General features: G+C 46.6%; 11 protein-coding genes, 1 long non-coding RNA gene and 1 pseudogene across 13 annotated transcripts; 7 read left to right on the forward strand and 6 right to left on the reverse strand.

Annotated features, from left to right (window-relative positions):
• The first annotated feature begins 1,542 nt into the window (after positions 1-1,542).
• Pold3 (DNA polymerase delta 3, accessory subunit) lies at positions 1,543-43,284 on the forward strand. Its single transcript, XM_059270598.1, has 12 exons — positions 1,543-1,712; positions 3,164-3,219; positions 9,388-9,490; positions 13,964-14,003; positions 15,728-15,860; positions 21,709-21,970; positions 23,449-23,521; positions 26,474-26,639; positions 29,450-29,556; positions 34,757-34,881; positions 35,947-36,025; positions 41,301-43,284. Exons 1-12 carry the CDS (start codon positions 1,653-1,655, stop codon positions 41,510-41,512), a joined length of 1,416 nt encoding a protein of 471 aa, XP_059126581.1. The 5' UTR covers positions 1,543-1,652; the 3' UTR covers positions 41,513-43,284.
• A 43,816-nt stretch (positions 43,285-87,100) lies between these two features.
• Chrdl2 (chordin like 2) lies at positions 87,101-115,846 on the reverse strand. Its single transcript, XM_059270623.1, has 11 exons — positions 115,678-115,846; positions 105,708-105,820; positions 101,075-101,168; positions 99,764-99,906; positions 97,362-97,455; positions 95,638-95,696; positions 93,664-93,823; positions 92,661-92,855; positions 92,192-92,365; positions 88,096-88,188; positions 87,101-87,252 (listed from the first exon to the last, which is right to left on the reverse strand). The coding sequence occupies exons 1-11, from the start codon at positions 115,757-115,759 to the stop codon at positions 87,173-87,175; spliced, it is 1,287 nt and encodes a 428-aa protein (XP_059126606.1). The 5' UTR covers positions 115,760-115,846; the 3' UTR covers positions 87,101-87,172.
• Positions 92,483-102,285, forward strand: LOC131916963 (uncharacterized). Its single transcript, XR_009380624.1, has 3 exons — positions 92,483-92,591; positions 101,554-101,733; positions 102,130-102,285. It is a non-coding gene; the product is annotated as an uncharacterized LOC131916963 (long non-coding RNA).
• Positions 109,290-218,817, forward strand: Rnf169 (ring finger protein 169). Its single transcript, XM_059270611.1, has 7 exons — positions 109,290-109,515; positions 183,397-183,470; positions 196,965-197,114; positions 204,546-204,664; positions 211,776-211,875; positions 212,491-214,121; positions 218,497-218,817. Exons 1-6 carry the CDS (start codon positions 109,320-109,322, stop codon positions 213,670-213,672), a joined length of 1,821 nt encoding a protein of 606 aa, XP_059126594.1. The 5' UTR covers positions 109,290-109,319; the 3' UTR covers positions 213,673-214,121; positions 218,497-218,817.
• LOC131895238 (protein SET-like) lies at positions 115,977-136,930 on the reverse strand (annotated as a pseudogene).
• Positions 218,818-221,638: 2,821 nt separating the features above from the next.
• Positions 221,639-286,604, reverse strand: Xrra1 (X-ray radiation resistance associated 1). 2 transcript variants are annotated; one of them, XM_059270647.1, is made up of 20 exons: positions 286,381-286,604; positions 283,211-283,278; positions 279,932-280,089; positions 278,095-278,192; positions 270,003-270,178; positions 266,180-266,251; positions 265,036-265,108; positions 261,569-261,666; positions 256,833-256,966; positions 242,992-243,120; positions 242,170-242,375; positions 236,751-236,791; positions 233,095-233,220; positions 228,512-228,605; positions 227,689-227,804; positions 225,181-225,525; positions 223,360-223,558; positions 222,618-222,733; positions 222,382-222,487; positions 221,639-222,083 (listed from the first exon to the last, which is right to left on the reverse strand). In XM_059270647.1, the coding sequence occupies exons 4-20, from the start codon at positions 278,186-278,188 to the stop codon at positions 221,824-221,826; spliced, it is 2,385 nt and encodes a 794-aa protein (XP_059126630.1). In that variant the 5' UTR covers positions 278,189-278,192; positions 279,932-280,089; positions 283,211-283,278; positions 286,381-286,604; the 3' UTR covers positions 221,639-221,823. The 2 variants fall into 2 exon arrangements, with proteins under 2 accessions (XP_059126630.1, XP_059126623.1); XM_059270640.1 differs by lacking the exon at positions 279,932-280,089 and having other exon boundaries at positions 286,381-286,603.
• A 60-nt stretch (positions 286,605-286,664) lies between these two features.
• On the forward strand, positions 286,665-309,415 carry Spcs2 (signal peptidase complex subunit 2). The gene is made up of 5 exons (XM_059270652.1): positions 286,665-286,847; positions 298,177-298,260; positions 298,836-298,995; positions 302,498-302,633; positions 308,537-309,415. The coding sequence occupies exons 1-5, from the start codon at positions 286,734-286,736 to the stop codon at positions 308,721-308,723; spliced, it is 681 nt and encodes a 226-aa protein (XP_059126635.1). The 5' UTR covers positions 286,665-286,733; the 3' UTR covers positions 308,724-309,415.
• Positions 309,416-317,866: 8,451 nt separating this feature from the next.
• Positions 317,867-329,281, forward strand: Neu3 (neuraminidase 3). Its single transcript, XM_059253026.1, has 3 exons — positions 317,867-318,090; positions 322,883-323,094; positions 324,598-329,281. Exons 2-3 carry the CDS (start codon positions 322,888-322,890, stop codon positions 325,642-325,644), a joined length of 1,254 nt encoding a protein of 417 aa, XP_059109009.1. The 5' UTR covers positions 317,867-318,090; positions 322,883-322,887; the 3' UTR covers positions 325,645-329,281.
• Positions 329,282-363,885: 34,604 nt separating this feature from the next.
• Positions 363,886-364,851, reverse strand: LOC131901990 (olfactory receptor 2AT4-like). The gene has a single exon (XM_059253036.1). It carries the CDS (start codon positions 364,849-364,851, stop codon positions 363,886-363,888), a length of 966 nt encoding a protein of 321 aa, XP_059109019.1.
• Positions 364,852-392,601: 27,750 nt separating this feature from the next.
• On the reverse strand, positions 392,602-393,583 carry LOC131902002 (olfactory receptor 2AT4-like). The gene is given in 2 exon segments (XM_059253041.1): positions 392,602-393,318; positions 393,320-393,583. Coding segments are annotated over 2 exon segments (981 nt in total).
• Positions 393,584-411,163: 17,580 nt separating this feature from the next.
• Positions 411,164-412,114, reverse strand: LOC131913341 (olfactory receptor 2AT4). The gene has a single exon (XM_059265971.1). It carries the CDS (start codon positions 412,112-412,114, stop codon positions 411,164-411,166), a length of 951 nt encoding a protein of 316 aa, XP_059121954.1.
• Positions 412,115-443,700: 31,586 nt separating this feature from the next.
• On the forward strand, positions 443,701-489,454 carry Slco2b1 (solute carrier organic anion transporter family member 2B1). The gene is made up of 14 exons (XM_059270659.1): positions 443,701-444,203; positions 456,603-456,739; positions 457,918-458,055; positions 459,383-459,545; positions 461,086-461,319; positions 461,658-461,756; positions 464,479-464,669; positions 476,404-476,497; positions 480,097-480,454; positions 482,573-482,738; positions 484,955-485,118; positions 486,444-486,508; positions 486,825-486,945; positions 487,860-489,454. Exons 1-14 carry the CDS (start codon positions 444,188-444,190, stop codon positions 487,996-487,998), a joined length of 2,085 nt encoding a protein of 694 aa, XP_059126642.1. The 5' UTR covers positions 443,701-444,187; the 3' UTR covers positions 487,999-489,454.
• Positions 489,455-522,150: 32,696 nt separating this feature from the next.
• Positions 522,151-524,380, forward strand: Tpbgl (trophoblast glycoprotein like). The gene has a single exon (XM_059253050.1). The coding sequence runs from the start codon at positions 522,151-522,153 to the stop codon at positions 523,303-523,305; it is 1,155 nt and encodes a 384-aa protein (XP_059109033.1). The 3' UTR covers positions 523,306-524,380.
• The last annotated feature ends 4,796 nt before the right edge of the window (positions 524,381-529,176 follow it).

The following is a 529,176-nucleotide window of genomic DNA, read 5'->3' on the forward strand; positions in this document are numbered from 1 at the left end:
AAACCCAGTCAGGTTACCTCCATGGCCTGTTTCTTATCCTCAATACTACAGGATTGAACTACGGTGGCCCAAGACGATTATTAAGGATTTTGTGTGTGTGGTGTGTACTGTTGACAAAAACTTAAGTAGAAATTCTCCAATCTAATGATGTTTTCCCTAGTTTTCCCAGGAATAATGTTTGTGTGTTCCGTTACACAGTTTAGCGGGCCCAGCAGGTCCTGGCTCCTCCCAGTCCTTTCTCCCTTTGGCCTCTTCTCCCAACATGTCAGTAGCTAGAGCAATCTGAGACAGTCTTCCTCCCCATCCTCCTCCGGAAACCTTCACCACTCTCTTATTTTGGAAGGATTTGAACAGGATGGAAATCCTTCACCCGCCTGTCACTATTGCCCACTGCTGTGCCCAGCGCTGAAGCAGCACTTAGAACACCTGCTTAATCTTTTGTTGTTGAATAAAGGTGGATGGGGCACCCCATTTTACCCCATTGTCCATAACCTTTCAGCCATAACCGTTTACATAGGCAGTAGTTTTTGTAATTGCCACAAAACAGGTTCCTAGTTTCACTTTCCATATTTTAGAGCTCAGTCCAATTATCTTAACTAACCATCCAATTCTTTGTTTTCTAGTTACATGAAGTTAATTGTTTAAAGCTTTATTTTAGCTATGATGCACACTGAAACCCGTAAACACATTTCCCAATATCAGAAAGAACTTGAGCTAACTCCTGGGACTTGACTGTTTTTCTTTTTCTTTTTCTTTTCTTTCTTTTTTTTTTCATATCTCTCATCTTAAAGGGAATGAGACACACTTTACTCTGGAGTGATTTTGAGTGACCACAGCCAGGTTACCCCAAACTTCATGTTCCAATGCGGAAGCAGTTTCATGAAGTTTTATAGTTCTACAGAGCAATGAAAGTCACAAACCAAGTTTAAAATACATTCAGAGAGGCGGGTATATCAATGTGGGGGAAGCTTCCCTTTAGGATCAAGATGCTATCTGATGGCATTCTTAGCTTTGGGGTTGGTGGAAGTTAGTGGTTTGCTAAATTAATAGATTCCAAAGGTTCCTATCCATTAAGTCACAAGGTGATAATTCCCATACAGAAATGGGTAAGGAAGGGCTGTTCCAGAGGGCTGGAACTAGCCAAAGATAGGCCATTAGCCTCTGGATCTGCAACATTCCAATCTCTCCACAGTATTAAAATGCTGATCAGCCAAGCTGTTCACGAAGACAGGGCTTCTTTTCTAGAGTTTAGTTCACACCACCACCCTAGGCATTGGGAAGGAAACTCTGGCTAGGAAAGTGAGCTACCATTGAGTTCCAGTGCTAAACAGCAAGAGGTATTTTTCTCACTTTCCCAGTGGAAAAACTTGCTCAGAGCAGTGAAATATATGGTCCTGAGTCAGTAGACCAGTGACAGAGAGATTGGAAAGCTCCCAGGTGCACGCGGACAACCAAGCTTGCACTCCTTACTTCCGGTCTAAATCAAGTTTCCCCTTACGTCAGCCCTGGCTGGACGCTCAGTGGTTTGGCCCTCATCCGCCGCCGTAGCGCGTCGCCTCGGTTGCCGTGGGAGACGACCCGCGACCCGGGAGTGAGCGAATCCGTTTCCCGCCGGCGGGAGTTGAGCAAAGGGCTCGGGGGGCTGCACTACCATGGCGGAACAGCTCTATTTGGAAAACATAGACGAGTTCGTCACGGACCAGAACAAGATAGTGAGGAGCCGGGACTGGGGCGGGGGCACGCGCGTGCCAGGCGAACGTGAGGGGTCCTGGGCCTGCCGGGGCTCGGGGAGGGGGGTCTCGAGCCCGGCGCTTGTGGCTTCGTGGGGACCGGCCGGGGGGGGGCACAGGTCACCGCGACGCCCCTTTGCGGGACACAGTCCCGGCGGGAGAGCCTCCCGCGTGCTCCGCAGTCGGCGGGCCTTGGGCGTGGGGGGCGGGGGGCACGGAGCCTGCTTCCCTGGCATCCTCCCCCGTGCCCGGTCCGGTGGCGGGCCCCTCAAGCCCCGAGTGTGCGGTTGAGGAGACACGACGTCTTAGCTGGGCTACTGACGGGTGGTTTGTCCTCCGGAGACAGTTTCGTCTTCCTGGAAATTTAAATATTGAAAGCAGCATGACCCGCCTCTCCGGGCTGCTGTAAAGATCCAGAAAGACCTGGATGTGAAGGAACTTTGCCATTCTGAGCCCATGGGCACAGTTTGGTTACAGTGACTTCCGTCTCCCACTCTCTCAGGCAGGCTGCTGGGGTTATCCCTGGAAGTGGAATCTGAAGCCAAGGGGCAAATAGCTTGTTTATGGGCCGTTAGTAAGCGAGGGCTAAGTCTTGAGTCTTAGGTCTGGCTCCTCCTCTCATGCCACCCTGCCTCTACCCAGTCGCTATCAGTCTCCCTATTGGGAATGCAACGTTTAGAATGGGAAGAAACGGAACAGACATGACTAGGTCAAGGAAGGGTGGAGGCTTAGTGCCTCTATTTCCCAAAATGATCTGTCATACCACATTTAACCATTTAACTCATTTTCTGGTCCCCACACCGCCCGTTCCCCTTAACGTCTGTATAGCTAGCTGCAAGTTTGCTGAGAAGTTCCTGGGTTATATGCTTTCAAATCATCTAGCTTTTAGATACATTTTAGGATTGTTGTAGGTGGTGGCTTCTCAAAGACAGAAAACATAAGTGAAACAAGGAGTGTGAGTGAAATGAGTCCTTGCTTATATTTGGCTTGACTTTGTAGATTCTTAAAACATTTGTTACATTGTGTGTGTGTGTGTGTGTGTGTGTGTGTGTGTGTGTGTTAGTATGTGAGAGCATGCTTGCTATGGCACACATGTGGATATCAAGAACCAGTTCTCCCATTCCACTGTATGAATTCAGGGGACCAAACGCAGATTCTTAAGGGTATGGTAGCAAGTCCCCTTACCCACAGGCCCATCTCTCTGACCCACCTTCGTAGATTCTTTTGCATTGGTCAATCTGTGAACCATCTTAGTATTTGTAAGATAAGCATCTTGGTCTTACTTGTCACATAGATGGTTTTCTAACGGACATCTATTGTAGTTTACAGGACATAATCATCCGAGAGTAAGAGTGTTTCGGAGCAGGCTCTGGGCATTCGTCTGTACTCTGGGATCATCTAATACAACCTTGGAAATTGTTTTTTTCTTCCAGGTAACTTACAAGTGGCTCAGTTACACATTAGGAGTTCACGTTAACCAGGCGAAACAGTAAGTCCCGTTTACTGCTAATGGTAATGATGTTGGAATGTTCTTAAACTTTGTTTTTAATGCTCATAGAACTCTTAGGTTAGAACCGACTTCCCCCCGGGTTAATAGGAAAGAATATTATTTTCACTACTTTTGTCTTTCTTTTGAAATGTGTGTGTGTGTGTGTGTGTGTGTGTGTGTGTGTGTGTGTGTGTGTATACATAGGCCACAGAGCACATGGGAAGGTCAGGATGATCTTGGGCTCCGTTCCTACCTTTCCAGCTTGTTTGAGATGGGAGCTCTTGTGATTCTCTGCTGTGTGTACCAGGCTGGTTGGCCTGCCACCTTCTGAGGCTTCTGTCTGCCTCCCTCACACCACAGAGCTGGAGTTACAGAAATAGGCTACTTTATCCTGCTTTGCTTGGGTTTGGGGCTCTGACCCTGGGTCCTCATGCTTGCATGGCAAGTACCCGACTCCTTCACCGTTTCCTTTCCCCAGCCCTGTTCTTCTCTCCTTTAGGGGACTTGCTTACAAATGTGATAATTGTTTTGTTGTTGTTGTGTTTTCGAGACAGGGTTTCTCTGTGTAGCTTTGGCCTGTCCTGGAACTCGTTCTGTAGACCAGGCTGGCCTTGAACTCACAGAGATCCACCTGCCTCTGCCTGCCGAGTGCTGGGATTAAAGGCATGTACCCCCACTGCCTGGCTAAATGTGATAATTTTGCTGGATTTTTTTTTTTTCCAGCCTTGGCCTATGGTTAACATCACTTTGTGTAGTGGTGTGAATGAGAATGATCCCCCATGGGCTCATATATTTGAACTTCCAGTCCCCAGTTGGTGGCACTGTTTGGGGAGGTTTAGGTGCAGCCTTGCTGGAGTAAGTACATCACCAGAGGCAGCTTTGAGTGTTTATAGTCTCGCCCCACTTTGTGTTCACATTCTGTTTTGTGCTTATGCTCACATTTGAAGATAGGAGCTCTTGCTCCCTGCTCAACCTCCCTTGCCTGTTACACCTCCTTCCATGATGGACTCTTGTCCCTCTGGAACTGTATGTCCAAATAAACTGTATTCCATCAGTCGTTTTTTTGTTTTTTTTTTTTTTGGTCACGGTCTGTTGTCATGGCAACAGAAAAGTAACTAATACACTTCGTTATTTCAGCTTTATTAAATGGGTTAACCAGTCCTGTTTATAGCTCAGATCTACGTGTTTATTGTCTTAGATCTTCATGTTTTCACATGTGTTTGTTAGGCCCAACTTTGGCCCATATTTTCATAATGGTTTCCGTTGCTGTGATAAGCACTGACTAAAACCAGCGTGGGGAGGAAGGGGTTTGTCTTACGAGGCAGGAACTGAAACACACATGAAGGAGCACAGCTTATTGGCTTTGGCTTGTTCAGCTGCCTTATACAATTCAGGACCATCTGCCCACTGCGGACTGGGCCCTCCTCCACCAATTAACAATTAAGAAAATTCCCCACAGACATGCCCACAGGCCCATCCAGTGGAGGCCGTTCCTCAGTTCAGGTTCCCTGTTCCTGAGTGTGTCAAGTTGCCACCTGAAGCTATGACAGAGGACAACATGTGTTTGACATTAGCTGTCTGACAGACTAGAGTATGAGAACTAGAGCCAGTGAGTTGGCTCAAGGGGGCAAAAGTGCTTCCTGTTGAGCCTGATGACCTGAGTTCAATTGTAGGAACTTAGTGGAAAGAAAAGAACAGACTGTCACAGGTGATCTTCTGATCTCCACCCGTGAGCTGTTGAATGCGCGCGCGCACACACACACACAAAGTATAATTTAAAGATATGAGAGTATTTAAGTGAAAGCGAGTGCTTAGGATGGCCAGAGCGCTGCTCTTCATTCTGCCACATCTTTTTGTTGTTGTCGTTATTCTTAAAGCAGATTTGACTTGAGGCCCAAAGAGAAAAGACAACTTTTAATCAGTGTTAGAATGTTTGGTCTGCAAAGGTACAGAGTGTTTCTAAATCCCAAGAGGAAGACTTGGTTAACCATTTGAGAAATCATGTATGAGTTAAATGCCTGGTCTAGTTTGTCCTGCTCCTGGGTGGTCTGATTTTTATTTGTTCTTTAGTGGTAGGTACATGTCTTAGAAAGCCCCTGTGCTCTAGAACAGGCCAATTGGGCTTTGAGTTAACATTAGATGGGTATAGGAGACTAATTTTACCTGTGATGTTTAAGCTTTCAAGACCTGAAACTGTTAGTCCAGAGGTAACTTTAGACCTGTTTTTACCAAGATTGCCCAAGATCAGCTTTGACCTAAACCTAAGAGCTGCAGTAACTTTGGGAGTGGACACATATAAGAGCTTTACCCATTGTCTGTGCATAAACAGGGCCACACTGTGTAGCCCTGCTTGGCCTGGAACTGTGTGTGTAGGCCAGGTTGGCAAGTAGACCAGGGTGGCCTTGAACTCAGAGATCTGCCTCCGTCTCCCTGGTGCTAGGATTAAAGGCATTGAGCACCACAACTGATTGTGCTTTATTTTCAGTGCTAAGTGTTTGAATATGAATAACTGCTACTGTATTCACCTAATAGACTTGAAAGTAAAGATGCATTGTTCTAGCCTACCATTGGGCTCCTGCCTGTGTGCCCAACTTCACCTCATATGCTCTATACCTCCTTCCTGTAGTCTAGGTACACATGCTTTTCAACAGATGATGCTTGTACTGTTTCCTCTGCCTGGAATGTTCCTTTCCAGTTTTTGCCTTATCCTTCAGGTTTCAATTCTGTTAATTCTTTTATAGAATAGATTCGAACTGTTCACCCATTAAGCAGTTTACCCATGGAAAGTATACACTGTAATGTTTTCACAGTTGAACAGCCGTCACCAGGATCAGTGTTTGTTTGTTTGTTTGTTTTTTACCTTTTTAAAGCAGGAAAGACATTTCATGCCAATTCAGAAATCATCCCACTTAGTAAAATGGAAGCAATCCGACAGATACATGATCAAAAATTTTGAACTATTTAAAACTCCCAGAGGGGGTTAGAGAGTTGATTCATCAGTTAAGAGCACTGGCTACTCTTCCAGAGAACCCAGGTTCAGTTCCCAGCACCCATATGGTAGCTCACAGACATCTGTAACTCTAGTTCCAGGGGGTTAATTTCAGTTCTTTTTTAAAGTATTATAATTATTTATTTATTTATTTATTTATTTATTTATTTTTTCGAGATAGAGTTTCTCTGTGTAACAGTCCTGGCTGTCCTGGAACTCACTCTGTAGACCAGGCTGGCCTTGAACTCACTGAGATCTGCCTGCTTCTGCCTCCCAAATGCTGGGATTAAAGGCGTGTGACACCAACACCCAGCTTTTTTTTTTTTTTTTTTTTAGTATTATTTTAGTCTATGTCTCTGACAGACAAGATCCTCTCATTGAATTAAACAAGATAATTTCAGATTGTGAAAATATTATGGAGGACTAAAGTTGAGTTAGTCCTGGGGGAAATTATGATTAGAACTGATAAGAAGAGAAAAATTAATGGTCTCAAAGGGGAGGCTGTAATTCATCCTATGTGTAGGAAATGTATTCTGTAGGAAGTCATGTTTTGTCACTCATTTTTAAAATTATTTTATGGAGGCTGGACAGATTGCTTGGCGGGTGGTTGGGAGCACAGGCTACTCTTCCAGAGGACTCTAGTTCAATTCCCAGCACCCACCTGGCAGCTAACAACTGTCTGTAACTCCTGTTCCAGGGATCCAACACCCCCACATGGACATACAGGCAGGCAAAACACCAATGCACATAAAAATACAAATAAATTATAAAACAAGATTATTTCACATTTTGTTGTCAGAAATAGAGTACTTGGCTTTATTAAATGAGGTAAAAGTATTAAAGTATGTGTAAATTCCTTTTTTAAGGACTTATTTTGAACTTCTCAGTAGAAAAGGAAATAGGTTAATTAGAAAACACGAAACAAAAACAAGTGAGAAAAAAACTAATAGGAAAACTGGGAAACCTGTGCAGAATACAAAATCAAGAGCTGTGGAGAAAAGACTGTGTTTGGCTGATGTGCTCAAGAGTACCTTGGACGTGTTACTTGCCTATTGGGTCTTCTAGCACGGTCCTAATGAGCATCAATAGTTGAGTCCACCTCCCCATCTGCCCTTCTAACATCATCACTGCAGTGGGGGAAACATGAGAGAACACGGTGGAAGAATCCACAGAACTGGCAGATGGGACACACTTTGTACTGGAAACTGATGGTCTAGGGAAAGGCAGCCATTTAAACAAAGTAGTTAGAGGTGTCATAATACTTGTCATGGGATAATCTCTGTTAGCACTCAGAAGGCAGAGGTGCTCTGCTGGGCTGGCTGTGTTAGAGACGGCGTGGAGTAGGAGGTAGTTCTGAGCTTTTGTCTTGATGAAGAATTCAGTGATGAGACCTATATAGCCCTAGCTGGCCTGGAATTCTTTGTGTAAGCCAGGCTGGTCTCGAACTCAACTTGCCTCAGGATTAAAAGGCAGGCAAGCAGATCTCTGATTCAAATTCCTACCCATTTCAAGCTTACACTCTATGAAAGAGATGGCTGGTCCTAAGGGGTAGGAGCTTGGATGCCTTTGTTCACTGCTTAGAACTTAAGTGGCCACTCAGTAAAGTTTTGATTTTTTTTTTTTAATCTTCTGGCTTTTGTTATTGATTTGCATTTTAAAACTTCACTATGACAGCCTCACAGATAATGATGGTGAGAAGAGAGTGCAGTTGACACTTGGAATTGAAATAGTCCAGTCAAGAGGCATGGAGGGCATAGAGGCAAGAATTAGTTGGGAGGGAGAGCTAATGAGACTTGGCAGCTCACTGCAGAAGGAGAGGTAAAGGGTAATGATGCCCAGATTTCTGGCTAAGGTGATTTGAACAAATGATGATGTCATCAGGGAAAAATGAAGCCATGGAGTTGAATAAAATAGACCACGGAGAGTGCCATGAGGTGACCAACCATATTCCATGTCAGGAAAGCTCTTAGACACGGGCTAACTGGGGTGACTGATCACACTAAAACAGTAAGAAGATGGCTAAGACAGTTTCCTGCAGTAAGGAAAGGAAGGCAGAGAAACTGCAGGAAACAGCTGGCGTACATGCAGCAGGAGACTCTGGGCAGCGTGTCGTGGAGGCTGAGGGGCATCTGGAGAAGAGAGTGATCAACAGTCAGGGTGAGGTTTCTTTGGCTGTTTTGAGATACCGTCTTACTATGTAACTCTGGGTGACCTGGAGTTCGCTATGTCGACCAGGCTGGTCTTGAACTCACAGAGCTCTACCTGCCTTTCTCTCTAGGGTTAAAAGCATGTGCCACTAGACCTAGCTCTCAGAATTTCTGACTTTCTGGCTGTTCTCGACTGAAGTGTGATATAAGCTTGCTAAATATTTATTGAAATAAAGACAAATGATAAGCATTTTTTTATTGTTAAATTCTAGATTATTGAGGGGAGTCAAATATTAGTATTTTGGGTGGTTGGGATAAAAGTGAGTAAAGATTTTACTGTAAGCAACATTTCTGCATTTAATGTGTGGCTCTGTCACTCACCTAAATGAACATTTTGGATGCTGCCTGGTGTAAGCACCTGCTATATTCTAGTCATGAAACATCTGATTCTAAGTAATTCAGTAGTGTCAGAGGTGGATATATACTTGTCTTCATGTATATGATAGCTTGAAATGTTCAATGTGATAGAATTACTGAAAACCCCAAAGCTTCTCTGTCCTCCAAAAGCACATACAGACTTGCAGCTTCTTTGAGAGTAGAGGCTTGTAGACATTGTATGAATTCGGATTATAAGAATTACTCATGTATTAATGGCCCTTCTCTTTTATGCCTCAAGATATGAAGCCTAGACAACTTTATTCTGGATCCCATAGCTAGATAATGACTCACTGTTGTATCTGCTACTTAATCACTGCCACTGTTTGGCTATGGGTTCTGTCCCTCTTGGCATATTTCTAGATTGGTCTCAGTTACTTCCTGGGTCACTGAGCCAGTTCAAACAAGTTGGCTCCAGTTCCATGCTCCATCTAAATCTGTCTGTTGTTTTTTTAGAAATGTGCCTGTTCAGTACGTAAAAAACTGTGCTATTTAGCGAGCTGTCAGATTTCTTATCTGTGTCTTTGAAGTCATGAATTAAGAGTTGATGAGGCGAAGATGCATGCTAACGAATCATTTCTGTCTTGTTTGGAACAGGATGCTCTATGAATATGTTGAAAGGAAGCGGAAGGAAAACTCGGGTGCTCAGTTGCATGTTACCTACCTGGTGTCTGGCAGCCTTATACAGAATGGACATTCTGTGAGTTCTCTCGTAATGAGCCTTTGTGTGTGTGAGATACAAACAGTATTAGAGCTAGCAGGAGAAAGAAGCAAGGTTGAGTGGTGTGGGAGTTTTAAAGTACCTCTTGAAGAGAGTGAGGATTTTTTTTTTCCCCCCAAGATAGGGTTTCTCTGTGCAGCTCTGGCTATCCTGGAATTAGATCTGTAGACCAGGTTGGTCTTGAACTCACAGAGATCCACCTGCCTTTGCCTCCTGAGTGCTGGGATTAAAGGCGTGCGCCACCACCGCCCAGCCTTATTTTGAGATTCTAAACTAAATCTGACACTCAGGAAAGTTTAGGTGATGTCTTGGCTGTGATAAGATACTCATTAGTACATGGTTACCTAGGAAATGAGACATTAGAGAGTGGTGGTCCTTGGACCTCTTTTTCCTCTTGAATACATATCGAGGACACTGGTATTTAATTTTCATCCTGTTCAAATTTCAAGCCACAAACTCAAGTGTTAAAAAAAGGAGAAAAGAAAAATGAACTGACTTTATTTTTAATTTGAGCACTCATTTTGATAGGTCACTTAGGGTGGCCCATTGGTGAGGGATGGGCCTGAAGGCTTAGCTGCTGGTGCAGCACAGAGGCCCCGGGCTGAGAGTCTGTATAGGTGTGGATAGCCTCTTCTCTTTAGTCCCACCGGTACCTCGTCCACCAGCATGGGTACTGTTGCCTTCTCATCTCAGCCACAGAGCAGGTATCAGGTCTGCTGATCTCTTACTAACTCCATGGCCTCCTCAGGGCGGGCACATGCTTTTTAAACTCTCAAGTGTTTTGGGGCAGTGGTTCTCAACCTTTCTAATGCTACGACCCTTTAATATAGTTCCTCATGTCATGATGACCCCAGCCATAAAATTATTTTCATTGCTGCTTCATAATTATAATTTTCCTACTGCTATGAATCGATATGCAGGATATCGGATATGTGACCCCCCCCCCCCAAAGGGGTTGCAGTCCACAGGTTGAGGACCTCGGGTTAATAGGTTCTTTTTATGTTAATTAGGCTTGTCAGATTGGTCTGCTCAATCGTTACAAGTTCTCATTAGCTTTTCATGTAGTGGGTTTTGGTTGAGAATGATTTTTTTTTTTTTTTTTTTTTTTTTTTTTTTTTTGGTTTTTCGAGACAGGGTTTCTCTGTGTAGCTTTGCGCCTTTCCTGGAACTCACTTGGTAGTCCAGGCTGGCCTCGAACTCACAGAGATCCACCTGGCTCTGCCTCCCGAGTGCTGGGATTAAAGGCGTGCGCCACCACCGCCCGGCACGTTTTTTTTAAATCACCTAATTTATTAATTTGCCAAAGGTTACAAAATAGTCAAATTGCAAGCTGGAATCTTTCTATGAAGAATTTTTTTTTTTAAAGATATATTTATTTATTATGTATACAGTGTTCTGTCTGCAGGTATGCCTGCAGGCCAGAAGAGGGCACCAGATCTCACTACAGATGGTGGTGAGCCAGCATGTGGGTGCTGGGAATTGAACTCAGGTCCCCTGGAAGAACAACCAGTCTGGAAGAACAACCAGTGCTCTTAACCACTGAGCCATCTCTCCAGCCCCCCAATTTTTTTTTTTAAGGACAAGTCTTACTTATACAGCCTGGCTAGTAGACTAGACTGATCTCCATATTCAGAGATCCACCTGCCTCTGTCGAGCGCTGGATTAAAGGTGTAACCATCACCCCTGACCTCTATGAAGAACTTTTGTTGAAGCTGAGTGTGGTAGTACGTTCTCATAATTCTAGCATTTGTGAGGCTGATGCAGAGGAGTCAAGATTTTGATGCCAACCTGCACAAGACCTCTCAAAAACATGAAATAAAATTCTAAAAGGGAGCAAAGATCTGCAGCTTATGTCTGTCAGGCTTGAGGTTTGTGACGCTGGACTTGCTGGGACGTCACCTCACCAGGTGCCCAGTGCAGTCGTGGCTCCGATCTGGTCTGCACTGGTTTTGCACCAGCAAGGTGCCATGCCGACTGTTGCGCCTGTGTGTTTTCAGCCCCAAGCAGAGGAGCACTTAGCCATGCTGAGCTGCCTGCCTGTCAGGATTATTTCCTTAGGTGTGAATTAATTACTGCCCCTAAGGCTGTACTACAAATCTGCAGTGTTTTAATGGTTAGCTCCTAATGCTTTTCTTCATAAGCCCTGTCGTTTTTAGAGTGCAGTTTTGCAGAATGTGACGTTTTGAAGAACATCTAATTTGTATATGTGATCATGCAGGTGTTTATAGGTACACGTATGTGTGTGTGGGGGCATGCATCCATACATATGTGTGTAGGTAAACACGCACACGTGTGCATGGCTATGTGAAGGCCAGAGAGCAATCTTGGGTATTAGTCCTCAGGAGCTGTCTGCTCTGTTTTTTGAGACAGGGTCTCTCACTGGAACCTAAAAGCTTGCTGATTTGGCTAGACTGGGGCCAGTGGCCTCTGGGACCCTCCTGTCTTGGTCTCCCCAGCACTAGAGTTGTAAGTGGTGCCACCACGCCCGTCTTTTCAGCTGGGACTTGAACTCAGATCCTCATGCTTGCATGGCAAGTGTTTCACCACCTAAGCTATTGCCCTGCTTCATTTTTTTAAAGAAAAAACACACAAAAAAGATGAATTTTCTTAATTCAAATCTGTGACTACATTTTTGAAAAGCATTTTTTAAAGTATTGGGGAGATATCTCAGTGGTGGAGTGCTTGCCTAGAATGTGCAAGGTTTGGCCCTCATTATTAAAACAAACAAAAGTGTACTTTGATTCTAAACACAGTGGCTCACGCCTGTCACCCGCAACACTTGGGAAGCTGAGGCAGTAGGATTACTAAGTTAGAGGCCAGCCTGAGCATAGTGTGAGTTTCTGCCTCCTAAAAACCAATCAAACAAAAACGCTTACTTGACCTTTATTGCTCTTCTATATTATGAATTTTGGTGGTTCCTAACATTGGCATACTGTATGTTGCTTTAGTCAAATACCAGATTTAGAGGAATAGGAATATGAAAAATAAATATTTTTACTAACAATTACTGAAAATTGCTAAAGAGGTTTTTTTTTTTTTTTGCAGATTTTTCTATAGGATATATCCTACTTAAATCACCTAATCCCTCATTGTGGCAATTTACCAATTAAAGTTGTATTTAAACTCAGTTGTTTTCACTTTTGCTTTTAATTTGTTGGTTCCCTGGTGTCTCACGTAGGTGGCTTTTGGATTGGGTTTGCCTTTCCCTTCTGGTTTTGTTATATATTGTTCTTGTATATGCTTTTAATAGAAACAACTATATTTCTATGACCTTTTTCTTAGATAAATGTTCTCAGATTTTACAGCCCATTTTGAGCTCAGCTTTTTAAACTGTCCACCCTAATCATTTAGTGATAGAAGTGTTCCTCCTGTAGATACATAAGGGCTGCATTGCTACGCGAGTTGGTTCATGGGTTCCTTGTTGGGTTATTGACCATCTTGGCTGTTACATTGGTACCATAGTGAGCAGCTGCCACAGATATGGCCTCTGTGGCTTTGCTAGTGTTTGGGGGCTACATTCCTGGAGGTCGTGCTGCTGGGCCATAATGGGCTCGGCAAATAGCTCTGCTCTCACTCTCACCAAGCTAGCGCAGCCCCCGGCCCCGTGCAGGACCACTGCTGACTTTTGGTTGTGAACTGTTTGCTCACACTTCCTGTCTCTCTCACACTTCCTGTTTGTTCTCTAAAAGCTCTTCATTTTCCTCACTTCGTCTTTGTGTTATGTTTTGAAGCTGTATGACCTTTGTGATACAAGTTTTAGTTTAGTTTAGTTTTTTCTTCATTTGTCTTTGTACTTTGCTTAAAGTTTTTTATTTTCATTTAAATGGCTTCTTTTCAGTTTTCTTTTGTTTTAGGTTAATTGCAGATGCCTTACTTGCTAGTCAATATTCTTGATTTCTAAAAACAGCTAGTATCTGGCAGGAAAAACAGGCATGCCTTTCCAATGTAACATGATTAAGTCCTGGGGTGCTCTTGAGAATTTAATGAAAAGACTTGTTTGCTGTATTATTTAAAAGTTGCAATAAGGAAAAAAAAGGCTTTCTTTTAAGGTTATTTCAGTTATTCCTGGATGTTGAGTTAATCTTAGGGTAGTGCCTAGAACTTATATTGAATATTGTGTGAGACAGATCTAACTTTTTTCTAGTTCTATAGATTATATAGTATTTGTCATTAAATCATTTACTAAAAATTGTTCTTATAGTGATTTGAGATATAGTTCTGTTTCATGAAAGTATTGAGGCTGGCCTTTCATTTTTCTTTCTTTCTTTTTTTTTTTTGAGAAGCTGTAAAATATGCAAATTAAAAGGAAGTCAGACTGCCCTCTACTGTAGTGTATTTTCAGGGTACCCAGTGTTTTCTAATTTCGTAGCTAAGCATAACTGAGTTACTGTCAAGGAAACTGAAATCCCAAGCTCTGTGACTTCACCACTGATGAAGTGTTGTTCCTCGCAGTGCCACAAGGTTGCAGTAGTGAGAGAAGATAAATTGGAAGGTAAGAGTTTGAGTCGCTAAGAAGGCTTTTTGCTTTTCCACTTATGGCATTGATTGGGCACACTCTGCAATAGAGTGTATTTGGCTATTTAATCAAAAGAGTTTTATATTCCTTTTATTAATGGTTTCTGAAAGCTAAAATCTTCTTACATTTGCCTGACTTGCATTTTTTAAGGCTAGTAGCAGCTGACATAAAGTACATCTATGACAGGATTTCAAGATTCATGACAGGCATACAAAAATTGTCACTATTCCAGGTGACATGATTCCATAAACTGTGGGTCATGACCCCATGTGGGGTTGAATAACTGAATCTAGGGCTTGTAAAAAGATTACCAAACTGAGTTCATGACAACCAAAACTTAATTCAGAATCAAACATGATGACTCTGAGGGTTTTGTGGCAGTACCACTCATGTTGCATCATGGAACTTGACTGTAGCCTTGGTTCTGAACACACAGTGAGTGCTCTTCGCATTGTGCAGCATCCTGTCATGCAGCACCAGTGAACATGGCTGAGATACCTTGGCCCAGACTGGAGCCTGTGTATGACGCATGCTATGTTGGATGTTCTCAGCTGCAGTCTTTTTACTGTATGTGCAAACTTCTGTGCCCTTGTAGAAACACATGTTTTTATTATGGGAAACAATATTTTCCCACCATTGTTCCTTACTGTGTATCAGATGAATATGTTGGGGGATCGTATTTATGTTAGATTACTTGATTCTAAAAACTGCTATTTGAGTTGCTAGTCATTTTATTTATTTATTTATTTTTAATCAGTAAATTTCAGCTTGGATTAGAACAGGGTTTCCAGTAATCTGAAATGGCCTAAATATGCTTCTTCTATTTTGTACTATGTATTGCTGCAGAGTGGTGGCATTGTCAGCACTGATGATTGTAAAAGCAAAATATTGATTAGCTAAAAAACATTGATGTGTTCTGCGTTCTGCAGTATCAAATATTCAGCCAAGATTTCAATTCTTTGTGTAAAAATAGACACACACACTTGTTTCATTAGTATGTTAAATTTGTTTTCATTTTTAATAAGTAATAAAATTATATTTATGTCCAAGGGTTGCTTTAAAATAAAATTCTTTATGACTTACTATCAGTAAATATTTGAATTGTGTACCTATTTTTTTTATATATATAAAGTTGCATAAAAATTTCTCTGTCGATAAAGGAAATGTTAAGAAACTGCCGTTTGTGATGATCACTATGTCCCAAGCTCTATGCTAGGTACTGGGGACAGGGAACAATTTAGGCACAGTGTCTTCCCTTGTAGACCCCACAGTTTGTTCCTGTGATAGTCTTTTGATTTTGCTCTGTAGACTCAGCTCATTAGTAATAATATGATGTAGTTGCTTTCTCTAAATTGTAATTGGAACATGTAACTTAAGTCTTCTCAGGTAGAGATTACTTCATTATCTTTAACTGGTTGAAAACAAAGCATCATCAGCATCACCATCATTAATAACTATTGGCCGACTGTCTGTGGATGAGCGATAGCCTCACAGGTGCTGTACTTAGAAACGACTCAACACCATCATGTCCCATTACAGACAGAGGCTTAGGTTACACTGTATATGTAGCTGTTTGGCCTTTTAGAGTTTTTGGACCACCATAGAGAGCAAATGGTTTTAGTGCAGAAGAATTTCTTGTTAAAGTCCCCACAAGCTATGAAGTTGTGTATTAACAGACTGCTTTTCCTGTTGACTTGTAGCAGTGAAGTCCAAGCTAGCTGTGACTGCCAGCATCCATGTGTACAGCATCCAGAAAGCTATGCTAAAGGACAGTGGGCCTCTGTTCAGTACCGACTATGACATCCTTAAAAGCAATTTGCAGAACTGCAGCAAGTAAGCTCCTTAATGTTCTTGTGGGCTTCTTTACGAATTGATTTTGTAAGGTGTTTACACAGTGGCTGCCTCTTAAGAGTAAATGCCAAGTCTAGTAAAACCCCATTTATCTTGCAGTAAGACACATGCCTAGTTTTATTAGTACATCACAAGGTGAAAAATAGCAGCCACAACCCATATTGAAAGCCCCAGTGGACTCCCCATAAATCTGTTTCTCATATATTTATCCTGTCATCACCACAGAAATGTTTGTTGTGTCCCCTCACTACTCCTTTGCCCCAGTCTCTGCTTGTCTAAACCTTACCCATCCTTTAGGAGTTAGTTCAAATGTTGCCCTTCAAAAAACTGTTCCTAAATTTGATGTCCCTATTCCTTCCAGCCAAAAGTAACTTGGCTCCAAAGCTCCATAGCCAAGATTAGATCTTGTAAATCTTTTGTGTTCTTCAGGACACTGGATAGTAACAGACTATAATGTGTGTGCATTTTAGAAACTGATGATCATAAGTTTTAGTTGTGGTTTGCTACTTAATGGCTCAGTGGCTTTGGACAAATTACCTAATACTCTCTAGATTTGGTTTCTTCATCTTTAAATCAGTTGTGATAATTCCTACTTTGTAAGAGTATACTAAGGGCTCAAGTCAGTTCTCTAAAAATATACTTGGGTATCTACCACCTTGATTTAATAATAATTTAAGTTTGGGGGCTGGAGAGGTGGCTCAGTGGTTTATAGTACTTATTCCTTCTGCAGAGGACCTAAGTTCGATTCCCAGTACCCACATGGTGGCTCACAACTCCCATCCATAACCCCACTTCAAGGGAATCTAACACCCTTTGATCTTCTTGGGCACTGGGTGTGCTTATGGTGCACAGATATGCATGCTGGCAAAACACTCTTACATATAAAATCAGATAAATTTTTAAAAAGATAATTTGAATTTGTTTGGCATACATCTGATGAATATCATTGAGTTGCCATTCTACATACTCTTGAGAATGTGGCCCAGTACCTGATCCTAAGGTCAGTGGCCTACAGGGGATAGCAGTTACAGTACAGTGTTATCATGTGAGGAATGATGTGAGAAGATTTTGGAGACAGGCCTTTATTACCAACTTCTGGATGGGTGGACTGGGGTGGAAAAACAAGCGGCTTTCCACCAGGTTAAGGCGTCTAGGTTGAGACTCAAAGGTCCAATAGAAACTGTGCGGCAGATAAAGGAGTTTGGGAGTAAAGATGGAGCTGAGAGAGAAACCGACATTGCATAGTCATTATGGTCCGTGGCCAGCACATAGGGTGAAGCTGGGAAGTCATTAGAAGACTGGAATCAGATTCTTCTTTGAGTATTTCCGTAGAGCTTGGACTTTATTCTGAGGAGAGCTGCTGGGTTTTGGACATGGGGAATTACTGCGGAATCTCAAGTAATTATATCCATTGCAATAGATAAGCCTCGAGGTAAACAGAATGATTTTGAATTCAGAACACAGGTAAGCTGCTGGGCCAGGACAGCAGATAGAGCCATGTAGAGAGAACGTGTAGAATGAAAGAAGGCCAGAAAATAAAACTCAGGGATATATACACGGTGGAAGTAGCCTCTGGGAGACAGCTTCAGTGAGACAGATCAACTTTATCCAGTGAGGGGAGATATATAGGATGGGGACAGAAGCTGGGGTACCACCTAATTTGCATTAAAGAGTACGATCCTATCATACAGTTCCTAGTCCAAGTCTTAGTTATCATATGTGAAAGCACAGTCCTGTTGTAAAGCTCCTAGCACAATGTTTAATTACCATATGGGCAGCAGAGGGAAAGTTTTTGCAGGGAATTGTGTCAGGAGTCACACTAGAGATAAGCCAGGCACCCGCACCTAGAGACATTCTCAATAAGGTCAGATAGAGAGCAGGAAGCTCTCTGCTGGGATGGAGTCCTCCATGTCGCCCTGCTCGGAGAGAGCTGCCAGGCCAGGGTAGACTGCAACCTCTGACCAGCAGGGCCTCCCAGCGGAGCTCTTAGAGCGAGCGGCATTTGGCATATAGTAAGTACTCTTAATGGTGGCTCTTTATTTAATGGATAGAGAAAGAAGGGTCTAAGAGGAAGCGTCTAGTGACGTGGGAAATTATGCAACTGTTTGGGGTTCCAGAGGCTGAGGGTAGAGTTTCAGGAGAGAGGGACTGGTGGGATGGTCCGAATGCTGTGGAGAAGCAAGTCAGATCTAGTGGAAGGTGTCCACTGGATCTAGCGATGGCCTTCGAGTGCTTTAGTGCGGGGCCAGACTGATCCAGCTGAGTCAGACCTGAACGTGAGACAGCTAGCTTGGACAGCTTTTTCCAGAAAATGGGACTGAAATGGAGGGGAAGGAGACATTGAAACTTTGAAAGATGTAGCTATGATTTTAGAGTTCCGGGGATGTCGTTCAGTGGTAGAGCTTGCTTATCATTCATAAGGCCCCAAGTTCTGTTCTCAGCACTGCAGAATAAAATAAACCCCAGCCACAGAAATAATGACAAGACTGGTGCTGAGGCAGGGGGATCACTGAGCTCCAGGCCAGCTTGCTACTTAGTGAGTACCAGACTGGCCCCGCCATGCAGCAAATGACAGACTTAAATTGTGTTGTTAGGAAAGAGTTGGAGAGGAGTGGTTGAAGATGGTAGAGCAGCTGGGATAACAGATATGGACAGATCCTTGGGGAAATGGATACATAATTGGCAGCAGCTCTGTTTCCTTTAAACACCATATGATTAGGATTTCTGTCAATGAACTGTTTTTCCAAATGGTGCCCATACACAGTAAACATTTTCTGTAACTAATGTTGACTGTTAATGATGGGCATTAGGGTGGGCTTTTTTTCCTCTTTATTGAATATAATAAGCATTTGAGTAATTATCAAATAAATATACAGCCAGAGAATAATTTACAAGTCTTAGAGAAGGATTTCAAGAAAAAAAATAGTACTTTGCTAATTTTATGTAAAACATTTAATTTTATTTAAAAAATAATCTAGCCAGGCGGTGGTGGTGCACGCCTTTAATCCCAGTACTCTCGAGGCAGAGCCAGGTAGATCTCTGAGTTCGAGGCCAACCTGGTCTACAGAGCGAGATCCAGGACAGGCACCAAAACTACACAGAGAAACCCTGTCTTGAAAAACCAAAAAAATAAAATAAAAAATAATCTGTATTAAAATCTTGTGGTATTAAAAAATGTGTGGGCGGTAGTTGCACACACCTTTAATCCTAGCATTTGGGAGGTAGAGACAGGTGGATCTCTGTGAGTTCAAGGCTAGCTTGGTCTACAGAGCTAGTTTCAGGACAGCCAGGATGGTTACACAAAGAAACCCTGTATAAAAAAAAAAAAAAAAAAAAAAAAAAAAAGGCTGTGACTCATCATATCTGACATCAGATAAAACCCGTCCTGTTAATGTCCAACCAGTAAAGAGACAAGAGTAAAAGTTACTTGGAAGTGTAGCAGTGGTTCTCAACCTTCCTAATGCTGCCACTCTTTAATGCAGTTCCTCATGTTGTGGGGACCCCCCCCCAGCCATAAAATTATTTCAGTGCTACTTCATAACTAATTTTGCTACTGTTATGAGTCATAATGTAAATATCTGATATGCGACCCTCAGACGGGGTCTTGACCCACAGATTGAGAACCAGTGGTGTAAGGCAGAATCTGCCCATGCACAAAAATCCCAGGGCAATAGGAATGCTGATAAAGCACTGCAGTGAACTCAGCTGAACATGCCTCTGCAGATTTCAGAATCAGCCAGGCCTGGTGAGGCCTCCTTTGACCCCAGCGCTTGGGAGGTGAGCCAAGATCAGTAGTTCAATGTTATCCTCAGTTATGTAGGAATCTGAGGCTAGCCTGCACTACATGAGACCCTGAATCGGGTTTCTCTTCCTGTTGCTCAAAAGCAACTTAAAGGACCAAAGGTTTATTCAGGTTTGCAGTTCAGTTGCACAGTCCATCATGGTGAGGAAGTCAAGTCTGCAGGAGCTTGAAGCAGTTGGCCACATCACAGTCCCAATCAAAGAGCAGGGAGCAATTGAAAGCTTGTTCAGCTCATTTTCTCCTTTTTATGTAGTCCAGGATCCCATTTCAGGGAATGTTGCCACCCATAGTGGGCAGGTCTTCCTACCTTAATTAACCAAATCAAGGTACAAGATATTCCTTCATAGGTGTGCACAGAGGCCAGACCCCCAGGTAATGCTGGATCTCATCAAATTGGCCATTGAGATTAACCATCTCATCTTATCTGGAGGTAGGAGGGAGAGATAAAGTAGGAGGAGAGGAGGAAAAGATGGGAGTTTTCTCCAAAGAAGAAATTTATGCTTGTTGCTTAGAATTGTGAGCCTCCTGAGATCTGATGTTGTGTTTTAGGAGATGTTAGGAAAGTGAAGAAGGTGAGATTTCAGGCGTGAGCAGTCTTCTGACTTGACCTCTTCCTGGTTGCCAGTTGCTGGTCCTGATCCCAAGGTGTGGAATGCAGACCAAATAAAGAGCTGTCTTAGGGCCAACTTTAGGTGCTGACAGTGACGTGAAACATTGCCTTTGCCACTGGCCCAGGAAGCACTGCGAGGCCAGAGAGCAAGGCCAGTGGGTAAAGCAAATGGTTTCCGTCTGTTCTCAGCTTCATCAGCCGAAGGTGTTCTGTGGAACCGTGACTCAGTGCAAGATGTGTGTTGCCCTGGAGCCATTTAGAGTCATCTCTGGAATGAAATACTGTCAGGGACCACTGCGTGTAGGCAGTTCTTCTAGTTGGTTTTGAATAGTGTCTGTCTCCACACAGTTTCTGTCTTCCATCTCCCATTCCACGTTGAGGGGATACATTGAAGAAGAAAGGGGAGCCAGAAGCCTCCTCTTCAACCAGTCCTTCTTGTCAATCCTTGCTGTGTACCAGGGCTTACGCTAGGGCCTGTAATACAGAGAATGAAGAGGGCCTCTAGGGGTCTTCTTTCCAGTAAGCAAGACATTGGGAAGTAAAATGTTTTCTCTGTTAGGAAAAGCTGGGGGAACTCTGCTTTTTGTCTAACCCTGAGAAGGGTGAACAGGTTCCCGTGCATGACGTGGACTATCGCATTACAGTATGTGAAAGAGGCCCATTGGCAGTGACCGGAGAGTAAGAGGTGACTGTCCCAGTAATAGGCTTTGCAGACTGTTAACCAGACGTTGTTCCTGAGCCTTGAGTGTGCAGCCTCCTGGTGCAAGTTGGTGTTTTGAGAAATGAGGAACAAATGGATGCAAAGGAACATGAGTTATGGGAACCCAGGGGCGCTATCCCTATTTCATGTTTTAAAGCATGCCACACTCTGGCTAGGAGAGTTGCCAAGAAACTGGTTAATAATGTATAGCTTTTAGTTCTAATTTGGTTGATAGTTACTGCTCTTTGAACTTGGTCAGAGGACCATCTTGTTTCCCAAGCCAGAACTATGTAGAGAGACTCTGTCTAAAAACAAAACAAGGGGTTAGGGATTTAGCTCAGTGGTAGAGTGCTTGCCTAGCAGGCGCAAGGCCCTGGGTTCGGTCCTCAGCCCTGAAAAAAAGAAAAAAAACAAAAAACAAAAAACAAAAAAATGACAAAAACCCAAACAAAAAAGCAAGTGTGTTCAGTATGATGTGGTAGAAAATGATTGATTCAGTCCCAGCTTCTTAATTAGGTAAGTGTGAATTTTAGGCAGAGTTACTTCTCCCCACTGCCTATGTCTTTACCCAAATGAGAGTTTATATGAAATTTTTTTTATGGTACTCTAGTTTTAAATTCCCTAGTTTTATATTAATGTGAAAAGATACATAGAAAGCACAGAGTGTGAAAATGAGGTTTAGTAGTGACATTAATCTTACACACACGTCTCTACTTAGGTTTAGTGCCATCCAGTGTGCAGCTGCGGTCCCCAGAGCTCCTGCAGAGTCCTCATCTTCCAGAAAGTTTGAGCAGTCCAACCTTCAGGCAACAAGTGAGACACAAGCCAGTGACCTGACCACCAATGGCCATGGTCCACCTGCCTCCAAACAGGCTTCCCAGCAGCCCAAAGGAATTATGGGAATGCTGCTCTCTAAAGCTGGTACTAAAACCCAAGACACAAACAAGGAAGCGAAAACAGAGGCTAAAGAAGTAACCAGTGTAAGTCTGCCTGACGCCAGGCCTTTATAACAGTGCGTCCTTCAGAGAAGGGCCCACAGTCGGTACCGAGTGCTCTACTTCAGTTTGAACATTCCTGATCGTTTGTTTGAGGTCTTGCTCTCAGGCCCAGGCTGACCTCAAGCTCGGGCTCCTCTTCCCTTTCTGCCTCTCCAGTCCGGGTAGAGGATGAGCCACCGTGCCTGGCTTAGTGTGATCCATATTTAAGTAATGCTTGATGTTCTCCTCTTATACCACTTCTCACCAAGACTGGGTTCTCTTCCTGTGAAATGGTGATGCCCAGCTTGTACAATCTAAATAAGATTGATGTGACCGCCATTGAAATAATGTGCGTGAAAATCATTCTGAAAAACTGCAAGTTTGAGGATTCTAGTGGTGTGACATTTGAGAGCATCTAGCTGGGGTTTTGCTGTATGTGTTCCTTTCTGGCATATTTAACATTCATGTTCTGTTTTATGCTTTTTTTTTCTTGTCCTCATTCTTCATTTGTTTCTCTTTTTTATTGCTTAGTAGTCTGAGCTAGCTTTAAGGGCATTAAGGAAATAACTGTATCTTAGTTTGGTGGTATGTACCTGTAATCCCAGCGTTCAGGAAGTTGAGGCTACAGGATGAGACTGTCTCAAAAGAAAATAAAAGAAAATTATAAAGATACTATTTAAAAAAACCCAGAAAAGTGCAGTTACTGTTGTTACTACTAATCTTTCTATTGTTGTCGTTTTCTGCTTTTAGAAAGAAGAAGGCAGGAAAGAAGCAAACGTTGAGTCCTTCTGTGCACTAACAGTCCAACCTCTGTGTAAAGCCTCTTATCAGTTCTCTGTGAATCTTACTGTTTTATTTTTATTTTGTATGTGGTTAAACTAGAGCCCAGACTTGTAATTTTCCTGCAGGTCACACTGCTATTAAATGGTAGGCCCAGGATTCCGATCTGCCTCTGATAATTTAAAAGTACTTTACCTTCTTTCCCATTGTTTATCGTACATACCACGTCTGATTTAAGTTTTTTAAGACAAATGGTTTTAAAATGTGCTCAAGAAAAGCTTAGATGTATTCATAAATAATTTGTAAAAAACAGAAAACAAGCTCTGGGAATAAGCATCAGATACTGTCTGGTGGTCTGGGTTCCTGTTCTAGGTTCTTAAAGCTAACATCTGCACATTTTGCCATGATAAATAGTCTGTGCTGTAATACAGAGCTGGTGCTGCTGAGGTGGAAAGTTTTGTTTTCCTGACAGTTCTTCACCTGGCCCACTCTGGCTTTGCTCTTACTATGTAGCTGAGGATGGCTTTGAACTCTTGATCCTCCAAATTCCACTTCCCTTGTTCTGGAATCACAGTCTTGTCTCCCATGCCTGGCTGTTAGTGTGCTGTATTGCTAGAGATGATTGAGGCCATGGTACTTCAAGAACAGCCTAAATGTTAGACAAAATTAGAAATGGTGTGTTTTCTGTTTTGTGCTTTTAGGTGTCTTCAGCTGGGGGCAAAGCACCAGGAAAAGGGAATGTGATGAGCAACTTTTTTGGAAAAGCTGCTATGAGTAAGCATGTTCATTATTTCTTTGAACTCACAGATTAATGTTCTGTGGTAACCTCTGCCTGAGTGGAGGCCATTGGTCTAGTTTTTGCCCACCTGGGTGTTCCCATGTCCTAACATATTCGCAGCGTGCCGACAAATGCGTTGATGGCAGTAACTGACCACTCGACTCTCTGGGTATGCCTGAGAGCTGCTGGAGGGTACTTCTGCTTTTACTTTCTGCCTTAGGAAGAAAAGAAAATACTTACTGCATGAGGCTTTTGGAAACGGGTAATTAAAGCGAGAGAGTGACTGCTTGTGTAGCGTTGCTTTAATATCGTGGGTGCTGGCATCAGTTTGCTTGGTGTGACCCTAACTACTAATGCCTTTCCAGGGATCACAAAAACAAACACTTTGCCTTTCTTAAGTTCTTTTTTAAGATTTCCCACAGCACTGAATTAAATGTCAATGTGAATATAGGCAGTAATGGCCAGGCCATTTAAATGCATCTTTTTTTTTGAGGAAGAAAAGACCTCTTTTATTTAAATAAGAATTCTTTCTTAATGGAAAGAGCCAATAGTTACATATTTTTATACTTCTCATATCAAGTACACATCCCCTGGGGGTATGTGGCAGAATAACAAGAAGAATGTAGGAACCACAGGGTACTTACCACACACTTTCTTGGAGCATCAGTTTTACAGAGATCTGTGGCCTTTTGTTGCATGCCTAGCCAAGCAAAATTAGTCTGAATTCTGCTTTGCCATGATGGTCAGGTTGATACTCCGTGGGGATTGGAGTGATAGTGTTTTATTTGCTGTGGAAGCTCTCAGAAAAAAATGTTTTGTGTTGTGAAAGTATAAAAAATGTGGTACTTGGAAGTGATCCAGAAACATGCTTTGGTGGTGGTGCTGGAACGGCGCACCGGAGGTTCCTATTTCTGCAAACACACATCATAATGTCATTACCCTGCAGGCTGGTCCTGGTACACCATACTCAGTCTGATGCCATTTCTTGACAGTTTTGATGCCTCTGTTGTTGTTTTTATGTGTTTGTAACCTTAAGATCCAGTGAGAGGTTTTAATTATTTAAAACTTTTTTTGATTATTTGTGTTTGTGTATATCTGTGGGAAGATGTTCACATGAGTGCAGTTTCCCATGGAAGCCAGAAGAAGGTGTGGTATCCCCTGGAACTGGAGTTACAGGCTGTTGTGAGCTGCCTCCTGTGGGTGCTGGGAAGAATAGATAGAACATGCTCGTAACTGCCAAGCCACTCTAGTCCCCAGTGAAGAATCTTTTGTTTGTCATTTAAAAAATACGTAAAATACGTGAGTATTTGTTAATAGTAGAAAATGCTAAATTATGCAAGTGTTGATTATGTACCTACTACATGCTTGGCTCTATTGTACATTGATGATAAAATGGAAAATAAGACAAAAACCTTTGCCTGTGGATAGATGCAGACAATAAAAGGCTACTTAGCCTTAAAAAGAACGAAATGTTCGTTTTCCTAGTCCATTTGGGATATTTTAGTGCGAAAGTTTGAAAAGCACAGATAAGAACAACAGAATTTAAAAATGAAGCAATGGTACCCCCATTGGACTAATGAAGCCCACCATTTAGGTTTCTCACATAAACGCTCAAAAAAGTAAATAGATTGCATTTTATATTCTGATCCATCTACATTATCAAAGAACATGCATGCTTTTAAAAACTATTGTACTAACCTGTAAGTATCAGCCAAGACTGAGATAGGTGATTTTCCTTTCTTAGTAGGTAGATGATTAAGCTGTTACAGAACAGATAGTGCAGACAGCCTTTTGAAGAATTCCCACTGTGTATAGCTTTCTCATTGTATAGTGTGACTTTGCCTATAAAAAGCTATCGCTGGGTATGCATAAGGCTTGATTATTCACTTCTGTATTGCTCAGATGGCTGGGCCTTTCCTGTCTTGCATGGCCGCTTATGTGGTGTCTCAGCTTAATGTAAGGACCCTGGTCAGGAGTTGAGCTAACTGAGGCCCATATCCACTGACACCTTTGGTAACTCACTTAATGTTTATACCTAATAGTAGTCTTATAAATATTATCCCAGTTCTCACAAAGAAAAATGACTTTTAGACTTGCCCAGTGGGAAGCAGGTTTTGAATTAATTTGGTTTTATCATTTAAGGTAGTAGTGAGATAGGACTATTCAGGCATTAAAAGGTCGGATACAGGGCTTGGAGAGATGGCTCAATGATTAAAAGCACTGGCTGCTCTTCTAAAGACTTAGGATCAATTCCCAGCACTCATGTGGTGCCTCACAACTATGTGTATTGTAGTCCCCAGGGATCCAATGCCTCTTCTGTCCTCCACAGGCATCAAGCATGCATGTGGTGCACAGTCGTGCATGCAGACAAAATACCCATACAAGCAAAATAAATGATTTTTTAAAGTAGAATAGGAAAGATGTTGCTGCGAACTTAGCTGTCAGCCCATTTTCAAGCTCTATTCTTGAACATCATGACTACCTGCAGCTCTGTTTTTCTCATTTGAAAATAAGATGATACTTCACAAAGTTGAATTTAGGGGCTGTCAAGCCTGAGGACCTGAGTTTGATCCCTGGAATCTGCATGGTAGAAGGAGAGAACCTAGTCCTCTAGCCTTCACACTTGTACCATGGCATACACACACCCAATGTACACACAATAAATAAACAGATGTAATTAAAAACAGTTCTTAACCCGAAAGCTGAAGTTGGTATTTTGAAGCCGTGTGTTTGCTGTCGTTAGGGCTGTGGTGTAATGAGACATTAGTGGGGATCAGAAATGAAGATCGTAGATGTTTTCTAAATCAACTGTGCTCCTTTTCAGGACAGGGACTGTTTTATCCCTTGCTCCTAACGTGTTACCTGGCACATAGTGGACTGTCACAGTAATGATGGATTACTATTACATGATGGGCCATATATATATCGTCTCCTATACTTTTTTGTAGATAAACTTAAAGTCAGTTTGGATTCAGAACAAGGAGCGAAAGAAGGAAAAACAGTGGAGCAGCCTCCAGTGTCTGTCACTGAACCAAAGCTGGCAGCTCCCACAGCTCTGAAGAAATCCAGCAGGAAAGCAGAGCCTGCGAAGGTGCAGCAGAGGGGGAAGAAATGGTAGGAAAATTTGTCACTGGGGGAAGGGTGTCTTGTGGCGGGGAGAAGGTCCCTCTGGGCTTTCTACAGCAGGTAGTTTAGCTCAGTGCTAACTCCTACTTAATATTGCTAGAGTGAAGAGAGAAGCCCAATAGCTCATCTCGTGAAGCAGGACCCAGGGCAGCCAGTTTGGGTGATCCAGGACCCAGGGCCACATTTTGTTCCCACTGCTGCAAAATAGACTTCAGTTTAAGTGTGTAGACACGGTGAAAGTGTGTGAGTGTGTGTGTGTGTGTGTGTGTGTGTGTGTGTGTGTGTGTGTGTTTCACATCAAATTACCCAGAGAGAAGTTACTGTTGCCAGTCCAGTTTAAGAGAAGAAGTTCTTTGTTTTCTTTTTATATCAATGAGTTTATTTTTCAAGTGGTAAAATGTAATTAGAAAAGAAAATAAAAAGCACACAAGCTGTTAAAAATGGATCCAGGAGTTTGAGACACTACCTCATAGCTGGTAGGAATTAGTCTGTTGAAAGAAATTCTAAAGGACACTGTCAGCACTGATAGGCCCACAAAGAACCAACTTTTGTGGTAAAGTTGGAGCAACAAAATAGTGACATTTCAGAGGGGAAAGGCTCTGTCCAGTGGGGCTTACCTCCCAGGAGCACAAGATATACGTGGATTAACATGTCCCCAGCCATGATCACAGCCTTACTCACTGGTGGAGGCCGTTACCAGGCATGTACTCAGCGTCTCCTTTACCAAGTTAAAAAGTCTTTTTTTCTACTCCAAGTTTTTTGAGAGACTTTTACTCATCGGTTTTAAATTTTAACATGATTTTTCTGCTTTTATTGAGGTGGCTCATAGAGTTTTTCTGCTAATATGGTGGGTTATACTGATTGACATGAAAATGTTAAACCAGCCTTGCATTCTTAGGATTAGCTCCCTGATCATATTTATTGTTTTTACACACTGCTGGATTTGTTAACATTGCCCTAAGGGGGCTTTGTTTCTATATTTTTGAAGACTACAGCTCAGCCATTTTCTTTCCTGGTAATTGGCTAGTTTTAGTATCAAACTGTGTTAACTTCATACATAAAGAGGAGTTTCCTATTTTCCAAAGGAATTTGTGAATCTTATTTTTTTTTACATTTATTTAGTGTGTGTGTGTGTGTGTGTGTGTGTGTGTGTGTGTGTGGTATGTGTGTATGTACATACCATGGCTCAGAGGACATAACTTGTGGGAGTCAGTTTTCTACATCCATAGTGTGGGGCCTGGAATAGAACTTGGTTCACTAGGCTTGGCAGCAAGCACCTGAATCTGCTGAGCCATCTCTGGCCCTATGTAGACATACTTCTGATACATTTAAATATTTAATAAAATATATCAGTGAATCTGGGCCTGGGTTTTCTTTATAGTGTGTGTGTGTGTGTGTGTGTGTGTGTGTGTGTGTGTGTGTGCGTGTGCGCGCGCGCGTGCGTGTGCCTGCCTGCCTGCCTGCCTATGAGAGCTTCTTTATATAATGTTACTCAAATTTTCTAGTTTTTTTTGGATTAGTTTTGAGTAAGTTGTGCTTTTAAAAGAATTTATTTCCTCTAAGTGCTTGAGCTTGTTAAAGTTGTTCATAATCTAGCCTTGTTCTTGGAGTATTGGTAGACTAGAGTTATGACTACAGATTCCTTTATTCTCTAATTCCCACTTGGAAATACATGTTTTCCCTCTGTTGTAAAAGGCTTATTGATCTTTTCTCCTTAACCTAACAACTTGAAGCTTCACTAGTTTTCTTTCTTTTCATTGCATTGCTTTCTGCTCTAATGTTTATGCCCTTTGGCTTACTTGGGTTTACTTTATTCTTTTCCTAGCTAGAGTAGAAAAAAAAGTTGATGTTCAAAATTAAATAAGACGTAGGTACTCAATGACAGGAAGACTATGGTTTACATGTATTTGTCTCTAACAGATTATTTATTGATGAATGCTGTAATGGAGAAAGCAGACAGAGAAGCTAAATAATGTCAAGAGAGTCTGGGTTTTTATGACATCATTGGATGACTTTACGGTCTTGTCTGTGCCTCTGCTCACACTGTCCTTTCACTGTAGAATATTGCCTTCCCTTCCTACCTGTTGAATATCTACTTAGCTTTTAACAGTTATGTCCCACAATGTTATTTGTCCATTAAATTTTATCATGTTGTGTAATAGCTAGTGCACTTGGCCAAGGTGGGTTCGTCTTTGGAGGCAAGGTTTCACTGTGTGGCCCAGACTGGCCTCAGTCTTAGAATCCTCCCACTTCTCTGTAGAAATTACAGGCGTGTGCCACTCTGTCTGGCCTGCCAGGGCTTCTTGAGAAGAGCCTTTCTTTCCTGGTCTTTGCATTCGGGTTGTTTAGCTGCTTATTTAACGAATGTTAAATGACTAAAAGGCCAGGGGGAAGAGGCGTTGACAGGACTCTAAACCGGCCTCTCCAGAATTGGTGGAACCTTTTATTCTGGCTACCCTATCAGGTGATAGAGTTGTGGGTGGCTAACAGTATATATCTCCAAAGGATCAATCTTCCTGCTGGGCACGGTGGTGCACCACTTGAGAGGCAGAGGTGGGAGGATCTCTGAGTTGGAGGCTAGCTTGGTCTACATAGGAGTTCCAGTACAGCCAGGGCTACCAAAAGAATGTGTCTCAAACAAACGGATTAGTCTTTCCTTATCTGCTTCGTTGTTTTCTACCCTCTACGATTATGACTGTGAGCTCTAAAAGAAGTTGCATAGGAACACATTCATACTTACATATACACATACATTTTGTTCTGTGTAACATGCTTAATTTATTCCCTGATGGCAACAGGGGGAAGCGAGTAGACCTCTCTGATGAGGAAGCAAAGGAAACCGGAAACCTGAAGAAAAAGAGGAGAAGAATCAAGCTTCCTCAGTCTGATAGCAGTGAAGATGAAGGTAGACATTGCCATTAATTCTTGTTAGGGATCATTTCTGGGTTCATGCTCAAGGATCTAAAATTTTCCCTTACTGTGAGCTACAATGAGAGCAGTGGGCCTAGTATGAGAGAATAGTTCTCTTTGAAATCTGCTGCAGCCTTTTGATCAGAATAGTGGTCATTTGATAACTTGTGAAAATATAGAAAACAAAAAAAGTGTGACCACTTTTACACGTACTATCTAAGCCCTTTCTTTTCTCTTTAAGGCTAGTGTTCCTTTGGCTACCTTCATGCACGTATTCTAGACACACCAATCAATGAAACTGGTAAACTGGAAGACCATACATAGTGTCACTGCTGAGGGTCAGGATGTGGGTAGTGTTGTAAGACAAGCAAGCAGAATAAGCAAGGAGTTTCTTTACAGGAAAATTAATATGCTTTTAAAACAAATATCAAGTACTCTTAATTTTTTTTAAAGTATGTATATAGGTGTTTTGTTTACATGTTTGTATATGTACCATATGCATACAGTGCTCAGAAGAGGGCATTAGATTTCCTGGGACTAGAGTTACAGAAGGTGGTGAGCTGCCTGACATGTGGGTGCTGGGAATTGAAGCTAGGTCCTCTGGAAGAGCAGCCAGTGCTCTTAAAACTCTGTACCATCTCCCCAGCCCCAATAACAAATATTCTTAAGATCTTACCCCAAACCAGGTAAAGTATGTAGAAAGAACTATAGAGAAAGGTTCGTGGGCTACATTGTGCTATCCAGGAAACCTGGAGGTATCACAGACAGTTTTCCAAGAATTAAGGTATAATGTATCTGGTCATTTTACCTAATTGGAAGATATCCAACATCATAGAAACACACATGAACAATGTAAATAAACTGATGAAAGAGATTAGAGAAGAATGATTAATGCAGAGAGGATGATGAGCTGTCAAGGACAACACTGAAGATGGAATAGTTGCTGGAAACTGAGAACGTGATAGAGGCTCTGCCCAAAGGGCGCTAACTGTGCAAGTGAGCGGAAAAACACTAGAAATGCAGGCGGATGAGCAGACCTGGGAACTAGAACCGAGAGCTTGGACCTGTCTGTGCTAGACCCATTTTTTCTGGGTTGAGAGAACGCTAGTCATGGGTGGGTTAAGGATCACAGCCTCTGATGTTCTGTGAGGGAACTAGGGCCTTTCAGAAGTGTGGATTTTAATGGCTTTTTGAAACAAGCAGGGGCAGGGGCAGGGCTTGTTCATACCTTTATGAAAATGAGTAGATTACTTAAAAGAAGATTCTAGAGCTTCTGAATGAAGTCAGGTTCACCAGAGAACACCTGGCCAGTTAAGAATTGACATACATGAAACTCTGTGGGCATGGGAAAAGAATTAGGAAGTAAGCTTAGGAAACTGATAACTGGACTAGTCTTCCCTGTTACCAACCAGGAAAGCAGACTGGGGGAGGATTCTGGAAAGACTTTCAGCCCAAAGCTTGCTGTACATTGAGAAGATGAATAGGGGCTGGGGGATGGCTTCATCAGTAAGTATTTGCCTCGAAGCATGTAGGTCTGTCCTCTCGCCTGTGAAAAAAGCACGTACTTACAGTCCTGGCGCTGGGGAGATGGAGACAGGAGAATCCCCAGAGCTGGCTGGGCAGTTAGCCTAGCCTAATGAGCGAGTTCCAGATCCAGAAACCACGGGCAGCTCCTGAGGAACAGCATCTGTGGTTGAGCTTTGGCCTCCACAAACATGTACACCCCCACACACGTGAACATGCACATACTCTTGCCACTCACAAAGCTAAAACTGAGTAGTCTAGTATTCTTGACAGTGCTAGCTCTGAATTGAGTCCTGGGTTGACTGAGCACCAGTGCATACTTCTGAAATGTGTTGTTCTGTAGCCCACAAAGTAATAATACCCACGGGCTATTAGAAATGTGATTGCGCTTGCTTAGTTGGGAAAGGAGTGCAAAGTATGTGATGGAGGTAAGCAGCACATGACAGCCGAGGACAGAGAGCAGAGGCCCTCGGGTTCTTTTCTCTGGCAGAGATAGCTTTTGGCATCTGACTGAACTTATAAAAGTCTACAATTTTATTCTAGAATTTCTGTGTCTGAAAGCCAGCAGGATTTGATTTTGAACCTTTACCCAGTCTCTTTTTATTTGTGTTCCACTGATGATAATAGCTTGATCTGCCGTCTCAGGCTAGTCGTTAGCAGATGCGCGGCAGGCGGGCAGGCAAGGGCTCCAGAGTCAAACCGACCCAGTTAAATCTTCCTGAGCGCTCACCAGCTGACCTTAGGCAGGTGCCTTAACTTGAGTCCTTGTTTATCTTCCAGAACTGCAGTGGTACTACAGACTAGCTTTTTGTGGCCATTAAACAACACATCAGAAATGTCAAGACAGCGCTTGACACATAGTAGCTTTTCGCATAGTGCCCCTCTTCCCACCCATTGTATGTTCAGCGTGTTCAGCAGTGACAGAGATCCTTATATATGAATCTCCTCGGCAAATTCCTTCTCCTGCTTACTGGGAAGGCTCTCCTTCACCCTGGAAGTGCCATAAGCACCTTCAGTAGTTCTACATATTAAAAAAAAACATGCCAGGCCCGGAAAGAAATAACATTAATATCTGTGTTGCTAGGAAGAAACAGTTTTTATGGCTGTGTTATGTATTTGCTAACGTTTTCAGTCCTTGCAGGTTGTTTGTGGAGAATATTAATAAGCACATCACACACACACACACACCCCGTTTTTTTTAGATGAGGATAGTTATTACAAAAATATATATTGAGTCCTAGGAAGCGGAGATTGCTTTCCAGGAATTGGAATTACTAGTCTCTGCCAGAGGACTCTTGACAAATAAGTGGTTACATTGCTGGTTGCTGAAATTAGTTTTCCCACAGTTCTTTTTCTGCCCTAGTAAAAGCTACTCTCTGGAGATGATGCTTCCCCACTTGACTGTTTCTCGTCATTGAGTACATAATACACAAAGCCTCCGTTATATTTACGTCAGTAAGAATGTGTTAGGTCAGAGTGCTTGGCTTAATAGTAAAGACTGAGTATGGGCAAGTTCTTAAAAAAATTCCTTTGAATCTCAGACAAATAATGATTTGTGGGGTTATTATGAAAATGAATGATTAATGTTTATAAAGTAGAAAATGTTGGTTGCTTATCCTTCCTTAAAATATTTTAGTGTAAACACAGTACTACATCCACACAGTTTTGAAGTCAGACACAACAAAATTTCTAAGGGTAATCCCTGCCATCAGAATCACTGGACTGACTTATTGTCAGCGTTCTCCAGCTGCCTTCCATCTCTCAGGATGTGTGGAAATCTCTTTCTTCCTCACGTCTCCTCTCTTCCAGGGGGATTATGACATTTTATTACTGTATGATTCTTTGGGAGGTGGGCAACTGGAAAGTGGGAAGTCGGAACTATCTGCCCTTGACCTGGTATTCCTCACCCCAAGTTTTATCCAGGAAGTACTTACTCTCCTTGACTTAAAACAAACAGAGTGAGTGTTGCTCTGTGTTCAGGGCCAGGACAACTGTGGCGTCCTGCCTCGTTGGACTGTGAGTCTGGGGGGTGCGTAGGTGACAGTTGTGTGCAGTGCTAGGAGGGTTCGAGAGGACCATGGAGTTGTTGGCTTTGGCTCAGTCGTCCTTTTGAAGAACTGAAAGTAGAACAGAGTACCTAGGTTTATCATCAGGTCTTCAAAACGCCTTTTCTTTGGCTTCCTTGCTGCCTAGACTTCCCTCAGACCACTGTGGCCCCGCTTCCTAATGAGCCATGACTTCAGAACACGGAGTTCTTGGTTGTGTGGTGTGACACCGGGTAGACTCCTGTCATGCACTGCCTTCCTGGAGCTGGGCTAACGGCTAGACTGAAGCTGCTCTGCTTTCTTTTGTTTCTCTTGTTTTACTGAGCTTGTAAAGTTAGGGCCCGGTTCATACCTGAAGTGTCTAATTGATTGCCTTGTTCTGGCTCATTCTGCTTCACCTCTGTAGGTCATTTGGCCATGAACCCTCCACTGTCATCATTTTTAACACTGACCTAATCAGTTGGAAGAAATTCAGATTCAAGATTTGTGCAAAGAATTTGAATGTAGCCAGGAGATTCAGGGAGCAGGTGAGGCTAAGCAGCTACCCAAGTCCCATGGCCAGCAGTTTCTTTATGGTGATTAAACAGTAGGTTGGGGGTTAGGCAGGTTAGCTTAGTGGTAGAGTGCTCACCTAGTAAGTATAAGGCCCTGGGTTCAGACCTCAGCCCAGCTTCTAGGGGTTGGGGGAAGATAAAAAATCACAAAAAAGATGACACCCCCCCCCCAAAAAAAAGGGCAATAAGTCTGCTGAGGATCCTCCCTTCCTCTCTGGTGTCCTTTTCTCGGACTTGTTTCTTTACTGAGAAACTGGAATCCCTCCCATAGTGCTCCATTGTCAGATACCATTTCTACAACGTTCTTTCTCGCCTAACTTTTTTCCTGCCCAGTCTCTGTGTGGCAAAGCAAGGCTTATAAGGTTTATCAGTGAGGAAGTCACTAGAAATAGTCTCATACAGACTATTACGCAGATTTGGGTGTTAGATCTTTTGTGGAGATCAGCTTTCAAAGGTGATTCTTCCCAAAGTCGCGTGTAATGCCAGCTGGACAGTCTGGGTCAAACTGTCATGTCAGCCATGTACAAGTCACCCTCAGAGGATGGCCACAAAGATACTACTGAGGAGATTGAGTATGACAGGCTGTCTCTACTGAATGGGAAGAGAACATGGACGGTTGGGTCACAAAGGTGTGGAATCACACTGACCTGGGTTTAACCTGTCTTTATGAGTTGTGAGCCTTTGTCAAGTGAAGGAGTCTCTTGAAACCTCTATTTACTCAACTGTATTATGGGAGCAAGATCTGTTTCTTGGGTTGTGATGAGAATAAAGTGAAACTTCTGACATGTGGTAAGTGGTCAGTATATGTCAACCAACTTCATGCTCTGATCTTGCTGTACAGTAAACACTCGGCTAAGAGAATCTAAGATATTGCCAACTTTAGAAATTCTTGATTCTCCGATTGTAATTATGAAAAATTACTGTCTATTGAAGTCTCTGACTGCAGTCCTCGGTTGTCGTGAGTTACTGCTTACAAAATACCCTTGATAAGCAGAAGGCAGATGCAGTGCAGAAGGCATTGTGCTTGTCAGAGCTTGTAGCTCTCTTCCTTAAGCTTGTTCCATTTTCCCAGTCTTCCCAGACTCTCCTGAGATGTACGAAGCAGAGTCACCATCTCCACCTCCTCCTGCATCTTCACCTCCTCCTGTGTCTCCACCTCCTGATTCTGTGCCAAGACCCGAGCCCCCTCCTGCCAAGGTAAAGCCAGCACAAGGCTCCATTCTGCGTGTCTTCTTTCTTGGGACCCTGCAGTCACTATGGAATCATGTCCTCTTCTCTGTGCTTCTCCAGTGCCGGTAGCTGGCTCATGTTTCATCACGCTTCCCCTCAGGTTGGCGAGATGGATGCGATTCTCTTCTTAACTGAGGGGAGACATTGCTGGAGGGCGTAGCCTTACGAAGCGTGCAGGGCTAGCTCTGGGCAGCTGTTTGTTTTTTTGTGACCATCACCATGAGGGCTGCTGTGCTACCCAGCTCCAGTTGGAACTGTGCAAAAGGAGGCCCTGCCTCCACCAGGGCAAACTGTGAAAGATAAAAGGAAACAAAACTCAAATTTGTTCTTAGGGAAAGGACTAGATGAGAAAAACCACAGCACACAGCAACACTCGGTTTTGAACGCTCTTCACTGTGGCTTGTCTGCTTCTATCAGTAGACATAGTGGATGGTGAAGTGTGGAGAGGATGGTGCTGACAAGCCTCCTTTGCTTTGTAACCACCAGTTTTCTTGAACTCAGTCTCAGAAGGTTAGTGTAAGTCTCGTACTGCTGTAGCCAAAGAAATGGGCTGAAAGAGACAGGGGCGATAAGAGCGAAATGACGGTAGTCATGCGTGCTTCTGGCTCGACTAGTTGGGTATGGTGTTCAAATGCCAAGGCCGAGCATGCAAGGATCTCCTGCAAGGGTGCACACTGAGAGCCCCTGTTCTGCTCTGGGGGCATCTCTACCCCAGCTCTCCTGGAAAGTCCTTAGCATATTGCAGTGGTATGCTTTCCTTGTCTCTCTCTTCCACTAAGGTCTGTAATCTGTATGTCTTTTTCACCAAGAACTCAAATCTTTCCTAAGCATACTGCTTCTCTTTGTGTAAACAGGAAGACACCAGGCCTGTGCATACAGTAAGCATTACGCACCTCTGCAGTATAGAGTTGCTTGTTCTACCTTTTATCAGAATGGCATGGTAGGGGGTGGTTTTTGTACATTTAATATCTTCTGTTATTTTTTCTAGAGCTTCACTGGTCAACTTAATATTGTCACTCTCTGATCTTTTAGAGTTCAAGTAGAGAAAACAAAAGAAAACGGAAGCGTGTCCTGAAATCTAAAACCTTTGTGGATGAAGAGGGCTGCATGGGTAAGGCAAATGTTTGGTGTCAGGCTTGAGTCCTTTCCTTAGGGAGGCACTTAAGGTTCCTCCAGAGAATCGGGTTCCGAGCAGGCAGGCTGTTGGGGTGAGCGCACATGGGCTTAGCCCACGCAGTGCTGCCACTCCTGTGCTGAGGCCCACGCCGAACACTGCAGTGGAGTCGGAACACTGGGCTTTGGTGGGGGCCTATGCCATGAAATGAAGCTCTGGGAGTGTGGCCTCCGAGTCACGTCATCTTGCTTGAGCATTTCTTTGAGCTGTGAAATGGAAGAGAGATATCTAGAGATACCTATTTTGCCTCCTGGTAGGGTCTTCATGAAGATTCAGATGAGGTGCTTGGAAATTACTGTCTCACACATCGAGAAACACTTGTTTTTTAAAGACTGGTTGTGTTAACATCTCAGTAGTGGAAAGGAGGCTTCCCACAGATGATTAGACCTGGAGAGAGTTAAGTCTCTGGTGTCCAGTGGCGTTCATCCTTAGAAGAGTGTGACTTGACCTCCCTGCTTCCTGTGTGTTTCCAGTTTGTGCCAGGTCAGGGCTCAGGTGGGGCTTTGGGATTCAGCCCCCAAAGCCTGTGGAGATGCTCAGATTCCAACACCATGCTCTTATGTCTGGAGCAGTTGTGGGTTTAGGCTGGTAAAGCTCTGGCTGGTTGAAGCATGGATTGTAAATGGATGGATCTCTCCCACCTACTGGTTCTCAAATAAACACTCAGAGACTTATATTAATTATAAATGTTTGGCCGATGCCTCAGGCATATTACTAGCTAGCTCTTACATTTAAATTAATCCATTTCTATTAATCTATGTATTGCCATATGGTCTGCGGCTTTCCAGTTCTTTCACATCTTACTTCTTGGATGGCTCGCAGCGTCTCCTGGACTTTGCCCTTCTTCATCTCTGTCTTTAGTTTGAATGTACCTTCTAACCTCATTCTGCCTGGCTATTGGCCAAAACACCTTTATTTATCAACCTGTGAGAGCAACACATATTCACAGAAAGACCATCCTCCAGCAATGGATAATTCCTTCTTTCTTATGGTACCTGCCACAAAGTGGCTCTTCTAGAGAAGTTTTTAATGCCTGCCTGCCTGCCTGCCTGCCTGCCTGCCCTCCCTTCCTTCCTCCCTTCCTTTTCTTTCCTGTTTAGCCCTGGCTGTCCTGGAACTCACTCTGTAGACCAGGCTGTCCTTGAACTCAGAGATCCTCCTGCCTCTGCCTCCTGAGTGTTGGGATTAAAGGTGTGTGCCACTAATGCCCAGCTGCCCTGCCCTTTTTGATTTCTATTTTCTTGTTCAAATTTTTGTCTTTAAAAGATTGATTGGCTCTGAAGAATCAGCTCTTCCTCAGCAGGTACTCATTAAAGCTCCCGGAGACATTGTGTTGGTTGCAGGCCCTATCCTGTTACCCCACCTCCTATTCTTCTGACAGGCCTGCTACTTTATCATATAATTGAGGAATAGCATTCTTATTTGTTTGTTTGTTTATTTCTCTGAGACAGAGTTTTTCTGAGTAGTCCTGGCTGTCCTGGAACTCACTCTGTAGACCAGGCTGGCCTCAAACTCAGAGATCCACCTGCCTCTGCATCCCAAGTGCTGGGATTAAAGGCATGCGCCACCACTGCTGCCCAGCTAAGGGGAGTGACATTCTATACATATGGCATCCTCTCTTCTTGAGAATCTGTGTGTTCTGGACTTTGGTATGCTTTTGTGATATTTTTGTCTCATTTTGTTTTTTGCTTTTAGCATTTAAATATAATCAGAATGCTTTACCCATTAGAGGTGAGATATATGAGATATATATATATATATATATATATATATATATCTCTCTCATATATCTCATATATATGTCTATATGTGTGATATATATAGGTGATATATATAAATTGATTTTTTTAAATTAGGAGACAAAAGCATCAATGCCAGTTTTTTTTTCCCCCCCTTTACGCTAAAAGAAGAAAGTAAAGGATATCTCTAGGAGAGTTCATTAGGACTCTGTGGCTAATTATTTCTTGATTTGTTCAGAACAAAGCCCTTGGGTTTGAGCAGTGTGGAGCTTGGGCTTGTTTCTGGGCCCTTCTCACACGGGACTATTAACAGCCTTGGAGGCAGCAGTGAGAGCCGCTCACATAGCACCTTTTTATGCGGTTTTTAGTCCAAGTGCAACCTAATGGCTCTTGGCTCTGGTTACCAACCAGGGCTGCGCTTTCCTCACTCCGCCGCCGGACTGTGCCAGTTGTCCTAGCACAGGCTCGCCCCGCCCTCGCTAGACTCTGTTGTTTTCTGTGGGTTTGTAGCAGGAACTGTGGAGTTGGGCCCTGAGCTAGGTTGGGGTGAATTTCTGATCAAGGAATGGGGCTCTAGGATCAGAGAAGCTGAATGGAGTATTGTCCATACAGACTTTTTGGAATGGCAGCCAAGGAAAGTGGCATGTTCAGCTAACATAAAAGTGCTGTGGTTTGAAGTTCAAATCTCCTCTGTCCTGCAGTTTGAAGCAGCAACAGCTTGGACTGTAGAATCGACCTTTTAAATTTTGGTACATCAAGTGTCAGCTTAAGACATTTGGTTGGATGGCCTGGCTGGTTTTTAACTTTCCAAGCAGTGTACCACATGACGTCAGCCATGAGACAGCCAGTGGTTTCACCAGGAAGTAAGGAAATAAATAGCGAGGTAATTGATCCTGAAGTATGGTGCTGTAGACATGCTGCCATTGAGTGGAGAATACAGCTCACGACGTAACAGGAGCTTACTACCAACTGAAGCCATTTCCTTTCTACAGACGGCTCTTCAGAGCTTCTTAACATAGAAATAAATAACAGTTCATAATTTTGTCCATGAATTGAGTTGTAGGATACATGTAGCATAGTGCATGTTGGGAGTGGAGGGTGTTCTGGGATTGTGCTTGCTGGACTGTAGGTGTGCCATGAGAATGTTTGAAGTGTCTAATCAAAAAGATTGACAGATTTCTCTAATACTGCTGGCTATGTGAAGTACCTGAAAGTCTTGCTAAAATTGAAATTCTTGTGCATTTTTCTTGTCTTTCTCTTTTCCCTTCCTCCTTTGTAGGCATGGTCTTACCATATAACTAGGCTGATCTTAGCAAGGCTCTCTTGCCAGTCTCCAAGGACACAGATTTCAGGTGTTTGCCACCACACCTGACTGAGATACTGAGTTTCTAATTAGATTACAAAGAGAGTCCAAGTCCTCTAGTCTGCGTTTTCTTTTTCTCTTTCTTTCTTTTCTTTCTTTCTTTCTTTCTTTTATTTTATTTTCTCTCCTTCTTTCCTTCCTTCCTTCCTTCCTTCCTTCCTTCCTTCCTTCCTTCCTTCCTTTGGTTTTCGAGACAGAGTTTCTCTGTGTAGCCTTGGCTGTCTTGGAACTCTCTTTGTAGACCAGGCTGGCCTTGAACTCACAGAGCTCTACCTTCCTCTGCCTCCCAAGGGTTGAGATTAAAGGCCTGTCAGTATCCTTGGTCCTCTAAGTGGGCAGGAGTCATCAAAGTGGGTTCTTGGTTCTTGAAAGTAAAGACAAATCATAAAATCTCCTAGGGGAGATCTTAGGTGTTCTGTAGCCCTATTGGGATTAAGTGGCTATGGGTGAAGCAGTAGCCAGACCTCCAGCAGAGTACACCATGAAGAAGAAAAAACATTGAAAAGTGTTTGCCAAAGACTGCCAGGTCCATCCATATATACTGAGGGTCAGTGTGCTCCTCGTTTTCATGGAGAGGGGAACATTGATTCATCAGGTGTCACCCAGACCAGCAATGTTTGTGTCATTTGGGAATGTGTTTAAAAACAAGTTCCCAGGGTCCACCACAGACCTGCTGCTGAGCATGGAACTTTGGAGCTAGAATCCAGCGGTGTTCCCATGAGCTCACTCCCCAGGTGATCCAGTGCATGTCCACAGTGGGACAGCCCAGTCTTTAGAACACAGGTGGTTGAATCCCCATGCCTGAACCTCGGAAACAGTTTAGCTATTATATTTTAATTAGAAGGAATTATCAGTGAATGAGAGTGTGAAACCACCTCTGTTCTTTGATGGGGAAAATATACCTGTGATTATGCTTCGAGCACTTTATGTGTATGACGTTACTTTTTCAGTGGGGAGATGTTTCCCTTCACTGCTTCTCCATCACTTGCTGCATCCAGAAAGGCTGAGAAAGGATTTAGATGCTTCCGCTTTAGTTCTCATCATAGGGAGGTGACACTATATGTGACCTGTGGCTGCTGCATGTGATGCAATGGGATTGGAAAATGTCTCCATCTGCTTTGGGAAAACATGATTGGAAGCCACTGCTTCTGAGTGTGCACTTCTGAGGGGCTGTTGACTACTCACTAGCATAGTTCTTTTCCAGATTTCCTTTCGGAAGAGTTTGGGGAGTTTTAGTTTTTTATGTGAATAGGACATGCATGTATGTGCATCACATGTATGCCTAGTGCCCGAGGAGATCAGAAGAGAGCAGTTGTGGACTGCCATGTGGGTTCTGGGAACTGAATTCGGGTCTTCTGCAAGAGCAGCAAGTGCCTCTAGCCACTGAGCTCTCTCTCCAGCCCGTTTTAATGGTGGAGGAAAAGGCTAAGTTTGCCTTTGGCTCCTAGGGAGTAAGAAAACCGGTAACTTTGCTTATTTTATCATTGTCTTAAAACTTTCAAATGTATCATCTAGAATGGTTTGTTTGGGAAAGTTTTTTTCATGATATAGACTGAAATAAATCTTGGGTTCATTAGCAGTCATTCAGTTTCAAGAACTGAGCAGTTGAGTAACAAACCGTGGCTTTAGATGAGAGCCGTGGTTGATACCAGGATGGAGCAAGCTAGAAGCATCCATGGTGGGAGAGTGGCTAGACAGAGTGAGAGCTCTGATAGACTAAATGAAGAACTAGGAAAGTGAGTGTTGGAAATGGGCAAGTGTGGGCCATGGAAATATGACTCAGGAAGCCAGTCAGAGCATGGAGTTAGGAGTAGGTGTTTGAGGTACAGACAGCGCATATGTAGAGCTCAGGAAGTTAGCCAGTGTAGACAAGGACCCAAGCAACAGGTTTGGTCAGTTAGATGATAGAGGCCCATCGATGACATGGGGACTTAGCTGTGAAGGAGTGGGGTATTCTCCACCCCACCTACAGGCCATGTGACCGCAGGGTATTTTCTAGCCGAGGCTAGCTGTGTTCTCCCAGGAAGAAAAAACTCAGGACCAGATGCGCAGGACAACTTTCCCTTTGGTAAATGACTCAAGCCGTCATGTCTGGTTTTCCTTATTGCAGTGACTGAAAAAGTCTACGAGAGTGAGTCGTGCACAGACAGTGAAGGGGAGAGTAAGATGAAGACGGCCTCAGTACACAGACCCCCTGCCGCTGCTGCCGCCGCCGTGAAAAAGGAGCCGAAAGATGAGCGGAAGGGCCCCAAGAAAGGGACGGCTGCTCTGGGCAAAGCCAACAGACAAGTGTCCATTACTGGCTTCTTCCAGAAGAAGTAAATGCTGTCCCTGATCAAGGGAGAAGCCCAGCAAGTAGAGACTGTCACTTACTGTGTAAGTTCGCCTAGCTCCTTGCCTCAAAGCCTGTCTCAAAGTGCTGCTCTGCCATCACAGGACACGTGAACTAGTTCTGGTTTTTTCAACCAAAAGGGAGACACCTAGAAGCAGGAGGCAAGCGATATTTGAAAAGCTGTTACATTGTAATGAGTTTATAAAGCACAATCTTTGGCCTGCCTAGGAGAATTCATTTGAGAATTACCTGCTGGGCCCCCCTCACCCTGTACTGTCCATGTTCCTCTTCTGGTCCTCTGTATTCTGTGAACTTGTGTGACAATGTTTTTATTTTATGAATTCTACTGGATGTGTTCACCACTTCTCCCTTTCCTCTCTGTACTGCCACACTTCTGTCCCCTGACCCCACAAATCTGTTTTCTGTAAATCTTTTAAATCTTAGACAAAAAGCTAAAGCTAAAATTCTCTGTAATCCCCTATCTCCATCATATAGTAAGTGACACTCAGCTCCAGGCTAGGCCAGTGTGTAGTGTCCATTCCTTCCACACAAGCTCTCCAGAACTTGGCTCACACTCAGTGGTTAGGACAGAGCACAAATAAAAATGTACTGATGTACCCAACCTCACCAGAAATGACCAAGAGTCATCATGGCAGGCACTGGCAGAGCTGCCATGTTGCCAACAGGGGGCATCCAGTCTACTCTCATGTTCATGGTTTCTTTCTCTCAAACGTTCCATTTTCGTACCTAGAGAATGGAACCAATGCAGTGAGATAAAGTACAAAGAGAAATGGCAGTTGCCTATTCCTGGAAGGGATGGAGATCTTAAGGCACACATTTCTACACAGATGTTGCTCCTCTGTGTTTTCCAGGCCCTCCATTTGCCCAGCAATACAGGCTCCCCAGGAAGAGATGGGGGTGGGGGGCCTGACTGGTTATAGATCTAGACAATAATTAAAACATTTGCTTTTGTACTTTTTTCTGTTCTGACAATAATTTTCAAGCACCTTCCATTATGGCTGGGCAGGAGGTGAGAGCCATCTAGGTTGTGTGGCAATGGCTTTGCACACTGAGCTGGGGGGAAGGGAGCACAGACGTGGTGCGATGTGATTCACTCTCGGAGGATGAGGGGTGTCTGACCCGACCCTTCCACTGAGGCCTGGCTTGTGTCATGAGAGATGGAAGCAGCTGCCTACTGTTGAAGGTTAGGCTTGGGGCTGACCTTGGCATTAACACAGCTGCTTTAGCAACCGATCATGGGCTTGATTAAGACCAGCAGCTTGGGAGATGAGTCCTGGCCTTCTGTTGAAGGCTTGGGGGCCGAAGCTTTGCACATCAAACTGAGTAAAGGTTGGCGCACTCCAAACCTTTTATTTTTGAAAGTGGAAAAGAGTGTAATGCCTGGACTTAAGCTTGACAAAACCCTTCTGGAGAAGAATCCCTTATTTTAAGTGTTTATTTTTGTCATTGCCTGTAGCCATTTTTCTAAATGGAAATGGAAAAGTACAAGGCAACAATCCAGTCTTTAAAGAAATCTGATTATGGTGGGATTTCTAATAAACCAGAATGTGAATTGGAGCCCTGCTGCACCTCCGAAGGCGGAATGCGAGTCTCTGACCCCGGGACCCAACACGCACCTGAGTTCTGAGCTGCCTGCAAAGCTGAGCAAGCATTGGGTGGTTGCATTTTCTCTCCATTCTATATAGTACTCAACCCCGAGTTAAATAAATTTGAGAAGCTGTTTTGAAACAGTCCTTCAAACTGAATGTCTGCTGAGTCTGTTTCTTGACAGCCTGGTGGCAGGATGTGTAGTTACCGGAACTCTGGCCAGGACCAGGCTGGGTTTGAGTTTGTGTTGCTCAAAGTGCTGCATACCCAGTCTGACCTTACAGGTCGTTGCTGTCTTCATCACCTTTTCAGTCCTCGGGAAATCTTGCTGTAGCCAGCCTTGTTTTTCAGTTCATTAAGAGGAGAATCTTGTCCTGATCTTGCTTTCTGTATTGCTTTGGCTTCGTCCCTTGCTGGCTGGGTGACGCTGGGCAGATTTCTGAGCTTCAGGTACCTTAACAAAGTTGAACTAAAATGAGCCACTCTGTGTGCTAAGCCGAACTGATAACTAGCCTGAATGTGGTCCACAGTGGCAGGCACTGGGTGCTGCTTCTCCCCAAGGCGGATACAGGCAGCGACCAGCTTCTTCAACTGTTACCCAGTGCACGACCCGAACGCGGCCTCTCAGGCCCTCCTGGCAGAACATCTGATCAACAGGTGAAGATGGTTATCCTGTTTTATGACAGCTTTTAAAGAGTAGAATTCTCTTTTTTATGAAAAGAAAGGTTTATGGATGGCAGTATTTACTACTCATTAAAACGTTTATTATGTCTAACACATGCCAGGCCTCTGACGGAACACGAGAGGATACAAGGGAAACTAGAATTTGTGTCTTGTCTTCAGGATCTGGTGGAGATGAGACAATAAAGTGGAGTTGCAGGACTGTGAGTACAGTGAGAGATAAGTCAGGGTCTCCCAGCGCTCTCGAGAAGGTGGGTCTCAAAGTTAGCCTCTGGAGGAAGAGAACCACTCAGTTCTTTGAAGGACACGGATGAGCTTACCAAGAAAGGAGAATGTGAAGGGTCTCCCAGGCGGAAGAGCATGGCTTTGGGGCTTAAGGAGTAGATTGTAAAATTATGTATTTTTTTTCTTATGTGTATTAGTGTTTTGCCTGTATGTATGAGTGTATATGCATCATGTATGTTCCTGGTGCCCCTGGAGGCCAGAGGAAGGCGTCCCTGAGCTGTCATTTGGGTATTGGAAATGAAAGCTGCGTCTTCTGCAAGAACAGCGAGTGCTCTTAACCACTGAGCCATGTCTCCAGCCCCAGATTGTAAACTTTTTAAAACAGGGGGAAAGACATTGAGATGTGAAGTTGGGGTACCAGTGAGTAGTTTGGATTTTACTCGTAGATAATGGAGACCAACTGAAAAATGTTGAGAGGGGTTTTTTAAATCTCATTAGAAGCCAGTTCTCTGTGAGGAGTGACAGTTTGTCTGTCCTGTGTACTGTATGCCGTGAGAGTGCATCTACCTGTAAGTGCACGCTGTGTCTGAGGTCTAGTGGGGGGAGAGTGCTGATGGGATTTCAGAAACTCATAGCTCAGACTGTTTCGTTCTGGCAGCTGCCGTAGACAGTTGCCGTGTTCCCCAGACCTTCCTCTGCAGCTTGGGTTTCTGTAGCAGGATCGGTTTTTAAGAAGTAGTTTCAAAAGCTGGTAGTCCCTTGACACCCTCGATGATAGGGGCCTCAGCTACTTACAATACAGAGGGGGGGAGGGACAGCTGCTCTCTCCTAGCTTGTTCCTCTAAGAAGACAGTTCTTGTTACACAGGGAGCCCAAGAGGAGCCTTATAAGGAAACAAATTGTTTCTTGAGGACAGGGTAGGGTAGAAGGAGTGCCTAATAACGGATCTGCCAGAAATGCACTCAGTGTCAGACTCGTTTTGGTAAACTTGTCTCTCCTTTCATTGGTTCCAGGATCCCAGTCTGCTGTACACTGCAGCGTTTACCACCATGAAGCCTTCAGGGGCTGCCTGGTTGTGTGGTGAGAAGGCAGCCCCACTCTCTGAGTTAGTACCCTGGCAGCTCTGTACAGCAGCCCATGCTGTCACCATGCCCTCTCTGAAGGGCACATTGTACCCAAATAACTGCTTTTGGGATCGGCTCTCAACACTCCCCACTGCATGACACTTCTCCCCTCTTGTGTCTCTGTCCAGTTTGTGTGCGTGTGTGTTCTGAAGTGTGGCCACCCACAGATGACCACCCAGGCTCCTTAGCGAGAAGCTTGGTAAGGCTTCTGGTTTAATTTTCCATTGGATCAGAACCCACCGTAACTCCAGAATTGCCCTTCCATTTCAAGCCTAAGTGGCCACACTCCCCTCCTCCTCTTATTTTTCTCTCCATCTCGCCAGGCTCCTCGTTTCCTTGGCTCCTGCCACCTTCTTTTTTAAGGCTCAGCATTCTCTGTGGCTAGCCCGTCTTCGGCTTTTCCTCAGGTCTCTTGGGCTTTCTCAGAGCTCTTCTTCCTTGTGGCATGTCTTTTCCTGGACTGCGTTTGAAGGATGGAAAAACCGCTTTGTCTGGTGTCTGCTTCGGAGCCTTCGCATGCAAAGCCCCAAGTGTTTGAGTGACAGTCGCCGTGGTCCTGGACAAGAGGCTCTGGCATTTGTAAGAGCCTGGAAGCTGTGACAGTGACAGGACTCAGACGAGTGGTAGACAAGAACTTAGCTGAGCAGAGCCTGATGAGCCCAATCCTAGTCCCCTGCAAAGAGCACCAAAGGATTTAGGAAACCACCGGGGAAGGGTTACCGACTGAGTGGGTTCTCTCAGCTGCCGGAACTTCATTCGCCAATATACTGTATAGTCCGTGTAAGGGAAGCGTGAGTGGGGGTGTTTAACACAGTTCCTGCCCGCCCTGAGACTGGAGACTTATGGACAAGTTTTGAGCAGTTTGTACAGTGGTTCTCTGTAGGTTCAACTTGATGATGTAGGCCCAACAGTTTTGGCGCCCTGGATAGCAGGGTGATCTGATGGAGACACAGGCTTGAAGCTGAAGGGCCCTGGTTCAGCCTTGACCATAGACCAGGTTCTGCCCTGACTTCAGCTGCTTTATTGAAAATGCACAGCCACCCACCTACCTGCAAACCGTCAGGGAGACAGTTCCTCATATTTTGACACATGAAATTAGGAGAAGAGCTCATTTTTGAGCACCTACTGTGTACCAAACACCGTTGCATACATTGTATATATTAACTAACTCTTGCTCCTAACAACCTGGAGATGAGCGTTGCATACATTGTATATATTAACTAACTCTTGCTCCTAACAACCTTGAGATGAGCACTTTAAAAAAAAGTATTTATTTTTCAGATTTGGAGGCACTGTCTCCTGTGTCCCAGGCTGGCCTCAGGTTCACTGTTTAGCCAACGATGACATTAAACTCATCCTCTCCACCTCCTGAGTGATGGGACTCTGGGCATAAACCATCGCAGCCAGTCTGCGTGGTACTGGGATGGAACCCAGCATTTTGTGCGTACTAGGCAAGTGTTCTACTAGCCGAGCTTTGTCTCTAGTCCATAGGCACTTTTATTCCCATTTTTGCAGAGCAGTTTGCTCAAGATCACAGAATTCAGAAATAGCAGAGACAGGATATGTACATCATGACAGTTGGACTCCATTGCCCAGTCTTAACCTCATGCAGTATCACATGTTGTTTTATGTTAGTTGCTATGTTAGTTTATCAATCCATACTGTTCAATGATGGCTGATGCTCGTGTGTGTGTGTGTGTGTGTGTGTGTGTGTGTGTGTGTGTGTGTTTGTGTGTGTGTGTTTGTGTGTTTTATTGCCTGTATATCTGACCATGTGTATGCCTGGTGTTTATAGAGATCAGAAGAGGGTGTCAGGTCCCCGGAACTGGAGTTGGACATGGTTGTGAGCCACCATGTAGATGCTGGGAATTGAATCCAAATCCTCAGGAAGAGCAGCCAGTGCGCTTAATCACTGAGCCGTCTGACCAGCCCAACTGGAGATGCTCATTTTAATAAGTGAAAGGACTGTTCTGATCCTGTGTGCTCCAGTCTGAAGGCCGTCTCAGTATTTCCCAGCCACTCATCTGAGGCCCCAGTCCTCTCGGCAGCCTCCCTGCCAGGTGCTCTTGAACCTATAAACAAACAGCCAGTTATGTTTTGTATACCATACTTACTAACTTACGAAGTTAGATAAGTAGACCAATAAATGTTAAGAATTTAGAAGAGGTTTAGACAAAAATAAAGTTTTCCAGTCATTTAGGTCACCAGAAACTCCTGTAAATTCAGCTTTCTAAGGAATCCATGTTTGGTTCAATTGAAGTTGAGAATACTGTTTGCCTTGAAAAGTTCATTCAGTTTTTGGCCTTGCTTTTGACACAACCTTTATAAGAGTAACAAGCCGGGTGGCGATGGCGCTCACCTTTAATCCCAGCACTCGGGAGGCAGAGCCAGGCAGATCTCTGTGAGTTTGAGGCCAGCCTGGTCTACAGAGCGAGTTCCAGGACAGGCTCCAAAGCTACACAGAGAAACCCTGTCTCAAAAAACAAAACAAAACAAAACAAAAAAAAGAGTAACAGAGGCAATCGGGTGTTTTTGCTCCAAGTAACCCATGCCACGGCCTCACAGGTGGAAAGTGACCCAGGGATACCTGTTGCCCATGACAGCAAATGGCTGAGTCCGTAGGGATAGTCTCCATTTAAAAGATCAGAGCCTTGGGGCTGGGATTCAGTGGGTAAAGCACTTGCCATGCGTGTTTGAGGACTGGTTCAGATCCCCACACCCAAGTAAAGGCCAGGCGGGTGTATTGGCCTACCTGTAATCCCAGCAGTTGGGAGGCAGAGACGGGGTTCCCTAGGGCTGGTTGGCTAGCTGGACTAGCGTAGAGACACACCTCAGTAAATAAAGTAGAAAATAATGGAAAATTACAGTGACTACAACCTCGGGCTTCTACACACACAAGCACCTGCATGTCTACACACACAAAACAACAAAATCATGACTTGCTGGGCACTTCCTTGAAGGTGTATGAAGATGCTCCAAATAGCATGACACCAAGAGTGCTGTTTTAGTCTGTCTGGGGTGGGATGCTCAGAAAGCAAATAAACTCTCAGACCATAATGCCTGGTTGTAATGCTTCCTCTGTCCCTCGTAGATAGAGTCTGCACTCACTCATAGGACCTTACTTATTCTGTCTCCACCTAACAAGAGGCAGAGACAGGGTACCAGTCAACCAGTGACCTCTGGGTTCAGTCAAAAGACCCTGATTCAGTAAGTTAAAGTGGAGTATGATCAAAACACCTGGCATCTCCTCAGGGCCTCCACATGTGTGCTCTTATGTTTACTTGCACCGATACACACAGACATGCTGACACATGCACACAACACACACTCCAGGTTTAAAGTATTTGCAAATAAGTAGAAGTGAGGCACTTATTTTTAATAATAGATTTTAAGTGAACAGCTAGAAAAACCCAGAGTCTTTGCATGTCTACACTTAGCAAACCTGTGTGGACGCCGACTCCACACAAGGAACCAAAGAAATTACTCCTTTGAAATTGTTGATCGTGGTTGAGAGGAGGTGGTTCAGGACCCCCAGCCTTTTGGCTGTAATCCCCAGGATCTGTCCTCCTACCTGGGAAACTGCACTGTGGGCTGGAGGAGGAGGCCTTTCCTTCGGCTGATATTCTGGCTGGCCTGGAAGAAGGGCCAAGGTGGACCCTGGGCTTCCGACTTGAAGCCTGAACTGTCTCTAGTGTGCCTGCCTGAGGATTAGGGGAGACATCCGGGAGGCAGTGCTGGAGTTGACATCATGAGCAGACCGGAGCTTGTCAGGCAGGAAAGAGCACATGGCGGGAGGAGCAGGGATGTGAGAGCAGGGATGTGAGGAGCAGGGGTGTGAGAGCACAGTGCTGCTCGTTCTGAGTGACTCGGAGAGGCAGAGCAGTGGGTTATGATGCCACATAATTGGGGTCTTCACTGAATCATTTAGGTTTTGCACTATGCAAAGAATTTTAATGTGTCAGATTTGTGCATTAGAAAAATCACCCTTAATGGCCTGAAGAGAGCCGCGAGCTAGAGTATGAAGCCAGAGCCAAACTGCAACCGCAGTTTGAGAGAGCAAGCCGAGGGGAAGAATTTGAAGTTGGATTTTGTTGTTTTCAACAGATGACTCTTGATCCCACTGGAAACGCGGGACAGGAGAGCATTTGGAGTGACTTCAGTGTGGGGTGATTAGCCTCTGTCGGGTCACCTCCTGCTTGGAAATCCTTTGGCTCCTGCCTGAGCCATGGTCCTGGTTAAAGCATGGAGATGGGATTGGTTCCACAGTCCTCTCAGGACTCAAGCGGCCCTTCTCTGACGCACATGCACACACTCTGAGTTCAACCTGGAATGACAGCGGCTCTCTGGAATTCTTGGGCCAGAGTGACCCATACTCACAGACTGGTCAACTAGCCCAAGTCGTGTTTGCCATAACCTACTGGATGGTTAGGTGCTTCTGTAAACTTGATAGCAGTTTTATCAAGTGTGGCCAGCCCAGTTTCATGAATTAAGAAGTCCAGAGGCTGCCCAGCTAGGATATGGCAGGGCTGGGAGCGCAGGGCCGGGAGCTGAGAGGCAGGCTGAGTGTCCTCTTGCCGTGCATTCTTGATGCCGGTTCTCAGCCCGCTGGCAGTGGCACATGCCTTTAATCCCAACACTTAGGAGGCAGAGCCAGGTGGGTCTCTGTGAGTTTGAGGTCAGCGTGGAGTACAGAGGGAGATTGAGAACAGGCACCAAAACTACACAGAGAAACCCTGTCTCAAAAAAAAAAAAAAAATGGGGGAGGAGGATGCCAGTTCTCCCTAGCGCTGGCAAGTGCAGTACATGGTTCTGCATATCGGAGTTGGGTGCTCATGTCAGCCATCCACTGAACAGTCACCCGACTTGGGACAGTACCGTGAGAGAGTGCTTCTCAAGCAATATGGGGTTCATGGCAAAGACAGCCCTAAGTTCACCCCTAAAACTTGGGAACTGCATATTACTTCCACATCCTAACTTGGCACATAGCCAAGTTCGTATTATTGAACTTGGGTTCCCAGGCCCCACACTTTAGAAGCAGTAGAGCACCTAGAGATGGACACTTGGTCATTTGCAGAGAGGACTTGGCCTTCGAGAGCTGCACTGATTGGATGAAGCTCGGTGCCCATTTACCACCAGTGTGAATTGCTTCGACACAGGGTCTCCTGTATCCTAGGCTGTTCACTAGGTAGTCAAGGGTGACCTTGAACTTAGAACCTCCTGCCTCTACCTCCCAGGTGCTATGATGTGCCCACCACTGCCAATGCATGTGGTGCTAGGGATTGAACCCAGGGCTTCGCACATGCCACATAAGCGTGCTACAACCAGAGCTGCATTCCCAGCCTCGGTGTGACTTCAGAGACCTTTGTAAGTCTTCAGTGCTCACCTACTATGCTAAGCTAATGACTGTGGACCGGAGAGAAATGTTCCCAGTGGTTGGTCAACAAGTGCTGTTAGTATTTTTAGAGCAATGCGTGGGCCATTAATCTTACCACTGTAAGAAAAATGAGTTGTCATACTTCATTAATTTTTTCCCAATTCAGTTTTATTCAGATGTCTACTTTATATTACAAAATAACATTCAGCCTCAACACTGACGTCATAACAAAATGTGAGTGCTAGTGGGCCCAGTGTCTGAGTGGGTGTCCTTGGGAGAGTTCCCAGTTGTGATCCATGGCTCCCTGTAATCCATCAGCTCTCCTGCCTTCGAGGTGTGTGCCGTTCTGTGTGTATAGAAAACACTTGCTCTACCTGGACAGTGCAGAGAGAAGCCTGCGGTCTCAGTGCACAGTCCGTTTCTGCAAGCACAGACATCAGAGGGTGCCATGACTGACCAAAACTGAACAGATCCCCAGCAGTGGTGAGACCTCCCCCGTGATGCATGGGGTGCTTAGGCAATAGTCACGCCTGCAGTTCAAGTCCATTTGTTTCCCCTGCTTGTTCCTGAGTACTGTCTCCTTGTGGTTCGCATCCTTCTCCAAATCAGCAGCTCCAGCTCTTCCTACTCCGCTGGCTCAATAGCTGTCTTATTCCAACACACTCCTCTCTTTGGGCACCAGATGTCAAGCTTCAAGGCAGCAGAGGCCAGGCTGGCCAGTGCTGGGACACCTGCTTTGCAGGCAAGCCCGTCAGCTGCTGCTGCTGATGTTGGCCCTCTTTCAGGACAGCATGGGGTGTCAACTCCACCAAGTGCACACATGGGCAGCCGAGGGAGCCTCATAAATTATGGCTTTGTTTGTTTACTTCAGGCAGACATTGCGGAGTAGTGAAAAGAGCCTTGCCCTCAGAAGCCAAGAGCCAGGGTTTGAGTGCTCACTCGTTATGGGATTTTTTGGGGGTGGGGGTGGGGGGTCTGGGAAGTTCTACTTTCTTTGTAGCACTTGTCACTAGCCTGGCCGTTAGCATCTGTTGGGTTGTCTACTTATGGCTGTTGCTATCACAGTAACAGTTTTTCAGGAAGTCAGAGACTGTCTTGTCCATCATTCTATCTCTGAAGCTGGGACAGTGCCTGGAACACAGCAGATACTTAGAAAATAATGAAGGAAGGAACAAATGAATGAGTGAATGAATGAATGAATGAGTTCCAAAACTCTTCCTTGATTCATTGGCTTGTGATTCTAGGAAAGCCATTTATCTTCTCTGGGTCTAGTTTTGTCAACTCTTAACTCGAAGGCTTCTCTCTCGGGTACACTAAGGTTTAGGAGTTTATTCAGAAGGGGCTGGTGACGTGTCTCAGTTGGTAGAGTACTTGGCTAGTATGCACAAAGCCCCAGATTTGGTCTTCAGAACCACATAAAACGGCATTCTGGCATATTCCTATAATCCTGGGACTTGCAAGGTGGAGGCAGGAAGATCAGAAGTTCAAGGTTATCAGCTACATAGCAAGTTCAAGGGACTATCTCAAAAAAAAAAAAAAATCAAGAAGTTCCCCCATGTCTGTATGCTGAGCATTTGGCAAGCCTTAAAAACAGTTACCAACAAAGTCAGAAACAGGACTTGTCCATGTGAAGTTTTGAGAGAAGCAACCAAATCCGTACATTCATAAAGAAATATCAAGTGGCCATTGGGGAGATGGCTCAGTTAACACAGTGCTTGTGCAGAGACTCAAGTCTGATCCCCTTTCCATCTTACAGATGGCGAAATATCGGACCTAAATGCCTTCTACTGGGCAGACTCAATGTCTCCTAAGCAGACCAGGTCTGCAGACTCTTCCTGCGTACAGCGTTTTCCTTGGGAGACACTACAGCCAAATCTTGGGAACGTTTTAAGCCATTCTTTTTTTTTAATGTGTAGTCGTTCTTTTCTATTGACTTACTTTATGTGTCTGGGTGTTTTGCTGCATGTATGTGCGCAGCATGTGCATGCAGTATCTGCAGAATCCAGAAGAGGGCATCAGATCCCTTGGAACAGGAGTTACAGATGGCTATGAGCTGTTGTGGGTGCTGGGACTCGAACCCAGGTCCTCTGGAAGAGCAGCCAGTGCTCTGCCCTTAACCTCTGAGCCATCTCTTCAGCCCCCAAAGGGTAGACACTTGAGGAAATTCTTAAGATATCTTTGCAAAAGATTGTATCATTCTTATTATGGGGACATGAGAATGGTTTTCCGTACTGCCTCAAATCGCAGAGGCCAAATCTAAATAAGCCAGTGGAACCCAGATCCTAATGAGACTGATTTTGTTCACTTGGAACCTTTGACATTTTAAATGAAGAAAGAAGGCTGAGCTTTAGGGACAGTGCCCAGCAGAAGCAGGAAGCTAGTGGAGGGAGAGGAGAAAGTGGAAAGGCCCAGTCCTCACAGTGGGGTGGGGTGTGTGTGTGTGTGTGTGTGTGTGTGTGTGTGTGACAATCTTGTATGTGCTGCTGCTGCCACTCAGAAAATGATGTGCTTCCTGGAGGCTTGTGAGGCTAAAGCTGATGGAACACACACTGGAGGCCTTGCACGTACCCGAGAAGGGACCGGCAGAGGGCTTGTTTTGAACACACCTGAGAAGAGGCCGGAAGAGTGCTTGTTCTGCAAACACAAGACCCACCAGTATAAATTGTCAGGTGTGGCACCGGTACCTGTGACTTCAGCCCTGGATGAGAGAAGCAGGTACTTTCAAAAAGAGCTTGCTGAGCTGGGCGGTGGTGGCACACGCCTTTAATCCCAGCACTTGGGAGGCAGAGGCAGGCGGATCTCTTTGAGTTCGAGGCCATCCTGGTCTACAGAGTGAGATCCAGGAAAGGCGCAAAACTACACAGAGAAACCCTGTCTTGGAAAAAAAAAAACACATACACACACAAAAAACTTGCTGGCCAGCTAGCTTAGCTGAAATGGTGAGCTTCTGGTTTAGTGGGAGGCCCCATCTCATTGTGGGAAGGCAAACATGGACACATGAACCCACACACTCATTCATACACCACACACACACACACAGAGAGAGAGAGGGAGGACTGAGAGGCTGAGTTGGGGAGGAGTGACGAAGACTCACAGTCAGCAGAGGGTGCCACATTAGCAACCAGGCCAGGCCCGTGGTCATTGCCTCATCCTTGCCTGGTTCCTAGGGATGACGTGGCACATGCTTTTTGATCTTCCACAGTGCCTCACCCAACAGTGGGGTGATAGAGCAAGATCATATCTCGGGAAAAGGGGGAAATTTGTTTTGTTTTGTTTGAGACAGGGTTTCTCTGAGTCTGGCTGTCTGGAACTCACTCTGTAGACCACACTGGCCTCAAGCTCACGGAGATCCACCTGCCTCTGTCTCCCAAATGCTAAGTTTAAAGGTGTGCACCACCACAGCCAGCTAAAAGGGGGGTAATTTTTAATATAAAGCTATATGGTGATTTGAAAGAAAGTGACCCCAAAGGGAGTGGCACTATTAGGAGGTGTGGCCTTGTTGGAGTAGGTATGGTCCTGTTGGAGGAAGTGTGTCACTGTGGAGGTGGGCTTTGAGGTCTGATATATGCTCAAGATACTACAGTATCTCAGTTCACTTCCTGTTGCCTGCAAGATGTAGAACTCTCAGCTACTTCTCCAACACCATGTCTGTCTGCCCATGCCATGTCCCACCATGATGATAATGGACTAAACCTCTGAAAACGAAAGCCACCCAAATCAAATGTTTTCCTTTATAACAGTTGCCGTGGTCAATGTGTCTCTTCACAGCAATTGAAACCCTAAGACAAGGGACAACAGCCAAGAGTGTGTAAGCCAGGCATGGTAGCACATGCCTATAACTTCAGCACTAGGGAGGCGGGATGATTCAAGGCCAGCCTTAGCTACATGAGACCCTGTCTCAGAAGCAAAACAATATCTAGTGTAATTTGGTAAGAGAATGGACACATAGATCAGTGGAACAGGAGAATCAGAAAACAGATCCACATCAATCAGTCGGTGACTGACAAATAGGCATAGGCAGTAGAATAGAGGAAAGAGTTTTTAGCTAATGACAACTGGACATCCATGTACAAAAGGAGAAAACTAAGTAGCGGATCTTCTCAATACCATAGAAAACAATTGTTCAGACCTAAAGATAAGGCTCTAAGAAGCTAAAAGAGAAAACCTATAACCTTGGATTTGGTGATGACCTTTTAGCTATATAACACCAAATGCAAGATTTGTGCAGGAATCAATAAGCTGGAGGTCACTAAAATGAGAGAACGTGTGTTCTGGAGGAGATGTTTGTAAAGGAAGGAGAAAAACCACAGAATGAGAGAAAACATTTGCAAAGACCTCCAATAAAAGACCACTATTCAAAATGTAGAGAATTTTTTTAATTCAGTAAGAGATCGAACTGATTTTTCCATGAGTGCATATATCTTTATGTGTGTGCAAATGTACAGACAGCCTCAAACACACAGCCTCAAGCACCATTCACCTTTTAATCAATTTATTTTTACTTATTTAGAAACAGGGTTTCTCAATAGCCTGGAATTTACCAAGTAGACGAAGCTGGCTTGGCCAGTGAACCCCAGGGATCCTGTCTCCCCCTCCCCAGCACTGGGGTTGCATGTGCTGTCCTGTGGGCTCTGGGGACCAAACTCAGACTCTCGTGCCTACAAGGCAAACACTCTACAGGCTGAGCTGTTTCCCCAGCCCCTGTGGTTTGTGTTTTGCTGTTGTTTTAATGGGTGTCTTAGGGTTCTATTGCTATGAAGAGACACCATGACCACAGCAACTCTTAGAAAGAAAACATTTAATTGGGGCTGGCTTACAGTTTCAGAGGTTCAGTCCATTATCATCATGGTGGAAAACATGGCAGTATGCAGGCAGACATGGTGCTGGAGAAGAAGCTGAGAGTTGTACATCTTGATCTACAGGCAACAGGAAGTGAACTGAACTGTGTCACTGATGTAGCTTGAGCATAGGAGACCTCAAAGCCTGCCCCCATGTGACACACTTCCTCCAATAACTCCACACCTACTCCAACAAAGCCACACCTCCTAATAGTGCCATTCCCTATGGGGGCCATTTCCTTTTAAATCACCACAATGAGCAAGACTTGAGCTTTCAGTGAAGACTTTCAGTGAAGAAGACGTATAGGTGGCAAGTGAGGACATACTCAGCATCCTTTGCTAGGAGATTGCCAGCCAACAATGAAGCCCATACCACACACCATTAGAATGGCCCCAATCCGGGGGACAAACACCAGGCCTGGTGAGAATGTGGAGTGTTTCTTTACAAAGCTCTTTTTAAAACCTTTACAGGGAGCTGAAGAGATGGCTCTGGTTAAAAGCATTTGCTGCTCTTGCAGAGGACCTGAGCTCAGTTCCTTGTGCCCATATGGGGCGGCTCACAAATGCCTTTTACTGCATTTCCAGAGGGTCCAAACGCCATCTCCTGGCCTCTGCCATCACCTGCGTTCATGTGCATGTACACAATAAAAATAAAACATCTTTAAACAGTTCACAGGATAAAGTTAACAGCAGATCAAACACTGTAGAAGAAAAGCTTAATGAATTTGAAGGCAAAGAAGTAGAAATGGTTGAAACCAAACCACAGAGTTGGTAGGGATGTAGCTCAGTGGCCAAGCTCTTGTCTATCATGTGCAAGGTCCTGGGTTTGAACTCCAACACTGAAATCAATCAAACAACATCAACAAATGTTCTTAAAACACGAGGAGGGGGGAAATAACAAAACTCAGTGTATTTAGAGAAATCATGACAGGAAAAATTCCAAATTTTATAGAAATTCTAAGTCTATAGATCCAAGAAGTTTCCTTGGCACAATGAAATAAAGAAACCCCCACTGAAGTAGCAAAGTAAAATTTCTGCCAACAGGGTTGAGATATAGCTCAGTGATGGAGCACTTGCCCAGCATGCTCAAGGCCCTGGATTTGATGCCTGGTACCAGGTAATAATAGTTTTTGCCAAGAAACAAGTGATAGAAAGCAGCCATAGGCTGGGCGGTGGTGGCGCACACCTTTAACCCCAGCACTTGAGAGGCAGAGGCAGGCGGATCTCTGTGAGTTCGAGGCCAGCCTGGACTACAGAGTGAGTTCCAGGAAAGGTGCAAATCTACACAGAGAAACCCTGTCTCGAAAAAGAAAAAAAAAAAAAGCAGCCGTAGGATGAAAAATCATTAAAGTGCAGGCCAACAATGACCCTGCACACCAGAGGACAATAGAATAGGACTCCAACATGGTGATGAAAGAGAGAAAGTCCATAACTCTGCAGATAAGAAGGACTTCAGCAGTTAAGGCAGGGGCTGGAGAAATGGCCCAGCAGGCGTTCTTGCAGAGGACCCAAATCTGGTTCTCAGCACTCAGCTCAGGCTCACTACCACCTATAATTCCAGCTCCATGGGCTATGATGCCCTCTTCTGGCCTTCTCAGGCTCCTGCACTTGTGTGTGTGTGCACACAAAAATAAAAAGTATTTAAGACAAGAGGCTGCAAACAAAAGCTCAGAGAACTTGTCATCCCTGAGCTGTGCTGTAGGAAATGCTAAAGGAGGGTCTGCAGGCTGGAAAGAGGTAATACGAGGTGGAGGCCCAATTTTACATTCTTGCATGAAGATCCTGGAAATGTTCCGTGTGTGGTAAGCATTAAAGATGTTTTCCTGTTTTTATTCACTTCCTCCAAAGATAATGGAAATCAGCCACACACGCATTACCATGCTTCTGGAAGAAACATTATGATGGCTGCCCAAGTGGAACCCCAAATTCAGTTCTAAGTTACATGGATTGGTGACAGAGGCTATAGAAAAACTACATTTGTGAAATGTCATTGGGTGAATTTGAGAGGTATGTGGTTGCCTTGGGTGCTGCGTTCAGTAGCAGAAGATCATGTGTGAACTACTGAAGGCAGCTGGGGGCCGAAAGCTGGCAGGCTAATATGTGGCTAGCACATCTCTAAGTCCAGTGTGCTGTTATAACGCTTGATGGGACATCAAGAACTCCTTGGTAGGGACTTGGGTGACAGCTCAGTAAAGTTCCTGCCATGCAGACATAAGGGCCTGAGCTCAATTCCCAGAACCCACGTTTTAAAAAAAGGCTAGGCTTGGTGGCATGCATTTGTAATCCCAAGCACCTGGGATGCAGAAACAGGCAGGTCCCTTGGGGCTTGCTTGGTTGGCCAGACTAGCCTACTTGGCAAGCTCCAAGCTAATAAGAGACCCTGTATTTAAAACAAAAAATTGCCAGAGGAACAACATCCAAGGCTGACTGTCTGGCCTCAACATGCATGTACACATATGCACCTGCACATACACATACATCTACACACAATTACTCTAAGACCATGCCTGTACAAGTACATGAAAGCAAGCCCACCATGTTGTTATATGGCAATTAATTGTATATGAAAGGCATAGTGATACCCTGCCTAAAAACAGTGTACACTGCTTTTGCAAAAGACCTAAATTTGGTTCCCAGCACTCACATCAGACAGCTTATAATCACCTGTAACTCCAGCTCCAGGGGATGTGAGCACTCACACATGTACATGCATATATACATGTGCACACACATATACACATAAGCAAAAATAATAAAGGAAGTGGGCAGCATTAAACAATTATATTGGCATAAAATGTAAATGGACAGAACATTCCAATTAAATGGCATAATCCTCAGAATAGATTAGGAAAAAAATGCTAAGCAGTGTTGGTGCACACCTTTAATCCCAGCACACGGGAGATAGGTGGATCTCTGTGAATTTGAGGCCAGTCTGATCTACAGAGTGAGCCTACAGGACAGCCAGAGACAGAACACCGGTCTCAAAAAAAAAAAAAAAAAAGCCAGACCCAATTATACTATTAGCAAGACAGCATGTTAAGCATAGAGATGCAGATAGGTTAAAATTCCTGGAATAGAAAAAAATAGACACCAGAAAACCTGGAATGGCTGCAGTAGCATCAGATGAAGTAGACTTCAGAACAAGGAATAAGCCTTTGTGTGTGTGTGTGTGTGTGTGTGTGTGTGTGTGTGTGTGTGTGTATGTGCCATGTGAGTGCAATGCCTGTAGAGGCCACAAGAGGGCATCAGATCCCCTGAAGCTGGAGTTGCAGGTGGTTGTGAGCCTCTCCACATTGGTGCTGGAACTCAAATCTGGTCTTTTGGAAAATCAGTATGCACCCTTAACCACTAAGCCATTCCTCCAGCCCCAAGGATTATTTCTTTTTGTTGTTGTTGTTTTTTGTTTATTTGTTTGGGTTTTTTGTTTGTTTGTTTGTTTTGAGACAGGGTTTCTCTGTGTAGTTTTGGTGTCTGTCCTGGATCTCAATCGGTAGAACAGGCTGGCCTCAAACAGATTATTTCTTAGTAAGAAAATCAATCACCAAATTTATATTCACTTAGTGCCTTGAAGGGAAAAGCCCATAGCGTAGAATAGCTACAGTGATGGGATCAGGACAACTTTCAGAATGGCTGAGTGAGGAGCTTGAGAACCCCTCTTCTGAAACAAGATAAACAAGCCCCAAAGTTAAAACTGGTAAAAACAAAGAAATGCCCAAAGGCCTACAACAAATTAAGAAACATTCATTCATGAGAAACTATTGAGCTTGAGATAAGAACTGTGGGATTCTATGTGGTTTTAGCCTGGAGCTCCAACACTCCCTTCCCCTACCTCCTACACTCCAGCTTCTCTCCACCTTTCTAACCTTAGGTACCATGGCCATCATTCTCCCTGCAGTGGCAGCTTTTGAAATCTTGAAGCTTTTCTTGGAGGAGGGACTCACTCAACTTTGAGCTGAGTTTGGAACACACACACCAAGAGGCACTGGTGTCATTGCCAGGGCATTAGAAAGACCGTGACTTAGCTAGCCTGAGGCTGAGTCCTAGTTGGAGCATGCTAGGGACCAGGGAGACACAGCAGTGAGGCAGTTGTAGTTGGGCCTGGCAACATACGCATGCAGGAGGAAGTGAAGAGTGACTCAGCTGCCTACTTGCTCTTGGTAGAACTTGAGGCAGACGGGTAGGGAAGCATGAGAGAGCCCAAGGGCAAGTCAGAGCTGGGGCAGACCTGTAAACTGCCTGGCTTTTCATTTGTTCCTCAATTTATAAGGTTCTGACAGAGCTGTTACAGAATGTGGAAGTCTTAGTAGTATAGAATGCTTGAGTGAAATCTCTGATGTCATTGGCAAACTATTAGGCAATGAAGACATGGGTAAAATCCCTGGAAAGCAAGATTGAAAAAGCAAAAGCAAAAACAAAAACCAAGATGGCTAAAGAGATGGCTTAGTGGATAAAGTGTTTTGTAGTACAAGTGTGAGGACTGGATTTCGGATCCCTAGCACGCACATAAATGCCAGTGGGCATGGCAGCAGCCTGTAATCCTATCATTTGGAAAAGGAGACAAGATCTTGGGAGTAAGCTGGCTAGCTACGTTAGTTGTATGTATGAACTCTGAGTTTGACTGAGAAACCTGTCTCAACAAAGAAGGTGGAAAGTGATAGAGAAGGACTTCCCCTGTCATCCTCAGGCCTCCACCCTAATGCATACACATACATTCACACATCCCTGTACAAACATATTCGTCTACACGCCTGCAAGCATGCATGCATACAGATATACCTATCTCATATACATTCAAGAAAGAAAGGAAAAAAGAAAGGTAAGAATTCAAAAATAAAACAGAAAACAAAAATAACTTAAGACACACCATTGGTCCCACACTGCAGACTTCACATATTTCGTCAAGTTACCAGCAAACAACAGCAAGGTAATCAGAGCAGAAATCCACTCCACAGGGGCTAGGATGAAGTATCTGAAGTGTCCAACTTTCAACAATAGAGATGAGTCAAGAAATGGTAAAATGCCAGGTGGTGGTGGCGCACGCCTTTAATCCCAGCACTCGGGAGGCAGAGCCAGGCAGATCTGTGTGAGTTCAAGGCCAGCCTAGGCTACAGAGTAAGTTCCAGGACAGGCTCCAAAGCCACACAGAGAAACCCTGTCTCAAAAAAAGAAGAAAGAAATGGTAAAATGTGTGTGGGGGGAGTGATACTGTAGCAAACTTTCTTGTTAAACTATCTGTTGTAGTACCTCCAGCTCCCCAATAACAAGACAGAGACTTATTATTAATTATGAAATTGACCATTAGCTTAGGCTTGTCTCAACTAGCTCTTATAACTTCAGTAAACACATTTATATCAATCTATGTTCTGCTATGTTGTGTTACCTCTCCCATTTTTGCACCTCCTGTTTCCTCTCAGTGTCTAGCTGGAGACTCCATCTTTCTTCTTCACAGAGTTCTCTCTCTGCCCAGAAGTCCTGCCTACACCTGCCTAGCTATTGGCTGTTCAGCTTTTTATTTACACCAGTCACAACAATAGATCTTCACATAGTGTACAAATATCCCGGGACACTTCCCTTTTTTGTCTAAATAAAAATGAAAGGTATTAACACTTAACACAGTAAAACTATATACAATAAGAGCAATTATCAAGTAATAATTACATTTACAATGTCCAGTCCATTTGTATTTGGCAAATTTGGAGAAATTACTTTTTTATCTATTCTATTTTGATGAGTCTAAAGTTTTATACTTAAACCATTCTTATCATAATTTGTATTATTATCCTATCTTTTTAGATCTTAAAACATCTTAGATAAACAACTTGTTTTTATGTTTTATAAGCTTATAAACTTTGTATCTTTTTTCCTGAATTTGATAACATCAGAGACCCAAGAAGGATAAAATATTATTTGAGTAAACAGGAAATGCAGAGCAAACAACTTCTAAAACTATAGAAATGACAGAGACAAGGTTCCTCTGCAATGCTGGGGCATCCATCTTCAGCCTGTAGGTCTAGAATATCTGACAGACTTTTCTGTGAGGCAGGAATTTTAAAGGACTGTCCTACCTTTCTTGGCAAAATTCAGCAGTTTCTTTTGTGTCTTGCTTGTCCAGTTTGGATAGCATACTGTCAGCAGTTGAGAAAAGGGAAGTTTCTTGCCCAGATGCTAGCTTTGCCACAAAGAAAGCAAGTTCCATATGGAGGTTCTTTGATGCCCATCATCCTTTTTTGAAGTACATTGGTAATGCCAGGAGCAGATGTGTCTCATTGTCATGAAAACACTTATGTTATTAAAACATCTTAAAGGCTATATTCTGTAGGTCTCTGAAGTGTTTGAAGACCACCTATCTATCTAAAAATACATGTTTAACCTTGAAAACATACCTAACATGACTACAAGTTTGGTTATTATGGATGACTCACTACTATCCTGTATTTATTAATTATACATTACATTTTCAAATGAGCTGCATAGGTACAATACCTTAAACAAGAGTAGAAACATATATATATATATATATATTAACAAAATAACTTTAAATTTGTATCAATATACAAAAAATCTTAAGTAACAGTAGAAACATATATACAGTACAACAAAAATAATATTAAATTTTTATAACTATACAAAAATATCTTAAGCAAGAGTTGAAACATATATACAGTATAACAAAAATAACCTTAAATTTGTGTCAATCTACAAAATCCATACCAATGTGAAATATTTGAGACTAATAGTTGCTTTTTTAGTTTAAAAGTAGATTCAATAATCTATCCTTTTATCCTATCATTCCTATATCCCCTATTTCTTATCTTTTTAGAAAAAGATCCTTGAATCTAAGCTATTATGTTTAGTTTTTCTTTTCCTGACTATGGCCAGTAACAACTTGCAACCAACCCCCCTAAACAATGACAAACATTCATAACCCACCAAACAACCAAAAACCACCCACTCCACTTCTTGGGAATGTGGGCATCATGTATCATGTTTTCTAGACCTCTTTCTGTTGTCTGGGGGTGACAGCATCTTTAGGGGACCCTAAGAAAATTGAGATAATGGTCAAGTCCTGGGAGAGCTAGCTGTATTATTATTATTATTATTATTATTATTATTATTATTATTATTATTTTGTTTTTTTGAGACAGGGTTTCTCTGTGTAGCTTCCTGGAACTCACTCTATAGCCCAGGCTGGCCTCAAACTCACAGAGATCCACCTGCCTCTGCTTCCCGAGTGCTGGGATTAAAGGTATTGTATTATTTTTTGTTTAGTCTCTGTGTGATGAGAAAGTGTAGAGCTTATCTGAAGTCTTGGCTAGAGTAGTCTGGGAGGCTGGACCACCTCAGCTAGAAGCTTTGGAGTTGTTCTGAATGCATAATTTTGAGAAAACTGCAACAGAGGCATTTTGAGAGGCTGGGTCATCTGTGCTACTTGTTTTCATTGGTGTCTGGTCCTTTTTTCTGGAAACACAAACTTTAAGGTAACATATATATTTGCATTAACACAAATATGGAATGTGTGGTGTGTACAAGTTAGCTAAAGATGATTTTCTGTTCTATGTTTGAGCAGAAAAAAAGGCATCTGTCAAATTTATAAGTCCATTTGGACTGTACAACCAAACTGTCATAAGGACACTGTAGCCAATAAGATTTATTATGTTTCATCCAGTCTCAGAGCTGTTCCTATGTAGAGGGACCAATACATACATCACCTGTCTTGAGGTTTTTCTTTTGTCTATTTTTTTATGTTTATAGCCAAGATTTTTAGGAGGTCTCCCTCAACCAAATCTGATGTTCATTAATGCTGAAGAGATCCATAACTTTTTGTTTCTGTGGAAACAATGGCAAAACCTCTCCCCCAATGCAACATATTTTCTGATTTACATTCTGAAGTTAAGACATTCTTAAAACATATAGGTTGGTTTTATTCAGCAGTTTCCATAATCCAGTGTTTCTCAGCAGCTATTGTGTGTTTCCCATCTTTACGTGACTTTTAAAAATATATTACTTTACTCTTTCTTTAAAAACTTTATTATTTTTAAAATATTTATTTATTGATTTTCTATGACTATTTTCTTTTCTCTTTTTTGTCTTTAGCATATAAGCATATTTTTAAGCATACTGTAACTTGTTCAGAGGTTTTCTCAGTCTGGACTTGACTTTCTGTAGGTTGGCAGCCTCCTCTGACCATGTGAGTCAAATCTTAAACTGCTAGGCTACCACCACATGGCTCAGCTTATCACATGGTGTGCTGGTAGCTGGCTCCCTCCTACTCTGTTCCGTCAGAGACTAACCTTATGCTGGTGGGTACTGGCCCTGGAGCCGCATTTACCTGCCCCAGCTCTGGGAATTTGTTATGTGTGGTGATATTTTATTTGTGCTGAAATGTGATATTTTATTTGTATGTTAATAAATAAAGTTGCCTGGAGATCAGAGGTCAACTAGTCATAAAACAAAAGTCAGGTGGTTGTAGAACACACCCTTAATCTGATCACATGGCAGGCAGAGTCTCTGTGTGGTCAAGGACACAGCCAAGTATGGTAATGAGCCTTTAATCCCAGTACCAACCATAGAGACCTGGAGGTCTATATAGACAGGCAGTGTCAAGGAAGTCATGTGGCTGGGCTTAGAGCCAATAAGAAAGCAGAACAGAAGGGCAATAAAAAGACAGGTTAGACGAGAAGAAGCTCTCTCTGTGGAAGCTACGGCTGGTGGTAAGTTAAAGCTAGTTGTGGCTATTGAACTGATCTCTTTGGCTATTTCCTCTGTATTTGGCTCTGTGTTTCTTATTTAATAAGACTGTTTAGAAATTTGTCTACAGTTGTGTCCACTTGTGGAGGAGTTTGTACCCAGTGCAGGCTGCTCAAGTGCTCAGCTGCACAGCAGGGCTTCTTTAGAGAGCCTCTCCTCTGTATTCTGAGTCTGTCTGAGAGACTGCTTCCTCGGGTTCTATGTGGATATTCGAGTCTCCATATTGGATGCTATAGATAGCAGTACTTTCTTGTTGTGACCGCCAGCTCACAAATAATGACACAGAGACTTATTATTAATTGTGGAAGCTTGGCCATTGTCTTAGGCTTATCTCAACTAGCTCTTATAACTTAAATTAACCCATTTATATTAATCTACGTTCTGCCATGTGACATTACCTCTCTGCCATCTTGCACTTCCTGTTTCCTCTCTGTGTCTGGCTGGCAACTCCATCTTTCTTCTCTCTCTCTCTGCTTGGAAGTCCCACCTATACCTCCTACCTAGCTATTGGCCATTCAGCTTTTTATTACACCAATCACAGCAGTACATTTTCACACAGTGTATAGCTATCCCACAAGGTGATACAATGATACATTAAGACGGAAGAGACTGTCATTCAACTTGACTTGAGCAGTCTTTGTAGACTAAGGCTCTCAGTGGCCACAGGGAACCCACAGAGTTGCACATGAGTTTTCATAAGATTTAACACCTATACTTAAGAAAAAGAAAAACAAACCTTTCTAGAAACTAAGAATGGGAGAAAGCACACTCAAGCTGCTAACCAGAATCTATGGAAATCTGGATCTCGGGCTGGAGAGATGGCTCAGCAGTTAAAAGTACTGGTTGCTCTTCCAGAGTACCCAGGTTCAATTCCTGCCAGTCACGTGGCAGCTCACAACTGTCTGTAATTCCAGTTCCAGGGGATCTGACACCCTTACACAGACATATATGCAAGGAAACACTTGTGCACATAAAATAAATAAATAAATAAACCCAACAACTGGATCTCATATATCGCATGTTATAGTGAAATACTGAATACCTTCCCACAACATTTGGGACCAAGGCAATGACATTTGCCATCATCAGTTCATTCGATGTTACATTTCAGGAGCTTGTCATCATTTAATAGGACAAGAAAAGTCATGAAAAGGCATTCACACTGGAAAAAAGTGAAACTGCATTTTCAAAGAACATGATCATGTACAGAGACAAATCTAACTTAGAGCTGTTTACATGCTAGCAGGGAGCAACTGGAAAAGAAAAATTTTGACATTTACAACAACTTAAAAGTATAACATATTTAGAGATAACTTGAATAAAATATTTAAGACATTTACACTAAAAATTACAAACCATTGACGAAAGAAGCTGAGGTACCTATCAGTCTGCCATGTTCAAGGATTAAGAGGATGCTGCATTATTAACTTGTCACTTCTCACCAAATGGAAGGATAGATTTAAAAAAAAAAATCGATTTCCAACAGGCATTTCTTTTTGCCAACCTCAAAAGGCAGAGACAAGTATCCTCATATTAAAGATCTAGAATAAATTTCTTTCTTTCTTTCTTTCTTTCTTTCTTTCTTTCTTTCTTTCTTTCTTTCTTTCTTTCTTCTCTCTCTCTCTCTCTCTCTCTCTCTCTCTCTCTCTCTCTCTCTCTCTCTCTTTCTCTTTCTTGTTGTGTTTTCAAGACAGGGTTTCTCTGTGTGTCAGCCCTAGCTGTTTTGGAACTCGCTTTGCAGACCAGGCTGGCCTTGAACTCACAGAGATCTGCCTGCCCCTGCCTCCTGAGTGCAGGGATAAAAGGCATGTGCCACCACCGCCTGGCTAGAATAAATTTCTTAAACTAAGACAGTGAAGAGCTTTCATTACTTCATCTCCAAACTTGCAACAATGACACAGAAATCAAGAGAATGTGCAATTGGCACTATCTTGAAAAATCCAATGGCCAGGACTGAATTGTTAGTCTAGAAATAGAAAGTAGCCCATTGATTTTCATTCAAAGGCTGGAGCAGTTCAATATGGACAGAGACACCTACTCAGCAAACAAGGCTGGGACGAGCTATGGGACATTTTCCTGAAGGAAAAAATGCCTTAGATGATGGGCATGATCCTTGGGAAGGCCAAGGTTTCTCAGATGTGGCCTAGACAATGAGAAGAATAAAAGAAAAACCAAAATGGAGTTCACCAAAATACAGAGCTCTGCCTACAGAGACACCATTAGGGAGGTGAGTAGGAGGTGGACCGTGCACACACCTGTGTCTCTCTGCATCACAGGAGTTGTGTGTGTGATGCTGGTATGTGAACCTAAGGTCTTGCACATGCTGGGCAGCAGCTCTACCACTGAGCTACAGCATGAGCCTTTCTAGTCTTCTATAAATGTTGAGATAGGGTCTTTCTGACCTGTCTTCCCAGCCTGGAACTTTCTCTGTTGCCCAGATAGGACTTGAAGCCCAGGGGTCCTCCCGCCTCAGCCTCCCAAGTGCTGGCATTGCCAGGCCTAGTTTGAGAAAGATTGGTATCTAGGGTCTAACAGCTTCTATGGCTCAGCATTAAAAAAAGCTCAACTAAAAACTATTTTAAAGACTGGACAAGACAGTGTGAATAGGCACTATATAAAGACACACGAGTGGTCAGTAATGACATGAAACTAATACCATTTTCTCAGCAAGTGTAAAGGAATATGATGAAGGAGTGTCACACGCATTCAGTGAGGTGGTTGTTGTGGAAAGATTAATGAGCAATTGATGATGAAATGACAATGAAAGGGAGAAATAATATTTCTTTCAGCAACCAGCTCCAGACAATTAGATACCACACGAGGAGTGATACTGAACCCCTTTCTTACATCATGTGAGAACTGAGGAGGGCTGCTTTTGCAGAGGACCTGGGTTCAGTTCCCAGCACCCACATTGTGGTTCACAACCATCTGTAACTCCAGGTACAGGGGATTTGATGCCCTCTTCCGGCTTCTGGCTTCCCTGGTATCTGCCCCCTCCCCACCACATAAATAAACATAAATACACATAAATAAAAAATAAAACAAGTCTTTAAAATTTTTAATGAAATGTATGAAACTTTTAAACTAATAATGGATCCTAACACCTAAAGACAAGAGCTAAAAGTTATAAAAGTCTTAGAAGAAAATGGGTCAATCTTCATGACCTTAAGATAGGCAAAGCCTTCTTAGATACATTGAAAGTGACATAAAGAAAAAATGAATTGAAGTTTTAAGAGACATTCTCAAAAAAAGAAAGAAAGAACGAACGAACGAACAAAAGAAAGAAAGAAAGAAAAGAAAAGGTCATATGGAAAGTAATTGTAAATCTCTCTTAGATAAGGGAATTATATTCAGAATATATAAAGAATTCAGTAACACAAAGGCAAATAATCCAAAGAACATGCAAATTGCCAGTGGCCATCTGAAAAAAAGTGTTCAATGTTATTAGTCAATAGGGAAATGTAAACCAAGATTGCATATGCTACTCTATCCTACTAGAATGACTATAAAAAGGGCAGAAACCAATTTTTAATGAAGATGCCCAGCAGTGGAGCCTACAGCTGCTTTGGAAAATTGGCAGTTTCTTACAATTTTGAATACAGATAGTCCAGAAATTCCACACCTGAGTATATAATCACTCCCCCAAGCCACACATTCACACAATAACTCGTGTGTAACCAAGAATGGAAACAACATAAATGTCCATCAAATAATGAGTGAATAAATAAAATGTGGTATATTGATGGAATATTATCCAGCCCTGAAAAGCAATGAAGCTACACCATGGTTGCAAGCCTAGTTCTCACTACACCAAATGAAGAAAACAGAGCACATGCTATGCAGCCGTCGGACATGAAGTGGACCAGAAAGGTAGAACACACAGTTATCTGCTGAATGAATAAGTGAGTTATTAGATAAAACGCCCAGCCCCTCCTACATCAATCAATAATCAAGAAATGGCCCCCTCACAGACTTGCCCACAAGCCAATCTGATGGAGGCAGTTTCTCAATTGAGAGTCCCTCTTCCCAGATGACTCTAGCTTAAGTTGACAGAAGCTAACCAGCCTGTCTTCATATTAGTTAGTAGTTGAAGAGAACAGTGAACTCCCAGCCCTCCTGTCACTGCCTCATAAGGTGCTAGGATTTCACATTAATGTGCCACCACACCAGACTCCGCCTACCCTTCTTGTTACGGGGAGACCCTGACCCTGAGTATTCAGGTCACAGCAGAGGTGTGTGCAGGGCACTGACCAGCTTCCTTGCATTGGTTCCATCCTGCTGTTCAGCCTTGGACAGATGAATTTAATGTCTGTGTCACGGTTTCCTCATCGGCAAATCAGAGATGACACCGTCAGACGACACCATCGTCCCTGTACCTCCCAAAGTTGTTGTGGTACCAAAGAGGAGAATGCATGAGAAAGTGCTGGGGCTGGTAAGGGCCTTATCCTGTGCGAGGGATTACTGTTGGGGTGGGAGACACAGGCAGCGGGGAAACAGGGCGTTCTGTAAGCATGAGTGTCAATGTTTCTTGAAAATAAAACAAAAAAAAAAAAGAAAAAAGAAAAAGAAAGAAAGAGAAAGAAAGAAAAGGAACCCAGCATCCGCAGCAAGTACTGCCAGGTGCATGGTGGTTTTTCCAACTCTGAGAAGCAAATAACAGAAAGGCGCCAACTGGCTCACCCAGGAGGCCTGTCTTCACCAATTGAATCTGAAGTCACGGCCGGGGAATGGCTGCAGGCGCTGGCCCAGGGAAGCTGACCTTGTCCTGGGCAGGCAGGACCTGGGAAGGACACGGCAACCGGAGTTGTCCAAATGGCCAGAAACCTGATCCCCAGGCCATACCTAGTCCCAGATGGCCCATGAAGGGTGCTGCCCGTTCCCCAGAACATGTCCAGGAGCGTCACCTCAGAGTTAGGCAGAGAGTTGCATGGCTTTACCCCAAAATAGGCCAGGCCAGGTTTCTAAATGGCTCCCCAGGTGGCTAGTCTCATTAGTGCTGAGGGTCTCATTGGGCCTGCCAGGACTGTGGCCACGGTCCAGGCCCACTGACATATCTCCCCAGATCCCTGGCTGGCTGTGAGCCCCTGAAATCTGTTTGTAACCTGGGCACAGTTCTTGAAACACAACTATAAGATGGCCCCACTCCCAAATCTTCCCAGCAAAGGCAAGAGAGGACCTTAGCGAACATCTGGTCCAGGCCTTTCGTTTCCAGGCTGAGGAACAAGAGGCTCCAAGAGTTGCTAATGGACAGAAACAGGGAGGCTCTCTGAGGCCTTGCGGTGGGGCTGGGAGCTGAAGCCAGGCCTCTGCCCTCCCTGCCCTCTCTCCTCTGTACTGGTGATTTCTAGCCTCTCCCCTTGAGGCTGCTCCCTCTCACTAGAGTTTCCTGGCCAGTCCTACCAGCTCCCCAACTCTGCCTGTTCTCACTGGCCAGCTTCAGGGGTGGGGGCAGGGCACAGGGAAGCGGTGAAGCCAGTCCAACTCACTGTGAACGGGCACAGGAGGGTGAACTGTGTCTTTCTGGGGCAGGGGAGATGGTGTAAGGCTCAATGTGTAAATGCACTTGTCATGCAAGCCTGACGACTTGAGGCTCCCGGAACCCACGTGCGCCAGCACACATCCTACAGCATGATGGGAGCTAGAGCCAGGAGAATCTGCCAGACACTCAAAGGCCAGCTAGCCCGGAGTACTCCACACAGAGAGAGGCCTTGCCTCAGAACCAAGCGGGTAGACGGGGTCAAATGAATATTCTAGGTACACCCTCTTAGCATATAGAGAGAGGGCAGGTGTCTAGAGCAGAGGAATTGGAAGGTATCAAGAGCAACCTGCCTTTTCCATCATGTCCTGGACTTTCTAGATAGGGTCCAAGGCAGTCAGTCCAACGTGAATATAACGTTTGTAGAGTGCCAGCACCAGGACTCTGTATCCTGACCTGGCCTGGGGCTTCCCACTCAGCAACAAGGAAATGAGACACAGTCCTTACATAGGGCATGGGTCAAAAGCAACCATAGAACGCTCTAGAAAGGCAAGTGCCTAGGCACCACCCTGAGCTTACTAGTGTATGCATTCATCCCGCAGATACCTGTTGAACACAAACTACATGCCAGACATGGAGAAGCCCATGGAGCCCATGGAGCTGGCACTCCATGTCTCCATCTGTGCCTAGAGGTGCTCTCCTGGTGATGCCAAAGCCCTGTGTTGTGGGCTGAATTGCCAAAACTCATATTTTGAAGTCCTAGCGCCCAGCACCTCAGAATTCGATCATATCTGAAGATATGGACTTCTTGTTTGTTTGTTTTGTTGTTTGAGACAGGGTTTCTTTGTGTAGCCTTGGCTGTCCTAGAACTAGCACTGTAGACCAGGCTGGCCACAAGCTCACAGAGATCCGCCTGCCTCTGCCTCCTGAGTGCTGGGATTAAAGGCGTGTGCCACTGCTGACCTGCGATGATGCAGTCTTTAAGGAGGACTTTGGGGGCTGGAGAGATGGGCTCAGTGGGGATCTGAGCACTTGCTTTGCAAGCGTGTGTACTTGACTTCAGACCCAGCATCAACATGAACAACTGAGCTTGGCCGTGTCAGCGCCCGAAAGCCCAGCACTGTCGGGAATGGAGACAGGAGGATCGCTGGAGTTTGCTGATGCCAGCCTAGCTCCAGGTGCATGGACAGGCCCTTTCTCAAAGGAAGAAGGGCAGAGGGCGATAGAGCAGGACACTGGCTGTTCTCCTCTGGCACTAACACACCAGCGCTCACACATACTCATACAAGCACTCCCACCCCCACCCCCCGAGACAGGGTCTCACCCCTTGGCTGGCCTGGAATTTGCTACATAAACCAGGCTGGTCTCAAGCCCACAGAGATCTCTGCCCCCTAAGGGCTGGGATTAAGGGTTTACACTACCACACTCAACTCACATTTTTTTTTAAAGGTTAATTAAGACAAATGAGGCCATTATGACGGCCCGGTGGTGGTTAGAATAGGAATGTCCCCATAGGTCAGGTGTTTGGACCCTTGATCTCCTGTGGGTGGTGCTGCTTTGGGAGGTTATGGGACCTTGCTGGAGGAAGTGCTTCACTGGAGGTGGGCTTTGAGGGTTTCCTGTTCTCTCTTTCTGCTTACTATATGTGGATGAAAATGTTCAGACAGCTTCCTGTTCCTGCCACCATGTCCTGCCTTCCCCACCATGGTGGACTCTCATCCCTCCAAAACCATAAGCCATAATAATAAACCTTTTCTCTCTTAAATTGTTTTCGGTAATGCTTTTATCACAGCAACAGACAAGTAACTATACAAGTCCCAACCCAACGTGGCTGGTGACCTTATGAGGAGATTAGGGATGGAGACGACCAGGGAGAAGGTGACCCATCTGTAAGTCGAGGAAAGAGGCCTCAGGAGAAACCACCCTTGCCCATCCCTAGATGTAGGATTGTGAAGAAAAAAAGTTTTGTGTATAAGTCTCCAATCTGCAGTGGCTTGTTCTAGAAGGTCTATAAAGGCATTGTTCCTGTGAGTTGCTGTGTAAGAGCCAGCCAAAGAGGCTATTGGCAGATAGGGGGCATTGTGGGCGGGGGCTGAGATGCCCAAAGTTTAGAGGTAGCTGCAGGTCACCCCTGGTGGGGAGCCAGTTCACCTCACATGGGTCTCAGAGTGTGACCGTCTGACAAGGACCAGCAGGTACTTGAAAGCACTTTGTTGCTAAGGCTCCGCATTCAACTCTGGCAGCCATGGCAGGGGTCCCTGTCACCCACAATGAGCCATGTCTGTAGAAATGAACAAAAAGCCTCAAGATTCCTGTCTCCCACAAGGAGGCTCCCATGGGGACAGCACCAAGGCCTATGCTGCCCAGACAGACCTAGCGTGGGCAAGCACCTGGAACAAGGTCCCACAGTGTGACAGGTGGCATCAAAGCTGGAGTCTAACTCCCTGCTGGTCCCGGCTGCTTCCTTCTCCCTCCTGGCACCTCATGCCACCCGGTCTGCTTTCCCACCCTCTCCTCTGGTGCTAAGTCCAAGAACATGACCCCATAATGATGAAAGCCAGCTCCTGAGGTCACGCCGGCCTCTACTTAGTAGCTGTAATTTGGCACGGCCCCATTCCCTCCCTCCCACCACCAAGGAGATCAAGGCAGCTGCCAGGCCTTTTGCACACGTCTGGGGGAACACAATGAGACACAGAAGGGCTCACTTCTGTTACAGACTGTCTCCTGGCCCAGCCCTAGTCTGGAGGACACACAGGCTCGTACTGAACATCGACGCCAACGCCATGCTTCTGCCAATCACCCCACACTTACCAATCAATGCCACCCAACTGCCTGGACTTCTTATTCATCTCCTGGTGTTTTCTTGGCTTGGCTTGCTCTACCTTACTCGTATCCCCTTGTCTGTCTGTCTACCTAACTCCTACTCATCCATCAATGCCCAGCTCTGGTGTCGCTTTGCCCAGCAAGTCTTCCCTGACTGCATTCCCAGTAAATGGGCCCGATGTGTCTCTCTATTTACACCCTTAATTATCTTTATGCTCATCATATGCATGCCTTTCTGATTCCCCATCCAGAATGGGAGCTTCTCAAGAGCAGGGATGGTTGGGACTAGGGCTGACTCATCTATGGCCTACCTCCCAGTACAGAACTCAGCACAGAATGAGTTAGCAAGTGTTCACTGAGAGTTGGAATCTCCCAACATCCCAACACACACACACACACACACACACACACACACACACACACACACACAGAGTAAAAAAAAAGTCACTTACTATGTCCCAGGCACTGTTGATGCTGAACTCATATCAATTTTATTTTTATTTCACTGTCTTACAAATAGGACGTTGGATTCATGTGAGTGGAGCATCCAGCCAAAGGGCACAGAGGGTGGAGCATCAGTTTTCAAGCAGACACTTCCCAGGGGGAAGCACCTGTCCTTCTCCATCCACAGAGCATCGCTGGGCTTGGGGACTAAGAGGATGGGAGGATGCTCTGAGAAGTGGGGGCTGGGCAGTTAGCTGGGGATGAGGCAGGTGGGCAGGGTCCACCCAGCCTGTGTGCCTAAGGCAGGGTGAGAATGCAGCTGCTCAACCAGCTTTGGCTGGTTTCCAGTGAAAACTCAAAGTATGGTCACACCAGAGTTCACGTACTCCAAGAAGTCTGGCTGTTTTTCCATACCTGTTCCATGTAGAACATCTAGAAGATCTCAAAGATAAAAGGGAAATAAAACACGTAGTGTATGCTCATGTGTGTGTGTGTGTGTGTGTGTGTGTGTGTGTGTGTGTGTTCAAGTGTACATAAGTGTGTAGGGCAGAGGTTGACCTCAGGCAACCTCAGGTGTCATTTCTCAGGGACCATCCACCTAGCTGGGATGACAAGGTGTGCAGCTGGCTTTTCATGTGGGTATCAGAGACTGAACTCAAGTTCTCACACTTGCATGAGGGAGCCCTTTCCCAGTCCCTTCACAGGTGCTTTGTTCAACATGTGACGACATAAGAGGGTAATATGATGAACACTCCTTTATCCCCCAGCTAGAAAAACGAGATGTTACATGGGAACAGATGGGGTTTTCAACTTTAAGCTGCTGGCGGGAAAGCAATTCAGTCAGTAGAAACTGTACTTAGAATTTTGAGTTCTGGTCTGTCCCCAGCCTCGTGGTGTACCATGTAATGCTCTCTCTTAGTTCTGGCAGCAGCAAGTTCCTGCTCCCAGTCAACCATGCTCTCAGAAGGGGAAACCACTCGTGACCTACTGGAGACTCCACTGTATTGCTAGCAGTGTTTAGACATTGTGTCTTCTGTTTCCTGTCCCATTGTGTGTTCAAAATGCCCATCTATGTCTGTACAGAAATAGTCAACATTTTAGTATAAAGTAGGCTTTGTGTTAGGTGAGGCTGTCTACCTGTACAGGCCACTGTTCAGGCTCTGAGCATGTTGATGGAAGAGGTGCGTTCTCCATGCCCCTTTTAATGGTACTTTAAAGTTGGGATGGGTTTATGGGGGCATCTCCCCGGGGTGAGCCGAGGAACATCTGTGTCATCCCCTGTGCCCGTTTCCCAGAGAATGTCCTCTTTGCCTGCCCAGAGGTCCCTTCAGGGCTTCCCCTGTGCGTACTGCTTTCGCTTAGCTGATACCACGTTGACTTTACAAGTGTGTGCCACGTGAGTTCAGAGGGGGATGTCAGAGGTCCCCAACCATCAGGAAGTGGTTCCAAAACTTTTTCTGAAGAAAAGAGCTCATGAGCTGGAGAGATGATCTTGGTTAACAATGTTGTTGTTCTTGCAGAGGACCCAGGTTTGGTTCCCAACACCCACATGGTGGCTTACAGTCATCCATCACACTCCAGTTCCGGGGGAACAGGATGCTTTCTTCTGACCTCCTCTGGTGGGTGTCACATTCTAACCCGTCCAATGAAGAGTTCACAGTCTGGGGAGGTAGCTCCATGTATACACAGCTGAGCTGCAGTTAGAGATACCAGGGTCAGGAGCCCAGGACCGAACCTGGAGGCCACTGTGGCCACACCACATGTCCTTCTGAGGCTACAGCTTGGTGCTCGGCTCTGCTCAGCACCCAGCGTGGGGCAATCCAGGGCTGCCTTTTGAAAGAGGCAGCTGGCTCAGCCGCACCCCTGGGTGTCTGCAGCAGCATCACCTTCAGCAAGGATCAGGCTTGGACCCGGACCATCCTGGTTCCCTACCACCGAATGTGCTGTTGGGTCAGCTCCTTGGGGCTTCCTTGAGGCTCATTCTGTTCCCCTGTGGTGGGAGGACTAAGGATTACCCCCTAGCAGATGGGACTGTCCTGTGAAGTTTATTTACTCAAAGTTGAAACATTCTGTTAAGACCCCTGAAATACAGAAACTTGCAGACCCAGACCCAGCTTTCTTGGAGTCACAAGGCCTTACCTTACGGTTATACAAGCGGCGACCATTCACTGTTGGGGACAAGAGCTGTCTGCTGCTGCCTTTGAGTCACCCCCGCTCCCGCATGTAACCCTCATAAACTGACTGAGGCACCAAAGCTAGCCTTGACTGAGATCGTTTCTTTGGTCTCTTTGGTGCTCTCTCTGGGGTGAGTAGACATTTGTTCATGTCTCCCCAGGAAAAGTCACACAACACAAGGACTCTGAGCAGGAGCAGTATAGTGAAGGTGACCCAGAAAGGGGTGGTGACTATGTGAGTCTCCTCTTCCCAAGACAGACTGAGCTCCTGGAGGCTTGTGTTCGGGTCTTACCCTCTTGCATCCTTGCCTACCCTAAATGGTGCTGGCTATGTAAGAGATGCTTTTCTGTGTCCAGAGGTTGAGGGACTGGACCCTCTTCTTAGCCTGAACCAGGGCAGGAGTTGCCATTTGGTGTTTCCACATGGGTGAGCTCATCCATGATGAGTCACTTGTAACGAGATGCCCAGTCTCTGTGCACTCTCCAATTTGTGACCTCATGTTATTCTCCCAACCCCTGCCCCTTGCCAATTTCATGTCCTGTGGGAAGACATGGAGACATGGGGATTGGTCTCCCCCATTTCAAGATGGGAGAGTTGAGTTTGGGAAAGGGTTACATGACTTACCTATGATAGCCTGAAATTCACAGTAGTTGGGATTCCTTTCTTTCAGCTCAGGTTTCAGGGAAGTTCAGTGGTGAGCATGTGTGGTTCAAATTCAGGAGCAGAAAGCCACACAGATACCATGGAGACATGGGAGCAGTGGGGGAGGCAGAGGACTTCAAGGATGGATGCCAGAGCCAGAAGTCAGCTAACCGTGGGACAATTAACTCCCCCCAGGGTATTCTGTTGGAGCATGGTTGCCCATAATGTGTAATAGAGGGGTTGACTCAAGACAAGGATTACTTTCTGGAGTTCTGGGAAGTTGTAGGCAGCACATGGGAGGTATGCATATGGTGATAAGACCCCATGGAGCATGGAGAATGGTCTGCAGATATGCAACAGATCACCTGGAATGAACACCCCGAAAATAATTCAACTTTATGTGAAAAGAGAGTGAATAGTACCCAGGTTAGCATCCTGGTCTTTATCAGAGAGAGTGGCTAATGACCCAGAGCTGTTGAGAAGGACTCAGCATAGCTGGAGATCCAGGAGGGAGGTCACATGTCTTTATATCTACTGGTCTACTCAAGAACATTTCACAGGCTGAGAAGATTACAGCCCGGCTTTACTTCCATGCTAGGAGAGGGAGTGTCTGGTTTGATGGATTACTGGGGATGGCTGGAGTGATGCTCTCTAATGGAGAGCTGCCTGAGGAGAACAGAGGATCTGCCTGCATGTCCAGGGAGTGCCAACAAGCCCTACCCAGAGCAAGGACTGCATGGGGGCCTGACTATTCTGATCATAGGGAGGGACTCCAGGTATCTTGTAGCTCTAATTCATGAGAGCATCCCGAAGAGGAGGCTCCCAGAAGCAAGTGACTAGTTTCTACCAACAAGGAGGGAGATGGAGGCCTACAGAGGCAATGTGGGGAGGCTCCAGTTCCTGTCTGTAGCCAGGAAGCAGATACAGAGAAATGCTTGGAGCTCAGCTAACTTTCTCCTTTCTATACAGTCAAGGGCTCTATCCCATGGGATGACGTCACCCACATTCCGGGTGGGTCTTCCCACGTAAACCTTTCTGGAAATGCCTTCGCAGACTCACTCAGAGAACTATTTCTTTAGTGATTCTAAGTCCAGACAAGTTGATAAGGAAGACTAAGCACCGTATGGGGAAACTGAACACTGGTTATGTCAAAGCACTGCGCACATGAGGCATGTGCTCATCTGAGTCACTCTTGACCCTAGTCTTCGACAGAACTTACTGGAAAGCAGGAGCCTGCCTGTCTAGTGCACCTCCATGAGCCCAGTGTCTGGTACACAGTAGGTGTTCAGAAAATAGATGATGGAGGAGGAGCATTTTGAGACCTGTTATTAACGATGGCCATTCTACCTGCCAGTAGAGAAGGTAGCCGACGGGGCCTGTTGGAAACTGCATCGGGCCAGCGGACCCGCCAGCGGACCTGGGTTATATGCCATCCCTGCCACTGGCTTGCTGAGGGACCTGGCAAGTTGCACCAGCAGTTTGGGCCTCAATTTTCTTACTTGTTCTGTTGAAGAGTCGGACAAGGCAAGCTTTCTGTTCCTTTATGGCTCTTAGGTTGGGGGTTGGGCAAGAGGGACTATGTGTTCCTCTATACTTGGGTCCATAATGATAACGGAGTCAGCCTCCCAGCTCTGCCCGCCTCTCCTCATACTTTAGCTCCTGGGTATTTTCTGCTCAGATTGGACCAGGTTCCTTTGTGGAGTCTAAATGCCGTTTTGAGCCTTTGCAGACACTCCCATCCTGTCTTCAACGCTCCCTGTAGGCAGTGTCTCCTCCCGCTCTCCTGTAGATGAGATGTCCACCCCCTCAGCCTGCAAATGCCCCCCTCCTTCTCAGCAGTTAGGGACCAGTCTCATTTTCACGAGCATCTTTACCCTGGACCCACCTCCAGGGCTGCAGTGGCCCCTTAACCACGGGTCGGGGAGGGCAGAGTGACATGTCTGCTGACAGACTGGTGGCCAGCGTGCTTCGGGGAGCAGGCCAGCAGCCGCAAAGGTGCAGTCTGTGCCAGGTGGGCCCTGCCAGCCTGAGCTATTTTTAGAAGCCGTGTTTGCAAATTTTGTGTTAATAGTGTCTCTGTCCAAGCTCTGGCTCCCAGGGCTTAGGGAGGGAGAGAGCCTTGAGAAGTCCTCCCCCTGGCTGCCTCCCCCTCCTCCTCTTCTCGTCCTCCTCCTCACAGGTGGCTGGGATCAGAGCCTTCCCCAGGCTTCCAGGGCAGACATTAGGCCAGCGGGGGTGGGGAGGGAGGGAGGGAAGTAAGGCTTAGTGCTTAGGAGGAGCAGTCTGAGGGGCCCAGGGACCAGGCACGGGACACCTCTGTTCTTGCTCATCTCACTGGATGGGCATGGCCAGTCCCTTTGTTCCCGGTTTCCCCCAATGAGCCCGGGCCTGCCTATCAGTCTCCTGTCACTCTCTGAAGACTCCCATCCAATCCCAAGGGCCCCGCCAGGCCTTGACAGAACCACTGCGGCATCCTGGCTGAGCCCTGGCCCACAGCAGAGAAAACACACCTCAATGGATCTTCCTGGGCCAGCTTATGAAGGGGGAACTGGCCGTGATGGGAAGGGCAGGCTGGCAAGCCCTTACGGTCCCACCCTGGGGGCTTTTTGTCCGGCATGAAGGACAAAGACTCTAAGCCTGTCAGTACCCGAGGATGGCTGGTCCAAAGGGAAGGTGGTGGGGGCTGGGAAGTCATAACCCGCCCTGAGCTGAGGGCTGAGTAGAAGCCAGGTGAAAAGTGGGTGATAAAGAGCCACAGGGCACGCTGGGAGGTTGGGGATAAGAGGGGACCCCAGACTCCATACTTCTGCCACCACTGTAGCCAGGGCATCCCTACAACCACGGAGGTTTCCATCTTGTCCTGATTCCCACCCATCCACACAAATCTGAACGCTGAAGGCGCACCCAACCCCCCTCCCCCCAAATCTAACACGGGATTCACGGGAGTAGTAGCCATTGGGGTGTATCCCTGAGCCCTAAAGGCTGGGCTGGAAGGAGCCTGGGGGCTCCAGGGAATTCTGTCTAGTCTCCTCCTGGAACACCCACCCCGGGAGCTCTCCCGGTTTGATAGGGGGTGAGCAGGAAACGCCTCCTTGCCGAAACCCACCTTCCTGTTGCCGGCTGGCCCTTCCTAGCTCTGCCTCTTCAGAGAGGCGGCTTCCTGTGGCTTTGGGAGCCTGGGTTCCAGCCCTGGCTCGCTCTTTTAGAACCGTGTGACCTTGGGCGAGGCCCCCACTCTCTCTGGACTTCATCTGTAGAGTGGGAAGAGCTTCAGGTGGGGCCTGGAACCCTGTAGGCTTCACAGTTAACCTTGCCATGTTATCATCACCCAGCAATGGAAGGGAAAACTGAGGCCCGGAGCGCACAAGCTCCTGCTCAGGGCCGGGGCTTGCCCGGAGGAGCAGGCAGGGAGGACAGCCGTGGCCTCAGGGGCCCTCGCCAGGCTGCGCTGGACCGCTGCGCTTTACGAGCAAAAACAAACACGTCCCACAAGCCGGGCCTGTGCCGCCGGGTCAAAGCCGGCTTTGTGCCCGCCCTGCCGCCCCCGCGGCCCAGGCGATTTTAATTAGCGTCTGGGTCCACGCCGGAGTTGCGAATCAAAGCCCGCGTTCTTCAGCGCCCACGCCCCAACCCCCGGTCCCGGGCTCCGCGCACCCTGCTGGCAGCCGCCGGCAGTGAAGTCGTTTCGAGTTCGAGTCTTGCCTCTGGGCAAGTGATCCAAAAGCTGAGCTTCAGTTTTCAGCGTTATTCTCAACACTCACTATAGCCAGCCAGCCCTCACAGTGTGGCTTGGTATGTAGGAAGATAGACGGCTGACAGGTGAGCTGGCTCCAGTAAACGCGCAGAAGACCCTCAGGGGAGAGGCTGCGTCTTGGGAGGATGAGGAGGTGCTCACTGGGGACACTGGGTAGGGCAGCGAGGCAGTGGGAAAGGTACATTAGTCAGTGCTTGGCGACCAGATTTGGGATGGGGGGTGCTTGTTGAAAACACCAGTGTAGGAACTGGGGATTTGGCCCAATAGGAAAAGTGTCTGCCGAGCAAGTGTAAGGAGTTCTTACCTTCAATAGAGACATTCTGCTCCCTGGGGCCTCTTGGCCATTTTATCTGGTCAAATTGGTTTGGTGAGCTCCAGGCTCAGTGAGCGACCTGGTGGTTTAGTTAGTGTTTCTATTGCTGTGATAAAATCATGACCAAAAGCAACCTGGAGGAGAAAGGGTTTATTTGGCTTACAATATAGATCACTGTCCAGTTACTAAGGGGCGCCAAGGTAGGAACTCAAGCAGGGAAGGAACCTAGAGACAGGAACTGAAGCGGAGACCATGGGCATGTGTGCTGCTTCCCGGCTCACTGACCTCCACGGCTTGCTCAGCCTGACTTTTTCATACTACCCAGAACCACCTGACCAGGGTGTAGGCACCGCCTACAGTGGGCCGAGCTGTCCCCACGTCAATCATTAATCAAGAAAATGCCCACAGATTTGCTTACAGGCCAATCTGATGGAGGCATTTTCTCAACTAAGGTTCCTCTCAGATGTGTAGCTCGTGTAAAGTTGACAAAAATAAGTCAAAACAAACCAGTTAAACCTCCCCGGAGACACTCTCAGAGACCCAGCCCGAAGGTGTCCTTCATTAATGCCCTAGATCCGTTGATCTTTCTTTCAACGTTTCTTTAGTGTGGTGTGTGCTAGCATGGGCACATGCACTACAGTGTGTGCACAGAAGTCAGAAAACGACTTTTAGGAGTCAGTTCTCTGCTTCCATCATATGTGACCCAGGAATCGAACTCAGGAGGTCGGCCTTGGCAGCACGCGCCTTCACCCGCGATGCCATTTGCCGCGTCCCTTTGGTGTTTCTTCATCCAAACAAGTTACAGTCAAAATTAACCACCACACTGGGCCTGGGTCTGTTGGAGGCTGCAGGCTGGAAGGACAGAACACCTGGCATGTGCTAACTGCCTTTTGCTGGGATGCCTGGACTCAGAGGTTGCGCTGAGGCATCGGTTGAAGGTGAAGGATTAGGAGGTGTTTTCCAAGACAAACCAGTAACTGTGGAGTAGAGGAGAGGTGGGGAGGAGAAGGAAGGATGGGGGGGGGGTGATTCAAGTCAAGTCCCACAAAGGGGAGCCGGGCTCCGTCTTGCAGAGAATCTCTGGAGTTGGCGCTGGCGACTCCTCAGCTGTTGATACCAGCTCAAAGGAGCTGGAATGTTAGTACCACACACCCTCAGCCACCATCAGTGGGACGGGGGGTGGGGGTGGGGGGGGGGTGGGGGGGTGGGGGGGGGTGGGGGTGGGGGGGGTGTCTCCTCGGGTTTTCTATACTGGGAGATCCCCTGGAACCAGTACATACGACAGTGACAAGGGAATGGGAGGTGTCACAAGTGGGGACTGGCTACAGCAAGTCTGCAGCAGTAGGAACTGGGAAGCCATCGGTTTTCTTAAGTGTTGAGGGAGGGAGGTGGGAGCCATGTCTGATCGGCATGGCTTTTGTTGACTCAACCTTCTATTTAGGTGGGGTTCTTAAATCCATCCACTTCCATCTCTGTGGCCATGTTCTGGCCTAGATGGCTGACCTCTCTGTCACTGAGAGCTGTGGGATTTGCCTGCAGTGTGGTCTCACCTATTCTTAGGAGGACCACTGACTACAGCAGGGGACAGCAGGACTGTGGGTGGGATCTGGACAAGTTCTACTCACCTTTGTTGCATGACAAACTACTGCCCCCCCCCCGCCCCCTCCTCCACTGCTTTTGAATGCTTTTGAATGCTTCCGAATTCTGTTTGTTAGGAGCTGGGGCCAACCAATACAATGCTTTGTCTATGTCCCGGCATGCCTGGACCCTCTAGCCACATACTTAGGCTATCATTTCTGGTAGCTGGACTGTTGCTCAGCTGGACCCAGTGACTGAAGATCCAGGAATACTTCTCCACGTGGCTTGGCTTTCTTACAGCCTGCCACAGAGTCACTGTGCAATGTGGCTCAGAGCTCCAACAGCAAGTCTCTTTGTAGCAAGGCAGCAGCTGTGTGGCCTTTTCTGGCCGGAAGTCACCTGTCTAATTTCTGCTTCATTCTGTTGGTACAGATGAATTCTTCCAGGTTTAAAGGGGAGCATAAGGGCTGCATGGCCCAATGTGGGGAGAAAAGCATCAATGGATATGTTCTAAAGCTGTCACAGGATGCAGACTGCGGTGGCCACACCTGTGAACAGAGCTAGAAGAAGAAGAAAAAAGGATCTAGACATGATGATACATGTGTGCAATCTCAACACTTGGGAGGAGATGGGAGGAGGAGGATTGTGAGTTCAAGGCCACCCTGGGATATCCCCCCTCCCCAAATAAAGAAACAGCAGAAGGGATGGGGAGGAAGAGCCAGGGAACAAGACTTGGTTCTTTCCTGTGCTACCAAGGAATTCAGAGAAGTCACGAAACTTTGTGTTTGAAGTTGGTCTCCAAGGCCAAAAAGATCTATCGTGGAATGGTTTGTTAGTGTGACTCTCAGGTTTTAAGTATTTGAGGTTCACAGGCTCTGTTTGCATTCGGGGCCCCATACATGTGAGGTCCTGGTGGTGAAGGCGGCAGCGATGCTGACTGTGGCAGTGGCACTGGGTGACAATGGTAGTGATGATTCAAGGACTCAGCAAACATCTATTGAGCACCTATGATATGTCCCTCCCATTCACTGCTACTGTCATGGTTCCCGCTTTGACTACTGTGTATTGAATGCCTCCTGTGGGACACAGGCTGGCTGCAGAGAGAGACTATACTCCTGCAGGAGAGTCCCACTGCCTGATAATAGACCTTTGCTATACAGAAGAACAAGTTCCATTATGGAAGAATACAATGTGTGGGCAACAGGAAGGACCAGGGAGGGTGTCTCAGTTACTATTCTATTGCTGTGAAGAGACCATGACCAAGGCAACTCTCATAAAAGAAAGTGTTTAATTGGGGGCTTTCTTACAGTTTCAGAGGGTTAGTCCATGATCATCATGGCAGGAAGCATGATGGCAGACAAGCAGGCATGGGGCAGAGAGAGAGAGAGAAAGAGAGAGAGAGAGAGAGAGAGAGAGAGAGAGAGAGAGAGAGAGAGAGAGAGAGAGAGCCTGGCATGGGGTTTTGAAACCTCAAAGCCCACTCCCAAACAAGGAGTTTATACATCTCCTCAAACAAAGCCACACCTCCTAATTCTTCCCAAACAGTTCCACTAACTGAGAACCAAGCATTCATGTATATGAGTCTATGGTGGCCATTCTCATTCAAACTATCACATTCCATTCCCTGGCCCCCACAGACTTGTAGCCTGGACCCTGGGGTGCTGTTGGGAGGACAAGCAAGGAGATTGTATTGACGAGGTAGCAGATGACATCAAGTAGGGTCAGGACAGAGAGCTTTGGTGTCACCCAGGGGCAGTGGGAAGTCCTGGAAAGACAGCTTTAGTAAGGGAAAGACTGGTGGGACGATGGTTTGGAAAGGCCACCAGGGCTGATAGGCAGGACTTTCTAGCAGGGGTGAAGTGGGAAGGGGGAAAGGTTGGTGGCAGGGAGCTGTGAGTAAGTTGTAACAACCTGAACCTTCTAGTCCCAGCCTCTGAGTGGGTTCATTGCTGTTTGACCTTAGGCACAGTGTGATTTGTACTGGAGCAGGTAAGACAGAGTAAGATCAGATCCATGTGGTCATTACATCAGCCAGATGTAATGAGGAGAGGTCCAGATCCAAGGTTTAATTCTAGAAAGCTTCCCTGTGCAGAGACCTACACCAGCCCAGCCCCTGCCAGCCTCAGCCACACCCAATAGCAATTCCCAGTCTTCTTCTATACACGATTCCGAGGAGAAGTCAGGCAGGGGTGTTTTCCAGATGCTAGCCTGAGGAAAGGTGGGTTACTGAGCCAGTCCTAGAGAGAGACACCATTGTGCCAGTGTGGCCCCAGGCCTTCCCTCACTTCCAAGGCGGCTTCAAACCACTGGTCACATCTTGATTCTCAGAAGTACTGCCATTTCCCAGAGCCCAGTATCCCTGGAGGGATGGGAAGAGGTGGTGTCCCCGCTGCAGGAGGAATCAGCCCCAAGAAACCTGGAGGCCCCACAGTGAACGAACCAGTTCTGGGGCCAGAAGGCCCCCTGGGATGGACAGGCGGAATACAGGCTCTGAGCGCAGGTCTGCTGGGCCCTCTGGTGCTTTGAGGTCCGCAAGACCCCAGCATCCTAGACCCCAGCTGGAACCCACTTTCCTCCTTTTATTATCGTTCATCCCCTGGGTTTTCACTTCCTCATCCGTGAGACAGGAGTAGTAATCCCCACTCACTGGGGAGCAGATACGATGATGGATTTGAATAGATCAGAATGATGGAGTGGGTGTTACTCACCTCCACGCAGGACAGTAGACCCCTGGGGTCTACTGTGGGAGCCTTGGAGAGTCCCTAAGACTCCCATCCCCTTCTTCCTCAGCAGCCTCATGTGAGATGGGTCAGGGTCCCACAGTGAGGGTGTGGCCAAGAGAAGATGATCATCTTTGAATATCCATCTCTCCGACCTCAGTCCTCCTTTCTTCTCTTTCCCTGGGGTTACCCAGACTGGCTGGCTTCCCACCCATCCAAAAGCACCTTCCATCCCACGCACACAGCCAGCCACCCTCCTCCTCTCTTCTTACTGCCGGATTTGTGAAAAGTCTGTTTCCTCACTTCTCAGACACCACCTCAGGTGCCCCAAACCCAGCTTCTGCTTCTCAACCGACACTAATGGTTGTCATGGCCACGAGGCTGCCCTCGTCTCCACAGAGGGCTCTTTCAGGCCTCGCCTGTTTGCCTTCTTGGTGAGAGTCTCCTGCCTTCCCTCTGCTCTCCCTAGTCATTCCCTTGCAAAGTGCTCTATGCCTCTGCCTCAGTCCCCTTCTCTTATCATTCTGCAATCTTTCCCAGGCCACGGTCCCTCCACTCCTGGCTTAGGTCACCATCTATAAGCCAACAGCTCCTACCTTCTATCCCTAGCCCAGCCTTCTGGTAACCCATAATATACCTAGAATGCTATGACTGTCTCCTCAGGTGCCAGGTGTGTGTGTGTGTGTGTGTGTGTGTGTGTGTGTGTGTGTGCGCGCACTCGGATACATGTGTCTTCTAGAGGCCATCTGGTGAGATTCCTCCCTCTCTATCAACCTTAAGTCCAGTCAGTCCATCCTGCCTTCCCCATGGCCTCCCTCCTACCCAAGCTTCTCACGTTCATTCCCTGAACAGTTCCTCCTCCCTGGCTTCAGCCCAGCTCTGCCAGGCCATTCTTCTGCAGTGGTTAGAGGCAGCTCTCTAAATCACAAATTGTCTCTTGGGGTGAAGCCAGAGACTCTCAGCTGGAAGGCAGCCTCACCTCCATCTGCTCACTGCCCAGCACTGTCCAGCACTGGTGAACAATCGTGATTCTCCTTGTCACTTGCTTCTCTCATCTACGAAGTTTTCTGCTCCCACATCATTACCCAGCCTCCCTGCCCCCTCCCTCCACTGTTTCTCTCTCTTCCCCATCCTTCAGAGCCTGTGGAAGTGTCCTCCGTTGGGGTTGGGGGCTGTGCCCCACGGAGTCCTGCCGTCACCTCCTTCATCACTTAGAGGTCACGCTGTCACCTCTTCATCTCATTGCTGCTGTCCTCCTCCTCCTCCTCCTCCTCCTCCTCCTCCTCCTCCTCCTCCTCCTCCTCTTCCTCCTTCTCCTCCTCCTCCAGACCTGGGAAGGACAACGTCAGCTCCTTGGTCCGTGTCACTGGTCTAGGGTAAGGCTTAGGTAACCCTGGAGTGGCTCAGAGACTGTGTGAAATCATGGAGCAGTTCGGTGTGGCTCAAAATGAGTGTTTGCTCAGATAGACAGGGCTGGACTGAAGTAAGGAGGGCCTGATGTGTAGACTGTGTCCCCCCAAGGGGAAGCAGGCTTGGGGCACACAAATAGGCTTCACATAAGCCTACTTGAAGAGATCAGGGAGGCAGCTTGTCCTGCCACCTCAGGAAGAGTACACTGAGGACCCATTCCTGTCCTGAAACCCAGGACTGCAAAGCCCACCTGCAACCCTGTGATGGGGAAGAGGGCTGGATGTGGGCCGAGGGGCAAGGAGGCAGCATTGGGAAAGCTGCTGAAGAGACCTCCCACATAGCTGGGAAGATGCTCAGAGCCCACACTGTGAATGGCTGGGCTTCTGGGTTGCTGAATTGCCCAGAACCCACCCCTAGAGTTGCCAAACAAAGTCCCTGCAGTGAGCAAGCTAGCCTGAATTAAGCCCATCCAGTAGAAGGTTCAGGTAGGGGCTATGGGATGACAGGGAGGCCATAGACACATTTTTCTAACCTCAGACTCTCAAGCCTGTCCCCCCAGAGCTGGCGACTGAGCTTAAGGAAGGTGATTTCTAGTTAAGGTGGCATTGGTGGCTGCTTAGATCTCCCAGGCCTCGGGGGCAGTGTGGTGGAAACCGAGGCTGTGGAGACAGCAGGATGGGCTCTCCAGGCGGCTGCACAGATCCCGTCAACAGGCCTCTGCCCACCATCTCTTCACTGCTTTTAATCTGATCTGGATGAGGAGAGCAGGGAGCCAAGGCTGTGGATGACTGAGCCTGGGTATCCTGAGAGTTTCAGCAGGGTGGCAGAGGACCTGAGTTCAGGTCCTGCCTTATTACTTATCACTGTGAGGCTCTGGGAAAGACTGCCTTACTTGAGCCTCAGAGAGCTCTCCAGAGTTGGGTGTGTATGTGGGGTGTGTGTGTGTGTGTGTAAATTCTACATTGTTTGACGTAAGTGAAGTCGCGGGCCATAAAACATATTTGACATCGCGAGCACTTACACACGTGGGCAGGACAAATGGTTGATTTGTCTTTCGCTGTAAGGGTCAGACCTTCTCGGACAACGGGCCAACTTGGCACTCTGACTGCAGTCTTGGATCCCTTTGGAGGTGAGGCTGTTCATGTGGCAGTGAGAATGGGGGAGGAGTGCTATCCTGGAGCCAGAGCCCTGGCTTCCAGTCCTGGGCCAGCTACTCACTCCTCTGTGCCTCCAGGTACATTACACTCCAGCTTTCCTCTAAAGCCAGATTCCCTGAAGTATGGCTGGCTGGCCATAGGAAGGCTCCAGGCCCCGGGGAAAAGTGCTTTGAGGCTGTGAGCCCCACCACTTGGCTAACCAAGTTAGTTCCTCTTCTTAGGCTCAGTGCCATGAAGCTGCTGGATGGGCGGGGGTGCCATCTGTAAAGGCAGCCTGTTGGGGGCGCTTAGGGGTAAGGGTGCCGGGAGACAAAGGCCTGGGCAGGGAGGCTGCCAGACCTGTCCATGGCTCTGATGAAATCTGCTGTGAGGACCACGGTTCTGGAGAGGCTTCCACCCACATGAATTTAAGATGAGGCATCTATCTACCTAGAAGGGTCCCTGGAAATGGGATGTGAAGTCAACAGGCAAGGCTGGGGGGGGGGGGGTAATGCAACTTCTTTATTAATATATAATAACAAAAACAATAAAGCTCATATCTGCAACTGTTTAGGTCCTTGTTATAATGTCTTGGTCACTTTGTCTGGGCTGGCTGTGACTCTCAGCTCTGGAGTCTGGGCTAGGAAGATGGTCCAGTAACCTGCATGAAGAGCGGTAGAAGAGACAAGGGGGTGTGTATGGCCATGCACGCTCACAAGCACGTGTTCAACAGTGGCAGTGACTGCGCTTTTAATGCTTGGGGCAGGAAGACTATGGGCTAGGCTTTGGGACCCACTGGTGGAAAGCTGAGGTCCCCAGTGTATAGTTGTATGACTCAGCCTTCAGACACCCTGCATTTAGGGGTTGGGTTTCCTAACTCCATTCTTGTGGGTAACATTTCATCTGCCACCTGACCTGCCACCCCCCAAAAACCCCATCCAGGTCCATCTTCATAGAGTAATGCAGAGCAAATTAGAGTGTCAGGGAAAGTGGCTAGGAAGGTCTCATTGGGAATGGGCAGTCTAGAGAAGTGGTTGGTTCTCAGCCTTCCTAATGCTGCGACCCTTTAATACAGTTCCTCGTGTTCTGGCAAACCACAACCATAAAATTGTTTTGTTGCTATTTCATAACTGTAATTTTGCTACTGTTTTGAATTGTAATGTAAATATCTGATATGTGACCCCCCCCCCCAAGGGGTGGTGACCCACAGGTTGAGAACCACTGGTCTAGAGGGATGGAAAGTACCAGGGGGCTCCGACCTGACCCTACTGAGCCAAAACAAGGCCATCTGCTTAAGCTCACCTTCTCTCTCTCTCACTTAGGGATTGAGAAATCTCTGGCCCAGACACCCACTGGATTCCTGTGCTGGGAACTGACGTCTGTGGCTGACAGCGCCCCCCCCCCCCAACCCTTCCTCCTGACACCAGAAGCCTGGGAACTCCCCAAGAGGTCCTGCTTTGTCTCTGCTCCCCTCCCTGGCCCTATTCCTAGCCCAAGATCCTACCTTCATGGGTGCCGGTGAGCAGCCGGAAGTTCTGGGCCTCTTTCTGGAAATCTTGCTTCCTGACTCTCTTGATTTGAACCAAGTGGAAGATTCCTACGGGCAGACAAGGCATGAGCTAGGAGGGTAGGATGGGGTGACAACTCACAACTCACCCCACCACCTCCCTCCCTGCCTCCAATCTGACTAGACACCAAGTCATGTGGAATAAATCTGCAGGGTTCTCCCACCCCAGTGCCCCTCCTCAGACACCACACTAGGGCCCTAGCCCCTCGGAATCCACAATCCTAATGGTGGCCCTTTGGAATAGGCTGGCTTCTCTGACCGCCTGTCCCCTCCACAGTAAAGAAAATGTGTTCTTTAGCCTCTTTTCTCAGTGGCTGCTCCTGTCACCATCCACACACCTGCCCAGGGCGAAGGGAAAGAGGGAGGGAGAGGAAGAGGGAGGGAGGGAGGGAGGGAGGGAGGGGAGGAGGGAGGGACAAAAGAGAGACAGTAAAGAAAGGGCTGAGAATGTAGAGCAGTCAAGCATTTCTCTAGCGTACGGCATTACATGATAAAAACCCATAGCTGCGTCCTTCAGACACCAGAGAACACGGAGCTAGCATGTCCCGAGTGTGGCCCAGGCCTAGCTAATCCCTGAGGTCCTAGGAGCAAACCAAGCCTTTACCAATGCCAACCCTTCTGCTACTGCTGTCTACACCTCCTACGCACAGCAAGCGAGCCACCCATCCACCCAATCTTAGCGGGAAGGCTTCCCCGATCCACCCTGCAGGGGTTACAGCCTCCTCTCTGCAGGGCCTATCACACTTAGGTTCTGTTGATCATTTTACCCATTTCTTTTTAAATGTGTGTGTGTGTGTGTGTGTCTGTACATATGTGTACATGAATGTAGAAGACAGGACAGACAACCTTGGGTACCATCTCAGTAACGTTGCCTTCTTCCTTTGAGACAGGACTTTTCATGGGCCTGGAGCTCACCAGGTAGTGTAGTGTGGCTGGAATCCTCCTGTCTCCACTTCCCTAGTGCTGTGATTACAAGTGTGTGCCATGGCACCCAGCATCTTTACGTGCCCTCTGGGGACGGAACTCAGGTTCTCATGCTTTTGAAGGAGGCACATTACCGACTTAGGTATCTTCCTAGCCCAACCTCACCCATGCCTATGGTGCTGTCATTATGCCTATTCCCTTCTTCTCTCCCAGACTTGGAACTCTTGAGAACTTCATTTACTCTTTGGTTTCTGAGCATGAAACATGTAGGATATTTGAGTCCCTGGATAGAAGGATGGATGCATGCATGCGTATATGTGTATGTATGAATGAATGGGTGGGTGGATGGATGGATGGATGGACGGATGGATGAATAGATGGATAGATGGGTGAGGGGTAGGTGGATAGATGGGTGGATGGATGCATGCATATGTGTATGAATGAGTGAATGGATGGATGGATAGCTGAATAGATGAATGGGTGAATGATGTGAGGTAGATGGATGGGTGTGTTGATGAATGAATAGATGGATAGATAGATGGGTAGGTAGACAGAAAGATGTGTATAAGGGCGGATGGACAGATAGGTATAGGGTTGTCTGGATAGCTGAATAGATGGGTGTGGGTGGATGGAAATCCTCTGATATTTTCACTTTGTGGGCAGCTACCCCTGGCACCATACATGGCATGAGGTCCTAAGCACATGGGCTGTGAGGTGACCAGAGAGAACAAATGCAGCCAGTAAGGCCTCAGCTAGGCCAGCACCGCCTTGGGGACACCAAGAACCAGACCTGTACCCAGGGCTCAGAGGGGGCCCCATGAAGGGGAATAGAAAATGCAGATATGGAGCCTGAGTTTCAGGACCTGGGAAATAACCAGCACTACCCTTGGAGCTCCAGCTTAGATGCTGAGAACCAGCAAATAGTTCCAAAGGCCCGGGGACTACGTCCGAGTGGCAAGAAATAACTTCTGAGATGAGGACAGGCCCTCCTGAACAGGCCTACCACGGCATGCTCCCCAGGACACAGCAAAAATGGGAGAAGGGGTGACAGGTGTGTGGGATCCCTCTACCATGGTCTACAGGGCGTGATGGAGAGGAAGATGCTTCGGGGCCTGGGGTTCTTGAGTGTGCCTCTTGCCCTTTGGAAAGGTCGTGTCAAGTCTGAGCACAGCTGAGCCCGTGGCCCCCTAGGCAGAGCTGGCGCTGGTGAATGAGTTCCAGGCAATAGGCCAGTCCAGCTCACAGTGAAGCCAAACTTCTCTGGACCAAGTTGTTCTGGGCTGAGATGGAGGCACCTGCACGGGGTGGGGCAGGGGCCAGGGGCCATCAGAAGGGAAATTCTTTGAGGCTCCTGAAGTCTGCCCTACCAGGAAACTCCAGAACCTGCTCTTAACCCTGAGCCCATTATGCTCAGAAACGAATGCCCTGGCCTGGTCCCAGATGGAGCGGCCTCGCTAGTGCCAGCCCAGGGGTCGCTTGTTTCCACCCCTCTGAGGGAGGAAACGGCGAGCGCCCGTCCTTATAATGAACCCTGGGAGTGACAGTCTGGAACAGGGAGGGAATCGTGGACATTCGGGTGGCCCAGGGGCCAGGAGATGGGGAGCACCGCAAAGGATGGGGAGCACTCCCAGGGGCGGGGCAGTAGGGCCTGGCATGGTAGAGCTAAAGAGTCCCCCTCATTTCTTTTATGCTGAGTCCCGTGATGATGAGATGGGAAATAAGTCCCCTTTCTCTGGCCCTTCTTGGTCTTTCTCAGGCACATCCCTCAGCCTTTGGGCAAGCCATGTTATCTTCCAGACTGAGTCTGCCCTTCCTTCCTTGGACAGGGTCTACACAGCCCAAGCTGTTCTCAAATCCTCCATGTGTCTGAAAATGACCTTGAAAGTCTGATTTCACCTCTGGGATTACAGGTGTCTGCCACCGTGTCTGGTTTATACTGTGCTGGGGATTGAACTCAGGGCTTCCTGTGTACGAGGCGAGCGAGTATTCCAGAGACTAAGCTCCACTCCAGCCTCTCAGACTTAGTTTTCTTATCTACAAAATGGGGCCTGAGTACATATCGTGAGGTTCTTTGTGAGGATTAAATGGGGCACTTTGCACACAGTGTCTGCTGCATACAGATCACGGAGCACAGGGCTGCTGCCCCCTGCCCCTGCCTGCAAAGCCTCTGTGGCATATCCAAGGCCCTTTGCTTCCCTCAGTTGCAAAGGTCCACCCTCTAGGAAACCTTCCCTAGCCAGATCAGCTCCCCATAAGCACCTGTTGCCTATGTCATCAAGCCATCTGTTCCCAAGGACGGGGGAGGGGGGTGCTCACTGCTTTCTGCCGTCCCAGCACCTGCTGGGGTGTACAGTGTGGGTGGTCTGAGAGCTGTGGCCAGCACCAGCCCAGGGAAACAGTATGAGCTAAAGGTTCAGAACAACGGCAAGAGTTCCCACTTCTTCCTCTCCTGCTGTGAGCTCTGTACCTTCTTCTCACCATAGGAAGGCTCCAAGGATGAGCCCACCTCTCTGCCATTCTAACCAGCCGCTGTGGTAGGAGGAGACAGACATTTTTGCCACAGTCCATAGGCCAGAGATTATCCCAAAGCACCTTTCCCCGGTTCACAGAAGAGAACACTGAGGTCCAGAGAGGCTAGGTGATTGTTCGAGGTTACACAGCTAAGAATGAGAAGAGGCAGGATTTGAAGTAGCCGAGGTGAGATTTGAACCCAGGTCTGCCTGGTGGCATAGCCTCTGCTTGTGGTCTGACCTCTGCAATCACTCAGAATAAAGCTGTTTCCTCTGACAGGGCAGCCCACCAGAGTCAGGAGCCAGCAGCCCCCACCCCTTGAATCTTCTTTTCTCCAGGCTTTGGAGCATGGCTTAATGCTCCTCAAAGGGTGCAGTAACCCTCCATGACCAGGAGATGGAGCATTCAGAGGCCTTGGCGAGCTTATCAGAGCTATCAGAAATCACAGAGGAATGGGAATGGGGATGGAATCAGGGGTTCTTACTCCTGGAAGGATGCTGAGGCATCTGATCAGTAAGACCTCCTAAGACCCCTTGGATTCTGAGGGCAGGAAGGTACCAGAGGAATATGAGGTCGGGAGCAGGAGCTGGCCACTCACCTTTCACGAGCTTCCAGATGTAGATCTCTACCTGGTCAGAGGCTTCATGCTCCAGAACAAAGCGATGCAGGCCATCTGGGCTTGGAGATACCAACGTGTACACAGAGACCTGGCCTGGGACCTTGGGACACTTGGTGGAAATGACCTCAGTGTGGTCGGCATCTGCCTCATCCTCTAAAAGAGAGAGAAAAAATGTTTGTGATAGGTTCAATGAACATGGGCTAGTCTCAAAACGTCCAGTGTTCTAATACTTTATGACTTCATAGGATGCAAAACGTCCATGCTGAGAGCCTCTGAGGCTACCACTGTCACGCTAGAAGGTTCCATGTCGTCTGGTATTTTCTGTGCCTGTGCTTCTAGCAGCCTGGACACCTGTAAACCCCACATCCAGTGGCTAAGTGTGAGCACTCCAGGTCCCAGAGGCTCCCAGTATGGCCAGTGCCTTCCCTGCCTGCAGCATGCCTCCTACCTGGGCAGATCTTACAGCACTTCCCAGCCACTTTCTTGGGTTGACTGCAGGGGTATTGGGTGGGGCAGGTGACGCGATGGCAGTCCTGGTCGCCATCCACACACGTGCACAGGATGCAGGGCATGGGACCGAAGGAGAGCACAGTAGGGTGCCACACTTCCCCGTGGGAATACGTCTTCCCATTGTGGGTGCAAGCTGGAACATGGAGAGCAGGGAGGAGGGAGGGAAGGTCAGTGCCTGGGGTCTGCCCAGAGTTTCTAGTCCAAAACATAGAGTGTGCCTAGTGAGCATCAGCTACACTGTCTGCAAAATGCAAGCCAGGGAATAAAGTGGGCACCAGCTCTGACATCCCTCCAATACCCAGGGTTTGCTGAAGATGGAGAGCCCTCCCCAGGCCTCAGAGGTTCATCTGGTGGAGCAAGGAGAGGGCTGGCCTGGCAGGAGGGGCAGGCGCCAAGGACAGCTGTTAATACCTGGTGTGAACTCTAGCAGGTCTACCCCCCCTCCCTGCTTTAGTGTCTCATCAAAGGTCCAGGACTGGGACTCTGTAGCCCCATGGCTCTTCCCTCCCTACCAGTCTGAGCCCTGCTGTGAACCCCGTCCTCTCCTTGTTCAGCCATTGGAACAGAGACTGGGTCAGACTCTGTTCTGTCCCCCACCCTGCTCCACTTTTCAGTAAAGATATAATAGATGCTCAATAAAATATTATTACTTAGGAGGCTGAAACAGTAGGATCTGAAGTTCAAGGCCAGTCTAAGCTACACAGTGAAACCCCTACCCCCAAAAAAACAACTGGTTCTTTCCCTGACTCAGTACTTATGCACCTCAGTGTCCTCATCTGTCAAATGGGAGTTAGGGTCCATGATCTTCAAGGGTATATCCAGTTTTGTTTGTTTTTGAGTTTAAGCTCATGGTCAGATTGAGATGGGAGAACCAGAGTAGGGGGTGCAGGAAGTAGGGGTCCCTACCCCATCAGCAGATGGGAGGAGGGTCCTGTCCTCACCTTTCTTGTGTTTCTCCTTCAGGATAATCTTGATAGTAGTGCTGCCTGTTCCCACTGGCCGGAAGTAGCGAGGGATGAAGCCCAGAGGGGAGCTGAGGCTGGTGGGGGCTGGGGTGCTGGGGCCTCTCCTCTTTCCCTCCTCCGAGTGTGGATCCTGTCTCTGCAAAGAGCAGACAGGATGTAGAGCTGTCTGAGTGGGACAGGCCACAGCTGGGGCCACAAACCAGGCTGCATTGAAAGGTCTGCTAGTGGAGACCAGGGGACTTTCACAGGGAGAGAGGGAGAGGGAGAGGGAGGGGGGGGGGGGAGAGAGAGAGAGAGAGAGAGAGAGAGAGAGAGAGAGAGAGCACACAGACTTTGCATGGGTTTCACACAGAATCATCTGAGCGAGGGCTTAGCTATTCTCAACGAAAACACTGAGAAGGATCTGGCAAGCCAACTTCCACCAAGTCCTTCACCGACCTTGGGGCTGCCGTGGGTAGGCAGAGCAATATGGGATCGGGAGTAGAGAAAACTTGTTGCTTAGGAAAAGTCAGGTGACAAGACAACAGAATGGGCCTCTGACATCCCAGAAGGTTCCAGAATTCCACAGTACAGGAAAACAAAAAACAGGAGCCGGGTGGTGGTGGTGAGTTCGAAGACAGCCTGATCTACAGAGCGAGATCCAGGACAGGCACCAAAACTACACAGAGAAACCCTGTCTGGAAACAAAACAGTGTCCACCCAGAGACACGTAATCACTGGAATCCAAAATCCTCACTCTCAGGCCCTACCCCCACCCCTCTGCCCCTCTAGACCGGACCTGAGGACCGAGACAGAGAAGTGGCAGTGGGGGTGCAGCTTATGGGGTGGGTGCTCTGCAGCTGTTTGGGGACTGGGCTCCAGGCCACCGAAGGGGAAGGACAGGGTTGGGAGCAGGAAGAAAAGCCCGTCCTTTCCCTCGATGTCCATGAACCACTTACACCCTTCCTTCTACAATCTGTTCCCACTCCACACAGTCTCTTTCACAGCACAGAGACAGAGCCTGCAGAAGAGAAACACCCCAGGCCCCAGTACAGGCTCAGACACACAGAAGAGCCCAGGAAATGCTGGTCAGGTGGAGTTGAGGCAAGAAGGACTTGAAGGAGTCAACTCCCAACTGGTACATGGACCAAGACATTCAGTTAGTCAGGAAGGAGCTCTTCAGGGTCTGGCACTGGCCTGTGGGCCCCAGACACTGCCTTCTAGGGACAAGCGGGAAGGAGCAGATCAAATGACTCAGGTTTATTGGCCCTTCTGAGAAATCAGCCTGGCAAAGGCAGGTAGATGCCCTGGCTGAGGAGGGAAGGTCAGGAGTTCAGCTTTGGCTGTCCTAGGCTCCTGGAGCCCAGGATGAAAGGATGGGAGTTTTCACATTGTAGCATGGCACTGAGGAGCTGTAGGGCACCTGAGTCAGGCTATGGATCATTCTCCCGTCTCCTTCCCCCTAGACCACAGAGAGTTGGAAAGGCTAGGCCATCTGAATTCTAGACAAGATCGACAGGAGCCAAGATGGAGGTGGGGGGAGCAGAAAGGTAGATCCCTGGCAAAGGACCTGCACCCCAGAAATGAGGCACAGAAGCATGGACCAAGCCAGAGGCCATTCCCTGGGGGCTTGGACTGCTCATACACACACAGGCTGTGGATGGAGCAGTGTCAGAGAGATTCCCCAGAGGGAAATGAAGGAATCTGGGGCCTACCCTGCCCTGTGTGGCAACCTGTTCCCTTATGACCTATCAACCATAATGGAAACCCTGATGACAGGTAGGGAGAGAGGGTGGAACCTGGAGGTGCCAATACAGCTGATCTAGAGTCAAGTTCTCAGGCCTCGGACTCAGGGTGGGCAGAGGAAATGGGATCGGGAATAGACCGTGTAGTGTTTATGAAAAGAGTCGTGCAGATTTCTGGTCTCGGACAGCAGCCTCTCTCTCCACCAAGCTGCAGAGCCGTGTGGACACTCACCTCTCCAGGCTGCAACTGTGCCAAGTCTTCAGTGGAAGTCTCATTTGTCCTGTCTGAAAACTCAAAAGGAAGCAGGGTCAGCCTTGTGGCCATGGCCCCTGCCTACAGTTCTGCTCCTTCTAAAAGCCTAACACCACATCTGTAGACCCAGCCTACAAGTTACCTAGGAGGGGCCTAAACGTCTCTGTACAGACTGTCTGTCTATATTGAGTTACCAGAAATCTCCACCACCAGGACGCTTCTTCAGTTCCTCAACACTGACCTCCTGGTACCTCCAGGGACTGAACTGCTCAGTTATGTCAGAGCATCTTATTTAGCCTACTTAAAAGTCACCCCTCTGGGATCCTGGTCATCTCTTCATGGATGGTCCCAAGATCCCAGAGTCCCATGCTTACAACAGGGTTTTCATTACACACTTCCAGGGCTCTACTCTCCAGTCCCTCTGCCTCCAGGGACCTCGAGGCCTCTTCTAGTGGCTGTCCTTAGGGAACCAGGACACAGAGAGAGTCCTGTAGCTTCCTGAAGCTCGGCTCCATTCTCTTTCCCAAGCCCTTGCTTCACTACGCTGTATGGCTTGTCTTGAATGTTCTTGCTTCAGTGAGCCAGGGAGTAGAATTAGGCTGCTGGTTAGATCCGCTGCAGCCGGCCTCCCTGTTCGCCTCCCAGCTGACATCCAGAGGAGGAAGGAGGACTATACAGAAGTACACCTTCCCAAATCCCAACACCCGAGGCTCCCCGAGAAGCTCTCCTTGGCTCCCCCAGTCTACATGGACAGTCCAACTGTCATACCTCTGCTCAAGCCCAGTCTGCTCTTCAAGAGCACACATGTCAGCCTCAGTTTACCCCGAGAATCTACCCCAGGAGTCCAATCCTGTGCCAGACAGAAGAGATGAGGACTCAGCCTATGCTTAGCCTATCCCAGGTGTCACTTTGTTTCTTTTGGCCTTGTGGGGACAGGACCCAGTTACTGCAGCCACTACCGCTTCTGCTCCCAGAGGCGAGGTGCCCTCAGCGTCACCCTAGCAGAGCCTCCTCTCCATGCCCCCTGCCAAGCTCCTCCCCCCACTGCCTGCTGCTCCCCGGGCTGCCCATCACCCACACTGCAGAAGCGAGGGGCGTTAATGAGGGCTATGGATGTGAGCTTTGGCCAATGGGAGTTGACAAGGTGGGGGATCAACTTCGCACAGGATTACCCATGGATCCTGTTTTCTGGGACATCCATGCCAAGCTATCACCTCCCTGTAGGAAGGAAGTGTCTACTACATGCTGGCTGCCCCTGGGCTCTTCCTGCCGGTTCATAAAAGGGGTGCTGTAGGACTCTGGCAGACTTCAGGAAGACTCACAGTACTAGTTACATTCTAATGATAAAACACTCTCACCAAAAACAATTTAGGGGAAGACAGGGTTTATTTCTGCTCACAAGTTACAGTCCATCAGAGAGGGAAATCAATGTAGGAACTCAAGTGGGAAATTGAAGCAGAAACTATAGAAGAATACTGCTTGCTGGCTTGCTTGGCTTAGCCAGCCTAGGAGGGACTACCAACCTAGGGAACAGTGCTGCCTGTAGTGGGCTGGGCCTCCTGCATCAATTAACAATCAAGACAATTCCCCATAGATACCCCCACTAGCCAGTCTGATCCAGGAAGTTCCTCAGTTAAGGCTTTCCTCTCAAATGACTCTAGGCTATGTCAAGTTACAAAGTTCACCATGACACTCACCTTTGAAGGTCTGACAGCAAGAGTCAGGCAGAGGAAGTGGGGTGGGGCAGCCGGGTTCAGGGCAGGTCATGAGACCACAGTAAGTGTGGCCCTCCTGAAGGACAGAACACACCAGATTGGAAATGAGCTCTGTTGAAGAATAGCCTTGGGGCCCAGGAGAGCCTCTCTCCCTGGGAGCAAATAGCCTTGAGGTTACCCCTGAGGTAGAGGATGAAGGGAGTGGTGTGTGGTTCCTGAGCAGGGAAAGTCAGCTAGGAGTTTCCCTTTGACCCCTAGTCCCTCTCCAAGTCCTTGAAAGAACTTTGTCTCCAATATTCCCTCAGGTTTCACAGCCGCCTGTGAGATGGGCTTTGGGATGAGGGGAGTCCTGGGGAGGATCGGGGAACTGTGCCATCCAGCCATAGAGAAAGTCAGAGTAGAATGGACCAGAGACCAGGCTTCAGGTTTTTCCTACTGAAATCAGTATCTTTCTCCCGGGCCTGCATCCGGTATCCAGCATGGGAGAGCACTACGTGGGTGACCCCTAGGCTTCTATCAGTCTTATTGAAAACCATTGGCCTCAAACTTCAAGGCCCACTCTGAAAGGTCAGACTGCAGGATGCGGGGCCCTCAGGGAGGCAGGAGGCTGGGCACCTTTGGAGAGTTTCACCTTCTACGAAAGACAGAGAGCGCACCCACTCGGGTTGTGAAGATCAGCTGGGAGGGTGACTGTGAAAAGCGGCTGTAAGGCCCCGTGTTCCTGTAGTCTGAGAGGTAAGGATCTTGCTCCAGAGGGGAGGTCAGAACTCAAGCCAGAGCCATGAAGAGGGGTGAGTGAAAGAGAGGAGAGCCATGTCTCCAGAGAGGATGGGCAAAGGGACCACTACAGTATCCTCATCCACCACCATCATTTCTGCATCTTCCTACAGCCTTGTCCTAACACAGGCCTCTCCCTTTTAAGGGAAGCAGCATCCTACTGGGAAAAGAACACGGACCTTGGGAGTCAGGGAGGTCTGGGTCTGGAATTTGGCTGTGTAGCCACAAGCTAGCTAACAACTGCTCGAGCTCCCATTGCTTATCTGAACAGGATGAGATCCTTCCCCTAGGGCCACTGACTAAGGACAGCTCCGTGAACGTGAATCACATGGTGCAATGTCCTGGTCTCAGCGGGGCAGTGACCCGCTGGCCTGACAGGTCATCATTTCCAGAGGCCGGCCGGCTGTTCCATCTGCCCCATGGACACTTTAAGATTTACAGCCTGAACTGACGGAAACTGGAGAAAAATGGGGAAGCAGGTTAGAGAGGTGGCTTGCCTAAGCCACCCTGGGAACCGAGAGTTTTCCTCCAAACTGAAAAATTTCCTCCTACAGGGAGGATGGGCACTGGTTCATGGGACTCCGGAAGCCAAAGAAACGTACAAACTGCTCAGGACACTCAGAACGTTCTAGGGTTTCCAAGGCCCCTCTGCAAGATTAGATGAGCAGCAAACAGTATCCGGGGAGAAGGACTCTTGGGTGGAGCTGCTGGCACATTGGGTAGGGAACTCCAAGGATTGTGACATGAGTTGTCACCCATGTTGGGGTGGGATTTTTAGTGATGCCGTGTCTGTGAGCCAGCCACACTCCTGTAAGTAACCCACTATGTCGGTCCCCAAGGTACCGCGTAGGATCGTTTCTTTGCAATATCGTTGGTACCCCATCTGTGGTGAACAGATGTCAGTCCAAATCTCTTCAGGAAAAGTCACACAAGGCCAGGGCAATGCTGGAGTTCACGCATCGCTCACTGGCAAGAAACTAAAGAGCACCTCAGCAGACTCCCTCCAGGAGTCAGGGACTGAGGCCGGAGAGGCTTGGTGACAGGGAGCAAAGAGAAGAAAGGGAAGCTGGGAGTGACGGCACCTGTGACAGGAAGAGAGCCGCAGGACTCCCCAAGCAAGAAGATGACTTCCTAAGTCAGGCCACGCTTGGCTTTGCTCTGTCCCCCAATTACAGGGCTGTCAACCCTGCTATCCCTAGGCCTTATTCTGACCACGGGCAGAGAGAGTCTGAACCCCATCTGTGTCCCAAGGCTGTTAATGGAATTCATTCATTCATTCATTCATTCTGCAGCAGCCACCTGGCATCCTCTTGCATGTCAGGCCCTGGACATGGAGCAAGAGAAGACACAGAAACAACATGCACGCATCCCCTCCCCTCAAAGAGGTACAGTGTCCACTGGGAAAAGTAGACATGAGCTATCCTCATTATCTGGGGGATGGTGTGTGAAAACCCGGAGAAAGGTCACCTCACCAAGCTAGGGGCAGGACGTTGTGGACCCTGGGTGTTCCCCTCCCTCCAACCTCTCTTATTCTCACGTCATGGCCCGCCCCATCCCTCTTTGTAGGAGAGACACTGGCTTGGGCCCGAGACTGTAGAAGGTCTTACAATACAGCTGCAGAGGACACACTGGTTGGGCAGGCGGGTGGGCATCAGCTCCTGCGCACTGAAGGTCTCTCCATGTTGGTATGTGGTCTCGTTGAGCTGGCAGGATTTTAAGGGAACCCGAAGCCCAGAGGGGGCATGAGGATCTGCAGGTGGGGGAGCAGAAGGCAATGAGATTTCCATGGATTTAACATTTTTGCCAGAATTAGGAAGGCCACTTTTCTGAAGATTTTGTCCCCCCCCTCCCCCTTTCTCCACTTAGCATTTAAACTATAGTCTGGCTTTGGCTTCCCAGACATTTCCCATATCAGCTAGCCAAGAGGTTTCACTAATACACCTGCCCACATGCTTCTCTCCACCGTAGCCCAGCACCCCCTTAGTGGCTGAGGCCCATGAGTGTTCATGGAACACTCTGGGCTTGTTTCTGGGCACCAAGAGACAGAGTTGGGCAACACTGAATTCCCACCCTCGTGGGGTTCCTGTGATGGAGTCAGGGGTGATGTTCTCTACCATCCTGGTGCTCAGTGTAAACTCCTAACATTCACCGGCCACCAAGGCCAACTCTACTCCTCATCCTGCTGGGTGGAGGGGATGGTCTCCCATGCTGGGCCATCCCTCTCATTTCTTCACAGCACCTTCACTAAGACCCTTCTCTGCCCTAGGCACCAGGCCAGGCACCAGGAACAGATGAGCAAGGCTTGTCCCTGCCACCAAGAGGTTCACAATCTAAGGTAGAGAAATGTGCCACAGCAAAGACACCATGCACGCATCCAGGGGCCAGCCTGCCCCGGGTCATTCGCCCTCATTTTCCCCTTCCTTCCGCATAGCCAGAGGGACCGGAGCTCAAATGTGAAGTCAGCATGCCAGGCTATTCTCACCTCCTTCAGTCGGTTTCTACTCTTTCTTTCCTTAATTTTACATTTTTGTTACACTTCTTCATTCTGGGGGGAAGGGGTGCAAGCCGTGGCATGTGGTGGAGATCAGAGGATAATCTTCCGAGTCGGTTTTCTCCTCCTATCATGTGAGTCCCTGGGATTGTTCTCAGGTTTTCATTTGGGGAGCTCGGGTTCCCCTACCTGCTGAGCTGTCTTGCCCACCCAATTTCCACTTCGTCTGCCTTCTTCTCCTGCAATGTGGATCAGTTTTGGAGCCAGAAGTCCGCTGCTACCCTAGCCTACATGGGGGTTCAGAATGTGTCCACTGAGCATCTGTCAGTTCCCACACATCTGATGGACAGGGCCGCTCTTTTCCTTCTGGAGGATTCTTTCAACCAGGGGCTCACAGCCATGACAGGGGAGGAAGAAAGCCACTTACCCACACATCTGGGGCAGCACTGCTGTGGCTCCATCACAGGCTGCGAGCAGTGGAGGGGCGGACATCGGAGGCGGTAACACTTCACATGGCCGCTCTGGAAGAGACACATGGTCAGGCCTTATTCCAAAGAACCACTGCCTCCCATCTGTAGGGGTCCTCTCCCCAAGCTTCCACCCCAACGGCAGAACCATGCTTTGTCTTAAGCCCCTGTACAGTAGGACCCAACACAAACTCAAGTGAGCCCTGTCCCGACCCTGCCCACTAGGCGGATCTCACTGAGCCTACTCATCTGCAGCCTTCACCCATGGGGAGACAGACCTGTCATGGGTTTGCTTAGCTCTCATGGCCCCTTTGTGGGTACGAGAAATAGAAGTAAAAGCCTTGAGCTGTCTGGGCATTGATTTTGGTGCTCTGCCCAGGCTATTTTCAACTCTATGTCTTTTTTCTTACACTACTGACCCTGAGTTTTGTGTTCAAAGGAGGGCTGTAACACAGAGGACAGTGACCAGGACAGGACTAAAAATCTGGCGTGGAAAAGACTTGGGTCTTTATCATCCTACTCTCCAAGTCTCCAAGAGGTCTGTGGAACCCTGGACAGAGCCTCTGGGGTTGGCACCACAGAAGAGACCTGAAGTTCTTTACATCATTAAGTTCAGCAGGTAAAAGAGAACCAGACAAACACACGTAGTGAGAGATGAACAGAGGCAACAGCAGAGGCCACAGCACCTTACAGAGGTTTCCCAGAGCTCCCAGAGCACCAGGCCTTCTCCCAGGCCTTCCTCAGCCTCCCCACACCTTGCTCTTGGCCCTGTACCAGACTCACTGTACTCCCTACTCAACCATGAACTCCAAAGTACGGTTGGCACGGGGCCTGACTCCAAGCAGGCGACCGCGGAAATCTAAAAGTGTGAGTGAGTGATGTGAGGAGAGAGAGTCAGGGGTCAGACAGGGAGGCTCTCTAATGAATGGAGCAACATTGATTAAACCCTAAAGTTAATCACGTTGGCTCCAGCTCTCCAGGATGTAGTTCCCTTTTATCATCCTCTGCCCAGCAGAGCTGTGGACAGCCCTTCGCCTGGAAACAGCTTCTTACACCAAGGAAGACCCTAGACTGCCTGAGTCCCTCTGGAGTCCCTGCTTCCCAAGACGGCCAGAGAGAATGCCAAGGACCGATCGGAAATGGTTTGAGTGTCAACAGTGATCCGCTAGAGATCACTTGCACCTGCAAGTGTATCTGCAAAATGTTACACTGTATCACTGGCTCTCCACCCAGGTCTTCTCTGCCTCTTGAGGTTCTGTCTTAACCATGGATGCCCTCAGAGCTTCTGCCTCCTCCCTCTCTTGGACTGTGAGGATAAGAGGGTGCTGAGGGTCTGAGAACCAGAAGCCCCAGCACCAAATGATACACCTGCAAGTGTATCCCCAAATGAAAACCTGAGAACAATCCCAGGGACTCACATGATAGGAGGAGAAAACCGACTCGGAAGATTATCCTCTGATCTCCACCACATGCCACGGCTTGCACCCCTTCCCCCCAGAATGAAGAAGTGTAACAAAAATGTTACACTGTATCACTGGCTCTCCACCCAGGTCTTCTCTGCCTCTTGAGGTTCTGTCTTAACCATGGATGCCCTCAGAGCTTCTGCCTCCTCCCTCTCTTGGACTGTGAGGATAAGAGGGTGCTGAGGGTCTGAGAACCAGAAGCCCCAGCACCACCCAGAAATGAGTTCAAGACATCCCAGCAGGACCCTGCTGGCTGAGTGCCCCCTGGCCACGCTCCTCCTGCTCTTCCATCCTCACGTCTTCCTGGAGAATTCTGCATGGCACTGCTTTCCTTTAGGCCACCCAATTGATTGTGCAAGGCCCAGGGAGGTTGGTGATATGGTTTGGATGTTGAATGACCCTGAAGGTGCAGGTGTGGAGCTTAATCAATCTTAAACGGGTAAACTGAGGCCTTCAGGTGAGAAGCTAGGTGGAATTTGAGGGACATGTGGTCTCAAGAGCTAGAGTCTTGCACTTGCTGAAGTGATGAACAGCAGGCAGCAGTGGATCGGGTCGGGGCAGCTTGGGGGTGAAAGGGCAAAGACAAGGCATGCGGCAGGGCTCTTTGTGGCCAGTGGGAACTTCACTGGAAGGTCAGATACCCTGTTTTTATAGTGGCTGTGTAAATATAGATGACCTCATGTCCTGTTCTCAACAATAGCCTGAGAGGCACCACCTTCCATACTGGGAGCAAAGAATGTTCTCGAGGCTGACTGAGAACACACAGCAGCTAATCACCATCACCAGGACCCATGCCTGCCTGGGATGCTGAGACACTTTGGGTGCTTGTACTGAGCACAGGCACACAATCAGGATAAGTGACCGTCTTTCTGTCCTCAGAAGCCTGTGTCCTAGTGGCTGGAGAGGGACCATAGGGCATTAAGAAGCAGGGACAAGCTAATTTGAGGTGTTATGTTTATGGCCATGACCAAACCAGGTGATGTGATTAGAAGACACATTTGGAGACTGTAAGAGAAGCCCTCCTAAGGAAGTGACAGTTACATTGTGAACAATGAAGGGGAAAGCTGCCATTCACGAGATTAGAGGAAGATTATTTGGAGGGAATAGTGAGAATATTCCAAATGTTGGAAGTTCAGACATCAGGCTGATGTGGCTATAGCAGGGCATGTGGGTGTGGAGTTGGAAGGTAAGGAGGGTGTTGATCATGCAGAACTGCTAGAATACTGGGCTAGTAGACTGTTTGCCTAGCATGCATGAAGCCCTAGGTTCGATCCCTAGCACCCCATAAAGTAGGCACAGTGGCACACACCATGACTATTGAGGTAGAGGCAGAAGTTCAAGGTTAACCTCAGATACATTTGAGGTTAGCTTAGGCTACATGAGACCCTGTCCCAAAAAAAATGATTGGATGGTTTTAAGAGCAAAGAGATACCATAGTTCTGGGTTCAGGAAAGGCCATTCTAACTGCTTCATGGAGAATGGATTTTGAGAGGGACAGCAGAGCGCCCTGTTGGTGGGCTCATGCAGCGGTCCGGATGAGAGATGAGGGTAGCTTAGATGGGGGAGAAGGGGCAATGGTGGAGAGAAATGGAGGCATTTTGGCAAACTGCACTTTGGCAATATGGGTAACAGTCCTTTGGGCTGACGAAAAGAAACTCCATGTGTGAACTCCGGGGAAGGAGACGTGAATAAGCTCCAGTGGATCACAAAACTTGGCCTTTGTCAACTGGGCCACGTGACATGTCTGGAATTTTCTGTTATGGTTTCCTTTCTGTTTTCTGGCTGTATTTCATGAAGTTCCTTTTTAAATGGCTTATTGGCCTCAGATGTGCTAAGGATAATAAAAATAAGGCAGCTGGAGCCATGGGGGATTGCATCCCTGTTTTTGTCTGAGTTCTACCTGGAGCTAAGATGGAGGGACAGTGGGGAGAGAGGGAAAGACCCAGAAGGAGTGAGCTGAGTGAGGCAGTGGAGAGAAGGGCTGTATCACTGGCTCTCCACCCAGGTCTTCTCTGCCTCTTGAGGTTCTGTCTTAACCATGGATGCCCTCAGAGCTTCTGCCTCCTCCCTCTCTTGGACTGTGAGGATAAGAGGGTGCTGAGGGTCTGAGAACCAGAAGCCCCAGCACCACCCAGAAATGAGTTCAAGACATCCCAGCAGGACCCTGCTGGCTGAGTGCCCCCTGGCCACGCTCCTCCTGCTCTTCCATCCTCACGTCTTCCTGGAGAATTCTGCATGGCACTGCTTTCCTTTAGGCCACCCAATTGATTGTGCAAGGCCCAGGGAGGTTGGTGATATGGTTTGGATGTTGAATGACCCTGAAGGTGCAGGTGTTAAAGGTCCCAGGGTGAAGCTGTTGAAAGGTTCAGGAGACGAGATTTTGTGGGCAGTCCAGAGGTCACTGGGGGTGTGCCTTTGAAGACTCGAAGACTGTGGGACTTGGGCCTCGTCTTCTTTGTTTGGCTTCCTGGCCACAAAGTGAGCAATAAGACCAATTGACCTTGGACAAGAACCTCGAAAGCTGTGAAATGGAATAAACCTTTCTTCCTTATGTTTGTTTTCTCAAGTGTGGCGTTGTGGGAATGGAAGGCTCGCGGCTACAGTTGGGGTAGCAGAAGATATGAATGCAAACAAAGCCATGGTCTCTGCCCCCTTTGGTTCAGCCTTTGGCCAGATGTGAGACTTGTTCTCGGGGTCTCACCTAGGAGACGCCCATCACTGTGAACAGTAATTAGGAGAATGAGACATCCACATTCGTGCAGGAGGAGCTACTTCCGGGCAGAGGTCCTTTACTGCTTTGGGCAAAGCCTTGAAGAACGAATATTTGGACCAGCTGAGTTGGAGGAGTGTATGTTGAAACAGGGTTAAGTGGAAGGCTAGAGGAATTCCTTGGAAAGGAAGGAGTAGAAGTCACAGAGGCTTGGCTGGGTGGAGAGAGCAAGGCAACACAACACAGACTAGCCTGGAGACCAGATCCTCAGTCCACCCAGCCACTGAGCCACAGCTGCCTGACAACATCATTCTAGGCCCATAATTCCTGGGTGTCTGGACCTTAAGTCGGGCTGTCCTTCCATCCTCTGGTCTCCCAGTCATATCTGATACAGGTGGCCCAGTTGCCAGAGGAACCTACCTCAGTGCAGGTACATCGCACACAGTATATCGTGCCTTGTGGTTCCAGGTAGGGGTGCCAGCTCTGGCCGGGGGTATAGATCTTCTCACCGAAAAGGCAGACTTTGCCTGGGCCTGGCAAGCCAATGAGGGATGTTAGTCTCAGGAGGTTCCAACCTGAAGCCCTGCCTCATCCCTGCTCCCAGAATGTCCGAGTTTGAATCTCAGCTGGACCACACGCTTGCTATTGGGCGTGTTGCTGCCCCTCTCTGAGCCTTGGCTGTTTACAGGGCAGTGAGGGGATCGAGCCATGAAAGGCTTTACAGATCAACACTGTGGTCTAAACGGTAGTTCTTACGCATAGTGGATAATAGGAGGTCCAGAAAGACAGACTGGATGCTAAGGCCACCCAACAGTTAGCACACCAAGCAGGCTAAAAGCCTGTGTCTCCTGACTCTCAATGAATTGTTCCTCAGCCTCACACTCACACTTGTTTCCTTTCCTTTGTTCCATTTGTCTGTCCCTCTCCTCTCAGTCTGTCTCTTACACACACACACACGCACACACAGCATCTACATTTCATGTATCATAAAGAATAAACTTGTGAGCCAAGGGGATGGCTTAATGGGCAAAAGCTTGCTCCGTAAATATGAGGACTGTGGGAGGCCAGCTCCCACCTTTTAAAGGGTTCCTACAAGGAGGAGAGAGGGATAAGGAACTTTCAGATAGAAAGATAGCGAAGAGGAGAAAGAATCACAGGACAGCTTCAGGAGGACCTGGGTCAAAACCCAACGGCCCCTTCTGCCTCTTCGAAAGGGCTTTTTATAACAATGCCAAGGGGCGGGGCAAAAAGACCTCCCCCTTGCTAGATCAAAGCACACCGCACAACCAAGTGTAGACCCTTCCAAACACCTGGTAACCTTTCTGCTTTCTGCCACCACTTCCTGGGATTAAAGGCTCACTTTCTGGGATTAAAGGTGTGAGTCACCATGCCTGGCTGTTTCCAGTGTGGCTTTAAACTCACAGAGATCCGCATGGATCTCTGCCTCCCAAGTGATAGGATTAAAGGCGTGTGTGCCACCATTTTCTGGCCTCTATATCTAGTGGCTGTTCTGTTTTCTGACCCCAGATAAGTTTATTAGGGTGCACAATATTTTGGAGAACACAATATCACCACCACCTCTGACATTACACATCTGGCATACACATCTGTACACATACATACGTGCACACACAATATGAACACGACACACACAGAGACAAAGATAATCTTTGTTACTTCTCTGAGCCACCTTAACTGACTTTTTAGCTGTCTGTGTATCCATTGCTAATAGGTATGTGGGTTGTTTCTCAGAATGATTGGAACACTAGCTTGTGGTTGAGATAGGTTACCTGCCTCTCCTACTCCCCTGCTCTGCCCAAGGCCTCCACCCTCCTTTTATTTCTAACCAATCATCGTCACCCTCACTTTCTCCTAACTCCCTGGCTGGCCCAGGGTCAGGCTTCCCATTTCAACATGGCTACCTGGGCTCCCTCTGCCTCTTGCCCTGTCTCTACCAGCTCTCCACCATACAGCCATCCGGGGATCTTCAGCCCCAAATGGATAATGGCCTTCCTATAGGAAAACTCCATCACCTGAGCTCTTCTTTCAGAAGAAACAGGGAGCTCCAGCCAGAACTAAGTACCTCTATGTTGAAACATGGAGAAAAACGCCTTCATGTATTTTCTGTGCTCTTTTATATGTTACTTAATGGGAGCTGATGATGTAGCTCAGTTGGTACAGTGCTTGCCCAGCAAGCACAAAATCTTGGGTTGGATCCCCCTCAGCATCATAGAAATCAGACATGGTAGCAGAGGCCTGGAACTCTAGCACTCTGAAGGTGGAGGAGGAAGATAAGAAGTTCAGGGTCATCCTCAACTCCATGAGTTTGAGGCCAACCTGGGATACATGAGACCCTGTGTGAAAAAAAAAGTTAATGATTTCCTAAACACTGTGTGAGAATTAATTGCTGTAATACTCGCTTAGCTTTCTCACTGGGGGGCCACAGAGGACCTTGGGAACACCCCACTCAGCTTTCTCACAGGGAGCCACGGAGGACCTTAGGAACACACAGCTTAACTTTTTCCCTACCTGTTTCCCACCAGTCCACTGTGGAGGGTGGCACCAGACAGCAGGTCCGATCCCCCATGATCCAGAGACTCCTGGCTGGCTGGTCTTGCCGTATCAAATGAGCTGTGTTTATCTCTCAGCCTCCCCTGGCAGAGGGTGGAACACAGGCCCAGCTGGGGTGCTGGCTAGAGCCAGTCTGACTCTCCAAGGAGTGAATAATGTCTTTCTTTCTCAGTCCCCTCCCCCCACGAGGGAGGGGTGATTGCGACACCGTGACTACCTCAGGTCTCAGTCAGTTGCTGAAGAAACTGTGTCCTACCTTCCTTGGGGCAGTCCTCAAGCCTTGGGCTCCTGTGCCAGTTGGCATGCCTTCCCTTCCCTGCCTGCTCAGAGTGTGAGGACAGGAGCCTCTCAGTCAGGCCTCCTCCCTGCCACCAACATGCCTGGCAGAAGCTGAGTCTGTGGGGGGCCTGGCAAGAGGCCTTTGGTGGCCGCAGACTCCACCCTACCATGCCCTCTAAGGTGCATGCCCAAGGCCATGTGAAAACCGGGAGGGAAGGAGACTGCCACGCACAGCCACCCTGGTTCCAGTGACCCTGGCACCAGCGCCAGCTCCTGTACAAGGCTGTTGGCAGGAGTGCTCACGCCTTAGCCTGCAAACTCACAAGATGACCCTCAGAAACATCTTACCTTCTCTCAGCCTCAGTTTCCCTATTTGAAAGCTACACAGGGGTAGGCTATGGTCTCCAGAGGTTTCCCACACAGTCTATGAATCCACGATTTCAAGTTTCTGGGATTCAGGATTTGAGAGTTGCATGTTTGTAAAAGCCCACGTTTCATTACATCTTGAAGCTTCCAATGGGCTTGTTTGATGCTGTGGTTATGAGATGGATTGACTGTTCCACAGTTCTTTGAGGTTCTGATGGCTGGCTGCATCCACCCTAGGCTCTCAGGCCCTCCAAGGAGGATTAAGATGAAGTTCTGGGAACCACTGGGGTCAGTCCCCAGTGCCAATGAGAAGGAGGCAGTGTGCTCTTCACATCTCCCTCTCTTTATCCTCCATAGCTTCTGCCTCCCCTCCTGGCCCTAGCCCAGCCCCCTCTCACCCATCACCATTTCTTGTTCCACCCACCTGTGCCCAGCTCTCTTTCCATCTAGAAATAAGCGTGTCTTAATTTCTAGGCCCTTCTGTGGTCCCAGAGGTCAGGGCTTAAATAATAGATTTAGCTTTTATTTGAAGCCCAAGTTGAGTTAAGCTACTTAAGTATCCCATGTCCAATTCCACATCTGTTCAGTGGGACTTGTAATATACTACGTCTTGGGGTTATTCTAGGATTAAGTCAGAGCCTATACACACCATGCGTACTGTCAGACACAGATTACAATATATGTTCATTTAAGTAGTGCATAAGACCAGACTGACAAAACCCAGATCTGGGTGCTGGCTCTACACTTCCTTAACAGTCTATTTCTCACGGTATCTGTTTGCAGAGTTCTCGGGGCAGTCTCCAGCACCTCCTAGCCATGAATATCACAATACCCCAGAGATCACAGCTCCAAAGTTTCCTCACTCATGAAGCTCCTGGACCCTTCTATCTTCACTCAAAAGCCCGTCCTGTGTCCCACAATGTCACCAGCGCCTGTCTGGACCTCAGCTTGGGAGGCAGAGCTGAAAGTGGTCCAGGAGGTTGGGCAGGAAATCGGAAGGCAGGACTAAGAGGTGAGAGGCTGGCTGGGGAAGGAGGGATGGAAGCTTATGCTGAGGCCTTGGCGTCAAGAGGGCAAAGGGCAGCTGTGGAAAGCATTAACTGAGTTGCAAGGTGGTATGATCAAGCCTGCATTTTAGAAGTGTCACTGTGGGCCCCGGGAGTGGAAAGCTAATTGGAGGGCCAGTGGACAAGGGATCAGGAAAGAGCTATGGCTGTCACCCTGGTGAGATAGTACCACAGCTGGACCTGAAGGGAGGCGACAGCACTTGATGGGCAAAGGCACAGATTGGAGAAGCATGTTTGCAGGCTCCAAGGACAGGCTACAGGGCAGACTGGGCAGGATATGATGCAGAGGGCAGAAGAGCAACCAAGGAGGGGATGGAGGTTTGAGTGCATGTGACGTCAGGGTGGTCCAGAGCCACCTGCAAGGCAGGGGGACAAGCACGGTAGCCTGAGGCATTTGGCAACAGGAAAGCGAGCAGAGTGACAGCAAGTGACCACAGTGGTTGTAGCTCCTGGGCAGGGGCCAGAAAATGACATATCACTGACGACAGGGCACTTGGCACCATATGCAGTGAGCGTCATTATCATTCGTAACAGGAGAGAGCTTCTTGACACTCACTGATTTGGGGAACTTCTGCATCTCAAGTCTTACAGCCAGTCATGAGAGAGAGAGAGAGAGAGAGAGAGAGAGAGAGAGAGAGAGAGAGACAGAGACAGACAGAGAGACAGACACAGACACACAGAGAGAGACAGAGAGAGACAGACAGGCAGACACACAGACAGACAGACAGACAGACAGACACACACACACACACACACACACACACACACACACACAGGGGTGGTGGCAGAGACATCAAGCAGGATCTTGGAGATGTTAACAAGGATCAGGAGGGGAATGGCTCGCCAGACATCTAGAGCCACCTGCAAAGGCACAGAGGCTGGAATGACCATGGCCAGGACAGAGAGGACCCTCAGAGGGGGTCTGAGGGGTGCTAGCCCCCCACAAGAAGCACCCACCTCCATAGGTCACACCTAGGCTCCTTGCCTACTTTGACTGAAAGAAAATGTTTGGACTTAGTTTATCTGGTCTCAATTCAGGGCAGCAATGTTTTCCAGACAGACTTCAGATGGCCCCAGGTCACCCACCCGGCTTTCCCTGCTGGCTCCCAGATCCATTTTTAATCACTCCTGTTTGTGGTGACCCTGTTTTCAGTCTCAGCCCTCTTGCTGAGTCTCTCACTCATCACTTCAAAGTCCTCCCTCCTCCTCCACCTGGAACACACTGCCAGTGTTGGACTGGCCCCCTCTCACTCTTTGAAAGACAGTTCACATGCCACTGCCCCCACAAAGCCACCCCGGCCCTGCGGGACCCTGGCTTCACCTTCAGGACGGAGGAAAGCTTGGTTACAATGTGGTCCGAATTCTTAGCACCATGAATTGGAAACACTTGTTGTGTGGATGTGTCCTCTATCCCAGACTGTGTGAGAGGAAGGGACAGATGTTGACTCTTCCGCCTGGTGCAGAGCCTGGGTAGAGTTGGTGCTTGATGGATGGATGGATGCATGGGTGGGTGGAGTTAGCCGAAAGAGGGGCTGCAGCTATGGTGGAAGAGCCAATTACGGCCTTCAGTCCCAGAAACCTCTCACCTTAACAACAACAAAACCCAACATCATTGCATGGGAAGAGAAGACAGCTATACCATGCCACATCACATGAATCAACCTTTCACCTCCCTTCCAGCTCTTGGCTACTGATTCCCAAAACCACCTGCCAAACCACAGAACACAGTGTATACAGAGGTCAGGAGCTCGGGGCAGCTGAGGGCACAGATGACTCCCCGATCTTTATGAGCAAGTCAACATTCCTCAAATGTTCCCCTCCCAGCGCACCCCACAGTCTGACCCAAAACATTCATGCGACGACAAGGGTCTCGTGGGGGGCAAGTTAAGGGTGGGTAGTGTGCCTAAGGACTCTTCTAATAGCAATCAGAAAAGAACAGAAAGCAGCTTCTGGGGAGGCTGGAGGAGGCCATGGAAATACACCACGAGGTTCAGGGAGAGGAGAGAGAGGGCTGGAATTGTAGTAAGAATTCAGAAAATCTGAGTGAGCCAGACTGCCCAGAAACATGAGCATTCGGATCCCACATCTACCCATACAGTCATATTTTATTCACACAGGCAAACTCCCTCCCCTCTAAGACATAAGCCTTGCCTGAGGCTCTGCCTCTCCTTGAGGGAGGCCTCTTAATGGAATTACAAGAAATGCCTCAGTGCCCAAGCTGCGCAAGCTAGCAAAAAGAATATACTTCTCTGAACACAGATCCTTTCATCTGGTACAGCAGACGTTTAGAAGCATAGAAGAACTTCCAAGAACAGAGTCGTCGAGCCAGGAAGGGTGTCTCCATTAACTATCAAAGAGAGCTGGCCACATTCTATTTCGCGTGAGTGTATACACTTACAGTCATAGACTCCTAGAAAGCTAAGGACTCAGACTATGTCCAGTCCCTGTATTCTAGAGAAAGTGACCCCCAGTGAGGGAGGGATCAGGACTGGCCAGAGATCCTAGATCTTTCCCAGCAGAGTCCACATTCACTCTGGAGCTCTGGAGGGGATGCTTATAGAGATGTCTAAGTGACAGGACCAGGAGAAATGGCTTCCACTTGCAAGCAAAAGGACTCAGCTGATAGACAGTGAAGAATTCCTGAGTACAAGAATGGGCAACAGGCTTGGGTCCTGCCCAGAATGGTGCCTGATCTTGGTGCTGCACCTCCCAGGGACACCACTCTCACACCAGTCCTCCTCTTTGGGAGTTCAAGATATTCAAGGTCCTTTTCTCTGAGCCTGCGGGGCGCCATGGCCTGCGGCTAGGGGAACTTGAGAGGCCAGCCCTGGAACAGGTGCAGCTGCACCAGCTGCTGTCTTGGGGCTTGCGGCCTGGAGCCAGTGAGTGAGGCAGAGACCTCTACTGGTGGGAGTGGGGAGGTGCAGAACCTCGTGGTTCGAAACCCAGACACAGGGCCTGCCCGGGGCTGAGCTTCAGGCCTTCCCTTCCCTGCTTCCCACCCAGTCATGCGCATCTGGACAGATGGACAGAGATGTGACTAAGCTGCACAGCAGGGCAAGATTCCATAGTGGTAAGTGTCCCATATACATATTTCCCTAGACCTCCCCAGGCACATTTTCTTAGGGGCTGCTCATCTAGTCCTCCCCACAGGGCAGAATACCTACACTCTCCCAAAGTCAAGAGGACTCAGGAGGAAGATGAGGACATCTTAAAGACAGGCAGTTAATGCTACCGTGGTCCTCAGACATCACCCATTTAAGGGCAAGCATCTTACCTTACAGGTGGCAGAGGCAGGGAAGGACGCAGTGCCTGAGGTTACATTTGGAACCAGGGATTGAGCAAGCACTGGGACCCTGACATTCTGAGTGTGAGTTTGCCTTTGGAAGCACCGCACATCTGAGGAACTATCCTTTGGTCCGGGCCTGCTTCTGGGGTCTGAGAGTCCATCCCCTGGGAACCAGAGCTCCAATTCCCATGAGGGCTGAGCTCTCACTTGGTAGTTGACTCTTCTCCTGAAAGTAGCGTGGACGAGAAACCTGGTGTATGTTGGATGGTTCGTGAGGACACAGTGCAGAGAGAAGCAAGTTCTAGAGAAGGCATCGGACATGAGATAAAGAACGGGGCCACTCCTGGGTCACAGAGGGCATGAATGACCAGGGTAGGACCACACAGATGTGACTCCACCTGGGACTGGGGTCATCACCAGTCAGAACCAGGCCAGAGCCTCCAGCCTATGTGACGACTCCAGCCTCAGGTGGAACTGGGGTGCAGTCCGAGCTGAGGGTTGGACAGTTAGGGCTCAGCTTACAGTCTAATTGAGACTCAGTATGGATCTGTGGGTGGAGGGAGAGCCAGAGAGAGAATAAATAATCTTGGCTGAGCAGCCTTGGACTTCAACTAAGGAGTGTGCCGAAACCCTTACTCTTGGGCCCTGGGTGTGCTTCAAGGTGTGGCCACCTTGGAAGGCTATCCCGCACATACCTGCAAACACCCATCTGTTGACACCGTTTATAAAAGCACTCTGGAGGTCACCAGGAGACTTCATATACACCACACACTTGAGATCTCTCTTATACTAAGCCTTTTCATGTGAGACCTTAGAAAGGATCCTAGCAGGAAGGGTGTGTGCAGTATGATGGCAAAATTCACAGACCAACATCAGCATTAGGCTCAGAGACCGCTGAAGTGTCCTAACTCACATGACCAGTAAATGACAGATCTGGGGTTAGGAGCTAGGTCTCTGTTCCTTTCTCCCTGGCTCTGTAGTAGTCCTCCCCTTTCAGCTTAACTCTAAAAAATAGGTAAATTGATGGATAGACACAGAAGAGAAAGCTCTCCCGGCTTTCTTGACAACACTAAGATCTTAACACTCCTCCCTAAACGCCAGGTCACCTCACCTTAGTGACAGTCATTTTCTTGAGTGCCTGGAGCTCTGTATTGACAAGGCTGTGAGGAAGAGAGCATACCTCAGAACCTGGTGACAGATGTGGACTAGAAGGCCAGTGGAAGTGCAGAGGAGGGGAGGTCAGAAAGGAAGCAAATCACCAGGCAGAGGTGACCCTGAAGCTCTGGAGGGCTGGTGGTCATGGAGGGTAGAAGGGGGCTTTGAGTAGCCTCTGGCCATCCTCAGAGTGGATCTCCCAGGGCAATGGGATTGGGAAGGGAGCTGCAGGGCCAAGGCTAAGGCCAGGGTGGGTACCGATGTCCTCTGAGACTAAGCCTCTTCCAGTAGACAAGCAGGCAGGCTAGGAGGGAACCCTCAAGGTTCGAGGAAGGACAGGGGACATTTACCAAGTATTTGGCACGTTGCTAGGCATCTGAAAGCATTGCTTCCTCTGACCCTTCCCCAAACCCTTCAGACCCCTGGTTAGTAGCTCTCCTTCACGGATGAAGAAACCGGGGCTCACAGAAGTTTGAAAAGCAACACAGGTGTAAGAGGCAGAGTCAAGGCTTGAACCCAACTCTGAACTCTCTCTGTGTCCGGTTCATGAGGACATCTATGAATCTCCAGCTCCTGGCAGGTGAGGGAGTATCAGACAGACATGCAACCTTCCCCTCAGCAGGAGAAACAAGACAGAATCCAGCCTTAGCAGTTCCACACAGCCAGGAGCCAGATGGAAGCCGAGCTGGGGAGATGGAAGGTTCTCAGCTAAGAGATGGGCAACCGGGGTCTTCAAGCTAGGCTCTGCCCCTGCAGCCTGGAGCAAACTACTACCCCTCCTTGGCCTCTGTTTCTTTATCAAGGGACTTCAGAAGGGGTTACCAGCTAGAGGGGGCAGTAAGGAAACGGGCTGTGGGCCTACATAACCTGCTTGAGGCTACATTGTTTTTGAGGAGGAAACTCCTGGCAGGCAGCTGATATACTTTGGGGAAGCTACCTTGCAACATTCCTATACAAGTTGTCCTGCCTGCTCCCTGTCATTTAATATTCATAATGGTTTGGAGTGTCACATTTTATAGATTAGAACAGAGACGGTGAGGGGCCTTCCGTGTCTGACTCCCACCGGATGGTATTCAGTGGGGCTAGGATGGTGAAAACCCCCATCTAGCTCACCATGCCCTGATACCTTCTAGAGTCTCACAGCCCCACATCAGGGTGCCTTCCAGACACTGTGAGGCAGGATTTGGAACTAGAGCTTCGGACAACTTTCTTCTCTTTGCCCTGCCTACGTTCACTCATCTGTTAAATGTGAATGACGGCACCTCACTGCAGTATTGTGAGCATCAAAACAGATAAAGGACTAGAAAGGTCACCCTACTTTGTTCATCTTCCTGCCCAAGAGCTCTTCCACACAACAGCCTTTCTGTCTCCATCACACTCCTTTCCTGAGGCGACACACCGGGCTGCTAGGAACATGGTCTTTTTCCACAATGCACACCGTCCTGCCCGTCCAGGGCAGCAGCCCCCTGCACGGAGTCTTGCCAAGCCCTTGTCTTTCCCAAGACTCACCAGCCCACACTGGTCGTGGGGCACTCCGGCCATGCAGGTGATGCCCGGATGAATTCACAAGTTAGGGGTCCCCAGGTCCTAACACGATCCAGGAACATCCCAGTGGTCCACATCCCTCCCCTGCCTGTCCAGACTCTGCCTGGTTTCTACTTACGGGCTCGGGCTTGCGAGTCCAAGGGGAACCAGAGCATCACGAGTCCCAGCAAAGAGGAGCAGATTCTCACCCCGGGAACCATCCTTCCTGGCCCCAAGGTCAGACAATCCCGGGATGAGCCGGGAGAAAGTAAGACTCTGAGAGGAACACAATTAAGTCCCCGGTATTGAGTAGGACCGCTGCCTGGGAAGTCGGAGAAGCAAGAAGAGGTGCCAAAGACAGGAGAGGTCTCAGGTGGGGATGAGAGGCCAGGGACAAGGAGAAAAGGGAGGGAGATGGAGAGATGGGGAGATGAGGAGTTAGAAGAAGGTCCGGCAGGAGGAGAAAACGATGGCAGAAAGGGAGAAGGTGCTAGCTAGAGAACCGGGTCTGCGGGGCGCGCGGCTCTCTGGGCTCAGGGCTCGGGTGGCGCTGGCTGGCAGCGGGCGCAGCGGTGCGGGGTCCGGCACCGGGCTGGGGCGCGACGGGGCTGCAGGACCCTCGGTGGCAGCGCGGGGGAGGCTGAGCGCGGCCGCTGTGCACGCCTTGGGCGCCAGACGCCGCGCTCGGGCGCATTTGTACTTTGCCGCGGGAAGCCTGCAGCCCCGGGCCGGCCTAGCGCTGGCGCCTCCTCTGAAGCACCTCGAGCTCGTGGATTGGCCACCCGAGAAACAAGCCCATTTCTCCCCCTCCCCTCTCGTGGATGGCTTGGAACCTCCGCTCCAGGCGAGGCGCCGCCGAGTGGAGTCGAGGGGGCTGCGGAGGGGGAAGGGGCAACGCGTGCCCTGGGTTTTAACCTCTGTCTCCCCGCGGTACCTAACCTGCAAAGGGCCCAGCCCCGTTAAATTTTAGATGGAATTGAGTCGGGTTGGGGTTGGAGTGGGGTCGGGCACAGCACGGGTCTGGGAAAGCTCAGGATTGGGTGCTTGGTGGGGAGAAACACTTGCCAGCACAGGCGAGGCCCCACCACTCTGCACGTGCCAGGAACAGCCAGTTGCCAGAGCTCTGTCTTTTCACCAGAAGGTGAGCACGCTCACGCTGACCCAGACCCCAGCAGCCCAGGCAGCCTGTGCTTCCAGAACTCATGCTGAATGAGCTCCTGAACTAATAGGACCCTAAGAAGGGAGCCAGCTCTGTCCACACCACAGCACCCAGGCTCTGCAGAGAATGGGCAGACTCAAGGTCCTGGCTCCATCCACACCTTGCTGGGGCATTGTGGGTAAACTTTTGCTTTGAACTTTGACTTTCTGAGCTTCTCTTGCACAGCTATCAGAGTCTCAGAGAGACCAGGAGAGGAGGGGTAAGAAAGGAGAGGAGATGGCGGGCCACACCCCACTCTGGTAGAGAATCTGATTTCCAGGTTCAGCAGTGACTGGCAGGGTTAAGACTGGGGTCCCTGTCCCCCTGTGTTGTCACCTCCTCACCCCCAGTGCTCAGTGGGAGGAGCCAATGACCGGAAGCATCCTTCCCTGGGGTTCTCAGGATGAAGAAGAACTTCCCCCAATACTCCCCAGACTTTACTTCTGCCCATCAAAACTAGCAGTCTCTCCTCCCTCCGGGGTGCAGGGTTAAGTGCACCTCTTTCCCCTCTCTGTCTTTGGTAACCTGCGCTCTGCACCTGTCTTGATGCCTTAGGAGGTGGGCTGATTGGGTTCTTCTAAACCCTGCTCTAAATCTTTACCAGCCACTCACCTCCCCGAAGTGGCTGGGCATTTGCAGACCTCTGCATCTTTGTGGACGCTTTCCTTCTGCTAGGTCACTTTCCCTTTGCTCCTGAAGGTCTTGGGCCTTGAGCAAAGTAGGCCAGCACTTTCTGAGTTTCATCCCCACTCCTGACTTGACAAGTTGCCCCAGCGGGCTCCAATAATCCTTCTGCCTCAGCCCCCTTGTGACTAGGGAAATAAGTCTGCATCACTGTGCTGGAAACGGATGTGACCTTGAGCTGATTTCTTCTCTTTGCCGTGTGGTTTTTGTGTGTTCACACTTGTGCACTGTATGCACACCTGTGTATGCTGGTGCACATGCCCCTGCACTTGCATGTTATGGCCAGATGAGGGCAGCTGCTGTCTCACTTTCCACCTAACTTGAGACAGTATGGATCTGCCTTAGCCCCAGCAGCCAGCTAGTCCCAAGGATCCTTCGATTGCCACTCACAACAGTTAGCACTGGGGTTACAGGCTTGAACAGCTACACACAGCTTTTTTATGTGAGTCCTAGGGAGTTGAACTCAGGGCCTCATGTTTGCCCAGCAAGTGCCCTTACCCACTAAGTCATGTCCCTAGCTCCCCATCTTAACAATCTTCCTGCCTTTACCTCTAAGTGCTGTGGCTGTGGGTATGGATCTACACTACCACACTCAGCCTGAGATGGTGCAGGCTTCCTGCATGCTGGGTAGGCACTCTAACTTAACTGTACCATCTCTGGGGACTTCACCGAGTTCCCCCAGGCAAAGATTTCTTTTTTATTTTTTGTTTTGGGGGAGTTGGGGAATCAAACCTAGGGCCTTCTACATGCTAGGCAAGGGCTCTAGTAAATTCTCAATCTGTGTGTGGAGTGTAAATATTTATTTGCATTTTTACCCTGCACTGTGAGAAAGATGCCCTTTTCACTTCTGTGGTGTTTTGAGTATACGCAAACCTCTGATACACAGTGACACTGAATAAACATGGCTGAATGTGTGAGCAAGAGCATGGATGATTTCAAAAGATGTCACTCTTTCGTCTGAATGCATGAAGCCCCACTGGCCTCAGCTTTAATTACTGAGAAACACAAGTGTTCAGTGTTAGAGTTCTTGCCAAGCATGTGCAAGGCCGTTGGTTTTACCTCAGCACGCACTTCTACAGTCTGCTTTAAAGGTCTCTTCAATCCTTAAGAACCTTAATGCTTTAACAGTCTCTAATTTTTTAACTGTAAGCTCCCATGAGCATACTTCCAACATATTATGGTACCAAGTAGACATTCTTATTCCAAAGGAAGAAAAAGAGGCCAAAGCAAATGAGCAATCACAACAAAGCATAATCCAATCCAATAGAGGAAACAATAAACCTCACAGCTCCAAAGACCACCATCTGAATTCTTCCGGGCTCCAGAGATCGTGGCAGCAAAGTCCTTTGAGGAATATTTAGTTTTTTTAAATGTCCTGTGACCTTAATACAGCAATATAGATTTACAACACTTAATCACTAATATTATCTCAATTGATATTACATTACGTGATAAAGAAGCAGAAGAAAGAAAAACCACAAATACCAACTTAATATGTTTACACATAATTCCTGACAAAAACACACATGTCAATTACAACCTCATGGTTGTTACTGGTCCCGTGGCCTTAGCAGGTATTTGTAAGCTCACTTGTACCTCCCCCCACCCCTTAGCAATCACTTTAGTGACTCTTGCTTCTAACCTGGAGGAGGGCACTCAGACCTCCATCCAAAGGGTCTGGTCCTGCTCTCATCATGTCTGGATTGGATTGTTGTAGCTTCCCATTGGCCTGAATCACAGGACATGGCAACACCAAGAGTCTCCCTGAAGGATCTCTTGTACTGCAGACATGCTCTTCCTTACCCCCATTATGAAGAAGTAGTCTAACTCTCCCCTAGTAGTCTGAACCAATCAGCCCTCCTAACACTGTTGTTTGTCTCTTTAGTTGACTCAAGGACACCAGGAGCCCCAGATAGCCAGGTCTTCACTCCAGTTCAGTGAAATATTCGTTGGGCCTCCTGACAGGAACATTTCTCCATCTAAACCCAAAACTTCTAGGCTTGCAGATCATGAGGTCGTAGGAACAGGGAGCAAACTGTTTCCTAATAGACCATGAGGGGTGATTGTGAGTGGAACCACTGCCATTTCTTCCCCCTGATTCCTGGACCTGTGAATCCTGGCTATAGGAGAAGCAGTACTACATAGTGAACACTAACTCAAAGTGTATACAGACTTCTGGAGAACCCTGCCCAAGCCCCCCAGGCTATTGCCACCCAACTGGCACTTTAGTTGCATCTTTATTTTATATTATTTTAATGATTATTATTATTTTGTATATGGCGGTTTTGCATGCATGTATGTCTGTGTACCATATGTACATATGGTGTCCAGGCAGGCCAGAAGAGGGTTGGATCTCTTGGAACTGGAATACAGACCGTTGTGAACCATACTTTGGATGCTGGGAATCAAACCTAGGTCTTCTGGAAGAGCAGCCAGTGCTCTTAAGTGCTAAATCATCTCTCTAGCTCCTGGCTGCATCTTTAAAGGGCCATTTCACCAGTGAATTCCATGAGCCTATTACTGCACTTCCTTAGTTGTGAAGTGGATTCCCTGGTCAGGAGTAATGCTGTGTAGAATACCATGACAATGGATAAGGCTTGCCATAAGCCCACAGGTGGTAGTTTTGGCAGAAGCTTTGCATGTAGCCAAGGAAAACCCATAACCAGAATGAGTTATCTATCCCAGTAAGGTCAACGAACTGTCCCTTCCACAATGGCAGTGGTCCAGTGGAGCACACCTGCCATCAGGTTGCTGGCTGGTCACTCCAGAGAAGGATGCCATATCAGGGGCTCCATATTGGTCTCTGCTGCTGGCGCTTAGAAGCAGCCATGGTCAAGTCATTATTAGCAAGTGGAAGGCCATTTGTTGAGCCTATGCATAACTCTGTCTCTGCCACCATGGTTATTTGTTCATGGGCCTCTTGGACAATGACAGGAATGGCTAGGAAAAGAAACAATGTCCACAAAATGGGTCATCCTATCTACTTGACTATTAAACTCTTCTTCTGAAGTCATCTTTTGATTAGCATTTACATGGGACATTATCTTCACATCCTTCTATCATTTAGAGAGCTCTATCCATATACTTCTTCCCCAAATGTCTTTCTCACCAATTTCCTAGTAACGCTCCTTCGAAATCCCTGATCATCTAGCCAATCCACTGGCTACAGCCCATGGATCAGTGACAAACCACATGTATGTCCATTTCTCCATCTAAGCAAACATACAAATATGCTTGTTCACTGCCAAGTTCTGCCCACCATGAAGACTTTTCACCAGTGTCCTTTATGATTGTTCTGGAAAGAGTCTGTAATGCAGCAGCTATCAGCTTCTAGGTGATGCTTGCATGGCATACAGAACCACCAGTAGCCAGGTGTGGTGGCGCACACCTTTGATCCCAGCACTTGGGAGGCAGAGGCAGGTGGACCTCTGAGTTCAAGGTCAGCCTGGTCTATAGAGGGAGTTCCAGGGCAGCCAGGGATACATAGTGAGACCCTGTCTGGGAGAGCGAGGAAAAACAGCCAGTACACCAGGTCCTAGCTTTTTTTTCTTCAGTCGACTAATCATATCCACAGGGCCATAGTGGATTCTTGGGGACAGAAAATGTTGTAACAGAAATAGGACCCATAGGCATTTGGGAAACTTCATGTAACTTGCCTGTGCCCTCTGAAGCCTCACAAGACAGGCCTCCATCTGTCTGTGTTGCTCTGGCATTATCTTCCTGTTTCCCACAGCAGCTCATTAAGCTGTGAGCACTCAATGACTTTTTCAGCCCAAAGCTCCAAGACCCTTCCACAATCCTCCCCAAAACATTGTGGTCAGTTCCCTCACAGCAATACTTTGCTTATGATATGTTGCTAAAGTGCCTTCCCAGGGATAGCGATGTCTCATTCCCCTCCCCAAGGTCCCAATGACAAACCAAGGTACGATTCCACTGAAGTTCACCCAGTGAAACCAGTGAGTTTATTAGGTTAATTCCAGAGCAATGGTGAGGGGTTATGGGCAGGAACACAGGTGACAAGTCAGGGCCCAGCAGGGATGATTGATGGCTTCCTTAGGGCTGCCTTGATGGAATCCCTCCTCACCCCATCTATAGCCTCCTGCTCTTCCCAAAAGACCACATGCAATTATGGCAGAATTGCATAAAATGGGTTGGGAGAGGCAGCTGGATACTCACATGAGGTTCCCATGACCCTCTCTGCCCACTCCTATGAGGTTCAGCTGTGATGATTTTTGGCAAGTAGGCTCAGCAGAACTCCTTAAGATGGTGGCAGTTTGACTCAGAGGATAATCCTGTACAGCCCCTCCAAACTGCTCCCCTCCTTCAACTCCTATGTTTTTTCTGCTGTCTTCTTCCACAAGGGTTCCTGAGCCTGGGAGGGGGTGACATAGATTTCTGACCAGTTTTCAACTCCAGCAAGGTAACCAACCCTCATGTCCTCTGTTGTGGTTTGAATGAGAATGGCCCCCATAGGCTCATATTGTTGAATACTCAGTCCCCATTTGGTGGAACTATTTGGGAAGGATTAGGAGGTGTGGCTTTGTTGGAGGAGGTGTGTCACTTGGGGCAAGGTTTGAGGTTTCAAAAGATCTATGCCACTATCAGTGTTCCTCCTCTGCCCCCTCTTGTGGATCAAGATGTGAGCTCTCAGCTACTGTTCAGCTGCCTGCCACCATGGCTTTCCTCCACCATCACAGACTCTATCCTTCTGGAAACCATAAGCCCAATTAAATGCTTTTTTATATAAGTTACCTTAGCCATAGTGTTTTGTCATAGCAATACAAAACTACACACACACACAAAACAAAACAAAATACTATATCGTCATTCCTCCATCTACAGAACATGGTTGTTGGCAAGTCTGAGAGGCGAGAACATCTACTACAAAACATAATTGAGGAAATGGACAAAAAAGGGGAAGGGGTAGGAAAATGTTCAAACAGACAGACAGCAGTAATAACTTCATAAACACAAATATGAGGAAGCACCTTGAAGCAAAGCAATAGCAGTTGCTTCTCCACTTGAGCCTATGACTTCCCTAGTCACAGGTTTTGTTCCCTACTGCTGCACCTGTGACTTAGGGTGGGTCAGAAAGACTCTGGGTCTGTACCATGGCTATGGAGTGGTACTGTGGCTCTGGGGTGGTACTGTGGCTCTGGGGTGGGACTGTGACTCTGGGGTGAGACTGTGGCTCTGGGGTGGGACACTGGCTATGGAGTGGTTCTGTGGCTCTGGGGTGATACTATGGCTCTGGGGTGGGACTGTGGGTCTGGAGTGGGACTGTGGGTGTGAGGTAGGGCTGTGGCTCTGGGATGGGACTGTGGCTCTGGAGTGGGACTGTGGGTCTGGAGTGGGACTGTGGCTCTGGGGTGGGACTGTGGCTATGGGGTAGGACCGTGGCTCTGGGGTGGGACTGTGGGTCTGGAGTGGGACTGTGGCTCTGGGGTGATACTGTGGGTGTAGGGTGGGACTGTGGGTGTGGGGTGGGACTGTGGGTCTGGAGTGGGACTGTGGCTCTGGGATGGGGCTGTGACTCTTGGGTGGAACTGTGGCTCTGGAGTGGGACTGTGGCTATAACTCCAGCTATTTTCTCTTCAGCTACCACACCTGGCTGCTTGGGAGGCTCTGGCTGGGCAAATCTCCATCTGTAGCATATCTTTCTGCAGGAGAGAAAGATACGCTGCTTAGTCTAGAGCGGTGGTTCTCAACCTTCCTAGTGCTGCAACCCTTATGTTGCAGTGACCCTCAACCACAAAATTATTTTTGTTGCTACTTCATAACTATAATTTTGCTACTGTTAATAATTGCAATATATAAAATATCCATTCTCTTCTGGCATCTAAGTTGCTCTAACACCTCATAGACATGGTTTATATGTTGGTCAAGGTCATGTAGATCCATCAAAGACTTTGCTATTTCATAAAGATCCTGCCTCACCAAAGGGCTCTGCAGATCCACTAAAGCTCCATCCAGTATTGAGGTCCTTATTGAATCCAGCTCTTCTTAAATCTTTGGCGAGCAAAGTTCCACTGAGCGAGGCATCATACATTGATTTCTTTATACGTAGTTTTCTCGGTTATGCCTGTCCCTCCTCTATGGTCCTCCAGCCCCTGGTATCCATGGAGACTTCCACAGATGATAACCAAATACCCACAATGGCTTGAAATGCCACTCCATCAGGGACTGACTCCCCTTGGACTGCCCCAGACTGTTTAGCTTGTGTCTCAAGGAGAGATGCATGCATATTGCTTAGTTTCTCTGTTTCTACTGCCCCCACATCCCACAGCCTCACAAGCCAGCTTGTGAGAGTCCTTCCCATAGACCACCTGTAGCTTCTCAACTAGGAAAGGGTCCTTTGAGCCCTCCACTATCCATGCTGAAATATGGACTACGTTGACTTCATGCAGATCTTGTCTGTCAAGCACAGCTGTCGAGAGTTCATGAGGAAACTGCCTGTCACGTCCAGAAGACAGTTTTGCAGGTGTCCTCCCTGACATCTGACTTTTACAATCTTTCTGTTTCCTGAGCCTTGGGAGGAGGGCCTGTGATGGAGATGTCCCATTTGAGATAAGCAGTCACTTCTGTGCATTTTAGTCACTTGTGGTTCTCTGTCCACTGCAAGAAGCTTCTCTGGACAGGGGCATGAGCTGGACTAATATATGGGTATAAGGATAAGCAATTAGAAGGAAGTTTACAGTGCATCAGTTTAGCAAAATCATAATAGCAGCCAGAACCTTAAAACAACCAATGCTGCTATGAATATAGTTCTCCCATAGGACCTATGGCCCCTCAAGCCACAGGTTCTTGGCCAGATATATATAGTATTAGGTATGAATTTTCCCTTGTTGAGTGGGCCTTAAATCCAGGCAGACATCTGTAGGTCACCCCTCAAGACACTCAGGCCAGTATTACCTTCTTTTTATTATTTCATTTAATTAATATTTTTCATTTATTTTACATACTGACCACAGTTTTCCCTCCCTCCTCTCCTCCCGTTCCCTTCCCCCTGACTCCCATTTACCCGCCTCCCCATCCACTACTCCCTATCCACTACTCCACTCAGAAAGGGGCAAGACCTCCCACGGGCTTGAACAAAGAATGGCACATCAAGTTGAGGCAGGACTGAGCTCCTCCCCTTGAGTCAAGGCTAGGCAAGGTAATCCAGCATGGGGACTAGGTTCCCAAAAGCCAGCAAAGCACCAAGGACAGGTCCTGGTCTCAATGCTAGGAGCCTTACAAACAGACCAAGCTATACAACTGTCACACACATGCAGAAGGCCTAGGTTTGTCCCATGCAGGCTCTATGACTGTTGGTCCAGAGTCCATTGCCCCCTCAAGCTCAGGTCAGCTGTCTCTGTGGGTTCTCCCATCATGACCTTGACACTCCCCCCAGCCCCACCCCCTGGCTCATACAATCTCTCCTCATTTTCTTCAGCAGGACTCCTGGAGCTTGGCCCAGCATTTGGCTGTGGATCTCTGCATCTGCTTCCATTAGTTACTGGATAAAAGCTCTCTGATGACATTTAGGGTATTCACCAATCTGATTACAGTAGATGACCAGTTCAGGCACCCCCTCCTATTGCTAGGAGTCTCAGCTGGGGTCATCCTAATGGATTCCTGGGGGTTCCCTGGCACCAGGGTTCTCCCTAACCCCGAATGGCTCCCCCCATCAAGATGTCTCGTTTCTTACTCTCCCCCTTTATCCTACCCCCAACCCACCTCCTGTGCCCAGTCAACCCAATCTGCCCCCTCAAGTTCCCGCCCCCTCCCACAGTTTACCTAGGAGATCTATTTCCCCTTCCCAGGGAAATCCATGCATCCCTCTTTGGGCCCTCTTGGTTATCTAGCCTCTCTGGGGCTGTAGATTGTAAATTGGTTATCCTATATTTTACTCTTAACATCCACTTGATAAGGGAGTACATACTATGTTTGTCTTTCTGGATTTGGGTTACCTCACTCAGAATAATTTTTTCTAGTTCCATCCATTTGCCTGCAAATGTCATGATGTCATTGTTTTTCACAGCTGCGTAATACTCCACTGTGTAAATGTACAACATTTTCCTTATCTATTCTTTGGTTGAGGAGTACCTAGGTTGTTTTTAAGGTTCTGGCTATTATGAACAATGCTGCTATGAACATAGTTGAGCAAGTGTCCTTGTGGTATGATTGAGCATCCTTTGGGTATCTACCCAAGATTGGTATAGCTGGGTCTTAAGGTAAATTGATTTCCATTTTTCTGAGGAACAGCCATATTTACTTCCAAAGTGGCTGTACAAGTTTACACTCCCAGTGGAGGAGTGTTCCCCTTTCTCCACATCCTCTCCAACATAAGCTGTCATCAGTGTTTTTTATTTTAGTCATTCTGACAGGTGTAAGATGGTATCTCAGAGTCATTTTGATTGGCATTTCCCTGATGACTAAGGATGTTGAACAATTCTTTAAGTATATTTCGGCCATTTGAGATTCTTCTGTTAAAAATTATCTGTTTAGATCTGTACCCCATTTTAAAATTGGATTATTTGATATTTTGATGTCTAGTTTCTTGAGTTCTTTATATATTTTGGAGATCAGCCCTCTGTCAGATGTGAGGTTGGTGAAGTTCTTTTCCCATTCTGTAGGCTGTCTTTTTGTCTTATTCACCATGTCCTTTGCCTTAAAGAAGCTTTTCAGTTTCAGGAGGTCCCATTTATTAATTGTTGCTCTCAGTGTCTGTGCTACTGGTGTTATATTTAGGAAGTGGTCTCCTGTGCCAATGTGTTCAAGGCTACTTCTGATTTTCTACTCTATCAGGTTAGGTGTAACTGGATTTTTTTTTAATTCGGAGCTGAGGACCGAATCCAGGGCCTTGCACTTGCTAGGCAAGCACTCTAACACTGAGCTAAATCCCCAACCCCGTAACTGGATTTATGTTGAGGTCTTTGATCCACTTGGACTTGAGTTTTGTGCAGGGTGATAGATATGGATCTATTTGCATTCTTCTACATGCAAACATCCAGTTTTACCAGCACTATTTGTTGAAGATGCTTTCTTTTTTTCATTTGGGCTTCTTTGTCAAAAATCAGGTGTTCACAGGAGTGTGGATTTATGTCGGGGTCTTTGATTTGATTCCATTGATCCACATGTCATTTTTATGCCAATACCAAGCTGTATTTTATTACTATAGCTCTATAGTAGAGCTTGAGGTCAGGAATGATGATACCTCTGGAAGTTCTTTTATTGTACAGGATTGTTTTGTCTATCTTGCGTTTTTTGTTTTTCCATATGAAGTTGAGTATTGTCCTTTTGAGGTCTGTAAAGAGTTGTGTTGGGATTTTGATGGGGATTATATTGAATCTGTAGATTGCTTTTGGTAAGATTGACATTTTTACTATGTTAATCCTACCTATCCATGAGCATGGGAGATCTTTCCATTTTCTGATATCTTCTTCAATTTTTTTCTTCAAGGACTTAAAGTTCTTGTCATACAGGTCTTTTACTTGTTTGGTTAGAGTTATCCCAAGGTATTTTGTATTATTTGTGGCTATTGTAAAAGGTGATGTTTCTCTGATTTCTTCTCAGCCCGTTTATCATTTGTGTATAGGAGGGCTACTGATTTTTTGGAGTTAATCTTGTATCCTGCCACATCACTGAAGATGTTTATCAGCTGTAAGAGTTCCCTGGTAGAATTTTTGGAGTCATTTATGTGTGCTATCAAATCATCTGCAAATAGTGAAAGTTTGATTTCTTTTATTCCAATTTGTATCCCCTTTATCTCCTTTTGTTATCTTATTGCTCTAGCTAGAACTTGGAGTACTATGTGGAGAGAGTGGACAGCCTTGTCTTGTTCCTGATCACTTTGAGTTTCTCTTCATTTAATTTGATGTTGACTGTTGGCTTGCTGTATATTGCTTTTATTATGTTTAGGTATGTTCTTTGTATCCCTCATCTCTCCAAGACCTTTATCATGAAGGGGTATTGGATTTTGTCCAAGGCCTTTTAAACATCTAATGAGATGATCATGTGGTTTTTTTTCATGTGTTTATATGGTGTATCTCATTGACAGATTTTCATAATTTGAACCATTCCTGCATCTCTGGGATGAAGCCTATTTGATCATGCTGGATGATTATTTTTTTTATATATTCTTGGATTCAGTTTGTCAGTATTTTATTGAGTATTTTTACATCAATGTTCGTGAGGGAGCCTGGTCTGTAATTCTCTTTTTTTGTTGTTGTAACTTTGTGTGGTTTGAATATCAAGGAAACTGTAGCCTCATAAAAAGAATTTGGCAATGTTCCTTCTGTTTCTAATTTGTGGAACAGTTTGAGTATTGATATTAGCTCTTCTTTGAAATTCTGGTAGAATTCTTCAGTGAAACCATCTGGCCCTGGGCTTTTTTGGTTGGGAGACTTTTAATGACTGCTTCTATTTCCTTAGGGGCTATCAGTCTATTTAAATTGTTTATCTGGTCTTGATTTAATTTTGGTATGTAATACCTATCAAGAAAATTGTCCATTTCTTTTAGATTTTCCAATTTTGTGGACTACAGATTTTTGAAGTATGACCTAATGATTCTCTGGATTTACTCAGTGTATGTTGTTATATCCCCCTTTTCATTTCTGATTTTGTTAATTTGGATATTATCTCTCTGCTTTTTGGTTAGTTTGAATAAGAGTTTGTCTAGATGTTGATTTTCTCAAAGAACCAACTCATTGTTTTATTGATTCCTCGTATTGTTCTTTTTATTTCTATTTTGTTGATTTCAGCCTGGGTCTGATTATTTCCTGCCATCTACTCCTTCTGGGTGAGTTTGCATCTATTTGTTCTAGAGCTTTCAGGTGTGCTGTTAATTCACTAGTGTGAGATTTCTCCACATTCTTTATGTAGGCACTTAGTGCTATGAACTTTCCTCTAAGCCCTGCTTTCATATTGTTCCATAAGTTTGAGTATGTTGTGCATTCAATCTTATTGAATTCCAGGAAGTCTTTAATTTCTTTATTTCTTCCTTGACCCAGTGGTGATTCAGTTGAGAGTTGTTCAATTTTCATAAGTTTGTAGGCTTTCTGTAGTTTGTGTTGTTGAATTATAACTTTAAGCCATGGTGATCTGATAAGATACAGGAAGTTATTCCAATTTTTTGTATCTGTTGAGATTTTCTTTGTGATCGAGTATGTGATCAGTTTTAGAGAGGGTTCTGTGAGGTGCTGAAAAGAAGGTATATTCTTTTGTGTTTGGGTGAAATGTTCTGTAGATGTCTGTTCACTCCATTTGAGTCATAACATGTGTTAGTTCCCTTATTTTTCTGTTAAGTTTCTGTCTGGAAGACCTTTCCATCGGTGAGAGTGGGGTGTTGAAGTCTCCCACTATTAATGTGTGGGGTTTGATGTGCAATTTAAGCTTTAGTAATGATTCTTTTACAAATGCGGGTGTCCTTGTATTTGGGGCACAGATGTTCAGAATTGAGACTTCATCTTGATGGATTTTTCCTGTGATGAATATGAAATGTCCTTATCCATCTCTTTTGATTAATTTTAGTTTGAAGTCTATTTTGTTAGATATTAGAATGGCTACACTAGCTTGCTTTTTAGGTCCATTTGATTGGAAAATCTTTTCCCAACCCTTTCCGCTGAGGTAGTGTCTGTCTTTGAAGTTCAGGTGTATTTCTTGTGTGCAGCAGAAGGATGGATTATTTTTTTATATCCATTTTGTTAGCCTGTGTCTTTTTATAGGTAAGCTTCTTGTACCTTCATAGTCATGTCCTTCTTTAGGTTGGGAAATTTTTCTTCTATGATTTTGTTGAATATATTTTCTGTACCTTTGAGCTGGTATTCTTCTCCTTCTTCTATCCCTATTATTCTTAGATTTGGTTTTTTTCATGGTGTCCCAGATTTCCTGGATGTTTGCATTAAAAATTTTTTAGATTTAGCATTTTCATTGACTGATGAATCTATTTCCTCCATCGTATCTTCAATGCCTAAGATTTTCTCTTCCATATCTTGTATTCTGTTGGTGATGCTTGTGTAGCTAGAGTTTTCCTGCCTGGCCCACAGTCAGGACAAATCTCTCTCACCCGCCAGTCCCACAGCCGCTCAGACCCAACCAAGTAAACACAGAGACTTATATTGCTTACAAACTGTATGGCCGTGGCAGGCTTCTTGCTAACTGTTCTTATATCTTAAACTAATCCATTTCTATAAATCTATACCTTGCCACGTGGCTCGTGGCTTACCGGCATATTCACATGCTGCTTGTCATCACAGCAGCTGGCAGTGTCTCAGACTCAGCCTTCCACTTCCCAGAATTCTCTTCTCTGCTTGTCCCGTCTATCCTTCCTGCCTGGCTACTGGCCAATCAGTGTTTTATTTACTAACCAATCAGAGCAACATATTTGACATACAGAACATCCCATAGCACTTCCCCTTTTCTTTTTTTCAAAAAGGAAGGTTTTTAACCTTAACATAGTAAAATTACATATAATTTGGGAATTTGGGCGTAGCTTCTCTTACTACTTCCTGCTGGAGGGGGGCGCTGTATCTTATGGGGACACAAAGAAAATTTTAGGATTATGGAGTAGTCCGTGAGGCTGTATTGTCTGAGCCAGTTGCCTTGAAATCGTTCTGGATGTTGGATCATCTGGGCTACGATGTCATTGGAGACCTTTCAGGGGGTCTTGGCTGATCAAACCTGATGTATCTTAATCTGGAACAAATCCATAGCCTCTGACTTTCTGTGGAAACAAAAGCAGAGCCTCCTTTCCAAAGCAACATATCCTTACATCCAAATTTTGAAGTCAAAGTACCTTTAAAATATACATTTTGACATAACTCAACAGCTTTTGCAATCAAATGTTTTTTCTTCAGTTACGAATATCAAAGAGAACATAATCCAGATTCTCTGTGTGGTAGCCATCTTTACGTGGCTTATTTTTTATATTACCTTGAGCCTATTGCTTTAAACTGCAGCATTCTAAGACTGAAATGGCGCTGTGGCTGCTGGCTCCACCCACTTCAGCTTCCCAACATGGCAGTGGTACATTTTCCACCAGCTCTGGGAGCCATCAACTCTCAGAAATAGTGGGTCTATGCTTCTATCAAAGCATCATGTCGCCCAGAAACCTCTTTTTTTGTTTTGTACTAGCAAAGGCTAAATCCACCATGCAGCTTAATGTGCCACTTGCAGAGGCCCAGCTTAATGTGCCACTTGCAGAGGCCTCATTCCCACCATACTGTAGGTCGAGCACGCACGCCAGGAACCCGCCATAGTAGCTCAAACACGCAGGCTGCCGATAACTTGAGAGAGACAACTAGGAAGCTGTTTTTAGCTCTGTTTTAGAATCTTTTTTCTCAGGTTTTAGGTGGAAACTCTTGCTCCATGTTGGGCACCATTTGTAGCTAGAGTTTTCCTGCCTGGCCCACAGTTAGGACAAATCTCTCTCACCTGCCAGTCCCACAGCCTCTCAGACCCAACCAAGTAAACACAGAGAGACTTATATTGCTTACAAACTGTACGGCCGTGGCAGGCTTCTTGCTAACTGTTCTTATATCTTAAACTAATCCATTTCTTTGTTTTGTTTTGTTTTTTTTGTTTTCCGAGACAGGGTTTCTCTGTGTAGCTTTGCGCCTTTTCCTGGAACTCACTTGGTAGCCCAGGCTGGCCTCGAACTCACAGAGATCCGCCTGGCTCTGCCTCCCGAGTGCTGGGATTAAAGGCGTGCGCCACCACCGCCCGGCAACTAATCCATTTCTATAAATCTATACCTTGCCACGTAGCTCGTGGCTTACCGGCATCTTCACATGCTGCTTGTCATGGTGGCAGCTGGCAGTGTCTCTCTGACTCAACCTTCCACTTCCCAGAATTCTCTTCTCTGCTTGTCCCGTCTATCCTTCCTGCCTGGCTACTGGCCAATCAGTGTTTTACTAACCAAGCAGAGCAACATATTTGACATACAAAACATCCCACAGCATGCTTGTACTTCCTGTTTGCTTACTCAGATTTCCCATTTCCAGAATTCCCTCAGTTTGTGTTTTCTTTATTGCTTCTATTTCAACTTTCAAGTCTTGAAGTGCTTTCTTCACCTGTTTGATTGTTTTGTTTTGTTTTTTTCTTGACTTTCTTTAAGGGATTTATTGATTTCTTCCAATTTTTGTTTGTCTTTTCCTCGATTTCTTTAAGAGAATTTTTCATTTCCTCTTTAAGGACCTCTATCATCTTCATAAACTCATTTTCAAGGTTGTTTTCTTCTGCTTCATCTGTGTTGGGATGTTCAGGTCTTGCTGTTGTAGGACCACTAGGTTCTGGCGGTGCCGTATTGCCCTTTATGTTGTTGAATGTATTCTTACCCTGGTGTTTACTCATCTGCTCTTCCAATTGGTGTGGGTGGTAGTTGTGCCTAAATGGTCTGCTGATGTTGCCGGAGAGGGCTGTCTACAGGGAGGATCCTGGAGTAGGTGTGGTTGGGCAGCAGAGTGGGTCCTGTGAGACAGAATCCAGTGGGTGGCAGTGGTGGTGCTGTGGCCTGCCCACAGGTCTCTCACCTGCTGGCTGGCTGCTGGAGGTTGCACCAGAGGGAGCAGTGGGGTTCCACCAGAGTAGGAGGCAGAACTCAGCTGCCTTACTGCAGCTGAGATGGGAGGGGAGGGACATGGGATGTGCCCTGGGGCTTAGGGCCTGGAGGCTGGGGCAGTTCAGCTGGGAGATCAGTCACTCACCTGTTCTTCCAACTGCTGTGGGTGGTGCTTGTGCCTATAGGGGCTGCTGATGTTTTGGGGGATTATTGGCCAAGGGGAAGCTGATGGGGTCTGTGGGTTTGGGCGAAGAAGTGGGTCTTGTGGGAACAGAGTCCAGTGGGTGGCAGTGGTGGTGGTGCAGCCTGCCCTCAGATCTCTCACCTGCTGGCTGGCTGCTGGGGACCCCCCCCCCAGTATTATCTCTTTTTTTAAATTTAATTTTACTTTTAAAATTTTATGTGTATTGGTGTTTTGCCTGCATGTCTATCTGTGTGATGATGTTGGATCCCCTGGAACTAGAGTTACAGATAGTTGTGAGCTGCCATGTGGGTGCTGAGAATTGAACCCTAGGTCCTCTGAAAGAGCAGCCACTGCTCTTAACCACTGAGCCATCTTTCCAGCCCCAGTATTACCTTCTTAATCTGAGGATTTCAACCCTATGTGGAGTCACATAACTTAATGTGGGGGTGGCAGGAAGTGTGGCAAAGGAAAGGTTTTCTGAATGTGCAATAACTTAATATTAATTCAGTATCAAAAGCATAATGAATCCCAGGTGTTTCTGGGAGTGCTTGCCTGAGTTGTATCACATGACTTCACTACAGTCGTGGCTCTGAGTACACACCGTGTGTGCTTTGCACAGGGTATGTCTTTCCTACAGTTACTTTCCTACAGCTGTGATGAGACATCGTGACCATGCCCACTTACAGGAAGACTTTAATTGAGGCTTCCATTTCAGAGGGTGAGTCCATGATCATCACAGTGGGAGCATTGCAACAGGCAGGCATGACACTGGAGCAGGAGCTGAGAGCATACTTAGATCCTTGTCTGAAAGTACGATGGGTGGGGTGAGTGGGAGTGCTACTGGAAATGGCGGCATGGACTTTCAAAACCTCAAAGCCTCCCCAGTGACACACTTCCTCCAACAAGGCCACACCTCCTAATTCTTCCCAATCACTTCCACAACTGGGGACCAAGCATTCAAATATGTGAGTCTATGGAGGCATTCTCATTCAAACCACCACAGGGCATGTGGTCACATGATGCAGTGCCACCAAGTGCTCCAGTGCAGATTCAAGACTATTGTCAGTTATGAACTGCAGTGTTTACTGTACATGCAAATTCTGCTCATAGAGAAACATAAAGGCTTAATTATGATAAGCAAAGCCTTAATAGTTGACTATTGTAGTATTCAACATGTAAGTATCAAATTAAATTAAAATATCTTTGGATCATATTATGTTGTAGTTTTTTTGTTTTATTCCATTTTATTTGCAACAAGGTCTCACTATGTAGCTCTGATTGGCCTGGAACTCACTATGTTAAGAACTATAGACCAGGCTGACTTGAACTCACAGAGATCCCCCTGCCTCTGCCTCCTGAATGCTGGATATAAAGACATTTGATTTTAAACTGTTGTTTTTAAACTACTTGCTAACTTGAGTTTCATAAAAAAAAAATCTTCAATGAATTTGGGGTTAGGGAAAATTTGGGATTAGAACAGAGTTTCCAATAATTGCTAAGAAGACCTTGAACATACCTCAGTGTTTTGCACTACTTACTTATTCAAAGCAGCATTTCCAGCATTGATAATTAGGAAATCAAAATATTAATCGATTCTGAAAATCTTGGAAGAGGCTCCATATCTTATAGTATCAAATATTCAGACAGTATCTAATTGTTTATCTAAACACAAATAATCACATTCATCTCATTAGCATGCAAATGTATCTTTGTGTCTAACAAATGGAAAAGGTATCCATATACTAAATAATTTTTAAATGAATTTGTGATTTATTATTAACAAAATTTTGATTTGCATACCTATTTTATATACCTAGATAGTCCATACAGTCAAAACTTTTCCCATGAATGCAGGTCCAGATGGACAAAGCTTCAGAGGCCTTCCTTACTCTAGCCATGCACTATTCCTGGCCTAGAGATTGCTTAAGAGTAAAACCAGCATAGCAACATGGATCACAGGAATCAGGAGCAAGAAAAAGCTTCTTAACCTTGCTGTATAACAATCTTTGTACACTGTAAATATGTATTACTCTCATTGTTTAATAAAGAGCTGACTAGCCTATAGCTGGGCAGGAAGAGATTTGACAGGAAAGCCAGACTAGGAGAATGCTGGGAAGAAGACGGGCAGAATTAAGAGTCACCAACAGAGACAGAGAAAAGCAAGATGGGCATGCCATACTGAGAAATGGCACCAAGCCACGTGGCAGAGTGTGTATAAGGAATATGGGTTCATTTAAAATGTAAGAGCTGGTTAGTAATAAGCCTGAGCTATTGGCTGATCATTTATAATTAATATTAAGCCTCTGTGTGATTACTTGGGAATGGCTGGTGGGACAGAAACTTCTGCCTACATAACCTAGTCCACTGAATTCTGTCAGCATGCTTCTAAAAGAACTCACCACAGGGGAGGTAACATGAGAGGACTGCCTGACAGAGACTGCATCCTGCTGGTGAATGTGAACTACCAGCTTTGGGGACAGGGGTGTGTTTTCATTGTTGTTGCTGTTTTTTCATATTCCCATTGTATTTTGCTCAAGGTATTTCCCTACAAATAAGTTGAGAACTATAGTGTTGAGAAGAAAGAGACCTCAAAAACTGTGACTGAGCACAAAAGAGACAGGGAGGAGAAAAATGACTGAACTTGCTCTCAGGGACTGGAGAAAAAGAAAAAGAAAAAAATAGAAGGTTGGAATCTACCAGAGTTCTTCACTCTCCCCTCCTTCCTATTCTTCATCATCTTCATCTTCTTCACTTTCACCCTTATCCCCTTCTTGGCCAATATTTTCCAATTCTTCTCTTCCTTCTTTTTCATCACCATCATCATGATCACCATCATCATCACCATCACCTCTCCCCGCCCCCCATCCATATCAGGAACCAAGAGGCCTGGCCATACATCATCTTTGATGATCTCTCTTGTGGTTTTTTTTTTTTTTTTCCGAGACAGGGTTTCTCTGTGTAGCTTGGGAGCTGGTCCTGGAACTCACTCTGTAGCCCAGGCTGGCCTTGAACTCACAGAGATCCACCTGCTTCTGCCTCCGAGTGTTGGGATTAAAGGCGTGCGCCACCACCACCCGGCTGATGATCTCTCTTAATTCATCCTCACCTGCATAGAATGATCAGTCAATCAGGTAAAGAAGCCTTCTGGTTCCTTATGATATCCCTTCCTGCTTGCCTTATTCTGTGTTGGACTTGAGTGTTTTGTCAAATGCTTTCCAGGTTTCCATCTGAGTCTGGTGGACTTTGAAGATGGAGAATTGCTCTCATGCCAATGAAATCCGTTGGAGAGAACCTTATTTTCTTTTTTCATTTTTATTTATTTATTTATTTATTTTTCTATTATCAGCTTGATAACAGTATAAATTCTTATCCTAATAGTGAAATGTTTCATTGAGGCTTGCCCAGTAACTGAGTAAAACCAAAACTTACTATAAGCCACAGTCATCCTAGGGTCCCTCCTGCTATATAGCTTCCCTGGTTCTGTGGGTTGCAGTCTGATTGTTCTTTGCTTTATATCTAGTATCCACTTATGAGTGAGTACATACCATGTTTGTCCTTCTGAGTCTGGGTTACCTCACTCAGGATGATTTTTTTCTAGTTCCATCCATTTGCCTGCAAATTTCATGCTGTCATTGTTTTTCTCTGCTGAGTAGTACTCCATTGTGTATGTACCACATTTTCGTAATCCATTCTTCAGTTGACGGGCATCTAGGTTGTTTCCAGGTTCTGGCTATTACAAATAGTGCTGCCATGAACATACTTCAGCATGTATCTTTGTGGTATGACTGAGCATTCCTTGGGTATATGCCCAAGAGTGGTATGGCTGGGTCTTGAGGTAGATCGAATCCCAATTTTCTGAGAAACCGCCATACTGTTTTCCACAGTGGCTGTACAAGTTTACATTCCCACCAACAGTGGAGGAGTGTTCCCTTTGCTCCACATCCTCTCCAACATAGACTGTCATTAGTGTTTTTGATCATAGCCTTTCTGACAGGCGTAAGGTGGTATCTCAGAGTCACTATGATTTGCATTTCTCTGATGATTAAGGATGTTGAGCATTTCTTTAAATGTCTTTCAGCCATTTGTGATTCTTCTAAGAATTCTCTGTTTAGCTCTATAGCCCATTTTTTAATTGGATTGTTCAGTATTTTGATGTCTAGTTTCTTGAGTTATTTATATACTTTGGAGATCAGTCCTCTGTCAGATGTGGGGTTGGTGAAGGTCTTTTCCCATTCTGTTGGCTGTCGTTTTGCCTTATTGACCGTGTCTTTTGCCCTACAAAAGCTTCTCAGTTTCAAGAGGTCCCATTTATTAATTGTTGCTCTCAGTGTCTGTGCTGCTGGTGTTAATATTTAGGAAGTGATCTCCTGTGCCGATGCAAGAACTTATTTTCAAAGTAAGAATTTTCATCAAAATACAAATCTATTATGTAACCTGATTTTATGTCTTCAAATTCTGTCACTTCAAGTCTGGTCGGATAATGTGGCACCTCTTGTCTTCTTCCCCAAGCAGTGCAGACACTTGTAGTTGATTGAAAGATGTTATTCCAAAATTTTGGATTTTGATTAATTCTGACCTATTTTGAAAAAAATGGTTGGTGGAGATTGTTATATTTCTGTTACACTTTCAAAATTTTCTCACTGGCTTGTCCTTTAGATCTATTTCATTTTCTACTTCAATATGTTCAGTTGCTTCTTGCTTCAGTTGGCTGCCAGCCTCAGGACAAGAACTGGTCCGGATTTCTTGGGCCAAGTCAGAAGTACAGATTGCTATTTCGGGGCCATGCCACGAGGAAGTGCTCAGATGCCACAGGCCAGAGCCCTGAAGCTCAGAGTGGGAGAAAACTTGTAGGACTCAGGTTCTGGTTTCTACAGTTGCTAATTTCCATGATGTAAGTATTCCTGACTGTGATCAATTCAGGTTCCTAACAGACTTCACTGAACAAACAGTTGAGAGAAGAAACACAACAGAACACCATTACTGAGTATTTCTCCCATACAATTACAATAGGCATTGATAACCTTGAGCGCATTATTGCAAAGACAACTAGAAACTGATGTGTTTGAGTATTTCTCAACTCTGTTTTATTTTTGATTTTTTATTATTTTAAATTTCTTTTTTTGAGAAAGGTCTTCTGTAGTTGAAAGAGGCCTTGAGCTCCTTATATAGCTGAGAATGACCTTGAACTTCTAATCTTGACTCCTGCTGCCACCACACCTGGTTTATGTAGCACTGAAGACTTGGAACTTGGCATCACACAGGCTAGGCAAACACTCTACCAACTGAGTCACATCCCCAGCCCTTATTACCTCTGTTTTAAACACAATTTATGTGATCATAAGTTCATGTAATTTAACTTTGCCAATAACTGTGCTTAATAACCAGCTTGCAAAAATGTCTAGATATTTTACCATTGGCTCTATTTAGCTGGCTCTAAGTACAGTCTGTTCCCATATTTATGGGTTTAGCAGCCACAGATTGAACCAACTAAGGACCTAAGTTATTAAAAATTACTTTACTGAACACGTGTATGTGGTGATATTTTAGCTGTGCTGAAATGTGATTTTATTTGTATGTTAATAAATAAAGTTTGCCTGGAGATCAGAGGTCATTAGCAAGCCAGGAATAGAAGTCAAGTGGTGGTAGCCCATGGCCTTAATCTGATCACATGGCAGGTAGAGTCTCTGTGTGGTCAAAGACACAGCCAAGCGTGGTGACCCTTTAGTCTTTAATCCCAGTACCAACCATAGAGACCAGGAGGTTTGTATAGACAGGCAGTGACAAGGAAGTCATGTGGCTGGGCTTAGAGCCAATGAGAAGGCAGAACAGGAAAGCAATAAAACACAAGGCACACAGGAAGAAGGTCTCTCTCTCAGGGGAAGGACATCAGTGAGTGGTAAGCTAAAGGTAGTCGTGGCTCTTGCTCTGATCTCTTGGCTCTGTGTTTCTTATTTAATAAGACCGTTTAGAAATTTGTCTACACGTGTTGGCTTTTTGTTGTCCTCATTCCTAAACACAACTGTACATCAATTATAAAGTATTTGCACTGTAGTGGGTGTAGGTAATCTAGAGATTTTTAAAGTACTGAAACAGGAGGGTATGTGCCGGTTGTTTGCAAATACTGCGTCATTTTGTATAGGGGACTTGAGCAGCCACGAATTTTGCAGGGTCCTGGAATCAATGGTGCTAGACAGCGATGGACAACTACTGTCTACTGCCTTTCCTTGATTATATCCCTATGGGAGGAAAAGAAATTGACACTTTAAAGACAGAACCAATTCATAGACAATGGAAAGAAAAATATTCCTCACAGTGGATGTCAACATTAATGGGCCAAATGAGTAATGCTCACCTACACCGTCCCTCAGCCTAGCTACTCATCTAAGTGACAAATTTATTTAAGATCACTTAAACTTGAGGTGACCATTCTTCTAAAAAAGATGTTTATTTTATGTGTATGGGTGTTCTGCCCGTGTGTCAGTGTGTTGATGTGCTGTTGTCTGGTGGCTGAGGAGCCCGAAGAGAACGCTGGATCCACTGGGGTTACTGACAACTGTGAGTGGCCAGTGTGTGTTGGAAACTGAGCCTGGGTCCTCTTCAAGAACAGCCAGTGTTCTTTGTTGGTGGAAGTTCTGTCCTGCAAGTAACCACACAGAAGCTTCATATTAATTGTAAATGCTCAGCTAATAAGCAATAGCTTGTTACTAGCTAACTCTTACATTTAAATAAACCCATATTTCTTATCTATGCTTTGCCACGTGGCTTGGTACCTTTTTCAGTACGACATGCCCACCTTGCTTCTCTCTGTGTCTGCTGGCAACTCCCCAGCTCCACCCTTCTTCCTCCCAGCATTCTCAGATTGGCTCTCCCACCTAACTTTATCCTGTTCAGCTATCAGCCAGTCCGCTTCTTTATTAAACCAGTCACAGCGACATGTGTTCACACAGTGTACAGGAATACCCGCAGTTCTTAACTGCTGAGCCATCTCCAGCCTCCGACTGCCATTCTTAATGCAGTGCAGTTGGTAGTCTGGAGTACACAGCCTCGGTGTCTTTCCCCAGCATTAAAATGATGGTCTAGAGTCTCTTCATACTTTTATTGTCATACCACAATTGTCGCAAGGATGAAAAGGCATCTCAAAGGTCAAAACACACCAACTTCAGAGCCATGCCACCTAGCTGTCACTGCCCTCCTTCCCTCATCTTCGGTCATTGTCCCCTGGTTGAGAGCTAGCGCAGAAGACTTTCCTATGGAGTCACTCCTGCTGCCCTTAACCAAGCAGCCCAGGGTGAACTCCGCCAGCACAGGCGAGGCCCCACCACTCTGCACGTGCCAGGAACAGCCAGTTGCCAGAGCTCTGTCTTTTCACCAGAAGGTGAGCACGCTCACGCTGACCCAGACCCCAGCAGCCCAGGCAGCCTGTGCTTCCAGAACTCATGCTGAATGAGCTCCTGAACTAATAGGACCCTAAGAAGGGAGCCAGCTCTGTCCACATCACAGCACCCAGGCTCTGCAGAGAATGGACAGACTCAAGGTCCTGGCTCCATCCACACCTTGCTGGGGCATTGTGGGTAAACACAGCCTTCCTTGCTTTGAACTTTGATTTTTCTGAGCTTCTCTTGCACAGCTACCAGAGTCTCAGAGAGACCAGGAGAGGAGGGGTAAGAAAGGAGAGGAGATGGCGGGCCACACCCCACTCTGGTAGAGAATCTGATTTCCAGGTTCAGCAGTGACTGGCAGGGTTAAGACTGGGGTCCCTGTCCCCCTGTGCTGTCACCTCCTCACCCCCAGTGCTCAGTGGGAGGAGCCAATGACCGGAAGCATCCTTCCCTGGGGCTCTCAGGAACAGAACAGTGACACTCCACCAATATGCTTCAGGTTTAACTTCTCCCTTCCAATTCTAACTGGATGCTCCTTCCTCCCGAGGGCACAGTGTTTTAGTAAGGGGAGAGCACTTCCTTTCTTCCTTTTTTCAAAAATGTTCTGTGCACGGAAGTGGATGGCTTATGTGTAACTCACTGGCATCTCCTGAACCTGTTCATCCTATCTACCTCCACCATCTCAGCCTTTCCCTCCATCATTGTCCCCAGAGCTCAGGCCATCTTCAGCCCACACTTGGACTTTCCTACAGCCTGTCCTCAGGTCTCCTGGCCCTTGTCTAGATGCATCTTCCTCACACTTGCTGTAGGGGCTACGCTGGTCATTTCGACTGCATACTGGATGTCATCACCTCCCTGCCTGAACTGATTCTGGCCATCCTGTCAGTCACAGGATTACAATGTCAAACTTTCACATTGGACTCACTTCAACTCCTCTCTGTTATTGCCGCCTACCCGACACTTACCAATCATGCTCCTTCACAGAGTGGCCACACGTTTTCATACCTTTGTGTACACATTTTCCCTCTGCTTCTAAATCCCGGCCTTTGAGCATAGTAGGCCAGTACTTTCTGACTGAGTTTCATACCCTCTCTTGCTTTGCCAAATTGTCCAAGCTAGCTTCAGTGATCTCCCCGCCTCAACCTCCTAGGATTATTATATTACGCGCTTTTATGCTGGAACTTCTTATGACCTGAGCTTTTGTTTTTCTTTTGGGGGACTGTGTGCGTGTGTGTATGTGAGTGTGTGTATTTGTATGCATGTGTGGGTGCTGTGTATATACTTGCATGCTGGCACAAATGGCCCCAGATATAGTTGTTGGGTTAGAGGAGGTAATACCGCTTTATCATTCTCCACTTTTTCCCCCTTCTTGAAATAGGGTCTGCCATTAAATCTAGAAGCCAGGCTCTCAGCTAGCAAGCCCAAGTGATGCTCTTTCCCCACCTACCACAGTACTAGGGTTACGGCTCCTCAGAATCGGAGTTAAGGACAGTTGTGAGCCCACTATGTGGGTGCTAGGAACCAAACCCATGTATGCCCTCTGCAAGAACAAGTAGTTAAGTGCCCTTAACCACTGAACCATCTCTCTAGATCCCACACCCAGGTTTAATGTGGGTGCCGGGGATTCAAACTCATGTCTTCATGCCCGCACAGCAAGTGCTCTTACCCACGGAACCATCTACCCAGTTCAACAGGATCTGAAACTTTCAACCCCTCAATGCAAGGATTACAGTAATTCAAGCCTTTTGGGGAATGGACACAGTACTCTAACCCCTGAGCTACATCTCTAGCCCTCTTTTTATTTATTTATTTATTTATTTATTTATTTATTTATTTATTTATTTATTCATTTATTCATTTATTTATTTATGTATTTATTTATTTATGCTTTCCCTGATTCTCTCAGGGAAAGTGTTGGTCTTTTTTTTTTTTTCTTTCTATTTCTTACCTAGCATGTACCACAGGCCTGGTACATGCTAGGTAAGGACTCTAGTGAATTTCCCCTCTTCCTGAGGGGGGTGTAAATATTTGTGTATTCTCCCTGTACTGTGAGGGAGATGCCTACTTCTCTCTTCTAGCACTTATTAAAACCTCTGATACACAAAAGCATTAAATAAATATGGCTGACTGCATGAGCAAGGACAGGAGCAAGTCCGTGAGACCTTGGTCCTTCGTCCAATGCTTGAAGAACCCATCGGCCTTAGCCTTACTCACTAAGAAACAGTTCAGTGTTGTAGCGTTCTCCAGGCTGTGCAAGGCCTTGGGTTTGACCTCAGCACTCACTTCAAAATCAGTGGCAGAAAGAAACAAGAGAAATAAGTATGGGAAGAAAATCTGGGTCCTTTGACGGGAAGAATGCTGAAGATTGTTGTTCCTGAATCATTTAACATCCTTTTCTAAAAGGAGATGTGAAAGGCTGGGGAGATGTTTCAGTTAGTGACGTACTTGTGCAAATCTGAGGACCTGAGTTCAGATCCCAACACTTACACAAAAAGCAGGCATGCAGGGAAACTCCCAGGAATCCACAAGGATGACCCCAGCTAAGACTCCTAGCAATACTGGAGAGAGTGCCTGAACTGGCATCTCCTGTAATCAGATGGTGACTACCTTAATTTTCATCAGAGATCCTTCATCCAGTGATGGAAACAGATGCAGAGATCCATAGCCAAGCACCGAGCCAAGCTCTGGGAGTCCTGTTAATACGAGCCGTGTGTGTGTGTGTGTGTGTGTGTGTGTGTGTGTGTGTGTGTGTGTGTGAAGGTCATCAAAAGGGAACCCACAGAAATGACTAACCTGGGCTCATAAGAACTCACAGAATCTGGACCAACAGCTAGGGAGCCTGCCTGGGACTGACCTAGGCCCTCTGCATATGTGTGACAGTTGTGTAGCTTGGTCTGTTTGTGGGGCTCCTAGCAGTGGGATCAACGCTAATGCTCGAGCAGGCCTTTGACAACCTATTCCTCATACTGGGTTGCTTCGCCCAGCCTTGATACGAAGGGAGGACCTTAGTCCTACCTTCACCTTGGTATGCCCTGTTTTGTTGACATCCATGGGAGTCCTGCCCCTTTCTGAATAGAAAAAGAGGAGGAGTGGGGGCTGGGAAATAGGGGGTTGGGGGAACAGGAGGAGAGGAGGGAGGGGAAACTGCAGTCAAGATGTAAAACAAGTGAAAAAATGTAATTGAAACAAAACCAGACAAACAGAAACAGACATGGCAGCAAGCATGTGCAACTCCATCTCTGAAGAGGCAGAGAGAGGTGGATCCCCGGTGCTCATTGACCAGCCTGCTTAGCCCACAAGTAAACTACAGTTTCAGTGAGACTCTTTCAAAAAGTAAGTGGTGAACTGTTAATGAAGCCACTCAGTGTCGGCCTCTGACTTCTGGGTGCACACACACGGGTGACTCAGGTTCTTACATATCTTTTTTTTTTTTAAATTGAGACAGGGTTTCTCTGTGTAGCTTTGGAGCCTTTCCTTGAACTCATTCTGTAGCCCAGGCTGGCCTCGAACTCACAGAGTGAGTTCTGCCTCCCGAGTGCTGGGATTGAAGGCATGTGCCACCACTGCCCGGCGATTCAGGTTCTTAACATGGCTTCGCAAAACGAGCGGTGGAGAGGAGCAGCACAGGGGAGTGGACCTTTGGTTCTGGCCTCCTCCGCCCGCACTCATGGACGGCAGGAAAGAGTTTGTTCACAGGCTTCTGTCAATGGGTCTGTTAATAGGCAGGGTGCCAGAGGATGGTGCCACGTAACTTGAGTCATTAAAACAGATGGTGGCCCACACTGTGTCCATCTGAATGTGGGATTCAAGGGTCCTTAGGGTCATCATTTGTGAAGTTAACTCAAAGTCTTAATGTTCTCCTTGATTAAGAGTTCTCATTGCTTTTGGGATCCAGTCCAGCCTCTTGGAGACTGTTTGAAAGTCCCTTCTGAACTGTCCCTGCCTTCCCCTGAACTTCCTCTCTTCCTCATACTGGAGGCACCTGGCCTTTTTCTGCCCCTCGGACACATCACATTCTCAGCCTCTCGAGGCCTTTGTTTTGTGTCTTTCCTGGTTGGAATTATTTCCCTCAGGCTTTCCCCAGAGCAGGCTTGACATGTGCGCAAATGTCACGTCTTCAACGGTCCAACGCAATCGAGCAGGGTCTGCCCTCCATTTTCTACCAGATGGCCTTTGAAATTTTCTCTTTACTTTTTTTTCCTTTTAGGACAGGATCCTACTACCTCAGGCTGCCCCCAAACTTGCTAGATGGTAGAGGATGACTTTGAACTTCTGCACCTCCTTCCTCTACCTCCAGATTACTGGGATTACAGGCTACCACATCTGGTTAATACAGTCCTGGGGATTGAACGCAGGGCCTCAGGAGTGCTGAAGAAAAGACTATCATCTGAGCTACATCCTGAGCCCTCTGCGTCACTTCTGTGTGCGCGCGCGCGCGCGCGCGCGCGTGTGTGTGTGTGTGTGTGTGTGTGTGTGTGTGTGTGTGTGTGTGTGTGTGAAGGCCCGGTGTTGATGTCTGGTGTCTTCCATTATTTTCCACCATGTGTGTTGACACGGGGTCTCTCACTGAACCTAGAGCTCACCGTTTGGTCTAATCCAGCTAGCCGGCTTGCTCTGGGGAGCCCGTCTTTGCCTCCTGTGGTGTGTTACAGGAGGGCTGCCACACTCACTCTTACCTGGATCTGAGCTATGGTCCTCACTCTTGTACTGCAGAGGCTTTACCAACCAAGCCATCACCCCATCCCTGGCATCTTTTATTTACCATATTCTTTTTGAAGAAATGTTTTAATTATTTTTTGAGCATTTCATACAATGTATTTTGATCATATTCACCCCCAACTTAACTCCTCCTCTTAACCCTTCCAAGATCCACCCCTACCTCTGTACCCCCCAACTTCATGTTCCCTTTTCCCCCCTTCTCCACCCCTAATCCAGCTTCTGACACATGGTGTACCCCAGCTACTCAGAATCCGTCCTTTTCTCCCTGTATAGCGAATCTTTGTGTCTCTAAGTGTTGGCTTCCTCTACTGTCCCTTCCATTTGGGACTCCTTTCTTCTGTAATGAGTTCAGATTCTTCCTTTGATCCAGTTCTGTGCAGGTCTAGGCGTGGCTTCCTTCTCTGTCTCCCGCATGTATTATCTGCGCCACTGTTCGGCTCCTCGCCTGGATTAGCTATGGGTCCACAGATCTGTCTTTCTCGTTGACACCGAGCTCTGTGAGGGCAGACATGGTGTGTTTTCATCTCGTGCACTCAGGAATGGTGGCTGGACCTGCCACATGGCAGTTTTTATTGTGCTTGGTGAAATCCTCCAAATCGCATATGGCACAGGCAGTCTGCAAAACAGAATTGTAGGTGTTGGAGATGTTCATTGTTGGTCAAAACACGATCCCCAGCCTCATGTTTTTATAACTTAATTGAGAACTAGTCTTTTCGTGAAAAACATGAAAACCCAGTGTTAGCCAGGCATAATGGTATGTGCCTTTAATCCCAGCAGTCACAAGGCAGAGGCCAGGGGAATCTCTGTGAGTGTGAGACCAGCCTGTTCTACATAGTGAGTTCCAGGCCAGCCAGAGCTATATAGAGAGACCCTGCCTCACAGGAGAAAGCTTAGGGGGGCATGGGTAGAATTGGAGTTGTCAGCACACTGGTTTCTAGTTCTGATGATTCACTACACGGACTGACAAAGTACTTCCCCTCTCTAAACCTCAGTTTTCATTTCTATTAACAAAGGGCTTTAATTAGAAACCTCTGATGATTTCCAAAGCCAGCAAGGCTCTCAGTAGTGACTTTGGCTCCCTACAAACGGTGTGAAAGAGGCTGTGCAGTCTCTGTTCGCCCCCTGGTGGTCAAATCGTGGCATCACGGTCCTGGGAGAATGGGAGACTAGGTGGTTGTTTCCAGGGATGGCAGGGCAGAGCTGAGACCAGCAAACAAATAGTGAACAAAGAACCGTCCTCTGTGACCATTCTAGAAAAGACAAACCAATCCATTGCTGGTCACTGTGCTCTCTGTTCTCGGCCTTTAGCTGAACCCTTCTTGCATCATTTTATTCCCCAACAGGAGACATTTTCTTCAGAGGCAAATTCCTCCGTCATAGACAGTATTACTATCTGTGCATTCATTTATGATAAAAAAAAAAAAATGGTTTCACTGCCTCTCACACCGGTCCTGAATAGGACCATGCCCACTTTCTTTTGGGGCCTTGGTCTAGGCAAAATGAAGCTAGTAAGATTTCTTTGTTGAGGGTTTTGGAGGCAGGCTCAGTGAGCATTAAACAGGTGAGCTGAACTATGATGTGGCAGATACTAGCAGAGAAAGGTATGTCTCTAAATAGCTTACTTGGAAATGGGGCTGGGTAGAGTTATTCACTCATTTTTCTCGTATTCCTTCTATCATCAACCCAATATACACTTAAAGCCACCTCCGTTCCTTTAAAAACAACAACTATAATATACAATTTTATACTCATCCAATTTTGTAAAGCATAAACCAAGCTTGGGATGGTATGTAATCCCTGCTCTCTGACAGGAGGATTGGTGTAAGTTCCAGGCCAGTCTGGGATACAGCGTGAGACTCTGTCTCAAAAGTTAAAAGGAAAAAAAAAAAAAAGAAAAAGGAAAGGAAATTGATTGCTTAGAATCACAGAGTCTAGGGGGAAGAAGAGTAGGGAAGACACAGAGTCAGGAAGAGGTAAAGAAAGGAGAAGAAGCCTGTGGGGATGGAGATGGGAAGGAGGGATGTGAGGGATGTAAAACAGAGACATAAATATGCCCATTGTACAGGCTTAACTGAGACAGTCACCTTACGGCTCAATATGGTGCCTGCCACACAATGTAAATTCTCTGTAAATTCTAGTTTTGTTTTTCTAAACCACTTTTTTTCATTTAAAAAAATGTATGGTTATGTGTGTTTTATCTGCAGTATATCTGTGTACTATATGTTTGCCTAGTGCTTTCAGAGGTCTGAAGAGGGCACTAACCCTCTGGAACTGGAATTGCGGGCATTTGTGAGCTGCCATGTAGGTGCTGGGAATTGAACCTGGGTCCTCTGGAAGGGAGGAAGAAAGAGAGAGAGAGAGAGAGAGAGAGAGAGAGAGAGAGAGAGAGAGAGAGAGAGAGATCCCTGTAAATGCCAGGCTTGCCTGTGGGGTCCGACGACATGGAGTCAGGTCTCTCCTACCACATGGGCTTTGAGGGTTGAGCTCAGTTCTTCAGGCTTGCTGTGCCTACTTCATTTCCCCCAATTCTAGGCGCATACCCAGCCTTCTGTTCTTCCTACACTGAATTGCTTAGTCAGATGCTGCTGCCAAAGCTGAGCTTTGCCGCCTCCGTGCCTAGGCTGCTTCCTCTGCCTGCCTTCCCTCCCGTTTACTGGGCGAACTCCTCAAAGCAGAGCTCTCGAGCCCTTCCCTGACCCCACCTAGGCTATCTGCTTCCTTAAGACCATGCAGATGCTCATGACACTGCTTCTAGCTTTGCCACAATTCTTTCCTTACAATTATTGATGCATACGTTTGCCTATCAAAGGGGCGGAACCCAAGTGTTATTGGGTTCATAGAGTGTCTGGAGGTGTCAGATGGCTTCAAAGCAACAGGCAGAGGGATTAGCTTTGTGAGAACTTCTGAAACCAAAGGAAGGGAGACAAAGAAGCCACCCAAAGAGAAGAGCAGGGCACGAGGGAGGTCTAAGGGATGGGCTTTCTCTCATGCTAGCTGAGTGAGGTCTTTTCTGGGCTGGTATGAAGGGGACCTGGCTCTGCAGTTGTAGAATATTATTTTAAGGTGTGTTACTTTCCTTTATGTTGCATTTGTTTAACTCTGTGAAGCTGTGTTACTGTGCCTGTCTAAAACACCTGATGGTCTAATAAAGAACTGAACGGCCAATAGCAAGGCAGGAGAAAGGATAGGTGGGGCTGGCAAGAGAGTATAAATAGAAGGAGAAATCTGGGAGAAGGGAAGAAGTAGCCAGAGAAGGAGGACATCAGGGGTCAGACACCCAGCTACACAACCAGCAATGGAGTAAGAAAGAAAGGTCTACAAAAATAGAGAAAGGTAAAAGCCCAGAGGCAAAACACAGACAGGTTAATTTAAAGTTAAGAAAAGCTGGCAAGAAACAAGCCAAGCTAAGCTTGGACATTTATAATTAATAAGCCTCTGTGTGATTTATTTGGGAGCTGGGTGGTGGGCCCCCTAAAAGGGCAAAAATAACTGACAACAGCCTTGTTTCCATTGGGAACCGTGCTGAACAATTTTAGGTCACAGTCCATCGGCCCAGGAAAGCAAAGCTGGGGTCACCAGCCTGAAGGGAGAGCAAAGGTTTGCAGGGGTGTGGATGAAGAGGAGGAAGAGTTTTAAGGATAGTTCATGACAATGTGCTGTTCACGTTAGGGCACTATGGCGGCCATGCAGTCTTCAGCCTGTGTGAATGGGGCAGCAGAGTGAAGCATGAGACTCCACCCTTGTTCCAGTTAGCATCCTGCACTGAAGTGAGTCTATGGGTCCCACTTTTTCCTGGACCTCTGTGGAGCCAGTGGGGGATGAGAAAAAAGAGTGTGGCCTGCTACTGCCACTATACTGCTGGGGCCAGAGCCCTGACTCTGAACCCTGCTTTCACTCCAGCAATGTAGGCTCAACCACCTGCCCTCAACAGGCCAGTTAAAGAGACAGTAACAGTGAAAAACAGACAAAAATGTATTCAATGTGGCCACAGCAGGAAGAGGAACAGAGAGGTCCGTGGGCCACATCCCCCTCCTCTGGCCAATCCAGCTTCTGGCTCCTAACATGAAGCTTCGGTTTAAATACAGTACAAGAGGCATGTGGAGCTAAGCAGCCGTGGTCTAAGTGTGGTCTGCTGTCTGGGCTGGAGTGTCTCCCTCAAGGTGAACGGACGAGCTGTCAGTCTGTGTGAAGTCTCTTTCTGAGAGACAAGTTCCTCCTCTGGCCTGGCACCAGTTTCTAGTCTTTTCCTTCTCCCAGGATGAGACGTCCAGGGCAATCTCAATTCCATGGGGCCTGTCGCTTCCTTTCGAGTGTCTTCATTCCCGCCAATGGTTACATCGTTTGGACTTGTTCTGTTTTAGGGCTGGCCTAACCTTCTTGTATCATTTCATAATCTGTAAAGCATCCTTAACAACCAGTCTCTGAGGACACTTCAAAACAAGCCCATGTTTTGGTCAGAGAATTGCAGGACAAATTACAGGAACTGAGACTGGCTTAAGGAAAAATTGAATCAAGAAGCTAAGAGGCCAGGCCGCTGGTACCACAGCATGGTCCTTACCACAGGAACAATCCAGTGTGGCTACTGTCACCACGGTAAGGACACCACCCCTCCCCCAGTTCTCACCCAAGAGCCCTTGCTGTTGGATACCTGCTGTCTTTGTTGCTGTGAACAATTCGAAATCTGTCATTCACTGAAGATTCAGAGTTCTGGAAGGAGTGAGGAGGAGGCGGAGCTCAAGCCCTGTCCAGCCCTCTCTGGGCAGGGAGGAGTTAGCTGCTTCCCTCTTTCAGCTTCCCTCCTCTTGTCAGAAATACATAGAAGGAGGCATTTCCCAGCAGAAAGGAGATTTAAATGGCGGCAAATGAGATAGAACAACATGTCTGCCCGGCCTCAGTCCTCCTTTTCTCTCAGTCTGGGGCTCTTTCCCAGCTGCTCTGTTTTTGCTGGCTTGTCAATCATGATCACAATCTCTGGTTTACACTCGAAACTTTAGAACCATCTTCTTCTGATTCCTGTTCTCAGCATAAATAACTCTTCGCAGACCTGCCTGGCCCTCCGTCGCCATTACTGTGTTAGGTTACTTTGGCAACAGCATAGAGGAAGAACTGGGAACTGGGAACTGGTCTTCTGAATTCGAGAGATGGAGGAGACTTTTGAACGCATCCATTGTGACAGTCCTTCCTAGGAGTTTGGGTTAGAGTTGTTAGAGCAGTAAGAATGAACCTCACAGATCCTGCCATCCTTCACCCGTGCCTTTGGCTTCGGTAGGTCTGAGGCAACCTCTGGGCTCCATATGGCCGTGTGCACATACTTGTGGTGCATCCCAGGTTGAAAACTGCTGAATTCGAGCACATTTATTTTAAAGCCAAGGAAACTGAGGAAGTGAGCCAATGACCAGGACCAGGACCAAGATCAGATCTGGCATCTGGTCCAGTGATACTCAGATCTCTTACTTTTCCTCCTGGAAAAGAAAATTTCCTGTTTCTCTTTGTGTCCAAAAAAGCATGCTACACTGTTTCAGACCAGCAGTGAACAGGCCCTTCAGACTGAAGTCCTACTGAGTGAACAGCTCTCAGGAAGGAGCTGTTTCTAATGGTGCTTGCTTTCTGACTTAGTTAGGGCTGCTATTGCTGTGATGAACCTCGGGGAGGAAAAGGTTTATTGGCTTATGGACACTGGGTCGCAGCCCATTGAGGAAGCCCAGGCAGGCACTCAAACAGGAGTGCAGGAGCTGATGCAGAGGCCACCGAGGGGTGCTGCTTATTGGCTTGCTTCCCCTGGCTTGCTCTGTCTGCTTTCTTAAAGAACCCAGCACCACCAGGTCAGGGTTGGACTGCCCATAATGGGCTGTACCCTCCCACATCAATCACTGATGAAGAAAACGCTCTCCAGGCTTGCCTACTGCCCATCATATGGAGGCATTGTTGCCGGTCGGGGCTCCCTCTTCTCAGATGACTGAAGCTTGTGTCAGGGTGACAAACAACGAGCCAGCATGCTCTCTGTACAAGTCTCTCCTTGTCAGGACCAGGCAAAATGTCCCAAGAACCTCAAGTGGTAGGAAGTGAGGAAGTGCTGTGGATAAAGCACAGGGCAGCCCAGACCAGATTTCTGTCTGGCAGGATTGGCTGTCTGGGCTTCTGACAGTCTGAACACGGTATTTACTTTAGTTACTCACTGACCCTCCTCAGTTGCTGGCTGTCTTTAGCCACCTGGTTCTCATCTTGGGAATCCATGTTTGTTTGTTTTTTTTTTCCTGGCTTCTGACTTTGACCAATCACTCTGCTTTGAATTGGTTAGCACCAACTCTGCATAATCTCATGGAACCCGGGGCCTCTGGATGCCTCCTTCTACATGTGTCAGGCTGACACAAGGCATTAATTGAAAAAGTGATGTCTTTCCAAAGCCTCCGCTTTTCTATAAAGATAATAATATCTTGGTCCAAATGTACTTTAAAGCAGAAAAGTCAGCAGCGGGAGAGCTGGTGTGGAAGAGCCAGCTTTCCATCAGGGGGAGCCATTCTTTTCCCTAATCCTCTGGATCCAGAAGTGGAAATGAAGTCTGAGCACCCCAGGCGGTGCTGGCGCACACCTTTAATCCCAGCACTTGGGAGGGGGAGGCAGAGGCAGGCGGATCTCCGTGAGTTCGAGGCCAGTCTGGTCTACAAAGTGAGTTCCAAGACAGTTTGAGCACCTCTCCCTGGCTTAAACAGGAACAGTATGGCCAGAGCTGGCCTTCAGAAAAGAACTCTAAGAGCCAGGGAACAAGGTTTAGAGGAAGTGGGGCTGTATGGTGGGAGGTCAGTTTGCAGAAGTCACTGTTGCCAGCTAGGGAAGAGATGATGAGACATAAATCATACAGGGGGACCAGGGAACGAAGAGCCAGAAACAGGCTGGAAAGGAGCCATTTTGGCCAGAAAATGGCAGGACTATGGGAGATGATGAGGAAGTTAAAGATGCCTGGGCTGGGAGCTTGAGGACCCTGTGGAGATGGTTCTGTGTCTAGAATGTAGGAAATAAGAAGGGCTGTTTTGAAAGGAGTGTGACATTAGGTTCGTACATGAGGGATGCAGGCATCCAAGTATGTTTCCATAATGACGGATTCAGTAACTCTGAACTGCAGATACTAATGGGGGGTTTCAGAAGGCAGAAAGCGTGAGGGGACCAGGGGACCACAAAGAGTGAGAAGAGAAGGGGACGGAGGACCAAGCTTAGAAGAGTTTCTACATTTAAGTGTCGAACAAGGAAGGAACCTGAGAAGGAGCTAGGGTGTGTGTATACGTGTGAAATAAAGTACGCTTTTGCCCCCAGCCAAAGGAGGGGATTTCATGACAGGATGCGGAGAGAGAGGATGACACGAGGGCTGGCCAGGGCTGTTATTTCAACACTCACTAAAGACTTTTGGTCATGGTAGGCCTCATTTCAATCACAACAAGCTGTCGTGGTCCTGAAGAGAAAGCACAGCTCCTTACCAAGTGAAGCGCTTAGGCAGGTTTCTGAATAGCTCACATAGGTGTTATCATTTTATAAAGCTCCATGTCGCTCAGAATTTCCAAGTAAATTCTTGCAGCGCGCAGCCTCTCTGGATCCAGTGCTAGAAACTGCAGAGACTGGAGGGCGGGCCGAAGACCGGATCTATAAAGAATACCATTAAATATTAATGAGCAGTCGTGGGCTAAGCGAGGGGTTCAGGGAGAAACGGCCCCAGGCCGACGAGGTCCCCGCCCCCTCATGAATATGCATTAGGCTGCCCGCCGCGCACTGCCCCGCCCTCTACTCTTCTCCCGGCGCAACGGACTCTCCCTTCAAACGGGAAACAAGATGGCGGCGGCAGGTCCGAGCACTCGGGCTTCTTCCGCGGCAGCCACAGCGGCTCTGAGTCGGCGGGGCCGGCGGGGCCGCTGTGACGAGATGGCGGCCGCGAAGACCAGGGTTCCGGGCCCGGCCTCTAGCCCCGCGTTGTTAGTGTTGCCGCGGCCGCCGCGGCCGGAGGAGTCGGGCTGCGCCGGCTGCCTGGAGACCCCCGGGGAAGTGGCGGCCCTGCCGTGCGGCCACTCGCGGTGCCGAGGCTGCGCTTCACGCGCGGCGGGCCCGGGCTGCCGTCGCTGCCGTCCCCGCGGCTCGGGCTGGGCCCGCCGTCGGGCCCGCGACGACGGCCAGGCCGCCGCGGAGCTGCTGGGCGAGCGCGCCCGTCGCGGACAGCCGGAGCGCTGCCGCCCGCGCCGGGACGGGGGCGCGGCCGCCGCGGGGCCCAGGCCGGACCCGGAGCCGCGCGCCGAGCCAGGTGGAGCCTCCCCTCGTCCCCTTGGGGTCCAGGCAGGCCCAGCCACCCGGGTCTGGCCTGGTGAGCGGGGTGGAGGATCCCGGGCCCTACTGGAGCGGGTGTGGAGAGTTCTCCTGGGGTCGCGATCGGGGTCTGTCCTGACGCCGTGTGTGTTGGTGAAGGTTGAACTTTGGAACGAACTGCGGGCGTGTTGCATTTGGAGGGGCAGTGAGGGGACCCCGCGCCTTGCGTAAGTCAGAAGTTGGGAAGGAAACAATTCTTGGAACAAGTTAGGGGCATGTTGAAGTTGGTGCGTGGAGGGGGAGGGGCCCCGGAGGATCCCAGAAGCGCTTGTTTTAGTGTTGGTCGGAGGGCTTGGGGTCGTGTTCTAAAGCAGGATGTGTTTTCCTGGGCTCAAGTGGATGAGCGACGGGTGTTGGGTATCCCAGGCTCGGGGACAGATTGAATCTGAAGCTGTGCAGGGGGCTTTGCAGACTTGAGAGCAGAGTGGGTTGGAGGTTGAGCTCGCATGTGTGGTTCTCGTAAAATCTTGAAAAACTACGTGCTTATCGCAGAGCCTGGCACCAAGTGAGGATGAGATAAATACCATCTATTTACATTTGTGATAATACTAATCATAAACGCCAGTAGTGCTCGATGGAAAAGCTGGGTGGGATTTAAGTTTTGGAGACGAAGATTGGTTGGCTGGGGCTGTTTTCTGTCTTTCTGTGTTGATTTCCGTCTATGATGCTGGCAGTTTAAAGTTCTGTTGTAGGACTCTTGGCCTGAATTCCTTTCCTTTTTTCAGCATGGGCAGCCCATCACTTGTTGGTGTTGAAGTCTGAGATAGAAAATCGCTTTTGTAACACAAACCAAAACTTAGGCTTCTTTGGGGGCACGCCCAGGCAACATATCTACAACTGAGATTTTCAAGAAATGTAAAATCAGCAAATGCTATTTGCTAGCCCTTTTATGTTAGGAATTCTGCCTTACGTTGCTTTCTGTAGGAGAAAGCAGGCATTGCTTTGTGTGTATGAAAGTGCAGTTCCTAGAAACTACAGGGTCCAGAATGCATCTGTTTTGGTTCAAGCCGAGACACTTGCCAAAGACACCTTGCTTTTCCGTCTAAGGGCTGAGATGGTCTGCGTTTTACTTTCTGTGTTTCATGTTTAGAACATCACAGCGCTTTTGTGAAGTTGTACCTTTATTTCTGTTTTATAGATGAGGCTGAGGCCCAGAGAGATTAAATAACTTGCCTAATGGTGAAAGTCCAATTCCATCTGATTCTTGCTCAATTTAGTTTGCTTTAATTTCTGAGATTATGAATATACAAGGCAATTTCTCTGGTCTCTCTACTACTACATTGACTGTATGGCCAAATAGGAGAGCAATTTTTATTTCTTTATTTCTAGGAGCAGCTGTGAAATATCTGCTTTGAAATTTGAACTATGAGAATATTACTTGTTGGTTTGTGTACACATTTTCCCATTAAAGAAGTTTGTTTCATAAAGGACAGGCTATTAGTGATTAAGGACATTTACTTAAAATGAGAGTCCATAGAATTTATTGTGATATTTAGTATCTTCCAGTTATATGTGGGCCATAATGAAAAGTATATTCCCTAAATTTCTTTTTGGATTAGCGAGTATATGCAATCATATTTATTCAGCTAAATAATTTTAGAAGAATAGAAAAATACTACTGAACCAGTCATGATGACGCAAACTTGGGATCTCATCATTTGGGAAGTGGACTCAGGAGGGTCAGGAGTTCAAGATCATTCTTTGCTATGTGAGAAGCTGTTCAAAAAACAAGACTTAAAAAGAATTGCCAAATAGGGTTTGGGAATTATCTTTTAGCTTTAGTGGGTATTTACTGACGTTATTTATACACAGTATTTTTAAATTAAAATTTTAATGAGGAGGGCAGCAAGATGGCACCAACAGTGCCAAGCCTGACTTGAGTTCAGTTCCAGGACTCACATAGTGAAGGGAGAAAAGTGAGTCTGGAAAGTTGTCCCCTGACCTCTGTGTGTGTGTAGTGGCATATGGACACACCTCCTAAAATAAGTACATAAAAATGTCATAAATTGTACTAGGGCAAGCCTGTGCTCCCACTATTTGGGAGCTAGAGAAGAAGACAGGATCTTAAGTTCAAGATCTTCCTTGACTACAGAATAAGTTTCAGGCCAGCCTGGGCTACATGGGTCTCTGTCTCAAAACCAAACCCCAAGCCCTTTTTGACTCCTTCGTGAGTCAGAGGCAAACAGAAGAAGGTATTTGGTGAATGCTGTTTTCCCCTCATTTCTACATTTAAGCCTCCAGTGTTTACTCTTCCACACCTTATACATCGTTATGAAGTCCTTATCAAAAATGAAATGTATATTTTTGCCATTTTTATGCAAAAGGTTGTGTGTTATATGCACTGTTGTGTATGTTGTGTGTGTGTATGTTACATGGACACATCGAGGACAGAGTAAGATGTCAGATACCTTCCTCTATGCCATTGGTTTAAACTTTCCTATTGCTGCGACCCTCGTGTTGTGGTGACCCCCAACCATAAAACTATTTTCCTTCTACTTCATAATTGTAATTTTGCTACTGTTATGAATTGTAATGTAAATATCTGTGTTTTCTGATGGTCTTAGGCAATCCTTGTGAAAGGGTCATTCAATGCCCAAAGAGGTTGAGACCCACAGATTGAGAACCACTGCTTTATGCCATGTTGCTTTGAAATGAGGACACCTTCCTCTATGCCTTATTGCTTTGAGATGAGGTCTCTGATGGACTCGGAAGCACTTCATGTTGCTAGGTTGACTGGTCAGCAAGATGGCAGCATCCTCCAGTCTGCCCATCAATGCTGAGGTGACAGACGCCTGGAGCTACGCCTGGCTTTTTCTATAGGGCTTTGAACTTAGGTCCTCATTGCAGATCAAGCACTCATAGCCCCAGAGCCGTCTCCCCAGCCCTGTAAGTTCCTTTGTTTGTTTGTTTACTAGTACATTCATAATACATTCATGCTGGAAGAGAAAACATCTTTAATATTCTTACAATTGTATGGAATGTTACTAAATGACATTATTTAGCCATCTCTTGGTGAATGTTTAAGTGGAATCTTATTTTTTTCTATTATAAACAGTTTTTTTCAAATTTAAATAAAAATTGTATGTGTATGAGTGTTTTGCCTGCATGTATGTGTGTGTGTGCCTGGTGCCCAAGGTGGCCAGAGGAGGGTATCAGATGCCCTGGAGTTGGTGTCCTAGATGGCTGAGAACTGACAGGTGGGTGCTGGGAACTGAACTTCTAGAGGAGTAAGTAGCTAGTGCTCTTAAGCATGAGCCATCTCTCCAGACTCATAAATAATTTTTAAAAAGTTGGTTTGTAAGTATGTGCATTTTTATGGAGAGGTCTCCCACAGCTTCAGCAGATTTTCGAAGGGTTGCTAAAGAAGAGAAGGAGGAAGAGGTTCAGAACTGTTTCCTTCTGGGTCCTCATTGTTCCAGAGAGAAGACTGAAGTGGAGGGGAGAAAGAACTCTTAGTTACAAGTTGCTGCAGTGAGGCAGTAGATAAACAAGAGCCGAGAGTACTGTGTACAAGACAGAACACAGACTTGGTGACTGTGAAAGGTCCATGTTGACTTTGTTTGGTTTTTTGATAAGATCTCACGTTGTAGTCCAGCCAGCCGGAATGAAGGAGGTGTGGAACTTGTGACTATTCTACTGCTTCTCCTGAGTGCTGAGCTTGCAAGTATGAGCTCCCAGCCTGGCTCCAGACGGCTTTTACTGGAGGGGCTGAACTATTTGCATTGCATTTCATGTAGTAACTCCAGCAGCAGGAGGTCTTGTGTAGGACACTAGACGTGTATCTCCTAGTGGATTCTTACATCAGTTAGGCCAGCTAATGAAGGAAGGAAGGGTCGGGGCTGCTTTGTTAGACTGGAAATGAAATTATATTAGGTTCAGTGCTGTTGAAGTGAGATTCTTTTGTTTTTATTTAGTTGTTTATTTATTTGAGGCCAGGTTGTGCTCTGTTGCACAGGCTGTTTTTAAACTCCTGCATTCAAGTGGTGTCCTCACACTTCATCCTCTGCATATGCTACTGAAGCTGCTTATTGGGGTTTTGCATTTGGAGACAGGACCTTGTGGAGCCTGGCAGGCAGTAAACTAGAGACCTTCTAATCTTGGTCTCCCAAGTGGTGGGATTCAAGCATGTGCCACTGTACACAATTTATTTATTTTTTGAAAAAGATTTCAAGGGGTTGAGGATTTAGCTCAGTGGTAGAGCACTTGTCTAGCAAGCGCAAAGCCCTGGGTTCAGTCCTCAGCTAGGGGTTGGGATTTCAAAGTACACTGTGGGACTGGAGAGATGGCTCAGTGGTTAAGAGCAATGACTGCACTTCCAGAGGTCATGAGTTCAATTCCCAGCACCCACATGGCAGATAACAACTGTCTGTAACTACAACATCTGACACCCTCACACAGACATGCATATAGGCAGAACACCAATGCACATAAAATAAAGATAAATAAATTATTAAAAAAAGTATACTGTCTCTTTTAGAATTGGATTGTCTATGAAGACAAGTGTAGTCTGTACTTGTTGAAAATTTTGGTTGTGTTTTCGACATTTTTGTGGCTTGACCTTTTATTTATCTAATTGAGACAGGGTCTCACTGTGTATCCCAGGATGGTCTCAAACTTAGAGCAGCCCTTCTCCCTGAGTGCTGGGATTCCAGGTGTGTACCACCATACCTAGTTTACTAGTTGTTTTTGCCGACCCGTGAAGCCCAGTCTGAAGGCTGCGGTAGTGATAAGATCAAGACCAACTCCAAGTTGAACTTGTCATTCTTTGAGGCTGTGCAGGTCTGTGTGGACATACTAAGTATTCGTACTGTCTTGAGCAGTGTGCAGGGGTTTATAATGAATACTACATTTTGCTAAGCATTGTTCATGCTGGTGAACAAAATATTATAAATCTCTTTCTCATGGAACTTACATTCTAAATTTAAAGGCATTCTAACATGTTGATTTAAAAACATTTACTACATAGGCATGCATAAATTTAGAACTGTACATAATATTTATATTTAAGCCTTATTGAAAACGATTAAGGAATTTTGAGAATTAAAGCCAAAGATGCTTCTGAATTATACTGTTTTTGATCTTGAAATGGGAACTTTATAGTTTTTTTTTTTTTAAGATTTATTTATTTATTATGTATACAGTGTTCTGCCTGCATGTGTCCCTACAGGCCAGAAGAGGGCACCAGATCTCATTACGGGTGGTTGTGAGCCACCATGTGGTTGTTGGGAATTGAACTCATGACCTCTGGAAGAATAGTCAGTGCTCTCAACCATTGAGCCATCTCTCCAGCCAGGGAACTTTATAGTTTTTAGGACAATTCTTTTTCCTTCTACTACAGGAAGTGATTGAAGTAATTCTAGTATAGACAGTATAATTCTAGTAAGTTAGACAAAGACTGATAACCATTTTAAGTTGGCAGGGTTTTTTTTTTTCTATTTTTGTCTTAAAAAATTGAATTTCAAAAAATTAGTAGATAAAAAAGTGAATAGTACCTTATTTAACCTTCCTTTTTTATTCCATAGTCTTTCTACACAAATATCCCTGTTTACACTTCCTGTTCACTTATGATTAACACATATTTTAAACATTTGCTTTCGGTGAAAAGCAAATAGTTTTGGTCTATTACTCAGTTGGCAGACAACATCTGCAATGTGTGTTGCCTAAGTTGCTTTGAGGACTAGTGAATAATGAAACTATGTGATTGTATAAAAGGACAGGGATTTCCCTGGTCTATAAGGATTTGTTTCAAGATCTATAAAGTGACTCATCCCTTTCTCCTTAATGACATACATAAACATGTCCTTTTGTGTTGCACTAAGCAGGAACCATGTGCCTCACGCCTGTTTACGTGCTGTACAAAACTCAGTGGAGATTACCTCACCATCTCTTCTGCCAATGAAATGAATTACTGTGGAAAGAATAGCTCAGATCTGTGGATTCAGATTGAGCAGCAGGAATTCAGGTGGTGTTTCCTCTCTTACTCCTGTTCCCTGACTTCTAGTTAATTTAGAAGAGTTGCCCATCCTGAATTCATTTGTATGTGAATTTACTCAAGAATATGATATCCATTTTCATCGCATTTTCTTTGATTAATTTACTGAATATTTGGTTCCTATTATTTTTTGAAGACATTTATTTGTTTTTATTGGTCCAGTCTGGTCCAGGAGTTAGAACACTGAGTGTCTAGGAGAGAGTGGAAGGATGGGGGAACAGGACTTGCTGGGTGATAGTGGACTTTGGACATCTTGCCCAAGAGTGAGGATGCACTGGAGAATTCCCAAGAGGAGTTCTCGTTTGCACTTTAGAGACTGATGGGGAAAGTGACACGTGTTGGAAACCCTAGTTGTCTTTGCAAGGTGGCTACAGTAGACTGCACCCAACCAGGCAAACTGGTGACTTCCCGTGCGTGCGTTCGCTCGTTCCTGAGCTTGCTGGGAGACAGTAGTCAACAGACACAGAGCTATCCAAACTGTTGAGTCCTTGAGCCCTGCTGTGTTATCCCCCAGCAGGCTCAGGGGATCTGAGTGAGGGAGGAGGTTCTGTTTTTCTCTTCCTAGGGGGTTGAGTTGAGGTTAGCCATGTGTAAGAAGCTAAGACTTCTGCAACGCTCTGGGGTTCTTCATGGGCTATATTCTTTGTGAAAGGATTGGCTATAAAAAAAATTTACCCTCCATCACAAAGAGAGAAGAAAAAAAATCTTGTCTTGATTTGCCTGGGCTTTTTTGCAAAGAGGAACTTTAAAAATTGTTTTCCTAAGAAACTAGAACACAGAATCTATAGCTTTTTCACATTTAAGATCAGAGAGGTTTTGGTTCAAATAACCTATGCTGAGAAATTAATAGAAAAAGTGTCTCTAAGCTAGTGAACTATGTAAGTCCCGTGGAGAAACTAAAACAAGACTATCAGGGACATGCTCCTACCCCAGACAGCTCAGAGTTCTTCCAGAAGAAAGAAGCCCAAGCTGAGGTAAACTCAGTGGAAATGATGGTAGAAGCCAACAGGGTTCCGCACAAAGGAGAGGTCACAGACAGAACATGGGGACTGGCACTCCTGGAACTGAGCAATAGCTCAGAGGATAATTAAAATGAGTGTAGTTCAGGACTGAAGCTATTCCAGAGCTGAATATCTTTTATATAAAGATATCCAGAATTGAATATCCAGAATTGAACACCTCAATGAACAAGCCATGAAATAATTTGTAAAACTAACTAGTGGAATCCATAGTCAGTGAGGGTGAACGGTGCTTTATACATATGAGAAAGTGGGTGAGTGTGTGAGGAAGCTCCTCAGATACACATAGAATAGAAAACCAGGAAAGAGAGCCGAGGGACTGATCAGGAAGCTCCAAATGTATTAATTCCAGGAGAAAAGCAGATAGAACAAGGGGGATGTAGGATCTGAAGGTAGGATGACTTGAGAGAATTTCAGAATTAATAAAAACCCTGAACCTTTTAATATTCATAAAGTCCAGCAAGAATTGAAAAACACAGAGCCATAACTAAACACACTGTGGTGAAACAACAGATATCCTCCCCCCTCCCCTGCTCCTGTGCTGGGGATTGAACCCAGCTTCTAAAGTAACAAAACCAAGTGGTCAGCTAAAGTCAGACAAATAGCAGTAGGTGAAATTCAGAGGTGCATGATAGAAAAGAATGGGGAAGTTTCCAGTGAGAGGAGAGGAAGTTTTGGCCTCACCTGATACATGCTGTTGCTCTCGATGCAGCCTTTCCAGTAGTGGTCATCTGCCTTAGGGGAGATGAATTATGGGTCATTTCTGTAGCTGTTATTACAATGAATGAACGAAGTTCTCATATCTCATTATGAATTAATCTTGAAAAATTGTACAGTGCAAAGTTAGAAAAGGCTCCAGCTGATGCCATGTATATAAATAGAAAGGTGCACAAAGATGGGCTTATTTGAAGGGGGCCTGAGATGAAGTCAGCAGTGAAGACTAGTCTTTCTGGTGGTTAGTGACAGAAAGAAATGGAGGACAGAAAGGGAGGGAGGGCCCATCTCTACAGAAGAGGAGCAGGGCAGGCGCCTTTGCGAAGTCCCCATTCTTGGGAGAGAGCTAAAGTGACAGAGATCATGTTTCTCTTGCTGCAGACTGCAGGAATGCCCATTTGTTTATGAATTGCTTCTGGTTTTCCAGTGGCTGGAGATAATTCACCTTATTTTGGTAGGAAGCAGTTAATGGTTAAAGGAGGTCAGGGCCAGGCCTGCCTAGTAAATTGACACTGACTGAAAGCTTATGTGCTGCTGTCCACTGTTCTGAATGTTTCCGTGTACATAATTCCTACTTTTTTTTTTAATTTTTATTTTGCAATACAATTCAGTTCTACATATCAGCCACGGATTCCCTTGTTCTCCCCCCTCCCGCCCCCATAATTCCTACTTAAACCTCATGCTCCTCTCTCCCTCCCTCCCTCCCTCCCTCCCTTCCTCCCTTCCTCCCTCCCTCCCTCCCCCCCCCCCCCGTGTGTGTGTGTGTGTGTGTGTGTGTGTGTGTGTGTGTGTGTGTGTTTGGAAATCTAGCACACAGAGTTCTTTACATCTGCTAGGAAAACGATTAGGTTCTGTAGTTCATATGAAACTTTTGGTGACAGGATTGACTGAAAGTGCTAAGATCAGAGATGGGGTCTGGGGAGGGTGGCCTGATTTCTGTGGTGCTGCACTACCTGGCACACAGTAGGTTCTTAAGCATGTGCTGGATGAATGGGGTAGCTGTCTGTATTAGAGCCTAAGTTCAGAATTTCTCTACTTTAACACCAACCTGATGGAGTCATGGACTGAGATTTTTCCGTTTTGTTGAATTTCTTTTTCTTCAGCAGCCAAGACTTATTATATATGTTTATCTGCATCAGTAACTTGATTATAATGTTTTGGATGATGTATGATGCTAATGGAGTAGTGAAAGTTACCTGTGAAAGGAGAGAGAGGGGCATTCTGCAAATGTACCGTTAGGCCAGAGGTTTTTTGTTTTGTTTTTTTGTTTTTTTGTTTTTTCATCTTGATAGGCACTGTAGTGTTTTTTTCCCCCCAAACATAATTTCTTTATTGAATCTTTGGCAATTTAACATCACGCATTTTCCTCACCTCCCAGTCCCCCATATCCTCCCCTCACCCCTGCAGTGCCCCCCCAAAAGAAAATTAAAAAAAAATCAAACCAAAGCATAGCAAGCAAGCAAACAAACAAACAAAAACAAACAAACAAACAAACAAGAACAACCAAACAAACAAACCCCTCTTCGATTCTTCTTCTTTCCCACCTCTCTAACACCTCTTCCTTTGTCCTGATGGCATTGGGAGTGGTGTGTCACATAGTCTATCCTTTTGTCCAATCAGCTTTACTAGCAAATGTGAGTCACTGGCTGGTTCAAGACCTCTGGTTTCTGGTACACCATCATCACTGGATCCTCACCGGAACACCTTTGGGATATCTTGTGGCCATCCTGAGTCCTGGAGATCCTTCGAATATTGTACCACAGGACCAGTCCCTTCACAAGTTCCAGCGGGTTCTAGATGGAGTAGATGTTAGGGTGGGCCAACCCAAGACCCTGCTGTGGGCCACTGGGGCCACCTGCTTCAGGTGATGGAGCAGAGCCAGCTCCCCTATGCCCCTGCCATCAGGGTCCATTCTCCCTTACCTGTGCTGAGGGGTGGGGCCATAGCTCCCAAGTGCAAGCAAGGGCCAGCTCTCTCTTCGAGAAGCTGGGCCAGCAAAGGGCGGGCTGGCTCAGCATGGCCCTCTGATTTCATCATGCATGGTTCCTATGGTCCCTGAGGTGACACAGGCCACAGACATGGCCCTCAGCAGCAGCTTGTGCCCAGACAATATCCTGGCTCTGGTGGAAGCACTGGCCACTCATATCAGGGTGGCCCCCCGGACACCACCAAGGCCTCAGGTTGCGGCTCCAACCCCAGGCTTCTGTGTGACCTTTGGTGACAATACCATACTCAAACTTCAGCACAGACTCCAGCTGTGTAGGACCATGGACCCAGACATGGTTCTCAGTAGCAACTGGGTCTGGAACAGCAGTATTTTTGTGTATTTATACTTTAACTGAGATCAGAAGGATTATAAAATGCATACATGATTAATAATATCTTCTGCTCACTACTAAAGTGTAACTATTTATTTGTATACTGGAAAGTATTCTGGAAGAAAGATAGTATGAAAAGTAGTGGATCTGAATGTGAATTCTGGCTTGAGGCCCTGTAGTAGCTGTGAGGCTTTGGGCAAGCTGTTTAAATTGCACCTAAAATTCATTTCTAAGTTTGAATAATGGTTGCATTGGAAAGTGATATGGACTAGGTGAGATGGCACATGTTGGGTGCTTTAGAGAAAGCAAATTCCTAATACTAGCTTTTATTCATTATTAATATATTCATTAACTATTGTGCCAAGCACAGTGCTAGTTACTAGGGATACAAAGAATAGTAAATCACAAGCTTCTCTGAAGACTGTCGAAGGAATTGTTTTGACAGTAGTGTGCAGAATGAATTTATGGAGAGCAAAACCAAGTATGGAGAAACTTAGTAGTCATTTGCATTCAGTATAGGAAAATTAAACAGCAGAAATGCACCAGGGCTGGAGAGATGGCTCAGTGGTTAAGAGCACTGCAGCTGGACTGTGGTGGCGCACACCTTTAATCCTAGCTTTCAGGAGGCAGAGGCAGGAGGATCTCTGTGAGTTCAAGGCTAGCCTGGTCTACAGAGCAAGATCCAGGACAGGCACCAAAACTACACAGAGAAATCCTGTCTCGAAAAACAAAACAAAAACAAAACAAAACAAAACAAACAAACAAACAAACAAAAACGCTGACTGTTCTTCCAAAGGAAGAAGTTCAAGTCCTAGCACCCACTTGACAGCTCACAACTGTCTATAACTCCAGTTCCAGAGGATCTGACACTCTCATGCAGACAGACATACAGAAAAAAAAAAAGCACAATGAAGAAATTGGTAATACTGTATGCTATTGTTTTTGCATTTCAGAGACAACCATTGTTAATGAGGATAAATTTTGCCAGACTTTTTATTTGCTGTTCCAGTTAGTACTAACTGTCAAGTTGACACAGACTAGAATTATCTGAGAGGAAAACATTGATTGAGGAATTGCCTAGATCAGATTGGTCTTTGGGCATTTTGGGGATGCAGATTGGTCTGTGGGGGGTTATTTGGTAATTAATTGATGTAGGAAGGCCCAGCTCACTGTGGATGGCACCAGCCCTAGGCAGGTGCTTCTGGCCTATATAAGAAAGCTAGTCAAGCATGAACCTTAGAGTGTGCCAAAGAGGAAGCTAGCAAGCAGAGTTCCTCAGGATTTCTGCTCCAAGTCCCTCCCCTGACTTCCCTCAGTGATAGACTGTGAACTGGAAGTGTAAGCCAAACACCCGATTTCCTCCCTAAGTTGCTTTGGTCAGGGTGTTATATTACAGCAACAGAAAGAAAACTAGAACATGTGTGAATAGGTATGTGTGGCTGTGTGCAAATTCAGGTTTATGTTTAATCACCTAAATGTCTGGAATTTCAGAGTCTGGGAAATTTCTACCGCATCATGATTTTACTTAAATTTATCCTGTAGTGTGTGAAATTTAGTAACTCTGTGTGTGTCTTGTTCTTGTAATTCTCTCACAGTGCAGATGTTTCTGGCTTGTTAAATAGGATATGAAGGATTTGTCAGCTTTAGGCATTGTTTGATATAGGCAGGAAAGTTTTGGAGGTAGAAGAATTCACATTTATGGAATTTACTTTGACTATATGCTAAGACTTTATACTGTATTTAATGGAGAATTCCTAATTTGTGTAAGGCATTGGACTAAGTTCCTAGAAAGGCTGGACTTGAGAGCAAAGTTTATTAAAAAGAGGAACACTGAGGGAACAGTGTGCTTTCGCATTTGCTTTGGAAGAATACATTCTGGGAAGCTTTAGGGGTGGTAAGGAGGTGTAACACAAAGGATAGTGTTGGCTGGTTATTCATTCCATTCTTTCCAGAGGGGAGTGCATGGCACTGCTGTAAAGACCAGTGAGCTGTGCTATCCCAGACTCGTGTTTTCAATAAGGCTGCTTAGGTGATTCTAGAGCACCATAATTCTTCAATGTAAGTGTAGACTCTTTGCACAATGGATTATGTCCATCCTCTTAACTGTTTTCCGTCTGTACTGCTATCCCTCTTTGGCTAACCAGAGGTGCATTTGGGCATTTTAAAAAGCATTTGGTACAGTAGTTGGATGAAAACAAACACTCACATAAACCAAACCAACAGCAACAGAAGACCCCAACCGAATGGACTGAATTGTGAACTAAAAACAAAATTGCAGAACAGATAGTCTTTATGGGTTTGTTGTCAAGGGAGCAGAGAATCGGTACCTGTGGGGTAAGAGCTTAAGAGGCTTTTCTCTTTAAGATAGGTGATACCAAGTCAACAATAGATATGTTACATTTGTGTATTATGGTAGAGGGGAGAAATTGATGGTTCCAGAGACTTTGAGTAGAGAACTGAATGTGGAAGTTTATATTCTCATTGGATAATTCAACAAACACTTTTTGAAGGCACTGAATGACACTTGAATATATACTTGGTGATCTTCTCTATCTTCATGCCTAGGCAGTGAGGCAGAGTCAAGCCTTCGTAGCATGTGTGATACTTGCTAATGCATTTATAGAATGCTGTGAGTGTCAGACGGGTAATGTACTTCTCTCTGGGTTAGTAGAAAAGCTTTAGAAAGGAGAAGGCAGGATTTGAAGTATGGATAGAGGATCATTCTGCGATGAAGGAGAAAAAACATTATTTTAGGAAGAAGCAGCATGTGTCAAGTCATGGTGTAGTTCAAGTATGACATCTTAGGAATAGTGGGTGAGGGCTGGTGACAGGTACTATCGGAGGAAAGGTAAAGATATACTTGGAGTGGTAAGTTTAGGGTCCTATTGTATAGATCTTGGAGGGAGTTAAAGGCTAGCCAAAGTTACTCATTAGGAGGATGATAGGGCCAGATCTCTTTATACAGAGCTAGAGAAGCAAAGTTGAGGATAGATGGAAAGACAAAGAGTTTGAGAGACAGGGAGGCTGCCATTGAATATGCACACTAGCTGTCCCCAGTAATACTGGAAGATTAGTTGACTATTCAGATAGGAGTTACTCCTATTTTATAGTTAAAGAATCAAGCTAGCTAGGAAGAATAGTGGAGGTACAATCCAGGATAGGGTACAATTGAGCACAGGTCTGTTTGGTTCCAGATCCTGGACTCTTTCAAACTTAGGAATCATTTTCCTGATGATTGTTGTCGTAGTCAGTGTCCTATTGCTGTGAAGAGACACCATGACCACGGCAACTCTTATAAAGGAAAACATTTAATTGGAGATGGCTTACATTCAGAGGTGTAGTCCATGATCGTCATGGCGGGAGTGTAATGGGAAGCATGGCAGCACACAAGTGTTGGAGAGGTAGCTGAGAGCTCTACATCTGGATCAGCAGGCTGCAGGAAGAGAGGCACTGGGCCTGGCTTGAGCTTTTGAAATCTCAAAAGCCCACCCCCCCAGTGACATACTTCCTCCAACAAGGCCACACCTCGTACTAGTGCCACTCCCTATGAGTCTGTGGGGGCCATTTTCATTCAAACCACAATTACGAATAATGTTTTGCCTTACATAGAAGAAATCAAAGGTCATTGTTCCATGGTGGTGGATGTGATGCTGTGGACACATGTGGTTCTTTGCTTGCCTTGGATGAAAGCTCTGAGGCCCAAGCCCTTCTTCTCAGCGGCTGCTGAGTCCTGTTCCTACATTTGATTCTGTGACCTCTTTAATCATAGGGTTTTACTGATGATCCATTGCAGGTTGCCTAACAAGAAAACATTGCTTTGGGGGCCATTTTTAGATTCAGTGTGGAAGTCTTATTTGCTTGTCTCTACTTTTACATCTGCCTTTGCAAGTCTATTGACCTCTACTGTCAGTCCTCTGATTCCGGAGTTGGCACACTGTGGCCACTGGTTAGAGCAGCTCCACCCTTCCTTCCGAAAGCGTTGCCTGTCCTTCCAGCCCTGCTCTCTTCCCCGTGACTCCTGACTGCAGCACTTGGCTGTAGGGTTGATTCGGCAGTTGCTTGTTCTGTGTGACTGTTAGCCCTGCAGCTCTTGTGGGACCTCGTCTAGATATGTCTAGCTAGTAAACCAAACTAAACTTCTTTGTGGAAGGTTGCATGCTCGTATTTTTGTGTTTTCTCTTCTCAGTCACTTCCCTTCCTCACTGCTCATTTCCTTTTTGACCTCCTAATATCTTGTGACTGTTTCCATGGTGTACACACACACACATACACACATACACACACACACACACACACACTCACTCACTCACTCACTCACTCCTATGTTAGCACTTTGATTTTCTTTTTCTCCTTTTGTGAATTCTATTAAGTCATCATTTTTTTCTAGCATGTCAATATTCTAACAATGGCTTTTCATCTTATTAAAGCAACGTATATTATTGGATATTCTAGTTACTGCCCAGCCCATTGCCCTGTGCAGTGTACTCAATAAATGAATTAAAAAAAAAAAATCCCCTTGTCTTATTTTGGGTTACTGTTGCTATGGTGAAACACCGTGAGCAAAGCAACTTGGGGAGGAAAGGGTTTATTTGGCTTCCACTTCCACATCACTGTTCATCACTGAAGGAAGTCAGGACAGGAACTCAAACAGGGCAGGAACCTGGGGGTAGGAGCTGATACAGAGGCCACAGAGGGGTGCTTACTTGCTCAGCCTGCTTTCTTACAGAACTTAGGACACTAGCCCAGGGATGGTACTACCCACAATGGGCTGGGCCCTTCCCCATCTGTTGACTCCCATGGGAGACCTTACCCTTTCTGAGGAGTGGATGGGGGAGTAAAAAAGACATGGGGGACGGGAACAGGATGAAAGGAGGGAGGGGAAACTGGTTGGTATATAAAATAAATTTTTAAAAGTTAATAATAATAATAAAAAAGGAAAATGCCCTCAGGCTTGTCCACAGCCCAATCATAGGGAGGCATTTTCTCAATTGAGGTTCCATCCTCTCAAATGGCTTTAGCTTCTGTCAGGTTGTCATAAAATTAGCCAGCATAGTCCTCTATATAATTTTTTTTCCTCTATATAATTTTAATAGCTAAATAATAGTCCATTGTCTGGCTAGTCATAATTAGCCTAATCAATCTCTCAGTGTTGAGCACTGAGGTTATTTTTGGTTTTCATTTTGTAGTGAAAATCTTTTTAACTTTTTTAAAAAATATTTTATTTATTTATTGTGTATACAGTGTTCTGTCTGCACACCAGAAGAGGGCACCAGATCTCATTATAGACGGTTGTGAGCCACCATGTGATTGCTGAGAATTGAACTTAGGACCTCTGGAAGAGCAGCCAGTGCTCTTAACCTCTGAGCCATCTCTCCAGCCCCTCTTTTTAACTTTTAACTTACGTTTCTTTGCATGGATGTGTGTGCGTTGGATTACAGCGTGCTTGAGGAGGTTGGAAGACAGCTTGAGGAGCTGGCTCTTTCCTTCTCTGAGTGGGCCCTGGGGTCAAATTCAGGCCGTCAGGCTTGGTGGCAAGCATCTTTGCCAAGCCATCTTGGGGGCCCTGAAAAAGTTTTATCTAAGTGTTTCTGTTCTGTTCTAAAACATTTTATTTAGATACATTCCTAGAAATTAAATTATTATATCTGAAGTTGCAAACATAAATTCTTAGTGTATGAGCTGTGAAATTTTGATTTGATTAATGCTTTACCAAGGGATGCTTTAAAAATATAAGCAGTGAAATTGAGTGTAATGGTGATTAGAGATGTTCAGGTTTATCCATTGGTAGGTAATCTACATACTTGATTCTAAATTTTACTAGCTTTTAAGAAAAGTTTTACAAAGATTTATTTAAAATATACGAGTGTTTTGCTTACATATATGGATGTACCCAATTTGTGTACCTAGTGCCTGTGGAGGTCAGAAGAATGCATCAGATCCCCTGGAACTGGAGTTATAGGCAGTTGTGAGCTACCGTATGAGTGCGGGGAATCAAACCCATGTCCTCTGGAAGAGCAGCCAGTGCTGCCCGCGTTCTTAGTTCTTAGCCTTTTCCCTCTCCACCGTCTTCTTTCCAGGCAAGCACTCTTGGTAGTGCCTCCTATAATTCCCCTGTCTTGAGTAAGGAAGTTAGCAGTTGTGCTGGTTTAGTATAGTTGACGCTTGGCTGTCGTCCACACTCTCAGAAGGAGCAAACAGAGAAGAGTAGATAATAAGCTTTTATTTCCTTTGTGGTGCTGGGATTTGAACCCACTGCCCACCTGTGTGATGTAAGTGCTCTGACTCTGAGCTGTATCATCCCCAATAGTGTGGGGGGCATATTAGTTTGGTTTTAGCACACATTTATGATTTACTTCTATTCCTCCTTTTATGCTGCAGAGTGTGTGCTTAATTTAACGTTAGAATTTCTCCTTTCGGAGGGCTGGCTGTGGTGGGCCAGTACCTATCATCTCAGCAGTCAGGGGACAGTGTGTTCGGGAACATGGTGAGACTCTCTTCACAGAGTTCTCTTTTCATATGTTCTGTTTGACAGTTGTTTGGAGGTTGGTGGATAGGCGCTTACATACATACATGGCTAAGTTGAGAGTGTATCAGTAGTGATTTGTTTTCTGTGCATCTCTGCACTTATGTTTTGAAGAGCTACAGTGTTTCCCCTTTATCTGCCAGGGACATGCTCCAAGACCCCAGTGCATGCTGGTAGCTGTGGATAGGATCAAGCTCTGATTTTTTTCTATGCACACGTTTAACTTTTTTAACTGTACCTAAGTCTCAGTACTGTGTTCAGCTGCCATAGACAGTTGTGGTGTCTTCTCTCATCTCAACCTCAGTATGCATCAGAACCAAGCTTCTTTTCTATCTTTGCTATCAAGATTTTTAATCATTTAAAACTGTTTTTACATTTATTTATTTTGTGTATACCTTTGTGTATACCTGTATGGAGTCAGAGGACAACTTATGGGAGTCACTTCTCTCCTTCCACCATGTAGGTTTCTGGGATCGAATTGATGTCATCAGACTTGGTTGCAAGTGCCCTTACCCTCTGAGCCATCTTGGTGGTACTATTTTAGCCTTTTTAGAGTGTTTTCCCATGGGTCTGTTAGGTTTGTCCCTTCCTTCTTACTCCTCTTTCATTCTTAGGACCTATGTCTCTGTTAGAGCATTCACTCAATCATAATTGCTCCAACTTCGCCTCCTCCCATCTATATCCTCACTTTTAGAGGAGTTTCATGCCACTTTGCCCATGCCCCTTAGAGGCAGAAATGCATTGTTTTATGTCTAGAACTAATCCTCAGGCTTTAGTCCCACCTTTTGGCCTCCGCTCAGCATCGCCGTCCATTGCTGTCCACCATCTCCTGTGTCCTTCCATCCAGATGGCCTCCGCTCAGCATCGCCGTCCATTGCTGTCCACTGTCTCCTGTGTCCTTCCATCCAGATGGCCTCTGCTCAGCATCGCCGTCCATTGCTGTCCACCATCTCCTGTGTCCTTCCATCCAGATGGCCTCCGCTCAGCATCACCATCCATTGCTGTCCACTGTCTCCTGTGTCCTTCCATCTAGATGGCCTCCACTCAGCATCACCGTCCATTGCTGTCCACCATCTCCTGTGTCCTTCCATCCCATGGCCTCCGCTCAGCATCGCCGTCCATTGCTGTCCACCATCTCCTGTGTCCTTCCATCCAGATGGCCTCCGCTCAGCATCGCCGTCCATTGCTGTCCACTGTCTCCTGTGTCCTTCCATCCCATGGCCTCTGCTCAGCATCGCCGTCCATTGCTGTCCACCATCTCCTGTGTCCTTCCATCCAGATGGCCTCCGCTCAGCATCACCGTCCATTGCTGTCCACTGTCTCCTGTGTCCTTCCATCCCATGGCCTCCGCTCAGCATCGCCGTCCATTGCTGTCCACTGTCTCCTGTGTCCTTCCATCCCATGGCCTCTGCTCAGCATCACCGTCCATTGCTGTCCACCGTCTCCTGTGTCCTTCCATCCCATGGCCTCTGCTCAGCATCACCGTCCATTGCTGTCCACTGTCTCCTGTGTCCTTCCATCCCATGGCCTCCGCTCAGCATCGCCGTCCATTGCTGTCCACTGTCTCCTGTGTCCTTCCATCCCATGGCCTCTGCTCAGCATCACCGTCCATTGCTGTCCACCGTCTCCTGTGTCCTTCCATCCCATGGCCTCTGCTCAGCATCACCGTCCATTGCTGTCCACTGTCTCCTGTGTCCTTCCATCCTATGGCCTCCGCTCAGCATCACCGTCCATTGCTGTCCACTGTCTCCTGTGTCCTTCCATCCCATGGCCTCTGCTCAGCATCACTGTCCATTGCTATCCACCATCTCCTGTGTCCTTCCATCCCATGGCCTCCGCTCAGCATCACCATTCATTGCTGTCCACCGTCTCCTGTGTCCTTCCATCCCATGGCCTCCGCTCAGCATCACCGTCCATTGCTGTCCACTGTCTCCTGTGTCCTTCCATCCCATGGCCTCCGCTCAGCATCGCCGTCCATTGCTGTCCACTGTCTCCTGTGTCCTTCCATCCCATGGCCTCTGCTCAGCATCACCGTCCATTGCTGTCCACCGTCTCCTGTGTCCTTCCATCCCATGGCCTCTGCTCAGCATCACCGTCCATTGCTGTCCACTGTCTCCTGTGTCCTTCCATCCCATGGCCTCTGCTCAGCATCACTGTCCATTGCTGTCCACCATCTCCTGTGTCCTTCCATCCCATGGCCTCCGCTCAGCATCACCATTCATTGCTGTCCACCGTCTCCTGTGTCCTTCCATCCCATGGCCTCCGCTCAGCATCACCGTCCATTGCTGTCCACTGTCTCCTGTGTCCTTCCATCCCATGGCCTCCGCTCAGCATCGCCGTCCATTGCTGTCCACTGTCTCCTGTGTCCTTCCATCCCATGGCCTCTGCTCAGCATCACCGTCCATTGCTGTCCACCGTCTCCTGTGTCCTTCCATCCCATGGCCTCTGCTCAGCATCACCGTCCATTGCTGTCCACCGTCTCCTGTGTCCTTCCATCCCATGGCCTCCGCTCAGCATCACCATCCATTGCTGTCCACCGTCTCCTGTGTCCTTCCATCCCATGGCCTCTGCTCAGCATCACCGTCCATTGCTGTCCACCGTCTCCTGTGTCCTTCCATCCCATGGCCTCTGCTCAGCATCACCGTCCATTGCTGTCCACTGTCTCCTGTGTCCTTCCATCCCATGGCCTCCGCTCAGCATCACCGTCCATTGCTGTCCACTGTCTCCTGTGTCCTTCCATCCCATGGCCTCTGCTCAGCATCACTGTCCATTGCTGTCCACCATCTCCTGTGTCCTTCCATCCCATGGCCTCCGCTCAGCATCACCATCCATTGCTGTCCACCGTCTCCTGTGTCCTTCCATCCCATGGCCTCCGCTCAGCATCACCGTCCATTGCTGTCCACTGTCTCCTGTGTCCTTCCATCCCATGGCCTCCGCTCAGCATCACCGTCCATTGCTGTCCACCATCTCCTGTGTCCCACTCTTACCTCCCAGTGTACTCATCTAGTTGCTGAGCAGCTTGCTTGTCTTTGCCGGTACTTTTCTTGATACCTGCCATAACTCCAGGCAGCCTGGTCTTTATTATGTCAGCTCCTATTGGTCCTTTCTTCTTCCTTCAGATTCGTCTGTGTATCCACGTTTACCTTATAATGTGCTTCATCTCAGAATTTGAAAAATTAGTTTGGTCTCATTTGTGCTTTGTGCTTTTATCATGAAATCTTGTTTTTCTTACAGTGCTTATGAAGTATGTAGATTTTAAATTCTTCTGACTACAGTGGAACAGATTGTAGCAGACAAACCCCTGCTGAGAATAACTAGAAGAGCCTTCTTTAAAAAAAAAAAAAATCCATGTGAGAGCGCTGTAAGGTTGCCAAGGCAGCCAGGGCTTCAGACGTTTGTGGGATTCTTGGCGAAGGGAGGAAGCAGCTAGTAAGAAAAGCAAGAAGCAGAGACAAGAAGCATCGCTCAGGGTGCCACACAGCCAGACCTGACAGGCTAGGGCCCTAGTGAGGAGGTGCATTCCCCACCTGCTGTCCCTGGGACATTTGCTGGCTGAAGTGAGCAGGGTAAAAGGCTGGGGAGCCTTCCAGAAGACACTAAGAAACAGGAGGTCTGTTTCTTCACTGTTTCTTCAGTGTTGAGGAGGAAAATTTCCAGGAGCTTCTGAGGAAAGCTGGGTCTGGTGAATTCCCAGGATCCTCACTGGACCCCTGTGGGGTGAGAGCAAGGTCAGAGTAAGGTTTACAAACGAGAGGCTGCAGGCAGTTTTGAGTCTGTTCATGTCCTGTTTAGGTTGTGGGGTGATTTACTCTCCTTCTGACTGATGTTGGAGAACATGGTGAGCCTCAGTAGGGAGATGATGCCATCCAGAGCTGCTGTGTTTTTATACACAGTGGATGACATCTTACCCCAAATCACCAGGCCAACTTAGAAGCTAGGAGAAAAGCAGACTTGTAGGAACGGCTGTTACAGAAATGGTGTCCCACTTACATAGTAGTTCGTTTAGTCAGTTTCAGTTTGAAGGTCATTCAGGTGGTAGTCTTAAGTATTGTGAGTGATCTGCGGTGAACATTCTTGTACATACGTCTTTGCACACTTAAATATCTTTAAGATATGGTATCTTGTGCATGCTACTTCAGTCTCTATGAGTTTGTATGTGTGTCAATCATGTTGATTTAGAGGGCATTGTTTTCTTGGTGTCCTTCATCCCCTCTGGCTCTTACACTCTTTCTGTCTCTCTTCTTTAGGGTTCCTTGAGCCCTAACGGGAGGGATTTGATAGAGACATCCTGTTTAGGCCTGAGTGTTCCAAGGTCTCTTATTCTCTGCATAAAACTGGCTGTAGGTCTCTGTATTTGTTCCTATCTGCTGTAGGAGGAAACTTCTCTGATGGTGGCTGAGCACTGATCTATGAGAATAGTCATTTTATTGCTAGTAGTGTTTGGTTTTACCCTAGGTCCCTGGACTGTCTCGTTTCAGGTTCTTGGTCACCTAAGCAGTGTCAGGGATAGTTCTGTCATGGAGTGGACCTTCAACCAAACCAGATATTGGTTGATTACTCCCAAAAACTTTGTGCCATCATTGCACTAGCATGTTTTGCAGGCAGGACAGCATTGTACATCAAAGGGTTTGTGGCTGGGTTGGTGTTTATGTTTCTCTTTTGGTAGCTTGCAGAGTACCTTCCTGTACCAAAGATGCTAGAAAACAGGAGTGAATGCTCTATGTAGTCATCAGCTTGGCTTCTCCATGTTTAAAGTGTTGTGTGGGTGTTGTCTTCAGCAGTGGGGCCTTATTGTCAGTTAGAAGAGAACAACCTATAGTCTTTGCAACAACCTGGGCTGTTGGGGATTCATGTGGGACCCCTGTGGCCAACAACTCAGTTAGATATAATCCAATCTCGGAAGCTTCATTTGGTGACAAGAGATGGCCAGTTTGGGCTCTGTCTCCCCCATTTTTTGGCTATTTCATTTAGATTGCCTTCATATATGTTTATATTTTAGGAAGTTTTTTCTGTGTTAGGTTTCTGTACTACTCCAGGGCCTACATGGGTCTGCGCCAGTTGGGGTCCAAGAGCCAAAAGGGGAAGTAGGCACATGCCCTCTTCCTTAACTCAGAAACAATCTCCAGTTGATAACCACTTGCAAATATAAATTTAGTTTCCTCAAAGTGAGTCTCAGTGGGGAAACAAACTACTCTTAAAGAGTAGACTACATGTCCACAGTAGTTGGTCAACAGAAAATGAACTCTACAGCGTCTTTGGAGATTCCTTGTCTTATAATACCTTGTCAAGACTCTTTTTTATTCTAATTTTATCTTACTATTGTTTATTTTTTATTTTATTTATATGTTTTTTCTCTTTTTTTTTTTTACCCAGCAGGGCTTTTGCGTATATGTTATGGCTTCCAGTTTAGTGTTTTTATGGGATTCCTGAGTGTGCGAATGAATGGGTCTCTGCTCCTGTGCCTTCTCTTGGACTCTTCCTTCTGTTCATTTGTTTTGTCCAGTTCCAATGTGTTAGTTTTGTTTTATCTTATTTTATTACTATCCCATAGAAGCCTGTTTGTTTTCTAATGAGAGACAGAAAGGGGGTGGATCTGAATGGGAGGGGAGATGGAGAGGAGCTGGGAGGAGTAGAGGGAAACTGTAATCAGGATATATAATGTGAGAAAAAAACTATTTTCAATTAAAAAAAAAAGAACAGTATCCTTACCAACTCTTGTCTATACCAAACTTTTTGATCTTTGCCAACCTGCTACATTAAAGTATTTTGTTTTTTGTTTTTTTTTTTTTTTTTTTTTTTTGGTTTTTCGAGACAGGGTTTCTCTGTGTAGCTTTGCACCTTTCCTGGAACTCACTTGGTAGCCCAGGCTGGCCTCGAACTCACAGAGATCCGCCTGGCTCTGCCTCCCGAGTGCTGGGATTAAAGGCGTGCGCCACCACCGCCCGGCAGTATTTTGTTTTTATAGTTTGTATAACCTAGGCTGTAATTTCCTATGTCCTTTTTTTTTTTTTTTTTTGTGTGTGTGTGTGTGTGTGTGTGTGTGTGTAAGTACACAGAATCTGAATCCAGATTGCCTGGGTTTCAATCATGGTTTTCTTACAGCACTGGGGCATTAGCAAACTAAAATCTCCTTACCTCAGTTTCCTCATCTGGAGAATGGTAATAAAGACACAGCACAGAGACATTATGATTAGTGAGTTAGACATGGGCCCAGCACACCCTGAGTTCCACACAGTTGGCTACTATTGAAGGATGCTTTACTTTTAGCCTGGTACAAGGTGAGTAAGGAGAGTGGCTGAGAAGAGTGAGCGTAGAAGGTTGAGAGCATTTCAGGCATAGACGTGGGGCAGAGCCGTAAACTGTCGATGGAAGAAGGAACGAGGTGATACAAACAACAGAGGTGGCAGAGACTGTGTCCCATGACTGTCTCTTATATGGTAGTGAAATATAAGTGGTATAGAGCCAACTATGGTGGTTATAGACAATTGTCCCTTTATGTTTGAAGAGAACGCAACACTCTTCGGTTAACCATTTTTCAGTAGATATTAATCTAACCGTGTATTTGCATGGTGGGAAATAACTCACCAAACACTTTAACAACTTACAACCTTTTGAGTTCATTGTTTTATATCATGTCTGTAGTTCTAAGATGCGGTTATATTATTATAAAATCACAAATAAGGAAATTCATGCCAAGAGAGTTTTAAAAAATTGTCTCAAGGACAAATAGCTAGTCAGTGAGAATATTCTCACTAAAATCTAAGACTTAATAGGTCTTCCAAAATTCTCTTTTATTCTGTTACATTCATAAGAAATTAAACTTGTGGTGGGGACCCTCAGTCATGTCCCAGAACTAGAGGACTGTTGACTTTGGCCTTTGGGGTTGGTAAGCTAGCATCTTCCAGTACAATAGAGTAAGGTTCTTTTTTCTAATGCTACATTGAAGGACTAGAGATGGCTTAGGAGTTAAGAGCATTGGCCTCTCTTCCAGAGGACCCATGTTCAGTTCCCAGCACCACACAGCAACTCACAACTGTCTGTAAGTCATCCACAGGCACCAGGCAAACACAGGTGCACAGACATACATACAGACAAAACACCCATACACAATAAATAAAAATAAAAAAGTACTACAGTGAGTATGGGTATTCTGGTAGTGACACTGGACCTGGTGCAAGTAGCAAAATGTCTGTCTTGTAGTTCATTTCTTTTTATTAACCAATCACTAGTCACCCTGCCCCAGGAGTCCTTTCTCAAGAAGGATTTTTAAGGATGTTTTTCTGTTCTTAGAATCTACATTAGACTAAAGTAAGTACAGTGCTTAAGTCACTGTCCACAGGTGTGTATCATCCTTAGACCATCTCATCCCTTGGGAGTTTCTCTTTCTGGTATGCATAGAGTCAGAGGGCAGGCATCAGGAAATTCTGTCAGCCCCTGGATTTGTTTATGAATGGGGGTAGTCTGTGCTCACATGCATCCAAAGCCGTGTCCAACACTTCTTTCTGCAAGGGAAGGAGTGTGAGTGGTTCTTCTCATGCTACTGAAACACTTGGGAAGTGTGTGAACACTTGAACAGTTGGTAGATGTTTTCCTGGGTAGACACTTTTAACCAGCTAAGCAGCAAGGTCTCATGGGATTGGTATGTGTATATGTATGTACACACACACACACACACACACACACACATAAACTAACTCCTCTGTGCAAGAGAGGGTTGTGCTGCATTTCCTATTGGCCTTGATGTTTTGTTCCTTTGCTGGTAGTAGTGTTGCTGGCATTTCAACCTCAGTTTCCTCTTTTTGGGGTAGAGGAAGCTGACATATAATCCTAAGAAGTGAGGAAAAATTAAGTAAAATCCCACATCAGCAGGTACAAACTGTCTTACAAATCACGGAACCAGTTCATACTAACTGATAATGTTAAGTGACCGCTACATATTCTCCATTCAACTGTGAAAGAATGATTTGAAAGAGGAGCTTTTGGACCAGCAAGATGGCTCAGCAGGCAAGGTGCATACTGCCAACCCTGACCACCTGAGTTCAATCCCTGGGACCCACACAGTGGGAAGAGTGCTGACTCCATGGTTGTCCTTTTACCTTTGCATGCACACAGTAGCACACACACCCTCTCCTGTAAGTTGCTAAACATGTAATAAAAAATTTAAAAGGGGAGCGTGCTTTCATTTTCTGACCTTTGCTTGGTCCATTTTCTCCATACTCATCCAAGCAGATTAAAATGTCACACTTCATAGAGTTTCAGAGACATTGTTTTGATGTTATAGTTATTCTAAGCCAAATAGCATTTTACCTGTAAGATCGAACTGTAGTGGAGTTTTACAGATTTTAGAGGAATGTTGACTAGGAATAAGAATGAATTAAAAGTTGATAGTGAACCACCAACTATAGATGTGTAATATTGCTGTCATTTCTCAGATACAAACTGGGATCTAAGAATTTTTAGAGCTAGGCATTTAGTAGTGCACATTTGTAATACCAGAATATAGAAAGAAAGCCGAGGCAGGAAGATCTTAAGGTTATCCTGGGCTACACAGTGTGTGTGTGTGTGTGTGTGCTGGAAAACCCACAAACTCAGATACTCACCAGGAGCACTAACAGGACTCAGCATGTAGTTGAGCTCATAGCTGTGATTTAGGACAGTGAAGTAATACTGAGGAAAATCAACAGAAAAAAATTTTGCAGGACAAAGTCTGGGGGAAATTAGGTACAGGCTTCCATAGTTTTCTCTCAGTGGAGTCGTGCAAGATATGTATTATTCCCCCAGCAAAGAAAGTGGAGCAATATGTGAATGTTGCCAACCAGGGAAACTTGCTGGAGGCTTACTGCCTAGAGCTTTTGTAGTGAATGGATCATACACACTTTCTGTTGAACAGGTACCAAAATTTCATACTCCTAATAGATAAGCAGGTGTTTCTAGAGTCAGTGATGTGCAACAAACCACTCTTACCAGAAAAGCCAGGGAGGGTAGGAGCCTACCTGAAATCCAAGTTCAAGGCATCAGCCAAAGGCTATCTTTGTAGGGAAACCTTCATAATGACAGGCAGTTAGGTCTGCAATATCTTTTTGGCAATTTGTGGTTTGTATGTATTTGATATTTAGTATATAGTGTGTGCTCATTAACTGTTACATGTTTTTATTATAAAACTATTTTGTACTTTTGAGACAGAGTCTTATTGCATAGCTCAAGGTTGACCTTGAACCCAGTATGTAATCTGGGCTGGACTGGAATTCACAAAGATCCTTCTCCAGTTTTCTGAATACCAGGGTTACAGGTATATGCCACATACCAGGCCTATTACAAGGATTCTTCATTGACTCGTAGTAATACTACTACTTATAATTATGTTTTCCCGTGAGGTAGATTAGTTTAAAAAAAAAAGTATTATGCTTTGTCGGGGGTCCCCACAGGCTTTACAGACGGCAGGGCAACAATCCGGGTGAGGGAAGAATGAAACTTAGCCCAACTTAGGTAACTAATACTGGACTAAACTTTGAGAGTCTGAGTTGGTTTATTTTAGCCATATTTAAATTCAGCATGATTTTGGAAAGTTTTCTGATAACAATTAACTCAATCCCATGAGTATAGCAGAGCTTAATACATGTTTACATTGAAATTCTTTGAGTACATCTGGCTTCTTTCACAAAGATGGGTACTATTGACTCAGAGATAGTGCCCAAGATTTAGGGTCTAGGGAAAATGACTATGGTAAACATAATGCCTGTGGGTGTCGGATTGGCCTGGCCCTAAGATGACGTAGAAGTCACTTAGGCTGTTGTAAAGCACAAGTGACGTCACTCAAGGATGGGTTTTATGGCCTAGAAGCAATGCTCAAGATTTAGGGGGAAGGAGTCTGGGGTAAGCAAAACATACATTCTGGGGAATACAGTAGAGCCTGTCTCAAAGAGCAAGGAATCACCAGGTTGTAAACTATTTCCTTTCCCAGCATTCCAGGAAGACAGGTAAAATCTTCCTTTGAAGAAACAAGCCTGTGTGTTTCACTTTTCCTGATTTCTTCAAGGCTTATCTGTGTGCACAAGGATCTCTTGCCCTCTACAGTATTTTTTTTTTAAATACAGAGATGGTGATGATGATGATGATTTTTTTTTTTTTTTTTTTTTTTTTTTGGTTTTTCGAGACAGGGTCTCTCTGTGTAGCTTTGCGCCTTTTCTGGGACTCACTTGGTAGCCCAGGCTGGCCTCGAACTCACAGAGATCCGCCTGGCTCTGCCTCCCGAGTGCTGGGATTAAAGGTGTGCGCCACCACCGCCCGGCTGATGATTATTATTGATGTAGGGTCTTATTATGTAGCCCAGGCTGGCCTCAGACCCAAGTTCTTCCTGTCTCACCCTTTGGAATGTTGAGGTTACAGGCATGAGCTATCATGAGTAGTTTAGCATTTTGCATTTTTAAATTATTCCAAACCAATATTAAGGTGATTTATGTCAGTTCTAATGTTAGTGAATATATGATGACATCCTACTCTTGTCTTCTGATTTCCAACAAGTTAGAGGCATCGTAAGATAGGATAGATCATAATAATTGTGGTCTAATTGCATATGAGATACATTGGCCAGTATTTTGACTCGTATTTGATAGATAAGTAGACTGAGGCAAAGAGAAGCTTTGATATTTCTGAATACTTTAACTTCATTGACAGAGAAAGTGTCTAAACCCAATATTATGAGCCCACCCAAAGAGTTGTGATGCCAGATGCTGAGTTCCTGTTTAGCCTTATATGAATTTCTTAATAAATGTTCCAAAGTGAATTTAGCTTTTTGTGGAATATGCATATAAAAACAACTAAGTCTGTGTTTCTTATAAGTAACTTGCTAATAAAACCAAGTTATAAGATAAAAAGCATCACACTGCTAATATCAGCTATAATCTTATATTTAATAAATTATGCTGTATTCTACTGTCTGAAATAATTTACAAAGTGTTTTCACTCTCTGTATACTCAATTTGATTCTTATAGCCTATAGTGAATGATATCGTTAATTAGAATTGTATTTACTATTATTCTGATTTTATAGAAGAGGAAATTGAGCCTGGTTTATCTGAGGCTCTGATTCTTATCTAGGGTCAAGTTTTAAATTTTAGATTATTTACAAGATGAGGATATTAAACGCTTGAGACTTGAAATTTTTATTCACTTTTGAAATTAGTGTATACTGGTTATACAAAATAATAGAATTTGTTGTATGGTAAATAACCAGCAAGAACTGTTTTAGACAGAGAAAATTTCCTAATGATAAACTAAGTTGTCATTTTTTCCAAGCTATCACTAAAGTATTTTTATTCTCTTGTGTTGGATAGTAGTCTTATTTATAAGCCTGAATAAGATTATGCTCCTTATGTTGCTCCTCAAAATACTTAGAATTTTAAAAAGTGAATCTGAGAAGATTGTTTTGGTTTGTACCAAAAGGAACTATGATAAAGTTGATTATGTCTTGGTCTCAAGGTCTTCCAAATATGGTACAAAATACAGAAGCTGTAAAAGAACAATTTGAGGTCAGGCATGGCATGCATGCCTTTAATCCTAGCACTTGGGAGGCTGAGGCAGGTCAATCTCTGAGTTCCAGGCAAAGAGCCCATCTTAAAAAAAAAAAAGGAACAATTTGAGTAATATATTACATAAGAATATCTACCATAAGCAGAATCCACATAAATGATAGATAAGAAAAGTGTTGCTCTTCAGATGGTGGGACTTTAACAAATCAAAAAGATGAGTTTATGTGAGCAGTAAAGGAAACTGATCTCAGAGGAAATGTAAACTACTCTTAGCTATGTGGAAGGCCCCAGTTTACTCATGAAAAAGCTAAAGTTTCAGCACTTGAGGTGTGCTGAACTGACGGCAGTTCCATGCTGTGCTAGTGGGGCCGTAACCCAGTGTCTTTGTCTTAGGAAGGGCTTGTTATCTGTTACACGCGTACTCATCTCGGGCTCAGCACTCAGTTGTCAGCGGGTGTTCTGTCGATAGACAAGCGGCCGTGCGGAGGAGCGTAGATGTAACGTCAGTGGTAGTGTTAGCAGTCACTGCAGCTTGGAGCCCACTGTGGTACCTGCCTTAGGTCTTTTAAAAATCTTTCTCTTTTTCTTCTTCTTGGTTTACTAGCTTCTGGTTTACTGTTTATTTCAGAGTACTATTTGAAAAATAGGAACAGCCAACCTTGTCAGTTGTAATCAGCAGAAATCTATATTTGCAAATTTAATCAGGAAAAGAATTTAATGAGAAAGAATATTGGGTAATAGTTGGTACTTGTGTAGCTAGTTAAAGCTCAACTTGGAAAATGGCAGCCAGTATGAAAGATTCAAATCTGCATAGTATGGATTCTTTGAGACTGTTTGAAATGTCTTTGTAATGGAGTATATTAAAATATTTGAATTTTCTTGTTTTCTTTAAGTGATAAATACTCTGTTCATTGAGTAGACACACATATAGGTAAATATGATCAAGTGTAATATTTTTATTGCATATTTTTCTGTTTATTTTTTACTGCCTTTTTGGTTTACCTAATGGGTGTTTTTAATTGTGGCATATTAAATTTCTTACCATAATTTTATATTAATTTCTCCTTAAAATTTTGCTTGTTTGCTGTGTTGTAGGTTCATACAAATTCATAACTGTTATCTTTTAATGACTATTTTGTGTTTTTAGGTAAGTAAGGAAGTACACTAGTTTCCTTTCTGTTATAAAATGCTGACCAAAATCAAGTTAGGGTAGAGAGGGGTTTATTTTAAAAGCCTGTGTAAGCAGGCACTGAAGCAGAAACCATGGAGGAATGCTGCTTGCTGGCTCAAGTACAGACTCCCACTTAGTTAGCTTTCTATACAGCCGAGGCCCACCTGCTCAGAGTATGGTGACTGCATGTTCCTCCAGTGGGCTGGGTCTTCCTGCATCAGTTCGCAGTCAAGACCATCTTCCACAGACATGCCAGGAGGACTTTTTCAAGAGGGGCACCACTGCAGTGCTTTTTGTAGGAGGGGAGAGAGATTGGCCTTAATTTTGGAAGCACTGCCCCTTTAATCATTCAATAATTTTTCCTTTTACTCCTATTCAAGTTTCTCTTCCATCTTTGCCATGCACCTGTGGTGCTGTGTTAAGCAGATCATTAGACCCACAGTTGCCTACCTCAGTTGTAGAATAGATAATGCCAACTGTAATGTTGTTGTGAAAGTTTCACAGACAAATGTGTGAAGTATCTTACCTGTAATAGGATTTCAGTACGTGCGTTTGAAGTATTTTTTTTTTTTAAAGATGTTTTTGTGATGAGTGTTTGGCCTGCAGGTATTTTGTACATAACATGCGTGTCTGGTGCCTGTGGAGATCTGAAGATGGCTTGGGTCCCTTGGAACTGGAATTACAGATGGCTGTGAGCCACTGTGTAGGTTCTGGGAACTAAAGCCAGGTTCTCTGGAAGAGCAGCTGATGCTCCTAACTGCTGCACCATCTCCAGCCTCTGAAGTACTTTTTAAAAAGGAGTTTTGCTATCTTTTCTCTTCTTCCTTCTCTCTTTTTAAGCATCAACTTTTAAATGCACGTGCTTGTAAAGTGAAATGTGCTTTTGGGTATGACTGGAAGAGTCATCAGGTCTTGAAGTGGGTGAGGGTGATAGATTGTCTTCCAAACTGAGAGCAGGGTGTCGTCTTAGTGCGGGGAGAGCTTGATGTCACCCTGTTTAAGTCTCTTCTTTATTCTTCGGTAGGCTTTCTTTTGGAAATATTTGAGACAACCAAAAAAGGACAAAGGGCTTTTGAAGAACTCAGTTTTTCTAGAAGCAGCAGTGGTAGAGTTCTCAGTAAATCACAAAACTATTACCATAGTTAGAGCACTAAATGTCTAGGGATACAAGCTTTCGTCATATTTACAGAAACGAAGTGGGTACCCCTCCACCCTTTTGAACAATAGGTTCTAGCTTTGTAGCCCAGGCTATTCTTGGATTTATGCTTTCAGCTCCTGCGTGCAGGGATTCCAGGCATGTACCTCCATGCTTAGCTCTTCCTTTTTGATAACATTTAAGACTTACCTTTTGTTCCTGTTCAAAACCAGCTAGGTCTACATAGTGAATTCCAGGACACCCAGAGCTATATACTGAGACCCTGTATCAAAAAACAAACAAAACATATTTTTTTTTATGTGATTTATAATGTGGTAGTCAGTGGTAGGACATTGTCATGGTTCCTTCTTACAAAACCCTATTTAAAAGTATTTTCCTTTTCCTCCAGAGTTTATATTCAGAGCACCAATCAAATTAAGCAAGCCCGGAGAACTTCGTGAGGAATATGAATGCCTAAGAAAGGTACAGTGTACATATTAGCACAATGTTTATTTTCTTCAAGTTAATTGAAATATTGATGTTAAAGAATGCTTACTTTTGATTCATTGGGTCTTTAAAAATTTACAGTTCATAGTCTATCTTTGTACATACTATTTTATACCAGCCTATATAGATTTAAAGCTACACTTGAAGTAAACTTAGCTAAGAACCCTTTTGAGTTATCTTTTCACAGATGAAAGTGTAGCTTATAGGGGCCATCACACTCTACCTTTTGAGTTATCTTTTCACAGATGAAAGTGTAGCTTATAGGGGCCATCACACTCTACCAAGAAAAGCGTTCTTGACACTTAGCACAGCTCTTGCTAATAATTGTTTGTATTATTCTTCTTTGCAAGCACTTCTAGTTACTTGTAACTACTGTTATTTTTGTAGCTTTTACTTTAGTAAGTACTCCAGGAGAGTTATAATGGCGGCCATAGGGCATATGAAACATTCTCTTAATTACAAAATATTTACTACTCAGGAAGCTTTTAGTTGTGTTATCATAATCTTTTTTTTTTTTTTTCCAATATTGGAGATTGAACTGAGCGAATGGTGGATATACTCTGCCACTGAGCTCCAGCCTGCAACTCTTGCTTTTTTTGTTTTAATTTCAAACTAATTGTCTGAGACTGGCCTGTAGAAGTTGGATGTCAACCCTCCCTAGTCCTCCCCCTGCATTACCACTGCTCACCTGGGCTTGTAAATACTTAGGGAATGATTCTGCATGTGGGCAAGATCTACTTAATCAGAATCAGGCACTGTCATAGGTTAGAGGCAAGATGGAGTGATTGTTGTTCTCAGAGTGACAAATGCTTGGAAGAAGTGGCTCCAGGAGGAAAGGGTTTGTATTGTCTCACAGTATGGAAGGATACAGTCACTCATGTGGAAAGGGCATGGCTGCAGGTGGCCATGTGGTGACAGGCACAGCTCTATGGTGACAGAAGCATGGGGCAGAAGCATGGGGCAGCTGCTTGCTCATACTTCTACAAGAAAGACAGGAAGTAAGGCTGGCTAGACACAGCAGCAGCTCATTTCTTCCATCTAGCCAAGTACACACGCACACACGCACACACACAGTGTAAATGAAATGATATGATTTTATTATTCAGATATTTATTGAGTACCTGGTATGAGTCACTGGCGATAGAGTATAGAAGAAGACATACGGTCCTTGTCTTCAGGGAGATTCTTTTTTTTTTTTGGTTTTTTGAGACAGGGTTTCTTTGTGTAGCTTTGCGCCTTTCCTGGAACTCGCTTTGAAGACCAGGCTGGCCTCGAACTCACAGAGATCTGCCTGCCTCTGCCTCCCGAATAATGGGATTAAAGGCGTGCTCCACCACCACCCGGCAGGGAGATTCCTTTTTAGGAGTAAGACAAGAAATAAGCAATCATGATTGAACGTAATAAGGCAGTCTGAAGTCAGAAAGCAGTGAGAGGGAACGTTAGTTAGAGCAGTTTTGGAAAGAGGGGTTAAGGACGTTATTTCAGAGGCAAGACAGTCTTGAAGGAAGCAAATCAGGTAAAGCATGAGAAGCCCCTCAGAGGCAATCTGGCTTGTTCAGTGAGCAGGGACCTCAGTGTGTCTGAAGCATACAAGTGGGAGCAGGCCAAAGCAGGGGAGAGGTTCTAGGAAGCGAGTTGAGAGATGTTGAAGGGCCAGGTCAAAGAAGATGAGTTAACCTGGTAAAGAGCCTAATGGGTGTGGGCAGTGGAACCTTACAGGTAACTTTAAAGCGTCTCTGGTTACTGGGTTAGAAACAGAACAGGCCAACAAATCAGGAATTGTATTTATTGTAAATAGTAGAAACTCCGAACAGCTCAAAATAGGTAAGAATAGATTTATTTTCTTTTGTTCTTGCCATAAAAACAAAGAAAATGACTATGTGAGTTGATGTTAAGTATGTTAACTATCTTATTGGCTATGCATATCCTATGATATCATGCGATACACCTTAAATACACCAGTAGAAAATTATTTTAAAGCTAATAAGGCTTTTATTATCCTCCGGTAACACAAACATGGGAGACAGGTAGTTCAGGGCAGAGCACAGCAGCATTATGACCCAGGGCTCTGAATTGCTTTGTTTTTTCTGTTTACATATCTCCAGAAGTGCTGTTTTCCTTGTGTGAGCTGGGTGATCCTGCTAGAGACACATCTATTGGGTGAATTGGGTCCTTTGAAAGAGCTTTCCCTGACTCATCAGAATTTTAAATTCTAATGTCACAGATCCCTGTTGCTAGGGAGCCTGGGAAGTTTAGCATTTTAGCAGGTGCACTAATTTCCTGAGTAACATCAAGATTTCTTTAGTAAGAAAAGAGAGCATGGCTACTGGCTGAGAACTTACAGTATCTGCCTCATACAATAGAAATAAGACCAATAAGAATACTTTTTGTTGTAAGCAATGTTAAGTTAAACCACTGTTAAAGTTTTACTAGAAGTTTGGTAGAGAGGGTACAGTAGATTAGAAGATGTATATAAGGAAGTTATTAGAGTTGCATGTTGTTGTTTTGTTTTTGAAATACAAGTCTTACTGTGTAGCCCAGGTTGGTCTTGTACTCGGTCCTTCAGCCTCCCAAGAAGGTGAAATTATAGGTATGTGGCACTGTGCCCACTAGTTATTAAGGCTTTGGGTCGTGGATCTAGGTTTATTAAAGAAGGAACTTAAAAGCGTAATGGGCAGTGGATAAAAAATGAGCTGTCAGTTTTATATCAAGAAAGAATTGCAGAAGTTAAGATCACTAGCATAGGAGTAAAGTTGAAAAGCTAGGATGTGGTGGTCTAAATGTGAAAGGCTTAAAGGGAAAGTGATTTCAGGAAGCTCTCTTTCTCTCTCTCTCTCTCTCTCTCTCTCTCTCTCTCTCTCTCTCTCTCTCTCTCTGTGCGTGTGTGTGTGTGTGTGTGTGTGTGTGTGTGTTATATAAAAAAAAGTATGTGTTTGTGCCTGTGTATGGGTATGTGCATGTGAATGTAGGTGCCTGCAGAGACTAGCGGTCAGAGGCATCCTTGCTCCTGGAGCAGGGTTGCAGATAGTCACGAGCCTTTTGACATGGGTTCTGGGACCTGAACTTGGGTTTTCTGCAAGAGCAGCAAGTGCTTTAACTGTTGAGCTAACTCTCTGATTAAAGAAGCTGTATTTTTAAAAATCCCTTTCACTATCTTTCTGCTTGAAACTATAAAATAGAACCTGTTTTACTAAAACTTGAACATTTCACTCAGTCTATTTGGCTATATATTTGTTGTATCATAACCTAGATTTAAACTAGCTTTTTCCTTATTTGTTTTCTGTTTATTCGCTTATTTTAGGAAACACTTGCAGCAACCTAGGGAGTTTAAAACATGTTCTGTCATATCACAGAAGCAGCAGCTTGTTGACCTATTTTAAAATGTTTTTCCTATAATGTTTTTAAGTACAAATGTTTATTCAGTTGTTGCTTATCTAATCCTAAAGCCTCTTCTTTATGAACAGTGACTTATGTAACAATGTCCTTGGCTTGTGATAGGACTAGATGCATTTTAAGATTTCTAGTGTTCTTATGTCTATTCTGTCTGCTATTTTTTCCTCCAGAACATTACGTACTGTTTGAGAAAATGCCCATTTCTGACATGTTCTGGTGTTCCTCTTTCTAGAGACAGAGAAATAGTGCAAGGCCTTATTATCTAAGGGCAGGCAAATGCCTGGTACAAGGAAAAGAAAAGCCCTGAGAGAGTGCACTTTAATCCTCACTACACCAGGGAAGACCGTCTCTCTAGACTAGATGCTTAAACTTAAAGAGCATTAGTTAAGGTTGTAGTCCCCTATTGCTATTTGCAGCTACACAGATGGGAAACAGCTTTCTCAAGGAATGTACTTTCTGGAGAAAATAACACATAATAGGAAGTTCAGAGCGTGATCAAATTGAGAGGAACAAGTTATTCAGGTTACTTATGAAATGTGATATTTTGCCTTGCTACTTTCATATTTATGAGACAGGATCAATACTTATAAGATTACTATATTAATATAGTTGTTTTTATGGCTTAGAGAATAATTTAAACAAAATCATCTCAATGTTACTTGCAAACCAAACAAAGGAATCATCTATCTGTAACTATTTAGCCTCTAGTATAAATAAAATACTTTGTTAAACTATCTGATTAATTAGGCTTTGTAGTAGTTTGAATGAAAATGGCCCCATTGGCTCATAGGGACTGGCACTATTGGGAAGTGTGGTGTTGCTGGAGGAAGTGTGTCACTAGGGGTGGGCTTTGAGGTCTCAGAAGCTCAATTCAGGCCTCGTGTGTCTTAGTCTCTTCCTGCTGCCTATGGATCCAGATGTAGAACTGTCAGCTCCTCTCCAGCACCATGTCTGCCTGTATGCCACCATGCTTCCCACCATGATAATGGACTAAACCTCTGAACTGTAAGCCAGCCCCAATTAAATGTTTTTGTTTTTTTTTTATAAGAGTTACTGTGGTCATGATATCTCTTCACAGCAATAAAACCCTAACTAAAACAGAAGTTGGTACCAGGTACTGGGGTATTGCTTCGACAGGCCCAACCATGCTTTTATTCGGAGGAATTTGGACTTTGGGTTAGAAAAGCAGTTAAATGTTTTAAGTGGGGCTTAATGGACCATCCTAGTAGGAACATGGAAGACGGTGGTGCTCAGGATGACTTAACTATGGGGCCCAGCTCAAGAGGTTTCAGAGGAGAGGACTATTAATATGTGGCCAAGAGACCTTGGCTGTTTTTGTCCTTGTCCAAAAATCTGCCTGAGGCTAAGTTGAAGAGTTATGGATTAACAGCTTTGGCAGAGGACATTTCAAAACAACCTTAGCATTGGCTGTGTTGCTCGGTTATTAGTGGTCAGTTTTATGCAGATCTATAATGAAAAGGAGCAAGCTGAGCAAGGAAAAATACAAACTATAGAGTATGAGGAGAAAAGGAGCACTAGGAAAAAGTTTAAAGAAAAGCCTGATGCTAAATGAAATGAAGGGAATGATGACCTCAGGGCAAGAACCCATCAGCTAAGCTTCCAACTTGTGAAAAGGAATTGAAGAACAGCTTAGGTCCATGCATGGTGGTACATACCGTAATCCTAGTACTCAGGAGACAGAGGCAAGCAGAGGTCTGAGTTAAAGGGCAACCTGGTCTACAGATTGAGTTTCTGGACAGCCAAGCTTAGGCAGTGAAGGAACCATTGAAAACAGAAAGCTGGTGAAGATATAATTGAGCGAGGAGTGCTTGTTCCAGCCCTGGCAAGCGGCAGAACTTCCAGCTGAGGCCCGTGGTTCTGGCTTTAGAGTCAAGGATAGAAGAAGGGCATTATAGAATATCCCTCCATAACTAAGGAAAGTCACTGAAGCTAGGCATGTGTCAGGGGTGTCCCTGCATGGAGGCCTAGAGAGGCCATTGTGTGAAGCTGTGAAGGGGAATCCTGGATTGCCTTGGAGACTCCAAAATGTTGGAGATGCCAGGGCCGTGGAATATCTGCCAAGGAGAGCTGCTGACAGGCAGTGGAACCAGCTCAAAAGAGAGAATTGTTGCAGTTCACAAAGCAGAAAGGAGTTGGAGAACTGAAGAGGGTTTTGACATTAGACATGGAGTTCGGAGTTTGCCCAGCTGGTTTTCAGTCTTGCTTTGGTCCAGTATTTCCTTACTCTGCTCCCTTTCCTCCATTTTGTAATGGTAGTGTATATCCTGTGCTATTGTATGTTGGAAGTATGTGATCTGCTTTTTCATTTTGATTTTACAGGGGATTACAATTAAGAAATTGCATGAGTCCCAGAAGAGACTTTGAATTTTGGACTTTCAAACGATGTTGAGACTATTGTAGACTATGGAGACTTTTGAAGTTGGACTAAATGCATTTTGCATTATGATACAGCTATAAGCTATGGGGGCCAGGAAGTGGAATGTTACCATTGAATGAAATGGCCCCATAGACATAATTCTTTATTGATTCTTTGAGAATTTCACATCATGCACCCCAGTCCTGCTCACCTCCCAGTCCCTCCATGCCCTCCCCTCACCCCTGAAGCATGACCCCCAAAATTAATTTAAAGCAAAACAAACAACCACCTCATTCCTCTGTCTTTCTAACACCTCTTCATTTATCCTAGTGGCATTGGGAGCTGTGGTGTGTCACACAGTATACCTTTTTGTCCAATCAACCCCACCCACAAATATTCATTGCAGTGAGTCATTGGTCTGGTTCAAGGCTTCTGACACACCACCATCACTGGGCTCTCACCGAAACTCCTCTTGGACATCCCACTGTTGGCCAGAGTCATGGAGATCCTGCAGTTATTGTTCTGTGGGACCAGTCCCTCCATGAACTCCAACAGGTCACAGATGTAGGGGATGTTAGGGTGGGCCAACCCAAGGCCCAGAGTGTGGGTCTAGGTGGTAGCTGAGCTGGCTGGTCTAGGCCAATGGGACCACCCCCTTCAGGCAAGGGGCATAGCCCTTTTAAAATACATTTAAAAGTCTCACTTTTTTTTTTTTTTTTTTGAAACAGGGTCTCTCTGTGTATCCATGGGTGTCCTGGAACTTAATATGTAGACCAGGCTGTCCTCAAACTCATAGAAATCTGTCTGCCTCTGGCTCTGAATGCTAAGATTAAAGATGTGTGCCACCATGCCCAGTTCACTGACCCTTTTTATAATTAAGAACCTACTTGTTTATCTCAGGCTTTTAAAAAAATGCAGATATTTGTCAAATGACATGTATTATATAGTTAATATTAACCTAAGCTGAAAGACAATATTGCAGAGTCAACTGCCTGACTTCAAATCCTGCTTTTGCTACTTACTAATATGTGAATTTAAACAAGCTACCGAATCTTTGTATAGTTCAGTTTCTTGGTCTTTAAAATGGATACCATAGTCTCTAGCTTACCCTTATTGTGAAATACTGTTGGCACATGGAAATCCATATATAAGTGTCAATTATTCTTATTAGAATTAAAAAAAAAATGAGCTGCTCCAAGTTGCTGCTTTTTTTTTTTTTTTTTTTTTGGCTTGGTTGAGAAAGGAAAGACTTTCAGAAGTTGTAGTTGGAAGCTGGAAAGCTGGTGCTGTGTAGACCAGGTAAATAGCCTCTCCCTTAGAGCAATGATATTGAGCACCTTTTCTTGTGTTTCTTGTGTTCTGTATGTTACATTAGATGTTATATCTGTGAAATTTTTTTTGCCAGTTTTCAAATTTTTCTTAATCTTATAAGATTTTTGTATAGTCTAGACTTCATTCTTTCCATGGGTATATACTCTGCATCATAAGCTCTGGCTATACCATTTTCTTAATTAGTGATTGATGAGGAAGGGTCCATCCCATTGTGGGTGGTGCTATCCCTGGGCTGCTATCCTGGGTTCTATACGAAAGCAGGCCGAGCAAGTCATGAAGAGCACTTCAGTAAGCAGCACCCCTCTATGGCCTCTGCATCAGCTCCTGCCTCCAGGTTCCTGCTCTGCATGAGTTCCTGCCCTCACTGCTTTTGATGAGAACTGTTATATGGAACTTTGAGGGAAATGAACCCTTTCCCTCCCAAGTTGCCTTTGCTCATGATGTTTCATCACAGCAATAGTAACCCTAACTAAGACAACCAGTATATTGATATTTTTCAAAATATAAAAACAGAATAAAAAACAAACCCACAAACCTTGCTCTTCAGATCTGTTATTAAAGAAATAAAAAGGCAAAACAAAGATTAGGAGAAAATATTCTCAGAATGTGTATCTAACAGTGAACTTGTATCCAGTGAAATATAGCAGAAATTCTTGTACATGCTAATAAGATAATAAGTAAATAAGTAAAAGTATAAAAGGGCAAAAGGTTTGAAAAGATATTTCACAAAAGAGCATAGCCTAATAAGGACATGAAAAGACAGCATATTTAGCCATCAGGGAAATACTAATTAAAACCACAGAGACAGCACCTTACATCCTCTCCCATGGCTGAAAAGACTAAATGTAAGAAAGAATGTGAGCATCTGGAACAGCTGGAACTTTGTGCCTTGCAGGTGGAGCTTTACAGCGATATACCCATCATGGAAAGCATTTACTCAGTAGCTTATATATTTCAACCTGCACTTTGTAGTATTTGAGTAGAATTTAAAAGTGAGGTATGTTCATGCAGTGAAATAGGTCTTACTAATATAAAGGAATATCTAATAACAAACTCAGTTATATGAATAAGTCTCAAAAACAAACTGAATGAACAACTGACATAGAGAATTGTAAGGCTGTGTGTGTGTGTGTGTGTGTGTGTGTGTGTGTGCGTGTGTGTGTACTCACAGAGGCCAGGGGGTGTTTTATTTTATGGAGCTGGACTTAGAGGCAGTTGTGAGCTGCCTGTCGGTGCTGGGAATTGCAGCAAGCCCTGCTAACGACTGCCAAGCCATCGCTCCAGCCCTAACATGACTGATTAAATCAGTCATGGTGGTGCATGCTTTTAAATCCCAGCGCTCAGGAGCAGAGACTGGGGATCTTTGTGAGCTCAAGTCCAGTCTGGTCCATATAGTGAGTTCCAGGCCACTCAGAGTTGCACAGTGAGACTGTCTCAAAAAAAAGGTCAGTTGAAAGTGGATTCTCAAGACCGTATGGTATGTGGAACTGCTTAAATGAAACAGAAAAAGCACTTTCCGTGCAATTAAGACTGAACAGTGGTACAGATTGGGGTTTTCTGTGTTTAGGCTCTGTGGGAAGGAAATTATGTATATATGCACACAGGTATGTTGTAGTTGTCCATTGTCTTTTGCAGAAACTAGGTAATTTATAAAGACAGGATTACTTGAACGTGGCACAGTCCATAAACATGGTCCTTGCATCTGCTAATTACTTGGTGAGGGCTTTCCCCTGTGTTGTAACATGACAGAGGCAGTTGCATAGTGTGATGGCTTGAGTGAGGTGTCCCCTCAGTCATTTGAATGGTTGGTGGCACTGTTTGGGGAAGCTTAGGAGGCAGGGCATTGCTAGGAGTATGTCCCTGGGGTGGGGATTTGAGGTTTAAAAGCCCCATGCCTTTCCTATTGCTCTACTTCCTGATGGTTTAAGATGTGAGCTCAGTTTCTATCTCCATGCCTCCTCTCTGCCATCATGGACCCCCACTCTCTAACCACAGCCCCAAAAAAACTCTCCTTAAGTTGCCTTGGTCATGGCATTTTATCACAGAAAAGTAACTAATACGCATGTTAAGATAGCAAGTGTGCTAGCAGAGCACATCTCTCTTCTCATTACAAAGTCACTAATGTTATCAGAAGGACCCTGCCCTCATGACTGCATCAAATCCTAATCTCTCAGAGCCCTGTCTTCAAATACCGTTACCATGCAAATATGAGGGTTACATTTCCAACACATGGACTTTGGTGAATACATTTAAGCTGAAACACACAGACATATATGTGTGTATATTTTATCCTGACAGTCCTCATATCCAAAGAATATATATAACTCTTACTAGCAGGGCAAAGATGTGAATATCCATGCCAAGAAGAGGATGTGCAAGTAGTGAGCTTAGGAAAGGTGCTCTGCAGGGTTGTTATCAGAGGAATGCAGATTAGAGTCAGAATGCAGTACCAACCCACAGGATGGCAAAAATAGTACTGAGTGGTGGAGAATCTGGGAGCGACTGTTGTCCTCCTACACTGAGGGGCTGCAGGTGGGAGTGTAGTTTGATAACTAACTTGAAAAGCTGGCAGCTTGCCCATATCTTATGACTCACAGTTTCTCTAGATACTATTTTGTGGTATGCACCTACCTAGTCATTCTTGAAATCAGCTTATTTCTAAATAGCCACAGACTAGAATGTCTCCAGATATCTATGAATAATAGAATGGTTAAATTGTTTTAAAATCAAACAATAGAATACAAAAAACAAAATGAGAAGGAACACAGAGATAAGTTTCACAGAGTGATCAGTGAAGGATGACAGTCAAAAAGCATAAAACTCCATGTATGTGAAATTCAAAACTAGGCCAAGTATAGTGGCACATGTTTGTACTCCTAGCATTTGAGAAACTGAGGTAGTAGGCTGGAGAGTTCAAGGCCAGCTTGAACTCTATATGCTGCCCCTATCCCCCCCCCCCCCAAGCAAGTAGATAAAATGATTTTTAATAGAACCAAACAGGGCTGGCAAAAAAAAAAAAAAAAAAAAAAAGTCAATGAAGTGATTCCTAATGATACTCTGCTATACTCATAGATCAGTGCCTAGCCTGATTGTCATCAGAGAGGCATCATCTAGCAACTGATGGAAGCAGATTTAGAGACCCACAGCCAAACATTAGGTGGAGCCAAGGGAACCCCACAGAAGAGGCGAGGGGAAGGATTATAGGAGCCAGAGGGGTTGAGGACACCAGAAGAACATGGTCCTCAGAATCAACTAAACAGGGCTCAAAGAGGCTCACAGAGACTGAAGCAACAATCATGGACTCTGTATGGGTCCGAGCTAGGTCTGCTGAATAGATGGTATGGTTGTGTAGCTTGTGTTCTTGTGGGACTCCAGGAATAGGGGGTGTCTCTGATTCTTCTGCCTGCTCTTGGGACCCTTTTCCTCCTACTTGGTTGCCTCGTCCAGCCTTGATATGTCTGGTCTTATTGTAATTTGTTATGCCATTTTTGGTTGATATACCTGCTCTTTTTTTTAAGGGAAATGGAGGAGGAATGGATCTAGGGAGAGAGGAGGTGTGTGTGTGTTGCGAGGGAGCGATGCTGGGAGGAGCAGAGGGAGGGGAAACTGCCATTGGGATGTTAATATTTGAGAGAATTAAAAAAATTTTTTGTTGTTGTTGTTATTTTAAAGAAACCCAGATTGTTATTACTTTGGGATAAGGAATTGGTCCAGGGAACAGCTACAGGTTGGAGTTGCCACAACTCACTTCTTAAGTACAACTAGTTTACTAGAATGCTTCCTTAAACTCAGGGAACCTCCTGTGTTCACCTATTTGACACCAAAGTTATACCCATACATACAAATGAAGATATGAGCAGGGCAAGTCCTGTGGAGACAGTCTGTCGCTTCAGCATGGTCTCTAGATGCACCATCCTCTGTGTGCTACCCAAAGCTGTTAGATCCTTTCGTGGAGTCTTAGAGGTGTGAGTGAAACATGGGAAGCTGTACAAATGTCATAGACACTGAGGCTGAGGTCTTAGCTCAGCACCTGGCAGACAATTAGCAAATAACAATTACTATAATGCTAAAACCTGATCACTTTGGGGCCACTCTTTGCCTCTGTATCCCCTGAAAAGTAAAGTGCCTATCGGTGTGGCTGTGGTCAGTTGTTAAACAAGAGTCTCTGAGATGGTAGAAGACATGAATTCTTTCTTCCCTGTGGCTGGGAGCACTGACATCAGTTTTGTTTCCTGTCTGTGGATTTGCTCTTCTTCCTGTATTGTCTCATTTGAAGTGGGTGGAGCTGGGAGTCCATCTCATTTGAATCTCCTCCTTGCATAATGTTGTGTGTGGTATTTTCTGCTTATGGACAACCACTTAAAGCAGGTTCCGTGTCTTAGAGACTAATTCAGGCTTACAGGAATCAGACACATAGAAATCATAAAAATAAGGCTAAGCAGGCACTGTGAGCTATTATTATTATTATTATTATTATTATTATTATTATTATTATTTAAACCTAGACACAACATCCTATCAAAAGTATGTTTTTAACCAGGCGAGATGGTGCAAGTGTGTAATGCCAGCTCTGAGGAAGCCAAGGGAGGAGCACTCTCAGCTCAAAGCTAGCCTGGGCTACATAGTGAGACCTTTTGTCATAAAACAGGGCCAGTGCGATGACCGAGGGAGTAAGGACACCTGCTGCCAAGCCTGAGCCCTTGAGGATGATCCCTGGACCCACCTGGTAGAGGAGAGAGGAAACTCCTACAAGTTGTCCTCAACCACATGAACACCATGGTTTGCTCGCATGCTCCTGCTCGTCTGTGCAAATGTTCACACAAAATAAATAATGCATTAATTAAAAATAAAACAACACCCTCCCTGAAACTATCCTTTTTTCTTTAGCTTTATCTTTTTACAAGAAATGAAAACTGTAACTATCTTATCAGTGTTTGGGATATATTATCTCATTTAAATATATTAAAACATTGAGCAATAAAAATGAAATAAAAGTAGAAAGGACTGCTTGATATACTGTAAGAGCACAGTAAGATCCTCTGATAACTATTTAGAATACTTACAGTCATAGTTTTCTTAGAGGAAGGCACAGGGGCCCCTGTTCTGAGCTAAATAAGTGATGAACCATTTACCTAAGATTGCCCAGGTTTTTATTAAAGTCCTCTTCTAGTTGCATAAGGCAACACTGTCTTTCCCAAATGAGAAGCATATATCTATGCCTTAGATTTCTTTGTAGGTCTTGTCTTTTCCTTGACCTGTGTTGTGACTATAGGATATGAACATAAAGTGCAGGATGTTGGAACTGGGAGAAGTCGTTGTTGTTGCTAATAAGACCCAGCCAGCTCCTCATGTGTTCTTACGGCTGCTTCGGCTTTTCTCCTGGCCCAGTACAATTATATGTAACTTACGGGGTAAGAATTTTTAGGTTAAAGTTTTGTTTTTTCCTATGTGAATAGACCTATATATACAGCTAGCTTTTTTGGTTTTATGTTGCTTCAGAATGCGGAGTAGCACAGAGACTGAACTGACAACCAGGGAGCCTGCATGGGACTGACCTAGGCAGTTTGCATACATGTTACAGTGTGTAGCTTGATCTTCTGTGAGACTCCTACCAGCAGGAACAGAGGTTTTCTCTTACTGTTTTGCTGGCTTCTGGGACCCTGTTCCTCATACTGGGTCACCTTTCCCAGCCTTAATATGAGGGGAGATGCCTAGTCTTACTGCAACTTAATATGCCATATTTTGTTGATATCCATGGGAGGCCTGTCCTTTTCTCAAGGGAAACGGAGGGGGTGGATGGGGAGGGACTTGGAGGAGAGAAGGGAGGAGAAACTGCAGTCGGCATGTAATAATAATAATAATAATAATAATAATAATAATAATAATAATAATAAATCATTTAAAAACCATAACCTCGGCCGGGCAGTGATGGCGCACGCCTTTAATCCCAGCACTTGGGAGGCAGAGGCAGGTGGATCTATGTGAGTTCAAGGCCAGCCTGGGCTACCGAGTGAGTTCCAGGAAAGGCACAAAGCTACACAGAGAAACTGTCTCGAAAAAACCTAAATAAATAAATAAAGAAATAAAATTAAAAAAAATCATAACCTCATCTTAGACTATATATACACACAATTGTTCATATTTACTTATATACAAAGTTTATTGGGGAAAATAAAGAATGCAGAGCAATTCTGTCTTACTCTGTGAAGTATGTTAGGTAGAGCCAAGTAAAAGCAGATTTATGTAAAAATTGGGGTGGCCATGTCTAATGAGAGTCACCCTGGAGGCTGCCACTTGACTAGTCTAAAGAGGTTTTGAAGTCTGAGATTTCTTTAAACTCCACTGTCTGTATGATTTGTATTTTTCAGCTGAGAGAAGAGAAGTTACAAGAAGAAAAAACTTGTGAAGATCAGATCCACAAGATACTGCAGGAGGATTCAGAAATGGGGAAAAGAAAAACAGATGAACAGAAAAAAAGAGATGAGCCAGTAGTAGTGTTGAAAACAAGTCTGGAGCAGGTTAGTGGTCACCTGGATGCACATCTGCTTCAGTCCAGCAGTTCAGCCAGGGATGTGGATCTGATGGTGCCAGAAATACCTACCCATTGACTGTGCAGCCTAAGAGTAGGGAAGCGCTTTCTGTTCAGATTGAGATGGAGGAAGTAATTTTGAATGGGACAGTGGAACCTGTGGCAACCTGGGATAGTGTGCTACATGTGTTATAAATTATTATTATGCCCCCCCCAGGGTATCCTATGCGTGCAGGGAACTATGCTGGCACATTGGGCAGATGCAGTGGCAGGCTGGCATGTGACCCACTCCATGCAGGCATGGCAGGTGGACATTCACATCCCCAGAGGCTGCATCCACATGGAGAGTTTATTATAATAGAGTGATGAAGAGGCAGAGAGACAGAAAGAGGGAGACAGAGAGAGGGAAAGGGAGAGGAAGAGGGGAGTCCAGGGGTGCATACCTCGTGGGAGTGGAGGGAGGGAGGGAGGGAGGGAGGGAGGGAGGGAGGGAGAGAGAGAGAGAGAGAGAGAGACAGAGACAGAGACAGAGACAGAGAGAGAGAGAGAGAGAAATGGGCCAAGTTTTTCCTTAAAAAGAGACATTTACATCAGGACACAGGGTGGCGCCAAGGGGCGGGATCAGAATATTAACAACATGTGATAAGCTTTGTATGTATACCATCATATTGACATATGTGCTGGTTGTTTACATTAAACTTTATACATCTTAGTATCCTCAGTTAGATTTCTTTAAAGCTGTATTTTACTTTCCTTTACCTCTATAATCCCTTACGCAGAACAATGCTTAGATAAAAGTATGTCCTCAGCTGGGCGTGGTCATACACACCTTTAATCCCATCACTCCAGAGGAAGAGGCAGGTGGATCTCTGTGATTTCAAAGCTAGTCTGGACTACAAATCTCGAGTTCCAGGACAACCAGGGTGGTTATGCAGAGAAACCCTGTCTTGAAAAACAAAAACAAACAAACAAACAAATCTGTCCTCAATATTAGATGAGCAGTCTAAGCTTAACCAATTAGGCACATGATTGGGCCAAATCTTGCTTTAATGTTTTCATTACTATTTTCCATTGCTCATTTGTATGTGTGTAAGCATATGCATACCCTTGCACACATGTGGTGGTCAAAAGACAAACTGTGAGAGTCAGTTCTCTTTCCATCATGTGGATCGTGGGGATTAAACTCAAACGATGAGGTACCTTCAGCCATCAACCTGTCTCACTGGACCAAGAAAGTTCTTTTTGAAAATGTAATTATATTCATTTGGAAAAATAACAGTTTAATATCAATTCTAGTTACAATGGGGGTTGAACATCTACTGATTGTTGTATATATTTTGAGTCATATCTTTTAAGTATTTTTATAGCCTTGTTAAATTTTCAGGTTACTTTTTTAATGGTTTGAAATTAATGAAGCCTTAATATGTATGAAGATAGGCAACATAAAAGAGTAGGAAAGAGCAGGGCTGGAGAGATTGCTGGTCCTGCAGAGGACCTCAGTTTGATTCCCAACACCCACATGGTGGCCCACAGCATCCTATAACTCCAGGGGATCTGATACCCTTTTCTGACTTTCATGGGGATCAGTCATGCACGTGGGGGACATGCAGGCCAAATATTCATACAATAAAAATAAATAAGAACACACATCCACACACATTGGCGGGGGGTGGGGGGGTGGGGAGACTAGGAGAACAGCTCTCCACAGCCAGCATTACCACTCACTGTACTCTGGCCAGGTTGTTTCCTGTCCACCTGCTGGCTTAGTTTGTATAAAGGCATTTTTCCTGAGCTTCAGAAATAGACATTTTTTTAAGCTGTCTTGGGTCAGTGTATTTGCTGACTGCATATGCAGATGACATATGATTCTGGTTGTAGTCTCAATTGTCATTAATTATTATTAAAAGTATCCACTTGGAAACAGACCAGGGTGACACACATCTGTAACAGCAGCACTTGGTAGGTTGAGGCAGGACAGTTACAGTCAAGCTATCCTGAGCTCTGTAGTGAGTTCTAGGCCTGCCTGGGCAATATATGTAGCAAGGCTCTTTCTCAAAACAATAAGAATAAAACAGAGGCACTTGAATTTACAAATTTTCAATCCTGTACAAGATTCCATTTAACAAGCATAAAATGCTGTGCACTCTCAATGACATGCACCCCGGGAACCTCGAAAAGCTGAGGCCTGCTGCTAGTAAGGATGCCTGTGCATGGCTTAGGAGGCATCAGTAGGATGGATGGACGTATGCTGGTTTTACTACAGCCCCAGCTGTGCACTGTGGTCTTTGAAGGCTGCAGCTTTGCTTCTTTCTAATCGTAATGGCCTCAGGCAAACAGTCTGAAAGCCCCCAAATCTTGAGACAGATGATCCTTCCATGGAAGGAGCCTGCAGGTCCAGGAACTGTTCTCTAATACTGATTTCATGTCACGACTGGGAGTCATAATTACTTTGCTTTGGGCACTACCGTCTTTGAAGTAGAAAGCAGTTACACCAGTGCAGTTCACTTCTTTAGAGGAATCAGAAAATACAGATCTTCAGATTCCTTTATTGGTAATGGCCAAGTTCACAACATTGTCAACGCAAAGCACAGTGAGTGAAATCTAACCTGTTTTGGATTTTTATGATCCTGCCCTTTTCTACCCTCCTAATTCCTTTTATATTTTTGAGAACTTTTACATGTCTTTAATAGTTTTTAGACTGATGTAGGCTTGTGCTCTCAACAGCTTTAGAGACTGAAGTTGGAAGATTGCAATGTCATGGTCTGATTGGACCTGAGAGTGAGTTCAAAGCTAGCCCGGGCAACTCAGGGAGACTGTTGAAAATAAAAATTCCAACAAGGGCTGGACAGTGGAGTGGAGGAGCACCTGATAGTGGAGTAGAGGAGCACTTGACAGTGGAGTAGAGGAGCACCTGATAGTGGAGTAGAGGAGCACTTGACAGTGGAGTAGAGGAGCACCTGATAGTGGAGTAGAGGAGCACTTGACAGTGGAGTAGAGGAGCACCTGATAGTGGAGTAGAGGAGCACTTGACTGGATGGTGGAGTAGAGGAGCACTTGACTGGATGGTGGAGTAGAGGAGCACTTGACTGGACAGTGGAGTGGAGGAGCACTTGACAGTGGAGTGGAGGAGCACTTGACTGGACAGTGGAGTGGAGGAGCACTTGACTGGACAGTGGAGTGGAGGAGCACTTGACTGGACGGTGGAGTGGAGGAGCACTTGACTGGACAGTGGAGTGGAGGAGCACTTGACTGGATGGTGGAGTAGAGGAGCGCTTGACAGTGGAGTAGAGGAGCGCTTGACTGGATAGTGGAGTGGAGGAACATTTGACTAGATGATGGAGTGGAGGAGCACTTGACAGTGGAGTGGAGGAGCACTTGACTGGACGGTGGAGTAGAGGAGCACTTGACAGTGGAGTAGAGGAGCACTTGACTGGATGGTGGAGTAGAGGAGCACTTGACTGGATGGTAGAGTGGAGGAGCACTTGACTGGACAGTGGAGTGGAGGAGCACTTAACTGGATGGTGGAGTGGAGAAGCACTTGACTGGACAGTGGAGTGGAAGAACACTTGAAAGTGGAGTAGAGGAGCATTTGACTGGATGGTGGAGTAGAGGAGCACTTGACTGGGTGGTGGAGTAGAGGAGCACTTGACTGGACAGTAGAGTGGAGGAGCGCTTGACTGGACAGTGGAGTGGAGGAGCACTTAACTGGATGGTGGAGTGGAGGAGCACTTGACTGGACGGTGGAGTGGAGGAGCACTTGACTGGACGGTGGAGTGGAGGAGCACTTGAAAGTGGAGTAGAGGAGCACTTGACTGGATGGTGGAGTAGAGGAACACTTGACAGTGGAGTGGAGGAGCACTTGACTGGACAGTGGAGTGGAGGAGCACTTGACTGGACGGTGGAGTGGAGGAGCACTTGACTGGATGGTGGAGTAGAGGAGCACTTGACTGGACGGTGGAGTGGAGGAGACTTGACTGGACAGTGGAGTGGAGGAGCACTTGACTGGATGGTGGAGTGGAGGAGCACTTGACTGGACAGTGGAGTGGAGGAGCACTTGACTGGATGGTGGAGTAGAGGAGCGCTTGACTGGATAGTGGAGTGGAGGAACATTTGACTAGATGATGGAGTGGAGGAGCACTTGACAGTGGAGTGGAGGAGCACTTGACTGGACAGTGGAGTAGAGGAGCACTTGACAGTGGAGTAGAGGAGCACTTGACTGGATGGTAGAGTGGAGGAGCACTTGACTGGACAGTGGAGTGGAGGAGCACTTAACTGGATGGTGGAGTGGAGAAGCACTTGACTAGACAGTGGAGTGGAAGAACACTTGAAAGTGGAGTAGAGGAGCATTTGACTGGATGGTGGAGTAGAGGAGCACTTGACTGGGTGGTGGAGTAGAGGAGCACTTGACTGGACAGTAGAGTGGAGGAGCGCTTGACTGGACAGTGGAGTGGAGGAGCACTTAACTGGATGGTGGAGTGGAGGAGCACTTGACTGGACGGTGGAGTGGAGGAGCACTTGACTGGACGGTGGAGTGGAGGAGCACTTGAAAGTGGAGTAGAGGAGCACTTGACTGGATGGTGGAGTAGAGGAACACTTGACAGTGGAGTGGAAGAGCACTTGACTGGACAGTGGAGTGGAGGAGCACTTGACTGGACGGTGGAGTGGAGGAGCACTTGACTGGATGGTGGAGTAGAGGAGCACTTGACTGGACGGTGGAGTGGAGGAGACTTGACTGGACAGTGGAGTGGAGGAGCACTTGACTGGATGGTAGAGTGGAGGAGCACTTGACTGGATGGTGGAGTGGAGGAGCACTTGACAGTGGAGTGGAGGAGCATTTGACAGTGGAGTAGAGGAGCACTTGACAGTAGAGTAGAGGAGCACTTGACAGTGGAGTAGAGGAGCACTTGACTGGACTGTGGAGTAGAGGAGCACTTGACTGGACGGTGGAGTAGAGGAGCACTTGACTGGCATGTGCAAAGCCCTGTATTCAGGCCCCTGTAGTAGGGAAAAGGCAAGTGTTTGGTCTTGAACACACGATTTCATTATATTAAAATTGGGACCCAAGAGAATCTGAAATTGTCTCAATGGAAAGGCAGCCAGAGGACTCTTTGTATTAAGGGTGTGTCCTGAGGAGACGAGTCATTACACTTTCCCATCACCAAACCTCAGTGGCTCTCCATTTCTTTGAGAACTAGATGAGAAGTCTTCACCCAGCGCCCAGGTCCTTCCTTACCATGATTCTAGCTAGTCTTTCCATCCTTGAGTATGCTCCAAGGCTCTTGGGAGCAGAATGGTTTGCTGCCAACATCTACATTCTGCTTTCCCTCCTCAGGTACATTTTCAACAGCTTGCTGTTTGTTTCTCTTTGTCCAGTTGAAAAGCTGTCACCTTTAAACTGGTAGAGATTGCTCACTTCATTCATCCTCCCTTTCTCACTCCACCCTTCATAATTGTGACTTTTACAAGATTTCATGCTCCCACTATAAATTTTTTTAAATTTATTTATTTATTTATTTATTTTTGCGTTGGTATTTTGCCTGCATGTATGTCTGTGTGAGGGTGTCAGATCTTGGAGTTAGAGACAGTTGTGAGCTGCCATGTGGGTGCTGGGAATTGAACCTGGGTCCTCTGGAAGAGCAATCAGCTCTCTTACCCACTGAACCATCTCTCTAGCCCCTCATTATAGATTTTTATGTTTGTTTCTGTATGAGATTGTTTGTTGACATGTGTCTGACCTAGTTAAAAACCTCCTACAATTCCTTGGCCCTCACAAGTTTCTGATGCATGCTCATGAAATTATTAAACTTTCTAAGAAAGAAGGAGAGAATATCTATTATTCTTTATAATGGAAATAAAATGTTTGATTTGTTGTTTTCTTATGGTACCATTACTTCAATAATGATGTGAATTGTTGGAAAACAGAACAGTATAGCTAACAGTTATTAAGGATTATAAATCAGAAGTGAAAGATTAATTATCCTACAACATAGAAGTAACCCCTACAGGCATTTTGGTAATTATCCTAATCTGACCTGTTTTCTAAGTGCAATGTGTGCCTTTCCTTGTAAATAAAGAATTCCTATCTTTCTTCAATTTTCCCCTAATACAATGTATGTGACTATTTTAATCTCCTGAAGATACCTTGCTGTCTTAAACAACACTGTGGTAAATTACTAAAAGTAGAAGACTAGGTGAAGGAAGTGTGCTTTGAAGCTCAGTTGCCCCCTAGAAAGTGTGGTGTGCATGATGAGCTCTTTTCTGTGGTGTGTGAAGGCACCACACCTGCTTCCCCTTGGGAGGGACAGTGTCACTGCAGACATTTCATTTACCCGATGCTCTGTACTGTCTTAAGGACCCTTAGACTTATTTATATCCAAGGTGAAAGAAAGACGAAAGGTAAACATTTCCTACCTAATGTTTCTAGGTTGTGGGCATGGAAGCTTAGAGACATAGGTAGCTTTTGTCTATGTTTATTTGCAATAATGCAAATATATTTATTTGCAATAATGAAATTTAGTTTTCATCAGTTAAAAGGAATTTGGTGAATAGTATAAAACTAAGCTTTTTTTCTGTAATACTATTTAATAAAAGTAAAGTCTATTTTTTTTTTTTTGTTTGTTTTTTTTTTTGTTTTTCGAGACAGGGTTTCTCTGTGTAGCTTTGCGCCTTTCCTGGAACTCACTTGGTAGCCCAGGCTGGCCTCGAACTCACAGAGATCCGCCTGGCTCTGCCTCCCGAGTGCTGGGATTAAAGGCGTGCGCCACCAACGCCCGGCATTATTTTTTAAAGATTTATGTTAGCTTATTTAATACTTTATCAGCTTAGCAAAATCTTTACAGTAGAGCAGTGGTTCTCAACCTTCCTAATTCTGTGATGCTTTAATACAGTCCCTCATGGTGTGGTGATCCCAACCATAAGATTATTCTCGTTTGCTATTTCATAACTGTGATTTTGCTACTCTTATGAATCATAATGTAAATATCTTGGAGACAGAGGTTTGTCAAGGGGGTCACAGCCCACATGTTGAGAACCACCGATTTAGAGACAGCAAAAACAGACTTAAAGATGAATCATTGAACCTAGAGTGACCCTTTAAAGAGAGGGAATCTGAACAGTCTTTTGCTTGGTACCAAACTGGTTATGAAAAGAGACCCAAGTGCATAGAGATCGCCATTGTTTACCTGCATTGAGTCTGTCACCTCTCTCCCAGAGTTGAAAGAAAATATCATATGCAATTTGATAATGGGTCAATTTGATTTGGGATATTTTCAGTTAAAGCCACATTTGCAATTACTATTTTCAGAAAGCATTTGTAATCAGATTGGAACTCCGAAAAGTGACTTAGAGATTGAACTTTGAAACCATACCTCTGATAGATCCGATGGGAACCCCAATCTTATCTCCCTTGTCTCCTTGCCAGTGTCCTGCACGTCTCTCAGATTCAGAGAATGAAGAGCCTTCTCGGGGCCAAATGATCCAGACTCATCGCTCGGCCTTTGTTTCCAAGAACAGCTCCTACTCCTTAGCTTTCCTGGCAGGGTAAGAAACTGACAGCTGAATTCAGAGTTCCTTCATTTGGGGGATAACAGGGGCTGCTGACAAGTAGAAGGAGTAAAAAGAGGTAGGAACTGAATTTTCAAATGTAGATTACAGCCGGGTAGTGGTGGCACATGCCTTTAATCCCAGCACTTTGGAGGCAGAGGCAGGTGGATCTCTGTGAGTTTGAGGCCAGCCTGGGCTACAGAGTGAGTTCCAGGACAGCCAGACAGCCAGGGCTACAGAGAAACCCTGTCTTGAAAAAAACCATTAAAAAAAAAGTGTTACAAAGAAGTGGCTCGTGTGTGTGTGTGTGTGTGTGTGTGTGTGTGTGTGTGTGTGTGTGTCAAAGGTTAACTCCCAGTGATGTTCCTCAGGAGCCATCTACCTTATTCTTTGAGACAGGGCACCTGATTGGCCTGAAGCTTGCCAAGTGGGCCAGAAGACTGCCCAAGGAGCCTAGGACCCGCTTGTCCCCACCTTACTAGCATTAGGATTGCAAGTGGTCTTTGAAATCAAACTCATTCTTCTCAGCCCCCCCTGAATTTTTATAGAAAAGTCATATTTACCCATTTCTGGCATCCTCTTTCTGGATGGATTCTGTTGATTTCATAGCTGCAAAGTGTGACCCTTTCTCCTATGGAAATGATGAGTTTTCTTCTGTTTGACAGTATCTGTAGACTTTCCCTCTGGACTTTAAAACTCTTAGAAGGGGTGAGGCCTGTGTTGAGTTTCTTTTCCTTGCCTAGATCTAACATGGGTTTCAGGAAGTTTTTAAAAACCCTGGTCAAGGAATTTCTGGATCCTTTAGCCTTTGCAAGTCCTGGGGAGAAAAAGAAAGCAAGGTTGGATGGTTGCTGGATCCTGGAGGAATAATGAAGGGCGGGCAGGTGGGCAGTCACTCATTTGTTTAGTAAACATTTTGAAAGTGGCTGCTCCATGCTGTGCTCTGTTTTAATATAGGGGCATGCAGCACAGTCTTGACCCCATTTTGTTGTCTTTTTTCCTTAAAGCTGGCCTTAGTCATCCTTCCTGCTAGGGCTCATGTTTTCTTTCCTGCCAGCACGATGTAGTAGCTCTTTTTTTTGCTGCCTCTCTGGACACACATGGACTCTTCTTTCCTGGAGAAGTCACTGGTCTCTGTGTAACCGGGACAAGCTACCAAGTTTAATAACTTGGTCAGAGGTTCTGTCCTGGAAGGTCTCTGATGCAATCAAGTCTGTTCCTGAAACCTTTGTGTGTGTTCTTCTGAAGCAGTTTGGTGGCCTTTATAAAAGTGTTTTACTCTTAGGTGTCGTCCCTGGAGTAACAGTCACTCCTGTGGGGCCCTTCCTGGGTGTTTATTTGCTGTGTGATATTTGTGGAATGGCCATTTGTCTTAGACAGTTAGCGTAGTTGATAGACTCAGAACCCAGTAAGTGGGTAAGCCTGTGACACACACACAGTGATGAAGAAGATAGACTCACTGTGTGTGAGCAGAAGTACAATGTCCTTCCAGCACTGCACATCAGAGTACTTGTCACTTCCTGATTACTATACCCAGTCATAGTTACATCTTAATGATTATGAAACAGGAAGAAAAAAATAAGTCATTTTTTTCCAATAAAGCCAGAAATCACAATTAATATTATAATGTGAAATAACTTTAAAAATAAATTAATATTACTGTACCAAAGGGACATTGCCTCTGTTGGAGTCCATGCTGAATGGGTGTATTGCTTCTCACCAGCTTTGCCTCTACCCTTAGGCTGGTATAATTCTTTCTTCTGAAAGAGAGCCTGCAGATTAATATGCCAGTACATAAAGGCCTTAAAAGTTATTCTCTCTTGGTCAGAACTGCACAAGCATAGAGGCGTGTGCTTGTAGAATATCTCTTCCATATCTTCTTCCCTGTCTCCTAGCCTATCCTTGCCATGGACCAGTTAATATGCAAACACTGACTTTAGACTTTGTTAGCTCACAGTAAGGTCAGTATTATGTAACCTGGATCTTAGGGCTCATCTTACAAATATTCAAGTCAGGCAAGGTTCCACTATTAGTTTAGTTTTTGAGACAGTTAATTCGATATTATATGTGCATGACCGACCCAGAAAGAAGCATCAATTGGAGCCTGTCCCCCATAGCTGTCATGTTCAAGTCCCAAGTCTCCTGTGGAGCCTAAGCAGCTTCGTGAGAGTCCAACAGGGCATTCCTGAGATAGCCAAGCACTCAGTTCCTCAAGGGCTGTGGGTTGGTCACGTAAACGGCTGTAAAAGAGGTATATGCAGACAAGCCTGTAAGGCTTCACGGGGAGGATGGAAGAGCAGATCTACAGAAGGTGACCTCAGAAGATGAGGCACCCATTTCACTGTGGAAGATTTTTTTCAGGAGCATTAAAGAAGATACTGGAGAAACATTATCTTAGTCCGTGTTCTATTGCTGTGAAGAGACACCATGACTGTGGCAACTCTTATTGAAGAAAACATTAAATTGGAGGCTTGCTTACAAGTTTCAGAGGTTTAGTTCATTATCCTCATGGCAGGAAGCATGGCAGCATGCAAGCAGGTACTAGAGCAGTAGCTGAGAGTTACATCCTGATCCATAGGCAGAGAGAGAGAGAGAGACAAAGACAGAGACACAGAGACAGAGACAGACACTGGGCCTGGTGTGGGCTTTTGAAATATCAAAGCCCACCCCCAGTGACACACTTCCTCCAACAAGACCACACCTCCTAATCCTTTAAAAAGAATGCTACTCCCTGATGACTAAGCATTCATATATATAAGCTTATGGAGGCCGTTCAAACCACCACAAACATGCTCTGACAGATTGTTTGACACAGCATGGGAATTCTGAAGTGATTGACGTCATGGCTCACTGTGGCAGCATCCAGAAGAGGAGCTTTGCTTATGTAACCTTTGATGGCCATGACTACATAGGTATGACTGTCCAGAAATACTGTCTGTTGGTCACAGCTATGACGTGAGGAAAGCCTTACTGTTGAAGTAAGGCATGGCTCATGTTTCATCTAGCCAAAGGGGCTGAGATAGCCCTGAATACTTGGTTGGTGGTCATGGAGGCAAGCTTGGTGGTGGTGACAACTTTGGTTGTGGAGGAAACATCAATAGTTCCAGAAACGGTGGTGGCAGCTATGGTGGAGGATACTGTGGCAGTAGGTCTTGTATAATATTAGAGGGACCAGCCTTAATATTATACATCCCAGGGGTCAGAGAGAGAACTACGAACAGCGAGGACTATTTTCAGGAAAATAGAATCTCAGCACACCGAGCTCTTTAGTCCATTTGCTTTAATTCATCTGGAATAACATCCTATTTACACAGCTTAGTTCTGTTCTCGTGCCTCGCTCCTTTCTTGCCTTGATTTCTCTCTATATTTATCTACTGCTTCCTCTATGTTCTATCTTACTTCTCTCATCTTAATTCTGCCTCATCTAGGTCCTTTTCATCTCGTTCTTACCCAGCTAGTACTTCCCTATTTGGCTCTTCCTCATCTTCTATCTCGTCCACATGTTCTCTCTTAATCCTCCTTATCCCTCTCTGTTCTCCGTCTCTAAGTTCTCCACGTTTCTCCTAAATCTCCCAGGAAGCCAGTAATAAACCCAAGCAATCCCCTAGTCGAGCAAGGTCACAGGCTTGAATTCTACAGGGTCATAAAGGTAGGTAAGAATTTTCCTCAGGCAGTGACCACCAGGCTTTCTTTTACAATCCATAATGGGGGTGGTAAAAGAGGAGGTCAACTGAGTGCTAATGACCGGTTTGTATTTTAAAAAGTGGATCTGTGTGCTCAGTCTACATTCCTAGAAGTGGTTAGGTAAGAAGTTAGGGGTCTGTTAGTAAGGTTGTATAAGAAAGGGTCTCACCCTAAATTGCACAAGAAATAAAGCTATCTGCTTGACCTAGGAGACAGGTGTAGTTTTGTTCAGCCTTGGATGCTTGATAGGCATTTTAGATAAATACACTGTTAGGAGTTTTTGGAAGCATGCAAGAAAATCATTTTAGGAACCAGCTAATTTGTGTACACACACACACACACACACACACACACACACACACAAGCTAAAATATCACCAAGATTTCTTAAGCCATGGCTTGCTTGACCTTTGGAGAAGTCCTTGACTTTTCCAAGTAGTAGCTTTTGTGATAGTAGCTGAATGCCATTAATGTTTTCCTGTGGCTTGCAGCAAGTAGGGATGTCTACAATGGATTTGGTAATGAAAAAGCAGTTTTACAGGTAGTGGAAACTACAGTGATATGGCATTTATGATGATCAGTCTTGAGGTTTTCGAGCCTTGGAGGGAGGAAAAACCATAATAAAAAAAGTTCCAGTGGACTCTTCATAGAAGTAGACAATGCTAAAGTTTATCAAAAATATTTTCTCTGTCAGAAACTCATTTGGGTGTCTTCATTGTATGCTTCATCACCACAAATGTAAGTTTGCTCCCTGAGTCTTTTCCTTCACCAATATGGAGTTGAGGGGGAGAGATGTGAAATGGTTTTCCCAGCTGCAGGCAATAGTCATTTGTGTATCTATAATTTGGACTTGAAACCAGACTAGTAACTGTCACCTTGGCCATTAACCCTGACAAGGTGGATTCATAGCCTGTATTGTTAATTCCTCAGTACAGAATTTGGAATTCATGGTTTAGGTGCAGCTTCAGCTTGACTCCTCCAGTGGCATCAGACTGTTCCAGAGAGCTGCTGTACTGAAGTTGCAAAGGTCTTTTTTCTTGCACTGGTCAGGAAATCTTTTCCTCTCATTGTCCGATTGCTTCACTAAAAGTCATGTATCTGAAATAGTAATGCCGCCTCTTTCAGCTCTAAATCCGTGGTCAAAGTGCACATTATTTACAAAGCCTTTTGTGGTGGTATCTGAGTTAGGGTTTTTGTTGCTGTGAAGAGACACCATGACCAATGAAACTCTTATAAAGGAAAACAGTAATTGGAGGTGCCTTAAAGTTTCAGAGTTAGTCCATTATTGTCATGACAGGAAGTACGGCTTTGTGTAGGCAGACATGGTGCTGGAGAAGGAGCTGAGAGTTCTGCATCTTGATCTGCAGGCAGCAGCAGGAGACTATCTGCCACACTGAGCATAACTTGAGTATATGAGACCAATCCCCTTAGTGATACACTTCCTCCAACAAAGGCCACACCTCCTAATAGTGCCACTCCCTATGGGCCAAGCATTCAAACACAAGAGTCTATGGGGACCATTCCTATTCAAACGACCAAGGTGGCTTACATGACTGATAGTTTGTGTGGTTTCTAGGAATGCAAATGAACTTAAATATTTTTCTAGGTAAAGTATTAAGCCAGATTGCTTCTAAGAAGCTGTCTTCTTAAGGTGATGTTGAAGTTTTTTGCTTGCTCCAAAATTGTGGGAGAGTCTCACCTCATTTGAGTTAAGTGCTGAGTTTTCTTGTTAAAGTGCAACTATGTGTTACATAGCCACCATTTTCTCCTGTTAACACCATGTGGCCATAAGAATAGAATGGGCAAAACCACACAGGCGCTGGACTAGAAGCCATTCTCTATGGTGGACAGGTCTTCTCTAGAGATGCAGGGTGCAAAAATACTAAGATAATCCTCCCTCCCTCCCTCCCTCCCTCCCTCCCTCCCTCCCTCCCTTCCTTCCTTCTTTTCTTTCTAAGTTTTCTCTGAGCCGGTTCTGACATTAAAATCTTTTCTACAAAAGAGTTCATATGATGCACCCCATTAAAGAGCTAATTAGGGTCAATTGAGGAAATAATTTTTGTTTGGAATCATCTACATAGTTATGTGTCTGTCTTGATTTATTGGAAATACTTGTTCATCTGGCAAAATGAACATGCTATAGATTTTCCAGTTTTTTTCATTCCATCTTAGTTATAACCCTTTTTTAATGCTATTTCTGCCTTTTATCCCATGACTGTTTTATTATGCTCTTAAATTGTATAAACTGAATTATTTGTCTGTTCACTGGTCTCTGATTCCCTGAAGACCTTGACTGTCTCATCTGTTCTGTATTCTTGGTGCCTGGGCAATGCCCAACAGTGTCTTGTATGTACTGCTTATGTGATGAATGTGTGGTAGACATGTGTCAAGCAGAAGGAAAAAAGTCAGTTGTCATGTGGTGTAGGCGACTGCTTGCTGTGTGCATGCAGCTCCATAGTAGATTCCATCTGGCATTCCATACAGCTGATAGAAGTTAGACCCCCAACCTTTTACCACAAACAAAGTGTAGTTCACAATGAAACTAAGACTCAAATGTAACAACCTAAACTATAAGACTCTTGAGAGGGTGAAAAACAACAACAAATGACTTAGAAATTTAGCTTTATAACAACTTCTCTGTTACTTCATTTATCACACTATAATGTAGTGGACTGCAGCACTCAATACAAATACTGTGGAGTGTGGTTTGTAAGTCATAATAGAGGGCTCAGGAGGCGAGTCAGTGGTTAAGATCACTGACTGCTCTTCCAGAGGACCAGGTTAGATGCATGCACATGGCAGCTCACAACTGTTTGTAACTCTAGTCCTAGGGGATTCAACGCCCTCTTCTGGCCTACATGGGCACCAGGTGTGCATGTGTTAACACAGATATACATGCAGGCAAAACACCCACACACATAAAATAGGTAAAACAAAAATTGTAAAGTTATCATTCATAAGATAAAAATCATATGTTCTGGAAGATTCTTAAGTCATTGAGACTTAAGTGTTTGGAAACTCAAATGTAATGGGGTTAAGCAAGAGACTACACTTAATTTTGACTCCCTAAATAAAAACACAGAACACTGTGGTGCATCTTCCTAAGTGCTTCCATTTTTCATTTCATGGCTGCCTTAGATTGCTTGAGAAGAGGTTTGGGTCTAAGAGGAAGAACAGGTTTTATTTGTAAGGGAATTGCATGCTGTACACGCCCTTCTGAGGGAGGTCCTCTCTACTTCCCCAGGCAGGGGCTAGAGACAAGAGTCTTGTCTTTCTCTGGCATTTGGTTAATAAGTAACCTGTTTTCTATTATAGCTACGTACAGAAATTGTCTTTCTTGGTGAATGGCTTAGAATGGTAAAAGAGATTGTGGTCTTTTCTAAACTCATGTATGGACTAATTGTAACTATGTCTTCTTTTTTCAGGAAGCTAAACAGCAAGGTGCAACGGAGTCAGAGCTGCAGCGACACAGTCCAGGACAGAGTGAAGAGCAGGCTCAGAGCAGCTCCACCCAACAGAGCCAAGGTACACCTCAGCCTCAGGCTGCTGCTGGGGCTCTCTGCCCTTCTGTCTCCCCTCAGCACACACACAGGCAGGTTATATAGTACACAGAGAATCCTATAGACAGATAGGAAGTTTCCAATTAGTAGACAGATGGGGATATTAAGCCATTATAGACTCCTTTTTAAAGGTTTCCATGAGCCCCATCTCCATGAAGTTTTCATGTTGCTGACTCCTTCAGGGGTGTGTGTGTGTGTGTGTGTGTGTGTGTGTGTGTGTGTGTGTGTGTGTGTGTGTTTTAGGCTGGAATTTCCCCAGTTTCAGGTGCACATTACCCTTCCTCCCTTCCTTCCCTGTCCTCCCTCCACCCAAAGGACTTACGTAGAAACAAATACATGCATGAGACGCCTGGAGGGCTGGCTCAGCAATTGAGAACACTTGTTCTTGCCAAGAACCAGACCCATATCAGGCCGCTGCTTCCCATAATTCTAGCTCCAGGGGATTCAACATGCTCTCTGGCCTCTTTGGACACCTGCACATACATGTGCATACATATACACAAGTTTTAAAAAAATAAAAAATAAACAATACAAAAAGTGAAGAAAAATACACACACACAATCTTTTATATTTCTTTCAGGTCACAACTATAACTCCAGGCTCCACCCCCATTATTGGTGTTCTCTTGTCCACTCAAAACAACCGCTGCCTCTCAGCCCCTGACTTAACCATAGAAAAGCGCCTGCCCTTCAGCTCCCTTTCGTCCTTGGCTTCCTTGCATAAGCCAGAGCGCTCTATCAGCCCTGAGAGCAACGACAGCATCTCTGAAGAACTCAACCACTTCAAGCCCATTGTCTGCTCGCCATGCACCCCTCCCAAGAGACTCCCTGATGGCCGAGTGCTAAGTCCACTCATCATCAAGTCAACACCTCGAAACCTGAACAGAAGCCTGCAAAAGCAGACTTCCTACGAGGCTAGTCCACGGATCCTCAAGAAGTGGGAACAGATCTTCCAGGAGCGGCAGATCAAGAAGACGCTTTCCAAAGCCACTCTCACCTCCCTGGCCCCTGAAGGAGGGGAGGAGGTACCAGGCTCGGAAGCTATCCATTCCAGCAAGGAGAGGCCGCCTCTGGCTTTAAGTACAAGACTGTCCAGGGCCCGGATGCTCTCAGAGTGTGCTGGGCCCACCTCCACTGCCCTTGAGTATTTCCCTTCTGTTAACCAGACAAGAGTAGATCAGGACTGTGTTAGAAAAAGGAGCCATGAGGTTCCACTGGAGACCTGCCATTCCTCAGAGTACAGAGGAGTAGCCAGTGGGCCTTCTTTGGAAGGGGAGCAGTTTGAGGAGTCAAGGTCCACCCTAGATGCCACATTAGACAAAACTTGCATAAGCACAGTCATGAAGACCTCGGCAGTTAATTCAGTGCTGCCTAAGAGTGATGTTTTGGGTGGGGTCTTTAAAACAAAGAAACAGCTGAAGACACTCAGTCATTTAGATCTGGCTAATGGCATTCTGATCGACAGCCTAGGAGAGGAGCCAATTCCTTCCCTGCGTAGGGGCCGGAAAAGGCGCTGTAAGACCAAGCACTTGGAACAAAATGGTGTTAAGAAACTGCGACCACCCAGCAGTGACATGGGCCTGGCCCCCAAAGAGTCAGGGCTGCGTGAGGTGGGGCAGAAATGGCAGGAGGAGGAAGAGGACCAGCCGATGGCTCTGCAGTCACAGCGCACATTTGACAGTGAGAGGCGGACTGTGAGCCGGCGGAAAGGCAACGTGGATCAGTATCTCTTACGGTCCAGCAGCCTGGCTGGAGCCAAGTAGCACTTACTGTACAGTGTGGTGTTACCTGCTTTGCCGAGGTCCTTGGCCTCAGTCATTTATCCAAAAGAGCTAGCTGAATGTTCTCACTTTGAGTTTCTTTCAATGGCAAAACACTGTCTAATATGATTCTGAGAGGCTTCAGAGCCTTGGCAATCAAAGCCAAGGGTCTGCATATTTGGCTCTCTAGGATCTGGGCCATACTCCTCACCCCCTGAGTGAGCCAACTCTGAAGGCTTCTGGGCCCAAATCTGGCAGCACCTACTTGGAATGAGATTGGGATTGGCCTCATTCATGAACATGATGGCCAGAGTTAGAGATGGCAGGGAGACGGTACCTTCTCACACTCATAAGAACCCTGGCTTCTTACAACAGAGCAGTGTTTAAGTCAGCCTTGCAGACAGACATTCATTCTTCAGAGACAAACAGTGCAGTGCTGTGGAAGACCTGAGGTAAACAAGTGATCATGTTCGTCTTTGTCACCCCTATGTAACTCTACACACCTAAATCAGTTGAGCTTAGAACTTTGGCTTCTCCAGAAGCTAATTTACATTCTCTGTGTAAACTATGAAATTTGATTGATGCTGTGTGATTGACACCTGCTCTTCCTGACTTGTAAGTGGTGTCAGCTGGATGATGAAGCTGCAGTGCAGATGTTCAGGTTCTCTCAACTGCCAAGTGGTGTAGTCCAGGCTGACCACTGTGTCTCCTGGCCACAAGTCCCATGGATACTCCACAATCACGGTGTGCCCAAAGGAAATACAACCCAACGGCATGCCACGGCTACCTGGGGAGACTGGCTAGGCACTGAGTGTGACAGTGTGAAGCCCACCTAGAAGCAATTAACATTGCTGAGATTGTAACTTTGCTGAGATGTAAATCGTAGAACTGCAGTGAACTCACCTACCCCATTTACAGGCTCCTGTTTTCCCAGGAGTCCTAGCCTGTGAGATAACTATGAGGTTTCCTTACTACTTTCCACTTGGCAATGGCTATCTGCAATTTTGGTCTAAAAATCATGAAAAACTTGCCCCAAAGTCAGGCAGAGATAATGCTGAGACTCCATATTGTGGAAACAAGGTATCTAGCTGGATACAGCTGGTAAATGTAGTCCCATGGACCTTTGGGGTTTATTTTTCTTAGCAGATGACACTGTGTGTCTTTTGCATCCCTGGTGGTGCTTGGTGCTTCTGCCCTTCTGGGCTCAATGAAAATAGGGATTATGATACAATTTTAGGGACTCTCAGGTGGGCTGGCATTCCCTGTGTCTGTATGAGCTGTTACCATAGTCATTTGACTGGCATTTTAACAAACCTTCCAGAGCTTCTGTACCCACCCTTTGCTGTCCCCCTTGCAAGGTCGCAGCAGGATAGTGCATAGTTCTCCAGTGAAGTTGCCTTTGATCAGAGTGTTTCTAAAACAGTCAGTCTAGAAATAGCTAGAGCTACAATCAGCGGCTGAGGGTAGTTACCTGTAGTGCTTTTTCCTGGGGGCAGATGTCAGTCTTTTGGGATTCTAGAAGAGAGAACCTCAGATTTGGAATTAGCCCAAAGTTGGTTGAAGCTTCTAAGAAGGAGGGAAGGAGCATGTGGAGTCCCAAGCAAGGTGTCCCTAAAGCAGACAGAGCTACTTTCTCTACAGCTCAGCGCTGACTCTTCCCGGGGATGCTGGATATGTGAGGCCATCTCCAAGATAGGTGGCTTCAGAGGCTGCTCTGATGGGGACCTGTGTGAGTCCTGGGGTGTGGGTGTATGTTTTACAGACGTGCAACAGTCTCATTCCTTTATATTCGTGCCACTTTACTTCTTGTCCTAGGCAACTTAAGGCTTTAAGAGCTGCTAAAGGCATGTTAATGCCCCAAAAAGGAGAGCTGGCCCTGGTCTGCACATACAAGGAGATTCTATTAGAGAAAACTTTGAAATGTCTGCCACTTCACATATTCATTCCTTTTATGATCTTAGTAATTATTATTGGAAGGCTAGTCTTACTGGGTAGTAGCAAAGACACTTATTTTTCCACATGCCACCCTTTTATACACTAATCAGTAGAAAAACACTTTCGGTTGGAATTAATTTTGGGTTTTGGTAAAAAGATAAAGTATTTTTAAGAGATGAGAAATATATATTTTAAATATCCCCTTGCCCCTAGTTACTACCCTGGTTTTAAGAGTGTGCACAGTGGTGGTGACAGGTGTGGGCTGCAGGTGCAGCGTCACTACTAAGCGAGTGTTGCAGACTCTGGGCCGGACTGTGGCTGTCCCTGTGCACCCCGGTGAGACTCAGCTGTGCTGCAGACAGTGTTGATTCCCGTGCTTCCTGCTGAGCAGTGCTCCTCCAAGTGGAGGCAGCGAGTTTCCGGTGAGGAGCTTTAAAGATGGAAAACTACTAACATGCCACATGCAGGATGCTCTCACGTTTAGTCACTGAAACCTGAACACTGTTTCTGAAAATCCCCATCGCAGTGCTTTCTGAAGCCCTTTACCGCTACAGTTGTTGACGTGGATTCCTGATGAGTAGAGACAAATAGAATGGTTGGGAGGGTAGGTGAGCTAGAGGAAAGAGATTTCACAAAATCAATACTTCCCACAAGTCACTGCAGTTCTGCCCACCCTGCACATTGCCCATGTTCCGCCGTGCCCTTGTGTGTATGCATTCTGATTGTTTCCCTTTCTTATTAAAGAGGAAAGCATGAGGAACAGGACGGTGCGTCTTGCCATTCCTCAAGAGGGCTTGGCAGCCCTTCCCCAGAGAGGTAACTCTGCGGCTGATTGTCCCTGTTGGAAGAAGTCATCTGGCTGGATTGTCGTCAAGTCAGGGATTGTTCATTGTTCAGCCAGCAACTGACTTCTGTCCCTTAGTTACCTTAAAAAAAAAAAAAGTTAAGTCTGGCTGAGGCTTGTCCAGGAATCCTTTCTTAGTTGGCCTCATTTATTAAAAGAAACAACAAAAAACCCAAAACATTTTTTTGTATGGAGGATGTACTGGTCATAAATGTCTTTTTCTTTTTCTTTTTTCTTTTTTTTTTTTTTTTAAGGTAAGATGCCCCTCAGAGAGTAAAGCTATTTAATTAATTATTGTCTGGTTACAAACTAGCCACTGACTAAAATGGGAAGCTGCTACTGAAGGCTGTGTTCATTCAGTAGGCACTTTTGAGTCTTGGACCACCCCAGTGTGCTGGACCACAGGCTAGACCCTGTTGTTGGGGGCCTGTCTTGTGCAGTGTGTGTGGGACATATGTTTGGCTAGAGAGTGCATTAATGATCTTTGGAAGGCCATTTCATCTATAACAATGCTCTTCAATGGTCCTGCTCAGGAGATCTAGCACTCAGCCTGTCACCGGCAACATTTTCCATATCTCATCAGGATTTATGAGTTTGATTAACTCTGCTTTTTCCATTTCCTAAGTAACTTTTCCAGGGAAGAATGGATTTTCTCCTGCAGTGATAGTAGAACAGTTGCTCTGTTCAGAAGCTGCATTTACTTCAAGTTCCAAGAAATGAGGCAGGTCTGGGTCACTGATAGGCCGGAGAAGCCCACTTTTCACTTGAGGGACCTCCTAATGCATTCCCCAAGCTGACCTCTCACCAGAACCGGCAGTGACCTGGGGTTTCTTCTTCCTAACTTGTCACTGAAGTGGAGAGCCATCAGGAGGGGATAGAGGCTAGCTTATCATCATGAGATGTTAAAGCTGGACCAGGCCTAGCCTCTCTTTAAATGAAGACCCACTGTTCTGGTTTCTGCTGTAGTTCTCTAGGGCTGAATAATAATGAGTTACACAATTTGTGAATGAAGGAGACACCCGAATGACAGAGGTTTGAGAATGGCTTTTTCTTTTGTTTCTTTCGGTGAAGATGTACCTATATCCCCTGAATACACCCATACTAAATAGGGTACTTAATAGGGAAAACCCTGTAGTGTGAGCTAAGTAATGAGTGGAATTTTGTTGTAGTTATTTTAATCATAGCCTTTGCTGTTTCTTTCCAAATCAACCTCCTTAGGGTCTTAAATCTTTCTTAGCCAGCCCTTTCCTCATCAACCAGAGAATGCTCCTTAGATTTAGCTTTTAGAGAGAAGGGAGCTGGTTAAAGTTCTTAGGAGCCAGTAGGGCAGGGAGCAGATTTTGAGGACAAGGCTGCTGCACAGATTCTCTTTGATGACCCGGAAATGCTCCTTTGCCTGTGGTTAGTCTGTAGCATTCTGAAGACTGTTCTGCAGAAGAGATGTAGCTACACAGAGGTTACCAATTCAGTCAAAGGGGATGGCGGAAGAAGCCCCAAGCCCATGTGAGCAGACTACTCTGCGTCTTGCCAGTGTTTCTTCTGAGGGGAAAATGTACTTTTGTGTTTCCTAAGTTTGTTGCCGGGAATGTGTGAGTGCTGACCTTAGGCTCTGAACAGGCTCCCTCCCTTTCTGGTGTCTCAGGGCCAGAAAGAGCTAGACAAAGTCGTGCTAAGGTCAGGCTTGCTGGTCTCCTTCCCTACGCTGAGTGTGAGCAGACAGTGCAGGCTTCCGTGTCAAGCTGTGCAGGGCGGAGCTTCCTCCTGGTGCCAGACTCTGTAGCAGCAGTCAGTTCTCCCTGGCTGGCACTTGCCAAACTGTGCCCCCAGTGCCGACATGACCATCAGCCCGAAGCCTCCAGCAAAGCGAGATAACAGATACTATGCAAGACAGGAAGTGACTAGTTGAAATGCCAACTAGTGGGTGTCCCCCCTTTCTTTTTGCACCTGATACACTGTTTACTCTTAACTGTACAAATATAGTTGTATTAAGAGCCAAGAGCCGAACCTTTCCACCTAGAAATATAAATTGGTTGTCTGTTTGGTTTTAGGCAACCTGCTGTAGCTCCTTGTGGTCTGGTGGTTGTGACTTACTCAACCTGTTTACATTAGGATCGGAGAAGGGGCCTTGCATCCTGGTGGACTGCCACTGCTGTCTGTACCCCCTTGACTCATAAAGAGCCTTTTGGCAGAGGACTTGGGACAAGGTATGCTCTGTCAAGGGATGCTTTTACCACAGTGAAATGGTGTGGAATCAAGTGGGATAATGTGTGATTAAAACAGTACCAAAGTGCATTCTTCAATGTGTGTATGTGCCTGTTCCAGGCGAGGCCCAAGTTGAAAATGCAGTAAAGCAGACTCCTGAAAGCAAACAGTCTACTTCTGGTTAGTCTCTAGAGTGTGCTGCGTCTGACAGTGTGCTCTAAGCTTAAGGCAGGTGTTTGTTTGGGTGCTGTCCTGGGCCAGGGAGGTACCGGGAATGGAAGGCCTTACCTGGGCATTCAGAATGAGGGGGAAGGCACTGGGTGGGATCTCCACAGGGAACAAGTCTACCATTTTATGTGTTCTAATGGTTGGTATTTACAGTTTCCTGACCTCTTGAGACCATTGTAACTTCTCTGAAGACGCACGTTTGAGTAAAGAATGACTGGGAGATGTCACTGTCCTTGCACCTTACAGCTGGACTTAGAAATATGATTGTTGCCAGGCGGTGGTGGTGCACACCTTTAATCCCAGCACTTGGGAGGCAGAGGCAGGCGGATCTCTGTGAGTTCGAGGCCAGCCTGGTCTCCAAAGCGAGTTCCAGGAAAGGTGCAAAACTACACAGAGAAACCCTGTCTCGAAACAAAACAAAACAACAACAACAACAAAAAGAAATATGATTGTTAAAAATGCTCTTCTTTGGAACCATTGCTCAGAAAGTCATAAAAAAAAACCTCTGACATGAGTTTTTCACAGAGCATGGAACAAATGTTAACCTGTTTCTCTTAAACTCAGAAAACGACCCTGGAAGACTCTGCCAGCACATGCGGGATCTCTGAAGTCACTTTACACAAGGCCTTCAAGGGGGAGTGGTTCAAGTGAACATGCAGCCAGTTGGAGTCTTGAAAACAGTACTCGGCACTTGGTCCCTAGCATAGCAAGGCGCTGTACACACTATTTATTCCCTCTTAACTAGGTATGCTGCGTGTCCTTTACAGATGGGAACTCCAGCCCTGGCTGTAACTCCAGAGCCTAGGTGCTAGGCCTCTGACTCCAAAGCTGCTGGTCACCTCTTCTGCTGCTGTGGCCTCAGCTAACTTCGCAGTGCAAAGCTCTACCACTGGCCTTGGCCAGCAGTTTGGTTCCAGTTGCTGTCTGGACTGGAACTGGTGGGGCCAGTGACCAGGCTGTCTTCCCACTTTACCCACTGTCCTGTGGAATTCTGAGTTAATTCCAGATGTGAGCACAGTTTGCTTTCCCATCTGTCGGTTCTCCCAGAGCCTCACTAACTTCCAGATTGCTCATTAGTGTCTCAGGTGACTAGCCGGCTCAGTTTGGGAAGACTGAAGGTCACGTAAACTGAAGCGGAAAGTTAAGAGTGATACCAGCATCGAGTATATGGAAGCAGGAGGATCAGGAGTTCAAGGTCATCCTTGGCTATATAGTTTGAGGCTACCCTGGGCTACATGAATCCCTGTCAGAAAATACAAGGAAAAAAAAAGGATGAAAAACATAAGTTGCCACGTCATCTTATCAAGTCTTACTAGAATAGTAGCAGAGTTGGGGTGCTACATGGTAGCTTCCAGCTTGGGGTTCAGTTGCAACACTTTGTTACATGTTTGGAAAAAGGCTCATGCTTGAACTCTGAAAGCAGCTTCTGGGGTAAGAAGCCAAAGGAATTTAGAAAGATCAGAAACTTAGTAAAGAGAGACAACCAGCTTGTTCACCTGAGAGAAAGTGGTGCCTTGCCCAGACAAGTGTGCCCTCTTTGGAATGCCCTCACACTGGTTAAGGGGCTGCCATGGGGGTACAAAGGGCAGAGCTGGAACTGAGGGACTTAGGCAGATAGGCTACACAGTCCATTCTAACATAACCGTTAAAACTGCCCACGAAGGGGCTTTCCTCCTGAGTCAGTTCCATTACTGGGTGACTACAAGAAGCTAGGTTGGAACACAGTGTGTGTGTGGTGTGTGTGTGTAGGTAGGTAGGTCCATTCTTGAGAATATGTGGCAGGAACACATCTGGCTGAAGGGAGCACTCTAGGAGGTTCTCCAGAAGTGGAACCTGGTGGGTTGACAGTGTGACTGTCAGGGTGGCTTCTCCTAACAGGAAAGGAAAGATGGATGCTAGCAAGTCAACCACAAATGCTCTGAATGTGGCTGCTGCTGTAGGTCACTGCATCACCTGTATCTGTCAGGCGTCGAAATGGGCTAACGATACTCTTGTCACCTGGTGTGGCCTGTGTAGTGATGGTACATGCATGTGTATGTCTGAGTATGATCACAGCTTCATATAAGCACTTAACTGGCTATTTACATGAGTCTGTGAAGTTGAGTTCAGTAATATGCAAATGGATGGAGTTTGGATTTGGGGAATCTGCCTTGCTGAGGATCAAGAAGCATACTTGGACCCTAGGGACTGCAGGTCTGCTGCCCAGATCTGAAGTCGCCGTCCCCAGGGGAGAAGTCTTAGGTCCCACACAGCATAGCCCCGGTGGACTTCTCCAGACTCTTCTGGGGTAGGTGCTGCCTACTGGGCACACACCAGGAATGCAGCAGCCCCAGTCTGCCTTGGCCAGAATGTTGCTTTATTATGAACTGGGGTGCCCGCCCAGCCCCGATGTTTGTGTTCTTGCCTTTAGCCTGTGTCCTGGATTATAGGTCCCTGGGAAACTAACCCCTCCCCTCTTCTCCCAGCCATTATCTCAAAAGGGACCATTCCATCTTCTGTCACCCTCACAGTGGAAAACGTTCCTTACAGGAAATCTGTCTACCCAGCCTCTGGCCCTCTGCTTTGCTACCCTGCCTCTTGCTGGCTGCAGTGCACTTCTGAGTTTTCTATGCTACTCTCTGTCTGAGCTGTCATGAGCGACTCGGGTGGGTTTCTCATAGCCCTCTTGGGATGCAGGAATCAGTGGAGATTTTTTCCTTGGTGACACCACCACTGTGGCCCTGGCCTGGCTTCCAGGAAGAACGCTTGGCACCCACTGTGTTGCTCTATGCACCACTCTTTATTGCCGCTGGGCCAGCCACCAGGTGCAGCCTGGCCAGGCTCGGAGGCGAGGTCCTGCCGAGCTCCACATGCTGACCACGAAGCGAGATGGAGCCCAAGCCCCCTCTGTTCAGGGCTGGGCACGGTCCAGGGCACATAGCCCCTGGGGAGGGCGGTGCGTAGCTCTACTCTTTCGAGTCGCTGGCCGTGGTGTCCTGGCAGAACTCGTCCATGAACTCGAGGAAGCGGCCCAACTTGGGCTGGCCCGCACTCAGCGCGCGGCGGGTGGGCGGCCTGGGCGGCGGGCTGGCCGTGAACACAGTCCGCAGTGAGCTGCGCACCAGCTGCCTGTAGCGGGCACGGAACTCCTTGAGCAGCTTCTTGGCCTCCCGGTACTGCTTCTGGTTCACCAGGCGCTGCTGTGCACGCCGCTGCAGCACGGCGCCTGCAGGGACGAGACAGGACAGCGCCAGGCTCGCCCGGTTCCCCTGGCCCAGAGATGCACAAAGCATATTGGTGGGTGGAAGCAGTCCAGCCCCCACAGTGGGCAGTCATACCTCAGTTCAAAATCCAAAGGTGCCTGGTGACAGGGGAGCCTCCTGCCTGCCTGCCCACCCTGCACACACCGTAGATGGCTCGGAAATCCCCACTTCCACAGCCCTCCCTGCTTTCCGTGCTCCCTTCTAGGTTCACACCAGTCCTCCCCACTAGACGCCAGCCCTGGTAGGATAGTGGCACCATACCCAGTGGAGCTTCAGTGACGTTCCGAGGGTCCCGCATGCGAATGAGGATGTCATCCAGCAGCTGCGCTCGTGTCTTCCGTGGGGGTGGGATTGGTATCCTCCCAGTCTGGCACAAGGTAAAGAGGTCTGTCACTTCATGCACTCATTGTGACAGGCAGTAGGGAACCGGGCCTCAGGGTCCCAAGGTCCTGCAGAGACCTCAGAACTCAGGAGCAGTCAGTGGCTGAGGTGCTTACCCGCTTCTCCTTGGGGATGTAGGGTTTCTGGAAAGTGTCCAGCCTGGGCTTGGAGGAACGGCAGATGAGCGGCTGCTTCAGCATGCGATGTAGGGCCTGTGCGTTCTTCTGGATGCCTAGCAGAGAAGGCAGCAGCAATAGGCGTTATCCCTGACCCCGCTTAGTGCTGGGGGAAAGGACTGCAGAGCCCAAGAAAGTCATTCCCAGAGCTCCCTCATCTGCTCCCCTCAATGCTTCACCATTCATTGAGTGAAAGTCTGCCTGAGCTCAGAGCCTGATGTGAGAAGACTGGGCCTCACAGTGATTCCTTGAACTCGGGGGTCACGTGACAGGGTGACTCCCAGGAGACCAGCTCCAGGCTCTTTTGGAGGCACAGATACTGTTGACACATCAGAGTAAATAGAATCATAGCTGAGAGGGCACTGCCTCTGCTCCCCCAAACCAGGTGGGGGTGGGGGTGGGATGGTCTACTGGGCCTTAACAGAGGCTGGCAGGAGCTCAGGAACCTGGCTTTGTTTGGTCATTAACCCTTCTCTGTGAGCAGTTTCCCACCCTGGGCAACCGGGCTAATGCAGCCAGTCTTTGAAAAAACCGTGACCTCAAGCATTGAAGGTTCAGCAAAGTGTAGTGACGCTGACGTGCCCTAAGAAACCCCCTGACAGACATCCAAATGGAGGGCAGCACCAACCTTGGCCTGGCATGGCCTGCTCTGGGCTGAGGGATGCCCCTGGCCCTGACATACCCTTGGGCTCCACAAAGGCTGGGTCAGGCTTGGCTGTGAGCAGCTCCTCATAACCATAGTACTTGTTGTACGTAGAGGCAGACGGGTGCTTCCTCCGCGTCCTCTTCACCTCTCTGGGTGCAGTTAGTGGTCTCTTCTGGTCACTCTCCTTTGCCTCTAACTTTTCCTTGTGGACGGTGGAGGGTGGCAGCTCATTCACCTGTGCCGGGAAGAAAACATGTTCCCTGGCGGATCCCAGCATGGGCTCTGCACAGCCTGCAGGGTTGGGTCCTGATGCAGGAAGAGCTGAGGGGTGGAGGAGGCTGATGATAGGTGATGTGTGCCAACAGGAGAAGGCATGGCCAATCTGCGCAATCTCAGAGGAGGCCCCAAGCCAGCCAGAGAACTCCATAGGAAGTGATTCCTTAGTCTGGGCCAAGTCTTGGGGACAAAGGAGAGCTGTTCCCAGACAAAGCAGACAGAGGGCTGGACTGCAGGCCGTGACGAAGGCTGGCAGCTGGAGCAGTCGAGAAACAGCATGGCACACTTAAAGAGTAATGTAACACAGGTGAAGGACCTTCAAATGCCATGCTGAGGATGCTTGTTTTATATTCTTTATTCTTGCTTTGAGGTAAACCAGGTACATTTTGGCCTACCCAAATGGTTTTTATACAATACAGGAAGCCCTATCCCATGTAGGGACGTTCTGGGGGACCCTGCCAACTCTTCTAGCCTTATGGAGGTTGAACAGTCCTTATATGAAATGCCTAGGGGAAGAATGTTTATGTTTTAGAATATTTACATGACAAGATGCTTGGCATGGGACCCATGTCTACATGTAAAATTTGTTTATGTTTTATGTATATTTTATATACATAGCCCTAAGGTAATTTCATATATCAAGTGATTTTATGCGTGAAACAAAATTTCATGATATGAAATTTTCCTCTTGTGAATATGTTGGCACCTAAAAAATTTTCAGAATTCAGAACATTTGGAATTTGATTCATTCATATTGGGAATGTTCAATCTGTATTTCCTTTCTCTACACTAGTGGTTCTCAACTTTCCTAATGCTGCAACCCTTTAATACAGTTCCTTGTGTTGTGGTGACCCCTAAGCATAAAATTATTTTTGTAGCTACTTTGTAACTAATTTTGCTACTGTATGAATTATAATGTAAATATCTGTGTTTTCTGATGGTCTTAGGTGACCTCCGTGAAAGGATTGCTCAACTACAAAGGGATCATGACCCACAGGTTGAGAACCCCTATTCTACACACTACTGCATTGATACTGGGTATTCATGGTTCCTAAACTTCTGTTTGAATTGCTCCTCCTGCACCATACTTCTTGCTCTCTCTGCCAGTATCTCCACCTTGCTAAGGTCCCCCTGGCCTGAGAAGCACAGCTCATCCTGATTTGGACAGAGGCATCCCTCCTCAGGGCTGGTCCCTGGGTTCCCCCAGTCTCAGCACAGATGGCCAGTTCTGTTTCTGTCAGCGTTCCCATTAGACCATAAGCACCTCGGAGGTGGCACCTGTAGCTACGCCATCTTGGTTCCCAGGACCCAGGGCAGCCTGAGACGTGAGATAACTCTTAGCAAAGGCATGAGCAGTGACACACCTCTGCAAACTGGCCAGCACCACATTGCAGTGAGATCCGAGATGCTGTCTGTGCCGCTGTACTACTAGAGCCTGTGTAGCCCGATCAAGGGTCCCTGAGAGCTGCATGGCCTTCAGGTTTCCCTGCCTGTCCTGGGCAGCCCAGGGCAGTGCCAGTAGCTCAGAGCAGGAACCTGTGGACACTGCAGCCAGGGGTGGAGGCACCCGGGGACAGGTACCTGGGTCAGGAAGATGGACTCCGTACTCTTGGCATCTTCATCTGATGGGTGCTCTGGGCTCAAGAGGGCAGCTGCACGGCTCGGGTGGGACACCGGCTCACTGTGCACAGTGGAGTCGGAGCAGATGGGAGGCATCGGCACAAAGGTCCGGTGAGTGAGGGAAGTGCCTTCGGAGCCCTCAGTGGCCAGCAGCGCCTCCTGAGAGGTGTCTTCTTCAGTAGAGGGCAGCACTTCAGCTCCTGGCTCTGGCTCCCGCATAAGACCTGAGGGAGGCTTGTCTGTGGTCAAGCTCATGTGGTGGGGGACCAGAGAATGCCGTGACACCTTGGGGACGTGAGTTTTCACCTGCATAAGAGAAAGGCTGGGTTAGTTGGCTCCACAGTTCGGAGGGAGTCCTGGGCCCCACCAGTCTCAGATGGTTGCACAGTGGGCGGGCGTGTGCAGTTTGGGCCCTGCACAGAGGACACAGCTTCCCTCTATACCACCACGGCGGCTCAGTGGGGAAGGAAAGAACTGGTTGTCACACAGATGTGAACTTTATAAGTGACCGGAACAACTAGCCTCTTTCCCAGGTCAGAGGGGTAAAATGACTTGTCCTGTGCTCGAGGCCTCAGCTGTATCCTGACCTCACTCTGCTCCTGGCAGTGTCTCTCTTCAGGAATGCCTCTCCTGTTCCTCAGGGATGGTGGTGGCCCTGCTTTTCCTGAGCCAAGTTTCTCAGGAGCTGTGGAGCTACCTAACTGGCAGGGCCTCTCACCATCTTTCCTGCACTGTCTCCTGGGGGGGAGGGGAGGGGCAGCGAGGAGGCGGGGCCGGCTGTGCCCTCTTGTCAAGGTTTACAGACTGACTAGTGGAGCAGAAAGACCCTGGGCTGCACTTAGGAGCATGCGCGCTGAGACACAGCTGGATCCCTGGAAGCTGCTTCCTTGTGAACAGGGCAGACGCCCCTGCCCAGCCTGTACCTGGATCCACCATCTGAGGAGTGGGAAGGACCACTCCTCTCTAATGTAAGTTTCATTTTAAGAAGTTTTTTTCTTTTTGGTATGTGAGGAGTCCATGTTTTGAATGGCAGCCTGAAGGGCATGGATCCAGAACCCATGTCACAGGGGCAAGGCAGCTTGGACACACCAGGAGCCCTTGCCAGCGGGGTGGGGGTGGGGGTGGGGGGGCAGCATCTCCCTCCCTCCGTTGGCCTGTGGGTGAGAGATGGAGAGCTACTGGAGAAAGACTCCTCAAGTATGCCCTACTCTCCTAGGCCCCTCCCGCAGGTGAACTGACAGTCCATCCCTGCCTCACTGGTGGCCCGACCTCCTGCCCATGCCCGAACAGGGCCTGTAGCCTTTGTCCAGGGAGCCGAGGAGGAAGAGTCCCAGGACGGACCTGCGTGGGTAGCTCCACCTCTCAGCACACTGCAGACAGACTGCTATCCCAGCCGGCTTTAGGCCCACGCCATGTTCTGGGGTCAGGTGATGTGTGTGCCTAGATGTACCTTAGTGCTCTGTTTCTCACCAGCTGGTACTGTGTTTATTAAGACCTGAATTACTCAGACCCTTGAACAGGAGGAGGGGTGAGGGGCACCCTGAACCCAACACTGACTTGTATTTGGTGAGCTGAGCCTGTTTTCTTGGGAGAAGAGTGGGGGCAGAGGTGTGAGGAGGACTGGCCATGGACCACTTAGGAGGCAGAGGCCTGTAGCCAGCATCTAGCTCATGAACATGCTCCCCCGCCAGATGGCGGGTGTGCAGGGAGGTGGTAGGTCTCAGAGCAGGCCACAGGAACCCGAGGAATTTCTCTTTCTGGCTTTAAACCCTGCTCTCCTCCTTTGAGAGCTTAAGAGCTTGGTCAGACAGAAGCAGCCACAGAGCAGATGGCGAGGGACAGATGTGTCCTCCCTGGGGGACCAGCAGTGTCCACAGATGGTTTGAAATTGCTTCAGATCAAGAGGATGATAATTACTAATTCATGGCCCCCAGAGGTGAGGCTGAGAACCCGCTGGGGGTGAGAGAATTCAGCCTGCCTGCGGCAGGGGCTGTGTATCCAGTCCTGACACCCCAGAGCTGGAACTTTCACCAGGAGCATGTGTGGCTAAGGGCTTGGGCTCTTCAGTGTGGCTTCATGCCGCCTTTCATCCAGCCCTTTCAGCAGCCCTGGGAGGCTCGAGAGCTGAGACAGCAGCAGCTCCAAGATCAAAACCCTTGCCAAGTTCAGACAGCTATGGACAGTGATGGGTCTAACCTGAAGGCGGATTTCTCCCCCACTTCTCTGGCCCTAGTTTCTCTAAATTAGGGGGTCACTGACTTAGTGACCTCCAAGGCTATCCCTCCTCTTGTTGGGGCCTTCTGTCTTACCACCCTGCTTCTAGCTGTGTCTAACAAGGAAGGAGGCACGTGAGTCAATGGAGAGAGAGTTTCCAGGTTTGGTTGGGGAGGGGGCTTCTCATGCCCAGCCTAGTGTGTATGTGAAAATAGGCTCCACCTCCCCGGAGTAGGCCCCAGTTGGAAGGCTTACCTTTCGTGATTCCTTCCGAGGCATCAAAATATGGTGTTTAGATTTTACCAGTTTCCTTCGAACTAGGCGGATGCCCAGGCGCTCCTGGAGGAAGCTCTTTAGCAGTGGTGGTATCCCTGGTGTTGTGAAGGGAAAAAAAAAAAAGACAATTAGCTAGTATCTCCTGGGGCTTACTGTGTGTTTGCACTGTTCAGTTACTTTGTATGTGTTAGTGTAAGTGTACTTCTCTTTTCAACCACGGGAAGTAGGTGCCATATTATTCCTATTCTATGAGCAAGGAAAGTGGCACACAGAGGCTACAGTGACGGTGACAAAGTGCAGCAAGGCTTAGCACCCCACTGGTGTGACAACAGGCCCGGGAGGGACTCTAACACACCTCCAGCTGTGAGGTCTGGGCCAGAAGATGGTGGACTCCACAACAGAACTGCATTCAGAAGGCTGGCAGAGCCAGCCCTGCGGCTGTGCCCGCCACACAGCCCTGCGGCTGTGCCCGCCACACAGCCCTGCTCTGCAATCAGGGTGAAGCTTATAGAGCTCAAGTAAGGGCTAGAGAATTCCAAATTCCCAGTTTTTTTCCCCCTGAGTGACCTTGAGCAGATCATAACCACTGTGAACTTTGGTTTCCACCAAAGTTGTTGAGGTTAGTGCCTGTTTGCCATGGCTGCTGTTGGGGCAGCAGGTGCAAAGCAGGGCTCCATTCTCCAGGGTAGCTGAGCCTCCCCTTCTCACCCCACCAGCAAGTTTAGCCTAGCGTCTAAGGTGAGAGCGAGGGTCCTAGGGCTAACCCTGAGCACTGGGTCGGGGACAGACTGTGGCCACCCACCTCGTGTGTGCGCCACCAGAGGGTTGTTGTGGAAGACAAGCTCACAGAGAGAGGGGAAGAGCGCTGCTGGCAGGACAGCGTCCTCCTTCGCGATCTGAAACAAGTGCAGGAGACACGTTAGTTGGTGCTCCCCACCCAGGTGGGAGGGGCTGGCTAGCAAGGACAGCTGCAGAACAGATGTGGGAGTGATGGACAGCAGGCAATGCCTTATCCCTGCACCATCACCTGCTCGGGCCCAGACACTTTGCCCTCTGTCTAAAGATTCTGCCACCACTGCTTCATTGTTTGAAAATATTTTTTACTATTTTATGTGTATGGGTGTTTTGCCTGCATGTATGTCTGTACACTACATGTGTGCAATGACCTCAGAGGCCAGAAGAGGGTGTTGGATCTCCCTGGAACTGGAGTTACAGTTGGTTGTGAGCGGCCACGTGGTGCTCTTTACAGCTGAGCCATCTCTCCAGCCCCCACCCCACCCCCTTGTTGCATCTTTAAAACCTCTCTCTTATCCACACTGGATATGAGAGTGCCAAGGGTACTGGTGGCCCAAACGTCAAAAAGCCTTTGTCTCGAAGAGCCTTGAGGGTAGGCCCAGCACTGGCTTTGGATATACCGTCTTCCTCAGGGCAAACCTGCACACTCCAGCATTCCATCAGCAATACTCCTGGTATTCCTTGCCATCAGCCCTAAGCACCGATGGACTGAGGGAAGAGCACCAGAGGCCAGGGGCCCACTTATCAGTGGGATGAAGCTGAGCCATAGCAAGGGACACCTCATAGCTGGCTGGGGCCAGGGGCTATAGTACCCTGTGCACTTATCCTGTAAGTGGTCAGGCCAGACTGCATGACCAAAGTTACACAAGCATTGTTGAGCAGAGTAGCTAGAACGTGAGGACAGCAGTGGGGTGGAATCAGAGAAGCCTAGAGTGGGGTTCAATGCAGGGACACAGGAGGCACAAGGGGCGGGGAGGGGAAGGACAGACTCTTCAGTTTGGCTCCTGGATCCTCACTGGACTGCCCTGGAGCAAATGGCATCTCTCATGGTTGTTCATTCAGCTAGCCAACACCGATTCTCTAGACTGACCACAGACCACTAAAAGCTTCCTGTGAAGAGCCAGGCGCTAAGTGTCGGGACAGACTCTCTGCTCCTGACTCAGTCCTGGACAAGTCACAAGCAAATAGCTAGAGTGTTTCTTTTCCAGTAAAATTTTATTTATGGACTCTGAAATTTGATTTTGTATAATTTTAACACACCATGAAACGCTATCCTTGTTGAATGTACCTGGAAATATAAAAGCCACTCAGTCCAGAGGCTGACCAAGCCGTCTGCTCACTCATATTTTAATAGATCACAATCTTTCTCCTTTGTGGTCATAGTGCCTTTGCAGAACTAAGTAGCTACAACAGACTGATATATCATCTGGCCCTTTATTAAAAAAAAAAAAGTTGCTGGGCTTTGGGATGTAGCTCAGTGGTAAAACGCATGCCCAGCATGCTGAAAACACGTTACAAAAAGCTTGTGGACCTATGTGCTAGCGTCCAGAGAAGGAGGCTCAGTCTCCAGAGTTGCCTATGGTATATGTAATGATGGCCCAGGATGGCCCAAGCCTCTGGGTAAACGAGGCAATGAGAGACAAGCACTTCAGATGGGGAGTGGAAGTGTAAATTAATTCAGACAAGATATAAGATCCTGTTTATAGTTAAAATATGAAGGGAGCTGAGTGGCACCTAGGGTGTATGTGTATTATATGTTCTGTGATGCCAAGCCCTAGCTGAAAGGCATGGACTCAGGGTTCTGGCTGATTGGCAAGCAGAATCTGGCCCCAGGCTAGCTGCTCCCTATAGGGTGAGTCATATGACATCAGAGAGACACCTCTTTCAGTGATAACCTCTGATTTCTGCCCAACCTCACTGGGTTAAAGACAATATAACAATCAATTCTATGAGCTAAATAAATGCTGGTTAAAGTTTGAGTTAAAGTGACAGTTTTGCTTTTGACACGGCACTTCTGAGTGAACATCTTAGGGAGAGAAGTTCTGTTTGGAGGTAGACTTGAACCCCTGGTGAACCAAACACTCATTTCAACACATGTAGCTGTCTGTGTCTGTGGTGAGCTGTGTCTTCATGAGCAGCACTCATGAAGGCTTCCTGAGAGCCCGCTGTGCATCAAGTTGTCCTGGACTCTAAGGGTACACGTGTAAGCAGAACAAAGCCTAGCGCTTGAACAAGATGGAGCCTGACGGTCTGTGCAGGACCTGACAAGAGCTAACCACCACGGTGCTGGAGTTAACTGTCACACAGGGGAATGACAGCATGATGAGGACACGAGATGAGGGAGTGCAGAGAGGAAAGCAGGGCATCTCCAGGGTGAGTGGTGAGACACTGTCTCTCCTGTGGTCCCTGCCGGGGCTACATCTGCTGGAAGGACTCATCAACTAAAGGTTGTAATGAATGGGTGACGTCCAGCTGTGGCTCAGAGCATGGCAGTGAGGCCCCTGAGGGTGTGGTGATGGTGTGTGGGTATGAGAGAGGACCACAGAAAGCTTCATCGAGGCCCGGCACTGCAGCACACCGTGTGCCTGGAGAAGAGCTGCCCTTGCAGGAGAGGCAGTGGCCCCTGCTGCCCAGAGGAACAGCCAGTCCCAAGCATGGCATCTGGGAGAGGGAGCACTTGCTACTCCTGAGGCCGAGTAGGAAGGCACCTGGGTCCTGCACAGTAGAAATCTGCACAGTAGGACCATGACAATGTCCATCTCGGAGATGCAGGGCCACAGTGCTGCCCAAGACTGAGGTTGTAGTCCACCTTGGTTCCTACCTTGGTCTGGCAAGCGCCAAGGAACAAGCAACAGCATTCTACTGGGAGGCAGAAATGCTAAAGGGAGCTGCAGATGGGAACAGCAGAGACCCACCCTCACAGCCCAGCAAAGGTCAGGTCTCTGTGGTCTGAAAGGGATGCGCTTCAGTACAAATGACAGGCTACAATGCAAGGGTAGGGGCAGACCATGTGAAGAGGAAGCATTTGAAGGTGCCACAGCCATGTTAGGATCAGACAGAGACGACCGCAATACAAGGAGTATTATCAGAAGCAGAGGGAGGTGATTCACAACTGGACCGTGTGGTAGGTAGACGTGTGCTAAATGCAGCTACCCCTGCTAACAGTTTCAAAACGACAGAACTAAAGGTAGAAAAGAACAAAACTATGCCCAGGAGTGGATTTCTCTCTTCATGTGTGGGTGCACTTGTCTGCGCATGTGTGTGTGGAGGCCAGATGTTGGCATCTGGTGTCTTCCTGGGTAGCCAACAGGGCCCTAGGATCCACCTGCGGCAGCTGCTCTCCAGCACCTGGGCTACAGACGTGTGCTGCCACAGCTGGATTTGATGTGAGTGCTGGGGTTTGAACTCAGGGTCTCACACTTGTGTAGCAAGCAGCTTACTCACTGAGTCGACCCCAGACCCCTGAGTAGATACTTGAAAACACTGCTCTCGGTGACTGCTAAGCAAGAGTACAGGGAATAGTAGTGACACCGCCAATATCTTATCTCGACTGACATTCATCCACACTATCTCCACAGCTGCAGATACCTGGTGCTCTCGGTGCTCATGGAACAATCAGTTTTAGAGGGAACCTCAAAACCAGTTTAAGTAGACTTTAAAAAGAAAGAAATCTTATAAATCATGTTTACCTGACAAGAGAATGAATTAGAAATCAACAAATCTAAGACACCTAGAAGATTTGGAAATTAGCCAACTGATGCCCAAGGAACCCACAGGTCAAAGACAAAATCACAGGAAAAATTAAAAATCCCTCAGGGCTGGGCTGGGGTGTAGCTCCGTAGGTGAACACATGCTTAGTGTGCATGAGAACCTGGGTTTGTCATCCGGCACCAAAAAATAAACCACCGAGGGTCTATAGAAAATCAAACAAGCTCTGGATTCTAGACAGAGGGGAAACAGCTGAAGTTCAACGTGGACTTTTCAACCTGTTGTGTCCCCCAGTCCCCTTCACCTGATGAAACCCAGTGATTCAGATCTAAGCTTGGACACCACTTTTCCTCAGCCAAACGTTAGGACAGACCCGGCAGCACACACTACCTCACAGTGCTGTGTCGTCCCTCAGCAGCAAACGCGCTTACACTGTGACCGCCTGTCCAGTGCCATCTCTGAACTGACAAGCTCTGAAAGACGATGGATTTCTCTTTTACACAGTGTCTCTTGCTTAGGCTAACCTCAAACTCACCAGGCAGCTGATCTTGATTCTCGTGCCACTACCTCCCATGTGGTGGGATCACAGGGATGTGCCACCACACCTACTTATGCCATAGTGGGCACTGAGCCCTGGGTTTCACACATGCCGAGCAGGCACTCTGTAACCAAGCTACAGCCTCAGTCTTGAGGTCTTTTCACACCGATACTCCCAGTGCCTAGCACAGAGGCTAGTTCGTGGCAAGTGACACATAACCCTCCCTCCCCTGAGAGCCAGGAACACACACTTGGATGCTGGGAAGAAACTGCTGGACTTCAGGCCAGAATGGGTCACATCTCTTCCATCCATGCCCCAAGGAAAGAGCAAAGGCAGTTAGTTACCTTGTTGTAGGCCAGGCTAAGGTATCTGAGCTCTGGGAAAGGTGGGGCCAGTGTCTGGTTCCTCGCTTTCAGTGACTTCACAGGAAGAATCTCAAATATGGGAGGAAGGGAACATATCTTGGCTGTCTTAGAAGGAAAAAAAAAAAGTCAGAGTCAAAGTGTCACAATGATTAAAAAAAGAAAACGTTGAGGCTGTCAGCAGCCAAATGCCGTTTCTATTGGGTGTGGAGAAAGACCTCTAAGAGCGGCTGGCCAAAGAGACATCTGGGGTCATAAAGGCCAGAATTCTGACTCCATGTTCTTTAAGGTCACACGAGCTAATCCTCCAGTCTCCTAAGTTCCAATTTCAAGTTCTTTGGGGCCACAGACTACAGGAATGCTGCAGACACCAGAGGCTCCTGCCCTTTCTCCAGCCCCAAGGCGCCTTGGCCCTGGCCACCCCTTCTGTGTTTGCACTGATAAAGGCAATCAGTTGCCTTGGCCAGAAGAGGTAGGGTGGAAGGGGACTGACCCGGGGAACTCCCAGCACCCAGGCCCTCAGCCCCCAGTTCTCATTCCGGGTGAACAACGGCTAAGTCCTCACCAACCTGAGCTAGGCTCAGCCTGATGATAGGCTGGCTCCCCTCCAGGCCGGAGTGCCTCAGGGACAACGTAGGACCAAGCACACAACTGAAACTGACGGATTAACCATGCCAAACACTCACATGGAGTCAGAGGGCATGAGGAGGGTAGATATTGGGCTAAGATGAACCAGATGTCCCAAGTGCCACTAACGGCTGTCTGATCTTGATATAATCACTCTACTGCCCTTTCTTCGACAGATGAACATGTGTGCAGCAACTACTCTGGGCCAAATATTTTGTGAAGTCACACACATGAAACAGGCCAGCGTGAAGTAAACACAGATGAGTGATACTGTGGGAAACCTCCATGGCTCCTCTGGTCCAGGTCACCCTGCAATCTGACGGAGCAGGGGGCAGAGTGACAGCACACAGCAGTCTCCTCTACTTTTCAGCCCTGTGACAGGATTGAAGGGCTGCCTCTGGCCCCTTAGGGGACTATGGCTCTCTCCTGTGCAACTCTCAGCTTGGGGTCACATCCCTGCTCAACTCCACACACACACATTTAAGGGGTGTCCATCTAAAAACCGGCCACAGAAGATCAGCCCTAAACTTACCTGCCCTCTCCCATCACCTTCAAGGCACAAGACACTAAGAATAATTAAGACATCTTCAAGATTCTAGACACAGACTGCAGGCAGATTACTCCACCATGGGAATAGGGGGAGAAGCAATTACCCCATAAGGTAGTGGAGGCTGCCCCTGGAGTGGGAATGGTCATCTTATGACTGAGCCAACCCCCACCACCAAGCAATAATTTTTTGAGAGACCACAGGACCTCCAGAACCAGACCTGAAGCCATGAGCCACTCAGAGATGGACCAAGACTGATGGACTGCGTATACTTACGGCCCCACCCCACTGTCTTTTGTCCTTCCCCTCCATAGCCTGGGCTCTTCTCAGTAGCCCAAGGACAGAGGTTAGCCACCGGTCCCCCTGTTTCTTCTCAGTGTGGGTACACTGCACAACAAATTATTTCCTTCTTGACCACCACTTGTCTCCCTGAACTTTTGAGGAAGGCGGTGGCAGGAGTCTGGCCTGTTAGGACCCTCCAGCGTCAGAACTGGAGCAAGACTAGGTAAGCAGAAAGGGAAGTCAGAGTAGAGCACAGACCAGGAAAACCCAGAGAATCAGGCTCAGAGGACACTGAGCTGAGGACATGACTGGCCATCTCCTAGAGGGATGTGGATCTGATGTTTACAGAGAGAGAGACCCTTCTAGGTTTCTAGGTTTCTCAGTACCTTCTAGGTACTGAGCTGAAAGCACGCACCATCCTGCCAGCTGTCATTGATTTCCAAGGCACATCCCTGGCCACAGGCCCTTCCATCCAATGGGAATGAACTTTTGCAGTATGACCCTTGACACTGCCCACTCAAATGAGCAGCTGCCGTTTCTACACTCCTAAAGTAGATTGGCTGCCTTGTGGTGAAGAATTGATCTGGTTTCTGCGTGCTCTAGACTCCTGGCATTGAGCTTCTAAAGCCCTGAGAATTTCCTAAGTGATGGTTTGTCTGTTAGCCAGGGTTCCTTGAACCACATTTCCATTCTACTAATGGGATGGGGGGGGGGGGGGCCGCTGGTCAGGCCAGGTTGGAGGGGGGCTCTGAGTTCAAACATGCATCTGAGAAGACCCTCTACAAAAGCTGTGCACTGAGGCTCAGAAGAGCTTCCTGGTCGGTAAGTACTTTGAGGTGTTGGGAGGGTGCAGAAGTTTTACAGATAGGACCTTCCGGGTCTCACCTTAGGAGCCGCCTTCTCACTTTGCTGGCCTCATTTTTTGTCCTTTATATTACTACTGCAGTTGTTTGCGCATGGCCCTTTCTCAAGTTCTCTGAGTTCTAGAAAATTATTGACCCTCAGGGAGGTTGTGGGGACTCCCAGATTTGTAGCTAGGTGGTCACAGTGTGGATAGCTTACTGTCTTCTTCCTCCTTCATGACTGGCACCTAAAGTGAGGGCAGTTTTCTTAGGAATTCTCTCCCTAAACTTGACCTTAAACTCTGGGCTGGTTAGTGTGCTCTAATGTCACCCTGTCCCTCTAATACGCTTTGACAATAGAATGTGGCCAATGTGACACATTTGAATTTCACACTCCTCCATGCTTGCTTGCTCTCTTGAGACCTGAAACTGCCCTGTTGTTACGACCAGGGTGTAAAGATGGTGTGGAGAGCCAGGGCATGCCCTATCCTTGGAAGCTCAGTTCCCAGCTGGCCTGCAAAGCCAGCAGAACCGCCTTGCTAGCTCCAATAATTTTAGGACGTAATCAGCTGAACTGAAGTCAGTCAGTGGTTTTGTTGTGCAGCTGTAGTTAACCAGTCCAGTTTCTCACACAGTCATATCTGTGAGGAGGTGGCTTATCTCTCAAGGCCATGGGTTGGCTGGGTGTAGACATGCACATCTTGTTGCAATTGGATGCATCAATATTTAGTCTACATGTGTCAGTCTCCATGAGCTTGGTTAGTGAGCTCTGCCCTGAGTCAAAAACCAGCCTTCTGTGTTGACAAAATCGAACTGTACACCTTTGACAGCGAGGCTCAGGTCCGGGCAGCACTGTAACTCACCGGAAATCTACTTTCTGAGACCTTTGTGAGAGACCTCTTGTGAATTCCATCCTGGCAGTCCCAGTTATCATCCGAGGCAGTGGCTGTCACTGCACTCTACTGAACAGTATTTGAAGGCCTGGGGGCAAGTCTGTGACCAGTGAGGTCAGGGCCTAGTCAGTTCCCCCAGCACCTCCCCAACGTCAGCAGCACAGGGCTGACCCATAGTAGGAGCTCAGCAAAGACGTGTTTACTTAGTGTGACCTACAGAATCGTCTCTTGTGGCTCTGTTAACTTGTTACTATTTAATGCCCTTGTCATTCTTCGCCTTCGGAGTACAACTATTGATAGGACTTTTCCTGTATCGGCTGAGAAAGAATCCAGGTGAGGCTGCAAGTGCAGCTCAGGGGACAGCGCTCGCCCTGTAAGGCCGTGGGTTCGATCCCTACAAGGACAACAAACAAACAAACACAAACATGCAGTAGCAGTTCTGCTTACCTCTGAGGTTGAAAATCCAGGGTAAGATGAGAACACGACCTCTGAAACGACAAAGAGACGGAGGAAAGGTGGTGAGATCACCTGACCTCGGAGGGGTCAGGTCTGGGCATCTTCCCCACCCTGCACTCCGGTGCTTCCCAGTGCTCCCCAGACAGCTTCCAGTGCTAACACCGCAGAAAAGATCCGACTGGAATGAAACCAACTCCTTAGCCAGGCTGCTGAGGCCCGAGTGGCTGGTCCCCTCCCCACGTCTCCCATCGTTTCCCACCCCAGCTCATGCTGCCCTTCTGCTCACTCACAGCGTTTCAGTCACATGGACCTTCAGCCTAACTTTGCAACATGCAAGCTCTTTCTAGCCCTGGTGCTGGGAAGCCTGCATGGAGCGGAAAGCTAACCAGCTATCTCCTAAGAGAGAGGTACAGAACAGACATCCCATCGAGGAGCTGGGAGCAGCTGAGATAGGGAAGAGGCTGCAGAATGAGTTCAGCGGGCGGCAGCACTCTCCTTCACCTGGTGCCTGGGCCCCTCCCCCATGTCCGTGGCAGGATGGATGAGAAAGGTCACATGAAGGTAAACATAGGAGTGGGGGACAACACTCGCGCAAACAGTCCTCTAAGGACAGTCTAGCAGGGACTGGGGAAGGGTTAGCCAGTGAACAGCCAGTCTGTCAGAGAATGACAAGGAGGTGGCGGCTGTGAGGACCTGGACAGCAGGGAGGGGGGCGGGGCTCCCTTGCTTCCCTAGCTGCTGTGATTCCTGGGGAGGGCAAAATGGAAGCTTTACTTTGGTTAGCATGTGAATCCAAATGGCACATTTTCCATATTCATAAAGCAGCCCAACTTGTCCTGGAACTTTCTGACTCATTTGGCAGGTCCTCTCTTCAAAGATCTGTCTGAGCTCTGCAAGGCCAACTGAACTCAGATACTGGAAATTCAGCAGCAGATCTTTCTTGGGTCTAAGTCTTAGGTCTAAGGACTAAGAGGCCCCTCCTCCAAGATTCCAACTTTCCTGATTCCAACCTCTTTACACAAAGAAAATTCCAGGCTCTGGTGGCTTGTGAGGCAGTATCAAACTTTCCCAGGAAACAGAAGAGCAGTGAACACTGAACACCCCTGAACTTGTGAGGCAAGCACAACCTTGATTGACAGTCCTCACAGGAACACCACCACAGAGGAAGACATTACACCAATCACCTCCTGGACATTGAAGCAAAATCACTCCACACAACATCAGCAAATTCAATTCCTGGACCATCATGGCCAGCAGGGGTCTTGTCCCGGGAACGCAAGACTGACTCAACACTGAGAAGTCCATCCGAAGTTCTCTCAACCTTTCAGATAAAGAAACATGGGACCCCACCCCCTCCATCTGTTGTACAGGCTGGTGGTACATGTCTTTAATCCCAATACTGGAGAGACAGGCAGAGGCAGGCACATCTCTGTGAGTTCCAGGTCAGCCAGAGAGACATGGTAAGACCCTGTCTCAAAAATTTATTTTCACCTTCCCACCAATAAAAATCAGTCTATGTAATTACCAGCCCAATAGATTTTTTTTTTTTGAGACAGGGTTTCTCTGTAGCTTTGGAACTTGTCCTGGAACTTTCTCTGTAGACCAGGCTAGCCTTGAACTCACTGATATCTGCCTGCCTCTGCCTTCCGAGTGCTGGGATTAAAGGTATATGCCACCACTGCCCGGCCCAATAGATGTTTTTAAAAAAGAAATAAAATTCAATACTGATTCACAGAAAACAAACAAACAAACAAAAACCTCTTAGCAAACTAGGAATACATGCAGATTACTTTAAATTTGATACAAGACATCTACAAATATATATACAGCTAATATACTTTTGAAATACTGAATACTTTCTCCTCCTAAGGAAGAAAAATTACCACCATGGCTCCCCCCCCCGGGCCCCCCCCCCCCCCCCCCCCCCCCCCCGAGACAAGGTTTCTCTGTGTAGCTTTGGAGCCTATCCTGGAACTCACTCTGTAGCCCAGGCTGCAGGCTGGTGCTGTGGGATGGTCTGTATGTCAAGTGTGTTGCTGATTGGTCAGTAAATAAGTCACTGATTGGCCAGTGGCTAGGCAGGAAGTGTAGGCGGGACAAGGAGGAGAATAAAGCTGGGAAGTGGAAGGCTGAGAGAGAGACATTGCCAGCTGCCATGATGAGAAACAGCATGTGAAGATGCCAGTAAGCCACGAGCCACGTGGCAAGGTATAGATTTATAGAAATGGATTAATTTAACCTGTAAGAACAGTTAGCAAGAAGCTTGCCACGGCCATACAGTTTGTAACCAATATAAGTCTCTGTGTTTAACTTACTTGGTCGGGTCTGAGTGGCCGTGGGACTGGCAGGTGAGAGAGATTTGTCCTGACTGTGGGCCAGGCAGGAAAACTCGAGCTACAGGCTGGCCTCGAACTCACAGAGATCCGCCTGGCTCTGCCTCCCAAGTGCTGGGATTAAAAGCATGCGCCACTACCACCCAGGCCATCATGGCTTCTACTCAACACCATACTGTTTGGGTCAGCCAGTAAGGCAATAAAAAGGTGCTAAGAACTCTTACATTAGGAAAAGAGGAGACAAAATAGGTGTCATATATAGATGCTGCCACCATGAACAAAAAGAATCAAGAGAGCCTGCAAGTGACTAGAATAGAGAAATGAACTTGGAAATGTTGTTGCTAGGCATGAGTTCAAAATATCTGTGTACTAGCAACAAATGAGTGGGACTGAAATATAAAAAGCAACAGCATCAATGATAGCATAAAAAGAGATAAAAACCCAGGAATACATCTAATGACAGATGGTCATGGTCTCAGCCTTGGAAACAACAGAGCACTCCTGAGAGGACTTTAAATGACCCAAAAACCATGCTGGAGAGATGGCTCAGTGGTTAGGAGCACTGGCTGCTCTTCCAAAGGACCTGGGTTCAATTTCCAGCACTCACATGGCAGCTCACAATCTTCTGTAGCTCCAGTTCCAGGGGGACCCGATGCCCTCTTCTGGCCTCTGTGGGCACTGCATGCATGGGGTGTATAGACACACATATAGACAGAACACGCACCCATACACATAAAATGAAAAATAAAGGTTAAAAATAAGCGAAAGACCTGAAAACTGATAGGTTGTGTTCTTTTCCTATTCTGGAAAACATGATTTCCACCTCGACCTGTAGAGTCAGTGCACTTCCAATCAAATCTCAGTGGGATCGTGCCAGAAACTGACAATTCCCAAACTTAGGTGGATGCCAGGAATTGCTGGGCACCACAACTGACCTGAAGAACTTCACTAGCAAGCCACAGCCTAGTTAGAAAGCTACAGTGGCATTCACTTCTGCTATTGTTTCAGCTGGGCGTGTGTGTGGAAGGGTATGGGAGGGGGATGTATAAAAATAAAAATATATTAGCATGAAAAGAGCCTTATGTAAAACTGTATAATAAAAAATATTTTTTAAGTCTTTATAGAAAACCTGCGGAAGTGGGCAGGCCAGTGCAGGGCCAAGCACAGGGCTGGCCAGACATGCCTGTTACAGAAATGAGCTGCAGTCAGGGACCTGTGCACAGGAAATGCATTCACAGAGCATGCCTCCCGTAGTGTCATGTAGTAACAATGAGGAAATGAGGCCTCTGGTCTATGAGTTCTCAGGGAGAATGACTTCTGAAAGCTCTGGGAATCCACACAACTCCCACTGTCACCCAACAGTGTCTCCCTGCTCAGTGGGGGAAAACAAGCCTTTCAGTTAATGGTGCTGGGCCAAAAAGTATATGCATGCAAGCAAGTCAACTTTGACTCTGCCTCACACCATGCATGAAAACCCTAGGCAGATCACGGGTCAAAAGTTTAACACTTAAGCTTTTACAAGAACATATGGGAAAATATCTCCATAGTCTTGAGATAGGCTGCAAATTCAGGAAAGAAAAAAAAAATACTGACATAAAATGCTGAGGAATCAGATTTCATTCAAAAGCCATTATGATGAAATTTTTAGAAAATATGGCTGGGGAGTAGCTCAGTTGGGAGAGTGCTAGTCTAGCGTTTGTGAGCCTCCAGGTTTGATCCCAGCAGCAGCAGAAGAGGAGGAAGAGGACGAGGAGGAAGAAGAAGGAAAACTACATCCTAGGTGATGTTTGTAACATATTTATAAAGGATTTGTGTCCACAATTATAAAGAACCTGAAAAATCAAGAAAAAGATACACATTCCAACTTAAAAATAGGTAAAAGTCTTGAGTATTTCCCAAAGAAACACCAAAGTGATCAATAAACACATAAAAAAAAAAAACCCAGCATCACTAGTTATCTGAGAGATGGAAATTGAAACTGCGATGCAGTACCACCCCATAGCCAGCAGAACAGCCAACCTGAACTTTCAAGCATTGATGAGGCCCTGGAGTAACTGGGACTCACACACATCAGAGTGGACGTGAACACTGCACAGCCATGCTGGGAAATGTCTGCAGCGTCCACCAATGCTCAATATACTTGGAGATGTGTGACAGGCAAGTCCTCTCCTGGGCATATTCCCCAAGGAAATGAGGTCGTGTGCCCACTAAATGATAAGATGATGCTCACAGCAGTTCATAGCCTCAAACTAGATAGAACCAGAATGTCCCTCAACAGTAAAAAGGAAATAAATCGTGATGTACATGGAGTAAATAAGAGCAGGGAAAGAGATACATGCCGTAATATTAATGAACCCAATGACATAGCACTGAGTGAAAGAAACTGGGTACGAAGCCCATGCTGTACAGCTCTACACATGAACTTCAAATCGGACAGAAGTGGTTACTCTTGGAGGAGGTACTTCTTGCGAGGATCCCACGAAGACACTGGGAATGTTCTGGGTTGTAATGTGAGCGATGGGTAAAGAGTGTATAAGATGTCCAAGCTCTGCACAAGATCTCTGTTCTTCACCTGCTATAAACCTATTTCTTCCCCAATCTGAAGAGTAGACAAACAGTTGGCAGATGCATAGTACGGTAACTAGCTCAGTGGGACTGGAACAAAGTGTGTCCAACCCAGAGATGCGCTCCTCTGTTACCCCGCTTGGGGTTTACAACAGGAAATGCGTCATTCCTTTCTGCCTCTGGAGGATGCCATGCAGATGTGACTCTTGGAACTGTGGAGCCATCTGAGAACCCAGTAGGAACCAGCTTAACAGGACAAGCTGTGCCCAAGGAGGATGGAAGAGGCCTGAAGCCCTTCAGGACATGGGTATGCCACAGGCTTGCCTGACTTCTGAGTTTCTTAATAGATGAGATTTAAATAAGATTATCTACTTTTAGTTGGAGTTTGAAAGCATCTCACCGGACAGAACTAGTTGGGAAGTCTGAGCAGTTCCTCTAGGACACTCCCAGAACCAACCCTAGAAAGCCCACTCCCCGATGGAGCGCACATCGGAACCAAGGACATGGCTCACCTGTGCGGTCCACGTCTTTCTTCATGGGCAGTACAGTATAATTTGGTTGCTCATCCGGGGTCTCAAATATCCACGTCTGGGTCTGCAGCTCTTTCTGGGGGTTTGGCCCCTCTGTAACCCAGTCCCCCGACCCATCACAGAGCTGAACCTGTTGTAGGTACGGGATCCGGAAAATCTTGTTTTGGTCCAGGCTCAATTTCTTCAGTCTTCAATTAAGGAAAGTAAATTCAGAATCACAGCAGTGATGTGATCTCTGGGGTGTTACTGAGCAAGCTGGGGAACACACAGGTTTCAGGCTTGGACATGGACACCTGTTGTGTAGCCTTGAGATGAGGGGGACTTACCTTCTATGAGGCTCAGTGGCCTCACCTTATAATGGAGATAAGGTTTATTAATCTCTAAAGCTCTATGAAGACTAAATGAGACAATATGTAAACATCTGGGCACCAAGTAGTATTCGGTAAATAGTAACTAAAATCAAAGGAAATATTTTAGAGATCTTTATCAAATACGCAGACTTGGAAACAAAAGTTCTGTGTGTGTGTGTGTGTGTGTGTGTGTGTGTGTGTGTGTGTGTGTGCTTTTTTTGTGTGTGGGGGGTGGTGATGGTCAGGGTTCTACCCTGGGTAGTGGCTAATTCTACACGTGACCAGAAATAACCTTACTGATGTTGCATTTCTCTGTCAATCTAAGTTCAGAGAGAGAACTCACTTGCCCAAGGCCACACAGCACACACACATGGTGGAGACTGAATGAAGCACTCAGGGTGTGAGCCCCCACTGGGGTTGGGGATGGTACAAGAGGTGGGGGCTGTGACATTACCTCCTGAGCCCAGCCAGGCTGGCAAAGCAGCTGGGATTGGACAGTTTGTTGTCATCCAGCATCAGGGTCTCCAGTGCTGGGAACCTCAGGATGTACTTCTTGCTTGTCAGTGATGACATGGATGCCTCCCTGTGGGCACAGAGATCTTTTGTACTGAGTGAAAGCAGAGAATGAGAGCCACTATCCCTAGGAAGACAGGGACCTGACCAGGATGATTAACCAGCTTCAAAACTTCCCTAGTGCCTACAAGGGGTCCATTTAGAGATGAGCAGCAGGTCTAGCTCCCACCCACTGACCCCTCCCCCAAATCCTGCTTGTCCACACAGGCCACTGCATGGAGACAGTTTCACTGACACTGGGCTGTGCTGGGGTAGTAGGGTCACCGGCTGTGCTGATGGTCAACACCAGGTTGAATGAATCAAGACCAAATTGTAGAGATAATGCTACAGATGGTACACTGTACAATTCTGGCCAAAGGCAGACTCCTGAGAATCTTTTGTCACTCACCCTGAGGATTGGTAACCATGGGAACGATATGCTCTTGGCTTGGAACATGGCTGTGCCATCAAGGTTTCCTTGAAGAATTCCCAAAACACCTGAGAGTGGGATTCAAGAGGCTGAGGTCCTGATGTACACAGGTGGACAGGAAGTGGTGGCATTTTAGGTGTGATTGTTAATATGACCTCATGTTTCCAAGTGGATGAGGCCTAGGTTGCTCTAAAGACACATGGGCAGATGACACAGTTTCATCCCTCCCTGCACATTCCATTTCATCCACACAAAACAGAAACAACTGTGCACACACACACACACACACACACACACACACACACACACACACACATTCCATGCTTGAGCTATAAGCACACAGGCAAGAGACAGGGTGAGCAACATTTCTCCAGTCCTACTTCATTTCTGCACTGTGATAAGCGACTTCATGCAGTCTTTGCAGGGATCAGTGGCAGAGGCACTGTCCACCTGCTTTTCATCAGGAAGCTCAGTAACCTGCCAAAGGCTCACAGCCACAGAGTGGCAGAGCTCAAACTAGAGCTTAGTCCTTCCTGATTCCCAGGCCCAGACCTTTCCCACTACCGCCTCCTCTTCTGGTCCCATCTTTAAGTCCCGTGTGGATTACAGGTGAGGAGATGAAGAGGCCCTTGCTGCCTGGTCTAGACAGAGCTTGGCAGAAGTAGGTGAATTCAAAAGTAGGTAAAAAGTTGGGGTGGGTCTGGGAGGAGGGGGAAGAAGGGTATCCAAAATTCTGAGGACTAATGAAAAATGAAGGCCCTGGAACATACACATATACCTTAGGTTTCGCAGGTGGACACGGCGAGGGCCACAATCACTCATTCCCTCAGGGATTTCCTTAGCAGGGATTTATGTTGCTGGTACTGGGAGAGAAGGGACACTCCCCCATTGCAAGGCATTTCCAGTCCCATGGAGGAGGCATGAGACACTGCCCACCCACCATAAGGCAATTGCTATAACTGAAGTAGAGAGGAGCTGCAGGAAAGGCAACGATTAAGTGAATTAATAAAGAATGAGAGGAATTGTGTCGTGATTTTAACCTCTGTGAGAGGAAAGCAATAGAAAGAAATCAACTCTGGCTCTATAGCTCTGTGCAGCCATTTCCTACAGTGGGGCCCAGAGACACGTTCGCCTGTGAGGATACATGGGCAGAGTCTCGGAGAGGAGTGGGCACAGAGCTGAGAGAGAGAATTCTGGGCTGTTCTCCAGTCCTCGGACCTACAATCTTAACATAGATCCTGTCTGTCTTTAAGATGCAGTTGTGAGGTTCCTGGGTGTTCTTACAATGAATTCCCGCCATGGGGGCTTACTGTGGAACGACAGCCTTCTGCTGGTGAGTTCCATGCTCTGACCGAACAAGGGCCAGGGCAGATCGTTTAGAAAGGGCACTGGCACTCTGAATCTGAATCTCTACTCGACCAAATAGCCAGGAAGCCACAGCAGCTCTTCATTCTACTCCAGTGAGACATGCACTAGGAGTCAGGCCTTCAGACATTCCTCTTAAGCACTGTCACACTAAAGTGGTCCCGCTCGTTCCTGTGACAGTAAGACTACCCTGCTTTCTTAAAGTCTGCCCTAGAGAAAACACAGACAAAAAGTAAATGTCTCAAAAGAGGGCCAGGGGCCAGGGAGATGGCTCAGCAGGTAAATGCTCCTGCCGCCAAGTCTGACAGCCAGAGTCTGACGCCAGGAACCCACAAAGTAGGAGGGAAGCAAATTCCACAAGTTGTTCTCTGACCTGCACACATGTGCTGGAGCATGTGCGCTCCATAACAAATCAATCCAAAGAACCCCAGTTATAAAGGAAGCTTTGGGCGGGAGAGAGAGGAGAGAGACAGACAGAGACAGAGACAGAGACAGAGACAGAGACTGTGTCATGGGACCTAGTAGGAAAAGCCAGCCACAGCTGCAGCTCTCTCTGTCTCACCAGATGAACTCTGAAGCAGCTGTTTACCAGGGATGGAGAAGCTGAAGTTTCCAGCTCTTCATGCTAGAAATGTCATTGGTATTGTCCCTTGCCTGGGGAAATGGATTACTGTCTTCTAGAACTGGGTAGACAAATGTCTTTTAGATGCTAAGTGCACACCTGGTGGTTGGATTCAGCCAGAGGAAAGCATGCTTCTTAGCAGATGCCTAGACCCCCACCCCTCCACCCCAGCATAGGGAGCCCAGAGCTCTAGTTCAGGAAGTGTGCCTGCTGTGACTGCCCTTGACTTCTGGTGCTGAGTGTCTCTGAACCCAGACCCTCCAGTCATACGTGGAGGTCATTTCTTTTATGTCGAGAGCCCCGCAGCTCTCAAAGCACAATGATTTCAACAACCCCCTGCTGCAGACAGAAGCACATTTACTCTGCAGCTCTTATGTGTCGGGCAATGAGTTTCTATTTGGACATAAAACACCCCCCAAAGACCATGTGCTGAATGCTTGGTGAGAGCTGATGGCATTATGGAGCGGCTGTGGAAACTCCAGGATGTGAAACGTTGTTGCAAAGAGTAGGTCACTACTAAAAATAGGGTGTAACTTGTCCCTGGTCCCTTCCCCATGTTCTCTCTCTTTGCTTCCTAACTGCCACATGTGCCCTAAGACACTCTCCTTCAAGATAGTCAGCCTGGCCATAGCCAGAAACAAGCGACCACGGATCAGGCCTTTGAAAGCGTGGCCTAAATAAGTCTTCTTTCTCTTCCGTTGTTTCTTTTGGGTGCTCCGCCATGGTGACACACAGCCGACTAACACACGAGGAAGCACTGGTAGGCACTTGCTGTACTTTATGCAACAAGGCTTCCCATGGACAACACTTAGAGTGATGAGTGCTGTGCAAAAAGGAAATGTGCATCGTTTTAAATTTACAAGAGAGCTGAAGGCCCCGAGGAAGAATGCACAGAAACTAAATCCCCAAGAGAGAACTGAAGCTAGGAGGCCGGGCAGCCTCAGGGGCGTTTGCTGATCTTGTTGTAATTGAATTGTGACGTAACAGTCCGGAGAATCAAAACCCAGAGCATGATGACGGTAGAGCATCCAGTGAGAATCGGAGATGCTAAGGGATGTCCACCCTCAGGAGGGTGTGAGCCAGTCAGAGCCCTTCTCATCCCACATGCAGGAAAGCTGTCTTGGGGTGAACAGAGATGGAGAGTTTGGAAAGCTGTACCTCAAATCTGTGTCATCAGAACAATCAGAAAATAGCCATAGTGAGTATTCCTGGTCATCCGGCCAAATGCATGGAAAGGTTTATGGTGTCAAGACAAGTGACGTGAGCCAACTTCCCTGGCATAAAAGAGGAAATCCAGGCAAAATACACATTTTAAAACAGTCTACTTTAAGTGCCCCCAACTAATAAGCTGTGAGGACGCATGGGACTTGGTTTTAGGAGGTGACCCAGAGGCTGCTTTCCCCAGGGTTGTCTGCCCACTACAGGAGTGACAGTCTATTGACAGTGCCAGTGGAGGGTCCCAAACCTCAGGTCCATGGTGTGCCACACAAGGGAGGCTAATAGAACGTTTGTGGGTAAAGGTTAGGGCATTGAAGGACCAAACCCTAGGTGCACACTACAAATAATTTCAAATAATTTCAGTTACTGTAATTGGATTTAGGTTTGGAATTATCCATGTAGAATCTACACTGTAGATAGCCAGAGACTCAATCTGACAAGAAAAAAAAATGATTTAAGTTGTTCAAAGGGAGAGTTGGGACATCTCATTCGGTCATGTATTTGCATTTAAATTAGACAGAATTGGGCTTAAATGAAATAGAAAAGCAAGTTCTTGCCTCGTACCAGCTCCTTCCGAGCGCTTCTGTGACTGTAGGGGCCACGCTGAGCAACACCCCCACAGACCGCTCCCCCACCGCAGCAAGCAGCACGGCCGTGTTAAACTAGACTTGTGCAAACCATCAGACAGCACCTGCTGCCTGGTGTGAGAGTGTGGCAGGCACAGGGGTCCCCCACTCAGTGTGGGACTGGGGAGTTGGAGGAAGACCAGAAAGTCGGCCCGCCTGTCGTTCTCCCCAGTTTGACTTAGATGACAGAACACCCGGACTTGTCTACTCAACAACAAACTGGTGGGCTGTTACTACGGAAAACGCCACCTTGAAGCTCCAGAACTAACAGGAAACTGGAACTTCCACGGACATCCTGAGGTCACTGCAGAGAGCGCTGGCAGCATGGACGCGTAGGAGCACGGAGGCTATGGAATCTATGACATTTCTGTGAAGTGCTCCTTGTTCATCAGCGTGTGCAGACGTCAGATCCTGAAGAATGACTGTAGATTATGAGATCTTAACACGCTGGTGACTCCAATTCCAGCTGCTGTTGCAGATGTGAAATCTTTCTCGGGTAAATCAACAGAGCTTGTGGCACTTGGAATCTGAGAACCTGAAAATGGATCCTTCTCTTTATCAGTTAAAAGGACTTCCAGAAATAGTTTGTCTTAATCGGACAGGGACAACAGTGTGCCCTCTTCTGTCAGGGCCACACAGACTTCAAGCCCTATCAAATTGATCCACACGGATTTTCAGTATTTTGATGTCCCACAGAAAATATCATGCTGACTGGACATGGTGATAAGAAAGCCACCCCCCCCGCCAGATGGCTTAGTAAAGCTCACGTGTGTCACAGGATAGAGGTAAAGCACAAGAATTCTAGAGACTGTCACCTTGCTTAATTTCCTTGGCATTTATGTATCTGGAACATGTTGGGCTGTATCTCTTGGACTTTGTACCACCTGTAGCTAAGAAAAAGGCACAACACTTCGTTGGTCCCTCTGGGTTCCAGAAACTACAGGTGAAACGTTTGGGCCATTCAGACCCACTGACTAACTATTCTCAAGACCACCAGTTCTCATGACAAGGTTCTTCAGCAGGTTGAGACTGCAGTGTGAGCTGCTCTTCTACTGGACTGTCGCTCAGCCCGCCCAGATGCTAAAGTTCCACAACAACAGACGTGTCCCACAGACAGGGAGGGTTGCCATGCTTCCTGTTTTTCAAGGGAAGCTTGCATTTCTCCATTTTCTCAAAGAATAACTATTCTTTTATTCCTGCTCAAATACATTATGGTTTGTGTGATGAATGACAAGTTATGCTATAAATAGAACCCTTTGGAGGTAAAAATAGTGGAAACTACTAAGAGCAAAATATTGCCCTTGTCCCGATCATTATTTTCCTTTAGAAAATCAGTTTTTGGCTCATACTGTGTGTTGGCAAAGACTGAGCTACACACAAGACACAAAATGGTCATGTGACATGAGTCATTCATTATGAACCAGATGTCTGACAGAATGGACTCATCTAGTGACAGAAATGTGCTTTTTAAAATAATGGGCACATTTAAAATGCATGTATTTATGGAGCACTGTGCAATGCTTTGATAATATACATTGCATAATGTTCGAATCAGCATACACAAATCTATTTTCTCAAACACATACTGTTTATGATAAAAAATATTCCAAATCTTTCCTTCTAGTTTCTTCCTTCCTTCCTTCCTTCCTTCCTTCCTTCCTTCCTTCCTTCCTTCCTTTCTTTCTTTCTTTCTTTCTTTCTTTCTTTCTTTCTTTCTTTCTTTCCTTTTTAACTACACAGCACATTCTTGTCACCTGTGTAATATAACTTATCCTAGTGGGCAATGGGACATGAGAACTCAGTTGGCCTATATACCCAGAGCTTAATACTTGTTGATCCAACTCTCCTTATTCTCCTCTCCCAACTTTCTCAGCCTTTATTTTATCCTACTCTCAGCTTCTATGAGATAAACTTTTTAAAAATTTGTGTATGTGGGGGTGGGGGCAGAGGTCCATGTCAGGGGTCTCTATCACGCTCCACTTTTTTTTTTTTTTTTTTTTTTGAGACAGGGTCTCTCACTGAACCTGGAGGTCACTGTGTGGGGAAGGCTGGCTGGTGAGTCCCTGGAGGCCATCTGACTCTACCCCTGCCCCAGTGTTAGAGTTACAGGTGGGCACACAGATACACCCTGACTTTCACTCACTGAGTCGTTCCCTGCCTCCTTTTTGGAAACAGGATCTCATGCATCCCAGGCTGGCCTCAAATTCACAGTACATTCTTGGACTTCTGATCCTCTTGGCTCTACTTCCCAAGTGCTGGGATCATAGGTGTGTGCACCCACCACACCTAGTTTATGCAATGCTGGGGGGTTGAACCCAGGGCTTTGTCCATGCCAGGTATTCACTTTACCCACAGAGCTCAATTCCCAGCTGGGATCGACTATTTTAGATTCCATGTATGAGTAAGATATTGCAGTATTTGTCGTTCTGTGTCCGGGAAAAGCATTATTTAAGGTCAGTTTCAGAAAGTCTGAATTCCCGTGGTGCCTATTCCAGCTGCGCCAGTGTCTACCATCAGCTCACAACTAAAGCCTTAGCACCAGCTAGCCTGGGAAAATGCCTCCGCTGTACTTGAAAATGATTCTGTATGATTTGCTAACATCAGTGAAAAATGAGCTGTCATGGTATGGCTCTACACAGCAGTAAAGCTTACAGTGATGTGCCCGATGGTCCATTTGCTTGCTTGGAGAGACAGAAGTACAGACCTTTCCCAGGCAGTGGGTGGATAATAAAAGCTTGTATAAAAAAGAATGAACCCCTGCTAACGGGTGGTTTGGAGTGATCCCTGAATGGAGGGTAGAAGGTTATTTCTGTCCTCTGTGGGTGTATACACTGCAGAGATCCCAGTGATGAGATGGACAAGGTGACCTAATTCTGTGAATGTCAGGCGACCAACTGGCCTCCACAGCAGGGAGGAAGACTATGCACTTCCCCTCATCAAAGCACACTGTGCATCATCTGCCAACAGCAGAGGTCACCCCAAAGGCACCCTTTCCAGGAGTTCAAGCAGCCCAGTAGCGACAGACTGTCTGCAATACATCCCTTCTTTCAGACAGGAGGAGCGTTTGTCCCTATTAAAGTGATTCTACAGTTTGGGACACAGATTTGCCTTCTCGGCCCACAGTGTTCTACAGCTGGAACTGCAATATTATTACATAATACTATGTTGACTGTGTATTGACCTAAATACAACCTTTGTTTCTGCTTACGGCTTTGGGTTTCTGTCTAGGGTTTGCTCATCCCTGTCTCGGGCCACACCCTCCTAATACTTCCTATAGAGCAGGTCTAGAGGTCATGAGTTCATTTAGCTTTGGCTTATCTTGAAATGTCTTCATTTTGCCCTTAACAAAGACAGTGTGTGTGTGTGTGTGTGTGTGTGTGTGTGTGTGTACATGTGAATGCAGGTACACACAGGGGCCAGAAAGCATTGGATTCCCTGAAGCTGGAGTCCAGCAGGCTGTTGAAAGCTGTTGGGCATGGCTGCTAGGAATCAAAGTTGGGTCCTCTGCAAGAGTAGCATGTACTCAAGCCATCTCACTAGCCCCCTGAAGGGCGGCTTTGCTGGACACAGGACTCTTGGTTGGCAGTTTTTTCTTTCAGCACTCTGAACCTGTCAGACTTGGGCCTTCTGGCTGCCACAGTTGATGGGCATCGCTGATAGTCTCACTGAGCCTCCCTCGCACGCGAGGAGTCACTTCCCTTGTGCTGGGTTCAAATTCTCTTTCTCTTTGACACTGATTGTAGTGAGTGCCCGAACTTCACCGAGCTTCACAGATGTTTACATTCACGTAAACTTGCGAAGTTTGGGGTCATTCTTTCTCCAAAAAATCTCCCTCCCTCCCTCCTTCCCTCCCTCCCTCCATCGTTCCTTCCCCCTCCCACTCCCTTCCCTCCTCTCCTTCTCCCAGCTCGCCCCCTTCCCTCTTCCAGGGCTTCCACAGAACACAGATGAATTTGCTTGACAGTATCTTCAGAGCCCTCCGGCTTTACAGAGGTCATCCTCCTATTTCTCAGACTTGATACATTTAATTGCATTAAAGCTACCTTTAAGCTCACCAGTTCTTTCTTCTGCTGCTCAGATCTGCCCGAATTCCACTGCTGAGCTTTCCCTAACTTCTGGTTGTAGAGTTTCTGTTTCTTTTCAGGTTCCCTCTCCACTATTATTAGGTTTTGCTTGTATGCCATTTTCTTGACTTCCCCCTTGTCCTATTAGCTCTGTGGGCATCTTTACCACAGTTAAATTTTTCTCTAGATCTTCCTGAGAGATAGTTCTGTGTGTTTAGTTTTTCGTTGTAACAGCCCCCATGTTCTACAGGTTGGATTTTTGGTGGAAGACTGAAGTTGGCATCTGCTAAAGTGATAGCCCTGGAGGTTACGCTCTTTTCTCATCAAGGTTTGATGGGGTTGGTTTATTTTTATAATTTTTATAGGCTGTCTTCATGGCAAGGCTCATCCTGAGGTACAGATGTAAGGTCTTCTCAGATCTTTTCTGACCCTGCGCCTTTCTCTGGATCAGAAGTAGCAGTCAGTGGTCACAGCACAGAGCTCCCACACTTGGAGAGTAGGGACCTTTCTGCCCACTCTGGCAACTGCAAGCTATTCATAGTTATTATACTCCAAAGGATATGTGTGACTGGGGGTGATTCCAGCTACTGGGAAAATCATCAGCAGTCTGATGGCTAGCCTTCTTCCTCTGGAAGGTGTGTCTCCAGCAGGTCCCAGAGTCCCCCAGTGGTCTCCAGAGACAGATTCCGCCAATGCACGTGTTGCCAGGTGAGGAGACAGATTTGGGGTGTTTCCTATTCTACCATCTGCCGAGAATCTTCTGGTGAAATAGCCTTTTTGACTCAGTTGCTATACCAGGTATGAAGAGTTGGGGAAATTGAAGCTCAGACTTGCTGTACAGTGGGGACATCACTTAAATCAGCAATCCATGATGCTGGCTTTTCGTTAGCATTCTCATAGGACCTGGGGATTAGCAGAGGGAAGTGGAAGTATCTTATCAATGATATCTGATAGTGGGATAATAATGGTATTTCTTCAGCTTTGGGCTGTGTGTGTGTGTGTGTGTGTGTGTGTGTGTGTGTGTGTGTGTACATGCATGTGCCACAGCATGTATGAGTAAGAGGCCAACTTTTTGGAGTTAGTTCTCTCCTTCTCATATAAATATGGCTTCCAGGGATTGAACTCAGGTCAGCAGGCTTGTGGGGCAAGTTCTTTAAACACTGAGCCATCCCGATGGTCCCACTTCAGGTGCTTCTGACTTAGAGGTCTGTCTTCTCAAGAGAGGTGCTCCCTGGGGGGTCACAAGAATAGTCTCATTGAACTAGAAGCTAATATTGTTACCAGACACTTGGGTTTCTTGTTTCATTGAACCAAGAGGCAGGCAAAAAGGGGACTTGCTCTTGAAGATATGAGTAATTATCAAAAGTAAATATACTGTTGTTATTCCTTGAAGACCCAAAATACCACCTTTGGAGTTCGTGAATTGTTGGTCTCCCCTTAGAGAGTCTATGACATTTAGAAAAAGTTACTAGAAAACCATAGAAGCCCCTGGAAAGTGAGACGTTCAGTGCTCAGTCTCTTTGGGAGTGAAGACTGAAGAGCTGTAACTGGCTGAGGTTGCTGGCTGACAGTAACAGGACCTTAAAGAGGTGACGGGAAAATTTATAAATATCCACTATGGCCTGACCAAGTAAGAAAGATGTGTTGTGGAATATTCCTTTACACGGTGTGAAGATATGTCACTGTGATTGGTTTAATAAAAAGCTAAATGGCCAATAGCTAGGCAGGATTTTCGGGGCAAAGAGGACGCTGGGAAGAAGAAGTTGGAGTCACCAGCCAGGCACAGAATAACCAGGATGGGCATAATGGAGATGAGGTAACAAGCATGTAAAAGAATGTAGATTAAAAATATGGGTTAATTTAAGTTATAAGAGCTAGTTAGAAACAAGCCTAAGCTAAGGCTGAGCTTTCATAATTAATATAAGTCTCCATGTCATTTTTTTTGGGAGCTGGCAGCCCAAAGAAAAATTAGCCTACAAAAATGACTGCAGTAATTATGAATGGTTTTTTGTTTTGTTTTGTTTTTTCGAGACAGGGTTTTTCTGTGTAACAGTCCTGGCTGTCCTGGAACTCATTTTGTAGATCAGGCTGGCCTCGAACTCACAGAGATCTGCCTGCCTCTGCCTCCCAAGTGCTGGGATTAAAAGGCATGTACCACCACTGCCTGGCTCATTATATTTTCTTTCTGTTTTTTTTTTTTCTTTTTGGTTTTTCAAGACAGGGTTTTTCTGTGTAGCTTTGTGCCTTTCCTGGATCTCGCTCTGTAGACCAGGCTGGCCTCAAACTCACAAAGATCCGCCTGCCTCTGCCTCCCGAGTGCTGGGATTAAAGGCGTGCACCACCACCACCCGGCTCTTTCTGGTTTTATACACACATATGAGTATGTGCATGTGCATTGCACATATAAGTTGCTAGGTGATCACTGACTTTGTAACTTAGTTTTCAGGTTATAAAACATCCAAATGTGTTTTTTTTTCTTTTTTTGAGACAGTCTCACTGTATAGCTCAGGGTGACATCAAATTCATGGTGTAGTTCAGGCTAGCACTGAACTCTCAATTCTCCTCCATTTCCCGTGCAAGTGATGGAATTACAGGCAATTGCTACCATGCCTGGCTCCTAAATTTCTATGGAAATAGTTATTCAGAGATAGATACAGTAGCGGATGGAACTACATCTCAGCCCATTGTGGAGGAGGGTGAGTGTCTTCAAATGTTACATGAAGCCTATAGTGATTATTACCGTTGTGTGGGAATTAAATATGGAGAGGGGAGATGGATATTAGGGCTCCAAGGGGTGGGCATGCCAGTGAGCTGGCTCCATGCTCTCAGCCTTCACCCCTTGCCTCTGTGCTCAGCTCTGCATGGCAGAGCTTAACTATACATGCTAAACTGACTTTTTTTTTTTTTTTTTTTTTTTTTTTTTTTTGTTTTTTGTTTTTCGAGACAGGGTTTCTCTGTGTAGCTTTGCGCCTTTCCTGGAACTCACTTGATAGCCCAGGCTGGCCTCGAACTCACAGAGATCCGCCTGGCTCTGCCTCCCGAGTGCTGGGATTAAAGGCGTGCGCCACCACCGCCCGCTAAACTGACTTTTTAAACTGGTTTCTAGCAAAGTGCTATCGATTGAAGGGTCTGGTAAGCCTCTATGGAGCCTGGGAGAGTGGGAGGTAAATCCTTTGCCTGGCTTCTGACAGCACAGGAGTCGGGACGGTGGCAAGTGTCGAGGTAGCAGGGCTAGAATCAGAGCAACGGCCTCTCTAAAGTCCATGGCAGATGCAGACTCCTGGCTCCAGTCCACGAGAGTTAGCTTCTAACAGCCGAGGGTCAGCCCTCCTTCCTTGGTTCTTCCATGCCCCTCTGCTCCATTTGCTCCAGCATGGTCCTGAGATTGCTGTAACTAATCCTCTCTGCTTATCACTGGTGAGGCTGGAGGTGGAGTAAGGTTTGTTGGTTCTGAGTTTTAAAAGAGCCCTTATCTCTTGAAGCATATAGTGAGTATAGATGGTACATGAATCTGCTGATTCGTTTTTGAGTAGATTCATTTATAGCTGGATACATTGTTTATTTAGAATAATCCACAATAGGGCATGGTAGGGGTAGAGCTGTAACAGACTGCCATGACCTCACAACCGTCGGGGCTAATACTGGGTGGGAGGAGCAGGGGCTCATTTCACCTTTTACTCTGTCTGGTAAGTGGTTTGTCCACTGCTGTGACAAACACCCGCGAGAAGAAACTCAAAAGGAAGAAGCGTTTGTTTTGGCGGTGGTCCTGATTCTCTTGATTCTGGGCCTACAGTGAGAGGGAATCATGTGGCACAGATTACCAACCTCAGGAAGGGCTGGAATCAGAGACAAGAATGGGAGGGATACACGATACCCCAAGCAAGAGCAACACGGTGCTTTTAACTGTTGACTCAACTCTCCACTCATCCTCTTTCTTTTGTACAGGAGACAAGGTCTCACTGTGTAACCCAGGTTGACCTTGAACTCCCATGATCCTCCTGCCTCAACTTCTTACATACTGATATTATAGGTACATGATACCACTAATGGTTCATTTGTCTCAGTTAGTTTGAACGGGATTTGTGAAACCCAGCTTGGAAACAAAATAATCCTAACTAATGAAACCCTAAATCCAATGATCACTATTATCCTGCACCCCAGGAGTAACTAACGAACTGCCACACCACTGTCACTGTCCCCTTATCTTTCACCATAGTAATGACCACCATCACAAGGACCGTCGCCATCAATATCTCTATTGGTCAACATCAACTGACTACAGATTATATGGGAAGCACCAGATCCTTGTCTAGCTGCTGCAGATTAGAGATGAGATCAGAGCCCTTGTTCTGAGAATGCTCCTGACCCTCATGGAGAGGTCAGATGTACCAGCCGTCTGTCCACCTTCTATAAAGACACACGTTTAGTTTGCCCAGGTCACAACAGACAAGTCAGGTACTAGACTAACTAGGAAAACCTTAGAAAAAAGGGGAAATGGGATAGGAGCTGGGCCTTGGAATATGATCAGCCTATATGAGAAGCCATGATGATGGCTGCAGCTTCTGCCTCTAGAGTCAGAAAAACTTGACGCAAATCTTGGCTCTGTTGAGAAGCTAGTTTTGTAAACTTGGGGAAGCTCTTTAACTTTTTCTCTACCTCAATTTCCTCATCTGGAAAATGGGATGATAATCACCCATGTCATAGAATGGCCAGGAGAGTTCGATGAACTAACACAAGTGAAGTGTGGAGAACAGTGTCTGGCACACAGTAAACCCTGCTTCTGTATTGTTATTCAGAAAAGAAAGTATGTTCTGGCAGAAGGAACGGCCTCAACAGAGGCACAGAATGAGAGTGTACAGAGGTTGTTGAGAGGCTAGCAAGTCGACTTACGGAGCTGGGACCGAGGGCCTATAAGGGGAACAGCTAGCAAGAGCAACACCCACGCTTTACCAAGCATCAGAGGCAAGGAAAGTGGCTTTGTAAGTGTGTGTGTGTGTGTGTGTGTGTGTGTGTGTGTGTGTGTAAAGGTATGCACATGTGTGTTTGTGTCCACGTGTGCATGCATGTATGCATGTATGTTTTGAGACAGGGTCTCACTATATAGCCTTGGCTGGCTGGAACTTGCTATGTAGACCAGGCTGGCTGGAACTCACAGAGCTTGACCTGCTCCAGCCTACTAAGTGCTGGGATTGAAGGCTTGCCCCATCATGCCCAGCTCTAATTTCTCTTAATAGCACACAGGAAAGCATCCATTTGGGGCCTTTCCTGGGAGGATAAATAGGCAGCATTCACCCTGTGGGCACTCAAAGCCTGACTTTACAGAATTTCCAAGAAGAGTTGCTCTGAACTATTCCTTTGATGTCAGGACTCAGGCTTCTGAGAGGACACACAGGATAAGCTCACGGGTGTAGAACTTACTGTTCTGCGACAGCCATGTTGGGTGGCAGAGAGGTGAGGCCATTGCCTGTGAGGAGCAGCACACGGAGATGCGGCAGAATCCCCAGATCGCAGATGGCATCCTCAGTCAGGCTGTTGAAGGACAGGTCCAAGAACTACCATGCAAAACAAAAGAAGGGACAAGAGAAGCAACATGTGACAATGAGGCCCAAACACAGTGGAGCTGACTGTGCCCCCTCCTCACTTCCTGGAAAACCGCATCACCTGTCAGGCTCATGCTCTTTCACCTCTGTCTCCCTGGTGGCGCTGCTCAGACTCCTCCCTACCCCTTGCCTATCCCACCAGTCACCCTCTTTATGTTTCCACTAGAAGGATGTCCTTCTCTGGGCATGGGAATCTTAGCCCCAGAAGGCCATCTCAAAGCTGCTTCCTTATAAAATAGTCCCCAAACCTCAGCCAGGTGGGCTATCTCCCTCCTCTGGCTTTGTAAGCCTTGTCTAAACTACCCCAGGATACTTGTCCAAGTCTGCAGGGTCTTGAGATAGCTGGAGATGTACAAGAAACAGGAGTGCCATGTACTGTGTCTGGCACACAGTGGAGGAGTGGATGGGATCGTAAGGCCCTTGAAGGTCAGAGGCCAAGTCACTGCAGTACTGCAGCCTTATGAGCATAGGCCCTGACATAGAGCAGATACACCAGCCCCATCCTGAAGGCTTGTTTTGTCGTTGCCCTCTGGGAGCTCCCAGCTTTCTTGGGCTGCAAGCTATCACTGTCCATCTGTTAATAAGTGATGCTGCCGGGCTCTGAGAAGCTGCTTTTGTGGTGGTCGGTGGTTAATAGAGACTCACAACTGATCCAGTGCGGAGACTAAGAGGCTGTGGAGTGCTTGGCCTTAATGGGACACCTACATCCTCTCCTTCAAGGCCCAGGGACCATCGCAGAGGAGGGGTCGCAAGGGTTTAAAAGGCTGGAGAGGAATGCTGTAAAACTGTCTTCTGGGTGTGATGTGCCTGGTACACTGAGGACCTCACTGTGGCTGTGGTGACCATCAACATTTCATCATGGAAGGAGAAAGGGCTCATGGGGCCCGGCCCCCCTCGGAAGGACTGCTGGTAGTTAATAGTGGCAGGGGAAGGGTGTCACTTTCTTCAGTGGTGATAAGTTGTCCATGTTCTGGTAAATAACCTCCCACCTACGCTCATGCAGGCAGCCCAGAGGGTCACACACAGGTCATAAAGGCAGAAGGGGGTCTTGGGAAGATGGGTTTCAGCAGGAGAGGAAGAGGGATGAAACAGGTACTAGGTGGAGAGGATTAAAATTCATTATATACATACATGAAACTGCCAGAGGATAGCAACTAAGTCAATTTAAAAGAGAAAAGTGATACCACTAGGATAGACGTCTAGACACACACCACAAGCCACAAAGGCAGCAACGGCCAGGTCTGCCAGAATGCCAGCACAGGCTCCACACAGCGGCAGCATCTGAGCCACCCTCAGACAGGACTGCTAAAGGCAGAGAGTGCTGGAGTGAGAGAGGCACAGACCGGAAGCAGGAGCCATCTCGCTGGTTCTGAGGACTGTAAGGTTTGGGTGCCAGTGAAGCTTATGGTATAGGAGAGGATGGATAAGACTGGCCAGGATGTGAAAAGCTCCAAGCACCAACAGGAAAGAGAGGGCTTGAGGTGCACAGAACAGGGCCATCTCACTTGGCTGGAACAAGGAGAGGGGAAGGCCTGGAAATAAGTTCTGAAAAGCACACATGAAGACGGGGAAGTCCTTGTCTCTAATACTCACGTGTGGACTGCCAAGACATAGTGGATTTTATCTGCCTCCTTTGTGTCTCTCCGACACATGGTCCCTCCGACCCATGCCTCATACAGCAGCCAGAACACATTTTCTAAAACACAACTCTGACCACAACATGCTCCAGCTTAAAACTCCATGATCCTATAAGACAGTTTCAGCTCCTTAGCAAGTTCGAGACACTCCGAGGTCTATCCGGAGCCCCTTCTTCAGGCTCACACAGCACTACCCACCCTCAACCCTCACTCTCCATCCCATCCACATTTAAACTGGTTCACTGGTATTCAAGCTCAGGAGTCAGCAAACCACAGCCAACAAGCCAAATCCAGCCTGATGCTCATTTGTGGCCAAGGAGCTAAGAATGATCTTTACACTTAAAAACAAGGGGCCAGGTTAGGTGGCGCACACCTTTAATCCCAGTGCTCGGGAGGCAGAAGCAGGCGGATCTGTGTGAGCTGAGGCCAGCCTGGGCTACAGAGTAAGTTTTAGGAGAGCTAGGATTACACAGACACGCCCTGTCTCAGATAGATAGATAGATAGATAGATAGATAGATAGATAGATAGATAGATAGATAGATAGACAGATAGACAGATAGATAGAGATAGACAGATAGAGATGAATGAATGCATGAATAAACAAACAAACAAACAAACAAACAAACAAATAAATAAATAAATAAATAAATAAATGAAGAATAGTGTGCTCCATGTGGCAATTATGAGAAATTCACATTTCAACATCATGCTTGTTTGCCTGCATTCTGTCTACAGTTCTTTCTTTCTACAGAGTCATGGATGACTTGTTATGACAGTCCTAATTATTATGAAGAGATGGACCCAAAGTTTAATATACTAAATTTCTTGTCTCTTACAGAAAAAAACAAACTGTGGACCCCTATTCTACTGCGTTGGCTATTTAATGTTGGATCCAGATTTGCTTTTCATGAAGGATAGCTCAAGAAATAAATATTTGTAGCATCATAGTTCACAGAATTTTAGAGCCACCCCAGATTTTACAAAGGGGGAAACTTTAACCTCAAGCCAAGGTGCCAGCAAAGGGCTGGCAGGAAAGACTAGAGTAAAGCTTCCTGCTGCTGGGGCAGAGGTCCTGCTGGACAGTTTTCAGATTTGTAAACAGGGAATCAAATCATGGCAAAGTTAAGTTCTCCAGAACTGACTATGGAGGAATTCCACTCTGGGCTGCTCCCCTCGGGGCAGGCTCGCTGACAACCAAGGACAGAGATTCCTGGCCTGGCTGCTGTATCTGCTGAGTCACACTGAGTTTTATTACACATTAAAGTATTCATTACTGTGAGATGCAAATTCAGGACATTTGACATGTTTATCTTTTTTCCTAGGGAGCCCTTGCAAATCACAGAGAGACAAGAACAAATGACTGGTCCAGAGATTTCCTTTTCTCATTTATATTCTGCATCCTAAAATGAGTCTGTTTTCTTTTGTTGACAAATTCTTTTGACTAATACCAGGTCTGAAGGATAAATAATCTTCATCAGATGCAATCAAATTATAAAGTAGGGCACGTACAAACTCAATCATGGTGAACATTAGATCCCAAGCTAGCCATTCAAAGCCAAAGCCTGTGATCACGTCTCCCTGAATGGCTCCTGGCACTTTGGAGTGTTTGGGATATCTGGAAGGAGGAAGATTTATGGCACAATATGCAATTCTCAGGAGTTCAGTGACTGTTCTCTGAAAAAGTCCAAGAATGATGGGAGTCCACAGGAGGCACCTGGGCTTGAAGGCCAGAGAAATGGCTCCCTGGATCTCTAGTGTCTAGGATCTACTTCCCACCATCAGCACCAAGATACAATACAGAAAGATGCTTTAACATAGCTCCAAGCTGTATCAGTTACTTACTTTGGGTTTTATTGGACTTTGTGAGTTTGTCTAATGAATAAGTCTGAGGACCAACTCATGTCCCAAGTCGGAGCAAATCGACTCAAAACCATGAGAAAGGTCAGCATTGCATTTAGCACAGGATGTTTTCATAAATTGAGACACTGTCTGTCTTGGGAAGATGCCCATGATGTTAAAGTGTTTCCAAATTCTGGTGTATAAAGGCCATCAACTCCTTGAAAAAGTCGTTCTCTCTGAGACAAGTTAAGTGAGGCACACATGAAGCATGGCTGACCTCTGATGTTTGCAGATTTAAGCTACCAAAGCTTACAGCATGTAGATACGCTGCTAAGGCATGGATGGAAATGCTTTCCTGTAAGGCCAGCACAAAGGGTAGGGTTCATTACTCAGAGCGTGAGCCTGGCCAGGTGGCTGAGTCCTACTTCTGGCACTGTTCTCTAGTCCATGTCTACAGTGACTCTCAGTTAGTGACAAGAACTTCATTCCCTTGTAAAAAGTGGCCTCTAGTCTATCAAAGTCACAAATGGTAATAAAATATAAAGACAGGCAAACCAAATTTTCTATCCCAAAGTTCTGAGGATAATTAGAGATGTGCATGTGCCTAGAATATATTATTGAGTTCACAGGAGCCCTATTTTGTCTATCCTCATCTCTAGGTCTATAGAATAGATGTACAGCCTATATTACCCCACTGGGACCAACCTAGGTTACTGAGGTCAGGTGTGTTTTGGTATTGGTTCATAATGTCTCTATCTTACTGCTTCTGGCTCTTAACCTCCGCAGCTCTTCAAACACCTAAGGAGATACATCTCCTATGAAACTCCTCCTCCTATGATACTAATACTATTACCACCACCACCACTACCACCACCACCACCATCATCATCATCATCACCACAACTACCACCACCACCACCACCACCACCACCACCACCCTCTCCAGAGGCCATCCATGAAGAGCCTAGCAGTGAAAGCCCAGAGAACCCTTCCCCAAAGTTACAATCTGTAAAGACCCTTATACTAATTCCTTACAGACTAACAGGTAGGATCAAAAACTCCCTACCTCCAACTTACTTCCAATGTCTTGAAGTCTCCATATTTCACATAAATCATCTTGATGCCATTAAATGCAAGCTCCAGTTCCTTTAGGGCTGGAAATGTATGAAAAGCATCTACATGGGAACAGAAAGAGAGAATCTTGAGCTTGTATAGGCGTAAAGAGAAAGATGCTAATAATGACCGTTCACTGAGCTTCCACAGGGGGACGGGTGAGTGCTGTGGACGACGCTTTATGAATCACTTTATGCACCAGGCCTCTAAATCTCTAACCACAGGGCTAGAAAGATGGCTTGGGGTTAAGAGGATTTACTGCTCTTGCAGAGGACCAGAGTTCAGTTCCCAGCAGCCACACTGGGTGGCTTCCAACGCCTGTTATTCCAGCTCCAGTGGTTCCAATGACCTCTCTCTCTCCTGTCCTCTATGGGTACCTGCATTCATGTACACACACCCAAACACACACACACACACACACACACACACACACACACACACACACACACACCTTTTAGAAAATTTTAAATCTCTCACTAATGGGAATTATAATTTTCATTCTGTGGCTGAGGAAATGGAGGCCCAGGCAGACAAAGTGACTTGTTAGAAATAGGATTGCTAGTAAGTGGGAAAACTAAGGATAGAATGTAGTAAGTCTGTTCCAATGCAAAGCCCATTTAAAAATTATCTCTGTTCTTTCTTCTTTTTTCTTCCCAGCCCAGGAAGCAAGCCCAGGCCCTTGTGCATACCGGGCAGACTCTCTACCATTGAGCCACACTCCTAGATACTGATTAGAGATGTCAACATGCTCACCCCCAAACGAGTCAAACATCACAAGGAAAAAAAGTTCCTTGAATCCCAACATTTAGTGTCAACTGTTTAAAATTCCTTGTATATACCTCATATTTTTCTCATGTATGTATTGAAACACAACCTTCTTTTTACAAACATGGAATATATGCTGTATTGTGGCTTTTCTCCTTTAGCAGTATGACTTGAAGATTATTCCATGCTAAAACAAACAGATTAGTCCAATATCTTAGTTACCTTCTGGTACAGACATGCCGTAATTTAACCCTTTCCCTATGGTAGCATTTAGGCTATGTGGGTAAGAGGTAATCAAACACTCCCTCTTGCATGATAACTGGATCTCAGATTTTCTTTCTAGTCCTGTTTCCCTGGAAACCTGATGTACACGCTATGGTAACTGTGTTACTAGGCAACTATTGCTTGTGGTAAAAATGATTGCAGACCAGTAAATTGTGTCTGGGCCAGGAGAAAGTATAAATTATAAACATCCGAAGGGGATGCTTTTCTGTAAGTGGTGACTCCTATAATCAGGCATGTCCTTCATGGGAATGCTACAAGCTACAGACCTATGGAATGTCACAAGGGACATTGGTTCCTGTGGTTGATGAGATTTCCAAGCAAGGGTGATTCCTGCATTTACTCAGTGAGAGTTTCTGTCCTACACCTGGGGTGATACTTGGCTAGTGGGCAGCCCTGTTAGACGGCCAGCCATGGGGACTCCACTGAAGAACTTCCGAAGCTGTGCAAATGACATGTAGTGTAGAATCACTTAGAACCTTCTAAATGACCCTGATGTACTGTGTGGCCTATAGAAGGCTTGTGAGTCTGAATGTTCAGTAAGGCCTAATGAGAGACTGTCCAGTGGGAATTTCCTCGTGTAAATCTCTCTCTGGAGAACAGATTCCTAGAAATGGAACTACAAAAAGCAATGACTATTTCAATTTTTAAAAGATTTATTTATGTATGTGTTTGCTTGTTTAGTGTATGTTTGTGTGCTTGTGTGACCTCATGTGCACCAGTGTGTGCAGGAGCCCATGGAGGCTAGAGGAGGGTACTGGATTCCCTGGAACTAGGTGGCTGTGGGCTGTCATGTGGGGGCTGGAAACTGAACCTGGGTCCTTTGCAAGAGCAGCAAATGCTCTTAACAGCTGAGCCAGCTCTCCAGGCCTGTTTTAAACTTTAAGAGATACTACCAAATTACCTCCATGGTGTCACATCGACTTCTCATATTTTACTTTCACCGAGAGTACCCACCTCCACACCAGTGCTGGCTCTTAATCCGTCTTTTTCATACCTGCCAATATATGGGCATAAAATAGTATCCTGGTGTTGTTTCCCTTATTAGTGGGGCTGATCATCTTTTCACATGCCTTTTGGCCTGTTTATACCAAGGCATCTCCTAGCAGACTACACTTCCTTCTAAGGCAGGGATCTCATCGGATGGATGCCTCTTTAGAAGCTCCCATCCAACTCACCGAGACAAACTGAGCTCATCTCATTGGCCCCACCCTTCCAGGACTGTTTCTGAGTATTCCCCTTGATTCACCCCTTTCGTGAGTCCCACCTCTCCCCCAATCACTCTCTCAATCCCCCTCACTCCGCCTGTCTCAAGCATCACCTCCTCTCCCCTGGAAAACTGAAATGATCCCTCTCATCTCCTGGCCTCCATTTTTCTCTCTCAGAATCCACCCCTTCTCACTGAGCTTCCCTGTTTAAAAGCCTTCCCCAGTATAAGCCTCTGTGTGCTTACTTGGGGGATTCGAGTGGGAGAGATTTGTCCCTCTACTGTTTGGAGGATTAAGTTCAACTCCCCAAGTACTCCATGATCCCAAAGTCCTGCCAATGTGTCTAGCCTCAGGCCTCCCCATTCATCCCTTATCAGCAATCTTCCTGACCAGGCAGTACACAGCTGCCCCTCAAACCAAAACACCTTTACTAATTCCTGAATCAATTTTTTAAAATTACATTGTGGTGTGTGTGTGTGTGTGTATGTATGTGTGTCTGTGTCTGTGTCTGTGTCCGAGGACAACTTTTCAGGAGATGGTTCTCATCTACCACGTGAGTCCCAGGGAATAAATTCAGGTCACTGACCTTGGCAGCAGGTGCTTTAACCCCCTCAGCCATCTTGCCAGCCCAGCTTATTTATCTTAGCTTAGGTGTTCTTTTCTTACATTTTCCTTACTCACTCACTGGTCTGGGTTAAAGTCCCCCTTGTATGCTTACATAGTGTTTCCTGACTTCCCTGTACCATTGCTTACATGTACCCTGCTTTTGGTCTGAGTCTGAGCCCATCTCTCCTTGCAAAGCATAAGCTGTCTGGAGCAGGAATTAGGCATACTTCTTTTTAAAGGCCACACATTGACACCAGCAGGGGTCACTGTAGATTTGCTGAATTACCAAGAGGCTTTCTCTCTGGCAGGAGCACATACAGGTTTAAATGCCTCTCTCCCTGGAGTTTGCAAGCTAGCCTGCAAGGTTGGGAGGAGAGGGCATCAACTCACAGAGAGGCATGCTCCAGGGACAGCCCAGGACCAGAGTGCAGACCTGAGCGCTCTCCAGGGCCCTTACTCTCCTGCTACTCTACAAGAGACAAAAGGCCCATCACAGTTGGACGGACAGACAAATCCTATTGCAAGTGATATTCTGGCCAGGAGGACAGTTTCCAAGAAGAGGAAGCTCACCTAGAGGCAGCAGGTTTTCAGAGGCGTTGATATAAATCACAGAGGTAAAATGTTTGAAGTCCTTTTCCTTTGCCTGTCAGGATTCCAGGAAAACACAGGATTAGTTCCCTGCCCAGGAGCCCTGCAGGAACACCAGAGCAACGGCCGAGAGGACAAACGCCCAAAGGACTAAGAGATATTCTTAGTGCAAGAGCAGCCCTGTGGGGGAGAGCTGTGAGGGCTTTTCTGTTCATTTTATGCTACCCTGAAGTACTCCAAATATATGGAAAAGCACTGTGAGTGATCTTTGAAGATGTAGCCAAACATGACCCAGTTTTAACAGGTCTGAGTCTGAACTGTTTCAGCTTCAAAGACTTATGACATCTATCATCATGCCCTCTATATGTCTCCTCCCCAAATCTCACACCTCATATCCGTTCTTGATTTTTAGGCATATTACATACATACATGTTTATGTCCATTAACTATACATAGGGTTATTTACATGTTTTAAAACTTTATATTCATACAGTCTTATGATATAATATGCCTTTTTACTCAATAGTATGATTTTGAGATTTATGTGATATTTATATATATATATATATATATATATATATATATATATATATATATATATATATATCTTTGGAGATTAATCTGTGTTGATACACATAGGTCCAGTTCATCCATTTGAATTCCTTGCTTGACTCTATGACAAATTGTCCTTTCCTAGTGGGTACACATTTAATCTGTTTCAAAATTTCCATAATTACAAACACTGGTGCCATATACATTCTTGTACATTCTTCATCATAAGAGTTTCTTTACTCCTACAAGATGGTAAGCTCCTGTGATGGAAACTCCATACAAGGAATTACACTCTCCTCAAATTCCCTAGCCAATTCACACCATGTTCTATGCCCCAGGCTCAAGAACAGATTCCTAAGGTGAATTTTGCTAATTCATACAAATACCAAATTTATAGCAACGTTTGTGTGTGACTGTTTTTTCTACCCAGTGAGCCCTTGTCTGCCTGCTTCCCCTCTCTTTCTACATAACTGATTTCTAGTGCCCAGGAACTGTGGAGGTGCCATACACAAACCAGAGCATCCAGGTAGCCCCCTCACATCTGGCTCTGTCACATCTTGGCTGCTGGCCTCACCTTGGAGAACTTCATGCCGCTCACATTGATAGTGCAAAGGTCTGATGGCTTTCTTGTACAGTGGTGCTTCAGCTGGAACACAGGACACAGAGTTGGTCCCCAAGGTCCCAACAAAAGGTAATGTTAGCCTATTTCTGCTGAGTGTTTTCTCAATGGGCACTCTCATAAAACTTGCCATTTGTTTGCACGTGCATTCATTCATTCTCTGAGTATTAACTGAGTACCACCTTTGGGCCACAACTGACTATATTAACAAACTCATGTTTAATCCTAACTGAACCCGTCTATTGTAAATAGTGTTTCTTATTACTTATTAGTTGTGCTGAAGGGTTTAGCTCTCTCTCTCAATATTACTTTAAAGGGTTTACTTCCCCCCTTCAATGAGGCTCTGAGATAGAAAGTGCCTTGCCTGAGGTTCTCTAGCTAGTACATGATTGATCTATGATTTGGATTCAAATCTGTACTCACTAAACCACACATTTTTGCCTACTGCATGTCATTATATATAATGAAAAAGTTAGGATTGACGCTATGGCGCTCCTTGTCCCACCCGTTATGGGCATCCTGTATGGTGCCCACTTTGAAGAGGTTCTAAACCGGCTCAGGGAAGACAGGGGGCAAGCGGCAGGTGCCTTCCACACCTTCACTTAGTGGGAAGTCAAATGACAAGTCCTTAGAAATGTAATGATTATTTAAAGGAGAAATACAAGATTCCATGGGGTATGGAAACGGGAGGTCCCAACCTCAGTCTCAGGAAGAGGAAACATTGACCTGAGGAAGTGGTTTTCAGCTGAGGGCTAAGAGACAATCCTATGACGTGGGTAGGGAGTGTGCAGGCCTCCCAGGCAGGAGAAGGCACAGAGTTTTTGAGAGGTAGCCAAGACAAGGTTAGAGGGTGAGTTGTGAGACCATTCGGATCCACATTGGCTCTGAACAATGGCTGACAGCGGTTTCTTAAAAAGCACTATGTCTGACCTCCTTAGAAAGGATAAGAAGACAGAAGAGACCAATGTGCCAGAAGTTGTTAATGACCCTTCCAATAAACATTCGTCTACATCTTCCCTGTTAAAGAACATTGAGGTCATTTTCCTTCCTTAAAGTGGACATGTTCCAAGCTCCAGCCCCAAGAACAAGCCTCAACCTGTCCCAGCCAAACGTCAAGGTCTTGTTCCACCAACCAGTAACTGGATACGTAGGTCATGCCAATAGGATGTTGGCTGCTGAGAGCAGGAGTGGGTGACAGTTTAGGGATGTCCTTTCTTCTAAAGGCAGGCGTGGTACAGTGGCAACCCCTTCTCTGCCTCTGGATATTGTCCTGTGTGTGTGTGTGTGTGTGTGTGTGTGTGTGTGTGTGTGTGTGTGTGATGATCAGAACTGCTGCAGCCATTTTGGAATAATAAAGGGAGTCAGGCCAGGAGGACAAGTCAGCATGCTGAGGAGGACAGAGCAGAAAGATGGAAGGACACGGAGCCTTGGGAGATGTTACATACCCATGACGTAATGGATCCCAAGCAATGCCTCAGGCTTCTGTGTGAAACAAAAGCATTTGATTTATATTATTTGATTATTAGCAGCAGCATCTGGGGATGTGTGCATGTGTGCACATACCATGTCATACATGGGAAGGTCAGAGGACAACTTTTGGGAGTTGGTTCTCTCCTTCCATCTTCCCTCCTGGGGATCGAACTCAGGGTGTCAGGCTTGGTACAGCAAGTGCTTTTTCTCACTGAGCCATCTTGATGACCCAAAAGAAAAGCATTCTAATTGGTTTGCACTAGTTTGAGAGTTCTGTGGCTAGTCCAATATGAGATAATGGTGGCTGGGTTAAGAGCTACAGCAGAAGAGATGAGAGGAAGATAGACTTGATGATGTCTAACAGGAGTTCCAGGACTTGGTAAAGGGGGTAGTATGACAGGGCAAGAGGCAAGTGTAAAGCAGAACCCCAGGTCATGAGCTTGGTGGCTGGTTAGTTAGTGCCAACACAGAGATGATATATTTGGGGATGTGGGGTCAATGGGGTGTGTGCAGTAGTACAATCTGAGGTGCCCGTGAACTGAGAGGCAGCATAGAGATCCTGTTGCTCTGAAAAACATTCTCATTGCTCCTTCTACCCAAAGCATCAATAGAAGTAACAAACCATGCCAATTAAATATGGAGACAGTCACCCTCTCACAACTGCTGGAAATTCGAGGATGTGGAAACAGGGACGTTCAGTACCTCAGAATCTTAACAATTAACTTTATTCTCTATATCTGGCTGCTTGCCTATATGTATGTCTGTGTACCACCTGTGCCTGATGTCTGTGGAAACAAGAAGAGGGTTTCAGATCCCCTGGAGCTGGAGTTATAGGTGTCTTAAACTTCTACGTGGGTGCTGGAATTGAACCTGGGTCCTCTGGAAGAGCAGCCAATGCTCTCAACCACTGAGCCATCTCTCCAGGCCTCAAGTCCCTCATTTAAAATGGTGTTGTATTTGTTAACAACCTATGTATCTCCTCCTATATACTTCAAACCATAACTGGGTTATTGATGGTACCTAATACAGTACAAATAAAATGTAAATAGTTGTTTGACCATATGGTTTAGGGAATAGTGATATAAAAGTATGCACATGCGTAGTACAGAGAAAAGTTTTTGCTTTATTTTTCGAACATTTCAATTTGTGGTTGTTTGAATCTGTGGATAAAGAATACTGGATATGCAGGGTCAACTGTAATGGAAGGAGGAAAAAGAGCACTGTGGAGTGATGTGGTCTGTCCCACCCCAGTACTGCTGTTCATTCCTCTGGACTCCAGTGGTCATGATAGTCAAACAAACCTCACAGGCTCTGCAAAACCCTTTGGCTGCTCAAGGGAGGTGGAGCCAAGCACATTCTCCTGCAAACTCTGATACACGTCTCCTGGGACTCGCAAGCAGAATGTGGAAACGAGCGAGGCTGCCGGAGTTCTTCTCGGGGAGCAGTGAGAACCACACTACCCATTCATATTAATTTACAAAATCCATCTTGCTGGGCAAAGCTACTGAAGCATTGTGTAGACAGATGGGAAACCACCTGGCTGGTCTCCAACCCAGCACCCCAGCTCTCTCCAGAGAGACTGCCTCAGGCCTGGCTGGGGCAATCTCATGAACTCCTCCTGCTTCCAGGCACGTGCTAAAACCAAAGGACCAAGGCTGGGGAGAGCAGGACCTCCAGTCCCACTGGCTCCCACCCCAGAGCAGAGCACAGCATAGCACACAGGAATCTCTTGCTCCTCCTCAGCACTGACATGGAATCCCCAGTTTACCCTTTATTTCTGAAACACTCTTACCTCTCCAACTCACATAAGACTTTGCACTTCATATAATATCTTTTTTCTCTTGGAGCCAGGCCCTCACTATGTAGATTCACAGAGATCCACCTACCTCTGTTTCCCAAGTACAAGGATTAAAGGTGTATGCCACCATATCTGGCCATTTTACATGATATAAAGGTACTAGAGTCAGGGTTCTAATCCTGGTCATCCATTTATTGGCTGTATGGGGAACCCCCCCCCCCCCGGTCTACCAGTGGCAACAATATAATTAAGATGGCAATACTGGGCCTGTCTCACAGGGTGTATGTAAAGGCTTCACAGGTTAAAGGAAATTTCCAGAGTTCTCTCATCATCAGCCACACTCAATTGCCACCATCAATCTCATAGCTTAGAGTGGGACAGGAGTAGTGGTACCTGGGCAAGACAAGTCCTTGTCCCTAGTCAGACAAGGGCATGGAAGGAGGTCCTCATTCCTCCTTCCCTCTCCCTTAGCTAATGCTGCCAGATCCTCAGGAATGCATTTACTCTCACCAGAAAAGCCCGGTCCAAGACGTGTCCAATAACGTCTGCCTGGCTCTCCCGCCGAGATGCTTTCTTCAACCCAGTCTCGAAAGAAACCTTCTTCAGGTTTTCCTGGCCTTCAGTGGACGCCTTAGCCACACCTTTCTTCATGCTACCTTTCCGAGCCACTAACCAGTGTCCCCGGCCTGTGGGGAAGATTGGAACAATGAGAAGGGCTAAATTCCTCCAAAGTTGAGGGTGTGAATATGGTTATTTATCTTTAATTCTAAAACCCCAATAGCTCCTGAGTACTCACCACTGCTGGAGGGTATCTGTGTACATGTCTCATTTAAGCAGGCGCTAAGCTCAGTGAGGGATATGCTACAGATAAAAAATGTTTATAATGGAAAAGATGCGATGGCTGCCCAATTCCTCCCTTTTTCTCCAAATGAGTGCCTCCTAAGTCTACTGCTCGATTAAGAGACAAAATTGGGGTGGGGTGGCGGTGGTGGCGCACGCCTTTAATCCCAGCACTCGTGAGGCAGAGCCAGGTGGATCTCTGTGAGTTTGAGGCCAGCCTGGTCTACAGAGCGAAATTACACAGAGAAACCCTGTCTCGAAAAACCAAGGGAAAAAAAAGAGCTAGTTAGAAACAAGCCTAAGCTGTCAGCCAAGCTTTCATAATTAATAAGAAGTCTCCATGTGGTTATTTGGGAGCTGGCTAGTGGGGGGACAAAAAATGTCCAGCTACAAATGTCACCCAATATCTGGGCACATATTTCTACATGAGACCTAAGGAAGCTTTAAAAAAAAAAGGTTTGGAACATGGAGTCAAACGCCACCGCCGCTTCTTGGGTAGGCTGAGTGCTAGCAGCATATAGAGATAGAGCTCTTTTAAGAGGCCCTGCTCCTGAACACTTGAATGGGGTTCATGAGCAGAGGGTGGTATTCTTGGTGGCATGAGACTAGGTAGAAACACCTACAGCAGCATGGACCCAGAAACTCCCCAGAGCTGGGGTGGTAAACATGGCTCCCTCCTGTACCTCCACCGTGAGGCTAAGCTCTCAGGGAACTAAGGATGGGGGTGTGTGGAACTAGCCACCAGCACTCCATGAGCTAAGATGCTTGGAAGTTTAAGATTTTGCTCATGCAGACAGAAAAGGTTACAGATATGCAAAAAAGCAGGTTTATGCAGGAAAAAAAATCTCTAAACAAATTACAGTGTGTTTAACAATGTGTGTAGGCTTAAGAAAAAAAGAAAACGGGTATCAATAGTCATAAAAAATGAAATAAAATAATAGTTTAAAATAATAGAGTAAAGTCTTTAAAGAAAGAGTAAAGTCTGGGCGGTGGTGGTGCACACCTCTAATCCCAGAACTCAGAAGGCAGAGGCGGGCAGATCTCTGTGAGTTCAAGGCCAGCCTGGTCTACAGAACTAGCTCCAGGACAGAGAAAACCTGTCTCAAAAAGCCATTTAAAAAAAAAAAAGTAAAGTTATTAAAAAAAAAAAAAAAAGAATAAGCCATGTAGAGATGAGAAATACACAGGGAGTATGGGATCCTTTATGTTATTGTGTTCTCTTTGAATGCTTTGATTGCTGGTAAGACATGAGATTATGAAAGGGACTACTGAAATCAACTAGCCTAAGAACTTTAAAAATGCCTTAACTTTAAAATGGAACTAAAAAAATGTATTAGTTTGGAGAAGAGGTTATGCTTTTGTTTCCACAGAAAACAAAAGGCTGTGGATTCATTCATGGTTGATAGAGATCAGATTTGACCAGGGAAGATGCCCTGAAAATCCTGACTACAGACATAAATAAATAAACCTAAAAAACAAAAAAACTACAATGCAGGTGACATATATTTTACCTGCTCAAACATAAAACAAACAATCATCTTTGGCTGGCTTGTGTACAGTGCACAGTCCATAGTTGTGTTAATGCAGATATGTATGTTACCTTAGAAAGTTTATGTATTTTCAGAGCAAGGGGACTAAACACCAATGAAAATGGGTAGCTCAGGTGATCCAGCCTCTCAGAATGCCTCTGTTGCAGCTTCCTCAGAGTTCTGCATCCAGAACAGCTTCAAGGCTGCTGGCTGAGATGGTCCAGCCTCAGAGACTATCCAGCTAAGACTTCAGATAAGCCCTACATTTTACCATTGCACAGAGACTGGACAACAAATAATACAGCTAACTCTCCCAGAACTTGACAATTATCCAAATTTTCGCAGGGTCTCCTAAAGATGCCTGCACCCCCAGACAACAGAAAGCAGTCTAGAGAACATTCCCAAGAGGTGAGGTGGATGGCTTTTGGTCATTCAATGGGTTACAGATATTTGTCATCATTTAGGGAGGGGTGGTTACAAATTGTTATTGTCATGGTCAGAGAAAAAGCTAAATAAAGGAGATTAGATTCAAGGATCTCTTTCAGAAGAGAAAAAGGGGGGAAATGATGAGATAAAAGGGTGTATTGTTGAGTCTACTTTTGAGCAACCACTAGTCTCAAATAGTTTACATTGGTATGGATTTTTGTTTATTGATACAAATTTAAAGTTATTCTTGTTATATTATATATATTTCTATTGTTTAAGGTATTGTATCTATACAGCTCATTTAAAAGGGTTATGTACAGTTTTAGTTTTTGAAAACTATTTAGGATAATAAGTACAGGTTAGTAGTCATCTATAACTATCAAACTTATAGTCATGTTAGCTATGTTTTTCAAGATCATACAGAGATATATTTTAGAAAGATAGGTGATCTTCAAACACTTCAAAGACCTACAGAATATGGCATTATCAGCCAAGCTTTCATAATTAATAAGTCTCTGTGTGGTTATTTGGGAGTTGGCTAGGTGGTACAGAAAAAGTCCAACTACAATTTCCCACTCCTGCCATGGGTCAGGCAGTTTGGTACCCCACCACCAAAGGCTGCCCCATCTAGGTCATAGACTTTAGTGCTCATTGACTCCCTCTTCATATCCCTGACTCCTGGAGATAGCAGTCTGATTTGGTGTGAAAACTCAAAGTGGCCAAGAGGAAAGGCCCAGACATGCCAGGAGATCAATGTGAGATGAGGCTGGAGGGATCAGGAGAGGCAGACCATAAAAGTGCTGAAACTGGATGGAGCCTGGTAATGGTATAGGCTTTTAGCAGCAAGAGGGGGATCAAGGGAGTACTTTTTGCTTTGTTTTTCTTTATAACTTTTCATTTTGAGATAATTTTAGACTTCCAGAAGAGTTGCAAAAATGGTGTAAATTGTCACACAGCCTTTACCCAGCTTCCCTAATGTTCTGTTCTCATCTTACATAACAGCCACGCAATTACTGAACCCGGGCAATTAGCATTGATGCAACATCAGCTACTAATGTTAGCCCTTCTTTGAAGTTTGCCAGTTTCCCGACTAAGGCCTTCCTCCTGTCCCAGGATCCAGGCCAGGATCTCACATCACATTCAGCTGGCATGGCTCCTTAGTCTGCTCCAACTGGTGAGATGGTTTTCCACTCTTCTCTCTCCTTCTGCAGACTTGACATTGTGAAGGGTTTTTGTCAGTGAAATACTAAATATTAAAGTATTTAAAATAAAATATCCCCCAGTGTGAACCTTTCTGATGCTGTCCCATGGTCAGACTGAGGCTTTGAACTTGGCAAGCTACCACAAAAGCAAGCTGTGCCTTCTCTGTGTATCATTTCAGGGAACTCATGAAATCATTATGCTTTATTCCTAGTGGTGGTAACTTGTTTGGGGAACAGGTTCTTACTATGCAGCCCAGGCTGCCCTCAAACTCACAATCCTCCTGCCCCAACCTCCTGGGTGCTGGGGTTTTAGGAGTGTACTATTATACGACACATTGACACTACAATGTCTATTTGATGTGTGTATGGTATACACATGAATGATACATGAGTGCATGTGTGCAGTTGTGCATGTAGAAGCCAGAGAAACATGAGGTGTCTCTGTCACTTTCTATCTTGTTCCCTCGAAGCAGAGTGTCTCGTTGAATTGGAAGCTCAACATTTTAGCTATGTTGGCCGCAAACCCCAGCAATCTTCTTGTCTTCACCCCCAGTTCTGGGGTGACAGGCATATATGGCCACACCACCCAGTTTTTACATGGATGCTGGGGCTGGGTCCTCATTATTGCCACAAGTTTTCTCTGCTGAGCCACCTCTCCAGCCCTACAGTGCTAATTTTGATCACTCATTCAAAGTTGGGTCTGCTTGATTTCACTACTGAGGAGTTCCTATTTTTAACTTTTGTTATTAATAACTATACCTGGAAGGTTGTTCAAATGTCTTGTTTCTCATACTTTTACCCATTTTTTTCTAGCATCCCAAATTGCTATGTGTCAGCTTTACTGGATTATAATATGCCATTGTTCAGACACTATGTTGCTGTGATAGTACTTTGTAGTTTTAATTAGTATCTAGGATGAGGTGATGTTAGTCGCTCTACCTCACTTGCTTAGCTGAAAAACTTAAGAAGCGAAAACAGACTTCTTAGAAGGAAAAGAAGTCCTGCTTCAAGACTGCAATGTGGCCAGGGGCGGCGGGAGGTGGGGTTGAGGGGGTGAGGGGTGGGGCTGTGGGTTTCGAGGCATGGTGGCACACACCTTTAATCCCAGCATTTCCAGGCAGAGGCAGGTAGGTCTCTGTGAGTTCAAGACCAACCTGTCTACATAGTGAGTTCCAGGACAGCCAGGGCTACCTCAAGAGACTCTGTTTCAAAAAAAAAAGACAATGGGCTGAGATGTAACTCAGTGGTAGAACATCTGCCTGCTGGGGATGTCTTTCTGTATGCTGTGAATGTGTGTCACTCTGATTTGGTTGATAAATAAAATGCTGATTGGCCAATAGCCAGGCAGGAAGTATAGTATAGGCAGGATAAGCAGAGAGGAGAATTCTGGAAAGAGGAAGGCTGAGTCAGCAGATGCCAGCCTGCTGCCCAAGCAACAACATGCCAGCAGACTGGTAAGCCACAGAACACATGGCAAAACATAGATTAATTCAAATGGGTTCATTTAAGATATAAGAGCTAGCTACCAAAAGACTTGAGCCATGGCCATGTAGTTATAATTAATATAAGCCTCTATGTGTTTACTTGGGTCTGAGCAGCTGCAGACTGGGTAGGACACAGAAAAACTTCAGTTACACTTGGCAACTTGTGCAAAGCACTGGGCTTCATACTCACCACCAGGAAACAAAACAAAACAAACAAAAAACCTACTTCAAAATCAGCTCTTCCTCAAGGGTTATCCCACCCTCTGAAGTCACATAAGACAATTCCTATTCTATCTATCCACCTGCTCTATCTATCTATCTATCTATCTATCTATCTATCTATCTATCTACCTACCTATCATCTATCAATCAATCTATCTATCTATCCATCTATTCATCCATTTACCTATCTTCTACTAGACTTACTTCTTTAAAGAATCCTGACTGAAATGTTATCTATAAGTGGGTTTTATCTGCAAAAAATATTACTGTGATATTTGATTAGTGATTTTATATATCCTTCATGTCTTCTGTATTCATTAATGAGATTTTTACCATAAAGAAAAGCTGTTTCTTCTCTCCCACTAATTTATTGACTTAAATGTTTATTTATATCATTATGGGCTCATGAATATTTATTGCATGGTTTACAACCCAATCCTATCATTATTTATTTCCCTGTTTAGGCTGTCCCAGATTTGGCTCTGTCATCTGGCTACTGTGTCCTTTCAAGCTGCCCTCAATGTTTTTCTAAGCACTTCTTGGCTTTCTGGTACCACAAGATGTTCAAGCCTAATCTGAAATCTTTTTTCCTTGCCTCAGACCTGTGAACATCTATTTTTGGGAGAGGTCTTACTCCTCTCATTGGATAATGGTATTTAGAAACCAAGATCCAGGCAACAAGTATAATCTTTTCACTATTGCTACCTCTTTGCTCTCAGTGAATATGTATACCAACACATGCAGATATGTTCCACTCTCCTCCCTCCTTGTGTGTGTGTGTGTGTGTGTGTGTGTGTGTGAAAGAAGAGAGGAAGGAAAGATTGAGTGAGTGAGAGAAATCATAAATCCATATTGGTAGGTGCTGTAGAGCAGTGGTTCTCAACCTGTGGGTCACAACCCTTTTGGGGGTCAAATGACCTTTTCACAGGGGTCACATATCAGATAACCTGCATATCAGATATATATATATATATATATATATATAATGATTATTAACAGTAGCAAAATTATAGTTATGAAATAGCAATGAAAATAATTTTATTGTTGGGGGGGTCACCATGACATGGGGAACTGTATTAAAGGATCACAGCATTAGGAAGGTTGAGAACCACTGGTTTAGAGGATTTAAATAAGTAGGTGGCCAGGAATGATGCTTAGGTAAAAAATGAAATCACCGTGGAGAAGCAGGGAGCACAGAGTTGGGATGTAGCTCTGTGGTAAAGCCCTGGTCTGGCATGTGTAAGGCCCTGTGATCCATCCCTAGTTACTATGTCCCTCAAAAAATTAAAGAATAGACCAGAGAAGAGCCAATCCTATATATTCTATGGTCCCCTTTATTCAAGTGTGTGCGTGTGTGTGTGTGTGTGTGTGTGTGTGTGTGTGTGTGCATGTTTCCAGTTGCTGGTACTCAAACTATGGCCTAAAAATATTAAGTGGAAAATTCCAGAAATAAAGAATAATTGTAAATAACTTATTCATTGCAGCATATTGATATAATTATTCTATTTACTCTTAGATAACTAGAACAGTTTTAACTCTGTATGTTAATCTCATACTATTTATAATTTATAAGTTAAACCTTATCAGGTCTTTATTCATGAGACAATACAGTATATACATGTCTATATGTATGCATACACACATATGGTTTACATTACATACTTAGAGTAGAGTGGGCAACACGTCACAAACCCAGGGATTAAAGAAGGTGTACTTCTCTCTTGACCTACCCATCCAAAGCAACAGACCTACCTGATTTCTAGACAGTGTTCCATTTAGAAGCTGTTCTCGGTCTAGAAGTCCCTGCTCCAGAGGAGTTTTTAACTAGATCGATATTTGAAAAACTACCCAAGAAGTATTAGTGCTTTCATTTAGGAGTTGAACAGAAATGATTACTCATCTAATCAGAGAAATGGGAAGAAAGATACATAACAGACTATGGAGTCATAAGGTGGCTTGTTGAAAAACGGTGGGAGAAGAGTAGGGCTTCATGGATTTGAAGACTCTGGATGACTGGAATGGAGGCTGGAATACTAGAGACAGATCAAAAAGCTTTGTGAAAAGAGCACCCTGAAAAGAAAGGAACATGAATAAAGGAAAGGGACTGTGGCAGAGACTAAGCATAGGTTAGACCATGAGTGACATGTGCCTCTAAAGGTGTCAGTAATGAGAGGCTACTGAACAGAAGGCACTGTGACATATTGTGTACCCTAATAAAATCTGCCTGAAGATCAGAGGACAGAACAAGCCACTAGATTAAACATAGAGGCCGGGCAGTGGTGGCACACACCTTGAATCCTAGCACTCAGGAGGCTGAGATCCATCTGGATCTCTGTGAGTTTAAAGCCACCCTGGACTCCATGAGATTGACTTGGTCTAGGAGAGAAACAAAGCAGGCAGTGGTGGCACACATCTTGAATCCCAGTACTTGGGTGTCACACGCCTTTAATCCCAGCACTTGAGATCTCACACCTTTAATCCCGGTGTTTGGGAAGCACACACATCATTAATCCCAGCACTAGGAAGGAAGTGATGGCTGGGTGGAGAAAGGTATATAAAGTGTGGGGAGACAGGAACTGAGGCCTTTTCGGCTGAGGAAGTCCTAGAGGTAAGACATGGCAGTGGCTTGTTCCTTTGTCTCTCTGGTCTTTTAGCATTTACCTCAATACCTGGCTCCGGGTTTTTTCGTTTTGTTTTTTTTTTTATTAAAAGACCAATTTAGAGTTCGAGTAACAAGGCACTGTGGTTAAAAGCACACTGCAGAAGGCCCAATGGGGCTGCTTCAAAAAGAGGGCTGAGAGGGACAGGACTGAGTGACACAGGAGGAAAGGAGGAAAGCTGTGCAAGGCAGGAAGGAGCTGGGTGTGGAGAAAAGGCAGCGATCTGAGGCTCATCTCACCTTCTTCCGGCATCCGAAGGAGACTTTTGGCTGGAAAGCAGTTGTTGAGGCAAGGCTTGCCATTGTCCATTTTGTACATTCCTGAAGACATCATCTCCCTGAGAGACAGCAAGGACAGTGGGACGTCAGAAGGGTGGAAAGGCACAGGGCAGCCCTCCCCAGTGCCATTCCTGGGCCCACCTGATCTTAGGCCACTGTGTTCTGTACACCCTACCTCTGAGGACCAAGGGGCTCTGCTTCAGCAATGGGGATGCTGTGAAGAGGGGGGGGGGCAGGACCTGGGCTTTCCAGGTTAAACTAGTCCTAACTCAGCAGAATACTAGCTTAGGCTCCCACAGCCCTGATGTGAAGGCCGGCTCTGTCTTTCCTTGCTGTGTGACTAAGCATATTCCTCTCTACTCCTCTGAACTCCAGGGTCCCCCTGTGGGGGCAATGTTCCCACCTTAACAGAGGGATGAGTGGATGGAATGAGAAGGGCTGCTGTCTTTGTTTTAACAGAGTTCAGAGAAAGGGGGCTCACGTTTTAGGAGAAGTGATGAGCAAACCAAGTTTGGACTGGATAAATCTGGTTTGAGGTGTAAAGTGAGTTTACTGATGGAGAGGAGAATAAACAGTCCAAAGACAAAGAGCCACAGGACTGAGGGTATCATGGTTCACAAGAAGAAATGGTCAGACCCAGGACGGGGCAGGCTGTGCATTTGAGACTCCCACAGTAAGGTTCGACAGGAAGATAGTGCCTGCTTCTGAAGGGTGTTTGCTATGAGGGTTGGGAGGCTGTGGTTTCATACTGTGTTTCATACTTCCTCCTAGTTAGTCAGTCAGTGACTAGGAGACAAAGCCAAGAGCTGAGTTTTACACAAGCCATGCCCGGAGCTGTGCTTGAGAAAGGGAGGTCTGACAAAATGTTTCCGTAGATGAGACTGCCAATGGAGACTGCTGTAGGGAGTACTGTACCAAAGTAGTGTGAGCTATGAGGGCCCATGTGACACAGAGGAACCAGACAAAGACAAAGCTCAAGGGAAGGAGCAGGAGCAAAAGGGGAAGACACAACACAAAAACCCAAACCAGAAACAAGACCAGAACCAGGTGTAGAGAGGTGAACAGGAAGGTGGCGGATGCCCAGGGAGCTGTCAGATAAACCAAGGGACCCCAAGGCTTAGCAAAGCATCGGAGAGGAGGAGCTGAGAAGTCAGGTAAGGGTACCACCTAAAACAGACCTTGAGGAACTGACGTCAGCATCCAGGGAAGGGCAGAACTAAATCCTGACCTACGGAAGAGTGGAGAAAGGGATGCAGTGCAAAGGGTGAGCACAAGCAAGCTTTCCAAAGACCTCGACCGTGAAAGGGAGGAGCCAGGCAAGCAGTAGCACAGTCTAGAGGAAGCAGCCAACAGGGCCAGGACTTGGGGGTGTGGGGTGTGGGGACTGTCAAGGGATGTACTCTCTGGCTCACACAGTGGACAAAGGCAAGGCTTTTGCTCTAGTCCCAGCCTTGGAGGGCAGTCACTACAAAGCATGGACTCTGGATGGTTCAAATGCTAGTGAGAATGCTTTGGACACTTTATTTAAGTTATTTAATAGTTCACCACACTGCCTCAGTTTCTCCCTCTGTGAAATGTAGACAGTGAGTGGACCTCTTCTATGGAACTATTTTAATGATCAAATGAGAAAATGCTTGGGGATGGGCTTAGGAGTGGAACCAGCACCTGGTTGGCACACATTGGTCATGTTCTATGATGACCATGGCTAACAGGATGAGAAAGACTCAGCTATATTATCACCAAGAGGAAGGAACAGGTTCAAGGAGGAGGGAATGATGAGAGAGAAGGGAGGCCTTACCCTCTCTGGGAGCGATCAGGAGGGAGGGTATGCCCAGTCCAGGGGAGGGGTTCCTCCACTGAGGGGAGGAAGAGACAGGGAAGGAAGACTCCTTCAGGGATCCCAGCTGTGATAGGGAAGACATTTCACATATTCTGACTGGCCCATCTCTCTACCACCTAAGGAATAAAAAGAACACAAAGGAAATGATCTTTCACTTCCTGTCGGCTGTACATGTATGTGCATGAACATATACAGACAGAAATGTATGTACAAGCATGTATACAAACAGAAGTTTGGAAGTGGATATGGTTCTGCCTCCAGGGTCTGACTTGGTTTTTTTTTTTTTGTTAAAGTCAAATTTGTGGCTGTATTCAGAATAATTCTTTGAAAGAGGAACTACCCCTAATTACAGTTAAAATTATCACCTGTTACTCAGGAAACAGGAAGTTAAAGAGCTTACAGAGTTCAGGAAAGATGAAGATGAGCTGGCTGCCCAGCATGTGCAAGAACTTGAGCTCCATCCTTAGTAACACACACACACACATTTATCATCTGTATGATGATAAATATTTTAACATCTGTATGTTTAAGTCTTTGTTAGAATCTGACGTCAAACCTTGCATAAACCAACTTAAGTGGCCAAGCATTGCAAATCCGCGTCTTTACAGGAGATGGGAGGCTGTGGGAGTGGAGTGGGTAAAAGAAGCTGGATGCCAGAGAGACAGTGGGGGAGGGGAGGATATGTATGTGAGCTGATGTGTGCCTGCAGGAGCAGCTCCTACTCAGCCCTCCCCAATCGCTGCCATGTAGAAATCTCAGGCAATGTTGCCAGATCTTCCCATCTTTTTTTTCAAGCGAGATCTGCTGCTTTTTATATGAAATCTGGTTACTTAAGCAGGAGCAACTCATCTGTCATTTTGAAACAATGTGCAGGCCAAACCAAACACATCTGGGAGGATAGTCAACTCCGAGGCTACTGTTGGTTTTCTGTGATGAAAATTCTTTGGCTTTCATAGTAAAAGATTTCTTTACTTTTCATAAAGTAAGAAATCCTATTCAAAACCAAACCAAACCGGAAAACTATTACTTAGCTTTGCCAATTCAACAACAAAATCACTGCTGCCTGGAAATGTATTGGGGACTACACTGCAGCCTGGCCCCTGGGCCTTGCTTCTTGTCCTCTACTTCTATTGGTCACTGTAGCAGAATTCCAGCTCATACTGTTCTAGCAGCCTACACTTCACCATGGCTTTCGTTCACCCTCTCATCATACCTAGACTGCCGCCACTCACGCTCTTCTGACTGGACTCCTGAGAACGCCATGGGCACCTATCATTTCTGTTTGTTTAGCTGCATGTTGTTTTTGCTGTGCTGTGCTATAACCCAAAGCCTCAAACACACTGGGCAGGTGTTCTGCCCTGAGCCCAAGGGCCCTGGGCCTGCTCTCCAAGGTCCTTGGCATCTGTGCCCTGATCTTTCCAGGCTAGCCAGTCCTGGGCATTCAGCCTTACAAGGCTATATTGTAACCACTGTTTCCAGCTTTGTGCTTAGTGTTGCTTCAGCATAAAATACCCATTTTTACCCTGTCTACCTGGTCAATCTCATCCATTAAAATTCAGTAATGGCCCTCCTCAAAGATATGAGTTCCTAAATTGTGAACTCCTAGAGATTTTTCGTTAACAGACTTTAGTTACCAAAAAATCTGCTTTGGGGGCCGCTTCAGGTAATGAGAGACTCTCCGAGCCCCCTGGCTGAGGGAAGGGAGTTTCCCGAAGACTGTGAGACTGAGGTGTTGACAGTGTGGGAAGAGTACATAAAAGACAGGAGCAGTGAGGAGAGCTGGGACCAAGGCGTCCTGTGAAGAGGCTCCCTGCCAGTGACAGGTAGGAGAGGTGGGGCGGAAGGGAGGGGGCAGTTTGGGAACAAGGAGCTTAACTTTGGGTCCAGTTTTTACTACAAAGCTGGACGGCTGTGGGCAAATCATTTTACCTCTTGGAGTCTCCGTTTTCCCACACGGAAGACGAAGCTAAAACTTCTGTGCCCCAGAGAACTGTGTGAGAATGAAATGGAGCGGTGGATAAAGTGAGTAGTGAAAGGATATCTTTCTGCACCCTTCGCACGCCACCCCTCACACAAAGCCTCTCCTGGACTTTCTAGTGGGAAACACTTGTGCTTTTGCTAGACTCTGGGTTTGTTTATTCAGTCCTTAATGTCTCCTTCATGGTTTCACTGCTTTCGACCTCATAAAATCACTACCAACTATGCAAAGCTCCACCAAGGGACTATGAACCTCCAACTTGGAAACACTCCCAAGTCATCGCCTCGCATCCATCCGTGGGACCCAGCACAGAAGAAGCACCCAAAAGACATGAGTGAGCCAAACGAAGGATATGATAGCACTCCTGGGACCCAAGGGTGTATATGAATCTGATCTCTCTAATTTCCCTCAGGGCTGGGGAAGGGCAGTGTATGTAGGTAATTATCAGTTTATCCTACCACAGCATCTAGCACATAGCATGAGTAAGTGAATGCTGGGCTCTCCTCTGGTCTAATGCAAAGCCTCTGTGTGTTCTGATTCCTGAGCTCCCTATAAAGGAGTGAAGGCTTTTCTCAGGTGGTCCTCTGACATGCCGCACTTGTAGACTCATTATTTTGCTCCCCTCACCAACATTCCCCCTGCTATAGGGCCTATGATCACCTCATTTACACACTTCCATTCTCTGGTTAGTTTCCTTTTGTTTGTTTTTGTCAACTGATACAAACTAGGGTTAGTGTCATCTAGGAAGTGTGAACATCAACTGAGATAATGCCACTATCAGACTGACCTATGGGCAAGCCTGTGGCATGTTTTGTGAATTAATGACTGGTGTGGGAAGGCCTAGGTCACAGTGCAAAGGCGGTCCCGGGTTGTGTAAGAAAGCAAGCTAGTGAGCAGCATTCCTCCAGGGGCTCTGCTTCAGTTCCTGCCTTGGCTTTCCTCACTGATAAATTTCCCTCACGGATCAGGACACACAAGACGGATTCTCCCCAAGCTGCTTTTTGAGAGTGTTTTATTACAGCAATAGAAAGCCAAATGAGAATGGCCTGACACCTAGCATGGAGCTAGAGCTCTCTAAAAAAGGGCAGGTGGTTTGTTTTTCAGGACACCTCTCTGGTGATCAACCAATCTATCAGCTAGACAAGTGAATGAATAAGGAAATCAGTGTCTGGGAAATGGTAGAGATGGCAGCTGCTAGAGAAGGATCTGGCAATACACTAGGACATCAGGGCCTAGTTTTGTGTCTATACAGTACTTACCTGATCTTTGACCTTGGGAATGATTCTTTGCCTCCTTTTTGTTTTTGTTTCTTTACCTGTTTCTTTACCTGTAAAAGAGATATTGTAAATTTTCTTAGCCTGTCATTAAGAAGTCTTGAACCTTATTAATTATATCCCACATTTGGATATTTGGAGCCTTATGCTCCCAAATGTGTCTTGTATGAAGGGTTTGTGTGTGTGTGTGTGTGTGTGTGTGTGTGTGTGTGTGTGTGTGTGTGTGTGATAATTGGATGGAAACAATTCCAGGAAATAGATGGATAAAACAATAAAGAGAATATAAAAGGGGCTAGGAATGTAGCTAATATGCTCAAGACCCTGGGTTTGATACTGAGTATCACTTATGTACACACACAAAAGTCACAGAAACAAAGACATGGGCATAGGATTTTAAGAGCCGCATTGTTTACCACTAGAATGCAGTCGGGTTGTTTAAGCAGGCTGCAAAAAGCATAGATGGGAAAGGAAGGGACCATTTGTAAGATCATTTAAATGAAATACATTTTGGCAGAACGAAAATAGCAAAGACAAAGTTGAAAGATAAGACCCAGGCTGGAGAGATGGCTCAGAGTTTAAGAACACTGGCTGTTCTTACAGAGGTCCTGAGTTCAATTCCCAGCACCCATATGGTGGCTCACAACCATCTGTAATGAGATCTGTCTCCCCCTTCTGGCCTGCAGGGATACATGCAAACAGAACACTGTATATACATAAATAAATAAATCTTAAAAAAAAAAAAAAGAAAGAAAGAAAGATAAGACCCAGTCTGGGAAAAACAAATGCCATGCATTTAACACAAAGAATAAATCAAACTCAAATTTTAGACAGGACATACATGATTATAGAAATTCCAATTCAGCATGAGAAATAATAGGTGAGAAGGTATTGATTTACAACTAAAGGGACAAGAAGTAACATAGCTCCTTGGTTATGTTTTCTAGAATGTAACCCTAATAGAAGCATGAACTTATCTTTATGGTAGGAAAATGAAAGACCAAGGTCCAGACTTGAGGGGAAACTTCAGCTACCTCTGAATTCTCTCTCAAACTTGAAAGCTAAGGTCAGGCTGACTTTGGGACCGCCTAGCTCCAACAAGCACGTATCTTTTGTCCGTGTGTCTCTTTCCTACTCCTGTGTGCCTGCATCACTCCCACGCCCCACACAGGCACTGATGTTCCTTATTTTCATACGTCTGCTTCCTCCATCCCTTGGGCCTATCACATGTCTGTCTTTCTTGATTCATGCAGTTATCTTTCCTGTACTTCTCTATTCCCAGATTGACCTATGTTAGGCCTGCTTTATTTCTTTTTAATATTTATTTTTAATTTATGTGTCTGAGTGTTTTGCCTACCCGTATGCATGTGTACCCAATACCCATAGAAGACAAAAGAAGGCACTGGGTCCCCTGGAACTGGAATTAGAGGTGTTTATGAGCCTTTGTGTGGATGCTGGGAACTGAACTGGAATCCTCTGCAAGAATAGCAAGTGCTCTTAACTGCTGAGCCATCTCTCCAATCCTCTGGCCTATTTCTTTTCTTTTCTTCTTGTTTTTTTGAGGGTTTCTCTGTGTAGCTCTGGCTGGCCTGGAACTAGCTCTGTAGACCAGGCTGGCCTCGAACTCACAGATATCTGCCTGACTCTGCCTCCTGAGTGCTAGAATTAAAGGCATGTACCACCATCTCCTGGCAAGGACCTCTTTCTTTCTTTCTTTCTTTCTTTTTTTTTTTTTTTTTTTTTTTTTTTTGAGACAGGGTTTCTCTGTGCAGCTTTGGCACCTTTCCTGGAACTCACTCTGTAGCCCAGGCTGGCCTTGAACTCACAGAGATCTGCCTGCTTCTGCCTCCCAAGTGCTGGGATTAAAGGCGTGTGCCACCACCGTCCAGCAGGACCTATTTCTTAATAGAGGTACTCTACTACACTGTAGTAGAATGGTCTGGTTTTCTCACTGTTCTCTGCCACACCAACCTCAGGCTGAGGCTGAAGCCCTCCAAAAGCAAACCTAGGTCCTAGTAATCTCTTCATCTCCAGCATCTCAAACAGTGTGGCCTACAGAAGGAAGACTCTTAATAAATGCTACCCCCAACTAAGCAGAGGCATAAACAAAATGCTGCAGGAGTACTTTGTTTTGTCTGCAAGGAAGGAAAAAGGAAGGGATCAAGGAGGGTTTCGAAGAGCAGGATGACATTTGAGCTGAGTGCTGAGAAATGAGACATCGCAAGAAGGATGAACAGCATTGACAAAAAGTTATGAGGCATTTAACTGCGGTGGCCAGGAACTGCTTTACAGAAGACGAAATCCAATCTGGTATTCTTTAGTGATCGCTATTTTCGTAGGAACATTAGCTTTGCCAAGACAGGTTTTGTCTTTTGAGGTATATTCTGAGTGACTACAACAGGACTGAGTATATGCTAAGCAATTCAGAAGCTGGGCATGGTAGTGTATGCCTCTGTGAGTTTGAAGCCAATTTGTCTACATAGTGAGTTTCAGGCCAGCCAGAACCTTACAGTAAGACCCTATCTCAGAAAAACAAAACAAAATAATGTCTTAACGAATTTAGTATTTGGTCCATCATCTGTATATTTATGGGAAGTATATGGGTATAAAAGCTAAATAATGCAATGTAATATGGCATAAAGTAATATTACTATACGATAATTCTAAGCCTCTAGAGTAGCAATCAGATTTATTTTCCTTACATGCCTTAGTTAGTACATTGTCAAGTTTTATTGGTGCTCAATATTTTTTCTCAATCAATATTTGTAAAATCAGAATGCCAAACTGGAAACATGCTTTTAATTAGAAAAAAAAAACAAACCTAAAAACTTGGCTTCAACTATGTTTTGATCCATGCTCTCTGGCTTCTGGTAAATTCATTTTCTTGTCTAAACAGCATTATTTTGAGACACAGGATGGATGGATATAAGTGCATGGAGGGCACTGCCTGGTAGACAGTAGGCACTCAATAAATGACAGTTCTACACGAAACACTACTAACAGCTAAGATGATAGTCACTTTGGAGAGAATACTCGAGTTAATGCTCCAACAACAGAAATAGGAAAGGGTGAAGAGCTGGCTCTTCCTCACTTCTTAGGAGACTACCTCTGGGGCTGGAAAGACTCTTAACTCAAGCAGACTAAGTTTCCAGCCACACCTGCCTCCGGCGTCGTTTCCGCCTCCGTACAGTCCGCGGAGGCGATGTCCCCGTCAGGCGGGATGCACGCCTGCGAGCCTCACGGGAATCTCGGAGTCGCTCCACGGTGGCGCTTGCCACAGTCTTCCCTACCCACTCCTTAGTAACCGCGACGCTAAGGCTAGCAACGTAGGCGGCAACCGGCGACCGCAGATTCTAATTACAAGTCCCGGCAAGCCCCTCGGCCACTTTCAGCCCTCGTCAGCACACCGAACTACGGATCCCGATGGGCTCTGCGCGGTGCATCACGTGGGCAGCTTTAGCCAATCGGCTTTGGACAAGTCGTAGGGGAGGGAGACACGGAGGGAGACAAGATGGCGGCGGCGGCGTCGCAAGGCGGGAGAAGCGGCGGTGGCGGAGGCAGTAGTGGGGCTGGCGGCGGCCCCAGCTGCGGAACAGGCAGCAGCCGCAGTGGTTTGTTGGATAAGGTGAGGAGCTGAGTCCTGGGGACAGTCTAGAGCCCTGGGGATGCCCAGGAGGTGATGAGCCCGCCGTCCCCATCCCCGCCCCCCTTTTCTGCGGCTTCTTGACGAGCGCTCCTCTGTAGCCCACCAACGCACGCTTGTAATCTGCCCTCTCTACACATTCAAATCCAAGCCTTCTCTTTGGGTCATCTCTTTTCGCAAGTGTGCTGGTCCCTCACACTGGCCGCCACCGCAGCTTCTCATAGTTATGGCTATATTTCACCGTAAGGATGACGTTTCTATTGTGCTAGGAGGCCCACTCTTGAAAGTGCCCATTTCACCAACGCGGAAAACTGATCTCCCAAAGAAATTAAAGGGAGTGTTCCCCAAACTTCCACCGTCACCCTCGCGTGTTGCTAGAGAGTACAAAGAGTTCCCTGGCCTTTTACTCACAAACGTTTCTAGGAGAGTTTTTTTTCATGATACATCAAATAATGAAATAGTCGTATGTTGACTTTCCTTGCTGGGCTGACAGGAAGCCTTAAGATTATTTTTCCCTTTTTCATTCCCTTCCTTTCTCTTTTCTTCTCCTGCTGTCTGTACCAGCTAGTTGCTTTTCCACTCTGCCTACCCATCCTTATCCATAAGGGCTTAAAGGAAGGGGTGGAGGTGGGGGCTGCTCCTGGATTGACCTTCTTGCCCTTTGCACAGCATCTTGGTAGAAACAGCTGTGTGAAAAACAGGCCTAGTATTGGTTCTGCCTCTAGCTATGTGACCTAAAATATACCTGTTCTCCCCATGTCTGTTACTCATCTGCAAAATGAAGGATTTAGCCTAGATAGATCTTATGGCCCCCCTGCAGTGTTCTCATTCCCAGCTGATGGGATAAGGGTGGAGCATGGTGCTTTAATATAGTAAACCTTTTTTCTTTAAACGTTTGACTCGAAAAGCTTTCTGATTCCTCTGTGCCAAACAGATGGCTAGTGCTTAAGAAATGAATACCGCCGGGCGGTGGTGGCGCACGCCTTTAATCCCAGCACTCGGGAGGCAGAGGCAGGCGGATCTCTGTGAGTTCGAGGCCAGCCTGGGCTACCAAGTGAGTTCCAGGAAAGGCGCAAAGCTACACAGAGAAACCCTGTCTCGAAAAACCAAAAAAAAAAAAAAAAAAAAAAAAAAAAAAAAAAAAAAAAAAAAAAAAAAAGAAATGAATACCTGATAATGTTGAGGGCTTCCGGTCCTGCATATCTTCCTACGTAGCAGGCAAGTGCTCCACCACTGAGCCGTATCCCCAGTTCTGCTTGTTTGTTTGTTTGTTTGTTTGTTTGGAGGGTCATTAGATTCAAATTGAAAGAGTCTTGCTGTGTAGCTAAGCTGGCCCAAACTCGGAACCTCCTCCTGTCTTCTGACTACTCTCACATTCTTCATACTTCTTGAGAAATAGGAATGTGTTCTGGGAATTGGTTGGCATTTTGTGTTCAAATTCACTCTTTCTATTGGGTGCAGTGCATCTCATAGCTTGTGCTGAGCCTTCCCAGGGTGACTCTTCCCTGTTTTCCCTCTGCTTGGGTTATCACCAGCAAACATAAACATGAACATTCTGCCAAGGCAGAGATTACTAAACACAGTGCTCTTTGGTGTCTGTGAAGATTTGGTTTCAGGATTCACTGCATATTTTTTGGTATCCAAGAATACTCTGATTGTTCATAAAATGGCTACATACCCTCCAGTATACTTTAAATCACCTTTAGATTATTTGGAATACTTGCTGCAAAGTAAGTGCTATGCAGACAGTTGTTAAATATTACAAAAGTATCTGTGAGTTCAGGACATACAGAGGTTTTTTGTTTTTTCTTTCCCTGAATACTGTCTGTACATGTTTGGCTGGTTCTTGCCTGTGCAATATTGATAGAGAGAGCTGACTGTAGTATCAGGCACATTGTGTTAGGATAATTTGGCCTTTAAGTATCTCTGCTATTGGAATAAAGTATGAAGACTGTCAGGTTACTTAACCCTAGTACCTTTCCCATTCTTCATCTGAAATGTTGAGAGTCTCTGGCAACTGTGTGACAGGGCTTGGGAACAGAATCAGGCCAATATATATATATCAGCCTCTGCACTCTTTGAAGTATACTATGGAGTGATGGGGGAAATAGCAGGTTCCTGTTATCAGAGTACTCAGACTAGCCACATAGGAAGTGGCGTATTCAAAGTAAGTGTATTTAAGGAAACACATGATGTATTCAGAAGGTACTTTTTGCAGAAATTCAAATGAGAGAGAATGGTTCTTGAGATCTGATAGCTAAGAGTGAGAAGCCCTGGGTTGAAAGGCTTCATGTCTGAGAGTTCAGACATGATTTTGAGAATGAGAAGAAGAACATATCAAGTAAGAAACTCTTAAGTTATTTATTTGATGTATTTTGGTGTGTGTGCACATGGATGTGGGGGTCAGAGGACAACTTTTGAGAATCAGTTCTCTCCTGTGCGGGACCCAGGAATCCCTTGAGGCTTGGCAGTAAGTATCGGTATCCGCTGAGCCATCTTTCTGGTCCTCAAGTGAGTCTTTCTTGAGGAAAGATACACAGAATACGATGGTGCTTGAGATTTCTTAGTAGGCTTACTAGGAGGGTCTTTGTGTAAACTCAGTGATAGTAGAGGTAGACTGGAGAGGGGTCACGTAAGTGGGAGGGGGATGTAAAGGCTTTTGAGACTATATAAAGTGACTTTAGGAAAATTATTCACATAGTTCACAGAATTAGACACATAATAAGGCCATAGACTAGTATATAGAATTTCACAGAAAGAAGGGTAAGTTAAAGCCTTGGATGATTATTCATTACTGAACTTGATTTTCTTTACCACAATAAATATTGTAGGTATTCTCATCATAGGCTTGTGGTAAAGATTAAATTATACAATACTGGTAAAGTTAAAGGCCTATATAAAAACGGAATGGCAAGGTGATGGGATCCCCTACTGGGGTATCAGAAAGAGGTAAAATGTTCTCACAGAGGAACATTTGGAAGATTATTCTTTTTGTTGAAACAGGGCCTTACTGTTGTAACCCAGGTTGGTCTTGAAATTTAGGGTCTTTCTGCCTCAGCCTGCCTAATGGTGAGCTTACAGGCTTGTTCCAGTATACTTCCCCCACCCCCTACTTGGAAGATTTAACTAGGAAATGAGAGACGGAAGAGGGAAAATCGTCAAGAGCTGTTTAAAATCCCTTTTCCTGGAAAACTGCCTTTCGGCTTACATTGACTTGTTCCCTTTCTGAATTACAGAACTAGTGCCCCTGGGAGTTGACTTAGTTCTACCGGTTTGTATTTTTCCAGTTTCCTGTGAGAGTTTCTCTACACTGATCATCGCAAAGCCGGTGCTTACAGCCCTGAATTTAGCGGGAAAAATGCCACCTCAGTCTTAGAAAGAGCTGTGGAGGATGTTGCTTGAAGTGTCTGAAAACCCCTGACTGCTCAGGTGGAGAATCTGGGGACTTGTCCTGAGTGCAGCAGGTCTACGCAAACGGGGAGGTTTTGTTCTGAGGGAGTGAGGATGTAAGGTGTGTTCAAATGAGGATGTAGCCTTTATAGAACCCCTTGGATTTGATCTCTCTTCTGCCTTTTTCTTTTCCCCCTTTGCGGGAGGAAAGTTTTTATCTCCACACCCATCGTTTCACTTGCGTGAAGAAATGCAGTAAGGTGTACGAGTGTGCTGCTCCACTTCTCCACACTGATGTGGGTTTCTGCTCCTCTGAACCGGACTTAGGAACAAGTGGCACCTGTTCCTTCCTGACTTTAAGTTTGCAGACCTGCCCTTCCCTCTCCAAGTGACTGCACTGTCTTTGCCCCACAGTTGCCCGTGCTTTGTTCTGTACGGCAGCTGGAAAGGGCAGCTCTTTCCCAGTCTATTTGGGCTACTAAAAATTGGTATGGTGCTTAATGTTTTCTTTCTTTCTTTCCTTCTTTCTTTTTTTGTAAACTGTTATCCAAACCTTTTTAACGTCATAACCTGGATTCTGTCTCATGGTTGGCTTTTCAGGCTGACCTTAGAACACAGCTTCTATATTTTGGTTACTGAGAACATAGCTCTGGGGCCGGCCTTGCCAGTCCTTAGCATTGAATTATGGTGCTACCCAGATGTGTTTTCTTGGGCCAGTTAACCAATCTCTTTGTAACTCAGTTTCTGCACCTGTAAAGTGGAGCTAATAACAGTTTGTGTGTGCACAAAACCTCTCTGGATTTTGACTTCCTTAGATAAATGTTTTTAGTATGTGTGAAAACTATCCATATCAGATTCCCTTGAGTTTTAGTTAAAAATAACAGATTTCTGTACCTCCCAGATCAGAACAAGATTTTCTAGTATTGAAGCCTGGGTATTTGTATTTTCATACGCTCTTTGTTACCTGTACATTTTGAAAGTAAAAATTTTAAATGAATATATAATACGTAGATTATATAGTCCAATGGTTTTTAGTATAATTTGAAAGTCATTAGTACACAATTTCAGAAAATTTTTATAAGTCCCCCCAAAGCCTCATACCCATTAGTAGTCATGCCCTAGTCCCTCTTCCTAGTCCCTCCAGGCCACCACAGAAAGCTTTTTTCAGTGAGGAGACCCAAACTGATAATCTCATGAGTGCTAAGCAAGACTATGCCACTAAGCTAAGCCCCCAGCCCTCACAAGTCTAGTTTCTATCGGATTTGTCTGTTGTGGACATTTTATATAAATGCTGTGAAGAGACATCATGACAACGGAAACTCTTATAAAGGAAAGCATTTAATTGGGGTGGCTTGCTTACAGTTCAGAGGTTCAGCCCATTATCATCATGGTGGGTCATGGCTGTGTGCAGGCAGACAGAGTGCTGGAGAAGTAGCTGAGAGTCCTATATCTTGGAAGCAACAGGAAGTAAACTGTCACACTGGGAGTGGCTTGAGCATATATGAGACCTTAAACCCCACCTCCTCAGTGACACACTTCTTCCAACAAGATCACACCTACTCCAACAAAGCCACACCTCCTAATAGTACCACTCCCTTTGGGGGCCATTTTTTTTCAAACCATCACAACATACATAGCCTATTGTGACTAGTGTCTTTCATTTAACATGTTTTATAGCTTTATTTTTATATGACCTAAATATATTCATTGGCACTGATAAACTGTTTTAAAATTTCTGTGTGTGGGGGCTGGAGAGATGGCTCAGAGGTTAAGAGCACTGACTGCTCTTCCAGAGGTCCTGAGTTCAATTCCCAGCAACCACATGGTGGCTCACAACCATCTGTAATGAGATCTGGTGCCCTCTTCTGGCCTGCAGGGACACATGCTGTATACATAGTAAATAAATAAATCTTTAAAAAAAAAAAATTCTGTGTGTGGATGTAGAGGAGAGGTATCCTCACCTATTTCCACCTCCCTCCTCACCACAGGTGCATGGGTGTTAAAAATCTTCACAGCTCTGCATACAGTTTGACAATATCATGAAGACTCAGGTCTTCATCCTCGTGTGACCAGTGCTTTACCCACCGAACCATCCTCTGACAGATACTGATACTTTACTTTTATTTTTCCACCTGTCAGTTAATACTTGAATCATGCACCTTTTGGCTCTGTGATACCTACTATAAGTACATTTGTTCACTGGGTGGACATTTTCAGTTCTTCGGATTATGTACATGGGAGTGGAATTGCTGGGTCGTATTGTAACTGTTGATATTTTAATTGATTAATTTTTGAAATGTGGTCTCAGTAGCTCAGGAACTGTCGATTGTCTTGCCTCAGTCTGCTGAGTGCTGGGATTACAGGTTCCCTTGGTGTTTACCACTCTAATTGGCAGCGTGAACCTGGGAGAATGGGACCTAAGAATGAGGCTCACTGAAGTCCCCTGCAGTAGCCAGTTTTAGTCAGAGATCATACAGTTTAGACTCTGAGGGTTAAGAAGCGTCACCTGAGTAAAGCGTATAACCACAAGAACAATCCTACATGGCAAAAGCATGTTTTCTATAGAGGCATATGACTAACACAGCTGAAGTCCTCCTCCGTTACACCGGGGAGGACCGTGAAAACACATTCCAAGAACAATTCCATGTTCTGAAGAGACTTAGGTCACAAGACTCATGTCTTATTTTCTTGGAGATATCTCACAAGCACTCAGAAATCCCCCACACCAGACTATATTCTGACACCTTGGCACTGCATTTAACTTTGAGGAATTATTGAAACTATATTGCACATTGGGGATGCCACTTTACGTTCCCACAAGGAATCGAGAAAGGAATTTCTAAAGTAGTTGCAGTTTCTAAACTGGTTGCATGTAGTTTTTAAATGTGTGATTTGCCCCCTTCGTAGACTAAGGACTCACATCTCACATCTTTCTGTTTCTTGGGGTTGTTGTTGTTTTGTGTTTATGTTTTTTGAGACAGTCTCACTATGTAGTGCTGGTTGGTCTGGAACTCTAGAACTCCAGGAGATTTGTGTCCCTCTGCCTTCTGGAGCACTGGGACTAAAGGTATATACCTAACCTTGTTGTTTCGAGGTAGGGTCTCGTATTTTAGGTTGGCCTCCAGCTGCTATGTAACTGAGGATGATCTTGAACTTCTAATAGCTAGCCTGCACCTCCCAAGTGCTGGGATTACAGGCATGCTCTGGTTTATGTGCTAGGGATTGAACCTAGGCTTCCTGCATGCCAGGCAAGCCCTCTACAAGCTGAGCTCCAGCTCCACCTTCCTCATCTTACCGCTTAATCACAGAAGTTTCAGTGTGAGCTATTTTCAGCCTTAGAGCTCAGGTGTATTGGCATCAATTGTGGGATATTTAATCCATAGACCCCCATGAACTAAAGCTGTGCCCACAGAATTGCAGTAGTGTAGGCTTCCTGAGCCATGGGGCCAGGCTCCCATATAGTTTGGGACCATGGAGAAAGCAGTTGGGGGTTGGGGGAAGTAATCAGTTTCTCTGGAGTTGCCACTAATGTGCATGTTCATAATTTAACTGACACGTTGTAATTTCTAACCTCCAACTAACTCATAAATACAACCACTAATAAGAACTCCTACACCAGTAATTTCCATTACAGTATTTCTTGGCCCTTAAAAAAAAGATTGAAATTAAAGGTTCAGTGTGCTGCTAAGAGCTGTAATCTTGTCTTGGTGATACCATGGGTTTCCAAATTGCATCTAAATTAAGCAACTGCATTCTAAGATACACATCATTTTCTTCCCAAATTAACGTTTTTCCCTTTATTTTTGCACTTGTTACTCCTGATCTTGCTAAATGTGTATAGATGGAAATTGTGGTCATCTCAGCTTCTGAGTATCAGTTTCTGTCATCTCCTTACTATAGGTTAGAAAAATCTGGAGTCAGAGGTAAAATATAACAGTAGAGCTTATACATCTCAAACCCAGCATACACAAAGGAATATTTATCCTTTTTCCTCCTCTGTTCCTTCTCTTGGGAAGTGACATGATGGTTCTGACAAGTTGTCTAAGCCCTAGTTCTGATAGGTGGTCACCTGTCTCTTGTCATGTTACTTTTGACTAGTATGTTACTAAGTCCATTCATTCCTGCTATAAGTGTTCACTGTTCGTCCACTTGCTGGTGCTGTATGGAGGATTTAGGTTAAAAAGGACCCATCTAATTTATACATTAGTAGCAGAATTATATAATTATAGATTATATATGTCCCTAGTGTTACCTTTGAGATTTGCCTGTGAGACGATTTTCAAAATGAAACCAACAAAACACCTTAAAACACATAAAGTTGGTTGACATTTGCACACTTAAAATCTTACCATTCCCTGCTTAGAATCATGTTTTACCTTTAGCCTTGTAAGCATTTGGTCCCTCAGCCATGTGCCTTGTTCCTACTAACTGTCCTGCTTTGCGGCTTCTATCCACTTTCCAAACTGGAGTAGACAAAAAGAAGGGAGAGAAAATTTGTGTTTTTTTCCAAATCCGAGTGGGGTCCTTCCATTGATACATTGATGCTGTCACCCCCAGTGTCCATCTCACCAGAGTGAGGGAAGGAATCATTTGAGTCAGGCTAAGGAACTCTGTGAAGCAGTCCAGTGCGGTCTTCATATCACCACATACTTTCTAAAGTAAAGAAAGTGTACCTGCTACGACGTTATACTCAGGACTGTTTGCTTACCCTAATGACTAGTGTTTTCCTTTGTTGACCCATCCCCAGCCCTTAATGCCAGAAGATGCTTGGGGAACAGAGGCTGTAATTCCCAAATCATTTAATTCAGAAAAATGACTTCCTGTATTGTTTACATATTTTTCAATAGGGAGAAGTATTGAAAAACTTACCTAAGCACTTAAGAAGTGGGATCTCCAGTGCTATGCCTGCAGTGAAAAGTCTTTGTAGAACTTTCTGCACTGGAGAATCATAATTGAAATGAGTCTTGAGTATCATGAAAATCATCGTGTACCCTTTTTCTGTGAACTTATTAGCTAGGTATTTCTGACCTCCAAAGTGTGGGCAAGGACAAGCATGCCTTGTTCCTCTCAATAAAAATGATTTCTAGTAACCACCATGACTCGTTCATAAATATGAATAACTTGTATAGTTATAGTATGAACTCAGTCATGATCTGATCCAGTTAAGCTATTAAATAATTCCAAATCAGTACTATGACTGTATTGAAAGATGGCAGGAACAGGAAAAATAAATATATATGTGTCAGGAGAGTTCCCCAAGACTAGTGCTATGTTAGATAAACATGAGACTCAGTATTATAATGCTGCTTGTAGTAAGAGCTATCATAGCCCCATGGGGTGGAGTGTACAGGAAACCAAGTGGTATTCTAGAGTTCCTCTGCCATTAGAGTCCCCAAAGACATCCCTTCAGTAAGGAGAGTTAGGACAGTCCATGTGAAGTGGTGTCTGCCAGGGAACATCATTAGGCACACAGTGCTTGATTTTCCGTAGGGCTGGTTAAGTGGGTACCTTATGCCAAGTTTGTACCAGATTCCTAAAAGGAAAGGTGTTTGGCATGGATCACATTGTTGACAGAGCTTAGACACAAGGGAGCTCTTTCAGCATGTAGGGGATGTCTTATATCAGTGCAGGGAACTGTAACAGCCAAGTTGTCAGATAGCAGGCAGGGACCAGCCTGGAAAATCTGCCTGCCTAACTAAGAGGGCAGTCCTTAGGAAGACTTGCAGCAATTGCTTTCCACATATTGCCCTTCATCATAATTTATCCTGTGAGGTCCCATGTGAAACAAACTTGCCTTTGCCTTGTCTCTCTGTGTGTATGTGCATGCACTTACATATGTAGGAGTGTGTGTGTGTGTGTGTGTGTGTGTGTGTGTGTGTGTGTGTGTGTGTGTAGGCCAAAAGCTGACAGTGGGTATCTAACTCAGTTGATCTCCACCTTTTTGTTGGTTTTTGAGACAGTCTTTTATGTAGCCTTGACTGGCCTGGAACTGTGCAAATCAGACTGGCCTCCTAAACTCAGAGAGAGCCGTCTCCCTCTGCCTCTGGAGTGCTGAGATTAAAGGCATAAGCCACCATGCCTGGCTCCACCTTTATCTGAGACAGGATCTCTTACTGAATTCAGAGCTCACTGATCTCCCAGCCCCTGCCATGTCTTTTTGTTCCTTTTTATTGCTCCTGTTCTTAGTGTTTAGGGAGACCAAGGGGAGGGGAAAAGATAACATGAATAACAGCAGGAGAGATGTAATTTGCATACATTTTAGATGAGCAGTTTTTGAGAGTGATGGGAAATGGCAACAAAATATAAATAGGAACTTAATGTGAGTCCCGCTTGTTTAGATATTTCTCTGTGCTATAGCAGAGGGGCTAAGGTTTTACATGCACACAAAGTAAAACAATGTATCCCTCTCTTCGGAAACCAGATGAAAACCTTTCTCATGATCTGTGTAATCACTGGAAAAGTTCCTGTTCTCCCTGCTGAAGTTTCTCGAACCAGACAGTGCAGTTAGAGCGGAGGCTTATTCAGCGTGTTAGTGCTGCTTCTGCACCTTATCCCTGGAAACTGCTGGGAGATTGTAGAGCTGAGTCCCTTTTCGGGACTGTGCTGCACTCAGTGATGTGTGTCTGAGGCGGGGGTCTATGAGAATAAGTCCTCTTTTGGAATGATAAAAACTTAGAAATGACTTCATCATTTCACAGATAATGCATACAAATTCTTTGGGATTATTAAAATAGAATATACTTGACTGAATGCATATGAGCTAGCTGTTTGGATAAAAAAGTAGTTATTCTTAGTTCAATATGTAATTTTAAAAATTAATGTTTGATTAGTAGGCTAACAGATTACGAGAATCAGTATTAAAAAATGTCACCATAAGTAATTAAGAAAAAATTTGTTTTATAAGACACTGATGGGAAAAGATTTTATTTAAAAAGGCTTTAAATATAGCTAATTTAGGGTCTGGTCAGTGGCTAAAAGTGCTTGCTATTTTTGCAAAGGATCCAAGTTCTGGTCCAGCACCCTCTCAGGTGACTTACAACTACCTGTAACTCTAGCTCCAGGGGATCTGAGGGCACACACACACACACACACACACACACACACATACACACGCATATACAACATGCACACTAATTTTACACATACACACGTAACATTCAGTTTACATTTATTCCTCTTTACAGACTTCACTTTTCTTATTGTATATTAGTATATAGAATCACAGCTTTGTAAAAAGGTTGATAAGGTAGAAGTGTTTTCTGTCTTTCAGTAAAAGACTCCATTCTCAAGCCAAATGATTGTGAATTGAAAAGTTAGTGAGCCAACCCAGGGCCTCATGCATGCTAGGCAAACACTGTCTCTGAGCCGCATCCCTTCCCTGGTTTCCTCCCCAAGTTGCTGTTGGTCATAGTATTTTATCAGAGTAACAGAAAGCAAACTAGGACACTTGGTTTATAATTGAAAATTTGATGTTTTCAACAGATTATACTGGATTTGCTGTCTTAAAGTTACAACATGGTAATAAAGTATTCAAGTTGTTCTCAGACAAATAACCTTCCCTCTCTGTTAGTGTCTGTAAATCCTCATATCTATATTTGCTGAATTTTGTGCTTATAGAATGTTATGGTGAACAAAAGTAGTTTTTTTTTTTTTTTTCTGCACTCATTCATGGTTAAATGGGGGTGGGATATATCAGTTGACATAGCACATGCACGTGTTCTGGTTCTAGGCTGTGGGATTTGAGTTTTCTGTGTGGAAACTTGCACCATCCATATGAGAACCCACCTGATTTTAGTGCCTAGTCTCAACATCCGAAGACAAAGAATGAATGTTCAAATATTCAGAGACCTGAAGAAAATAGCTCATTCTACTTTGTAAGGTGCCACGTTTCTGATGCACAATTTTTCTATTTGTTTTGTAGTGGAAGATTGATGATAAGCCTGTAAAAATTGATAAGTGGGATGGATCAGCTGTGAAAAATTCTTTGGATGATTCCGCCAAAAAGGTACATTTTTTGAAGACATTCATGAGCATGTTTTTAACCTGTGGATACATCTCCTTACAGATCTCAAAGTGAGAAAATGAGCCAGAAAAGGGCTTCTAAAATCATCACAGAATAAGTAGGAGGAAGTATGTTTCAACATGAATGTTGGGGTATCAAGAAAATTGGTAATTCATTGTTTTGAGATTAATTAGCTTAGAACACAGAAGTTTGGGAAGGTAGACTATGGAGGATCTATTTGCAAAAAGAAAAGAAAATGTTAGCTGTGTCCTATGAGAAAAGTTGAGAATTTAAAAACTTTGTAAAGTGCTGCCAGGCACACTTGAGGCCAGCATGGTCTACAGAGCTAGTTCCAGGATAGCCAGGGCTACACAAAGAAACTCTTGTCTCCAAAAAACAAAAAACCCACCTGGGATTCTCTAAAGAGGGTTTGAGCTTCTTTGTTTAGAGTGGTAAGATGTTAGTCAAAGAGAACATTTGTTCATTCCTGCAGTTCATGACATGACTAAGTGGGGGTCTGTAAAAGCAAGTCACAGCAAGGATGCATCGCTGTTACCTTCCATTCTGCTTCTCACTAGGTACTCCTGGAAAAATACAAGTATGTGGAGAACTTTGGTCTAATTGACGGTCGCCTCACCATCTGTACCATCTCCTGCTTCTTTGCCATAGTGGCTTTGATTTGGGATTACATGCACCCCTTTCCAGAGTCCAAGCCAGTTTTGGCTTTGTGCGTCATATCATATCCTTTTTTTATGCTCAGGTTTGCTTTTTAATAACAGTTCAAAAATATCTGCTGTTAAATCATCCTTGCTTTCCATAAAAGCTTTGATTTTAGGGCTTGCTAATGTTAGCATTAACATTAAAAATCGTACCTGTAAATTCATGCTATATCATTGATATTCTGTATTTAATAAGGTTTTTATTCTATATACTTAGTTATTAACTAATAGGAGACCTAAAGCAAAAACACACGATGATAGTGAGACCCAGCTCTTTTAACTCGTTGGATTTTTCCCCTTAGACTGGGTTGCTTTAAGCCATTTATTCCTGACTATTCGTAGAAAAGCTTTGGATTTTAGATGTTTGAATTTGTTTCCTATTTTTCTTTGAAGCTGAAGAGCTGGCTGGGGAGGTCCTGAGCATGAGGTGTGGATTTGGTCCGTGTTTCAGTGAGATTGAGGACTCCTGGGGCTACAGAACATGAGTTTGAAATCCTACACAACATGGGTTCGAAATCCTATACAACATGAGTTTGAAATCCAAGGTGTGTGTGACCTTAGGCTAAAAGGAAAAAAATGTAATAACCATTCAAAATTGCCAGAGTGAGTGGGACACTGGATGTGGTAGCATATGCTTGTAATTCCAGATCCCAGGATGAGTCAGGATGATCGTGAGTTTCAAGCCAGCTACCTGGCAAAACCTTATAGCATTTAAAAATTAGAAAAAAAAGAGGGCTGGAGAGATGGCCCAGTTGTTAAAATATTTGCTACACAAGCACAAAGACCTGAGCTTGGGACCCCAGCACCCACTTAAAAGCTGGACAGAGCAGCACAGGCTTGTAATCTCAGTGCTGAGGAGGTGGGGACAAGGGATCCCAGGACCATCTGGCCAGCTAGTCCACCTGAATCAGTGAGCTCTAGGTTGCTTTAGTAAGAAACCCTGCCTCAAAAATTTAGGTGGAGAGTGACATAGGAAGACACCTAGTGTTGACCCCTGGCTTCCATACACACATGCATGTCTTTGTGTGCCCATACATACATGTGCACACATGTGAACACATACATGTGCATATACCACACACAAATGAAAAAGAAAAAAAATCAGATGGGAGATTTTATAGTATATTTCCTAAATTCAAAGAGTTCAACTTAAGGTTTCTCGCTTTTATAATGGCATGAAAAAAATATCCAAACAACCATTGTATTTTTCGTTTTCAATATAGTACTCAATAAAATGCATCAGCTAGTCACCATGTTATTACACAGTAGGCTTTGTATTAGATGAGTTTGCCCAACTGACTGGCTGATGTAAATATTCTGAGCATTTTCAAGGTAGGCTAGGCTAATTATAGTGTTTGCAAGTATGGTGTATTACATGCATATTTAATTCATAGTTACAAAATCCCATTGTAAGTTGAGAATTTTGCCTCTCCTTTTTATGATAAACATAGATTACTTCTATGATTATTTCATAGATTATTTCTAAGATCCTCAATATGAAGAGCTTTTATTATGGTGTTAATTACAGAATTTATTTGCATTCATAGAATGATTTCTTTGTGGTCCTCCACTCCCATCTCCTGTCCCTTAGTTTGTATGACTTTTACACTTTATAACTTAAAAAAATATATAATGGATTTTTTTTTTTGGTCCATCAAGATGCCTCTTCAGGTGAAGGCATTTGCTGTCAAGATTGATGATCTGAGTTCAGTGAGAGAACTGACCCCCACAAGTTGTCCTTTCACTTCCATACTTGTGCCTTGACATACTTTTATACATACACATTTCTCCAAATAAATAAAAAGTGTAAAATTTAAAAAATTAGAGATCTGTATCCACATTAGTATGTGGAACTCTACTACTAACTAAAAACATATCTTACAGACCACTTTCCCACAGCTGGAGAGAGAATGCAATAGTTGAGGGGACTTGCTGTACTTGCAGTAGACTAGAGTTTGATTCCTAGAACCCATGTCAGGTGGCTCACAACCATCTGTAACTCCAGCTCCAGGGGACCTGACAAACTCTTCTGGCTCTCATGTGCATATACCTACATGGACACACACATATGCATTTAATTTTAAAAATAAAGTAAATCCACTATCAGAGATGGTAAGCAAGCCATCTTAATAAAGCATCAGAGAAACCCCGTCTCGAAAAACCAAAAAAAATAAATAATAATAATAATAAAAATAAAATAAAGCATCTGATTAAAAATAGTATACAAATAGATGATTCCTAGACTTGGCAACAAGTGACCTTTGACTCTTCAATAATGAGATTAAATATCCTAGTTTGAAATTTTCGCTGTTGAAGCAATCTAAAAGAATATACCATAAGTTTTAGAGACCATTCTCAAGACAATGACAGCAACCCTGTTACACAGTCTCCAAAAGAACTACTTTGACAGTATTTCAGTTATATTTGTTTAAAGCAAAGCGTGATCCAAAGTTCATATTTTATATATAGTGCTAGTGACTACCACTGAAAATAATTGCTGTGTGCTACATGGCTATATATAGAAACCCCATGACAATTCTATTTTTGTTTGTTTGAGACAGGGTCTTAGGAGACTGACCTTAAACTTGTAGTAGTCCTGACTTAGCAGCTTCCACGTGTGGAAATGATAGGTGTGCACCCCCACGCTTAGCTTCCTGACAATTCTAAAAGTTCAGTATTCTTATTTAGAGATGAGGATACTTGGGGGGAAAATTAATTTATTAAATGCTGACATGCAAATCCAGGACTGTCTTAACTCCAAAGTCCTTATGCTTCACACCATGTTTCCTGCCTTTCTAGTTCATAAAACTTAAATGACACTCCATACAACGTGTTAGTGGTTGAATATAAGTTAACACTGTCAAACCGTGGAGTAATGTGTCTGCATGTGCATTAGACATAATTGGTCTCACAGTAGACTAAAACCGAAATCACTTTGACATTAGTTGACTATATATATTTTTTATTTTACATGTGTAGGTGTTTTGCCTGCTTTTATGTCTGTACCACATGCATGTCTGGTGCCCAAGGAAACCAGAAGAGGGTGTCAGATCTGGAACTGGAGCTATAGAATGTAGTGAGCTGCCATGTGGATGATGGGATTCAGACCCAGGTTCCCTGCAAGAGCAGCCAGTGCTCTGAATTGCTGATCCATCTCTCTAGCCTCTGATCCTTTTTTTAAATTGAGAAATAAGCACAAGTGATAATGAAGTCATGAGAAGCTAGGTAACAGGACATTCTTAGACCTGTTGTCCTTCAGTGTAAAAGATGAGAAAGCCTATTTGTCCTGTACCTTTTGTCTCCTTTTTGAGGTGTCTAGAGAACTAACCAGAGAGAGCCTTGTTTCTTCTAGGTACATAAATACAAGGGTTAAAAGGAAATAACTAAATTTTCAGTGCTTTAGTGGTAAGATAAAACTTACTTAGGACTGTCAAGAATTTTTTTGTGGCTCTTGTATGTCATTTGTTGTTACTTTAGTTGTCTTTGCATATTTGTATATTTTCCCCTTAACATTATTTGAACCTATTTTGTGATGATGGGGATTCTGACCATTTATACCTCATACAAGGAGAAGAGCATCTTTCTTGTGGCCCACAGAAAAGATCCTACAGGAATGGATCCTGATGATATTTGGCAACTGTCCTCCAGCCTCAAAAGGTAATGGCCATCCTTGGTTCTTAAGAGATTCTTAACGCCTGGCATTGGGTTTGCCCTGGGGTGTTGTCATGATCCACAGTGTACTAGTTTGTGCTTGTTCTGTGCTGATCACAGTGCTGCTAGTCATGTAAAGTGGAGGGATGAATGAGCTGGTAGATTTTTCCTAGCACTGCAGTTCTGAGTTTCTTTATCATAGAAGATACCCTCAGGATATACTTTGGTGGAAGACTGGAGAATGATTGTCTTTTTCCTTGTGGCCCATTAACAAAAGTCAGAGGTTGGGTTGCAGGAATGGCTCAGAGGTTTAGAGTGCTTACTGCTCTTAAAGAGGACCTAGGCTTGGTTCCTAGCACCCACGCAGTGACTCACAACCAGATGTAACCTGAGTTCCAGGGGATCCAACCTCTTCTTCTGTTTTGTTTTTGGTTTTTGTCTCCTGCATGCATGTCGTACACATAAATTCATGCTGGTGAACACTGTTATACACATAAAATAGATAAATCTTCTTTAAAAGATCAAAGGTGTGAGGTTATTTATCTTTTGGGAGCCTCCACTTAGCATCCATGTCTTCTGACTTCATTCTGAGTGTGTTGAGGAGTCTCTGGCTTGGTGCTTCTGTGTTACTCCCCACAGTCCGGAGTCTCTTCTGTCTTGTGGGAGCACATACAGGTGGTCATTGGTATCCAGAACTGGGTCCATGTTCCAGTGAGTTTGTTTCTAACTCATGGCTTTTGGTAAATTACATAAAGTGAAGTTTAGTGAGGTAAAAAAATAACTCTATAGAGCTGTTAGGAAGACGAAATTCCAGTTATAGCAAATACACATCCAGCATTTATTATATATTAGATATTTATTACTTTCCTATTGCTTTGATAAAACACCATGACCAAGGCAACTTAACAAAGGGTTTATTTGGACTTGTGGTTCCATCCCCATCACAGCCGGGAGGCGTGGCAACAGGCATATACGGTGGCTGAAGGAGCAAGCTGACAGCTCATGTCTTAAGCCACAAGCACAAAACAGAGAGAGCAAACTAGAAATAAGTCTTTAGATCCTCAGAGCCCATCCCAGCAATATATTTTATCCAACAAGACCACACCTCCTAAACCTCTTCAAATAGTGCCACCAACTGGGGACCAAGTGTTCAATTATATGAGCCTATGGTGGCATTTTCATTCAAACCACAGCAGTATTCTAAATGCATTACTCCATTTAAACCTTAGAACACATATTTACAGATAAGAGCATGGCCTAAAGGATTGAGCTCAGAAGTGGTAGAGAATGAATTCGAGCCTAAATTGTGCACAGATTTCGGGTTTTTAGTCATTGACTAAAAATACATGACACACTTTGTTAGCATATCCAGGCCATCACATCGTAATTACTCATACTGAAGGTAAGTAACATCAGCACCGGCCCCTTTCTGGCAGTTTGTGGAGTAACCTCTGAGGAAGAGGAACAGACTTTCATTCTGATGTTGCAGTTGAGTTCTGCTATCTCCTGGCAGGGTCGCTACCTGTTTTTTTTTTTTTTTCCCCCTCAACCGTTAGAGAAGTCTGCCCTCTTCACCAGGCCACTAAAACAGAGTTGCATAATTCTAGAATCCAACAACATTGATTTCATTATTTTCATCCAACTTGTGTTGTTGTTATTGTGGTGGTTGGTGGTGGTGGTGGTGGTGGTGATGGTGTGTGTGATTTGCTTGTGTGCTCCTGTGCCATGGTACGTACAAGTGTAGCGGTCAAAGGATGCTTCTTGGGAGTCAGTTCTCTTTCTCCTACCATAGGATCTGAGGATCAACTGGCAAGCACTTTCACCCACTGAGTCATCTCAGCTGCCTTGTGTTGTAACCACTTTATTGAGAGAAAGTTCACCTATCATCCTATTCACCCATATACAGTTTAAGTCAATGACTCCTCCTGTATTTATAGTTGTACCTATTACCACAGTCCTAAAAACATTTTCTTCACCTCAAAATGAAGCCCTGTACCTTCAGTGATTATCTTCTATTTCCCCCATTTCTTGCAACCTAAGTAATCACCCTTCTGCTCTCCTGTCCATAAAAGAGACATTTATAGATATTTTTGCACAGGCTTTAACTCAAGTGTAAAGAGCCTTCGGTGAGTTGTTCTTCTGCAGTTAGTGTATAGTAGAAACTTGCCCAGCAGTTGGAGTTTTCTTCCTCCGCCCCCGGTGGCATCTCCCACTGGGGTATTTCTTCATACCCCTCTCAGAAGCTAACAGCATTTTGCAGTTTGCCAACTTCTCTAGTTGCCCAGTGACTCTCCGTTTAAACTGACTTATTTCTGGCTTGATTAATTTTCTGTCTCCAAGATAAACTGTTTGCCCTCTTTCTGAAGAAGGCTTTCCTGATATATGTTAGTCTAAATTAGGTATTCCAAGAACATTTTTACTTGCTAGTGTTGTCCATGGAGCTATAGTTAAATTTACTTGTCTGTTGGTAAACTGTAAACCCCACAATACCATTCTCTACAGCATAAAACTCCTTACCATTCACTATTCCCAAGAACAAACAGGCAGGGATTGTGTCATTTATCTCTGAGTCCTCAGACCTTGCCCTAAGTCGGAGATAGTATAAATGTGTCAAAAAATTTGTTTGTATTGGAGCTAAAGAGATGGTTAAAAGACCTGGCTGCTCTTCCAGAGAACCTAGGTTTTGATCCTCAGCACCCACATGGTGGCTCACAATCCAGCTCCAAGGATTCTAGTGCCTTTGTTTGGCCTCCACGGGTACCAGACACACAAGTAATACACAGACATGCGTGCAGACAGAACACTTGTGCATAAGAAATAAAAATAAATGAAAAAAATTGGTTGTGTGAATGACCGCAGTGAACCTAGCCTCAGCTGGAGTGTGACCTCTTCATTTGCAGCCAAGTTATTATAGACTATCTACAAAATCTCCCGCAGCTTCTCCATGTGAACATTTCCTGTTTTTCCTCCTTTAGTGAAACCTACCTGTGACTGGAAGACACATTTCCTCTGTATACTGAAAGTGGTGGCTGATGTTTGTCTTGTAGTCCTTGTTACCCTGATGGCGACATGGACCTGGATTTCCCCTTCTCCACTCACTTCTTCTTGCTCATCCTCAGTCTCCTCCCCAACATACCCACTTTGAATTGTACTTCTCACATTTTGCCATTTCTGTGCTTCACCACAGAACTCTTCCTAACGATAACTTGGCTCGTGGCACTCTCTAATATATGTCCTTTTGTGAGTCTCAGTATTTATATGTTTGGATAGATGATTATTGCAGAATTGTGGTCTGTTTTACTCACTGTCTTTCAATGATGTTGTCTCCTACTGTGTGTTCAGCACGTATTTCCATGGGGCACATCCTAGTCATTGTCATTTCTCCTTTAAAAATTTCTGCTCTGAGCATCCCACTCTGATCACTGGTTGCTGCTTTCCTGGCTGTTGTACTGCCCCCGTTCACGGAGCCGACCACCTTCTCATTGCCTTTCTTCTCCTCACGTGGCTTAGATCCCTTTGGAGGATCTTACTTCTCCATCTGTCCCCAAATCTCCTGTGCATCACCTCTTGTCTTTGCTGTTGTCTGTGCTGAGGAGGCAGAGGTGGTCAGAAGCTCCCACTCCCTCCATCTGCACGCTACTTTCTATCCCTTCTCCTTGATGTTTTCCTTGCTACTAGATCATTCCTTCTGACGTAGAAGCAGATTGTGATTTCTCCTAGCCTTAAAAAAACAAAGTCCCCTCCCCTTTGTCCCTCATACTTTTTTCTCAGTGTCTGTCACTGCTGTCATCTACTTCCTCCCCCATTGTCACTTGGAGCAGCTCTTACCTTTTGTCCCTCATCTTAGCCTGTAGTCAGAGGCTTCCCTGTCCCGCCCCAGTCCACAGCCGCTTTCAAATGATCACTCAGAGGCTTATATTACTTATAATTGTTTGACCGATGGCTCAGGATTATTACCTAGCTCTTACATTTAAGTTAAGCCATTTCTACTAATCTTCGTTCGCCATGTGGCCCGTAGCTTACTGGTGCTCTGGCATCTTGCTCCTTCAGCATCTGCTGGTGTCTCCTCTGACTCCGCCTTTCTCCTCCCTGTATCTTTGCTTGGATTTCCCACCTGGCTATAACCTGTCTTGCCATAGGCCAAGGCAACTTCTTTATTAACCAATAGTAGCTACATACATTCACAGCATACAGAATGATCATCCTACAGCATTAGCCTGTTAACAGCATCTGACCATTTGGTTACAGTTTCCTGCCTGGTTTTTTTTTTTTTTTTTTTTTTTTTTTTTATGAGTCTTCTGGGGTACCATGTTCTTCTAAGTTTCTAATTACATTGGTGTCTATTCTTTCATCTCCTTTGTTTCTTTTTTCCTTTCTCTAAATTGGAAGTGACATTAGGGCTTATTCCTAGAACTACTTTATACTTGAGAAATCTTTATGTAGCTTTTCAAGACTTTAAATGTTGCCTATATAAAGATCTCTAAATCTACATTTTTATCCTAGACCTTTTATCTGAACTGTAGATATATCCTGCTTTCTGTCTGACACTGGATCCTAATGGGCATCTTAACATGTCTAAAACTCAACGCCCTTCCCCATTATCCAGCCCACTCTTGCCCCAGTTTTCCTTTCTGGGTAAGTGACAGTTTTATTTCTAACAAGTCCAGATCATTTGGACTCCAGAGTGCTCTAGTTTGTCAGCTCCACAGTTACCAACTAACTCCTCACGGTAGAGTGGAGGGGGGTGGGGGTGGGGGTGGACCCTGCAGCATCTCTCCCTGCTTGTAGTCATTACCTGCAGGGCAAGTAAAGCAAGTTGTCTTCTACATACATAACTCGCATCCACTTAGTCCTCTGTTTGAGATCTCCTGTTCAGAAAAAAGGCTAAATTCCTAGGGACAGCTTAGCAGCCTGTATGTGTGTGTTTTGTGTGTTCCATATATGTGTACACAAACACTCCCGTCTCCTGCGACCAATACTCTTTTTCTTTACTCATCTTGTTCTTTTTCTGTTCTTCAGTCATCCTAGGCATGTCCTTGGGGCCTCTGTCTGTTCCGGTCCCTCCACATGGAATACTTTTCTTGAATAGCGTGTTCAGTCATCCTAGGCATGTCCTCGGGGCCTCTGTCCTTTCTGGTCCCTCCACATGGAATACTTTTCTTGAATAGCGTGTTCAGTCATCCTAGGCATGTCCTCAGGGCCTCTGTCCTTTCTAGTATCTCCACATGGAATACTTTTCTTGAATAGCGTGTTCAGTCATACTACACATGTCCTCGGGGCCTCTGTCCTTTCTGGTCCCTCCACATGGAATATTTTTCTTGGATAGTGTGTTCAGTCATACTAAGCATGTCCTCAGGGCCTCTGTCCTTTCTGGTCCCTCCACATGGAATATTTTTCTTGGATAGTGTGTTCTCATCTTCATTGGGGTTCAGTAATTGTACCAGGGAAGATCTGTCAGCATATCTAGGGAGGCATCAGAATTAGTACCGTAATTAAGCATAATTAGTATAATAATTAGCAATTAGGAAGCCTGGGAGTAGGTCTGTCTGTCTGTCTCTCTGGGTGAGTGTGTGTGGGGGGGGTAGTCTCTGTATCAGCAGTGCCAAGCTTCTCCCCACCTTTCAAAAGCACTTTGTGAGGTATGTTACTGCTTGAGTCCCTGTTGGTTTTTAAATTGATTTTTAAAGTTAACATCCAAAGTGGTGAGTTTTATTGGGGCATTTTCATATGTATGCTCTCATTGGTCCTCCTCCCTCGTCTCCCTGCCACCCTTCGGTATTCCCTTTCCTTCCCTTAAATAACCCTCCTCTGCTGTTGGGTATTCCATTACCGTCTTCCTTCACCCTAAAATCTCCTCAGTTTCCCCATCTGTTTGGTTTTTGATATGTTCTCTTTGTCCCGATGCTTAGGTTTGATGACAAATACACCCTGAAGTTGACCTTCATCAGTGGGAGGACAAAGCAGCAGCGGGAAGCCGAGTTCACCAAGTCCATTGCCAAGTTCTTTGATCACAGCGGGACACTGGTCATGGATGCATATGAACCTGAGATATCCAGGCTTCATGACAGTCTCGCCACAGAAAGAAAAATAAAATAGCCAATTCTAAAAGCTCTCTTTCTGCTGGATCATACGAGTTACTGGTGGGTAGGGAAGAAACAGAAAGCTTAAACTTGGTTGAGTATGAAATGTTCAAAAATGCCCCTGTTTAGTCCACTCTGGATAAATAGAATTTCCTAGCACAGATATGCAGAGTTGTATCTTTGACCACTAGCTGTAGCCTCCTTGGTCTGCTGGGTGGGTTTTTTGTTGTTATTGTTTTTCCTTTAGAAGCATTTTTTTGTGAAAGCCAAGCATACTTTTCCTTTGTACTTAATAGTACTTTATTTAGTATAGCTAGCTTTGTGCCATACAGCGTTTGAACGCTCAGTTCTTAAGAACCGCTAACCTTGCTGGGCGGTGGTGTTCACCTACAGTCCAGCACTTGGAAGGTTGAGGAAGGGGGGTCCTGGGCTGTAGAGCCAGGCCTTATCTTGGGGAGTGGGTGTTGTTAACTTGTTGCTGACTTTGTGTTAATCCCTGCCTCAGCAACTCTTTCCTTCCATCCAGGATACAACTTCTCATGTATGAGAGCTTTCCTTTACACACCATTTTTGTGGGTGTGTATATATATTTGACTTGGGGAGAATTATTTTAAAAAAATACGAACTAGCTTTTTGTTTAAAATCGACCTGCCTATTACATTTTGTGCTCTTAACCAATTAAAGAAGCCAGTGGCATTTTTAGTTTTATATGCTCTATGTTTTCCACTAGTATGTTCCTATTGATTTGTTTGTGCCCTTTATTAACTGCCATTTTCTAAAATTTTTTTCAATAAATGAAAGAAGATGTGAAAACGTGGAGTCCTAGTCTTGAAAGAAGGAACAGCGCAGCAAGTGCTTTACTGCTTGTGATGGAGTCCCTTCTAGGCTGGTGAGAACCTGGAGCCAGGGACGCTTAGTTCTAGGGATAGCAGCGACACTCAGCACTGGTTTTGTGCTCTGGGCACTTTATATGCATTGGCCTGCGGATGCCCACAGTTGTTCTCAGTGGCAGCTACTGTTCCTTACTTTACACAGGAGGAAGCCAAGACCTAAAAGTTAACAGTTTGCCACACAGATGCTTCTAGAATGGTAACTTTAATCTTAGTAACCTGGCTCCAGAGGTTATGCTCCTTCAGAAACAAAACAACAGTACTTTTTTTCCTCCAGCATTTTCTCAACCTGGTCAGAGAACTGGGCGCTTGACCAAGTCTTGTGACTCTTAGGAATATTGTACCTCTAGACATTCAGGAGTATAACTCTAACTAAGTCTAGTGCCCAAAACTATATTCACTTTATGAGAAAGCACCTGGAGAGCACTGGGAATGTTGTCCTGTCCAGCACTACCCAGTGGAGAGTGTGAGACAAGACTGGCCAGATGTTGAAGCCTTGGATTCTCTACTCTACTCTTTCCTATAAAAGCCTTTGGTAAGTCAGAGTTCCTTGAGCTTCCAATCTGCCCTCGCCCCCTCTTGTAAAAGTAATAATGCAGGGCTGAGAAGGTGGCTCATTTAATAAAGTGTTTGCCACGCAAGCACAAGAGCCTGAGTTTGGCCCCAGAATCCATGTAAAAAGAAGCCAGATGTGGTGGTACATTTGTAATCCCAGTAAAACGTTCAGATAAACCCACTTAGGGACTTGGACTGCAGGGACCTTACAGTTTCCCCTTGCCTCAAGCCAGTTTAAGCAGTTTAGATGTATTGAGGAAGCAGTTAGCAGCCAGCCGATTGGGGCACTGTCACCGCCCTTGCACTGGTGGCATTCATTGTGTATAATTGTCAGTCACATGAACCAGAAACACTCTGCAGGCTCCAGCTTCATGACTGGCACTTGGTGAGACTGCAGAGTGTCTCCTGAGAGCTGGAATGGTGGTTCACTGCAGCCTGTTTGGGAGGCTGCTGGGCTGCTGGGCTGCTGCTGACCCTCTGGATCTGCGGCACCCTTCCTCCTGGAAACCCCGGAGCCTATCACATCCTCCTGTTTTTCAGCTCTTCTCCTGCCTCCGTGAACTTAAATTTCAAGCAGAAAGAACCACTAAAGAGAGGAAAGGCCATTATTTGCAAATTTCTGCTACTGATACTATTTATTGTTTGTAATGCTTTCATATATATCTCAGAGACAACACTTTTTGCTTTAGAACTTCAGGGAATGGAAGAAGTTGTGAAACCTCTCTCTGATTCACTCAGCCTGTGAAGACCTCTTTCACTAACTGCTTTTGTCTACTCTTACTGACCTGACTGTGCCCAAGCCTTGTCTCCACAACAGACACCACAGGACAAGCCGCTACAGTCACGCTGATTTTTATAGAGTATACCTGCCCTCGCTGACCACATCCTCTGTTATTAAATAGAACAGTCTGAACGCAGCTAAGGGTGCACATGCTTAGGTCTCTTCTGATGTCTATACCACTTTCAGAATCAACAAAGATTGTAAACCTGATTATAAAGCTGGAGGTGGTGATGCACATCTGAAATCCCAGGCTAGGGAGACAAAGGGAGGAAGATGGCTATGGATGAGACCAGCCTAGTCTACCTACCTAGCACATTACAGCTCAACCAGGGCTATGTGGTGAGACTGTCTCCAATAAAATCCTTGGACCTGATATTCTGGTGGTGTCTGTGACCTCCTTTCTCAGAATATTTTCAATTCCCATGTAATTGCCTGATAGTGAGGTATTAGGGAGGTGGTTGTAGAATCTGAGTAGTGAGAAGTAAGTTCAAAGGTAGTTGCTCATGAGGTAAGGTCTTGGGGAAAAAAGAACAAACCAAACCCCAAATAGTAGGTGGAAAGAAATAATTAAGAACAGGCCAAAATGGGCTGGAGAGATGGCTCAGCAGTTAAGAGCGCTGGCTGCTCTACCAGAGGTCATGAGTTCAATTCCCAGCAACCACATGGTGGCTCACAATCATCCATAATGACATCTGGTGCCCTCTTCTGGCCTGCAGGCATACATGCAGGCAGAACACTATACATAATAAATAAATCTTAACAAACAAAAAAACAGGCTAGAAGAAACTAGGAGTTTTAAGAATCAGGAAAAGATAGCAGGAGGATCGGGATCCATCCCTGGTGCATGGGCGGACTTTCTGGAGCCCAGTGCCTAGGGTGTGACACCTTGCACAGCCTTGGTGAGGGGGGAGGGACTTGGACCTGCCTCAGCTGAGTGTGCCAAGCTCTGCTGACTCCCCATGGGAGACCTTGACTTGGAAAATGTGGGGATGGGGGTGGCTTGCGGGGGGTGGGGTGGGGGTGGGGTGGGTGGGAGGAAGGCTGGGGGGTAGGAAGAGAGAAGGGGGTGGGAATCTGTGGTTGGTATGTAAAGTGAATAGAAAATTTCTTAATAAAAATATTTTGGAAAAAGTAGATAAGATTTCATATATAGAAGAACCAAAGGCTACAAGAAAACAGTTCTGATAAATACTTTCAGCAAAGTGGCGGAGTACAGAATTACCATATAAAAATCTTAAAAAGCATTGAGTGTATCAACAAACATACTGAGAAAGAAATGAAAACAATCCCGTTCACCCTACCCCCCACACACACCCCAAAAGCCCTTGGAATAAACCTAACCAAAGAAGTAAAAGACCTTTACAATGAAGACTTCAAAAACACTGGAGATACTGAAGACCAACTATGCTTGCAGATTGTAACAATAAATGTTGTAAAGTGGTTATACTAAGGGGAAGTCTAAAGATTCAGTGCAATCCCCATCAAAATGCAATGTTATTGTCACAGGAAAAAAAATCCTAAAATCCATGCAGAAACAGAACACCTTGGATAATCAAAGCAATGCTGAGCAATACTGGCACAAAAACACATAGATCAATGGAACAGAAGACCCAGATGTTAACTCTTGCAACCGCAGCTACCTTATAAGAAAAGTGTCAAAATACATGTTGGAGGAAAGTGCATTTTCAACAACTGGTGCCGGGAACACTGCATGTCTATATGTAGAAGAAGGAGGAAATGATGCCATCTCTAGCCCTGTACAAAACCAACTCCAGGTGGACGAAAGACCTTAATGTGAGATCTAAAACTGAAATTTAGAGGGAAAAGAGGAACCACTGGATACAGACACAGGAAAGGAGTTTCTGGATAGAACCCACTCAGGAAGCAATGCCAACTATTGACAAAAAAGAAATGATGACACTAATTTAAAAGCGATACAATAGAGGCGATAGTTGTGTAGAGAGACAGCCCAAAAAAGTGGAGTAGAATCTTTGCTAGCTGTGGGATTAATATCTAGAAAGAACTAAAATAAATAAATGTTCTGGTTTCCTTATTGTTGCTCTGAAAAACACATTCTGACCAAAGGCAGCTCAGGGAGACAAGTTTGCTTCACCTTATATATAGTACATCCCGGGGAAATCTGGGTGGGGACTTGAGCTCATGGGGGAGTGCTGCTTGCTGGCTGGCTCACAGGCTTATGCTTAGCTAGCTTCCTTAGATAGCCCAGGACCACCTGTCTAGTGCTGGTACTGCCCACAGTGGGCAGGCAGCCCACAGGCTAATTTGATCTAGGTGATTCCTCAATTGAGGCTTTCTTTAGATGACTCTAAGCTGTGTGACGTTGACAAAGCTAGCTACAAGAGATTAACGAAGCAACCAATCAACAAAGGAATAATGAATAGTTCTCAGAAGATGAAATACAAAATGGCCAATAGACGTACAAAACCATTTTCACTCTCACTAGACATCAGAGAAATGAAAATGAAAATACCTTGCAATTCCATCTGACCCCTGTAGGACTAGCAGCCATTTAAAAAAGAACAGATGGGCTGCAGAGATGGCTCAGTGGTTAAGGCCACTCTAGAGGACCCAAGTTTGTTTCTCAGCACCCATAGGAGCAACTTACAACTGCCTGTAACTTCAGCTCCAGGAGATCTGATGCCTTCTGGTGTCTGAGGGCATGGTCACTTGTGGCATACATCTACACACACATATATCAATTCTTTTAAAGAATAAAAAATGTTTTTAAAAAGTGTTGGTGAGGATGAGGACAAAGGTAGCCATTATATACTGTAGTGAGAAACTGGTCTAGCTATTATGGAAGTCATTGTGGAGGTTCCTCAAATGAAAGGATGTATTATATGACCTACTTCTGTCGCCTCTAGATATTTACCTGAGGGTCTTGGTTAACACATCACAGACATACGGTATTAATAGTAGCTTAGTTACAGAACCAACCTAAGTGTCCAACAAGAGAGGAACGGATGTGGTATATACACCTAATGGATTTTCTTTTTCAGCTATACAGAGGAACGAAATTATGTCATTTGCAGAAAGGTGATGCAGCCGGAGATAATCACGTTAAGTCAGATGTGAGAGAAGGTTTTCTCTCACTTATGGGTAAGCTCTTGTATGTATTTATGACATGAAGTTAGAAGTGAGACTCTGGAGGAACAAAGAGGACTAATGGGAGAGGTGAGAAAGTTTAGGAGGGAGGGGTGTTTTGTATGGTACATACATGCATGAAAATATCCTTATGTAGAACAAGAATGTATAACAAATACACATGATGAAGAAATGTTTAAATAATAAGAAAAAAAATGGAATCCACTCATGAGTAACTCAGTCACCATTCCAGTATTTCAGGTTAGGTTCTGCCCATGAAGCAGGCTGTGGGCGGAGTTCGGCAAGGAACTCAGTATAGATGGTTTAGAGAAAGAAGGCGACAAGCAAAAGGTACAGAGAGTTTAGATATGGCGCAAGCCTGCTCAGGTGACCAGCCCTGACTGCTGACTTACTTTGGAGATAAGTTGACTCGGAATGGCCCGATCTTTACACCCTCCTATCAGTTACTTCCTTACGTTGGATGTGGGTCAATCTGGGAAAAGGGCTTGACCACAAGAGAGGCACTTTCTTCAGCTGAGGAAACCCTGAACCTTCCAAAGTGATGACTGAAACCTGACACCAGTTCCTGGAGCTGTGGCCACAGGCCTTTCTTGAGGAAGGACCTGCAAAGAGTCCCAGCATCTATCACAGTAAAACAGTTGACTCATGCGTTGGCACAGTTCTCAACTGCTAATGAAAAGCCTTGGGAGTGACTCTGAATCATTTCAGTATTTTAGAAATAAAATTGTGTTCTATAACATCTTGCTATGATAAATGGGAGCCCTTTTGCCAACCTTTAAAGGGAAGACAGTGGTCATTTTATTTCTTTCTCCAGTGTGTTTATTAACGAGAATTCTACCCTCGGGAAGAGCTATCTCCTTCCTAGTTTATTTGTACAACTATTCATATCAGTTTTGTTTTATTCTAGGAATTATAGTCTCACTACCAGTATCTTCTAACCATGTGGACCCCAGCTTTGGCCATTAAGGAGCCCCTGTGAGAGAATCCCTATCACTTTGTGACCTTTATGCACTGCACGGTGTTCCGCACTCAGTTTGTGTTTTTCCCGGCTCCACTCTGGGATCGACTTATTTTACAAGGAGCCTGGTCCATATTGTTAGAAACTGAGGTCTGGAGGCTTGGTGCTCCCTGTTGGGAAGATCGAAAACAACTACAAAAACAAATCCCGAATGTCACCTAAAGTCTGGTCACTGGTAAAATCGCCTCAGTGTCTTTTTAGAACTGATTCTTTCAATCTAGGATCCAAACAAGGTTGATGGCATGGCATCATTTAACACATTTTCACTCCCCCTTTGTGTGTGCATGTGGTGGGGGTGGCTGGGGACTGAACCAGGGCTAGGCAAGCACCCTATCAGTGGGCTACACCTCCAGCCCTCAGATTGGTTGTTTAGCAATAAGACTTCATGTAGGAGCCCACATGATCACCTGTTTGCCTCTCTTTGTCATGCTACACAGTGAGCTCAAATGTTTTTGGCTTGATGCATCTAACACAAAAATTTTACACTGACCATCAGATGGTTCTAGTAGCCACTGAGTTATTGTAAAATGAGGAAATTGTATAATTCCTTTATTATTATTATAAAGGAGAACACTGAACCATCTGGAATACGATTTGTATAGGAAAGGCTTTATTCTGCCTTCTTTTTGTATTCTAGCTTGACTCTCACCATAGCAGCTTCCTGAAATGACCAGACACCTCTTCTCCATATGTCAACATCATCTCACAGTATTTTAAAGATTTTTCTTTATTTTTTGTGTATAAATGTTTTGTCAGCATGTGTGTATGTGCACCATGCGCATGCCTGGTGCTCTCAGAGGTCCAAAGAGAGTGTCGAATCCTGTCGAACTGGAACTAAGGATGTTTGTGAGCCACCATGTGGGTGCTGGGTCCTGAACCTGGGTCCTTTCAATCACTGGGCCATCTCTCCAGCACCATGATCTTAGAATTTTAAATATTTAGTCTACTCCTTTGTAAGTTGTTATTCTTTTCCTCCCACTAAATACACAGGGTCTCAATATTTAGGCCTAAGTACCCTGGAGCTCATATTTAAACCAAGCTGGTTTAGAACATGTGGAGGTTCCCTTACGTCTGCTTTTACAGTACTGGGGCAGGTGTGCTCCACCACACCTGGCTGTTGTTACTGCCACATTTGGGAGTAGGATCCTCGTTAAGGGGCTCTTCTGCTGTGAGTCGGCTCCTCTCTTCTGGCTGCCCTGTTTCCAGGTAAGGCTAGACACCATAGGCCTATGCTGTACCTCTTCTCCTCTCTCTCTGAAGTCAGCCATTTTTCTGTGGAATGCTGGTTCTTTTGGGAGGAAACAGTTTTATTTTAGCTCAGTGTGGTTAGGTTAGTCTCTCATAGTTTTCCTTTAAAAAGCAAAGAAGAAAAAGCTCATCATGTAATTTTGTGTTCTCAGGAAAGCCCATCTGTTAACTCATGACATGTCCCCCAACTCTATACTCTCTGCATTTCCCCTGACTCACAGATTCAAATTCAGTAGGAGTTAATGTTTTTCATCCTCTAAGTTAGTATTCCACTTTCTTTTTTATTTCTTTTGCCGAATTCCTCTGTGTTACTTGGTTCCAACACAAGCGACTTTAGATTGTTTCTCACCCTGTGACTCCTACTCAGAAAAATGGAGCAAGTTCATGTCAAAGAAACAAGACCCTGTCCGTATTCCTGTGCTGGAGCAAGAGCGGGCAGATATTCAGGAGAGAGACTCCTAAGACGACGGAAAAGAAATAAGAGGAACAGATGCCATGTTCCTTAGTGGGCAGGGCCCTGACCCTTGTCATCGTCACAGGCAGAGGTGGAGTCCAGGTCCCTTTGGAGTCTGTCCTGTGGTGAAGCTTCCTGTCTTACTATAGTTAAACCCACATTTGGGGATGTGATTATTAGTATTATAAGGTCAAAGTATCTACAGTACGTCTTACTGAGTTTTATAAGCCAAACCCAAGTTCCCCGCCACAGGTCAATGCCACGACGCTAAATGTCCTAGTCCTAATGCTTATAAGTAACCACTGTGTGGATTTTGATGGCGATGCACTCCACAGCTTGTTTTTGTTTGTTTGTTTTCTTTGTTTTCCTTCGGGAATCCTATTTCTGGCAGCTTTAGTGACCAGACTGAGTCATTTGTGGCTCTCTTTGTCCCCATCACTGGCTGACCGTCTTGATGCTGCAGTGTCTCAAGAGGGGCCTCTTTTTGATTGGGGGAAGTGGGGGAGAATGGGGTGGTCCTTGCACATGACTGTGAAACAAGAGAATGGGTTCAGCACTCAGTGACAGATACATGTATGTAAATGTGGGTAGACAATACATAATAAACTGTCTGCAGTACTGGAGAGTGAACCTAGGATGTTGTACATGCTAGGCTCGTGCTCTACCACTGAGCTGGTTACTCAGCTCTGTTTATACTTATCTGTGTTAGGGGCTTCTTGATAAATTCTTCAGGGTGGCCTTAAACTCATTCTGTAGTCCAGACAGCTGAAATTTACACTCCTCCAGCTTTAGTCTTCATCAGACTAGCTGAGTTCACAAGCCCTGTGCCACCAGGCCCTGATAAATATATACATTCTGGTACTTTTTTGCAAGGGGAGTGCCCACGGCTTTGTGTGCACACACCCTTCCACCTCTGGCTTTTTTGTAGTCCCCTCTGAAGCCCGGAACCTTTGCTAGACAATTAGGCTGTCCAGGGAAGTTTTAGGCGGTGATACCTTCCACAGACCAACCGACAGATAAGAGCATAGAGAATTGAGCAGGGCGGGCGCTGCGAGGTGAGGGGCGTGGCCAGGCCGGGAAGATTGGCACCCGCCTGCTGCGGGTCACAGTCTTTCGGGCGCCAGCTCCCCTGCGCGTCACTTCATCCCCGCGCGGTGTCGGTCTCTTTCCTGCCAGCTCCTGCTCGGCGGTGTCTGGGTCTGTCTCTGCATTCGCGGGTGTCGTCGCCGCTTCCCTGTCTCCAACGCCCCAGCCCTGCTGCCGGCCCTCCTCCGAGACCCCACGGGAGAGCCCAAAGAGACATTGGAGCCGGTGAGCTGGGGTGGGGGTCACCCCGAATACGGCCCAGGACTGTGGGGACCTGCGTCAGGAAGGAATACTGAGTCAGCCTGAATCAGCTAGGACCTCACAGATGGAGCGTGTTCTGGGCCGTTCTATTTTTGTTTTCTTCCATCTGAAGCCAAACTTAAGCTGTAGTTTAGAACAGTGGAAACGAAGCGGGAACCGAGCCTAGGAAAAAGCCTTCTTACTACAGAGGAAGTTGTGGGCGGCCACAAAGGTCCCGAGGTGGGATTTTGAGACTAGGTTTGCAACAGAGTGGTCTCACCTAAGTTTTCCTCCGCAAACAAGCCTTCAAAAGTCGTGCTACATTGTACCCTCTCTTCCCCGAGAAAGAGAGCAGGGAGGACTTTGTTGAAATGAGAGAGTATGGGGCAGCAATTAATACTTAGAATTCTCCGCTAAAGCAAATAATTCCAAAGCAGACCTGTATGTGACTCTTCTCAGTCCCCAATTCTCAGCACACAGTTTGGGTGAACTGTTTAGGTGTCAATGCCAGGCCACTGTGTTACCGCTGTCATCCATATCATTCACAATTAATGAAAATTAATGACTAATGGTTGAGGTGATGGCAGAACCCAAAGTGAATTGTGAAAAGGTCAACATCCATAATAATTAAAGACATCTATTTGCATAGTGCCTTAAAGTTTTATAATGCACTCTTGAGTGGTCCTCATAAGTACACATTATTCACCTTCAACAAATGAGAGCTAGCCACGATGCCTTTCTTACTCTTGAGGCTGGGGCATGAGAATCACAAGTTCAAGACCAGCCCAGGTGCTAAGAGGAGGAGTTGTTATTGATAGAATAATACAATGCTTAAAGATGCAGCTTTGTACTGGGAACACCACCACTAATGTGATTTTCTTGTTGTGAAAACACCATCAGTGTATATGCACATCTATATGGTACAGACTACAGCATGGCTAGGCTGTATGGAATATGCTGCCAGCTGATACAGCATGCTGTTTCACAGAAGTTGAGTAATTAGGTATGTGCTCCAAGATAATGACGGGAAGTGTAGTACAATGCATGTTCAAGCCAGCAGTATAGCTTATTGTCATTTCAAGTTTTATGAACTGTACACAGTTGTGTTGTATTTTTATATGACAGGCATCATCACAAACATGTGAGTAATAAATATGTAATATGCCAGGGCTGTAACACTGGTGACTAAGATGTCTCTAGACAATAGGAATTTTTCAGCACTCTTATACTCATATGGAACCTGCAGTGTGAAAAGGGTCAAGGAAAAACACTCTGCACCTGACTAGACCTGAGACCTGGGCCAAGAAAAAAACACCCTGATTTGGCCCCAGACCAGAGCTTGAAATCGCACCAATTCCTGAGTTTGCCCCAGAGTCAGGCTGAAGAATCCAACCAATCCCTGAGCACAGAATCCCACCAATCCCTGAGGTCCCTGAGCTTGAAATGCCTCCAATCCCCGAGCTTGCCCCAGAATCAGACCACAAAATTCCACCAATCCCAAGCCACCCTGTAAAGCTCCTCCTCCCCCAAGAAACGCTGTATAAGCTCTGTACTCTGTTCCGTTTGCTGCTGTTTCTCACCCAAGGCAGCCTCGCTCCTGGATTCTTCCTTCCCAATAAATCTTGTAACACTTCTCCGGAGCAGAGCAGAGCAGAGCAGAGCTGTAAAAACTTCTCTGGGAAACCCTCCCCTGCTGGAACAGAGCTCTTACACTTGCACTGCGGAAACCTTCCCTGGAGCAGGGCTGTAAGCTGCTACGCTTACAGTGACTTTGTGGTGTTCCTTGGCTCCCGACTGCCAGGATACCTTTCCATCTGAACTGTAATGCTTACAGGACCCCCACACGTATACAGTCCATTATTACATTTTATGTAGTGCATGGCTGCAGTCATGTATCAGTTTCAGGATTCAGGAATAATATGTCACCTGTTTGGCATGGTGACACACACCTGGAACCCTAATACTCAGGAGGCTGAGGCTCAAGGATGTCAGGTTCAAGGCCAATCTGAGCTACACAGTGAGACATTTTTTTTTCTTTTTAAACGTAATGATTTATAACTGAAAAATAGTGACATAGTGACTGCCATGTATTGTGCTCCTGTTGTGAAAATAGGCCTTGTAACAGCTGCTTGAGGCTCTTCCACGCTTTTTCTGTAGCATTTAGTTCATTTTGGAGATGAGGATCCCAAAGCAATAGAGAAGTGAAATGTATGCCCAAGAACCCGGAGTGGTCTAAGCCAAATCTTCGGTTAAGCATTATCAGCAGTGTGACGCAGGATAGAGATGGGCTAAGAACGAAGTCTAGTGGTGCATGAAAGAACAGAGCCTGAATGCGGAGCATAGGTGTGCTCTAACAGCATGCAGACAAGACGGTCCACACAGTCTTGATGCTGGTTCGAGCTCAAGCCTGGAAGGAAGGGCAGCTTTTCTTCTGACGCTGAGGTCACTCCCCCTTCCCTTCTCCCAATAGTGGCCACAGTTCTCTCAATTTAGTGATTGATTGATGAGTTATTTGTATGTGTTGCTTGACTCGAAGGGCAGAGATGGACTGACGCAGTGCAACATTACCCTGTATCTCACTAGCCAGAACGCTGCCTGAGAGACTGGTCTAAACTCACGATGCCATTCCTATCAGAAACTCTACAGCGGATCCCAGTAGGATCGGGACCACAATAAGGTGGTAAAGGCTGTCAGGATTTGGCTCTGCTGGCCATCTAGTCCTGTCTTTGCTCCTAGGTTTTGCATTCCAGCTTGTCACAGTCACACCATTCTGCTGAAGGCCTGCACAGCTCACTGTTTCCTGGTACCAAAAGGCTTTGCTACCACCCACTCTGCTTCTTACCCCATCACTTGGCTAACCCAGTCTGTACTCTTTATATTCCAGTTCATTTATTCATGCATTCATTTAACCAGCAATACTTGTCCAGTGCCTATCACAAACCGTGCTTGGCTCTGGGTGAGAAGATATAGTCCTATGTGTAAACAAGGGGAGCAATGAAGAAACCACCGAGATGGCTATCTCATGGTTAGGGGGAAGGTTTTTTTTTTATTGTAGATAAGAGAGAGAATAGCCAGAGGCATCTGGGGGAATCTAGCCATGACTACCTCTGGGGGACAGAGAGAGGAGCAAAGGGAAAAGGCTGGGAGAGGAGGGGATAGGCAATTGCCAGGGCTATGGGATCAGAGAAGATAGCAAAAATGGCGGGAAAGTCCTTCCAGTTACCAGTGGTTATGGCGGGAGGAGGGCGGGTTAGCTGGAACAGCCTGGGAACTACTGTGGGGCCTCTGATCTGCTGGAGGCTTGTTAATAGAGAACTAGGTGCCCTCTCCGGCGATTGGGGGGGAGGGTTATAGGAGAAGATAAGAAAGTAATGGCAAACAGAAACCCACTTTACAAGGTTTCTGAGGAATCCTGAGTGTTTCCCAGGTCAGAGTCCAGCTGAGCGCAGACTACCATCCTGGGGGCCTGAGACCTGACACTGTGGCGCTTTGATTTTGTAGCATGCGTTGTATGTGTATAATATATGAGACCTCAGAGAGTGCTAAGTCCTGTGGAGAAATAGGCAGAGAACAGGACACGGAGGCGGCAAGGGCTCACCCATTGGACGATATCTGAACACAGCTGAAGCCACGGGAGGTAAGGTAGGGAATTGGGTGGTTATTGAGAAAGCATGTTCCAGGCAAAGTAGGTCACTGGCTTGGCCAGTTACTGCCTTCTCAAAAAATCCTTTTCTGGGGCGTTCATCCGCACAGGTGCGCCTTTTCTGTTTCCTGCTTGCTCTTGTGTTTCTCTCTAAGATGGCGCGCACTTCTTGGTGTTTATCTGTGTGCAGATCGGCTGCCCTCCTCAGCTGGTCTCAGCTTGAAAACAGGTGGCTCCTCAACACTCCTGTAAGGGCCTGATATATGTAGGCACTCAGAAATGTTTGCTGAATAAATAAAGAGGGACTCATTGGCCTAGCGCTTTTATTTATTTGTTTATGTAAATTATTTGTAAGATGGGCCTTGCGTGACAGATCATTTGAAAGAAAGTTTAAATCCTAGACCTATTTTTGCCTGTTTGGTCTGAGTCCCTCGTGGGACCTCTGACAAGTGGGATATCTGGACACTTTCAAAGAGTTTCTGGAGGCTTTCACTCTCCGTGTTATCACAGACCCGCTAGCCTGGCAATGGCAGATAGAATATCGCAAAGATCCATGTAGCTGAATTTGCAAGAATGTAATCTCCAGAGGGCTGGAAATAAGAGAAAACTCAAAGCCACAATAGTTACCCCTTGAGCTACACTTAGCTGGTCACACGTAAAAGGGTGGCTTTTAATACCCTGTCACAGCTGCCCAAGCTGCAGGTCCACCTGCGCTAGAGCACATGGAACTGAGCTCACAACACCAAGATGCATCCCTTGAGAATCTACCCTTCTCTTGTGTGTGCTCCACATAGAGTGAACTAGGGGTGAACCTCCTTACTGATGAGTCAGAAGATTGTCCTGTCTCCTGGCCTTCAGGAGAAGGAGAGAGCTTGAGGACTGTTAATCGTGATATTACTCAAGTGGGTTAGTTTATAGTCATCTGAATAACCCGGGAACTCCAAGCCAAGAAATCAACATGTCTGGAGAACAGATTTGTTGACTGAGGGTGCATATTATTTGCTTTGGGCTGCTGAGGCCATGATGTTCTCTTTATATGAAACAGTGGACATTTGAGCACGTCCACGGCTGGCTTGTGCCCTCAGTGGTGAACTCGTGTGCAGACCCCCACTGAACTGTTTCCTGTCCTTGCAGAAGCCATGGAAGAAGTGTCACCGTGCCCCATCAACAGCACTCTGTTCCAGCAGGAAGACCAGAAAGGGATCACCTACCGGATCCCAGCCCTGCTCTACATCCCTCCCGTCCACACCTTCCTGGCCTTCGCAGAGAAGCGTTCCACAAGCAGAGACGTGGATGCTCTCCACCTGGTGTTCAGGAGAGGAGTGATGAAGGGCCACTCTGTACAGGTGACTCTTCCCAGATAGGGGCCTGGGCCTCGACTTCTCTCCTCAGAGCTGAGTGCACTTCCGGGTCTGTTCTTTTTCTCCCCACCTTGGCCAGCAAATCTCTGTGTGGGGAGCTGAGGGGGGAAATAATAAAAACAGTGGCTTTTCCTGAGTTATTTTGTGCCAGGGATTCACTGGATTTTAAGAGCCAGTTTGTACCCTTGGCACTGCTGTCAGTCATGATTAGCACGTGGCGGAACTGGGCAAAGAGTTTCTCATGTTCTCTAAGTCATGCATCTCTCATCCAGCAGCAAAACAAAATTGGGCTCAAGCTCCTGAGGCCTCTGTGGCGCGGCCTCTGTGGTGCGTTCAGACCCTATAATGGCCTAGATTTGGTGTTTGTTTTGCTTTTTTTTTTTCTATGCCCTGGTAAAACCACCCAGGGAAGGGAGCATTGGTTCAGCTGTCCTGATCGCTTGGTCTCCTAACCTGCCTGCTGTTCTGCTTCTCCCCGCCTGAGCTTCATACTCAAAGTGGGTCCTTTGCTGTGTCACAGTGACACTGTGACTCTGCTGAGCCCCCGTCCTTGCTTTGAATGATGCCGGTTCCCGTTTCCTTCTGAGGAGTTTATATTTTGAGGACTTCCCAGTCCCTGTTTTTTACTGTATGTCATTAGATCTTCTGTAGCTTGCCACATCAGACTCTACAGAGACCCAACCCTGTGGTGTCAGAGCCCAGAGTTTTAGATGTTTCATTTGCTCTAGGATAGGCAGAGATCAAACTCAGGTCATTAAGCTTGGTGCCACGCACCTTCACTCTGAGAGGTCTCACGGACCCCCATCTTTTCTTTTCTCTTCTTTCTTTCTTCCTCCCTTTCTTTCTTCCTCCCTTCCTTTCTTCCTTCCTTTCTTTCTTCCTTCCTTCCTTCCTTCCTTTCCTTTCTTCCATCTTTTTTTCCTTCCTCCTCCTCTTCTTCCTCCTCTTCTTCCTCTTCCTCTCCTTTCTCCTCTTTCTCCTCTTCCTCCTGTTCCTCCTCCTCTCCTCCTCCCTTTTTTTTGGTAAACTTTTATTGGCTGCTATCATGTGTGCCAGGTATTGGAGACACAAATGCATATAATTTTGGTGTTATCCAAAAGGCTCCTAGTCTAAAAGGGGAGATAGTTACCAAAAATATGCATAGTGTCATATAGCTGCTGTAACTTGTTAGAAGAGTGAGTTTCAAGGGAGATTTCCCAAAGGAGGTGACATTGGAGTTGGGTATTGGAGATTGATTTGGAAGTTCAGATGAAGCAAAGAAGAACATTCTTGAGAGAGCACAGCATTTTACAATAGCTAGAATATCTTTTTTTCAAATTTAAAGCCACTTTGTAATAGTTGCAGATTTTGTGATTATTTGGGCCTTCAAGATTCTGTCCATTTCAATGTCATAGATTGTTTGCAAAAAGAATTGATGCTTTTAATAAGCTTTGTGTCTTCCTATTAGTAACCCACTCCTACTATCTCCTTCTCTAACCCCTGGACTAGTGGGGACCCCTGCAGCCACTGATGGAAGCCACATTACCTGGTCATCGGACCATGAACCCTTGCCCTGTGTGGGAGCAGAATACTGGGCGTGTATACCTGTTTTTCACCTGTGTGCGAGACCATGTTACTGAGCATCGGCAAATTATGTCAGGCAAGAATGCTGCTCGCCTGTGCTTTGTTTGCAGTCAGGATGCCGGGTGCTCGTGGGGTGAAGTAAAGGACTTGACTGAGGAGGTCATTGGCTCAGAGCTGAAGCACTGGGCCACGTTTGCTGTGGGCCCAGGTCATGGTATCCAGCTGCAGTCAGGGAGACTGGTCATCCCCGCCTACGCCTACTATTTCTCACGCTGGTTCCTCTGCTTTCCATGTTCAGTCAAGCCCCATTCCCTGATGATCTACAGTGATGACTTAGGAGTCACGTGGCACCATGGCAAGCTCATTGGGCCCCAGGTGACAGGCGAGTGCCAAGTGGCGGAAGTGACTGGGAGGGCAGGTAACCTGGTGCTCTACTGCAGTGCCCGGACACCAAACAGATTCCGAGCAGAATCTTTTAGCACTGATTACGGTGAGTGCTTTCAGAAACCAACTCTGAACCCACAGCTCCATGAGCCCCGCACTGGCTGCCAAGGCAGTGTAGTGAGCTTCCTGCCCTTGAAGATGCCTTACTCACAAGACCCAAGTGGTAAAGACGCTCTCACTACCCAGAAGCGCCCTCTGCTGGACAGTTCTCTGGAGCTGGAGGAAGGCGTTGGAACACCATCACCAACATGGCTCTTGTACTCACATCCAGCTAGTAAGAGGCAGAGAATTAACCTGGGCATCTACTACAACAGGAACCCTTTGGAGGTGACCTGCTGGTCCCGCCCCTGGATCTTGCACTGTGGGCCCTCTGGCTACTCTGATCTGGCTGTTGTGGAAGAACAGGGCTTATTCGCATGTTTATTTGAGTGTGGGAAGGAACATGAGTGTGAGCAGATTGCTTTTCGTCTGTTTTCAAGCCGAGAGGTCCTGAGCTGTGAGGACTTCACCAGCCCTAGTAGGAACTAAAGCCAAAGCAAGACTGATGGGTGAGGACCCAACTTTCCACAGGAGGGAACGGCAGCGACAGCCGGGATAACAGGTCACTGATGTCTACAGAAAACCCAAAAAAGGAATATTTTGCTCCTTGTATTTTTTCACTGTTCCCTTTCCAATGAGCCTAGAGAAAATTGTGCCTTATCTTACACAGCAATAAGGCTGTTGAACTGGGAGTTTGGAGATCATGATGCAGTTTTGGCTCTGCTGTTGACTTGCTTTAGGATTGTGGATGTATCCCCTGACTCTCTGGGCATCAGGTCTCCATTTGTAAAATGTGAAGGTTGATTTGTGATTTCTTCTCTTCCCATTAAGAGAAGAGACAAGAAATTACTTCCTGTCCCGCAAACCCTGGATTCTGATCTTGGATGAAAGCCAGAGACTTATCTTTTTCAAATGACTCATTGCTAACCTGAGTATGAGGTGACATACAGGTGCGTTAGCCAGAAGAAAGATCTGCATTGTTCAAGTTTTAATAAGGAAAATGCCCTTATCCTTCTGATCATGCCCAGAGCTCTGCAAGTTCTCGATCCTGGAAGAACTAACCGAGAGAGCAGAACTGTAAGGCCGGCTGCTTTCCCCAGCGTTGCTGCTATTTCAAGCTCCCCTTCCGCATCCAGAAAACATTTCCCAGGGAGAAAATGAGAAACTCATGCCAGCAGCCCTTGATAATGGTGCTTATTGCTCTTGATGCCATGGCCTCCATTAAAGATGAATCTGAGGGGGCTGAAAGATGGCTCAGTGGTTAAGAGCACTGGCTGCTATTCTAGAGGACCTGAGTTCTGTTCCCAGCACCTACATGGCAGCTCACAACCGTCTATAACTCCAGTTCCAGAGGCTCCAATCCCCTCCTCTGACCTCTGTAGGCACTGCATGCACATGGTACACACACACACACACACACACACACACACACACACACACACACACAGGCAAAACACCCAGTTCTCTTGTTCCTTGGCCCACCTCCATTTTTGGCTCTCCATTGTTTACTAAGGATGGTCACAAGGCAGCCTGGTGTGCAGACCTTCAGGTTGAGGTGAAAGGGATGAATACAGACTTACTTCCCTTCACTTTTATGTGAAGCCCCCTGTCAGGGAAGACCTCTCTCCAGTGGGAAGTAAAGAGCAGCCAGGGTCCAAGGGTGACCAGGGCAGGTGACAGCAGGGGCAGTTGGGGAAAGGGGAGGATGAAAAGAGAAGCACCCTCTGAGGTAGGAACTCACTGGAGAGCCCAGCTTTTCTCACACTGTACTAGATTTGGGTAGGCACAGTGGCTCAATTCTGCAGCTAGAGCTAGAGGATGAAAACAGTATTGGAAGTTATGTGGGAATGTCCAAGAAGGGAGTCAAGGAAGGGAATTAATCGCCTGCCAACATGAATGCCACTTCTCCCATGGCCCTTCCTTACCCCTCCCTCTCCCCTTGTGTTTGTGTCTACTTAGTGACTAGCTGTAAGTTCCTTAACTGGAAAAGGCCCTCTGTGCTTCTTTCAGAAAAAGTAAGGAGAAGATTAAGGACACAGGAAGTCCAAGATGAAGACTAGAGAGACAGAGTGGGTGGCGGCAGCTGTGAAGGGCAGGAGCCGCAGATGTGAGAGCCTGCACCTTTGGGAAGAGAGGTGTCAGGGCCCAGCTTGAGGGGGTGGTGTAGAGAGGAGTGCTGTGGGGAGGAATCAGCTTGAAGCTGTTGTCCTGAAACTGGCCGGAGGGGAGAGACCTCCACAGACCTGTGGGGGAAGTCCACCCTGAACCGTTAACCAGTCTTAGCACGTTCGTAGTTCAGCTAAGTAACAAAGACAACTGTGGGCACTCCAGCTCTGCCAGTCATCCAAGTTTTCAGGGCCCTGGAGCCTGTCCCGTGCTGTGGTAACGCTTCAGCTGTTTTCCGGTCGGCAGAGTAGAAAAAGCAGGGCAGGTAGTCACACCTGTGAAGGAAAATAAAGCAGAAAGACCTGTAGTCCAGGTGTGGAGAGAAGCCCGTGCAGGCTCTGATCTTCTGCCTTCAGAGCGTCCCAGTCTTCCCCTGCGGTCTTCAGAACGGAGCAGCACAGCACAGTAGCCCGCCACTGGAGTTCCAGAAAACGGAATCCTGTCCACTCACCTGGCTCTGCCCATGTTCCTTAAGAGTCACCTCAGGACCATGTCCTTTGGTGCTGCATTTGGACCTGTGTCTCTTGGTCATGAGTCTCTCCTCAGGTGCCAGAAGATGTTATGAAGCTTCAGAGTGAACCTGAGAACCCACAGAGTCAACCTGAGGCTGAAAGATTGATGATCTCCATCCAGCCTATTGAGCTGATCACTCTTCTCCAGAGGGCCATGCCATCCCTCTATACAGCTGAAGTCACATTCTGAGCCTCCCATTGGTCCTTCCATGGGATGCCAGTATCTGCTGTGTCTACGAGACCTCTGCTAGGTGGGAGGGAGGAACCCTTGTTTCTTTATAACCCTGAGTCACAATAACTTACCTATAACATGGTTTTTCTATCACATTCTGAATTCCCTGAAAATAAGAGCTGTCTGGCCCCTGTCTTTGTCCTCTGTCCCCAGCACTGGTCTGAAATGATAGGCAGCAGGAGGGATAGGCTAAATGAATAAATGAATGAATGAATGAGTCAGAAATTCTTGGCCTACTTTATCTGCATCTACCCCTCTCCAGGTGCTCCCACATTCAAATACTGCTGAACTGTCGCCTGAAATAAATGGTTCCAGGTCAGTTACAATGCCCCTGGAGCTGGGCTTTTATCTCTGCTGAGCCCGGTCTTGTCCCTGGAGCTGGGCTTTTGTCTCGGCTGAGCCCGGTCTTGTCCCTGGAGCTGGGTTTTTATCTAGGCTGAGCCTGGTCTTGCCCTGTGAGATGTCCCAAACCTAAGGCCAAGCTGTGATGTGTGGGGCTCTCATTTCACTACCATTTCCCTTTTGTCCCTGGTTGGATTTTCCATGACTGTTACTCCTCCAGCATTCCAAGGGAGATGTTGAGCTCATCATGTTCTGAGTGTGTCTTGCTTGACTCTGTGATGTGGAAAGACCCTAACCCTTCAGGCTTACACCCCCCCCCCAAGCCCCAGGAGAATAAGGAACTAAAAAGAAAACTAGTTCCAAGGGCAACCTGACTCAGCCATTATTCAACCACCCCTGCAACAATGTAACAATGTAAAGAGATTTCTGTTAAGAGATGCTCTCAACTGTGACTGGGATAGTTGCAAGTGTTCCAGGAAGGACCACTGTGACCTTTGTGTAAACTCCACTGCCGCCCTGATACCCCCCTTTGAGGTTTCGGGAAGAATGTACATGCGGACGTGACTGTACCCACTCTGTGATCAGACCATGATCTTGTGAAATTAGCCTCTAGACATAAATCAATCGAAACGAAATTGTATGGGAATTGTAATCTTATGGCTTTTGTGGGTTTTCCTTTAAAAGTACCCGTGTGATTGCAGTAGGCGCGACTCTTGCTCTCTGGAGCTGAGTTAGCCCATCTGTACAGTTGCTTCAATAAACCTCGTGCTGTTGCATCAACTGGACCGGAGTCTGGGTTCTTGGGGAGCCCACTTGAGACCCTAGATTTTGGGGTCTATCAATGCCAGCATCAGACACATCACTATACCATAAACATGACCATCACTTAGAACAGTGGTTCTCAAACTGTGGGTTGGGACCCTTTGGGGTCAAGTGACCCTTTCACAGAGATTGCCCAAGACCATCAGAAACAGATATTTACATTACAATTCATAACAGCAGCAAAATTACAGTTATGAAGTAGCAGTGAAAATAAGTTTATGGTCAGGGGTCACCATGACACCCGGAACTGTATTAAAGGGTGGCAGCATTGGGAAGGTTGAGAACCACTGACTTAGAACCAATAAAGATGCTTGAAGGTCTTCATTCCAGTGATTAATGATCTTTGTCACTAAGGAAACTGAAATTATCATCATCTTAATATCTATTAATGAATAGTTCATATTCAACATTTTTTTCAAAAAGTAAATTTGAGGTAATTTATTCTTTTCATGAGAACTTTTAACTTTAGTACTCTTTTGTATTTTCATAATTTTTTTTTTTTGAGACAGAGTTTCTCTGTGTAGTCCTGGCTGTCCTGGAACTCACTCTGTAGACCAGGCTGGCCTCGAACTCACAGAGATCCTCCTGTCTCTGCCACCCGAGAGCTGGGATTAAAGGTGTGTGCCACCACCTGGCTTATCCATTGCTGTTTAGTCGGTGGGAAGGAACAAGGCCAGGGATGCTTGTGGCACTGCTGGGCTTGACCAGCTATTTTAGCACGACTCCTTATATTCTCTCGGTAAGTGTATGTGCTTTCTGGAAGTCACTTTTGGAAAGGCTTCAAGTAAACATAGCAATTTTCATAACACTGAGACTCTCCCAAGGACAGCAGTGTCATCCAGAGAGTACTAACTTACCTCTTCAACAATTTTGCAATAATTGTTTATAGAATCGTTTAAAGCAAGAGATCTGACCTATTTTATGTTTGCGTTTTTGTTAGATTGCTCCAACTTGGGCCTGTGGGCTTGAGGGGAATATTGAAATCACAGGCCTTGGCTGTTCAATTTATTTAACTCATCTAATAGTTTATTAAGACTCATTAAACATTTAATTAATAGCAAATTTGATTTGAATGTTCCAAACATTGTAGGTAGTATTGGAAACATGGTTAATCCAATTATAAGCCACTGTTATAGCAAAGTGGGGCACAAAAAGCCCACAGCCTGAGCACATGCTTACCTCACCACCTCGAGGCAGCAGGAGGGCCATGGGGTAGATCAGATTGACCAGGGAGTGAGTCCTCAGAAGGGCTTAGCAGTGTGAAGAGAAGAGCAGGGAGGCACCTTTCTCCTATCCTTGGTCTCCGTCCTCAGCATGGGCAGCATTTGACGGGTGAAAGCAGACAATGAGGTGATGAAGAGGAAGAAGGCTGGTCCCCCGAGGAAGGCACTCCCAGGCAGAATGCGGTCAGCACCGGCCAGAGGCTGCAGCCATCTCTGCAGCAGTGTGTGCTGCAGTTGCATTACGGTTCCTCCCAGGAAAGCGTTTAGTCTCAGAACCTCAGGATAGAATTGTTTTCCACCCTCCCGAGAACCTGCCTTCCAAGACCCAGAGTCATCCTAATGATGGGTTTTGTTATCAGCAACTGGGAAGAGAATCAGAAATGAGAGCATGGATTCCCTTAAGGGAGAAGCACGGGTGTGGATAGCAGGGAAGGCTGATGTAGAGCCAACCAGGAAGCCTGAAGGCACCAGGCAGCTCTCAGAGCCAAAACTAGGAGTGAAATCTTGTTTTGTGCAACACTACCTCTGCCTTTCTCCATTGCTGGGTCAGTGTGCATAGTGGCTAAGTCTGAGCCTCTGTATGCAATTTGGATGGTTCTCCGCACATTATTCTGAACGCGCGAGTACACACACACACACACACACACACACACACACACACACACACACACCCTGAATCATTGCCCTAGCCTACAGATGAGGGAGCAGCATTGGGAATTCAGCCATGTGAGAATACAGAAACCAAGCCTCATCAGGCCCTCCTGAAGCCCTACCAGACCCCCAAACTGCTGGCACCTGAATCTTGTACTTCTCAGTCTCAAGAACTGTGACCCATAAATTACTGTCGAGCATGGACTTTTCAGTCCAGGGTGCGGTAATAAAATCACAGGAGGCTGAATGAGGGTAGAGTCAAAGTGATGCTTTCCAACCTTGTACGTACATAGGAGTCACCCCTGGAGAGTTATTTAAAAGCAATTCCCACCCCCTTATCCTCCATCACATCTCCCTCTGGAGAATGGAATTTAGTATGTCTGGGGTAAATACCTTCTCTTAGGGGGCTCAGACTTAGATTCTTTGGGGTCAAATCATTGGGAACGTGCTCTTCCAGCTATGCTCTGTGCCTGGTTTGAAAGCATCTGTGTTGAAAATGAAGGCCAAGGAATTTGGTTCATAGACAGGTATGGACTTCGAGGGAATGGCATCAAGTCCTTTAGTTTTCCTTCTGTTCCTCTTGTATAGCATGAATATTTGTTGAATGAGTGAATGAATGAATGGCCATCCCATTTCATTTGAAGAAGTACAGAGCCCACACAATTGTAAATTCAAAGGTGGGTCTTAGACAAGATGAGACGTCCCTGCTCTTCTTGACCTTCCTTGACTTGGGACTTCATTGCACTGAAGTGACCTCAAAGATGATATCTGGTAGCGCGAACCCTGAGTTCAGAGAGGTGCCACTAGCAGGACCCCAAGCTGGAGCGGAGGGACTACTTTGTCATTCCAGGTTCATGCCCTGCTCTGTTGTTACTTGGGAGCTCTGGTGGCTTGAATGAAAATGGCCCTCATAGTCTCGTATGTCTGAACACTTGGTCCCCAGTTGATGGAACTGTTTGAGAAGGATTAGGAGATATGGTTTTGTTGGAGGAGGTATGCCACTGGGGGCATTTTCTGGGTGGGCTTTGAGGTTTCCATGTCATTCCCAGGTAGCTCTATCTGCCTCGTGTTTCTAGATCAACATGTAAGCTCTCAGCTACTGCTCCAGCACCGTGCCTGCCTGCTTACTGCCATGCTTCCAGCCATGATGATCATGGACTTACCCTCTGAAACTGTCAGCCCCAAATAAATGTTCTTCTAAAGCTGCCTTGTTCATGGTGTCTCATCACAGCAATAGAAAATTACTAAGACAGATACTCTTCCAGAAGCCTGGCCAGCTCTCTAGTCTTGCATCTGCTATGTTGATAGTATTAAGGAATGCTAGGGGTGAGCATTTGTAACCTGGGACCCGTGATTGAACAGTGAGGCTTCCAAAGGCCAGTATGATGATGGCAGTAGGGATCAGAGAAAATCTGAAGAGAAAGATATATCTGAAGGCCAGAGTCTGGTGTGTTGACAGCCTTCCACCCACCCTGTGAAGATGCCCCTTCAGAGGACAGTTGCATTGTCCTTACATCTCTGGAGAAGGCTATTGTGGGTAGGTGTCCATCAATACTTTCAAGGCTAAGGAGCATCCCAGTGCCCTAGGAATTTCCAGCGAGAGAGCACTAATCCAGAACCAGGCTCGGAGTAGGCCTCACAGACACCACTGATTTCAATGGGTTCTGACAAAGATCCAGGGCTGCAGGCATGTATGTACCTGTTGGGAGAGCTAAGGTCAATCCTGCCAGCTGGCGATAGATGACTCAAGACTCAGCCTAGGTGGGTGACTGTACTTGGGAGAACTGTTGCTGTCTTAAGGTTTCTATTGCTGTGATGAAACACCATGACCAAAGTAGCTTGGGGAGGAATGGGTTTATTTGGCTTACACTTCCATATATAGTCCACTATTGAAGGGAGTCAGGACAGGAACTCAAACAAGGCAGGAACCTGGAGGCAGGAGCTGATGCAGAGGCCATGAAGGGGTTCTGCTTACTGGCTTGTTCCTCATGGATTGTTCAGCCTGCCTTCTTATGGAGCCTAGGACCACCATCCCAGAGGTAGTGCTACCCACAATGATCTGTCCTGCCCCCCATCAATCACTAATTAAGGACATACCCGACAGCCTGATCTTATAGAGGCATTTTCTCGATTGAAGTTTCTTCCTCTCGGAGGAAGTGTCAAGTTGACACAAAACTATCCAGCACAGCTGCTCCTGTGCCTGGCTGATAGGCACATGGGGCTTCAATCCAGCCAAGTGGCACGTTCTAAGCCATGTAATATGCCTACGGGGGTACCTTTTGGGAAATCCTCTTTTTGAGTATCTGAGGTCATGTTAATCACAGCTGCTGTCTTAGTTTGGGTTTTTATTGCTGTGAAGAGACACCATGACCATGGCAACTCTTACAAAGGAAACATTTAATTGAGGTGGCTGCTTACAGTCTTAGAGGTTTAGTCCATTATCAGCATGGCAGGGAGCATGGCGGCATGCAGGCAGATGTGGTGCTGGAGCTGAGAGTCGTTACATCTTGACTCAGAGGCAACAGGAAGTCAACTGACTGTCACACTGAGGGTAGCTTGAGCAAAAGAGACCCCTAAAGCCCGCCCCCACAGTGACACACTTCCTCCAACAAGGCCATGCCTCCTAATATGGCTTCTCCCTTTGGGGGCCACTTTCTTTCAAACCACCACAGCTGTCTAAGAGGTCAAGGTTGGGAAGTCTGTGCTTGGTTTCTTTGTGGGAAGCTGGGACCCAAGGTTGACCTAGGCCTGTGTGTCAGGCTGAGCCTGCTCATCCAGGACATGGGATGTACCTGCATAAATATGGAGAACTCTGGACCACATGCAAAAGATGGTTGTGAACCATCATGTAGGTGCTGGGAATTGAACTTAGGACCTCTGGAAGAGCAACTAGTGCTCTTAACCTCTGAGCTATCTCTCCAGCCCCCTGCCCATTTTTTAAAAAAGCATTCTGGGGAATTGAACCTTGGTCCTCAAGTCTTTGTGATTGAAGGGCAAGCACTTTACCAACTAAGCCATCTCTCCATCTTGAGAAAGGAGTGTTCTTAGGTCTTATTATAGTTCCGGCTCTTTCTTTTTCTCTCTTCCCTCTGTCTCCACTCTCCTTTGAGTTTTAGAACTTAGGCGATGTGTTGAACTCTAGACCTGCCCCTTCCTCCTCTGGAAGCAGGCATGGCAGCATTGACCTCTTGGCTGTGGAGAGGACCTCGAATACTCCTGAAAGACATTCAGGGTAGAGACATGGTGAGCTTATTCTCCACTCCCTGTCTGGGTCCTGCTCTTGTCTCTGGTAGGGAGAGGGGTTCTTGGGCCTGTCCATGAGCATGAGACCATGAGAGGTCTCTCTTGTGTCTGAGAGAACTTCAGGGACCCACTGAGGAGATCTGACTTTGGGCCAAGGAAGAAGCCAGAGGTGAAGGCTGTGGACTTTATGTATCTTACCAGGACTGCCGCATGAATCTCCACACTCTCCACCACCTCTGCAGGGCCCTGTTACCTTTCCAGCCCATTCTGTGGCTATCGGGCTTCTCAGCCAAGGGGACAGTCCTTTCCTTTCCTTTTTTACATTTTTATTTACTTATTACTGTTCATGTGATGCAGATGTGTGAGTGTGCATACCACAGCACCTGTGCGGAGGTCAGAGGAAAACCATGTGGAGTCAGTTCTCTCCTCCTACTCTTACTAAGTTTCCAGGGCTCAAACTCAGCTCCTCAGACTCACATCACTGGGGGGCTAGAACCTTTACCTAGTGTGTCCTCACAGACACAGTGTAAAGTCTTTATTTTGGCGGTCAGGGACAAGTTTCTGCCCCATCTCTCTCAATAGTTCTGTATATGTAGACTGATGTCCCTAAACAGGCTGTGTTTCTGCCTCTCTGAGGCTCTTTTTGTGTAAACTGCCTCTTCCCCTCGTCTCTACTAAGAGAACCCCCTTTCCTTCCAGGATCTAATTGAGTAGATGTTCCATCTACTGGGGTACCTGACCTCCTCCTGAATCAGAATAGGCACCCCTTCTTGCTTTCCAGGTCCCCAGTCACATAGCATGACCACCGTGTGAAATGCTCCATTGCTATATTTGCGTCCTTTTCTAGGCTGAGCTCCCCAGCGGCAGGGTCCAGAGACCAGGTTATGTCCTGGCACTTGGTATGAGCACCATCGGGCTTGCTGGATGCATTTGCATATGTGTAAAAACGATGGGAGGGTTGGCAGTTGCGGGTAAGTGGTAGGTGGCCCTATCCTTAAGTCTTCGATAGTCACCTGGACTGGGATTGGAGGAGAAAACTTAGGATATTGGTGTCTTGCCTAAAAGACTAGATATTAATTTGTTTCCAGAAATTAGAACATGTTATTGGCAAGACTATTTTGGACCAGCAAGTCAAAAGTCTGCAATCTGAAGCATCTGTAAGGCCCTGCATAGCTTTGTCCAAGGCACTACCAACATTAACCACAAGGTGGCAATCTTCCCCTAACTCCCTGAAGGCTGCAGCCAACCCCAATTTTGAAGCATGCTATCCTCGGTGGCAGAACAGCAATGCTTGTTCTTTCAAAGTTGCCCTGAGGCATCATTTATTAGCTTTATTGTCTCCAAGGTGAAAATGGTATGCACGCATGCACACACACACACACACACACACACACACACACACACACACACACACACACACGAAGGTGGGATCGGCTTCATCTAAGATAGATAGTTGGTTCTGTTAGCCTAGGGTTAGCTGGGAGTTGGTAGGCTGGTTTCCCTGCACAGTTTCTAGTTCTTCATCCATCCATTGCCAGTGCATTTAGAGGCAGGCAGCTGGGTTTTCCTCCTACTTTACCAGATACCCAAGACTCAGCCTTTTGAAGGTAGTCGGCCCTACCTCATCTGTAGCCCTCAGGCTGCACGCTGGCCTGGGAATTCTGTTATGGAGGCTGTAGAAACTGCTATGATCTTCCTCTGTGCCTGCCTACCAGGGGAAGAACCTGGAGGAAGCCCTCTTCCCCCTTCCTGGAATTTCTTAGTTCCTTTCTGATGGCTGCCCCTGACCCCTTCAGTGGACTCCTGTCTCTAGTCATCTATACTAGAACACTGTCCCAGTCTCTCCACTGTCCAGTGACAGCCCTGGAATAGACCTGAAGACTCTCTGGTTCAGCCAGCTTTCTTCAGGGAAAGAGGTGAGGTTTCCCCCTTCTGGCAGCCACAGCCAGCATGCACAAGGATCTGGGGAGTCCCTTCCTCCCTCCACCAGGGCATACACACAGCCCTCCACACAGGGCCACTGCTGACAGCCTTTCCCATCAAGTCCTGTGTGTGCAGCTGCTCCTTCACACCTCTCCTTCCAGAGGTGGTCTTAGGGCCTCCTGTCTTCACCTTGTGCCCTCACTGCCAATCCACAAGTCTGAGACCTCAAGGGAAGTCCTACTGGGTAAATGTCATGACAACTGCCTTGCTTGACTACTACAGGGTTTACTTCAAAGAGAAGTGGATTGGGAGTTCCCTGAGGGAGACACTATCAGAGCTCTGTGTCCCCAGTACCAAGCATGGGGTCTCCATGGTAAAGGACCAGGAACCATTTCTCACATGAACCAAGGTCCTAAGGTGCCCCCACATCCTGTGGATGATCAGCCGTGCCTCTCGGCAGGATAGACCCTCTGCCTCTAGAGGGCCCGGGTTCCCCTCCACAGGAACTGGGGCAGAGTGGAGAACAGAACAGATGTTTATGAATGCAAGCATTGTGAGACTGTTATTTCAGGGTTTCTCACACTTCTCTCACATGCCCCTTCCATATTAGCTAAATCTGTGGATTATTTTTAATATTTTCCCTTAGCATACTTTATGTAAATATCTCATGTCATGGTCTCCTAGCAGTGATACTCACAGGCTTGATATTATACTTTTTCCCAACACACATTATGATGAATATATAACATTTTTAAAAACAATAAAGAATACTGACAAGTACCCTTGTGACTGCCGATGAGGAGTGTACAATGCTTGGGTAAGTTAATCTTCTCAAACCCCTGTAAAGTCACTGACACCATTTTTATTTTACAAGAGACTGAAGCCCAGAAAGGGGAAATTGACTCAGCCAAGGTCACACATAGTCTTCCAATCTTGGCCCACAGCCTAGGGAAGAGAGGAGCAGTGCTTGGGAATGAGAGGGAGCTAATGACAGGAAGGGGTAGGGGTAAGGGTAGCTGCCAACGAGAAATGCAAGGAGACAGGGAAGAGAGAGGGTTGGGGGACAGGGACGCCACGTCAGAAAAGCAAATGACCCGAGTCCCAATGTCCTATGCACAGTAATGGCCATGAAAATAGCTGCAGTTTCGCCTGCGTTTGTGTGAGCAAGATTTATCGTGCCAGCAGCTCCGGTAATTGGATGATGAAAGCCTTGCAGCTGGGCCTGCGCGCTTGGGCTTCATTATCAGGGAGACGGGAGGGTGGGGAGTGGCCCGGAGTTCACCCAGCTGTGGAGAGGCTGCCACCCTGGAAAGAGCAGGTGGGCAGGCCTCAGAAACGTAGGGGACCCTCCTTCTTTCAGGAAGGACCCTGAGAAGGGGGTGACAGACTCAATGCTATGGACATTGCACAGGAGAGCTGGAGGGGAGCTCATCTCCTGACTGGAGATGATGGGACCCTGCAGTAGCAGGAGGTGTCTGGAGGTAGGGCCTGTGGCCAGAGAGGAGACCCCCAGTTGGAACCTTATTGCCCTGAGACCCTAGGCAGATGACTTCATTGCTTCAAGCCTCAGCTTCCCTAGATATACCCTGAAGATCATGGTACAGACCTAACTAGGAGGTAGTGAGGCGCCAAGGAAATTATCTATCTGATCCTGTTTAGACCTGGAACCTACGCTAGGGAAACCTTTGTTCTTCTCTGCCCACTCAGGTCTGCCCTTCCTGGGCACGTGAGCCCCGAGTCCTCTGATCCCTAAACCTGACGCTCAGCTACTGTAGGTGCTATCTACAAGAATGCCAAGTCTCTCATAGGATGGGGAAAGCCAGAGGATACTAGAGACTGGGAGTTCCAGCAAAAAGCCCTAAAGGAGGCAACTGGGGGCAACAGAATCAATCTCGACTTTACCTCCTTCTCCAGAGGCTAGGGGCCTCTGGCCGGTGCCTGACTACTCCCACCCGGAGGGACCCTCAGGTGCAGTGGGGGCTGAGTGAGCTGGGGACATAGAGAAGAGGCAGAGCTAAGGGAGGGGACTTTTGGATCCCAGGTCTGCCTCTGCCAGTTGGCCAGCTAGCTGAGTGGCTTTTTACAAGTAGTTTTCCCTCTAAGCCTTTGTTTTCTCATCTGAAAAATGACCACAGTCTTTCTTTGGATTTCTTTAATTGTGAAGAACAGAAAATTGCCTGAGGTCTTCTAGATAAAGTGGAGTCGGGTATGGGCCAGCTAGCTGTGTGGTGGAGCACAGACTACGTTCTGAAGGGCCAAGCACCTGGCCCCATGCTTCACCACATGCAGCATGAACTCCTCTCAGCCCCCTCTTTTTATTTTATTGAGACAGTCTTATGTAGCCTAGGATGGCCCTGAACTCACAGTGTAGCCCAAGATGATTTTGAACTTCTGACCTTTCTGCCTCCACCTCCTGAGTGCTGGGGTTATAAGTCTGTGCCTCCATGCCTGGTTTATGTGGTTGCTGGGCTCAAGCCTAGGGCTTCATGCATGCTAGGAAAGCAGTCTACCGACTAAGCTGCATCCCCAGCCCCCAGAGCCCCCTCTTGACAGGGAGCTTTTCCCAGACAGACAAATGGAAACTTAGCAGGCAGTGGTGTGAACTCAGGTCTGACTCAAAAATCCTTGTCTCCAGACCAAAGCTGTGAGTGGGAGCGGCAGGCTGCGCCCATCTCTCCTTCCCTGCAGCTGTGTAGGATGAATTAGCTAATCGCTAACTGACTGACCGCTGACACTCCCTTCATCAAGCACTTCATGTGCACCAGGCACTGTTCTGAGTGCTTTCCTGCATCAGCTGGCCTCATCATCTTAACAACTCGGCAGGGGGACATCTCTATTGGGCAACCCTTGCTTTATGTTAAGTAACTCGACCAAAGTCAGATGCCCTGGGAGGGGGGCAATTCACATAATTCACACCCAGACCACTGGCTGCAGACCCTGTGTGCTGAACCTCCGTGCTGTAGTACAATGGTCAGAAAGGAGAGTCTCCCCCACCCACCCCAGGTCAGGGCCTGAATGCACTTCTGCCCACTTCCTCCAGGTACCGTTTTTCTCTCTACCTGCTGCTTAGCATTTGGCGTGATTACAAATTTCTCATCTCAAGTGACCTCAATCCCATGTTACTCTATAGTCACTAACTCCATTCTCTTCCCTCACCATGACCGCTCCATTTCTTGAGATTCACTCTGTCTGTGCTTTCTTCCTGCTCTTTAAACTGGCCTTCGTTTTCTGCACCCCTACCACCTAAATTTCCCTAAGCTTATGGAGTTTGGGCCCCTGAATTTTCAAGAGGAAAACGATTCCTTTCAATAGCCTAAAAATGTTGTCAATCAAGCATGGACTCAGCTTTTTACGACTGCAAAACAGCACAGCCTCAGTAGTTTTACGGGCTCTTTCACCAAGAGTAACAGCAGTGAAGAGAAACTGTGAGTCATGATTTAACCCAGTTGGTGATTACAGTGACCTCCATTGAGCCTTCTCTGTCCAGCAGTTTTATTTTTCTGCTCACATGCACTTGACGGTTACACCCAGCCACAGCATCCTTCGTGGATAAGGACAGCAGCCCAAAAGTCTGTCAGGACAATGGACAGCGTACCATTTGGTTCCAAATGGTACACAAAGTGCTCAGTCTTCTTTCCTTGGATAACATTTCAGCAATGGTGGTTGTGACATTGTTCTCGTTAAATATGGTTATTTTTAAATAGCATCAAAACAAAACTCCTTTTCCCTTTGGTCTGTCTGTTATATCTTTCCAGCAATCTTCACGCATTTCTCATCTTTCTCTCTTCTTCCTGCAATCTTTCTGTCTTTTTTTTTGGAGACAAGGCCACACTATGTAGTTCTGGTTGGCGGAACAGAGTGGTCCAAATGTACAGCGATCTGCTTGTCTCCTGAGCACTGGGATGGAAGGTGTATGCCATCATGTGTGGTGATATTGTGTTCCCCAATATAGTGTGCATCCTAATAAACTTATCTGGGGTCAGAGGACAGAACAGCCACTAGATAGACACAGAGGCCAGAAAATGGTGGCACACACGCCTTTAATCCTATCACTTGGGAGGCAGTGGATCTCTGTGAGTTTAAAGCCACACTGGAAACAGCCAGGCATTGTGACTCATGCCTTTTAATCCCAGGAAGTGATGGCAGAAAGCAGAAAGATATATAAGGCGTGAGGACCAGAAACTAGAGCTGGTTAAGATTTTAGGCTTTTAGCAGCAGTTCAGCTGAGATCCATCTGGATGAGGACTCAGAGGCTTTCAGTCTGAGGAAACAGGATCAGCTGAGGAATTGGCAAGGTGAGGTGGCTGCGGCTTGTTTTGCTTCTCTGATCTTCCAGTATTCACACCAATACCAGGCCCAAGGTTTGTTTTTATTAATAAGACCTTTTAAGATTCGTGCTACAATCATGCCTGGCTTTGCTCTTGGCCTTCTTAACCTCAGACCATTCGTGGTTTGTGGAAAGGGTTGGAGAAGAGTCACTGACATATCAGGGCCGAAGACTTGTCCCATGTCTAGTGCACAGAGATCGATCGTTTAAGTCCATGAGTAGGGTGTTAGAGACTCTTCCAGCTGTTTGGGTGACACCATGCCTGTGAAGACCACTTTGACAAGGTCGAATGGATGTGGGGTGCCTCTGCTTCACTCCTGCTTGCTGCTCCCCACAGAGTTTAGCGTTCACCTCACTGACCACTCCATTCCTCCTTGGCTGACTTCATAGAGCTTCCCTCTGAGTCTTTATGCCTCTGTCCTCATCCTCTGAGGGTTGGAGTGCTCCAAGGTCCCAGCCTTGATCTTCCATCATTGTACACACTACCTCTAAATCTCATCTACTCACATGTCTGCAACCATCATCGACCAACAACTTCCAACTGTTTCTATTGCCAGGACCATACTCAGCATCTCCTCCCAGCCTTCTGATTTTCCTGTGTTCTCTGTCCGTCCACCATCCCCCACCCCACACTCCCTCTGTCAGCAGCCTGCATACCATCCTTCTCTCCTCTGTTTTTTTGCTTTCCACATCCAAACAATTACAAAACTCGGGTGGAACCTGTGCATTCTTGGCTCCTAGAAGATTGCCTTCCCTTGCAGGAAGCGGAACCTGAGTTGGACAGGTGTGGGCATTAGGAAAAGGTGTTGACCTCTTCCCTCAATTACTTATTACTATGTAACTTTGGGCAACTCTTGCTTTCTTTCTTTACAAAGTGGAGGTGATAATCTACTTGAAGAATCATTGGATTAAACACTGATATTAATATCTAGCGCTATCATCATTGCAATGAACATTTGATGTCATCACTCATTAGACATGATAATAATAGTATTTCTTTTTTAAAGACTTGTTTTTATTACTTTTAATGGTGTGTGTGTGTGTGTGTGTGTGTGTGTGTGTGTGTGTGTGTGTATTTGCATGTGAATGCAGATGCTCACAGAGGCCAGAAGAGGGCGTCAGTTCTTCTGGTGGTAGAGTTATGGGCAGTTGTGACTTGAATGCTGGGAGTAGAACTTTGGTCTCTGCAAGAGCAGTACACACTCCTAACAGCTAAGGCCTCTCTCCAGCCCCAGTGATTTCTTTCTGCTCTAATCTAGGACAAAGCCCTCTCTCCTGGACCATCCTGGACCATCCCATCAGCTTCCTAGTTGGAGTTTCTATCTTCCTTCTCTGGTCCTAGTGCCAAACCAGCTTTCCAGGTAGTCAGAGAGATTGTTCTAGAATGCAGGGCTGGTGAGATACTGTCTGCTTCAACTCTACCCCCCTCTTCCATCTGCCCCGTATCCAGCCATACCTTCAGCTCTCCAAGAACATTTAGGTGGCTTTCTCCCCACGGCTGTGTTTAGTCAAGCACTTCTCTCTCTGTATCTGCCTTGCTGTTCTCTCTCATCCCTTGGGTCCTACCTTGCAAATCTATACCCTGCACATCCAGTATCAATGTCTGCACCCAACCATGGAGCTGGCTGTTTACTTGGTGTAAAATGCAGCTCCAAGAGGGTCAGAGCAGGTCTTTTTTTTTTTAATTAATTAATTAATTAATTAATTAATTTATTTATTTATTTATTTAATGGGCCCCCTACCTGCCGGTTCAGGATGTTGGTCTAACACCTCGAAGTGGGCCAGCAGCAAGGCCAAAGCTGGGACTCAGGTTGCCATCTCCCTGAGCTGGACCCTTACACTACAGCTACACACACACACACACACACACACACACACACAGGCTGGTGCATTAGGTGGAGAAGCTCCTCCGGGTGAGGGCAGCCTGAGGACATCACACATTCCATCTTGGTGCTGTGCTGGTAAGTGGGGAGAGGAGGATCAAATTATCCACTCCCCATAGCCTGTGTCTTCCCATCCGACATAGACTAGAGATAAAAAATGAACGAAACAAAATCCAATCTTCTTGGTGCGGAGGCTGGTGAGGGTGGAGGCGGGGCTGGCGGCCCAAGCAGCCGCTCACCATGCAGCACATCTCATATTTATTGCCTCATAATTGAAGGCAGCCTGGAGATGTCCCGGCACTGGTCTCTGACAAGACAGATGGGGGCACAGTGATGCTGAAGGAAGGAGTCAGGGCGCAGACTTTCTCTCAGGAGCGCAGCTACGGAAGACAGGCAGATAGCCGGCTGCTGCACAGGCCTCTGGGAGCTCACCTAGGTTCAAGGTCTTGTTTACCCCTCCCTCGTGATGACTTTGGAGCAGATGTTCTCTTCTAGGTCATGACATCAGCCTTCTGTATTCCTTAACCAGGATGTCGGAGAATAGTTCTGGGACTGAGGGAAATCTGAGGTACTAATGGTCTGTGTGGCTTTAGGTGAGTCTCGTTACCTCTCAGGACTTTGTGCTCTTGCCTTGTAAGGAGGAGAGGGTGCCTCCCTCTTCTACGTGAAGACCAAGAGGGTTGGTTTGGCCTAGAAGCAACTAGGCTGTGCATTTTAGCCATGGCACTGGGGAAAGTCCTTGGGAGAAGGCAAAGACATGCAGCCCAAAGAGCTGGAACCCACCATGGATGCAGTTGCTATGGAAATGGTCCAGATTGCCAGCTTTGGCATCCAGGGCTTTAGGAAACCTGCAGTGTTGTATCTCCTCATTGTGTCAGGTGGGGAAGGGCTCTGGGCCTGGGGTCTGGAAGTCAAGTTCTGGACCATCTTATCTTTGTGTGAGACCATGGACAGGTCCTTGAATGGGTCCAGGTCTCAGTTCCTCCATCTCTAAGTTTTGCATGTATGATCGATGAGCAATTAGGGTCCCTAAGCCCAAGCTAGTTGTCAAATTCTGTCCTTTGTTCAAGTATCTTCCAACCCCCCAACCCTGCCCACTTCTGTTCCAGGTAAGGCTGCTGGCCAATGCAGCACTGTCTCTCTCTTGCAGACCATCGTAGTGACCCCTTCTCTCTGCCCATTGCTATCCGTAGTCTAGTTAGGGTGATTGTTTAAAAAAGCATGTGTCACAGGCCGGTATGCAGCTCGGCTGGTGAAGCATCTGCATGGCATGCATGAAGCTCTGAGTTCAGTCTCCAGCACCTTGTAAAACCAAATGTGGTGTCATATCTCTAATCCCATAACTCAGGCGGCAGAGGTGGGGCTTTCAAAGTCGCCCTCGGTACATAGAGAGTTTGAGGCCATCCTGGGCCACATGAGACTATCTCAAGAAAAGAAAAATAGAATCCAGAAGTGCACATGAAAGCATGCATCCCCGTGCCTTTCTTCTGCACCTTGCCCCCAGTCAAGCTCCTTGGCACTTTTTACTTTTGAGACAGGGTCTCACTATGAGCCCTGGCTGTCCTGGAACTGCCCTGGCTGTCCTGGAACTTCCTACAGAGACCAGGCTGGTCTTGAACTCCACCTGCCTCCGCCTCTTGAGTTCTTGGAATAAAGGCATGTGCCACCATACCAGGCTCTTGGCATGGTTTTTAAAGCCTTACATGTCTGACCCTGTATTCTCTTTTCTCCCACTCCCATCCCTGTGTTGGCCTCACTGACCCCACGAAGTGGCCCATACAGGGATCCTCTATGGTGTGGAGTACGGTCAACATGAAGGCTAATGTAGCCAGCCTATTGAAAAAGCAGACTTGACTGCTACCTCTGTAGCATGTCTGTTGGTGATATTAGAAGCCCTCTTTATTACAACAGTCTTGACAGAGCACCATGGACCAGGCTCAGTTCCAGGCTTGGAGGTCCAAAGATGTTGCCTACATTTCTCTTTTGTTTCATTTTCTGATAGTTTTTGTAGTTTCATTTAAATGTTTAATTACTTCACTGGCCTTGAGTTCAGTTTGGGAGGTAGTAAGAGGTGAACTGCCCTGCCCATTCATCATCTAGGTCAGAATTTTCCAGTGACTTTACATTATACTGGTCCTGTAAGATTTTAGGAGGGGGGAAAGATTCTGTGGCCAATAGTTAAGAACCTTCCTCTTTTAGAGCTTTACGTGTGTGTGTGTGTGTGTGTGTGTGTGTGTGTGTGTGTGTGTGTGTTTGTTCATCTGAGTTCAGATGTCTGCAGAGGCTGATGGCATTGCATTCCCTGGAGCTAGAGTTATAGGTTGTGAGCTGCCCCACATGGGTGCTGGGAGTCAAACTTAGGTCCTTTGGAAGAGGAGTGTGTGCTCTTAACTGCTGCTGACCCATCTCTCTAGCCCCTTAAGAACCTTTATCTTTTTTTTTTAACAGATGGGCAGCATTAGTTAACACAGTAAAGGCTCTGAGGAGTCCTGGAGTCAGGGAAACCAGATGTCTGGGTTTGTAATTTTATTAATATTTGACTTCAGGCACCATTTTTAAAGGAACGGCTACTGGCAGTGTGACATTGCTCTGAGGGGGGAAGGTGACTAGGGCAGAGGGAACCTAAGCCTTTCTCTGCCTCCAACCCTGCGTCTGTGCTGTGTGGTCCACCTGGAAGGATGCCGCATGCGTGGCCAGCTCTATTCCAGGCCTGCAGTGCCAAGACCTGGGCCAGGAGGTGCAAACCATGCCTGCCCCAGGTAAGGGCCGGATGGGCTGTCTAGCACTTGGCTAAGATGTTGTAGAGAAACGTTTGTCCTGGGCCTTGAAGGGTGAGAAGAGGTGTCTGAGTTGGCCCTTGTGAGCACAGGACCTCCAGGATTGGACAGTGGCCCAGTCCAGGCCTCAGAGCCATAAAGCAATGAATGGGAATGAACAGAGATGTCTGTGGGGAAGCTGTACCAGAAGGAAGGTGTGGGCCAGAACTCTCCCGCAGAGGCCAAGGAAGTGCATCCACCGTGCACTAAGCATGGCGTCTGCCATCGTGAGGCAGGGTCTCCTGGGTCTAATTACCAGTCAGCTCAGACCACTTCTGTGGCTGTCTCCCAAGGACCCCCTTTCCTCTGGGAGCCTGCAAAGTTTTTTTGCTTGTCTGGAACAAGTAACTGGGGAGTGGAGAATGTGGGGACCCAGATTTCTAGGGACTCATTAGGGCCCCGTCAATGAGATCTGTTTCCCTTTCAGGGGCCAATTAAAACAACAGGAAGCTTGGGAGCTGGGCAACAGGGAGGTAAACACTGGTGCCTGTGCTGGAGGCAGGTCCTTCTGTCCTTGGTGGGGCTGCGTCTCTGGAGATGGGCAGACTATGCCCTCAAACATGCAGTTGCCAAGAGCATCCAGGACTGTTTCCATCATTTAAGAGCCTCCCTGTGTGAAGCACAAGTCATCATCTTAGAATCACCCTCGTCTCCATGGTAACTGGCTTGTACCAAGCACTCAGTAGGGGCTAAGGTTGAGCCTTTCCTGTAATAACCTCACTTTAACAAACAGCCATACTGAGCTAGAATTCCTGTGCAGTTATCTGCTTCACCATTGGAAGTAGGAATTTCATTTTCAAAATATTCATGGAATTGTATAGCCATTGTTAAAGCACTTTTATTTTTTCATATATATATGGGTATACACACACATATTAATTATGTGTCTCTGTGCTTGTTGGGGATGGTGGTGCATGTGCAAATGGAGGTGCCCATGGAGTCCAGAAGAGGGCATTGGATACCCCGGAGTTGCAGTTACAGGTTGTGAGTCTCTGTGTGATTGCTGGGAACCCAACTTGGATCCTCTGCAAAAGCAGTGTGTGCCTTTAACAGCTCAGCTATCTCTCAGGCCCCAGATTACTTTTAGAACCTTTTTTTTTATCTCCCCCACCAAAGACATTCTGCACCCACTCACAGTCCCCTCTCTTCCCCCTCCACTCCCCTCAGCTCCAGGCAACGATGACTAGACTGTCTCTTCATCCACCCTGGATATCTCACTTGAATGACACCACATGACGTGTGTCTTTTGTGTCCTGCTTGAATCTCTTACCAGAATGCATCCTGGGTTCCTCCATGCTGTTCATTTATTTGTATAAATGTAATATTCCCTTTCTGTTTTTAAAAAGGCAGTTATATTGAGATATAATCCACACACCACACAATTCATTCACCTAAAGAGTATAATTCAGTGTAGGCTTTTTGTATATTACATTGTTGTAAATTCTATTTGAAATAGCATCTCATATAGGCCACACTGGCCTCAATAAGTGGCTGAGGGAGGATGGCATTGACCTTCTAGCCTCCTGCCTCTGAGACCTCCCAAACACGAGGATTCCAGGGTGCACCTGCCATCACGGTTTACATTGTTCGTTTTTAAACCTAGATACAACATTAGCCATTTTAATCATTTTTAAAAGATGTTTTTATTATGATTTACGTTTATGTGTGTGCATCTGTGTGGGTGTGTCCAAATGCATGTGGGGACTCTCAGAGGCCAGAAGAGGGCATTGGATTCCACAGAGCTACAGTTACATGTGGCGTGAGCTGCCCAACATGGGTGCTGGGATTTGAACTGCAGACTTCTGGAAGTGCAGGAAGTGCTCTGGACCACTGAGCCAGCTCTCAGGCCCCTGATTTAATTATTCTGAAGTATTCGAATCTATGGTATTAAGTACACCTACAATGTTGGGCAACCATCACTGCTGTTTCCAAAAGTATTCTCATTACTACAAAGCAAAACCTCTATTAACCTCTATTAACCATTAAATAATAACTCTCCATCATTGCCTGTCTCTCCATGCCTGTAGTAATTCCTAATCTATACTCTGTCTCATGAAATTTGTCCTTTTATATCTGGATTGTTTCACAAATCCTTTCATGGTTTCTCCATGTTATGTCACGTATAAGAGTTCTATTCCTTTTCACGGTTGAGTAATACTCCAGTGTGCATAGATTGCACATTTTATCTTTTCATCATTTTGGTGCAGATTTTGGTGGTTTCTTTCAGCTATTGTGAATAGCATTGTCATAAACTTTTGGTGCACACATTTTTACTCGTGTGTGTGTGTGTGTGTGTGTGTGTGTGTGTGTGTGTGTGTTTGAGGAAGCATGTACACTTGTATGTGAAGTAGGCAGAGGACAGCCTCTGATGTCATCCTCAGTAATGCCATCCACCTTTTTGGAAACCAGGCTTCTCATTAGCCTGAAGCTTACTGAATAAGCTACACCAGCTGGCTGATGAGCCCCAGGACCCCCCTGCCTGATCTTCCCAGCACTGGATTTACGAGTTTGTGCCACTGTACCTGGCATTTTCCTGTGGGTCCTCAGAATCAAATCCAGGCCCCCTTGCTTGTGAGATGGGCACTTTCTAGCCTTCACCCTGTCCCCTGGGGTATGATGAGCACATGCGGTTGCTATTTTGGGTGTTTACCCAGGGTGGGCTGCTGCGTGATAGGGCGATTCTGGGTTTAACTAAGGAAGTGCTATGTGGTTTCTGGTCATGACAGTGTTGCCTGCATACCCATCAGTGATGTAGGAAGGCTCCAATTTCTCCACATCCTCTTCAACATGGGATGTAGCTCAGGTTGCCCTAGAACTCACCATGTAGCCTCCACAGTCTTGTACTTTTGTCTCTCCTTCCTTGGCCTCCCAGCATTTTTCTCCACTCATTACAGAGGTTCTGGTGAGTGTGAAGTGGTATCTTGTACATTTTCCTAATGATTAATGACATCAAATATCATTTCAAGTGCTATTGCTGTTGTGTATTTTCTTTGGAGAAATGTGCATTCAGGTCCCTTACCCATTTAGAAATGGAATTGTCTGTGTTGTTTCATTGTGGGAATTGTTTATGTTCTCAGGATTCTAGTACTTCTCTCATCTTGTGCATTGTCATTTTAATTAGTTAATTAATTATAGTGTGGGTGTGCACACGTGTGCAAGGGCCCATGTGTGCAAGGGCCCATGTACATCGCAGGGTGGCTGGGGTTACCTGTGAGATGCCTGTTCCCAACGCAGTCCCCCGATGGGCAGTAAGTGCTCTCAGCGCCTGAGCCATTCCGGCGACCCTGGCTTTCACTTTCCAGAGAGTGGCAATATTGTCACCTAAGTTTTCCTATTCTTTTTCTTTTATTTGTTCGTTATTTTTGTTCCATATCTAAGTGGTGATGGTCAAATCCAAATTTATGAAAATGTACTTGTTTTTTTTCCCCCTAAGATTTGTATGGTTTACTTTACACATTTTATCTTTGATCTATTTGAGTTGTAATTTTGTATGTAGTGTATACATTATATTTTAATTATTATTATACATATTTATGTTATAATTTTATGCATAGTACATAAGTTTTGTATATAATGTACAAAGATCCAAGTTTATTCTTTATGTGTGTGCCTGTATGTGGAGGTCAGAGGTCGACCTGGGTGTTTTCCTTAATCACTCTCCACCTTATGTTTTGAGACAGAGTCTCTCACCAAACCAGAAGCTTGTCAGTTGGGCTGGATGGGTTGACCAGCAAGTCCCAGCAATCCTCCTTGCTCTGCCTCCCCAGTGCTGGGATCACAGACACATGCTGTTTTGCCCAGATATTTGTATGTGGGTTCTGGGGAGCCAACTCAGGCTCTCATCAAAAGCTGTAAGCACTTTCCCAGCTCAACCATCTCCCCAGCCCCCCAGTCTTATGCTGCATAAAATTATCCAGTTGTCTAGGCACATTTAGCTGAAGACACTATCATGTCCTCGGTGATTGGTCTTGGTGCCCTCATCAAGAACCAGTTGATGATAAATGCTTATAGATGGATAGGCTTATAAATGGATAGGCTTAGTTCTAGAGCTTCAGGGTCTGCCCAGTAATCTACTTGTCTGTCTCTATGGCCCACCACACCACTGTCCTCTTATAGTGTGTTCTAAAATTGGGAAGTGAGAATTCTTAGGTTTGTTCTTTTTCAAGATCCCTTGTGTTACCATTCCTATGAAGAAGCACCATGACCAAAAGCACGTTGGGAAGGAAAGGGTTTATTTGGCTTGTACTTCCACATGTAGTCTACTATTGAAGGGAGTCAGGACAAGAACTCAAACAGGGCAGGAACTGGAGGCAGGAGCTGATGCAGAGGCCATGAAGTAGAGCTGCTTACTGGCTTGCTCTTCATGGCTTGCTCAGCCTGCTTTCTTACAGAACTCAGGACTAACCAGCCTAGGGATGGGCTCATCCATAGGCCAGGCCCTCTCCCCATCAATCGCTATTAAGAAAGTACCATACAGGCTGATCTTTTGGAGACAATTTCTCAGTTGAGGCCCCCTCCTCTCTGATGAGTTTAGCTTGGGTCAAGTTGACATAAAACCTTGCTGTTCACTGGGCAGTGGTGGCGCACGCCTTTAATCCCAGCACTCGGGAGGCAGAGGCAGGCGGATCTCTGTGAGTTTGAGGCCAGCCTGGGCTACAGAGTGAGTTCCAGGAAAGGCACAAAGCTACACAGAGAAACCCTGTCTCAAAACAAACAAACAAACAAACAAAAAACCTTGCTATTCTATTAGCAAGTAGCCAGCACACCTTACTATTCGATATTAGTAACAAATCCTCCAGTTCTGTCAAAAAGGCAGTTGGGATTTTGAAAGAGTTTACACTGAATCTGTAGAGGATTTCTCAAAGAGTCGCCATCTTAACAATACTGAATTTCCCAATTAACAAAAAGATGTCTTTCCACTTATCCAATTCTATTTTTAATTCTTTTAGCAATATTTTTGTAGTTTTCAGCAATTCAAGTCTTACATATCCCTTTATTAGATTTATTCACAAGTATTTTATTCTGTTAATTTAACAAATATTTAATTTTTATTATTTTTAATTATGTGTCTGTGTGTGTCAGCATATGTGGGTATGTGCATGTGCCTTCAGAGGCCAGAGGCACTGGATCTCCCTGAGCTGGAGTTACAGGCGGTTGTGAGCCACCTCACATGGGTGCTGGGTACAAACTCAGGTCCAGCCCCCTATTCCTGTATGAGTACAACAGTTCTCAATTTATTCTTCAAATTACTTTACATTGTTAGTGCATAATAACAAAAAAGTAACTGGTCTCTGTGTGTGTGTGTGTGTGTGTGTGTGTGTGTGTGTGTGTGTGTGTGTCTTATACCCTGCAACTTTACTGTTCTAATAGATTTTTTTAAAAAACAAATCTATTTATTTTTAAAAATTATATGCATGTGTGTGTGTGCACTTGGGTATGTATATGAGTCCATATACCTGCAAGGGCCAGAAAAGGGCATCAGATTTGGTGGAGCTGGAGTTACAGCCAGTTATGAGCAGCCTGATATGGACGCTGGGACCAGAATTCCAGTCTCTGCAAGAGCAGCGTTTAACCCCTGAGCCACCTCTTCAGCCATTTTGTGGGTTTTGAGGACTTTTACATAGTTTCACATCATCTGTAAATGTGTCTCGGTGTTCCTGATTTGCATGTCCTCTCTTTCTGTTACTTTCTGACTTCCTCTCACCGGGTGCCCCAGTCTGTTTTCTATTGCTCTAATAAACACCATGAACAAAAACAACTTGGGGGGAGAAGTTTTATTTCATCTCACAGCTTATAGTCCACCACGAAGGAAGTCAGAGCAGGAACTGAAGCAGGGCGGGAACTAAAGAGGCCACGGAGGGGTGCTGCTTACTGGCTTGCTGAGCCTGATTTCTTATAGGACCCAGGCCCATCTGCCCAGGAATGGCACCACCCGCAGTGGACTGAGCCCTCCCTCCCACATCAATCATTTATCAAGAAGATGTCCTGCAGACTTGCCCACAGGCCATCTGATGGAAGCATTTCTCTCAGCTGAGGTGCCCCGCCCAGAGAGCCAGCTTGTTATCAAGTCGACAAAACAACAACAATGGAGACACTGTGCTTCTGAGGACAGTGTTGAATAGGAACAAAAGATGGTGGCCTTGCCTTGTTCTTGTCCTTGCTCTCAGGCTTCCGGTCTTCCACCAGTGAGATAACTTACTGTGGGCTCCTCGTGAACGCGCATTTCTGTGCTGAGGAAGTGCCCATTTATTCCAAGCTTTCCGAGTGTCTTACCTTGAAAGGGCACTGCACTTTGTCAAATGTTTTCACCGCATCAGTTAAGGTGATCATGTGATCCCCTGTGCCTGTCATTCTCTTAATGTGCTGCCTTATAGACTTCTAATGTATTCGGACACTCTCCCAGTCTGTGGCCACTCTGTGTGGTCACAGTGTATGACCATTTGAAGATGGATCCCATTGCCAGTGTTTACTGAGAGTTTTTGCATCTATATTCACAGAGGGTATTGGTGAGTTGGTGTTAGTGTTCTTTTGATCTCTTTGTCTGGCTCTGATATGAAACTGATGTTGAACTCATCTAATGACTTACACAGTGTCCCTCCCTCTTTTCCCCTTGACATCCTGGAGAATGATGTTAATTATTCTTTAAGTTGTAGGACACACCAATCATATCATTTGCTCTGGACTTTTCTTGGTTGTAAGTTTTTTTTTCATTCAATTTCTTCACTTGCACATTTATGACATTTTTCTTTTTTAAACTTAGAAATATAAATAAACTTAGAAATTTTTCATTTCATCTTGTTTGTCTAGTGCATGATGTATAATAATTCATAGTGTTGTCTTATAATCCCTTTGTACTTTGGTTTGGTTTGAAACAGCTTACAGAATAGGGGAGCTATCTTTACCAACTATAAATCAGACAGTGGATTAATATGCAGGATATATAAAGAGCTGCAAAAGTTAAACACCAAAAAGCTGAACCACTCAGACGATTGACTATGAATTGAATAGATAGTTCTCAAAAGAAGAAATATAAATGGCTAATAAATACTTCAAGAAGTTATCAACAGTCTTAGCCACCAGGAAAATGTAAAGTAGAACTGCTTTGAGACCTTTATCTCAGTCAGAACAATGGAGAGATGGCTCAGTAGCTAAGGACACTTGCTGCTCCTCCAGAGGACGAAAGTTCTGTTCTTAGCACCCATGTCAGGTGGCTCAGAAGCATCTGTAACTCCAGCTCCAAGGGATCTGATGTCTCTGGCCACTGAGGGCACCTGTACACACATGCACATACCAAATTGACAGATATGTGCACCTACACATAATTATAAACAATAAAAATAAAACTTAAAAATGTTAACAGCAGATTCTGGCAAGGATGTAAGAAAAGAGGAACCTTAATCAATGATGGTGGGGTGTAAACTCATATAGCAGCCCTGTACTTCAGTATGGAAGTTCCTAAAGAGGCAGAGACTAGAACGACTATGACCCAGTTACGGTACTTGGGTATGTACCTATAGATCTCTTAAGTCAACACACAGAGATACTTGCAATTTGCATTATAGTTGCACTATTTATAATAGCCAGGAGCTGAACTAGGTGGATGTCTACCAGTGGATGAATGGGTAGAGAAAAGGAAGTGCATATACATGATGGAATTTTATGCAGCTGTAAAGAGAAACAAAGTCATGACATGTTTCAGGAATGTGGTTGCAACTGGAAAATCGGTGTGCTAAGTGAAATAAGCAGGGCTTAGAAAGACACATGGTCTATGTTTTCTGTCATGGGTAGATCTCTCTCTCTCTCTCTCTCTCTCTCTCTCTCTCTCTCTCTGTGTGTGTGTGTGTGTGTTTATATGTGCATTCTTTAGGTCATGAAACTGCAAAAGGGAACAGAAGGTAGGAAGAGAGATCCTAAGGGTCCATGTGATGAGAAAGCAGAAGTGGGAGCTACTAACTAGGAGAACAGTAACCTGCTGAAGGGGGGCAGGAGGGGGGATGGCTGTGGGGGAGGGGGACAAATGAGAACAAAGCACACAGGTTTCATCATTACTTTGTCTGCCAACCTAAAAAACAATAAAGATAAATGTGTCTTCCGCTCAAGAGATGTTAACTACTAAATGAAGCCAAGAGATGATAAAGGAAGAAAGACTGTGGAAAACATTAATAGATAGGAACCATTATTTTTTAATTTCTCGTTTTCATTTTAAAGGATATTAACTTTGTATACTTGTTCTTGCTATTCTTTGATCCTGAACAATGTTAGTTGTATCATTAATTTTACTTTGTCAAAGTTTAGAACATTAATTTCTATTCCGTGACTATAATTCCCAGCGTGCTTCAGTCTTGGTTCTATATTTAAATGCTACTCATCATTGTCACTTTTATCACCAATTCTTAATGCTAGCCATTCTTTATTTTGAGTCATCTACTGGCTGTCTGCATTTCTTTATGTAACAGGCTTTCAGAATGGAGCCCACAGGTGCTGGGCTCCCCTGTTTCTGTGTGTCTGGAAGTATTCGCCTGTTGCCTAATTTAGGCTTGAGTGAACACTGTGCTTCATGTTCTGACACTGGTGTGCAAAGTACCTTTGGTTTCTCTTTAAAGTTTGTTTACATCATCGAGGTATGCACAGGTAACCCACCTCCCGGTCTCATTTTTGCTTGAAATCTGCTGTATTGTTTAATGCTGTAGAATTAGTTCTTTATCTCATGGACTTTTCTTGTTATGTATTGAATACATATTGCATCCACTGATGCCTTTACTTCAAAGACATCAAATACCTTTATGAAAAATGTTTTCCTATTGCTCATCTTCCCACCATTTAGGCTCTGGGAAGGATAGTCTCTCTCTCTCTCTCTCTCTCTCTCTCTCTCTCTCTCTCTCTCTCTCCCAACCCCTCCTCCCTATAACATCTACTGTCTACCACACTCCTTCTTTTTTTCATAATTTTTGTTTATTACATAATATTCCACTTATTTCTCATCAGTGATATCTTAATTTGTTAGCACACTCATACATCTTCAGTAATAATGACAAGAATTTATACATTTAAATAAAACATGCATTTAAGAATTGCTTCCACAGTTTCATCAGAACATTGCCATTTATTTTCATGTTAGATAAACATAAAAATTGAATTTCTTAATCACTTTTTAAACATACAGTTCGTTCAGTGGCAGTGAGCACAGCCTCGTCGTCATGACAGGCAATCATTACTGGTCCACAGAATTCTTATGTTGCTTTTTTTAATATTTTTTGTTTATATATCCCAACTGTGGTTTCCCTTCCCTCCTCTATCCCAGTCTCTCTTCCCCCCTTCTCCCCTCTATCCACTCCTCTTCCTCTGTTTCTCTTCAGCAAAGGACAGGTCTTCCGTGGATACCAGCCAGCCATGGTGTATCAGTTGCAGCACCACACCATTTCTTAACTCACAAGCCCTTGGCCAAGGAGTGGTGTGTATAGAGATGTACACCTAAAACCCCAGCACTCAGGAGGCTGAGGCAGGAGGATTTTGAAGTCAGTCTTGCTGCACAGTAAGATCCTATCTCAAAAACAACAAAGAAGAATCCCACATAAAAAAAAGCAAAATCCTTTAGAATTTCCTGGCTTTGGCTGAGCTCCAGGAACTGAGACGGCTCCTAGCTGGTCTCCACCTTCCGTCAGGCATTGCTGGATGACAGGCGGGCACAGACAGACAGCCGGAGTGGAGTGGAGACACAAGAACATCAAAGGGGAACAGAGGAGGAATTTGTGTCTTCAGGATCCAAGGACCAGACGTAAAGAGAAAGGATTGAGAAGGTGACTGTGAATGAGGTGATTGTAGCAGCTTGGACTGTGGACCAGATAGGCCACTATCCATAGCTCTGAACTCCCGAGTCCTCCATCTTGTTCTCTGTGCATATGCCCTCAAGCTATACATTTCCTAGTCCCAAACTGCTCTCCTCCATCAGCTGCTCAGCCTGGCATCTTTTCCTGCCCTTGTGTTCATCAACGCAGACAGCCTCCAAGGCAATTCTCCCATTCTTCTCTGTGGGAGCTCATATGAGCTGCTGTGTTGTTTGTGGAGGGAAATAGGAACAGACAGAATCATATTCCTGCATCCCAACTCCTAAAGGTGGTGTCAGAAGGGGAGGATCCTGGGTAAAGAAGAGGAGAGTGCACCCAGGAGTCTTGAGACCACACAGACTATTTGATGTCTTCTACCGGTGGCACTCAGTCTGACCTTCCTCTCTCCAGAGACAAAGATGTGGGGGTGTCAGGAAGCTATTCCAGTGACTGGCTCTGAATGTGAAGTGGAGGCCAGTACAGAAGAGGGCTCTGCTGTGAACTAACCAAAACACATTTCGTTGCAAGTGACAGAAGCCTAACTTCAGCCACCAGTAACTCTCAGGGTCTTTGAAAAGAACAGAGAGCACCTTTTGTTGATTTAACCAACCAACAATTTTACTAAAGGAACACTTTCAGAAGTAACAAATTCTCTGAATATTGGCCCACTGGCAACTGAAATGGAGAGGATCCCAACCTGGGAGGAGGCCTCCAGTAAGACAGAAATACCAGGGCACCTCACTGGGCTTGTATCAGCTCTCGCCTTTTCCTAGATACATTTTGTTCCCCTGCCCCACTTTTATTTCTGTTGCTGTGATGAGATAACTGGAAAAAAGGAAATCAAAGGAGGAAGAGTTTATTCCACTTACAACTCCAAGTCACAATCACTGAGAGGGAAGTCAAGGCAGGAACTCAAGAAGCAAGTCACATCACACCCACTGTCAAGAGCAGAGATAAACAAACGTGTGTAGGCTTACTTGCTTGCTCTCAACTACCTATCTCCTTTCTTACACTGATCAGGACCTCCGAGCCTAGGGAATGGTACTGCCCACAGTAGGCTGGGAATTCCTAGACCAGTTAAAAGTCAGGAAAATCCCATGCAGACATGGCCACAGGCCAACCTGATCTAGATAATTCTTCATTCAGACTCTCTTCCCAGGTGGCTCTTGTTTGTGCCAAGTTGACAGTTAAAATTAACAAGGACACACCCTGATACTTCCTTAATGCTATTCAGGTCTGATAGCCACCTCTCCAGAAAGAACATTAATTAAACACTTCCTGGATGGAAAAGTTCCCCCAAACTAGAAATTACCCAAGACAATCTAAGGAAAAGAAAAAGTAACACAAAATAATAGCTATAAATTTTTCAAGTGCTCATTATTTTGTTTGAAGTATATACGTTTGTAATCATGTCAATGAATATTATATATTATTTGTGTTCTATGTCTAAGAAAGATTTGAGACTTCTGTAAAATGGGGCAAAACATAACAAAAAATTATTTAGAGGGAAGAAGAGCCATGGCTATTTTTGGGCTCTTGAAAAAGAACTGTGCAAAAGCTGAGGAACAGGCTCGAGTTCCTGTCAGCCAAGGTGGAAAAAAATCTGGTGGAGTACAAAGCATGTCTTTCACTGGCAAGAGAAAGGTCCGTTGGTTTCCTGTCAGATAATACAGTTTCTTCCATCAGGAGAAAGTTCCAGGGCAATGCTAGGTGATATTAGGGGCCCTGGTTGAGTACCATTGAGGCACCATTCTGTAGGGTAATACCAAAAGCGAGTGTACACCTAGAATTCACTATTTGTGTTAGAATGCAAATCCTCAGGCTTCACTCAGTATCTGTTAGATCAAAACATGCAGGTGGGGGGGGGGGCAGCATCCTGTGTTTTAATAAGCCATCAGCATGACTTCCCTAGACACTGAAGTTTGCCCACTGCACACCGTGGGTGGTGAGGCCTGGAGAATGAAGGGAAGCTTGGTATTCGGCGTCACCACCAACCACCCTGGGGTCCTTGAGCCTTGTGAACAAAGTTGACCCTTGACCTGTTCTTGAGTATAAATCCATCATCTGTTCTTCCTGTGATGATAAGGGAGAGGCACTAAGGACAGGGATGGCGTGAAATGAAATGAGCCTCAGCTAGGGGACTTGACTGTAGCTGTGGGTTTTTTTCATTTCCTCCAAGATTTCAGAAGTGCATATTCTCTATCCTTGAGCCTATGCAATGTAGAGCCTGATGAGATGATTGTGTGTGTGTGTGTATGTGTGTGTGTGTGTATGTGTGTGTGTGTATGTGTGTGTGTGTGTGTGTGTGTGTGTGTGTGTGTGTGTTGTTGTGTAAGGCACCAGATGAGGTGATTACTTATACTGTTCTATTATTAAATAAAACTCAGGAGTCAGATATTGGGGTAAAAACCTGATAGATCTGAAGAGCAATGGAAGAACAATCAGCTGACACTGCCTCTCCATACATCCAGATCGAAAAAGCCTTTGTGCTGTGGATATCATTCTGTATAAATAAAACACTGATTGGCCAGTGGCCAGGCAGGAAGTACAGGCGGGACAAGGAGAGAGAATTCTGGGAAGTGGAAGGCTGAGTGGGAGAGACACTGCCAGCTGCCTCCGTGACAAGCAGCATGTGAAGATGCTGGCAAGCCACGAGCCACGTGGCAAGGTATAGATTTATAGAAATGGATTAATTTAAGCTGTAAGAACAGTTAGCAAGAAGCCTGCCACGGCCATATAGTTTGTAAGCAATGTAAGTCTCTGTGTTTACTTGGTTGGATCTGAGCGGCTGTGGGACTGGCGGGTGAGAGAGATTTGTCCTGACTGTGGGCCAGGCAGGAAAACTCTAGCTACACATTTGAGTCTTCCTAAGCCCATCTCTATTCCAAATCTGGGTCCACCAAAAACTCTATGGTTAATTCTGGCCAGCTAATCTTGACTCCGCCCTCTGAGTCAAGGTTTAACTTTGTTGGCAGTCTTGGGAGTGTCAGAGTGCAATCAAAATACCCCACAACAGATATGTATGTGTGCAGGCATGGGCGTAAATGCTGAATGACACATTTCTTCTTAAATTGTATTTTATTATTATTATTATTATTATTATTATTATTATTATTATTATTACATGTATGTGTACGCGAATGTGAATACATGCATGCCAAAGCAAGTAGAGGACAAATGACTTTTAGGAGCCAGTTCTCTACTTCCACTATGGATTCTGGGGATGGGCCTCAGGTCCTCAATCTCATTAGCTCTTGAGTGATGCCTCTGAGATGTGGGGGAGACATAGACATGAAAAAATAGGTCCAGTCTCTATCATCATATGAATTTTCTAGTGAGGAATATCTGGAAACATTAACAGGGTAACCATCATTCATGACAGGAAGGCTTGGTTTGGAAATAGGATACTAGCTAAAAATGTTTTTGTTTTCTTTACAGCATTAACTAGGAAAGATACTTTTAAGTGATTTAAACACAAACAAGGATAAGCAAATAGCTAAGTGAACTTTGAAATGTGTGGTAAGCGCAAAGGGCCATCCTTGTATCCAATAGGAAAACCCCACACACTTGAAAGCTGTAATAAAATTATTTGGTCTTTGAACCTCAGCAGACCGTTGATAATAAAACAAAATAGGTAACCCAGAACAGGCATTCTATATGAGAATTTTATAGAACAACAAAGGACAGATTTTTACAAAAGATTTACTTTTACGCCGGGCGGTGGTGGCGCACGCCTTTAATCCCAGCACTCGGGAGGCAGAGCCAGGCGGATCTCTGTGAGTTCGAGGCCATCCTGGGCTAACAAGTGAGTCCCAGGAAAGGCGCAAAGCTACACAGAGAAACCTTGTCTCAAAAAACCAAAAAAAAAAAAAAAAAAAAAGATTTACTTTTACTTTTAATGATTATCTGTTTAGTCTGTGTGTATGCCATGTGTATGCATTATCCACAGAGGCTAGAAGAAGACATCAGATTCCCTGAAGTTGGAGTTCCAGACAGGTGCGAGCTGCCTGAGGTAGGCCCTGGGAACTGAACTCGTGTCCTCTCAAAGAGCAACAAGCACTCTTAACCAGTGAGCTATCTCTCTAGCTCCCAGGACAGACTGTTGTGTTTTTGAGATAGGGTCTCACAGTGTATCCCTGGCTGTCCTGGAACTCACTCTGTAGACCAGGCTGGCCTTGAACTCACAGAGATCCACCTGCCTCTGCCTCCCGAGTGCTGGGATTACAGGCATGTGCCACCACTTCCCGGCAGCATACTCAATTTTATGTTGGCAAGAATTACGTTCTATGAGGTTACACTGAGTTAGTGGACATGAATCATTGTGTAGGGAAATAGAGGGTTAAATTCCCACAAGTTTGTAGTTAACATTTTTGTCAGCCAAATAGCACACAGCCTTACTTCACACGTGTTTGTGTTCCGAGACACTTTATTCAGTGCATACTGTACGTTCATAGGACTTGTGGTCAATGGCACTTCTATTCAAGCCCACACGGAGCTTATGTAACACACACCCTGCCTCTGTAGGCACATCCCAGTCTTCTTGCACTTGGACACACTCAACAGGACAGCTACACTTGCCTTGGGGGACATTTAAATCATCAAAAATTAGCATAAAAATGTGGGGGAAAAAGAATGGTTCCAAATACACCACACCAGTGCACTTTGCTTCTTAGTCATCTGTCGGTGGACAGTTGGGTACTTTCTACCTCTTGAGTATAGCAAACAGCGGCACTATGGATACAGATAAACAAGGACCACTGCCGGCTCTTGGGTTCCTTTGGTGATTTACCCAGAAGTAGCATTGCTAGAACCTGCAGTAAGCCTGTTTAACTTTTGGTTTGTTTGAGACAGGGTCTTACTACCTAGCCCTGGCTGGCCTGGAACTCCATATGTGAGCCAGGTTGGTCTCAGACTCACAGAGATCTGCCTGCCTTAGCCTCCCGAGTGCTGAGATTAAAGGTGTGTGCTTGGTTTAAATAATTGAGGCACATCATGGCATCTTCCAGAGCAGCTGTACCAAGTTACATGTCCTCCACCAGCACTCAAGCTTTCTGTCTTTCCACATCCCATCACAATGCACACGTGGAGGTCAGAGGACAACTTCAGGGGTTGGTTCTTTTCTTCCACCACTTGGGTCCTGAGCATGGAACTTGGTGGCAAGTATGTTTACTCACTGAGTCACTTTACTAGCCTCCAAGACGTATTTTTTTTCTTTGAGATAAATCTTTTTATATAGCCCTGGCTGTCCTGGGACTTGCTATGTAGACCAGGCTGGCTCAAACTCAGAGATCCACCTGCCTCTGCTTCCTGAGTGCTGAGATTAAAGGAGTAGGCCATCATGCTGAGCTGTCAGATCTGACACCTTAAATCCTAAGGGGTCTTGAGGAGTCTCACTGACACTCAGGTTACGGCATTGAGGGGAGGAACAGAGAGAGAGGGTGGGGTGCTGGGATCCCCCCGGCACTAGACACCCTTCAGAAAATACTGGGCTTCTGATCTCCTAGAAAGCAGCTCCTCACAGCCTGTTTTGCCTCTGACCCCACCAGGCTGGGCTAAGCTCACTTTCTTACCAGAATTCTCCCTACCTTCCTGAAGATGTACTTGTCCCTCCTCTTCTCTTTTAAAGTAGCCATCTTGATGGATGTTTGGTAATGGCTCGATGTGGTTCTGATCTGCATTTTCCCAGTGGTGAGAGATGTTGATCTCGTCTTGTGCTTCTTGGCTACTTGGATGTCTTCTTCAAAGGACTGTCTGTTCGAGTCCTTCCCCTCCCCCTAAATTTCAAAGTCAGGATTAGGCATGCTGCAGAGTGAATAAGGTTTAAATGGAAGAATGTGAAATTATATGTGTATGTATGTGTAAATATGATAGTCATAGATGTGTGTGTATGTGTAAAGATAACAGATTCATAGATAGATGGTGTGTGTGTAAATATGATAGTTGTAAATGTGTGTGTGTGTGTAAGTATGATAGATTCATAGATAGAGGGGGTGTGTGTGTGTGTGTGTGTGTGTGTGTGTGTGTGTGTGTTTCTGGATATTAGACTTGGGACCTCGGGCATCAATGAACTACATCCACTACCCTCCTCACATTTTTATTGAGCAGTTTGCATTTTTGTTGTTGAGCAAGAATTCTTTATATATATTATTGATAGTAATTCCTTAATTTGTTATCAGATAGGAAATTGACAAATATTTCCTCCCATTCTGTGATAGTCTTTACTGATAGTATTCTTTAGCATAAAAGTTGAAAAACCATTTTTTAAATGTGAAATACAAAGAGGCTATGCCAATTAGCAGTTGTGGCTATGGCGAAAAGTATTGTTGCTGCTTTTAGGGTTACTGTTTCATCTCTACTTGTGATAAATATTTAAAAAGAAGCCCCAAAAGATAGTAAGTGGAGGTAAAGCTATCCTGAACTCCATTACCACACCAATCCACTTTCCATGTGAATGATTCTTTGTCTTGTCTAGAAGGAGGTTTGAAGATGCAAATATGTCCAAGGACAGTGCAGGCAAAAGCTTTCACTAAAAACTGACATTGATACCCAAAGAGACATTCTGAACACAGAGTTCCAAAACAGAACACAAGCTAACAAGGAGTGTAATTAGAATTGTTCACTGGTTGGTAATGGAGCAGAGAGAGTGAAACTTGCTCTCCACATCCTTAGGTTAAATTTGGAACTCAGGGACTAGACTCCAAATTAACCTGTCCCTTTTGAACTTGAAGACTGTGGTCCCATCAAAGTCTAGACATCAGTGCCGAAGAGTGAAGACTAGGTATGCTACAGAGGGAAGAAGGTTTAGATGGAAGGGGTGAGTCTCAATGCCTATTTTCCGGAGTCAATAAACAAGGACATTCCAAGTCTATTTCCTTGGCTCAGCTCCAAGGGGCTCTTTGTTGTTGGTAACTCTCCCACAGTGATTCTCAGCCTTCCTAATGCTACGACCCTTTTAATATTACAGTTCCTCATTTGTGGTGATCCCCCAACCATAAAATTACTTTTGCTACTATTTCATAACTGTAATTCTGCTACTTTTATGAAGTATTATGTAAGTATTTTTCATGACAGAGGTTTGATGAGGGGGTCGTGACCCACAGGTTGAGAACAAACCAAAGTACGGCAGGCTCTGGGACTGCTGAAGGTGGAGTCCCAGGACTAACCATACCCTCTGCTGAGTTGCAATGTTATTTGAGCTCTGTCCTAGTTACTTTTGTTGTTGTGATAAAACACCACAACCAAAAGCAATGTGCAGAGGAGAGGGTTTATTTGGCTTACGGTTTACAGTCCACCATTGAGAGACGCCAAGGCGGGTACTTAAGGAAGGAACCCAGAGGCAGAAACTGAAGCAGAGGTCATAAGGGAATGATGATTACTGGCTCGCTTCTCCTGCCTTGCTGAGCCACTTTTACAGCCTAGGTCCACCTGCCCAGGAATGGTATTACTCACAGAGGGCTGGGCTCACTCACTCCAATCAGCAATCAAGAAAATGCCCTACAGACACGCCTACAAGCAGTCTAATGGAGGAAAAGTTCTCAATTGAGATTCCCTTGTCACAGGTGTGCTGGGGTTTGTGTCACGTTATGATGAGCTCCCATCCATACTGAGTCTTCCTTGCTGGAAAAATGTTTAGAGATGCGATGGGCAGAAACCCCAGATAGTGGAATGCAACTGTATGTGAAAAGCCAGAAAAGAGTATCTAGCACCTAGCTTCCCCCACCTCTTACCACCCAAATACTTGTACACTTCTTTTGGTCCCTAGATAAACAGAACTGGCAGATATTTAGAACGAAAATTCCAGGGGCTGGAGAGATGGCTCAGTGGTTGAGAACACTGGCTGCTCTTCCGTGGGATTAATTCCAAGCACCCACATGGCAGCTCACAACGGTCTGTAGCTCCATTTCCAGAGGATCTGGCACCTTCACAGACATACATGCAGGCAAAACACCAATGCACATTCAAAAAAAGAAAGAAAGAAACTTCCCATGGGAAAAGGGCACAGAGGGCCTGAATTGGCCTCTAAGTGCAGAGAGAGAAATAACTAAGACTATATTTTGAAGAAGAATGCTAGCTGTGGAAACTGTAGACTGCTTTGAGAAGCATCTCTCCTTAGCCACCAAAGGTCATGGGTGAGGAGACTGTAGTGTAGTGAGAATTCAAAGAAATGCAGTACGTCTTGCCCAAGCAGGTGTGGGGAGGCTCCTTCACTGAGCCTCCATGGACTAGGGGTGTGCTCTGCTCCTACGACTCCACAAGGTCTAGCAAGCAGAGGCGTGTCTCCTATGGGACTGGCATTAGAATACTGGAGGTGATGGTAATGCTAGGTCAGCTGAAATAGTTAGCAGTTTCCATTGTTCCCTTAAGAGGGGTTTTCAAGTGGTTAGTTCTGCAGAGAGGGCAAGCGTGAGTCACAGCTCCGTGTCAGAAACACCAGGGATTTTCAGAAAATCTGACAGTAGAAAAGAAGGAACTACTTGGCAGCCAAATATTGAAATTATCTCTGAAATCAACACTTTTGGAATTCATGGGACTGTAACCCCCCAAGGTACATTCACTGTCTTATAAAACTTAAGAATGTGGCAACTTAAAAACCCAACAAGAATCCTATCCATTTAGTCTCTAGAGTAAGAAAAAATGACAACAGAGGAAACATATTTTGAGAATTAGTGTTCTGATTATTTAGCTGAGTGAATTTCCCTGCATGTTCCTCTCTATGGTTGTTGGTGCTTATGAAAAAAAGTCCAGTTTGTACCATGAGGTGTAGATTTAGGGTTTTCCAACATTCTTTGGATCCTGGTGACATGCCATTTTAGTGATGGCTGCCTTGACATCCTTGTTCCTCAGGGTGTAGATGAGAGGGTTGAGAACAGGAGTCAGAATAGCATACACCACATTGCCCATGATGTGGAAGTCCAGGGGCAGGTCAGCCCTGTAGGCCACATAGGCTATGGCAATGGATGAGTAGTAGGTGCCCACCACCAGGAGGTGGGAGCTGCAGGTAGAGAAGGCTTTAGAACGCCCTTCCCTGGAGCTGATACGAAGCACCGAGGCCAGGATGCGAGCATAGGAGAGAAGCACCAGGAGGAGAGGGAGGAAGGACACCACCATGGCGATGCAGAAGCCCATGAGGGTCTGGGGGCTTGTGTCTGAGCAGGAGGCCTGGACCACAGCCAGGTGATCACAGAAGCAGTGGTAGATGTAAGCGATGCTGTTAAATGCCATCTGGGAGGTCTGTACCACTGCTGGGATGGGCAGGAGGAGGGCGGTGATCCAGGCACTGGCTGCCAGTGCAGTGTTTGTCTGTGGGGTCATGTGGACAGGGTAGTGCAGAGGGCGGCAGATAGCCACATAGCGGTCATAGGCCATGACCACCAGGATGAAGGCTTCTGAGCAGGAGAAGCTGTGAAAGAGGTACATCTGGAGGAAGCAGGCAGGGAAACTGAGGAATCTGTCCTCAAGCAGGAACAGGGACAGCATCTTAGGGACAGTGGTTGTGGTGAAAAGGATGTCCAGGGCTGAGAGGTTGACTAGGAAGAAGTACATGGGCTTGTGGAGGCTGGGCTCTGTCACCACGGCCACCAAGATCAGGGTGTTCCCCACCAGGATGAGCAGGTAGAAGAGGAGGAAGAGGAAGAAGACAGGGAGAAAGAGAGATTTTTGCAGAGAGGGGATGCCTGTAAGGTAGAAGATGGTCTGAGAGTCCCCTGACCCATTACAGGCTACCTTCTCCATGGCGAGTTAAAGGTGGATGCTCAGGAGGTTCCCACGCCCACCTGTAAACAGAAGAACCCAAGGTTCTGGGATGAGAATTACATAATGGTCATTGTCTAATCCAGATAACCAATTCATTTACTGTCAATTCTAGAGGAAGTACAACAGACTCTGTCTTATACCAGAGTCCTCAACCTAGACCAGAGCTCCCTCTTCCTTAAATCAAGGGTGGTTGAAGCATTTACAGCATAAACATCATAAGAAAACAAACAACACAATGCACCACAGAAGGACCCTGGAATATAAAACACTAAGTGTTATGTACACAGTAGATGTGGATTTGTTGATCCAGATAGAGGTTTAAGCCTCATGGGAGTGAAAGTCTCATGGTAAAGAAAGGCATGAAGCAAACGATGACAGGATTATGTAACTATAGTTGTGTTAAGTACTTTGTATGAACGTGGTTCTCTTTTCCATGTCCAATATCATCCTTTTGGGAATATCAGATCTCTTCAGTCAATTAACTCATTCACTTTTTCTTCAAGATTTGTCTCAAGGTTTTGGTTTTGGTCCTTGGTACCTCTGTGGGCCTGCAGTGTGTGTGTGTGTGTGTGTGTGTGTGTGTGTGTGTGTGTGTGTGTGTGTGTGTGTGGTGGGTGTCTCTAGGCTTTCTGGAAACACACTGCCTTCCCACTGTAACTGTTACCCCACTACTGCCTCCCTGCTTGTTTGCTTGGCCCTGCTATCTCCTTTTAAGTTGAGACATTTGTCCCCTCTCTGTGTGTGAGGGGTCTCTGTCATTTTAAGGAAAAGGGGGTGACCCTGAGGATGCTTTAGGTGCTCTGTCAAGTCAGGGATCTGAGGATGATTTCTCATCAATTCTGCTACAAGACAGAATCCACGACAGTCTCTCTGCAGGCCCATTGACTGCCTCTCCCTAGTGAATGCAGCAGCCCAAGAGGTGCCCTAATTGATCCCTGGATGGCCATCACCTAGAAGGCCTCTTTGATCTCTGCTCAGAAGGTGTCATGATGTCCTGGGATGGGTGGAGAGTGACTTGTACAGACCTTGAGATATGCTTGCAGTATTGGTTCCCACAGAAAGAACTCTCAGAAGAATCAAAATGGAACACTCAACCCACAGATGTAGGAGCTGAAGCTATAGGACACTAGTGATTTATTCTCAGCCTTAGGCTTGTCCCCTGAATGTTGGAGGCAAGTGTCTGCGGACATTGGTAATCCTGTGCCTTTAATCTCAATGACCCATGACTTCTGTTTTCCCATTTTCTAACAAAGCATTTATCATGACAAACCATTATGTAATGGTGAGTTCTTTTGCAGCCACCCAGCTCTCTGAAGACCAGAGACTTTGCACAGGAGGATGGGGCTTTCCCAGGAGCCACACCAGCTGACTGAATTGACAGGAAGGCTGTGCTGGGTCTCTAATTCCTGGGGCATGGCTCTTTCTCCTTTCCATCTTTCCTGAGGAATTCAGCTATCAAGTATCCAAGCCAAAAATATTTGGGCAGAGGTTTCTATTTCCCCTGCTTTTTCAGTTGATAAAATCTGAAAAGACTAAATTTCAAATATTTCTCTGAGGCTCTATATGGTAGAACTTAAATTGGTGTCTGGCAACCAAATCCTTCCTTGGCAATATGTCCTTGGCTGGACAAAAAGAGTGAGCCAGCTTTGTTCCAAACTGAGGCTCCTTGAAGCAGACCCCCACATGCCCACAGATGGAGTAGTTGGGTCATTTCACACACTAAGGGACACCAACTGCACTACCTGGACGTTGCTGCACTCAGTCAGTCATGGGCTGTCTGTCCTTCCAGGATCAGACTGAGCTGGGGGGAGGGGGATGTTGGAGGAACTAAAGCCAAGAGGATACAGCCAGAGGTGTCCCAGCTTCCCCTGCAGTTTCCTGCTCTGCCCACTGTTTGCTGACAGAGATGTGATGCTGAGCTCCTGGTGGAGATGTTGCCTGTACATTTTGATTGCTGTGTGGCGCTGGGTTGTCTAATAGGCAGTCCAGGCTTGGGCCACCATCAAAGCAGGGCACCAAAGCTCCTCAGTTTCTTAAAGAGTTTGATATCTGGCACCAAACAGTTCATCATAGGAAATGCCAACATCTCCTTAGGCCTTACTCCACCTTATAAGTTGGGATTGTTTTATCTTGAATTATAGGCTGTGTCTAAGTAATGCAGTACTGTGCTGAGCACCAAAAGGCCCAGCCCCAGGGACCTTCTAGCACCAGTTCTACTGCTGGGAGGGCGAGGACAGATGCACGAGTCACCTGAATGTCCAACCTGCCCTTGATGTTCCTCATCTTCCATCACAGAGCCCTCCCTGCTGGTGATGCTTCTTAAAAGTGGGGAAACTGGGCTGCCCCGACGGTGTAAGGCAGTGGTTCTCAACCTTCCTAACCCCACGACCCCTTAATACAGTTCTTCATAGTGTGGTGACCCCCAACCATGAAATTATTTGGGTTGCTACTTCATAACTGTAATTTTTGCTACTGTTACAAATTATAATGTAGATATCTGATATACACGATATCTGATATGTGACCCACAGGTCGAGAACCGCTGGTGTAGAGAGTAAAAGCTCTTGCTACACAAGCCTGGGAACTTGAGTTTGATCCTCAGAATCCATAGCGGAAGCAAAGAACCACGTCCTAAAAGTTGTCCTCTCATGTTCACACTTGTGCTGGGCACAGGTGCACATGAGCTCATAAATGCAGCTCTCACCTCTCTCTGTCTCTGTCTCTCTGTCTCTCTCTGTCTCTCTCTCTCTTACACACACACACACACACACACACACACACACACACACACACACACTAATACATCAAATAAAAATAGGAACATAGGAACAAAAGAGGAAATAAATAGTTAAAGTTGAGAGGACAGGCTCTCATCCAAGGCCACAGGGTGCGGAGTGAGAGGAGAAGGTGCTCCTGGAGCCAGCCTGCCTAAAAGGTCTAAGCCCTACCTGCCAATCAAGAACTTGGCTGCTGAACCAGCCCTTACACTTTCTTGCTGTGACCTTCATCATTGTTTATTTCATCTATACAGCGAAGGCTTTGATGCATAGATCGCTGAAGGATTTACAGTTCAATGAACTACCTTCTGAGTGTCCCCATTGTGTTTGGCAGAGTGGGGGAGATGAAAAGACATAGGTCACGTGATCCATGCTCTAAGGGAGAAAGAGACTCTTCACAACAAAGCCAGACTCTGTGCCTTCGCTGTGCCACACCCACTGTAGCAGACAAGTATGTGGCCTTGGGAGTTAGGACAAGATACAAATGCCTGTTCACGACTAGCTCTGTGACCTGCAGTGAGTCTCTTCTTTTGAGCCCACTTCCCCGTCTGTAACCTTGTAAGCTTTCCTTTATGTTGACAGTGCTTACCCAGTGCTCACAAAGGCTAGACCTCATAAGAACCCAGTTTGCTGGTGTTTCCAATGGCTCCTGCTTTCATCTGCCTTGTCTTTCTGTGGGAAGACCCAGGCCCAGATGGTTTGAATTCCACTCCTGACATACCTCCTTGCCCTCACCTAGTAGTTGTATCTAACCCAAGGTCTAAGAGCTACTGTGTGTCCAGTCATTCTAGAGCCTGAGGCCCTGCCTCTGTTTACATCCAACAGGTCTATAATCCGAGAGCCCCTGTCCTCCTCTTTACCTTAGCGATCTCTGCCTCTGTCTGGCCCCTCTACCCCAGCAACACTCACCTGTTGGGGCTGCTTCACAAGGGTATCTTCAGTGGTTCTCCACACAAGGCTTTGGTGGAAGCAGCAGGCTGGGCCGAGCTGTGGCCCATTAAACCCTCAGCCCTCTCCTTTCAAACAGGTCTCTTGGGTACTCTTCTTTAAGACGCATCTCCCCTAGTTCTACCCCAGCACCCTCCGGGATCACTTCCTGGTGTCTCCTGCAGCATGTATGTGATGGAGGTAGGATTTATCCCTAGACTTTGTTGCTAATGAGAAGATCATCATTAACAGCACCCAAGGGACCAGAATTTTACATTAATGGTGTAATGTTTGTTCTTGTTATCCCATCTCATCCTCACCACAGAGGAGACAGGAAGGAACAGTAGGGGACAATAGGAAGTCCAGAAGAAGGACAGCAAGGTATAGCTTACCTGTGTTAACAGAGTGGCTGGAGGCAGTTTTCTGACTCAGATCTATATTCTGCCAAGGGCCTAGACCACGATAGCAGAATTGCATACTGCTAGAGGAAGGCCTGGGGTATTAAATATTAAAGAACCTCCTGTCTTGGTTTGCTGGCTTTCCGCTAACTTTCACTGTTGCTCACAGGAATACTGCTATGCCTTCCTGAGACAGCCCTGGTACCAGGAATAGTTCTTGCTCTCACCACATAGCCACAACTGCATTTCCTGTTCATGATCAAATACATTACCAGTACCCTTCTTTGCTTATTGAATCAGTAGCATAAGGATCCCCAAAATTTTAGGTGGCAATCTCAGCTTCCAGGCCAGTGAATCATCCAATTCCTGGTAGATGTAGTCTATTCTAAAGAATGAAAAAGATCAGCCAGCAGAACCCAAAGTTGAGGAGAAGGAATCAAAAGTTTTGGAACCAGCTTCTCAGGGTTAATGAGAAGAGATGCCCCTACTTCCTTCCAGGCCTGTGTGCTCTGTCTATATATTCTGGTCATATACTCTGGCCATGCAGACTGCCTGACATAGTGGCTGCTGGTTAAGGGTGCACATTTGAACTTGTCAGGTAGCACGCTGTTGTTATCCAGTCTATACCTAAACCATACCTTCAGTTTTTCCTTCATTCACCCAGACTACTCACTTTTGAGTGATGGCAAACATTCTAAGATCTGTGATTATTATGGGTACAAGACCATTTTATTTCTTTGCCCCATTGAGTTCCTATGTCAAAAGCAAGGAAAAATTTCAAATGGCCAAAAGGCATTAAAGGAATTGCTCAGCATCCTTAATTATCAGGGAGATGCAAATCAAAACAACTCTGAGATGGTAATCTTACACCTGTCAGAATGGCTAAGATCAAAAGCACTGCAGACAGCTTATGCTGGAGAGGATGTGGAGCAAGGGGAACACTCCTCCACTGTTGATGGGAGTGCAAACTGGTACAGCCACTTTGGAAATCAGTATGGCGGTTTTTCAGAAAACTGGGAATTAATCTACCTCAAGACCCAGCTATACCACTCTTGGACATATACCCAAGGAATACTCAATCATACCACAAGGGCACATGCTCAACTATGTTCATAGCAGCATTATTCATAATACCCAGAACCTAGAAACAACCTAGATGCCCCTCAACTAAAGAACGGATTAAGAAAATATGGTACATATGCACAACGGAGTACTACTCAGCAGAGAAAAACAATGACATCATGAAATTTGAAGGCAAATGGATGGAACTAGAAAATATCATCTTGAGAGAGGTAACCCAGACTCAGAAAGACAAACATGGTATGTACCCACTCATAAGTGGATACTAGATATAAAGCAAAGGGTAATCAGGAAACAACCCACAACTCCAGAGAAGCTAACTAACAGGGAAGACCCAAAGAGGGACCCATGGATCACCCTGGGAAGAGGAAATAGATAAGATCTCCATGAGTAAACTGGGGATGAGGGGTGGACAATGGAGGGTAGGGGGTAGGGGATGAGAACATAAGGGAATGGGATGGTTGAGCTGGAACAGGGAGGGAGGAGGGATGCAATGAAAGAGTTATCATGGGGATAGAGAGAAACCCGGTGCTAGGGAAGTTGCCAGGAATTCCCAAGGATGACCCCAGCCTGGGCTACTATCAATAGTGGAGAGGGTACCTGAACTGAACTGGCCTGCCCCAGAGATCAGACCAGTGAATACCCTAACTGTCATCACAGAACTTTTCTCCAATGACTGACGGAAGCAGATCCAGAGATCCACAGCCAATCACTAGACAGAGCTCCAGGAGTCCAGACAAAGTGAGAGAAAAGGGATTCTATGAGCAAGTACATCAGGATCATTATGGGGAAACATGCAGGGATGACCAAACCAAACTAGAGGGAACTCATGAAAGTTGGACCAATGGCTGCGGAGCCTACATGGGACTGGACTAGGCCCTCTGCATGGCCAGACAGCTATGTAGCTTGATCTGCTTGGGAGGCCCCCTGGTGGTAGTATCAGAATCCATCTCTGATGCATGAGCAGGCTTTGTGGTGCCCACTACCTATGATGGGACACCTTGTGCAGCCTTGAGGCAGGGGAGAAGGGCTTGGACTTGCGTCTATTGAATGTGCCTCCCCATGGGAGGCTTTGCCTTCTTGTGGGTGGGAGTGGGAGGCTGGGGAGTGGGTAGAAGGAAGGAAGAGGGGGATCTTTGATTGGTGTGTAAAATGAATGAAAAATTTCATAATAATAATCATCATCATCATCATCATAAAGCAAGGCCTTTTGGGATGTTATGATGAACAAGGTGCTATGACTTGAATCTAAAACGTCTCCCGAGGAGTTACATGTTGAAGGCATGGCTCCAGCAGACAGCTCTGGAGTCAATTGGACTGTGAGGGCTCTCACTTCATTAGAGGATTAATCACTGATAGGGTCGCAATTTGGTGGCCTTGATGGGAGGTTATGGAAACTGGGAGGCAGTACCTAGCTACAGGAAGAAAGTCACTGATGGCATGCCCTTGAAGGACCTTTCTTGATCCTACTCACCTCTCCCCCTGCTTCCTTGGCTGCCATAATGTGAACAGTTATCACATGTCCCTCCTCTGGTGTTGTGTCTTAGTGCAAGCCCATAGAGATGGGGCCACATAATGCTGAGCTGAAATCCCAACACTGTGGGCCACAACCAACCTTCCCTCCTTACCACATGCAGTGTCAGTAATTTTGCCCAAGTGATGAACAGTGACTAACGTTGTATTATTTGATCTTTCTTTACTGTGATAAAATAGCATGACCCAAACAACAGAAGGGTCTGTTCTGGCTTACAGCTCCAGAGGGTTAGGTGTGTAACAGCAGGGAAGATGTGGCAACAGGAGCAGGAAGCCAAGAGCACTTCTCAACCACACACGGGCAACAAAGCAAGCAAGCAGGAAGTGGGGTGAGGCTAAAGCCCTCACACCCCCAGGTGACACTTCCTCCACCAAGGTTCCAAATCCTAAAAGTTGCATAACCTCCCCAAACAGCATCACCAACAGGAGACCAAGTGTTTAAATACATGAGCCTGTGAAGGACACTTCTAACTCAAACCACAACACATATGCATTTATTAAATACATAGATGGCGACAGTGGCAAATGCATTGTGAGTAAGAGGAGCAACTTTATATTCAGAATAGATTTCTATTCTGCTAAAGACAAAACATTGTCCCTGCCCTCCCTCCCTCACCCCTCACCCCTTACCACTTATGGCAGGTGAGGAAACTGACCTTCCCCTTTACCAGCTGCAGCACTTAGGAAAGCAGGCCCTGCACCTCGCCTTACCTGGGCAGCACAGTAGAGCTGGTCCTGTTGATGAGCACAGTGGGGGCGGGGGGATAAGTGAGCAAGGAGCTGGCTAACCCTGCTACCACCCAGGTTCAGAACTAGGACTATGAATTAGCCTACCCCCAAATCCACCCCATCTATAATCTGACTGAGCAAGTGAAGGGGCTGGCCCTGTAGATCCAAAGCTGCAGGATTTCCATGACACATTGCAACAACAGGATATCCAAGAGTCCCAGTGAGGGCCCAATATTGATAGTGTAGCAGAAACTAGGCCAGTGACTCCTTGCAATGAACACTTGCAAGTAAAGATATATTTATACTGTGTGACTCACTGTGTCATACTGTAGCTTCCATGATGAGATTTTTCTTTTTTTTTATTTTCTTTTAAATCTTATTTTATTTTGGGGGGGTGGGTTACAAGGGCAGAAGGTAGACATGAAGGTATGGGATGATGAATGGGATTGAGATGCTTGATGTGTAAGCCACAGAGAATAAATAAAAAGTTTTTTTTAAAAAAACCAACAACATTGTCCCACGATGATAAAAGTGATTCAGTGTCATCCATTGCTGATTTCCTTTCCTCCACACCAAGGGCTCAGTGTTGGTCCTTGTTGCTGGCATCTTGGGTTCTTAACTGAAGATGAAACGCATCAACCTCTATGAAATCATGTTCAGCCTCTATTGATGCCATTGTAGCACACCCCTCCCCCTTTTCATGACTCTTTGAAGCAACTGGGGGGTTCACAGATTCTGAATGACCATGTGACTTTGCTAGCTCTTGCTCTTTTTGGAGGCCTTTCTATCATGGATATACTTTAGTGAATAATTACATGGGAGTAGATGTCTTCACAGTGTGCGTCCATTTTAGAGACCTACCACCTTAACTGCTGTCTAGACCTCCTCTTCACCATGCTCCTAGACTGGCATAGACCCATAGCTCTTAGGATTTTACTTTCTAGATGAGATGAACTTGTGTGAAAAGCCAGAGCATTGCTGTGGGCTCTGCCCATTGATAACACTCATTTAGCTTATGGATCTCCTAGAGGGTGCTTAGCAGTAGGCCAGTCTTGGCTGGTCCTAGCATATTTTAGAGAAACAATTGTTGTTTAGGCTTGAACTTTTTTATTCCTGAGGGAACTAAGTATAAGGAATAGAGGGTTTCTCATGAGATCACAGTTAAGAGTTGATGGAAAGATGTGAATGCTGTGGGATACTGGATTTGAACTGTCTGCTCATGCAAGTTGTTCATGTCTACAATGTCTATTTAAATCCAACATGACACCTATTACTTCTACTTGATGTACTTGATGATGGGATATTTTTATAGGTCCAAATTTACCTTTAGTGTGTTCAAATAATGCTGAAATTATATATATATCTCCAGTTTTTATATATTGTGTGTCCAGTTTAACAGCCAGTTCATAAAGCAGAACCAGGGACCCATCTTCACAGTCAGGCATTCATTCTGATCAGGGCCAGGGACTATTACTCATAACAAGAATAGTTATCTGCAGGGAAAATGTGTCATCTCTAAAATCCTAGGGGGCTCTGATTCTTCTATTAATAATGCATGCCACCTCAAGAGAATTTGAAAGTTTGGGCTATGAGAGAGTAGCTTGTTTGAGATTAAATTTTCATTAAGATGTGCCAAAAAGATCTTTAAAAACTGAATATAATGTATAAAACTGAATACAATGTATAATGGACAATTGTTCAAATTCTCTGGAGTGCAGACCATGACAGGCCTTGAAGGAAAAGAGAGACAGCCAAGGTTGAGTTGACACTAGCCTTTTACTCGAAACTGTTTTCCAAGTTGCAAGGTGGAAGAAGAAAACTCACCTAGAAAACAGAAATTCTTAGCTGAAGAGACATAGATTGGAGTCTGGATGCTTGAAGTGATTAGAAATTAAGAGACAAATTCCCAGAAATGATAGGACAGAGAAGCACCAAAATTGAGATATAAAGTCCATTCAGATTGTTGGTCAACTCTCAGGCGTGTAAACACTGGGGACAACTGAGGGACCCAGGAGAAGGTAGCGACTAGAATTCTGAAGAGCTATAGATCTGAACAGCTATGTGATGTGTGTGGGTGTGGGTGGTCAGTGGTTAGAGCTCAGCTCCTGAGTATACAGGACTGCAGTTGAAACCTTGGAAGTACCAGATTCTAGGAGCAGTGGCTAAATCCTAAAAATCAAATCTAAACAAATGAGCCAGGCTAATCCAAAGCTCCATGACCATAAAGATAGTCTATCGCTAAAGCTCACTGGAAGGATTCAACCCTTCTGGATGTAAACACTCAGATTTTCAATTCTTAGTACCCAATCAGAAAGGATGGGGCATGCAGGCAGGCAAGCAGACAAGCGGATAGAAAAACAAATCAAATGAGCAAAGATGTGAAGAGAAACAGAATAAAAATTGAGACCCCCCCTTTTTTGGTTTTTAGAGACAGGGTTTCTTTGTGTAGCTTTGCACCTTTTGTGGAACTCACTCAGTAGCCCAGGCTGCCCTCGAACTCACAGAGATCCACCTGCCTCTGCCTCCTGAGTGCTGGGATTAAAAGCGTGTGCCACCACCGCCCGGCCTGAATCTTTTTTTAAAAGTAAATATAGTTCCCATAACTTAAAAATGTAGTATCTGACTTTGAGAATGCTTTGGATAGATATAAATTTTTAAAAAATGGTGAGTGAATTTGGAGACATATTTATAGCCAATATCCCAATGGAATCACATAAAAAATAAAAAAAATTGTACAATTTGGTCAAAAGTTACAATTTACATATAATTTACATACAACTCTAGTCCCTGTGATGGAAGTGACAGGGGTGGGGGGTGGGGGAGTGGGGGGGTGAGGGGGTGAAGGGGTGGGGGGGTGGGGGAGTGGGGGGGTGAGGGGATGGAGGGGTGGGGGGTGGGGGGTGGGGGGGCAGAAACAACTTGTAGAGATAGTATCTGAGAAATTTCCAAAGATGTTAAAAAAATCAACTCATATATTTAAGAAGCTCAAAAAACTCCATGTTAAGATTAAGAAGAAAAATCCAAAGGAGTCCCACTGAATGAAGGTCGAATTACTGAAAACCCAAGAGTAAGGGACCAACTCTTCAGAGAGTAAGGTGCATCACTTTAATGTGGCAACAGGGGAATTGACAGCAGTCCTTCCAACAGGAACTATGAAGACTGGCAGACCAGGAGGGGACATCTGAGTAGCGCTAACCTCGATTTCCAGACTCCCTGACAAAAGTCTATAAAAATAGAGCGCACGACAAAGTCTCACAGAGAAGTCTGGCATGGAAAAGAACAGCCTCACCTGACAAAGGGCAGCTATGAAATCCCACAGCCTGTTTCACAGTTGATGGTGAGATGCTGGATGCCTTTTACCAGAAGGTCAAAAGTGAGACATGTCTTGTCTTACTGTTTTATTCATCGTTGTGTTTGAGTTCTAAACCAGTGCAAAGATATAAGAAAAATAATAAATGGCATATATATTAGAAAGGAACAAGTAAATGTCATTAAAAATTATGTTATGAGAGACTTTGAAATTTCAGAGTAATAGAAAATAGCTACCAAAACTAATATATCAATTTAGCAAAGTATATTTTATTTGTATATATAAGCTAACATATTCAAAATGCAAATAAAAATTTATTATTATTATTATATCACAATTAAAAGTGGAAAAGTATTTACAATGACATTCAAAAGCATGAACAGCTGAATTCAGTCTTCCTACATGATTGAAGGAGAGGACTGACTCCTGTAAGCTGTCCTCTGACCTCCACATGTAATCTGTGGTACATGCCCGTGCACACATGCATGTGCATGCACACACATAACAAACCGATGGTCACCAAGCAGACAAAGAACATAAAAGTACTATTTTTAAATGATCAATAAAAAAGAGCAATAAATTTAAAGAGGACACAAACAGCTAAAGAAATGAAGGAAGACAATGGAGGACACAGAAAAACAATCTGACAAAGATTCTGAGAAAGTATCAAATAGAAGTCTTACAAATGAAAAGCTCAGTGGATCAATAAAGGATTCAGCAGAAAGCCTCATCATAGACTAGACAAGAAGAAGAAAATATTAGGGCTTAAAAAGAGGTTGGAAAAGTATTACAGAGAGACAAGAAAAATGTAAGGCAGAATGACCAGAACACAGAAGATTGATGGAACACCATTAACACAGCAATTGTGTATATAACCAGGATATAGAAAGAAGTAGAGAGACACAACAAAGGAAAACCTGTGCAATGAAATAGTCACAGAACCTTCTCTAAACCTTGGAAAAAATATAGGCACCTAGGGGTAGAGGCATTAGAACTCTAAATAGGTACGACCAGAAAATACTCTTTTGGTGAAACTTCATGGTTAAGCTTCCTAGCCAAAGAAGAAAGAAAGACTGTTGAAAGGTACAAGAGAGAAACGCCAACTCTCACATCAGGCAAACCTAATGGAGTATCAGCAGATTTCTTGATGCTCTAAAGGCAGGAAAGCACAGCGTGATGAATTTTAAGCCCTCAAAGTAAATAACTTCCACATAGATCACCATCTCTATTAAAGGTGTCCCTAAAAACCAAAGGCTAACAAGCTGCCAAGAAAGGCAACAACTGAAGGAATTCATGACAATGAAAACAGCATTGCAAAACATACTTAAAGGAATCCTGCTTTCAGAAGAAGAAGCAAGGTAAACATAATACAAATTATAAAAGCATGAGAAATTTTAAAATTCACACTGAAAGAGCAGAAAATCAAATGAGAAGGAGAGAATCAACCACTATTAATTCAGTAAACACCAAACCTCTAAGATGAATAACGGAGGAAGAAATGAACATGGATTCTTCAAAACAGCCAGATGAAAACTGACAAGACTTCAGGAACTTGTCCATTCATTCAATAAAAATTTGACTGCCAATGGCCTTAATTATCCAATTAAAAGATCAGACTGATTGAATTAGCAAACAAGATTTAACAACTTGCTTCCTGCAGGAAACTTATCTCCCCAGCCAACATATGGCTATTATCATGCCTAAGGAAAAAAAATCAAACAAAATTTCAAGCTAAAATCAGAGGAGTTTAAGGTCACTGCATATTGATGAAAGAACAATTTACTAAGAAGAATAGTGAATACCAGACAACCTAATTTTATAAAACAGATGGTACTCGATTTAAGGTAGAAATAGGCTTCCAATATAATACTAGAAGGTAGTTTTAACTCCCTACTCTCATCATAAGGATCAACAAAGAAACATTAGAGATAAATTACACTTAGATCAAATTTAACAGGCATCTACAGAAAATTTCATCCCAAAGTGGCAGAATATACATTCTTTATATGAGTGCATGCAACTTTTCTAAAATGGGTCATATTTTAATCCATAAAATAAGTCAACAAATACAAGAAGCAAATTAATGTCTTGCATTTTATCAGACACAAATATCATAAAACATGAAGTTAACAGCAAGATAAAGTGCAGAAACTGTACAAATACATGAAGACTAAATTGTGAACCTTTGAGTAAACAGTGTGTGGCTGGAGAAATTAAGTGTTCATAGAGTCAAATGAAATTCAAACTCTGCATAACAGAATCTGTGGGCTAAAGGAAATACAATGGGTGTCTACATATAAAACAAACAGAGAGTTCTCAAATAATTTAATAATGCACTTCATAGTCTTCAGTGAAACAAGAGCAAACCAATCTCCAAATTAGAGATAGGGAAGAAATAATAAAGGACAAAGAAAAAGAACTGAAAGAGAGACCAAAAGTACAATACAAAAGATTTAAGGTAGAAATAGGCTTCCAATATAATACTAGATGAAATGAAGGGTCCGTTCTTTCAAACTGTAAACAAAATTAACAAGCCTTTGCCCAAATTAACTAGAAGAAACATAGAAAAGACTCACATAAATGTAAGTAGAGAAGAGAGGAGGCAATATAACAGATACCACAGAAATCCAGATGATCATTAGGAAATACTTTCTAATTATAGTACAATAAACTGGAAAACTTGAAAGAAATGAACAAATTTTTAAATACATAATTGACCAAAATTGAACTAAGAATATAAGAAACCTAAACATATCAGTAACAAGCAATGAGATTGAAGTAGTAATTTCTAAAAATTTTCACTTGACAAAGAATGGGGTAGGACTAGATGGATTCACTGTTGAATATTACTAATGTTCCTCAAACTATTTTACAAACTAGAAAGTGAAGGAACCCTTCCAAATGCATTCTATGAACCCAGAATTACTCTGCTACTAAACCCCGATATACAAAAAGGACTTGTGTTCTAAAGAGATACCTGTATATCCATATTCACTGCTGCTCTATTCACAATAGCTTGCAAATGGAATCAGTCCACATGTCCATCAGCTGATGAAAGATAATGAAAATGTAGTACAAATACACAATGAATTTTTTGTTTTTGTTTTTCAAGACAGGGTTTCTCTGTGTAACTTTGCGCCTTTCCTGGAACTCACTCTGTAGCCCAGGCTGGCCTTGAGCTCACAGAGATTTGCCTGCCTCTGCTTCCTGAGTGCTGGGATTAAAGGCATGTGCCACCACCGCCCAGCCACAATGAAATTTTATTTAACTATGAAGAAAAATTAAATTTGCAAGAAATGGGTGGAACTTGAAAATACACTGAGTGAGGTAACCCAGGTCCCTGAAGACAAACCTACATGTCCTAACAGATTCTAACACTAAATCTCTAGATTTGTGTGTTGAATTTGAAGTGTCTGTAAAGGTCATAAAGCTAGACAGGACCCATGATGGAGGGATCCCTTAAGTAGAGGAAGGGACTATTAGAACACATGTAATATTAAAATAGAATGGGAGAATATTAGGGGTGGGAGAAAGCAGGGGGCTGGAAGAATAGTTAACTCAAACCACGAATATATTAAAAAATGATTATATTAATTTTTCTATATGAAAGGCCATATGGAAACCCACTACTTTGTAAGTTAGTTCAGACATACAATTTAAAAAGTAGCTTCAATGACAGTACCTTGCATGAATGATAATGGGTCTTCCAGAACCAAACAAAAACCCAGTGCCATATGTGGAATACCTCCCTATGAGTTGTTGATCAGGGAGGTACCTGAGACCCCAATTGCCCTTGAAGTGCTCACTAAACTAGATAGTAATTCCCTATTGCTGAAGAAATCATATACTTTGGTTGCAGGACATATATAAATCAAGCTGGGACCTAGATGGATACATCCTCACTGCTGGCTAAGCTTTCAAGTGCTGGAGGTACTATGTAGGCTGCTAGAACAGAAAAGTTATCAATGGTCTTACCCAATGGTCCCTAGAATGCCACAATTTCAACCTGTCAGGAGAGATGTGCCTACTAGTATAACAGTGGCACAATTGTTATGGGAATAACCACTTCAGCTTGAATTTAAAGCCTGATCCACAGGAGAGAATTCATGCTTGGTATTGTGAATCTAGTCAAAAGCCCATGGCTGGGGAGGTCTTAGGTACTAGGAGGAACCTACTACTTTTGTTCTGCTAAATGGACAAGTTTTCAAATATATATATCAAAGTTATTTCAAATACCTTCTAAATATTTATGTTTACACCCATGTGTTGATGTTTCTCTAAACTATGGTCAGTGGGTCAAAGTGCCAAGAACAAAGGATTGTTGAGTCCTTAGCTTAAAACAGGGATTCTATACCACTACCATTCCCTCAGAGGTCAGGAAGTTCAGGAAACATTGTGGAAGAGCTGATTGAAAGAATATTAAGAGCCAGAGGATGGGGAGAAGTGCTACATAACGCTGTTTTCTGGTCATGACATGTCCATTTCACTCATGGATTCACAGCAGCTATAGTTACCTGCACAAGACTTAGACAAGATCAAGCCAGTCAACATTTCAGCATGAATGGGAAAGTGCTGCGAGGGATCCCCACTAGCTGAGGAAGTGCTAGCAATTAATGACCACTTACGGGAGAGGAATAACCTTTTCATCAGTGATGCAGCCACTGTTAAGAAACTTACGCCTCTGCAAATAACCCTAATTCATACACATGCAAGCAACCCTACTTAAACTCAGTAGGTCATTAAAAAATATGACGTGAAGGTAGGAGTAGATTTTATTTGGAAAGAGTATGTTCTTTTTAAATAGACAAAACACTTGAACACATACTATAAAAACAAGCTATGGCAATGGCCAATGGGCACATGAGAAGATATTCAACACTACCACTAAACACAGAAGTTCAAAATCAAACCACAGTGAAGCCAGGCACAGCGGCTCAAGCCTGTAATTCCAGCCCTCAGGAGGCGGAAGCAAGAGAACACCAAGTTCTACACAGCTCATCTCAAAAACCAATGCCAAACCAAATGAAGCCAACACAAAACTACCATGAGCTGTCACTCTGCAGTCCCTGGAATGGCTACAGTTCTTAGATGACACCAAGTACTGGGGAAATATGGAGCACCTGGAGTAATGTATTGTTTCTGAGAATGGGACACATTGGGAAACAGTTTTAGTTTAGCAAAGTCAGTTTTAGATTAGGCAGACATTTACTACATGACCCAGAATTTGCACTCCTAACTTACTCCCTAAAAGAAATGAAGACATCTATCCACATATGTGTGAAACTGTCATTCAAAGCTTTATTTCTGAAGCCAATGACACCAGATGATCATAAAGTTTGGCATGAACAACTTCCCAGACAACCCTGTGTATACAGTGCACTATGGAGTCACTCTCCACACAAGAGCAAACCTTGCAGGTGAGTTTAGTCTTAAAAACCCTCAAAACTGCAGTTGGTGGAGCCTGTCCATTTTTCAAGATGAACTCACTGCATCTTTCCTATTGTTCTGATAGGGCTCAGTGTAGTCTAGCCTGGCCTACAACTTCCCACAAAGCTCAGGACAGCCTTGAACTTACATTCTTCCCCTCCACCTCTGTCTGAGGAATAGGATTTCTTTTAATAGTGTTAAGTTCCTTAGAAACCATGCCTCCATCAACCAATTTTAAGAGACTTTTCTGACCAAATTACAAGCTTATCAAGCCTTTCTGCTGCCCCCCCACACTCCGATTTCACTGCAAACCTAACTAAAACCAGCTGGCAATAACCATACCACAGCCTGAATCCTGGACTGACTTGAAATTTCCTATTGCAGATCAATTCACCATCATCTCTTAACCTCACAAAAATCTCAAAACCTGGACAAAATTAAGAGAAAGTCTTTGCCAGACTATAATATGAGTAGTGTTTAGAGTTAGACCAACTGCCAATAGAGACAACCTCCTGAACACAGACTGTGGCGTCCTCCAAACTCCCTCCAGATTCCCCCACTAAGCTCCGTGGCAGCATCTGAGCCTCTTCCCAGTGTGCTTCTCCATCTTTTCCAGTTCTCTCCAGGGGACCAGTTCATAAGAACCTGTCCTTCGATACTAGCCCCTGTGCTAGATTTTTTTGTTGCTGTGATAAAATATTTGGCATAGATAACTGAAGGACAGAAAGAACACATGAGGTAGCAGTCTAGATGTTTTTCTTCAACATGGTGGGGCGGGTGTAGCAGAGCAGGGCAGTTCACATCATGGCTGCCAGGAAACAGAACACGTGAACTCCTTTTTCTCCTTTCCCTCTTCTATTCCATCTGGGCTCCCAGCTTATGGGGCATGCTAATCACATCTGTGATAAGCTTTCCCCTTTCAGTTAATCCTCTCTGGAAAAGCCTTCACAGACATACCCAGAAGTTTACTCTACTAAAACCTTATATACCTCTCAGAGCAATCAACTTGACAATTATTACTAACCATAAAAAATAGCCAAAAGAAATGATACATTAAAAAAAAATCTGGGAACTCTGGGAGAGGTGCGTTAGTGGCTAAGAACACTGGCTGTTCTTCCAGTGGACCTGGGTTTGATTTCCAGTGCCCACACGGCAGCTCACAAACTTCTGTAATTCTACTCCTAGGGAATCTGGCGCCCTCTTTTTGTCTCCAGAGGCACTGCATGCACATGGCACACAGACATACATGCAGGGAAAACACACTCATAAAATAAAAAAATACATGCACATAAAATTAAAAGACTAGTAATACAAAAGAAGATAGCAAATAAGAAGTAAAGAACAGATTGACTAAAAGAAAAACCAGGTAGCAAGATGACATGCTGTAATCTCATCATATCAATTATCAGTTGTCAACACACCAGTTAGTTAAAAGGGATAAAGAAGCAAAACACAACTGCATTCTGTGTATAAGAAATCCTTTAATAGCTGGGTAAAGTAACATGTACCTTTAATCCCACACTTAGGAGAAAGAGGCAGGCAGATCTCTGTGAGTTCAAGCCCAGCCTGGTCTACAAAGTGACCAGGACAGCCAAGTTTGCAGAGTGAGACCCCATCTCAAAAACTACAACAAAAATACTTTCAATGGTTAAGATAACATCAGATGCAAAGGTGTAAAAGTATACATCATGCAAACACTAACCAGAAGAAAGCAGCAATAATTTTATAGAAAAACAATAATTTTATAACCAAGGGAACTACCAGTGTTGTGTCATATTTTGATTGCATTCTGACAATAAAGTTTGTTTTAAATGAGAGGGCAGAGCTAACCATTAGCTGACCAAAACTAACCATAGACGTTTTGGGGGACTAAGAACAGATAGAGAGACAGGAAATGGTAAGGTGGGCCTTATAGAGGATCTTGGCCTTTTTGGATGGAGGAACAGAAGAACTAGAAGGTCACTGGTTGCTTCTCTGCACTTCTCTGACTATTCAAGTTTTTACCCTGATATCTGACTCCCTAATTTTTATTGATAAAGAATAATTAGATAAATGCAACATCTGGCATCCAACTTGGGGCATGAAATTGAAAGATAGCCATTTGCCCCTGGCTCTGCCTCTGCTGGAGCCTCACCCACTGCAGCTGCCATGCTGCTACACTGTTGGCTGGATTTTCCTTTCTTGCCCAAGCCTTCTGGGTGAGTCTGGGATTTTCCTGTTGCAGTCTTTTTATAACAGCCTCCAGCTGCTGCTCAGACTCCACAGGCTCCAAACTCCACAGATGCCTGGGCTTCAGAGTTACCTGTCCACAACCAGCTGGCTCTACCTTCAGGCAGCTCCTGCCACATGTGCTTCATCTACATGTTCCTCTGTGTCCGCTTTTCAGACAGCTGGCTTCTTGGTTCCTTCTCCCTGTGGGTTGTGGGCTTCCCCTGGACCCCCTCATCGGGCTGCTGCCACACTAGGTTAGCTGCCTTGACACCCCATAGGGCTCCTATTGTTGTTGATGCAGCCACCGCACACTCTCAGCTCACAGTTACACGCAAGCAGCTGCAGCTGCCCTCAGCCAGGCTGTGGACCACCTGTGTTCTCTGTCCAGCTGTGCTACACAGTGACAGCTAGCCTCGCACTTCACTGTCGTCATCAGCAGATCTGGTGAGACAACCGGGAATTCTTAAGGGGGGGAGTTAGTTTTAAAAAAGGTCCCCCCCCCATGTTAAAAATGGGAAATAATACAATATAGGGTGTTAGGTCGCTGTATGATTCCATAATGGATGGTTTGAGAATAGAACAATTAAATGAAAGGATAATTAACTTAGCTGGGATTTACACAATGTCAATCATAATCATTATCAGTTTGGTAATTCATGTTTTATCCTTAAAAGAGTTGTTTGATATCGGTGCCAAATATGAAAAATTGACTGATAAGATACAATCCTCAGAAAGACATACTATGGTGATATTTTATTTGTACTGAAATGTGATTTTATTTGTATGTTAATAAATAAAGTTGCCTGGGGGTCAGAGCTAATAGCAAGCCATAGCAGAAGCTGGGCGGTCGTGGTGCATGCCTTTAATCCCCGCACTTGGGAGGAAGAGCTAGGCAGATCTCTGTGTGTTCAAGGATACAGCCAGCATGGAGACACACGTCTTTAATCTCAATACCAACCATAGAAGACCTGGAGGTCTGTATAGATGGCCAGTGATGAGTAGGCCATGTGGTTGGGTTTACAACCAATGAGAAGGCAGAATAGAAAGTCAATAAAAAGGACAAACACACAGGAAGTAGGTCTCTTGCTGAGGAGGACAGCAGCAGCAGTGAAGGGTAAGGTTTTTAGCTCTTAGCTATTGCTCTGACCTCTTAGGCTTTCATCTCTGCATTGGCTCTGTGTTTCTTATTTAACAAGACAGTTACATCTACAGCATACTAATGAAACTAAGAAAAATATTCACACAGAGACCAAGGAGTTTAGAGCAGAAGTTACTACACTATTACATTATGAAACTGAAGAGGGGTGACCCCAAAGTTATCAGGAAACCAACCTTAGTTTATCCAGTTACCATATAAGAATGACCACTAGTTATGGCCATCATGGGGATACCTGTACAAATTAAGACTGACAATGCTCCAGCATATGTCTTTAGTAAAATGAAACAGTTTTTTGCATATTGCAACCTAAAGCATATTACATGTAGACCACACATGTGGTCCTACAGGGCAAGCAGCTATAGAAAGATCTAATTGCACTTTAAAAGATACACTTAGTAAAAAGAAAGGGGTAACAAAGAATGCCAGAGATAGATTGCACAATGATTTATTAACTTTAAAATTTTTAAATGCTAATGAGAAAGGAATGACAGCTGCAGAGAGAGATTGGATAACAGAAAAAGCTGCTGAGTTAAATCAGCCTGCATACTTTAAAGAGGTGTTGACCTCAGGATGGAAACCAGAATATGTGATACATTGGGGAAGATTTTGATTTTATTTCCACAGAAGAAAAAAAAATATGGATACCATCAAAACTGATAAAGATTAGATTCAAACAGGAGAGAACCCTTGATTAGGAGAGGCGATAGTTCATCAAACTAAACTAACATGTAAGACTAACAAATGCTTTTAATTTGATTGGCTATACCCTGCTAAAAGAGAAACTCCCCAAAGTTAGGTTGGGGCAGGGTTTTGTTATTGTCTTTCCAGGAGAATGAAGGCATCCAGCTAAGAAATCTGAAAAATGCTGGTCAAATGAGACATCTGAAGAAAAAGGACAAATTACCCAGAGAAAATGTTCTATGAAAAAGAGTAAATTGGCCTATTGGTATATCACATCTCCAACAGGATAAAAATCTCATAAATCTTCCCAAATGTTTGTTTCTGCTGTTCTCTACACACATATAAAGCAAATGATCTTTTTGTAGTCCCAGTTTAATTAAAAATTAAAGCTGGGTTTGAAGTTGGAACATGGCTTTCTCCATTTCTAAACCCAAGCATGCTTATTAAAGGAAAATCTAAAATCTCTGTCTCATGTCAAAAGAGCCATCTGGTATGGGACAGAAGAAAAACCAAAATTAAGGGACTAGTCTATTGCCAATAATCTCATAATTCTTTGGTTTTATTTTGACTCTTTAAATTTTTTCTTAAGGTATAAATATTATCTCAAAATTTATTTTATATATATATATGTAACTTTCTGTCATGACATTAATGGTCATATAGAATACTAACTAATTCTAGAAAAAGGCTTCATCTAGCTTCCTGTACATGATTTTAGGTTTGAATCTCTATCAGGTAACTAGAAATTAAGTTCATGTACTCTGGATGTACTTAACAAATTGTGGTCCTTTAACCTATTGGAGATCTGCTGCATATGACATTTAAAATGTTTATGTTTTCTATAGTGAACCATGACCATTCATAACAGCAACCTTTAAAGTCTCCAAAAGAGTCGGGCAGTGGTGGGGCATGCCTTTAATCCCAGCACTCAGGAGGCAGAGCCAACCTGGTCTACAGAGCAAGATCAGGACAGGAACCAAAACTACACAGAGAAACCCTCAAAAAACTAAAACAACAATTAAAAGTCTTGAAAAGGATGACGGGGCCCCAAAACAATGATTCCACCTAGATTTTGGTAATGCCACTAAACTGACAAAGATCACCCAAGGATCACTTTTGGACTACAAACTGCTCAGGACAATTTCAAAGTGGCTAGCTGAGATAGTCCAACCTCATGCACTACTCCAGCCAGGATTTCAGAGAAGCCCCACACTTTCCTATTATATACAAAGACTGGCAACAAATGGTACAGCTAGCTCTCCCAGGACTTCATCATTATTTCAATTTTATCAGGGTCCCTAAAGATGCCATCACCCCCAGACAGCAGGAAGCAATCTAGAGAGCACAACACACACATTCCCAAGAGTTAGGATGGATGGTTTTTGGTCATGCAGTGGGTTATAGATATTTGTCATCATTTAGGGGGATTGGTTACAAGTTGTTATTGGTAATGGTCAGGAAACAAGCTGAACAAAGGAGATTAGATTCAGGGATCTCGTTCTGAAAAGAAAAAGGGAGGATATAGAATGATAGAATAAGAGGGCAGATTATTGAATCTACTTTTAAACTAAAAAACCAACTGCTAGTCTTAAATACATTACATTGGTATGGATTTTTATATATTGATACAAATTTAAGGATATTTTTGTTAGAACATACTGTACATATGTTTCTACTCTTGTTTAAGGTATTATATCTATGCAGCTCATTTAACAATGTAATGTAAATTTCTAGTCCTTGAAGATTACTATTACAAACTATTTAGGATAATAAAGAAATGCAGGTTAGTGGTTAGTCACTTATTACAATCAAACTTATAGTCATGTTAGGTATGTTTTCAAGGTCAAACAGAGATATATTTTAGATAGACAGGTGTTCTTCAAACACTTCAGAAATCTACAGAATATGGCATTTAAGATGTTTTAATAATATAAGGCTTTTTGTGGAAATTAGACATGTCTGCTCCTGGCAGCACCAATCTACTTCAGAGAAGATGATGGACATCCAAGAAACTCCATATGGAGTTTGCTTTCTTTGTGGCAAAAGTTAACCGCTGGGCAAGAATCTGCCCTTGCTGCCACGGTTCATGGCATATTATAACAGATGGCAATTAGTAATTCAGATGTCAACCTACCAGATGAATAACTCTCTGATGGAGGAACCCCATGTCAAGCAAGGCTTATGGGGCCACAGACTCTGAAAACTGGTTGCTTCTGTCTAATTTCACATGTGCAAAGCAGCTGTGGAATCTCCCCATTACCATGCATTTTCATGCAATGTGTACATGTAATCTCATGATTACATCTCAATCTACTAGGCACAGTTATCTGTGGATTGTCAGGAAGATGGTTTTTCCTTCAGCTGTATAATTTCAATTAATAGAAATAATCCTAGATATTTAGCATAGATAGGCCTTTGTTCCACAATAACTGCGAAAAGCTTAGAAGCCTGTTTTATTTCTTTAGCTCAGGCTGACAAGCAAGCTATGTACAATTAGCTGATTTAAAACCTCAGAGTAAATTCAAACTAGACTGTATGCCTCATAGTTAAACCTTCACAGATAATACACAAGGACAGAGTTCCCAGGTGTCTACTTGTAGAACCAAGGTCAGGCTGCACAAAGCAACTTTGATACCAGTTCTTCATTTGCTAAAAGTCTGGCTGATAAAGGCCTAACTTCCTACACAAATTCCTCAGCAGCTTGTTTCACTGGGCACTGTGCCCCCAGCCTCAGGTTACAGTCTGCACACCAGGAACCTTGCAGCTGAGTATTGCCATGGTTACTCACTCCCCTCAAATGTAACTTTTTATTGCCTTCCATGGGATGTATATAAGGGGATGCAGAACAAAGAGAAGAAGAAGAGAAATTAAGATAAATAAAGAGCATGATCATCATTATGTGTATGAGTCTTATTTTCTCAGATAGACAAAATTATTTCTAAGTTCCGCTACTCTGTTGGCATTTCTCTTTGAAACCCTGGAACAGTCCTGGGAGCTGGTCCCTCAGGCTACAATACTTTGTCTCAGTTGCTGATAGCATGCTATCCAAACTGAACAAGCAGGACACAAAAGAAAGGACTGCTGAACTTTGCCAAGACAAAGTGGGACAGTCTTTCAAAATTTCTGCTTCACAGAAAAATCTGTCAGATATTCTAGGACTGTAGGCTGAAGATGGATGTCCCAACATTACAGAGGAACCTTGGATGACTGTCCAGGCAGCCAGCTGTTTCTGTCATTTCTTAGTTTTGGAAGTTGTTTGCTCTGCACTTCCTGTTTACTCAAATAATATTATATACTTCTCAGGTCTCTGATGGAGTTGAAAACTAGACAGTTATAATTATAGTTTTCCTTGTTACTAAATTCACAAAAGTAGTGTAAAGTGTATAAGGTCAAGAAACATAAAAGAATAGTTTTGGGTTGGTAATACAAGTTATGATAGAAAGTAAATTAGGTTAAAAAAAAAACTTTGAATTCACCAAGATAGGATAGATAATGGAGTTTTTCCTCTGAATTTGCCAAATGTAAATGGTCTGGACATTGTGAATGTAATTCTTACCTGATATTTGTTCTTATTGCATACAGTTTTACTATGTTAGATTTAAAACCTTGCCTTTATATTTAGACAAAAAGGGGGAAATGTTGTGTAATATTTTGATTGCATTCTGACAATAAAGTTTGTTTTGAATCAGAGGGTGGAGCTAGCCACTAGCTGACCAAAATTAACCATAGAGGTTTGGAGGACTGAGGACAGATAGACAAGAAGTAGTAAGGGGGGACCTAGAGAGGATCTTGACCTTTGGGGATGGGGGAAGAGCTAGAAGGTCACTGGTTGCTTCTCTGATCATTTAGGTTCTTACCCCAATATCTGAGTCCCGAATTTTTATTGATAAAGAATAATTAGATAAACACATCATACCAGGCATAAAGAATGTATCATAAGGAATAAGATCTAAGAATACTCGAAGAAGGAGGTGGGAATGGGGAGTAGGTTGGGGGGGGAAAGCTGGGGGGTGAGAGGAGGGAGGACAGGGGATCCGTGCTTGATATGTAAAATGAATAGAAAATCTCTTAATAAAAAGAAAAGAAAAAAATACTTGAAGGATATGTCTGCTTCTAAGTGAGCCATTGAATGTACATGAGACAAAAACTGTGAAACTGAAGGAAAAGTAGACAGATATGTGATTAGGATTAGAGATTTTAAGGCTTTTCTGTCAGCAATTGCTAGCACAAACTGATAAGAAGTCAGCTGAGGCCCAGGAGGCACAGCATTATCAGGTGATTACATCTAAGTGAACACTCCACAGAGCAATAGTAAACACATGTCCAAGTGTGTTCAAACTTCCACAAAGATGGGCCATTCTTGGGGCTATTGAACAGAAACGTAATTTAAAAATAGAAAAAATGTAAATGGATATAGAACTAAGTATATTATTCTTGAATCACAATTGAATTGAGCTAGAAAACAGTGTGTGTCTCTCTAGAGAGAGACAGAGAGAAACTGTAAAACTGTTCTAAATAAAACAGTCCTAAATAGCCCATGAAACAACTTGGAAATGTCAAAGAAAATTAAAAATAAATTGTGTGTGTGTGTGTGTGTGTGTGTGTGTGTGTGTGTGTGTGTGTGTGTATACATCTGTGTGCAGGCTTTGAAGGCCAGAAGTCAATGCTGGGTTTCTTCCTCTATTACCTCTCACCTTGTTTTTGAGACAGACTCTCTCACTGTTTTGTGGTGGTATTGTGTTCCCCAAAATATTGTGCACCCTAATAAACTTATCTGGGGTCAGAGACAGAACAGCCACTAGATACAAAGCCTAGAAAATGGTGGCACTCACACCTTTAATCCTAGCACTCCAGAGGTAGAAATCCCTCTGGATCTCTGTGAGTTCAAGGCCACATTGGAAATGGCCAGGCATGGTGACACACGCCTTTAATCCCAGAAAGCGAGCCTTTAATCCCAGGGAGTGGTGGTAGAAAGCAGAAAGGTATATAAGGCGTGAGGACCTGAAATTAGAAGCATTTGGCTGGTTAAGCTTTCAGGCTTCTAGCAGCACAGTTCAGCTGAGAGCCATTTGGATATGAGGACACAGAAGCTTCCAGTCTGAGGAAGCAAGACCAGCTGAGAAATTGGCCAGGTGAGGTTAGCTGTGGTTTGTTCTGTCTCTCTGACCATCCAGCATTTCACCCCAATAACTGGCCCTGGGTTTGATTTTATTAATAAGAACTGTTAAGATTCATGCTACACTGTTTGATATATTTAAGTACTCATCATTAAACCAAAGTTGTTTCCCTATGGAAAACAGTAAGTTTCCAGAAATTTCATAGTTTTATATTTCCCATTTCAATCTGTTTTGGATAAAATGTAAAGTCTGAGCTTTACTTTTTACTTTTTTTTTTTTTTGGTTTTTCGAGACAGGGTTTCTCTGTGTAGCTTTGCGCCTCTCTTGGAACTCACTTGGTAGCCCAGGCTGGCCTCGAACTCACAGAGATCCGCCTGGCTCTGCCTCCTGAGTGCTGGGATTAAAGGCGTGCGCCACCACCGCCCGGCTCTGAGCTTTACTTTTTGCATATGAACATCCAATTGTTCTATAGTCTGAAGCCTACTCTTTATCTATCAAATGCCCTCAATTTTCTTAAATCTCAGTGTCAACTAATATTTGTATCTGTTTATGAACTCTATTCAGTTTTACTGATATATATTTTCTCATGAATACCACACCAACTTAATTATTGTGACTTTGCTGTTGGCATTGAAAGTGGGTGGCATGAATCTTTGTTGGGAGTTCTCTGTTGTGTTGAGAGTTTTTCTGTTGTCATTTTGCGCTGGTTTTTAAAGGGAAGAGTGTTCCTGCTGGCTGGGAGTTTGCTAGATCACCCAGACTGCTCTCAAATTCTCCATTCTCCTGCCTCAGCCTTCTCAATGCTAGGATTAAGCTTTTGTTAGACAGAAGGATCCCCAAGACTTGCTGACCAGCCAGTTTAGGCTACTCAGTGAGATCTAGGCCAGAAAAAGACCCTGACTCAAAATCCAAGGTAGTTTATACCTGAGGAATGACATTGAGGCTGACCTCTGGCCTACACACACACACACACACACACACACACACACTAACTACATAAATACACTCACAAACATACTGCACACAGAATGCAAAGATCAGTCACTGACTAGAAAACCCACTTGTCAATCACACATCTGAAAAAGGGCTTGTACTTAGCATATATAGTGAACTCAAAATTTATCATGGAAACAGGAAACCCAAAAGTTCTGAAGAGACCTCACTAAACAAGATACATGGATGGAAAATGAGCATGAGGGCAAAAGACCAATCTCTTGATAATGTTTAAGAATTCAGGAATCATTTTTGTTTGAGACAGAGTCTCACTGTGTAGCTCTTGCTGACCTTGAGTTCATAGAGGTCAGCCTGCCTCTGCCTCGTGAGTCCTGAGACGAAAGACCTCCATGCTAGATCAAAGTCTCCTCTTTGTACTTCTTACCCCTAGCAAATGTCATCTATATAATCTCTTACTTCAATGATTAGAATTGTCTGGAAACTAAATTCAATGCTATGTATACCAAGAGGGTTCTCTCGGTGAGTCTGCGCATTGCTCCTGCTCTTAGGTCCAGAGCCACCACCCCAGCTAGAGATTCTCAGAGTTACAATCACAATGGGATACCATTACCTATTTGTTAGGATGACTGAAGTTAAGAAACACCAATATGTGAGACAGCACTAAATCCTGGTGAGAATGCAACAGGCACACTCACTGCTAGTGGGAATGCACACTCATATGCACACTCACTGCTAGTGGGAATGCACACTCATACAACCACTCTCGGAGTCAATGGACCAGTTTCTCATTAAGCCAAACAGTAACAACACAACCAGTGTCACCATGCCCTTGGTGGATAAGATGGGTTGATACCGTTTGCACTCTGATATGCCATGGTAACCATGGTAACGATGAAATACCACCCACATCGAATTCTTCTCCAAAGTCGGTAACACAAGTCCACAGGTGAGAAAGTTACAGATCAAAACACTGTCGGACAAATCAGCCACTACTCTGAGATCAGTAAACTTTATGCTTGCATCAGTTTCAAGTTCTCATCAGAACTGAGCTCTCATACACAACCAATTCCCTCACAAACACAGCCCCTGCTGCCCACTGTAGACACTCGGGTACCACGGGATCAATTCTTTTTAGCTGTACTTATTGTCAGAATGTGCATCAAAGTCGGTCTGGCCTCCTGTCTCAACATTCTACCCCTTCCTTCTCCTTGTTCGTTTGTAAGGTGAAGGAAGGATTTTTTCCCCCAGAAATTTTAGGAAAGCTAGCTCTTTTCTTATGAAAATACAGTGGCAGACTGATCTTATTTAACATCCTCGGATGACACCATATCAGAACGTAGAGAATATCATCAACTTAGACATTCAACAATATTTAATGGTTTCTAGTCTGTGCTAAGCACCCCTGTTTAGTGTCCTAGGAGTAGAACTAACTTGATTTAAAGGTTAATATCCCTGTCACAGTCTGAGTCTTGACATGTATGATTTTAGTGATGGCTGCCTTGACATCCTTGTTCCTCAGGGTGTAGATAAGAGGGTTGAGAACAGGAGTCAGAATAGCAAACACCACATTGCCCACAATGTGGAAGTCCAGGGGCAGGTCAGCCCTGTAGGCCACATAGGCTACAGCAATGGATGAGTAGTAGGTGCCCACCACCAGGAGGTGGGAGCTGCAGGTGGAGAAGGCTTTAGAACGCCCTTCCCTGGAGCTGATACGAAGCACCGAGGCCAGGATGTGAGCATAGGAGAGAAGCACCAGGAGGAGAGGGAGGAAGGACACCACCATGGCGATGCAGAAACCCATGAGGGTCTGGGGGCTTGTGTCTGAGCAGGAGGCCTGGACCACAGCCAGGTGATCACAGAAGCAGTGGTAGATGTAAGCGATGCTGTTAAATGCCATCTGGGAGGTCTGTACCACTGCTGGGATGGGCAGGAGGAGGGCGGTGATCCAGGCACTGGCTGCCAGTGCAGTGTTTGTCTGTGGGGTCATGTGGACAGGGTAGTGCAGAGGGCGGCAGATAGCCACATAGCGGTCATAGGCCATGACCACCAGGATGAAGGCTTCTGAGCAGTTGAGGCCGTGAAAGAGGTACATCTGCAAGAAGCATGCTGAGAAACTGAGGAAATGGTCTCCCAGCAAGAACAGGTGACAGCAACTTGGGGACAGTGGTTGTAGTTGAGAAGATGTCTAGAGCGGAGAGGTTGATTAGGAAAAAGTACATGGGCTTGTGGAGGCTGGGCTCTGTCACCACGGCCACCAAGATCAGGGTGTTCCCCACCAGGATGAGCAGGTAGAAGAGGAGGAAGAGGAAGAAGACAGGGAGGAAGAGAGATTTTTGCAGAGAGGGGATGCCTGTAAGGTAGAAGATGGTCTGAGAGTCCCCTGACCCATTACAGGCTACGTTCTCCATGGCGAGTTAAAGCTGGATGCTCAGGAGTGGGGAGCAGACATCTTGGGATCAAGCCCACCTGTAATCAGAAGGACCAGAAATTCTGGCATGAGAATTACATAACAGCCAGATCATTGTTTAATTAATATAAACCATTTATTTACCACCCATTGCTGGAGGAAGTACAGTGGGCTTGGTCTAACCTGAGTTCTTCATCCCGCATGTGTAGCTCAGTGGGTAGAGGGCTGGCCCAGCACACCAAGGGCTAGTTCAACTCCCCAGCATGTCCTAAACCTGGGCTAGCAACCTAGAGCTGCAGCAGGAGGATCAGGAGTTTAAAATCCTCCCCAAATTCTTTCTCTAGTACCAAATATACTCTTTGCTTTTTAAAATCAAGTATAGATAAAATATCTGCATCATTAAGTCCGTGTGATGTTTGCTGAGGAGACAGTGAGCATGTTCTACTATTCTGAAATCCTAATGGTAAAGAAAGACATTTAACCATCACTGTCACGTGACAATCTCATTGTGTTGTGGAAGAACTTTGGATGGTCGTTTTCTTTATGAATTATATGATCTTTTGAGGGATGTCAGATCCCATAAGCCAGGACCCTATTTCCTTTCTCTTTTGAGAATACTTAAATTTTTTCAAAAAATTATTATCTTTGTCACTATCCACTTAGGGAGACCAGATGTCTCTGAGGTCTGCTAGAGCACACCGTCTGTCTCCCAGTCATAATTGCTAACCTGGGACTAACTTCTCGTTTGCCTGGTTCAGTTTCCTACTGTCTGCCTCTAAGTTGAAACATCTATGTTGTGCCTCTGGGATGACTATGCCCTGGCTCTGAGTTGGGGAGGTGATCTATCTTTGTGACAGGGCAAGGGGGGACACTGAGAATGCTCCAAGAGCGGAGAATCATTCTTGGCACTGGTCCCAGTGATATTCCTGTCCCACAATTCCTTGGTGAGAAAAAAAATCTAAGCAGGTCAGCGGACTGATCCTGTCCAGAGGTTGTTTCAGCTCAGGAGGTCCTCTGATCACTGCCCACCACCTAGAATAACTCCTGCCCAAGGGTGCCATGTTACCCCAACTGGGATGGTTTTGGAGCATGGGCACATAAAGCAGTTCCAATGAAAAAGCACTTTCTCAAAGGAATCAGAAGCCAGTATTTCAAACCACAAATTTGGAGGTATTTAGATGAAGAAAAATAATGACTTATGGTCAACTTTGGGCTCATCCTTTGGACTAAATAGCTCTTACGGCATCTTTAATTCCAGTGACCTGTGTACAGCCTCCTTGTTTGCTTAGAGCCAGTCTACTTTCCCACTCTTCTGAGGAACATCTCTCATGCATAAACTACTAATGCTATAACTGGAAAGTTGTTTTTTTTTTTTTTAATTTTCAAGTCCCCACATAAGACAGTGACTGTACATAGGACATCAGTTTCCCAGATGCCACAGCCAGCTAGCTGCTCCTGCAGGACATCTCTGCCACACCTTTGACTCCTGGGAAAAAGCTCATTCACCCACATGTCTTTTCCAGTGAACCCAGAGGGCCAGATTTCCAAAGGTTGTAGCAAAGGTTTCTTTCTCTCTCTTTTTAATTGATAATGTCAGATAAGTCTAAATTTATTTTCCTGGCCTCTGAATGGTAGATAGTTAACTCATGGTAACAGTTAATTACTGTTTCTTATGCTCACTTTCAGGGTGGGGTTGTTTTTTTTCCAGATGTATATGTTAGGTCTGAGTAGGGCTGTCCTGTCCCTAGACCAGCAGGCCCTGCCCCAGAAGATCTTCCCTGTAGGGACTATCTAGGTACCAGTTCCAATGTTAGTGGGAAGAGGAAGAAAGACACATGAGTCATCTGAATGTCAACCTAAACTTATCATCATTTCCTCTCGCCACAAAACACTGCCAAAGAGAAGCCATCCCTCTTCAAAGCTAAGGACCTGAGTGTAAGCGAAGGGCAGGCCGTGCCCAAGGCCATGAGTGGCGATGAGGGAGAGCAGTGGTCTTTTTGAAGCCAGCCTCAAAAGGCTAAGCCGTACCTGCCAATCAAGAGACTCTGCTACTCTCAGGCTGAGACTTGAAGCCTTGAGCCATGCTGTGCTCAGCTGCATAGTGATGACTTTGAGGTAAAGCTCTCTGAAGGGTTTCGAGTTCAATGAGCCACCTTCTAAGTTCCCCCTATAAGTTTGGCAGAGGAGAGGCTACAGAGAGATGTCACACAACGTGTGCTCTAAGGGAGAGAGCACCCTACCCTTCACAGAGCTCTGGCTCTGTAAAAGTCAAGTATGTGGACTTGGGAGGTAGAGGACTGCATGCAAATCCCTCTTGCACCCTCCATGTGTGTGGCCTTCAATCAAGTCACTTCAATTCTGAACCTTATTTTTCTCATCTGGAACCTTGAAGGTTTTTATTTGATTTTATTTTTGTTGAGAGACTTCTTAGACAGGCACTGCTTCCTGAGGCCAAACCATTTGCTGGAGTGAGCTCCCCATGACTCCTGCTGTTACCTGCCTTGTCTCGCTGTGGGAGGGCCCAGGTTCGGATGGTCTGGGGGTACCTGCGGGTACACCTCCTTGCCTTCATCTGGAGCATATCCAGTCCAGGGTCCCACAGCTCGTGTATGTTCAGTTATCCTGGATCCTGTGGGTGTCCTTCTTTTTATACTCAGTCTTTCTGGCCCAAGTCTACAGCCCCTGGGCCCCAGTCCCTGTCTCTCTACTTGACTGCTCTCTGCATGTCTCCATCCCTAGCAATGATTACCTGTTGGATCTGGTCCACGTGATGTCTGCTGTGGTTCTCCACAACAGGCCTCAGGAGAAGTAGCAGGCTGGGCTGAGCTTGAGCTAATTAAACCCTAAGCCCTCTCTTTCCAGCCTGGTCTCTTGGGTACTTTTCTTCAAGGTGCCTCTTCCCCTGTACCACACCCCGTGCTCCCAGGAAATCACTTGCTGGCATCTCCTGCAACATCCATCCCAGGGAGGCAAGATTTGTCCCTGGGCTTTGTTGATAATGAGAAGATTGTCACTAACAACCCTCAAGGGCCCAGAGTTCTACACTAATGATACAGCCTTTGTTCCCATGATCTCATCTGGTCCTCACAACAACAGAGGAGACAGGAAGTTACCACAGGATATGACAGGAAGCTCAAAGGAAGGACAATGAGACCTAGGAAGTGAAATGACTTGTTCATTTTAACAGTGATGATTGGAGGCAGAGTTAGTTTTCTGACCCAAAGCTTTATGTCTTGCCTAGGGCCTTGACCACTGTAGCAGGATTGCATGCTGCCCAAGAGTGAGTGATCTGGGGCTATGAAATACGAAATCTCTCCTGCCTTGGCTTGCTGGCTCTCCGTTAACTTTCATCATGGCCGTAGGAATAGGAATCTGCCTTTGCAGAAGCCTCTGGGTCCAGAAATAGTTGCCCTTCCTCTTTCTTTCCTTTTCAGGGTAAGCTGTATTAGTTATGTTTTTCTTAGCTTATTGATTCAGTGGCCTGAGCTCTCCCAATTGCTCATGACAATCTCAGCTTCCAGGCCAGTGACATTATTATGCTAACCTTGGCAGAGGTGAGCGTTCTTAGAACTCATGGTGTTTAGAGAAACAGAGTCTAAAACTGAGGGGAAGGGAGACAATATTTTGGTTCTCATGGCTAGTGAGCGCCCTTCTATTTCCTACCTCACGTCCTAGACCTGTATATTCTGCACAAACCAGAAACTGCCATGCTTACTGGCCGTTTGTGAAGAGCACGGCTTTAACTTACCGGACAGTACCTGTACACCTTCCAGCTATTGCCAGTTAGCCAAGCTGAGTCTTCCCTCTGTTATTGGTCCCTTCAATACAGCTGCTCCCTTCTGATGGATGGGCAGTATTGTAAGATCTGGGACTCTTACATGCACGAGACTTGCTGCCTCACTTCTCTTGCTATGAATTGTGCTCCTTTGTCAAAAGCAAGGTCATACAGGAAGTCCTTGTGATGAGTACGTTATTATGGTTTGCATAGGAACTATTTCCAGAAGGCTCGTGTGTTAAAGGCTTGACTGCCAGTCAATGTGATTTGGGGAACTGATTGGATATGACAGCTCTCACCTCCTGGGTGGATTTATTCATCAGTGGAGTCATAATTTGATGATGCTGTTGGAAAGTGATATAAACTAGGAAGTGGAGGCACATCCTGTACTTCTGTTCATGTCCACCATGAGGGGAGCGGCTTTACTGTGCCTTGACACGAGCCCATGGAAACCGAACCAAACAACCACGGCATAAAGCCTCTAAAGCAGTGAACCCAAATCGACCCTTAGATTGACTTTATCGGTCATTTTGTTATGGTTACGAGAAGTGACTCACACTTAAGGCACTTATTAAATACTCAGGCGATGGTGATAGATACACTGTGAGCAAGAAGGGAAACCCATGTTCAGAATGGCTTTGCATTCTGTAAAGATAAATAGTGCCCCTTTATGATGAAAGGGATCTGGCATCATTCACAGCTGACTGGCTCCCCTGAGTACTGGTCATTCATCATCCTGTGTGCAGTGCCAGCCTTTGTCGTTGGCATTTGGGGTTCTTAGCAGAAGATGAACCGGATCAGCCCTGATGGACCCAGGTTCAGCTTCTCTGCATACCACTGGGGCTTTTATTCACAACTCTTTAAAAATTCTGTTTCTTTATTCTTTCACAATTTCATACACACATTTCATAAAATGTATGTTGGTCATTTTCATCTCCCATTACCCCCTTTCATTCCCTCCCCACTCACACTGTACCCCTTCTTCCTCCCAACAAGTCCCCCTCTTATTTTCATGCCTTTTTTGGTTGTTCTTGTTTTCTGTTTTGTTCTTGTGTTTAATTACAGTTGTTTGCATGAACACGGGTACCAAAATCTCCTGTATAAACATTGAGATGTTGGCAAAGTATGAAGCCTTCAGCCCTTCAGGGCCAGGGTCATCTTGTCTACCTCACTCTGCCCACTCCTGCTTATGGAACATTTTTCTCTCATGGGTACCCTTTAGAAGTCACATAGGGTGGAGCAGGTGCCAGCACTGGTGGCATCAGATAGCTAACTCCTGCTGTGGAATCACCTGATGCTGGAGGAGGAGAAGCCAGCTAGGGGCCATATGCCATGTCTGCTCTGTGGTCATGAGGAAGATGATGAAGTCAGCTGTGAGGTCTAAGGGTCCAACTCTGTGGACACCTGGAGGACTCTGAAGTAGAGAATGAAACAAAAGATACTTTTTTTTTTTTTAGAAGAAGCTCTTTGGGTGGATACAGATGAAGATAAGGAAATCATTGATATGATGAGTAGCCAGCCATTGCTTCCAAAAGAAACAATGGAAATGCCAGTGGAAATAAGTTCTGGAAAGATAAACATCTAAACTGAGGGCTGTGGTGCAAAGCCTGTAATCCCAGCGCTTGGGAGGTGGAGGCCAGAGGATCAGGAGTTCCAGACCAGTCTGGGCTACCTCATGAGACCCTGGATTTTAAAATGACAAAACAAAAGAAACATTGGAAGAGAATTGAGTTCCAGCATGCCAAGGGCCTAGGAGCAGAAGGTTATCTGCACAATCAGAGACTGGTAAACAGCAAATATCGCCTGAGGAATGTGAGGAGGTGGGAGGTGAGCTGCTGTAAAAGGCAACTTTTCCAAGAGACATCCTGAAGACCTTTCAGCATGCCGATGCCAAAGCACCAGGCACTGTTTGGCACTATGTGAGGCAGTTCCACCTGCGTGCACCAATGGTGATCATAACTGGATTAGATCATGTTGTTGCACTGTTTTGGGTTGATGTCAAAACAAATCCTAGAAGCCAGAGCTTCTGGTTAGGGAACTTTCCCATCTTTAAGGCTTGTTTTAGTGCTGATGTAGATGAGGTTTTACCGTGAGTACCCACAGAAAGGTCCTTTGTATCTGTGAGATTCGGGCTAGAAAGTTAATTCCTGTGTATTAAGTAAGATGTTTGAAAAAGAAAGTAGTGGATCTGAAGTCTCCCCAGATGGCCCTTTCTTACCCATCAATTGCATCATTAAATAGTCTCACTTGCTATCAATCAAGACCACAGAACTGATTGGTAGCATGAAGATAACCGACAGGGTGGAGGTATCTACCTCTCTTCTAGGGTAGGAAAGTTCGTGCTTGGGATGTGCATTGACAGATTTGCTCATGAAGGCAGTTTATATGGTTTAAACATTGCCATGTTGAGGAATGAACAGTCTGCACCTTGTGGTTCTATTTGCTGAATGGTGAACACATAGAATCAAGATTCTTAAACCAAAGCCAATAGCAACCAATATGGGTATTACTTCTCTGACCTCAGTCCTGCCTCAGAACTGACTATGAAAGAGGCAGCCAATGGTTCATGTTCCCTCTGGTACAGTTTCCTAGCTTGCAAATCATATTTTTTAAAAAAAGGCCGTGGCTTTTTCTTACAGAAGTTTCGCCGTGGAGAACGAGAAAGGCAAGGCCCTGATGGATGGCTGCCCAGGTCCTCAGACTTCTGAAGAGATTATTTGAACTCCAGTTCTTCCACAGATGAAGCATGCCCTGACACATCTCAGAAACTTCCCAGATGTGCAACAGTACACAGATGATGATTGGTTGAACAAGCTGTGCTTAAGTTAAAGGAACTGTCTTAATAAACATATGGAAACTTTTGTTTGAAAACAACAGTCACATGGGACACAAATACATTCACAATTATTTGTTGTCATTGCTGGGGCATGCCCAGACAAGACAGCAATGCCTGTGGGTCAGTAAAGGGCAAAGAGATAAACCACTCTAGAGATGGTCTCAGGGAACAGCATCTGCTTTACTGTAGGTGAGCATCTGCTTATATAGTGGAAGCCTAGTGACTGTGATTGATTAGCACACTTTCTCAGACTGGATAGGAGCACTCATACCACCAATGTCTATGCAGAAGAAGCTCATAGAAGGAGCCATGGGGAGGGCAGACTCATTCTCAGGCCAGCTACCAGCTACTCACACTACTTCAGACTTCAGGGTTCTGACTTCTGGGAATACTCAGGAACATAGTGTGCCATGCTTCTTATTTAGAAACTCAGTATGCCCAGTAGGCTGGCCGCCAGGTCATGCCTGCATTTTCCCCTACAGTTCCCCCTCTATCATTTTGCTTTACTGAGAGCAGAGCCTCCTAATCAACAAGCAGAGTATGCCAACCAGTTATTACAACTAAAGAGATAATAGCGTAGGTAACTAGATTATAAGCGTTATGAAAGCAAAGAGGGTATCTGAGCATGGGATGGTGTCATTCTGAATTTTAGAATTTTCCCTTATAGGATGCATATCAGGAAATAGGTTGGCGTCATTAGCAAACAGCTGAGGACAAGGTGCTTTGACCTCCACCCCAATGACAAAGGAGGGTTGGGTACCAGTGCCCAGTACTGTTCAGTGCTGACTTTAGAGTCAATGTGGGAGGGTTGGGTACCAGTGCCCAGTACTGTTCTGTCAGTAGTCAATGCAGGAGGGTTGGGTACCAGTGCCCAGGACTGTTCAGTGCTGTCAATAGAGTCAATGCAACAAGCAGACGCATGTGCAGGATGGTTGCTTGCCCCCATCTCTTGTGGCTGCTCAATTTCATGCTTTATTGCTGGTGTCAGCTGTCCAGGGTCTGGGGAGCCAGACCAGGATCCAGATGGGCTGCGGTCCATTTTCTGGGAAGACACAAGGGAAACCTCTCCCAGTGGTAAGTAATGGGGCTGGTGATTGCCATTTGCCTGTTCTTACATTTGTCCAGGTCACCAGAGGTAGCCTCATAGGCCCTGACAAAGGTATTTATGAGCTACAGTATTTTCCTTGTCATCTGTTCTCAAAAACTTTAAAGTAAATAATGCCATATTAATAAGATGTTGAGGGTGAGCCTTATTCAGACCTATAGCCCCCCTTTGTATTTATCAATTTGTTCTTTGGGTTGTCTGCTCTCTCCACTACAGCTTCACCTGGAAGATTATTAAGAAATACCAGTAATATGTTGAGTTTTCCATTGGAGACAAAATTGTTTAGAGGCAGAGGAGAGATACACAGGACCATTATCTGTTCTTGTAGTATACATGAGAGGCCTTCTCCCCTGTCAACAGTGTGGCCATAAGAAGGTGAGAATAAGTGTCTACTGTGACTTGAATTATGCCTACAAAATGAAGCAATATGCATGACATCCATTTGCCATGCCAGTGACTTTAGCCCCCAGGGATTGACCCCTGGCTGCAGAGGTCCTGAAGGGAGAAAGAGAGCACAGGCATTACATCCTCAACCTGTTTCGATGTTTTTGACGATGAGTTAAAGCCGGAAAGGGGGTTCTTAAGGACCATACAGACTGATGAAAGTGATTGTGCATGGTCACCGAGTCCTGCCAGAAGGAGGCCACTAGAGGCCGTGATGCCTCATCAGCAAGAGCATTTCCTTTATTTAGCATCCCCGGAAGAGGATTGTGGGCTCTAATATGTGATACAAAGATAGAATGGTGTTGTCGTTGTAATAACGCTAGCAAAGCTAAAATACAGAAGTCATGGGAAGATGTAATTTTAGTCTTTATGAATGCAGCAGGTAATCCAGGAGTAAGCTGAGCACAGTAAACACTGTCAGCATACAGGGTAGTAGGTGAACACAGTAAACACTGTCAGTGTGCAGGGTAATAGCCGAGGTTTGTGTTTCATGGCTATGAGTGCACAGTAAATACTGTCCATATACAGGTTAATAGCCAAGGATTGTGTTTCATGGCTATGAGCACAATTTTTAACTCTAAATGTTGTGAGGAAGCTCTCCCTGGTACAGACTTCCAAATTTTAAACTCTTGGGTAGCAGTATTGAGTATCACACAAGTCCTTCCTCCATGGGAATAGCATTAGTGAATATTATATTCGATATAGGTATAGGGTTTGAACCGACAGGAGAAAAGCTCTTTTCAGTGGTTTATCTTGAAACATGTATGAGCTTCCATGGAGGATAGTGATTATCCAATCTTCCTGGGAAACCAAAAATATTAGCTTGGAATGAAGAGTGACTACTATAAAGAGAATCAGTTATCAATTATATGTTTATTGAAAGGTCAAGTTATAATATCCAGCTCCACAGTAGTTATGTGAACCACTCTGTGTCTCATCTGTCTTAACAAGATACATAACACATCCAACTGTGTCATAATCTTTGAAGGGAAATTTGAGGACAAATGGACCCATTCAATAGGATGGTTTGGGTTTTGAAACAGTAGCCCAGTGGGAACGGGATGAGTATCTGTCAAATGAGCAATCAGTTCCTTGGTGGGATCTCATCAGAATAGTTTTAGTGCATTTAGTAACTCCTTAACCTTGCTTAGAGACAATAGAGCTCTGTGATCTATGAATGTCACTGAGAGAGGGTCTGGGTCCCCTTCTAGTGTCTGAAAGAGGGCAAGCAAATCGCCAGTAGTGACCTATAGAAACGGCCTAATTCAATTAATGTCTCCCAATGGCTTTTGAAGAGCACCTAGCATGATTTGATTAGAAATTTGAAATTAAGGAGGGTTTACAGATACCATGCGTAAATCCATAAGGGATCCCAGAAGATTAAAAGGCAAAATTTGCTGTATTTTTGTCAGAGGCAACTCTGAGACCTCTATTGTTTAAACTGGTCAGAGCTAGTTGAAAAACTTCCTCTAATTTGTTAGAATCATAATAAGCAAGCAAAATATCATCCGTATAATGAATAAATGTGACAGAGGGGTCATTTAACAAAGGATGTAAAGCCTGAAATACACAATGTTGACACATAGCAGGACTATTTTTTCATTCCTGAGACAATACTCTCCATTGCCATCTTTGAGCGGGATATGCATTGCTTGGCACAGGTAAAGAAAGAGCAAACCTTTCCCTATCCTCTTGTTGTAGTGGGATAGAGTGAAAGCAATCTTTGATATCTAAGACTATAATACATTTATTAATATGGATGGCAGTACCTTGTGGGAGACCAGGCTTTAAAGACTTCATCTTTTCATTTGTAAATTAATAACTCTTAAGTCATGTAATAATCTCCATTTTCATTTAGCTTTTTTGTTTTGAGTGACAAAGATAGAATTCCAGGGAGTGAGTCTTGGTTCAGTATGTCCCAGGTATTTCTGTTCTTATACTAATTCCCAAGCATGTTGCAGTGTCTCCTTACTTAAAGGCCATTTTTCTACCCATACAGGTTCATCTGTTTTCTATTGAATGTTTATGGGCTCGGGAAGTGAAACAATGGCCCCTAGTATTGGGGGAACAATGGCCCCTAGTATTGGGGGTGAGGAGGCAGTTCCTTTCTCATGATCTCTAGGTCATCATAAAAGGCTTTATCAGCAGTGGTAAGCACGGCCCCAGCCATTTCTAATACATATCTTCCCCAGAGATTATTAGATATGCCTTCAAAAATCAAGGGCTTAGCTTTTCTGGTGGACCTGTCAGAGTCCTTCCATGTAAGAAAGGTCAAGGGTGTTTTAGAATGGACAGGACCAATACCTTCCACAGTAGGACCTGCAGTTAGAACCCACTCAGGGGGCACCTCCTCTGCCCTAATAATAAAGATATCTGCCCCTGTATCTATAATCCCCTTAAATAGTTTTCCTTCCCAATATATAACCATCAGGGCTTTACTGACTCGATAGTTACAGTCCAGTAAACCATAGGTTGTGACTTGTTCATATCTGTCTGACTTGAGTCTTTTGGGGAAGGACCCTCAAATGTCTTTAATCCCAGTGCTTGGGAGGCAGAGGCAGGCAGATCTCTGAGTTCAAGGCCAGCCTGGTCTACAGAATGAGTTCTAGGACAGCCAGGGATACACAGAGAAACCCTCCTTGAAAAATAAAACAAAAAAAATGAATAAACAAACAAACAAAAAGACCATCTTGTGGGCGGGGCTGAGGGCTTCCGGGGTGGTGGTGGTGGGGTTATAGGAACCAGGAGCTGTCTATCTTACCATATTTAGATTACAATCTTTTACCCAGTGCTTGCCCTTTGGACATCTGGGACATTTAGTAAGTGACTCTTTGGAAGTACCCTTTTTCTGCTTTGGGCAGTTGCTCTTAAAATGTCCAGTTTGTTCACAGGACCAACAGGAGGCATTAGACTTTAGGGCTGCCCCAAGAGCTGTAACACAAATTGCTAAATGGTCTTATTAATAAAAAACCTGGAGCCAGATATTGGGGTGAATGCTGAAAGATCAGAGGAATACAACAAGCCAGGCACAAGTTCTTACCACTTAGGAAATCCTCAGCCCAAGAGAGCTACTTTCTGTATACCCACGCCTCTATACCTTTCTGTACCCTGCCATTTTACTTCCTCTCTCTGCCCAGCTACATCACTTCCTCCTCCCACCCAGCTCTATTACTTCATGTCTATCTGTACAGACCTCCAGACCTCTATGATTAACTAGTGCCTGGCTTTGTTCCCAGTGTGGCCTTGAACTCACAGAGATCCGGATGAATCTCTGCCTCCGGCATGCTAGGATTAAAGGTGTGTGCTACCACTGCCTGACCTCTATGTTTAATATAGTGGCTGGCTTTTTCCTCTGATCCCCAGGCAAGCTTTATTTGTTAGAACACAAATAAAATATCACCACAAAGAGCCTCTGCAAAGACAGTGGCAGTATACATCCGAGTCCCTATTTCTTGAGATGTCAAGATCCAATCACCCAGAGGAGCATTCTTTATTGGACCCTCTGTAGCTCTGCTGTGGTCCCATCATAAGCAAGTGGGTACACCACCATGCCAACCGCCTCAATATGCTGTACTTTCCATTCCACAGAACTTTAGTCTCACCAGAAATTTAGTAAAAGGCTCAGTAGGTCCCTGTCTTAAATCTTTGAAATTTGCTGTGTCCCTTGAAGAGGGCACAACCTTCCAAGCTCTTAGGGCACACAGACAAACTTGGTTAAAACACTGAAGAGATCCAGAAGCCTGCTCAGCAGGTGGTGAGAATGTTACTTCCCTCTGTAACATCTCCACATTCAATGCTACACCTGAGTTTCCAGTTCTCTCAGCCTGAAGTTCACATTGATCGTAATAATGTGCCTTCCAAATCAAAAAATCCTAAGGGTTCATACACCCTCAGACCAGCTGTTTATAATCCTCCAGTGTGTTTTAATTCATGCTTATGGATTCTAATAATTGCATTACATATGGAGACTGACATCTGTCATCTAGGCACAGCCTGCCACTGCTGGATGGTTTTAAGGTCATGAGGATGCCGTGTTAAAGGTCTCTGTGGGGCAGAATTTAATTTCACTGGAAAAGTCGAGACTTTGGGCTGCACATTTGGCCGGCAATCATCACTACTAGCACAAAGCCATGAAAAAAGGATCTAAATGTGGTAGCAGCCGAGATTCCTCACCTTCCAAGCTACAGCGTTCAAGCAATGCAATCAAGGAAGGGTATAAAGAAGGTGTTGCCCAGCGGCCTTCACCTGGACCACTCTTCCCATGACTTACTAACTTCCTCCTTCTTGCCAGAAGTGTCCTTTCAGATGCAGTAAGAATTTCTATCAGCGCCATCTTGATTTCCTCCCTGTTCTTCTTCTTCACTGACCTTATCTCTTTCTGCTACTAGAAAAGCTACTCCCTTAACTACTCCCCCACCCCCACCCATAGCCCCCACCCTGTGGGGCGTTTACCCACCACCCCCACAGTTCCCCAGAGTTTTCTTGAGTGCGAGCAGCAGGAAATATTAGATAGAAGGATTTATTGCAAAGAATCTTGCGGAGATAAACAGATAGAAAATAAAGGATAGCCTCTAGAGGGCCTGGAACCTTTTCCAACAGGCCCTGACGGTCTCTGCCCCAGGGTTTTTATAGAGACGCCAAGGGGTGGAGCAAAAGACCTCCTCCCCCAGCACAGCCAAATGCAGACCATCTCAGACACCTGCACTCAGGCCTGTGGTCCTAATCATCCTCTATGCGGATCTGCTGGGTAAAGCCACGAGGAACCGAGAACAAGCTCCCACACCACCCCCACCCCGCAGACATCTGATTATAGCCATAATAATGGGATAGAAAGATCCAGATAAGGAACGTCCAATCCTAACTTCCTGTCTCCGTGTATTATTCAAAGCTCTCTGCCACAGCTCCAGATCAAAAAGCCCATCTATAGAAAACCAAGGATTTATCTGTAGGAACTCAGACCAAAACTTTTCTGACTCCTCTTTTAGCAGGCACTTTAACTACCTTAATTTGAGCTGCCCCTTGACCCGGTGGCAAATTGCCCATTCTGCACCCCTCCCCCACCCGCCCGTTTCTTCTACCAGGGGCTGCCTTTACCTTATGTGCTCACATGCCCCACATTTGGGCACCAAATTGCTATGGTTACTGGGTTGTCCCCCAACAAGACAGCAGTGCCCGTGGGTTGGTAAAGGGTGCAGATATAAACCACTCCTGAGACGGTTTCAGGGGAACAGCAATTGCTTTAGCGCACGTGAGCAACTGCTTATACAGTGAAAGTCTAGCGACTGAGATTGGTTAGCATAACCCTGGACTGGATAGTGAGCCCTTATACTGTACGGATTACAGCTCTGAGGGGAAAGGTTTCCTCAATACAAGTGTTGCAGCTTGAGGGGGAAAGGTATCCTGGTAGTCAGGAGCCAAGGAATACCACAAAGTCACACAGCACGACAAACTTCACGTAAGATTCACTGGGAAAGACACAACAGGGTGGTTGCCTCTGCTTGGGCAAGACGCCGCAGTGTGCTGAGCTGGAGGCAGGCTTTTTATAGGTTTCTTGGGGGTGGCGCTTTCCAGGATGGGAATTTCCAGCATAGGGATTGGTGGGATTTCAAGTCCTGAGCTTGGGAAGACTCAGGGATTGGTGGGTTTTCAAACTCAGCTGTGAGCTTGGATCTTTTACCCTGCACAGGCCACCAGGGTCTCCATGTGAAAGAAGTACATTCAAGGAGATATGGAGAGTGCAGACTGGTTGGCAGGCCGGCTGCTGCTTACTGTGCTACTTCAGACTTCAGTGCTGCGGCTTCTGGGAATACTCAGGAGCATGGTGGGCCCTGCTTCTTATTTAGAAGTGCGGTATGCCAAGTAGGCTGGCCGCCAGGTCATGCCTGCATTTTCTCCTACAGGTACTGTCCATTCTGAGAGGTTACCAATGTGACTCTTGTCTAGACCTTGTGTTGCTCACCGATCCTTTCTCCCTGTTCTTTCCAATGTTCTAAATATCTTAATGAAGCTACTAGCCATTGCTGATAGACTGGCATGCACCCCTATCTCTTTGGATTTCACTTTTCAGGAGGCTAAACTTAGATGAAAAATCAGAGACCCTCTCATAGACTGTGCCCCCTGACAGCATTTATTTCTTTTGTTGGTGCCCCTCAGGACTCTCCTGCGTGGGGTTGTATCGCTGTTCTTGTTCATTTTTTAAAAGCCTCAGCATATTTTAAAGAAAGACTTGTAATTCCTTTCCTGAGGTCCACCCCCACCAAAGGATTTGATTCTAGAGATTTTCCCATGAGGCGATTGTAAGGATTATGTCCTTAATTACGTCACTAGCCTGTGATGGCGTCCCAGCCTAAAAAGCGAGCGTGCTCTTTCTGTGCTCTCTGCTTCCATTCTCTTCCCTCCACGCGGTCTCTCTGTCTCTGTCTCTGTCTCTGTCTCTCCCTCCCTCCCTCCCTTCCTCCCTCCCTCCCTCCCCCTCTCTTCCAATAAAGCTCTAGAAAGGTAACTATGGCTCGTGATTCTTCTGCCAACCAGCACTCTCCTCCGTTGGCATGGCCTCCGCAGGCGGCAGCCAGCCACAAGCACCACCCCTTAACCAACAGCAATAGTTAGAGTTAGTTGAAAAATATGAATGCCATGAGACTGGATATCACTGAAGTCTGAACTGCCTGCTCATGCACCTTATGTCTTCTGGGTCTGTTTGAGCCTAATTATGACATCTATTCCACTTGATCATGTGGTGCTTTTGTACAGGTCTAATTTCCTATTGTATGTTCAAATTAATAACGAATTCATGGGCAGTAACTGGAGGCCTATTAGATCTGAATTTGAAATGTGCCTCACAGCTCATGTGTGAATTCTTGGCTCCAAGCTAATGTTGGTTTTGGGAAGTTCTAGAAACTTCCTATTTGGAGGAGGTAGGTCACTGGAGGTGTGTCTTTGAAGGTCATGTCTTGTCTTGGTCCTTTCATGCTTCTCCTGCTTGGCTTCCTGTGTGTTAAGAGTTGAACAGCCTCGATCTCCACATGTTCCCACTGCTGTCTGTTCTACCTGTGTGCATGGAGCCAAATCAGCACGGAGTGAGTCTTCGAAATCCCGAGGAAGAGAATCTGCCCTTCACGCTCTTCTGTTGGGTATTTTGATCACAGTTATAAGAAAAGTGACTAGCACAAATGTAGAACTTTTGCGGTCCCTAAACATGACCATTGTGTATCAGAAGCTAAGCGTAATGGATAATTCTTGCCTTTCTGCTGAGCTACATCCCCCGGGCAGTAGTATGCCTTTTCTTTTATATTTTTTTCTGATAGGATGTCTTTTGCCATGCAGATTTGTAAAAACTCTGTGTGTATTTGATTTGTGTGCATTTTTGTGTTTCTGTGTATGGTGTTAGGCACAGACATGCCCATGGCACTCGCCTGTAGAGGTCAGAGGACAATGTCACATGTCAGTCCTCCCCTTCTCCCTGGAGATGGGAGCTCTTGTTCACTATGTGTGGCATGTTCTAGGCTAGCTGCTCTGTGAGATTCTGGGAATTCTCTTTTCTCCACTTCCCATCTTGCTGTAGGGGGGCTGAGAGTCCAGATGGTGCTACCATATCTGGATTTATGGGGATTCTGGTGACCCGAAATCAGGTCCTCGTGACTGAATGGCAAGTGTTTTACACACTGGGCCATCGCTCTAGCCCCCAAGTTTTATTTTATTTTGTATTCTCTAGGTGAATTTCTTGTTTAAAATTTTTTATTAATCCATTTTTTGCATGTATGCAAACATCCTGACCACAGTTTCCCTTCCCTCCTCTCCTGCTCCCTCCCCTCCCCTCTCTTCCAGCCCCTTCTCCCATCCCCTCCTCTTTTGGCTTCCTTCAGAAAGGGAGTCAACAAAGCATGGCATATCGAGTTGAGGCAGGACTGAGCTTCTCCCCCAGCATCAATCAAGACTGAACAATGTAACCCAGCATGGGGAATAGGTTCCCCAAAGCCAGCTCAAGTGCCAGGTCCTGCTCCCACTCCAAGGAGCCCCACAAACAGACCAAACTACACAACTGTGACACACACACAGCGGGCCTGGGTGGGTCCCATGCAGGCTCCCTAGCTGTTGGTCTAGAGTCTCTGAGCTCCCACAAGCTCGGGTCAGCTGTCTCTGTGGGTTTCCCCAAGATCTTGACACACACACACCTCACCCCCACCCCTGCTCTACAAGTCCTCCTCCCTCTCTTCAGGACCCCTGGAACTCGGCCCAGTGCTTGTCTGTGGATCTCTGCATCTGCTTCAATCAGTTACTGGATGAAGGTTCTATGATGACAATTAGGGTAGTCACCAATCTGATTACAAGAGATGGCCAGTTCAGGCACCCTCTCTATTATTGCTAGGAGTCTTAGCTGGGGTCATCCTTCTGGATTCCTGGGAGTTTCCCTGGCACCCAAAATGAAGACATCTCTTTCATTACTCTCCCTCTCCATCCAGCCCCGAGCCTGCCCAACTCTGTCCCTCATGTTCACCCCCCACCCCTGCCCCCAGTTTACCCAGGAGATCTCTTTTATTTCTCCTTCCCAGGGAAATCCATGCAACACCCTTTGGGCCCTCCTTGTTACCTAGTCTCCCTGGGACTGTGGATTGTAGCCTGGTTATCCTTTAATTTACACCTAGTATCCACTTATGAGTGATTTTACATACCATGTTTGTTTTTCTAGGGCTGGATTACCTCACTTACGATGATTTTTTTCCCCTAGTTCCATCCATTTGCCTGCAAATTACATGATGTCATTGTTTTTTACAGCTGAGTAATATTCCTTTGTGTAAATGTACCACATTTTCTTTATCCATTCTTTTTTTTTTTTTTTTTTTTTTTTTTTGGTTTTTCGAGACAAGGTTTCTCTGTGTAGCTTTGCGCCTTTCCTGGAACTCACTTGGTAGTCCAGGCTGGCCTCGAACTCACAGAGATCCACCTGGCTCTGCCTCCCGAGTGCTGGGATTAAAGGCGTGCGCCACCACCGCCCGGCTCTTTATCCATTCTTTGATTGAGGGGCATCTAGGTTGTTTCTAGGTTCTTACTCTCGAATTTTTAAAATACACTTTGCTTATATAGAATTTTTTCTTGCCATGCATATTTTTTTGCTTTAGTAAATGTTTTTGAATTATCCAGTAGTGAATTTTTATACAACCTCAGATTCTTATAAAAATAAAGGTTAACATGATTTCATTGCACAAAGGAAGGAAACCTGCACCAAACTATAAAGACTGAAGTTAGGGCTATTTGCTTGAGTGAATTTTTATTGTACGGCATTACACTCATTAATTTGGCCATTCTGTAGTATTTATTGAGTTTCTTCTCTGAGCACTGGACCACTTAGAGTCTTCTTCTCTGAGATAAACATGGCTGGTTAGAGTCCTAGGGGTAGAGTTAGCTGCATTAAGAGGCCAAACATTCACGTCACACTTTTGAGATAAACAATTTTGGTAATGGCTGCTTTGACATCCTTGTTCCTCAGGGTGTAGATAAGAGGGTTGAGGATTGGTGTGAGAATAGCATAGGCTACATTGCCCATGATGTGGAAGTCCAGGGGCAGGTCAGCCCTGTAGGCCACATAGGCTACAGCAATGGATGAGTAGTAGGTGCCCACCACCAGGAGGTGGGAGCTGCAGGTGGAGAAGGCTTTAGAACGCCCTTCCCTGGAGCTGATACGAAGCACCGAGGCCAGGATGCAGGCATAGGAGAGAAGCACCAGGAGGAGAGGGAGGAAGGACACCACCATGGCAATGCAGAAGCCCATGAGGGTCTGAGGGGTGGTGTCTGAGCAGGAGGACTGGACCAGAGCCAGGTGGTCACAGAAGCAGTGGTAGATGTAGGCGATGTTATTATATACCATCTGAGAGGTCTTTACTACTGCTGGGACGGGCAGGAGGAGGGCGGTGATCCAGGCACTGGCTGCCAGTGCAGTGTTTGTCTGTGGGGTCATGTGGACAGGGTAGTGCAGAGGGCGGCAGATAGCCACATAGCGGTCATAGGCCATGACCACCAGGATAAAGGCTTCTGAACACGTGAAGCTTTGGAAGAGGTACATCTGCAGTAAGCAGGAAGGGAAGGTGAGGAAGTGATCTCCCAGCAGGAATAGCGACAGCATCTTAGGGACAGTGGTTGTGGTGAAAAGGATGTCTAGGGCTGAGAGGTTGACTAGGAAGAAGTACATGGGCTTGTGGAGGCTGGGCTCTGTCACCACGGCCACCAGGATCAGGGTGTTCCCCATCAGGATGAGCAGGTAGAAGAGAAGGAAGAGAAAGAACACAGGAAGGTAGAAGGGCTCTGGCAGAGAGGGGATGCCCACCAGGTAGAAGACAGTGGAACCATCTACCGATCCATTGCAGGTTGTACCCTCCATAGTGGAACAGAGCTGGAGGTCTGGGTCATGGGTGACTGGAACATCTGAAAGCCAGAAAAAGAAAGAATTCCGTTGTAATAATTCCACAATGTTTATCCTTAATTAGTCTGTTATCATGTATTTATTTATATAAATAATACATATATATAAACAGTTATTTATAACCAGCTCCAGAGGACTGGTGGTGGCCTGTGAGATTGGCTTCTACCATCTGAGCCCCAAATCTGTCAAATACCAATCAACAGTCTACTGTAGCATGAATCTTAGAGAGTCTTATTAATAAAATCAAACCTGAGGCCAGTTATTGGGGTGAACACTGGAAAATCAAAGAGCCAGAACAAGCCACAGCTATCTCACATCGCCGAATCCTCAGCTGGTCTTGTTTCCTCAGATTGGAGGCTTCTGAGTCCTCATCCAGAATGGGTCTCTGCTGAACTGCTGCTCAAAAGCCTGAACACTTAACCAGCCAAATGCTTAACCAGCCAAATGCTGGTTTAGCATTTGGTTTAGTTTCTGGTCTTCACACCTTATATACCTTTCTGCTTTCTACCACCACTCCCTGGGATTAAAGGCTTGCTTTCTGGGATTAAAAGTGTGTGTCACCATGCCTGGCTGTTTCCAGTGTGGCCTTGAACTCACAGAGATCCAGAGGGATTTCTGTCTCTGGAATGCTAGGATTAAAGACGTGAGTGCCACCATTTTCTAGCCTCTGTATCTAGTGGCTGTCTGTTCTCTGACCCCAGATAAATTTATTAGGGTACACAATATTTTGGGGAACACAATACCACCATAATCTACCAAACAGAAGTTGTCATACATTGTTCAGGTGACAAAGCAAGAGAAGAAGACAGGCCCAAGTCCCCGGCTTTCCTGTGGGAAAATCAGTTGGTTGGTCATTGAATCACTGTCATGAATGTGCTTTGGAATGACTCCCTCTGGGGCTTATCTCAGACTCCACACTACATGGTTTAGGGTGGTGGATCTCTGACACCAAGTTCTTCAACCCACACTCTACTTTTGCACTCACTCAAAAGTTCCAGCATGTGGCTTTGGAGGGACAGCTTTGTCCAAGGTTCTTGGTAGCGCACTGAAGCTCACACATTCATCAGGCTTCCTCCTCGCTTGTGCTCCTCCACCTGGGACTCTTGGACGGCATGGGAACTGGGTATCCAAGCCTCTGCTTCCTAGCAAGGTGTGGTAGGCCATGACAACCCAGCACCCCACTGTAACAACTAGGAAAATCTGGATAAACAACGTAAGTCGTCATTTTGTTGAGATAGGGTCTCATGTAGCCTAGCCTGGCTTTGTATTCACCATGTATCTGAGGCTGATCTTGAACTCCTGATCCTCTTGCCCCAGCCTGCCAAGTGCTGAGATTACAGGCGTGTATCACCACATTCTAAAAATCAAACTGAAGAAACACAGACTCAGTAAGGATGGGATGAGTTGGACTTCCACAGGCTGGCGGACCTTCCAGAGTGCAGTACAGTGAATACACTTTCAGAGTAAATCATTTTTTTTTTCCCTCAGAGAGTATTTGACTTGGTGACTATCATGGGGCTGGCTGGAACTAGACAGGGAAACTTGGGTATGAGAGAAACCAGCAAACTTTGTCACTCAAAGGAGGCTTCCAAAGTGGATTAGACAGTTAAAGTACTCTGAATGTAGGACTAGTCTTTCCCATAAGTCATCTGAATTCTGGGGCTGTGCAGAGGGGGCTGGAGGGCTAGGCTTTACTGTTCTTCTAGAAGACTAAGATCTCCCCAGGAGCCACTGATACTTAAAAGGCCAGAGGGGAGGGCTTGCCCCCACATATACACTGCTCTTCTCTCAACATTTCCCAAAGATTTGAAACTGTGTGTATGTGAGAAGGCAGGGTGTGGAGGCAGGTGGGAAGGACAGCTAAGGACCTTACTGGTAGCCTCCAAAATGAAGCATATCTCCCACAGGCATCACTGAGGAGACAGAGCCATACCCCAGGAGAGGTTAGACTCTGGGACTGAAGCAACCAGAAACCTAAAGCAGGCACCAGTTACCCTGCCTGCCTAAGAGAGAAATGGGAAGTGTGACAGGTGAGGCATGTCTGTCATCCAAAGCGTCCAGTGAACCTACTGTTAATAATGTTCAGCCCACAATAATATTATTAGATATGCAAAATCAGGAAAATATGACCAAGAGGGAAAATACACTCTAAATGACATACAAATGATCTAAGGCTGAGGGTATACAAGTCCCATGGTAGGTAGAACATTTACCTAGCATGTACAAAGCCCTGGGTTCAATTCTCACTGTTGCATAGTAAAATGAAGTAAAATGTAAAAATGAATTAATTTTAGAAGTCTAACTACCTGAATGAGTAAACAAAGACATTAGTACGAATGCTTATATTTTATAGAGGAAAATTTTGTAAAAATGACTAAGAAATAGAGAATTTCCACAGGAACTTGGAATCTATTAAGAAATATCCCAGAACTAAAGTGTCCAATATTTGAAATTAAGAACTTGATGAATAGGTCCAGGTCTGAGTCAACACCGACTGTTGGCTCCAGTGCTAGGACCGAGCCTGGAGCTCTCCGTACAGATCCTGTGTTTTGTCTTGCTCTCTTAGGGGGTCTGGATGGGTTCCCTTACTTTCTCTATTCCTGTGGCCAACGGTGCCGTTTCATTGGCGAATCACCGTGTTTCAGAGGACATCTGTCAGTCTCTTTAAGTGTGGAGTGAAGCCTGTATCTCCGTTAACAATGAAGGCTGGTGACACGTTTTTCTGACCCTTTACCATACAAGCCCTATTGGAAGTGTCTGGGAGTCACCTCCACGGTCTGAGCAAAAAAGCAAAACAGCAGAGAATTGACTCACAATGACTAGACCCAGCCTGCCTGGGCCTGTCACCTGATTCCCTAACGCTGAAGAGAGGCAAACTGCATTTTCCTGAATGCCTTGAAAACTCAGAGAAGTCAACTGTGCATCAAATGTCATGGTCTTGGGTCAAGTTGGGTCTCAAGGGACAGAAGTTCCAAGCTGTTGAATCCAACCGCATCCTCTCCCCCTCCTCTGCTCCATCTATTAAACAGTGAGAGAGGTCGGTGCCGAGGCTCAAGGCTAGAAATGGAGAAGCCAGCGAACTCCTTGCAGAGACAGACTTGAACCCCAAATGTCCCAGCCTTATATTTTGGCCACCCACAAGCCCTTCCTCTTGCCCCGTACTTCTGTGACACCATCTCAGATGTCACTTCCTTCAAAAGCTGTCTCCAGTCCTGCTTGGCTCAGAGGTTCACAAGGTCCCTGTGCGTCCCTTCATCACCATCAAATGACTAACTGTGGCTCTGGCTGCACCAGCCAGGAGCACTTTCAGGGTAGTAATGGAGTCTGAGTGTTTCTACTGACCAAGGCACCCCAGCCCTTCCCGGGAGCTGTTACTGCAGGCAGGAACCATCATGTGGCTCACTTTGCTGGTGCTCATGAGACAGTGATGAAGGAGCCATTAGTGATGAGATTGGTTTAACCCAACCCTTTCATTATATGGAAGGGGACACAGAATGGGGCTTGGAAATGGGCTGTGAGTGTCCCAAGATCTCAGGGGAAATGGATTATTGGTATCAGAAATGGACTATCAGCAGGTCTCAGTGATCAGCCCCTGCCCCTCGGGCCAACGATAAGTTTGCAGTGAGCCTGGCTGCCCTACGGATCTGGACCACTGAGCAGCCTAATAAGTTGAGTTTTTTTCCGCAAGTTGACACTTTTGTGCTCACCCCAAAAGCACTGGAAGTATTTGCTCCCCTAAACTGCTGTTCTGGTGGAGTGTGCTGAAGCTCACAAGGTCTGGGAGCTCTAGCCGAGAGGAGCCCAGAAAAGGCTTCTGAAAGAATTTGGCATTTGATACGTATTTTAGAAAGCATTGGCATAGAGCTATATCATTAGATCCCTTCCTCCCTTTATTCTGTAACTCAGAGTAAACGATTTTATTTTAAATCGCACATTCCAAAGGTGTTTTGGGCACTTCAGGTTACTAAAGCTGTGAAGGGGCCATCTCTCTGATAGGGATTTCACTGCTGGAATTCTCTAGTAGTCCATTAGTAAGCCAGAGAGAGGAAGAGAGGACACAGTCATCCAAATGCCCAGGCTGATAGCATCCGCAGACAGCATCCCTACCACACAGTCCTGCTGGGGAGTGGTTATGCTTCCCCAGCAAATGAAGGAACAGAGGTCAGAAGAGGTCAGACCCTCATCTGAGGCCACAGCCAGAGAGGTTGTTTCTCTAGCCAGCCAGCCAGCCACAAAGATCTGAACCCACCTGGCAACCAAGAGTTCTGGCTGCTGGGCCAGCATTCCACCTTGATTGCTGTCTTTGGGCCTCTGAGCTCAGTCTCCACATCTGTCAAGTGAGCATTTAGAAAAGATGACCTCCTCCAATTCCATAAACCTTTTTGAGGTCCTCTGTGCAGCTGGCTGAAAAGGAGTTTAGAGGTGGCTATCTCACAGCCCAAGCCCCTAAAGATGTGCACCAAGAACCCCTCCCACCAGTTATTGAGAGCGTGTGTGTGTGTGTGTGTGTGTGTGTGTGTGTGTGTGTGTGTGTGTATTCAGTGTGTGTGCACTTGTGGAGGCCAGAGGTCAATGTTGAGTGCTGTCCTCAGCCTCTCTCCTTGCTTTTCTAAGGAAGATTCCCACCGAATCTGGAGCTCACTGATGCAGCTGCACGGGCTAGCCGGGAGCTCTGCGCAGCCTCCTGTCTCCGACCTGCCCTTCCCCTAGCACTGGGGTCATAGCTGGGGGCTACCATGCTGTTTTGACGTGGCTGCTGGGGATCCGAACTCAGGTCCTCCTGCTTGTACTGTAAGCACTTTCCTGACAGAACCAGCTCCCCAGGTCTGGCCCCGTTTTTAAGCCCCATTTGCAAGCTTGATTCTTCAGTCACGGGGGGCATTGCACTTCACTATAATCTGGAACTCTACACATGCTCACACAGGCTCACAGAAAAGGTGCGTGAAGCCCAGAATGTAAGTCTATTAGCTTCCGACTTAGACCTGGTTTCCATCCTGGCTCCACCACTTCCCTCTTTTCCTCTCTGACCTGAAGTTTCTTCACCATGACTCTGAGTTGAATGTGCTTCCATTAAGTACCTCCAGGTCTTCACAGTCATGGGCTTTGCCTCCTGGCAAGTCCCTCCTCCCAGACCTTTAGTTATCTACAGATGCATGTCTCTGATCGGCCTGCCAGTGTCTGATCCAGGGTCACATAGACCAGATACACAGCTGATGTGCCTTCGGGGACCAGGATATCCACACATTAGGTGGGTGTCTCCAGATTGCACTCTGGCCCTACAAGTTCCCAGTGTCCTTGACTTTCTCCTCCACCCTAGCCTTTGTCTGTTTCTGGGTCCTCCATCCCCAGCCAGCTCACCTGACAAATCTGGTCTACCCAGTGATCTTCTGTGGAGTTGTCACACCAGGACTTGGTGGAAAGAGCCAGAGAGGAGCTGAGCCATGACTCATTAAACCCTCATCCCCTCCCTTGATCAGTCCTGCTGGGACTCTTCCTTCAAGCTGTCTCTCCTACGGGACCACAGAGTTGGTAAATAGCCAACAACTTCACGGGGTACAGTAGGAGCGCTGGCTCTGGGGTTTGCTGATAATGAAAATGGCATCATTAACAAGCCTCGTGGGTCCAGAATCCATCACCTGAAACAGTGGTGTGCTTAATTTCTCATCTCAATTTCATAACCACCAGGGAACATGGCAAGACTGTCCGCCTCTCCCTTTTAAGTTGGAGGCCAAAGGAAGGCGTTGAGGGTGGCTGGCTCATGGCCCAGCCCCCTAAAGATGGACATCAGAACTAGAGAAATGGAGCAATGTGTGCAAACTCACAGGAGCGCAGAGTGCCAGAGCCAGGGTTTGCACCAAGACTCGGAACCTTTTCTCAAAAACACATTTTCCTAAGCTTTAATTAGTTTTTTAATTATCGTACAAAACAATGAGTTCCATTATGAAATTTCACACGTGTATGTCATTATTCCTTGCTCCTAGTCACCCCTGCTACCCTCTGTTGTGCCCCATCTCACTAGTCATTCTCCTCCAAATTCTGGGCCAGCAGTTCAGCAGTGTGTCATCTATTGACTGGGACCTGAGTCTCACTGAGCCTCCAATTCCATATACGCACAAAGGGCTTAGTGATTTCATGATGTTTCACATTGGATCCCCTGGAACTGGGGTTACGTATAGCTGTGAGCCGCCATGTGAGTGTTGGGAACAGAACCCAGGTCCTCTGGAAGAACAGCTGGTGCTCTTAATTAATGAGCCATCTCTCCAGCCTGCCCCCATTGTAGAATATTGAATCAGTGTGGAGCTTTGTTGAATAAAACCCCCCACTTTTCACGGCCCCTTTCCTGTCCTTCCTTTCCTGAGGTAATCACCCCTTGACTTGGGATGTTTCTTCCAGACCTTTCTCAGCATTTTTGTGTATGTTGTTTTTCTTTTATCATAAATGAAAACAATTTGTAGCTACTGACTGCTGACATGAACAGCTGGCAGAATCCCTCTCCCATTCTGTAACCTCTTTGCTCCATTTACAGTTTCCTTTTCTGTGTTGTTTCATGCAGGCTCACTTGCCAACGCTTGCTATTACTTCTGGGTATTAGAATCCTTTCAGCAAGTCTGTTTATTCTTGCACCTTGAAGCTTTCCCCTGTGTTTTCCTCTAGCGGGTTCAGGATCTCAAGTCTTCCATTGAAATCTTTGCTTCATTTTGAGTAAGTTTTGTATAAAGTGAGAGGTAGGGATCTAGTGTCATTCCTTTGTAGGTGAACACCAGATTTTCCCACCACCATTTGTTAGGCAGGCCATCTTTTCTCCAACGTATGCTTCTGGCCCTCTTGTAGAAAACCAGATAGCTTCCTTTTTTTTTTTTTTTTTTTTTTTTTCTGTTGGTGTCTCTCCTTTCCCTCTCTCTGTGTGCCTTTGTTAGTGATGGATGTTTCTTCTAGACAATAAACAGGTCTTTTCTTTTAATTCCAGTCTCCCAGTCTATATTTTTGAACCACAGCTTTAAGAATTTTTGCATTTAACATTATTGTTGAGAGGGATTTGCCGATTTCTGCAATCCTGTTGATCATTTCATTTCCTGTAGGATTAGAATATTCTTTGTTCTTTTCTTCTTTGCTTGTCTTAAACCTGCACTCTATTGATTTAGACTCTTCCACCTCTGCCATACTTTAAAAATTATTATTTATTTTAAAAGACATTTATTTTTATCTTATGCACATGAGAGCTTTGTCTTCATGTATGCATGTGCACCACGTGCATGCCTGGTGCCTGTATAGACCAGAAAGGGACATTGGCTCCTTTATATGTGCATGCACAGGCAAACACAACTGTGCACTTGCATATATCACACACATTGCCCTATTCTGTCCATAGCTACTCACTCTTTCACGAATAGAGACTCTGGGGTTTGAGATAAATTTGTCCTTATGGATCTTTGTTTTGGTGTCACAAAGGTAAGTATTGAGCTTATTTCAAGAGAGTTCTACTTACCCTTAAGTTAAAAATAATTGGATAGATTTACCAGACTGATGATTCTCTTGCTTTGTTTCTTGTTCCTCAGACATTACTACAGGGATCCCTAATCAGCGGTAGAAAGCCACCATTTGGCAGCACAAGAATACCTGGTGGCTATTTGGTATGTGTCACTGAAACTAGGGAAACAACATAGGCTAGAGGAGCCCACAAGGAGGCAGCAGTTGGCAGAATTGTAGTAAGTAGGAAACAAAGAGACAAAAACAAAGCTTTAGATTTCCCTTTAAAATGTTTCTTATTTTATTCTGTTTTCCATAAGATAGAAAAACGTATTGGCAACAATTTCTTTGTGAAAAGACAACATTCTAAGACTGACAGTTGCTGGATTTCTGAAGCATCTTAAAGAGACGGAAGGCAGACTAGTCTAGAGACTGACACCAGCAGACTGTGCTGTTTGTTTCAAACATGGAGGGGCAGACACTGTGGGAGAGGGATGTTTGCCAAAGGGAAGGGGATACACTCGGGCTTTATGTAGGAGGCTTGGGGAATGGGAAGTTAATGCAGCTTCAGGGAGCTATGTACCAGCCCACAGTTTTTCTCTCCTGGAGTTGTTTGTCCAGATAAGGCTGTTTTATCCTTAGAAACTGTCTCGCCCCAGCTATCTGGATGCAGGTCATAGTGGGTGACTGAATTTGGCAATTGTGGAGTTGGGGAAGGTGCTGGGGTTTCAACACAGGGCCTTGGCCAAGGTCTGGAAGAGATTGTTCACAGTTTATTCCAAATACTATTAAAACTCTTATATCTTATGAGCTGAGATAGGATTTGTTCTATTTCTTCTAAGAATAATACTGCTCTCATTTTCTACAAAATGACTGACTACAGTAATAACAACAAATATCAGAACTTGTTTGAAACTCTTTGAATTATTCACTGCTGGCTCCAGGCAAGTATACATACTCTGAAAGCTGGTCTCACAAACCATTTTACTCCAGTAAACACTTCTGCAGCTAGAGGCGAGTCAGCCCCCAAAGACTCCTACCTGGAAGGCCAACTCCTGGTCTAAATATGAAACTTTCAACATAGCCTCATGGACTGTGAGCCTGGTTGCCAGCTGATGGAGCTTGGGGAAGTAACTGGATTCTTAGGGTCTTGACCTAATCAATGGATTAGTTCCTTTTGAGAGATGGCAATGAATAAGAAGTGGGGTCTAGCTGAAGAAAATGGTCTGTGAGAGCTGTTCTTGTGGCTTACCTTGGCTATGTCATCTAATTCTCTTCTCTCCCATCTCCTGTCCTCCTCTTGGCTTCTCTTTCTCTCTCTGCCTCTCCCTCTGTCTCTGCTGCTCTCTGTCTCTGTCTCTGTATCTCTTCTTTCTGTCTCTCGTTCTCCCCTTCCTATCTACATTCTCCCATGATGCTCTGTTCAAGCACATACAGCTAATCAACCCTGAACCAAACCCTCTGAAACTGTGAACCAAAATAAATCATCTATCCCTTAAGTTGTTTCTGCCGGGTACTTCTCTACCACCATGGGAAAGGTAAATACACCCTATTTCCACAGCCCTGTGCAGTAGTAGCCAGTGGGGCCCAGAAGCAGACTGTGCCATACAGTACAGCATCCTCATGTGTAAGCTACTGTCCATAATCCATTTCCTGTTTCTGTGACAAAATACCCCGACAAAGCAACTTAGGGGAGAAAGGGTTTGTTTTAGCTCACAGTTCCAAGTTTCAGTACATTGTTTCTGGGGAAAAGTGTCAGGAACTTAAAACAGCTATTCATGTCCAGTCAAGATCAGAGAGAGCATAAGTGCATGCATGCATACTACTCAGCTCACTTTTTCCACCCTTACACAGTCTAGGACCCAAACTCAGGGAATGGTACCACTGCAGTGGGCTGGGTCTTCCTACATCAACTAATGTAATAAAGACGATCCCCACAGATATGCCCACATGCCAAACTGATCTATATGATCTCTCACTGCTGAGCTTTTCCTGGGAGAGTCTAGATGGTAGCAAGTTGACCTTCAAACTAACCATCCCAGACAGTGATAAATCCAGCCTTATTTTAGACACTGAACAGTGGTACACATTTCCTATTTATTTTCCCATACTCAATAGTAATGTCCCTTTGTTTCACTTTTTATTGTGATAGAGTCTTCTTTCATCTTGGTTAGTCCAACTAAATGTTGATGTATCTAAATAGCCATCCTAGGCTTTGTTTTCAGTCTTAATTGTTTCATGTATTCCTGCTCTCATGTTGATGATGTCTTGATTAGTGTATATTTGAGCTTTTGTTTGCTTTGCCTTCCTAGTTTCTTATAGTTCAAAGTCAAGTCATTTGAGTTTTCCCATCAATGTCAGCAGTCTTTCGCTGTATCCCGTAAGTTTACAGACTGTTCTCATTTTCATCCCTCTTAAAATATTCTCTACTTTTCCTTGTGGTTTTTTCTTATCCACACATTGTTCAGGCCTGTGCTGTCCAACACCCACATTTGTGGGTGCAGCATCAAATAACTGAGCTTTTTATGGCTTTACAGATAACAGACAAGCCCAAGCCCAATGGCACACACCTGTAGTCACAGCTACTTATGAGCTGAGCCAGGAAGACCGTGAGTTCAATGTCAACCAGAAAGTCCTTATCTCAAAAAATAAAAACCAGAAATAGTGAACAAGTTATTTAAAACATATGTTTCTTAAACAAAACAAAACAAAACAAAACAAGACAAAACGTGTTTGAAGTAATGGAGTTTTCAAAGGAGAAGCCAGAGTTTAGTGGATATAAATCCGGGGGTGTATTTTGAAAAAAACAAAGGAGAGAATGAAAATTAAAGTGAATCATACTATTTGAAACACAAAGAGAAAACACAAAATAAGAATTTGATATTAGTATTTTATTTGCTACCAAGAACATACACTGTAGAAATGATACCACATCATTCTTGTAATCCAGTCATAGCCTCATGACTTCAAAATGACTGCATGAGAATATTAGCCAGATTTCTATTACTGTGGCAAAAAACCCAAGCTAATCAATTTAGAAAAGGAAAAAGTCTATTCTTGGCTAACAATTTCAGAGGCATTACTGGGATGTCATGGAAACCAAGAGGTGGGAACTGGCCAGAGTTAGCGGTTCAGAGGGCATGACTTTTAAAGGGCATACTCATCTGTCCTTCTTGGTCACCCTCTCATTCCTGGCTTCCATAGGGTGAGCAGCTTTGTTCCAGTAAGTCTGCTTGCCACCACGATGTTCCACCTCACCATAGTCTCCTTACAACAGAGCCAGCTGACTGTAAATGTCTGAAATCGTGTGTCAAAAAGATCTCCTCTCATTTCAACTGTTTCTCTCAGGCATTTATCACAGAGATGGAATGTATGACATAGACTAAATGTAGTCACATGCCCCACAGTGATGTGAGATAGCCATTGTTGGACTATCTGAACCATAGCCTTTAAGCCAGTTTAATTACACAGACAGACAGACAGACAGACAGACAGACACACACACACACACACACACACACACACACACAGAATGCATGTATATAATTTTCATTCTGTCAGTTCTGTTCCTTTAGAACACTGACTAATACACAGTATTTTGCTGTAGTTTAGATCTGGAATGGTCCCTGAAGCCTGTATTTTTTAGGCTTGTTCCTCTGTTAGAACAACTAGAAAGTGCTGCAAACCTTTAACAAATAAGAACCTTAGTGAGAGGTTTTAGAGATGTGCCCTGGAGGTGACTATGAGTCCTTGGTCTCTTCCTCTTCCTCTTCCTCTTCCTCTTCCTCCTTCTCCTCCTCCTCCTCCTCCTCCTCCTCCTCCTCCTCCTCCATCCTCCTTCCTCTTTCTTCTTTCTGAGATGGGGTTTCACATAGCCCAGGCTATCCTAGAACTCACTATGTAGCTGAGGATGACCTTGAATTTCTGATCCTGTAGCCACCCCCTCCCAAATTCTGGGATTATAGGAATGTATTGTCACACTTGGCTCCTGTCTCAGTCAATGTTTTATTGCTGTGAAGAGACACCGTGACCACAGCAACTCTTACAAAGGAAAACATTTAACTGGGGCTGGCTTACAGTTTCAGAGGTTTAGTCCATTATCAGCATGGAGGGAAGCATGGCAGCATGCAGGCAGATGTGGTGCTGGAGAAGGAGCTGAGAGTTCTACATCTGGATCTGCAGACAGCAAGAAGAGTAGAGACTCTGGGCTTGGAATGGGCTTTTTGAAACCTCAAAACCCCAATGACACACTTCCTCCAACAAGGCCACACCTCCTAATCCTTTCAGGTAGTGCCAACTCCCTGGTGACCAAGCATTCAAATCGATGAGCCTATGGGGGCCATTCTCATTCAAAGCAGCACAGCTCCTCTTTTTCTTTTCAGATCCTGGCCACAAAGTGAATAATTTCCTCTGTCCTATGTGCTGTCTCAGACCCAGAGCAATTGGATTAACACACAATGGAATCAACTTTAAAATACTCTGGAGCAAAAACAAGACCTTCCTCTCACTGAGTTGATTTATCTGGCATTTATTATAGTAACATAAAGCTAACTAGCATACGTCATTTTGAGTCTTTATCCCTTTGTGTTTCACTGCAAGATCTACCCGTGTTGTTGCACATGTATGTAATTACTTCATCTAAAAACACTGTGATTGTGTTTATGTCCATGAGAGTGCAGGTGTCTGTGGAGGCCAGAGATGTCAGCTCCCCTGGAGCTGGAGTTACATTACAGGCGGTTGGGAGCTGCCCAACATGGGTAGTAAGAACCAAACCCAAGTCCTCTGGAAGAGCAGCAAGTGCTCATACCTGCAGAGCCATCTCGCCAGCCCCAGTTCTCTAGTTGGTGTGTTTTCTGAACATTTCATAAGCTGAAGAAATGCTATGATGCTGGATCAGACAGTACCTGACTTCAACATGACAAAATCATGTTTTCTGAAGTAATTGTACAGCTCTCAGCAGCATTACCCTGAAGACCAAGTCTTTAATACCTGGGCTTTTCAGGGACATTCACCATCTAAACTATAAAAAAATTGTCCACTACTGGAAGGTGGAGGTACAGGTGGAGGAGGGTTTTGAACACCCTGGGCTGGAAATGATGTGAGCACCAAGGCTGTGATTCAGACACAGGAGAGCAACACCAGGAGGATGGGGAGGAAGGACATCACCATGGTGATCTAGAACCCATGAGGGTCTGGAAAGTTCCTAAGCAGGAGGCTTGGGCCAGGGGTAAGTGGTCACAGAAGTAGTGGTAGATATAGGCAACGTTGTCTATACTATCTGGGAAGTCTATACCAGTTCCAGAATGGGCAAGAGGAGGGCAGTGATCCAGACATGGCTTCCAGTGCAGTGTTGGTCCGTGGGGTCCTGTGGATATCAAAGAGTCACAAAGCAGCCATGGGTCATGGCCACCAGGAGAAAGGCAGGAGAAACTGTGGAATGATCTGCAGGTGTGCAAGCAGATGAAGTGAACTCTGAGCTTGACCTGCTGTCTTTTGAGAGCAATTTTAGCAGAGAGAATGCCTAACTCTGAGAAGTTGATGATAAAGAATTATGTGGATGTCTTAGTTAGGGTTTCTATACCTGCGACAAAACAACACGGGAAAAAAAAAAAAGAAGTTGGAGAGGAAAGGGTTTATTGGGCTTACATTTCCATATCACTGTTGATTATGGAAGGAAGTCAGGACAGGAACTCAAACAGAGCAGAAACCTGGAGGCAGAAACTGATGCAGAAGCCATGGAGGGGTGTGGCTTACTGGCTTGCTCCTCATAGCTTACTCAGCCTGCTTCCTTATAGAACCCAGGACCACCAGCCCAGAGATAGCCCCACCCACAATGAGCTGGGCCCTCCCACATCAATCACTAATTAAGAAAATGCCTATGGAGGCATCTTCTCCACTGAGGTTCTCTCCTTTCACACAACTCTAGCTTGTGTGTCAAGTGGACATAAGAATAGCCAGTACCATGGGTTTACAGACCAGTCTCTGCCAGCAAGATCAAGCATTTTCCACCTGGAAGAATGGGTAGATTAAGAGCAAAGTCAAGGCTGGATGGTGGTACATGCCTGTAACTGCAGTGCTTGGGAGGCTGAGGCAGGAGGATAGCAGGTGGGGTGGGTGAGGAGTCCTCTGGCTCATTACAGTTCTGCCATGAGCTCTTTTTGTACCTGTGACCAAAGAATAGCTCAAAGGAGGGTTTGTTAGAGCCAAAGTGTCAGGGGTGTCAGCCCCTCACTGCTGGGACCTTTGTGCTTGAACAGAGCAGCATGGTGGCAGGAGCATAGGGCTTGAGCTTGAACCAGGCTTTTTCTTTTGGGGGACCACCACCCAGCTCCCAAATAAGGACACAGAGACTTCTTATTCTTTGTTATAAATGTCTGGCCTCAGCTTAGGCCTGTTTATGGCTAGCTCTTTTAAATTAACCTGTTTCTCTTTATCTACCCTTTGCCTCAGAGCTTTTTACTTTTCTTTGCTTCCTCATATCTTACTTTCACTGCTTCTTGTGTCTGCAGCCTAGTGGCTGTCCCGGCATGTCCCTCATTCTCTCCTCTCTTTTTCTGTTGTTCCTCTCTTCTCACTCGAGCCTAGAGTTCTCCTCCTATTTATTCTCTCTCTCTGCCAGCCCTGCCTATCCTTTCTCCTGCCTAGCAATTGGCCATTCAGCTTTTTATTAGACCAATCAGGTGCCTTAGGCAGGCAAGGTGAAACAAATGTAACACATCTTTACATAATTAAACAAACGTAGCATAAACAGAAGTAACACACATTTACACAGTTAAAGTAATATTCCGCAGCATAAACAAATGTAACACATCTTTGCCCAGTTAAAATACTGAGCACACAACATGAGCACTTACCTCAAGGAGGACAAGAGCACAGGAGACATGGACTGAGAACCATGGGTAACCTCAAAGGCACCTTCCTAATTACCTACTCTCTCCAACCAGGCCCCAGCTCCTAAAGTTTCTACACCTCCCAACGTAGCACCACCAGCCCGTGATCCAGCATCCCGGAAGTGACCCTTTGGTCATAGTCTACCCATAAGAGCCTTCCACAGTGTTTCAGAGCTGGAGGTCAGCAGATAGAACTAGGGAATCAGGACAAATCTGGGAACCAGAATAATCAGGGGATGCTTGAAGGCTTTGAGTGGATGCCATTTCATTTTCTTTCCAGCCATCATTGTTATCTAACATTTTCTGTGGGTGTGTTGGGGTGATGTGTGTGAACGAGGACAGCAAGGACAAGGACAAGGAAAGCAAGGATGAGGACAAGCACATCAAGAACAAGAACAACAAGGACAAGAACAAGAAGTACAAGAACAACAAGGATAAGAACAACAAGAACAAGAACAACAAGGACAAGAACAAGAACAACAAGAACAAGAACAACAAGGACAAGAACAACAAGAACAAGAACAACAAGGACAAGAACAACAAGAACAAGAACAAGAACAACAAGAACAAGAACAACAAGAACAAGAACAACAAGGACAAGAACAACAAGAACAAGAACAATAAGGACAAGAACACCAAGGACAAGAACAAGAACAACAAGGACAAGAACAACAAGAACAAGAACAAGAACAAGAAGGACAAGAACAAGAACAACAAGGACAAGAACAACAAGGACAAGAACAATAAGGACAAGAACAACAAGAACAAGAACAACAAGGACAAGAACAAAAACAACAAGGGCAAAAACAACAAGAACAAGAACACCTAGGACAAGAACAAGAACAACAAGGGCAAGAACAAGAACAACAAGGACAAGAACAACAAGGACAAGAACAACAAGAACAAGAACAACAAGGACAAGAACAACAAGGACAAGAACAACAAGAACAAGAACAACAAGGACAAGAACAATAAGGACAAGAACAACAAGGACAAGAACAACAAGGACAAGAACAACAAGGACAAGAACAACAAGGACAAGAACAACAAGGACAAGAACAAGAACAACAAGGACAAGAACAAGAACAATAAGGGCAAGAACAACAAGAACAAGAACACCTAGGACAAGAACAAGAACAACAAGGGCAAGAACAAGAACAACAAGGGCAAGAACAAAAACAACAAGGACAAGAACAACAAGAACACCAAGGACAAGAACAACAAGATTACCAAGGACAAGAAGTGCCTGTTCAAGTGCTCTGCTGCCGATCAGAAAATCAAGTCACTTCTTTAAGGACATGGCCAAGGCTAGTTCCTGCTGCCATGGAGGAAGGGCCATTCTGGTGTGGACATGTGGTCCTGTCTCCTTGGATACAAACCCCTCCAGTATACATCCCTGCATAGTTCCTGACAAGGAATCTTCAAACTGGAGCCCTCTGGAGGTAACAGACTCGCCGGATAAGAGTGAGTGAAGTTAAGTCCTGAGCCTGTGGGGATGGGGTGGGGGTGATGCAGTTTACTCTGTGGTTCTCTTAACTGTACCTGTGAGCCCGGAGGAGTGGCACTGGCCTCGGTGAGGACTCAGCTCAGGAGGCGTGAGGCATGGCCGACATGCTCCCCTCGGCTCTGCAATGGATTCCATTTCTCTTCTGACCTAACTTTCCTCCCCGTCCGTGTGGGTGGGAAGATGCTGACCCAGCCTTGACTTGGCTTTGTTCCTTTGGCAGCTGTCCAGGGCAGGTCATGTCGACATCTGGATCACTGCTGCTTCCTCTCCTGTGATGTTTGAGCGGTTGCGCTGGGGTGTCCCAGCACCGCCTGCAGCTTTCTCCCTTCTAGTGAAGACTGTCTTTCCAGCGGAAGCGTGGAAATGGCCCCACAGAGAACTGTGCCTGTGCCCTTTCTCATGACTGCACAAATCAGGCTGTGACAGGGTGGCATAGATGTGTCACTACCCCCCAGAGTAGGGTCAATGTCAGATCTTGCCTAGTCACCAGACTTCCCGGCCATGGCATTCGCTCCTTCCCCAGCAAACCAGTCTGTCTGGGCAGCTTAGACAGTCTCTCTGGTTTCTACCCGGAGAGAAACGAGGCCAACAGTTTTATTTTCTCCTCGGTTTCTCAGGCTGGTATCTGAGACAGGTATAAATTGCAGTTTTGCTCTGAGAGAATTTACAACAGGTTCAGATGGCCTGAGTGATAAAGAGGCACTCTAAATAGTTAGGGGGGAAAATGTTCTCAAATGTGACTTCAGGAAGAGCGAGACTAGTCACGTCTTCTTGAAGAGAAGTCCTGGAAGCCACTTCACGTCTGGAGGGTAAGTGCTTGGCACCTGCATCCCGGGTCACCATGAACCCGTGGCAATATTTTTTTTATCGGTGAATTCATTGATAAAATGCCTAAGCTTCCCCCATAGATCAGTCAGCAGGCCTGTTGCATCTTTTTTTTTTTAATTTTCTTTGCTTTTTTCATCCCAGTAAACACAAACCGGTACCTTCTCCAAAAGCGACAATTCTGAGAAGTGGTTCCTGCCGACTGGGACCGTGTGCCAAGTTTTCTGGGAGATTCTGGAACACCAGAGCTAGGGTTTTTGTTTTGTGTTTTTAAGCAAGCAGTTTTGTACAATATACAACTGGCATTTTTCCCTCCACCTAGCTCCCTCCACCCAAATAAAAATAGCCCAGAGAAGGGAGTGACTTGGTTGAGGTCACACAGGGAGTTGGCGGCACATTAACCAGAACCCGCACACCTTCGGCCTGCCCAGCCTCCCTGGGGCCCACTGTGGAAGAGGCACAGCTGTGCATCCATTTCTCTCACCATCCTTGGAGGTCCTGGACCACTCCCTACGAAGCCAGCCTGCCAGTAGTACTCAGGTCCTCGGCTTCCCACAGGCGGAGATTGGGCACCGCTGGGGCTTTAGGGCTGTGTAGAAAGTTCTGCTGTAGAATTGGTGGCCAGTAAACTGCAGAGAGACTCTGGTCCAGCTCCCTTGCTGCTGCCAACGGGTCAGGGAGGCCCCGGAAAGGGCTATGGCATAGTCTAAGACACATGACGGGCAACATCAGAGCAGAGCCAGGCACCCAAAATAAATCAGGGGAGGAGGAAGCAGCCATTTCCCTCATCTGAGAGTCCCCAAGTTCCTCACTGTCTGCCTCCCAGACATGCTCTCCCAGAGCTGGGCACCTCCTTGGGCTCTACCCAGTTCTGGACATGTTATTTTATTTTATGTGTATGTCTTTTGCCTACATGTATGTATGTGCAGCACATGGATGGGTGGTCGTAAGCTATCACACAGTGCTGTGTAACTGGGTCTGGGTTCTCTGCAAGAGCAGCAAGTCCTACTGGCTGAGACATCTCTTCAGCCCCAGAACATTTGAATATTAGCTTTCCTGTCTGGGACCTCTGTAGCTTGTCCCATGTCGGCCCCAACCCAAGATGCTGTAGTGGATCCTTTCTCTCCCATCCAGTGCCATGGGTCTCCTAAGCGCTCACCCTTCCTAGCTGCTGCCATCTTGGCCTTCAAGGATCTCTTACTGGGGCTTTGATTTACATTTTAGGGGCGCTCTTGGGTGGCTTGTTAGCTGCTACTACTGGGCTTTGTGAGTAGAAAAACAAGATTAATCGTCCTCACTGGGACACAGAACTTTGTGTCCTCTGGGGCTCCCCCACCCATGGGACAATGGCTGGTATCATTACCTAAAGACGCCATAGATCTGAAGCCCCACATTCACTAATTTCCCATGTAGCTTCCATGCCACATGGGGATGTAATGAGAAAAGGTGTGAGGATTCACCCTGGGAGTGTAAAGTGCCCGTGCTCCTGGGCCGTGAGGACCCTTGAGTGTTCTGAAGCTACAGGAACAGGTGTGACAGAATGGAGAGCCGCTCAACTCCCAGGCTTTACCTTCTTTCACTCACCTGCCTGTTCTCTCTTGTTCACTCCCACTCTTTCTCAGTAGCCGAAGTGCAGCCTCCACCAGGGAGCCCTCCATGACTTCATCTTCCTCCAGCTGCCGGTGTGCTCCCTCTTCTCTGGAATAACCAGGCCGAGCTGTGAATGCTGCTATTTTAAATCATAGAGAACTCTGGTTCATCAACCATGATGTCTTGAGTGAAGCTGGCTTGATCATGGAGGACTGACAATGGAGTGGAGTGGCCAGTGTCCAACCTGGCATCCTCACTGTTATGATCTGTGCACTGGGGGGCCCAGAGGAGGGAACAAAGCCAGCCCACGAGGAAGAGATCAGTCAAGCCACGGAGGGTGGGAAGCTTGGGAGGAGTGTTAGACAGATAGGTAGAAGTTTTTTTTTTGGAATGCAATATATGTGTCTTGTGTTTCCACACGTGGCCTCATGTAATCGAGGCTGGCCTCAGACTGACTATGCAGCTAAAGAGGACCTTGAACCCCTGATCTTCCTGCCTCTAACTCCCAAGTGCTGGTTTTATAGGTGTGTTTCCCTCCTTCCTCCCTCTGTCTTGACAGGGTGTCCCCATATAGCTCAGGCTTGCCTGATCCTCACTACTGTACCCTGGGCTGGCCTCAATCTCTGGATCCTCCTGCCTCAACCTCCCCAGTGCTGAGGTTAGAGGCCTGCACTGCCACACCGGACCTGCTATCTGGGATGCAGCTGAAGGCAAGGGGAGAATCTGAAAAGATGAGGCTGAAGTGGACAACAAGCCAAAGAGAGAAGGGTCTCTAATTCCAAGGATGAGAACTCATCCTGCCGATGTTGGGAACCTGCACTGGCTGGGTTTGTGCATCAACTTGACACCAGCATCAAAGAGGACATGCCTCCATGAGACCCAGCTGTAAGGCATTTTCTCCATAGTGACCAATGGGGGAGGGCCTAGCCCACTGTGGGCGGGGCCATCCCTGGGTTGGTGGCCTGGGTTCTATAAGAAAGCAGGCTGAGCAATCTATGAGGAGCAAGCCAGTAAGCAGCATCCTTCCGTGGTTTATGCAACAGCTCCTGCCTCCAGGTTCCTGCCCTGATGAACAGCAATGTGGAAATGTAAGCCGAATAAACCTTCCCTCCCCAACTTGCTTTTGGTCATGGTGTTTTGTCTCGGCAATAGAAACCCTACCTAAAATAGAACCAGACCCGTCCTAAGCGAGACTAACACCGCCAGCTACAGGGTTTCGAAAGCTCATGGCTTTTGTGGCAAGGAGAGTAGATTAGGGCAGGAGAGGCTCCAAGCAGGAAGACTGGCAGGGTGCATGGTGGTGAAGGATGGGACAGGGACACAACTGGCCTCGGGCAGTGCCGACTTGTACCGACAACTGTGCCCTAGTACTCGCATACTCAATTTAACATGAGCAGTATTAATTTTGCTATATAATATGATTTCTGGGGCTAGGAAGATGGCTTCATTGGTCAAGGGCTTCCTATGCAAGCATGAGGACCTGAGTTTGGGTCCCTAGCACCCATGTAAGAGCTGAGCACAGCAGAGCATGTCTGTAACTCCAGCATCGATATGGGCGAGAGCACGGAGACAGGTGGATCCCGTAGTCCACTGGCCAAATTCAGTACTCCAGGTTCAGTGAAAGGCCGCATCTGAAAATAATGATAGTAATAAAGAGGAGGGTAACCAAGGAAGATGCCCAACATCAACCTCTGACCTCTACACACACACCCATGTGCATGCACATGTGCACCATGTGTGAGTATGTGTACACTCACACACACGTGCACATGCCCAAATAAACACATTTGTACACAGCAAGAGAAGCAGAGAGAATGTTATGTGACATATTCCACAAAAAGGCTCGTGTATTGCAGGCTTGTGCCTCTATTAGTGACACTCTGAGAAGCCAATGGATCACGAGGGTGCCAACCTCATCAATAGATGAATCTATTGGCACCCTCGTGCCTGAATAGGCGTTTAGGAGGTGATCTCCGGTCAGAGGAAGAAGGTCACCAGGGTGAGCTAGCTTTCCTTTGATAGGGATATCTTATCCCCAGATCACTGGCCCATCTCTCTTGGATACAGTGAAGAGAGCAGCTTTGTTCTGCCACATCCTTCCTCCCATGAAGCTCTGCCTTCCCATAGGCCCATGGTGATAAGCCAAATGACCATGCACTAAAGCCTCTAACCCCATGAGCCAAAATAAACATTTCCCTATTTAAGCTCTTTGATGGGTAATTGTGTTCCGATGATGGAAAGCTGATTATAACACCTTGTTTCACCGACAAGAAAGGTCAGAGAGGTAAAGTACCCAAGCCTGCCAGGGTCCTCCTGATGGGCCAATAGTGTGTTGTTAGAGTTCAGTCCATCAAGAATTTCTGTGCCCTTTAACCATCAAGGATTAGAGACACTAGGAAGAAATGAGAGAGTTGGTTGTGGAAGACATTGACGTGTTTGGGCTTGGGTGGAAAGATAGACAGTATCGACGTTGAGCGAGACTGAGAACACGTAGTAGGGAGCAGGCAGCTGAAGTGAGGTGGAGGATTTAGAGAAAGAGGATGAGTTAGGCTTGGGGCACACTGCATTTGGGGAGCCTGGGGGATATCCGTGGGGAGGCTCAGGAGAGAGCACTGAGATGCAGGTCATAACCCTGGGAAAGCCAGTGTGAGGCTGAGACAGGCAAGAAATACCTGTAAACAACAGTGAGAAGCATTCCCAGAGAGGGCAACATGGGCACAGGGGGAGGGCGTTGTAAGTGGAGGAGAAGGAGCTCGCCAAGTTGAGTGCCAGCGGGCAGCTGTGCCAGCAATACTGCACAACACTGACAGAGCCAATCACGGGGGGCACACATCTGTAATCCCAGCACCCAGGAGGCTGGCTCAAGAGGGTTTAGAGTTCAAAGCCAGCCTAGCTACATATCAAGACCCTTAACTACCAACCAACCAATAAACAAAACACTGCTACTGATGGGCCCAGAAAGACAAGATCTGAATGTGCCTGTGAGATTTAGCAGAGAGGTCCCTGGTGACCCCAGCATGATGAGGTATCATAGTAAAGAAGCTGTGAAAGTTACCTAAGTGGAGAGAAAGTAGGTAACGCCTTCCAGATGTCTGGCTGGGATCCGAAGTATCTAAGTACACCCTAGTTGCTATATCAAAAGACTTCAGCCTGGGCAATTGATAGGTAACAAGTCTGGGAAGCTCAGGGTCAAGTGTCAGTGATTCCTCAGCTTCGGCTTCATAAACGCCCTCTCCTAGCTGGGTCTTCGCATGGCAGGGGCCAGACAAGCTCCTCCTGGCACTTTTATAAGGCTGCCTGTGAGGGCTCTGCTCTTATGACCTAATTGCTCTTCTCCCTGACACACTGGCTGGGTTTCAGTGTCTGACCTTGTGGGGAATACTTTGGAGTTGAAGGTTGGTGGGATGACTGTTCTTGGTTGTCAACTTGACTGCATCTGGAATTGACCAAAATCCAAATGGCTGGGCACACCTGTGCGGCGTTTTTTGTCTTAATTAAATTCTTTGAAGTGGGAAGACCCACTTCTAATTCAGATCTCTGAGGTGGGAAGATCCACCTTTAACCTGGGCCACACCTTCTGCTGGCAGCCTGTATACAGGACATGGAAGGAGAAAGCTTGCTCTCTTTGCCTGCTTGTTCTTGCTCTCGCTGACAAGTCTAGTCCTTTGATGGCTTTAGAGACCATTTCTTTGGGATTCCAGTGTACACTGAAGACCAGCTGAGACATTCAGCCTTGTGGACTGAACAACTACTGGATTCTTGGACCTTCCAATGGCAGACAGTCATTGCCAGACTCGCTGGACCACAGCCTGTAAGCCATTCTGCTGGATCCCCTTTCTGCTGTTTGTTGGTGGGGAACCATGAGTAGAGGGTGAAGTGGGGCGGGGGTGTCAGTTGCTTTTCTTGGTGCTGTGGTAACATACCTAACTACGGTAAGGAAGGAAGGGTTTATTCAGGTTCTCAGCTTGTGGCTGCAGTCCTTCATGGTGGGGCAGGCATGGGAGCAGCAGGATCATGAAGTGACTGGTTACTGTGCATCCACTGTTAGGAAGCAGAGAGCAATGGATGCTGGTGCTCAGCTCACTCTGTCTATTTTAATCAATCTGAGCCCCAGGGAATGATATTGCCCACATTTAGGGTAGGTCTTCCCATGCAAGTTAACTCAATCCAGAAACTCCCTCATGATGGATGCACCCAGAGCCTTGTCTCCTAGGTGACTCCTTTAATAAATTTTGTCAAGTCAGCAGTATTAACCATCACTGGGAAAAAGGGATGGTGAGCAGAGCATAAGATCTCTGAACTAGGATCTGGGCTCCAGGCCCCAGGTCGGCAGAGGCAGGCAAACGCAGAGAGAACTAAAGGGCTGTGAGCTGAGGTAAGGATTAGTGATGAGGCTCCTTTGAGACCTGAGTGAGAGCAGAGGCTGTAAGGCACATATGACCACCACTCAGTGGGCCCGGAGACAGGAGTGGACCAGGCTCAGATCTCGGTGCTGAGCTGATTTAGACCCAACCCTTGCGCATCTGATAATCTGTTTCCTTCACTATGAAACAAAGGACTGTTCATCAAGTGAGGGTCTCTTAAATGTTGTCTCTGGGCTGGTACTATGCAGGTTACAAAGGGGTGAAAGGTGTGAGCAGACACCACAAACACATCTCATTCATGTTGCACCATCCATGTCCCTCTCCTCCAGGACCACAGGAGGTCCACGTGCTCACTGTCCCTTCTCTCCCGAACTGTGAAATGGAGAGGTCATGAGATGTCTCCAGGAGGAGTCACACATCTCAGGAGCATGTATACACTCAAATCAGAAAATAGCCTGGGGGCCAGAGAGATGACTCAGAATATCAGGGCCTCTGCTGCTGAGCCTGGTGACTTGAGTTCAAGCCCTGGAAACTATGTGGTAGAGGAAAAGAGCCGAGTCTCGTGAGTTTTTCTTTGTCTTACACACACACACACACACACACACACACACACACACACACACACACACACTAAAATAGAGAAAGAAGGAAAGAAGAAAGGAAAGAGAGAGAGACAAAGAAAGAAAAGAAAAGAAAGAAGAGAGAGAGAGAGAGAGAGAGAGAGAGAGAGAGAGGGAGAGAGAGAGAGAGAGAGAGAGAAACCCTTAGCTCAAACAGAGGCCAGCTGGTCAGCAGGCTGTGCCCCGCCTGGACACCACTCCGCACTGGGAGAACTGAGATGGTGAAGAGCTGCTGTCTCTCTCTGTCTGGCTCCCACTGCTCCTCATCATCACCTCCACCCCCTTAGAGGTGTGAGGTTCTGACAGACATGACAGGCTGGAAAAGGAAAGTGCCAAGGAAAAGGGGAGTTAAAAATACGTCTCAGGAGAGCCTGGGTTCCTTCCCAGCCATGGGCAGGAGGTCCACAGTGCTCTGTGGAGCGGATCAAGCTCAGCACTCCGAGTCGGGGCCTCTAGTGTGGCTGTCCTTGTCATCCTCACTTCCTCCAAGAGCCAGTGTGACCAGAGCAGAAGTCCATTTGGCTCCAGGGCTAAATGCACCTGGGTTGGGATCTGAGCACCACCAAGCAGCTGTGCGTCCTGGGCACACTTCTCTCTGCCCTTCTTTACCTTTTGTAAGTGAGGGTGGTCAGACAGTCGATGTTGTCTTAAGTGAAAATCTAGTAAGATGCTTTGTGTGAATGAATACTTTGCAAATGGAATTGCTGAGCAGCCCTCTGGCAGCCCTCATACCACTGCCACAGAGAGAACACACACACATGCACACGCACATGCACATGCATGCAAACTCACATGCACATACACACACCCCTCCCTCTGAGGCTTTGTGCTGAAATGGCTGAGATGCTCCACCTGGTTTTCTTTAGGGCTGTGCTGCCCTGTGATAAGTAATGCCAGGGTACCTCCATCCTTAGCCTAAGGTCTTAGATGAGGAAGAGACATCAGAACTCTGTCTTCACTGGGAAGACCCAGACCGCGGGCAGAGGAGCTGACTCAGGAGGTTTTGTGATGGGGCCAGACCACCAGGTGCTCTTAAGCCAAGGACCTGGGGACAGTAGGTGAGCCTGACTGCACCCATGTTCTTCCAGAAGCTCAAGAAACATTAGTCATCTGGGAGCTTGGGTGGCCCTTGAAGGATTCCGGAAGCGTGTTTGATCAGAGGAACTGCTCAGGCTCAGGCATGCAGATTGGGGGTGCATGGAGCAGCTCAGTGTGAAGACAGGGTGTATGGAGCAGCTCAGGCATGGAGCCCGGGGGTACATGGAGTTTCGGTGAGGCTAGGAGGTGATGAGTTTGAGTGTTGTGTTAAAGAGCAAGCTTTGCTCCATGGAGTAAGCTGGGCACAGGAAGTTGGGGGCTTGGGGATCCATGGGAAGGTGCAGAGGATACCCTGGGATCAGGGACATTGGAATTGCAGAAAAGAGAGATGGTTAGACAAGGGTCTGGGAAGAAAGTGAAGTGGGCTCTAAGTAAGAGGTGGGACAGGGGCAGATAGGGAAGTGAAGGACATTGCCACATAGGTTGAGGGGAGAGACGATGGCGGGGGATAGGCCTGCTTCTGAATAGATTTGGGGCTTCAGTTCTGAAAGACCAGTTTCCAGGTGAGCCTTGTGTACCTGAGGTTGACACAGAGTGAAGAGACACACAGTTCGGGAGGGCTCTGCCCTGGAGCAGAGCCCTTGGAGTCACTAGCTGGGATTACGCTACCTGTCATATGTGGAAACCTGAGATCTGACACGGGAAGTGGCAGACCTTGATATCCCAGACAGTTACCCGTGGATCAAGCCTCGATCCTTGTCAACAGCATTAACTCAGTACTCAGCTCACCAGTACTCAGCTCAGCACCCACCCCAAGATGTGAGGACTAGTGGCTGACCACCCAGTTCACGACTGGCCATTGACACGGTTAGGACTCTTGACTACGGATTTGGCCACACTGACTAGGTTCTGATCCTGACCTGCCCATTGCCAGCTGTGTGACCTTGAGCAAATGCTCTAGCCTCCCTGTGCTTCAGCTCCCTCGTCTATAAATTGGAGACTCTAGTAGGGGGTTGGCAGCATTGCCTGAGCCGATACATGAACTGAGAACAGCGCCTGACATATGGTGAATGTCAGTCATCATCAATGCTCCCATTTTTATTACTTTGCTTATTTTGGTGATTTTTGAAGCAGGATCTCACAATGTAGCCCAAGCTTGCCTCAAACTTGTTATGTAGCCCGGACTGGCCTCGCACTTAGAGTGAGCCCTTGCCCCAGTCTCCCGAGTGCTAGGATTTCAGGTGTACAGGACGATGTCTGGCAACACACTGATTTATAGTCAAGGAGTCAGAAGCTTAGAAAAATCCAATAACTGCTTGGTATCATGCAGCTAGTTATTGGCTGAGCTCAGGCCTAAATTGCTCCAAGGACTAGATCAGCTTGTTCACATGAAACTGCTTTGCTACCTTGCTGCCCAGTTCTAAAAGGTGGTTTCATATTTTTAACCCAAGAGATTGGGGGGCTGGTGAGATGACTCAATGGGTAAGACGCTTTTAAAGCAAGCATGGGGAACTGGATTTGGATCTCTGGAGCCAGTGTGAAGCTTTGCACGATGGGATGAGTCTGTAGTCCCAGCACTCCTGCAGTGGCAAGAGAGGCAGAGACCGGGAATTCCTGGAAGCACTGAGGCCAGCTGCCCTGGCATATGCTGGAAGAGATGCCCTCTCAAACAAGGAGCAGTGTAAGGACCTGACACCCCTAGTTGTGCACCGCAATGCTAACACACACACACACACACACACACACACACACACACACACACACACACACGGGGGTGGGGGGATCCTCCATCCAAAGGCAGGATTCTGAGGCCCAGTACACCCCAGTTCTGTGCCCAGCTCTCATTCTAGCACCCACCGTCAGTCCTACTTTCTGGGGGAACCCCCTGCCCTTGCCTTGGGGAGGCCACTTCATCTGAAAGACCTGAGACCTGGTTTCTTCCCATGTGAGGGTCACTGGGTCTGCTCTCCCCAACAGTGAAGAGAGGACAACATTTGCATAAGGCCAGCCTTACCCAGGACACTTTAGACATGTGTTCCAGAACCTAAAGCGACCTTGTGTGCTGGATGCAGGGCGTGTGCTGGGGTGATGGAAATAAAGCAGTCTCCAGATGCGAGCTGACGAAACCCTGAATAAACAGCAGTGGTGGAGACGAGGACACTGGCCCAGCTCCCGCCTTTCCTTTCTCCATAGTGTTGGCAACAGCAAACAGGTACCCTGCATAGCCCAGCCTTGGCTCCAATGCCAGGCCGGCCCTTCCAGAAGTGCCGTGTGACCCAGGCCCTCTGAGTGAGCAGCCCAGAAGCCACTGCAGCTGTGGATCCACCAGTATTCTTGCCTTCCACCCTGAGACTCATGGGCTCACAAGCCATCAGGGAGGAAGTGAATCATCTTCCTGGATGAAGCTGGTGGTATGCTTCCCAGCAGCTGTCATAACCTTTGAGAGCCTGGTAATGAATGCTGCAGCACCGTGGCCATGGGTTTCTAGACATCCCTGCTTGCTTTTAGAGAGGAAAGCAATTAATTGTGGTGCTACTCCTTGATAGCTCCACACACGGCACATGCGCTCAGTGCCACCAAGCTGTCCACCTGAAAGTGGGCAAGGTAAGATGGGCATGGTGGCACCCACCTGTAACCCCAGCCATGGGGAGACAAGAGGATCAGGAGTTCGCTCCTAGCTACATAGTGAGTCCAAGGCCAGCCTGGGCTCCGTGAGACCCTGCTTTTTTTTTTTTTTTTTTTTTTTTGGTTTTTCGAGACAAGGTTTCTCTGTGTAGCTTTGCGCCTTTCCTGGAACTCACTTGGTAGCCCAGGCTGGCCTCGAACTCACAGAGATCCGCCTGGCTCTGCCTCCCGAGTGCTGGGATTAAAGGCGTGCGCCACCACCGCCCGGCGACCCTGCTTTAAATATACAGTAACGACAACAAAAAGGTGGAGTGGAAGAGGCATGGCAAGTTTGCTGTGGTAGTTCACACCTGCAATCCCATCACTCAGGAGAATGGATGGATGTGAGTTCTAGGCCAGCCAGGAATACAAAATGATTGAAGACAAAATACAAAAAGATGAGAATTAAAAAAAAAATTGAAGAATGCAGTGGTAAATCTCGTGCATGCTTCACTGCTGTAAAGTGAAGTAAAGCGGAGGACAAGTGGAGACGTCAGGGCTCTCACAAATAAAGCATCCTTGTTTGTTTGAGGCTGGTGCTTCCAAAGGCTGCTTCTGCCTTTCCTGGAATCTGGGAGGAAAGGTCAGGCTGCAGACTTCCTCTCTGCCTCCAGGGGGCAATGTTGTAAAAATCTTCGGGGGAGCCAGGCTTTTCCTCCAAGCTCTTCCTCCCTGGCCTACTCTGGTCGGCACTCTACCCTACTCCGTCTGCACCCTCTCTCCCACCCTGTGTCCCTCCAGCTTTGCCGCACCTCTCCGTGTCCTCTCCCAGGACACAAATTATTGGTAACTGTAACCCCACACTTGACTCTTGAACACATCAGTTTATGTCATCCTTCCAAGGTCAGAGAAGGATGGGACCCCTTCCAGCCATCTCCCCATTTTATAATAAGGAGGCTGACAACCGGGCAGAGGCAGGACCTGCACAATGCCAGCATAGAGATAGCAGAGTGAAAGCTGGGGGTCCCAGGCCACCCAGTGCCCAGCTAGAGTCCTGTGAGTGACACCCCTAAAGCACCCACAGAGCTCTAGCTGTTAACACTGCCCGCCCGCCCCCCCCCCCCCCAGCCAGTCTGCTGGGTTTCCAGTTTGCCCTTGAGCTCCCTTCCATCCGGTGGGGGTGGGGAGGGGGGCTTCCTTCCTGGTGATTTATTGATGCACACCTGCTGTGATTGACTCCTCCTTCCTCTGCTTCCAGAATCACAAGTCATCACCGTCGTCATGGCTGCCATATTAATAACGAGCCTGCGTCGGCTCAGCTCTCAGAACTCAGCAAGCACTAATCCATCCATCAGCTCATCCCGGCCTTGACAGCTCCAGAGAGGCATTTCACAGACAAGGGCATGGAGGATCAGAGGGGGCAACTGGCCCCAAGTCACCCAGAGAGAGCCTCTCTGGGGAGAGAATCCTGCCTCCTTGGAGAGAAGCTGCCCACTCTCTAGGGAGATGGGGCACAATGATGACGTTCTGTGTGGTCCTGCCAAGAGGTTCCTTATCTTTTCTACTGCAGAGGAGGACACCGGCCCTCAGAGAATTCTTGCTGGGTCAGGATTGAAGCATCTAGTGCCTAAAAGGTATCAGGTGACCAAACTCCTGCTCTCTGGGAAAGGGGCCTGCCACTTCCAGAGGAGGATGTGGTTTCTAGCCCAGCATGGAGGCAGTGGGACCAGAGGAAGGCTGCTGAGACATAGAACCTGGGGCGACACCCCCATAGTCTAGGAGGTAGAGAACAGTGTTCAGGTGAGTTAAGCAGCCTCAGCAGGCACAAGAGTCTGAGCAGGTTGAACGTGCCAGGGGCTGCACTGAGCCCAGTGAAGGAGTTCATGGCACAGCTCTTCCCAGAGCCCCTTCATCCAGCTGGCCTGCAGACCATGATTTGTGGAAACAAGCTGTGTCTCATCAGGATAGAGAGGGCCAGCAAAAGGGGAGGCCTTGACTCTTAGCAAGATGGAAGCTGGTTCTCCTCTACTGGCCAGGTAGAGAGACCCAGGGAGAGGTAGACAGGCGCTCCTGTGCTCACTGCACACCCACAGCCTCAGTCTCCCAATCTGAAGAAGGGAGAACTGAATTGAATGAGCTCCCCATTCCTTCCCACACTGACCTCAACGCAATACACCCACCTTTGATGTCCTTAACTCACAGCCCACCTCCTGCTGTAAAGAAATGAAAGAGAAAGAAAGAGAGAGAGAGAGAGAGGGAGGGAGAGAGAGACAGACAGACAGACAGACAGAGACAGAGACAGAGTTGGGGTTGGCTCTGAGCAAGTCACCTTTTTGAGTGACAGTGTCCTCATAGGAGAAGCAAGCATGACCTTGCCTTCCCTGGACAGAGCTAACGAGCCATACATGGAGCAGGACTATAGAGCAAGGATCTGAGCCGAAGTCTGCTTGTGAGGCTAGGAAAGCCCAGGCTCCCCGAAGACCTTCATTTGTCACCCAGCTAGCCTAGAGCTCATTTATAGATATCCGCTCCCGGACTGAGAGGCCAGAAGGAAGTAAAAACCAAGGTGCTGAGGGCGCAGTCTGGAGTGTTTGGGGGAAGGCGCCTCTAACTCTTTGTCCCCTTCTTTATCTTCTGAGCAAGGTCATGGTGACCATCAGGACCTTCTTGGGGGTTGGTGGTTTGAGGCCAGGATTATTTAACAGATGGTAAACCTGGGTCCTAAGGAGCAGAGGATTTGCCCAGTATCCCGCAGCAGGGCTGTGACAGAGCTGGGACCAGAAGAGAGCTCAGGAATCTAGTTCCCCGCATCCTTCCCCTGTACACCCTGAAGCAGATGGCTCCACAGATGAAGTTTCCTGTTGTGTCAGGTTTACAGAAAGACCTGTCTCTACGTGGGCTAGCTACTCAGAGAGAAGGGCTCAGCTTCCACCAACAGCTCGGGGTTTACAACAGTATCAGTCAGGCTTGGCGTGAGCCACGGGGCTGTGAGAACGTCAGGGGCCCTGGGAGCTGCAGCATTTCGCAAACCATGCCAACAGCAGGAGACACTAAAAAAGGCATCAAGTTTCACAAACAATGGGAATCTGCAGATGGTGTGGAGATCGCACACCCAGTGGGGCGCGTGAAAAGCACAGGATACAGCAAACACCGGTGCTCCCAAGTACACTAAGGCACGGAACGAGGCAGGCTCACGAAGCTTAGCGCTCCTGTAGATGGACTCTCCTGTAGATGGACCAGGAGCTGGTCTGAGGGCCTGTCAACTCAGGTTTCATACGTTCATGTAGGTCCCTGACCTTTGCTCCAGCTCCTGAACTCAGGAATAGTCTGGTTCCATGTAAAGAATCTCTGAGGCTAAGCCAATGATAAGAGAGCTTCTAGAAGTCTAAAGGGACCCCCCTTCCTGCCACTGTGCACCTATAACTTGAAATCTGGAGGGTTCCTGCCTCTGCCAGTCTCTAGGAAGACTCAGGGCCGACTTTGGACTGAAGGGCTGAGAACCCAGATCTAATGTGGCTTCCCAGCCAGGACTAGAGTCCGTTCTTTCTGTCAGTCCAAGACAACTGCTGGCCTTCCTCCACTGTCACATGCTCACATGGCTGGTCCTTCAACGACACCTTCATCCAAAAGGTGTTAGGTATTCGGCTGAGCGCCTAGTAAGTGCCAGGCAGATCTATAATCCACATGCCCCAGCTTTCTATGGCCAAGTGGGCTAAAGAAAGCTTCTCTATCATTCCAGAGGAAGCTAGACTCTAAACCCACATCCCTATTGTATGCAAAGGTCCTCTTCTGGAGATGGCCTTGGGCTCATTTTTGTATCTAAAATCTGGGCAGAAACTCTTCCCCTGAGAAGAAAGCCTAGGTTGAAGGGGGAAAGCCTGATTCTAGCAGCAGAGCGCCAGGACATGCTACCCCAACTAATGGAGTACTCTGTAGCAAGTGACTGAGTGACTCATCTGTGAAATGGGGGGCGGGCTCCCAGCCTGCTGGGTATAAAGGGCCCTAGGGAGCCTCACATGCAGACTCTTTATGCAAACCAACTGTTTTCTCCCCAGCCTGGGAGTGGCCCTGCCTCCTGCCATGTCCTCCAACTCAGCCTCTGGCCTCCAGGCTTGGCCTCTTTATGTATTTATTACCTCGCTATTCACATCAGCTCTGCAAAGAAGGATTTCTCTTTGACAGATGAGGTTACTGGCACTCAGAGAGGTGCAGAGACTTGCCTGTGACTCCTCGTCCCTTGGCTGGGGCCAGCTCTGGGATGGGACTGTTCCTCCAGCTGTCCAAGGCAGACATCGCTAAGAATTTCACATTCACCCTTTTGTCTTACTTCCTTCTTCTCTCACTTCCTCCCTCCCTCCATCTAAATGGCTGTGCCTGATGGCGCTCTGGGGGCCCATGATGCTTTGAGGGGGCAGTTGTTCGTTAATCTGAATCCTTGAGGTGGATGGAAAGGGGCAGCTGTTAGTGAGGGATGAGGGGGACAGGGACAGGAGTGTGGTAAAGGAGGACCAGGGCTCAGTGGAGGCTTGCTTCAGAACCCATAGATGGCCAGGGAGACAGCAGCCCCACAGGAAAGGGGGCTCAGATGATTGGGACTGCAGCAAAGAGACTGAATGTTCTGGAATATCTGTCTCCTGAGTGGCCCTGGATTTAAGAAGAGCCATCAACAGCTTCTTGCTCTTACTTCTGCTGCTTTCCAAGGGAAAGAGCTAGGAAGTAACCTACACAAGTCTCAGGGCGGGAGCCGCTTCCTGCCAGCCCGGGGGCTGGACCAAAACAAACCCGCCTCTTTTACAAGTCCTGGACTGTCCCAGCCAGAGATCAGAGGAATTAATTCATGGAGCTAAAGAAGCAGACACAGCAAGGGTCAGGGCTAAGAGCCGGACAAAGGAGCAAGCGCCCAGAGACAGGAGCTCTCAAGAAGGGCTCAGATTGAGCAGGGTCCCCACCACCTCTGCCTTGAGGGCAGCTGCTGTCCTATGTGGCCAAAGAAATAGCCTGAGGGACAGCTGCTGCTCCCTGCTGCTGCTCTCTCAGAAGCTGTCTCCAGGAAGCCACTGACAGGCTCACTTGCTCTCTGCTAAGCTCCAGGTTGAACTGGAGGCCACAGTTCTCTGAATTACCCCATGGGGCCCAGAATAGGTAAGTGCAGGCGAAGGACGGGAGTTGGGAGGGAGTTGGGAGGGAGCCTGGAGGCTTCATCGGACATGTGAAAGTGTGAGACTACAGTGCCTTGGTAGTGTGCTGGGAAGACAGAGGTTCAGTTCTGCATAGAGCAACCTACGGGTCTGTGAAACACCAGAGGGTGTATGAGTGAATGAAGGGGCAGGAAGGGAAGCCATTTACTCAGCTGGAGGCAGGGAGCCCAGCCAAACCACCCTGGTAAGCTAGAGTCCTGAGACCTGCCCAGCCACCATTAAGCTGATGCCCCAGTGTGAGAGAAATAACGTAGGGACGTAGGGACGAATGGTCAAGGCAGAGAACCACAGAGACAAAGGAGAGAGAGAGCGAGAAAGGAGGGGAGAGAGCATGTGCAGAGACGCGGGGACCAACAGGTGTCAGCAGAACTAAGGGGTAGCCTGGGAGGGTGGCCCTGAAGGAGGACCACAGTGAAGACCTGGAGGAACGGAAAAGAAGGAGACTGTGAGTGGGAGCCAGAAAGGCAGAGAACCACCAGACCACAGGGACAGATGACCAAGGGGACTGACAGGCGGACTTTAGGCCCCATCCACAGGATCCACACAGAGGAGACTCTGAGAGAGGCCTGCGTACACTTAGCTAGGTAGATGGCAATGGGGTGTGAGGAGGCTAGAGGGGGAAACGTCTGGAAGGCTCCAGAAACCAAGCTTGGCATGGCATAAGAAAAGCACCAAGTGGCCAGGGCAGAGTGGCACACCCACCTGTGACAGGGTGGCTGGGCTGGATGCCCTGCAGTAACCCTGGCCTCCTGTCTGCTGCAGTGTCAACCTCGCACCCAGCCAGGCAAGGCCAGGCTTGCTCCCAGGTGGCCATACGAGGGCTTCAGGACAAACAGACTCTGCAGAATCACAGACACAGCTTGGGGACCCTGGCACACCAGGAAGGGTGGGGATGGATGCTTCCTCTCGGGAGGCCTCATAGGAGAGAGGAGGATGAGGTCAGGTGTGAGGGGGTAGGGGTGGGGTTTGTTTTGGTTTTGGTGACACAGGATTTTGCTTGTCCAAGGCTCGTCTCCCACATGCTGTCCTCTGGCCTCTGCCTCCGGTGTGCAGGGAGCACAGGCGGGCACCCCTGAACCTGGCATAATGAGATGGTTTTAATGGGCTTATGGGCCATTGACAAACAAAATTCCCATTCATCTTCTCAGTATGAATGGGGGAGGGCGGGTGTTGGAGACCCGTGGCATGGGAAAAACCAGCACCCTCAGTTCTGTACCTGCCTCCGCTCCCCGTAAAGGCTCAGCTCTGGGTCCTCTAGCGGATCCTTGACACACATGTGATAGGAAGCTGTCCCAAGCCCTCCCACGGAGTCACCAGAAGCCATCTCCAGCTGTGCCTCCACAGCTTCCATCCGGGCTCTGGCCAGGCTCACTACAATGGGTAGGAGGATGAAGGAACGCAGTTGACACTCAGTCTTCGAAGGGTCCAGGGCCAGCTGTTCCACTAGGGACAGACATACGTATCTCCCACAGAGGTGGCCTGCCAGCTTGCAAGTGCCCTTAGATGGCAGAGTTCTCCTGTGTGTGTAGGGAGGAAACTCAGATCCCCACACTGTCCCCACGGTGAGATCCAGGGAAGCTACTCTCTGGCCTCGGCACCCTTGCTCAGGGAGCCCCTGCCCACAGCCTTTTCTTGGGAAATTTGACACTTCCAACACCTCCAAATGAAGTGCCTTCCTCCAAGCTAGAGGAAGCCTGTTAGCCCCACCGCACAACGGACACACACACACCCCAGGCCATCTTTCCTCACTCTAGGTGCTTGCTCCCTGTGGCCCTCTGTGTTCAAATGAGGTCTTCCAAGGGCAGATATGGGAGGGAAAGAACCATCAGCCTCATGTTCGAATCCCAGCTCTGCCCATGGACAATATGAGAACTCAATGAAATCTTCCCTCTATTTTAATAGGTGAGGAAGCAGATACTCAGAGAGGGCAACTGACCAGCCCAAGATCACCCCGCAGCTGACCCGCAGAGTAGAGGCCAGAACACCAATCTCCCTAATATCAAGGGCCTCTCCTCTCTGTCACTTGCCTGGGGCTTTCTCTTTCCTCCTCACTCCATACCAGTGAACTCTGGCCTGTGTTATATACTGCTCCACTGGCTTCTCACAAAGCAAATTATTTTCTGGGTGCCACTGACTGGGGAGCAGATGTGGGAGTATGTGTGTTATTTCCCCCCATGACTGGTCTAGGAAGTGCCAGGTGGTGAGCTGACCTTGACCTTAGCATAGGGCGCCATGTGGTCAGTCAGTGCCCAGTCTGCCTGTCCCTGTTGCTTGCAGGGACTGTTTCTCTATGTTCACAGTAGGTGGCAGGGATAGTCCCTTGGTCCCCAGTGTGTTTATAAGCTTGTTCTGTGGAGGGGGCAGCAGAGCAGAGGCTTCTCTGCAGGGACTGGCTGGGCCTTTACATCGGTGTGGGTGACTGAAGCATGGGGAGCCATGAGAATGGTGTTGCACCCCCCATAGGCTGCAGCCAAGGCCTAGCAATTGCTCTGGAATGTTAAGGAGCCCACCCCAGTGAGCTGAGAGGGCTGAAGGATGAGGCTTGATTCCATCCATTCTTGAGGCCTTGGAACCAGCCAGGACTGGACAGAGCTGGGATGATAAGATTGTTCAGTGAGTAAACAGCTCTGTGTCCTGCGTCCCAGCTCTGTGATGCCCATCTGTGGAATCTCTGTGTCCGGGGTCCCAGCTCTGTGATGCCCATCTGTGGAATCTCTGTGTCCCGGGTCCCAGCTCTGTGATGCCCATCTGTGGAATCTCTGTGTCCGGGGTCCCAGCTCTGTGATGTCCATCTGTGGAATCAGAAACACAAGCCACATGAATAAAAATGTCGAAGTTTTCAGTGCCTGTGATATAGGCCTGCCATCCCAGCTACCCCAGAGGCTGAGTCAGGAAGATTGAAAGTTCAAAGTCAGCCTGTGAACTATATCAGTGGTAGAGCATGGGCCTAGCATTTGTGAGGCCCTAAGCAATGCCCAGGATCATAGAAAAGATAGAGAAAAAAGAACACCAGACAAAGGAGAAGGAGAGGGCAAACAAATATATCCTCATGGAAGAGAATATAAAACTAATTGTTTCTCTAATTTCAATTATTATGTTTTTCTTTTTTGTGGTGGATAAGTGCCTTAAAAATATAATTGATAGTGAAAGCGTAAAACCCTAAGCAAAGCTCCATGGCTTCAGAATGGCCTACTTCAAACTACACAGAAGTTCACTGAAATGTACAGTTCGGAACTGGGCAAGTAGTTGAGTGACTGCTCTAATCTAACTGCGTGATGTTTTTATTTGTAATTCCATTACAATAAAGTAATTTTTGTTTAAAAATAGTACCAAAAAGAAGAAAAAGCCAAAGTATGAAATAGGCAAAAACAATTGGCCTGCAACTGGGAGGGTGGTCTGCCCCCAGAGCGGGTGGAGGGTAGGAATCTAGGCAGAGAGTACCAGCAAGGCTTGAGCAGAATGTACATTCTAGAAGGGCAAATGGACTGGGCATGTTTGTGGGCTAAGTGAGCAACCAAATTAAGGGACGAGGTCACTAGGAGCTATCTCAGAAAATTAAGCCAAAGCCAACAAGTGCTCTGACACGAAGAGCCCATGTGAGAGTGTCACAGAGACTAGCTTAGAGGCCGTGGGGGCTACAGAAGAGGTGACCATGCTTCAGTGATCTGTGTCCTAGGGGTGCTCCCCAGAGCACTACTCGTGTGTCACAGTTTTGTGAGTCCAAGTGCAGACTTCTGTCCAGATGAGGAAAACAAGCCTGGGAGGACCAGGACCTGCCTCAGGTCACACATCTAGAGGCAGAACCAGCGACACCCGAGCGCCCTCTGGAGTCTGGGCTCTCAGTGCCATCCTCTTCAGAACGGACAGTCAAGGTTCCCAAGACTCCACCTGGTGCTCCTTGGGGTGACCTTATGTGGCCGCTGAGCCTAACCAAGGTCCTCAGACTCACGCTGTGGTGCAAGAATGAGTGAATGGATGACTTGTGAGGTCAGCCCAAGCCCTGAGAGTGATCGATGAGCTCCTCATGTGAAGGAGAAGAAGCATGGCCTTGGGCCAATGGCTTCTTGTTTAGAGCTAAGGAAACTGTCCTGCTTCCCCATGGGCTCAGAACCCCCCTCCCCAAGCTCTAGTCGCTAAAGGTCGTCATGGGTTTAGATGGGGTAGTCAGGGCCAGAACCGGGAACAGAAAGTCCCAGCACAGGGTCCCTGACCCAACTCGGAAACCACCGGATGCCTGTCCCCTCCTCCCCGGCCGCCCCGTCCTGACAGAGCTCCCTCAAAAAGCAACAGCGAGACTTCAAGATCCTTTCCCTGCTGGCAGGCCACCCAAGGGTCCTTCCAGAAGGAATTTCCCAAAAACGACAGCCAAGCCCAATTCCTGTCTGGAGACTCCCTCCCCATTTTCTGCCTTTGACTCTTCTTCCTTCACAGTGCTGGGCTGGGTCACATTGGAACTGAAGCTTCGGGCCCCACAGTCACCCTGTGTCACCACGACCACCCCACCTACAGCCTAGGCTCCAGTCTTGTTGGCTATCTCATTTGGGTGGGCTCAACTCAACAAGCTTGCTTGTTAGCTAGGCTGGGGCTGAGAGGTAAGACGTGATAGGCGCAGGTGATGGAGGTGGTGGGGGTGGGGGGGATAGGCAGTCGGTCAAGGGTGTGGCATGTACAAAGGCCCAGGGCAGCATCTGATTAGTCGGGGAACGGCAAGAGTCTGTTGGGGCTGGAGCATTGTGTTCTATAGGAATGGGTAGATGAAGCCTGAGGCTCTCAGGGGCCTTGAACTTGAGACTGGGATGACTCAACCACTATCCACCACCTAGATGCCACCCTTCCCAGGCTCAGACATTGTGCTTTTAGTGCTGGGAGCTAGTAGCTTTTCTGGTGACACCAATCCACTCTCTTGAAAGGTGGATCTATGCTGGAGGTCCTCTTTCTGCTCTCAGCTGGGGCGCAGAGTAGAGCACGTTCAGACCCCGGCTTGTTAACATCAGCCTCACATGACTCTCAGACCCCTAGACAAGTGACTTCAGCTCATACCTTTTACCTGGAGGCAAGACCTCCTAGAGAAACCCCTTCCTATGGCTATTCTACTCCCCCAACCTCATGTCCAGTGCTGAGCACACTGTCATTCTATCGCCCCCGGCTGTCAGGGGCCAAGCTCACCAAAACAGTACACCAAGACAGGCATCGAACCTCCCCCTCAGCTTGCCCTGTCGCCAGGTCCCTCCAACTTCTCCAGCCCCACACCTCTTCTGTTCTTTAGTAGTAGTAGTAGTAGTAGATTTGTGTGTGTGTGTATGTGTGTGTGTGTGTGTGTGTGATATGTGCACACACACCATGGTACACTTGGTTGTGCACTTGTGGAGGTCAGAGCACAACTTGCAGGAGTCTATTTTCTCCTTCCAACACTTGGATTCTGGGGGTAGAAAGGCAAGTGCCTCTCCCAAATCTTTGCTCTCACTTCTAGAACCAGAAGAGCACCCCTTCTCTGCCCACCATAGTGTTTCTGGATTAGTTCTGGGCTTCCTGGCCTGGTTCTCCACTTTCAAAGTGGTTTTCCTAACCCGGGAATCATGGCCAGGGAGCTGCCAAGTCCAGAGTTGCTGAAGACGGACGACAGGGAAGCCCCCAGGCAGGTGAAAGGGACCCATGAAATGGGTCCCCACTGAGGCTCCAGCAGGGCGAACTGCTCTGAGCAGGCACAGCACCATGGACCGCTGAGTCCTCTCATTGGCTCTGCATGCCAGATCTGCTGATCTTTCAAGACAAAAACATAAATCTGCAATTGGATGTGAAATTTCCCGATTTTTTTTAAAATGCTGGCAACTGATTTTAAAAACATTCAGCAAGCCAGCATTTTGCAGGCTTCCAAACAAGTCCCGGGGCCTGAAGTGCCTCCAGGCAGGGAGTGTCCAGAGGATGCCATCTGTCTCAAGGGACACCACTGAGTGGAGGCCTTGGGCTAGAGTTTCCCAGTCACAACCCCTGCCTTATTGTCTGTGTGTTGTGTAGGTCTCTTTGATGGCCTGGCGCGGTGTGTATGTGAGGGTGGCACAGTGTGTGTGGAGTGGGGTGCGTGTGGTGTTTCTCCTTGTACACCAAAGTTAGAGAGAAAAACAAACAAACGAGAAAACAACCCCTGGAATGCAGCTGAAGAGTACAGAAACTTGAGGTAGAGGCAGTGTGGAGACTGGATGGTGGGAGGGGCAAGGAGCTGGGGCGGGGCGGAGGGGGGGGTGGAGTGCACTTCCAGTGGGGTCTGTGCGTCTTCCTGGATCAGATGAAATGGAGTAAGCTGAGCCTTCCAGAAGAAGAAAAGCAAGTTGTTCGAGGCCCGGTGGCCAGACTTACAAACAAACTTAACTGTTGAGTTTGGGGCTGAGGCTGACAAAGCTGGCCTCAGTGAGTCCCTTGGAGGTTGCCCAAGCACCTTATCCCACGCAGCCTCGCAGCGGGTGGGAAGTGGGTTTGTTGTTCTTACCTTACTGATCCTCGGAGCTGCCTGTCTGATCGCCAGCCACCAAGTTCCCGGATCTCCATGGCCCTGGGTCTTGCTTTCTGTAAGGTACTGGCTAGAACAGTCTATAGACAGTATCGTGCCTTGACCCTCTCAGTAGTGAGTTTCAGGCCAGTCAGACCTCTGTCTCAAAAGAAAGAGAGAAAGAGAGAAGGAGGAGGGAGGGAGAAAGAGAGGAAGGAAGGAAGGAAGGAAGGAAGGAAGGAAGGAAGAAAGGAAGGAAGGAAGGATCCAGAGAGCCCTGTCCCTAGTGGGGCCCTACTGCTGCCCACAGAGGCAAGCTTCAGCCTAGCTCTCTGGTTCTGTAGGTACTGATACTTGGTGCTTCCTAGAAGCAGGTGGTGCCTCATGGCAGGACAGACAGCTGATAGTAGGATGGACTCCCTGACAGGGAAAAGTGTGCCATTTATCAAGCACACACTGCACACCGTAGATTGTGTCAACACCAAACACGACCAACAGGAGTTCCCAATGAGGTAAGGTTATTGTGAGCTGCAGCTAAGACCCTGACGTGTCACTCTGTGCTTTGTCTATACCCCGGTCAGGCTGAAAACTGGAAATCTGATTTGAAACCTTTCAGTGCAGTGGGGGAAGGGCGGCCAGAGACCTGAGAAGGCTGAGATAAGAATCGGAGTGTGGCAGTTCAGGATTGGCGGAAACTATAGAAAGATGTGGACTTGGGGCAGGAGGGATCAAAGACTCCGAAGAAGCTGGGTGTGACAGAGCATGCAGGTAATTCTAGCACTCAGGAGGCTGGGGCAGGAGGCTTGCAAATTTGAGGTCATCTTGGGCTCCATAGTGAGACCCTGTTGACAGGAAAGAAAAGGGGGTGGGGAGGAGAGTGAAGGGAACAAGAGGGAAGGAAGGGAAGGAGGGAAGAAAAAAGGGGGCACTGGGGTGGGGGGCCAGATGGAGGGAGGGACCTGAAGGCCAGTACTCTGCGGACGGCTCCCCTTGAAGAATGGATCAGATTAACGAAGTCCCGAACTGAACAGTTTAGCCATTTGCTTGAACTGGACGAACTAGGAAGAGACTAAGAAGACCGCAGAAGAGCAGTGCCATGTTAGGAGGGACCGGCAGTGGGGCTGGAGGCTCTAGAGGGGGCCCCCGATGTGCAAGTGGGCAGGTTGGGCTCTCGGGGTGCCTTCTGCCCTGGAGAGGAGGGGCTGCTGTCCCTGCCCTGCATGTGAGAAGCCAAAGTACCCCGAATCCAAGGCTACAAGGCTGAACTGCAGCTTGCGCTCCAAACCTGGGTGATTGCCTCTAGGGCCACTGAGTGTGCTGGGAGAGAAGGGTGCGGTTCTCTGGGTTTTGTGGTTGACTGGAGCCAGGATGAAAGAGGGAGAGGGGCGACCTAGAGGTGGACAATGGCTCTGCCAGAACAAAGAGGAGAACTTGGGGGCAAGAGGCAGCTCCAGGTGAAGTGTACTGTCTAGGACATTTTGGAAGATTTATCTGGAATTAGTGGGTGTCGGTCAGAAGGCCAGTCCTGATAGAGACCTGCCTCATGGGCCTGAGGCAGTAGATTTTTCTTTCCTTCCCCGATCCCAGCTTCACGCCTGAGACACTCCGACAAAAGACAGATTAGCAAGAGAAGAAGTTCACAGAATTATTTAGTCCAAAGTTCCTAAGATATGGCAGTCTTCAGTAGAAGACATGAAGAAATGGAGAAGTGTGTGTGTGTGTGTGTGTGTGTGTGTTTATGCTAGGTCTGATGAAATATCTAATTGTAGAGAGGCACGATTGAACAAATGGAATATGACCTGATGGTAATAAACCAAAGGGGATCTAGCCAAGCCTGCTTTGAAATGCTTCAAGTGGTAGGGGAGGGGAGAAGGTCAGCGAGTAACTTGCCGAGGCCACTGACCTGCTGCAGGGGACGGGGGAGGGGAAATAGACATCTGATTTCTGCTGTTCATTGCCCACATGCCATATTTGGGAGCCGCGCGCGTGTGTCTTGGGTCCTGTCTGTAGATATTGTCGTTCATAGCTGTAAGCTGAGGAAAATTGGGCTCAGAAAGATCAAGAGACATGTCCAGGATCACCTTGGAGGCTTGCGGGGGGCTGGGAGTCCAACTCAAGCTTGAGGAAGCCTGTACTCAGCTCTACGATTTCCTAGGGGTTGCCTTTTGCAACCTGACCCTGGGACGGACGTACTATGGGTTGGGCCTGAGTCTTTCCCGGAAAGAATGAGCAGAGAGGGAAGGGGCAGGCTGGTCTCTGAAGTATTGCCCCTTGCCACGTGGCTGCAGCTAGACTGAGCGCCGGCTCCTGTTCATGAGGAGCACGCAGCCTCGCACCAGAGGCTTGCACTGACCAGCTCCGAGGAAGCAGAAGTTTTGGCTAGCAGATATTCCGGGAGATGACTGCTCTCAGAGCCCAAAGCACATTGCTGGGCTTCCTCCCCAACCCAGAGAGGAAAACTTTGGACTTTGTGCGCCAGAAACCGTCATTTCACTAACGGATAGAATAAGCCGGGAAGACTTTTTGGCAGGCGAGGCTGAAGTGGAAGCTTCAGGAAGACCCAGAGTGAGGCTGCAAGTAGGCGCTTACCTAAGGCAAGTGAACAGAGCTCTATGAATGAGCAGAGGAGAGGGCCAAGAGGAGAGGGATGTGACTGGCGTATAGGGAGGACTGTCCCCAGGGTCTCAGGAGCCCAGGCTGAGAATCCAGGGTCTGGTCTTGGGCTGGGGGATGCACGTGCTGAGGCAGCCCACTGACATTCCTTCCCTCCCCCTATCTACTCCTTGCGTTTTTTCCTGAGCTGGAGGAACATCCTGTCAGTGACTTCAGACCTTCCAGCCTCAGCTGCATGCCTGCTGTCTGGTTGACCAGGCTTTGGGGCATGCCGCCACAGCCGCCAAGGTGACCTGGCTAGCTTAGAGTGGACCAAGCCAGAGAAGGGCGCTGTGTGTCCTCCCCCTGTTCAGACCTGTCCAAGGAGCGTGGAGGGCTGTTGAGTTCAACATCTGGACTGAGCCGTTGGGAGTCCTCAGAAGAGACACAGAGGACAGAGGACACAGCTCTGGGGAGCATTCATGTGCTGTGGATGCATGTGAAGACCTAGATGGCAGAGGTGACAGTCCTTTCTGGTGACAGGGGCTGAGGCTCAGAAGTCGTGCCCTCGGTGTCTCTGGGGACAGTTGCCTTACAGGCCCTTACCCCCTCCTCTTTAGGTAACCCCTGCCATCTCCTCCTCTTCCTCTTTCCCAACAGCTCCCCGCCCCAACGCCCCTGCCAGGTGTTACTTTCCTTTGTTTCCTCTGGATGTTTGTGCCCCCAAAGGAACTCCTCCCAGACGCACGCATTTCCGTTTCCTCAAATTCTTCCAGTTACTGTCTAGGCATTTCTCCGGAGAGTCATATAAATGACAAATATGAACATAAAAAGATGCCTGCCATCATAATCAAACCATACACGTCACCTCACACCTACTTGGGTGGCCGTCACTGTAAAGACAGACCGTAACATACGAGAAAAGGTGTAGCGAGACTGGAACGTGGTTGGCAGGCTTGTAAAATGGTGCATCGCTCCACAGCCCTTGAACAGGTCTGACAAGGGTAGGAAGCACAGTGCCTTTCTCCATTTGGGCCAATCAAACCTAGCCAAGTCACCGCGCCCCCTTCCCCCGCAGCAGTGCAAGCATGCCCCAGGGCCCTGCCAGCATGCCCCAGGCCCCCCCCCCCCCCCCCGCCAGCATGCCCCAGGGCCCCACCAGCGGGCACAGGGCTGGAGCTGAGGCTGGAAGGGCTGTAACCAACAGTTCAGTGGTTCCTCAACTAGCCCAACAGAACTGTCGCAGGACCCAGCAATTCCACTCCCAGGCGTATATGCCCGAGAGGACTGGAAACGCAGGCCACCCACGTAAAACGCTGTAATGACTGTTCCCAATACCCTGAATCACCCAACTGTTTATCAGTTGACAAGTGCGTGAACGAAAAGCAATCCAACCACACAAAGGAGTGCCAGTCATCTGTAGAAAGACATGAAGCACTGACAGTTGCTATGATGTTGAGCACCCTTGGAAATATTATGGGCTTTTAAAAATTAGTTACAGGTGACCAACCACATGTTAGATTATTTCATCCGTGTGAAATGTCCACAGGAGGAAACCCACAGAGCCAGGAAGTAGATCAGGGTTTCCAGAAGTCTGGTAGGGAGGAATGCAAAGTGACAGCTAGAGATGCCAGGCTTCCTGCTGCGGGAAGGAAGAGTTTTAGGACTGGACTGTGGTGATTGCTGTACAATTTTGTAAACGTACTAAGATCCATGGATTGTGAGCTTTGAGAGTTTTATGGCCTGTGAATTATATATCACATCAGCCATTTTGCTAGTTGGAGTCAGAAATACCTGACCGTAGAGCAACTGAATGAAGGTTTGTTTGGACTCCTAGAGTGAGGCTACAATGTGTCAACATGGAAGGCGCAGCTGCAAGAGCACAAGACGTCAGGTTACATTGTATCCACAGTCAGCAGACAGAAAGAGCTGAATGCCGGCTCGCTGGTACTTCCCTGGTGTGTCTGTTTATTCAGTCAGAAACCACAGCCACAGGATGGGCCATCTCACTCTGAGTGGATCTTCCTCAGTTAAATCTCTCTGGAACCATTCTCATAGGCATGCCCAAAGATGTATCTCTTAGGTGACTATAAATTCCATTAAGTGGACAATCACAATTAACCATGATCGGGGCTAATAGTTCTCAGGGCTGGAAGGATAGCTTAGTGGTTAAGGTAGTGTACTGCTCTTGTACAAGACTTGAGTTCCATACCTGTCACCCACATCAGGCGCCTCACAAATGTTTGGAACTCCCGCTCCAGGGAATCCAACGCCTCTGACCTCTATGGACATATATATGTGCACATGCATACACGTACACTTTAAAAATCGTCTGCGGGCTCCAAGCTACCTTGTGTGAGGAGCACAAAACCTTGGCCTATGGAGGTTCAAGGTCTCAAGAGCCCTTTTAGGTTTTCTTCTGGGGATGGAGATGAGCTCCACGGCTGAGAGATGTTCTGAGTCTTTAGCAGACCATGTGAAATAAAAGGAAACTGTAGCCTGTGGTAAGGGAGACGTGGAACAATGGAGGAGGCTAGCCACAGGAAATGGATGGGGGCTTAGAAGGGAAGCTCTGGTCTCCAGCTGAAAGGATGCTGTACTGCAGGCTGGAGTTCTGGGGTTTCCACTGAAAGCCAGAAGCAGGACAGAGTAACGGACGTGTTTCCATAGTTACTATGTGAGAAAGCCACTATGGCCGTGAGATCGGGAGTCCCAAACAGCTTTGCTTCCTGATGGGCCTGTTTGTCCAGAAGAAGATTCCGTGACATACATCTGAATAGCTGTGTGCTCTGATGTGTGATTTGCAGTCTTGACTGCTTAGCTCTGTGGCTACATGCGAGATGGTGTCCTATGACAGCAAGGGACCTCTGTCTTGTAAAGGGAAAGCCTTTATCCCTTGGCTCTGGACCCAACTTTGACCCCATCCCTGGCCTTTAAAGCCTACTGAAAGACTACACAGCTCATACTTAATGTGAGGGTGGATACTCTAGAGCTTGCTGTGGGGTAAGGGAACTGCTCCTGTTTAGGAGGTGTGTGTCTGAGTGGAGTGAAGGTCTCCAGCAGGAACACATGGGACCCATGGCCTCTCAAGAAAGTCCCTCCCAAGGGTCTTAGAATCAGAAAGGCTAATAGGCTGACTCTCAGACCCTCACAACCACCAAGGTCACGTTCTCCAGAAACTGTTTGCTCCTGAAGTCTACCTGGGTCAAGAACTCTTATCTGGGATTTTATCTCATCATCTGGTTGGATATCCCATTGGGCCCACAGGTGAGGGGCCCCAGATGCCAGACAGAGACACCAAGACCACAATGGGCACAGAAGACATGCCTGAAAGCAAAGTCAGCATGGAGCCTCGGGACTTACATCAGGATTCACAGCCCCGATGGCTGTTCCACAACATCAAGGTAGGCACTGTCGGGCAAGGCAGGGAAGGGCCCGCCAAGGCCAGCAATGTAACACCAAGCAGCTTCCTTCTCACTTCCTTGCCTGAAGGGTGGGTTTCTGGATGACTCAGGGAAGCTCTTAGCTTGGCTCTGGGCACAAAGAAAGTGAACATGTTCTCCGTGCAGATGATGGGGGGAATGCCCTCTTTGCCTCTCACTCCCTTGGAGAAATGGAGACATGCTCTGTGTCCTAAACTTGTGTGAATACTGGAGTTCTGGCCCCGCAGCAAGAGCCCCAAAGACTCACCCAGGAAGTGTCCGATCCTGTGCAGGGTGCTGCACACCTGATCTCTTATTGTTTTAATGACAAGGATGGAAGTCTAGATCTTGCACTTGCAAGGCCAGTGTTCCACCACTGAGCCCCACCCCAGCCTTCAAGATCTGAGTTTCCTTGGTAATCCTAGGAGGCGGGGCCCTTGCCCTTGGCCTAATGAAGAGACTGAGGCTCCAAAGTATTGAGCAAATGCCTTAAGCTCTGGCCTAAGTGCTCTTAGATTTTGGTTCTTTGAAGCAAGTTTTTCTTCCTCTAGGAATTCTGCCAGCTTTTTCCAGGCAGGCTGGGTTGTTTGGGGTGAGATGAAGTGGGACAGCTTGGGGAAGTCGGAAGAGGGAATGTCTCCATAGCAGTTCTGTGAGAACTGGCTGAGAACAGGGTGGGGATGGGGTGGAAATGGGGCTGGGAGATCTAGGAGAGTCTTCTGGTGAAGGGAGTGGTGGTACAGAGCAGGGAGAAAGGGCCAGCCTGATGCCTGGGGAGATCAGAGGATCGGAAGGGCTCTGATGCTCCTGTTTTAGTCAAGTGTGTCTCTGGCAGCACCCATGTCCATAAGTTCTACCTTAACTTGTCAACCTGAATGAGATTCCACGGCTTACTCCAATTGACTCTCTCTCTCTCTCTCCCTCCCTCTCTCCCTCCCTCCCTCCCTCCCTCCCTCCCTCCCTCCCCTCTCTTTCTCATCTCTTCACTTCCCTCCCTCTTTTTTTCCCTCTTCTCATATATCTGCCTCCCCTGACTTTGTTTACCCAACTTCTCTTCCTTGCTCATCTTTTGGCCTCACTGTCCCTCTGACCCAAACTCTGTCTCTGTCTCCCTGACTTCTGATGGTGTCCATCCACTGCCACCGTCACCTCTCCTACAGTTCTTTGTCCTGTGTCACAGTATACTGCAACTGGCGCAGCTCATGATCTCCGGCTACCTCAAGAGCTCCATCTCCACGGTGGAAAAGCGCTTTGGACTGTCCAGTCAGACCTCAGGGCTGCTGGCTGCCTTCAACGAGGTACTGTCATCCCTAGCTTCGCCTCGGGAGTGCATGCTGGAGGAGCCCTATACTCCCACCTCTGATAGCCTCCTTTCCTACACCCGTGAACATTTCCTCCCTGTGCCCCCATGCAGCCCCCAACACTGCCTGCTCCCCAAAACTTCCATAGCTCCCCTCTCACAGCATGCTGGCCTAGGGTTGAAGCCCAAAAAAGCTTCCTCCTGCCCTGGATCATCCTAGTAGGAAAAAGGACCCAGCCATCATGCCCTTAGGAGCCCTTTGCTAGGGGACGCTATTGGCTGTCCCAGGAAGGAATCACAGAAACTCATTTCTCCTGTCCCAGAGAGAGGCTTGAGTTACCTCCAAGACACCCTCTGACCGACCTTGGGGTGACAGAAGGGAGAGGTGATGCTGCGGCGGAGGTCTGACCCCAGGATGCCCTGGATCCACAGGCCCCTGCCTGTGGCCCTCAGCCAGGCAGGGAGAGGCTGAGCTGCTCCACGTAGATTTGGTGGAAGTCAGTTCTGCTGGGCCTCAGCCACCTCTCACAGATGTTGTCTTTCTCTGGGAGGAAAAGTCTGTTCTCCCCAGTCCCATGGGATTTCTGTGAATTCTCTTCCCTGGATAATAAACCACATTCTTCTAGACCCAAACCACCAGCTGCACAGTGTCCCAGCCCCAGATGGGTCTCAACGCGGTGCTACTCTCAGATCTCCCATGTGGGGAGGGGAAGTCAGTCCATTTGGTAAATGGGGATCATCCCTCTACCCCACAGTCAGTACCCGACAACCCTTTGATGTGGCTCACTGCTTTGAGGACCCTGGAGTTCGCCCGCCCGACTCCCAGCTCCCTGGGATTATGAGTCTAAGACTTGAAATTCCAAGCCTCAACCCCTTGGTTTCAGACTATTTGCGCCTCTCATTCTTGAGGCCCCTGAAGCTCCAAGTCCCTTCCCTCAACTGCTCACCCGCCTCCAAGACGAACTTGACCAGCTTTCCTTATTTTTCTCCTCTAAAGAGGCAACGAGACCCTTCCCTTTCCTAGGAAGACTCAAAATCTGCATGGTATTGTTAGTTTGTGTTGTGTTCGTTGTTGTGGAAACAGGGTCTCACTATGTAGCCCAGGCTGGCCTTGAATTCCCAGCCATCCTCCTGCCTCACTTACTCTCTGGAGTACTGGGATGACAGGCATGCGCCATCATGCCTGGCTCAGAACCTCCATTCGATACATATCAGGACGGTTCTTTTTCAAACTAGCCAGTCTAGTGTACAGATGGCAACACTGAAGGGAGCCACAGAAAGGAAGGACTTTGCCAAGCTTTAATTGCTACTTCATCCTGTTGCAGGTCGGGAACGTATCCTTGATCTTGTTCGTGAGCTACTTTGGCAGCCGAGTTCACAGGCCCCGTATGATTGGCTGTGGGGCTATCCTGGTGGCCCTGGCAGGTCTGCTCATGGCGCTCCCACACTTCATCTCGGAACCATACCGCTATGACCACAACAGCCCTGGTAAGACACTGGGAAAGTGATGACTGAGGAACTTCTGTCCTGAGCACGGGGCCCTTCTCCAAGCCTGCATCCAGGTTGGATGTCACTCCAGTGTACCTGATAGACAGAAGCAGGTGGATTGCCACAAGTTTGAGGTCACCCTGGGGTGAGTTTCAGGCTGCTTGGGATACATTGTGAGCTCTTGTCTCTTATATTTTAAAAATGCTGAGTGGGTATCTAGAGCGGAGAGGATAGTTGTCAACAGGGCATCTTAGGATGCTGAAAAGTAAGACTTCCTGTTTCTTTGCCCACAATTTCTGCTTTAGCAGAGAATTTTCTGTGCAAGGTCACACTTTGTCCTCCCTGCCAGAGCCTCAGCATTCACAAGATCAGGTCAAAGTTTGCTATGACCCTCTCCCTGCTCTGACATGCACAACTCTTTGCTCACTTTATCCTTTCTGCGGTAATCATGCAGCTGTGGGACAGGACAGGCCATCTACAAGACCCTGGACACCCAGGGACACTAAAGGCAAATGTGACCTCTAGGATGACTATTGTATGTAATGTCTACTGGGAACGGGGCACCGCTCACCACGGCATCAATGCTCCCACGGGGCAGAGGTTACCACGATGGCCTCAGGACCCCGAGGCCGAAGAGGGAGGTGCAAGCCCAGGCCCACAGCTAGAACCGTACCTAGACCCCACCCAGAACTATTCTGCTTTTAAACTTCTAATGTCTGCAGAATGTCTAATGTCTGGGAGACTCGCTTGAGGGGTGAGGACCAGAGAGGCAAGGGTCACACAGTGGGACAGCCCCTGATGACTTTGGTTGCATGGTTCTTCCCAGTACCAGGTGTGGCTCGCCAGGTGAGCTTGACAGCCTTGTCCCTGCTGACACAAAGGGAAGGCCACTGCAGCAGGCTGGGGGCAATAATAGAACGAAGGTCTCACCAAATACTGGTGAGACCAAATATTGCTCACCAAATATTGGTCAAGGAATAAATAAATGTCTGGTACTAAATTAAGAAAATGCCCTTTCCTGTGCTCTGTTTCCATGTCCTGAACTGACAGCTTCTTCCCCAAAATGAATGCCAAGGACATAAGAGCCCTGCCTGTAGCCCCAGCCTGACCCTACTCTGTGACTTGCTGTCTGGAACATCTCATTTCAACACTGTGTCCTTTTGAGGCCCTGGGTTTACCCGACTCTGAACTCTCCCAGGAATATCCCTCCTTCCCTGTCTTTCTGGAAAATTCCTATTTGTCGTTCTCCACCCAGTTCAAACTCTACCTTTTTTGGTCACCCCTGTCCTTCCACCCAAAAAAGCCACCACTGTCATGACCCTTCTGAATGTCCCTGCTCAGGAAGGTGACCTGTAGCAAGTTAAGAACAGGAACTGTGAAGCCAAACTGCAGAGCCCAGCTGGTTGACATGTTTCTGGTCTGTGAACCCTAGGTTTTGGGGGTATTGAATGACTTATATCCAAGCACTTACAACAGTTCCTTACATTTGGTGAGTATTGTTCGTCTTAGCTATGGTTGTATTCTTATTGTCTTCTCTCAGAAAATAGGTCACAGGACTTTGAAACTTCCTTGTGCCTGCCCACGACTGTGGCCCCAGCCTCTGTCCTCTCCAATGACAGCTGTTCCAGCCGCACAGAAACCAAGCATCTAACTATGGTGGGGATCATGTTCACAGCACAGACCCTGCTCGGCATAGGTGCTGTGCCCATACAGCCCTATGGTATCTCCTACATTGACGACTTCGCCCATCAAAGCAACTCACCCCTCTACGTGGGTAAGGATGGTCTCTTCCCTTAAGCTCTGAGAATGGGGCCAGGCCCAGGCAGGAAGAAGAGAGGCCAAGCATGAGGATGGGCCAAGAGAATTCTGGAGAAGCCCTAGAGAACTCCCCATCCCTGACCAGGAGACAGGACTGCTCTTGGAAGACTGGGTAGGCAGAGACCCACTCAGGGCAGGCAGAGATACCTACTCAGGGTGGTTAGAGACACGCTGAGTGTAGGTAGTAAGGATAGGCAGAGACCCACTGAGGTATGACGGGACATACTGATGATAGGCAAGAGATGTTGATGGCAGGTGGTGCCACGGGATCCCCACCAAGGCTTTGTATTGCAGGGATCCTGTTTGCCGCAACCACAATGGGGCCGGGCATGGCCTACGGGCTGGGCAGCTTCATGCTACGGCTTTATGTGGACATTGACCGGATGCCAGAAGGTGAGTCTGTAGAATGTTTGTTCATCCTCAAAAGCATGCGCGCGCGCGCACACACACACACACACACACACACACACACACACACAGAGAGAGAGAGAGAGAGAGTAACTGACCACTGGTCTTACGGGAGGCACAAAACCAGGAACCCATATGGGAGTCCTGTCAGCAACACTGGCCATGGACAAGCCTTTTCCTTCCCCTCTCTGGGCCTCAGTTTCCTCATTCTTGAGATAATTTCTAGCCTCCTGTGTCCCAAGAGTGTCGCCAGAATCTAGTGAAGTGTCAGAGATAAACTGTAAAGTGCTATCTTCTGAGGAGCTGTGACCTCTGTCACCACCCTACCCTCCTGCATACCCTCCCTCCCCCAGGGGCACAGGCATACTGTTGACAGACAATAAAACACGCCCTCTTAGCCTGTAGGGAGCACCATCTTCAGGAGGAAAGGCTTCCTAAGACCAGGGCCATAGCATGCTGAGAATTGAGGGCAGAGCTCAGTGACTGTGTGTTCCCCTGGGCCTCTCCCAGTTGAGACACAGCCTGGAAAACCTCAAAGACCCTTTCAGTGAAGGGACTACCTCAGAAACTGAGAAACTGCTGGAGGCATCATTTGGGAAACTAATCTCAGAATCAGCTAGAGGTCAGAATGGGCCAAAGAGTCTGGCTAAAGTTTGGTCTGAAGGTGGCCAGGAAGAAGGTGTGTAGGGGCCTCAGAGCCCTGGATCCCTGTATGTGCCAGGGGATGGGGGTGGGTGGGGTGGGGGCGTTCTATTAGAGCAGGTCACTGTGGGTTCTTAGTTGACTGCTTGTCACGCCAGCGTGTGAGTTCCAGGTGTGCCTTCTGTCTCCTGCTGCTCAGAAGTTCCATCCCTTCCTTAGAGAGCCAGCAGCCACACATGTGTGACTAGGTGGTCATTCTCTAGCTTTTCCCCACGGGTTTCCCCAGTCAGGACAGGTCTGGACAGTTCTGCCTGACCGTCACAAGTGACAATTCTGCCCATATTTCTCCCTTCTAGAACACTGGGCCCCAACACCAGACCTGAGCTCTGTTACCAGCCCCTTGATACCCTGAGGGAAAGGCCCTGGGAGTTGGGGTGACCTAGGTTTCCTAGTCACCTCCACTTGGGAGACTTCTGCAGGGATCCAGGGCTTTGAGGCCCCTACACACCTTCTTCCTGGCCACCTTCAGACCAAGCTTTAGCCAGACTCCTTGGCCCATTCTGACCTCTAGCTGATTCTGAGATTAGTTTCCCAAATGATGCCTCCAGAAGTTTCTCAAGTCTCCCGCTTGAGAAACAGAATGTGTTTCCTATTACTGTTGATATCATCTTGGCATACAGGGTAGATGTTGGCTCCAAGCCACCTCCCAGGTCCTTCTTTCTTCATGGGGTGGGTGGTTCCTGCCTGCCACAGGCACAGACTAGCCTGTGCATGAGGAGGAGCTAGGCTCTGTCTGACATGCGGCCAAGGCAGACAAGCAATAAGGAAGGCACTGAGTTCCATCAGTGGAGAAGCCACCCCATCCCTGCTCTGGAAATCCATTTGCTAATTGCCAGCTTTGCGTCTTCATCCCCTGCCCGGAGAAGCTCAGGACCCAGCCCCTGGAGAACAGGCTGTGTGAGCTGCTGGGTGGTGCTGCCGGGGACTTGTATTTTTATAAAGTACCTGTGATGCTGGGGTATTGTGTGACTTTCCCTGGAGAGAAGTGAGCGAATGTCTTCTCACCTCAGATAGGGCCATGATGACAGACCAAGCTTAGGCGAGCTTGGTGAGCCACTGGGTTCACTGGAGTTACTCAGAGGAGCGTGGAGGTCTCAAGGGCATCCCCCAGAGGCCCACCACAGCGTATATGACAGCACGCAGAAACTGTCTCCCTGGAGCTCCCTGCACAACTTGCAGACAGTTCTGCCCGGGAGGCTCCTCCTACCCAGAAATTGCTTATTGCTTTTATAACTGTAGAGAGGGGCTCTGTGGCTCTTGTAACTTTCTCAGCCTCCTGAGTCTGACAATCCTCCCTTCAGTTCAGAGAAAATAGCTACCCAACACAGGGAGACCGAAGGAAGATGCCCCCACCTCAGCCTTCTGCCTTAGAAGTTATACAGACAGTTATGCATCATGTTCTAATTAAGACAGGCAAGGGGCCGAAGCCATGGGGACAGGACTTGCCAAAGGAACACATTCATTAGCTCCCTTCCCCCCAACCCTGTGGTCATTTGAATCATGTCTTCAATAACATCAAATATTTCTGTTGAACAGTCCTAGTTATTTTAAACATGAGCATCGGAAAACAACAGCAATCCCACCTTCATTTGATTCAGTAGTAATACTTCATTTGATAGTGGAAATTGCACTAGGAACAGAAGCAAGAGAGGATGAGCACACACACACACACACACACACACACACACACACACACACACAGACAGCGCGCTCTACATATATATATATATATATATATATATATATATATATATATATATATATATATTAGTTTCTGTAATTCTCCCAACAACCCTATCCCTATGATGTATAAAACTTCATCTCCTAATGTTATTGATACCTTTATGTCACAGTGGAAGAAACTGAGGTACAGAGATATGAGTTATCACTGGGTTCCAGAGATTCCCCCCAGCACTCCATTGGCTTAGTGGTTAAAGGTACTCAGAGGTAGAAAGGACCACCAACTGTGACACTAACACCATCATTTTTCTTTTTTCTCTTCCAGGAGGTATCAAGTTGACCTCAAAAGACCCCCGATGGGTGGGCGCCTGGTGGCTGGGCTTCCTCATCTCTGCTGGACTGGTGGTATTGGCTGCCAGCCCCTACTTCTTCTTCCCCAGAGAGATGCCCAAGGAGAAACACGAGCTTCACTTAAGGCAAAAGGTCTTGGCTGGTGCAGCGTCCATTGTCAGCAAGGTAAGTACCCTCACGTACTGGCCCCAGCTCAAGCTCCAGAACCCACCATAATGCTTCCTGACAGAGGGTTCATCCTGAGCAAGCTCCGCTGCCTGGCTCCCAACAGGCCTGCACAGTGACCATCATGGGCCCCTTCCGTGATCCAGATGTGGGGCCTGAGGTAGAACGAAGTGTGCAAGTTCAACGGGCAAGTCAGGGAGTCCTGTAGTGAGAACTCAGGCTTGCCGGGACTCACGTCCTTCAGTGTCGGTCACTTAGAAATTCTGGAGATTCCGACCGTGCTGGACGATGCTAAGAAGTAGACGTTGTCAAGCTTCGGTATAGGAAGAGTTCCTGAGAGCAGAGGGATCTGAGCTGGACACACAAGGACACAGGCAAGCACAAAAGGAGGGCCAAGAGACAAGAGGGTGCAGATAGCCTTGCCATAGGGTTCCACAGCAGACATGAACCTGGCCCTGTAAGGCACCATGATAGGGCTAAGTTCACATTAAGCACTCTGGGCCAGGCTGGTGGGAGGCCTGGTCCAAGGTCACACATCTGACAGAAAAGCCAGGAGCTGTAACCCACAGGGCGGGATAGACGAATCTAAGCCAAGGACTCCCAGTTTTCCTGGAATTCACAAAAATGCAAGGCCAGAAGACAGTAAGTCGATTCCAAGTGAAAAAAGAAATGACAAAGAAAACACAGCTCTTTCCCCCCAATACTGGGGTGTGCATGCAGGACAGGGACACTGTGTATGCCTGGCCCTGGACACAAGTTTTAAAAGTTTATTTTGACAAGATAATTTCAATTTCATTAGTATTTTTAATACATACACACTTGACTACATCAGAGGCTTTGTGCAGTGTTTCCTCTTTTCCCAAATACATAAGGTGCTTGTTAAAACCTCCAACGTATAAATTAAGTAAGGTGCTTGCTACTAAGTCATCCTAATTACAAAAGAACAATTTATACAAATCCTGCTAAATGTTCTGCAGCAAAAGGAATTCTACTTTCCACAGCCACATAGTGCTTTGCTTCTGGGAGTGTTGACTGCCGTGTGGGGGAGGGCCTCCCTCTTAGAACAAGAAAATTTGACCTAGGAAGTGGACCTGAAGAGGCCATTTCTTTTTCATCATTTTTTTTTTTAATTGGCGGTCAATTTATTAGAATGTGAGTTCAAGTCTGTCTAAGCCCAGGTCCGTCTGCCCTGCTGAGCCTTGTCAACCACCTCACCCCAGGGCCAAAGACAGCTCAGGTTAGGACAGTCAGCAGGGGCCAGAATCACAAAACCTTTGCTGACTTCAAGATCCTTGTGTATCCCTGGAGGGACCGGAAGCAAGGACTATCCAGCTGCTTTACCAGGTGCTGTGTGCAGAAGGACTGAAGGCCAGGAAGAGCGTGTAAAGAGAGGCCACTGTGGCCGTGATGGCCATGATGGGAGCAGGCAGCAGAGCACCGGGGGGCAGGGAAGAGGGTGGACACAAGCTCTCCTGCTCTGGGACAGGACTTGCCCAGAAGTGGTGCTATTCTGCAGTGGTGACTCCCAGGCATAGTAAATGTCTGGGCTTACAGTACCTATGCTGGCTCAGAGGCAGGGAGAAGGCATTTCAGCAGAAAATGAGAACTTGGCATCTCAGTTCTAGCTAACTTGGCCTAGCTCAGGCCCAGATTCAAATTCCCAGAACCTGGAGAGGAGTCCTTGGAATTAGAAATGTCCCTTAGGAGGACAAGAGGCTGTGTGACTGGTGACAGATACTCCGAGTTGGGCCCTGTATTTGGACATAGAACAGCAGGAGTGGGTGGCTGTCTGCTGGACTCAGTCACAGGTCAGCCATGTGCTTTTGCAGCAGGTCACTTCCCTGTGCATGCTGTCGTGTGTGGTGTGTATAAGGTGCAGAGGTCAGACTGCTGGAACACTGCGCAATTGCCTTGGGTTCTGAGAATGTGCAGTCCCGGCAGCTGTGGTCCCTGGAGTCTGCTCAGAGAGCTGTGTGCTGTGAAGCCTTGTGACGCTGGTCCCGATTGTGTGCCTGCCTGGCTGTCTGCATCCACGCTGTCAGCTCGTGGGGTTCTGGGAGACGAGGAGCTGAGCGGTTCCTAAGAAAAGATTGAAGGCTGAGAACATGGTGATCTGCTTCCAGCAGCTCTTGGGCAATAAATATTGATGTGGGAGGAATCGATCCTCTGCCTCCACCTCCTCGAGGCTGCCAGGGCTGGCCAGGCTGCCTGCAGTAAGATTGGCTGGCCTGGCCCCTTAGGGTCTCTAGTGAAGAGCCTGGAGGAGAAGGGGTCCCATTGGGTGAGGTTGGCCGCTAGATCCTGCATGTGTCTTTCCTGCAGGGAGGGGGATGGGTAAGAAGGAAGCAGTCAAAGCCAGTCTGTTTGGGAAATCTCTTCAAATGTCTTCTCCTAGACTTAGGGCCCAGGAACCCCCTAAGTACCCTAAAAGTAAATGCAGCCATTAAAAGTATCCAAGAGATTGAGGTACACAGTCTAAGGCTTGTCTGATCATGAGAGGGTCTAGCCTGTGTCTAGCGGGTGGGCCGCAAATTAGACAATAACTACCAGATCTACAGACTGAGGCTATGTCCTCTAACTGGCTCCATGTCACTGGGTTGTTTTTACAGGGGAGTTAAGGGAGACACGCATACACCTGCCCTGAGGAGTGGAGGATGGCCAGGTGCGGGGAGGTGGGTGCTCAGGGATGAGGGCTCTGCAGGGTCTTTGGAGTAAAAATGGCCTCTGAAGGGCTCTTTCGCATTCATCATCATCAGATTCCTGGATGCATTTCCCCTTGGGTAGTGATGCCGCATTCACGGCACTTTCCACTGTTCACAGGTCCCCTGCTCTTGGGGCTGAGCCAGGAACTGGGAGGGGCCTGGCCACCTGCTTCCCTTCCTGGCAGGCCTCTTGCTTCTTGCATCAAGGCTCCAGGCCATGCCCAGACTCTGAGCACCACTGGGTGCCATAGCCTTCTATTTGGTCATATTTCCAAGATATCTCTGTGCGTGGGTTATTCCTACAATAATTCTGAGTTTAGAATTCCAAAGGTATAGTCTTAGTGTTCTGGGTTTTGTGTTTGCTGTTGACTGGTTGGGGTTTTATTTTTTAGACACTTGGGCCTCAATCTGGGCTAGCCTAGAATTTACTGTGTAGCCCGGACTGATCTCAAACTCATGGTGATCCCCTGCCTTACCCTCCCAAGTGTTGAATAGAGAAGTCTGAGCTACCACAACCAGATGAAGTTCTGATAGCTGGGAATTTTCAAGTGCTTGTCTTCTAGAATCAGAGGACCTTGTGTGTGTGTGCCTGTGTGCATGCAGGTGTATTGTATGTGTACCCGAGCATCTGTGTGTACCTACCTGTGCAAGCATATGTGTGTGCACTAGTGTGTACGTGTGTGTGTGTGTGTGTGTGTGTGTGTGTGTGTGTGTGCAGATGTAGGTACATGTGTATGTGCATGCCTATGTAGACCAGAGGACAGCCTAGGGTGTCTTTCTTCGGTGTTTGAGACAGGACCTCTGTGGCTAGGGGACATGCCTATCTCCACCTTCTCTGTGCTGGGACTACAAGTGTGTGCCACTGTACCCAGTTTTTCACATGGATTCTGGGCATCAAACCAAGGTCCTCATATTTGCATGGCCCATATTCCCCCTGGGACTTCTGGGTTCCTGCCGCAGCCTCTTACAGTATAAAGTGACACTGACCTCCCTTGTCACCTGTGCCTCCCCCTTGTGTGCCCTGCTCTAGATTCCTCCCCACCAGCCCTGAAGCTCCCTGGTATCTCCCCCACCCTGGCAGTGCAGGGCTGAGACTCCATCCTTACATGCCCTCTAAGCCCCAAGACTTGAGTGCTCATGCGGCCCCTTCTCCATCTCATAGGAGGAGGGACTGAGGCCTGTAGAGGGGCCCAGAGGGGCCCAGCCTGTGGTGGCCCTGTGTCTGTCTCTATAAGGCCAGTTTCTGACCCTGAAGGTCAAAGAAGAGTCTCCCTTTCCTCACATCAAGGCTAGAGTTCCTTTCGGGGTGTACTTGAATGGACTTCAAACTGTACCCCATATAATACCAAGGATGACAACATAGAGAATGAAGAAAGATTCTCTCTCTCTCTCTCTCTCTCTCTCTCTCTCTCTCTCTCTCTCTCTCTGTCTGTCTTTCTCTCCCTGTCTCTGAAATCTCACTCTGTGTTTTATAGCACCATGCTTGCTTCTGTCTGTCCAGCGCTGGCTTCTGGTCTCACACACACTAAGCGCATGGTGTACCACCCATGTGTCACAGCTTTTATCAGACTTCACAGTGGGATTTCAAATTGGATGAAGGTTTGTATTAATCAGAAACAGCTGGTCTAGGCACACCACAGTTTGGCAGAGAAAAAGACTGAGGCTAAAGAAGGGATGGAACCAGTTGTGGCATCTCATGCTCGTAATCTAAGCATTTGGGAGACTGAGGCAAGAGAATAGCCACAAGTTTAAAGCCATCCTGGGCAATGTAGTGAGAGTTCCAGTCTTTACTGGGCTACAAGGTGAGACTCTGTCTCAACACACACACACACACACACACACACACACACACACACACACACACACACTAAACAACAGAGAGAGGGACTGCTCTGGCCAAAGAGGCCCCATGGAAGTCTCCCTGGCATCTGAGCGGCAGAGAGCAAGGCCAGAAGAAAGGGAGAAAGGTGGGGTACTCACGATGCCTGTGCCATACTGACCCAGCTCTGCCGCTTACTAAGCCTGGAATCTACAAAGCATCTACGTTTTGGAATGACATAAGAATGAAGGAGGCAAAGTGTGGGGTTAGGTGGTCCAGTGCCTGGCCCGGGCTCAGTGAGCAGGGGACTTATTCTTAGCACTTTTCTCTATCAGGTCAGAGTTTACGGGCGAGAAGAAAAACAAAACAAAACAGAAAACTACCTTTTTTCTAATATTCTTAAATGCTTTATTTTTTTCCTAGTTAAAAAGACATTAGTTGTTTATTTGTTTGCTTTTTTTTCAAATTGATCTTTCAACAGGCAAGTAAAACGTGTGCCTGTGTCTGGTACACCAAACATTTTGATGTGTGTAGACAGGAGGCCAAGGCTACACCAAACTGTCCTGCAGATGGCTATCCAGTGTGGACACTTAAAAATCGGTTCTTTGAGCGATCCTCAAGTTTGCAGTACTATGCCGGGTCGCTTCATCACCATCACGATGTACAGCAGTCCTCTTGACCTTGTCCCTCCTGTGGACCTGCGCTTTGTGTGCCCTCTGCGGCAGCTCCCGAGTCCTCCCCAACAGCCGCTGGGAACCACCACTGCACCCTCCCTTCCCTGAGTCCAATTCCTTAGACTCCACCTACAAATACCTGTTTGCGTCGCGCTTCTTACACTTAACATAATGTACTCCACCATCCTGACAAACGAAAGAATGCTGTTCCTTGTTGAGAACAGTTCTCACCTGGTCTTCATCCATTCACCTGCTAATTGTGACTCTCAGTAACTGTGAATGATACTGCAGTGAACACGGGCATGCAGCTTCCTCTAACACCAGACATGGTTGATTTATTTTACTTGACTAGTTTACTATTTACTTTAGGGATTAAACCTAGGACTATATGCGTGCTAGGCAAGCACTCTACCACTCAGCTAGATCCCCAACCCTATTTTCACCTTTTTTTTCTTTTTGAGACAGGGCTCTGTGTATTCCAGGCTCATTATGTAGCCAAAGAGGACGTGAATTCCTGATCTTCCTACCTCCACTTACCATGTACTGGGAAGACAGGCATGGGTCACCACATCCAGTTTATGTGGTAGTGGGGCTCGAACACAGGACTTTGTGAATGTTCTGCAAGCAGTGTACCCAGGCCTATTTTTAGTTTTTGTGAGGTACTTCCATACTTTTTGGCTTACGCTAATTCCCATTCCCACCAGTGGGGTGTGAGGGTTCCTTTCCCGCTGCCTCACCAGTGCGTGCCGCCTTTTTGACCAGCCACTCTGACTGGAGTGAGGCGATTGACCACTGTGTTCCTTTGCTTTTCAATATCTTCCTTCCATTATATCCTGGAGAGCGTCTGAGCACTCCCAGCAACCCCAGGTCTGGCGCTAGGTACAACAGTAGGAGTTAAGCTGACGGTTATTGTTCTTCCTGTCACTCTGCTGGGTTCTACATGTGTATTGTCTCATCCTACCATTCTCCCACTGCCTGCCTGTGCTGCTGAGACAGTTCGGATGTTTACCCCTGAGGGACTTGAGTTGCAGAGAGTAGATAGCATAGTCACAGGGCTCGTAAATGCCGCTGAGGTTCAGTTCCGGGAAAACCTATTCCCATGCCCGTTCTCAACTGGTCAATCAATCAAGATGAGAGAGTAGCAGAAACATAAATATGAGCGAAGGGGTCGTGGAGTGAGAGAGTAGTATGCTGATACATGAGTGGAGAGATCAACTCAGGGATGGCAAGTGAGCCGCTTAGTTGACACAAAGCTTCTGATGGCCAGCTTCAGTCTCACCGGATGCCCTGGTGCTCCGCTCCAGTCCTCTGCCCTGCCCCCTTAGAGGGCCACCAGCTCTCGGAGAGCTGGTGCCTGTGACGACTTTCTGGGATGACACAAGGTAGGCACTGAGAGCTGGCAGCCCAGCTCTGGCTCCATAGGACTGGGACCCAGCCCCAGGATGAAGCCTTCAAGGACCCCAGCTGCCCCTAAAGATAACTTCAGGATGGCTAGAGGCCCACAGCAAGTCCTATTTCACAGCATGTGTGTGTGCTGGAGGCTTGCAGTTGTCAGCACCAAGCCCCAAGAGAGGAAGTTCTACCAGGCTTGCTGACCTGGGCAAACCGCAGGCCAGATGGGCCACCCCGAGCTCTACTTTGAGCAGTACAGTGCTTCCTGTCTGAAGAACTCACTATTAGTCAGCGGTCCTCAAAACAGATGAGGACTGGAAGGAGAAACAGATTGAAAGCATAGGGCGCACGAATCTGGGGTGTTGGGAGAATAAAGTCTCCATCTCTCCATCCGGCCCTAGTCTGTCACTTGTCCCCAGCTGCTGCCCCCAGGGAGTGCGGGTTGTAGTCAGGGTTGCAGTAGTGGCCACGGTCTGCCTCGATGCAGGCTCCGGCTCCCTCCACGCCTCAGGCCACATTGTGTCCTGCTCTGTCACCTTTTCTTCCTAGCCACACTGCTCTCTGAACCCCTCTTCTCACCTCCTGAGCCCCAGCAGATCTGTCTCTCCTCTCCTGTCCCCGACCCCATCTCCTCTGTCACAGCATGTACTGGGGGCTACCAGAGAGCCTGAGTTTGCTGGCCTGCTCTACCACATCTCCTTGGTGGCATTTCCCACTCAGCATTGCCCTTCAGCAAACCAGTGCAATAAGAAGTCTGGCCTCAGACAGACAGTACCTGCACTGAAGTGACAGGGCAGATGTGACAGTGCAGGGGACCGGACAGGAATGTACACGCAAGGAGCAGGTAACACTGTGACCCGGGCACAAAGCTCACAAGACTCTGCCTGCTCTCAAGGGTGAGTCTGCTCCTCACTGGTGAGAATGTGGGGAAGTCGTCGGTCTGTGCCATCTAGCTTCTCCTGGTTTCTTACCCCCCTGGCCTCTTTCCCTCAGCCCTCCTGGCCACACCACTCTCCCATGATGTGACCAAGAGAAAGAAAAGGTCCCCTGGTCCTCTCTATGGCAGTGTGTCAAAGGAGGTATCAGACGGGTTAGTCCTGTGTGTGTGGTGCTAAAGTCTCTAGTAGCTGCATTCAAAAGTCAATGCAATTTCTTTTAGTAATAAATTTAGACTGGGCATGACATCATAGGCTTGTAATCCCAGCATTTGAGATGTAGAGGCAGGAGGATCAGGACTTTAAAGTCAGCTGTATGTGATAGCTCATGGCTGTCGTCCCAGCACTCTGGCAGTTGAGGTAGGAGGACAACCACGAGTTTGAGGCATGGTAAGTTCTAGGCCAGCCTGAGCTACATAGGGAGATTCTGTTTTAAAAGGAGTTCAAGGCCACCTTCAGTCAACCTGGACCACATGAGTCCTGTCTCAAAAAATAAAAATGCCTAAACTATTCCAATTTGGGCATGTAATAATATAAAGAGTTCATTCCTGTATCTTGAAAATACAATATATATTTTATACTTGAGACATATCCTGGTTGGACTAGCCATATTTTAAGTGCTTAGTACCACATGTGACTGGTGGCTGCTGCATTAGATAATGTGGCTCTAGCAGGCATGTCCAACCTATGGCCCAGAGGCCACTATAACCCAGGACAGTGGTGAATGGGACCCAACACAAAACCCCGGGTCTTAACTGTACCACATTCTAGCTGCGCGATGCCCATTCTTAGAGCATGTTTGCTCACATGTGAAGAAGCAGAGGACTCCCCACCCCCTACTCTCTTCAGGTACCAAGGAGGTAGAACAAGTCCACGCATCTGAGGTCTAGCATCTCCTAGCATCTCACTCAGTTCTGCTAGCCCATAATTCACTGCCGGATTCCAAACTATCTCAGTCTGAGGGCTGCCCCTGGTGTGACAACATCTCCTCTTGCCGTTCTTCTTCCAAGAGCTTGGCACCGGCCACAGCACTGTTGGGAGCCATCTCCAGTTCCTTCAGTGGAGATTTATCAGATGTGATTTTGCTTCGGGCCCCTGTAATGAACACCACAGTTCAAACAGAAGGAGATAAATGCAAAGCGTGCTTACGCAGAACCCTGTCCAGCAGGGGACAACACAATCCCAGAACAAGTTTTGACTCAGACCTAAGTGTTTGTAAAACATATTTATTTCATTTCTATAAAAACTGATTTAATGTCTATTCTGAGTTCCCAGTCTCCCAGATCATTCGGAACGTCAACCTTACTCTTTCTCAGGGCTCCCCCACCAAGGTACAGCAAATACTGAGAGCTTACACTGTGACCACTCACCACAGAGGCCCCCAGCTCTCCCCACAAAGATAAGCATCAGTCAAGCTTGGTCACTATGGCAGTGCCCACCTGCCACCTTGGCCCATGTGGTTCCCTTCGGCATGCTTGGAACAAAAGCATCCTGGTGTGTCAGGAGTCTGGGAAGCCTGCTTCTCTGAGCCAGGTCTCTGAGGTACATGGCTCTCTGCTACTTACAGAAGCTAAAGCCTGCTTGTTGCCTGCCTCACACTCATTTCCTGCGCGGTCTCATTTCTGGTCTTCATCACGGAGAGAATGGCAAAACCTATTAGTGATTTCTGCCCTGCCACACCCCTCCCCCCAAACCCAGGCCAGAAAACCCAAGCTGTGCCCAGCTAAAACGTCAGAAGATGGAAAGGCAATGCCCATGGGAGAGGGCATGCTTAGATTAATATCTGAGTGAATTGCCTGCCGGGACAGGTCAGGCTCTGGCAGCCAGTGCAGGACAAGAAGGGGAGCTCAAACAAGTGGTCTGTGATAGAAGTGGCCCACGGAGTTCTGAAATGGGAGAAGCAAGCATAAGGCTCTCTTGAAAGAGATGGGAAGCCGGGGCACAGTGGCTCATGCCTAAGATCTTAGCTCTCAGAAGCAGGGGCAAGAGGATCACTTGGCCACATTTTGAGGCCAGCCTGGTATACGAAGTAAATTCCAAGCCAGTCAGAGTTACATGGTAAGGCTGTGCTGGCTGGTCTTATGTCAACTTGACATAAGCTAGAGTTATCTGAAAGGAGGGAACCTCAACTGAGGAAATGCCTCCATAAGATCCAGCTGTCAGGCATTTTCTCAATTAGTGATTTATGGGAAGGGCCCAGCCCATTGTGGGTATTTCTACCCCTGAGCTGGTCTCCTGGGTTCTATAAGAAAGCAGGCTGAGCAAACCAGTGGAAGTAAGTCAGTAAGCAGCACCCCCTCCACCGCCTCTGCATCAGCTCCTGCCCCAGGATCCTGCCCTGTTTGAGTCCCTGTCCTGACTTCCTTTAATGATGAATGGTGCTGTGGAAGTGTAAGCTTTTTGGTCATGGTGTTTCATCACAGCAATAGAAACCCTAACTAAGATAAAGACTCTTTCTCAAAAAGAAAAAAAAAATTAGATAAATGCATTGAGAAAGAGGTGTCCGTCTCTCTACACCCACAAACGTAGTTCCAGAGAACTGACTTCTCCTTACACTGGGCCAGAGTCTTCTCCCCCCATGTTGCTGGCTGCTGACTCTGACCTCAGGCTGCACAGAAAAATGTAATGACATCAGACCCATGGGTACCATAGGGTGCTTTTCATGTTAGGTGATAGGAGTGGCAAAGATGTTGGTAAGGGTGATGGTGACATTGATGATTGATGATAGTCATGATGGTGTTGTGCAATAATGGGGGACAGACCACCAAAGTCTATTAAACCAGAAGCAAACTTTATTTAAAACAAAATCACCCACGGGGCACAGAAGCTTACCAGTTCACTGGGACCACAGTCAGAGTCGGGATTCTGAAGCTGTGGCAGAGGGGGCAGGTTTCAAGCCCCCTTTTATAGCAAAGGTAAACATCAGATGTGGGATGCATGCTAGGAGTCACATAGAAACAGCTATTAAAAGTTAACTTCGGTCCAGGCAGTTGTTGGCTATATGATGCATGGGAGTTATCATTAAAAGTTAACCCCTGGCTGTTGACAGAGGAGCTGGCTGGAAAGCAGAGAGCTATTGTTAGAAGTTAACCTTTAGAGCTGATGACTGTCGGCTTTTATTTTATTTTATTTTAGGTTTACCATTTTATATTTCTATATTCCTAGACCCTTCAGTAGAATAGATAACCTTGATAGTATGTTCCAATTTAATTTCCTGTTGCTGGGATAAACCCCTCAAACAAAAGCAACTTGGAAAGGAAAGGGTTTATTTCATCTCATGGGTTACAGTCCATCCTTGAGGGAAGTCAGAGCAGAAGCTCAGGGAGGGCAGTTCCAATAGGGGAAGTTCTTGAAGCAGATCTCATGGAGGAACGCTACTCCTGGGGCTTTCTTCCAGGCTCAGGATCGACTACTTTCTTATTGCAGCCCAGGCCCACTTGCCAAAGGATCATCCCGCCCACCATGGGCTGGTCCCTCCTACATCAATTGTCAGTCAAGAAAATGACCCATACACATGCCCATAGGCCAATCAGATAAAGACATTTCTTCAGTTGAGGCTCTTAGGTATGTCAAGTTGATAAACAAGATTAATCATCACATAGTGTCAGTGACGTTGATAATGATGTCAATAAGGGAGATGTTATTGGTGACTGGAGTGGTGATAAGACTGTGAGTTGAGATGTCCCTTTTGGTGGCATTAGTCATTTGGTGATAGAGACGAGGTTGGTGATGGTGACACCGATGGAGATGATTAAAGACAAGGGTGATGATATTATAATCACAACCTTGGCAGTGATTCTGAAGGCACAGGCAACAACAATAAGGTCGGAGATATCCTGGGGCTTAGACCGAGTCGGTGATGACCGTATTATGATAGTATCATCGTGAACAAATTGGCCACCTAACTGGTTGTGAAGATGGTGTTGAAATGCATAGGGCTGTCAGGACTGATGGTAGTCCTGGCTGTGGTAATGACTGTCACCAGCACCATGTTTAATTTGGCATGTTAAGGTGACATGTTACAGTTTAACCACAAGAGTGTCATTCAGTCTTTCAAGTCTTCCTGTTGAGTACCTAGAGGGCCAAGAACCAACAGAGTAGTGGTAGCCTGTGCTCCTGGTGAGGCACAAGAACTCCCTTGCCCATCCCCTGCCCTCCCTGAACAGGGTCTCTTGCATCCAGCTGACTGGACCTGGCTGTGTGTCTTTCCAGGGTAAGGAGCTCTCCTCTCAGCATGAACCCTTAAAGAAAGAGGCTGGATTGGCCCAGATTGCCCCAGACTTGACTGTGGTCCAGTTTATCAAAGGTAAGTAAGTCTGGGGAAAAATGGAGAGGAGAAACCTCATGAGAGGCCCATAGATGCAGATTAATTAATAAAGAAGAGCTTTAAGAGGCTGTGTGCAGTATAATCTCAAAGGCACCTCATGAGCCCAGACACTCCTAGTAAGGATGGTCATGTACCCCTCTCTGCCAGAACATCTCTTCTTACTGATGTTCATCACAGTCTTTCTTCTCCCTCCAGGTGATGTTCCAGAGCCCTTCTGTTCTCTGGATATGCCTGGCTCCTGTCAGGAATGAGGCTACACGCCTCCATCTGGGCTCTTAGCATCCTTGGGGCTTCTGTCTCAGTTCTGGCCTGTCTTTGCCCATCACCCACTTTCCTCTAAGCCTGTAAGCAGGAAGCCTTGAACAAATGCTCATCAGTCTCCAGGCTGTGGCATGAGTACAAAGCCAGGGACCTGGTTTCTTGGTTCTTCGTCCTTCCTTCTCTGTGGGCCTTGGTTTCCCGGGACAATTTCCCAGGACAGTAAGAAATAGACTCACTGACAGAAACTTCATGCTCCCCTGATCCTGACACAAGAAAATCTATCAGTCAGGTACCAGAGCCCACGGTGGGACCAGGTAGCATTCTCTAAAGAACTCAATCCTGTGGACATTGAGTGCCTGCTGTGTGCCAGGCAAGTCAAAAGGGCCTGGTGTAAGGCCTGCCAGATGCTGGTCAGTGTGCAGTCTTGTGAAGTTCTTCTCTGCTCTAACCTGAGTTTCCTCACATAGAGATTGTGTTGGTGATGTTTATTTTGCCTTTCTCAAGGATTAGTAAAACTGTCAAGTGGGGCGGGGGGGCATGGATAGCCCTGCCTACTGTTTGGAAACTGCCTATGTAAGGTATGCGCTATCCTAGGAACACATCTACCTTGCTGTTCTTATCCATGCCCGAAGAGAAAGTGGATCTACTGTGGTTTAGATCCTCCAAAGTGATCCTTCACCCTTCACCAAAGACGTTTGGAGCAGGAAAGAATTGAATCCAATTCTTGGCCAGTTTTCTAAGATTTGATGTTGGGTTATCTGGAGAAGGGAATATCGGAATTCCATGAGGCTGGGCTTAGAGGCAGTGACCTGCACTGTTGATCTTGGTCACCCCTGACTGCTGGAAGGCCTCAGCACACTATACCATGGAAGAAGATATTGATCACTGCTCTGCTTTCCACCCAGAGAGCAGCTGGGGCTGGTTGTACAAGTGAAACCCTAAAACTGGTCTGGGCCAGTTCATCTCTGGACCGTTCAGCTTCTAGAGGAGTTGTATAGGACCTGGAGACAGGGCTATCTGTAGACCCTGTGGCTGGTTAGCCAACTTGGCCACTAGACAGCAAAGCTCTACCAGGGCCATTCTGACTCCAGGGCCTGGCTTTGAGCATCTGCCACCATGGGAGAGGGAGAAGGAGAAGAAACTCTTGGAGAAGATAATCCTGGGGAAGTTACCCAATGGGGGAGACACAGTCTCTTACAGCCTGCAAATGAAGGGGGAAGGTGTCTGAAGGAAGAGACCTGGCCAGGATGCTAGAGAAGGGCCCCGTCTGATGGGAGCGACATGGTCCAGGAGTTAGGAGAAGCCTTTGACCTGAGGCAGGAAACAGCACTAAACCGAGCGTACACTCGTTCTGTTTAAGGCCAGTGCCTGGCCTCTGAGCTGGGCAAGGCTGGTGAGGGAGACAGACAGTCACTGACTTGAGGGAGGTCCTGGCTGTGTGGAGACCTTGTGCTGAGTGAGGGAAGCCCTGTCTTTAAGAGAAAGCTGAGCCTCTGTGCGGGAGACAGGCCCTGGAATTCCCCTTCAGGTAGCTAAGGGAAAGACATGGCCCTGCCCTCCAGGAATTTTCCATCCTTTGTGGAGAAGGCTGTTGCTGCTGAGGAGAGATGGGGGGATGGGCTTACAGCCCACAGTGTTGATGATCACAGCAGAATGAGCAGAATGGAGGAGCCCTCTGGAGCCAGGCTGCCAGAAAGAACCGGAGCAGAGTGGGAGGGGCAGAAGGGAGAGCGGTTCTGTGGTAGAAGTGAAGAGAGCCAGAGGAACCCTGGCCTCTCTGGACAAACCTGAGTGTGTCCCTGCCTCTCTCTGGGGCCCACCCTGCAGTGAAGGTCAAGTGATAGAAACGTCTCTGTGTCTCTGGGGTTCGTATGGAACTTCAGATGCCCGGGGCAACTCATGAAGGAGGGAGGGAGGAGGAGAGGAGGAGAAAGGGAGACTGGGAGGCGGAGAGGCGGAGGGGAGGGCTGCAGTAGCTACCTGGACAGAAGTCTAGGGCCACCTACCCCATTCCAGATGCTAGCTGAGCACACGGTGGCAAGGGACTTCAAGAAGGATGCATCCACAGCGCTATCCCCTCTCACCCCACCTGGGCTGACTTCATTTTCTGGCTCTGGAGGACACAGGCCCAGCCCATGAGGACAGGGACCAGGCCACTTTGACTGTGCTCTGAGGACTGATAGACCATGTCTCCTATAACTCAGGGACAAAGGCTCTGGTCTGACAGGAATAGAAGGTCCTCTCACATGACCTCCGCGGCTTTGTCTGTCTGCACCAGCACACTCTGGTTTCTCTTTCCCTACACCTTATGTCTAACAGTGGAGAACCCCATGAGTCAGAACAGAAAGTGTCCTTGGACACGCCTGAGCACCCCTACTCACCAGGACACCGAACCCAGGAGGAAAGGGACTTGCCTGCCATTCTGAACTCAAAGGTTTAGCACTTTCAGGCAGGGCGGCCTGAATGAGGCACCGAGGCAGGATCCCCCATGCCAGAACAGCATAACCACAGCCCGTCTCCAGGCTGGTGTCCTGGCCACGCCCCTACTGGGAATACCTCTCCAAGTCCCCCGATTCTCTGCATCCTAACTCTGTCCTACATCCAGGAAGCCTCCTGGCCCAAGGCTGCCCAGGATTCATTTTCTCTGGAGACCTGAGATTCTGTCCCAGGCATTTGGACATTTGATCTGGTCCTCATTCATTAGACAGTACTTACAAAATGACTAGTGTGCCCTGGGCTCTAGAGAAGAAGCAACTGATACCATGAGAATGACTCCACTCTGAAGTAAAACGGCGGGTGGGGCGGCAGTGAAAAGCTAAAGGAATAAAATGTGTGACCGTGGGGTACAGTGCTCTCGGGAGACACACACTCGCTGTGAGGCATCAGGGCAGCAGTGGGCACCTGGGTCGAGGACAAAGAAGGGGGATCTCAAGCCCAGGTTGGCATGGAAAGAGCAGGACAAGATGGAAGGGGCCTGGTGGGGGCACGGGAGAATACTTCGACAGAAATGGAAAAAACCTGAAATGAGATGTGGGTGAACGAAATAGACTCAAGGAGATGACATGAAATGGAACTGTGTCGACTCCAACAGAACTGAATGGAAATAAACGCGTTAAATAAACTCCCATGTAACTCAATGAACTGGAAGACATGGGGAGAATTTCAGAACTGCAGCAGGATAGAAAGGAGTCAAATGTACCAGGATAGCCTGGGATGCACTAGAACGAAATGGAATGGAACCAGAAGGGGTGGGGTGGACAGACACTGAGGGTGTGGCTGGCTGCCCATGCTGACCTCCTTCCCACGTGTCCCAACAGTCTTCCCCAGGGTGCTGCTGCGAACACTGCGCCACCCCATCTTCTTGCTGGTAGTCCTGTCCCAGGTGTGCACCTCATCCATGGTGGCAGGCATGGCCACCTTTCTGCCGAAGGTCCTGGAGCGCCAGTTTTCCATCACGGCCTCCTTCGCCAACCTGCTCCTCGGCTGCCTCACTATCCCCTTGTCCATTGTGGGCATGGTGGTGGGAGGTGTCTTAGTCAAGCGCCTCCACCTGAACCCCATGCAGTGCAGTGTCCTCTGCCTGCTGGGGTCACTGTTGTGTCTGCTGCTCAGCTTGCCACTCTTCTTCATTGGCTGTTCTACTCACCATATTGCCGGCATCACCCGGGACCTGGGGTGAGTAGGCACTTGCAGGGTGAGGGTAGGTCAGTGAACCACCTACCCCTCTCGCCTCCCCTGGGGCACTGTCTCCTCCCGATGCCTGCAGAGCTCTATGCATGTCCCTCCTTGGGCTCAGGTACAAGCAAGCAGTGGTCACTGGATGGCATCCAATGCCATAGAAGAGGCATGGAGGGAACATCAGGGGCAGGAGAAGGGCCACAGGTTGAGTCAGGGTGCAGCCACCTGTGGGATGGCATTCCCGGGGAGACCCGTGGGCCAGCAGAAGTGGGATAAAGGCCATGCATAGGAGGTAGGACCCAGCATAGCCTGAGAGAGGCTTTTGCTCCCAGCTGAGGTTACATCTGCCCAAGAACGACAAGCTCCATGCCTTGGAGAAGGGATGAACAGGGAGCTGGGCAGTCTTTCTCAAGGAGGCAGAAGAGGTTAAGAAACCCTGCCTCTTCCTAGATGACCTCATGTTCCCTGGAAGTTGTTGTAAGCTTAGCTTGGCCCAGCACCCAGCTAGAATTCCCCATCTTCTTCCTCTTTGGCATAGCCTCCCTTGCTCAAGGGCCAGGTTCCCTCACCTGGGCTCCTACACATGACGGTGGACTTGGGGCCGAGAAACCTTGGGTCCCACCCTTATCACTTGGCTCCCTTCCTTCTCCTCCCTCTCTCCTTTTCCCAAACAGCCAGGCTCTCTGGAGTAGGGCCTTCCATATATGGATTGTGTCCTAGGCCCTGCAGCTGGGCCCTCAGGAAGCCCCAAGTCTGAGCAAGGACCAGATCCTCCCAATGATGTTTCAAGTGAGAAGTCAATGGGTATCTTACCATCCGTTTTTACGAGTCAATGGGGAAAGCGATAGAACAATGGTAGAACCCATTATAGAGATCTCACAGGGACCCAATGAAACATACAAGGGAAGCCTTGGGCCTGCTGGGTATGTAAGAGACCATGGCTCTGAACAGATGTCCGTGATGCTAGTTGTTCAGGAACTAGCTCACTCAATTGGTCTCAGACCATGCTGCCTGACTGTGTTTTCCTCCTCCTCCTCCTCCTCCTCCTCCTCCTCCTTCCCTCCTCTTATTCCTCTTCATCTTATTCCTCCTCCTCCTCCTCCTCCTCCTCCTCCTCCTCCTCTCCCTCAGCTATGACATGTCGTTTCACTCATATTCTCACCAAAGTCCTTAAAAGTTAATTCATAGGTCCTGGGTTCTAATTCACTGATTATAACTTAATTCATGAGTCCTGGGTTCTAATTCACTGATTTTAAGTTTATTCATGAGTCCTGGGTTCTAATTCACCAAAGCTGCTGAGGCCAATTGATTTTCCCTCCACTATTCTGTTGAGTCTCCATGTGATCTCTATGATGGGTTCTGTCATTACATTTACTGATGGTACAATGTCACCTGACAAGGGAGCTGTGTTTCCTCCTAGCATGAGGCCAGGTCACAGCCTATGTCCCAAAGTCATCCCCTGCCCCCACCCAGGGTGCTCACCCCTTCCACCTCTGCCTCTCTGGGCTCCTGCCTCTGTTCACCCTCAGTTCTCCAGCTAGGGCACGAGCACTTCCAGGATCTTGGAGGAAGTAGGTGCTCTGGTGGGAGCACCTGACGCAGTGAGTAGGACAGGAGAATGAACACAGAGGTCATGAGACTTCAGGAGGGTGACTGAGAAAGGAGCCCTAGCCCCAGATAACAGAGAAATTAAGGTCCCAGAGGAAGATAGGCACAGGTTGGAGACCCCACAGCTGCTTGGCCTCCTCGCTGGGGCCCCATCACAGCTGTGCTTTGCTGAGACAAGGCAGCAATTCAGCGCGTGGAGAGAATGGCCCCTTTATCTGACACTCACTTCTGGGAGGAATTTCTCTTGTGTTCCGTCCAAGCACAGGGATATTTGCAGAAGCTTCCAGACATGTAGAATCCAGGGTTGGAAGGACGCGCTGCAGACTCTGGCCCAGACTCCTCACTCCACCCACCCCCATTAGAAAGTCCCCCGAGTTTCACTCTTTCTCCCTCAGGGAAAAGCTGCAGCTGAAATCTCTGGCCACTGCTCTCAGAGTAGGAGCCAGGCTGCAGAGAGCGCCCTGAGAGAGGAGAGCCAGGCTAAACACATTTGCCTTCTCTCTCTAGTGCTCAGCCAGAGCCAAGCCTGTTTCCTGGCTGTGCAGAGCCCTGTTCCTGCCAATCGGATGGCTTTAACCCTGTTTGCGACACCAGTGCCCACGTGGAGTACACCACACCCTGCCATGCAGGCTGCACAGGTCATGTGGTCCAGGAGGCTCTGGGCAAAAGCCAGGTAAGGCCAACCTCCCGCATAACCTCTGCCTCCAGGCCCCCACCCCTCCTAGTCTGGGCTGCCTATCATTCTGCCCCTCTCTTGTTCTCTCTCTCTCTGCCCTGCGTCATTGTCTTGTTCCTCTGCTTTGGCAGACACAGGGCATCATTCTCCCAGTAAGTTTCATTGCCAGCCAGGGCCCGGGGAAGGGAGCCACAGCTGGCTGCCAGCTGCTCGTCTGCTCGAAAAAATGACCCGCAGGAATTTCAGACTGCAGGTGGGCAGAAATGGTCCCTACCAGTGCATACAAGAGTAGAGGGGACACAGTCCACCTGGGAGGGTCCCAGAGGACTCCAAAAGAAGCAGCATCTGTGACAGATCTTCCACAGCCATTAGGCAAGCAAGGACTTGGGAAGGGAGGGCTTTCTAGGCAGGGGTAACAGCCTAAGAAGAGATTCAAAGAGCACACAGTGAGCTTGAGCTTCCTGGACCCCAGGCCCTGCACTGAATGGCTTACCTGGGTGAGCTCACTAACAAGGAAGCAAAGAGCCACAGTGCCTAAGAGATGTTAAGCACTTAGTCTGCCCATTGTACAGATAGGAAGTGAAGGCCTGGGAGAAGACCAGGCAGTACCCAGGGTCTTCTATCAGAGCAGGGACTAGAATCAGCCCAACCTGCACTGGCTCCAGAGGTGGGGGTCTGGACGTAGAGGAGGGTCAGCACTCAGGGGCAGCTTTCCAGCCATTGATTATCTCTTGCCATGTGTACGTCCTTGGTTCAACACAAGCACCCGGGGGTCTGGGATGGGATGGGCTAGCCGAGGTGCACTCAGGTGAGATAGGAGAAGGTAGACACCAACTTGATCTCCACCTTATAAGGTGAAATCAGCCCTGTGGGAAAGACTGAGACATCTGTGAGAACTTCCCACCATGGACATCGATGCCTAGGAGGGAAGCCTGGGAAAGAATCTAGAAGGCAAAGTGCCCAGCCTTGGTGCCCATCCCAGCTGTCTTCCCAGGAAAGGAGCAGTGTGGGCACTACCATGCCACTGCCCTGCTTTGGCATGTTTCTGCACTACCTGGCTCCAGGGTGTCTCAGCCCAGTGCATCACTTGGCATGTAACTGAAGCCCAAAGGCTACTTTTTGGTAATGTGATGTGGTGAGCGTTTAGGGTACTGGCAGTACAGCCTGGTCATGCCTCTCAGCTCTGCATGGCAATAAGTGGGCATCTGGGATGGGCAGCGATCCAAGCCCCAGGGTCCTTCCTCTACCATCTCACCTCTCATCTTTCATTAAGTCTATCCCCTAAATAACTCCGCCTTAAAATGCTTTCCCCGTGTACCCTGACAATGGGACCTTCTGCTTGCTCATCCAGTCTGTCCCAGGAGCCACTGAGCTCAGATCCTTCCAAGGCTCCTAGATAACACCTTGGGTTTCTCAGCCCTTTCCATACTGGGAAATATCCGAGGTTTCTGTAGTAAGCAGTAGGAGGCCCAGGGGGTTCCAGGTACCCTAGGCAGAAGTACCACCTTTGAGGACTGACGGGACCAATCCCTGCACACTTGACCTGGCCCATAGTAACTGTGGTTCCTCTGTCAAGGTCTGCCCTGGTGTTGAAAGATAGTTCCATGGTTAAAAGTGTATTGCTCTTGCAGGGGACCCAAGTTCAGTCCCCAGCATCCATGACCCACAGTTTACAACCATCTGTAATTCCTCTCCAGAGGATCTGACACCGTCTTCTGGTCCCCATGGGCACCTACACTCACATATACAGATACACACACACAAACACACACACACACACACACACACACACACACACACACACACACAAGTAAACAAACAAGTAGACACCCTGACCAATAGGAAAGGAAAAAGAAAAAGAAGCCCCAATCTTGCTCTTTACAGGCACCAAAGTGGCAACTGGTGGCCAGACCACTTCCTAGCTTATCCCCGGCTGGAGGTTCTGTAGGCGGCCATCAAACACACCAGGGCTCGCCTAGGGACAGTCTCTCTGCCTCACAGCTGTGCCCAGTCTAAGCACAGTCAGTCTGCCTCCAGGCACCTCTCTAGACTCAAGTGATCACAGATCAACTGATGTCAGAGTCCGGGACTCCAGCCAGCTCTGCCCTGCTGGCTGTAGACACTTGGGAGCTCCCCAGGCCCGAGGCCCTTGGCCGGCTGCTGCCCTTGGAGGCTCCTGAAGGTCTGTCTCCTCCTCCTTCTCCTCACTCCAGGTTTTCTATACCAACTGCAGCTGTGTGGCAGGGGATGGCACCGTGCCCGCAGGTTCCTGTGATTCAGCCTGCAGCCACCTGGTGCTGCCCTTCATTCTTCTCATCAGCGTGGGAGCGACAGTGGCCAGCATCACCTACACACCTTCCTTCATGCTCATCCTAAGGTGACAGGAGAGCAGGCAGGGTGGGTGGGTACCAGGAAGCCGTTCACCACAGCCAGGATGGGACGTTCAAGGGAAGAGCTGAAAGAATGAGGCCGCTCAAGTGTCCTAGCTAGCTCCTCCCTGTTCTGTCATTAGTCCCCTGGCAGCCTGAGGACATGAAGCTTTCTCTCCCATCTTGCAGACAAGGAGCCTTGGGTTAGAGAAGTTCAGAATCTGGGGCTACTTTTATGGCCTAGATGCTTCCTTGCCCGAGGGTAGGGGAGGTCTCAGGCACTGACCTGGCCTCCCTGGGTTGGGGGGTGGGGCACCCTGTGAAGAAGAGGTGGATGGACACAGGAATGTCTAGGAAACCAACGGAATCTTGCAATGGATGGACACAGGAATGTCTAGGAAACCAACGGAATATCTGTGGGCTGGTCCTGCACACCCCTCAAGGCTCTGAGCATGTAATGAGGGCCTGCTGTGGACCCAGGATCTGCAGGGTGCTGCTTCTAAGATCTTCCTGTCCCTTGTCCTGAGAGTACCAATGGGCCTAGCAAATGGTCGTCTAAGGTGGTCCTTGGGTAGAGACTGGGATAAGGAGACCTGAGAGCAAGATAATTCTGTTGTCCCTCTGCTGGAACTTTTCCGCTCGCTGACGACAGTCTAAGAGATTAGAAAGGAATATTAGGTACCGAATGTGGTGGCGCACGCCTTTAATCCCAGTGCTCAGGAGGCAGAGGCCGGTGGAGCTCTGTGAGTTCAAGGTCTGCCTGGGCTACAGAGTGAGGAGCAGATGCCTACAGAGAGTTGAAAGTTCAGGCTGTGGTGACTTGAGTCCTGGCTCAAATCTCAACAATTGTCAATCTCTTTATCTGCAGAATAGGGCTGGTGACATGCCCACCTCCTGGGGTGAAGTGAGCTGAGTGCAGAATCCCTGAGTTATCGGGAGCACCCCTAAGTGCCAGCTGTGACCACTGTTTAGAAGCCAGTCGCTGCTGGCTATCCCTGGCCACAGGGATACGGCGCTGGGAAAACTGGACCTGGTGCATAGCCGTCCCAGTATCGGCTCCCTCGGTGGAGAATCCAGCGGGACTACGGGATGGGCATGACTACAGTGGTGTCTGTGAGCCTGGCAGTTGGTTTATGGGCCTAGGATGCAGGGAACTGGACTCTGTAGGTTGAAGGGTAACAGGTGTAGGCTCTGGGCCTCCCCGACACCCCTGACCTTCAGCCTAGCGAGGAGATTGGCATGGCAGGTGGAACCCACCTATGGAAACCTGCTGCTGTCTGGTGCTGGGACTGAGTCTGGGTCTATCCTCACACAACCACGTCTTTCTTGGTAGGGGAGTGAAGAAAGAAGATAAGATCCTGGCAGTAGGGATGCAGTTCATGCTCCTGAGAGTACTGGGTAAAGAGCCTGCCCGGGGACCTTGGTGGTGGTGATGGGCATCCAGATGTCTGCCGTGTGCCAGGCCTGGAAAACACAGGCCAGAGTGGGGCCTTAGGGCCCCCAAGTGCGTGGGGTAACAAGACCTGACCGTGTCTTTGGAGGTGATGTGTCTTGGCCGCACCAAGCCTGATGGAGGGCTCCCTCTAGATACGTGCTAAAGGGTGGCTGGAGGTCAGAGACTTCTGGGCCAAGAGACTTGTGGCTTGCATGTGCTGAGGGTGGGGGACTGGGGCATGGCGACCCTCTGCTGCCCCCTGAGCCTCTCCTTCCCTAGCCTGGATGCCCAGCCCTGTGATCCATGGAAGTGCCATCGATACCACCTGTGTGCACTGGGCCCTGAGCTGTGGGCGACGAGCCGTCTGCCGCTACTATGACCACGACCTGCTCCGACACCGGTAAGCATGAGGGCGGGAAGGTCCATGTCGGGGCACACCCACCCTCTAAACCAGAGACTACCTCTAAGAGATCTCACACACACACCTGGTCTGGATCTCGCAATGTAACTGAAGCTGGCCTTGAATTCCTAATCTTTCTGCCTCTGCCTCCTAAGTGCTGGGATTACAGGCATGTGCCACTAAACCCTGGATTTTTTTGTTTTGTTTTTTTTTGAGTCAAGACCTCATTCTGTGCCCGGGCTATTCTTGAACTCACTAGGTCAGCCAGGCTGACCTTGAACTTATGACAAACCTCCTGCTTTATCATTTCAAGTGCTGGGATTTCTCACATGAGCTACTACACCTGGAGAGCTCCCCTTAGTACGCGTGAGGAAAATGTAAAGCTAAAGTAAGAGGCCCTGGGCTCTGATGACTGAGCCATCTCTCAGCTGTCAGTCAGCAGAGTCGCTGTGGGAACCCAGGGGAGAGAGCCCTAGCCCCTCCCCCGGGAGCTCAGTCTTTCTATCTGTACAATGGAGGGCTCAGAGAAGCCCAAAGACATGGATACCGTAGGCTGAGTGGATGTGGAAGAACTTGCAACCAGGCCAGGGCCAGCCAGGGAGTGGTCACCTCTAGCTCTGAGCTACAGGACTCAGTTCCTGCAGGCTGGGACAGTCTAGGGAGGCTTTGCCAAACAGGGGCCTTCAAGAGTCAAGTAGACGAGGCCTAGCCTGGGTCATACATCCATCAGTAACAGAGTGAGAGGGATATTTAGTCTTTCCCCCACGCACCCAGGGTCCCTGCAGAGCTTCCCCTGTCCCCAGACCTCAATGTCTCTATACCATGTCTACTAACTGTACCATGCCCACCCTGAAGCTAAAGCCAGTTCCTGAAGAGAGGGCTCCTGAGTTCAAGGTTCCTCCTTCTTCCCCCAGATTCATAGGCCTCCAGTTATTCTTCAAAAGTGGATCCCTGGTGTGCTTTGCCTTAGTTGTGGCCATCTTGAGGCAACAGAAAAAAGAGGCCAGCATCAAGGCCACTGTGAAGAGCTCTGACCTACAGCAGCAACTGTAAGCATCAGGACCACAGAAGAAACCCAAGGATTCCAGAAGGTCAACAGTCCCAGTCCCACCAGGCCAGGCATGGCAACCAAAACCTTGTATCTTCTGAACCTTTTGCCCAAGATGGGGTGTCAGAAGTACCATGTTCCAACTCTGCTTCCTCCACGAAACTGTGAAGTGACTTTGAACAAGCTTCTGGCTTTGCTTGCTCTTTGGAACCAAGGAGCTGTTGTGTTGGTCATGTCTCAAGCAAGAGGGTTGTCCTTATTCCAGCCAGATGACCAACCTGGAACCAAGCTTTGTTGGTGGGGAGGAACTGTACCGCATCTCTGTCCCACCCACCACCCACCCTCGATTCCAGGATAGCCCATGCTGCACTCCACACAGAGCCTCAGCCCAGCTCTGTCACTCATGGAGACCCTCTCCAAAGATTTCAACTCACAGGCTCCAGCTGTGCACATCTGTGAAGGCCTCCTCTGCAAGTCCAGGCTGTCTTCAAGAAATGTCTATTTGTCGCCCCCTGGAGGCAGAGTCCAGAGACAAGATTAAGGCGAGCCCCAAAAGCAGGAAGGAGGAGGATACCATATTTGATGAGGTGTGTGCACAGGAGCCTTACTTAGCTGGGGTGGAAGAGGGGCTCTCTGACCCAGAATATCTCAGCTTTTGTCCTCAGGGAGCCACAATTGGGGAAAGGGAGATCTATCCTTTCCTTTAGAGGTCTTCAGAACCAGTTTATATTTGGAGTTTCTCCTACTAAACGTGTGTTGTCAGAATCTCACGCATTTGACCAAGGGCCACCAAAGTCACTGTGGCTCTTGGAAATAGAATCCTAGGCCATATCTCTGGATCTTTGTAGCTAATACCTGATTCTGTAATAACCAAGTTGGGTTGACCTCCCATTCTCTAAAAATCCCTGGATCAGTGTGAGCAAAGCCCAGCTCTGTACAGCGAGCTATGGCACAGCACTCTTGGTCAGACTCTCTGGAATCCCCAATTCTTTCCCAAGTCAGGCCTTGTCTGGCTTTCTGGCTAGTCTTATCTGGCCTAGTTGCTTCAAGGCAGCAGAAGAGCAAGCCCTGTTGTGCTCCCAGGCCAGTCTGTTGATAGCACACACACACACACACACACACACACACACACACACACACACACACACCCATCCATGTGGCCACAAGAAGAGGGGAGAAGGGGCCAGCAGCTCTCTCCCTACTCTGTGTGCCTAGCTCTCAGTGAAGGGACAAGGTACTTGTCTCCAGTGCAGAAGAAGGGGATATGGAAGCCTTCAATTCTGTCAGGAATGGTGGCACATGTCTGTGACCCAGCACTGGGGGACAAGATCAGGAATTCAAGGCCTATCTCAGCTACATAGTGAGTTTGAGTCTAACCTGGGCTACATGAGAGTATCTCAAAAAAATCCAAAAGGAATAAAGAGAAGAAGGAAAGAGGAGAAGAGGAGGAGGAAGAGGAAAAAAGGAGGAGGAGGAGGAGGAGGAGGAGGAGGAGGAGGAGGAGGAGGAGAGAAAGACAAAGAACCTAATCACTACTCTATCCTACAGTTGAGTGTTTAACCAATACCTGAGCCTACACTAATCAGTGCCAAGAATTTTGAAGTCCCTTCCACCAACACAAGGCTGTTAGCAGGTCTTCATTCTGTCTTTTCTCCTGCTCCCCAGGTTGTGCAGGAACAACCTGGCCGTATACATACAGCTTATTATTAAATTTGCCTTTGCATAATGCCTCTTCCAAGACAAGAATTTATCCTTCTAAACTGCATTAGAGGTTTGCATCAACCGCGTCGCTTCCAGTTACTTAGATTTCAGCCTCACTGAGTTTATTCACTCTGGCATTTTGCATTGTGTTTTCTCTTTATATTCTGGTCTAATTTTTCCTTTGACTGGTTTATTTCCTCTAGCAATGGTTTCAAAAATGGAATATGATCACAAGGCTGTCCAAGTCCTTACTTGTTTCCATAGTAAGAAGAGAAATTGCCTCAGAAAGGTTAAGTGAGGTGCTTGGGGCTACAATAATACATATATAATTATATGGTTATATATGTATGCACATACATACACACACACACACACACACACACACACACACACACACACACACCATACCACACACACACAAATAATGGTGGGGCCAGAGCTGGGTCCAGATTTGTGGAAATCAAAGCTAACACAACTCAAAAGAAAGAACGCAGAATAATGAATGCAGGTTTACTATGGAGACTATATTTCATCAAAATGCCTGAGACCAGGAGTATTTTGGATCTGAGACCTTTTCATATTTTGAAATGTTTGCATCACTATCATGAGATCTCTCGGGAGTGAGACCCTAATCTAAGCACAAATTCATCTGGGTTCCATACACACCTTACACACACAGCCTGAAAGTCATTTTATGCAATACATTTAGTGCTCCTCTGTGTGAGGGGGACCAGTCACCTGAAATCAGGTCTGAAGTATTCCGTGTGTGTGGTTGCATTGGCGCTCAGGAAGTTTGAGTGTTACAGCCTTTCAGATGGTGAGTTTCATGTTGGGAAGTCAACATTTACAAAATTAGACTCGAAAGTAAACACCCATAGTGAGAAAAAAAACCCACCCCATCCAGAAAAATGACATATTTTTAAAAATTAAATAATTACACTGCATATCTGTAATCCATCCACACGCCTCCATGGTTAGGATTCTCCACAGACTGGCTTCTGGCTCCATATACTTTCATATTTCTCCACTTCCTCCTCTGCTCCTTTTACGTTTCCAGGGCCACAAGCCACAAACAGAAGCCACGACATCAGTGTTTGCCTCTCCAACATCATAATGCCAAATGAGGTGGGCAGCAGCTGCAAAGTTCCCCGGAAGCCATTCTTTATGCAGAGATGGCCACTGTGACTTCCCTAGGCACAGCAGTAACTGAGGTGGACACAAGGACATTTCGGGGACCCCCACCTCCTCCTCGACCACTTCCTGAGCCACAAGGGAGGCTGGAGTGGGTAGAAGTGGTTCAAGTGTCTCCCCTTTGCAAATTCCCCACTCTGAGCCCAAGCGGCATTTCTGGAGGGCCTCACTGGGTCTGAGGAGTAGCCCAGATGCCAGCCAGGCATTCACCCCACTGGGGAAGCCTCTGGGGAAGCTGAGGGATGGAGATGAAGCCTTCATCCCACTGTAGGACCGAGCCCTTGCAGAAGCTGAGAGCTGGGGACCACGGTCTTCTGTTGGTCAGGTGAGGTGGCTTAGGCATCAAGCCACATGCCAAGAGTAGAGTAAAGAAGGTAAAAGAGTTTTCTCTAAACTGTGAGAGAAAATGCATACACACAAACACACAAGTATAAACACACATGCATGCACATGGCACAGACATACACATGCTCACAAATACACATTCACATGCACAGGCATATACCTCCTAACATACATGCACACATGCATACAGCCAAATGCGCACACATGCAAACATGTATACATACACAGAAACATAAAAACTCACACAAGTCCCTTTGCACCCACTTAATAATGTGCACCCACTTACACACATAATAATTCACATGATCATGTGCACACATGCTCACATGATATTCACATATGTGGTCACACACGGACATAGATCCTTACACACATGCATGCACTCACAAAACACAAACATGAACACACACAGAAGCTACACATTCTCACACACGTGTACATGCACATACATGCCCACACACAGAAGCTACACATTCTCACACACGTGTACATGCACATACATGCCCACACTTACTCCATACACTCACATGCACACTTTCAGACACACATAATTTCACACATACATACAGACATATTCACATGTACACACTCATGTACACACCAACTCACACTTAGAGTGAAATGCATACATATTCATGCACACACACAGACACTATGTACAACAGACACACACAAAAATGCACACTCATGTTCACATGATCATATATGTATACACATGCATACACAGAGGCACACATGCAAATCCGCATACATGTATACACATGCACACCCACGAACTCATGTCCACAAAGTCAAACAAACATGAACACACACCTCGCCTCCTGTCAATGAAGAGCCGTGAGCGTCTGTGAACCACGGTCTCTACCCTGCACCAGGCCCTACCTGCCTCACTGCTGGTGAAGCCCAGGAGCAGATGGGGCAGGCACCAGAAACAGCATCTCAGTGTCTGGCTTTCAGTTCCTTTTGCTTGGAGAAGCTGGAAAGCTCTGGGGCAGGCAGATGCCCCTGGGGACCTGGCCCCAGGAGCCATGGTCAGCTCACTCCACGCTCATCATTCATTACTTGCACATGCTGAACATCCCCTCTTGGTAGACCCCAGCTGTCCTTTGTCCCTCTCGCCACTCCTTCTTCATGAAGTCCTGTCCTCTATCGAGGCCCAGTTCAAAAGCCTCTACCTCGGAGGAGGCAGTATGACATGGCAGTGAAGGGTCAAGCTAGGGAAGTAGCCTCATTAAAGACACAAACGACATTTAAAAAACCAAATTTAGGCCGGGCGGTGGTGGCGCACGCCTTTAATCCCAGCACTCGGGAGGCAGAGACAGGTGGATCTCTGTGAGTTCGAGGCCAGCCTGGGCTACCAAGTGAGTTCCAGGAGAGGCGCAAAGCTACACAGAGAAACCCTGTCTCGAAAAACCAAAAAAAAAAAAAAAAAACAAAACCAAATTTATAAACCAAGCAAGGTGTGGAGCGCATGTCTGTAATCCTATCACCCGGGAGATAGAGGCAAGAGGATGGTAAGTTTGAGGGCAGCCTGGGCTACAAAATGAAACCTTGTCTCAAAATCCTAAATAAATAAACAAATAAATAAAATTCACCACCACTTCACTCCCCACACGTACACAAAGATGCACAGTTGTGTGTGGTTTCAAAGGTGGGGGCGGGGCTCTAAAGCCCTGCACAGTCTTCCTAAGAGGCCAATATCTCAGGTCAAAGCCCTTCATAGTAGAGCTGAGAGACATCAGACTTAAGTCCAGACCTGGAGTCTGCCATGCAGTCACAGCAGGACCCTGAACAACTGACCACATCCCTCTGCGCCCAGCTCCTTACCTGTAAGGCAGGTAGATCCGCCCTGTCTCCATTTCCCATGATTGTGGGGACGGGTAAGGTACCACCCTGGGCTCACAGGCTCAGCACCTGATGATTTGTGGGTTTCCCTTCTCCTGTGTCGGAGAGGATTTAATAAGCACCTGGAGCAGAGAGCGGGAGGGGCAGAGGAGCCAGGAGGCTCACCCCCTGTGCGCTGCCCTGGCTGCAGCTCCCTTGCTCCCTAATCTCTTCTCCGCTGTCAGTGAGGGTTCAGCTGGCCCAGTCTTATCTCTCCCCACAGCCCGCTTGGGACAGCTTTTCGCCTCCAGATTTACATTTTTATTGATTTTCTTCTCCCTCCAGAGCTGCCCTTCCCTTCTGCCTCCCCTTTGGCTATAAAATGGGTCTACTGTGGGGCATCACAGTTCTGAGGCCAACAGAGGTGTGTGACGGGTCAAGCATGGCTTCGGCCCCATTCACTTACTCAGTCAGAAACCCACCCAATCAGTATGTCCCACAGGCATCTGGGGACACGGCCCCATGTCCAACATAGCCTGCTCTTTGGAAAGCTGCTGAGGGTGCGTGGGTGCAGGACAATCAGGCTTTGGATGCCTTCCTTGAGGGCAAGGAGGAGCCCTTGAAACATTGATTGATGGATTATTCCATTGACTGGTTATTTTAAGCAGGGAATAACAAGACGTGTGTTTTAGAAAGGGCCACTGGCTGCGACCATGGGGGCTTAGGGTGGGAGAAGCTGGAGGTCCGGCGCTTAGGCAAGTGGCTAGAACGGTAATCAGAAGAAGGCGTCGAGCTACGTCAGAGGCGGCACCCTAGAAGTGGAACAGCCAGGTTAGGTTTTGAAAGATGAGCAGGGCAGAGTCGGGAAGGGTGCCGGGCGGGCGGAAGAGCTGTGGAGATAAGGGAAAGGTGGACAGAAAGCTCCTGGCAGGCGCGGAAATTTCCACTCACTCTGAATAGCTCAGCTTGACCTAAAAGGGCGGTGAGGGGCAGAGGCTGAAGAAGTAGGTCAGGGCTCTGGGCCCCTCAAGCCCTCTGTCCCCTGAACCTGGACACAGGTGGAAGTGGCAGGACACGGAGAGAGCTGGGCTGGGCTCTGAGCTCCAGGTTGGGGTGCTCCTTCCTTAAAACAAACCTTCCCTGTCCACAACACTGCAACATTTTATAGAAAGGAAGGCAGAGATGAATCGTTCTTCCCATGGAGTAGATAAAGCAACTGAGGGCCTAGAGTGCACAGATTCGTCAAGCCGAGCATCATGACACACATCTGTTTATCCCCGAATTTGGAAGGTGAAGGCAGAAGGATCAGAAGTTCAAGTTTAAGGCCAGCCTTAGCCTGGATGGTCTCCAAGTATGTAAGCAAACAACCAAACACACACACACACACACACACACACACACACACACACACACACACACACACAGAGAGAGAGAGAGAGAGAGAGAGAGAGAGAGAGAGAGAGAGAGATGAAAAGATGGATCAGCAGTTAAGAATGCTTGCTGCTCTTCCAAAGGACCCAAGTTCTGTGCCCAGCACCCACACTGGGTGGCTCACAACTACCTGTAAATCCAGCTCTAGGGACCTGACACCCTCTTGTGGCCTTCTCGGGCACTTGCACACACCTGTACACACACATACACATATACATATATAAAAACAAAAGAAAAAGAGTTTAAAGAAAAGAAGCACAGAGGCTTGTCTCAGGTCTTTTAAGAGCCCTGCTACCCCATTTTTAAGTCCCCGTGTGTGTTTTTGAATCCCATGTCCACAGCAAGTGGAATGGAAAAGAAGGAGGAGAGAAAAACACAGCAAACAGCTTTGGCTTCGGTTTTTTCATTTTTTCATGTCCCCATTTCTTCTTCAGCCTTTGTACCAGATATACATAGCCCAGCTCTGTCACTCCCCAGATGAGTAAAGTCACCGCACAGCTGTGTCTTGATTTTTTTCTTTATAAATAATAAATCTCAACCATCAAAATAACTGAGGAAGGAATAGAAAAGTATTGCAGTGTAGTGGTTATCTATTACTGAATAACAAATGACCCCAGAATGTACCAGGTTAGACCAACAAGTATTTTTTTTTTATCTTACACCATTTTTGCAAGTCAAGACTAGTGAGTTATATGGGAGCTGTGGCTCAGGGTCCTCACTGCAGGAGCTGCGGCTCAGGGTCCTCACTGCAGGAGCTGCGGCTCAGGGTCCTCACTGCGGGAGCTGTGGCTCAGGGTCCTCACTGCGGGAGCTGCAGCTCAGGATCCTCACTGAAGTTTGCAGTCAAGTATCTGCCAGGACCATGGTCAGCAAAAGGCTCAGTGAGGGGCCAGGCATAATAACACACTCCTCTACTCTCAGCCATCAGGAGGCAATGGCAGGAAGATCACCACAAGTTTGAGAGACACTACAGAGCCAGACCCTGCCTCAAAAATAAACATAGGGTAAGGTGTGGTAGCACACGTATTCGAGGACAGCTCTTAGGAGGCAGAGTCAGGAGGATCTCTGAGAGCCTGGTTTATATAGCTACTTCCAGGCTAGCCAGGGCTACATAGTGAGACCCTAATAGATAGATAGATAGATAGATAGATAGATAGATAGATAGATAGATAGATAGATAGATAGATAGATATGGCCAGCAAAGTTGCTCAGTGGGTAGAGACACTGGCTGGCAAGCCTAGTGACTTCAATTCCATCTCTGGGACCCACATGGTGGCAGGAGAGATTCCCACAAGTTGTCCTCTGACCTCCACACACAAAACAAGCAAACAAATAGGCTCAACTGAGGCTAGAAGATCCATCTCAAACCTAGCAGTGGACTGAAGTCTTCGGTTCTTTGTACATGGTCCTCCCCCGAGGCTGCCCATCCCGTGTAAGCCAGCTTCCCTCAGAATGAATAACTCAAGAAACAGACTGTGCTATCAAGATGGAAGCCTTGGTTTTCTGCAGGTTACACACTGCAACCTTTGCCACATTCTTTTGATTGTCAGACTCACCCTACTACAATGTGGAAGGAGAATACAAAATGTACAACTACCAGTTGTGTGCGTGCATCACTGGGGCCATTTGGAAGGTGTCACCCACATGCCCAGAATGACAGCTGGCACCCAGTGGGTACTTATTCCTTAGAGGTGTCTATTACTCTCACAGTGATCACAGCTAGGCTGAGAAGGCAATATTGGACATGAGAAAGGAGAAAGTACTGCAACCGGGAATGCTCTCTAATTAGCTCAATTGCAGAAAGAAAGAATATTTAGATAAAGGGGTGCATCCAGGGAGACTTCCTAGCAGAGGTGGAGAGTGTCTGAAGAAGACAGAGGTGAGTATGACAGGCTGGTTGCCACTGGCCATGGCTTGGGTGTGATGTCCTCTCCCACACACAGCTCACGGGTTTGGATACTTGGTCCCATATAGTGGCACTGTTAGAGGAGCCTTCTTTTTGAGAAGTGAGACCTCCTGGAGGAAGTGGGCCCCTGGAGGGTGAGCCTTGAGCGTCCCAGCCCAGCTCCAGTTCCACCTGGATTTCTCTGCTTCTTGCCTGCTGATGTGATGTATCCAGCCTCTTCAAGCTCCTGCCACAGCCATGAGTCACTTCCGCCACTGTGGTGAACTGTATCCCTTCAAACTGTGAGCCAAGCTAGTGCTCTCCTCTCTTTAGTTTCTTCTCAGATATTTGGTCACAGTGATGAGGAAAATGACTGATATACTAGCCCACCATCAATCTCCTCTTCTTTGGTCTATCGGCAAGGTGCCCAGTCACAGGGATGACCCAGGTCAGCAGTGGCCATGCCCCCCTCTCTGCCAGTGATGGGTCACATGACTCACTTTGATGGACAAGATGAAAGGATGATCTGGTGGGAAATCTGTCTTCCTGGATGGGACAGTGGGTGGGAGAGGAGACTAACTTCCTTACCACCATATTCTTCCTTTGGTTGATGCCACATCAGACATTTGCGACCACAAGGGCGTGGGGGCTCCTCCACAGCTCACGAGGAAAAAAGCCTAAATCACCAGAGATGTGGTTCAACCACCAGATCAGGCCTGGGACCACTTCCTTCTGGCTTCCTTGTTAAATAAACATGCCACCGTGGGGCAAGTTCTGTTTCATGTGTTCTAACTGATCCTGCCTCCCTCTGGGGTCTTCTTTTTCTGAGGAAGATACAGAGAAGAGTGAGGCAGTGAAGGACCCTAGACTGAGAGGCAGAAGTCCTTGGTCTAACCCCAGCTCTGCCTCTGAGATGCTCTGCAATCCTGAGTAAGCCCCTAGCCCCACTGGGCCTCCAATAATTATAGCTAATATGTATCGACTGCCTGCTGCGTGCCAAGCACTCTGCTGAGAGCTCCCATTGCATGCCCCACTCACCCTCTCAGCAGCCCTCTCATGCCGATATTGCTCTCTTTATCTCACGGATAAGGAGACTGGAGGCTGAGACCTGAGGTTTGCCAGCAGGCTCACAGTAGATCTCTGGCTTTCAAATCCAAATTTGTCTCCCTGAAACTTCGAGCTCCTAACCATAGCCACTGTACGGCCTAGCACTAAAAGGGAGCCTATGGTCAAGGTGACTTCTCAGGACCTTTCCAGCCCGAATAGTCTTTGATTTGTTGTCCTGTTTATAGCTACATGATCAACAAGCCAGCTTAGCCTAGCTGAGAGAAGAGAGAAATAAGTGCCGTCTTTAACCATCCAAACAGCTGTCATGTGAATGGGGATTAGACTTACTCATTATGGATCAGAGGACATGAGCTGGGCCAGTGGAGACACTACAGGGAGACAGAGGATACAACTTACATAAGGAAGAGCTCTCCAGTAGCCCTTCGGCAATGGGTAGAGCTGGACCTAGAGGTAATGACTGCCCTGTCATGGAAGTTATACAAACCTGTGTCTGACAAAGCTTTGTCAGAGGTCTGGTATGGAATAGAGACAGACATGAATGACTTGGGGTTCACAGGAATTAAGCAGGATAACATGACCATACTCCCAGCACCACAGTATGTAAGGTTTAAAAAGTGGGGGTGGGGGGTGGGGGGGTGTCAATAAACTGAGTGGTTTTTCCTTTTGACTCTGAAACTCTTTGACTTTAAGATTCTCTAGTATTTTTTTTTCCTTCCTGGCTCTAACACTCTGCAGCTCTATGGTTTTAAGATGCCCCAATTCTTTCTGCCTTCCTAAGATACTATGAATTCTGATACTTTAGCTGTGACTGTGACTCAAAACGCTGAGAAGCCTGTGATTTTTTGATTTAGTAGCCTCTAGCTTTAACGATTCATTAAAGTGCCTCTTGTCAGTTCCAGACACAAGAGGGAATTGCTCCAGATGGCCTGGACACGAGCTGAGCTGCTCGGCCCACCATGCACCTCTGTCACCCCCACCCCAGCCTCTGCCTTCCCTCCCAATCAAGCAATGGTCTCCTCAGTCCCTGTGCCACCCCCACTCTGCTACTGCTTCTTATCCTACCAGATGGGTTCTTCACTCCCTTCATCCTGGGTGGCTCATCAGACCAGAGCCTCCATTAATTCAAAGGGGACAAAAGAGAATGAGGGACTTGGCCATTGTTCTTGAGGCACCTAAAGGTTAAGGATTTGTGTCTCTCCTTTTATTTGTTTTCTTTTATCTTCTTCTCCTCATTTTTCTCCAGGTAGCCTAGGCTGACTTTAAACTCACAGTCTTCTTGCCTCAGCCTCCTGAGTTCTGCAACTAAAGTGCCACACCCAGTTTCTTGTTTTTATTTAGATCTAATTCAAACTTATCTCCACCAGGAAGCCTTCCATGATTGACACTAAATATCCCATAACCCAATTTATAAGTGTGAAACTCCATGCTCTTTGATTAGTTATTGTGCACACAGAAAATTCTGTGTGTATTCTGTCCCCCTATCTATGTATGAGATTACCTCTGAATCCTCAGCTAGGCTGAGAGCTTATCTTCCTACCAGAATGGAGGCTCCAGATAGACACAGTTGCATCTCCATTATATTATGCCTGAACTATAGTGAAAGGTTGAATCATGATCTTCTCCCAGTTCAATACATTCCCAAAGGCAAGTTTTGTCTCTGTCATTGAACTGAGGATTGCATAAAATTAGAAGCATGGGTCCCTTTAAGATAAGGAAGTCCCCAAGGTCAAGGACTGTGTCTCCAGCCTCGGGCTGCACCAGAAGCCTAACTGACAGTAAGAAATCTAGGGCTTCTCCAAGCTCTACATATTCCTTCCATCTCAGCCCAGGACTGGACACAAGAAAGAGTGTTTTTCTTAAAGCAAACAGACACAATTTTTAAGAAGGAAGATGTAGGAAGTCGCATAGGAACTCAATGCCTTTAGATCCTCTTTAGGGTCCGCTCTGCACCCTCTTTTCTAGAAGCTGGAATGATCCTCTCCCTGCTCCTCCCAGGAACTCAGAGCAAGTGAAGATGTCAGCACCTTGGACAGCGCCCAACCCATTCCAGGACTCTGAGCCAGAAAACGAAGCTCTCCAACTCCCTCCGCCTCTGGGTGATGGATTTCCTCATTCCTCAATTTGATTAAAGCCCAGTAGATAACCAGAGCGCCTTGTTCCTTTCTCTTCTCCCTTCCTGATGAACATAATTAACTCTGTTAGGCTGGGGATACTTGCTTTCAAACGCTGCCTCCCAGCCCCCACCCAGGCATGAATCAGTAGGACATAGCCAGGACACTTGGAAGGCTCCTGGAGTTCTTCCTGGGCAGTGGAGGTGGAAGAGGAAGCTTGCCTTGAGACATACAGAGACTAATATAGAGACTGGAATGTGCTAGTTGGATGAAAGTACCCCTAAACAGAAGGTCAGAAAATTAGGGTTTTAGCCCTGACTGTATTACAAATCTAGCTAGGGCTAGCCACATGTATTTTCTTTCTGAGCCTAATCTTACATTTGCAATATGAAGACACTGCACTAGACAACGTAAAATGCTACATTTGATGCTAAGATCCTATGAAAGGAAATCTTTAGACCAGAAGGAAAAGGATTTGTCCAAGGTCACACAGAAGCTCATGGCAAAACCGGGCTTGAATTCATAGTTTCTGGCTTCTACTCCAATAGAATTTCCAATGAACAGAATTCATCTCTTCATCTGTATCACAGACTTTCTTTCCATGGAATGGAAGCTTAGAAAGTTGAAGATAGGTAAGATTATATTAATGGGTGTTGGTAAAAGGAAGCAACATTTAAGATATATACTGATGTCTCTAAAGAGACCAGAGTACCACCCCAAGTTACGAGGATTAAGAAGAATGATCACCTGAAAGTCAGACATTCAACCTTGGGTGCATACAAACCAGAAGTGTTTTGGGATTTGCCAAGGCCATCCAGAGAGGCAACTGTAGGTGGCAGAATTCTCATGTTTATCTATCTGTCTGTCTATCATCTATTTATCTATTTATCATCCATTTATCTATCTCTACCTCACTCCCTCTTTTTTCTATCCCTTCCTCCCACTTTTTTCTTCTTTCTCTATATCTCCCTCTTTATTTTTTTCTGTTTTATGCAGGGTCTCATGTATCCTAAGCTAGCCTCAAACTGGTTCTATAACTAAAGGTGACCTTGAACTTCTGATCCTCCTACCTCCACCTCCTAGACTACAGATATGCACTACAACACCCTCTTTATATAGTGCTGAGGATCACGGCCAGGGCTTCAAGCATACTAGGAAAGCTCTACCAAGCCAGCCATTTCTCAGCTCCCTGTAGAAACCTCTGCAAAGAAAAAAATCAATATCCTAATCAATCATTGGGACGCCCCATCTGAAAAACATGGAGGAAGAAGTAAGCCAATCAGCAAATACGTTTTAGATGTCTGTACTGTATTCAGCTCTTTGACAGGCATATAAAGAATGATATACAACTTGAGCTCTCTAAGCACTACATCTTCAATATGTTTCTTCTGCATGGAATTATGTTCAATGGACCTATGCATCTAACCTGCTGTTCCATCAAGGCCAAAACCAAATGTCTCCCTACCAGGCAGGCATCCATATCTTCATTTAGACGGTACATCCTCCTCTGACCCTCCAAAACTTTGTTTCTGTTTTGTGATATTCAGCACCATTTCCTTTATCTGCTCCTACCCCCTTCCAGAGTAGTGACAAAAAAAGAGAGCACCTGAGAATGCATTTTCTTCAACTCTGAATTCCTCAAAATACTCAACAAAATATTTGATATGTAGTGGGATCCCAGTAAGTACAAGACGAAAGGAGAATAGATAGATGGATGGATAGATAATGTATGGGCAGGTAGATGATAGATGATGGATGGATCACTAAGTGGATGGATAATGAATATATAGATCACTGAAAAGCACAGAAGTTGAAGAGATAAATATGTGGATTGGATGAATGAGTATTTGAATAGATTTGTGGGTGAATGGATAGGTAGATAATTGGGTGAGATAGAAAATGGATGGGAATTAAACTGATTGGTAGATGGCTGGGTGAGAAGGTGACTGACATTTGATTGAGTCTCTGGACAGACTGAGAAGGATAGACAGGCAGATAAAAAAGGCTGCCGGTTGGGTTTTGTCAACTTGGCACAATTCTAGATATAGTTGGGGAGAAGAAATCTCGAATGAAGAATTGCCTCTATCAAATTAGCCTGTGGGCATGTCTGTGAGCGCCTCTTCTTGATTAATAATCTATGTGGGAGAGCCTAGCCTACTTGGGTGGTGTTACTCTTGGGCCAGTGGTCCTGAGTGGCAAAAAAAAAAAAAAGCACGTTGGACAAGCCATGGAGGGCAAGCCAGTAAATGGTATTCCTCCGTGGTCCCTGCCTCTACTCCTGCCTAGAATTCCTTCCCTGTTTTCCCTCAAAAATGGAGTGTGATTGGAATTTATAAGCAAAATAAGCCCTTTCTTCCCCCAATGTGGATTTGGTCAGTGTTTTATCACGATAAGGAAAAAACATAGAAAATATAAATGTACTTAATATCATAAAGGTATTTTTATTAAATTTAGTGTGTGTGTGTGTGTGTGTGTGTGTGTGTGTGTGTGTGTGTAACTGTGCACATGCATGCCACAGAACTGGGAGTTAGTTTTCTCCTTCTACTATTCACAGAACTACTGGGTTCTGCGAACCAGCCTCAGGTTGTCAGGGTTGGTGGCAATCACCTTTATCCACTGAGCAATTTTGACAGCCCACAGAGGTCTTTTTCCTGAAGACTTTGGTAGTGCCAGAGGATGATGGGGTTTTCTGACTCTGCTTAAGCTGAATCAGAAGTGGAAAAAGTGCTCAGGTACCAGTGGTTTCAGGCTGTATCCATAGGAACACAATAACGAGATTTTAAAGACAGATGCTCCTGCCCTGCCCTGCACTGTTCACACTCCCATGGAATCCAGGTGACATCTACAGTTTATGCACACAGCACATGCGGGAGGGAATTATCTAGGAAGTCTACCAACTAGAGCTAGTGAAAAAGCCAGGAGTGTTCATCTCAGATGAGGACAAACGCAGGAGAGGTGATCACTTTGTCCCAGGATCTGACTGTCCTAGGACCCATGGAATGTGCCCCATGGCTTTGGAGGCAGAGATAAGTCCAAAGAGAAGCCCAACACTGATGCCTCTGCCCCATATGAGGAAGAACTTCTAGGTGGTGTTCCCACATAGAGAGGAGCTGTCTTGAGGGTGAGCTTTCCATCCTTGAAGGCATTCAAGCACATCTGAACACCTCTTCCAAGGAAGCTGCAGAGTGCCGACTCACTCAATGCAGAAGGTAAATTAAGGTCTCTTTCCCCCACTAAAATTAAACCATCTGCTCATCTCTTCATTCCTCAACAAATTAGGTTTCTCTGCATCCTGTGCTCAGAGTGGAACTCAGGGAATTTCTGTCCGGGATATGGAGGAGATCAGAGAGGTAGACAAGAGTCTTATGGGACTCTCCGCTTCCTTCCATGGAAGCCTAGGACTTGAGGAATGAGGAGTGGCTGAAAATGCCCTTCCATGTACCCTAAATGAGTAGAGAGGAGGATCAGAGCCACTGAGAGCCAATCCATGACCCAGATTCCCTGTAATGAATGTGCCTACGTCACTGACGTGTTGGCTCCTGATCAACGCCATCTCTTCAACCCTGGCCTCGCTCTCTGTATGAGGAGATTAAATCAATTAGAAGGAGATCTGGCTGGCGCTGGTTAGGGACAGAGGATAATTCACTTACATAACAGGGGATTGAGGTTTGGGCTTGACCCTTGAGCGGAGGGGTGGGGACCTCACATACCATGCCTTCACGGGGGTGGGGGAGCTCCTGGACCTGAGAACCAATATAGATAGGAGAAGAAGCCCCAGGGGAGGAGAGTAGTGAACCCACGTCCACCTCCCTCTTTCTTCTGAGATCTAGCCTTCCATTCTCTAGGCTAGAGGAAAGCCAAATTGAAAGGTGACTTTTCTGTCCCCATATGAGGTACCTCAGCCTTCAGGACCCCTCACCTATGCCAATACACATAAGCCTCTCTCTTTAGCCTGATATTCAAAGCCCTGTGGTCTCTCCAGCTGCATCTTTTGCCTCCATGGGGTAGGATGGACAGAGAAGTAAGTACCATGTCCTGGTACCCTCTGTGCCAAGTGATGTAACAGTTTTGTGTGGGCAGAGCACAGAGCAGGCGCAAGCCAGGGAGGTCTCTGGGGCCAGTTCTGGAAGGTTCCCCAGAGGAAGCAGTAAACCAGCTCACCAAGCTGTAAAAGAAAGATGTATTAGCGAGAGATAACCAGGCTGGCCTGGAGGAGAAGGGCCTTTGGGTGGAGGAAACAGAATGTACACAGTACAGCACAGCCGTAAGGCAGCTCAACAGAAGTTATGGTGGATAGAGCCTCAGGCGAGGCAAGAAAGAGGGAGATGAAACAGGAGGCCTTGCTGGTCCTGATCTGACTTGGATGGTATGTCAAGATAGGACCGAGGCAGGGATCTCAGATCTCAGATCAGTCCCCACTTCCTGAGCACCGACAGCATGCTGAAATCGGTCTGGAATCGGGGAGGAGGTGTGAAGCACACAGAGATGAACCTGACTAGGGCTCTGGCTCTTGGAGTTCTGGAAAGGGTACACAAATATTCTCCCTTATCAGCTGGTTAGGTCCAGTTAGCTCTAAGTGAGATGGGCCTGGCCAGGGGCTTCTAGAGCTCCCATCGGCTGGGCCTGCCTGAAGCCCTTTGTCCAATGCCTGAGATGCCCAGACAAGCAGAGGAACTGACTTGGGGGGGGGGCAGCTCCTGACATCTCACTAGCCTCCCGGAGGGTGTAGTGAACAAGGGGCTCATAAACAAAGCCAGACAGACGGGGCAACAGCAGGACAGAATGGTACCCTGCAGATGAGAGTGCAAAGGTGTTTAGGTGTGGACTCACCAGCATGGAAGAGAAAGCCAGCCGGAGGCATGTTGGGTGATTCTTGGGGCTCTTATCTTGAGTTGTGCTCTATCCCCTGGAAGACATGAGACCACCAGGAAGGAGGGCAAGGATGAGGGGTTTCTGGCTGTTTGGATCCTGGGGTGAGTCAGCCAAGGCCTGTGAGCCTGAGTTTAAGTAGCCCACCCGGAAGCTGCTGCTGGGACTTCCTCCTCAGCCTCAAACCCTGTTTCACTCCCGAGTCTCTTTCATTCTTTCCTTCAGCTGCTTTCTCTGAAACCTTCCCTTCAGGCTGGCTGAGCCGAGCAGGGAGGCGCATACCTGAGGGCTGCCCTGTTTTTTCTAGAAGCCCTGCACCAAACACAGTGCATCCAGGATTCTTCTGCATAAAAGCTTGAGCTGGGAAATGAGTCATGTGCTTCAAATTTATTCTCTTGTTGAAAAGATTTCAGAACTAACCTTTGTGGTTGCAACAGCTGGTCCCAGTGCTGGGAAGAGAAGGGAAGTGAAAGGAAGGGAAGAGGAGGAGAGAGGAGAGGAGGGGAGGAGAGGGGAGGGGAGGGAAGGGGAGGGGAGGGGAGAGGGAGGGGAGGGGAGGGGGAGGGATGTGGAATACAGAAAATTATTTGAAGTAATTATTCCAATGTTTTCACAGGATGATTGGTGGAATAATGAAACAGGGAGTAATATTTTTGTTTTGTTTTATATTTCTGTACTTTCTCTGAAACAAAAGGCATAGAAAAGAAAGTCAGAATGGTTTAAAAATAGCAGTGTTGGCATAATTAGAGATAAATATGCCTAGAAAAAAGACTAGAAGGAAATTTGTCAAACAAACATGTTTTTATTGCCTTCTAATTCTATTTTTCAGGTTTTCCATAGTGAGAATACTCTAAAAAGAAAAAAAAACCCACATATTTTAAAATCCAAGCATGTGGAGCATGGTAGTATAGGCCTGTAATCCCAGCACTTGAAAGACAGAAGCAGGGGGATTACTGTGAGTTTGAGGCTAGCCTGGTCTGCATAGTGAGTTCCAAGCCAATCAGGGCTACATAATGAGACCCTGCCTCAAAAAAAGAAAGAAAGAATTAAAGGAAGGAAAGAAGGAGGGAGGGAGAGAAGGAGGGGAGAAAGGAAGGAAGGGGGAGGGAGAGAAGGAAGGAGGAAGGGAGAGAGGGTGGGAGGAAAAGAAAGAAAGAGAAAGAAAGAAAGAAAGAAAGAAAGAAAGAAAGAAAGAAAGAAAGAAAGGAAAAGAAAGAAAGAAAGAAGAAAGAAAACAATAACAAAACAAAAACATGTAACAGTGAAATTAACAAGAGGCTTGGTCCTTGCAAAGGCAGCTGGGAGTTTTTTGGGCAGCCTGGCCGCTCTACAGTGTGGGCAGTCAAAGCTGATGCAGCCTCATTCTCTCCCAGTAACCATCGTTATCTCAGGCCGGGCACTGAGCCTGGGTGGGAGCAGCCCAGCGCTCCCACATCTTGTAACGACGTGTATGTTATCAGCCCAGTGTGTGCTGAGAGTTTTCCAGCTCTGAGGAGGGGATGGCCTCCTCCCCTTTGGTTTTATCTCCCATTTTCCAGGCTTTGAGGCTTACCATCCCTCTTCAAGTGGGGCAGGACTGCACCGTTGTGGATTCCAGGGCCCCTCTGAGCCTCTCTGGGTCTCTCTTATCTGGATTGTAAACCCCACCCCCTTACCTCCCACTTACTCTCTTCTGCAAGTCCATTTCCTTAGACAGACAGATGATGGAGATTTAGGGCAGTCCTGCAGCCTCCAGGGACCCCAGGCTAATGGGAAAGCTATTCCCTATCCTACACATTCCCTAATCAGATGGAAGAAGGTGGGACTCCCCAATGGTGGGAGGCCTATATGCACAGGAAAGTCGATCTCAGCCAGCTTGGACTCCCCAAACCATCCCTAGCCCCCCAGGCCTCCTTCCTCTCTCTCAGAACCCTTCTCTTTTCTACCCCTTTCCAAGTATAAGGAGTTGTCTTTATGTGCTGTGCATCCTCTAGCAGTTTGTTTACCTCTCTGTGCCTTGGTGTGTTTCCTCAGAAAATTCATAAAACTGACTAGCCTGGAGGCCTTGCAGCTCAAAAAGCACATTCTATGTCTCTATTGCCCTTTCCCAGACCCTTCTCCTGGCTCCCTCTCCTCCTCCTTCCAGGTACACCCCTCTGTGTGTGCCCCTAGAATCTCCAGGATAGACCACTGGTTGTCCTATAGCTGAATGCTGCAGATAGAGAGAGATACAGTGGAGTGGGGGTGGCTGGGGAGGAGGAGGGCCCAGACCAAGGCTGTGGTTGAGGAGGCTGGGCAGGGCAGCCAGCCAGCCTAGCAGCCCATGCCAGCACTACCTCAGCAGCTTCTGCTAAACTCTAGTCCAGCATCTACACTTGGGTGGCAGCCGCAGGACTGGAGAGGCAGGGTGGGGTGGGTAGCCTGCTGAGGTCAGCAGCCTCCAGAAACCTCTCTGCAGGAGGAGGAAGCTACAGAGAGCCAGGGCCCAAGCCCAGACTCAGGGATACTTGGAAATGACGCTTCTACTATTCTCCAGGGGTGGGTGATGCGGGTCACCTAGAATCTAGACATGGGCAGGCCCCCGAAGGATAGAGTAGTCTCCTCTAGAGAGCTGGGGATGTAGCGCAGCGGTAGAACACTTGACTAGTATGTGTAAGGCCTTTGGATTAGTTTCCAGTATTCAGTCTCCCCAAAAGAAGTTTCTACTACTCCACACGGACTCATGAGTCTTCTGGGGCAAGGAGCTCACTTGTTCCCACGGCAGCTACTCCAATAGTTCATGTATCAGTTGTCAGGGGGTCTTAGATATCCACTTACCCAGCATGCCAAGCTGAGTTCATCCTTCCTATCCATCACATGCCTTGCCTCGTCTCTCAGCACATGCCTTGCTATCCACGAGCCAGAGACCAAGGCCCCAGGCCCTGACTCCACGTTTGCGATCTGTCTCCCATCCCCCGCACCTCCAGCCCGCCCGCTTCTCTGCACCCCCACACCTCCGCTCCGTCCCAGCATCAGTACCTCTCACTCCTCTGTACTTCTCGAAGCTTCGTGTTTGTTTTGCACCTTGCTCCTTTAATCAAGCTGTGAGAGCGGCCTTTCGAAGTGCAATCAATTGGCAGCACCTCTCAGCCTAAAAGCTCTCAGAAGCTCTTCCTGACCTCTGGAATAAAAGCCAACCTCTTTGGGGGAAGGGATTTGGGGGGGAAGGTCTCATATAGCCTAGGCCGGCCTTGAACCTGATGTGTAGACCAGGATGGCTTTGAGCTCTTGGTCCTCCTGCCTCCCTCTCCCAAATGCTGGGAATACAAGTTTGCAGGACCATGTTCTTATTCAGCCAAGATCAACAACTTTAGGAAGACCTTTGACTGAGCCAGGTGTAAGTTGACAACCTCTCCCCCCCCCATTCCTCTCCCCCTCCCCCTCGCCCTCTCCCCTTACCCCTAGCCTCCAGTTTCCGACTCACCCGGCCTGTCTCCCACCTTAGAAACCTTTGTATGTGTATTTCACCTTGTCTCCCTTTCAGGCACAAAGCTTGGGCTGCTCACTTTTTCTGCTCCAAATGACTCCTAGGACATCTGTTCCTCACATGTCCCCTGCCTCTAAACATGAGTCCCCAGCCCATTCCACCTGCAGGAACAGCTGCAGGACTCAGCAGGAGGGTTGCAAAGTAAAAGTGTCCAGAGTCAAAGTCCTGGAACCACTTATTGTGCCAAGAGGAACATCCCTGACTGATTCCCAGGGCCTTCCAGGACTCCCGTCCACCGCCCGCTATCGGCTCCCATCTACGAGAGGAAGACTAAGGGTGGGGCCTGGCAAGCCTCCCTCTCCCAGTCTGCTCCTCCTGGGGCTTTGCAGTGGGTATCAGTGCCCCTTAACACTGTGGGGCAGAAGTGAGGTGTCTATCCTGGTCTACTCTTCCTGGACTCCTAGCCAAGCCCACAGGCATGGGTGCTCAGGCCAGGGACTGCTTCTTGCGCAGGCTCCGGGGTCCCCTATAGCATTCTGTGTCCCCAGGGCTGTCCTATTCACCTGTTTCAGTGTGGGGTAGGGGCTCCTCTCCCATATCAGGGGCTCAACTTGCCTCAGGACTTGGAATTCCCATGTTAGCACCCCAAGCTTGGTTCAAGGACAGGCCCAGAAAAGAGGCCAGGAAAAGCTTTCCTACTGATTCAGGAATCATAGCACATGACACATGCTTTTTGTTTTCTTTTCACACAAATTGTATTGCATGCTGTTTTCTATGTCCAGAACTTTCCATGAAGAAATGAAGAATCTACCCAAGGATATGATAAACCTGGATTCAAAAACATAAAAACAAAAAGGAGGTCTCACTATGTCACTCTGGCTTGTCTTGAACTCACAGAGATCCATTCACCTTATCCAAATCCCTCAAACTACATCCGATTGAATGGGAGAGCATGGGGGCCTGAGCCATGGGTTCTCTGTCAAGCTGACATGGACTCACCAATCTACTGACACTATCCAAGCAGCATGGTAGCCTCAAGCATCATTGTTGGGTCCAGCATCCAGACTCCCATCAAAAGACCTTGTCAGAGCTGGGTGTGGTGGCCCATGCTTTTAATCCCAGCACTTGAGAGGCAGAGGCAGGCGGATCTCTGAGAGTTCGAGGCCAGCATGGTCTACAGCTTAAATTCCAGGACAGGCTCCAAAGCTACACAGGGAAACCTTGTCTCGAAAAACAAAACAAAAAGATGTGTCTGAGATACAAACGTCTTTAGCAAATCAAGATTCCACCATCACAAGAGAGGGGAGCTGGCTTGGTTTCTTTTCCTTTTTAGGAGACAAGGTCTTTTGCAGCCCAGGCTAGCCCTAAACTCCAATGTTGCCAAAAACAACCTTAAACTTCCTGGAGGAGTATATGCCTGGGTCTAGTGGTGTGTGTGTGTGTAGATACGCCTGTGTGTGCACCCATGTGTACTCATGTGATGCCTTTCTCTATAACTCTCCGCCTTATTCCCTTGAGACAGGGTCTCTAATTGAGCCTCAAGCTTCCTCTGTTGGCTAGGCTGGCACCAGTGAGCCCCAGGTATCCACTTGTCTCCACTCCCCAACGCCAGTGTTAGACGCAGGCACAGCCGTGCTCAGCTTTCACATGGTGCTGAGGGTTCAAATTCAGGTCATCATGCTTGCACAGAAAATGATCTTATTCATCCTCCCAGCCAAACCTTGATCCTCTTGCCTCCACCTCCCAAGTACTGAAACCATAAGCATGTACTATGCCCAGTTTATCCCTCATTTTTCTCAGCCTTTGTTAACGGTATTAAATCTGGAGAATTTTCAGTGAAAAGCCACACCCAGAAAGGATGCTGTTAACACAGACTTACTTGCCCACAACAGGCAGCTGTTGGCTGGAAACAAGTTAAAACATGAGTGAACTCCTGCCCCACAGGAAATCTACTTTCTTTTTTCTTTGTTTGCTTGTTTGTTTGTTTTTCAAGACTGTTTCTCTGTGTAGCCCTGGCTGTTCTGGAACTCACTCTGTAGACCAGGCTGGCCTTGAACTCAGAGATTTGAGTGCCTCTGCCTCTGGGATTGCAGGCGTGTGACGCCACACCTGGCTAGGAAACCTACTTTCTAAATGAACAAGTCTTTGGGGGAGTGATAAATGTCTGTTCTGCTCTGAGTCATTGTACGTGTGGAATGGTGAAATTCGAATAGTTGCTGCCTTGTATTAATAACATTGTGTCAGGCGTTCACTTGATGATACTGTGTCTTAGTAAAAGCTTGGCTGCCTATTTTTAAGACCTAGAAAATAAACTTAGCTGACCACAGCTCTCAGATTTTTGTATGATTATTGAGAACACAAAAAGCCAACACAGGAGGAAGCATAATGGAATCCAGCAGGAGTAATTTGTGATTAGAAATCCCCACGCCACATCTCAGCCAAGGATAATGGTGATCCATCTTAAGTGCACACGTGTCCCATGCTGGGCGCTGATGAGTCTAATCAGACACACTTCACCGGCATTTTCCACAATACCAAGGGGGCCCTAATTGCCAGTGGGTGTGGAGAGCTGGGCTTCTTGCTGTTACTCTGGGGTGATCATAAAGATGAAGAGCCTGGAGTCAACTGCCTGGAGGTGTGATCCCAGCTTCCCGGAGCCTCCGCAGCATCTGTCTACCTCATTTCTTCATCTTTATTTTGTCTTGGCTTGTTTTGTTTTTGTTGACAGGGTCTCACAATACAGCCCAGGCTGGCTTCAAACTCAACATCATCCTGCCTTTGCCTCCGGTGTGCTGGGATTACAAGAGTCTTGTCTTTAAACTGAGGTTGACACCTTTCAGGATAGTGTTGGCTGGTTTGGTTTGTTTTTTGTTTTATGTGATTGGGGTCTCATGCATCTGAGGCTGGCGTTGAATTCCCTACACAGTCCACCATGACTCTGAATTCTTGATCTCCCTGTGACTGCTGGGATTACAGGCATACACTACCACGTCCAGTTTCTGTTAGAAATAGAACCCAAGGCTTTGTGCACATAGGCAAGCACTCCACCAGCTGAGCTCCATCCCCAGCCTGTGGTGGTTGGGAAGACCAAGCTAGCTCTGTTCACCTGTGTGGCCCTCGAAGTGTCTGTCTTATGCCCCCATTGCTAGTCCAGGGTGTCCACAAGCAGGAACAACCAGGGGCCCACTTCCCCATCTCTTACTTCTTTGTTAGGACATTTTGCTCTGCCAGAAGATCCAGCCTATGTGGAGAGTCATAGTGACTATAGTGGCCCTTCCTGAAGCCCAGTGTACCCTCTACTCCCCAGGGTCCACCACCCAACCTGGAATCATAGCTCGGCTCTCAGCATCTAGCCTGCTGATGATGGGCCCAGCTCCAGCCGGGCTGCCTTGTCACCAGCAAGGGCTAAACTTTCTTCATTTGGTTTCTGCTTCATTTTAACCATCTGGTAAAGAGAGGAAAACAAATCATCTGTTCCCACGTTTACCTCCCCAGCCCCGCCTTCCCCATCCTATGTCCGGCAGTAGCTCAGTCAGGCACCGAAGTAGGCTCCTGGAACCCACTGCATGGCTTCCATGGCCTGGAAAAGATCACCCTGTCTGCCTCGGAGCACTCCACCATTCCTCCATCTGTTTCCCCTCTCTGTGTCCTTTCCTGGCTCAGCCTCACTTGCCCACAAAGTTCAATAGCCATTCTCAGCCCGCATCACATGCCTGACCCTTCCTGAGGGGATCACTGGGGATCCTAGGGTGCTACAGACCACAGCTCTGCCCTCCGAATGTTCCTGTCTTGACACCAAACGCAGGCTGCAAGTCTGAGCCCACCTCCCCTCTGCTGGGCCCCTTTCAAACCCCTTGCTCTTAAATCAACCACTTCATCTGAGTGGCTGTCTCTGTATCTAAAACTCCTGGGCACAATCTGCATTTTAGAGGCACTGGGAGAAGTAAATATGATCCCATGCAGTGTTCTCCATGCAGTGTGCCGAGCACACACAATGAATGCATTCACAGTGAAGTCAGCCTGCCCTCCCTCCTTCCTTGACCATCCTCCCCCACCCCACCTCTTTTCTTCAGCCAGCTGCCTCCTCCTCCGAAGATCCAGCAGCATCTGTGGGTAGCTGTGGAGCCCTGATTCAGCTGGGCCCCAGAAGCCCACATCAGGTGGGCATGGGGGCCAGGTCCTGTGAGGGGTGAGGAGCTGCCGAGCTCTGCCTGCCAAATGCTTTCTTTCCAAAGGATCCTCAGCCCTCTGACCTCCTTTTTCTCTCTCACAGTGGCTAATTAGTGCCCATTGTGGGCTCCTTTTTAGCCTTTCCTTTTCTGAACTTCCAATTGGCGCCTTTTCCTTCCCCTGCCCTCTGAGAATCGGGGCTGGGACGCATTGGCTGAGACAAGCTAAAACAGGCCAGGGCCTGTGCTAAGTCTGAGCAGCGCTACTTGTCCCACTGTGTCACGGGGATTCTGAAGACTATCAGAAGAAGGGGCTACCCCTACAGGGGGCTCTTCTTTCTGCTCTCTATCACCCATCATCCCAAGGTGTCTGTTCTAAGCCCAGGAATATACAGGGCAATGAGAATCAGTAGATCATCTTGGTGAATGGTGACCAACACAAGGCAGGAGAGTTAGAGGAGGAACTATCATGAACCACCCAGTGATGGGGAAAGTATGATTGTGAGTTACAGGAAGAAAGATCAGCAGTATCCAGAAGTACTGAGACATACACTAACAAAGATCAGCAGTATCCAGGAGTACTGAGACACACACTAACAAAGATCAGCAGTATCCAGGAGTACTGAGACACACACTAACAAAGATCAGCAGTATCCAGGAGTACTGAGACACACACTAACAAAGATCAGCAGTATCCAGGAGTACTGAGACACACACTAACAAAGATCAGCAGTATCCAGGAGTACTGAGACACACACTAACAAAGATCAGCAGTATCCAGGAGTACTGAGACACACACTAACAAAGATCAGCAGTATCCAGGAGTACTGAGACACACACTAACAAAGATCAGCAGTATCCAGGAGTACTGAGACACACACTAACAAAGATCAGCAGTATCCAGGAGTACTGAGACACACACTAACAAAGATCAGCAGTATCCAGGAGTACTGAGACACACACTCACCCTGGGTAAAGACTCCAGCTACAGTGCAATTGAATGGGCCTTGCTGAGTAGAGGGCTGTGGTGTCTGGACCCAGGCAAGGCTACCATTTGCAAGGGAGCATGGGCCCATGGGAAGGGTAACAGGTCAGGCTGGCTCATAAAACTCAGAGCCTAAGCTGAGAAAGAGAAACCAGGGCCAATGGAAGGCTTCCTAAAGAGGGATGTCACCGGGAAGGTTGAGAGACCTTGTCTCAAAGGTTTGGGAAGAACTAGAGGGAGATGGCTCAGGGCCTGCACTGTGCTCTGCATTCCTGGCTGAGGGAGTCGCTCTGAGCCAAGGTGTCCTCACGCACCACTGCCAGTGAGTGGGGAGACCGCCACATGTTCCCAGCATGCCTTCTCACTTGGAGCCAGAGCTGCTGCTAATGGCTTCCAGATGTGACCTTGGGCCTCTGAGGGGGAGACTTCCTAAAGGACACATCTGCTCCCTTGGTCACCTTCATCCACAGAGCCTGGTGCAGGCCACAATGCATAGCTACCGTATCCATGTAGGGCTATCGAAGGTCAGAGAAGGTCAGAAGTCCTTATTTGGTTGACCTCTGACCCCAGATAACTCCATAGCTGTCATTTCTATTTCCAGTGTGGGACCCAGAAGGTCGCATGAAAGCTGTCCTTAGGAATAAGATGGCTGGGTGGCCAGCCTCCCTAGGGAACAAGCTTGCCATGGGCATTCTCTCACAACAAACGTGGCTAGGCCTGTGGGTTTGTGACAATGGCCTCTTTCTGTCTGTGCCTGGAACCCTTTCTGCTCATCTGCCTTTGTAATGATTTACCTCTACTTATGAGGTGCCCATGTATTTCTCTGCATTTCACAGTAAAGTTTTCCTTGTCCATAACAGCAAATTCCATCTGTGTTTATTATCTAATAAATGTGACTCCAATGTTGCTGCTTCTGCTTCACCTCTCTGTTCCTGGGTAATTGCAGCCTGACTAGGAGGTGTCTGGCTCACACTGTTGTTGTGCTCAAGAAGGAAAGAGATCTGTGCTGGTGAACTGTAAAGGCAGTGGGCAGTGCCAGAAATTACACTCAGTGGCTAGAAGCAGGCCCCAAGGCTATAGACATTGGGGTCATATTGAGTCCATTTCCCATTCTCCCCAGGCTTCTGCTTAACTTAGACCAGAGCTTATGTCAACATCCAGCTTAATTTCCTTAATCTCCACACATATCTCCTTCATCACTACCATCTTATCACCAGAACCATCATCAACTGTCATCACTCCCCTTCCCATTGGCATTGCTATCAGCACTACAACGATTATACCATAATCATGGTCAACATCAACACGATTATTTCATTGTGAACATCAGACACTTTATAGATGCTTTTCAATAGCTATTTCTTTTGAATTCTCACCAGCAAGGGCCACAGTATTCTATTTCTCCGACTCATTGACGCTAACTAGACGTACCTTGTAAGGGAGTGTGTTGGATTAAATTCAGGGGGTGCTCATAAAACAAGGAGAGGCTTTATTTACATTTTTTTCTCCATCTGTTGTCTGATGTGTTGGCTACTGCTTCAGCAGCCATTTGGACAACATGAGTAAGAACTACACCCCAGGAAAGACAGAGTGGAAGGCTGGAAGAAGTGTGGGTTCCTTCTGAAGGCAAGTGGCTAATTAGACTCTAGACTCCTCCTTCTGGACTTCCTTGCAAGGGAAAAGTGTGAACTTCTCTACTATAGCATTCAAGAGGCTGTTCTGGTAATTACAATACATACAATGGGACAGAGTCTTTATTATCCATCTCCATCACCACCATTATTTTGTACTGAGCAGTCCAGGCCAGTGATCTAAGAAATCTGGGGAGAACACTAAGCAATGGTAGGATCCCCACCATGAGGAGTAGTCCCATTTGAGGGCAATCATTAGGAAAACAAATGACAGGGGATGGTAGTGAGGACGTGGGGAGAGGAATGCTTATCTGCTGTTAGTGGGGATGTAAACTGGTACCGTCACTATGGAAGCAAGTATGGGGCTTCCTCCAAAAACCAGGAGAAGAACTAATGTGATGGAGTTATAACAGCCCTAGGGCTTTACCCAAAGGACTCTAATCAGAATATCACAGATATATTAGCACGTTCATGCTTGCTGACATGCCATTCACAACAGCCAAGAAATGGAACTAGCCTAGATGTCCATCATCACATGAGTTGATAAAGAACATATAATACATACACAGTGACATTTACTCAGCTATAAAGAAGAGTCAATTGTGACATTCACAGAAAAGTGGATGGAATTGGAGATCAGTTAAGTGAAATAAGCCTGACTCAGACAGACAAATATCACATGATTATTTCTCATATGTAGAACGTGTGTGTGTGTGTGTGTGTGTGTGTGTGTGTGTGTGTAAAAGAGAGGGGGAGAGAGGGGGAAAGAGATTAAAGGGAGAGAGAGGGAGAGAGGGGGAGAGAGAGAGAAAGTGAGGGAGAGAGCGCGCACACATGCACCTGAGTGCAGGTGCCCAAGGAAGCATTAGAACCGCTGGAGCTGGAGTTACAAGCAGTTGTGAGTCGTTAGGCATGGGTGCTGGGAACTGAACTCTGGTCCTCTGCAAGAGCAGCACAAGCTCTTAAACCTCTGAGTCATCCCTTCCGGCTGCAAAATTCACATTTAAGCACACAAACAGAACTGGGCACAGTGGTATACGCTTGTAACCCCAATGCCGGGGAAATAGAAGCAGGTGGATTCCTAGGGCTACCTGTCATTAACCTATGACCTCCATGTACACACACACACACACACACACACACACACACACACACACACACACACACACACACACACACACACACTGTACCTATCATATGCATGTACACACACAACAGAGACAGAGCAATAACTGGCATGAAGGAATTCAGCACCATGGACAGATCAATGACCTTCACTGTGTAGCCCCAGGACAGCGCCCTACAGGATAAGGATCTCTTTGTGAGGTGGTAGCTGTGCTTGGTCTAGGTCAGTTTCAGAAAGCCCCACTTCGAGCTCCTAAGACCAGAACAAACAGACCAACATGGGAAAGCTTCCTAGGGATGGAGGATTCAGGGGATGGAGGAACAAGATCGTGACAGAAGGGACAGAATATTGAAGAATAAGGGAGCATGAGGGTGGGGAGGTCTCAGTGCTGGAAGAGCAGTGGGCCAACTGTTCTGTGAGTGAAAGGACAAGGCAGCAGTGGGTGGAAGTTAAGGAAGATGCGCTGGGGGGTCCCTTCTCCTAAGCTCTACATTAGTGGTTCCAACTTCTGGTCCCCCAACTCTGATGCTGGCATCATAGGGAGCATATGCAATGTGCCTGGGATTCTGTGCTTCTGATTCTCAGACTCTGCATCCCGTACTTTCTGCTGTATAACATATTGCTCTAAGGTTCAGTAGCTTACAACCACCACTCAGGGGTGGTTCACAACTCCGTGAGTTAACGACTGGATAGTGCTGCTGCAGTTGGGCCCACACGTCATCTAGGATCTGGTTGGTCTCAGGGGATTGAGTTGAGATGGCTCACTCTGGCTCCATCCTCGTGTCTTTACCCATAGCAATTCCAGGGAAGCTAAAAAAGGCAGCCCCGAAGTCTAAGCACTTACTAACCTCCTGCTTACTAATCCACACTTGCTGATGTGCCATTATCCCAAAGAAGTCATGTGGTCAAACCAAAGTCAGTGTGAGAAGGCACAGCGTGATAGTGTAGATCAGAGTGGTAGGGTGCATTCAGGAGCACTGGGATGGCCTCCCACAGCCTTGCTGCGGTTAATTCCCCACCATCCCTATTACCAACACCACAAGAGTCTATGCTCTGCTTCACAGACACTGTGGCTCTATGGTTCCCCAGGGCTGTGGTTCTTAGAATTCAATGTTCTGATGTCGAGACTCTGTGATTCCGAAAGTGGAAGACTATACAGCTGAGGAAGAGCACGAGAGCCCACGTGGAGGCTAAGGAAGTCATGCAAAGGAAGGCCCTGCCTAGACCTCAGCCCCAGCTCCATGTCTGGATCAGGTAAATGGCACCAGCAGCAGGCTTGGAATTAGAAAACCTGGAATATAGTCCCTGGGTCACAACTTCACAAACAATTACGTGTAGGTATGGGAGGGTATGTGCACATGAATGCTGATACTCCAAACACGGATTTTTTTTTTTTTATCTGTGGTTTTTTGCAGTGCTGAAAGTCGAACCCAGGGCCTCATGTATGCTAGGCTCTACCACTGAGCCACACTCCCAGGCACTCAAACATAGCTCTACCCCAGCCAGTATTCTCCCACAGCCAACAGTTATCGAGCCCTGTTTTCTGAGTGATACAGAAGATCCACAAGGGCCGTTACTGCGAGCCTGGGCCCTGTGCAGCTCAGGAAGAGGGGCTTGTTCCCAGCTCCTCCAACTGCACCCACAGCTGCCGAGACCTTCCTTGAGTTTCAAGGGAACCAAGATTTAAATGGGCTCTTGCTCTTGGCCCCTACTTTTATCTGCAAAAAGAAAGAGAAGAGAGCAGGGGAGGGAAAAGAAGGGACTCAACTCTGCTCCTTCCTCTCCTTCCACCCTGTCCCTTGTCTGACTCAATGATATCTTGGGCCAGCCAAGGCTGTGCTTGACATTCAGTGGCTGTGCCCCTTGGCTTCTCCCAGAGGAGTGGTGGAGACGTGTGCTGTCTCTACAAGAGAAGCCCTGTCCCAGGGCCTGGAACAGCACAGCAAACCATGACAGTCCACTGCTACAGAGGGACCAGTGGCAACCCACGAACCAAACCACCCTGTAGCACCGGTGAGGAAAAACCCAGGGAAAGACTGTGGCCTGCTCAGTCACACCCCAGCAGGAGACCAAAACTAAAAGCTGTGGGCTCCCTGCCCTTCGCTAAACGTAAGCTTCTGATTCTAAATGGGATCTCAAGCCCAGCCTGAAGCACCTTTGTAAGCCATCAAACTCAGTGCAGGGCAGTAAGGGAGATGAGTGGAGGAGAGAGGTGGGAGCGAGAGCGCTTACCCTTCCCAGGGACTCAGCGCACTCACTTATGTTAGCCTTTCCTCGGGGGCAGGCCACAGAGTGGAGGAGAGTATTAAATATCAGAGAGTGATTTAAAAGCCAATTGGCCGCCCCTCCCAAGCAGAGTATGGCCTCTGCTGACTCAACGGAGAAAATGAATCTCGGGCCTATGGACGTTCCTGTGTCTCAAGGCAGTGTGGGAGGAGGGAGGCTGTGACAAGTGATGGAAGAGGGAGGCCCACAGTGACATTCCCCTTTTCCCAGCCAGGGCAGCACAGAGACTGCAAAGAGGAGAGGAGCTGGGTCTCCCGTCATGCCAGGCTGCTGGGATGCACCGCCATCTGCCGTAGAGAAAGGCAGACAGAGTCACCTCAAAGGGACACACACACACACACACACACACACACACACACACACACACACACACAAATTTATAGTTGCTTTCACTGTATGACTAAGCAAGCTAAGACCTTAACTGCCATGGAGCCAAGTTCAAGGCCACAAATGAAGGTGGAGGCACAGAGATGAATGAGTTATATACTATTTCCATGCCTAAACATCTAAAGAGTCTAGGACTAAGAGGCCCTTTGCCCATACACATTTTTCTTTCTTTTTGTCAGATAGGGAAACTGAGGTCTAGAGACACAGAGGCTTGCCCAAGAATTTGAGTGATCTTCAAACATCTCTAAGGGCATAAGGAGCTGGTGCCTGCTGAGCAAGGAGATGCTGTTGGGTGACCCTGAGGAAGTCACCGACCTCCCTGTGCTCCAGGGGCACTGGAGCATAGAGGAAGCAGGGTCTTTTCAAGGAGTAAAAAGGCCAGAGTGAAGGAACCTGAGCACAGGAGGGGACACCACCTTGCAAAGCTCAGAGAGAAATCCTGAGATCTAGTGGGGTAAGAACTCAAGAACAGAGGCCCAAGCTAAGCATGATGGTAATCTCCTTTAATCCCAGCACTTGAGAGGCAGAGACAAGCAGATCTTGATGAGTTGATGGCCAATCTGGTCTGTATAGTGAGGGCAGCTGTAGCTACGTGGTGAGACCGTCTCAAAACAGAAACAAACCAACCAACCAACAAACCCCTGAGGCCTGGTCCAGGTGCATGGCTGCTAGTTACTCTGCTTGGATGTGACACTGTGCCTGCCTTGCCCTTAGCTCAAGGAAGTTTGAGAGGGCCCGCTCACCACCCACAGGCTCCCAGTCACTGCTGAGAGGAGAGCCTGGGCACAGAGGACTGTTAAGGCAAAGGAGCTGTGGAAACCTGAGCTCCTGACCCGGTGTGGGTGGGAGGGGAGCACTTAACCTTCCAGGTGAGGGTCTCCTGGTACAGTTAGAGATGGCGGATCCTCACCTACCTGGCCTCAAGCCAGAGATTTTCAGTGGAGGATCACTCCCTCGCTCCTTCTCCATGCTGAGCCCTGGGCTGTGTCCTCACAACATAGAGATCAGACTGGTCTGGAGTCCACACTACCACCGGTTTAAAAGCCCAAGAGAGTTCTGGCACTAAATGACGTTCCAGAAGAAGGTGGCAAGCACAGCCAGAGGAGACTATCACGAAGAAGGTAAACAGTCAGGGATCGGATACCTGCATTGACTGAATCAGGAAACAAACAGCTTCAGCCCCAAATGTTTATGCATTTATTTAAACACCCCCTGTACATAACACATTGACAACTCCCTGAGAGAGAGAGCCCTTCTTCCGGAGAACACAGCAATTTCCTCATTCCCACAACACAACGGGTCCCCTTGCCCAATGATTGTAGGTTCTCCGTGGCTTCTCTAGGCTTCTCTTCCTCAACTGAGGGGTTTAGCACCAATTACTGAAGGCTGCCTTCTGCCCTGTAGCCCCTTTCCCTACAGGGGGGTCAGTGAGCAGCAATCAGAAGTCAGCCACCACGAAAGCCTGCTCTAGAGGGAGCACTGGCCTTGGCAGTGGTCTACAGTTCCTCAGGGGCTGGAGGCAGAAGGTCTCCACGCAGTCGGACCAGGGAAGCAGACAATTCTGGCCACTCATTTCTGAACACTTATGCCATGTGAGAAAAGAGACCTGTGCTCTCCAAAGACTAAGAACACAGTCCAGGGTTCCATCTGCATGTTGGCCCTTGCACATGAGTGTGCAAGCTGCCCCTCTGAGACTGCAGTTGGAACCTGCTCTGGCCCAGTAAATGCACACTCAAGCACTTCGGTGTACTTCTGAATCTGTGGACATATACCAGGTTGCCCTCAAAGCTATATTCCTATGTGAACAGGCACCAATGAGCCTGCATGTATTTGTGTAAGACGAATCTGTCTGAACCTGCTGTGTGCAAGTTGTACAAGCCTCCCAGGCACACACACGCACATCCAAGTAAGTATGAATTTGTGACACCACACATGGACACGTGTAGATCTGTGTGTGTAAAACTTGCCTTTCTCTGCAGAGGCATACATGTATGTATAAACTCATGTGGCCATGTATTACAGACATGTCCAACTCTAAACGTGACAGTGACTACTGTCATCTGCCAGTAACTGGGAGAGCTATCATGGAGACAGGGAGAGAGGACTGGGTCAATAAGAGCTGGGGGGACCCCCAGCATCACCAGCCTGGCCCTTTCAGTGTTTGCTTGAGACCCAGGCCACCGAAGGGTAAGCCTCTTAAGTGGTTTCACCTGCTGGTCGATCTGTTCAATACAGCTTCAGGGAAATAGTCAACCAACTGTCCCCAATTCGGGAGAAAGTGACTGATTCTTGTGGGGAGGAGGGGAGCCTCCATCCCAGCCAGCTCTGCCAAGTAAGATGCTCGAATGGCCTGAAGATCAAATGTCAGCTTCTCCAACCTGAATAATTCATGCCAAGACCAGGAATGCTCCCTTCTCCGGAGTCTGTCTCTTTAAATCAGGTCTCGAGCTTCCCAGTTCTGGAGAGAGAAAAAAAAAGTAAATAAGTAAAAATCCAGAACAAAACAAGCCTATTAGCGGCTCAGCCCCCACCTCAGCCCTGGAGCCTACCACAGCTTTACCCCCGCACTACAAATTCAGTTCCTGATTTCCCTGCTTCTGGGGCCCTTTCCCCCAATCTGCACCCCCACTCAATACTGAATGGCAGGGGAGTTTAGCGGGGCAAAGCTGACCCACTGTATCTTAGGAGTGCTCAGGTGCTGGGGCAGGGTGGGAAAGCAAAAAGCTGAATCACTCCACCCACGGGTCACTGAGCCTGGGAGGGGTCCAACCTGAAGGGCGGAACCAATGGAAGAGGTCCTGGCAGAAGCAGCGCAGCCTGAGTTAGGGGCATGAGAGGTGTAGGGACGGGGGGGGGGGGGGGGGGGGGCGGGTACTGCAGACTTCCCTCGGGCATGGGACAGGGTCGACAAAAGACTGACGCACAGGACCTGCAGAGGTGGAGAACCGGCCGCGCCTAACGGAACTGAGATCGCAGGAGAGGCAGCCAAGACTAGGTATTTTCCAGGCTCTCGCCCTTAGCACAGCCCCTTTCCTCGACTACAAGAAGAGTAACTTTCTCAGCCCACCCTCCTCTTCTGGCGGCAGCAGCTCTAAACTCCTCTCCCACCTTCGCGGGGTGCACAGACCCACCTGCGAGGTCAGCCCTGCGAGCCCCGCCCCACATGTGCCACGGAGGGAGGAGGAAAGAACCTGCCTAAACGTTGGGGGGTGGGGAAAGAAGCAAGTCAGAGCTTGGGGAGCCAAACTTCTCAGCAGCTCGGCAACTAGAGAGCAGGGGAGCAAGGGAGCGCAGCGGCCCTAAGCCTGCTGCTCCGGAGCCTCCCACCCCGCCTCCCTCGGCGAGGAGGTGCGGAGACTCCGCTGGGGGCGGAGGAGGCGGCCGGGAGGCGGGGAGGGGGAGGCAAACCCTGCCCACTCGGCTCGGAGCCCGGAACGGCCGCGGAAGTCGGAGGCCGGAGCGCAGGGCGATCAGGGCACCGGGGGCGGGGGGCTCCTGCCTTACCCCTGTTGCCCCCCACTCGGCAAAGTGAAGGCTTCTCGGACTTTCCAGGCAGAAGAAACCGATCGGGACCGCCAGCCGCTCCGGGTCAAGGTCTAGCCCACCCCCACCCTCCCGTGCCACCCCCACCCCATCATCACCAAGCGCTCCCAACTCACTGGTGAGCGCGGCGGGCCAGGGGCTGGATGCGGGGACGGCCGCGATGGCCCCGCGCGCGGGACAGCGGGGGCTCTGGAACCCGCTGCCAGGGCTGCTGCTCGTGGCGGCGGCGCTGAGCCGGCCCGCCGCGCCCTGTCCCTTCCAGTGCTACTGCTTCGGCAGCCCTCAGCTGCTGTTGCGCTGCGCGTCGGGCGCGGAGCTCCGGCAGCCGCCGCGGGACGTGCCGCCCGACGCGCGCAACCTCACCATCGTGGGCGCCAACCTGACCGTGCTGCGCGCGGCCGCCTTCGCGGGAGGGGACGAGGAGGAGACGGACGGCGTGCGCCTGCCGTTCCTCACCGCGCTGCGCCTCACGCACAACAACATCGAGGTGGTGGAGGACGGCGCCTTCGACGGGCTGCCCAGTCTGGCGGCGCTCGACCTGAGCCACAACCCGCTTCGCGCCCTGGGCGCCCGTGCCTTCCGCGGGCTGCCTGCGCTGCGCTCGCTGCAGCTCAATCACGCTCTGGCCCGGGGCGGCCCCGGGATGCTGGATGCACTGGACGCCGCGCTTGCCCCACTGGCCGAGCTGCGCCTGCTGGGCTTGGCGGGCAACGCGCTGAGTCGCCTGCCGCCTGCCGCGCTGCGCCTGCCTCGCCTGGAGCAATTGGACGCGCGTGTCAATGCGCTGGCCGGCCTGGGCCCCGACGAGCTGCGCGCGCTCGAGCGCGATGGCGACCTGCCCCGGCCGCGCCTGCTGCTGGCGGACAACCCGCTGAGCTGCGGGTGCACCTCGCGCCCCCTGCTGGCCTGGCTACACAATGCCACCGAGCGCGTGCCCGACGCGCGCCGCCTGCGCTGCGCCTCCCCGCGCGCGCTGCTGGATAGGCCTCTGATGGACCTGGATGAGGCGCGACTGGGCTGCACCGACGGCGATGCTAACGAGCGCGGGGAAGAGGTGGATGTCGCCGGCCCGGAGCTAGAAGCCTCTTACGTCTTCTTCGGGCTAGTGCTGGCGCTCATCGGCCTCATCTTCCTCATGGTGCTCTACCTAAACCGCCGTGGCATCCAGCGCTGGATGCGCAACTTGCGCGAGGCCTGCAGGGACCAGATGGAGGGCTACCACTATCGCTATGAGCAGGATGCAGACCCGCGCCGCGCGCCCGCTCCGGCTGCTCCCGCTGGCTCCCGGGCCACTTCCCCGGGCTCGGGTCTTTGAGCCTCACCTCCCTAACGGGAGGCTGCCCCTGTCAGCTGATGACTTTATGAGGCCACCCAGCCTTCCCCTGCCTGGCCTGAGCCCTGGAGATGACACACCAATGAGTTCGGAACTCCGAGACCTTTGGATCAATCCTAGCATCTCTCCCATCCCGAAGCTCCAAAGTGTACTCTTTTCCCCTAGCCTGAGAGTTTCCAGGTCAAAAACCCAGAGATGCCCCCATCTGTTTCCAGAAACAAATCCTTCCTGTCCATCCTTCCTGGACCATTGAAATCCCTTCTCCCTATCTCGGCTCACCCAAAGACCCTGCTCTTCCATTTTGAAATCTCTAGCACTTTCTCCACCACTCCACATGCTTTGAGCCAGACACCTTGGCTAGACTGCACTGATCCCTGGCCCCGTTTAGGAGCCCTCCTCGTCCCTTTCTCATAGCTCAGGGGGTCTACATCCCTTCTGGTCTTATCGGAAGGTTTTTGTGGAGTTTGAGCCTTTTGTCCCACCCCAAAATTCTGAGCCTTCCATCTTGTAATCCACATCCGGAGGCTCTGTGGTTTAAGTGGCCTCTCCTAGTCTGATGTGCTTCCTATCCTGGTTTTAGTTCAGGCTCCTCCATTCCTTGGCCCTGGCCGGGTCTCAGCTCCCAGCCCCATCTCTCTCAACCCAGGGACAAGCCTTGGTGTAGAATCCATCCATAGCCTTTCCACGGGGCTCTGATGTCCCAGTGCTCAGTGTCTGTCCTCAGTCTCAAACTCAGCTCCTCACCTCAGTCACTTTCAGACCCTGCCCCAAGTCCTAGGCTCTCAGTTCCCCGGACACCCATCACTGGCACTTTTACCTGCCCCTGCCATTCACGGGTCAGGGTCCAGAGAGGAATCTCCCCATGGTGGAGAGCTACCCACTGCCCTCTGAGGAGGAGTTCTCCCATCCTGTAGGCATGTAGGCAGACCCTGGTGAGAAAGAGAGCATGTGAGGTGTGCAGGGCCTCCAAACCGTGGCCACTGGTCCACCTGGGAGAGGCTGGGAACTGCTGCTCATCTCGTTCATCTGTGCTCTCTCCCACCCATGTGGTCTTCCCCCCCCCCCCCCCCGGGACTCCTTGCTACCACCTCTCATGCCTTCTGGAGAAGGATAGAGTCTGACCTCTTGTCCCAGTCACAGGCCTTCCTGCTCAAGGTCATGGCCTCAGCGCCCTGCCTTCTGCATGATCTCAAAGCACAATGGTGAGTGAGGAGGGACTGCCTCCCTGTCTCTCACCCTACGTCAGGCAGAATGGCAGGCCTGTGCTGCCTCTGCACAGGAAATCTTCCTTCTCTGTGTATTGGCTTGAGGCCCGCCTTCCCACCCTCCACTGAGAAATCTGGACCTCCCTTGGGCTGTTTTCTATAAAGTCTGCAATAATCTCCAATACTCTCTGCTCTTGTAAGTGGTGCTGTGTTTTTCCTACTGACCTTGGGGCGCTGGTGGGAGCGAGAGGTGACGAGGGCATTTGGGGCAACGGCCTTTATGTGCTCTCTGGGGATGTGGGGAAAGAAATGGGCTGTGAACGCACAGAGCAAGATTGAGGCTAAACACATGGAGGGACTTCCCACCACTCTCCCGAACAGCCTGCTTTTTGATGGTCTCAAATGGGCTTATCCACTACCAGCATGGGATTCTAGGCTTCCTTTACACTCCCTAACCCTTCTTTGGGGTGGGGTCTGAAAGGAAATATGTTTAGACTGACTAACCTCACCTCAGATGAGCTGCTAGGGAAGGAGGCCAGCTGTTGAGGGGAGGCAGTTTACTGGGGCAAGATTGTCTGAGCGGCCATCGGCTGCTCCAGGTCCATCTGCTTGCTATCATCTCCTAAATCGGGCTATTTCTTTTTAGCTAGAGGAGTTGAACCTGAGCCCTAGGTGTGCAAAAGGCAGAGAAACAGTAGCCTGGACAGAGTGGGGCAAAGTAACCCCCTTAATAAAGGTGGATTTGGGAGGCAGGTGGGCCCCAGGCTGGAGGAAGGTGGAGGAAGGGGCTCATACTTCAGTATTTCCAGAATAGTTTACTTATGGTCTCTAAGCCCTAGAACCATGGGGCAGAAATCTAGAGCTCCAGCACGTATTTTAGAAGTTCAGAGCCACGTATTTCTAGAATGTGTGGCTTCTAAACATTGAAAAGGTGATCTGAGTGCCATGAGAAGCCTCTGTTGTCTTTAGTGGGACACAGTGCACAGTCTCCCTGCCTTCCCCTAGTGGATGCTGTATCTGTTCCCCCAGCCATTTTCCATGAACATCTGTTAGTGACCTTCAGTGTGTGCCCTGAGCATCCTCTAGAAAAGAATAGTGATGTTCTTACGCGGGTTAGGAAACCACCTCTCAACAGATCACCTCAGTGCTAAAAGTGTACCCTCTGGTGACTGCAGTAAATCCTAGCAAATAAAATGTGCTGTTGGCTGTGGGCTCATTATCAGCAAACAAGGAAACCTTTCACGGTAGTGCCACTTTGGATATCTACTAAGCCCTAAGAACTCAGTTTCCCTGAGTCATGAAATAGCACCAGATATTTGGAAGATCAATTAAGGTCTACTGTATATGAGGCAAGAGTTTGCCTTCATGTCTTTCACGGACTCCATTAGAAGCCAGCTCTGGTCTGCCATGAGGGTAGCGATCTGCCAGCCCACATCCCCAGCCTTCCTCCTCGACAGATCTAGCCACACATTTAGCCTATACTGAATACAGCTCTGCCAGTCCTAAGGAGGCTAATGACCCAGAGCCCCTGACCCAGCCTTAAAGGACTTTGTAGATGAAGTAGCATTTGAGATGAACTGGGTTTCTTCTGTTTTGGTTTTGCAGTGCCTGAGGGTCAAATTCAGATCCTTGCACATGCTAGGCAATTACTGTTCCACTGAGCTACAACCCACAAACCATTGCTTTGTGTTTCCTTTGGTTGGTTTTGATACAGGTTCTTGCTATGTAGCCCAAACTGTCCTTTGACTTAAGACCCTCCGGTCTGAGCCTCCTTAGTGCTATGGCTCCAGGAATGAGCCACCTTGACTCCCTGATGCCAACCACTCAGTCCAAAGCCTCTACCAGGAGCTGCTAAAAATGAGGGATGGGCAGAGACCCAGAGGATAGGGACATCAGGGACGAGTGACAGGGAGGAAGCTATCTCTGGGATGTCCCTTACAGAGCAGGTAGGGCGGTGAGCCAGGGAGGGAGGGAAAGTGTGGCTGTAACTGAGAGTGTGGTAGACATGAACCCACTGCGCACTTGGAGACACAGGCAGACTTCGCAGGCTGCTGTAACCCATAAGCAATTTAAAATTGCCATTCACAAACTTCTCTGGGGGAAGCCTCTTGTGTCAGCGACCCTGAGCTTCCCCATGCCCTCGGAGCTGGAGTGAGAGCCAGTGAGGGCCTGCCTTGAGCCTGAGGACTGAGTTTGAATCTAAGCACCCCTCTTTCCAGGTCACTTGAACCCTTGAACCAAAATATCAGGCGAGTCCTTCCTGCGCACTAGGGAATGCTGCCGAGTGGGCCTCTCTCTTTCTAACCCAGGCTGGCACTATCTCCCAGACTCCCTTGCTTCTCTGCAGCTCTGCCTTGCTTCCATTCAGGCTGTGACCTCTGCAGACACTGCCTCCCACTGAAGCCCATCTCCATCTTCGTTATGTCAGCCTGGCAGATGCTCAGCCTTAATTTACCAGCATGGCCCTTCCTAGGCTGAGAGAAGTGAATAGGGCACTTAATATTGCGGTGCTCATGTACATGGCCGCCTTCTGAACCCCTCCTCCACAACTTCACCTCACCTTGTGGGATGCTTCCCTCAGCGTCCTACAGGGGCAGCTTTTCCAGGGATTGCAGGTAGATGGCGCTCAACACACTCTTCCTTGGATGCGTGTGGAGGCCAAAGCTCAGAGAGTACAGGAGCCCCTTCAGGTCACATAGAGGACAGAATGCCTGTCTCCAAGGCTGGTCTGCCCTGCATCTGAGTACCTGGTAGGCCCCTCACCTCTGAACTCAGCATCCTTTTATTCCTGTGGTACTGCTTCCAGAAGCCAGGATGAACCATGAGAACCTAAAGAGGAAAAAAAGCCCACAGTGGGGTGGGAGTGAAGGGGTACCATCAGCCGCTTCAAACAGGTTGAATGAGTACTGATCCGGCTTCTTGGAGGCAGTAGGTGTGCTGGGGGCCATGTCTGCCGTGAGGGGAGCAAGGGTCTGGTTCTGGATGCCTGAGCTCAAGGCCCCGACTTTCAATGGCTTTGCTGAACACCTGCTGAGCACAGGGCTCACAAGCAAGAACCAGATCTCACTGCTGTCCTGGTCCAGATGGTGCCATACAGGGTCACTGTGAATGTGGCCACACAAGCACAGGCTGTCAGGGAAGTCCCTGGGTTGACCACTCAAGCTAGGAAACTTTGATATAAAAAGACTCACTATCAATAATCACATGGGGAGATTCTTTAAAACATAATATCACACAGAAGGCCAGGCATGATGGCACACACCTGTACCCCCAGGTGTCCGGGGACAAAGCCGGAGGATTACCACAAGTGTGAGGGCACCCTAGGCCAGACGGAGACCTCAAACAACAGCACCAGGGACTGGAGAGGTGGCTCAGTGCCTAAGAGCACCCACTGCTCTTGTAGAGGACCAGAATCCAGACCCCAGCACCCGTCAGGCAGCCCACAACTGCTCCAGAGGGCCTCTTGCCACCTGCTGGCCTCAGACACCCACAGGAATGTACAAATACATACAGATGGACATACACAAATAAATAAGATTTCAAACTTTTTTTTTCATTTAAATCTCAAAAAAAGAAGCAGGGACTGGAGAAATGATTCAAGGGTTAAGAGCACTTGCTGTTCTTCCAATGACACCAGTTTGGTTCCCAGCCCCTTCACTGGTGGTCAGAACTGCCTGTAACTCCAGATCCAAAGGATCTGAGCCTTCTTCTGGTCTTGACGCACCTATACATACTTTTCGTATACATACAGACACATACACGAAAATAAAAACTCAAAACTTTAATTTTTTTCAAGTAGGCAGACTAAAGATGTAGCTTAATTGGGGGAGTGCTTTCCTAGCATGTACAAAACCTTGGCTTTGGTCCCCAAAACTGCATAGATGGGACATCATAGAATATGCCTGTAATTCCTGCACTTGGGAGATGGAGGTGAAAAGATCAGTTCAAGGTCACCCTTGGCTACATAGAAAGTTCAAGGTCACTCCGGGCTACATGCAACCCTGCTTTTAAAAGAATTCTATAGGTGTGTGAGGTGTGTGTGTGTGTGTGTGTGTGTGTGTGTGTGTGTGTGTAAGTAATCAAAGGGAGGCAGGGATTAATGAGGGCTGTATAGGCTGCAGCCTCGGACCCCGAGACTTTTGGCAAGATTCCAGGAGAGAGGAAAGGGCTGAACTGCTGACTGCTGGGCTGGACTAGCGAGCCTCCCAGAACTGTGTAACTAATGCCCTCCCTTTCTTGCTCTCTGGCCATGAGAGCTCCTCCTCATGTCTTAGAGATGCAGCCAGCTGTCCCCGGCCCTGAATCTCCATTAGCACAGTGCCCTTTCCCAGCATAGTATCAGGACTCTCTGCCCTGTGTACCTGGGCCTTCACCTGCACTGGCCACTCTTGCCCCCTGCCCACATCAGGACAAGGGTAGAACTGTCTCACTTTTAGTCCTCACCCTAGTACACAGAAAACATTTTCAGAACTCCTCTGGCCTCAGTCCTACCCATCAGATACACAAATTCAGAGGGAGAGGATCACACAGGGCGCTCTGACCTCTCTCCCCCACTTCTCTAGACTCCCACAACCTCCCACCTCATTAAACTGGAATTGCAATGATATAAAATGCCTGGGTGGCCAGTTCCTCCCTACTGTCCCACAAA

Source organism: Peromyscus eremicus, chromosome 1, assembly GCF_949786415.1.
Source record: "Peromyscus eremicus chromosome 1, PerEre_H2_v1, whole genome shotgun sequence".
In the NCBI taxonomy this organism is placed as follows: domain Eukaryota; kingdom Metazoa; phylum Chordata; class Mammalia; order Rodentia; family Cricetidae; genus Peromyscus; species Peromyscus eremicus.

Coding starts and splice junctions, on each gene's coding strand:
- Pold3 (XM_059270598.1), top strand. CDS start 1,653: ATGGCGGAACAGCTCTATTTGGAAAACATAGACGAGTTCGTCACGGAC. Junction 23,522..26,473: donor TTTTGGAAAAGCTGCTATGA/GTAAGCATGTTC, acceptor ACTTTTTTGTAG/ATAAACTTAAAGTCAGTTTG. Junction 34,882..35,946: donor CCGAGCCCCCTCCTGCCAAG/GTAAAGCCAGCA, acceptor CTGATCTTTTAG/AGTTCAAGTAGAGAAAACAA.
- Rnf169 (XM_059270611.1), top strand. CDS start 109,320: ATGAATATCACAATACCCCAGAGATCACAGCTCCAAAGTTTCCTCACT. Junction 109,516..183,396: donor TCGGAAGGCAGGACTAAGAG/GTGAGAGGCTGG, acceptor CTTTTCCTCCAG/AGTTTATATTCAGAGCACCA. Junction 197,115..204,545: donor TGAAAACAAGTCTGGAGCAG/GTTAGTGGTCAC, acceptor TCTCCTTGCCAG/TGTCCTGCACGTCTCTCAGA.
- Chrdl2 (XM_059270623.1), bottom strand. CDS start 115,759: ATGGTTCCCGGGGTGAGAATCTGCTCCTCTTTGCTGGGACTCGTGATG. Junction 97,456..99,763: donor GTGTCCTCTGCAGCTGTATT/GTAAGACCTTCT, acceptor TCTGTCCTTCAG/GAGGGCCACACTTACTGTGG. Junction 93,824..95,637: donor TGCAGCCTGGAGAGGTGAGT/GTCCACACGGCT, acceptor TGCTCTTTGCAG/AGACAGGATCCACACTCGGA.
- Xrra1 (XM_059270647.1), bottom strand. CDS start 278,188: ATGATGTCTTCAGGAATGTACAAAATGGACAATGGCAAGCCTTGCCTC. Junction 256,967..261,568: donor GAGACTTCAAGACATTGGAA/GTAAGTTGGAGG, acceptor TTTGCATGGTAG/TTCTTGGACCTGTCCTTCAA. Junction 227,805..228,511: donor TCTGGTGGCGCACACACGAG/GTGGGTGGCCAC, acceptor TCACAACACCAG/GGATACCACCACTGCTAAAG.
- Spcs2 (XM_059270652.1), top strand. CDS start 286,734: ATGGCGGCGGCGGCGTCGCAAGGCGGGAGAAGCGGCGGTGGCGGAGGC. Junction 298,261..298,835: donor TGGATGATTCCGCCAAAAAG/GTACATTTTTTG, acceptor GCTTCTCACTAG/GTACTCCTGGAAAAATACAA. Junction 298,996..302,497: donor TTTGGCTTTGTGCGTCATAT/CATATCCTTTTT, acceptor ACATTATTTGAA/CCTATTTTGTGATGATGGGG.
- Neu3 (XM_059253026.1), top strand. CDS start 322,888: ATGGAAGAAGTGTCACCGTGCCCCATCAACAGCACTCTGTTCCAGCAG. Junction 323,095..324,597: donor TGAAGGGCCACTCTGTACAG/GTGACTCTTCCC, acceptor CCCCTGGACTAG/TGGGGACCCCTGCAGCCACT.
- LOC131901990 (XM_059253036.1), bottom strand. CDS start 364,851: ATGGAGAAGGTAGCCTGTAATGGGTCAGGGGACTCTCAGACCATCTTC.
- LOC131913341 (XM_059265971.1), bottom strand. CDS start 412,114: ATGGAGGGTACAACCTGCAATGGATCGGTAGATGGTTCCACTGTCTTC.
- Slco2b1 (XM_059270659.1), top strand. Junction 456,740..457,917: donor GGCTGTTCCACAACATCAAG/GTAGGCACTGTC, acceptor CCTCTCCTACAG/TTCTTTGTCCTGTGTCACAG. Junction 464,670..476,403: donor CAGCGTCCATTGTCAGCAAG/GTAAGTACCCTC, acceptor GTGTCTTTCCAG/GGTAAGGAGCTCTCCTCTCA.
- Tpbgl (XM_059253050.1), top strand. CDS start 522,151: ATGGCCCCGCGCGCGGGACAGCGGGGGCTCTGGAACCCGCTGCCAGGG.